The sequence below is a fragment of the Bos indicus x Bos taurus genome, chromosome 8 (genome assembly GCF_003369695.1).
Source record: "Bos indicus x Bos taurus breed Angus x Brahman F1 hybrid chromosome 8, Bos_hybrid_MaternalHap_v2.0, whole genome shotgun sequence".
NCBI lineage: Eukaryota > Metazoa > Chordata > Mammalia > Artiodactyla > Bovidae > Bos > Bos indicus x Bos taurus.
This window is the reverse complement of record NC_040083.1, coordinates 72,306,527-72,883,242: the sequence shown is the minus strand read 5'-3', so window position 1 is coordinate 72,883,242 and position 576,716 is coordinate 72,306,527. Positions and strand designations below refer to the sequence as shown.

The following is a 576,716-nucleotide window of genomic DNA, read 5'->3' as shown; positions in this document are numbered from 1 at the left end:
AAAATATATACTTAATAAAGCACCTTATAAAAAAATAGAATAGCTTGAAAAATACATAAAAATAACTGTTTAAGCTAAAAAGTAAAACAAACACTTGATGGTGAAACCAGAAACCTGACTTCCACCCATGGATTTAGCACTTTACAGGTGATCATAGGTAAGGCACTTAATTCTTTCTGGGCCAAGACGTCTGCACCTGGAGAATTAGGACAACTAATCACTCTCTCCCTTAAATGGCTTCCCCGATGGCTCAGCAGGTAAAGAATCTTCCTGCAATGCAGGTGCTGCAGGAGACTTGGGTTCAATCCCTGGGTTGGGACCATCCCCTGGAGGAGGAAATGGCAACCCACTCCAGTATTCTTGCCTGGGAAATCCCATGGACAGAGGAGCCTGGGGGGATTACAGTTCATGGGGTCTCAAAGAATCAGACATGACTGAGCACTTTGGGACACATACATAGCACAGCTGCGATGTGGAGCAAAGCAGGAAATGGGTATGACACACTATGAAACATGGAAAGTTGTTACATATACAGTAAGTCTCCTACATACGAACAAGTTCCATTCCAAGAGCATGTTCATAAGTCCAACAAAGTTAGCCTAGGTACCCAACTAACACAATTGGCTATATAGTACTGTACTATCATAGGTTTATAATACTTTTCACACAAATAATACAAACACATACAAAAATAAAACATTTTAATCTTACAGTGCCTGCTCAGCTGCTTCAGTCATGTTTGACTCTTTGTGACCCCATGGACTGTGGGGGTCTATGGCTGATTACATTCTGGCTGATTTTTCTAACATGTTGGCAGAGACAGCATGGACTTTGCAACACGAGGCTCCCCTGTCCATGGGATTCTCCAGACAAGAATACTGCAGTGGGTTGTTATTCCCTCCTCCGAGATCTTCCCAACCCAGGGTTCAAACCTAGGTCTCCTGCATTGCAGGTGGACTCTAGCCTGAGTCACCAGGGAAACCCATTCTATAAGGCTATATCAATACAAAGAAGTGTTATTTGTTTCAGTTTGCAGTTATATTTAATTTGATTCAACAGATGTTGCAGACAAGTCCCTGCCGTGAAGAATCAGGGCGTCCCTACCCATGAGTCCTCTGAATATTCACACTCTGGCATTCAGGCAGCCTCCCTTAGCCTCTTCTTTCTCCTTTACTCTGTCCTTCATACAGGCCTCTCCAGCCTCTCCTGCTGGTACAGACCCTTTGGAACTTGCACAATCCTGCTTAAATTCTCCACTAAACAGACACTGCCCTGGGGGTGTCCTCTGACCCCTACTCTGAGCTGCAGTCCAGGGGATTTGACAACTATGCATCCATCAGTCAGCCAGCCTGTGGCCACTGGGACTTCCCAGAGGTCAGAATCTGACTCTTAGAGTGCCCCACACACCCTGGGCAGAGAGCCGGGTGAGTGGCCACTGACCCCAAGGCAGAAGGCTCTGGGGGTTCCAGCTGGGGTTGTCTTAAATGGTGACCTACATCATGAGAATGTTCCATCACTTTTCCACTCAGTCTTTCTCCCTCTTCATTTCTGGTCTTCTTTTTCTTCCTTAATTCTCTTTTCCATCCTTTTTTTTTTTTTTTTTAACATTTATTTATTTGGCTTAGTTTCAACACACGGGTTCTTCGGTTGCGGTGTGTGGGATCTAGTTCCCTGACCAGGGATCGAGCCTGGGCCCCCTGCATTGGGAGAACAAAGTCTTAGCCACTGGACCACCAGGGAAGTCTCTCTTTTCTCCTTTCCCTAAGTGACAGGCAAACCAGTGGCACCAACACATACACCCATCACACTCACGGCCAAAGAGCTTTCTGACTGTTTTGAATTTGCTATGTGGCTCCATCAAGAAGCTGCTCTTTTCTCTTCGCACCCACTTCCTTCTCAGCAATTCTTTTTGTTTTTATAACAACATCATCTATTAAGTCCCAGGAGAGCATCAACCCTAGCAGGCCTTTGCTGTTGTTTTTCAGTTGCTCAGTTGTGTCCGACTCTTTGTGACCCCAGGGACTGCAACACGCCAGGCTTCCCAGTCCTTCACTATCTCCCAGAGTTTGCTCAAACTCAGGTCCATTGAGTCGGTGATGCCATCCAACCATCTCATGCTCTGTCGTCCCCTTCTCCTCCCGCCTTCAATCTTTCCCAGCATCTTTTCCAATGAGTTGACTCTTCACATCAGGTGGCCAAAGTATTGGAGCTTCAGCTTCAGCATCAGTCCTTCCAATGAATATTCGGGACTGATTTCCTTTAGGATTGACTGGTTTGACCTCCTTGCTGTCTGAGGGACTCTCAAGAGTCCTCTCCAGCACCATCATTCATAAGCATCAGTTCTTCGATGCTCAGCCTTTTTTATGGTCTAACGCTCACCTCCATACATGACTGCAGGCCTCAGTGCTGGCCCTTTACAACCCAGACTGTCTTTCCCAGGAGCAGGAAGCCCCTGGACATTACTCACTCTCTTCTCACACCTCCCACAAAACCTCGCAATGCCCCCTTGCTGGGCAAACCAATCCAGGAGTCACTGACTTTCCCAAGGCCAGGGGATCAGGTCAAATTGTTTATGAGTAGGTGGCAGACAATTTCATACCCAGCAAAGCTGGCTATTTAATTCTTCGTTGAATCAAACCAACAAGAACAACAAAAAAGACTTTCAAAGAGTAGCAAACTCTCTTACATAAAAGAGAATGGGGACAGTGTTGCTTAGCACTTTCCCTCAGAGGCTGAAAAACAGGAGTGACAATATATACACAAATCTATGCTTCGTATGGGGCTTCCCTGGTGGTTCAGACAGTAAAGAATCTGCCTGCAATGAAGGAGACCTCTGGAAAATACAGCTGAACTTGAAGTTATAAGATAAATGCAAAGGGTTAGAAGGTAAGGTCTAAACAGCCAACAATCAGCCATCTCTTAAGCGAAATTCTTGGTATTGTTCCATGCAATAGAGGGGATTTTAAACTTCAGCAGCTTGGAGGTGAAGTTCAGCCAGGAGCCGGGACATAGGCATAGATGGCTCTCTGTTGCCATCTAGTGGATAAGTGCTGTGTGGTCTCAAGTGTCTTCACTGAACTGATTTAATGCAGAAACTTCAGCCTACATCACGTTATCTCCTCTAAAGAATTACCAAAGCTTCCAGAATGATCCTCTACTACTCCTAATCCTCCCTCCTCCCCTCATTAGTTGCCTCTGTTTATCTTTCAGATAAAGGAATCTTGGCTGGCCTCTCCTTGTTGACGGAAAAACTCAATACTTGGCCCTTGCACCAAATCTTCAGTTCCCCTAATTGGTTTAAAAGATGGGAAAGAGGAGTGTGGAGAGAGAAGAAATGAGAACCAGGGAGAAAGTGAGCGACTCGGGCTTCAGCTGAGTACCAAATGGGAAATAAGCCCTTTTATGGACTCATTTGGCCTCAGTCCTACAAAGGCTTCTTAATTGAGGGAGGAAGCAGACGGAAAAGGCCGTTTTAAGTGACATTCGATTCTTCCTGAGGAATGCTAAGGTTTGTCGCTGATCTGGAGAACAGATAATAGGAACTCTCAAGTCACTCTTTAAACCCACCGTTAGTTAACCCAAAATGAAGAGTTTAGTTCAAATGCTGCTGGAATTTTTGTTTCAAGCACATACCTGGCTTTCCCCTCTCCCCATCTCCGGATTTAGGTTCTGATGCAGTTGATACAAGCCCAAGGGCCACGGGTCTGTCTTTCCAAAGGATGGCTCCCCTGTAGGCATGAGAGCCTGAGGATATATTTCAGGTAGTTTCAGACTGTATATCTGAAAGGTTGGTTGCACTGTGTCCCCACAAATGTTTGAAAGTGAAAGTCACTCAGTCATGTCCAACTCTTTGCGACCCCATGGCCTTAACAGTCCATAGAATTCTCCAGGCCAGAATACTGGAGTGGGTAGCCTTTCCCTTTTCCAGAGGATCTTCCCAACCCAAGGATGGAACCCAGGTCTCCCACATTGTGGGTGGATTCTTTACCAGCTGAGCCACAAGGGAAGCCCTCACCAATGTTTAAGTATCCTTAAAAATTGTTGCTGTTGTTTAGTCGCTAAGTCATTTCCCACTCTCTCGCAATCCCATGGACTGTAACCTGTCAGGCTCCTCAGTCCATGGGATTCTCCAGGCCAGAATACTGGAGCGGGTTGCCATGCCCTCCTCCAAGGGATCGTCCCAACCCAGGAATCAAACCCGAGTCTCTACATGGGCAGGTGGGTTCTTTATCACTGTGCCACCAGGGAAGCCCCATCTTTAAAAATTACTGCTACCTTAAAAACAGGAGTAAAATGCAGTACCAAGGGTCTTTCATGTCAAACGTTAACACATCAGGACACCAGTAAGTTGACTTGCGTGTCTGGACTTTTTAAGAATGTAGGCCCTTGTGTGTCTCGTCATTTAAGACTGTGCACAAGTGTTCCTTTCACATGCACTGGCTGGCTCCGGCCATGCTGGGCCAGGCTCACGCCTGTCTACTCAGAGAACACACTCTCCTAGCGTGTGGTCAGTTGCAGAGTAACCAGTAAAGAGATGACAAGACATGTGATAACAGCACATTACAAACAGTCTCAGCATTTGTTATACATTTTGCATGCTTGTTTTACTTAACATCTCTGTGATAAATGATATTAACAGATGTTAAATACTGGTGGTCATTCAACTTCATTTTTGTTTTTTTTAACAATTCAACTCTTCCTCTTTAGAGCTTTTAATCAATTTATTTGAAGAGTATCTAGAGACTGCAGCATGAGCTCATTTAAAGTGTACCATTTGCAAATACTTATCTGTAGGAATTAGAATTGTCCCAATACTGTTCTACCTGAACAAAACAAATATATATTAATAAAGCCAGGATACAGTTTATCATGTAGATTTTATTAACAAAGACAACAGTAGACTTCTATTGTCTCAAAAGGATTTCTATCGTCTGAAAAAGAACATAAACTTAGGAGTCTGTTATGGGCTGAACTGTCTCCCCAGATTCACATGATGAAGTCATAATACCCAGTAGCTCAGGCTATAATCATATTTGAAGATAAAGTCTCTAAAGCGGTGAATAAATTAAAGTGAGACAATTAAGGTGAGTCTTAATCCAATGGGACCTGTGTCCTGCTAAGAAGAGGGGATTCTGACACACACAGACACCAAGGATATGTTCAGAAAGAGGAGAGACCGTGTTCAGATGCAGGAGAAGGTGGCCGTCTACAAACCAAGGAGAGAGGTCTCAGAAGAAGCCAACCCTGCCAACACCTTGACCTCGGACTTCTAACCTCCACAACCATGAGAAAATTAACACCTACTGTTTAAGCCATCCAGGTGGTAGTATTTTGTTACAGCAGCTCCAGGAAACTAATACAGAGCCTAAAACAATTAGGTTGGAAATTTCCCACTCTACCACATACTACCTGTGTGGTCTTGAAAAAAAAAAAAGCTTATTGAAATATAATTTATATATCCTTGCTGTTGTTGTTGCTTAGTCGCCAAGTCATGTCCAATTCTTTGTGACCCCATGGACTGTAGCTCACCAGGCTCCTCTGCCCATGGGATTTCCCAGATAAGAATTCTGGAGAGGGTTGCCATTTCCTTCTCCAGGGGATCTTCCAGACTCAGGGATTGAACCTGGGTCTCCTGCATTGGAGGCAGATTCTTTACTGTCCAAGCCCCATACATATCCTAGTGTATATCTATTTTAAGTACACAATTCAATGATTCTTTAGTATATTTACAGGATTGTGCAAACATCACCATAATAGCTGTGTAACCATGAGAAAGAGGCCTCTCCAGGCCTTAATTCTTCATCTGTAAAATGGGACGAATAGAATATCTTTTGAATGGGTTTGAGAATTTAATGACACAACAAAAACCCTGGGCACATGTGTTTGTTTCCTTCCTTCTTCAGTCACTCTTAGGACTTGGTGCCCTTCTGCCCTAACCCACGAGTCTCAAATCCCTGATGCTTGCTAGCTCCAACTTTCTTGTCAAGGCTCCAGGACTTGCAAAACTTGACACGTAACACCCTTCACTTCTACTTACCACCTCCTACCCCAAGGGTATAATAGTTAACTTTGGGTCCCCAAATACAGTGTTCAACTCTGTGACAGGCAGCCACTATGCCAATGATCCAAACCTCCTGTGTTCATGTGTGCGTGCTTAGTCACTGAGCCATGTCCTACTCTTTTGTGACCCATGGACTGTAGCCTGCCAGGTCCCTCTGTCCATGGGATTCTCCAACCAAGAATACTGGAGTGGGTTGCCATTTCCTTCTCCAAGGGATCTTTCCATCCCAGGGATCAAACCCGCATCTCTTGCATCTCCTGCATTACAAGAGCATTCTTTACCAGTGCACCATCAGAGAAGCCCCCTGGTATTCACATCCTTGTGCAATTTCTTGGAGTTTGAATGGCCCTAGTGACTCACTACTAATATAGCAGAAATGATGGGACATCATTTCTGAGATGACAAAAAGGCCCGTGGCATCCCCTCTGGCTCTCTCATTTACTCACTCATTTTGAGTGAGGTGAGCAGCCATATTGAAAGTTGCCCTGTGGAGAGGCCATGTGACAAGGAACTTGTGCCTCTAGCCAGCAGTTAGTGAGGCTAACTGTTAGGCCTACCAACAGCCATGTGCATGAGCTTGGATGCAAACCCTTCCCCAGGCAAGCTTTGAGATGACCAATAACCAAAACCTTCCCTACAGCCTTCCAAGAGACCACAAGTCAGAGGTCCCCAGCTGGGATACCTGACCCACAGTAACTTTGAGATAATAAATTTCTGATGTTTTAAACTGCTTCAAAGGATCATTTGTTACATAGCAACAGATAACCAATACATTCACTTTCCAGTATTCCATTAAGAAAGAAAGTCAAACCAGGCTGACCACTCTGGAATGGTATCTCCTCTCCTCAGTGCCCAAAACACGGCAATGCCCAAGTAACTAACAAGTAACAGCCTACATGTGGCCTCTAAGAATATGTTAAAATGTCCATTGCTTCTGGCTATTACCTCTTCTTCTCATGCCCTGCAAAAAGCATTAGCAGTTCCTGTGTGCCCATCTTCTGGAAGGGCCTTACGACACTTCCTACCCTGGAATTCATTTTTAGTTGCCTTGTGACCACAGCTCTCTCCTGGGCTGAAAAAAAAGTTATGATTTTAGAGATTACCCAGCTTTTTTTCTTTGTTAGGGCAGAAGCAATGTTCTCGAGTGACTTTCTACATCTTAAGAGGAAGGAGAATCCAAGACTGGGTTTGAATTTTGATCTCTCTCTTCCTTTCCTTCTGATCAGGGGCTGTGACACAGGCTCTGGAAAACCCACATGACCAAGACAAGGAGGCCTGAATTTATTCTTTGAGTCCCAGGTCTGCTGCTGACTGGCCCCACCTATTCCATTAAGCCCTACCTAAGAGTAGATAAGCCTATTGATCTGAAGGTGAGAGAAGGGGGTTGCAACAGGGTTTGTAGACCATCAGAGTTGATCTTCATCCATTGGTTGAACTTCCCACCATCAAAGCCAGTGATGAGTTGGATAACAAATCTGTTGAAGGCGGGCTAACACAAGAAAAAGTAGTAAACTTGGGTGTAAGAGATTTGAGACTTTTGTCCAGTTACCAAGTGGGTGATTTGTCTTGTGCAATTCACTTCAATTATCTGTGACTCCATTTTCCTATCTATTAAAGAAGAACCTAGACGATATTCCTTCTGACTATATAAAAGGGAAATTCCAAATGATCAGAAACAGATTTCTTTTCTCCTCTGACATGCATCTGTATTACTCTGGGCTTCTTCAGAAGATCTCAGTGTTATGCTATGCTCTAAACAAACCAATTAGGGCTTCCCAGGTGGCTCAGAGGTAAAGAATCCTCCTGCCAATGCGGGAGATGCAGGTTCGATTCTTGGGTCGGGAAGGTCCCCTGAAGAACAAAATGTCAACCCACTTCAGTATTCTTGCCTGGTAAATCCAATGGACAGAAGAGCCTGGCGGGGTATAGTCCCTGGGGGTCACAAAGAGTCAGACACGACTGAGTACGCATGCATGCAAGCAGACCAATTAAGCTTCAGGGAAGGTTAAGGAGAACTGCAGTAACTTATTCTTTGCACATTTCCCATTCCTTTTAAAAAAAATTACATCCCTTAGAGTGGAGACCCCGGTAGGGGTGAAGATGACCTTCAGATCACAGTGACACCAAGGAGAGTGTCTGTGTCTAGGTGACCACCTACCATGAAGGTGCGCTCCAAGTGGACACGATACTCCTGCGACACACAGTGGAAGACGGAGCGACTGGGCTTCCTAAGATGTCAGCTTAGCAGGACGCTGCATCCCCATGGCTCGAACCAGTCAGCCCAGCCGATACCCACGATGAAGCATCCAGTTCTCGAGTGGGAACCGGTCATCCACGTTGGTGCCCATGAGCAGGCAGCTACAGGTAGCGCAGCTACAGGTAGCACAACTACAGGTAGCGGAGCCTTGAAGAGTTTCATGGAACTGAAGTTGAGGGCCAAAGGGCATCTCAACAGCACCCACCTTGAGCTCTGGAGCCTTGTGCAGTTAGGCGCCAGGGCGGTTCACTCGGCATCGGCTTGGGCTCCACACCCGAGGCGTCCAGCACGTACACCTGCGGCCCCGCGCGCCTGCCTGGCACTGGCGCAGATGGAGCGCAGTGCAACAGATCTGGCCAGGGACCTCGCCGCCAGTGCCAGGTCCTCAGGGCGGCCGAAGCCCAGGCGCTGATGCAGGTCCAAGCCATACGCCTCGCGGATCTCGCTGCTGTTGTTGGTGATGAAGCCTAGATGCTCCTCGGAGCCCCAAATACCATCAGACGCTCAGACGCGCCAGAGCCCGCGGTCTCATTGCATCAAAGCGCGCATGACCGTCGCACGGCCGCAGCGTATCAGCGTCCGCAAGCGGCGCCTGGGCGGGTACAAAGCTCAGCCTCGCGCTGTCTCTGCCTCTTGCTTCCTTGATAAATGCACACCAGCTACAGGCGTGGAGGCGGCACCTGTACCTCCAGTGCTTTAATCCTCAGCCAGCAATCTTTGAGACCGAGGAGAACCCTTCAAAATGCCAAAGAACATAGCTGTCCTGTTTTTGCTAAGCCAGGAGGATGTGCCTTGGGGAATGCTGGCAACCACGTGGAGAGAAGCTTTCTGCACAGAGAAGCCAAGACAAAGAGTGGGGGAAGGGAAAGATAGCCGGGTCTCTGGGAGGGCCATGTTTCAGATCCAATTTCTTTCTTTTCTTTAAAAAAATTTTTCCATTGTATTGGCCTATAGCGGATTCCCTCGTGGCTCAAATAGTAAAGAATCTGCTTGCAACGCAGGAGACATGAGTTCCATCCCTGGACTGGGAAGATCCAGTGGCGAAAAGAAGGGCTACCCACTCCAGTATTCTTGCCTGGAGAATCCCATGAACAGAGGAGTCTGACGGGCTACAGTCCATGGGGTCCCAAAGAGTCGGCCATGACTGAGCGACTAACGCTTTCACTTTTAATATAGAGGATAAACAAGGTGATACTAGTGGTAAATAATCCGCCAGCAAGAGACCCAGGAGACATGGGTTGGATCCGTGGGTAGAGGAGATCCCCTGGAGTAGGAACTGGAAACCCACTCCAGTATCCTTCCTGGAAAAATCCCAGGGACAGAGGAGCCTGGCAGGATATGGTCAATGGGGCTGCAAAGAGTCAGACACACTGAGCACAGACACACACAATGTTGTGATAGCTTCTGGTGAACAGTGAAGGGACCCAGCCACACGTATACATGTATCCATTCTCCCCAAACCAGTTTCTAAGACTGATCCCTGCAACTCTTCTTTAGAGTCTGTGAACAGACCTAGTACTCTTCCCAGGTATGTGAATCCATGAGTTGAGTTTCAGTTACTTGCACATCGAGTTATCCTAATAAATACAGAGCTTAAGATGTGTTGGGGGCCTCCCAGGTGGCACTAGTGGTAAAGAACCCACCTGCAACTGCAGGAGACATAAGTAAACACAGGTTCAATCCCTGGGGTCCAGGAAAATGCCCTGGAGAAGGGAATGGCAACCCACCCCAGTATTCTTGCCTGGAGAATCCCATGGACAGAGGAACCTTGCAGGCTGTAGTCCATAGGGTTAAAAAGAGTTGGACACTACTGAAGCAACTTAGCATGCACATACACACCGGTGAGGACTTAAGTCCTATGGTGAAACACAGAACCAAAGGCTTTAGACTAAAGGGATGGGACTCTTAAGGCAGAGAATCCAGTGGACGCAGGTAAAACACCCCACTTGATTCTTTTCCAAATGTACAGGCTGGAGATTGCCAACTACTTCTTAGAAAGTGGCGAAAGAATGGAGGTTTGTTTTTTGCCAAATTGTAGTCAAACTCTTAGGCAGTGGGGTTACCTGGGCATGGTTTCTTTCAAGCTGTTTTTGTCTCTGAAAGTTAATTGATGGCACCACCTGTACCCATTAAAAGGACTAACAGGGCAGTCTCTACTGTCTCTCATGCAGGCAGCCTTTTAAGTGCAATGTGGCTCTGGAGACAATGTCACTGTCATGTTACAGAATTAACTGCCTGTGCACTCAGAGCAGAGGCATCGTGTTAGAGGGGAAAGAGGGGGGTGTTGGGTATTAAAAGTGGAGTCAAACATCATACTCTCTCACCCAGTCCCACTATGTCTGAGGGTGAAGGGTGTCACCTGGGTTTTGGAGCCGTGAGATGCTAACAGCTCCTGTGGGGTTAGAGCTGATAACCTTGGCCTTGGTCTCATTAGTACCAAGCTCAAGCCAGCTGAATTAATCATAGAAATGAACCCTTGTCTATGTAACACGCGGATTCCCAGGGCAATTAACTCCGGGTTTAAAGGGAAGTTACATTTATAGTAGCAATCCATATTTGGCTCAGTTTTCCCACCCTGCTTGCTATAATATCCAACACCCCCCAGCAAGTCTCCCCAAATGATGTCTTGCAATCTCAGGGTGAGGTGGGGTGGGGAGTTACAATAAACACAAAGCCCTGACAGTCATAGTATGGTCTCCACCTCCATACTCTTTTTACCATCCTCTTTCTCTGTCCCTTTACTGTCACTAAAAAAGGACTGCCATCATGTCCTGCAGATGCCAGCAGTGCAGCAACACCATATTACACAGACATAGGAAAAATTCTCTTCTAATTCCTAATGCCCATCTATAGGAATCACCAACCCCTAGCATTGCACCCTGTGAACACACACACACATACACACAACTGTTAGTGACAAGGTCTGCCACAGTGATCTCAAAGAAGTGGTGGTGGTGTTATTTAGTGGCTAAGTCATGTCCAACTCTTTGCAACCCCGTGGGCTATAGCCCACCAGGCTCCTCTGTCCGTGGGTTTTCCCAGACAAGAATATTGGTGCCATTTCCTTCTCCAGAGGATCTTCCTGACCCAGGGATCGAACCCATGTCTCCTGCATTACAGGTGGATCTTTTTTTTTTTTTAACCATTTTAACCCCTGGGAAACCTAAGTGGTGTATTATACCCCAAATCTTAAAGGGATCTGTTGTACAAAGCACCCTATTCCATTCTCATTCTTTTGTTTGTATTTCCCATGGCTCAAGGTCTGAATCCAGGATCCTGACAGGGAACCAGCCTCCATGGTAACTCCAGTGCTATCCTCCAGCGAGCGCCATCCGGCACCTCAGAACTTACTCACCTTCTAAGCACGCCTCCCCTTCCTGTCAGCCAAAACATCTCGGGGTTCCATAATCAATACCTGTGTTTTACTTTGATGTTTTGGTTGTGTGCATGCTCAGTCACATTTGACTCTATGCGACCCTATGAACTGTAGCCCACCAGGCTCCTCTATCCATGGGATTCTCCAGGCAAGAATACTGGAGTGGGTTGCCATGCCCTCTTCCAGGGGATCTTCCCGACCCAGGGATCGAACCCATGTTTCCTGCATTGGCAGGCGGATTCCTTACCACTGAGCCACTTGGGGAGTTGCATGTGCATAATTTCTATCTTTGTGTCACATAATAGATCATACAACAGTGGCTGTTGACTCCAGGGATCTTTCAAAGGAAGACTTGCCCCAGCTTACCTCAAAGAAAAGGATCATGCTAGAGTGCTTCACAGTGTAGTGAAGATGAATGTGATCAGGATTATCTGAACAATGACAGGTGAGAATTTATTTTTCTTTCTGTTCCTCGGCTGACATCTTATGAAGAGATGTATGAGCCGTTAAAATGAAGTCAAGCTACAAAAAGAGTGGGTGGGACTCAGGCAGTCCACCTACTAGAGTAAGTCACTCTTTAATCCAGTGCTACAAGTTTCCAGAGTGCTTGAATTTTAAATTCAAATTCAAATCCTGGGTACCCAGGCTACTTCCTCTTTCTTATCCTGTGTTAGGGATTTTCTTATGTATTATCCCACTTTATCTCCAGGATGAAACTGTGCTAGCTACAATATTTGAAACAAAATACACTGCTTTACCTTTTGTTCTCCAAGTAACACATGTTCACTCTAAAAGAAAAAAAAAAATCTGATAAAAAGAGACATTTTAAAATAATCCATAATTCCCATACCTAGAGAAAAGTATTTTAACATTTTGACATGTAAGATACATATTATTCTACCATCTTTTTCTATGCATATATAACATATATAATATGTAATATATTACAATTTTAAACCTACATTTTTTTCTGAACAAGATAAAAGTGAATTTTATTCTATGACATGAAATACAATTTTTTCTACATGTTAAGGTTACAGAAAGTTCCATGATACACCACACACCATCATATAATTAACATTCCTTATTGTTGGAGATTTAAGCTGTTTCCAATTTTTAGTTATCATAAAAATGCTTTGATCAACATTCTAGTAGCAAAATCTTTGCATGTAACAATGATTATTTCTTTTGGATTGATTCTTACAAGTAGAATTTTTGGGTCATAGCACATGTTAAATTTTAAGTTTTTTCTTGTGCCAAATACTCTCGAACTTAGAGCAATTTATATGGCCACAAGTGGTATAAAGAAAGTATTAATTTCCCTGCAGCACTGCCGGCATTTTTATTTTTGTCTTTGCTGAATTTTTAGAGGAAAACTTAACTTTCAGTTGTTTAAAACATGCAATTCTTGACCTTTGCTAAGGAGGTTAAATATATTTTCATAGGTTTACTGGCCATTTACATTTCTTCTTATGTAAAGTGATGTTCAGTTATTTTGTGTCTTTGAAGTCATTCTTCTCTTTCTTGTTGATTTCTAAATGCTTTATTATTAAGTATTCCATAGGCACCATGAATATATTGTGATTAACTCTTCCATAAGTACCAAAAATAAATTCTCCAATTTGCCTTTTAGTATTTGATGCACCTAAATTTTCATGATAGATTTTTATGAAGTCAAATTATTTCATATTTTTCTTTACAGTTTTTATGTTAGTTAGAATATAGTATTAGTTTTTATATTGTTTTATATATGTATTTTTTATAAAAATATATTTGTTAAAATTTTTTATTTTTATAAAAAATATATTTTTATATAGTTATATATATATATATTATATATATATTTTTTGTAGTGTTCTACTAGTTTTTATATTGTTAGGCCTTCCAAGATTGTTATTTTTTAATCACTTCATTGTCTTTTAGAACTAGAAAGTTTTGTTTTCACATGGAAATTTTTATTTTGGGTATGGTCTGAAGCAGAAATTCATCTTTATATTAAATGGCTAGCCATTATTACGTAATCCTTTTTTCTTCCCATTTGGTTGAAATACTAGTCTTACCATAAAAACTTGCATTTTGAGTCGATTTCTGTTCCATTTCATTGATTTAGCAAAGTGACTGGCATCATTCTGTGTGCTGACTTTTCCACACATCCTGCTTCACCATCCAGAAACTGATTCCTTTTCTACACAAGCTGAAGGCATCTGTTTTTAGATTTCCTTGAAAAACAAAAAGTGAAAATAATGATTAGCTATGGACAGTTTTAAATCAAAGTGTGTCACTCAAAGGAAATCGCTCCTAAAATAATGGGCTATACTCCTAGTGTTTTTGTTACTATTACCCATTAGGAAGTGAAAGAGGAAAAAAAAAAGAAAAGTCCTGTTAAAACACTTGTCTCTCCCTTTATTAACCCTTGAATGACATGGAGATCCAGTTAAAGGAAGGTGGGGGTTGCCAGAACAGCAGTGCTCTGTAGTCCATGTATGCGAAGCAGGGAGCAGGAAGCCATCCACATGGCCATTTTTGTCAACTGCTGCTCCTTTAACATACTAGAGTAAGAAGCCACTTACGATATGGGGTAGTGTAAATAGGCCTTTGACCCTGCCCCAAAGACCTCTATCACTCACTGTTTTGAATCTGTTTCTGGTCAACTCAGTTGGCCCCATCGCAGCTCTAATGAGGCTGAGGTCACGAGTTCAATACCAGTGTGGTCTAATTACCAATAAGTCAACTGTTTCAGCGTTTTAGCTTATACTTCTAAACCAAGCCAGCCACTTCTGCATATGCCCAGGTCTGGTCACTCAGGGGATGTGGTGAGAGAGCAGAGATAAATCAGACCAAATCTCCCACTGTCCAGACTGGGATGTATGCTCAATGCCCTGATGTTGGCAGGTCAGTAACCGGGTTTTGGAGATGAGCAATGGGAGCACTTTTTTATTGGCACCACGGCCAGTCAGTAATTGGCATCTACTTCCTCCCACCATTTGCAGAGGCTGCCAAACTCCCCTCTCCAAGGACTTATTATTCTAATTTAGAGAAAAGAGTTTGGGGAGGCAGGGGGGCACCCCACGCTTTAATGGGAATGCTCACAGTAACCATGGATGCCTAGAGTAAACCCAATTGCAAAAGAAATGGAGATATAATCTTTCTTTTTAATTTCATTCCTGAAGAAGTCCATGGACAGAGGAGCCTGGCAGGCTAAGTCCCAGGGGTCGCAAAGAGTTGAACACTACGGAGCACACACATGTGCGCGTGCCAAGTAAATAAAATGTGTTAAAGATAATTTGGAAAACAAGGAAAGAAAACATGGTCTCATCAACATAACACACGTACAATTAGAAACTTTAGACCCTTCTTACTTTTTCATCATCATTTGATGCATTGCACAAATAACATTTTGTAGGAGGAACAAACATTGTTTGAGAAAATGGAGATCACCTACTCTCTGTTAAAAAGTGACTACTTGAATTTTTCCTGGGGGCTTCCCTGGTGGTCCAGTGGTTAAGAATCCACCTTGCCATGCAGGGGACACCAGTTCAGTCCCTGGTCTGGGAAGATCCCACGTGCCTCGTAGCAACAAAGCGCCTGAGCCACAACTTCCAAACCAGAGCACCTGGAGCCTGTGCTCCTCAGCAAGAGAAGCCACCGCAATGAGAAGCCCTCACACTGCAACTAGAGAGCAGCCCAGGCCAGCCGCAGCTAGGGAAAAGGCCATGTGCACCCACGAAGACCCAGTGCAGCCAAAACTAAATAATTTAAATAAATATTTAAAAAAATCTTTTCCACAGATACTCAGTCCTCACGCACAGAAACACTGTGTTTGCAATGACTTCCCATAAATACTGAATCCTCAGAGATGCTGGCCCACCAACTTAACAAAAGGCCCATAATTTAAATCTCCCAGGAAATAGATGACGTGTCTGTAATCTTGATACCACTTTCGATTCACATGCTAAAGGAGTTCCTAATCACAACTATTCAGCACAGTATCATTTGGAAAACATCAAGACGGGGGAGAAAGTCCTCCTCCCTAATACGAATGCAGCAGAGTTGGTGCGCCCTTTTAGAATGTACTGTAATTTCTCATGGAAACACTTTGTGGAAAGCCAGTCATATATCGTAGCCCCTAAGTATGAAACAACGGGTCCCTCTAACCACACAAAACAGCTGTGCCCTCGGAGGAGAGGTCATCTGCTACAGTCGTGTTTCTTTTTACTTTTAAAGAAATGTCAGACCATGTTTTATGCAGTCCTTATGACAGGGTGCTGTTTCTTGTATCACCAAGCTGCCATAACTTCAGGACAAGGAAACTGCCATTATTTGGAGAGTATATATCTTTCTGACTTGCAGGAAAGATGAAAATTAAGAACGGCCCTCTTTCGGAGTGGGTCTAAGTATTCTTTGACAGTCTCCTACAATATTTCAAACATCTTCGTCAGACCCATAAAACCCGACACTCATCTCGCTTGGCCCAGCTGAAGCTGCGGAGGAGGAGTTGGGACTTTTATCACAAGTGTTGTGTGAATGCTGCCACTTGGCAGATGTTTCTGACTGAGAACTTGCAATCAGCTCACTTGATGCCCCCAAGGACAATGAAATGTACATAAAGAAATCATAGGACATTAGGAAATAATAATGATAGCTAATGCTGACCAAGTGCCAGGCTCTGTGCTAAGCCTTCTACATGCATGACCTCAATTTGTCCTCACCTCTCTGGGGACACAACGAGAAATCCTATGACACAAGATAAGAAAATTAAGATAGAAAGAAATCAAGGGACTTGCCTCAAGGGCATACTACTGCAAAGCAACAGTGCCAGGATTCAAACCTGGGGCTTATCACCCTGACCCGTCCATGTAATCAACACGTGCTGACCACGTGTTAATTCCCCAGGCAGTGTGGTCCTACGGAATATTAAGGACCATCTTCACAGTGCTCATGTGAAGCATCTAAATTGGATCTGCGACAATTCATTCTCTCCCTGTGGTAACAACCGTGTGACAGCTTGCACTTGAAATCAGATTTGTATGACCTCCAATTCCATAACTCAGATGCCAAAGTTCTTGACCTGGAGAGTTTTCTAGAGATGAGAAGTAAAGGGAATGGGAAACATTTTCAAAAACTTGCTCCAGGTCTTCATTATCCTAGGATCAATGGCAGAGGTGCTCTGATAAAGTCACTCAAACGTATTATTTAAAATCCTTGGCAAAGTCTGTTTTCCTGCTCTGCTGCTGCTGCTGCTGCTGCTAAGTCACTTCAGTTGTGTCCGACTCTGTACGACCCCATAGACGGCAGCCCACCAGGCTCCCCCATCCCTGGGATTCTCCAGGCAAGAACATTGGAGTGGGCTAGCGTAGGTGAAATGTTAGAACTGGCAGGCTGCTTCAGAAATCAGTTTGGATCTGGACCAAGCTTATGAGGGACAAGCGATTACTAAACTAAGTGTAACCTGAGTGAGTTAGTCAAACACTACCTCCCCCAGGGTCACCCACTAGTTGTGGCATCGGAGGGTCTAGGCAAGGTTGCTGTTGATTAGAAATCGCCCTGGGGATGGGGATATCATAAAATTCGGATTGAATAGGTGAAACAGCTGAAAACTTTCTTCTGCTTAAAGAAGAAAGTCACGAGAGGGGCTGACAGCTGACACACAAATTTACTTTCCTCTCCCTCAAGTGACCTCCCACCCCAGAGTCTCCTGCTTAGCTCTTCTCCCTAGGGATGGGGAAGGAGTGGGCAGAGCCCCCTATGAGCAATCACGGGATAGGTGGGCTGGCTTCTAGCCCCTGCTCCAACACTCACTAGCTGTGTAACTCTAGACAAGTCGCCTAACAAACCATGTCTTTCGACCTCAATTGCTTCATTTTTTTTCAGCAGATTTGTATTAAATGCCAAATGAAATGTCCATATTTCATTTGTGACATGAGGAGTTAGGCTAAATGGACCCTGCATCCTTTTGCATTTTAAAATACTGTGACTCTCTCCCTCTTACGTGATACTCCTTTTTTACTTCCTTCCTTCCCTCTCTATTTCCTTCCTCTGAAATCTGCATTCCAGCCCACCTCTAAGTCTCTCTCTAACCCAGAAACAGAGAAACAAAGATGGAGGAGAGAGATTCTGTAGGTATATGGAATCTTCCTTCTTTTTTCTTTCTTCTCTCCTTCTTTCCTTTTTTGCTATCTTTTCCTTCCTTCCTTCCTTCTTCTCCTTTCTAAACCCCATGGTACCTATCTTTGACTTTTTGAGAAAATGCTTCAGGGACTTCAGAGACCACCACGTTTGATTCATTTCCTCAGTCAGGCAAACATTTTGAATGTCTACAAGTGCCAGCATTTTGTTAGTCATAATCATTACAATGATTCTCAATGGGATCTGGGTAATATTCATTCACATTTGATTGCAAACTGTGGTTCCTAGATGAGCAAAGGAACTGATATGTATTGTAATCACTTGCCTTTATAGGATTGTCTATCTAACCAGGCACTTAGACTACCCATGAAATGAAATGTTTTCTGCTTTACTCTCTATCAGTAAACAAGCCTTTTCCATGCAGATTTCTGAGCCCAGGTGAAACAAAGCCAGCTTTGGAAGCCAACAGCTTCTTCCTCCCTGGTAAGGGCTTAGGAGCTGGAGGGGGTGTGAGAGGCGGCCAACCACCACATTTGCTGTCTTTTACAGTAAACAAGGTATTAGTATGTGAGAAATGAAGACAGCAGGATTGGCCCCAGATAACTAGATGCATATGAAAGAAATTATTTCAGCAAGCCCAGACGCTTGCATCTTCCCATACATAGAAGCTTGCTAAATCTCTTCATGTGAGAGTTTACTCTTAATTAACAGTAATAGTTTAATATTCAGATTGTTGCAAACTTGTACAGAGCCTATCTCCTTCTCTCCCCCGCCTCCTTGGAGTCAGCTCTCTTGTGGTCATCAGAGATACTGTCTCCCAGGCTTGAGTCCTAACATTCCTGTCAAATAAAATCTAACTCTCAACTTTTCAGTTGTGTGTATTTTTTTTTAAGTTGACATACTTTAAGGGGGACAGCTTCTGGACAAGGACAATAAGTGCCGACTCTGTCGAAGGCATCCAGTCTTAACTGCTTGCCAGCACTGTCGGTGAGAGCTTTCATGATCAGGAAAATACTGCACTGTCTGATATGGAAGCCATTAGCCACATGGTTATCGAGCACTTGAAATGTCAGTAATGTGACTGAGGAACTAGATTTTCATTTTTTTTTTTCTATTTAATTATTTAAATTTAGATAACCACATGTGGTGGGCTTCCCTGATGGCTCAGCAGGTAAAGAATCCGCCTGCAGTGCAGGAGACACAGAAGATGCAGGTTCAATCCCTGGGTCAGGAAGATTCCCTGGAGAAGGAAACAGCAATCCACTTCAGTATTCTTGCCTAGAAAATCCCATGGATAGAGGAGCCTGGTGGGCTCCAAGGGGTCGCAAAGAGTTGGATATGATTGAACAACTAGTACACAAGCACAGCCTCATGTGACTAGTGGCGACCATATGGGGCAGCTCAGATACAGAACATTAGACACTCATAGGAAAGGACATAGGTCTCCCAGACAGAATACGGCAAATTAGGTAAAATGGAAGTCAAGTATTACTGTATAAAATGATGGGATCAGGAGTATGAAATCCTGAATTGAGAGATTAAGAGGGAAAATGCCAAAACAAGTAGAAGGGAGGAATTTTACTCTTAGGCAGTTTCAGGTGTTTCTGGTACAGAGTAGCTTTCCAAAACTTCACTGGATGGATAAATGGTTCTGGTTAGTCTTGTTTGGTTATTGTAAAGAACAGAAACTCACTCACATTAGCTTAAGCAAATGATAGCAATAATTGTAGAAAAGGTGAGCTTGCTCCACACAGAGGTTTAGACCTCCAAAGTCAGGAACTAAATAGAGCTAGGTCTCTTTGTGATTGGGTGACTTTGAAATAAATTTCAATCATTATGGGGGAAATAGCATGATGTCAGTTACCTGTGAATACTGAATCAGCACTTTTCTGGGTTTTAGCACTAAGTGCCAATAATAATAACAACAAAGAATCTGAAAGCATATGTCAAGAACAAAATGGATAGAGACTTCTCTGGTATTCCAGCGGTTAAGACTCTGTGTTTCTCAAGGTGGGGGTAAGGGTTTGACCCCAGGTCAGGGAACTAACATGCCATGTGGCCAAAAAATTAAAAATTAAAAACTAATAGTAATAAACAAATACCTTTTTTTTTTTAATGAGAAGAATAAGGAAGTCTTCATGCTTGGGACAGAAGTAGCTATTAATTGATAATGGATAGAACTAGAACTGAAGTGAAGTGAAGTGAAGTCGCTCAGTCATGTCCAACTTTTTGCGACCCCATGGACTGTAGCCTACTGGGCTCCTCTGTCCATGGGATTTTCCAGGCAAGAATACTGGAGTGGGTTGCCATTTCCTTCTCCAGGGGAACTTCCCGACCCAGGGATCAAACCCAGGTCTCCCGCACTGTAGGCAGACGCTTTACCATCTGAGCCACAAGGGAAGCCCAGAACTAGAACTACTTGGGTCTAATTTTTTTTTTTTTGGTCCTCCTAGCTTATCTCAGGGGACTTCCCTGGTGGCTCAGATGGTAAAGCGTCTGCCTACAATGCAGGAGACCCGGGTTCGATCCCTGGGTCAGGAAGATCCTCTGGAGAAGGAAATAGCAACCCAATCCAATACTCTTGCCTGGAAAATCCCTTGGACGGAGGAGCCTGGTAGGCTACAGTCCATGGGGTCACAAAGAGTCGGACACGACTGAGCGACTTCACTTCAATGCAAACGTTTCAAGAGCGAAACTAGAGATGGTTATAACACATCTTGTTGTTCTCAGCACATTTGAGACTCCAGATCTGCACACATTATACCACCAGAGTCTTGTAGAAATAATGAAAGCTGAAATGTTATGGATACTTTCTGAACAACTATGAAGAATGAAAGAAGTCTCAGTAGACTGGAGAGGATTTAATGTTTTCCCAATTTTCAGGAAAGGGAAGAAAAAAGGTTCTGGAAACTAAAGACCAATAGGCTTGATGATCATCTCCAGAAAAGTTTCAAAGTGGGTTTTAATGGAAATGCTCTATGGATTTGGAAAAGAAAGTAGTGACCACCAAGAGCTGAAAGGGTTCACCCAGAATAAATCAAGGGCTTCCCCGGTAACTCAGCAGTAAAGAATCCACCTGCCATGAAGGAGATGCAGAAGACCCAGATTGGATCCGTGGCTCAGGAAGATCCCCCAGAGCAGGCCATGGCAACCCACTCCAGTATTCTTGCCTGGAGAATCCCATGGACAGAGGAGCCTGGGGAGCTACAGTCCAAGAGGCTGCAAAGAGTCAGATAGGACTGAAGCAACTGAGCACACACGCAGAGTAAATCATGCTAGTCCAACCTTCACTCTGCTTTCAGCACAGAGAATTGCAAGACAGGTAATAAATCACATTTCAGCAAGGCATATGAGTGGATCTCTCATTAGATCCTTGTGGACAAAATGGAGAAATTAAACAGAGTTAAATGCTGGAACTCCAGGAGTTGGTGATGGACAGGGAGGCCTGGCATGCTGCGATTCATGGGGTCGCAAAGAGTCAGACACGACTGAGCGACTGAACTGAACTGAACTGAAATGCTGGTATCATTAGATAGATTAGCAAGCACTTGGATGGTTATCCTCAGAGTTGTGATTAATAGATGGCTGTCACCTGAAGGGAGTTTTTTATACTGTGCCATAGAACTATCTGTCCTTGGCCTGCTCTCCTAAGCATTTGCATGACTTAGATGAGGACAGGGATGGTAAGTTTATTAAATCAGCAGATGACAGGGAACGAGGAGGGAGCGATAACAGATTTCAGGCCCCAGATCTTCTCAGTCTGAGACAGCCAATGGGCCAACTTTAATAAATTTCCAGTGCGAGGACCTGCCCTAGTTCACATTGACAAGCGCCTTCTCCAGCTTCTTAAAAGATCAGAGTGGGTGAAGCCAGGAAAACTCTGCCTGAATAATTGAAAACTCAGCTTCCACCATTTTCCATGATTGGACCACCAGAAACAATTTGCCTTCCAGCCTCTTGGTCTGTTTTGTTCTGTGGTTAGGATAACAGGCGCGGTATCTCTTATCTCATCCTTTGGCTTTTGTTACGACTGACCCTTCGAAGGACTTCTCAGTCCCTTGTCTTGGCGCCTGGCTCTCCAGGAAGAAGTTTCCAAGTTTCAACCAACAGTTATGGCCCTTGATGTTTGGTTCCCCTTCGCAGTGAGGAACTTGTAAAAGCAAGTCTTGCAATTTGCCTTGAAATGGAGTTTCTGTCCACAGTGACCATCCTGGGCTTGTGTGCAAAGTTGCACTGTCCGTTGTGCAACAGGCTCTGCTTGATCTCTGATGTCATCCAAATTCCCCAGTCAACCTTGCTTTGCCCCTTAACACTTGGGGACTGTAGCCACTGTGACATATGATAGACAATCGAAGTTAGTTGCATTCAAAAACCAATTATTTTTCTTGTAATTAAAACATTTAAGGTTTACTCTCTTGAGAAATGAAAGTGTTAGTTGACCAGTTGTGTCCAATTCTTTGCGACCCCATGGACTGTAGTCCACCAGGATCCTCTGTCCTTGGGATTCTCCAGGCAAGAATACTGGAGTGGGTTACCATGCCCTTATCCAGGGGATCTTCCCAATCCAGGGATCAAACCCATGTCTTCTGCATTACAGGTGGGTTATTTACTGTCTGAGCCTTAGCCACTTTCAAATACGCAAAACAAAAATTTTAATTAATTTTTATTGGAATATAGTTGCTTTACCATTTTGTGTTAGTTTTTACTATATAGCAAATGGATCAGTCATTTGTATATACACATATGGTGATGGATGTTCACTAGGCTTATTTGGGTGATTATTTGCAATGTATATACATAACAAATCATTATAAAACAAACAACCAATTATACAAGGGGCAGCAGAAGTTTGTGCTCAGTTAATGATGAACTTAAAACAATTGGGATTCCAGGCTCTACTATCAGTGATAATGAGTCCATCATAAGAGAAGAGAGCATCTTGCTCCCCCTTGCATGGATTAGACCATGATAGGTACCACATGGAGAAATATTAACACATGAAAACTTCCCTGGAGAAGAATAGCTAGCAGAGTGAAAGACTTGAAACTGACTAATAAAACAAAAGTTGCAAACTTTGGCTGTTTAGCTTTGAAAAAACCTTAATAGATGCCCATGAGTTTTAGGTCTGGAATGTGAAGAAAGATTATTCTATATGACAAAGCAATTATCAAACAGTAAAAACTGTAGAAAATCAGATTTCTGACAATAATCTCTAACAATCAAAACTGTCCAAGACTGACCCAGGCTATTCTAGGAGTTTTGAATTCCTTGTTTTTAGAAGTTCTCAAAAAAACAAGGTGTTATCTGTAATGTTATAGTCAGAGTACATGATCTAGTGTGTAATTGACTAAAAACCTTCAAAGCCCTTTTTACCCTGGGTCTATGATTTTATAAATATGTATCTGATTTTTAACTTGGGCTATTTTTTCCTAATTTTCTTTGTCTACTATTCCAAGAATATACTCTACAGAAGATATATGGCCACTCTTTTTAAGTTTACAAGACAAGGCAGAGGAAAACTGGGGAAGACCAAGATTAATCCTTCTTTGAAGATACAGCTGGTGAATATCTGCTGGGGTCTCCAAAATACTCCTCGTCATTTGTAACCATTCTTGCCCCCACCCCTAGCTCCCTTGGGTCCTTTGAAATATGACTTCAATCCCATCCTGTTATCAGACTCTGGACGACAGGTCAGTTTCCCTCCCGTCTTCCTCGTCATTGATGGGAACCATTCCAGGACATGTGGCCAAGCTTGGTGGAGAGCCTCACTTACTCAGTCACTGAAACCCACGCAATGACCTGATTGGCTCCTTCTTATCCTACGATTAGAAAAGGAACAGAGAAAGGAGGGAAGAATGTAGAAGATGCTATCTAGGCTCATCTATCTCCCTGTGTAGCCCATGACCATCCCATTTCTGGGCCTCTTTCCATCCTGGGCCTGTCTTTCCAGCTAAACAACCTCAAGGTGACTCTCCAACTCTCTCCCATGTCCCTGGGCCACTCTTCCCAGATGAGCATCTTGTCTGCATCACTACCAATCTCTGTCCAAAACCACACATCCTTCACAGGGAAGATGATCTGGCCTGATTGCCTTCAGATAGAGAAGGTGCAGTTATTTTAAGTGTTATTGGTATCATCCCTATTTCCTGAAAACTTACAATGTCAATGCTGGAAGGTACTTCCTTTAACAGATAAGGAAACAAGCCAAGATAAAGAATACTGAATAATGGACTAGTCTCAGAGCATGCTGTAAACGGAAATATGTTGATGGAAACTGAAAGTAGGGGATGATAAGAAATCTTTTCAAATCTAATTGGAGGGAAAGGGAGAGAGAGAGGAAGGAAGGAAGGAAGGAAGGTGGGAGGAAGGAGAGGAGAAATGGAGGGAAGGAAGGGAGGAAGGAAAGAAGGAAGGTGGGAGCAAGAGAGGAAGAAGGGAGTGAAGGAAGAGAGGAAGGGAGGTGGGAGGGAAGATAGGAGGGAGGGAGGGAAAGAGGAAAAGAGGAACGGAGGTGGGATGGAAGGGAGAATGGTGGTGATTGCCAGGGACTGGGTGCAGGGAGTCATGGGGAGTTATTGTTTAATAGGTACAGAGTTTCAGATTGAGAAGATGAAGAGTTCTGGAGATGGATGGGGATGATGGCTGTACAACAGTGTGAGTGTATTTAATAACACTGAACTGTACACTTTAAAATGATTACCATAGTCAATTTTATGTTAAATGTATCTTAGCATATTAAAAAAATGGAAAAGATTCTTTCAAATAGATTTGACTCTGATTTTCTTTTTTTATTGTTTAAAATGTATATGTCTTTAATTTTTATTTTTTAAATTATGAAAGTATGATAACACATTTACAGGAGACTTGGAAAATACAGAACAAAGTCACATATAGTTCTACTATATTTTACAATAAATTTTAAATAGATAAATTAAGATTTTTTTGTTGGAGTTTCAATATCGAGCTCTCAAAAATTAATAGAATGAATAGACAGAAATGTAGGATGATACAGTAGACTTGAAAAGCACGCTGAACCAATTCAACATAATTAAGATTTATGCAGTTTTCACACAATAGCAGGATACAAATTTTATTCAAGTTCCCATAGACTATAAACCAGGAGACACTGGAACATATCCAGGGACATAAAACCAGGTGCAAAAGTTTCATGGTCTAAAGGTACTGAAATCATACAGATTATGATCTTCAATGAGAATGTCTAGGAATCAGCACATTAGATAATATGGTAGCAGGCCACAGGAGTCTGAGACATGATGCCAAAGTATGTGAGAAATATCAATACATCTAAGCTGGAAGGTCATAGTTCTCATAGACAAGAGAATTTCCTCACTCAGAAATTTACCAACACTCAAGGCTTGGTTTTCCGCATTCTCAGCAGACAATAGATTTCAAGCAGCACCTTGAACGCAGCAAGGAAAAGATGTTAGGGAAAGTCACTGAGTCTAGAAAAGATAGCCCACTGAAACCCAAACCCCCAGATACTGAAGGATGACTGTATTCTCATAAGATGTTTTAAATTTTCTCCCTAAGTTTGCATTTAAAATAGAACACATTCAGTTGTCTCGAAGATTCACTGATGCAGAATTCCCACTTTGTAATGATGTCGGAAAAGTGCACCAGAGAGCCCCAGAATTTTAAGAATTCTTCCATTTATACTGACTCCTTTTGAGTGAGGGGAAGTAAGCCCCAAGAGAGTTTCTCTTCCTACAGACATTGCCTCACTCTTGCATGTGAGTTCTCAGTTAACCCACATGGGCTATGTGGAACCAGAAATCAATACAAACGGCAGGCAACCAACCCATTTTCTAGGCTTGAGGAGAGTCAAAGACCAGGGAAGACTGATAGGTAAATAGATAAACTCTGCTCAATGGGAGGGCTCTCACTTGTGTTTTGTTTTGTTTGTTTGTTTTTTTCTTTTCTTTTCTTTTCTTTTTTGGCCTCATGGTAAACACCTTTTAAAAAAAATTTTTTTATTGGAGTATAGTTGCTTTATAATGTTGTGTTAGTTTCTGCTGCACAGCAAAGTGAACCAGTTATACATAAACATATATCCCCTCTTTTTTGGACTTCCTTCCCAATTAGATCTTCACAGAGAGAGTCAAGTTCCCTGTGCTATACAGGAGGTTCTCATTAGTTAGGAAGTGCTCTCACTTGAATGGTAGCAATCTGACCCAATCAATACTGCCTGAGGAAGAGTCAATGCTAGGAAATAAATTAAAAGTGGGCTAATCCAGTTCAGCTTCCTGTTCCAAAGCTGCTCTTTATACTCAATACGTCGTTCAGAATGCTTTAAAAGCCCAACAGCAATTTTTAAGGAGACTTCAGTACCCATAAATCCTCGAACAATGAAAGATAGTCCCTGAACAAGAACATTAATAGAACCAGAAATGGGCATCTGCTCCAAGGCTAGCGAGTCTATTGGCTGATCCCTAATCAGTGATGTGACCCAGCATAAAACGATCTACCCAGTAGATAAATAGCTAGATCATCCTTTCTCTTCCAGTTAAAAAGAATAATAGGCAGAAATTCAGTCAGTCTGCTTGGGATACATACCAAATAAGGAACAATGTCTGGGACTTCCCTGATGGCCCAGTGGTTGGGAGTCCACCTGCTGGTACAGGGGGTGCAGGTTCAATACCTGGTCGGGGAAGATCTCACATGCTGTGGAGCAACTACTGGACCTGTGCTCTGGAGCCTGTGCTCTGCAACAAGAGAAGCCACCATGATGAGAGGCTCTCGCACAGAAACTAGAGAGTAACCTGCCCTTCACCTTCTCTCTGTTCACCACAAATGGAGATGGCCCTTGGGCAACAAAGACCCAGCACAGCTATAAACACATAAATACATTTTTAAAAAGTAAAGAAAGAAAATTAGAATAGCAGAGTATTGGGATCTCCCTGGTGGTTCAGTGGTTAAGACTCTGCCTTCCACTACAGTGGGCACAGGTTTGATCCCTGGTTAGGGAACTAAGATCGACATCCTGTTTGGTGCAGCCAATAAGTAAACGAATAAAAAATTTTTTAAGAAAGAATGGAGTACTGAATGTGCAGGGAAAATGAGAAGAAATGAGGCTAGGGAGATAGCAGGTTTTGTGTACACCATTAAGCAGTCCAGTCTTTATACTGTCGGAGAAGGCGATGGCACCCCACTCCAGTACTCTTGCCTGGAAAATCCCATGGATGGAGGAGCCTGGTGGGCTGCAGTCCATGGGGTCTCGAAGAGTTGGACACGACTGAGCGACTTCCCTTTCACTTTTCACTTTCATGCATTGGAGAAGGAAATGGCAACCCACTCCAGTGTTCTTGCCTGGAGAATCCCAGGGACTGGGGAGCCTCATGGGCTGCCGTCTATTGTGTTGCCCAGAGTTGGACACGACTGAAGCGACTTAGCAACAGCAGTCTTTACACTGAAGGGAAAAGAAACTATTGAAGAATTGTCAGCAAGGAAGAAATGTGAAATGCTGCAGTGAACATAGGAGACATATATCTTTTTGAGTTCGTGTTTTTGTTTCCTTCAGATAAATGACCAGAAGGGGAACTGCTGGATCATATGGTAGTTCTATTCTTAATTTGTTTGCTAATTTTAGAAAAACCAGTTAAGGTGCAGAACAGAGAACAGATAAAAGAGAAGCAAACACAGAGTGAGGAGGCAAAGTGAGATTTGTGCAGGAATATGGAAGAGAGATGGTGGTGACCTGACTGAGAGAAAATGTGCTGGGGCGGGGAAAAGGGAAGCCTAGGTGGCCTGAATTAGGAGCTGACTTCAAAAGAAGTCAATCATTGGCTGGTTGTGAAGCCCATGCAGAATCATCAAGGATCAGATTTCTAGATTCAGCAATTAGGTGGACAGTGGTACCTTTCAATGAGATAAAGAAGAGCAGCATACATGAAAAGATACCTAACATCACTGATCTGTAGGGCATGCTGTCAGGAAGGGCAGGCTGAATTCTCAGGTACAAGCGATGGCTGCAATATACAAGGAAGCCTTGGTTCTGCTCTTAAGGCCTTTCAACTGATTGAATCAGTACAGTAAGTCCCTTACATATGAACAAGCTCCATTCCGAGAGCACATTCGTTAACTCCGATTTGTTCATAGGTTCCACAAAGTTAGCCTAGGTACCTAACCAAGACAATTGGCTATATAATACCATACTGTAAAAGGTTTATATTACTTTTCACACAAATAATACCTAAAAAACAAAGAAACACAAAAATAAGACATTTTAAATCTTACAGTACAGCACCTTGAAAAATACAGTAGCACAGTACAACGGCTGACACACAGGTGCTGGCGCTGAGTGAACAGGCAGGAGGAGTTACTGATTGGAGGAGGGAGAGTAGGTGGGAGATGGTACAACTGAAGGATCATCATTTCACTCATGCCTCACATGGGTAGAAAGCACATCTGCACCTTTGAAAGTTTGCCAGCTTGAAGGTTTGCATGTGGGGACTTACTGTATATAAGTATCTAAAATAATCTCCCTTTCTTAAAAGTCAGCTGACTATGGGCTTTAATCACATCTACAAAATACCTCTAAAACCTAGATTGGTGTTAGATTGAATAACTGAGAATGATAGCTTAGTCAAGTTGACACATAAACTGACCATCACAGACATGTTCGCGATTCAGCAAGCGGCCCAGTGTAGCTGTATAGGCATGAAAGAGCAAGAGAGAGTGGAAGGAGGTGGAGTCAGAGAAATAACAGGGGGACTCAAATATAGGGGGCTGAAGGCCATTGATAAGAATAAAAAGTTCTGAAATCATTAATTCAAAGACGCAGAGGGTCCAGTTAAGGCTGAAGAACTTCAGTTTAGAGTAACCTCTAGGATGACATTATTTTCTGTAGCAATGTCACAATCCAGGTTCAGGCAAGTTGAAGTCAGACACAAAATGATCCAGAGTTTCTCAATGGACATAAAGGAAGAAGGGAATAGGGCAAAAAGTTTAAATGGCGAGAGAAAGGTGGAAACACGAATCATGAAGCCTAAGTTGGGTAAGGGATAAAGTGAACACTGGATTGCAGAAGAGCGAGGCTTTGAGAGGTTCAAGGAGGATGGAAAAAAAAACAAGACCAGGATCCAGCAATCCCACTCCTGGGCATATATCCAGGCAAAAGTATAATTCAAAAAATACAGGCACCCCTATGTCCACAGCAGCATTATTTATAATTAGCAGGACTTGGAAACAACCTAAAATAGCCTACTGACAGATGAATGGATAAAAAACATGTGGCATATGCATACACAATGGAATATTACTCAACCATAAAAAGAATGAAATAATGCCACTTAGAGTAACATGGATGGACCTAGAGGTTATCACACTAAGCAAAGTAAGTCAGAAAGGTAAAGACAAATACCATATGATATCACTTACATGTGGAATCTGAAATACAACATAAATGGACATCTACGAAACAGACTCACAGACATAGAGAACAGAGTTATGGTTGCCAAGGGGGAGGAGATCCAATGGACGTTCGGGATTAGCAGATGCAAACTATTATATGAAAAGTGAAAGTGTTAGTTGCTCAGAGGTATCCAACTCTGCAACCCCATAAACTGTACACCGCCGAGCTCCTCTGTCCATGGGATTCTCCAGGCAATTAGAATGGGTAAACAAAGATACTATTGTATAGCACAGGGAACTATATTCAATATCTTATGATAAACCATAATGAAAAAGAATACATATACATATAACTGAGTCACTTTGCTGTACAGCAGAAATTAACACAACCTTGCAAATCTCTGTACTTCAATAAAATTTAAAAAACGAACAAAAACCCAAGACCATATGACCAAGAAACACATAGATGGCAGCAAGTGCAAGAGAGAGCTATAGAATTATGAGGCCCTGGCTAGCAGTGGAATGTCTACAATTATCCTTCCAGGGATGGAATGGTGAAGGGTTATGAGAGGGAGACTGGTGTATCTGTGAAAAGGGTGAAGGTCACGAAGATGAGTAGGATTTAGCGTGGAAATCAGGAGCCTGAGCCCCACACTGGTGTCCTCCCCGAATGAAGGGTATTTGTCAGGAGGACAGCTAGTGCTATAGTCAGAGCGGAGAGCCCTACAGAAAAGCAGGAAGGCAGCAGGGCTTGTCTTCTACCTTGATGCGTGTGTGAAGTCACATATCAAAGCTATCCATTTGAGATATACTAAGCTTTTATAGTCTGTATTCTGTAAGTAATAAATAAATTCATCATCTTAAAAAAGAATATAATATATATTATATAAGCTATTATATATAGAATGAATAAACCAGATCCTACTGTATACCACAGGGAACTATATTTAGTATCTTGTGATAAACCATAATGGAAAAGAATATAAAAAAGAGTGTGTGTGTGTGTGTATACAGATATATATATGTATAATGTATAACTGAATCACTTCTGTATGGCAGAAATTAACACAACACTGTAAAACAACTATATTTCAATTTTAAAAATACAGCAGAGGAACATAATGTATGTGGCTGAGATACCTATGCAGGGGACCCTAAATTTGGTATTGAAAGTAGATTTTAGGATAAGCTCTTGACATGACAGCATCTTTTTTTCTTTCCTTCTTTTTTTCTTGAAAGTAGGATGTGGGAGAAAAAAAATGAGTTCAATTTAGTTGAGTTTCAATTAATGAAAGTTTTGTGGTATCTGCTTAGCAGCTTAATAAAAGCAACTTTAGCACTGGGAAAATTTCCTCCGGCCTTCCCACAGTCCCACAAGAAATTTTTATTTAAAAAATAATAATCACCATAATAATAATAATACTTTTTCTTGTTTTCTAAAAAGGACTCCTTGGACTCCACCAGCTACAGCAGTTACTGAGGAAGGGTCAGAGGTTAATTTTAGTTCTCCTGGGTTATGAACGCTGGCAGGGGACTTAAGAAAAACCTTCATCCAATTTTTTTTTCAAATTAAATCAAGAGCATTGATAATTAGTTTCTATCAAAGACATCTAGTGGGAAATGAAAGAACTGAGAAAGCTATAAGCTGCCTTTACTTCTTCATTAATATTTGCTCCCCAACGCAGGTCAAATAAACCACACTCACAGCTTTAAATGAGTTGCTTTAAAGTTGATGAATTATTTTTCTCTTTGGATTTCTACCACCCATCGCGGCTAATTATTCCCACTACATTCCCTTCTCCGACAAGAGGTTTCAGTCGAACAAAGAAAACAAAGCGAGGTTCCCTAGAAATTGAACTGCCTTTCGCTTTCAAAATTTCTTTCACCACACAGGCATCCCACTTCTGAATACTGAGAGAATTGTTCTCACAATCAGAACTCCTCCTGGCTGGCTCGCTGAGAGCTTGTGGGGTCAGCTGATTTTATGGCTTTCAGAATCCCCACCCCCAACAGAAATACGATTTAGGAGCCTGAATCTTGCAGGAGGGACAAATGTAAATCCCACCAGGACCACCACCACGCCAGTTTTTCTTGGTTGAAGTTTTCTTTCACTTTCCTACCCCCCCCCCCCCTTTTTTTTTTGCTTATCTCCAAGAAAAGGATAAGCACACTGTGGTGGAGACACCAAAATGCATGCTTTCCTTTCCTGTTGCAGAATTGTGGCTGGGAAGTAACCATCAAGCCAGCCTCACTGTATCCAGCTGGAGCTGAAGGACTAGTTTTCATCTGGACAAAGTCTGCAGAGGTGTGGGAGCCTAGAGAGTGGACATACTCCCACTTCTAAGAAGGTGTAACTAAGAAGGTATAACTGGGGACTAGAGTCACATTCATGCCTGAAACAATCTATATGAAGCAATGATTCTCAAGACAATAAGACATCAGAAGATAAAGGGCAGAGAACCCTGAGTGATGGAGAGCAAATGAGGTGAGCTTAAGCATTGCCCCACCCTTACAGTCTAGACAGAGCGTCCTGTCGGCACCACATGGAGGGGGAAGCCAAGCAGAGCCCGGCAGTCTCCTAGAATTGAGGATATGTTCCTGGGAGTGTGGGGAAACCAGAACAGCTGGATTTCACAGACCAATGTATGGGGTGGGGTGGGGGTGGCAGAGGCAGAGAGAGAGGACTGCACAGCGATAGAACGCTGGAGCTCGGCAGAGGGTCTCCATTGATTACTCAGTTCAGTATTACTCAGCCTGTTTGTGTGAGTGAACTGCCTGAGGCCAGGAAAGGTACCAGTCAAAAATCTGAGGGAGCAGTAACACCCAGAGCACATCCCCCGCCTGGAAGAGAGCCCTTTTCAGAGAGCCAGAGGGGAGACTCTCAGGGTTCATGAGGCGCCCAAGTTCCTTGCTACTGGAGAACGATTAATTTAGAATAAACACTGCTCTGGTCCTGCCTAAGATGGCTTCAAAGCAAAATCCAAGAGGACAGAACCATTTTTAAGTAATTCAACTGCATCCCAGAGCAAAGTTCAAGGCTATTGGTTAGAATACAAGGATGTGCATGCTAAGAAACTTCAGTCATGTCTGACTCTTTTGCGACCTTATGGACTGTAGCCTGCCAGGGTCCTCTGTCCATGGGTTTCTCCAGGCAGGAAGACTGGAGTGGGTTGCCATGCCCTTCTCCAAGGGATCTTCCCAACCCAGGGATGAAATCCATGTCTCTTAAGTCTCCTTCGTTGGCAGCCAGGTTCTTTACCGCTAGCACCACCTGGGGAAGCCCAGAAACACAAAGATACCCAGCACCAAATTATGTGAAATTCAGTGTCTGGCATCCAACAGAAATTTCCAGGTATCTAAAGAAGAAATAGATAGCCCATAATGAAAAGGGAAAAAAAATCCATTGAAACTGTCCAGAGAGCATCAGTAGAAAAGGACGTAAAAAGTTTTTATAACTTTTTATATATTGAATATATTTTCAATGTATTTTCATATATTGAAAATACATGAATATATATTCCATATATTCAAGATGTTAGAGGAAAGATAGAACAAGCTAAACAGAGACTGAAGTGAGATACTTACTAAAACAAATGCAAGAAAACAACTAGAACTGATAAGCAATTTCGGCAAGATTTCAAGATAAAAAAATTAATATACAAAAACCAATTATGGGGACTTCCCTGGTGGACTAGTGGTTAAGACTCCAAGTTTCCATTGCAGGGGGTGAGGGTTTGATCCCTAGTTGGGGATCTCAAGTTCATGCATGTGGCCAAAAAAAAATTGTGTATCTATACAGTAGCTTGGAACAAAACATTGGAATTAAAAACAATTCCATTTACAATAGCAACAAAAGATACAGAATCCTTAGGGATAAATCTAACAAAAGATATGCAAGACTTGTACACTGAAAACAACTCTCAGAACATATCCAGTGGGAATTCCCTGGTGGTCCAGTGGTTAGAACTCCGAGCTTTCATAATGGGGGCATGGTTTCCATTCTGGGTTGGGGAACTAAGATCCCACAAGCCACACAGTGCAGCAAAAAAAGAAAGAACATATCCAAGGACCAACTCAGTAGAAACATCACCCCTGGACAAGGTTTCTCTTTCAATTCCCTCACTACTCCCTAATCTAATTAGGTCATTGCTCTCCCCTACCCCTATCTCCTGTCCTCTGGTGGGAGGCCTCATGGTCCCACCTCCTCTTGAACCCTCCCCCACCAATGGAGCTAGACGAACCTCTAGCATCCCCTCTCTCCATGGAAACTCATGTCTTCAGTATCCCATCTCCTCTGCACCCCAATGCCAGCCCCCTCTTCCTTTTCCATCCATCAGAGTCCAGCAATCCACCGTCAGCACGTTGTGCCAGGCTGGTTTACTTATCTTGGAATGACATTCCTATGGGCCTTCATATGTTGAGTTTTAAGCACCTAGTCTGGTCTCTTCTTAGGGTCCCTTTATCAGCATCACCTGGAGCTTACCCCTGATCTCCTGACCTAGGAATGGCTTTATCGAGAACCAACCATCATTTTTATTAGCTGAGGACTATCAAAATACATATAGAGGGGGAAATGTATCCTAAATAAGAAAATAATCTGAGGAAGTCCAACTCTGCCCACAGTGACATCCTTTTACATGACTCTGCAGAACGTGTTCTTGCCTGAAGAATCCCAGGGATGGCGGAGCCTGGTGGGCTGCCATCTCTGGGATCGCACAGAGTCGGACATGACTGAAGTGACTTAGCAGCAGCAGCAGCAGCAGAACAGTTTATTCGCCTGAGACACTCTAATTCATTTGCAAACTAGCCTTTTCAAGAAAGAAAGGATCTTTGAAGTTTGTAAAACCAAGGTTCCACTGAGCCGGGCTTCCTGCAACCAAGAAGTATTTGTCCTAAAATTCTTCAGGACTTTATCTTTTTAAATACTTGTTCCCAAAGTTTCCAAGATCCCAGGACTAATTCTGGCAGGGTTCAAGTGCATGTGAGTCAGCAGTAAAGTAACTGTCTGTCACGCAAGAGACGCATGTTCGATCCCTGGGTCAGGAAGATCCCATGGAGGAGGGCATGGTAACCCCCTCCAGTATTCTTGCCTAGAGAATCCCACTGACAGAGAGGAGCCTGGCGGGCAACAGTCTGTAGGGTCGCACAGAGTCGGACACAACTTAGCAGCTGAGCACATACGTACTTGAATTGACACCCCAGCAGTTCATGCAAAAAAACAAAAACAAATTTCCAAACTATCACCCTCAAATGGGAAGCTGGCCACCCACAACAAACCCCGGGGATCAAAGCCTGTATCTTCTTATAGGACACACATACACTCACATGTATATATAATATAGCAAATATACAACATAACACTACGTATTGTTTTTGTTGACCTACAACAGCCCATGCCTCTGAATGGCTGCCGTTGCCTGTCTTCCCTCTAAAGACTCTGTTCCTAATAGTGAGACAAGAGCCCCTATCCCCTACATTCATTTGTTGTTTAGTTGCTAAGTCATGTCTTACTCTTTTGCAACCCCATGGACTGTAGCCCACCAGGCTCTGTAGTCTATGGGATTTCCCAGGCAAGAATACTGAAGTGGGTTGCAATACTGAAGTGGGTTTCCTTCTCCAGGGGATCTTCCCAACCCAGGGATCAAACCTACGTCTCCTGCAGTGGCAGATGGGTTCTTTATTGCTGAGCCACCACAGAAGCCCAGTCAGAAAAATAAAAGAAATTAAAAACCCAAAGCAATGTTTTGACTATGCTTTGCTTCTATGCCTCAACCAAGAACTTCCTTGCTGGAAACGAAGTATCCCAAACCTTAAATTTTCTGGCGCCCCACCCTGTCAGAAGAGGCCCCATGTTCTCTAGACCTGTTCCCTCCAGTGTTCTCTCACTGGGTAACATTTAGTAAGAACTCCAAAAGAAACTGTTACTTCCACTGGATTCCATTCCCTGCTTTCTTCATAATGCATGGCAGGCGGTGTGTTTCAGGCTAGTATTTACGTGGCTATGCGGGCTATTTCCAAGCTTGACTATTACCAGTGAATGCGGTGACATTAATATGAGTAAATGCAGGAAAAGGGATGAAATAAAACATATCCTATTGAAGGAAATGAGAGCTCCTTAAGAAAGGAAAACACACATAGGAAAAGACGTGGGCGTATCAGAATACAAATAGGGCCCTGGGGACCATTGGATTCCACAGGCATGATGTTATTGAAGTATTTGATACTAGAGTAAGCACCTGCAGATATGAATTACATCCTTGTTCAGACCACTAACGTCAGAGTACTGACATCTCCGGAAGCGCTTATGTTATATTTCAAATCCCCCTGCCTGCTGCACGAATATCCAATAAATCAATCGCTGATAACGGACACCAGCTAAAAGGCTTAAAATGCTGAACAAGCCACCACAAGCCACCACTCCCTCCTCAGAGGGGCTGCCACCCCTAATTTATTGGGGGTTTCCCTAGTTGCTCACACCTCTCAGCCTTGGGACACAGGGAATGTGAGATGGGCTATTAACACCCTCAGTGCTGGATTGGGGAAACAGCAATAGGCTGGATATCTGGGGATGTTTCCCCTAGTGGGTCTTGGCTTGGAGAGGGTGGATGGAATTCCCTGATGTCTTTCAGGAATTGCTAACACCTCTCCCCACCCTAGACCTGCCCCCTTAATTGCCAACTTCTCACTCCTTGGGGTGAGACATATTGTGGTAGGCCATGCTCCTTTTATTTGCTTATAATAATGGTGTCTTTTATATTTGCAAGGCAGTTTTTCTAGTAATAATTTCTATATAAGTGCAAAATTAGAGGCACAATTTTAGGTAATTTCCTAAGTAAATCAGAAAAAAGACAGCATGACCTCTCTAGTCAGAACAGGTGATTTAAAAAATTAATCTGTGGTTCATTTAAAAAAAAAAAAAAAAGAGGGACTTCCCCGGCTGTTCAGTGGTTAAGATTTTGCCTTCCAGTGTAAGGGGTGCAGGTTCAATCTCAATCTCTGATCAGGAAGCTAAGATCCCATATGCCTTGTGGCCAGAAAACCAAAACAGAATTTTTTTTTAAAGCTAAACTTTATTTTAAAAAAGGTTGGAAATAAAGATGTCAAAACTCTAACAATGGTTATCTTTAGGTGGCCGAATTTGGAGTCGACTTGCTTTTTTTTATTCCTTCTTTCCTGCGTTTCTCAAATATTCTATAATACTAATGTGATTGTTGATTTTATGTGTCCAAATATTTAGTCAAATATTTAGTCAATGGATGAGAGTGATATCTGAACTGGCTGAGTAAAGGAGTTTGCCTGCTTTGATATGGGTGGGCCTTGTCCGATCAGGTAAAGACCTGAATAGGACAACTGGGCTGGTGGGAGGGAGCCTCTCTGTTTTCAAAGTGGGACATTGTTTTTCTCCTGTCTACAGACACAGACTCAAATTGGAATTACACCATTGGCTGTCGTGGGTCTCCAACTTGACAACTGCAGATCGTGGGATTTCTCATGGATTAGGGTATCCATAAATGCATTAGCCAATTTCTTATAATAAATCTCTTTATACATATATATTATATGTTTATGCACATATACATATGATTATAATATCATATCATATATATATATATAGCCTATTTTATGGATGTGAGAGTTAGACCATAGAAGAAGGCTGAGCACCTTCAGCTGAAGCAGAAACTCCAATATTTTGGCCACCTAATGTGAAGAGCCAACTCATTGGAAAAGACCCTGCTTCTTGGAAAGTCTGAAGGCAAAAGGAGAAGGGGACAGCAGAGTATGAAATGGTTAGACAGCATCACCAACTCAATGCACATGAATCCGAGCAAATTCTGGGAGCTAGTGGAGGACAGAGGAGCCTGGTGTGCTGCAGTCCATGGGGTCACAAAGGGTCTGACACCAATATCCCATTACTTGTGTTTTTCTAGAGAACTCTAATACAGCTAGTTTTGCATTTATACCATCTTCAACAATATTATTTCTATAATTAGAAAATAACTTCAAATTTATCTATGCAAATTTCAGAAGAACTGTGTACTTTGCAAAGACAGCCTAACAGAATTAATCCCACTGAGAGAATTAGTGTTTCATTTCAGGTTTAATTTTGATATTTATTCTTACCACATAAATCTGAAGGCACCTAGAGAGTATTCACTTCAGTATTATTTCATAACATTACTCAAAGATTTTACTGGTTTTGAAAGCATTTTTTTTTTTTTTGGTGTGTTTACAATGTTGCATTGGAAATAGAATCAGTTTTAATTATATACCAACAATTCTTTTCTTCAGTGAGTTTAAAATGGGTAATAGCAAAAGTCTTAGCTTTGTTCTTAAAAGACAGCATTCTGGAACTTTCCTGGTGGTCCAGTGCTTAAGAATCTGCCTGCCAGTGGGGACATGGGCTCGTTCCCTGGCCCGGGAGGATCCCGCATGCCTCAGAGCAACAAAGCTCATGCACCACAACTCCTGAGCCCAGCTGCCCTAGAGTCTGTGCTCCACAACAAGAGAAGCCACACAGTGAGAAGTCCTCCCACTACAAATAGAGAAAGCCCATGTGCAGCAATGAAGACACAATACAGCCAAAAAAAAAAGCCAAATTTTTTTAATTTTAAAAATAAAGTATTAATTTTTTTAATTTTAAAAAATACAGATGGCATTCAATAAAAACTTTAAGAACACAATAAACAATAATGAACATGCTTTTTAAATTAACCAAGTGCTGTGTTAATGCTTATCTTCCAGGTTCTCACAATAACCCTGTAGTTTGGGTATATTGGCCAGTTTCATAGTAGTGGAAAGCACAGCAGGCAGAGATGTAACGACTCACCCACGGTCACATGAGCTGGCAGGTTACAGAGCTGGGACTTGAACCTAGGGCTTCCACTTCTGAATTTTATTCTTTTTCCTATGGAGTAGGACACCGTCCCCCTGTATAAAGAGCTGGCTGTCAAGTCGAGATGGATACACAGGAAACGCCATAAGAGTATACGATTAAGTATTAAACCTGAGTGGTATTTTCATCGACTTTCATCAATTTTAGCAAGTCTTGCCTGACTTGCTCCATTTGAAAAACTGAAGTTCAAAGTTGGAAAATAATTCACCCTCATAGTTAGTGGCAGCTCCAGAAAGAGAATCCTGGAATGATGGCCTGTGTTCCAAATGAGGCATAAACAGACACATAACTGCAGCCCAAGAAGCAGGGTTTCAAGGAGGCCCAAGTGAAGGCAGACCTCCCCTCGGCACAGATGTTCAGGAACAACAGAATGTAATGATTCAGAGGGGAAAAAGCTTGTGTTCGATTGTTGACTCTTTATTAAGCCTTTATAAAATCAGTGATTCTCTTTAGGGTCCCCCAAATCATTGATTTCTTCTACATGGAATGCCAAAGACTGGATGTTCTTTAATAATTAATGTCTTCCTTCAGATCATCCAGAAAAGGGCTGGGGTGGTGGAGGGAGGAGGAATGAGGGAGGTGTGGGAAGAATGAGGGAAAAAACAGGAAGCAAGAAAAAAGGGAGCAGAGAAAAAGAAAACAGAAAAAAACTGGGGTTTGCTTCGTTCAATTTTATGGTTATAATGTCACCATTTTTGAGAATTTTTTAAGGGCCAGGGTCTATACGAGGTGTTTTATTTACATTGTCTCACAAACTCTTGAAAGGTAGACATTGCCATTATTTCAGACAATGAATTTGAAATGAACTTGGTCAGGGTCACACAGAGCTCACATCTGAATCCAGGTCAGACTGACTCTGGAGTCTGAGTTCTCCACTTCTCAAGAGAAGCACTTCCCCATTTCTAAGCTCTTTTGGCAGAGACCCCAAATATTTCCAGATGCTCTTTTTCAACTTGGGCAAACATGGCTTACCAGTGGTTCCAAGGTACTTGGTGTTCTTTATCTATTAAAGTGCATGGTCTGAATTAAGATTCTTTACCTATTGAATTTTTAATATGACCAAGAGCCAGGACTGCTGATTAAAGCACAGATTTTAAGTAGAATTAATGCTGGTACCAGAAGGGTCCAGTCAGAATCCCTCAGAACTAATAATCTCTAGACAGTACATTACCTCAATGGATTGTGTCATCCTTATTGTTTTCTATGTTAAGGCGTAAGAGGATTGTGCCAGACCCATCAGCTCTGTGTGCCTGGGGAATGATAGAACAAATTGACAGCTCTTGATTGATAGGAATGTGTCCAGGGATTGGAGGGGTGACTTAGGTGTTTTGGCACCTGCTGTGAAAGTGCTGCACTCAATATGCCAGCAAATTTGGAAAACTCAGCAGTGGCCACAGGACTGGAAAAGGTCAGTTTTCATTCCAATCTCAAAGAAAGGCAATGCCAAAGAATACTCAAACTATCACACAATTGCACTCATCTCACATGCTAGCAAAGTAATACTCAAAATTCTCCAAGCCAGGCTTCAGCAGTATGTGAACTGTGAACTTCCAGATGTTCAAACTAGATTTAGAAAAGGCAGAGGAACCAGAGATCAAATTGCCAACATCTGCTGGATCATGGAAAAAGCAAGAGAGTTCCAGAAAAAGATCTACCTCTGCTTTATTGACTATGCCAAAGCCTTTGACTGTGAGGATCACAACAAACTGTGGAAAATTCTGAAAGAGATGGGAATACCAGACCTCCTGACCTGGCTCCTGAGAAATATGTATGCAGGTCAGGAAGCAACAGTTAGAACTGGACATGGAACAACAGATTGGTTCCAAATTGGGAAAGGAGTATGTCAAGGTTGTATAGTGTCACCCTGCTTATTTAATTTATATGCAGAGTACATCATGAGAAATGCTGGACTGGATGAAGCACAAGCTGGAATCAAGATTGCCAGAAGAAATATCAATAACTCCTGATATGCAAACGATACCACCCTTATGGCAGAAAGTGAGGAAGAACTAAAGAGCCTCTTGATGAAAGTGAAAGAGAGTGAAAAAGTTGGCTTAACGCTCAACATTCAGAAAACTAAGATCATGGCATCTGGTCCCATCACTTCATGGCAAACAGATGGGGAAACAGTGAAAACAGTGGCTGACTTTATTTTTTTGGGCTCCAAAATCACTGCAGATGGTGACTGCAGCCATGAAATTAAAAGACACTTGCTCCTTGGAAGAAAAGTTATGACCAACCTAGACAGCATATTAAAAAGCAGAGACATTACTTTGCCAACAAAGGTCCATCTAGTCAAAGCTATGGTTTTTCCAGTAGTCATGTATGATGTGAGAGTTGGACTATAAAGACAGCTGAGCACCAAAGAATTGATGCTTTTGAACTGTGGTGTTGGAGAAGACTCTTGAAAGTCCCTTGGACAGCAAGGAGATTGAACCAGTCCATCCTAAAAGCAATCAGTCCTGAATATTCATTGGAAGGACTGATGATGAAGCTTAAACTCCAATACTTTGGCCACCTGATGCGAAGAGCTGATTCATTTGAAAAGACCCTGATGTTGAAAAAGATTGAAGGTGGGAAGAGAAGGGGATGACAGAGGATGAGATGGTTGGATGGAATCACCAACTCAGTGGACATGAATTTGAGTAATCTCTGGGAGTTGGTAATGGACAGGGAGGCCTGGCGTGCTGCAGTCCATGGGGTCGCAAAAAGTCAGACATGACTGAGTGACTGAACTGAACTGAATGAGGTGGTGATGTGTGTAGTACCTGGCTTTTTTTTCAAACCCCCTACTTTTGCTTTATGCTATGCTATTCAAAAACGGCAGTTGGGGTGTTTTTTTTTTTTTTTTTTGGTCTCTTTGTATCTTTTGGTCCAGAATTTGTCCTAACTGTGCTTGTGTGAGGTTATTTTTCATCCAATAAAGTTTATTTTATTTTGTCATGGGAGGAGAGGTGTATCCAGGTGCAAGCATTGCAGCATTGCAGGGAAGTGTCCCAGGTCCCAGCCTGTCTCGTCAACCTGTCTGAGCTAGAACGAGAAGCTGGAGGGATTCCTTAACCTTACTCAGCCTCTCAACTTAAAGCTAGCACGCCCACTAAACTTATGCTGGACTCTCTGTTTGATCATTAATTATCATTTAATAAACATTTCTTTTGGCATTGGCTGCCACAAGCCCTTATCAGCACCTGAGCCAATTCTACCCGCTGGACCTCCAGGTGGATATTGCAACAGCTGACCATAGCTCTGATGGATTTTATTCCCCAAGTTGAGGTGTTTGACAAGATGGACAGGTGCCTAGCTCAAAATACCTCCAGAACTGGATTTAGGATGGAAAAGAATCCCTGATGGATACTCTCTTCTTTTGCCAGACACTAGTGAGACTATCCTGGCCAGCTTCCCCAGTCCTTGGCTAACATGTACACCTGACCCCTTGCTGCAAAACCACGGGTGGATACATTTTGTGATGAAAACATCCCTGTATTTGATTTCCATGACTAGGAAAACACTGCTGCTGCTGCTAAGTCACTTCAGTCGTGTCCGACTCTGTGTGACCCCATAGACGGCAGCCCACCAGGCTCCCCCGTCCCTGGGATTCTCCAGGCAAGAACATTGGAGTGGGTTGCCATTTCCTTCTCCAATGCATGAAAGTGAAAAGTGAAAGTTAAGTCGTTCAGTCGTGCCTGACTCTTAGCAACCCCATGGACTGCAGCCTACCAGGCTCCTCCATCCATGGGATTTTCCAGGCAAGTGTACTGGAGTGGGGTGCCATTGCCTTCTCCGAGGAAAACACTAGAGCAAGGCTAATAGTATTGAATGTGTGTGCTCAGTCAGTCATGTCCAGCTCTTTTTTGTAGCCCATCAGGCTCCTCTGTCCATGGGATTTCCCAGGCAAGAATACTGGAGCAGGTTGCCATTTCCTTCTCCAGGCAATAGTCCCCATCCAGAGATCAAACCCACGTCTCTTGCATCTCCTGCATTGGCAGGCAGATTCTTTACCACTTGTTCCACCTGGGAAGCCCCATAGTTTTGAATAAGATGATATAAAATGCTAGCAAAAGTGAGTGTGTTCAGCAGGATGACACCATAACCATCTCACTCTTCACACATACACTCCCATAATTTTTTAAGTTGATATGTTGTATTTTCATTTTTATTCAGTTCAAGACATTTTCTTTCTTTTTGGCTTCAAAGCAAGTGGGATCTTAGTTCCCTGACCAGGGATCAAACCCAGACCCCTGAAAGGGGAGAGCAGAGTCTTAACCACTGGACCACCAGGGAAGTCCCCGCCCCCATAACTTGATAGAGAGAAATCCAAACTAGGAGTGAGGAGTGTGAGAAGCTGTACAGCGCTTGAGATTTATGTACTGATGGGGCTGATTTCCTTTTGAAGATAAGCAGGACAAGGTTACTGGGAAGGACATTGAAGCAAGACTAAAAGTGGGGTTGTGTGTGTGTGTGTATGCTTAGTCACTAAGTCGTGTCCGATGCTTTATGTCCCCACGGACTGTAGCATGCCAAACTCCTCTGTCCATGGGATTCTCCCATGGATAGATTCTCCAGGCCAGAATACTGGAGTGGGTTGCTATTTCCTTCTCTAGGAGATCTTTCCGACCCAGGGATTGAACCCATGTCTCCTGCATTGCAGGCAGATTCCCCAGGAAAATGGAACAAATGGGTTGTTTTGCCTGAAATCAGGAGGCAGAAGCTGCAGCTCTCCTTCAAGGGCATTTCTGAGAACAGCAGCAAGTCTAACACAGAGAAAATCCTCACCTTCCCTGCATAATTTTATTCTCTTCTTGCCACAACCCCCAAATCTTTGCCTCTCTACTTACAGCACTTTCATCAAAGGAAAATGGACTTTAGGGCAGACTCCTGATTCTCTGCCATGCACCAGCTATCTCATCTTGAACAAGTCACGTTACCTCTTAAAGGCTCAGCTTCCTTGTCTGTAATACAGGCATAAGGATGAGATCACATAAAACGAGGGTGCATGAGAATACACCTACCACAGTGACTACATTGTAGATAAATGGTACCAAGAAGGAAAATGCGCTTCTGTAACAAAGTGCAGAAGGATGCTGGGCTGGTGAAAACAAGAGGCACCACATCTGTATCACCTGATTTTCACAGCAGCAGTATATAAAGTAGGTACCAGTGATATCCCCATTTTACAGATGGGTAGCTGAGAATCACTGAGACTTCTGTTGTTGTTCTAAGCACTTTAGTTTTTTATTTTTAAAATCACAATAGACCATTCCAGATTTCAGATATATGTGGTAATTAGGATATTTGCTTTTTCCTTTCTGGCATTTCACTCTGTATGACGGTCTCTAGGTTCATCCACATCTCTATAAGTGACTCAATTTTATTTTTTATGCCTGAGCAACATTCCATTGTGTATATGTACCACAAAATTTGGTATAGATGATCTTATTTACAAAGCAGAGCACAAATATATGGATACTAATGGGGGAAGGAGGTTGGGAGGAATTGAGAGATTGAGATTGAGAAATATACACTATTGATACTATGTATAAAATAGATAACTAATAAGAACCCACTATATAGCACAGGGAACTCTACTCAATGCTCTATGGTGACCTAAATGGGAAGTAAATCCAAAAAAGAAGGGATGTATGTATACATATACCAAAGTCACTTGGCTATACAACAGAAACTAACATGAAATTGTAAAGTAACTATACTCCAATACAAATTAACAAAAATAAAGTCAGTGGCATTTGGTACTTGATTGCAAAAATAAATAAAAATAAAATCATAATAGAGTCACACAAAAATGCAAAAGTAGTAGACATGTCCTCTTTCACCCAACTTCTGCCATGCTCATCTTTGACCTACAGTCTGACAGAGGCTGTTGTAATCACCTGAGATGCACACCTCAAAAGCAGAGTTGAACACTCTGAGCCTGACAGAGGCTTGGTTGGGGTCACTAGAGGCCTTTTTTTGGGATAAGAAATAAAGGAGTTGATTTCAGCACCCTAGGGAGACTGTACTCATCTTTTGATGGGAGAGGTGAGAGTGCTCAACACTCAGTTGTGCTCAGTTGTGTGTGAGAGTTGGACTATAAAGAAAGCTGAGCACTCAAGAATAGATGCTTTTGAACTGTGGTGTTCGAGAAGACTTTTCAGAGTCCCTTGAACTGCAAAGAGATCCAACCAGTCTATCCTAAAGGAGATCAGTCCTGAGTGTTCATTGGAAGGATTGATGTTGAAGCTGAAACTCCAATACTTTGGCCACCTGATGCAAAGAACTGACTCACTGGAAAACCTTGATGCTGGGAAAGATTGAAGGCAAGAAGAGAAGGGGACGACAGAGGATGAGATGGTTGGATGGCATCACCGACTCAATGGACATGAGCTTGGGTAAACTCCGGGAGCTGGTGACAGACAGGGAGGCCTGGCATTCTGGAGTCCATGGGGTCACAAAGAGTCAGACATGACTGGACGACTGAACTGAACTGTGTCTGACTCCTTGAGACTCCGTGGACTGCAGCCCACCAGGGTCTTCTGTCCATGGGATCTCCCAGGTAAGAATACTGGCATGGGTTGCCATTTCCTCCTCCAGGGAATCTTCCTGACCTAGGAATCGAACTCGCATCTCTTGTACTGGCAGGCTAATTCCCTACCACTGAGCCACCAAGAAGTTGAGAGAAGAAGATAGTAATTGAGGTTTGCTGCCATGGTTAGAATGCTTCTGCCTCAGAAAAGGAACTTGGCCCGGACAATCTAGTTGTCAATTGTCCTGCCAATTCAGACTGCCAACTCACTCCATGGTCCTCTAATCTGTTAACTAGGCTCTGGATACTGATCAGCTTCCAGTCACCAGCTGGGCACTGGGTGATGAAAGCCTTGCTGCTTTATTAGCAATTCCTCTGGTTCATCAGTCCTTCCGTCCACTCTAACCACACTTCCAAGTTGTCCTTGTCTGAAGTCAGCCAATGTATATACGGCCAGTTCCACCCACCCGTTTCTCTACTCCAACATGAAAACTTGGAACACAGCTCTCACATTTCTTACTGCACTCTTGATTGGATGGGAGTTATTTCATCAATCACTAGCATCCTGCTTGGGAAACGGGTTCCCAGGAAAGAGGAAACTTGATCCTTTTGTTCAGCAGATTCTGCTTCCAGGGACTGCTCCATCTGCATGATGGACCAAAGTGATGTCTCCCAAATGTTTCACAAGCGTGACTTTCTTCTGTGTTGGCATGATGCCCCAAAGGCCAAAAAGCCCTTATGGAAAATTAACTAGATGAAGCAGCTCCCCTTGCCCCCAGCTGTCCCCCTTCCCACTGCCCATGGGGAGGCCATGCTTATCCACTGAGTGGGGACACCCTTCTGTGGTGGCTGCATCCTAACCTGATCCAGGATCTGGGGGGCAACTCATGAAGCTGAGGAAGCCTGTGTAATGGCAAAAACAAAGAATATTTGTATTCCTTAAAAAAAATAATAAAGGAGAAATGTTCCCTCTGACCCCTACTAAAACAAAAACCTTTGTAGCAAAAAAACCACCCGCTCAGCTGCAATAAGGTGAAAGGTTAAATGTGGACAGAGTAGTCAAATATAAGCAGTTTCTTAGTTTTCTGGTGGGAATACTTAACAACCTAAGTATGTTTCCCCAGGAGGTCATCTATTATATTTTGTCCAATTTCTTCCTCCAAGAGCTGAATCAATTCATGATGTAATGCCCCAGGGAGAACAATCTTCTGGAAATGGAGTATCTTTCTGGGGACAAGGTTGAGGAAAACATCTTAATATTGTTACAGCTTTGGCCTGGTGGTAACGGCTCTCTGCTTGTGCCCGTGGCAGGATGAGAATCGGGAAGGCAGTGAAATGTCAAAGGACACACGCCTCCAAAGTGTTTGCGATTTGCCTAAAATGGTTTTCCTCTCTTGGAGAAAACAGGCTACAAATCCATTCGGACATTTACAAGACAGTTGCAGGACTCTGGGCATGTCCTTCAGGGCCTGAGCAGAGAACGCTGCTTGTTCAGGGTGTTGGCATCTAAATGTAGACATGGTCCTGCTTTCTAGCCTAAACAGTATTTCCTCTGACTTCTTCCCTGCTCCCTTGCCCTCTCTCCCCCAAATTATATTAGAGAAGAAAGGGTAAGTCAACACTCATCATTCACTTTGTTTTAAGGAAATAGATGCTACTTCTATTTATGAGAGACTTTGGATGGCTTCAAAACCCCAACAGTTATTTATTTTGAAACTGGCTAAACTACGTTTTAAACTTTTTATTTTGTATGGGGGTATGGTAAAGAACCTGCCTGCCAATGCAGGAGACATAAGAGACAGGGGTTCAATCCTTGAGTCTGGAAGATCCCCTGGAGGAGGGCATGGCAACCCACTCCAGTATTCTTGCCTGGAGAAACCCATGGACAGAGGAATCTGGTGGGCTACAGTCCACAGCGTCGCAAAGAGTTGGATACAAATGGAGCAACTTAAGCACGCAAGCATGCATAGCCAATTAACAATGTTGTGGTAGTTTCAGGTGAACAGCAGAAGAATTCAGTCACACATAAACATGTGTCCATTCTCCCCCATACCCCTCTCCCATTCAGATTGGTATATAACATCTAGTAGAGACTCACAGACTTAGAAAACGAACTTATGGTTGCCAGGGGGATGGGATAGTTAGGGAGTTTGGGAAGGTCATGTACACACTGCTATGTTCAAACTGGATAACTAACAAGGACCTATTGTGTAGCACATGGAACTCTACTCAATGTTATGTGCCAACAGTTACTGATCTCAAGGGCTCCTCCAAATAAACTTTTACAAGAACAGCCAACAAGCAGCCCTATGGCCTGTTCTCCTTAGGCACCTAGGTGTGAAATACACCAAGAGCCCCCAGTCTCTTGCAGGCTTTATTGTTGCTGGCCACCAAGCAGAGAAAATCACTCCCCTATTGTTTGTCTTGTTTATAATATAGGAACAATGGTGTGTCTTATTATATACTTCCAGAGACATGAGAATACATGACAATACCATAGCAGGGTGTTTTGCATGTTTTCCTATCATGTGATTTGTTAAGACAAAAAAACTGGCAAGTCCAAGCCTAGATTACAAATTAAGAGTATATGTAGGTGGACCCGGGTGATTTATTTAAAGGAAAGTTGGGTTGTTTGTTTCTCTCTGAGGGGAAAGGCAGTCTCATTGGGAATTGAAAGGCTCCAATTTATTTGGGGGAGGTATGTTAGTTTTAAATCTAAAAATAAATTTGAGGTAAAAAAAGGAACTCTTTCCTGGTGGCTCAGACAGTAAAGAATCTGCCTGCAATGCAGGAGACCTGAGTTTGATCTCTGGGTCAGAAAGATCCCCTGGAGAAAGGAATGGCAACCCAGTCCAGTATTTATTCTTACCTGGAGAATTCCATGGACAGAGGAGCCTGGTGGGCTGCACAGTCCACAGGGTCCCAGAGTCGGACACAACTGAGTGACTTTCACTTCAATGCCCTCGCAGGTTAAAATAAATGAGAAGAATGTAGATAAAGCAGAGTGTTCAATTATTCCTACCTTACTCAATGCAAGAAACTCATGTTATCTACCACATTTAAGTTTAAATACTAAGAATTTGGAAAACAATATCGAAAACTGAAAAACAAGTGCCAGCTTTTTTCCAAGAAGCTTGTACTCTGACCCCCTTGCCCTCCCATCTTGAATGTCACGTTCACGTTTGCTCCTTGATGGCCTGAGAGCTGTGGACCTCAGTGACATCCACTTACTGGCTCATGGAAGACTTCTTATTTCCCACCATCCAGACAGACTGCGAAAAACTAGGCATCCATTCCTTAAAATGATTTATACATCCAGAACATGCCAGTCATGCTAGTTTAATAGGAATATAATTGGACCTTGCTATGCTTGGGAAGTAAGAAACCTTTGTGGTAATGTGCCGTGTTCCTAACTAAAATGCAAGGTGCAGGCAGTGTTTTATCTGTAGTGTTATTAAATGAAAAGTTAACGGCCAGTGACACGATGCAATGGCTTATTTCCATTCACGCAGATATCTGATATTGCTCAACAAAGCGGTCCCTGAAAGTTAGAATTTTGTATTTCGAAAGGAGGACCTAAGAGGTGGATTGAAGTCTGCATGCTACCATTTTGAGAGGCAGATTTGCCTGGCTTAACAATTTATGTTTCCAGTATTTCTTGGGTAAGGCACAAACCAAGAGCCTGTTGGTCATAGGTGACCATAAATTTGAAAGTTACTATTGTGACTAATAAAAAATGTATTTTGCTAGGCTCATGAAGCACAATGGTGCATTACAAAATGAATTATCTAGATGGTACAGAGTAATTCTTCCCACAGATCCAAAGGGTGGGAATACTTAACAACCTGGACGGGGGTGGTTGGAGCCAGTAAACAGTGTCAGAGGCGTTGCCATAAAGGAGTCATTGATACTCACTAGAGTGGGTTCTTTGGGGGCCAGAGAAGGCTATCATCAAGGGAGTTTTATGGCATATTTGCTGGGTCTGATATTCCTAGAATTCTCAGGTTCTTAGTGGCCTTTCTAAATGTTTAAATACTTAAATTCAAGCATTTATCACTCTTCAGGGACCTCTGCAGAATTTATTTACATTGGGAGTTACTATTATCGAAGAGGAGTTCATTTTTAAAATATTAGCAAAAAAAAAAAAAAGTAGTCCATTTCAAAGTATTACCACAAATGCAATCCTTTAAGACAAATATCTAACGTTTCAGAACAAATGCCACCTGCAAGCTGTAAATATGTGTATTAATTTTTCCCCACAGTATTTGCTTTGGCTGTGACCTTCCCTCATATTTAGTTGAACAAGGGCTAAAAATTGTCAAACCAAATTCTTGTTTGAGAGTTTAGCTCTAACTACTGCCAGTTTGAGAGAAACACACATCCAGGTTTAGGGAATATGTTTTGTTTGTTTTGGCTGTGACATAGGGCAGAACAGTTTCCATCCCGTTCGAATGCATTCAAGAGAGTTTGAAATATTGCACAATAAAAGTCATTCATTATATCTGTCTCCTTTCCCTTCCAAAAACAAAAATGGCTTCCCAGTTCCAAGTCGACACAGGGGGCAGGAAGAAGGGGGTCACGGGGTCACTGGAAATCACCCAAGACTAACACCAGGTTTTTCAGGTTTGAGTTAGGGACTCCTAACTTCTGAAATCTTCATTCCCAATGTACACTTCAAATAAGAAGAGACTGCTCACGTTGCATTATTGCTCTGTTATGGATGATTGGAAAATGAACACATTGTATGTGTTCAAACGTTAGGCATAACAACATCCAAATGCCTAGCACTCAAACTAAACTAATTTGAACAGAAAAATCTTTTTACTTACTTTCTCTAGGAAGTGTCAATTGATTGACATCAAATTTATACTAAAAACAATTATTTCACTGTTTGGACCATACATTTGGAAAGACCTAGTTTTGCTAACAACTGACGCTCCTGGGCTGCTGTTTGATGTGTCTAAGTAAAGAAAAAAATTGACATTGTGCTTACTAGCAAGCACTCGGGACATCAGAAATGCAGTTTGTTTTTAAATGACGAAAATAAAGGCACCATTAACAGATGACTACATTTGACAGGACAAAACACTACCAAAGTGAACTTATTTTAAAAAGCAAATTTTAAGTGGGTGAATAAAGCTGTGAGAATAAAATTATTAGATGTAAATGGAAGTGCTGTCTCTAAATTTTAGAGATTAAATAATTCATATGAAAACAGAGTTAGAAATTTGGAACTTAGAACAAAATGATAAAATCTGAATTTTCTTGAATTATATCTAAAAAAACTAAAAACTAGCTGTTTGCTCCCCACAGGCCACTTTTATCATAGAGAAATCAATTAAACCATTTGGTCCAACATTGCGCTGTGGACAAATGAGAAAAAGGAAAATTTAAAAAGGGTGCTTTCCAACATGTCATTGGTAATTTTAGAAATCTCAGCCTTAGAAAATGCAAACGTATTTTTTTCTTTAATGTGCATGCTCATTTATTTTCCCTTTTCATATAAGTGATATAATGCTTAAAGTATCAAAAAATAGAAGCAGTTCCAGAAAATACTTGCTTCCCAATATCCTAAAATTTTCCAAAACTTTTCTAATAAATCTTAAAATCAAGGTCAGAGCAAGGCTAAGTACGATCTTGGTTGAAGATGTGGGACAAGAAATATGTATCATGAGAATGGTAGTAATTACTCACCTTCTCACTAAAGCTATTAGGTTACTTGTAGTCTGTACCACAATTTCATTAAAAAAAAAAAACAAAAAAACAGAAAAGCATCAAAGAATGAACAAAATTGGACATACAAACTTGGAACTGTTAGGTCATAGTACATACAATTAGTCCTTCTAGAGCCAAATCATGGTTCTAAAATAATCTTCAAATAAATCTAAGGCTCCCCCTCTCCCAAATAAAAATCCACTATCTTTTTGTATGTGTGATTAATCATAATTTAATTTCACCCCCCAAAGTCTGCTTACTTGATCTAAGAATCTAAGTCCACAGTCAACCTTTCAGACATACTACAAAGAAATCTGGTAGCATAAAAGACAGAAATGCAGAAGCATTTAAGGAGGGAGATTTTTTAAAAAAACTTTCTTACAGACAATTCATAATCCCTAGTCTAGCTTTGAATCCATGCTTCATCTGGATATATTCATAGGTTAGAATACAATGGGATGAAAAATACTTTAAAAATGTGTAGGAGATGAGGCCAACTTCACACTGCATGTGCTGTGCTTAGGTGCTCAGTCATGTCTGACTCAGTGACCCCATGGACTGTAGCCCACCAGGCTCCTTTGTCCATGGGGATTCTCCAGGAAAGAATATCGGAGTGGGTTGCCATGCCCTTATCCAGGGGATCCTCCCAACCCAGGGATCAAACCCAGATCTCCTGCATTACAGGTGTATTCTTTACCACCTGAGCCACTGCAGAAAACCAGAAATACTGGAGTATGTAGCCAATCCCTTCTCCAGGAGAACTTTTCAACCCAGGAATTGAACTGGGGTCAATTGAATTGCATTGGAGGCGGATTCTTTACCAGCTGAGCTACTTGGGAAACCCTCACACTGCCTTGTCTCAGTAAACAACAAGGAAAAGACATACAGAACAGAATGTGCCCTCTGGATCCCTGTTACTCTAAAACTTTTGCTAGTGAATTTTGTTCAAGCATCGCTTATTCCAGAAACAAACAAACTTACCTGAAGTTGGTGCCAGCTTGAGGGCTGAGAGGTCCAGGGCATTCCTTTATAATTATACCCTCATGTATTATAATTCTGCCCTCAGTTCAGTTGTCGCTCAGTCATGTCTGACTCTTTGCAACCCCATGGACTGCAGCACGCCAGGCCTCCCAGTCCATCACCAACTCCCGGAGTTCACTCAAACTCATGTCCATTGAGTCAGTGATGCCATCCAATCATCTCATCCTCTGTTGTCCCCTTCTCCTCCCACCTAGAATCTTTCTCAGCATCAGGGTCTTTTCAAAGGCTGCATGAGGTGGCCAAAGTATTGGAGTTTCAGCTTCAGCATCAGTCCTTCCAACGAATATTCAGGACTGATTTCTTTTAGGATGGACTGGTTGGATCCCCTTACAGTCCAAGGGACTCTCAAGAGTCTTCTTCAATACCACAATTCAAAAGCATCAATTCTTCAGTGCTCAGCTTTCTTTATAGTCCAACTCTCTCACATCCATACATGACTACTGGAAAAACCATAGCCTTGACTTGATGGACCTTTGTTGACAAAGTAATGTCACTGCTTTTTAATATGCTGTCTAGGTTGGTCATAACTTTTCTCCCAAGGAGCAAGAGTCTTTTAATTTCATGATTGCAGTCATGATGGCTGTAGCCCTCACAGTCAACAAGAGTCCGAATTCTGCCCTCACTTCCCCCTTAATGAAGGCACCTTGAAGGCAGTGGTCACACTTAGAAATTAATGTCTGGCACATGTATTATTCAATCTACAGTCTTCTTACCTGGGATGTACAGGGAAAATTTCCCATGTTAAGAAATAATTCTCAAATGCTAAGGCTGCTTTCCAAGTAAGGTTAGTGACTTTTTTTTAAAAATACTAAACCAAGTTATAATACAAATGCTAATGTATGAGAATTGAATCAGACATTTTTAGCAAACTTAACTCTGAACCTTTATTCATTTCATTTTCTTACTGATAATATACAGTGGTCAAGAACAGAATTCTTTCTCAATGACTAAATTTTAGTGTCTCAGGGTGACAATTTAAAAATCAAGAACTGTAGCAAACTACATGAGAAGATTAGGCTGAATATACTCAACAAGGAAGTTGGTTCCTTTCTCTTATTTCTGATAGCTTAGTATTACTGACTTTTTGCCTTAAATGATAATGCATGTCTGGGTGGAATTATACGCTCTACATTGAATTGTTTGGTCAGCATTTGGCTTCCACAGGTTTCCTCCTTCACAAAAAGAACTTTAAATGAAAACCATGACAAAGATTCACAGTAAAGGGGAAAACAAGCTTTCTTACAGTAATGAAGATGGTTCAATGTTGGTTTAAGAACAGACACGCAGATCAATGGAAAAGAATCAAGTCCAGGAAAAAGACCTACACATACAAGGTCAACAGATTTCAACAGAGGTGCCACTGTAATTCAATAAGGAATGCAAACTCTTTTCAACAAATGGTGCTGAATGGCTTCCATTAAAAAAAAAACAACCCTCTTCCCACAGATTATACAAAAATCATCTCAAAGTGGATCTGATACCTGACATTAAAACAATACAATTTCTAGAAGAAAACCTAGGAGAAAATCTTTGTACCCTTGAATTAGTCAAAGATTTCTTAGGATACAAAAGCATGTTCCATTCAAGAAAAAAAAAAAAAAAAAAAAGAATGGATAAATTAGATTACATCAAAATACTTTTGATATAAAATGTCTTTTCAAAAGATACTCTAAAAAAATTTTAAAAAACAAGCTACAGACTGGGGGAAAAATATTTGCAAGATAGATACATAATAAAGGATTTATCCAACCCAAAAAAAAAAAAAAAAGGATTTATCCAAATATAGGCAGAACTCTTTCAACTCAAAAAAAAATAAGGACAAACAAAAATGTAGGCAAGACATTTAAATGGAAGCTTCAATAAAGAGGATATAAGAATGGCAAATAAGCACAGGGAATAAAATATGTTTGATATCATTAGTCATTAAAGAAATACACACAACGGGATACGACTGAACACCTACAAGAATGCCTACACGCAACGAGGCTGACACCTCGTGTGATGAAAATGTGGAGAAAGTGAACTATGTGCTGCAGGTGAGGATGCAAAATGGTGCAGTTGCTATGGAAAAACTTGGCAGTTTCTTAAAAACACCCCAGCTGTATGTCTCAGGAATCCCACTTTTAGGTATTTAACCAAGAAAAATGAAAACATGTGTCTATAAAAAAGATCCGTATGTGAATGTTTATAGCAGCTTTATTTGTAGAAGCCAAAATATAGAAACAAACCAAATATCCATCAATGGTGAATTGGATAAACTGTGGTACATCCATAAATGGACTACTACTGAGCAATAAATAGGAAATCAACTACTTACCACATACAACATGGATAAATCCCAAATGCGTTATGCTTAGTTCAAAAAGGCAGACACAACAGGATATATATTACATGATCCCATTTATATGACATTCTGGAAAAGGCAACACTATACGGATAGAAATCGGATGAGTGATTGTGAGGGTCTGGGGTCAGGGGAGAGGGGATTGGCTGCGACTGGCAGGAGGAAATGTTTTGCAGGGTGATGAGTATGTTCTGTTACTTGGCCGTGGCTGTGGTTACATGACTGTGTGAATTTGCCAAACTTCAAACCGATACACTTAAAAAAGGGAAACTGTACTGTAGGTGAATTATACCTCAATAAACCTGACTTTAAAAAGTTAATAAAAAAAAAGCTCTTTCAATATAAAGCACAAATCAGACATTATTATTTCCTTCTTGGTATGCCAGGTCTAAGTCTCACATTCAATTAATTCTATAACTTAAGTCAGGGGAGTGGGGAGGGGGCAGTCAGAAAAAAATGGAAGCAATGTGGCATGAAGTGATGGGGGAAGAATATGGTGGGCAGAAGGTGAAATCTTTATAAAGGAACTTTGCTAGGTAAGATCTAGAGAAATGAACTGAATAATCATTTAATTTTAATTTCAAAGAATTTATCTTACATTTTTAAATAAGCCTGCTGCTGCTGCTGCTAAGTTGCTTCAGTCGTGTCCGACTCTGTGCAACACCATAGACGGCAGCCCACCAGGCTCCTCCGTTCCCAAGATTCTCCAGGCAAGAACACTGGAGTGGGTTGCCATTTCCTTCTCCAACGCATGACAGTGAAAGTGAAGTCGTTCAGTCATGTCCGACTCCTAGCGACCCCATGGACTGCAGCCCACTAGGCTCCTCTATCCATGGGATTTTCCAGGCAAGAGTACTGGAGTGGGGTGCCATCGCCTTCTCTGCAAACAAGCCTAGTGTGGCATAATTTTCAGTAACACAAAACTGGAGACAACTAGGGTCTATTATTGAGGAGATGGTGAACTACATTATAGAGATCCAAATTATCTCACTCTAGATGGACTGTGAAGAAAGCTGAGCGCCGAAGAATTGATGCTTTTGAAATGAGGTGTTGAAGACTCCTGAGAGTCCCTTGCACTGCAAGGAGATCCAACCAGTCCATTCTGAAGGAGATCAGCCCTGGGATTTCTTTGTAGGGAATGATGCTAAAGCTGAAACTCCAGTACTTTGGCCACTTCATGCGACGAGTTGACTCATTGGAAAAGACTGTCATGCTGAGAGGGATTGGGGGCAGGAGGAGAAGGGGACGACAGAGGATGAGATGGCTGGATGGCATCACTGACTTGATGGACCTGAGTCTCAGTGAACTCCGGGAGTTGATGGATAGGGAGCCCTGGCGTGCTGTGATTCATGGGGTCGCAAAGAGTCGGACACAACTGAGCGACTGAACTGAACTGGGACAGGGGTTAAAAAGATGAAGTAGCACCAGGACTCTCCATAATATCATGGGGATATTCATGGTATATTGTTGAATAAAATTTTTAAGTTGTAAAATGGAATACAGAGTGATCCCATCAGAAAACAATGAAAGCCAATTATTCTCCAGTTTAAAAAAACAAAAACAAAAACTTTTAAGTGCCTCGAAATAAACTTCTTACTGAAAAGTTTCAGGAAATTAATTTTTTCCACATTTTAAATTAAAAAAAAAGCAAAACAACAAAACCGATGTTTACACAGGCAAAGGGTCTGGAAGAGGTTTGCCTGCTGTTAATGGTGTTGACACCTAGAAAGGTGGGGGAAAAAAGCTGTGGCTGTAGGCATGCCGGCATCAAGTGGGTAGAAGAAAGTTTTTCATTTTGCACAGTTCTCTTTTTTCAACAGACACGTATGACCTTTGTGATAAAAAGGAGTGAAAATAAACGTTAAGGGGAAGCACCCATAGCAACTGTAGAGCACTGCCCTAGTTTAAGGCAGTGCACACAGGGTAACTTCAGATGTCATGCTGCCATCTTCTGGAACAAGTGAGAATCAACGGGAGCAGATACGGTGGAAACTTTTCTAAGGCAAAATGTCAAGGGTTACTGCAGTAAAACAGATCAGGCCAGTTCTTGATTTAACCATTAACGGAAAGAAACCGTTAAAAAGAAGCAAGCATGAGAAAATACAGAAATCATTAACTTTTCACCAATTTATGATATAAATGAGACAGTGCACAAAATTACCTCCAAGTGGTTATGCTTTCTCAAGACTTTTTCTAGAAAAACAGTCTATTTGTTATTTTATAGATAGCAACAAAAAATTTAGAGTGAAATATTTTAAACTTGTAAAGTGTTAATCTGTTTAACTGCAGATGCTAGGAAAAGAGAACAATTTTACATTTGAAAAACCGAGGCAAAAAAATTTACAATAAAAAAAAAAAACACGGACCAAAATATGTCTTAATCCTCATTAGTACTTTTTTGGGAATAAAACAAAGCATGTCAAATTCTAAAAATTCAAGTACAATTGAGATCATATAAAGTAAAAAAGGTAGAAAATAACAGTAATTTTAGCTTCTATGTTGAATAAACAACAAAAAAATTTTTAAAACCCTCTAACATCGTATGTTTCTGAAAGTTTTTTTCCCCTTTTCTTTTTAAATGACCCAAACCAAAAAGTTTCCTTTTTTTTTTCTTTTGGTTTTTTCCAGTGGTAGAGATATGTCAACCAAACCGAACTATAAATGTGGTGGGGGGTGGGGAAAAGAAGTCCATAAATAATTTACCTGTAAAGATAAAAGAATTTCTGAAACAATCCACCCTTTAGCAGGAGAAATTGGGGATCACTTCGAGTGTTAATGTAAAATACATTAGTCTTTAGCAGCGGGAGTCCCAGACCTATTGGTGCCAAGGAGGTAACAAATAGTCTCTACCTGAGGAGGGGGAAATGGGCGCCCAGCAGGAGCTTTCTTCCCTGTTGTGTTATTTATAGAGAGCCCTATTTGTTAACATGTTTCTGTGATCACTGGGAGAGGGAGAGCTTAATGATTTAAAGGATTTCAAAAACAATTGTTTAATGATACAATGATTTATGCACATTCACAAATTCTAGATATATAGCAATTTAGATTTTCAAACTGCTTTCGCCAAGTGACAGAATGTATCGCTGGAACTTAGCTGGAAAAAACAAGTGCTAGTACTTGGTATTGTGAAATAAAAAGTTAGCAAGGCTGGAAAATGCCATGTTAAGAAAGAAATCAGCAGCCTACCACTAGGTTTCTAGTAAACCAATTTTCTAGGGGCCTTCAAGTGAGTTTCTTTCTGGATTTTTTTTTTTTAATGGAGAACCATAAATTAAATCCCAAATTACCTGTGACTAATTTGAATAACATGAGAGATGAGTCCTCCATCAGACTGTTTATATTTTCACCGAAAACCAATCTCCCACTTCCTACCTGACAAAGCATACAAGAGTCTTGTTTGAAGGTTAAAATGCTTTCACATTAGTTATTTCTAAATTATAGATTCGTTTCATAGTGATAGATTTGCAATATTCTTATTGAAAGAGTTTTTCAAAATCCCATGTTTAAGATTTGCTTTTAATCTAACTGCTAAAAGTTTTATTTGAGATGAAGTAAATGATTAAAGCTTCTCTTAACTTTAAACCAAAACAAGTTTATCATTTCCATCTTTCCTAGTTGTTTTTGGGGGCAATATTTCAAGACAAAATATACCCCACACCTCAGGCCGCTTTAAGTTTTCAACCTTATATAACCTTCAACTTTCAGAAAGTTACAGTCATTGCATTAATTTGTTAAAGAAAAAAAATCAAACCAAAACTCTTCTCATCCACATAAAACAAGTCAGTTCTTGTTTTATGTGGATGAGAAGATGCTTTTTCACAACAGAAACTCTAAAGCTTCAGTGGTAAATATGTGTCAACATGAAATAAAACTCAAGAGATAAGTTGCTGGGTCTGAAACCAATCCTTTTTAACAGAATACCAACAAAACATTTCTCCTTTGAGGGGAGGATGTATTTAGGTTTGAAGGATGAAGAAATTCACTTATTTCTCCTTAAATGTAGGTTCAACTCAAATGATTTTATTGGAAACTTTTAAAACATTGAGGTTGAACAAAGATGGGAACTGGATGAAAGAATCTTTCAGGCATGAATGGTGGGTTACCTTCTCTCTTGCCTAACTGCTCTGCTGGCAGTGTCAGTGACTGCTTTAGTTCTCTGATAGGTCTGATTCTCTCGAGGTCTCTTGGAGCGTGTTCTCTCTCTTCTGGCCGAGAAAGGATCTTCTTTTGCAGCCTCTTGACTGGGTGGTACTTTTAGGATTGGCAAGTGTAGAGGTACAGAAGCTTCTCCTCCTCCTCTTCCCAGGTAAACTGGCATCAGGAGCAGCGGTAAAGCCCTCACCGTTCTCCTCACTTGATGTGGAGGGCAGCGTGCAAGGATCCTGCCTGGAGGACACAGGCTCGAAGCCTCTGCTGTCAAGAGTACCTACTGTTCTCCTCTTGGTTCTCTGTGAAGTGCAGGAGGCAGGAGGCGGTGGAGGTGAAACCCACACGAGCCCTCCTTCGCTTTCCAAACTTTTCTGCAGCCTCAAGCTGCGTCTTACTTTGGTTTCGCTCTTTGTTCTCTGAAGGCTTTGCTCAATGGAATCAGATAAATCTTTACACAGTTCGGAATTTTCTAAACTAATTTCTACCAAGCTGCTCATGCTGTAGGAAGGTTGGAGGTTGTTGGTTCTTTCCAAATGTAAACCCGGCCCATCAGAACCACCCACAGAGTGTCCTCTGTATTTTCTTTCTCTGTCACTTACACCACTGCAACTGGCTGCGGAGTTTCGTCCCAAATCCTCACCTTGACTTTTACTTACTTTTCTCTGGTCAGTTAAGACATCTTCTGAACAATCACATTCTTTTTGTGAATCGGGTATGAGATGCTCAGTCTGTAGTTTGTCTTCTGGAATGACTGAGAAGCCACTCTGTTTTTCACATTTGATGTTCATATCTTCTGAGATTTTAACTATTTGAAAGAGGTTTTCCACATTTTGACCAGCAGCAGAAAGTTCTTGGGACTGCAGGGGAAAATCGGGTTTTGGATTATCCGATACAACGGGTGTTACAGTCACTAAAGTACAAGAAATATGGCTGTTTTCACACTCAGTCCCGGTTTTTCGTTCGTTTTCACTTTCCAAAGTAATTGCTTTTGGGATATTTTCATTTTCATCCATTTCTATAGAGTTTATATTTGCATCTTGCTCAAAAGTAGCATTACTAAAAGATGAGGAACTTTTCATGTCAGAGCTGCAGGATTCAGATGCATTGTCTTTATTAAAGCCTTGAATCACCTGCCAATCTTCTGGGTCCTGAGACAAAAGATTTTCTCTCTTTGGAAGCATCATTTCTTCAAATTTACCATTTGAGTTGAAATCATCTAAGGGTATGTAAATAAGGTTAAATTGAATTAAAAAGCAACAATGGAAATAAACTTTCACAAATCAAAACAGGTGCCAAATTGTATCTGTCTGCATTTCAAGCTTTCAAAAAGTCACAAGACCTACAAATACCACCCTGTGCTTGCCCACCGCACCCCCTCCCAATCTGTCAGCAGTCTGTCTTGCTCAGTTCTTCCTCAACCTACAGGTTAAGAAAATATGTACTTAATGCATGAATTAATAAAGCACACAACCCGAGACCAGGGAAATGAGAACTGTATCTGAAATGGCTTCCTCTATTCTAATGTGCTTCCCATCCTACAAGGTCAGTTAGCGTGAGGCAGACACATTTTCCATTTCCCGAAAAATGAATTACTGAAAACGGGCAACACTGTGCTTTGGGAAGTTTTCTATCTGTGTTCCCCCTTGAAATAGAAAAGAGAAAATCTGGAATTCTGGGGGCATTTGAGGACTTCGTTAAAAGGGTACTTCTGAAGACACTCCGGTTGTATGCCCTGTGTTAAAAAATTAACATGAACTGCACCATACCCTCAAATACAGCCCTGTTGGTTTCCATTCTCTAGAAATCCCCCCCATTCCATGTCCATCTCTGACTATAATTCACCCTCCAAGAAGATGCGTCATCTGGAGCCTGCCGTGTGTTTCTGGCACCTGGTGTTACATCACAGGTGAAAAACACATCAAGGTTTTCAGGTCGCATAATACAGCCTAAGTGAATCCAGGCTTTGTGAACTCTCAAGCTCAGTACCATGAGAAGTCATCTCTCTGGTTATTGCAGATAATAAAGTTTTTAATTGGTCAGTCAAATGTGTATAAAAAAATGTTTCAAACAAAATTGAAACTGAAAGATAAAAACATAAGCTGAGCCCCAAACCTACAAAACAACCTGTCAGTTTGAAAAGGTATTTATACAACCCTGACTTGGGTACTTACAATCATGTCACGGAAAGCTAGAGATAACAGAGGACAGAAGCCCCTTGGTGCCAACCAACCCATATGTCAATTGGGCTCTTTAAATAACTTTAAAACATTGATATTTGTGTATTTTTCATGAGATTAACATACTAGAAAAGAAAGGCAGGGGAGAAGGATGGAGGGAAGAAGAGAGACAGAGGGACGGAGAGATGGCTTCAGACCCTCAGAGCAGATGAAACCTACAGATTAAAAAAGAAGCTTCAGGTATTTTTGAAAAGAAATTCTCTAATAGGATGCATGATGGAAGATATGCACTAACAGTCACTGTTCAAATGCCTTTAGAAAAACCCTATGAGGAACTGGGGATATAATGAAAATAGGTCTTAGTTTCCAGGCTCATGGGAACGAAAACTTGCAGGGGAAGATGGTGGACAGATCATTATAAACCAGGTGGTAAAGGTATAATGTGAACAAAGAGTTTTCCTGGGAATGCAGCCAGCCTGGCTAAGTCCTAAAGGCTAAGCAGCACTGTGCTCAGTTGCTAAGTGTGTCTGACTCTTTGTGGCCCTGTGGACTGTAACCTGCCAGGCTTCTCTGTCCATAGAATTATCCAGGCAAGAATACTGGAGTGAGTTGCCATTTCCTCTTTCAGGGGATCTTCCCGACCCAGGGATTGAACCCATATCTCCTGTGTCTCCATCCCGTTGTCCCCTGCATTAGGAGGCGGATTCTTTACCCCTAGTGCTACCTGGGAAGCAGACACCAAGAGTCCATAATGACATGTACCATATTCACCCCTGACTCTACGATAGATCCTTTATAGTATGTTGCAAATGGAATGTAGGCTATAAATATTTGATGAGTGACAAAGGAAACTATTTTAAAACTGGTTCCATACAAAATTCACGCACCAAATGAACTCATTTTCAATTTTCAGGATGATTTAGTCGATTGAAACTCAAGCATTAACCAACCAGATGTAACTCCAATCCAATTTTTATCAGGGTATCAACAGACTTAATCTTCCTTTTCAACAAAATTTTCCAAGTAATCAAGTTTGATTTATAAGTCTTTCCAGAAGATGTTTAGCAGTGCCAACTCTACTGAAGTTTTTTCAGGGCAAGTTTTTTATTTGTTTGTTTTAATTTTATTTTTAATTCATAGAAGATACACTATTACTGAGCCATCACCTTGTTGACTTTCAGCAATGGAATATACCACCACTCAGAATTCATTTTGCTTTACCAAAATGCTTTAAAAAGCAAAGACAGGGTAAAAGGAAATTCTTTCCCCTAAAATTATATGCAATCTACTGTGTCTGAGTTTCTCTGGGGAGAGGGACTGTCCAGCAGATTCTGAAAAGGGTCTAGGTGATCTGAAAGTTAAAGAACTACTGCTTTAAAAAACAACAACAACAACAACAAAAACACGCTTTTTTGGCCACACCTTGTAGCATGTGGGATCTTAGTTCCCTGACCAGGGATCAAACTCACGCCCCCTGCATTGGAAGCCTGGAGTCTTGGCCACTGAACCGCCAGGGAAGTTGCCCACTGCTTCTTAACATTCTTGTGGGAATAGGAGGGAAAGTTGCTGTTTTAAATTTATGTATTCTTGACACAATGAAGAGAAAAGGGGAAAAAAAAGAGAGTGAAATGGCAACAGAGAGGAAGAAGAGATACAGTGGTGACAGCAGGCTACCTGGGTACGTCCTCCGAACGAGGCTCCCAACCAATGGCGTCTCAGAGACCTCCGGCAGCTCAGGGATAGGGCTCAGGAGCGGCTTCTTAGAGGCAAGGTCTCTTTCTCCATATAGAGACTTCTGGACACCTTTTCTCTTTCCCTTTCCTTTCTTCTTTTTGCAACCTTTTAAAACCTGAGAAAATGTATTAGAATGCCGTCACTGAGAAGGATGGAGCACCACGTACCCTTCTGACCCTCAAATTAAATTTTTATAGAAAAACTTAAGACTAGTTATTCCATTTAAAACTTGAGAAACTTGAGTCAGGGTGAAGGGGCTAGGTAGTTTACAGGTGTCAACTAAAATAAAAGCTGAACTCAATTTATGAATTGTAGAGTCACGGTCTGTATTTCCACAAAGCATGTGCTGAAATAAGTTCTGGATAAGTGAAAAACAGGTGAGGTGCTGTAGAACTGGACAGACTGAAGACAAGAGGAACTGTAACCAGGATGTGGTTAGGATGACTCAGGATTAACCTAGAATGAGTTCTCTATTGGAAACTATGGAAAACCGTTTTCTGTTCCGAGATGTGGATGAAGAAACAACAGGTGTGTACATAAAATTTGAAGATAACGCAAAGCTGCTTCAAACAAGAGACGATCTAATCAAGATTAAAATGATCAGGTCAAAATAAGATGGAATTCAATAAGCATAAGCAGAAGATGAGGGAAAAAAGGTTTGGTAATAACTGATAGAAAACATGTGGGTTTCTATAAAAATTAAAACTGCTTTAATACTATCTGGAATGCAGTGTTCAATTCTGACTGCCTATCAGTAACTGACCACTAATGCTCTATTGTTTAAAAAAGTTTCATATGGATATTCCAGCAATACCACTTCTAGGCATATAGCTCATAAAAATATAAAAACAATAAACAAATAAGTTTCGCATGGAGAAGACTTGAGGGGAACCCAAATACTGTATTGAAATAATACAGTATTATTAGGTTGTTATGAGCAAAAATAATGAAATATATTCAATGTGATAATACTGGAAAGAACCAGATTTTAGGTCAACATAAGGAATACATTGCTAACAGTTAGAGCTTCTGGAAAATGGCATCCATTCAAATATTTATGGAGAAACTGCTTTGTGCAGGTAATAATTTGCTAGGTATGAGATGTAAAAACAAGTCTTTAGGGAACTCTTGGTTTAATGGCAAGTAACTGTAATACATACATACAGACCAGGAAAGACTCTACATAGACTGAGAAGCCGGAGACCTGGCCTACAGGAGGTTTTCAAGACAGGGTCCACAGGAAATGGAATGTCTAAGCCAAATTTTAAACAAGTGAGAATTGTTTCGGTTGATGATGGGAGTGCAAAGAAAGGCTTTTCAAGCAAATGCAGAGGGAACAGATCTAAGCGAGGCAGCACAGAGCAGAGGAGGAGCTGTTCATGGTCCACTGACCCACAAAGAAGCAGCAGAAGAGGCCAACAAAGCCAGCAAGGTCCTTCAATGCAATGAATATACCCCAAAAGCAATGAGGGTTCACCACATGGTGACTTAGAGAGTGGAAACATCTGAGTCTGCGTTTGAGAGAGAGTACTTAGGTAACAGCACAGAAGTGAATGGTGTGGAAGAGTGGAAGACATTTAAGAGTACAGAAATGGCACGGAACTTTATGTTCCTTGAGATTTCTATACATATCCTGTAAAAACAAAACAAGAAAAAAACATTCCAGGAAAAAGTAATTTTAGAACTGTAAAAGATAAACGGTCCTCTTGGTGATTTATAATATACACTGAACACTAAATTCTCTGAGAAGTACTCAGTATAAATAACCTCTATATACATTAGAAAAATGCTGGCTTAAATATTTTTCCACGAAATATTTTTTTTTTTTCAGGGAACATCTGTTGATTTCCAAGGAACAGTTGGGAAAATAATAGTTTGGTCAACGGAAATGGAAACGAAGAGAAAAATCTTTACTTGGGTTCCATAGCTAAGTTGCAAGAGAGAAATATTTGGCTTTGTGCCAGTTGTCTTCAGTTCAAATCCCGACTCTGACACTTCACTCACTGCTTTGTAATCTTAGGCAACTTACCTCACCTCTCTGTACCTTAGTCTTCTCATCTGCAAAATGGGAACCACAAAAGCACATACCACAGAAAGCTGTGGTGAGCATTATATCAATACATGTGAAATGGTTAAAGTATGGCTTGATTCATAGGAAAGGCTATGTGTTAGTTATTCTTTTTCTTCTTACTACTTTGAATACTGATAGGGGAGGAAGTATTTATAACATTAAATTATGCTCTTAGTGTTACCGTGTGACCTCAGCCCTACTGCGTTGGTTAGTATACTATGATCAATGTCATCAGGACAGTTTCTGATTCATGGCTCAAGTAAACCCCCTTTTAATAGGATTCTGGAAATCTTTGTTTATATAAACTGTCTCCAACAGTGCCTGGATCTTAGTGGCTTCTCAAGAAACATAAATGAACTAATGAATGAATGAGAAAGGAAAAGTACAGTTAAACATAAAATTTGCCGAACACGAGGAAAGACTAGTATTGTTTTTTCACAGTCATGGACCAAGAGAAGGACACCACCCAAAAAGAAAAAAGTAAAGATGAACTAACACAATTGTAAAATTACTACACTCCGATAAAAATTAAAAAAAAAAGAAAACCTGTGGTCTGTCACGAAAACATACCTAGCAATGCTTATCTTACCCACAAGAAGGTTTTGTCTACAAAGGTTAGAATTTTATCAATACCTGAATTTACTCCAATACAAAAAGCCTTCTTTAGACTAACAAACAAGAGATGTGAGTGCATGTGTACTCAGTTGTGTCCAGCTCTTTGCGACCCCATGGACTGTAGCCTGCCAGGCTCCTCTGTCCGTGGGATTTTCCAGGCAATAACACTGGAGAGGGTTGCCATTTCCTACTCCAGAGGATCTTCCCAACCCAGGGATCAAACCGCATCTCCTATATGTCTTGCATTGGCAAGCAGATTATTAACCACTGAGCCACCTGGGAAGCTAAGCAATTGGAATCCTCAGGAAGCCATGTGATGAGACTGGTTTAGGAGTTGGAGACAAAGGACAACTCAAGATATTATGCTTAATGGGATTCTATTTACTCCCCAATCACCATTATTTCTTCTCACACAGGGAACGAGGTCATGCAACAGAAGTGCTTACTTCTTCTATTATTTGCACAATTAAATTGTTTTAGAGTAACTTTAAAATTATTTTAAAATAATTCAGGTACAGAGCAACACATCAAACTGAACAGGAAAGCTCCTGGTGAAAAGCAAACATTTTTCTGTCCCTGCCATTTACTTATTTATTGGCTCATTTTTAGTTCCTGTAGCTGGCTCCATCTCTCTAAAAAAGGGACTCGGATTGCTGTATTTTTAACATTTAATAACGTAAAGTTTCAAACACTCAAAAAGAAGAGAGAATAGGACCTTGAATCCCATGTTCCCAACAGCTAACTCCTCTAATTACTAACATAGAAATCATGATTCATTTATAACTCCCTTTGCTCAGATTATTTTAAAGCAAATCCCAGACACAACATCATCTCATCTGAAAATCCTACAATATCTCTAAGAGATAAGGGCTTCTTTTTTTCCCCCCACACACAAACAAAAAAAAAGAAACATTCTATTATTTGGCATTGTATTTTATTGCTCATTTTTTTCCTCTTGTACAATGAACTTTTATTTATTTTTCCCAGCTTTGAGATGTAACAGACGTATAACATTATGCAGGTTTAAGGAATACACATAAGTATATATATTATGAAATGATTACCTTTTTCTAAAATGACAAATACTAGTCAGCAATAAATGGAACTATTGATATACACAGATCTGGACAAATCTCCAGAGAATGATGCTGAGTGAAAAAGCCAGTCCCAAAAGGTTACCTAAAATATGAGTCTATGAACATAATGACAAAATGAAAGGAGTAGAGGACAGACTGGTCCTTAACCCTCCAGGACTGGCTGCTGGGGGGTTAAGGTGGGGGAGGCAGTGAGAAGAGGATAGAGCTACAAGCCAGAAGAGATCTCTGCAGCAATGGAAACGTCCTGCATCTTGACTGTATTTTGTTATCTTACCACTGTGATACTGTACAACTGTTTTGCAAAATGTCACCATGGAGGGAGCTGGGCAAAGGGTAGCTGGGATCTTTCTAGTTTTTCTGATAGCAGCATGCATCTTGAAAATGATCTCAAAATAAAAACTTAGGTGCAAAAAAAACCAGATAGCAGTTTTCCCTAATATTTCCTCCGAGTTCCACTTTCTCCAAGTGGCCCTTAATTGTCTTTTTACAACTGTTCAAATCAGGATTGAACAAGGTCTCCACACATGTCATTTGGTTGAGATTTTCTCTGTTCTATGGCTTATACCCCTGCCATTTATGTGGTGAATGTCCTTAAGATATTATCATGTAGTGGCCACCAAGCTCTGGATTTGGGTGACTGTACTCAAGTATGTCTTTATATTCATCTATCTCCTGATACTTCCTATCAACCAGATATTAGATCCAGGCTTAATTAGATACAGCTTTGATCTTTTTAGGAAAAAGCATCTCATGGAAGGTTGTAAATGCCCTCATTGCACCAGTAGGCCCACCTTCTCCCCCTGCATGGCACTACAAATGACCAGTGGTTTCAGGTGCCTATGACCTCCGGCTCCCCCATTAGCGTCTTCCTAACATTCAACAGCTTTTGTGAACAGATCTTTTTGATTAGTGACAACTATCCCTAAGAGCTTTCCCTTATAAACTATTTACCTGAAACATAGCTCAAATTTTATCTTCTAGCTTTCCAAAATGAAAAAACCCGAAAATAAGAATTGATGTCCTAGACAGCTGCTACGGTGACCTTTAAGTTTGGTGGTTCAGGTCATTTCAGTCCAGTCACTCAGTCGTGTCCGACTCTTTGCGATCCCATGAATTGCAGCACGCCGGGCCTCCTTGTCTATCACCAACTCTTGGAGTTCACCCAAACTCATGTCCATCGAGTTGGTGATGCCATCCAGCCATCTCATCCTCTGTCGTCCCCTTCTCCTCCTGCCCCCAAGCCATCCCAGCATCAGAGTCTTTTCCGATGAGTCAACTCTTCGCATGAGGTGGCCAAAGTATTGGAGTTTCAGCTTTAGCATCAGTCCTTCCAAAGAACATCCAGGACTGATCTCTAGAATGGACTGATTGGATCACCTTGCAGTCCAAGGGACTCTCAAGGGTCTTCTCCAACACCACAGTTCAAAAGCATCAATTCTTTGGCACTCACCTTTCTTCACAGTCCAACTCTCACATCCACACATGACCACTGAAAAACCATAGCCTTGACTAGATGGACCTTTGTTGGCAAAGTAATGTCTCTGCTTTTGAATATGCTATCTAGGTTGGTCATAACTTTCCTTCCAAGGAATAAGTGTCTTTTAATTTCATGTCTGCAATCACCATCTGCAGTGATTTTGGAGCCCCCAAAAATAAAGTCTGATACTGTTTCCACTGTTTCCCCATCTATTGCCCAGGAAGTGATGGGACAAGAGGCCATGATCTTCGTTTTCTGAATGTTGAGTTTTAAGCCAACTTTTTCACTCTTCTCTTTCACTTTCATCAAGAGGCTTTTTAGTTCCTCTTCACTTTCTGCCATAAGGGTGGTGTCATCTGCATATCTGAGGTTATTGATATTTCTCCTGGCAATCTTGATTCCAGCCTGTGCTTCTTCCAGTCCAGCGTTTCTCATGATGTACTCTGCATAGAAGTTAAATAAGCAGGGTGACAATATACAGCCTTGATGTACTCCTTTTCCTATTTGGAACCAGTCTGTTGTTCCATGTCCAGTTCTAACTGTTGCTTCCTGACCTGCATACAGGTTTCTCAAGAGGCAGGTCAGGTGGTCTGGTATTCCCATCTCTTTTAGAATTTTCCACAGTTTATTGTGATCCACACAGTCAAAGGCTTTGGCATAGTCAATAAAGCAGAAATAGATGTTTTTTTGGAACCCTCTTCCTTTTTCCATGATCCAGCGGATGTTGGCAACTTGATCTCTGGTTCCTCTGCCTTTTCTAAAACCAGTCTGAACATCTGGCAGTTCATGGTTCACATATTGCTGAAGCCTGGCTTGGAGGATTTTGAGCATTACTTTACTAGCGTGTGAGATGAGTGCAATTGTGCAGTAGTTTGAGCATTCTTTGGCATTGCCTTTCTTTGGGATTGGAATGAAAACGGACCTTTTCCAGTCCTGTGGCCACTGCTGAGTTTTCCAAATTTGCTGGCATATTGAGTGCAGCACTTTCACAGCATCATCTTCCAGGATTTGAAATAGCTCAACTGGAATTCCATCACCTCCACTAGCTTTGTCGTAGTGATGTTTTCTAAGACCCACTTGACTTCACATTCCAGGATGTCTGGCTCTAGGTGAGCTATCACACCATCGTGATTATCTTGGTAGTGAAGATCTTTTTTGTACAGTTCTTCTGTGTATTCTTGCCACCTCTTCTTAACATCTTCTGCTTCTGTTAGGTCCCTACCATTTCTGTCCTTTATTGTGCCCATCTTTGCATGAAATGTTCCCTTGGTGTCTCTAATTTTCTTGAAGAGATCTCTAGTCCTTCCCATTCTGTTGTTTTCCTCTATTTGTTTGCACTGATCGCTGAAGAAGGCTTTCTTATCTCTCCTTTGTGGTTAGGTTTTCATTATGAGGAAATTAAGTGTTTTTTCCTATTTGATGTTTCTGTTTCAAACCACTGCAATCAATATGTCTGATGGCTACACTGTCCTACCTTTGGTCAGCAGAGGACCCTTCAAAATGATTGTGTGTCCTTTAATGTGGCCCCAGAAGTTTCTTAGGCATCCTTGCATGCACACTGCTCCAGATCTGCGCTCATTTTCTGCATTTGCTGCTGTAAATCTGAAAGTGGTCATTTCACTAAGGTAATATCAATCCCTTTCAGTTGAGATGGTAGACATGGCAATGTAGGTACAAAGGAGGCTCAGTGCTTCTACAATTTATGAACAGAAAGAGCTAGAGAATTGTTTTAAATGGTAAAAGCATGTGTTCATGATATTTTAAATTCAAATTTAGTCTAACAAGGTTTTGAATTTGATTTTAAAGTTTATCTTATTTCCAGTGAAGAGTCTGGATTCCTACTGTTCAGTTACTCAGTCGTGACTGACTCTTTGTGTCCCCATGAATTGCAGCACGCCAGGCCTCCTTGTCCTTCACCATCTCCTTGAGTCTGCTCAGACTCATGTCCATTGAGTCAGTGATGCCATCCAATCATCTCATTCTCTGTCGTCCCCTTCTCCTCCTGCCTTCAATCTTTCCCAGCATCAGGGTCTCTTCCAATGACTCAGCTCTTGGCATCAGGTGGTCAAAGTATTGGAGCTTCAGCATCAGTCCTTCCAATGAATAATCAGGACTGATTTCCTTTAGGATTGTCTGGTTTCATCTCCTTGTAGTCCAAGGGACTCCAATATCACAGTTCAAAAGCATCAATTCTTTGGCGCTCAGCCTTCTTTATGGTCCAACTCTCATATCCATACACGACTACTGGAAAAACCATAGCTTTGACTAGACGGACCTTTATTGGCAAAGTAATGTCTCTGCTTTTTAATATGCTGTCTAGGTTTGTCATAGCTTTTCTTCCAAGGAGCAAGCGTCTTAATTTCATGGCTGCAGTAACCATCTGCAGTGGTTTTGGAGCCCAAGAAAATAAAGTCTGTCACTGTTTCCATTGTTTCCTCATCTATTTGCTCTGGGTTCTTAATGACAGTTAAAAAAAAAGACACGCATACACAAATCCTTTCTTATTTGCTTCATTGTAGAGTAAATTCTTCTATCAGTGAGTGTTATTGTTTAAGTTTTTCTGCAGTTATTTTTGTTCCTGGGGCAGCAGAGGATGAGATAGTTAGATAGCATCACCTGACTCAACGGACACGAATGTGAACAAAGTCTGGGAGATAGTGAAGAACAGGGAAGCCTGGCAAGGTGCAGTCCATGAGCTTGCAAAGAGTCAGACATACTTGGCAACTGAACAACAAAATCAATGTACATCCTATTTGGAATTTTCACATTTCTGATCCTGAAAAAAATTTATGAGGTTAAGCCACTGACTTGATCTACAGTTACATCAATTTGTTTCATTTTGTTTAACAACTTTAAAAAATTGAACTATAATTGTTTCATAATCATGCAGAACATTTACAGTTCAAAGTTAAAAGGAAAAAACATATTCAGGGAAATCTAGCCTTTTCCTTTCTGTTCCCTCCTCTGTCTCTTCTCCCTACAGGTAACCAGGTTTTATTAGTTTTTGATCTATTCTATGTTTTCTCGTTATTATTGTTAGTCATATATACACACACACAATTTTTTTTAATGCTCCCTACTTTCTTAGATAAAAGGCAATATATTGGTTTGTCATATTAGCTGCCATCACAAAATACTGCAGACTGGGTGGCTTGTTGTTGTTTAGTCACTAAGTTGTGTCCTACTCTTTGCGACCCCATGGAATGTAGCTTGCTAGGCTCTCATAACTCCTGCACTGGCAGGTGGATTCTTTACCAGTGAGCCACCCAGGAACATAAAAAATACACTTTTTCTTACACCCTACTGTTGGTTGAAATCACACTTATTAAAGTTCCCTTTCTATTGTTTTAAAAAAAAATTTATTTTTGCTGTGCTGGGTCTTTGTTGCTGCACGTGGGCTTTCTCTAGTTGCAGTGAGTGGAGGCTACTCTCTGGTTGCAATGAGTGGGCTTCTAACTGCAGTGGCTTCTCTTGTTACGGAGCATGGGTCTTGAGTCCTTGAGCTTCAGTAGTTGTGGTACATGGGCTTAGTTGCCCCCAGACATGTGGAATCTTACTGGATGAGGGATGGAACCTGTGTCCCCTGCTTGACAGGTGAAGTCTTAACCACTGGACCACTAGGGAATTCCATAAAGTTTGCTTTCTATTTGCTCCAAAACTCCTTCCTACATACAGACTTTTCTTTGGGATGGTACAGAATGAGCTTTTTTTCTTATACGGCACAACTTTCATTTGCTCAATCACAGGCCTTTTTCTTCTTCCCTTCAGAGACACCCCCCCCCCACCCCCACTCCCAGAGCACTCTTTCTTGTTCAAATTTGGGTTGATTGCTCTTCCAGGCTGACTGAACAGCTATGATCAGAGATTTCTGTTCTCTGTCATTATTATTATGTATCCTGAATTCTCAAGCTTACGTCCTCATTTTGCTAAAGTATCTCCTCCAGTAACATTAAAAAACTAAACTTCCAGAGTCTAAACGGATGAGTTTCGTTATGGAAATGTTGGTTTTTGAAGTGTTGGCAGGGTAGTTTAAGGAAAGATGCCTAGTAGGTAGCTGAACCTATACTTATAGACAGGAAACATATGAGTGTTGTCAACTGTGTTACACATGAAACCACCCAGGAAATAAGCTGTTTCAAAGGTCAGAGAGTAAAATAGAACTCTGGGTAACATAAACATTTAGGAATGGGTGGAAGGACACAAACCTTTAATAGAGACCATACAGGAGAGATCTCAGTTTTGTCAAATGCTGCGGGGCCAGACAGTAGGAACAAGATCTCAAAGACACACTGGATTTTAGTCACTAGGTTACAACTTAGTAACCTAAATGCTGGAAAAATAATGGAAGAATTATTAACATAATAACATCTGACACAGTGACTCTGCAGTGGCCCGTGAGGCTCTCCAGCAGCAATGTCGAATGGGAGAGGGGACAATGGTGGCATTCAGAGGGGACAGATGGCATTCTGCTTCCAGGAAGGAAGCAGAATGAAAGGGATGAAGACCCAAGATTACTGACAAGTGTGTTGAAAACAGCTTACACGGCTTAGGATGAATGAGGAAACATAGGAAATGAAATCATAGGACTTCTGAAAGCCTAAGAGTAAATATAACACTAGAGGAGGTATGAGTAAGATGGCTTGAGAACGCTGGGTGGAGAGGAGGCTGGGGGTGGAGAGGGGGACATACAAAGGTCTTAGGTACCAACAAGCTGTGGATGTGACAGGGGAGGGGCCAGTCACTGAAGTGGGGAGCCCCTGGTTAAAGTGCTAGATCCGCCTTCCACAAAGAAACAGTGATGTCATGAGCCGACATAGCCTCCAGGAGTGGAGGAAGACAGCTAATTTCTGAATTCTTGCTTCAATACGGAAGGTCATCCATCAACCCACTGGCAGCAGCCAAGTCAAACAAGTGACAGATGGCACACTCATCCCTGAGAAATTCTCTCAGAGGATTCCTGTAAGACAGTATAGTGAGACTAGACCAGATTCAAAGGTAAGAATCAATTCCACATTCGAGTTGGTGATTTCCAGCACTGGGTGTACACAACGCAACCCAATGAAGACAATGCAAAAATGGCTTTTGGGTAACGCACAATTGAGTATATAATCTCTTACGGCCCCTTCTATTCTATGATAACTTGATTTTTAATACTCTTGGTCCCATGTTAACTAGAAAATGTGTGTTTTCCTAACCACACCACAAACAAATGTACTATGTCTACTCTTCGTTACATCTTTAAACACACACTCACCCGATTCTTTCGTGGAAGGACTTTGTCTGCATGCTTGCTTTCTTGAGACTTCCTCCTATTAGTTTTCTTTTCTTTACAAGGCTGAGCTTCTGCATTGAGTAAGTTGCAAACACTCTCTTGTGAAAAACTGATCAACTTCTAGAAAGAAAATTGAAAGCAGGGCTACCGTAAAACACAGGCAGTTACGTTTTCATTTCACGTCTTTTCCCTCCCCTGTGGATTCTACCACTTTACATCCCATTTCAGCAGAAGTTAATATAGCAATATTAATAGTATTAACATGCAGAAGTTGATACAACATGGTAAATCAACTAGATAGAATTCAATAAAATTTAAAAAAATAAAAAGAATAATTGTCTCAGGTACCTACTGAACACCTATAATTTAGTATCAGTACCTAACTACTGATGGGTTATGAGGGAGAAAAATAATGAACTGTTAGATTATCTAAGTTTGACTTCTGCGTTTATCATCCAAAAATATGAGCAAAAAATATTATCAGTATGCTATATGTTTATGCACTATGATGCTGTAGACAAAAATCCAAATTCAACTAATTTAATAAAATCACAGAAGACATGCACTCAATGGGAGTTATGATCACATTGAAAACAGTGGAATGTAGTTTAGGAAAAGTTACGTCATTTTCCGATTGTTAACTACATGCTACTCTTCTCTGCTTTGCACTTTGATGCAATAATAAAACCATGGAGATCCCAAAGAAACTTTCTAAACAGATGACCTTCCACATGAATACACACTCTGAAATCATCTTGTTTTAATGTATTTTTCTTCTCACAGAATTAAGATCACATCAGGAAAACAGCATCACCCTGGGTTACATGGTAGGTAGGATAAGGTATTAGCTCTTGAAACATCGATTAAACCAAGATTTAACCAATAAGTCATTTGATCATGAAAACAGAAAAAAAAAAAAAGCTACTGCAACATTTAGAAACAAACACAAGCACTTACGCTTCTTCTGTCAGAGGTCCGCGTTGCTCTACCGACTCTGAAGGGGGCTATATTCTCGTGGTTACTTGAAGAGGCAGAGGTATCAGTGCCTAATGAGCAAGATATAGCAAGATTAGGGAAGCTCACAAAAACTTTTAGATCCGCTGCCTTGGAAACACTGGATACTCTTGAATACTAATTTTGCTTTTAATAGTTACTAAGTTCGGAGAAGGCAATGGCACCCCACTCCAGTACTCTTGCCTGGGAAATCCCATGGATGGAGGAGCCTGGTAGGCTACAGTCTATGGGATAGCTAAGAGTCAGACAAGATTGAGCGATTTCACTTTCACTTTTCACTTTGATGCACTGGAGAAGGAAATGGCAACCCTACTCCAGTGTTCTTGCCTGGAGAATCCCAGGGACAGAGGAGCCTGGTGGGCTTCTGTCTATGGGGTTGCACAGAGTCAGACACGACTGACGTGACTTAGCAGCAGCAGTCACTAAGTTGTATCTGCCTCTATGTGACCCCATGGACTGTAGCCCGCCAGGCTCCTCTGTCCATGGGATCTTCCCAGGCAAGAATGCAGGAGTGGGTAGCCATTTCCTTCTCCCTGGATCTTCCCAACCCAGGGATTGAACCTGCATCTCCTGCATTGCAGGCAGATTCTTTACTGCTAAACCACTGGGGAAGCCCATATCTGAACATAAATGTTAATTACCATGAGAAATAAATTTTGAGATTCAAAAACAATTTTAAAACATTAAAGTACTTTCACAAAGTTCAAAAAATTGAAATGTGATCACTTTTGATGGTATAAAGAGAAGGCAGTGAAGCACGTCGAAGAGTATAAGCTCTGGAAGACGATAGACTATGATTCCAACTTAGTTCTATTAGTAACTTAACATTCCACATTTTGGATTCTGTGCTAATGAGATCAGTTTGTGTCCGAGAGGCAAGAAGATATGTTGGTGACCCATTAAAGGATGTCCACTAGGGGAGAGACATGAATAATGGTTCCCACCCTACCTGCTCTGCCCATATTTGCCAGCCAAGTCCTGGTTTGTCAGAAAAGCACAGAGAGATCTTTGTTGCCTTGTCATGATCATAAAAAAAGCCAGAAACCTTGGAATATATGTGTGTACAAAATGTCATGTTGATGAACGGTTTTGTATATTTACAAATGATGCTTACAATCCTTATCTTTTCAATTGTGCAACCTGATAAGGAGTTCACTGTGAATCCTTAAGAGTGGAGAGAGCAGCTCCTCTGCTCGCAGTGACTTAAAAAAATGAGGCTACCCACTGAAGGAAGTAATGTGTGGGTGATTATAAAGTATGCGACTCAGAATGGAATGACATGGATATGAGATTTCTTATATGCTTTTGTATACTATTTGGGTTTTTTAAAAAATCAACTATGATCATAATAAAAATAAAAATTTAAAATTAAGGAGATCTTCATATATACATACATTTAATAATATTTATGATTATTTAAAAGTTACTACCTGAAAGAGTCTCAGCAATTGAAGACATATTAAGAGAACTCAAAACGGCAAACGAAACCTGAAGAGGCTCTATGTTTTCCTAAACAAAAAAAGGGTAGAAATTAGATATCTTTAAATTCAGTGGACATGTAAAAAATGTGCCCCAAAGAAAATAAGATATATCTTTGTAGAACAAATTGTAATAAGTATAAAGATAGGAAATCAATAAGGGATTAACTAAATTACAAAAAGCAAAATAAGATAATATAAATATAATGTTTTATAATATTTACAATCATCCTAAAGGAAACCACATTTACTAACTATAATCCACCAAAATAATAATAAAACTTTTAAGTGAAGGGTAGGCATTGATGATCCACCAATAAGTTACCTTTTGAATCATTTGAAGTCCCATATCCTAACCCCGATAAAGTAAGAAAATCTATTAACAAATACAATCTAACATTACAGTATTTTTCAGGCAAGCTTCAAGGCAAATATAAATGCAGATGTGAAATCTTTTCTTTTACACAGCCAGTATAATGGTAGCTGTTAATTTTTCACAGATAAAATCTGTCAGGTTAAATAAATTCCTTTATCACCTGTGTGCTCAGAATTTTTTATCAGAAATCAATGCTGGATTTTATCAAATGCTTTTTCTCCACCTACTAAGAAGCCCATATCATTTTTCTATTTTATTCTGTTAATATGGTGAATTCCATAGACTGCTTTTCAAATATTAAACCAACTTTGCCTTTTGGGGATAAAAATCTTACTTATTCATAATTTATTCCCTTTTGCATATTAATATGTTTATGAGGATACTGCACTGTAAGTTTTCTTTTCTTATAATGTCTGATTATGGTATCAGGTTAAAGCTGACAGTGATGAATTGGGAAGCAGGCTCAACTCAATTGGAAATCAGTCCTGAATATTCATTGGAAGGACTGACGCTGAAGCTCCAATACTTTGGCCACCCAATGAGAAGAACAGACTCATTGGAACAGACCCTGATGCTGGGAAAGACTGAAGGCAGGAGAAGAACGGGCTGACAGAGGATGAGATGGTTGGATGGCATCACTGACTCGATGGACATGAATTTGAGCAAACTCTGGGAGATGGTGAAGAACAGGGAGGCCTGGCGTGCTGCAGTCCATGGGGTCACAAAGAGTCAGACATGACTGAGCAACTGAACTGACTGACTGAGGCAGAATTAGTATGGCACCTTCCTTAAACGATAGAATTCATTAGTAAAGTCATTTGGACATGCAATTTTCTTTGCGGGAAGGTTTTACTTACAGTTTAATTTCTCTAGTTGATACAGGGCTAATGACACCACTTATTTCTTCTTGAGTGGAATTAACAGTTTGTGTCTTTTAAGGAATGTAGCTTAAGTTCTTGAATTTACTGGCATAATATAAAGTTGTTCATAATATTTTTATTACCCTTTCAATTTATCGATTATTAGGAAATTAGTTATGTCACCTCCCTTATTCCTTGTATTGGTAACGAGTATCCTCTTTTTTCCTGAACAGTCAGATTAGAAGTTTACCATTATTTTCTGTAGCATAATCTTTTGATTTCAATGATTTTTCCTCTATTGTTTTTCTGTTCTCTATTTCATTGATTTTCTGCACTTTAAAAAAATAATTTTATTTATTTTTGGCTGTGCCGGGTCTTTGTTGCTGCTCGCCTGGTTAACAGTGAGCGGGGGTCACTCTTCGTTGTGGTGCACAGGTTTCTCACTGCGGTGGCCTCCCCTGTTGCAAAGTGCAAGCTCCAGGGAGCTTAGGCCTCTGCAGCTGCATCTCCTGGGCTCTAGAGCTCAGGCTCAATAGTTGTGGTGCTAGGGCCCAGCTGCTCTGCGGCATGTGGGATTTTCCTGGACCAGGGATAGAATCTGTCTCCTGCATTGGCAGGTAGATTCTTTACCACTGAGCCACCAGGGAAGCCCTACACTTATTTTTATTACTTTCTTTCTTTTATCTTAGTTTGATTTTCTTTTCCTAGTTTCTTAAAGTGGAGCCTGAGATCATTAATTTCAGACCTTTCATTTTCAAATATAGCCTTTAATTTTTAAAAATTTCCCTAGGCATGGCTTTAGTTGTACCCCCACGTATTTTTGTCATTTTACTGTGGTTTATATCTGTTAACTTATTCCACTTTTGTTTATAGCCTAAGAACCTCTCCCTACCTTGATACCATGCTAATTTGGTTGCATATAAACAAAAAATTGTTCTTACTCTTGCTTTGAACAATTGTCCTTATGAAGACTAATTAAAAAGAAGGAGTCTGTTATATCTGCCCAAATATTTAGCATTTTCAGTGCTCTTCATTCCTGTGTAGATGCAGATTTTCATGCAGAACTATTTTTCCTTTGATTAAAGGGCTTCCTTTTTAATACTTCTAAGGCTAACCTGTTATGGTAATAGGATTATTTCAACTTTCCTATGTCTGAAAAAGCCTCTATTTCACTTTTTGTTTTGAAAGACGGTCTCACTGGATAGAGAATTCTCAATGGACAGGTATTTTGTATTTATTTTTTTTGCTCTAAGTACTTAAATACATCTTTAAAAGACGTTGCTATACTGACTTCTGGTTCCCATAGTTCCAGCAAGAAATCTGCAGCTGCCTCTCTTCTATTTTGTCTTATGTCAGGTGTCTGTTCCTCTCTGGCTCCTTTGAGGCCATTTATTGTTGATTTTGCCTTTTCATACTGTTCATGGGGTTCTCAAGGTAAGATTACTCAAGTAGTTCCCTTCTGATTTTAAGCTTTCTGTATGTTACGTTTCCTGTGCTGGGAATTTGATGAACTTTAGGATCAATGGGCTTCTAATTCTAAAAAATCTGAACATTTTTCAGCCATTGCTTTTCAAGTATGTTTTTTCTGTTCCTTTCACTATCTCCTCGCCTTTGGGAACCCTAATTACAAGCATATTACACCACCTGAAGTTGTCCCAGATCATGAATTGTCTGCTTATTCTTGTTTAGTCTTTTTCTCTGTGTCACTGAGAATAATTTCTATTGCTACATCTTCAAATTCACTGATCTTTTCTCTTGCAGTCTCTAATATGCTATTAATCTCACCCAATACATTTTTTATTCCTGGAGATTTTAACGTATAGAATTTGATTTGGGTCTTTGCTTTATCTTTTGTGTTCTTAAGCTCAATCTTTTCTCACATTATTGCACGCACAAGAAATATAGTTAAAATAACTCCTTGTCTCTCCACAAATGTTACCATAGGTATCATGTCTGGGTCTATTCTTACTGATTGATTTGTCCCCTCATTATGGCACTGTTCCCTACACAACTACTAATTTTTACTTGAATGCCAGACATTTTGAATTTAATGTTATTTGGTGCTAGGTAGTTTTGTTTTGGTGGGAAGGATCAAACCATTTTATTGAGGGCTTTCAGAGGAGGGGTGAAGGGTTGGTGGACAATTACATCTGATGCCTGTAACCTGGGTCGGATCTCCACAGCTTCACAGTTGCTGAAAGTACTTCTTATATTCTTGGGTTTAATTATGCAATGCAGCTACATGAATACAAGTTGGCTGTTAGTTTTAATTCTGCTCCATTTAATGAGTCAATACTCTGAGCATCTAACACCCTATGAATTATAAGATTTTGCTACGAGGGTTGGTGTGAACACAATTCCTGGCCTATGTGCATGCATGCTAAGTCACTTCAGTCGTGTTCAACTCTTTGTGACCCTATGGGCTGTAGCCCACCAGGCTCCTCTGTCCATGGAATTCTCTAGGCAAGAATACTGGAGTGGGTTGCCATGCCCTCCCTCCACGGGGTCTTCCCGACAAAGGGACTGAACCCACGTCTCTAACATCTCTTGCACTGGCGGGTGCATTCTTTGCCACAAGTACCACCTGGGAAGCCCTGTGTGAGCTCTAGGCATTTCCTTCTGCTCATTTCAGCGATTCCTCCCTGGCCTGTGGCAGTTTACTCACAAAGGTATGTACACCAGCACTGACCCTTAGCAGATCTCCAGAGTTCTCTCTGTGCAAGTCTCTTCTCTGGTATTTTACCTGGCGAACTCCAGCCTCCTTCACCTTCCCAGGCCCAAACTCCATCTTCTCAACTCAGGGAGACTTCCAGGCTCCGTCGAGGTAACGTCTCCCTGTGCTGCAGCCTGGAAATCCAGCCCCAGCAGCAAGATGGGGCTCTCATGAGGTTTACCTCCCCTGTTACCCAGGGATTACTGTCTGTGCTTCCAGTAGCCACTGTCTGTGAACCACTGTTTCTTATCTTTTTCTTTGGCTTTTGAGTTCTTTTTCACGGGAATATAAATTAGGTCCCTCTTACTCCATCTTGGCCAAAAGCAGAATATTCTTATTTCAAGGTATAATAGCGAGAGAGAATGAAAAACAGTCCCAATGTAAAATGGGTAAGTAAAATTAATAGGTAATTCTAAGAAATTCAAATGGCCTACAAACATGTGAAAATGTTCGAACCTCACTAACAAAATTTTCAAGTCATCTTTTTCTCCTATTAAGCTATTAAAAAAAAAAGTACAGTTAATACTCAGGGTTTACAAAGATATAATAAAATAGGATTACTTATAGTACTGTGAGTTCAAACAAGTACATACTTTCTGAATGCTAATTTAGCACTATGTATAAAAAAATTCGAAAATTGTTCATATTCCTGAATCCAGTTATCCTACCTGTAGAAATTTAGAAGAACAATTTATATTTATAATATATTGATTCTAAGATTGTTGCTCTTTCACATCTTAACACCTTTGAAATCTGAGCACATGGTGTGTGTCAGTTTAACTTTCAGCATTTTTTCTCAAAGAACGGCACATCTTACAATCAGTAAGGTCCCAAGAAATATGCTATGTTCAAGGAGTCATGGAAGTTATTGTTTTTAACAGGAGAAAACTGGTAGTAATCTAGCTAGAAAATGCATTAACTTATATCATGACCCACTATTCATTTTGTTTCATGATTTCAAAGCATAATTACTGCTCATGCAAATAGGTGAGGTATGATGAAAACAGAAACAAGTCTGTTTCACACTTTCCATACTTACAAGATTCTCTTCCTTGTCATCAAAATTTGGTTGAGGTAACCACTCAGGAACTGGAGACTGTTCAAGTAGCGGGGGACTGAGGCTACTTAAATCCTTTTTACGGACAGGTGTTTGTCCTTTACGCAGTGGAGTGTTAGCTGGCAAAGATTCATCAAACACTTCAGGGCTTAGGTCCTCTCCGAAAGTAACTCTCTTCCTCTTCTTTGTATTTGGCAAGGCTGTGAAAGTGAAAGTGAAGGCCACTCAGTGGTGTCTGACTCTTTGCGACCCCATGGACTATACAGTCCATGGAATTCTCCAGGCCAGAATACTGGAGTGGGTAGCCTTTCCCTTCTCCAAGAGATCTTCTCAACCCAGGAATCGAACCCAGGTCTCCCGCACTGGAAAGGCTAGTACTTCACAATTTTCTTGACCTTCTGTAGATAATTACATTTCTTATCTAAAAGGCATATACTAGAATCTTAACATCACTGGATTGGCTATTCATATAATACAAAACATAGTTTGTAGAGAGGAAAAAAGTTTAAAATGGAAGAGATATACAATATTTCCAATTAAAATGTGGTAATAAAATTTAAGTAAATTTTGTATGCTGAATTTAGATGACAAGAATGGTATATCATTTCCTCTACAAATTTCACCATTATACAAAAATGGATAGATGAAGTGGATAGAACCAATTCTGAGACTCTCTAGAGAGATTCCATCCCCCACCTCTCAAGTTATCTTCATTCCCAGGTAATTTCAGAAGCATCAGGCATCAGCAGGTCATTGAAAATATCACAGACTATCTCAGATGTTTTTAATAACAAGAAAATTATATCCACATGCTTCAAAATAAACCTGAAGTTCTTACCTGCTGTTTGTTCTTTGCAACTGTTTGCAAGACTGGAGGTTAAGCTTGGACAAGTCTCATCATTATAGAGGTTGTCAAGGTGTTCCTAAACAAAATAAACAACCATGAATAATTTTACATTTATAAATACACATACACAGTCATTAAGAATGGCAACTTGGAATTCCTTTTCTGCCAAGGATAGATACTATACAGTACTGCAGATTACCTTTACTTTCATAATTGATCTAACTTAAATACCATGATATTAGCCACAAAGAAAAACTGGGTTTCCTAGTTATTACTCTAGTAAGTAGTTTTAAGCCAAAATGAAAAAACAGGAATCCATAATGTGGGCTAAATTCATTTCCTCCTTTTGGATCTGGCAAATGAAGTTAAGGAAAATATGAGTGGCCAGAATTACAGTGTACTCTGGACAGTGTCAACTGAGGTATACTGTATAAATGATCTGAAGTATAAGACTTTCCCCAAAACAAGAAAAAAAACAAGTATGTAAATAGCATAATACGGTGTTTTGGCTTTTGGTTTTTTTTTTTTTTTTAATGTGCACTATTTTTATTTTATTTGGACCATTTTAAAAGTTTTTATTGACTTTGTTACAATATTGCTTCTGTTATGTTTTGTGTTTTGTGTTTTTTTTTTTTGGCCAGGAGGCATGTGGAATCTTCAACAAACTATATTCCACACTGAGTGTAAATAAAAAAGTAAAGAGCAAAAAGAAAGTGCCCAGTGCTACTACAAGTGAGAAAGAGGAGGCAAAAAAAATTATGGTGAGACATTTTCCATTAGGCCAGTATGACATAATATTTCAGAGGTACTTATGGGAACCAAAAGCAGTCTTTATTCGATTTGCTTTAGGAGGTGTAGCTTTCTACTGACCTGCAGGCTTTCTACACACAGCTTCACAGCGGGTTTCTTCAGTACAGAACGTAGGACAAACGTCTTGGAGGACGGAAGGTCCTTCTGGCACAGTGGGGTAACCAGGGACCTGACTTCGGGAGCTGTGTCTGTGCTCACTTCTGTACATTTATCAACTGAAACGGCATCATTGGATCCTCTCTCTTCTACGGAGGCAGCATCCTGGATTCCTACAACACAGAGTTGTAACCATGAGGGGGTCAGACGTCTGAATCAGTCCATTCTACACCAAAGGTAGTGTGTATTTGCAAAGGGAGGAACATGCTCCTCAGATATTCAACCCTAAGACATCCTGCTTAGAGTGTAACATCTGGGATTTCATTTGGAAATACAAAGAAAAAAAAAGAGAGAAAAGTGGCACTGGTCACAGCTTTTAGTTCAAATCAAACTACTGAGGGAAAAGGTAAGGAAGGTATTTCGGCTCCATGCAAAGTTAAAGAGGAATCCTTGGCTCAGCTATTAACTGTTAACCTGCCTCCACTCATGACACTTATGATGGCCATCATGAAACTAACCTGAGCTAGACAATGAATCTTGACCAATTTTAGTGCTGCAAACAGAAGCATTTTTAGGATGTCAGCCTGGTAGGAGGGAGAGGACAAGATGCTGAAGAGAAAGATTATTAAATAAAACAATTCACATTCTGTGTTGTCTAGCTGCTAAGTCATGTCTGACTCTTTGCAACCCTGTGGACTATAGCCTACCAGGCTTCTCTGTCTATGGGATTTCCCAGGTAAGAATTCTGGAGTGGGTTGCCATTTCCTCCTCGAGGGGATCTTCTTGACCCAGGTATCGAACCTGTGTTTCCTGCACTGGCAGGCAGCTTCTTCACCACTGAGTCACCAGGGAAGCCCTCACGTGCAGTTAAACAAGCCAAGGATCCCCCGCAAATTCTCATAGAAGACCACTGCCTGCTGACTGACACGTAACACATAGATTCTGGGTGCTTAAGAGATACAGTGATAAACATGACAGTCAAAGCCTCCATGGCCTGAGAACAAAGAGACAACATAAAGTATAGGAACTGGGAGGTGCAGAAGGAAGGAGCTGGCTGTGCCTGTAAAAGGGCAGTACGTCATCTCTCATACAACAAGAGCTCTAAAACATTTCTACTAAACCATGAGCTCCTAAAATGCAAGGAATGGTTTCAGTGTGTCCAAATGTTCACATATAAGTAAATCAACCACAAATGTCTACTGAAAAAACATTTCATGGGTGAATCAGCACAGGTACCAAGGAAAAAAGTCATACTTACCACTTGAAGCCTCTGTAAGTTCTGAAAGTAGAGGAGACTCATTCATTAAACATCCACACTGTAGATTTAAACCAGATGCAGAAGATTTCTTGGGGGGCAAAAACAGTGAAGAAGTATTAAATTTTATTATTTATAGGATTACTATTTTTATAAAGATGTGAGTTAGCATTACAGATTATCTGGAAATCTGATGTTAAATCAATCAATACATCACTTCATTATCTAGTTAATTTTTACAGAAGTATGTAGGAATAAAACTAAAAACAGAGTATTCATTCTCACTGACTCCTAAACATCCAATCCAACAATGCTCAATTCCCTAGGAAGTGTTCACAGGGCATAGTTTTTGCTGCCTTATTGTTTGAAGTCTAGAAAACTATGTTAACTACTTTCCTTAAAGAGGAAATTCTCAAAATAATGAAAAACAAAATTACTAATCAAACAACAGAAGATATCAAAAGCTAGAAAGGGAAAACCATTAATGGTCAGGGTAGAAAACACACTCCTATTAATAGGGAAACCATTTCTAAATCATGATGTGTCCAAAAATTAATCAAAATTCTGATTAAAAAATTACCATCAGATGATTTCATATCAACTAGAACAGGGCAGAGAGAGCAGAGATTATAAGCGACTCTGAGATACACATGAAACTCATGGGTCCTGATGGTTGACCATAATGGGCAGCAAACATCTATTAAGCCAGTCTAGACAGGATCAACAGGACATGTGCTGGAGCTACATAACAGAGAAGGTGCAAGGTAAAAAGCTTCCACTCTACTGGCATAAGGTGTCTTCTCTCACTAAAGAAACAGGAACCTACTGTATCAAAGCAAAACTCAGGGTCATGAGAGAACTAGCTACCTGTTTACACTTGTGTGAAGGTCGAGGATCCTCAGGTTGGTGGTGCTAGTGGTAAAGAATCTGCCTGCCAATGCAGGAGACGTAAGAGATGCGGGTTTGATCTCTGGGTCGGGAAGACCCCCAAGAGGAGGGCATGGTAACCCACTTCAGTATTCTTGCCTGGAGAATCCCACAGACAGAGGAGCCTTGTGGGCTATGGTCCATATGGTCTCAAAGAGTCAGACGTGACTGATGCAACTAAGCACGCACACACGCAAGGATCTGCAACAGTATTATTGAACTCGTGTTGCTTATCATCTTTTGATGATGTTGACAGCCTCTAGGCAGTTATAAGCAACAACAAAAAAACCCCTATGGCTACTTGAAAGAAGTGGGGAGAGGAAGAGAAAAATTGCTAAATGACACCTTGCTTTCCAGCCGGTGTTAAACGCAGACATGACAGACCCCAGACCTTGGGGGTACAGCCCAAGTGTAACCATCACCTCATTTACCAGGTCTATGTAAGTAAGATGCTCATATGTCTACTGCCTACAGAGACAAAATGCTGTTCAAGGGCGGGACTGGGACTTTCTCACCATGGTACCATTGGTATCTAGAATAATACATCGCAAATAGAAGATCACAGGGCTTCATTTTGCATAGTGTTTTTCATATCAAAAGCAACATATTGATCAAAGCAGTCTATCACAGCCAGTAAGCCAACCAACCACATAAAAATTTAACAAGCAGGAAATCCCTCATACACACACAATTAAAACCCAGCTCAAATATAGTAATAGCATGTTGTTGTTCCTGTTTAGTCACTAAGTCAAGTCCAAATCTTTTGCAACCCTGTGGATGGTAGTCCTACCAGGCTCCTCTGTCCATGGGATTTCCCAGGCAAGAATACTAGAGTGGATTGTCATTTCCTTCTCCAGGGGATCTTCCAGACTCAGGGACTGAACCTGTGTCTCCTACATTGGCAGGTGGGTTCCTTTACCACCGACCCACCTGGGAAGCCCCAAACACTGCAACACAACGTACATAAGTACTACAATTGCAAAAGGGCATTGACAGTCCTCAAACTGCTAGCTAGAAAGACCAAAACTGCATTTCCTGTTCCCAGTAAGTGCATTACCTGGGAGAGACCAGCACAAGTTTCAACAGCACACTTCATGTCTGTACTGGGACAAGCAGCCATATTAACACCGCAGGCCTGGAGATCAACCGCATCAGTTAGATTTACGTCAGAGCTGCTTGGAGAGGATAGTCTCCGACGTTTGGACGATGACTGTGCAGAGAACTCAGACAGCTGACATTCACCAAGACTTTCCTTTTTGGCTAGGTACACAAAACAAAATAAAAGCAAAACACAGGTTCCAAGATTTTCTTTTACAATATCATTTGAAAACTGCACCCATCATTATAATTTCATGATGTAATTTAATGCTTGAACATAAATCCTTTAACAATGAAAAGGAAAATCTAGTAGTACATTTTTATTCAAAAAAGGAAATCTAACTGAAATGCAAGACAACATGACTACTAAAAAGATAACAATTATCAGAATTAACTTTCTTTGGGCTTTCAAAAGATACACCAAGATATATTTGCATTTCTGATATAATATCTCATTCTATTTTTTTAATTTAAAATGAAACCTTTTCTTTTGAACATTTTAAAGGATGTGGTTATGTTCCAATATTGGTTCTGTTCTGACTGTATATGATTTTATGAAAAATACAGCCACAATTTTTCCTGGGGACAAAAAGGGAATTTAATTGTCCACAGAATTTATAGCAATTATGTAAATAAAATATCTTAAAGCTCAGATAAAAACTGAAAAATAGGTAAGTTACAAATCACCAATATAAATGAGTGTATGGGAGCTGGTTGTGTACTGCAGAGGCAGATGCCCTGGATTTGTATTAGTAACAATGCCCTGCAATCAAGTAGGTGTTGAAATGCACCTGAAGATGGTTCAACAAACCAAACAAAACCATTTGGAACCTTAGGATTATGTCGATTATAGCAAGGCCAGGATTTTGTCTAGTTCTGGGGTCTGAAATGCTTTGTGATTGGAAAATCAAAAGTGACAGAAAAAATTATCAAAAAGTTACAATCTAAAATTTATGGTAAAGAGTATGGCAGGCTATTGAGATGTCAGAATAAATATATCTGTTTACAATATCAGGGTTGGGTGTTTGGTATTCATATAAATGCTTACCAAAATTAATAATAATCCTCTAAAAAACCAAGGGTTTGACAGAAAAACAACAAAATTCTGTAAGCAATTATCCTTCAATATAAAAATAAATTAAAAAAGAAAAAAAAAAAGAAGGGTTGTTCACCCAAATCTATGGGCAGGCCCAATTTTAAAGATGAAGCAGTCCATGGGCTCTGACATTGTAACATTTAACACTTAATTGTGGCCATATGAAAACATAAGGTGTATGCTCAGGAATGATGTTTTTTCAAGAGAAATCAGAAATCTAGATTTTTGTGTGAAACATCCCAAATTTTAAATGTTATGGCTCTATTCAGAAAAGATAGCTTTCACACTATAGAAGTAAATCTTTTTTTTAATATCTCAGAGGTTTGTCTCAAAAGATGCAAAAGTCCAAACAGACTGAATTCTTTCTACTCACTCGAGCCTCTGGTCTTGAACACTCCTTCCGCCTCTGAGAATTCAGGACAGTCAGTCATTTTCTCGTTTTCCTTTATGGAGTTAAAAGCCAAATGGAAGGCAGACATTTGCTCTCTTAAAGAATAAACATTTCGATACAAAGCAGGGCTGCCCTGTTAAAATATAGAAGCACAGAGGACATTACAAATCAAGCCAAAGATGGGCTTTTTGAAGATCAGAGGTAAAAAGTTAATAGAGAAGAGACCCTCCTCCCTTGAATCGAACATTTTTTAAACATTTTTTTTTATTTTCTGGCCATGCCACTCAGCATGTGGGATCTTAGTTCCCTAAGAGTCGAACCTGTGCCCCTGCAGTGGAAGGATTCCCTTTAGTGGAACCATGGAGTCTTAACTACTAGATCAGCAGGGAAGTCCCAAATCATGTATTTTTAGTCTGAACATTCAGTGTGCTGCCCTCATCTCTATTTCTCCTCTCTCCTACTTGTGCTGAGTCACTCAGTTGTGTGTGACTCTTTGCGACTCCATGGACTGTAGCCCGCCAGGCTCCTCTGTCCATGGGATTCTCCAGGCAAGAATACTGGAGTGGGTTGCCATGTCCTCCTCCAGGGGATCTTCCCAACTCAGGATCAAAGCCAAGTCTCCCGCATTGCAGGCAGATTCTTTACCATCTGAGTCAGCAGGGAAGCCCAAGGATACTGGAGTGGGTAGCCTATCCCTTCTCCAGCAGGTCTTCCCAATCCAGGAATCAAACTGGGGTCTTCTGAATTGCAGATGCATTATTTACTGGCTGAACTACCAGGCAAGCCTTACCAAAGAGCAATAGCTACTCTTTGGTAGCTATTAAAAGTTTATATTACTATAAACATGGAGCAACAGGTTGGCCAGTACTAATATTGACAAACCCATGGAGGAGAGAAGAGAAGTCTGTCTGTAGTAGATGGGAAGCACTTTAAAAAGAAACCCAGACAAAACACATCCCAATTATTTGAGAGTTATACAAATCTTTACATTCGATGACTTCCCTGGTGACTCAGATGGTAAAGAATCTGTCTGCAACCTGAGAGACGCAGGTTTGATCCCTAGGTCAGGAAGATTCCCTGAAGAAGGAAATGGCAACCCACTCTAGTATTCTTGCCTAGAGAATTCCATGGACAGAGGAGCCTAATGGGCTATAGTCCATGAGGTCACAAAGAGTCGGACACAACAGACTGACTAACACTTTTACTTTCATGAACGTTGAGTTATATATGTTGTTTACATATGATGTATATTATCTCTTAAAAACTGTACAGAAGAACTTTTCTTCCAAAGAGGAAATATGGATGAACAGCAGACGCATGAAACGATGCTCAACATCACTAATCATTAGGGAAATGCAAATCAAAACCTCAGTGAGGTATCACCTCACAGCTGTCAGCATAGCTATCATCAAAAAGTTCACAGATCAGGACTTCCCTGGTGGTCCAGTGGTTAAGACTCCATGCTTCACTGCAGGGGGCATGGGCTTGATCCCTGGATGGTAACTAAGATTCTGCATGCCACATGGTGTGACCAAAAAAAAAGGAACCCTCATTGCTGTTGGGAGGAATGGAAATTGGTGTAGCCACTGTGGAAAATAGTACGGAGGTCTCTGAAAGAACTAAAAATAGAACTACCACATGATCCAGCAATTCTCCTGGATATATAACCCCCTAAAACCTCTAACTCGAAGAGATATATGAACCCCAATGTTCATAGCATTATTTTCAACTGCCAAGATATGAAAGCAACCTAAGCATCCATCAGCAGACCAATGGATACACAGTGTGTGTACTGGAACATCCACAATATACTGGAATACTACTCAGCCATAAAAAAGACTGTAATTTTGCCACCTGCATCAAATGCACTTGGAAGGCATCCTGTTAACTGAAATCAGACAGACAAAGACAAATACTGTACGATATCACTTATATGTGAATCTAAAAAACACAGCAAAAATAAAAACACAGCGAACTAGAGAATATAACAAAAAACAATCAGACAGCTCTAGAGAACAAAATACTTTTTATGGGACGGGAGTAATATGGATTGGGGGGGTGGTGAGTGGGAGGTACAAACTAGTGGATGTAACACTGGTTACAAGGATATATTGTACAACACAGGGAATATAACCAATACTTTGTAATACCTATAAGCAGAATATAAACTTTAGAAATTATATAAAAAGTAAAAATTAAAAAATTAAAATCAGTATTAAGCATGTTTTGTCTACACAGTTAGTGAAGGGTTTACCCAATAATAAAAGAGAGAGAGAGACTATATGGAGATTAAGGTTACAGGAAAACAACAAATTCTGGAGACAGAGCTACAAAGAAGGGACAAGAAGAAACTATTTGGAAATTTTACCAAATTTTGCTAAAAATAACATTTGACGATCTGCCTTAGCCCCTGTGTCATGTGGAGGTCTCAGTATAACTAGTTCCATCCACGCTGGTCTCTATTCATTTTCCATCCATATACACACCAGGGGCCAGAACAAGAGACAGGTGTTCTGCAGTAGCTTGGATACCTTCCTACACATATCCTCTCTCCTTTGGCAACCCTGAGCTAAATCTTTCTGATGTCATAGGGGGCTTACTTCCTCAGAGGTGAAAGATAGTCATTTGCTCAAACTACAAAGCCAAATAGTTAAAACAGAGCTCTCTGGAAACTCTGCTAACAGCTGAAGAGTCATCAAATTAAATTGGTACTAGCAGAGGTGGGGGTAGGGAGCTTCCCTGGTGGTCAGTGGTAAAGAACCTGTCTGCCAAAGCAGGAGCTGTTTGGTCGCCCAGTTGTGTCCAATGCTTTGTGATCCCATGAACTGTAGCCCACCAGACTCTTCTCCGTGGGATTTCCCAGGCAAGAATATTGGAGTGAGCTACCATTTCCTTCTCCAGCCAATGTAGGAGACATGGGTTTAATCCCTGATCTGGGACGATCCCCTGGAGAAGGAAATGGCAACCCACTCCAGTATTCCTGCCTGGAAATCTCATGGACAGAGCAGCCTGGCAGGCTACAGTTCATGAAGTCGCCAAAGAGTCAGACACGACTTAGTGACTAAACAACCACGAGCAGGGGTAGAAGTGCCAGATAAATGTGATGTATAATGTAAGAGTTCTGTTACCCGTAAAATAAATTACTGATTAAGTTCTCTATCTAGAACTTCTCCCCTCCCACCACCCCCATCTGTATTATTTAGACTAACATATTTCCACTGATTTGGAGCTTACAGCAATTTAAGGAATTCCACTAATAAGCAAAAATAAAAAAATACTTCCCTTTAAGATATCATATGGAGAAAACCCTGTTAAAATCTTGAAGCCATGTTTGATGATGAATCTGCTCATACTCTTGATTTTATTCCCAGTTAAATACATTCATAAAGCCAACTTTGTTACATAATAGAACATTTAAAATTCAAACAGGTTGACACTGTAAACCTTTATGACATAAACAGCACATGACACTCATAAAAAGCTGGTTGGTGGTCAACTCTCATCTGAGATACAGAGAAAGAAAGGGTTTATCCTAAAGCCATACAATTTATGTTTAATGTACCTTTTTTGTAAACTTATATTTGAACATGGGAAGGTTAGGTTTAATCTCCTAGGAGTCTGGCCCATTTTGAAATCTGCTTTAAACAAATTAAAGGTTCCCCAGTCAAAATCATTGTTCCTCTATTTTCTGATGGAGAAAGAGAACAACATTCACATACGAAAAGTAAAGGAAGCATTAAAAAACATACTGCTTTTTTTGGATACTCTTGTCTTAGGAATTATATCATTCAGTCAACATTCTTTCCCTGTGCCAGAAACCATTTGAAAGGCTCAGAATACAGGAGGAAATGACTTTCTAGAGTAAATTCTGAAAATGTATTCATATAATTTCAAGTACAAGAGGTGCCACTGAGAAGCTAAAAAAGGAGTGTGATTCAGTAATAACAGTGCTGCTCTACTTGAGTCAGGACAGCACTCCCTCTGAAGTAACAGCTGAGTTGAAACGAAAACATTAAGTGGGAGACTAAAGAATTCACCTGCAATGCATGAGAACTGGGTTCAAATCCTGGGTCAGGAAGATCCCCTGCAGAAGGGAATGGCAACCCACTCCAGTATTCTTGCTTGGAGAATCCCATGGACAGAGGCGTCCACAGGATCGCAGCGAGTCGGACAAGACTCACTGACCAACACTATGAATATGAATGAAAGGAAGATACGAGAAGAGGGAGGCATTCTGCAAGAACAAGGCAGAACAAGAGGCCTGGAATGCAGAGAGGATGCGGCAGAAAGAAGGCAAGGGGGCCCAGAAAATGGCAGGAGACAGGGAGCTGAGGATGGAGTGGGCAGGGCTCGGATCAGGGAGGGCATGAAGGCTTCGAGATGTGGTTTGAGTTTAACTGAAGGCATAACAGGAATCCACGGGAAGGTTTTAAGATGCAGAGTGATTGATCTGATTCATACTTTAGCATTTTTATTATTTTTGTTGTTGTACCCCACGGCATGTGAAATCTTTGTTTCCCAGTCAGGGATTGAACCTGCGCTCCCTTGCATTGGAAGGGTGGAGTCTTAACCACTGGACTGCCAAGCAAGTCCCTTATTCGTACTTGAAGTGTATCGCTCTGACTGCTCTGCGGGATGGTGGATGGATCAGGGAAGGTGAGAAGTAAGGAGACTAGTTATGAAGAAGCTGCTGGTGATTCAGGTAGAAAGCACATAAGGGCTGTAGCAGCCAAGCTGAGAGATATGAGAGCTTACAGAGAGGTTTCTGAAATGAAGTGAAAAGGCAATGCTGTGTTGGATGTGAGAGATTAAAAGGAAATGAAACCGAGGAAGACTGGCAGGTTGTTGGCCAGAGCAACTGGACGATGGTGTGTGCTGAGATGGGGAAATGGTAGGGAATGGAAACCTAGACTTTAGCTGTGACCATGTAATGGTCAGTGTTCTTGCCTGAAGAATCCCAGGGACAGAGAAGCCTAGTGGGCTGCTGTCTATGGGGTCGCACAGAGTTGGACCCGACTGAAGCGACTTAGCAGTAGCAGCAGCATGTAATGCTCGAAGTGCTTACTGAAACACCAAAGGGAAGATGCTGAATAGGCAAGAGGGTATCTGAGTATGAGCTCGACAGAACTTTGGGCCAATGTTACGAGTCACAAGTCTATAGACAATGTCCAAAGTCATGGGAAAGGATTATTTTACATAAGGAAAGCAACAAGATGGGGGCAGAGGAGAGCCTGGGGCGCTCAAACATTTTTGAGGGGAGAACCAAAAAAGGGAGATCTGCAGAGGCAGGGATGACAATAACAAGAAGAAAATGAGGTGAGTTTGGTATCCCCAAGAGCCAAGCAAAGTGCTTCAAGGAGGGAGTAGCTGCTGCTGCTGCTAAGTCACTTCAGTAGTGTCCAACTCTGTGCGACCCCATAGACGGCAGCCTACCAGGCTCTCCCGTCCCTGGGATTCTCCAGGCAAGAACACTGGAGTGGGTTGCCATTTCCTTCTCCAATGCATGAAAGTGAAAAGTGAAAGTGAAGTCGCTCAGTCGTGTCTGACCCTCAGCGACCCCATGGACTGCAGCCTTCCAGGCTCCTCTGTCCATGGGATTTTCCAGGCAAGAGTACTGGAGTGGGGTGCCATTGCCCTCTCCGAGGGAGTAGCTGAGTTCAGTCAAATGCTGAGGCAAGGCTGATTAAGATGCAAAGTAAGACTTAATCAATCATGGTCTTGGCCAAGGTGTGGGCCATTTGGGATCAAGGCAGAAGCCCAGGTGGAGTGGCTACAGTCACTGGAGACGATGGAAGAGGAGTGAGACAGGACAGACAACTGTTCAAGGAGTTTCCCGTGAGGGACAGGCACAGAAATGGGACGCCATGGGGGTCTAGAGAAAGTTAAGTGGCAGTCGCTCAGTCATGTCTGACTATGTCCCCATGTACTGCAGCCCACCAGGCTCCTCTGTCCATGGGATCCTCCAGGCAAGAATACTGGAGAGGGTTGCCATTTCCTCCTCTAGGGGATCTTCCTAACCCAGGAACTGAACATGCGTTTCCTGCACTGCAGGCAGATTCTTTACTGTCTGAGTCACCAGGGAATCCCCTAGGGAAAGTTAAAGGGACAGATAAAGATTTGTTTGTGCTAAAGGAAAATGTCTCAAAAGAAAAGGCTGGATAAGACAAATGCAGAAGGGAAAACAGGTGAAAATAACACACATGGTCACAATAACATAAAGACTTGAATACTCAAGTAACTTATCTACTGGGAAGTTGTAAAGGATGGGAAGTGCATATCTATGTTTATGATAAAAGGGATGAGGAAGAAAGAGGGCTAATTTTTCATTGAACACAGTAGGAAGTCACTAGCTAATCCCTTAATACTGAAAGAATAAGAAGCAGCAATTAGGAAAAAAAAAAAAGAAAAGACATCCAAGTTGGAAAGGGAAAAATAAAACTGTCACCATTTTCATATGACATATGTACAAACACAACCACACTCAAAAACTGTTGGAATAAAGAAATTCAATAAAATTGCAGAGTACAAAATGAACATACAAAAATCTGTTGTGTTTCTACACTCAAATAAAGAATTATAGGAAAAAAGATTTAAGAGAACATGTACATTTGTATCAAAAAGAATAAAATACTAAGAAATAAACTGAACCAAGGAAGTGAAAGATCTGTATCTTGAAAACTGTAAGACACTGATGAAAGGAACTGAAAAAAGGCACAAATAAATGGAAAGGTATTTTGTGCTCGGGTACTAGAAGAAGCACTTGTTAAAAGGTCCACACTACCCAAAACAATCTCCAGATTCACTGCAACCCCTGTCTAAATTTTAACAGCCAAGGGAACATTTCATGCAAAGATGGGCACAATAAAGGACAGAAATGGTATGGACCTAACAGAAGCAGAAGATATTAAGAAGAGGTGGCAAGAATACACAGAAGAACTGTACAAAAAAGGTCTTCACTACCAAGATAATCACCATGGTGTGATCACTCACACTTACCTATAGCCAGACATCCTGGAATGTGAAGTCAAGTGGGCCTTAGAAAGCATCACTACGAACAAAGCTAGTGGAGGTGATGGAATTCCAGTTGAGCTATTCCAAATCCTGAAAGATGATGCTGTGAAAGTGCTGCACTCAACATGCCAGCAAATTTGGAAAACTCAGCAGTGGCCACAGGACTGGAAAAGGTCCGTTTTCATTCCAATCCCAAAGAAAGGCAATGACAAAGAATGCTCAAACTACCACACAATTGCACTCATCTCACACGCTAGTAAAGTAATGCTCAAAATTCTCCAAGCCAGGTTTCAGCAATATGTGAACCGTGAACTTGCTGATGTTCAAGCTGGTTTTAGAAAAGGCAGAGGAACCAGAGATCAAGTTGCCAACATCCGCTGGATCATGGAAAAAGGAAGAGGGTTCCAAAAAAACATCTATTTCTGTTTTATTGACTATGCCAAAGCCTTTGACTGTGTGGATCACAATAAACTGTGGAAAATTCTGAAAGAGATGGGAATACCAGACCACCTGACCTGCCTCTTGAGAAACCTGTATGCAGATCAGGAAGCAACAGTTAGAACTGGACGTGGAACAACAGACTGGTTCCAAACAGGAAAAGGAGTACGTCAAGGCTGTATATTGTCACCCTGCTTATTTAACTTATATGCAGAGTACATCATGAGAAACGCTGGACTGGAAGAAGCACAAGCTGGAATCAAGATTGCCGGGAGAAATATCAATATCCTCAGATATGCAGGTGACACCACCCTTATGGCAGAAAGTGAAGAACTAAGAGCCTCTTGATGAAAGTGAAAGGGGAGAGTGAAAAAGTTGGCTTCAAGCTCAACATTCAGAAAACGAAGATCATGGCATCCAGTCCCATCACTTCATGGGAAATAGATGGGGGAACAGTGGAAACAGTGTCAGACTTTATTTTTTTCGGCTCCAAAATCACTGCAGATGGTGATTGCAGCCATGAAATTAAAAGACGCTTACTCCTTGGAAGGAAAGTTATGACCAACCTAGATAGCATATTCAAAAGCAGAGACATTACTTTGCCAACAAAGGTTCGTCTAGTCAAGGCTATGGTTTTTCCTATGGTCATGTATGGATGTGAGAGTTGGACTGTGAAGAAGGCTGAGCACCGAAGAATTGATGCTTTTGAACTGTGGTGTTGGAGAAGACTCTTGAGAGTCCCTTGGACTGCAAGGAGATCCAACCAGTCCATTCTGAAGGAGATCAGCCCTGGGATTTCTTTGGAAGGAATGATGCTAAAGCTGAAACTCCAGTACTTTGGCCACTTCATGTGAAGAGTTGACTCACTGGAAAAGACTCTGATACTGGGAGGGATTGGGGGCAGGAGGGAAAGGGGACGACAGAGGATGAGATGGCTGGATGGCATCACTGACTCGATGGAGGTGAGTCTGAGTGAACTCTGGGAGTTGATGATGGACAGGGAGGCCTGGCGTGCTGTGATTCATGGGGTCGCAGAGTCAGACACGACTGAGCGACTGAACTGAACTGAACGGAACTAAAATATCACAGAAATGAAACGAACAATCCTCAAGCTTGTTGTTGTTCAGTCGCTTGGTGGTCTCTGACTCTCTGCAGCCCCATGCACCACAACACGCCAGGCTTCCCTGTCCTTCACTGTCTGCTGGAGTTTGATCAGACTCTGTGACTGAGCACGAGCAATTTTCAAAGTGTCGCACTTTTAAATGTGAACAGAGTCAAGGATCACTAGGCATCTGAAGAAAAGATTTGAGCGTGAGCCAGAACCTAAAACAATTAAGTAGTAAAATGAGACCCCGAGATCTAAGGAAGAAAAACCTATAATGTCCTCAACAGGCCACCATGAGAGATAGTCCCATCATGATATTTTATAACAGCAGGAATGGAGCTTCCAGAATGAAAAAGAAGGCCAAACAAAGGATAGGGAATCAAAGATAAGTTGAATGAATGAAGGAATGAATAGGATTTTTTCATTCTCTAAGCTAAAATACAACAGAAAATGCCTTCAAAATTTCAAAATTTTGAAGGAAAATAGGTCCAACCCAGATTTCGATACAGGATATATCATAATTCAATTATGTTGGTAGGATAAACTTTGTCAGATATGCAGAGGCTCCAGAAAAATGAGGCAGTGCACCAAGAAAAGATATGAGATTATGGAGAAAGGAAATACAAATAGCACAGAAAAAGGAAATTACCAAGGATGGTGAAAGGAAGTCATGAAGTGACAGCTGTCCAGCAAATCTAGATCGAAGCCAATCTAAGTCAGAGGGCACTTAGAAATGAGAAAAGAATAGATGGACTCCTAAGATTTACAGTTCTGTCAGAGTGTAGGGATTCTCAAGATTACATGATAAAAGATTAAACAAACAAACAAACAAAAAATGCAGGAGATGCAGGTTCGATCCCTGGGTTGGGAAGATTTCCTGAAGAAAATGGCAACCCACTCTAGTATTCTTTATTCTTGCCTGGAGAATCCCATGGACAGAGGAGCCTGGCAGGCTACAGTCCAGGGGTTGCAAAGAATTGGATGCAGCTGTGTACACACGCACACAAGCACACAAACACCATAGATAATACACAAGAAACCCTTATTTAAACCAACATTGTAATTGGTTGTATTGGCAGGAAGGGGAAAGTGTTGGAATAGTTTTGGTTAGGAGATGTGAGAGCACAAAACCCTCATTTTTCACAGAAATAAAAACAATGACAGCAAATATAAAACATAGGGACTTGCCTGGTGGTCCAGTGATTAAGACTCCACGCTTCCAATGTTGCGGCTGCAGGTTTGATCCCTGATTGGGGAACTAAGATCTCACGTGGCGTGCAGCACAGCCAAAACAACAACAAATACCACGCTCCAGGCAGAGTTGTAATTACTTCATGTGTATTGATTTATTCATCCTCATAAAATTCTTGCTACTATTATAACCCATTTTATACATGAGGAAACGGACACAGAAGTCAACTAATCTGCCAAAGTCACAATGAACTAACAATAAACCCAAGAATCAAACACCAGCAATACAACCCCACAGGCCATGCTGCCATCTACTCTAACACAGTTCTCAAGTCTTTACACTCTAAAAAATGACTGAGCACTTCAAAGACTCTCAATTCATGTGGGTTGTATCTATCAAGAGTATTTCAAGAACTTTTTCAGAATTGTGGACATTTTTCTTTAATGCACCATAAAATTCAATAAAGATTGCTTAAAGGTTAGTTGCAATGTCAAATACGAAGTTCAAATTAGTTAAAAATTAGTCAAAAGTTCAAGTTAGGCCAATGAACTTTTCATATTATGTTATGTTAGAATCCATGGGCTTATCCTGCAACTTGAAGGTATATTTTGCAAGCACTTGTCATGCAGAAAATACTGGTTCATTCAGCTGTGCGTATCTTTCAAATGCTGACATATTTTATTATGCAATATCCAAACATCACATTCATTAATAGCCTCACGGACCCATCAGAAAAGCAGTCACTGGGAAGTTGTCCAGTAAGTTCAGAGTGGTGGTGAATACAAGTTTTTCATGATTCTGATTCTCTCTCAAAAACTTGAATTTTTTTCATTGGGAAGAAATACCTGTCTTTCCTTGAAACGGCAAGTTCACTGTTCATTTCTGAGAAAATGCCAGGCACATTCCCAAGTCTGGCTAACCGTGTCTGTTTGTCATATAAATATGATGTTCCATGAAAATAATAGCTAGTTCAACTCTCAGCGCCGACCAGTCACATCCACGATTTTTCTGGAAACATCCACCACACTTTGGTATGTACTTTGAAAGTGCGTGGTTTCCACTTCCCATTTCATCACTCATAATATTTCAGGGTTGAAAAATTAAAATGGATGATTTTTTTATTGCTTCATCAAGGAAGTTAAGTGATACTGGACTTATTATTATTTCCTGTGAATGCTGAACAGTGATGAAGGTAAAATGACTGCTTGGTGCTATCAGCTTTTACACCATGAATATAACATCAATAGAGTGAAAAAAAGGGCAAATTAACATCCTAGTGCTGTTTCAAAACATACTTTTGACCTCATGGACCTCTTGGATGGGACTCACAGATTCCCAGGAACTTACAGATAACTTTTGAGAAGGCTTGCAGTGCAGTAAACAGCCTTCCATATACACAGGGTCTAAAACTGAAAGATAAAGAAGTGCCAATAGGTGTACCTTTTCAAATAGGAAGGTCCAGACCAAAAGAGCCAAAGAAGGACAAGCCAGAGACCGTCTTTCACCACAAGTCTTCTACTATTTGACTTTTTAGAAGCATTTATTAGTCTAATAAAAATTGGTAAAAACATCTAAATACTTTCCCATCAATAGACAAATACTTAGCTCCTTTCCACAAAGTTATCCCAAATATATTTTATGGGGTGGCGGGGGGGGAACTCTTATATCTTGACACGCCAATGCATAGCAGTTATTATTAGACACTTACAGATGAAACATTAAAAGAAGAAGGTTGGAAAAACAAACACTGCCTCACCTCATTACACAAAACCAGAAAGCAACTAGACAACAATTGGCAAATAAAATAGAAAGCACTTCCAGAATGCCATTTCCATACAGCATCTCATAACTCTTACTAGATCCATGCTCAACATCAACATTTCTGCTAAGGTCAAAATCTCTGTAAGACACAGAGAAGATATTCTCTCATCAGATTCAAAACAGGTGAGGTGCACTGCAGAGCTCCAACACTGTACAAAAGCTTTCTAAACAGAGCAAAACATCCTCCTAGAAGAATTCATGATGGAACTTAGAAGAACACCATACCTGAAAAGGGGAAGTCTGGGTCAATGAAGCATTCTTTAAACTCCGCTGCTCGGCAACGAAACGAATTAGATGGTTTGTTTCAGGAAGGCCCCGAAGACCAACTGTAGAGCGCCGTCTGGATTTTTTAAGGTAGGGTGATGACTTTCCTGTAATGAAAACTCTCTTTTATGTTGGAACAAAACAAAAGGCAATCATCAGTAATCATGCCCTGAATACCCCCATGATCCACTAGCCTGAGAGAGAACATGGTAAAAAAGTGATACAGAAATCTAAATGGAAAACTGTAAGGAAGACTGGTCAAACATCATCAGTTTTTGGGTAGGGACCTTTGTTTTGACTACTGATTTATTCCATGCCCTGGAGCTGTGCCCAGAATATAGAAAGCGTTTATCAAATAGTTGTATAACACATTTGAATTAACACGCCTCATATTTTGTTTCATATTTCCTGCACAGGATTGGTATCACTTGCTTTGGACTAAGAATTTCCCTTTATGTGAATTAGTCTAATCTCCAAGGACAATCTCCCCCTTGGCACATACTTTCAAGTTCTGCTATCTCAAGACGATTTGTTTCTCCTTGATATTTGTCTACCTTCAGCACATTACCCTGAATTCCAGCTGCACACCTAAACACACAAAATAAGTCTAGCTTTCTAAAGGTCTAAGAGCGTTCTTCTTCTTCTTTTTTTTTTAAAAAGTTGTGGCATGCTGGATCTAGTTTCCAGACCAGAGATCCAACCTTGGTCCCCTGCATTGGGAGCTTGGAGTCTTAACCACTGGACCACCAGGGAAGTACCAAGTGGGATGTTCTTGAGAAGGAAGCACAGGATGGTTTGCCACTATGGTCTTGTCTCCATTATGTGTTATTAAGCTAGTGCCCTTTGGCTTTCAAGCACATTTTCCTCCATACTTAAATGCTGTTATCTAATTCCATTCCTATTATTTCTTTCTTCTCCAGGAAAAACAGACTTCAAAAGTGAATTTTACTTCTACTCTGTAAGGGAGATAAGCCTGGGTCAATTTTCTGTTTGTAAGTTTGAAGAGGCATACCCTACTCTTTCAATTTCATATTTTCTTAGTTGCCTTTCAACTTTCTCTCATTTTTGCTATACATGACTGTTAAATGAATTACTATTTAGGGCATACACTCTCCTGTATTCCATGTGTTGAGTCAAAGAGCAATTTGCACACATATCTTTCTCCAGTTTAAATACAGAGCATAGCTGTGAATCAGGAACATCATCATCTTGGTGCCCTGGCACCCTGATCTAGTAAGTTTGAGAGCGAATCAATTTAGATACATAGCATACTAAGCTAGATGGGGTAGGTGAACAGTACAGAGTTTAATTTTTAAACTTTTAAAAGCATTGCAACAAAAGGACAACAGTTCTTACCTGAAGAGTTATTTACAAAGCTTTCAGGTGAAATTCCCAATTGCTCCACAGTTACTGTGGAAAAGTTCAAAGGTGATTTAAAAGTCTCTGATGTGTAACAATTAGGAGTCATTTCAGCTGCCTGCTTGTGGGGAGTTACAAGCTTCCCATTTCCCAAAACTAAAGGGGTTTTTCCTGAAACAGACAACATGTGGTAGAGGTTAAACATCATTAGAAGATAAATATTTAAACCTTAAATTTCACAGAGACAAAAGATCTCTACATACCAGCGTTATTAATAGGAGACTCCTTGGTTTGAAGGGGCTCGCTCTCTTGTGAACAAGTATCCATCTAAAGAGAGAGAGGAGGAAAAAGAAAAATAACCTCACCTCCAAGATTAATGTGATTTGATTGAGATCCTCTTTCAAGACTGAATTTTAATACAATCCATGCTGTTGCTGTTTAGTCGCCAAGTCGTGTTCTTTTGTGTCCCCATGGACTGTAGCCGGCCAGGCTCCTCTTTCCATGGGATATCCCAGGCAAGAATACTGGAGTGGGTTGCCATTTCCTTCTCCAGGGGATCTTCCCGACCCAGGAAATTGAACCAGACAGCTCCTACGCTGACAGACGGATTTTTTTTTACCAGGGAAGCCCAACACAGTCTACTACACTGGCACGAAAACAGATGTCAAAAGACTACTTTAGGACCTCAAATTAAAGAGGAATGGAGGAGACTGCTCTTCGGGATGAAACGAAGCAGACCCCGTAAGCCAAGGATTTTTAACCTTAGGGAACATCAGACTCATCTGGGCACTCTGTTAGAGACGCACCTTTTGCAGACTCCCCAAAATTCAGGAGGTTTGCCCAGACCTCAGGAGTTTGCACGTTAAAAAGCACGCGGGTGATCCAGTGGAACACACTGCTGAGAAAACCCCCCGAAGAAACAGATTTGCGGCACTGTGCTGTGCTTAGTCGTGTCCGACTCTGCGACCCCATGGACTGTAGACAGCCAGGCTCCTCTATCCATGGGACTATCCAGGCAAGAAGACTGGAGTGGGTTGCCATTCCCTTCTCCCGGGGATCTTCCCAACCCAGGGATCGAACCCAGGCCTTCCGCATTGCAGGCGGATTCTTTACCGTCAGAGCTACGAAGGAAGCCCTGAATCTGCACTAGTCTCTGAAATCCGAACCAGATCACTTGCCTTACCTCCCGTAGGGTTTATTTTGAACGCTACTCCGATGAATGTTGGGGCTGCCGTGCCTTCTAGATCTCGGCTCTTTGGTCCTGAAGCATTCTCTCGAGAAAACAACTATCGGCCGCCAAGCCATCCGCGGGGGGCTCCCAGATCCCCCGCCGCCAACACCCCAACCTGCGACCAGAGTCCCTTACAGCCTTCCTTCCGCGAGGGCTCGGACCGCCGCCTGATTCAAATCGCCGCCCCGCCTCCTCGGCGTCCGGGCGTTACTCTGCGAATCTCTACGCCGCCACCACATGCACGTGTGCGCGCGCATCCCGAACCCTGCCAGGCCTCTACATCGCCGTCCCAGGAACAGGAGAGGCTTCGTGGGCTCGAAGAGACACCACTACTAGCTGCCGATAACACACTGACCAAAGAGACCAGCTGTTGACCTCTGTCCGCAGGGACTACTTTCTGTGACAGCCTCGCGGAAGAGCCCTTCGGGTAGTTTTTTGTGCCGTACCCCGCCTTTCGATTGGATGCTGCAAACTTCGAAAAGAATCCTTGGACCAATCAGGACAGAAAAGCGGACCGGCTCTTACCCAATCAGCGAGCCCCAGCCTCAGCCGTTTCCTCTGTGGGTTGGGCGAGGGGGAGGTGTTAAAGTTGGGAGACGCTGACTGGGTATGGATCACTTCCAGCGCTCCACCTCCTTCTCTCAAACCCCGCCTTCGTATGCAGATTACTTCTACCTGGTGTTGGCTTTGCGCCTGCTCAGTAATGCTTTGAGCCGCCGTTCGGCTCCAGGTTGAGCTCTGATTGGCTGATAACCCTTCCCTGTCGGCTAGACTGCAGCCTCTCTTCCCTCCTTCCACCTGGGTTGGGTTAGTAAGAGCCCACCCAGTGCAGGGGGATGATTGGTTGAGTGCTGCCCTGCGCTGCCGGATGATTGGCGGAGCTTAGAGTCAGTCTGGGAGAGGTGGGGGAAGGGCCCCAGACTGACTGAAGAGCCCAGGGGCGGGGTGGGAAGGAGGACCGGCCAACCTTGGGGTGTGGGACGGAGTGTGCGTGCTTGTGTGTGTGTGTGTCAGTAAAGGAAGGAAGGTGGCGAAGGGAGGAGAGTCCGAGTGGGTGGAGGGAGGGGAAGGGCGGGAGAAGAAAAAGGTGGGAGGAGAGACAGGTGGGAGGGTGGCGACTCACTCAGGATCCGGTGGGGGCAACGCAATGAGGCGGGTGACCCTGTTCCTTAACGGCAGCCCCAAGAATGGAAAGGTAAGGGGGTCGGGAGGAGGCGAGGCGGGCCGGGCTGCGGGGGGCGAGGGCAGCGGAGTGCGGAGCGGGCTTGCGGGGCAGAGGGCTGAAGTTGGGGAGAGGGACTGGAAGCGGGGAGGTGGGCGTGCGCCGGGGCAGGGGGCGTCAGGGAGGAGGCCGACCTTGGGTCCCTGAGGCCTCCCCAACCCTGGGATCCCTAGCCCGCGCCTGCCCTTGGACTCCCCAGCTGCTCTGGGGACCGGCGCAGGTCAGTTTGGGCTTAAATGTTCTCAAGACCAGGTGTGGGTCCTGGAGTACAGAGGACTTGGAGGGCGTGGGGACGGTCACTGTCACCTGATGCTCAAATTCCGCTTCCCACCTCCGCCAAGACCCCGCTGCCCCCCGCCCGTGGCTGCAGAAGGCGCTGGTTCCCACCTTCGTGCTGAGTAATGGTCCGCTCCAGAAAGTGTTGGTTAACAACTAAAGCATTTAAGGGTGATCAGGTGAAAACAATTAAAACTTTCTATCCGTGGCTAAGTAAAACGTTCTCTCAGCCTAAGTCGTATAAAGGGATGAAATAATAGTGACATTTTCTAGATGGTCACCCCCCCCACCCACCCACCTTTTAGGATCCCACAGCACCACCGCCGCCAAAACTTCTGTACTCGCTTTATTAATATTTCGTACTATTTTAGTTTCTTAGAGGACTGGGACAATAGACCGAAGTGGATGGATTGGACATTACTCTTTGCTGTGTTAGGCCTTTGTTGAGGGTGTGGTGCTGAATATTTTTCCATCGCTGGAGCAAGCCAAAATGTATCCTGTTCCTTCTCAGCCCCTTGCCCCACCCATGAAAGTTGTTCGGCGTCTTTGGAAAATTTGACCGTTCAAGGCAGACATTTATGGTGTGGCTAAATGACATCTAGAAATTACTAAGCAACAGAGTCGGAGTTGAAGATTGGGCTCCCTGTCTTATCTGCCAGCATGTTTTCCGCATCTTTTGCACACACTGTAAATTTTTAAATAGCGCAATTGTGCCACGGTATAAAAAAATGGCTTTCCAACTACTCTGCAGTTTTGAGTAAAAGTGCTCTAAAGATTTGAACCACGCTGTAGTTTTTTGACTGCAATTATCGTGTTCTTCTGGTTTTTAGAGATTTAATATTCATTAAAAGAGAAGTAGCATAAATTCAAGTAATTGAGTTTTCATAAATTCTTCACAACATTCAGTTTATTTCTGACTATTAACTTTTTCTGTACCTGGTTTGTCTGTTGATAACTACTACTCATAACCCAAAACCTATGTTGTTACTGAAAGAAATATTTAGTATATCCAAAGTTAAAATTGTAGTATGTTCTTGAAAACAGGCCTGTGACTGACCCTTTTCTTCAACGTCTCTGCTATGTTATTTCATGGAAGACAAGATGTTTAGACCCAGCCATAAATTTTTAACTACTTCTCCTGAAACTACTGAGTTTTATTCTTGTCAAAAATTGGCTGGCTTAGTCTTGCCATATTTTTATTAAGGTGGCTTTTTTTTTTTTTTTTAAACGTACTTTTGACTAGGTTAGCTTTTTGGATTTAAATATTAGTTTACTTAAATATTTTGCTAGAGAATCTCGGAAATTGGAAAAAACTTCTCAAATAGTTAATTACAAACATTATAAAAACTCATATTGGAAAAGGCTAATATGATTCAATATTGAAAGTTAAGTCAGGGGCTTCCCTGGTGGTCCAGTGGTTAGGATTCCATGCTTTCACAGCCAAGGGTGCAGGTTCAATCCTTGATCGGGGAACTAGGATCCCACAGGCAGTGCGAATCAACAAAAAAAAATTAAAAAGACATGTGATAATCTTTACTGCTTAACTGAAAAACATATTCTGTGCCAAAGTTTTCAGTGTTTCCTCCCCTCCCCTTAAACTGATTAAAAAAAAAATACTGATTTTAAAAAATTACTCTTATTTGACCAGAGAGAGCAGAATAATACATAACAGCCTGCATTTTTGTATAGATGAAGTGACTGTACTTAGCCGGGGTTGGCATGATCTTGACATGATTTTCATGAAACTGAAACAGAGCACTACTGCAAGATAAACAGTTTGGTCTCTTGTCCACCAGTTGGAATATCTGTGTCACTTTCATTATCTCCATACTTACCTAGCTTCTGTTTTTGTTATCCGGCCCTAAGAGTAATGCCTGTTTTTTTTTTTTTCACATAAGTTTCCCTCCTTTAAAGCTTGTTGAGCAATTGCCAACACTGGGTGGTGAAGCTTGGAGTTGGGAAGGCAGAGTCACTGCAGATTGTTGTTCAGTCGCAAAGTTGTATCCAACTCTGCATTTTTTAGTCACTGTCATTTCAGTTCAGTTCAGTCACTCAGTCATGTCCGACTCTTTGCAACCCCATGAATCACAGCACGCCAGGCCTCCCTGTCCATCACCATTTCCTGGAGTCCACTCAAACTCATGTCCATCGAGTCGGTGATGCCATCCAGCCATCTCATCCTCTGTCGTCCCCTTTTCCTCCTGCCCCCAATCCCTCCCAGCATCAGTCTTTTCCAATGAGTCAACTCTTCGCATGAGGTGGCCAAAGTACTGTAGTTTCAGCTTTAGCATCATTCCTTCCAAAGAACACCCAGGGCTGATCTCCTTTAGTCATTGTAGAGGACAACATATGCTCACCACGACTTTTGACTTTGTATATTGAGTAAACGGAAGTATACTGAATGTTTTGATGTTGAAGACAGGTTGTGGGGAGGGGTAAGTTGTGCCTTCATTAAAGTGATGCTTTCCCAAGTAAGGTTGTCTACCTCACAGGGCGTGCAAGAGGATCCAGTAATTTAAGAAGAAATACTACACCTTTTAAGTTTTTTTTTGTTTTTACTTAAAGATACAAAATTACATCAAGACTTGATTTGGCCAATCTTGAAGGACACAGGTGCTTTTAGTCATTGAGTGCGTCAACTGGTTGGCTGCTCCCTAAATGTTGATTGTTCTTTGAAATAGTAGCCAATGATAATCGGATGAGATCATCCCAATTAGCAAGACATTTAAAAATATTTTCCAGCACACAAAAATCACTTTAGACTTTTTTTTCTTTTAGTGTTTAAAGTCAATCTTATATTTGGCAGGAGTTCACTAAATTTAATGATATATATTTAAGGGATTTTTACTGGTTGACTCATTGTCTTAAGTCATTAAAAGTCCTTTTCTCATTTGGGAAATTATGTTTTCCCTGCCAGTGGTGTATACTTTGTAAATTAGTTTAACCTCTGAGCCACCGGGAAGTAAATGAATACATGGATATTTGAGTATATCCCCCCAAGTGTTTCATGGATGGGTGCCTAGTCAAAAGAACTTGAAGCCCATATTTCTAAAAAATTGGACTCTTTAAATTTTCATTTTTTTAAGTTGCTACCAGAGTCAGGTTTGAATCTTTTCATCCTTTCTCCACATGCCTCGGAATTCCCGTTCTCTTTTAATATTCTCTGTAACAGTTGGCATCAAGGAATTTGAAATGAGAATGCAGTGAGTGGCTTCTTAGCTACCTGATGTCAGTTCCATGTTTCTGAGCGTTGTGGACTTAAGTTGCTTTTTCTTTCTTCAGAATATTCAACCAGGCTTTTTGTATACCTTATTCATTGATTAAATTAAATCAGCAGTGACTGAGTACTGTCATATGAAGCACCATGCCAGGCACTGCAGCCATAGTGGGATGTGAAATAGATCTTAATTCTGTGCCGATGTTTACAATCTTGGCTCAAGACCTGTTTAAATCTGGCTTTAGAATTAAGTCAGAAATATGTTGTTAGTAAGTATCCAGAGTTGAATTTGTTGTATTAAGTTGAAGAAAGATGAAAAATCTATGTAAAGCTTACGCATATTGAAATCAAAATAATAAGAAACTTGCTTTCTGGATTTGCGTTCTCCATTGAATACATTTCTAAGAATTCATCCATATTGTTCCACATAGTGATAGTTTAGTCATTTTCACTCCTTTATAATAATTATGCAAATTATATACAAATACTATCACAATTTACCCATTCTCCTGTCAATGGACAGTTGGGGTGTTTATTTTCTTTATACTTTGCTATGAAGTTGATAGTCCTGAATAGTGTGGCATAGCCTGGTGCGCATGTGCAAGTGTCTTTCTAGGGGAATGGTTTGCACACTTGAGCATGCATTGGAATCACCTGGAGAAACTGATCAACTATTGCTAGGCCCACCCCCAGGGGCTTCCCAGGTGGCTCAGCGGTAAACAATCCGCCTGCTAATATAGGAGACTCGAGATGCAGTTTCCATCCCTGGGTTGGGAAGATCATCTGGAGGAGGAAATGGCAACCCACTCCAGTATTCCTGCCTGGAAAGTTCCATGGACAGAAGAGCCTGGTAGGTTATAATCATGGGTTGCACAGAGTCGAACACTGGGCCACAGAGCACACACCACCCCCAGAGCTGTAAATTCCCAGGGTCTGAGTTAAGGCTAGGAGTTTAATTTTTAATCTACCCCTTAATGATCCTAACGCTGTTGGTTTAGAGAACTCACTTTCGAGAACCACTGCTCTAGGGTTGTAATTATTGGATGTTAGTTTTTGTGAATGTTTAGTTTTTTTAAGAATGTCAAATTTTTCAAAGTCATTGCAATAATTTATATCCCATGAGCATGGCATAAATCTTCTCGTTAATCCATATTCTCTTCAACGCCTGTGTGTGTGTGTGTTTAAAAATTTGGAATATTTTAATATGTCTTAGAGTCATCATTTTTAGAAATAAAATAATTTTAATTTTTTAAAATGTATGAAGCTGAAAGGGTAGATAACTTCATTCTACATTTAGTTATTGTGATTGGTGGGCCAGTTGGGTAAATTGACTTTCATAAATCCAGTACGTGTTTATTGATTGTATATTATGTAATAGGTACTGTGGGCGTGTAAGAAAAACACGTTTTAAATATAGGTTTTACTTTGTAAATTTGAATAGCATAGGTTACGATTTGAGAACAATGTTTAAAGGTAAACTAAACTTCATTAAACTGATATGTCCTGGTAGGCATTTTTTACTTTCTTAGTCGGTGGATAGCTTTCATTTGTAATGGGATCTGAACTTTAGAAAGAATTAAGTTAAACACTAATATAATCTAGTGGCCATAAAGTTTAATAGACATACTTCTCAATTTTCTCCATAGAATGCTTCCATTCAAAGTATAGTGCCTAGGTTATTAAAATGGGTAATCATAGTGACATGAAAACTTGAAGTCCACACTAGGAAGTATAACACACATGAAACAGATAGCCATTGTAAGCATGAACATTTTATAAATGCTTGGCCTCTCTGAGGACTGGAGTAATAAGCTTAGTAAGTAACAGAATTCATATCCATGACATACAAGCTTTCCAACGTCACCTTTTCTCAACAGTGTTGATAGATAATGAAAAGTATATATGTAGCCTGTTTGAATCGCACCAACTTAAAATCTTTTCCAGGTGTATCACATTTAAAAATTGCATCCCATTTTAAAATCTGATATCTCATTGGCTTATATAAAAGATTTTAAGTATTATGTCTGCAATCGTACTTGTGAGTTATTTGTTAGTATACTCAAGAGAGTCAGCTAAAGCAATTTTGTTGAAAACAAATGCTGCAATTGCCTTTCAAACGAAAAACAAGTATATTGGCCCAACTTAAAGGGAATTTTCAAATATTCAGTACTGTAAAATTCTTGCTAGTAATTTCAGTGCTGTTTTTTCTCATCGATGGCCCTTTGGTGATCTCATTTAAAAAACGTTGTTCATTACCAGATTACTTGTCAATTGCTAAAATAATTCTTATTTGTAAATCTAGTATCTAGAGCTATGGAAACTGTAAGTTATAACTTTTTTCTCTTTTTGCATAAAAGATGTTCATTGTAACAAGTCTGGAGTACAAAAAGTCTCACAAGATAAGTGAACCGTAATTCTACTATCCAAAAATGACCACTTTCCATAGTTACATGAACTCTATGAACATTACTTTAGAATTGCATTTCTGCTGTGTACTTTGTTTTTTACCTAATGTCCGTGGAAAAGACTTAAATATAATTGACTCACACAAAAAGATGCATCCTCATTCAGCATTCTGAAAGCAATGAAAATTTCATCTGACATTCAGGAAACCATTTATCAGAGTCCGTACTTACTGTGACACTTAAGAGGATCCTTCTTTTTAAACTGGCTGCATTGTGTGTGTGTGTGTGAGTGAGAGAGTGTCAAGAGATGTGGGTTGTACAGGGAGGTACTTCTTCAACAATTACAGGGGCTTGTTGGTTACCTAAATTCACAAAACAAATAATGACTTTTTACAAACTAAAAAATTTTTATTAAAACTTTACAGCCTCGATAGGAAGTCATGTTAGAAAAAATTTGGTCAAATGATAAATTGTGTTCAGTACTATGTTAGGCCTTATTTAAGTCATAAAGGCAAACGTAATTTGTGTCTGGAATGTGCTCATTAATAGTTCTACAGCCTACAAAAAAAAACACCTGTTGTATTTTGATTGCCTTATAATTGCCAAACTGTGTGGTGTGTGGCTTTTTTTAACCTTATTTTTACCTTATAATGAAATTTTACTTCAGTGGGAAACGAAAGATGGCAACTACTCCACCTTCTGTACAAAAAGGATTTAAGTTGGACTCTACTACTTTGTTATCGTGAGTTGCTGTGACATGGTCAAGCTTAACAATTAATATATCTGGTTCTTTGTTCTCCATTTTATTCTGCTCTTTGAAACAGTAGTATTCAAAGAACTTCTGTGATGAAGGAAAACTTCCATATCTGTGCTGTTCAATATGGTAACCACCAGCCATTGTGGCTGCTGATCACTTGAAATATGGCTGATGTAACTGATGAACTTAACTTTTATTGTAATTAGTTGTAATAAAATTAAATAGCCTCTGGAGAAGGAAATGGCAACCCACTGTAGTATCTTTGCCTGGGAAACTCCATGGAAAAGAAAAAATTATTATGCCTGATTATTTTCTTTATTATGGTAAGGTGGAAATACAACATCCCAAAATGTATGAGATGCAGCAAAAGCAGTTCTACGAGAGAAGTTAGTAGTGATAAATGCTTACATTTAAAAAAAAAAAACACACACAAGATCTTTAATAACTAACGTAAAAAATTTAATAGCCTCTCATAGCTAGGTACTTCCAAGTTTGACAGCATGGCTTTCAAATGTGGTAGGTGCCCTTTATTTTCATGAGGAAACAGCTGACCCACAGAAAAAAATCAAGTCAATCATATGGAAGTAGAAAACAGTTTAATTTGTAGTTTTGAAAAAAAAAATAAGCTTATAAAATGGTATGCTCTACTATTTAAATTCAGGAGCATTATATAGAGAGATACATTAAATTTTCATCATTTTATGTTGCTTGAGGGAGAGAAGTAAAAAGAAATGGGGTGGAGAAAGTTGATCTTAGGGCAAGGAGGGGATAATGTCAGGCAAAATAAAGCCATGTGAAGATACACAAGAAGCAGAGAGCCAAGTGACCAACCAAAGCAAATTCAGAACAACTTTTACAGCCTGGGAACTGCTAGGGGAGAGTAGGAAAATCTTTCTGTCATCAGCATTCTTGTCATAGTTGCTGTTATACTAAGAATTTTCTAGATCTTTCTCCTTCTCTGGAACTTTGTGTCTGAAATGACAGAATTACAGGCTCTGCTGCAAACGTGAAAAATGATATGAAACAGAAGGGACATATTTTCTTCAGGATACAATCATTTATGGCATGTCTGCAGTGTACATTCTTTCTCCAGAAAGAATGAAGGGATGGAGCCAAAGCAAAAACAACACCCAGTTGTGAATGGGACTGGTGATGGAAGCAGGGCTCGATGCTGTAAAAAGCATTACTGCATAGGAACCTGGAGTGTTAGGTCCATGAATCAAGGCAAATTGGAAGTGGTCAAACAGAAGATGACAAGAGTAAACATCGACATTCTAGGAATCGGTAAACTAAGATGGACTGAAATGGGTGAATTTAACTCAGATGACCATTATATCTACTACTGTGGGCAGGAATCCCTTAGAAGAAACAGTAGCCATCATAGTCAACAAGAGAGTCCGGAATGCAGTACTTGGATACGATCTCAAAAACGACAGAATGATCTCTATTCGTTTCCAAGGCAAACCATTCAGTATCATGGTAATCCAAGACTATGCACCGACCAGTAACACGGAAGAAGCTGAAGTTGAACGGTTCTACGAAGACCTACAAGACCTTTTAGAACCAACACCCCAAAAAGATGTCCTTTTCATTATAGGGGACTGGAATGCAAAAGTAGGAAGTCAAGAAACACCTGGAGTAACAGGCAGATTTGGCCTTGGAGTACAGAATGAAGCCGGCAAAGGCTAAGAGTTCTGCCAAGAGAACACAGTGTTCATAGCAAACACCTTTTTCCAACAACACAGGAGAAGACTCTACACATGGACGTCACCAGATGGTCAACACTGAAATCAGATTGATATATTCTTTGCAGCCAAAGATGGAGAAGCTCTATACAGTCAGCAAAAACAAGACTGGTATCTGACTGTGGCTTGGATCATGAACTCCTTATTGCCAAATTCAGAATGAAATTGAAGAAAGTGGAGAAAACCACTAGACCATTCAGGTATGACCTAAATCAAATCCCTTATCCCTAAATCAAATACAATGGAAGTGAGAAATAGATTTAAGGGACTAGATCTGATAGAATGCCTGAGGAACTATGGATGGAGGTTTGTGACATTGTACAGGAGACAGGAATCAAGAGCATCCCCAAGAAAAAGAAATGCAAAAAAGCAAAACGGGTATCTGAGAAGGCCTTACAAATAGCTGTGAAAAGGAGAGAAGTGAAAAGCAAAGGAGACAAGGGAAGATATACCCATTTGCATGCAGAGTTCCAAAGAATAGCAAGGAGAGATAAGAAAGCCTTCCTCAGCAATCAATGCAAAGAAATAGAGGAAAACAACAGATGGGAAAGACTAGAGATCTCTTCAAGGAAATTAGAGACACCAAGGGAACATTTCATGTAAAGATGGGCACAGTAAAGGACAGAAATGGTAGGGACCTAACAGAAGCAGAAGATATTAAGAGGTGGCAAGAATACACAAAAGAACTGTACAAAAAAGATCTTCACGACCCAGATAATCATGATGGTGTGATCACTCACACTCACCTATAGCCAGACATCCTGGAATGTGAAGTCAATTGGGCCTTAGGAAGCATCACTACGAACTAAGCTAGTGGAGGTGATGGAATACCAGTTGAGCTATTTTAAATCCTGAAAGATGACTCTGTGAAAGTGCTGCACTCAATATGCCAGCAAATTTGGAAAACTCAGCAGTGGCCACAGGACTGGAAAAGGTCAGTTTTCATTCCAATCCCAAAGAAAGGCAATGACAAAGAATGCTCAAACTACCACACAATTGCACTCATCTCACATGCTAGTAGAGTGATGCTCAAAATTCTCCAAGCCAGGCTTTAGCAATATGTGAACCGTGAACTTGCTGATGTTCAAGCTGGTTTTAGAAAAGGCAGAGGAACCAGAGATCAAATTGCCAACATCTGCTGGATCATCGAAAAAAGAAGAGAGTTCCAGAAAAACATCTATTTCTGCTTTATTGATTATGTGGACTGTGTGGATCACAATAAACTGGAAAATTCTGAAAGAGATGGGAATACCAGACCACCTGACCTGCCTCTTGAGAAATCTGTATGTAGGTCAGGAAGCAACAGTTAGAACTGGACATGGAACAACAGACTGGTTCCAAATAGGAAAAGGAGTACGTCAAGGCTGTATATTGTCACCCTGCTTATTTAACTTCTGTGCAGAGTACATCATGAGAAACGCTGGACTGGAGGAAGCACAAGCTGGAATCAAGATTGCCAGGAGAAATATCAATAACCTCAGATATGCAGATGACACCACCCTTATGGCAGAAAGTGAAGAAGAACTAAAGAGCTTCTTGATGAAAGTGAAAGGGGAGAGTGAAAAAGTTGGCTTAAAGCTCAACATTCAGAAAACTAAGATCATGGCATCCGGTCCCATCACTTCATGGCAGATAGATGGGGAAACGGGAAACAGTGGCTGACTTTATTTTTCTGGGCTCCAAAATCACTGCAGATGGGGATTGCAGCTGTGGTACATATACACAATGGAGTATTACTCAGCCATTAAAAAGAATACATTTGAATCAGTTCTAATGAGGTGGATGAAACTGGAGCCTATTATACAGAGTGAAGTAAGCCAGAAGGAAAAACACCAATACAGTATACTAACGCATATATATGGAATTTAGAAAGATGATAACAATAACCCTGTGTACGAGACAGCAAAAGTGACGCTGATGTATGGAACAGTCTTATGGACTCTGTGGGAGAGGGAGAGGGTGGGAAGATTTGGGAGACTGGCATTGAAACATGTAAAATATCATGTATGAAATGAGATGCCAGTCCAGGTTCAATGCACGATACTGGATGCTTGGGGCTGGTGCACTGGGACGACCTGGAGGGATGGTATGGGGAGGGAGGAGGGAGGCGGGTTCAGGAGGGGGAGCACATGTATACCTGTGATGGATTCATTTTGATGTTTGGCAAAACTAATACAATTATGTAAAGTTTAAAAATAAAATAAAATTTTAAAAAAAGGCATAAAATTAAAAGACGCTTACTCCTTGGAAGAAAAGTTATGACCAACCTAGACAGCATATTAAAAAGCAGAGACATTACTTTGCCAACAAAGATCCATCTAGTCAAGGCTATGGTTTTTCCAGTGGTCACATATGGATGTGAGAGTTGGACTATAAAGAAAGCTGAGCACCGAAGAATTGATGCTTTGAACTGTTGTGTTGGAGAAGACTCCTGAGAGTCCCTTGCGAGGGACTGTGAGGAGATCCATCCAGTCCATCCTGAAGGAGATCAGTCCTGGGTGTTCATTGGAAGGACTGATGCTGAAGCTGAAACTCCAATACTTTGGCCACCTGATGCAAAGAGTTGACTCACTGGGAATGATCCTGATGCTGTGAAAGATGAGGGCAGGAGGAGAAGGGGACGAGGGAGGATGAGATAGTTGGTTGGCATCACCAACTCAATGGACATGAGTTTGGGTGGACTCCGGGAGTTGGTGATGGACGGGGAGGCCTGGCGTGCTGCGTGGTTCATGGGGTCGCAAAGAGTTGGACACGACTGAGCAACTGAACTGAACTGCAGTGTACAAAAGACTATGCCAAGTGCTTTGCGTGATTATTTTCTTTATTATGGTAAAATATACATAACATAAAAGTGCCATTTGAGCCATTTTGAGAACACATTTCATCAGCATTAAGTATATTCACAATGTATATAACCTGACCACTTTTTATTTTCAAGACTTTTGCATCATCCCAAACAGGATCTATGTACCTGTTAAGCAGTAACTCTTCATTCCCCCTTCTGCTCAGGTCATCTTTGTTTTTTTACTTTCTATCTCTATGAATTTGCCTGTTCTAAGTACTTCAAATAAGTGGAATCATGTGATATTTGTCCCTTTTTTTGGTCTGGTTTATTTCACTTAGAGTAATGTTTTCAAGATTCATCTATGTTGTAGCATGTATCAGATTGTATTCCTTTTTATAGCTGAATGATATTCCATTGTATGAAAATACCACGTTTTGTTTATCCTTGTGTTTATGAGCACTTGGATTGTACATTATTTTTAATAATCCACCTTGTTCCTTTTAAACTGTTTGCCTACAGCCTTTCCCCTAAGTGCCACAACTTGGCAACACTTCTCATAGGTTATGATCCAAAATAAAAGAGTTGGAATCTCTGTACTGTGCTGTTGAGAGATTGGGCACTCCTATATTGGCAGGCAACCCCCCTGTGCTCGATTATTCATTTACTTAACAAAAAATTCAGTCTACTATATTCCAGTGACCAGTGAACAAATGACCAGCTCTGGTTCACATTTCACATGACACCTGTATCCAGTATTTTATGGGAAGTCTGTTTCAAGTCATGCTTCAGGTTCAGCTCCTCACCTACTTTTTATTCATAATTCTCAGAGATCTGATAGTGATACAACTATACAACAAAGCCACTGGAAGTGTATAGTTAGGATCAGAGCCAAAAATTCACTCCGTGTGAATAGTCTCAACCTCTTACATGAGCAGTTGCATGTATGTTGCACTAGTATCAGACTGCCTGGTTTAAAGGAGAATGGAGCAATTCATTGTAACCCAGCCCTGTGCTGTATTTAGTCCAAATCTGGCTTTTATAAAATAATACAATTATTGAAGTTAGATGAAGTGGGAAGTTGTTAACTGTTTATAAGATACTTGATATGGTAAATGTTTTAATAAGCAGTAAGTTTCTTTTTTTTTTAATCATTCATTTAACAAAGAAGTCATGTAAAAGCAACAACATAAAGACTTAATAGGTCCCAGGTACTTCGCAAAGCTCTGATCATGCATTAATTCATTTCATTCTCCTGATGACTTTCTGATGCAGGTGCACACTATTCATTTCTCCTTAAAGCCACACAAGCATGAAGAGGTCAATTTTTCTTGAGCTGACAGCTAGGAAATGGCAGAATCTAAATTCAAGTGTGGGTCTCTTTTAGATCAGAACTGGAGCACTGTTTAACGTACTATAAGATTGTATCAGTAGTTTGGTTTTAGTTAGAGCTGATTTCTCTAGTTTCAGATTTCAACAGTATTGTGGCATTGAGTAAATATTTGAGTCATCAAAAGGAGAGAGAGACTGTTAACACGTTATTGACCAGGGGAATTTTGCAGAAATTAACACCTGTGGCAGACTTCGCAGGTGGAGTGCTTGTCAATGCAGGGTACACAAGTTTGATCCCTGGGTTGGGATGATCCCCTGGAAAAGGAAATGGCAGCCCATTCCAATATTCTTGCCTGGGAAATCCCATGGACAGAGAAGCCTGGTGGGCTACAGTCCACGGAATCACAAAGAGTTGGATGTGACTGAGCATGACATCTCAGGTCAATGATGTGTTAAGGATCTCTGAAAATCTTTTTATGTGATAATCTGATTTTTTTTTTTTAAATCTCATTTATAGTGTGGTGGTTTGTAATTTGGAAGTGACAAAATTGATTATGTAAGTTGTTCAAATTAATCTGGTGTGTTTACAGGTGGTCGCTGTATATGGAACTTTATCTGATTTGCTTTCTGTGGCCAGCAATAAACTCGGCATAAAAGCCACCAGTGTGTATAATGGGAAAGGTGGACTGATTGATGATATTGCTTTGATCAGGTAACCTTCACCTTTTTATTAGCTGTCTACAGTGTACCCTCAGCTTCTTGATGCTTTGCTATCCCCCTTAAGTGGTAGTTAATCCCTATTAAGAATAGAGGATTTTGGCAAATGATTGACTGGAATTTGCTCTTTGGAATTTAAATAGTTTGGACTTAGGGTGCATTGATCAGCTGGAAAACCCTGAGTACATTCCAGTATACTCATAGTCTTTCTGCAGAGTCCATATATGCTTGTGAGGACCTCTTTATATTACTAGAAATGGATCTAGTAAGACATGAATTATTAATGTTAGAAATTTAATTGTTCTCCTTTATGTGGTACTTCTTATTGTTCAATTCATTTCCTAAGAGCGCTTTTGAATTTTATAAGCATCATGGAGAGCTACTCTGGGGAAGACTTACCAAAAGTAAGATAGAATGTTAACTATAGTTAACTTACCCATGATCCACCATGATAGCGGTTTTGGTTGGTTTGTTTTGGGGTTTTGTTTTTTAAGTGTGCCAGGCATATTTTAAAACCAGTGTCCAGTTCACCTCATTCCATCCTCATGGGATCATAGACTTTTGGAGCAGGAGTCGGCTTAACGAAGGTGGAATGGGAGCAGATACTAAGTACTGTCGCTGTGCTAGTTAGTTGTATTTGCTTTACCCACGTTACCAAAGGCATGGGCTTTTTAAACATGATGTTGTGAAGATGATGCTCTAAATTATGGTAGTATACAAAATTTAATTTTCATTTAAACCCATCTTAGAATAACATTTCAGTACAACATACTGCCTTTAAACACTTCTGGCCCCTTTGTTTTATGCATGAGGAAACTAACATCTGAAAAGTAGAAGGACTTACCCAGGTCATATGGTTTAATAGTTGACTCTGATTAATGAGAGGAAAACACATTTTTATATTACCCTTAAAAAATTAACTGGCATGGTGAACAAGCAGAAAAGGTTATAAGCTTAAAAGATACAGATTTAAAAGTCCAAAGAAATTGGGAGAATTTCTTAGTTTTTAAGTATTTATCTCCCAGCTTTGGTTTCTTTGGATTATCACATTGTGGAATGATATATCAACCTTAATTTCTCCTGAGGAAACACACTCTGCTTCCAAGGAAAGTTCTGTGTTCCTGTGATGTGTTATTTAGAAATATAATTTATACTTTAGAATTAAAAATTTCTACAACATAGGTTATAATCGAAGAAGGTCATAACTGAAACCTTCTGAACTATAGAATACGTACTGTTTAGAACTCAAATTGAGTTCTGCCAGAGGGGAAGGAGGTTCGGATTAGGAGGTATAAACTTCCACACAAAATAGATAAGTCACAGGCATGTAATTTGCACCACAAAGAATACAGTCAGTAATACTGTAATAATTTTGTATGGGGACAGATGGTTATTTATTGTGGAGTAGCCATCAGATGGTAGACTTATTGTAGAGATCATTTCATATATTTCATTGTCAAATCACTGTATTGTACACTTGAAACATAATATTATACATCAACTATACTTCAATTAAAAGCTTCAATTAAAAAGGATAAGAAATAGCATTTATGTATGTTGTATCATATCTACCTGTTTAATAATTTGTGGTTCACAATATAAGCTCTGATAATTTATTTATACTAATGGTGAAGTGGGGCAGGGGAGGATAAACACTGATAATCCAGATGTTTGGATTATTTGTTTATATAGGTAAATATATTTAGGTATTTATTTTGATAGGTTATATTTAGGTAAATATAGTGTATTAGTGTTTATAGGTGTGTTACTTCCAACTATATTCTTCCAAGATATAATATGAAAGTTTATTTCATTACCAAAGCAAAGAACAGCTGATGATGTGGGAGAAAACCCTAATAATTTTTTTTAGGGTTACAGAAATAAAGTGAAAAAAGAAGAGTTGGCTATAGTTTTAATCATATCCTTTGAGCATAACAGTATATTTTTCAATTGATGAGAAAGCTGAATTCACATAACTTGTATAGTGGGTTTGTTTTTATTTCCATTTCAAAAGTACTTTCATGTGCAGAATCTTCTTTGAATTTAAATCCAGAAACAGTTAAGTCAGAGGGTTAAGCACTTTGAATTTTATGAAAGTCACAGAGACCTACTTTGGTGAAAGCTTGCTAAATAAGTAAATCAAGTTAACTCATCAGTGATCTACCACAATAGTGGCTTTTGGTGTTTTTTTTTTTTTAAATACCCAAGGCAGATTTATCCCTTTAAATAAGTGTCTAGTGAACCTTATTTCATTCTCATCAGATCATAGAATTTAGGAGCAGGAAGAGGCTGAAGTAACCTGGGTTTAAACAGAAAGCATTAGAAACTTGGTCAACTTCTTTACATCATAGATAGCAAAACCTATCTTCTATAATATTCTCTATAATGTAGACCCTCTAGTCAACAGATAATTAATGTGATTTCTGGATTTTGATGGTGGCTTTTTAAATTTTGATTTCCCCAGGGATGATGATGTTTTGTTTGTGTGTGAAGGAGAACCATTTATTGGTAAGTGACTCCCTTAAAAGCCAATTTTGTCTGCCAAAATAGAGATGAAATTTCAAATATTTTACCTGGCTTTACTAAGCCAAACATTAAAAAGTATCTTGTGGCAGTATTCAGCTCTTCATAGCTCTTTGGATTCTGCATTGGGGTTGGGGGAATGTGAAAGTAAATTTCTAACTTAAATTAGATGATCATATTTTAGTATGGATACTTCATCTTTTATGTGTTTTTAAAATGCTCTAGATGTGCACATATCCATTAATTATGCCACAATAAGGTAGTTTTGATTTTAGAACTCTGTTTTCTTGAAATTTTCTCTGATAGTAGTTACCAAGTCTCTCTCTTGTGTTACATATTCTTAAGCATGTATAGGTTGCAGAGGGCTTCCCTGGTGGCTCAGTGGTAAAGAATCCACTTGACAGTACAGGAGACATGGGTTCGATGCCTGGGTCGGGAAGATCCCCTGGAGAAGGAAATGGCAACCCACTCCACTATTCTTTCCTGGGAAATCCCACTGACAGAGGAGCATGGTTGGCTACTGTCTTGGAGTTAGAATTAGACATGACTGAGCAACTAAACAACAGATTGCTTGCAAAAGTAATGTTTGACAATCATTCACAACAGAAAAATCAGTCAAAGATGCCAGTATCAACCACACACACTCATACACATATATACATACTACCCTTTAATTTTGAAGAAAGCAGGTACAGTGTATATCTCAAAAGAAAGAGCCTGAGGCTTAAATAAGGTAAATATTCTTTAATGAGTATCTGACATAGTTTCAGACAATCACACTATGAATATTTAAGTATTTTTTAAGCCTTCTCAATATTTGTGTTTATTGAGTGGAGGTAGTTCTTAGGATCATCATATGGCAACTTAGAAGTAAGTGCATATTCTCTGTCTTTGCCTTAAGGCTGTGAACAAAAAATTTTTCTCATCTTTTTTTACCTGTTAACCTAACAGAGTGGCAGGTAGTAGTCACTTGATTGAGTCATTGCATACAAATAAACAATAAAAAGTGATTTAGTGTTTTTTGTTTCATCATTCCGAGCTTTTAGAGTTAAAAATATTGGGTATGTTTTCATCCTCTGCATTTATTGATACCTAGATTATTTTACTTTTGACCAGTGGAAATCCCTTGAAGTTTTCCTCTTATACAAACCTGTTAGTCTTTTACAGATTCCTTACTATCTGGAATAGCAAAATGTTCATCTGATACTTCTCTTGTCCTAAACCCAGATCAGTTTTTTATTATTGGAAACCTTCATATCTTTTAGTGGAAAATGTCATTTCAAGACACAATCTGGGTACTAGGGAGGCTCATTGCTCCTGAGTTCATCATCATTACTAGGTTTTTTGGTGAACAAAATTTGAAATACATAGCTAGTGGATAAGATTCATATGTAATAAATGTTATATTATAGAAAGCTTTATATCATATATAACATAGATAAAATACCTCAAGAAAGTGACTCAGTTGTGTCTGACTCTTTGTGACCCCATGGACTGTCCTTGGAATTCTGCAGGCAAGAATACTGCAGTGGGTAGCCATTCCCTTCTCCAGAGGATCTTCCCAACCCAGGGATTGAACCCAGGTCTCCCACATTCCAGGTGGATTCTTTACCAGCTGAGCCACCAGGAAAGCATGGGTTCATGCTTTGGTTTATAATTAGGATTATAAGATTTTGTTTTGCATCGAGAATATATTTTGCAAACTTTTACACTGATACCAAAGCCAGGCAAAGACACTACAAGAAAATTGCAAATATCCTGTATGAATACTGACATTAAAATCCTGAGCAAAATATGAGCAAACCAAAGAAGTATATTGAAAGGGTTATACTCTATGACCAAATGGGATTTATTCCTGGAATTTGAGAATGGGCCAACAGACAAAAAGGAATCAATCTGATATGTCACCTTAGTAGAATGAAGGAAAACCCCCAAAATATCTCCACTGATGCAATGAAAGATTTTTGACAAAATTCACATCTTTTCACAATAAAAACACTTAGTAAGTTTCCTTCTATTTCTAGTTTGTTATGATAAAGGCCATATATGAAAAACCCACAGCTACCAACATACACAGTGGTGAAAGACAAAGTTTTTCCACTAGAATTAGGAACAATGCCCACTTTTGCAACTTCAGATTGACATTATATTAGAGGTTCTAGCCAAATCAAACAGGCAAGAAGTAAAATTATTTCTATTCTCAGATAACATGATCTTGTATTTAGATAAACCCTAAACACACATGAAGTTAGAGCTAATAAATGAATTCAGCAAACTTCCAAGAGTCAAAATCAACACACAAAAATCAGTTGTATTTCTATATACTAGCAATGAACAATCCAAAAATATATACTTAAACAGTTCAATTTACAATAGCATAAAAATAAAATGCTTAGGAATGAATGTAACCCCTATCAAAATCTAAATAATGATGAAGCTTTGAAACTAGGGAGTGGTGGTGGTTGTACAACATTGTGAATGCACTAAATGCCACCTAATGGTACACTTAAAATGCTTAATCATGTTTCGTCTGGGCAGTATTCCAACTTGTGTCTTTTTCTTGTTTCCTCCTAGCATTTTACTTTTAGAATATTTCCGTAAACATCCATATACTCATCACCTAGATTCTACTCATCAGCAGTTTACTATTCTTCATTATTCTTTGTTGCATAATGATCCATGTTTCTACCAGTCCATTTTATTTTTTGATGCATTTCAAAGAGATTGTCATTATCAATACACTTCACCCCTGAACATTTCAGCTACATATGATCAACTAGAGCTCAATATGTTTTACATATTTTTGAGTTAAACTTGCATAAAATGCATAAATTTTAAGTGTATCTTACTGAGTGTTGACAAATGTACCCATCTGTGTAACCCAAACCCCTATCAAGATAAGAATGTTACAATCATCCTAGAAATTTGCCTCAGGCTCTTTCTTAGTCCCACCCTACCCCACCAGAGACAACTACTAATTTTGTCCCTACCATACAATAATTTCCCCTATTATATAAACCTTCATATAGTTAGAATCACAGAACATGTATTCTTTTGTATGAGGCTTCTGTCATTCAATATGATGTCTTAAGAACTGATTCTCTTTTCAATTCAGTTCAGTAGCTCAGTCCTGTCCGACTCTTTGCGACCCCATGGACTGCAGCATGCCAGGCTTCCCTATCCATCACCAACTCCCGGAGCCTACTCAAACTCATGACCATTGCGTTGGTGATGCCATCTAACCATCTCATCCTCTGTCGTCCCCTTCTCCCGCCTTTATCTTTTCCAGCATCAGGGTCTTTTCCAGTGAGTCAGTTCTTCAGATCAGGTGGCCAAAGTATTGGAGTTTCAGCTTCAGCATCAATCCTTCCAATGAATATACAGGACTGATTTCCTTTAGGATTGACTGGTTGGATCTCCTTGTAGTCCAAGGGACTCTAAAGGGTCTTCTCCAACACCACAGTTCAAAAGCATCAATTCTTTTTTTTTTCTTTAGCCATGGACTTTATTGTTTGAATATTTGCAATTATTATTCTATACACAAATGTTAATTTCTTACAAAACTCTGTATTCCGTATTGCTAGGTCACTTCACTCTTCATTTTATGTCACATTTCCATCAAGAACTATTTCCCCAAATCACCATCTGCCTGATTGTGTGTTGTTGTTGTTCAGTTGCTAAGTTGTGTATGACTCTGCGATGCCAGACACTAGTCCACCAGGCTCATCTGTTCATGAGATTTTCCAGGCAAGAACACTGGAGTGGGTTGCCATTTCCTTCTCCAAAAAGCATCAATTCTTTTGTGCTCAGCTTTGGTTATAGTCCAACTCATATCCATACATGAATACTGGAAAAACCGTAGCTTTGACTAGATGGACCTTTGTTGGCAAAGTAATATCTTTGCTTTGAATATGCTATCTAGGCTGGTCATAGCTTTTCTTCCAAGGAGCAGGTGTCTTTTAATTTCATGGCTGCAATCACCATCTGCAGTGATTTTGGAGCCCCAAAAAATAGCCACTGTTTCCACTTTTCTCCATCTGTTTGCCATGAAGTGATGGGACCGCATACCATGATCTTCGTTTTCTGAATGTTGAGCTTTAAGCCAACTTTTTCACTCTCCTTTTTCACTTTGATCAAGAGGCTCTTTAGTTCTTCTTCACTTTCTGCCATAAGGGTGGTGTCATCTGTGTATCTGAGGTTATTGATATTTCTCCTGGCAATCTTGATTCCAGCTTGTGCTTCATCCAGCCTTGCATTTCACATGATGTACTCTACATATAAGTTAAATAAGCAGGGTAACAATATATAGCCTTGACGTACTCCTTTCCTGATTTGGAACCAGTGTGTTGTTTCATGTCCAGTTTTAACTGTTGCCTCTTGACGTGCATACAGATTTCTCAGGAGGCATGTCAGGAGGTCTGGTATTCCCATCTCTTGAACAGTTTCCACAATTTATTGTGATCCACACAGTCAAAGGCTTTGGCATAGTCAGTAAAGCAGAAGTAGGTGTTTTTCTGGAACTCTCTTGCTTTTTCAATGACTCAACAGATGTTGGCAGTTTGATCTCTGGTTCCTCTGCCTTTTCTAAATCTAGCTTGAACATCTGGAAGTTTTCAATTCACGTACTGTTGAAGCCTGGCTTGGAGAATTTTGAGCATTACTTTTCTAGTGCGTGAGATTAGTGCAGTTGTGCGGTAGTTTGAACATTCTTTGATATTGCCTTTCTTTGGGATTGGAATGAAAACTGACCTTTTTCAGTCCTGTGGCCACTGCTGAGTTTTCCAAATTTGCTGGCATATTGAGTGCAGCACTTTCACAGCATCATCTTTCAGGATTTGAAATAGCTTAAACTGGAATTCTATCATCTCCACTAGCTTTGTTCGTAGTGATGCTTCCTAAGGCCCACTTGACTTCGCACTCCAGGATGTCTGGCTCTAGGTGAGTAATCACACCATCATGGTTATCTGGGTCATGAAGATCTTTTTGTATAGTTCTTCTGTGTATTTTTGCCACCTCTTCTTAATATCTTCTGCTTCTGTTAGGTTCATACCATTTCTGTCCTTTATTGTGCCCATCTTTGCATGAAATGTTCCCTTGGTATATCTAATTTTCTTGAAGAGGTCTCTAGTTTTTCCCATTCTATTGTTTTCCTCTATTTCTTTGCATTTGTCACTGAGGAAGGCTTTCTTTCCTTGCTATTCTTTGGAACTCTGCATTCAGATGGGTATGTCCTTCCTTTTCTCCTTTGCCTTTTGCTTCGCTTCTCTTCTCAGCTATTTGTAAGGCCTCATCAAAGAAAAACAACACCCAATTGTAGATGTGACAGGTGTTGGAAATAAAGTCTGATGCTGTAAAGAGCAATATTGCATAGAAACCTGGAATGTTAGGTCAGTGAATCAAGGCAAATTGGAAGTGATCAAACAGGAGATGGCAAGAGTGAACATCGACATTTTGGGAATCAGTGAACTAAAATGGACTGGAATGGGTGAATTTAACTCAGGTGACCATTATATCTACCACTATGGGCAAGAATCCCTTAGAAGAAATGGAGTAGCCATCATAGTCAACAAGAGAGTCTGAAATGCAGTACTTGGATGCAGTCTCAAAAGCAACAGAATGATCTCTGTTCGTTTCCAAGGCAAACCATTCAATATCATGGTAATCCAGGTCTATGCCCCAACCAGTAATGCTGAAGAAGCTGAAGTTGAACGGTTCTATGAAGACCTACAAGAACTTCTAGAACCAGTACCCAAGAAAGATGTCCTCTTCATTATAGGGGACTGGAATGCAAAAGTAGAAAATCAAGAGCTACCTGAAATAATAGGTAAATTTGGCCTTGGATTACAAAACGAAGCAGGTCAAAGGCAAACAGAGTTTTGCCACGAGAATGCCCTACTCATAGCAAACACCCTCTTCCAAACAACACAAAAGAAGACTGTACACATGGACATCAGCAGATGGTTAGTATCAAAGTCAGATTGATTATATTCTTTGCAGCAAAGATGGGGAAGCTGTATGCAGTCAGCAAAAATAAGACCAGGAGCATACTGTGGCTCAGATTATGAATTCCTTATTGTCAAACTCAGACTTAGATTGAAGAAAATAGGGGAAACCACTAGACCATTCAAGTATGATCTAAATCAAATCCCTTAAGGTTATACAGTGGAAGTGACAAATAGATGCACGGGATTAGATTTGTTAGAGTGCCTGAAGAACTATGGATGGAGTCTCATGACATTGTACAGGAGGCAGTGATCAAGACCATCCCCAAGATTCTCTTTTAGACCTCCAGTTTTTTAATTCAGGCCTAAGAGAATGCTCCCAGTCCTATTACAAAAAAAAAAAAAAAAAAAAATCAAATCTATATGTGCTGAAATTGAGTATAGAATTGTAAGGTTTTTGTTTAACATTTTCTTTTATCTGTGTCTCCTTTCTTGCATATCAGTAATCCTGGTTTCCAGGGACACACATAATGTCAAGAAATTACTGTTTTCCTTCATCTTACACAAAATACACATAAAAGTTTCACTAACAATCCCAATACTTTGTATATGATTACAAAGACAATATGACTACTAAAGACAGTTAAGGATTTTTAATATGCCTATTCCTTTATTTAAAAGTGTATCCATTGTCAAATATGCTGTATACATAGACATACACACACACACCATTGTATACTGTACTCTTTCCCTTAAAACCATCACTTATTTTTTCTCCTCCAGTCCTTAAATTGATGTCTCAAGAGGCCGTCTGAAATTTATTTTCCAGTAGATTCTTTATAAAGAACTTGTGAAAACTGTGTTCTCTTGACATCTTGCATGTGGCCTCTATACCTGAAAATCAGTTTGGCTAGTCGTAAAATCATATGTCAGATGATTTCATGACAAAATTGCCACTTTAATGGTATATTTTTTATTGTATATCAGTTATACCTCAATTGTTTAAAAAAATCTTTAGGTTGTGATTTTTCTTTAAATACCTTAAATATGTTACTCCGTTTTTTTCTAGCATAGAGTACTTGTGTTGAAAAAAAGCTGATTTCTTGTAACTGACTATTTTTCCTAGATCCCCTGAAGGGTGATTCTCTTTCTTTAAAATACAGTAACTTAAAAAAAAATAAATAAATAAATAAAATACAGTAACTTTAATAGTCTATTTCTAGATGTTCTGAATTGTTCTGGGTTGATTTTCTCAGATATGTGGTGGGCCCTTTCAATACGTAGTTTCACTTTTTTTAATTTCAGAAAAGTTTTCTTGAACTTTGTGTTTGTTTTGTCACCATGATTTGATTTTCTCCGATCAGGATATCTATTGTATATTATTCGATCTTTTATACTTGTGTTCAGTTGATGTATTTAAAATCTTTTTAAATTATTGTTATTTTTTTAAATTGATGATTGCTTTACATTATTGGTTTCATTTCTGCCATACATCAACATGAATTAGCCATAGGTATACAGATGTCCCCTCTCTCTTAAACTCCCTCCCTCTAACCCTCTAGGTTGTTACAGAGCCCGGTTTGAGTTCCCTGAGTCCTACAGCAAATTTCCATTGGCTATCTATTTTACATATGGTAGTTTGTATGCTTCCATGCTGTTCTCTCCATTTATCTCACCCTCTCCTTTCTCTCCCTGGCCCTTGTCCGTATGTCTGTTCTCTGTGTGTCTCCATTGCTGCCCTGTGAATAGGTTAATGAGTACCATCTTTCTAGATTCCATATATATGCATTAATATGTGATATTTATTTTTGACTTACTTCACACTATATAATAGGCTGTAGTTGCATTCATCTCACAAGAATTGACTCAAATGCATTCCTTTTTATGACTGAGTAGTATTCCATTACATATATGGACCACAGCTTTTTTATCCATTCATCTGTAGATGGACATCTGGGTTGCTTCCATGTCCTAGCTATTGTAAATAATGCTTCAGTGAATATTGGGATGCATGTCTTTTTCAGGTTTGGTTTCCTCAGGGTGTATGCCTAGAAATGATATTACTGGGTCATATGGTGGTTTTATTCCTGGTTTTCTAAGGAATCTCCATAATGTCTTCCATAGTGGCTGTATCAATTTACATTCCCACTATCAGTGCAAGAGGGTTCCCCTTTTCCCATGCTTTCTCCAGCACTTGTTGTTTGTGGATTTTTTGATGATGGCCATTCTGACTAGTGAGGTGATACTCACTGTAGTTTTGACTTGTATTTCACCAATAAGGAGAGGTGTTGAGCATCTTTTCATGTGTTTATTAGCTATCTGTATGTGGTCTTTAGAGAAATGTCTGTTTAGGTCTTTTGTCCACTTTTTGACTGGTTTGTTTGTTTTTCTGGTATGAGTTGTTTGTATATTTTGGAAATTAATCCTCTGTTGGTTGTTTCATTTGCTATTATTTTCTCCCATTCTGTGGTTTATCTTTTCACCTTGTTTATACTTTCCTTTGCTGTGCAAAAGCTTTTAAGTTTAATTAGGTCCCATTTGTTTATTTTTGTTCTTATTTCCATTATTCTTGGAGGTGGGTCATAGAGGATCTTGTTATGATTTATGTCGTATAGTATTCTGCCTATGTTCTCATCTAAGAGTTTGATAGTCTGTGGTCTTACATTTAGGTTTTTACTCCATTTTGAGTCTATCTTTGAATATGGTGTGAGAAAGTGTTCTAATTTCATTCTTTTACACATAGTTGTCCAGTTCTCCCAGCACTGCTTATTCAAGAGACTATCTTTTCCCCATTGTATATTCTTGCCTCCTTTGTCAAAGATAAGGTGCCCATAGGTGTGTGGGTTTATCTCTGGGCTTTCTATCTTGTTCCATTGTTCTGTACTCTGTGCCAGTACCATGCTGTCTTGATGACTGTATGTTTGTATTATAGTCTGAAATCAGGTAAGTTGATTCTTCCAGCTCCATTCTTCTTTCTCAAGATTGCTTTGACTGCTTGGGGTCTTCCATGTTTCCATACGAATTGTGAAATTTTTTTGTTCTAATTCTGTGGAAAGTGCCATTGGTAATTTGATGGGGGTTGCATTCTATCTATATATTACATTTGATAGTATAGTCATTTTCACAGTATTGATTCTTCCAGCCCAGGAGCATGGAATATCTCTCCATCTGTTTGTGTTGTCTGTGATTTCTTTCATCAGTGTCTTGTAGTTTTTTGTACACAGCTCTTTTGCCTCCGTAGGTAAGTTGAAATCTATTAAATACTTTTCATCTCTTCCTTCATTTCTTTTTGCTTTTTAAAGCTTTCCCCTTTCATCTTTTCTCTCCCTTCAGGCATTATCTGTGGTGTTCTTTCACTCCTGTGTTTCTTGTAATCTTCATTTCTGAAATGATTTTTCTTTTTACTTCTAATTCTCAGTTCTCTTGTCCCATTTCTTCATTTTTGGTTCTGGTTTATATTGTTTACCTCTTTTAGTATATTTTAAATATTATAGTTTACCTATTTTGTGGGTATTTCTGCCATATCTTTATTATCTATAGGGATGTAGTCTTCCTTTTTAAAAATAATTTTTTAATTTTGTATGGGAGTTTCTATTCCTCATTTTTTACATGAAATTCATTTTCCTTTACTGGAGAAGGACTGGCTGACTTAGGAAAGTTTTCCTAATTTCATGGCTTTAGGTTTGCCTTTTCTGTTTATTGTGAAGTATTGAAAAAATATGGGGATTACCTTCTTATGTATTCTGGTTCTGGTGGACCTTGTTGACTTTTATTATCTTTTTTTAAAATTTATTTTTAATTAAAGGATAATTGCTTTTAGAATATTGGTTTCATTTCTGCCATACATCAACATGAATTAGCCATAGGTATATATATGTGCCCTCCCTCTTGAAACTCCCTCCCACCCCGACCCTTTCACACCCCTCTAGGTTGTTACAGAGCCTAGGTTTGGGTTCCCTGAGTCATGCAGCAAATTTCCCTTGGCTGTCTGTTCTATGTATGGCAGTGTGTGTGTTTCCATGCTGCTGTCGCCATTTGTCTTACCCTCTCCTTCCTCCCCTCTGCCTGTGTCCATAAGTCTGTTCTCTGTGTCTGCATCTCCATTGCTGCCCTGCGAATAGGTTCATCAGTACCATCTTTCTAGATTCCATATATGTGTGTTAATATGTGATATTTGTTTTTCTCTTTCTGACCTACTTCACTCTGTATAATAGACTCTAGGTTCACCTACCTCATTAGAACTGACTTCGATGTGTTCCTTTTCCCAACAATTTACCCTCAGTGTGGGGCTTTTTTCCTAGGTGGGAGTTTTGAGAGTTCATTTTCCGCCCCTTCAGATCTTACTGCACACTACCTGAATCACCTGCAGTTAAGAGTGGGCGGACCCCTCCACTTCCGGGTGGTTGTTCTCAAGTAGATTTGCTGAGTTTTGCAGTGAGTCTTTATGGATTACTTTGGAATTCTTAGAATCACTACATACCCTGCTGCTGCCATCAAAGAAGCTGATGCCATAGCTGCTCTCCTAGCTGTCAGTACTGGTGGTATACCTTATACTTAGTTTTGTTTTTGATGCTGTCTATGGGTACAGGGCTTGCTGTCCTAGTAGCTCTGCCATGCTTTTATCTGTGTTTTTAGTTTAAAAAATTACGGTATTGGCATCTTCCCCAAATCACCAAATTAATGATTCCCCGAATTAATGTTTATTTTTTCTACCTGTCATCTCTAGATCCTCAGACAGATTCTAAACTACCTGAAGGGCTGTCAGGATCTCACACAGACTGGCTCACATTAAATGTTGGAGGGCGGTACTTTACCACCACACGGTAGGTGCAACATGTGTGTGTGTGTCAACGTGATGCTATATGCTGTCTGTTCTTTCCTTCAGATTACTGATTTCCTTAGAAGATATTCCAGTGCGGCTTAAATATACTGTGTGATTTGAAACCAATTTTTAGAAAGTTTTTTTTTTTTGAGAGTAGAAAAATGGCTCATAAGTCATTCCAGAGAAGGCACAAAAAGCATGAATTTAGCATTTTTAGAATGTGTTTTTAAAATATTGAGCAATATACTTGTAACACAAGTAAGAAAATTAACAACACTGAAATTTTAAGACACAACTGCTTATGCTAAAGGGATAAAAACAGCCTACTTTAGAGCATGGAAATTGTGATATAGTTGTATGCTAGAGGGATAGATTAGCATTGAATTTAAAGTCAACTAAATCGATGTTTAAATCAAAGGAAGTGCCAGATTAGAAGGGATTTTGATAAATGGCAACTTACTGCACATTTTTGTCTCCCAGCATCACTCCTCCCAGGTTATAGCATGCATCTTTTTGAGAGAGCAGCTGAGATCAAGTATACTCTTGACTTAAATATGTTTGTTTATAAAGACAAATGGAGAAATCCATTTTTTTCCCTGAATTCTTAGGAGCACTTTAGTGAATAAAGAACCCGACAGTATGCTGGCCCACATGTTTAAGGACAAAGGTGAGTGCAGTCCATAATTTTCCCATTTTGCGTCTGTAGCTGTATTGACTTTATAAACTACTGTCCTTTTGTACTTTTTAATGGTATTGGTAATAATCTGTACACGAGTAAAAACATACTGGTATGCTACACAGTTTTCTTCCTATAAATTTCTGACTTTATTTTTTGCTTATGGGGGGGCTATCTTCATTTTGTTGGCCCCACAGGTGTCTGGGGAAATAAACAAGATCATAGAGGAGCTTTCTTAATTGACCGAAGTCCTGAGTATTTTGAACCCATTTTGAACTACTTGCGTCATGGACAGCTCATTGTCAATGATGGGATTAATTTATTGGGTGAGTTTGCAATGTAATTCCTTATATTTTTGTAAGTTTAGGATTTATACTTCTTTTTTTAAACTAGCTTAGTGTAATGTATTTTCATCAAGTAAAATTATCTTTTTCACTTTTAATACTAAATGCTTTTACGTGTATACGAGTATGTATAGTTACAGAGGTATAGCCACAGACCCATGAATTCCAATTTTGGATTCTAAATAGACTTAGAATTTATCAGTAAGCACTCTATTGTATTATTCTTTTAAAATTTTTATTTACTTTTTAAGTTTTTCTTTATTTGTTTTTGGCTGCACTGGGTCTTCGTCGCTTTGTGCAGGCTTTCTCTGGTTGCGGTGAGCAGGGGCTACCCTTTGTTGCAGTGTGTGGGCTTCTCGCTGTGATGGCTTCTCTTTCGTGGAGCACAGGTTCTAGGAGCACTGGCTTCAGTAGCTGTGGCACTTGGGTTTAGTTGCTTCGTGGCACACTAAAGTCTTATTGGACCAGGGATCAAACCCGTGTCCCCTGCATTGGCAGACAGATTACCCATGTTGCCACCATGGAAGTCCTTGTTCTTTTTAAAATTGCATTATAAGTGTGACTTGGATTCGGTTATGGACCTTTCCATTATATTGAGAAGTGAGGTCAAGAGAGGAAATTGTACTTTGGAATCATAGGACTGGATTAGAATGTTGATTCTACAACTTACTACAAGATTAACCTGGGGACAGTCTGAGTCTCCTTTGAAAACTGTTAAAAATATTCTCACCTCAGGACTTCCTTGGTGGTCCAGTGGTGAAGACTTTTTCTTCCAGTGCAGCGGCTGTGGGTTCAGTTCCTGGTCAGGGAATTAAGAATGCTGCACTGCGTGGGTGGGACAAAAGACTTTAAAAAAAACACTCACCCCTGACTGTATAGTGAGATTTCTGTTAATGTTCATGATGACAGTGAACATGAGAATCCTTATAAAGTAGTTCACAGGCCTCATCCAAGTGACAGAAGCCAGTGTATCCTGTGGAGTGGTGGGAAGGTGGTGATCTTATGGCAGTTTGTTGTCAGGGAGATGTGTGGACTTAACGTTCCAGAGCTGTGATTTTTAAAGAAAAACTGAAAATCTAACATGTTACATAAAATCTTCTGACTTTTAAAATGCTTCTCTGCAAACACATCAGAATCAGCCTGGGGGATGTGAGCTTACAATCCCGATGTTGTTGAATGGCATAGGAGTTAAACATGGGGACGGGAGTCAGGCAGTTGTCGTTCAGTCACTTAGTTGTGTCTGACTCTGCGGCCCCGTGGACTGCAGCATGCCAGGCTTCTCTGTGCTTCACTATCTCCCACAGTTTGCTCAAACTCATGTCCTTTACGTCGATGCCATCCAACCATCTAATTCTCTGTCGCCTCTTTTGCCTCCTGCCCTCAATCTTTCCCAGCACTGGGGTCTTTTCCAACAAGCAGACCCACTGCATCAAGTGGCCAAAGTATTGAAGCTTCAGCATCAGTCCTTTTTGAATATTCAGGGTTGATTTCCTTTAGGATTGACTGGTTTGATCTCCTTGCTGTCCAAGGGACTCTCAAGAGTCTTCTCCAACACCACAGTTTGAAAACATCAATTCTTTGGCGCTCAGCATTCTTTATGGTTCACCTCTCACATCCGTACATGACTACTGGAAAAACCATAGCTTTGACTGTACAGACTTCTGTCAGCAAAGAGATGTCTTTGCTTTTTAATATGCTGTCTAGGTTTGTCATAACTTTTCTTCCAAGGAGCAAGTGTCTTTTAATTTCATGGCTGCAGTTACCATCCACAGTGATTTTTGGAGCCCAGGAAATAAAATCTGTTTGTATGAAATGGTGGGACTGGATGTCATGATCTTAGCTTTTTGAATGTTAAATTTAAAGCCAGCTTCTATACTCTCCTCTTTCACCCTCTTCAAGAGGCTAGTTAGTTCCTCTTTGCTTTCTGCCATTAGTATGGTATCTGAGGTTGTTGATATTTCTACTGGCAATCTTGATTCTAGCTTGTGATCATCTGGCTTGACATTTTTCATGATGTACTCTGCATAGAATAAACAGAATGACAATATACAACCTTGATGTATTCCTTTCCCAGTTTTCAACCAGTCTGTTGTTTCATGTCAGGTTCTAACTTGCTTCTTGACCTGCATACAGGTTTCTCAGGAGGCAGGTAAGGTGGTCTGGTATTCCCATCTCTAAGAATTTTCCACAGTTTGTTGTGATCCACATAGTCAAAGGCATTAGTATATTCAGTGAAGCAGATGTTTTTCTGGAATGCCATTGCTTTCTCTATGATCCATCAAATGTTGGTAATGCAATGTCTGGCAATTCCTCTGCCTTTTCTAAACCCAGCTTGTACATCTGGAATTTCTGTACATGTACTGCTGAAGCCTAGCTTGAAGGATTTTGAGCAAAACCTTACTAGCATGTGAAAGGAGTACAATTGTCCAATAGTTGGAACATTCTTTGGCACTGCCTTTCTTTGGGGTTGGAATGAAAACTGACCTTTTCCAGTCCTGTGGCCATTGCTGAGTTTTTCAGATTTATTGGCATAGTGTGTGTGGCACTTTTACAACATCATATTTTAGAATTTGAAATAGCTCAGCTGGAATTCCATCACCTCCACTAGCTTTGTTTGTAGTAATGCTTCCTAAGGCCCACTTGACTTTACGCTTAAGAATGTCTGGCTGTAGGTGAGTGACCACACCATCGTGCTTATCTGGGTCATTAAGACCTTTTTTGTATAGTTGCTCTGTGTATTCTTGTCACTTCTTCTTAATCTCTTCTGCTTCTGTTAGGTTCATACCGTTTCTGTCCTTTATTTTGCCCATCTTTGCATTAAGTGTTCACTTAGTATCTCCAGTTTTCTTGAAGAGATCTCAAGTCTTTCCCATTCTATTGTTTTCCTCTATTTATTTGCATTGTTCTCTTAAGAAGGGCTTTGTTTTCTCTCCTTGCTGTTCTCTGGAACTCTGCATTCAGCTGGGTATATCGTTCCCCTTCTCCTTTGCCTCTTGCTTCTCTTCTTTACTCAGCTATTTGTAAATCCTCCTCAGACAATCACTTTGCCTTCTTGCATTTCTTTTTCTTTGCGATGGTTTTGGTCACCTCTTCCTGTACAAACCTCCATCCATAGTCCTTCAAGCATTCTGTCTACCAGATCTAATTTCTTGAATCTATTTGTCACCTTCACTGTATAATCATAAGGGACTTGATTTAGGTCATACCTGAGTGGCCTATTGGTTTTCCCTAGTTTCTTCATATAAGCCTGAATTTTGCAATAAGGAGCTCATGATGTGAGCCACAGTCAGCCCCAGGTCTTGTTTTTGCTGATGAATAGAGCTTCTCTATCTCTGGCTGCAAAGAATGTAATCAGTCTGATTTCGTTATTGACCATCTGGTGATGTCCATGTGTAAAGTCATCTCTTGTGTTGCTGGAAAAGGGTGTTTTGCTGTGACCAGTGTGTACTCTTGACAAAACTCTGTTAATCTTTTCCCTGCTTCATTTTTACTCCAAGGCCAAATTTGCCTGTTAACTCCAGGTATCTCTTGACTTCCTATGTTTACATTCTAATTCCCTATGATGAAAAGGACATCTTTTTTGGTGTTAGTTTTAGAATTCTTGTAGGTCTTCATAGAACCCGTGAACTTCAGCTTCTTTGGCATCAGTACTTGGGGCATAGACTTGGATTATTGTGATGTTGAATGGTTTGCCTTGGAAACCAATTGAGATCTTTCTTTCATTTTTGAGATTGCACGTAATTACTGCATTTCGGACTCTTTGTTGACTATGAGGGCTAATCCATTTCTTCTAAGGGATTCTTCCCCTCAGTCGTAGATGTGATGTTCATCTGAATTAAATTCTCCCATTCCAGTCCATTTTATTTCACAGACTTCTCTGATATATCAATGTTCACTCTTACCTTCTCCTTGATCACCTCTAATTTACCTTGATTCATGGACCTAACATTCTAAGTTCTTAGCAGTATTGTTCTTTATAACGTTGGACTTTACTTTCACATCAGACACATCCACAACTGAGCATTGTTTTTGCTTTGGCCTAGCTGCTTCACTCTTTCTGGAGCTATTGGTAATTAATTGCCCTCTGCTCTTACCCAGTAGCATATAGGACACCTTCTGACCTGGGGGACTCATCTTCGGGTGTTTTATCTTTTTGGCTTTTCATACTGTTTATGAGGCTCTTGCAGCAAGACTTGCAGGGGTTTGCCCTCCCTCCTGCAGTGGACTGCATTTTGTCAGAATTCTCCACTGTCACCCATCCATCTTGGATGGCCCTGCACAGCATGGCTCATAGGTCCATCGAGTTATGTAAGCCCATTCACCATGGTAAGACTGTAATCCACAAAGGGGCACAAACTCTATAATGAAATACGAAACACTCAATAACTTGCATTGTTGTCATATTAAATTTACATTGCCTACCCAAAGCCAGTGTTCTTTGACAACCTGGAGGGATAGGGTAGGGAGAGAGCTGCGAGGGGGATTCAGGATGAAGAGACCAGTGTATACCTGTGGCTGATTCATACTGATGTATGGCAAAAACCATCAAAATATTTGTAATTATCCTCTAATTAGAATAAATTAATGAAAAGATGATATGGGTTGACCCTTTCATCTAGCTCCACAATGACTCATACTCCTTGTTCCTCTTTCATTCTTCACCTTCTGCCAGTGATTGCTCTAAGCTTCTAGCCTATGTTTCATTTCAGCCATTCTGCTGCAATAATTACTATAAAAATAAACAGTGAGCTGTGCTTATACAAATCCTTATCTTCTCACCACCTGTATCCCTCTGCCGCTTTTCACTTTAATCGGCACCCTCTCCTCCTGAGAACGTTTAAGCTTCAGCTTTATATGCCAATGGGCTGTCTTATGTTTCCCACTTTCATTTTCCCCTGTCTCGTTTCATATCCTATCTGCCTAGGAAGTGACATTGGAAGTGTAAATATTTCTGTGCTCCCTCAGACCTCAGCAAGGCAGGCTGTTCCCAAGCTGGGCCTGTTTTCCCTTTTTCATGTTTCCCAGCCACTGTTTTAGTTATTCAGTTGTTCAGCAAACACAGAGTTCTCTAGTGGCTTCATTTGGCTTCACATTGGCACAAGCGATCATTTGGATTGGCCAAAAAGTTCATTTGAGTTTCCATGAGCATATGGAAATCCTGAACGAATTTTTTGGCCAACCCAGTACTTGCTTTAAAATGATCTCTAGTTAACATATTTGTCTTTCTCCTACTTTTATTTCTTGCTTTTCTAATTTGTGTATTAGTATTTTTTTACCTTCATGATTTCCCCTTGTTCCCTACCTTTAATGACCTTCATTTTTTCAATAAATCCTCCTTCTGTACTTGTATTTGTCTTGAAAATCCTCTCCCTGACTTAAATCATCTTTTCTCTGCCTCCTTGCTAAATCTCACCTCAACCCAGTTATTTTTTTTAGCCTGAGAACTTTTCTGGCATTTTAGTGTTCATTTAAGATGAGTTTTCCAAACCCTAATTTAATAAAATAATTAGCAATCTCAGATGTCAAAAACTATGTAATTTAAAGATAATCAAGGGGTGGTCATTTATTGAGGGCCAACCATGTGCCAAGCATTTGACCAGAGAATGTATAGATGATCTCTTTCAGTAATTCTGACAACTCTGTGAGGAAGGTGATAGTATGCCCATGTCACAAATGTAGAAACTTTAGAAAGAGATTCAGTAGCTTCTCTAAGACAAAGCACAGAACTGGAATCTTTTTATAATTTATTTTTAGCTGTACAGGGTCTTCATTGCTGCATGGGCTACTCTGTAGCTGCTGTCTGCGGGCTTCTCATTGCGGTGGCTTCTCATTACAGATCACAGGCTGTAGAGCATGCAGGCTTTAGTAGTAGCTCATGCAGCACATGAGCTCTCAGTAGTTGTGGCTCCCAGGCTCTAGAGGACAAGTTCAGTCCTTGTGCCACATAGTCCTAGCTGCTCCGTGGGATATAGGATCTTCCTAGACCAGTATCAAACCCGTGTCTCCTCCATTGGCAGGTGGATTCCTTACACCTGTGCCACGAGGGAAGCCCCCTAGCTGGGATTTAAATTCAGGTCATGTTGTGCTAAAAGAAAAAGCACTAAATATTTCTTCCTGTTCTCAGCTGTCCAATTTTGTGTTTATAAGACTTTTCTGGATGTTTTTGAGATTTAGTTCTGAACCTCAAATTTAAAAAAAAACAAGTCCTTACCACCTTCCCTAGGAAGTTCTGATTTACTCAGAAAATCATAGCCCACCGAGAGCAAGGCTGTCTGGCACCCTCTTCTGGTGGTTCTCTACCTGGGGAAGAGTGGCGAGTGGCTGGCCCTTCATGAGGACTAAGGAGATGAAGCCTGCCTGGTGTGGATGAAAACTGTTCCGTCAGAGCGGCACTGTGCGAACAATCATGTGACCTGTGTTTTGGAATACTGAGGGTAGAGCTGGTTATTTCTACAAAGATCATTTGTTGTTGTTCAGTTGCTAAATTGTGTCCAACTTTTTGCGACTCCATGGACAAAGATTATAACCTTCTAAAATAACTGTTTGGTTTTCCTATATCTACATATAGTTACCCTTATTACCTTTGAACTATATGAAGGGGACGGATTACATCTCCTATTTCTATGTGATTTTTGCATCTTTAGTAGTTTTTTAACATGTAAACTCAGAAAACTGAATGGCTGAGGTCTTCACTTGAAGGAGAATTGATTTCCAAATTTATTCCCACCTAATCTAACGAAGATGTTTATTGACAGATGTGAGAAAGTATATATACCAAGCCACATAGAGAAGGTACAGATTTTTTTTTTCAAAGAAAAGTAAGTGATAGATAAGATCTGTTTTGTCATGTAGAAATCATTTGTTAAAATTTATATTATTGAAGTGTAGTTGATTTACAATGTTGTGTAAATTTCTACTGCACAGCACAGTGATTCAGTTATACCTACATAGACATTCTTTTTCATATTCTTTTCTGTTATGGTTTATCACAGAATACTGACCATACTTCCCTGTGCTAGACAGTAGGACCTTGTTTATCCATTCCGTATGTGATGGTCTGCATCTGCTAATCCCAAACACTGAATCCTTCTCTACACATTCTCTTTTTCCCCCTTGGCAAACCACGAGTGTGTTCTCTATGTCAGTGAATCTGTATTTTGGTTTTTGTAGATAAGTTCATTTGTGTCATATTTTAGATTCCAAATATAAGTGATATCATATGATGTTTGTCTTTTCTCTGTCTGACTTAATTTCACTTAGTATGACAATCTCTAGGTTCATCTATGTTGCTGCAAATGGCTTTATTTCATGCTTTTTTATGGCCGAGTAGTATTCCATTGTATATGTGTACCACATCTTGATCTATTCATCTGTTGAAGGCCATTTAAGTTGTTTCTATGTCTTGTCTATTTTTGAAAAATTTTTTTTATTGAAAAATATTTGATTAACAGTGTTGTGCTAGTTTTGGGTATACAGCAAAGTGATTCAGTTTATATTTACATCTATCTTTTTCAAATTGTTTTCCCATTTAGGAAGACATTTAGGAAAACAACTGTTATCCCATCATAGGATATTGAGCAGAGTTCCCTGTGTCATGTAGTAGGTCCCCACTGGTAATCTGGTTTAAACATAGCAGTGTATACATGTAAATCCCAAACTTCCAGTCTGTCAGTCTCCCCGTCCCTCCCACTGGCATCCATAAGTTTGTTCCCTAAGTCTGGTAGTCTGCCTCCACCTTGTAAATAGTTAACTTGTATCATTTTTTTAGATTCTACCTGTAAGTGATTTCCTATGACATTTGCCTTTCTCTGTGCTTCACTCCAGTATGATAATCTCCAGGTCCATCCGTGTTGCTGCCAGTGGCATTATTTCATTGTTTTTAATGGCTGAGTAATATTCTACTGCATGTATGTACACGTTTTCTCTTTTTTTTGTTATTTATTTTTTAGTTGGCGTAGAGTTGCTTTACACTGCTGTGTCAGTTTCTACTGTACAGTAAAATGAATTAGTCATACATATATCCTTTCTTTTTTTAGGATTTCCTTCCTACTTAGGTCACCACAGAGGTCCCAGTGCTATACAGTAGGTTCTCATTAGTTTTCTATTTTACACGTAGTAGTGTATGTATGTCAATCCCAACCCACTCCCAATTCAGTCCACCTCTCTTTTTTCCCCTTGTTATCCATATGTTTGTTTTCTACATCAGTGTCTCTATTTCTGGTTTGCACAAAAGACCACCTATACCATTTTTCTGGACTCTACATACATGTGTTAACAGATGTATTTGTGTTTCTCTGACTTCAGTCTAAATGATAGTCTGCAGGTTCATCCACATCCCTGCAAATGACACAGTTTAGTTCCTTTTTATGGCTGAGTAATGTCCATTGTATATATGTACCACATCTTTATCCATTCATGTTTTGTTGTCATTTAGGTTGGTTTAATGTCTTGGCTATTATAAATAGTGCTGCCATGAACGTAGGGGTGTATATGTCTCTTTCAATTATACTGTTGTCTGGATGTATGCCTAGGAGAGTGGGATTGCCAGATCATATGGTAATTCTGTTTTTTAGTGTTTTGAGGAATATCTGTATTGTTTTCCATAGTGGCTGTACCAATTTGCATTCCTACCAACAGTGTACAAGGATTCCTTCTTCTCCATACCCTCTCCTGCATTTGGTATTTGAAGTACTTTAATGATGGTCTTTCTGAGCAGTGTGAGATGATACCTCATTGTAGTTTTGCTTGCATTTTTCTAATACTTAGTCATGTTGAGCATCTTTTCATGTGTCTGTTGACAGTCTGTATTTCTTCTTTGGAGAAATGTCTGTTTGGATCTTTGGCCCATTTTTTGATTGAGTTGTTTATTTTTTTTGTTATTGACTTATGTGAGCTGTTTGTACATTTTGGAAAGTAAGCCCTTGTTTGTTGCCTCATTTGCTAATATTTTCTCTTGCTTGATAGGTTGTCTCTTTGCTTATGGCTTCCTTTGCTGTGCAGTGCTTATGTTTGATTAGGTCCCACTTGTTTATTTTTGCTTTTATTTCTATTGATCCTGGGAGACTGACTTAAGAAAACATTGGTCCAATTCATGTCAGAAAACGTTTTATGTTCCCTCCTAGGAATTTTTATGGTGTCATGTCTTATGTTTAAGTCTTTAAGCCATTTTGAGTTTATTATTGTATATGCTGTGAAGGGTGTGTTCTAACTTAATGATTTACATGCTGATGTCCAACTTTCACAGCACCAGTTACTCAGGAGTCTCTCTTCTCCCTTGTATATTCTTGCCATCTTTGTTGAAGATTAATTGACTGGAGGTGTGTTGGTTTATTTCTGAGCTCTTTTTTCTGTTCATTGGTCTATATGTCTGTTTTTGTGCTAATACCATGCTGTTTTGATTATTGTAGCTTTGAGTATTATCTGAAGCCTGGCAGTTAAGCCTGCTGCATTTTTTTTTTTTTCCTTCAGTATTCCTTTGGCAATTCTGGGTCTTTTTATGGTTCCATATAAATTTTAGGACTTTTTTTTTTTCTAGTTCTGTGAAAAGTCTCATGGGTAATTTGATAGGGATCACACCAACCAGTGCATCCTAAAGGAGATCAGTCCTGGGTGTTCATTGGAAGGACTGATGTTGAAGCTGAAACTCCAGTACTTGGCCACCTGATGCGAAGAGCTGACTCATTTGAAAAGACCCTGATGCTGGGAAAGACTGAGGGCAGGAGGAGAAGGGGACGACAGAGGATAAGATGGTTGGATGGCATCACTGACTCAATGGACATGGGTTTGGGTGGACTCAGGGAGTTGGTGATGGACAGAGAGGTCTGACGTGCTGCAGTTCATGGGGTCACAAAGAGTTGGACACAACTAAGCGACTGAACTGAACTGAAAAATAAATCTGTGGATTACTTGGGCAGTTTGGCCATTTTAATAATATTAATTCTTGCAGTCCATGAGATTTTGATATCTTGGTGATCTTTGAATCACCATCAGTTTCATATATGAATGACGAAATAAGTCTTTTACCTCCTGTTCATATTTATTCTTAAGTATTTTATTTTGTTTTAGGCATTTTAAAAGGGATTTTTTTTTACATTCACTTTCTGTGTAAAGATGTGCAACCAATTTCTGTATGTTAATTTTGTATCCTGCTACCTTGCTGAATTCATTTTATCAGTTCTAGTAGCTTTTCTGTGGAATCTTTAGGGTTTTTATATAGTATCAGGACTTCCCCAGTGACTCAGCAGTAAAGAATCCACCTGCAGTGCAGGAGCTGCGGGAAACGTGGGTTTGATCCCTGGGTGGCGAAGATCTCCTAGAGGAGACGGCTACCCACTCTAGTATTCTTGCCTAGGAAGTCCCATGGACATTAGAAGCCTGGCAAGCTACAGTCCTTCGGGTCGCAAAGAGACAAACAGGATTGAAGTGTCTTACCACGCAGGCACATATGTTGTGTCATTTCATCTAAATATAATTACAGTTTTACCTCTTCCTTTCCAATTTGGATACCTTTTATTTTCTTTTTCTTTTGTTTGCTGTGACTGGGACTTCCTATGCTATGTTGAATAGAAGTGGTAAGAATTGGCAACCTTGATTTATTCCAGATTTTAGTGGAAGGGCTTTTACCTTTTTATAGTTGAGTATTATACTGACTATTTATAACTATAGTCATAAATAGCATTTATTATGTTGATATATGTTCCCTGTATACTCAGTTTGGTGAGAGGTTTTTTTTTTTTTTTTTTTTGTGAATGGGTGTTGAATTTTACCAAATGTGTTTTCTGCATCTATTGACATGACCGTGTAGTTTTGTCTTTCTTTTTTTGATGTAGGGTGTCACACTGATTGATTTGCATATGTTGAGCCATTCTTGTGACCCTGGGATGAATCCAAGTTGGTCATAGAGTATGATCTTATTACTATGTTTTTGGATTTGGTTTGCTTATATTTCAGTGAGATATTTTATCAAATATATTGGCCTATAATTTTCTGGTAGTGTCTTTTTTCTGGTTTTGGTATTTGGGTGATGGTGGCTTCACAGAATCTCTTTGAGAGTGTTTCCTCCTCTTCAGTCTCTAGGATGAGTTTAAGAAGGATCAGTATAAGGTCTCCTTTGATGTTTGGTCAGTTTTGACAACGAAACCATCTGGTCCTGGACCTCTGTGTTTTTGGTTTTGTTTTTTTTAAGTTACAGATTCTATTTCATTTGTAGTGATCAATCTGTTCAAATTATCTATTTTTTAAATTCAATTTTGGTAGTCTTTACGTTTCTAGAAACCTGTCCATTTCTTCTCCATTGTCCAATTTGTTGGCATATAGTACTCTTTTATGGTTCATAGTATTCTCTTAGGTTTTTTTAATTACTACAGTGTCCATTGTTATTTCTCCTTTTTTGTTTCTTATTTTGTTTATTTAGGGCTCTTTTCTGTGAGCTTGGCCAGAGATTTGTCGATTTTGTTTACCCTTTTAAGGAACCAGTTCTTGGTTTTATTGATTTTTTTTTCTAATGCTCTTTTTAATTGCTATTTTATTTATTTCCTATCTGATCTTTGGGCTTCCCAGGTGACTCAGTGGTAAAGAATCCGCCTGCCAATGCAGGAGACATGGGTTCACTCACTGGGTCGGGAAGATTCCCTGGAGAAGGAAATGGAAACCCACTCCCGTATTCTTGCCTGGGAAATTCCATGGACAGAGCAGCCTGGTGGGCTGCAGTTCCTGGGGTTGCAAAAGAGCTGGACTCTACTTAGTGCCTACACTACAGCAACAATGACAACAATTTGATCTTTATTGTTTCCTTCTTTCTGCTGACTTTAGGTATTGTTTGTTCCTCTTCTAATTCTTTTACAAGGTGTTTGAGGTTTGTCTTATTTTTTGAGGAAGGCTTCTTTTACTATGAACTGCTTTTGCTGCATCCGTAGATTTATAGTTGTGTTTTCATTGTCATTTTTCTCATATTTTTAAACTCCCTCTTTGATTTTATCATTGAACTGTTGGCTTTCTAATAACATGTTGTTTAGTCTCCATGTAATCGGTTTTTTCTCATTTCTTTTTCTGTGGTTGATTTCTACTTTCATGTCAATGTGTCAGAAAAGATGCTTGAAATAATTTCTATCCTCTTAAATTTGTTGAAGATTATTTTTGCCCTCGTATGTTATCAATCCTGGAGAATATTCCATATGCATTTGATAGAATGTGTATTCTGAATTTTCTAGACAAAATGTCAACGTCTAGAAAACTTTAAAATGTCAGTTAAGTCTTAACTGTTCTATCGTATCATGTAAGACCCCTGTTGCCTTATTGATTTTGTGTCCAGAATGAGTGTCTGTTGATGTGAGTATGATGTTAATATCTCCTATTATTATATTCCTATCAGTTTCTCCCTTTATGTCTGTTGTTTTATGTATTTTAATTCTCCTAAATTAGGTGCATATGTGTTGATGAGTATAATATCTCCTTTCTGTATTGATCCTTTTGTCATTATATATTGTCCTTTATCTTTCTCTATGGCTTTCTTTAAGTCTATTTTGTCTGATATGAGCATTGTAACTCCCACTTTCTTGTCATTTCCATTTTCCTTCCCTCACATTCAGTCTATATTTGTCCTTCACCCTAATGTGAGTATCTTGTAGGCAGCCTATTGTAGGCTTTTCTTTTTTTAATCCAATCTGCCACTCTGTTTTTTGATTGGAGCATTTAGTCTGTTGATGTTTAGGATGATTATTGATAAATATATATTTATTACTATCTTAGACCTTCTTTCCTGGTTGATTTTTACATTTCTTTTCCTTTCCACGCTTCCTGTTGTGGTTTGATGATTTTCTTTTGCAGTATGCTTCTGTTCTTTTTGGTCTTTGTACATCTATTATACGTTTTTGATTTGTGGTTACTCTGTTTTTCAAGTGTGTTAACCCCTTATATGTACTTCCTTTAGAATGATTGCCATATAATCTCAAACACATTCAAAAAAAAAAAATCTACATTTTCTTACTTACCTCTCCACATTTTATGATTTTTATGTCCTCTTATACATCTTCATGTTTATCATTTTGCTATCCTTTGTGGTTATCATCACTTTCACAAAATTTGGTAGTAATTTAATTTCCAATTATGATTTTTCTTTCCTGTATATTCTTGCTTCCCTTCTATTTATAGAAGACCATTCAGTACTTCTTTTAGGATACATTTTGTTGTTGTTGAGTCACTAAGTCATATCCAACTATTTGCAAACCCCATGAACTGCAGGAAAGCCAGGCTTCCCTGTCCTTCACTATCTCTTGGATTTGCTCAAACTCTTGTCCACTGAGTTGGTGATACCATCCAACTGTCTCAAACTCTGTCGCCCCCTTCTCTTCTTGCCCTCAATCTTTTCCAACATCAGGGTCTTTTTCAATTACTATTGATATATTATTTTAACTTTTGCTTGTCTGAGAAATTCTTTATCCTGCCTTCTATTCTAAATTATAATCTTGCTAGTTAGAGTGCCCCAGTTTGCAGATTTTTCCCTGTCAGGATTTTGACCATATCTTGCCACTCCCTTCTGTCCTGCAACATTTCTGAAGAGAAACCAGTTGATAACCTTACACAGATTCCCTTATAATTAGCGCTTTGTTTTTCTCTTGCTGCCTTCAGAATCGTCTCTTCAACTTTTTTTTAAATTTATTTTTAATTGAAGGATAATTGCTTTACTTACATTCGTTTGGTTTCTGCCACGTTAACATGAATTACCCGTAGATACGCATTGTCCTCTCCCTCCTGCCGCCTCCCACCTTTTCCCACCCTTCTAGGTTGTGACAGAGTCTCAGTTTGAGTTCCCTGATGCATACAGCACATTCCCATTGGCTGTTTTACATATGGTAATGTATATGCGCTACTGTGCTACTCTCTGCATCTGTCTCACCCTCTCCTTCCTCTCCACACCACCCGTGTCCATAAGTCTGTTCTCTGTGTCTGCATGTCTGTTGCTGCCCTTCAAATAGGTTCATCAGTGCTATCTTTCTATATTCCATATATCGGTGTTCATATAAATGTTTGTCTTTGTGTGATCTGTTTGGGTTCATGTTGTTTGGGATCCCCTGCACTTCCCATACCTGCATATCTGTTGCCTTCTTTTGGTTTGGGAAATTTTCAGCCATAATTTCTTCAAATAAATTTTTGATCCCCTTTTATCATTCTGTTCCATTTTGAATGTCTCTTAGGTGTACATTGGTATGCTTTATAGAATCCATAGGTCTCTTAAATTGCTTTCATTTTTTTTTTTTTATTTCCCTTTCGTTTTGCTCTTCTGATTGGGGGATTTCCATTATTCTATCTTGCAGATCATTTATTTGTTCTTCTTTATTATTCAACTTGCTGTTCATTGCTTTTAGCTCAGCTTTCATTTCAGCAATGAGTTTTCTAATTTTCCTTGGCTCTTGGTTATTTTTTCTAGTTCCCTTTTATAGTAATCTGCATTTGTATTGATAACCTTTCTTAACTCCTTCAGTGTTTTCATTATGTCTTTGTTGGACTCAGTGTCTGTTAGACTGAAGAGGTCTGTTTCATTTTTTGTTCTTTCAGGGAATCTTCTCGATCTTTTAATTGGAGTGATTACTCTGCATCTACATTTACTTGAGTTTGTCTTGCTCGATTAGTTTAGGAGAAACAGGTGGCTTTGGGGTCTATTATTATGTGGGAGCATCCTGCATAGCTTGTGTGGGTTTAATATTTTTGGTGTGAGGACTGATTTTCATACGAAAGCCTGCTGCCTGTTCCCTCAGTCAGTGCTTACTGTTATCTCCTTGATAAGGGGGTGTCACTGGTGTGGTGACTAAAGCCTGCACAGGATGTTCGGTGGGGGCTTCCTCTTTGCAGTTTCACAGCCCTCTCAGGGGTAGGGTCTCCTCCCTGCTTGTTGGAGTGGAAGCCCACAGATCTGTTTCTGAGCTGCTGTATAAGGTAGTTGATACTGAAGCACTGTTGGGGAAGGGACCCACGGAGTATTGCTCTGCTGGAGCTGTCCACTGGGGAGTGTGTTCTGTGGTATAATAACCTGTCACTGTTGTGCAGGCTCACAAAATACACTGTTGTTGGCATTGCCCTCTGTCCCACCTCCATTGTGGGAATGCAGGCAGTCAAGGCTGGTGTCTCTTAGGCAGTGTGTTCACAAAGCCACAGAGCAGATCTGCCAGCAAAGATCCACTGAAGTGAGGTATGAGGACTGCTGTGGTTGTGCCCCTGGGTGCACCGTAGGAGTGTGGAAACAGTCCATACTCTGGTCCAGCCTCCACATGCATATGCCCACAAAGCCCATAGCTGCTAAGGCCAGCCCCATCCCAGCCGTGGGAGTACCTGCTGTCCACTTGGATGTTATGTAGGTGCTGAGTTTATGAAACTGGCGACCATGATGTAAATCTCCACAGCTGTGGGGAGAAGGCTCAGATTCCAGCCCCGCCTGTACCTCTAGGCGGTCCACAGGCATGCCCCCAGAGCTACTAGGGGCAGCGCCAAGTCACCTGAAAGCACACAGAGGAAGAAACGCCCATGACTGGCCCATTCCTCCCTTCCTTGCTCTTTAAGAAAGGCTTCCCTTCTATGGCAGGCCTGAAATTCTTCCACATACCCCAATTTCAGCCTGTACCATGCTCCAGTCCCTTCAGGCTATCTCCACACAGCCAGCCCCAGTCCTCTCCTGGGTCTGTCCTTGAAACTCAAGTTTCATCACTCAACCACTGCCCACACCAGCAGACTCATATCTCAGGGGAGCACAGAGTGGTGACCCGGTCCATCTGTGCAGGTCTTTCTGTGTTCTGCCTGCTGTATCCTGGCCGCTGCAGTCTCCTCCAATCCTTTGTTATTATTCAGTCACTAAGTTCTGTCTGATTCTTTGCGGCCCCATGGAGTATAGCAAGCCAGGCTTCCCTGTCTTTGACTAGTTCCTGGAGTTTGCTCAGACTCATGTCCATTGAGTTGGTGATGCCATCCAACCATATTATCCCACTGTCACCCCCTTCTTCTGCCCTCAGTCTTTCCTAGCATCAGGGTTTTTTCAGGTAAGTTGGCTCTTAGCATCAGATGGCCAAAGTATTGGAGGATCAGTCCTTCCAATAAATATTCAGGGTTGATTTCTTTCTGTTAGGATTGACTGGTTTGATCTTCTTGCTGTCCAAAGGACTCTCAAGAGTCTTCTCCAGCAACACAGTTTGGAAGCATCAAGTCTTCAATGCTCAGCTGCCTAAATGGTCCAGATGGTCCAGCTCTCACATCCATACATGACTAATAGAAAAGCCATAGCTTTGACTAAATGGATTTTTGTGGGCAAAGTGATGTCTGTGCTTTTTAATACATTGTCTACGTTTGTCATAGCTTTTCTTCCAAGGAAATGGCAACTCACTCCAGTACTCTTGCCTGGAAAATTCCATGGATGAAGGAGCTTTGTAGGCTCCATTCCATGGAGTTGCAAAAAGTCAGACATGACTGAGTGACTTCACTTTCACTTTCTTCCAAGGAGCAAGTGTCTTTTAATTTCATGGCTTGAAGTCACCATCTGCAGTGATTTTGGAGTATAAGAAAATAAAAGTCTGTCATTGTTTCCATTTTTTCCCCATCTATTTGCCATGAAGTTGATGGGACCAGATGCAATGATCTTAGTTTTTTAAATATTGATATTTAAGCTAGCCTTTTCACTTTCTTCATTCACCTTCATCAAGAGGCTCTTTAGTTCTTCTTCACTTTCTGCCGTTCAGAGAAGGCAATGGCACCCCACTCCAGTACTCTTGCCTGGAAAATCCCATGGGCGGAGGAGCCTGGTAGGCTGCAATCCATGGGGTTGCAAAGAGTCGGACACGACTGAGCGACTTCACTTTCACGCATTGGAGAAGGAAATAGCAACCCACTCCAGTGTTCTTGCCTGGAGAACCCCAGAGACAGGGAGCCTGGTAGGCTGCTGTCTATGGGGTCACACAGAGTTGGACACGACTGAAGCAACTTAGCAGCAGCAGCAGCAGAGTGGTGTCCTTTATTGTGTCCATCCTTGCATGAAATGTTCCCTTGGTATTCCCATTTTTCTTCAGGAAATCTCTAATCTTTCTGATTCTATTGTTCTCTTCTACTTCTTTGCATTGTTTATTGAAGAACGACTTATTATCTCTCCCTGCTTTTCTCTGGAACTCTGCTCCATTGATTTATTTATCTGGTTTTGTTCCAATCCCAAGCTGTTTTGACTATTGTAGCTTTGAGTATTACATGAAATCTGGGAGAGTTATGCTTCCTGCATTGTTCTTTTTCTTCAGTATTGCTCTGGCAATTCTGGGTCTTTTATGGTTCCATATAAATTGTAGGATTATTTTTTTCTAATTCTGTGAAAGGTCTCGTAGGTAATTTGATAGGGATTGCATTAAATCTGTAGCTTGCTTTGGGCAGCATGGCCATTTTCACAGTATTAATTCTTTCCGTGATAATGTGATAGCTTTCATCTCTTTGAATCACCATCAGTTTCCTTTATTAATCACCATTTAAGTCTTTTATGTCCTTGTTGAGATTTATTTCTAAGTATTTTAATTCAGGCAATTTTATTTATTTTTATTTTTTTAATATAAATTTATTTATTTTAATTGGAGGCTGATTACTTTACAGTATTGGTTTTGCCATACATCAACATGAATCTGCCAGGGGTGTACATGTGTTCCCCATCCTGAACCTCCCTCCCCATACCATCCTTCTGGGTCATCCCAGTGCACCAGCCCTAAGCATCCTGTATCATGCATCAAACCTGGACTGGCGATTCGTTTCACATATGATATTATACATGTTTCAATGCCATTCTCCCAAGTCATCCCACCCTCGCCCTCTCCCACAGAGTCCAAAAGACTGTTCGATACATCTGTGTCTCTTTTGCTGTCTCACACAGGGTTATCGGGTTATTGTTACCATCTTTCTAAATTCCATATATATGTGTTAGTATTCTGTATTGGTGTTTTTCTTTCTGGCTTACTTCACTCTGTATAATAGACTCCAGGCAATTTTAAAATGAATTATTTTTACATTCGCATGGTTAGTGTAAAGAAGTACAACCAATTTCTGTATGTTAATTTTGTATTCTGCTACCTTGCTGAATTCATTTGTCAGTGCTAGTAGTTTTTCTGTGGAATCCTTAGGATTTTCTATATATAGTATAAGGGTTCCTCAGTGGCTCAGCAATAAAAATCCACCTGCAATACAGGAGCTGCATGAGATGCAAGTTTGATCCCTGGGTCAGGAAGATTGCCTAGATGAGTGCATGGCAACCTACGCCAGTATTCTTGCCTAGAAAATCCCCATGCACAAAGGAGCCTGGTGGGCTCCAGTCCATAGGGTCACAAAGAGTCACATACGACTGAAGCAACATGCAGATATATATTATCATTTCATCCGAATATAATGACAGCTTCACCTCTTCCCTTCCAATTTGGATACCTGTTATTTCTTTCTCTTATATGATTGCTGTGGCTAAAACTTCCCATACTATGTTGAATAAAAGTGATAAGAGCGGGCAACCTTGTCTTAATCCAGTTTTTAGTGTAAAATAAAGGCTTTCAGCTTTTCGCCATTGAGTATTATATTGGCTCTGAGTTTCTTATAGGTTGATATTATTCCCTTTATACTTAATTTGGTGGAGAATGTTTTATCATGAATGGGAGCTGAATTTTATCAAATGGTTTTTCTTCATCTGTTGAGATGACTATGTAGTTTTTGTCTTGTCTTTTATTTGATGTAGATTGATTTGCAAATGTTGGGCCATTCCTGTGACTCTAGGATGAATCCAGCTTGGTCATGGTGTATGATCTTTGTATTCGGTTTGAGAATGTTTCAGTGAGAATTTTTTTCATCTAAATTATCAAATATATTGGCCTAAATTTTCTTCACTGGTGGTATCTTTTTTCTTATTTTGGTATTGGTGGCTCCACAGAATGTTTTTGAGTGTGTGCCCTCCTCTTCAGTCTTCAGGATGAGTTTAAGAAGGATCAGTGTAAGTTCTTCTTCCCAGGTTTGGTCAGTTTTGACTGCGAAGCCATCTGGTCCTGGACCTTTGTAGGATTTTTTTTTTTTTTTACAGATTCTATTTTGCTTGTAGTGATCAGTGTGTTCAAATTGGTTTACTTTTTAAATTCAGTTTTTATAGGCTTTACTTTCTAGAAACGTGTCCATTTCTTCTGGTTTGTCCAGTTTGTTGGCATGTCTCTGATGATTCATAGTATTCTCTTACGATTTTTAAAATTTTTAACATATCAGTTGTTATTTCTCCTTTTTCATTTCTTATTTTGTTTATTAAGGTCCTCTCTCTTCTTTCTTATGAACCTAGCCAGTAATTTGTAAATTTTCTGTAACCTTTAAAAAATCTAATTCTTGGTTTTATTGATTTTTTTATTGCTTTTTATAATTTCTATTTTATTTATTTCCTGTCTGATCCTGGGGCTTCCCAGATGACTCAGTGGTAAAGAATCCACCTGCCAATGCAGGAGATGCAAGTTCAATCACTCGCATGGGTCACTCCAGGGTCAGGAAGATTCCCTGGAGATAAAAATGACAACATCTTTGCCTGGGAAATCCCATGGACAGAGCATCCTGGTGGGCTATAGTCCCTGGGGTCTCAAAAAAGTCGGACACAACTTAGTGCCTAAACAACAGCAATAACAACAATCTTATCTTTATTTCCTTCCTTCTGCTGACTTTTAAGTATTGTTTGTTCCCTCTTTTTCTAATTCTTTTATATGTTCCCTCTTTTTCTAATTCTTTTATATGATGTTTATTTGAGAGGAAGGCTCATTTTGCTAAGAACTACTTTTGCTGCATCCCATAGATTTTGTATAGTTGTGTTTTCATTGTCATTTATCTCGTATTTTGTAATTCCTTCTTTGATTTCATCCTTGAACCATTGTTTTGTTAACAGTGTTGTTTAGTCACCATGTATTCATTTTTTTCTCATTTCTGTTCTGTGGTTGATTTCTACTTTCATTTCACTGTGGTCAGAAAAGATGCTTGAAATAATTTCCATCCTCTTAAAATTGTTGAGGATTATTTTCATGCTAGTCTGTGATCAATCCTAGAGAATGTTCCATGTGCATTTGAAAAGAATGTGTATTCTACATTTTTTGGATTTAATGTCTTGAAAATGTAAATTAAGTCTAACTGTTCTGTTGTATCATGTATGATCTCTGTTGCCTTATTTTCTGTCCAGAACAGCTGTCCATTGATATAAGTGGGATGTCAGTGTCTCTATTACTAAATTTCCTGTCAATTTCTCCCTTTTTGTCTCTCAGTATTTATTTTATGTATTTTCATCTCATAAATTGGGTGCATATATGTTGATGAGTATAATACCTTCTTTTTGAATTGATCCTTTGTCATTACATATTGTTGTTCTTTACCTTTGGCCTTTGTTTTAAAGTTTATTATGTCTGATGCAAGCTTTGTAACCCTTACTTTCTTGTCATTTTCATTTGCTTCCCCTCACATTCAATCTATATGTATCCTTTGCCCTAAAGTGAGTCTCTCATTGGCAGCCTATTGTAGGCTCTTGTGTTTTTAATCCAATCTGCTACTCCAGTGTTTTTGATTGGAGCATTTAGTCCGTTGACAGGGTAATTATTGATAGATATGTATTTATTACCATTTCAGACCTTCTTTTCCAGTTGATTTTTTTATTTCTTCTTTGATCTTTTCCTTCTATAGTTTGATTTTCTTTTGCATTATGCTTCTGTTCCTTTTGGTTTTTGTGCCTCTATTACACGTTTTTGATTTGTGGCTACTCTGTTTTTCAACATAGATTAACCCCTTATATGTACTTCCTTTAGACTGATTGTCATATAATCTCAAACACATTCCACAAAAAAATCTACATTTTCTTACTACTTCTCCCACATTTATGATTTTGATTTCTTCTTTTACATCTTCACATTTATTGTTTTGCTATTCCTTGTAGTTATCATCATTTTCAAAAAGTTTGGTAAGTGATTTAATTTCCAATTGTGATTTTTTTTTTCTTTCTTGCGTATTCTTGCTTCCCTTCTATTTATAGAAGGCCTTTCAACATTTCTTTTAGGATACGTTTTGTTCTTCTTGTTGTTTATTCACTAATTCATGTCTGACTCTTTTCGACCCCATGAACTACAGCACACCAGCTTTTCCCTGTCCTTCATTATGTCCTGGCGCTTGCTCAAACTCATGTCCATTGAGTCACTGATGCCATCCAATCATCTCATCCTGTCACTCCCTTCACTTCATGCCCTCAATCTTTTGCAACATCAGGGCCTTTTCCAATTAGTATTGATATGTTTTTTTATTTTTTGCTTGTCTGAGAAATTGTTTATTCTGCCTTCTATTGGAAACGATAGTCTTGATTGGTAGAATATCCTCAGTTCATTTCAGTTGCTCAGTTGTGTCCGACTCTTTGCAACCCCATGAATCGCAGCACACGAGGCCTCCCTGTCCATCACCAACTCCCGGAGTTCACCCAGACTCACGTCCATCGAGTCAGTGATGCCATCCAGCCATCTCATCCTCTGTCATCCCCTTCTCCTTCTGCCCCCAGTCCCTCCCAGCATCAGAGTCTTTTCCAATGAGTCAGCTCTTCACATGAGGTGGCCAAAATACTGGAGTTTCAGCTTTAGCATCAGTCCTTCCAAAGAAATCCCAGGGCTCATCTCCTTCAGAATGGACTGGTTGGATCTCCTTGCAGTCCAAGGGACTCTCAAGAGTCTTCTCCAACACCACAGTTCAAAAGCATCAATTCTTCAGCACTCAGCCTACTTCACAGTCCAACTCTCACATCCATACATGACCACAGGAAAAACCATAGCCTTGACTAGACGGACCTTTGTTGGCAAAGTAACGTCTCTGCTTTTGAATGTGCTATCTAGGTTGGTCATAACTTTCCTTCCAAGAAGTAAGCGTCTTTTAATTTCATGGCTGCAATCACCATCTGCAGTGATTTTGGAGCCCCAGAACATAAAGTCTGACACTGTTTCCACTGTTTCCCCATCTATTTCCCATGAAGTGATGGGACCGCATGCCATGATCTTCGTTTTCTGAATGTTGAGCTTTAAGCCAACTTTTTCACTCTCCATGTTCACCTTCATCAAGAGGCTTTTGAGTTCCTCTTCACTTTCTGCCATAAGGGTGGTGTCATCTGCATATCTGAGGTTATTGATATTTCTCCCAGCAATCTTGATTCCAGCCTGTGTTTCTTCTAGTCCAGCGTTTCTCATGATGTACTCTGCATATAAGTTAAATAAACAGAGTGACAATATACAGCCTTGATGTACTCCTTTTCCTATTTGGAACCAGTCTGTTCTTCCATGTTCAGTTCTAACTGTTGCCTCCTGACCTGCGTACAGGTTTCACAAGAGGCAGATCAGGTGGTCTGGTATTCCCATCTCTTTCAGAATTTTCCATAGTTTATTGTGATCCACACAGTCAAAGGCTTTGGCATAGTCAATAAAGCAGGAATAGATGTTTTTCTGGAACTCTCTTGCTTTTTCCATGATCCAGCGGATGTTGGCAATTTGATCTCTGGTTCCTCTGCCTTTTCTAAAACCAGCTTGAACATCAGGAAGTTCACAGTTCACATATTGCTGAAGCCTGGCTTGGAGAATTTTGAGCATTACTTTACTAGCGTGTGAGATGAGTGCAATTGTACAATAGTTTGAGCATTCTTTGGCATTGCCTTTCTTTGGGATTGGAATGAAAACTGACCGTTTTCAGTCCTGTGGCCACTGCTGAGTTTTCCAAATTTGCTGGCATATTGAGTGCAGCACTTTCACAGCATCATCTTTCAGGATTTGAAATAGCTCAACTGGTATTCCATCACCTCCACTGGCTTTGTTCGTAGTGATGCTTCCTAAGGCCCACTTGACTTCGCATTCCAGGATGTCTGGCTCTAGGTGAGTGATCACACCATCATGATTATCTGGGTCATGAGAATCTTTTTTGTACAGTTCTTCTGTGTATTCTGCCACCTCTTCTTAATACAAATCTTCTGCTTCTGTTAGGTTCATACCATTTCTGTCCTTTATTGAGCCCATCTTTGCATGAAAAGTTCCCTTGGTATCTCTAATTTTCTTGAAGGGATCTCTAGTCTTTCCCATTTGATTGTTTTCCTCTATTTCTTTGCACTCATCACTGAGGAAGGCTTTCTTATCTCTCCTTGCTGTTCTTTGGAACTCTGCATTCAAATGGGTATATCTTTCCTTTTCTCCTTTGCTTTTCACTTCTCTCCTTTTCACAGCTATTTGTAAGGCCTTCTTTGACAGGCATTTTGCTTTTCTTTTTCTTGGGGATGGTCTGGATTCCTGTCTCCTATTCAATGTCGTGAACCTCTGTCCATAGTTCTTCAGGCAGTCTATCAGATCTAATCTCTTGAATCTGTCACTTCCACTGGATAATTGTAAGGGATTTGATTGAGGTCATACCTGAATGGTCTAGTGGTTTTCCCCACTTTTTTCAACTAAAGTCTGAATTTGGTAATAAGGAGTTCATGATCTGAGCCACAGTCAGCTCCCAGTCTTGTTTTTGCTGACTGTATAGAGCTTCTCCATCTCTGACTGCAAAGAATATAATCAGTCTGATTTCTTTATTGACCGTCTGGTGATGTCCATGTACAGTCTTTTCTTGTGTTGTTGGAAGAGGGTGTTTGCTATGACCAGTGCGTTCTCTTGGCAGAACTCTATTAGTCTTTGCCCTGCTTCATTCTGTACTCCTAGGCCAAATTTGCTTGTTACTCCAGGTATCTCTTGACTTCCTACTTTTGCTTTCCAGTCCCCTATAATGAAAAGGACATCTTTTTTGAGTGTTAGTTCTAGAAGGTCTTGTAGGTCTTCATAGAACCATTCAACTTCAGCATTACTGGTCAGGGCATAGACTTAGATTACCATGATATTGAATGGTTTGCCTTGGAAATGAACAGAGATTGGATTGCATCCAAGTACTTCATTTCAGACTCTTTTGTTGACTGTGATGGCTATTCCATTTCTAAGGATTCTTGCCCACAGTAGTAGATATAATGGTCATCTGAGTTAAATTCACCCATTCCGCTCCATTTTAGGTCACTGATTCCTAAAATGTTGATGTTCACTCTTGCCATCTCCTGTTTGACCACTTCCAATTTGCTTTGATTCATAGACCTAACATTCCAGGTTCCTATGCAATATTGTTCTTTACAGCATTGGACTCTGCTTCTGTCACCAGTCACATCCACAACTGGGTGTTGTTTTTGCTTTGGCTCCGTCTCTTCATTCTTTCTGGAGTTATTTCTCCACTGATCTCCAGTAGCATTTTGGGCATCTACTGACCTGGGGACTTCATCTTTCAGTGTCCTATCTTTTTGCCTTTTCATACTGTTCATGGGGTTCTCAAGGCAAGAATACTGGTGGTTCACCACTCCCTTCTCCAGTGGACCACATCTTGTCAGAACTCTCCACCATTACCCGTCCATCTTGGGTAGCCATATATGGCGTGGCTCATAGTTTCATTGAGTTAGACAAGGCTGTGGTCCATGTGATCAGTTTGGTTAGTTTTCTGTGACTGTGGTTTTCAGTCTGTCTGCCCTCTGATGGAGAAGGATAAGAGGCTTATGGACGCTTCCTGATGGGAGAGACTGACCTGAGGGGGGAACTGGTTCTTGTTCTGATGGACAGGGCCGTGTGCAGTAAATCTTTAATCCAATTTTTGTCTCCTTAGGTAGGTTTATTCCTAGGTATTTTATTATTTTTGTTGCAATGGTAAATGTGTTTAATTCCTTAGTTTCTCTATTTTTCGTTGCTAGTGTATAGGAATTCAAGTGATTGCTAGGTATTGATTTTTTTATCCTGTGATTTTAATAAATTCACTGATTAGCTCTAGTAAATTTGTGATAGTATCTTTAGAGTTTTTCATGTACAGTATCAATGCCATCTGCAAATAGTTTTTCTTCTTCCTTTCCAAACTGGATTCCTTTTACTTTTCTTTCTTCTCTGATTGCTGTAGCTAGGACTTTCAAAACTGTGTTGAATAATAGTGGTTAGAAAGGGCAGTCTTGTCTTGTTCCTGATCCTAGAGGGCATGCTTTCAGTTCTCACTGTTAAGATTATGTTTGCTATGGGTTTGTTATAAATGGCCTTTATTCTGTTAAGGTAGGTTCTTTCTGTGCCCATGCTTTGAACAGCTTTCATCATAAATGTGTGCCTCACGCTTCTCTGAGCTTCTGTTGTTGTCAGTTGCTAAGTCTGACTGACTCTTGTGATCCCATGGACTGAACAAGCCAGGCTTCTCTGTCCTTCACTGTCTCCCAGAGTTTGCTCAAACTCATATGCATTGAGTTGGTAATGCCATCCAACCATTTCATCCTCTTGTCCCCTTCTCCTCCTGCTCTCAATGATTCCTAGCACCAGGATCTTTTCCAGTGAGTCATATCTGCATCAAATGGCCAAAGTATTGGAGCATCAACATCAGTCCTTCCAATGACTATTCAGGGTTGATTTATTTCCTTCAGGATTGACTGGCTTGATCTCCTTGCTGTCCAAGGGACTCTCATTAGTCAACTCTAGCACCACAGCTCAAAAGCATCAACTCTTTGGCGCTCAGCCTTCTTTATGGTCCAACTTTCAATCCATCCATGACTACTGGAAAAAACATACCTTTGGCCATACAGACCTTTGTTGGCAAAGTGCTGTCTCTGTTTTTTAAATACACTAAGTTTCTCATAGCTTTTCTTCCAAGGAGCAAGTGTCTTTTAATTTCATGGCTGCAGTCCCCATCCACAGTGATTTTGGAGCCCCCAAAATAAAGTCTTTCACTGTTTCCTTTTTTTCCCATCTATTTGCCATGAAGTGAGGGAACCAGGTGCCATGATCTTAGGTTTTTGAATGTTGTTTTCACCTTCATCAAGAGGCTTTTTAGCTCCTCTTCACTTTCTGCCATTAGGGTGGTGGTATCTACATATTTGAGGTTATTGATATTTCTCCCAGAAATCTTGATTCCAGCTTGGAATTCATCCAGCCTAGCATTTCACATGAGTACTCTGCACGTAAGTTAAATAAGCAGGGTGACAGTATACAGCCTTGATGTACTCCTTTCCCAAGGTTGAAACAATCCATCATTCCATGTCCAGTTCTAACTTTTTTCTTGGCCTGCATACACATTTCTCAGGCCCCAGGTCAGGTGGTCTGGTATTCTCATCTCTTTAAGAATTTTCCACAGTTTGCTGTGATCCACACAGTCAAAGGCTTTAGCACAGTCAGTGAAACAGAAGTAGAAGTTTTTCTCGAGTTCTTTTGCTTTGTCTGTGATCCAGCAGATGTTGGCAACTTGACTTCTGGTTCCTCTGCCTTTCCTAAATCCAGCTTGTACATCTGGAATTTCTTGGTTCACATACTGTTGAAGCCTAGCTTGAAGTATTTTGAGTATTACCTTGTTAGCCTGTGAAATGAGTGCAGTTGTGTGGTAGTGTGAACATTCTTTGGCATTGTCCTTCTTTGTGATTGGCATGAAAATTGAACTGTTTTAGTCCTGTGGCCACTGCTGAGTTTCCAAATTTGCTGGCATATTGAGTGCAGCACTTTCACAACATCATCTTTTAGGATTTGAAATAGCTCAGCTGGAATTACATCACCTCCACTAGCTTTCTTCATAATAATGCTTCCTAAGGCCCACTTGAGTTCACACTCCAGGATATTGACTCTAAATGAGTAACCACATGATCGTGATTATCTAGTCTTTAAGACCTTTTTAGTACAGTTCTGTGTATATTTGTCACCCTTTCTTAATATCTCCTGCTTCTGTTAGGTCTATACCGTTTCTGTCCTTTATTGTGCCCATTTTTGCATAAAATGTTCCCTTGGTATCTCTAATTTTCTTAAAAAGATCTCTAGTCTTTCCCATTTTATTGTTTGCATCTATTTCTTTGGAGTAGTCACTTAGGAAGTTTTTCTTCTCTCTCCTTGCTGTTCTTTGGAACTCTGCATTCAGGTGAGTATATCTTTCCTTTTCTCCTTTGCCTTTCGTTTCTCTTCTTTTCTCAGCTATTTGTAAGGCCTCCTCAGACAACCATTTTTTGCCTTTTTGCATTTTATTTTCTTGGGGATGGTTTTGTCACCACCTCCTGTGCAATGTTACAAATCTCTGTCCATAGTTCTTCAGGCACTCTGTCAGATCTAATCCCTTGAATCTATTTGTCACTTCTACTGTATAAGCGATTTACATTATAAGGGATTTACATCATAAGGATTTGATTTAGGTCATACCTGAGGGACCTTATGGTTTTACCCACTTTCTTCATTTTAAGTCTGAATTTTGCAATAAGGAGCTCATGATCTGGGCCACAGTCAGCATCAGGTCTTGTTTTTGCTGCCTGTACAGAGCTACTCCATCTTTGGCTACAAAGAATATATACTGAATGATTTCAGTATTGACCATGTGGTGATGATGTCCATGTGTAGCCTCTTCTCTTGCTTTGTTGGAAGAGGGTGTTTGTTGTGACCAGTGTGTTCTTTTGGAAAAACTGTTACCCTTTGCCCTGCTTCATATTGGGATGAGACTTGCATGCCTGGGAGGAAGTTGTGAAAAAGGAAAACTTCCTACATCCTCAGAAGCTTCTTCACAGGTGGGGAGATCAGCTGGGACAGAAAGGGAGCTTTAGAGGCTAGTATCACCCGATCTGATTCTGTACCAGCTGATCTCAGGATTAGGAACCTTTCCTCTTTCACAACTTCCTCCCGGGCTGGCAAGTACCATCCCGATTTCTTTTTCTTTTTTTCTGGTCCTACCTGGTTATGTGGAGATCTTTCATGTAATTTGGGGTGTTTGGGATATTCTACCAGCATTCCAAGATTTCTATGAGAACTGTTCAAGATGTAGGTGAATTTTTGATACACTTGTTGGAGAGAGTGAGCTCCATGTCCTTCTATTCTGCCATCCTGATTGGAGTCCCCTAGAAATCCCTTTTAAAAAATTGATTCTCCTATAACAAAGTTTCTAAATTATACTTCTGCCTTTTGTTTTGAAGCTGGCTTGCTTTTATTTATTTCTATAATTTCCTGATTCAATAAGTAAAAGATACTTGTGACAAACTTATTCTGATCTGCTTCATTGAAAAAGTCAATGAAGTGTTAAGATTAGGTGAGCTAACCATTTATTATTGGGTTTAAAAATCACTGTATCAGTTATTTAAGAATGTGTGATAATTTGGATTTTTTTGGCCTAGGGCTTATATAAGGTAGTTTTCTGAAATAATTTTGTAATATGGAAAGCTTTCTTTCTGATTCATTAGTCTTCTGTTTTTTTTTTCTTTTGCTATATGTAAACTATTTAGAAAGCTTTATTTACAGATATTTTTAAGTATTATACATATGTTCTGCTGCTGCTACTGCTACATATGTTCTAAACATTAGTTGTTTTTCTTGTATAAAGTGGGATAGCCTACCCTACTTGTATTTCAAGGCTTCCCTGATGGCTCAGTGGTAAAGAATCTGCCTGCCAGTGCAGGAGACGTGGATTCAATCCCTTGTCTGGCAAGATCCACTGGAGAAGGCAATGGCAACCTACTCCAGTTTCTTTCCTGGGATACAGTCCATGGGGTCACAAAAAGTCAGACACTGAGCAATGACAGCAAAACTTGTATTTCACTTGTGAGAATTTAACTTTATAGAATCCTTTATAAAGGCTTATTGAGGTGAATAGTATTCTATAAAAGTCAAATTGTTTTTGTTATGATAGGTGTGTTAGAAGAAGCGAGATTTTTTGGTATTGACTCATTGATTGAACACCTGGAAGTGGCAATAAAGGTAAGTTTCTTTTTACATTAGCCAAATAATATATTTATTGTAACTGTCTCCCAGAATTCTACACTAATTTGTCAATATGTCTTCAAGAATTCACAACCACCAGAGGATCATTCACCCATATCTCGAAAGGAATTTGTCCGGTTTCTGCTCGCCACTCCAACCAAATCAGAATTGCGTTGCCAGGTAGTTGAAGCAGATTTTACATGAGTTATTTGTGTCAGTAAGTCTGTGAGGGAAGTTTTAAATTCTTCTAGGAATTTTTTTCTTACCTTATTTTCTTTTTTCATGCAAGATATATTTTAATTATGGGTCATAGCATTGAGTCAGTCCCAAAATGGTTAGCATAAAAAAGAGATGTAATAGTCTTTTACTGTTTAATTATGCCTCATACAGCAGTTTTTGGTAGTGCATAGAAATTCCAACAATTAAAAAGTCAATTATTTGTACAGCTGTTATGTATGATCAGTCAGTGGCAGTGGAAGATACTTATACTTTTATGTGTTATAGCAATAACGATATTAAAAACTGCAATACTCAGTTTTAACAATATAACGTTCTTGAATTATAGAATTAATAACATAAGTACAATTTATTAAAAATAGTGATCAACAGGTGCATGACCAGCAGAGATCTATCTTTTTAGCAACTTCTGCACATAAATGAGGCATAGCCAAAATGCATTCTAATGTTATATGTAAATCGAGTGACTTTTAAGACTCCATTAAGGATACTGATTTTATATATCTGAGTTCCATTTGATGATGTTTTGTAATAGACTCCAAGTGACTGAACTGCCAATTACTTCTATAAACCACGGTGCTTAACTATTGTGGTTAAATTAAATACAACAGATGGTTTATATATTGTGACCATTTGTGTTTTTTAATTTTAGGGTTTAAACTTCAGTGGTGCTGATCTTTCTCGATTGGACCTGCGATACATTAACTTCAAAATGGCCAATTTAAGTCGCTGCAATCTTGCCCACGCCAATCTCTGCTGTGCAAATCTTGAACGAGCCGATCTCTCTGGATCAGTCCTTGACGTAAGAATCATCTTTGGTTACAAGATAAAATTAAAATTTTAGTCTATTGAACACTCTCAAAGAGCACAAATTACACCTCTCTCTTAATGAAGCTTTTACATCAGTTTACTAGGTTGATGACAAAACTTAAGGTTCTGAAAGTGAAATGGGTTGGTTTTGCAACTTTGAGATGCTTTATTAAATATCCACCTATAAAGTATAGCAACTGATAAGAAATTAAATCTTGAAATTAGATACCAATCTCCTCAACACGTTATCAGAACTTCTATTTTCTGTGAATTAATAGGGTAAAGCTGGAAAGAACCTTGGAAAGAATAGAAATAGAATAGAAATAGAAAGAACTTTCTATTCCACATAATTTCTGGAATAGGAAAATGTTATTTCTCTGGGGGTATTTGGCAGATACGTTAAAACAAATGTGGTATGCAGCAATCTGTAAGTTAGCATCTTGGTGATTCTCTCCTTCTACATATATATATGCGTTTACAAGTATTTGTGTGTGTGTGTGTAAGTGTGTATCCGTATGTGTATGCATGCATTTATATAACAGATAACCTATTTGAAGTGAGAGGATATATGTAAAAGCAACAGTGAAATGTAACTTCTAAGAACTTTAAGTTGCTTAATATCAAGGTCCATATCTGTGTGGAGTGGATAGCCATTCCCTTCTCCAGGGGATCTTCCCAACCCAGGGATTGAACCCAGGTCTCCCGCATTGCAAGCGGATTCTTTACCAGCTCAGCCACCAGGGAAGCCCAGGAATACTGGAGTGGGTGGCCTATCCCTTCTGCAGCAGATCTTCTCAACCCAGCAATTGAACTGGGGTCTCCTGCATTGCAGGTGGATTCTTTACTAGCTGAGCTACCAGGAAAGCTCTTTCAATTAATAAGACCTAATATATTAACTTGCTTGTAGTAGTCATTGAATAAGTGTTTATTAAATTTTATAATTTTGGCTTTATTCCTTAGTTGCAAGGTGTTTTTCTATGAAACTTAGATCTAATAACAAAATCTGCCAACACACATTTCCATTATTTTTACCCTGCTTGTTGCATGTTATGATGGAGGATCAAACTGAAAAACAACATAAGCGAAACACTAACACTACAAAGGGAAGGACCTAGCTTTCAAATTCTGAAATGCTGAGAAACAGTTTGGTTGGTTTCTGTTAGGGAATGGGGAAAAAGATAGACTGGATCATTAAATATAACTGGTTCTCTATTTTGTTTAATTATAGCATTACTGTGAGCCTGAACCATAATTTTCTTCTCTTTAAATGCTTGTTCTACCCATATTGTGTCATTGATATGAAGGCCAATATACCTATTTATCATTTGTTTATAATTTTTTTATTTAAATGTAGTTGATTTACAGTATCATTTGGCATTCAGGTGTATAGTACAGCAATTCAGTTACATATACATACACTGTATATGTATGTATGTATACATACATATATATATATATAGTCCTCTTCAGATTCTCTTCCCTTAATACGTTATTATAAACTGTTGACTACAGTTTCCTTTGCTACACAGTAGGTCCTTGTTTGTTGTTTTGTATATAGTAGTGTGTATATGTTAATCCCAACCTGCTAATTTATCCCTCCTCCCATCCCATTTTGCCCATTGGTAACCACAGATTTGTTTTCTATGTCTGAGTCCCTTCATGTGTAGGAAACAAGTTCATTTGAGCTTCCACATATAAGCAATATCATACATATTTATCTTTCTCTGGTTTACTTCATTTAGTATGATAATCTCTAGATCCATCCATATTGCTGCAAATGGCATTTAAAAATTCTCTTTATGGCTGAATAATATTCCACTGTGTGTGTGTCTGTATATACCATAGCTTCTGTATTTGTTCATCTGTCAATAAACACTTAGGTTGCTTCCATGTCTTGGCCATTGTAAATAGTGCCTCTATGAATACTGGGGTGCATTTATATTTCTGAATTATAGTTTTCTTCAGATATATGCCCAGGAGTGGGATTGCAGGATTATATGTAGCTTTAATTTTAGTTTTCTAAGGAACCTCCACATTGTTCTCCATAGTGGCTGTACCAGTTTATGTTCCCAGCAGTGTAGGACAGCTCCCTTTTATCCATACTCTCAACCAGCATTTATTATTTGTAGATTTTTTGATGGATGATGGCCATTCTGAATGGTATGAAGTGATACCTCATTGTAGTTTTGATTTGAGGTTCTCTAATAATCAGCAATGTTGAGCATCTTTTCATGTACCTGTTTGCCATCTGTATGTCTTCTTTGGAGAAATATCTGTTTAGCTCTTCTGCCCATTTTATGATTGGGCTGCATGAGCTGTTTCTATATTTTGGAGATTAAGACCTTGGGGGTGCATGGTTTGCAGATGTTTTCTCCCATTTTATAGCTTGTCTTTTCATTTTGTTTATGGTTTCCTTTGCTGTCCAAAAGCTTTTAATTAAGCCCCATTTGTTTATTTTTGTTTTTATTTTCATCATTCTATTCATTTGGAAATGAATCCAAAAAGATTCTGTCACGATTTATGTACAGGGGTGTTATGTCTATGTTTTCCTCTAGGAGTTTTATAGCATCCAGTTCTACATTTAGGTCTTTAATTAATTTGGGGTTTAGTTTTGTATGTGATGGTAGACACTGTTCTAGTTTCCTTCTTAAGTAGTTTTCCAGTTTTCCCAGTACCACATGTTGAAAAGACTCTTTTTTTCTTCACTGTATATTCTTGCCCTTTTATCATACATTATTGACAATAGGTGTGCGTTTATTTCTGGGTTTTCTATTCCATTGATCTATATTTCTGTTTTTGTGCCAGCACAATACTGTTTTGATTACTGTGGTCAGGGAGCATGATTCCTCCAGCTCCAGTTTCTTTCTCAGTATCTTTGTTGTTGTTGTTCAGTCGCTCAGTAGTGTCGTAACTCTATGTGACCGCCATGGACTGCAGCACACCAGGCTTTCCTGTCCTTCATTGTCTCCCAGAATTTGAGCAAACTTCTATCCATTGAGTTGGTGATGCCATCCAACCATCTCATCCTCTGTTGCCCCCTTCTCTGCCTGCCTTCAGTCTTTCCCAGCATCAGGGTCTTTTCCAGTGAGTCAGCTCATCACATCAGGTAGCCAAAGTATTGGAGCTTTGGCTTCAGTATCAGTCCTTTTGATGAATATTCAGGGTTGATTTCCTTTAGGATTGACTGATTTGATATCCTTGCTGTCCAAGGGATTCTAAAGAGTTTTATCCAGCACCACAGTTCCAAAAGCATCAGTTCTTCTGTGCCTTCTCTATGGTCCAACTCTCACATCCATACATGACTACTGAAAAAAACCATAGTTTTTATTGAATTGGACCTTTGTAGGCAAAGTGATTTCTCTGCTTTTCAATACGCTGTCTAGGTTTTTCCATAGCTTTTCTTATAAGGAGCAAGCGTCTTTTAATTTCATGGAAACAAACACAAAATCTAATCCAATCAGGAACAGAATGGTTGCTCTCAACACTGATGCTTCTCTGATGTACACCTTGATACAGAGACAGACCTTCAGTTTGCTTGATACTATACTTTCATCTTTTCATCTTCCCTGAGAAATCTCAGCCCCCCTATATTTGACCCCTTATCCCAAGCACCTCTCTTTTTCAACATTCTTCCTGCCCTAAGTCTAACCTCTTTGGTTAAATGTTTGCAGAGACAAAAACATGGAAATGTCTCACTTTGGTTGCTTTCTTAGTTTCCTTTATCAAGGTTAAGATAAAAACCTCACACTCTATCATCTTGTCTCCTTCTGTCCTTGATAGTACCAAAATAGATAGATTCCACTACTTTTTATGCTAGTCTTCCAAGTGAATCATAATTCACTTGTAAACCAGTAATTCCCTTGTCTGAACATCTTTCTGTTTATTCATTCTGTCCTCTTGTTTCTTCTACCCGTTTGTGAACACAGCAGAAATATTTGAGATAAATATACAGGAGAAATGGAGCTATGTAGATTTCCACAGCAGATTCTCACTTGACTTAGAATAAAATTCAAGCCCCTGACCAAGGTGCCCACAGACCTTCATAAACTGGAACCCACTGCATCACTGAGAATGATCCACATGATCATTCTGGCCATGTTCCCTTCACTAACTGCATCCTGGATAGAGGACTGCCCTTCCAGCTAACCAAACAGCTGTAGCAAGAACCAATCTGCTTACTTAGCAGGGGCTACACTGGAATTCCCACCATTCCCAGGAACTCTCCTGGTCTTAAGAGATTCTTTTATTATCATAACTTGGTCAGAGAAAGTGGACACTCTTTGGGTCTCCAGTTCTATAAGCCCTTGTCACCTAGCATATCATATTTAGGTACCAGGAGAGTATTAGTAGGCTATTCATTGGGTTATCTCAGTTTACTTAAAAAATTATAAAGATACACAATACTTACATGCTACTGTACATAAAGCAGATAAACAAGGTCCTACTGTAAATCACGGGAATTATATTCAGTACTAATTTCATGGCTGCAGTCACCATCTGCAGTGATTTTGGAGCCCAAAGAATAAAGTCTGTCACTGTTGCCATTTTTTTTCCATCTATTTGCCATGAAGTGATGGCATATATCTTTGATGATGATGATCCCATGAAGTGATGGGAGTGAATGCCATTATCTTAGTTTTTTGAATGTTTGGTTTTAAACCAGCTTTTTGCTTTTATCTTTCACTTTCATCAAGAGGCTTTTTAGTCCCTCTTCGCTTTCTGCCTTTAGGGTAGTGTTATCGGCATATCTGAGGTTACTGGTATTTCTCCTAGCAGTCTTGATCCCAGCTTGTGATTCATCCAGCCCAGCATTTCGCATGATGTACTCTGCATATAAGTTAAATGAACAGAATGACAATACACAGGCTTGAGCCCTTGCCAAATTTTGAATCAGTCTGTTGTACCATGTTGGTTCTAACTGTTGCTTCCTGACCTGTACACAGGTTTGTCAGCAGGCAGGTAAGGTAAAGGGTCTGGTATTCCCATCTCTTGAAGAATGTTGTGAAAGTCACCACATTCAAACAAAGTTTGTTGTGATCCACACAGTCAAAGGCTCTAGCTTAGTAAATGAATTAGAAGTATATGTTTTTCTGAAATTCCTTTTATCTATGATCCAGTGGATGATGGCAATTTGATCTGTTTCCTCTGCCTTTCCGAAATCCAGCTTGAACATCTGGAAGTTCTTGGTTCATGCACTGTTGAAGCCTAGCTTAAAGGATTTTGAGCATTACCTTGCTAGCAGGTGAAATGAGCGCAATAGTGTGGTAATTTGAACATTCTTTGGCATTGCCTTTCTTTGGGATAGGAATGAAATCTCTTCCAGTCCTGTGGCCACTGCTGAGTTTTCCAAATTTACTGGCATATTGTGTGCAGCATTTTAACAGCATCATATTTTAGGATTTGAAATACCTTAGCTGGAATTCCATCACCTCCAATAGCTTTGTTTGTAGTAATGCTTCCTATGGCCTAATTGACTTCACACTCCAGGATGTCTGGCTCTTGTTGAGTGACCACACCATTGTGTCTGGGTCATTAAGACCTTTTTTGTACAGTTCTTCTGTGTGTTCTTGCCACCTTCTCTTAATCTCTTCTGCTTCTTTGAGATTCTTATGTTTCTCTCCTTTACTGTGCCCATCTTTGCATAAAATGTTCCCTTGGTATCTCTAATTTTCTTGAAGAGATCTCTAGTCTTTCCCATTCTATTGTTTGCTTCTAATTTTTTGCATTGTCCACCTAAGAAGGCTTTCTTATCTCTCCTTGCTGTTCTTTGGAACTCTGCATTCAGATAGGTATATCTTTACTTTGCTCCTTTGACTTTCACATCTCTTCATTTCTTATTTATTTGTAAGGCCTACTCAAGGAGCCATTTTTCCTTGTTGCATTTCATTTTCTTGGGGATGGTTTTGATCACTACCTCCTGTACAATGGTACAAACCTCCATCTGTAGTTCTTCAGGCAGTCTATCAGATCTAATGCCTTGAATCTAGTTGTCACTTCTACTGTATAATCATAAGGGATTTAATTTAGGTCATACCTTAGTGACCTAGTGGTTTTCCCTACTTTTTTCAATCAAGTCTGATTTTTGCAGTAAGGAGCTGATGATCTGAGCAATAGTCAGCTCCAGGTCTTCTTTTTGCTGGCTGTGTAGAGAGAACTTCTCCATCTTTGCCTGCAAATATTCAATCTGATTTTGGTATTGACCATCTGGTCATATCCATGTGTAGAATCATCTCTCATACTGTTGGAAGAGGGTGTTTGCTGAGACCAGTGTGTTCTCTTGGCAAAACTCTGTTAGCCTTTGCCTTGCTTCATTTTGTACTCCAAGGCCAAACTTGCCTGTTATTCCGGGTATCTCTTGACTTCCTACTTTTGCATTCCAGTCCCCTATAATGAAAAGGACATCTTTTTTTGGTGTTAGTTCTAGAAGGTCTTGTAGGACTTCAAAGAACCATTCATCTTCAGCTTTTTTGGCATTAGTGGTTGGGGCATAGACTTGGATTACTGTGATGTTGAACGGTTTGCCTTGGAAATGAACCAAGATCATTCTGTCATTTTTGAGACTGTACCCAAGTACTGCATTTTGGACTCTCTTGTTGACTATGAGGGCTACTTCATTCCTTCTAAGGGATTCTTGGCCACAGTAATAATGGTTATCTGAACTAAATTCACCCATTCTGGTCCATTTTAGTGCACTGATTCCTAAAATGTTGATGTTCCTTCTTGCCATCTACTGTTGACCACTTCCAGTTTACTTTGATTCATGGATCTAATACTGGATTTCCCAATATTTCCAATGAAATATTGTTCTTTACAGCATTGCACTTTACTTTCACCACCAGACACATCTACAGCTGGGCATCCTTTCTGCTTTGGCTCAGCCTCTTCATTCCTTCTGGAGTTTTTCTGTACTCTTCTCCAGTAGCATATTGAACACCTACCTACCTGGGGTTGTGGTGGGGGGTGCCGCAGAATGGTTCCTCCTTCAGTGCCGTATCTTTTTGTCTTTCCATACTGGACATGGGGTTCGTCAGGCAAGAATGCTGAACTGGTTTGCCATTCCCTTCTCCAGTTGACCACCGTTTGTCAGAACTCTGCACCATGACCTGCCCTTCTTGAGTGGCCCTACATGACATGGCTTATAGTTTCACTGAATTACACAAGGCTGTGATCCATGTGATCATTTTGGTTGGTTTTCTGTGATTATGATTTTCATTTTGTCTACCCTCCGATGGATGAGGACAAGAGGCTTGTGTAAGCTCCTGATAGGAGGCACTGTCTGTAGGGAAAACTGGATCTTGCTCTGGTGGGCAGGGCCAGTGCTAAGTAAAACTTTAATCCAGTTTTCTGCTGATGGTTGGGACTGTGTTTCCTCCCTGTAGTTTGGCCTGAGGTGGCAGAGTCCTAGAGTCTGTAGTCTCTGTCATAGGCTATAGACTCTATGGTAGGTATAAAGGCAGCCTCCTCCAAAAGGACTTATACCAGCATGCCGTGCCTCCCAGGACTACAGCTAGCAATGCCCTTGACTCTGCAGCAGGCCACTGTAAACCCACGCCTCTGCTGCAGATTCCCAGACACTTATAGGCACGTCTGGCTTAGTCACTTGTGGAGTCCCTGCTCCTTTCTCCTGGGTCCTGGTGTGCAGGAAGCTTTTTCTGTGCCCTCCAGAGTCTCTGTTTCCCCGGTCCTATAGAAGTTCTGTAATCAAATCCTGCTGACCATCAAAGTCAGATTCCCTGCCCCTTTGCCGGATCTCTGTGTTGAGAAGTCTCTTGCAGGGCCTAGAACTTTCACAAGAGTACAAGAACTTCTTTGTTTTAATTTTTCTCCAATTTGTGGATTGTCCACCCAGCGGCTCTGTGGTGGGGCTAATAGCGACCTCCTCCAAGAGGACTTAGGCCACATGCCGTGCCTCCCAGGACTGCTGCTGCTAGTGCCCCTGTCCCCGTGGCAGGCCACTGCTCACCATGCCTCTGGAGGAGACACTCATACACTCATAGGGAGGTCTGGCTCAGTCTCTTGTGGAGGGTCACTGCTCCTTTCCCTGGGTCCTGGTGTGCACAGGGTTTTGTTTGTTTCCTCCAAGTCTCTGGGGAGTGTGAGGTTTGATTTTAAAACTGATTGTGTCCCTCCTACCATCTTCTTGCCACTTCTCCTTTGTTCTTGGACATGGAGTATCTTTTTTTGTGGGTTCTACCATCCTCCTATTGATGGTTGTTCAGTAGCTAATTGTGATTTTGGTGTTCTCACAAAAGACGAGCGCACTTCCTTCTAATCCACCACCTTTGGTGTCTCTGTGGCTTTGGCTACTTGGGATCTTTTGCACCTCCATGCAAATTTAAAATTTGTTCTAGTTCTGTAAAAAATGCCATTGGTAATTTGATAAGGATTTCATTGAATCTGTAGATTGCTTTAGGTAGTATGGTCATCTTGACAGTATTCTTCCAGTCCAGAAACATGGTATGTCTTTTCATTTGTTTGTATCATCTTCAATTTCTTTTACTAGCTTCTTACAGTTTTCTAAGTATTAGTCTTTTACCCCCTTAGATATGTTTACTCCTAGGTATTTTATTCTTTGTGCTGTAGTGGTAAATGAGATTGTTTCCTTTCTTTTTCATTGTTAATATATAGAAATATAACAGGTTCCTGTGTATTAATTTTCTATCCTACAACTTATCTGAATTTATTGATGAGCTCTAGTAGTTTTCTGATAGCATCTTTAGGATTTTCTGTGTAAAGTATCATGTCATATGCAGACAGTGATAGTATTACTTTTTCAATATAGCTTTTTTTCCTTTTTCTTCTGATTGTTGTGACTAAGACTTCAAAACTGTGTTGAATAAAAGTGGTGAGAATGAATGTCCTTGTCTTGTTCCTAATCTTAAAGGAAATGCTTTCAGCTTTTCATGATTGAATATGATGTTAGCTGTGGGTTTGCCAATATTTATTATGTTGAGGTCAGTTCCCTCTATGCCCACTTTCTGGAGAGTTTTTTTTATCATAAATGCATGTTGAATTTTATCAAAAGCTTTTCCTATATTGATTGAGATGATCATAAGGTTTTCACTCTTCAGTTTGTTAATGTGAATCACAGTGATTGGTCTGTGGATATTGAAAAAATTCTTGAATCCCTGTGATAAATCCCACTTGATCATGATATGTGATCCTTTTAATGCATTGCTGGATTCAGTTTGCCAATATTTTGCTGGGGATTTTTGCATCTGTGTTCATCAATGATATGTTGTTGTTCAGTTGTTCAGTTGCTCAGTCGTGTCTAACTCTTTGCAAGTCCATGGAATACAGCAAGCCAGGCTTCCCTGTCCTTCACCGTCTCCCAGAGTTCACTCAGACTCCTGTCCATTGAGTTGATGATGCCATCCAACCATCTCATCCTCTGTCGTCCCCTTCTCCTTCTGCCCTCAGTCTTTCCCAGCATCAGGGTCTTTTCCAATGATTCGGCTCTTCACATCAGGTGGCCAAAGCATTGGAGCTTCAGCATCAGTCCTTCCAGTGAATATTCCAGGTTGATGGTTCAATTCTCACATCTGTACATGACCATTGGAAACACCATAGTTTTGACTAGAGGGACCTTTGTGGGCAAAGTGATGTCTCTGCTTTTTAATATACTTTCTAGGTTTGTCGTAGCTTTTCTTCCAGGGAGAAAGAATCTTTTAATTTCATGGCTGCTATCACCATCTGTAGTGATTTTAGAGCCCAGCAAAACAAAGTCTGTCAATGTTTTCCATTTTTCCCCATGTATTTGGCCATGAAGGATGTGAAGTGACTGAATGCCACGGTCTTAGTTTTTTTAATGTTGAGCTTTAAGCCAGCTTTTTCACTCACCTCTTTCACCTTCATCAAGAGGCTCTTTAGTTCCTCTTTCTTTAGGGTGGTTGTCATCTGCATATCTGAGATTGTTGATATTTCTCCAAGCAATCTTGATTCCAACTTGAGCTTCATCCAGTCCAATATTTTGCCTAATGTTACTCTGCATGTAAGTTAAATAAGCGGGGTGACAATATACAACCTTGATGTATTCCTTTCCCAATTTTGAACCAGCTTGTTGTTCCGTGTCTGGTTCAATATCATCAGTGATATTGGCCTATAATTTCCTTTTTGTGTGGTATCTTTTTTCTTTTTCATATTTTAGTTTTTATAATTTGTGTTGGTTTCTGCCATAAAGCAACACGAAACAGCCATAATGATACATGTATCCCCTCCTTCTTGAGCCTCTGTCCCCTCCCCTGATCCTATCCCTCCAGATTATCATATAGCGCCAAACTGGTCTCCCTACAATATACAGCAGCTTTTCACCAGCTATACATCTGACACATGATAGTGTATATATGTTGATGTTTCTTTCTCCATAAGTAAGTCAGAAAGAGAAAAACAAATATAGTATATTAACACATGCATCTGGAATCTAGAAAGATGGTATTGTGTTATCTTTGATTCTGGTAGCAGGGTGATGCTGGCCTCACAGAGCTAGTTTGGAAGGGCTCCTTCCTCTGCAGTTTTTTGGAGAAGTTTCAGAAGGATAACTATGAACTCTTCTCTAAATGTTTAATAGATGTTTAATACTCCTGGACTTCTGTGTGTTGGGAGTTGGGAGTCACAGATTCAATTTGAGTACTTGTGATTGGTCTGTTCATATTTTCTATTTGTTCTTGGTTCAGTTTTGCAAGATTGTACCTTTGTAAGAACTTGTTCATTTGTTCTAGGTTGCCAGTTTTATCGGCATATAGTTGCTTGTGGTAGTCTCTTATGGTCCTTTGTATTTCCATGGTGTTTGTTGTAACTTCTTTTTCATTTTTAATTTTATTCCTTTGGGCCTTCTTCCCCCCCCCCCCGCCCCCTGCCCCCCCACCACCGCCTTGGTGAGTCTGGCTAAAGGTTCATCAGGTGTTTTTGTTTTTGTTTTTGTTTTATCTTTTTCAAGAACCAGCTTTTGGTTTCATTGATCTTTTCAGTTATTAGTCTGTAGTTCTAGTTTATTGATTTCTGCTCTGATCTTTATGATTTCTTTCTACTAACTTTGGATTTTGTTTGTTCTTTCTCTAGTTGCTTTAGGTGTAACACTGGGTTGTTTATTTGAGATTTTTCTTTTGTTCTGAGGTAAGTTTTTATTGCTATAAACTTCTCTCTTAGAACTGCTCTTGCTGCATCCCATAGGGTTTGGATTGTCATTTTTTCATTTTCATTTGGCTCTGATATTTTTTTATTTATTCAGGGATCCATTGGTTGTTTACTAGCATATTGTTTATCCTCCACGTATCTGTGGTTTTTGTAATTTTTTTCCCCTTGGATTTGGTTTCTAATCTCATAGCATTATGGTTGGAAAAGATGCTTGATACAATTTTCAGTTTTTTTAAACTTACCAAGATTTGCTTTGTGGCCCAGCATGTGATAAATTCTGGAGAATGTTCCATGTGCACTTGAAAAGAATGTGTATTCTGCTACTTTGGATGGAATGCTGTATAAATATCAATTTAAGTCCATCTGCTCTAATGTTCCTTTTAAGGCCTGTTTTTCTGTACTGATTTTGTTTGGCTGTTCTGTCCACTGGTGTAAGTGGGGTGTTAAAGTCCCCCACTGTTACTGTGTCAGTCTCAATTTCTTCTTTTATGTATGTTAACATTTGCTTTATATTGGGGTGCTTTTATTTTGGGTGCACATATATTTGTAATTGTTATATCTTCTTGGTTTATTCCCTTGGTCATTATGTAGGGTGCATCTTTGTCTCTTGTAACAGTCTTCATTTTCGCCTGTTTTGTCTGATTTGAGTATTGCTCCTCCACCTTTCTTTTGATTTCCATTTGCATGGAATACCTTTTTCTACCCCCTCACTTTCACTCTGTATGTGTCTAGCTCTGAAGTGGGTCTCCTATAGACAGCGTATCTCTGGGTCTTGATTTTTGTATCCATTCAGTCATTCTTTGTCTTTTAGTTGGAGCATTTAATCCATTTACATTCAAGATAATTATCAATATGTATGTTCTTGTTGCCATTTTGTTAATTGTTTCGGATTTGTTTTTGTAGGTGTTTTTTCTTCCTTTCCTCCTTTGTTGTCTTATGATTTGATGATGATCTTTAATGTTGTATTTGGGTTACTTTTTCTTTTCTGTGTATATATCTATTACTGATTTTTTTGTTTATGGTTACCATGAGGATTTGATATAGAAGTCTATATGGACAGATTATTAAGTTGCTGATCTCTTAATTTTAAATATATTTTTAAAATTCTGCATGCATACTCCTTTGCTCTCATGATTACTGGTTTTGATGTTGTATTTGTGCCTGGATGATTTCCTGCCTTTACTGTATGTTTGCCTTGACTGGTGAGGTTTCCTGTTTCCTAATATTCTTGTTCCTAGTTGTGGCCTTTTCTTTGCAGAGAAGTTCCTTTAGCATTTGTAGTAAAGCCGATGCTGAATTCTCTTAGGTGCTGAATTCTTTCGCTTGTCTGTAAAGGCTTTGCTTTCCCATTGAATCTGAACGAGAGTCTTGCCGGGTAGAGTATTCTTGGTTGTAGGTTTTTCCCTTTCATCATTTTAAATATATCATGCCACTACCTTCTGGCCTGCAGAGATTCTCGTAAGAAAATGGCCACTAGTCTTATGGGGATTTTCTTGTATGTTATTTGTTGCTTTTCCCTTGTTGTTTTTAGTATTTTCTCTTTAAATTTTGTCAGTTTGATTATTATGTGTCTGAGCATGTTCCTCCTTGGGTTAACACTGAATGGGACGCCCTGTGCGTCCTGGATTTGGGTGACTATTTCCTTTCCCATGCTATTATCTCTTCAGATATTTTCTCAGGCCCTTTCTCTCCCTCATCTTCTTTTGGGACCTCTATCATGCAAATCTTGATGCATTTGACATTTTTCCCTGAGGTCTCTTAAACTGTCCTCATTTCTTTTCATTATTTTTCCTGATTCTGTTCCACAGCAGTGATCTCCACCAGTCTGTCTTCCAACTCACTAGAAGACAGTTCTTCTCTCTCCTTGTTCCTCTGCCTCATTTATTCTGCTGTTGATTCCTTCTGTGTGCTTTTCATTTCAGTTATTAGATTCTTCAACTCTGTTTATTCTTTGTATTTTCTAACTCTTTGTTGAGAATTTCTTGCAACTTCTCTCTCTGCATCCATTCTTTTCCAAAGTTCTTGGATCATCTTTACGATCATTACTCTGAACTCTTTCTCAGGTAGATTGCCTATCTCCACTTCACTTAGTTGTTCTGAGGTTTTATCTTGTTCTTTTGTCTGGACTATATTCCTTTGCTGTTTCATTTTGTTTAAATTTCTATTTGTATTTCTTATGTATGTAGTTGGAGAAGGCAATGGCACCCCACTCCAGTACTCTTGCCTGGAAAATCCCATGGATGGAGGAGCCTGGAAGGCTGCAGTCCATGGGGTCACTGAGGGTTGGACACGACTGAGCGACTTCCCTTTCACTTTCCACTTTCATGCATTGGAGAAGGAAATGGCAACCCACTCCAGTGTTCTTGCCTGGAGAATCCCAGGGATGGGGAAGCCTGGTGGGCTGCCGTCTGTGGGGTCACACAGAGTCAGACACGACTGAAGTGACTTAGCAATAGCAATGTATGTAGTAGCTTAGTAACATTTCTCAACCTTGGGGAAGTGGCCCTCAGTGGGGGCTGTCCTGTGTGTCTAGCAGTATACTCCCTTTTCATCATTAAGAGCCAGGGACCAGCCTGATCCCAGCATAGTTTCTGACTCATATTTATGGACTTAGTTCTGCAGGATCGTAGTTTTCTTGCTTCAGGTGTCTGCCCCCTGGTGTGTGAGGCTGGTTAGAGGCTTGTGCAGTCTTTCTGGCAGGAGGGGCTCATGTCTGCCCACTTGCCTCTGGAGCTGGGTCTTGGCCCTGTGGTGGGCAAGGGCATGTCCAGGGGCATGTCTGGAGGTTTCTGTGGGCTCAGTAAGCCTGTCTGCTGATAGTTGGGGCTGTATTTATGGCTTGTGGGTTGGTTGGCCTGAGGCATCCCAGCACTGGAGCCTACATGCTGTTGTGTGGGGCCAGGTCTTGGTGTCAAGGACTCAAGATGTGGGCCTCCAGCCGGAGTTCACATAGATTTCCACTATGTCCACCACCAGCTTAAGAACCCAGTGAGAAATACAACTGCCTCCCACCTGCCACCTCCCTAGGAGACCCTCTAAGACTAGCAGGTAGGTCTGGCCCAGGCTTCTATGGAATCAGTGCTTTTGACCTGGATTCTGGTGTGTGTAAGATCTTACCTTAGCTCTCCAAGAGTTGAGTCTCTTTCCCATGGTCCCCTTTGTTTCCCTCAATCTACAATCAAGCCCTCCTGGCTTTCAAAGCAAAATGCTCTGTGGGCCTCCTCCCCCCAGTGCTGGACCTTTAGGCTGGGGACCCTGGTGTGGGGCTCAGAGCTCTCATTCCTGTGGGAGAACTTTTGTGATATAATTACTGTCCAGTCTGTGGGTTGCCCACCTGGGTGGTATGAGGTTTGACTGTATTATAAGTGCACCCCTCCTACCATCTCGTGGTTTCTTCTTTATGTGTTTGGATAGAGAGTATCTTTTTTGGGTAGATTCCTGTCATTTCTGTGGATAGTTGTTTGCTGTGATTTTGGTGTGCTCATAAGATATGAGCGCAAGGTCCTTTTACTCTGCCATCTTTGTCTTGCAACGGCCTATGTAATTTTACCTGATACATACTAAAGTGCTGCAGAACTGCAAGTTCATTGATTAAAATGGCTCATGTTGAGGAGTCACTGCCCAGAGTGTAGGGGCTGTGAAAGTAAAAACTAGTGGCTAATAGTCTTTGGCACTTGAAGATGGCTGCTAATGAACAGTCATATGTATTGCAATGTCCACAGGATATGAGGCCAGCTAAGCACAAGGTGCACCTGACGTTCCCACCCCTCTTGTTGAACTTCTCCCTGGTTGATCCCTTGTGGGCTGTGAAACCTTCTGCAGGAACCCTCCAATTCTGCTGTCAATCAAGATGACCTTAGCTGCTATCAGGGTTCATGTCTGAGCTGCACCCTCTGTTCTGTCAGTGCCTTTAGAATGCATCTTCTACCTGATCTGCCTTTCATTGTTGACTTTAGCCTGCTGCGTAGGAGCTGGTATAGTAATCCAGCTCTTATGAATCCATTGCACATTCCCAGTACAAGACTTAACAGATGATAAGACCTGGAACGGACACTGAAGATGAGTATGACCCTGTCTTACAGACTAAGAAACCGAAACGTGCCCTTACCCAAGCCCCAAAGGCTGGTTTGTCAGCAGCATTAGAGCTAGACTCTAAAGCAGGTGTTTTCTTTTCCTTATGTCTTTTTTGATGACTTTTTCCTTTGGAAAATGTGAAATATAGACAAAAATGAGCTAGTGTAGTGAATCCCTTTGTATCTCCATTACTCAGCATCAACAGTATCACTGTTGAAACAGTTGTGTATGGTCTATACCTCTCCACAGAGTATTTTTGAAGCAACTTATTTTACCTGTAAATATTTTATTCTGTTAAAGACAAGGACCATTTATCAAACAATCTTTTGCTTTTTAATAGTTTTATTTATTTATTTGGCTGTTTTGGGTCTTTGTTGCTGTGTAGGCCTTTCTCTAGTTGCAGCGAGTGGTGACTGCTGTCTCATTGCAGTGCATGGGTTTCTTATTTTGGTGGCTTCTCTTATTACAGAGCATGGGCTCCAGAGCATTTGGACTTCAGTAGTTAGCAGCACATGGGTTTCAGAGCACGGGCTCAGTAGTTGTGCACCGAGATTTGATGCCTGGTGGCATGTGGGACCTTCCTGGACCAGGGATCAAACCCATGTCTCCTGCATTAGCTGGCAAACTCTACCACTGAGCCACCAAGGAAGCCCTAAGCATAATCTTAATATCATTACCCTTTTCAAAAACAGTAATAACTGCTTTCATCAAAACCACTGCCCCTTGATAAAGTAAATAGCCCAAATCTTCTAACTAGAATGCTGATTTCCTTAGTAGCTGCATTCTGAGGTGGCAGTGTTGGTGACCTGCTTTTACCATTTGATGAATAGAGGGTGAAATACTTTTTGCAGTTTTTGAAGACAAAAAAATCTCACTGAGTTTCTTATATATTTCTTTGTGAGAATTCATAGTACAGCCTTGAGTAGAGAGCAGTACTTACATAATAACCTTGGGAATACTTATATTCTACCTGGGAGCATTACATCGAGAACCAGAGACATTTATTTTCAGATATCACCTTCCTGTCCTTTTACAGTATATTTTCAAGTACATAAAATCTAATCATCTTTGAGTTATCTTCTAGGTCCTCAGTATCCTACCTGTCAGTCTGAGCTTCTGAACTACCTCGTGTTAAAGCACAGGCATGGATGGAAATGCAAACCTGATTGTCAGTTATCTGTGATTTGAAATGGTCTGTAGTTCATCTTCTGTTCACTAGAATTGGCTGTGGGTGAATAAAACTGCATTTATGAGACAAGGATTTTTCTTGGTATGGTTATCACATAACTTAATCAGGCTTAAGTAAGTAAGTGTTGGTCACTCAGTTGTGCCCGACTCTTTGGGACCCCATGGACTACAGCCCACCAGGCTCCTCTATCTGTGGGATTTTCTGGGCAAGAATGCTGGAGTGGGTTGCCATTTCCTTCTTCAGGGGATCTTCCTGACCAAGGGATCAAATCCAGGTCTCCTGCACTGCAGGCAGATTCTTTACTGACTGAGCTACAAGGGAAGCCCTAATCAGGCTTAGGCATTTAGATTTCTTCATTGGTCTAATTATAATAACAACTGCAATTATCATTTCTTTAATGTCTGAGGGTTTTTAAAATACTTTTTACCTTCTGCTTTGGCCCCAATTAGGGAAGGTCTAACATTATCACTGACTTTATAGATAGCTTCCTGCCATATCCAGTAGTTGTTAGACATCAGATCTGATGGCATTAAATTTAAAGTTCCAAAATGTACTTTCTTTTTCCTCTTTATATCTTGAACTGCCATTTGGGTACTCAGGGTTGACAATGTTTTGGAGCGATGGTTGGTACAGAAAGACCCTACAAGCAACTTGGTGGTGTTTGTAGCTAGATGGCACTTTTCATTGCTGGCCTTAGCAGTCCGACCTTTGAATGAAGGTAGTGACAACATTACTGAGCATCAGAAATTGCATTCCTGCAGTAATAAGAGAAGATCTAGATCCCTAACAACTTTATGCTTTCTTCATACGTTAACTGTTACATTGTCATGAGCTGAGCGGTTTATAAAAATAGAAATAGGGATGTCATGGTCCTCCCTCCCCAGCTTCTTTATCTAAACTCTTTTCATGTACAGTAGGAATGCTATTGTTTATTTGGCTTTTTTTCTTTTAAAACAACTATTTTAAAAACTTCTCACAATTATTGTAAACAAAATAGTTGATTGTGAGTATATCAGATTTTTTTTTTCTTTTCTTCTTTTACTTTGAGCCAATTTTTTCTAGTCCAAACAAAATTCTGAACCATAATAAACACAGACTTTACTCTTTCCATGGCCAGTGTGCCAATCTCCAGGGCGTCAAGATGCTGTGTTCTAATGCAGAGGGAGCATCCTTGAAGCTGTGTAATTTTGAAGATCCCTCTGGTCTCAAAGCCAATTTAGAAGGTAAGAGTCTCTCTGTAATTACCTTCTCTAAAGTAAAAACACACCATTAAGTAAAAAGCCCAGCAAAATAATTGTTACTGGTAAAATATAACCATAGGGAGGAACATTTCTTCTGTCTTAGAGGATTTGCAAAGGGCTAAGCCATTGTTTGGTCTCAGTGATGGAAACCAGCATGCTGAACTCAGGAAATGTGGCCTCCAGTTTTTAACGAAGCTTCAGCTGGAGATAAGTATCAACATCTTAAATGTCCAAACAGAACAGCATTGTTTTTTAAACTTTTCATTTTATATTGGAATATAGCTGATTAACAATGCTGTGAATGTTTCAGGTGGACAATAAAGGGACTCAGCCATACATAAACATGTATTCATTCTCCCCTAAACTCCCCTCTAATCCAGGCCGACACGTAACATTGAGCAGAGTTCCCTATACTATATAGTCAGTCCTTATTGGTTATCCATTTTAAATATAGCAGTGTGTACCTGTCCATCCCCATCTCCCTAACTATCCCTTCTTCCATCCTTCCCCCAGGGCACCATAACAGAACACCACAGTCTTAATTGTGGACCAAAATGAAGAACTTCAGTTTGCATAAAGCCAGACAGTTTTTTATCACTTTTGGATGTAATGTTTTGTCTGCGAATTCCTTATTGCTTTGTTTTGTCCATGAACTTGTCATTTTGTTTATTTGTATATCTAGAAGACACATATGGAAAAGGCAATGGCACCCCACTCCAGTACTCTTGCCTGGAAAATCCCATGGATGGAGGAGCCTGGTGGGCTGCAGTCCATGGGGTCGCTAAGAGTCAGACACGACTGAGCAACTTCATTTTCACTTTTATGCATTGGAGAAGGAAATGGCAACCCACTACAGTGTTCTTGCCTGGAGAATCCCAGGGACGGGGGAGCCTGGTGGGCTGCCGTCTATGGGGTAGCACAGAGTCGGACACGACTGAAGCGACTTAGCAAGCAGCAGAAAACACATAACTCATTTCCATCACCATAAATTTTTGGAGGCATATTTAAAAGTGCAAACTCTAGGACCAAATTGAATTCCTCCCTCAAAAATACAGACTAAAACATGAATTCTTAATTCATAATATAAGCAAACAGATTGTTAACAAAGAACTCCATATGTATGTATATTGGTCAAGAGACAGATTTATAATTCAGTCATTTCCAAAGGACGCAGAGGTCAACATTTACCCCTGTTAAGTCATCTTGCATCTTTTGAATATAAATGACTATAAATATTTTTAAGTTCAACTGCTCCTAAAATATATTCACTTTAGGTGCTAATCTGAAAGGTGTGGATATGGAAGGAAGTCAAATGACAGGAATTAACCTGAGAGTTGCAACCTTAAAGAATGCAAAGTTGAAGAACTGTAACCTCCGAGGGGCAACTCTGGCAGGAACTGATTTGGAGGTGAGTCACTGAGTTTTTGTTCATCCAGAATGACTGAGTAGCTCCTGCAAAATGTACTTAAATAAAGCAAAGTAGTTGGCTGTTCAATACTGCCAGGTAACGTGCCAACCAGGTTGATGGAATGCTTTTCTTTCAGTTGCTTGTTTAAACAAATTTGAATTCCAGAGCAGAATCTACTTACCTAAGTTACAGATGCTAGGGTTCAGATTTTATTTTTAACTGGAGTAGAATTTCTTTACAATGTTGTTAGCTTCTGCTGGTCCTACAACATCAGCCATAGGTAGACATACATACCCCGTCCCTCTATTTTTATCACAGAGCACGGAGCTGAGCTCCCCATGCTATACAGCAGCCTCCCACCATCTATTTTACACAAGCTAGTGTGTGGGGGGCAGTGCTACTCTGTCTGTCTCGCTCTCTCCTTCCCTGCCTCATGTCCGCAAGTCTGTTCTCTGCGTCTCTGTTCCTGCCCTGCCAATAGGTTCATCAGTACCGTTTTTCTAGATGGCATATTTGAAGGTTCATCTGGCATTCAGTCTGAGCTGATCTCTCCTCTTTTCCTTGGATCTCCCTCAGGTAGATACATTTGATATATGCTTTTTTAATCCACTTGATTGTGGTTTTCTTAGATTTTAATTCCAAACAGAATTAAATGGAGCCAGATTATTTCTTAAACTTGTTTGGAAATTGAAATGATATCTGTGTTTGAAATCAGGTTCAGGGAAAGCCTGTTCTAAATTGGCATCATATTCTTTTTTGAATCTCAACCTGAGACTTTAATTCTGTCCAGCCAGTCATCTTTTTCATCAGAATTGTCTGGTATATATCATCTTGAGTTGCAGATTGAGCTGGCAGACTGCATAGCTGTTAATGGGTCTATATCACTGTCTGATAGCTCTTTCGGCAACAATGGGCATGTCCTGTGGCTGTGCTATTCAGTCCAGCACCTACCAGCCGCATCTGGCTATTGAGCCAGAGCAACCGAGGGATGGATTTGTAAGTTGTATTTAATTAAAATTCATTTAAATGTAAACTGCTGTGTGTGACTAGGAGTATTGTACTGAACAATACAGACCTAATACAAGAAAATCTGGCATAGATTGGATTCTAGAGAATAGTATGTCAACATTTAGCTTGTTGATTTTTTTAAATGTTTTCATCTTGCTCTTTTTTCATTATAATACTAAGAGTACTGTTTCTGTGTTTTCATCTATCCTTCTTTCACTCTATACTTCCTTCCTATGCAGTCCTATTTAGTCCTAAGGTCCAAAATACAATCCTTAATTCAGTGATCCTGTTTCATAGCTAGCATCTAGATTTCTTATCTGAATTTACCTTGTTCTCTTGATAGCTCTTAGCAGCATAGTAGCAGGCCCCGTTGAACTTGAAGGCAAAAAGAACCAGCTTAAGACTGAAGGTATAAACCTATTATAAGTAGTTATTTAACTTTTTAAATATTGTTACTGTCACCTAAGATGAGGATCTTTTCCCTTTGTTTCAGTTAGCATGTGACTACACATGAGTTCTTTATTTAAACAGTAGAACGCCTCCCTTTATCTGATTGCAAAGACTAATCAGAATGACTGTTGGGGCAGCTGCTAACCCTCTATACTATAAAGGTTATGTGCAGTCACCCTTCTCTCTAACCATCATCCCCACCATCCCTAGGGACTTAACCAAAAATCCCTGTCCCATCTGTCACTCTCTGATCTCAAGGGAAATTTGAAAGCAACTACCAGTTGTGGTGGTTACACTGCTGTATATAGATCTGTTAAAACTCACTGAATTGTATACATAATTGGGGGGTTAAAAAAAGGCAATTCCTTACTCTGAGAATGTTAATGTTAGGCAGCTACGTGATACAATTATTAAGTAAAATCCCTTTCTCTGTTTAAAAATCTGAATCTTCCCTACCCCCATGCCTTTCATTATTGTTCATAGATTGTGGTAAAACCATTAAGTCACTCAGTCATGTCCGACTCTCTTGCGACGCCATGGACTGTAGCCCACCAGGCTTCTCTGTCCATCAGATTCTCCAGGCAAGAATACTGGAGTGAGTTGCCATGCTGTCCTCCAGGGATTCAACTCACATCTCCTGCATTTGCAGGCAGGTTCTTTACCACTAGCGCCACCTGGGAACCCCAGAGAGATATATAACTAAATCACTTGGCTGTATACCTGAAACTAACACAACAGGGTAAATCAGCTATGTGTGTTTTAGTCACTAAGTCATGTCTGACTCTTGCGACCCCATGGACTGTAAGCCTGCCAGGGTTTTCTGCCCATGGGACTTTCCAGGCAAGAATACTGGAGTGGGTTGCCATTTCCTTCTCCAAAATCAACTAGACTCCAATATAAATTTTAAAAAAAGAATAAAGATTATCTCAGGTCCCAGAAATCAGTTTCTGATGCTCAGACCCTCTGAGTTTGTCTGGCAGTGGAGCTGCTTCCATTCAAGCCCCATATTCCCAGGGAAGCCCATAAAATTGTTCAGATACATTTTACATTCTGGATTTTAAATGCTTAAAATTCAAAAGGAACATGCTTCATCGTTGACCTTTGTTTATATATATTTGTGGTGGTCAGCCTGAGTAAGCATCAACTAGAGAGAAAAAATACGGCTTTCTCCTAAAACTTCTGAAAGTTTTCCAGAAATAAGTGAGTTTTATTCTTTAGGAACCTTTTCCTGATATGCCCCAGGAACCATTTTAAGAAGGAACAGATAAGCCCTTTAATCTGTTAGTTCCATGAACACTGTTTGTGTCCTGCAGAATTGTGACCTGTCTGGGTGTGACCTTCAAGAAGCCAACCTGCGGGGTTCCAACGTGAAGGGCGCCATCTTTGAAGAGATGCTGACACCACTACACATGTCACAGAGCGTCAGATGAGAGGCCTGGAGGGAGGAAGTTGCCGAAGACGACAAAAGTTTTCCTTATCACTCTTCTTTCTCCACCCACTCGGTTATCTAGAAGAAATAACACTGTAAGGGAATTAAAAAACATTTAGAGGATTATGCTTGTTCTCAGAGGTGCATAATGGGGAAAAAGTGACTTTTTTCCCCACATTCTGATTTTTAACAGAGAAGCACTCCTTCAGTAGATTTAGGGAAGCTAGATTAGATTGCTGCCTTTGGAGTGGAGTAGGGGGATTTGCCTGGTGGCCTTGCGACCAGGAATAAATAGTATCTATTATATTTGCTTTTAAATAGGCATGATGTTGAAATACCATCTGGGTTTGAAATGCATTTGAGGAATTTAATTTATGAAAAGCACAACATATGCAATTATATTTATTGACTCTCTAGATGCAGTATGGATATTTAAATTGTTGAACTTTACAATTTTGCAGAAGTTGTTCAGGTTTCTAAATAGCTTTAGTGGGGCCTCTCCTACTTTGAATACCTGTCACACCATGTGAAGATGGTAAGATCAGACTCCCCAAGGCTCTCTTTTCAGGTTCATTTTAAGAATTTTTTTTTTTTAAGTACAAAAGAGTAGCTAAATTAAAGAAACCGTGTTACTGATAGAGTGGCAGGAAAGAGACGTCATATATACATCGTCAGCTACATTTGCAGTGGAACTCTCTGGATGGTGAACAATTTACCTACAGCTTTTCACTGAGGTTTCAACTTACAATTTCATTCTAAACAAGTTCCACTCCATGCCAGCCCAGGCAATTTTATCTATTTACACTACTCGCTTAGTTTCCTCCCTGTACAGTCAAAACAAGCATAGGAAGAGAGTTGAAAACCAAAACCCCAAGGCGCATAATTAACATTCATTTAACTCAAATGCCAGATAAACAAGGCCAGCTTGGAAATAGGGTGTGAAATCCAAACCCACTGCCATCAAAGCTATAAAATATGAATGAATATGGCAGATTCATCTTTTAGAAGTCAACAGAACTGCAGCTCTGACCCTACCGTGGGGAACAAAGAATTCTAAACTGACAGTTTGACCATAGTTATCAAAAAGCTTAAATGGAAATAAAGGTTTTCGGCTGGTTCCAAGATGGACTACCAATTCAGTCAGCACCTTGGTTCTTATAGTTCTGGTGTGTTGTCGTTTAATACATTTTAGCCTGGCTTCCTTGAGTCACTTGCTCTGCAGGGGCAGGGCCTGAACTTCCTTACCAGTAACTGGTGTGTCCTTATGTCGACCCCCAAGAGCAGGGATGTAAGCTGTGTCCAAATGGGTTCTGAATTCTCCAGACTCATCTGTGTGAGGCAAGGAATCGTTAAAAACCACTTTGTCTCCTGTGGGAGAATGACATGTCTTCAGTATTTACATAGCTTATTCTTCTATACATATGCAAAGCTTTCCTTAACAGTAAAGGGTACATATGCATAAGTGGGAGGAGATAGACCTTTACAGGTGAAGGAAAGCAACTTCAGAAATGAATTATTTTCTTTGCTTTATTATTTTTACCAAGACAGAGAAGTATTGTATTGAGAGATAATCTATTTTCATAATCAATATGTGCCTAAATTATATTTAAATCATTTCACTCTGTACTATATTTTCAATAATTAGAGAATGTGTTGTTCATCCACTTAAGGGTACCTCTGTAGACATAACCTAAACCTGCAGAAGAATCCAAAAGATCCAAACACAGTATGCTTAGAAAATGCAGATTTTGGATCTAATGTGTCCTGCATTAATAAATGATGTGAAATGTTGAAAAGGTGTTTCTTGTCTTGCTTTTGGAAATTAGAACTTTCCAAATTTACTTAATTTCTTCAGTATGCGTTTTAAGACCGGCCCGGAGGGTCTGTGTGAAAAAGAAGAAAGTGCCTTTAAACTTATTTCTTGAAGCATGATTATTTTATGATTCTCCTCTTAAAATCCACCATGCTAACAACACAGACATTTCATTAATGCTGACCAAAAAAGGCTGTCTTCCAGTAACTCATTTGTGTTACTCTTTAGCTGATGAACATTTTTACCTGTTAGCTTTGTTGGGTTTGTGAAATACATTGTTCCTAAAGTGTTCTTGCCTGACAACCAGGAGAAAGAAGTTTAAGCAGGAAAGAACATTTCAAAACTCCCATTAACCCTTGCAGTGAAACATGATTGTACACACAGGTTTAAAACACAGTTGTTTGGGGAGGGGCGGGAAAGTCTAGAAAAGGGTTTTAAACTAGATAAGCTAATGATCTACATTGAGAAAATTTGTACTCATGTACCTGTTTAGAGCAATATGTATTATGCTGTAATAGTCTTTTAGCTGTAATTTCAAAGCAATGAAATATTGTATATTCATTTTCTTACAAAGTTTACCATCATAAATCAAGAGTTGGGGTATTTTCTCCAACTGTTCATTTTATGAATTGGCAATAAATCTACTCCTAGTCAACTTTAATCTTTAATATATGAAAAACCCTAGTAGTTTTTTAAATCTCCAAGGAAATATTGTCTTTAAAAGGTACAACTCTACAAGGAAAAGCAGTTATTATTTTTCACAAAGTACCTTATGCAAGGATTAATTATCTGAAACCCTGTCACAACCTTAGATATGTCAGCAGGAGTTCATGAGTCCTTCCTGCTGAGATTTTACATTAGGTCAAAGAAGGTTTCCATCTGTCATTCAGCAAGATTGTGTGTGTTGTATTCATTCGCTCAGTTGTGTCTGACTTTGTGACCCCATGGACTCCTCTGTCCATGGGCTACCCAGGCAAGAATATTGGAGTGGGTTGCCATTTACTCCTCCGGGGGATCTTCCCAAGCCAGGGATCAAACCCACGTCTTTTGCTTCTCCTGCATTGGGAGGTAGATTCTTTACCACTAGTTCTACCTACTAAATCATTGTTACATTTTAGTAATTTTGAGGTGCTTTTTTTAAATGCTAAAAAAAAAGCCATTTTCCCTTTATAGAGAGCCATACTTTAAAATTTAGGAGATTTCTAAATTTAGGGGGAAAAATGTTTAAGGGTAAAATTCAATTATTTAAATCCGATTTACTAAATTCAGCTTCATGGCAAATTGATCTGTCGTTGGAACTGTGACAAGGATCAGTTTGTCACCAAACCTCCACATTCTATTAATTGTATATTTGTTTGATACCCGATTTGGTGCTGTAGAAAATAAACAAGTTTGGCCTTTGCCCTTGAGATCTATGACAACGCTAAGGCAGGTTTCAAGGGCATGACGCATAGGGAAGGAATTCACAGACCATGTGGCTGCATTCATCTAAAAATTTCAAAGCATTTTTCCAAGACTGAATATCAACTGACGGAAATTGGCTACCAGTAATCCAGGGAAGCTTAACCAGGGACAAAAGATTAACATGACAAGGGTCAAAGCCTCAACTCCCCTTTCATTAGTCTCAACCAAAGACACATCTGCTTCAGCAATACTGTTACAAGCACATCACACCTTAAACAGCATCCATCGTTCAAACAAAATGGACTCTTGTTGAAAACCAGCCTCTCATACCTTCATAGGGAGATGAGGTTCCATTCCTCCATGTCAGAATGGCGCTTAAATTATTCAAAGTGTCTAAATGAGATAAAGTCAATCACTTACATTCTATTTTTAATTCCCCCTAGATTTGCAATTAAAGTTCATCCTCTTCTCTACCCTATCACAGATCTGACAACCTCCACAGAGGTGGCTGGGCAAAGAAGTTTATTTGCGTGGACCAACATTGCTTTTTATGCCAAATTCTTGTAGATGTAATTAATTATTTCCAGATAACACTGGGCAACAGCTGACTGATCTAGCATCCTACTCAAGGAGAAATTTCCAATCTTAACTCTAAAGTGAATACACATCCAGTTATTTTGAAACAATTTACTGCTTAGCGAATGTAACAGACCTTCATCCAACTGGACATGAAGATTTCATTCTAAGTCAGTTAAAACACATCTTTGATGCAGAAGAGGAAACAGATCTGATCAGGTTAAAAGGTCCTTACCTTTCGTTCATTCATTCCAATCTATTGAATGCTGACTAAATGCTGCTGCTGCTGCTGCTAAGTCGCTTCAGTTGTGTCCGACTCTGCACAACCCCATAGACGGCAGCCCACCAGGCTCCCCTGTCCCTAGGATTCTCCAGGCAATGCTGGGGACTTACTAACAGATGTTTAAATAAGATGCGATCTTTGAGTATCATGACTTTTAAATTAGGAGAAGATAATCATGTATTCAAATAAATATAATAAAGAGTAATGGTTCTCTTTTTAAAATGCTTTTACTGTGTAAATATAACGTCCATTAGCTCACTTCTGGGGTGCAATATCTATCTCTGAAATTTAGATCATGAGATCTGCTTTGCAGGGCTGTGATAATGAGCAAGGTTAGCGTCATTCACATGCCACATTATCTCTCATCTTTGTACTCCCATGACCTTTAGCATAGGCATTTGTGTCTTTTAACTCAATAACCATCTACTGAAATGAGCTGAACCTCTGGCTGGTTATTTTTGCACTTAGCACATTCAAACTGCAACATATCTCCTTAACTTTTTGATACTGTAGAAGGCTTGCAAGAAAGACAACGTGGTGTATATACAGGATGGAATACTACTTTGCCATAAAAAAGAACAGAATAATACCATTTGCAGCAACATGGAAGGACCTAGAGATTATCATACAAAGTAAACTAGACAAAAACATCATAGGCTGTTGTTTATATGTGAGATCTCAAACATGATACAAATGAGCTTATTTACAAAACTGAAATAGAATCCGAGACATAGAAAACACATTTAGGGTTACCAGAGGAAAAAGGAGGGGGATAAATGAGTTTGGGATCAGCAGATGATACATATTACTATATATAAAACATAAACAACAAGGACACACTGTATAGCACAGGGAACTACACTCAGTATTTTGTAATAACCTATAAGGGAAAAGCACCTGAAAAAGAATATATGGATATATATTTGCTGTACACCTGAAACTAACACAACATTGTAAGTCAACAATACTCCAATTTTTAAAAATAAAGAGACTTACCCGGTGGTCCAGCAGTTGAGATTCCACACTTCCACTGGAGAGGGTGCGAGTTCGATCCCTGGTTGGGGAATTAAGATCCTGCATGATAGGGCAAAAAAAGTTAAATAAATAGACCTGCTGTATACGCAGGGAACTCTACCCAATACTCTGTAATGACCTATCAGGGAGGAGAGTTGGGAGAGAGAGAGTGGGTATATGTATGTGTGGGGCTGGTTCTCTCTGCTGTACAACAGAGGGTAACAAGCCTTGTTGATCAACTACGCTCAGATAAAAATTTTAAAAAATAATAGTCAAAGAAGAAACCTGGAGGGTAGAAGACTAGGGGATTTCCAAACTCCTACCATCTACTTTAGCGATTCTGTATGGGTTTGGGACAGTACCAATACTCACTTCTTATTCCTTATAACTCAGCTCATTTTACACATGGGGAATCTAAGAGCTGAGAGCTGCTCCTATACAACCTGACTATACAATTACTATTACATGGGCTCCTTAGTGACAGTTTCCATGTGTGCCATTTAGCATGACTTAGTCTAAGACCGCTATTTTCCTTGAACTCTTGATTGGCCTGTCAGTTTCCTCAAGGGAACTCTACCTAGCTAGATTTTAATCTCTTGAATTGTGGCCTCGACTATAAAAGTCTTAGGTGAGATTTTAATGGCCAAGATTTAACTAAATTTAACAGATACACCAGTGGGTGTTCCAATTATATACACCATTAAGGGCTTGATGTGAGGCTTTAAGAAATTACTATTAAAAAAAGAAAAAAAAACACAGTCTATGTGCAATGCAGTTTACCAGTGGGGAAGATTTCGGTGTCTTGGAAAAGTTTCATATAAAAAGGAAGCTAGAAAAGTGAACAGTCAGATTCAACACACTTCAAAGGAAGCTTGAGATTTGGGGGACTCTCTGCTCTCAAACAGGTAAAATGCTTTGTATTTCTAGCACTTTTGTTTAGACTGCATGCTATTGTCTATCTATAGGGCATTTTATACCCTAAGGGCTTAAGGCCAGGTGTGGTGTCTATAGAAGCCTTGACCTTCTTGGTCCTTGTCACCTCCAGCCATAGAGCTCCAGCCTGTGGGGAACTGCAAGAGCTCATCAACCAATATTTGGTTCTGTCTTTAGCTTCTTCCCCACCAATGGAAATTTAATCTGTGAGAATTCCACATGTCATCAGATGGCTGAAGGCCGCTGTGGCCAGGGAGGCAGCTGGTCTGGGACTCGGAGCTTTGAAAAGTGTGAGGTCCTCTCTCGTGCTCACAGATGGTCCAGTCAGCGTCCATGTGGAGGACCAAAGGACACACACTCAGCAAAATGCAATTAGCACCACAGGGTAACCATTTAATGTCAAGCAACTTTTATTAGCCAGAGACTTCTAGTCGGAGCCACTTTTCAGAGCAGATGGCCCAATTTTCTTTATCTCAGGAAAGAATCTCAATCACAGGGGGAGAAAGTACTAAGGTAAAAAGTGAATTTGATAAAGGTGGAATCCTGAGGTTTGGATAAGCAAATAAATAATAAAAATCAGAACAGTTTAATTCTGAAAAGTACTCAACATGTTAAAGGACTGGCTTTGTCTCCAAGGTAAGAAAGTACTTTTATGTGAAAACTGTAGATCACTCCCACTTTCGTCTTCTGCGGGGTGAGTGACCCCAGTGTTAGGATTTTCACCAAAGAGGTCTTTGCTTAACCCAGTCTGGGTCTATTTTTATCACTGTGTTGATATTCCTCAGAATGAAGCCGACTCCCAAACTTCTAGCTGGATTAATCCTGCTGATTCTCTGTGTGGTGGGTTGCTCTGGTCAACACTGGTCCTATGGGCTGCGCCCTGGAGGAAAGAGAAATGCTGAGAACGTGATTGATTCTTTCCAAGAGGTAAGTCCCTCTCAGCTTCAAAATGAGACGTGGCTTATGTGATCCAACTGAAGGATACTAAAATCCTTTGTGTGCCCAAGTGTGCTATGGATTCTTGCCCCTGACCCAGGTATTCTTGGGGAGATAGGCACTTCCCAAGTCAAGCCCCATTCCTGCTTTAATTCGGACAGAGACCAGTGGAACAAAGAACAGGAATGATTCCAGAGGAACAGGTGCAAAGGAGCAAGCTATACTCTAAGGATACAGAATCACCAAAAGACCTAGAAACAATAAGGCTTCTCAGGTGGCTCAGTGGTAAAGAATCATCTGCCTGTAATGCAGGAGACCTGGGTTCCATCTCTGGGTCAGGAAGATCCCCTGGAGGAGGAAATGGCAACCCACTCCAATATTCTTGCCTGGAGAATCCTATGGACATAGGAGCCTGGCAAGCTATAGTCCATGGGGTTGCAAAGAGGCGGACATGACTGAAGTGACTTAGCACATGCACAGTATGAAATAAAGAAGCCCAGAATCCTCTCCACAGACTATTTGTGAAGCAATTCTCTATTAACTATGACATATTTAGTAAAAACTAGAAAATTAGAACAATCCTAGTCATAACTCTAAGCTCTTGTATTTTTTTGTATACTTCCTCCTTGTGAAGTTCAAAGTACTTCATTTTCATCACTTCTAGGAAGAAAAATATTCTCTCTCCTTACTATGGCCTCCGGAGCTGCACACCAATCTATAAAAGTGTCTGACAGTATCCCATAAAAAAAATTTAAAAATCCTACATGTTGCATGGTGCAGCCAGAAAATAAAAAAACATTAACATTTTTTAAAAGGAGAATTGAAAAAAAGTCCCCATCCCAACTCGCAACTTTCTCAGTCCCATAGTCCCCCGACTTCACCTTCCACATACAATTTTTGGTGGAAACGAAAAATCCCATTTCATTTCTTTACCTCCATCTTCAATAATCTTTATTCGCAGATAGCCAAGGAGGTCGATCAGCCAGTAGAACCTAAGTGCTGTGGGTGCATTGTTCACCAGTCCCATTCTCCTCTGAGGGACCTGAAGGCAGCTCTGGTGAGTTACAATGTTAACAACATGGAGCTTTAGAGATGGATGGGTCCTGGGTACCACCTCTTTGGTCATCCTCTTAGGACAACTCCCTCTCAGCCACTGCAGGGCTTACCTTCCTGACGGCCTGAATTCCTCTTGTACTGGGCCCTTGTCATTTCTTAACACCCTTTCTCAGTGGTTACACAGTACTAATGGCCGGAACCTTGTTTCATTTCTTAAATTGAAATCTCTTTGCAAACTGTGTCCACTAATCTCAGCTCTGGCTTAGGAATGACTGACAAATTTCTTTCCATAGCTACCTGTCAGTGCTTCAAGTATATTCATCAAACTCTCTCGATTATTCTCCTCCAGGCTAATCCACACTTTTCCACCAAATTCTTCAAGAGTTCTTGGTATAACACGGTTTTCTCCGGGAAATGTAGAAATCAAAAATGGTGCGCTACAGAATTTTCTTTCTTTTTGGAATAAAAAATCCCCAACTGATCAATTTACAATTCAGAGCTACAGATTTGATTTCTGGTTTTCTGATTGGACAAACCAGTTTCCAAATTCCCACCCTAAATGGAAATCTACTAACTCAATGTAGGTTTTTTATTAAAAAAAAATAAATATATATATATATATATATGGACTTGAATATAGAAGTTGAATCCTGAATTCAATATTGATATTCTCTGAGCAATGTGGTCCACTTACTTGCAGCAGTTAGAAGGCATTACAGGCTTTCCTGGTGGCTCAGATGGTGTAGAATCTATCTCAGTGTGGGAGACCTGGGTTCAATCCCTGGGTTGGGAAGATCCCCTGGAGAAGGGCATGGCAACCCCCTCCAGTATTCTTGCCTGGATAATTCTATGGAGAAAGCATTACAGTTCACTTTCAGTTATGGCCAGGAACAGAGAAAGCCTGAAAACATCACATCAGCAGATGAGTGACAGGACAAAGAAAAAGTGGACAGGGACTTCCCTGGTGGTCCAGTGGCTAAGGCTCCATGCTCCCAGTGCAGAGGGCCCGGGTTCAATCCTGGTCAGAGAACTAGGTCCCACATGCCGCAACTAAGACCAGGTACAGCCAAATAAACTTTTTAAAATAAATCAGTAAAATGTAAAAACCACTCTTTTAAAAAAAAGTGGACAAATATCTTTATTTCCTTTTTTTCAATTCTACTTACCTCATGATAAAATAAAAGCAAGCTGTGACATTTTCTGAATATGACACTAGAAAGAATTGAGGCAAAGACTGGATTAATAATAGATGAACAAGTTAAAAGACAGATTTCTCTTTCACCTCTGTCCTCACACCCTATACTTAGAAACAATGTATTAATAGATCTTATGTTTATTTGATTCATAAAGCATGATCCAGCTCTCTAGCACTTTTTAGTGTGAAAAAAACAAATGGATCTATTATTTAAATATCAATATTTAAAAAAATTTAAATGTCAAAAAAAGTTGACATTCAGCTCAGAAAATCAACTTTGATATATTTATTACTGATTTATTTTTCAGGAAAGTCTGATTGAAGAGGAAACTGGGCAGAGGAAGATATAAATCCACAGGACCAGAAAAACTGATAACACTGAAGTATAATTCTGATTTTGAAATCTGTGACCCATTTAACGTCTGTAAATTGTGTGAATTTCAGAAATTCTTACACCAGGTTGCATGGATTTCATGATGGAAGTGCTCGTATTGCGAATAAAATGGCATGAATGTTAAGTCTTTCTCTAACTCAGAACTCTGGTGTGGGAGGGCCATGGTAAGCCTCCATGCATACTAGTGTGTTAAGTCACTGAAGTCCTGTCCAGCTCTTTGTGACCCTATGGACTGTAGCCCACCATGCTCCTCTGTCCAAAGGATTCTCCAGGCAAGAATACTGGAGTATGTTGCCAGGTCCACCTCCAGGGGATCTTCCTGACTCAGGGATTGAACAAGTGTCTTTTATGTCTCCTGCACTGGCAGGCAGGTTTTTTTTACCACTAGTGCCACCCGGGAAGCCCACAAGCCTCCAAGGGCGTGCTTCTTAATGTGTTCACAGCGTGGGAGGCGGGGGTGCAGAGAAGAGGAGATAACACAAAGGCCATGTTATTGCTGACTCAAGGAATCACATGGCTCCCTTCCTCCCCCATTCCCACCACCACCCTGCACTCACAGGACAATCGCTCTAAGCCCAATACCAACTCAGTCCAGTTTTCTATGGGGATGAAAGCTTTCTCTCTGACCTACAGAAGTTAGATGGGGCCAAGGCCAAAGTTTCCCCACTCACCCCCAGATTGTCTCCAATCCCTTTGTAAGTCAACCAGAGCCTGGGAGAGGCCTCGGGGAAATGAGGCCTCACTGGGCTCCTGGTCCAATGATCCTTTGGGCTCCATTTGGTCCCTCTAGGTTCATCAGAGCAAGAGGTGCATAATAAGGTTTGGACCAAGCCCTAAAAATAGTACTGTTCCCTTGTCTGATTTTTCTGATTATTTCAGTTCAGAAACATATGGATTATAGTCAGTTGAAGACAGGTGTCAGGTGTTCTCTTGTCCCCTGGTCAAACAGCACTGGCACCATTCATTCTCCAGAATTGACTACCTATAATCAGTTCAGTTCAGTCACTCAGTTGTGTCCAACTCTTTGCGACCCCATGAATCACAGCACGCCAGGCCTCCCTGTCCATCACCAAATCCCAGAGTTCACTCAGACTCATGTCCATCGAGTCAGTGATGCCATCCAGCCATCTCATCCTCTGTCGTCCCCTTCTCCTCCTGCCCCCAATCCCTTCCAGCATCAGAGTCTTTTCCAATGAGTCAACTCTTTGCATGAGGTGGCCAAAGTACTGGAGTTTCAGCTTTAGCATCAGTCCTTCCAAAGAAATCCTAGGGCTGATCTCCTTCAGAATGGACTGGTTGGATCTCCTTGAAGTCTAAGGGAATCTCAAGAGTCTTCTCCAACACCACAGTTCAAAAGCATCAATTCTTTGGCGCTCAGTTTTCTTCACAGTCCAACACTCACATCCATACATGACCACTGGAAAAACCATAGCCTTGACTAGACGGACCTTTGTTGGCAAAGTAATGTCTCTGCTTTTGAATATGCTATCTAGGTTGGTCATAACTTTCCTTCCAAGGAGTAAGCGTCTTTTAATTTCATGGCTGCAATCACCATCTGCAGTGATTTTGGAGCCCAGAACATAAAGTCTGACACTGTTTCCACTGTTTCCCCATCTATTTCCCATGATGTGATGGGACCAGATGCCATGATCTTAGTTTTCTGAATGTTGAGCTTTAAGTCAACTTTTTCACTCTCCACCTTCACTTTCATCAAGAGGCGTTTTAGTTCCTCTTCACTTTCTGCCATAAGGGTGGTGTCATCTGCATATCTGAGGTTATTGAGATTTCTCCCGGCAATCTTCCAGCTTGTGCTTCTTCCAGCCAGCGTTTCTCATGATGTACGCTTTATAGAAGTTAAATAAGCAGGGTGACAATATACAGCCTTGATGTACTCTTTTTCCTATTTGGAACCAGTCTGTTGTTCCATGTCCAGTTCTAACTGTTGCTTCCTGACCTGCATACAAATTTGGACTCAGGTTCGTGACATTGTACAGGAGACAGGGATCAAGACCATCCCCATGAAAAAGAAATGCAAAAAAGTAAAATGGCTGTCTGGGGAGGCCTTACAAATAGCTGTGAAAAGAAGAGAAGCAAAAAGCAAAGGAGAAAAGGAAACATATAAGCATCTGAATGCAGAGTTCCAAAGAATAGCAAGAAGAGATAAGAAAGCGTTCCCCAGCGATCAATGCGACGAAATAGAAGAAAACAACAGAATGGGAAAGACTAGAGATCTCTTCAAGAAAATTAGAGATACCAAGGGAACATTTCATGCAAAGATGGGCTCGATAAAGGACAGAAATGGTATGGACCTAATGGAAGCAGAAGATATTAAGAAGAGGTGGCAAGAATACACAGAAGAACTGTACCAAAAAGATCTTCACAACCCAGATAATTACGATGGTGTGATCACTCACCTAGAGCCAGACATCCTGGAATGTGAAGTCTTGCTCTGCTTCATTCTGTATTCCAAAGCCAAATTTGCCTGTTACTCCAGGTGTTTTTTGACTTCTTACTTTTGGATTCCAGTCCCCTATAATGAAAAAGACATATTTTTTGAGTGTTAGTTCTAGAAGGTCTTGTAGGTCTTCATAGAACTGTTCCATTTCAGCTTCTTTAGTGTTACTGGTCGGGGAATAGACTTGAATTACCGTGACATTGAATGGTTTGCCTTGGAAACAAACAGAGATCATTCTGTCGTTTTGGAGATTGCATCCAAGTACTGCATTCGGACTCTTTTGTTGACCATGATGGCTACTCCATTTCTTCTGAGGGATTCCTGCCCACAGTAGTAGATATAGCGGTCATCTGAGTTAAATTCACCCATTGTAGTCCATCTTAGTTCGTGGATTTCTAGAATGTCGACGTTCACTCTTGTCATCTCCCGTTTGACCACTTCCTATTTGCCTTGATTCATGGACCTAACATTCCAGGTTCCCATGCAATATTGCTCTTTACAGCATTGAACCTTGCTTCTATCACCAGTCCCATCCACAACTGGGTGTTGTTTCTGCTTTGGCTCCATCCCTTCATTCTTTCTGGAGTTTTCTCCACTGATCTCCAGTAGCATCTTGGGTACCTACCAACCTGGGGAGTTCATCTTTCAGTTTGTATCTTTTTGCCTTTTCATACTGTTCATGGGGTTCTCAAGGCAAGAATACTGAAGTGGTTTGCCATTCCCTTCTCCAGTGGACCACATTCTGTCAGACCTCTCTACCATGACCCGTCCATCTTGGGTGGCCACACATGGCATGGCTTAGTTTCATTGAATTAGACAAGGCTATGGTCTGTGTGATCAGATTGGCTCGTTGTCTGTGATTGTGGTTTCAGTCTGTCTGCCCTCTGATGCCCTCTGTGCCTACCGTCTTACTTGGGTTTCTCTTACCTTGGACGTGGGGCATTTCTTCACAGCTGCTCCAGTAAAGCGCAGCCACTGCTCCTTACCTTGGACGTGGGGTAGCTCCTCTCGGCCACACTCTGCTCCATCGCAGCCATCATGCTTCATCAAGACAGTGTGGTATTGGCACAAAAACAGAAATATAGACCAATGGAACAAGATAGAAAGCCCAGAAATAAACCCACGCACCTATGGGTATCTTATTTTTGTCAAAAGAGCAAAGAATATTCAATGGGGCAAAGACAGCCTCTTCAATAAATGTTGCTGGGCAAACTGGACAGCTACATGTAAAAGAATGAAATTAGAACACTTCCTAACACCATTGTGCTTATGCTAAGTCGCTCAGTCATGTCCAACTGTTTGTGACTCCATGGTCCCTGCCAGGCTCCTCTGCCCATGGGATTCTCTAGGCAAGAATACTGGAGCGGGTTGCCATTTCCTACTCCAGGGAATCTTCCTGACTCAGGGATCAAACCTGTGTCTCTTTCTGTCCCCTGCATTGGTAGGAGGGTTCTTTACCACTAGTGCCACAACTATGCCTAATTATTTGTGGTGAATGAGTGAAGGAACAGGACTTATGACATCAAATAGCTAACAGAAAACCATCAGCTCACATGCCATGGGATGAATGGGGTGTGGGTGGAGAAAGAACCAAACAGCTTGCAGTTTTGATTGCTTTTAGGCAAAGATGGTTCTGTGACCCCCAGAGTACAAGTTTAAAACAAACAGGACCACCTGGAATGAAATGAGACCAAAAGAGACTGTTGAGTGTGATACGTCAACAGGGAAATGTTCAGGAATGAAGTCATTTCATTAATAGTATAGTGAAGTCGCTCAGTCGTGTCCGACTCTTTGCAACCCCGTGGACTGTAGCCCACCAGGCTCCTCCGTCCATGGGATTCTCCAGGCAAGAATACTGGAGTGGGTTATCATTTCCTTCTCCAGAGGATCTTCCTGACCCAGGGATGGAACCTGGGTCTCCCACATTGGAGGCAGACGCTTTAACCTCTGAGCCACCAGGGAAGCCCTAATTAATATAAGGGTAATAATCAACTAAATACACAAACTTTAAAATACATTTCCATTTTTAATTTAAAAAATAAATTACAGCAAATCTGAACAAAATGTTTTCTACTTCAGTGCATATCTTCTTACCCACTTTGTGTTTGAAACCCAACTAGTTCACACAATCAAGGCAACTGGGCTTTTGACAAAGTTTGGATGAACAACTCACAAAATGTGGCTAATGGATAAGTTTGGGATGCATAGCAAGCAGATAAGCCTTGGCTGGACTGTAAGCATCAGCCTGAAATCATGAACTTAAAAGGAAAACATTCTCCTTTTGTAGAGTAAAACTGATAATTCCACTTTCAACCCACCCAAAGAGCAACTTACCTTTTCCAATTTAACTTTACAATACTACTTAGTCATGAGGTAAGGATTTAAAAGCTTTGGAAGAGAAACTTAAGATTTCTTCTGACTCTCCACCCCTCTTTTTCATTCACTTAAAAGAAAGCTAGGCCTGAAAGGATTCTAAAACAATCATGTAACCTCAAATACACACACACATATATATGTATACATGTACTTTATATGAAGAAATTCAGGTTAAGGTCCAGGGACTGACCAAATTGACCTGCCAAACGTATACCCTTTATAAAGTCTTCTTGTGTGTCGACAGTAGGGTTTGTTCCTTTCCTTTTCATTAAACCTGCAAAATGACAGGAAGGACAGTACAAATGGAAGGGCCCTCTAAATGCCTTTGATAAATGACAGCAGATGCCAGGGAGACTTCCATACGGCTGGGAGAAGCCTGTGGCTCTCTGAGGTGGTAACTTGAGTGTACACTATTATCAAATTGGATTCATCTGTACACCTAAGATTTGTGACCTTAACTGTCTGAATGTTACACCTTAATTTCAAAACAAGAAATCACCCCATGACCCAAGGGCAAGGAGAGGGAAAGGAGTCTCCAAGCTTAGAGTTAGAAAAGGCAGCTTATAATCTCATATCCTGCTTGATCTCTGGCTCTGTCTTAGCGATCTGAGGGTGGCAGTTGTTTTTTTAATGGGTCTGACAGGGGAAAACAACTGTAATTTTGGAATCAAGGCATGAAGGTGGAGAAGGAGAAAGCAACCCCTGGCCCAGCACCTTATTTATGGCTTCCCTTAAGGCCAATGCCACTGTCTTGCCACTCCCATGACACACCACAATCCTCGTATCTGGGGCTGTTCCCTTTGAACACATTGGATTGTCACAACCTGGGTGTCAGGACAGTGTCTGACATTCAGTAAGAGTTTAATCTATGCTACATGAGACGATTCTTGGAAAAAAAAAAAAATTCAAGACAAGTCGCCCAGATGGAGAGAGAGAGACAGGGAAGAAAGGATTTCAAACAAAAATTCCATAAACCAACATCCACAAAGGTTGTGACAATTTGGGGGCTACTTCCAAGGGCTTTCAATACTTGAGTTCTTATCAAGGAAAATAAGGACCAGTTGCTTCTTCAGTATTTCACCTACCTTTATGGTAATCCTAAAGCTTTGCAGCTTTCCTCTTTGACTTCAGGACAGACATTACTTAGGATCTTTTGTCAAATGGGACTCTTTCTGACCAAGAGTGAGTAGTCCAGTGTCCTCTGGGACCTCTTATTCACCACATGACCTGGAATCCTGTGTATTCAGGCAGGAGAGATCTAGGATTTGCGTGAATGTGGGAAGGGAATCTTATGGGAAAACGTTATGTCAAAAAAGGAAATGTATTTGGGCACTGGTCTATTGGATGTCCCTGTGTGCTCAGTCACGTCTAACTCTGTGATCCCAGGGACTGTAGCCGCCAGGCTTTTCTGTCCATAGGATTTTTCAGGCAAGAATACGAGAGCGGGTTGCCATCTCCTCCTCCCGGGGATCTATCTTCCTGACTCAGACCAAATCCTTGTCTCCTGCGTCAGCAGGCAGATTCTGTACCACTGCGCCCCTTAGGAAGCCCCAATCTCTGACCAAAGGCCAGAACTTACAATGCACCCTTGTGACTTGAACGGAACATGCTTCAGGTTTCTTTCTTTTGTGACGTAGTTTACATCCTTCTATTTTAACGGAGCATGTAAAGCTCATGAATCCCCTCCAGCCAGTCTGCCTTGCAACTTCTCAGAAGCTGCTCTGGGTTCCAGGTCAGCCCTGCAGATTCTCTTCCTCCTCTTCTCGTGCCACTTAAAATCAAGTCCAGATCTTTAAAAAAATTTTTTTGGCCAAACTACATGGCATGTGGAACCTTAGTTCCCCAACCAGGGATCGAACCCACCCCCCCTGCATTGGAAGGATGGAGTTTTAACCACTGGACCACCAAGGAAGTCCCCTGTCTTCAGGTCTTGTTAACAATTTGTCCCTAGTAATATATAAGATGCTACCTTTTAGAGAGGGACTGTTGTGTGCAGAACTAATCTGCACTCACCCTCCAAATTATCTTCTAAAAAAATAAAAATGAAGATCGATCATGCTTGTGGAGAGCTTCAAATATTATGTCGGCCCAGCAGAGACAAGAAAGGCCCACAGAGTGAGGATCTACTTCAGAGTCAGCCTCACTTGAACCCCCGGCAGTCTGCGTGGGAGGGAAGACCTCCATTTTGAAAGGCGAAAAAAGCTCAAGAGAATTTAAAATAATTCAAGGGGGTGTGCAAAGCTGAGAGAGGCCATAGCTGGGTTGATTCAACCCTGAACGGGTTACTTCCAGAGCCCTGGCTTCACATCTTTCTGCTACATCACATGCGGGTGCTCTGAGTGGAGCCAAAGAAAGAACACAGCACTAGCAAATATGCATTCTCATTTCTTCAGTCACCCTGGACACGTCTCAGAGGCCTTACTTCCCTGATGCTGTGATGAACTTACACGTCTCTCCTAGGAATGGTGGTGAAACAGGCACCCAAAGAGGCAGGCAAGAAAACCCCAATTTTTGGAAGTTAAATCTCTCTCTCTCTCTCCTCTGTGTGTGCTCAGTCACTCAGTTGTGTCCAACTCCTAAGGGCTATAGCCACCAGGATCCTCTGTCCATGGGATTCTCCAGGCAAGGTTAGTGAAGCGGGTTGCCCTGTCCTTCTCCACAGAATCTTCCCGACCCAGGGACTGAACCCAAATCTCCTGTATCTCCTACACTGGCAGGCAGATTCTTTTACCACTGAGCCATCTGGGAAACCCCCCACCTATCCTGGACCTCAAAGGCAAGGTGACCTGGCAAGGCTGCCGAAGAGTCCCTGGTGAGCATACCCACAGGCTGACCCAGGACATCCATACTCTAAATGTTTTCTATTTTGCCATTAAAAGCTAAGTAGTACAGAAATTATCTGGGACATTTCCACTATTGTTCCAGCTAGGGGTAGGGACTGAAGAATTCATCAGGGTTGTCTTCTAGAGATGTTATCTAGGTATAAACTCAATGAGAAAGCTGGGTTATTAGGGAGAGTCTGTAGTAGGATTTTCTGTGTTTAGCCTCAATTTCCTTATCTACAAAATGGGGGGTGGGTACTGGAGGACTTTTAAGGGCCGTCGAGCTCAAAAGGTCTTTAGTTCTGTGTGGCTGTTTACGTATCTGCTGATAATATTTGCTCCTCTGAATCACCCTACCTTTTCTTCTGAAAAGAGGCCTGATGAGGGTACCGTGAACACATCATCAAATCAATTAAACAATCAAGAAGGAATAAATAATCAACAAGAGATATTGCACTGTATTCTCCAGGATAAAATCAGGTTGCAGATGGGGGGCCACCAAACCATTCCAATGAGATCTCGAAGCAAAGCAGTTCAATCCAGGCTTCTAAGTCCCTTATATCCAGTGATCTGAGCTCCGAGGTAATAGAAGAAACTGTGCCAAAGTCAGAGTCTTGGGAGTCTGTGGTAGGAAGAGGTGACTGCCGTGCAGAGAGGACCATTAGCTGGGAGTGTGGGGAACTCCTGGGAAGGTGGAGGGGGACAGTTTAGGTGGGTGGGGGTGGGGGAAACAGAGGCGCTCAGGGCTCACGGTTGAGTCCACATTCTTTCAACGATGATAGCCATTCCTACTTGAAAGCAGCCAATCTCCATGAAAAAGATGTTCTTTCCCACAAAAAAAAAAAAAGCACAGGGAAACCTCAGAAAGATAGATAGTTTTGGCTACCAAAGTACGTGATGTTGGTCTCTTCCAATGGGTTATATCACAGGGTGTGTCCACATGAGAAAACAATGTCTTAAGTACAGCTTTTCAGAAGCAAAGCAGGAAATTCCTGTAAGGAGTAGGTTTGTGAGGCTTTTCCCACCACCAGCACCAACGAAGAACTTATCCAGGCTCCTGGAGACCCTGGTGGTTCTGTGCTGGAGGCTGAAATGTAGTAACGGTGAGGGAGAAACACAGGAAGTGGCCAACTATGGAATTCCACATGGGTTGGAGGAGAAATGGCAGGGCCTCAGGCATGGATCAAAAAGACGCTTTGGAAAAGACGAAACCAGTGTTGAGCTGGTGAACCTCAGTTCCAGATCAGGAAAGGAGGCCAGCAGGGACCCCGGGCAGTGAGGACCCTGCTTCTCCAAGGCCAATTCCCAGGCATCCGTGGTCCAGGTGCTCAGAGCTCCAGAGAGAGGATAAGATCCTTACTGGGATCCAGGCTCAAAAGAAAGGATGCCGGATTTCCGTACTTTTGGAGGTGGAGGGGGCGGGACTATGGCCTCTCTTCGGACAGGCAGTGGGGGTGCAATCTGTTGGGGTGGATACACAAAAGGAGACATGAGTCTTCCCTTTCTTCCTAATTTTGCCTTCTCCTCCACAATTCCAACATTCAGTGTTAGCTTAAAAGTGACCTGAGTTTATCTACAAAGCCTTTGCAAGGCAAAATTTTAGAGATATGACTAGTTTAATCTCCCCCTTTTCCCTTTTGTGTGTGTGTTGCTCAGCTGTGTGCAACTCTGCGACCCCATGGACTATAGCCTGCCAGGTTCCTCTGCCCATGGAATTCTCTAGCCAAGAATAGTGGAGTAGGGTGCCATTCCCTTCTCCAGGGGATCTTCCTGACCCAGGAATCGAACCCAAGTCTTCTGCATTTCAGGCAGATTCTTTACCATCTCAGCCACCAAGGAAGCCTCCCCAAAATAGCATTACTATGTGTTCAGCCATGTACGATGCTTTGCAGCCCCATGGACTACAGCCCACCAGGCTCCTCTGTCCATGGGATTCTCCAGGCAAGAGAACTAGAGTGAGGTGCTATTTCCTACTCCAGGGGATCTTACCCAGTGACCAAACCTGCGTCTCTTGTGTCTCCTGCATTGCCAGGCGTGTTCTTTACCACTAGCGCCACCTGGGAAGCCCGTATGTATAGTAAGGGCTCAGTAAATATGTGTTGAATGAATAAAGGAAACCACGGGAGGCCCTTCCAGAATGACTATCCCTCATTCACTCAGGTGTGAGTCAGAACTCCTGGCTTATTTCCCTCCTCTGGACCCAGGGTGAGGGCCCTTCAATCCAATGAAACATCTTCCTTCCCATTGAAAATGCCTCTCTCTCTCAGGAAGGAATCAAAAACTGATCAGAGTGGCAAATCAATGGGACAACCTGCCTATCAAAACCTGGGGAAATCCAAGGTTACATTCCCATGAGCGGGTGCTCCCCAGCCCCAGTGCCCACTGTCACCTTCCTACCTCTGTGGGATTCCTCTGGCTGCTCTCATAGGGCTTGCTTTTGGGGGGAGGGGGCGGTGGGACATTAGCCGTTGTCGGTCCATCTGTCTGCAACGATGGGGAGCCTGGAAATGACACAAAGTAGATGAAAGCAGAGAAGTGAACTCACCGAGGAATCTCATGGCACTTCCGCTGGACACTGCCACCCTAAACCACCTGGTCAATCAAATCGCTAAGGTCACATTCTACAGTTTTTGTGGACAGAATGAAGACCTCTTACCCGCTGGGACACATGTAGCGCCCTTCCTTCACCAGAAGGCGTCATGAGAAACTCTTAAGTAAAAATTTCATGTTTTGTTAAAGGGTGTCACTATTACACTGAAGATGAGAATATTTTCTAGAACTTAGGGTATTACTCTGTTCTCTGATATATCCCAAGTTCTTAGAAAAAAACATCTGTCACAAACTAGGTGGTTAATAAATACTGGTTATATTGGACTATTACAATTTATCATTTAAAGCAGCAGTCCCCAACCATTTTGGCACTAGGGACTGGTTTTGTGGCAGACAACTTTTCCATGGATCGTGGTGGTGGGAAGGGTTCAGGATGATTCAAGCACATCGCATTTATTATGCACTTTATTTCTATTATATTCCATCAGCTCCATCTCAGATCATCAGGCATGAGATCCTGAACTTACATACCCCTCACCACTGCTGGGCATACACACTGAGGAAACCAGAAGGGAAAGAGACACGTGTACCCCAATGTTCATCGCAGCACTGTTTATAATAGCCAGGACATGGAAGCAACCTAGATGTCCATCAGCAGATGAATGGATAAGAAAGCTGTGGTACATATACACAATGGAGTATTACTCAGCCATTAAAAAGAATACATTTGAATCAGTTCTAATGAGGTGGATGAAACTGGAGCCTATTATACAGAGTGAAGTAAGCCAGAAGGAAAAACATAAATACAGTATACTAACGCATATATATGGAATTTAGAAAGATGGTAACAATAACCCGGTGTACGAGACAGCAAAAGAGACACTGATGTATAGAACAGTCTTATGGACTCTGTGGGAGCGGGAGAGGGTGGGAAGATTTGGGAGAGTGACATTGAAACATGTAGAATATCATGTAAGAAACGAGTTGCCAGTCCAGGTTCGATGCGCGATACTGGATGCTTGGGGCTGGTGCACTGGGACGACCCAGAGGGATGGTGTGGGGAGGGAGGAGGGAGGAGGGTTCAGGATGGGGAACACATGTATGCCTGTGGCGGATTCATTTTGATATTTGGCAAAACTAATACAATTATGTAAAGTTTAAAAATAAAATAAAATTAAAAAAAAAAATAAAGAGTGCAATATCTACTTCCTCCAGGAAACCGTGCCTGATTAACTCTGATGCTGGCTGACTACAGTCTCCTGTTTGGGGTGACGATCTATTCTTCCACTGCTCCTTGGTTAAGCATCCTTGTACTTCATCTCAGGACTTGTGTACTGCTGACTCCCCAAACCTGAGTGTAATTTGTCTATTTCTTATCCTTTCAGACCCTTCTCCACATAAAGCACATGGCTACTTGGCCAACAGTTCCTAAATTACTTCCTATCTAGTTCTAGTCCAATCGATCTCATTTATACCATCAGCAATGGAAAACGGGCAGTGAAACCCCACGGTGCTCCCTGTACTGCTGCTAAGTCATGTCCGACTCTTTATGATCACAGAAGCTGTAGCCCGCCAGGATTCTCCATCCATGGGATTTTCCAGGCTAGAATACTGGAGTGGGTTGCCATTTCTTACTCCAGGGATTGAACTGGAGTTCCTACCTGGATTCCTACTCCCCACCCAGGGATTGAACCTGTGTTTCCTTTACTGGCAGGTGGATTCTTTACCATTGGGCCACTAGGAAAGCCCCACGGCTCCCTGTATAGAAAAGTTTAATGAGTCTTAGCAACCTAAGGACTCTGGCCAAACACTAATCTAACTGAATGACACCCATGACCACCAAACTGAACCAATTTGACTATCATCTCAGTCCCCTTGTGGCTATTTTGATTAAAAATGGCCCAGATTCATAAACATACTCCATCACCTAGTGAAATGACTATAAGGGGTCTCTACAAGTAAACTTACTCAGGGCCCTGTTCGCTTTAGGAGTGAGTTGGGGTGGGCTCAGGGCTGTTGACTGTGGAGTTGAAGCGCCAGGAAATGGTGTCAGCCGATTGTCCGACAGCTGGAGACTCTTGGGTCTCTGTGATTTCTTGGTTGGGCTCTAGTGGGGGGGGGGAGAACAAAGCAAAACACTGTCACTGTGAAGAGTGTCGAACTCATCAATACTCTTTAAACAACCCTGTCTGCAGAGCAGAATCTTGTTAAAGGGCAAAATTCCAGGAGCCCTCTGTAAGTTTACCACACTAGCACATGGAGGGTACGAGGATGAAGACACAAACAGGGAATCCCCGGTGCACAGACTATTTTCTGGCTAGCCAATGGGTTGTGTCATTTAGTGTGGAGATGAGCCACCCTGATTCTCAGGGATACCCAGTCCCACAACATTTAACAACATGATGTGGCTTATGGAAGAAAACGTACTTTTTATTTTTTTTTTAAACTAAAAGAAGGGAAATGACAATGTTTGGATGGGCTCATGGAACATGGTGGTGAGAATCACAACTCTAAGCATCGATCCACATATTTTCACTGAGGGTAGATCTTGCGCCATTACTGATTTAGAGAGCTGGATCTCTGTACATGGTTTTCTCAGCACCATCTAAGATCTGAGCCCATCTCAGGCTGCTGTGTCCTGAGAAAGCACGACAGGCTTCAACCTAGTCACTCACAGTTATGAGGTCAATGGTGAAAAGCCTGCCTACAGGGAACACGGTGGAAAACCTACAGTCATCTTGTTTTGGGTTTTTTGTTTTTACCATCAGATCAGGTTCTGGCACTTTCTCTGCGATGACCTGGGACTTGCTCAGACTCCAGTCTTTAATCTTGAACTTGCTTATCCGAGTCTCACTCTCCTCTTTGAGGGACAGATCTTCCACTCTGGCCCCTGACGAGGCCCTGCGCTCCAACAGTGGCTCCAGGAAGGACCTATCGGGGTGGGGGAGGGAAGGATTGGGAGGCCGGCGTTAGTGGATGCAAACTAGTGTACAGAGGCTGGATAAACAACAAGGCCCTACTCAACAGCATAGGAAACTCTATTCAGTATCCTGTAATACACCGTAATGGAAAAGACTATGAAAAAGAATATATATGACATATAACCAAGTCACTTTGCAATACAGTAGAAATTAACACAACATTATAAATCAACTACATGTCAAAAAAACAAAAGACTGACCTGTCAGCTACAAACAAGGACAAAGTCAGAAAACACTGATCACCTGCCAGTGAAAACTGATGCCCCAAAAACCAGAGGATACGACTCTTCAACAACACCTTCACCTGTGGCTTCCTTCTCAGGTTCTAAACCCGAACTTCCAACTGCCAACTGAACATCTCAAGGTCTACAAGTAAGAAATGAGGCCATCCAAGCACGCCAAGAAAATACTAGTGAGTATTTATCTTATGCTAGGAAGATAAGATCTTACTAAACTTATAGGTAAAGAGAGAGTTCATACAGTAAGAGATGAACGGGCAGCATTAATATAGTGGCTAAGAGCACAAGCCCTGGAGCCCTACAGCCTGCATTCACATCTTACCTACATTTACTTGCTGGGTGACCTTGGGCAGATAATTTTTTCATACCTCAGTTTCCTTATCTGTAAAAATGGGGATAAGAATAATATCTATCTCATAAGGTCATTAGGGCTTCCCTGGTGGCTTAGACAGTAAAGAATCTGCCTGCAGAGTGGGAGACCCAGGTTTGATCCCTGCGTTGGGAAGATCCCCTGGAGAAGGGAATGGCTACCCAACTGCAGTATTCCTACCTGGAGAATGCCATGGACAGAGGAGCCTGGTGGGCTACAGTCCATGGGGTCTCAAAGGGTCGGACACAATTGAGCAACTAATACTTTTTTCACTTTCAAAGGGTTATTACAAAATACTTACAACAGTACTTGGCAAATAGGTGTATGCATGCTCAGTATGTCCAGCTCCTGGTGACCCCATGGACTGTAGCCCACCAGGCTCCTCTGTCCGTGGAATTTCCCAGGCAAGACACTGGAGTAGGTTTGCCATTTCCTTCTCTAGGGGATCTTCCTGACCCAGAGGTCAACTCTGTGTCTTTTTTGTCTCCTGCATTGGCTGGTGGATTCTTTACCACTGTGCCACCTGGGAAGCCCTAGCATATAGAGAACTTCTCAAAAACAATTTTTTTTTAATTACACTGACAAATTTTAAATGCCATAGTAAGAATCATGATTAGATGCTGATATAGAGGGGAAGAATTTGATGAGAAACAAAAGTGTCTAGAGAGATTTTGAAATATCTCTCCCTAAACTGCTTATCAGTTATAAAGGGAAAAATAGTAAGTATTATTGTAATTAAAAAAAAATTTTTTTGGCCACCCCGTGTAGCATGTGGGATCCTAGTTCTCTGACCCAGGATCAAACCCACACCCTCTTTATTGGAGACACAGAGTCTTAACCTCTGGACTGACAGGGAAGTTCAATGATGTCTTCTTCCTCATTGGGCAAATGTGGGCAAGAGCAATAACCCACCTTGCCTGGGTCACAGCAAGAATAGGACCCCAGTCATCTGCTCTGTGTTTACTGCCCTAATGGATCAGCAATTACTGGGTCTCTGGTTCTCAATAACTACTTGAAAAAAAATTTTTTTTTTTAATGGGGCAGAGTTCAATTAAGAGAAGAGTCGTACTGAACAGAACAGAACTTCTACATGACTCTTTGAGACCCCATGGACTGTACCCCTCCAGGCGCCTCTTTCCATGGTGATTCTCCAGGCAAGAATACTGGAATGGATTGTCATGCCCTTCTCCAGGAGATAGTCCCAACCCAGGGATTGAACCCAGGTCTCCCGCATTGCATACAGATTCTTTACCATCTGAGCCACCAGGGAAGCCCTTTCACAAAGTAAGTAGTATCCCTTTAACAGCATGACCGAAACCATAAAAGAGAAAAGCAAACCAGGTATTATTTAATCTTTAGGAATTTACAAGACTAAAAATAATAAAAATACCTAATATAAGTGAATATATTATGAAAAATGATATAGTCACTCATACATTTCATATGGCATTGCATATTAGTATTTGTGATAATACAGCAAGAATTATAAAGAATCTAAAAAAGACTGAATTTATGTATATGTAAAATTGAATCACTTTGTTGTCCACCTGAAACTAATACAACATTGTAAATTAACAATTCTCCAATAAAAATTAAAAAACAAAACAAAACAAACTGTAAAAAAAAATACCTCTCCTGAATAGGTCATACATGCTTTTGGAAGTGCATCCTATACTCCATGTTAACCAAAAGACTTAGAAATGAGAATATATCTTAAGTGATCATAAAGCTAAATGTACACAAATACATGCTACTAATAATATAAATGCATTTTATATTGATACAACCTAAACGCTTTTATATTAAATTTATAACGAACTTTTATGATTACCTGTTTAGAGTGACACAGCTAAAACATCCCATTATAGGGAGAAGAATTAATTATGGCACATTCATATGCTGTACTGATAAACAGCCATCAAAAATGATGAAAAAAATCTTAATATTATATAGCACCGTAGATAGTGCTTATAATAAAAAGACAAAGAGGAAAAAGCAAATTACCAAACTCTATCCATGTGATAATTGCAACTATGTAAAGATATCTATGTCAATGTAAAAGATGGATAAATAATTTAAGAAATAAAAAACATTTAATTTCCAGGTAGAAGACCATTTGAACAGGTTATTTTTGTGGTATGGCTATTATAGCATGGAATTAAAAGATTACAAATTAAGTTTTAAGCCAAAAGATTTAACTTATATTCAACATTAAAATTCACACTGATGTTAAGTATTCATCATTTATATAAAATTAAGCAGTAGGTCACAAAACAGTACATCCCATGCTTTTCTATTTGAACACAATTATGAATTCACTCCTTTAAAATATTTTAAGTTTGATCACATGGAAAGGCACTCCACGTTTCCGGTAAGGAAGGTTGAATATCAAAAAGCCATAAACTCAATCCATAAATGTAACATCATATCTCAATAAAAATAACAACAGGATTCTAAACAAGTTAATCCAAAAACAAGCACTGAGTAAAACTAGCCAGGCAAATTCTGAAAAAAGCTATTAGACACTTAAAACCCTTTAAGATCTACAGTAAATAAGACTGAATTAGCAGAAGTGCATGAACCATATAGGTAGGTCTAAGAAATGGGGGGAAAGTCCATGAATAACCTAAAGAACACATTAGAATTTGATTTTTTTTTTTTAAATAAGGAGGACATTTCAAATCAGTAGAGAAAAGATGGTTTGCTCACTTAACATTATAGGCTAGCCAAGCATGGAAAAAAATTGGCTCTATACTTCATACCTTATAGGAGAATAAACTTAAAAAAGAATCATAGATTTTATTATAAATAGTGAAACTGTAAAATTAGTTTTTCGTAGTCTTACAGTAGGGAAGGACTTTAACCATGATATAAAATCCAGAAGTCATAAAATCAAGTATTAAGGTATTTGACTGCACTTAAACAAAAATCAGCACAACTAAATAAAAATTTAGAAGCAAAGTCAATAGACAAAGGAAAAATTAGGGTAATATTTCAGCTCAACACAAAGGGCCAGAATCCAACAGAAATGTACATGTGTGACCACAGTTCACAGAAAATAAAATACATACAAGCTACTAAACAAATGAAAAAATGCTCAATTTCATACAAGAGAAAGAAAACCACAAGTGCAACAAAACAAAATCCCCATGCCAAGAAAACATTTTCCACCTATCAAACTGGTAAAAATTAAAAGGCCTGATGATACACAATTTGGTGGCAAGGTGTGAGTGGCCAGGTACCCTTGCATATTGCTGGTGGGACTATCAACGGTTATAATCTCTGTGAAAGTCATTTTATGAATAATTTTGAGAACTTCAGCTATATATGTTTAACAGTAATTTCACTTCTTGACTTTTTCTTATATTGCTATAATTAAATATTTACAAAGTAATTTTTTTCCATTCTTTTTTAAAATTAATTTTTATTGGATATAGTTGCTTTACAATGTTGTGTTAGTTTCTGCTGTACAGCAAAGTGAATCAGCTATATGTATACATATATATCCCCTTTTTCGGATTTCTTCCCAATTAGCTGACCACAGAGCACTGAGTAGAGTTCCCTGTGCTATACGGTAGATTCTCATTAGCCATCTATTTAATACATAGCGTCAATAATGTGTATATGCCAATCCCAGTCTCCCAATTCATCCCACCCCCAAAATAATATATATTGAAGATCATTCACTGCTATCACTACTGTGATAGTAAAAGGCTTAAATCAATCAAATGTCCATCAGGAAACAATGATGGAGTGTATTATGGTGTAGGTGTATCATGAGATATCTAACCTCAAAGAAAAGAGGAGGCTCTCTTTGTTCTGAAATGGAATGACTTCCAGATCTAGTAAGTGAAAAAAGCAAGGCAGATAGAGTATTATATACCACCATTTATATATCAAAAACATGTGGGAAAGGATATATATTTAGGAACTGCTTCTGTACAGATAAAAAGCTGCTGGAAAGGCACCAAGAACAGAACCTGGGGCACTTCCCTGGTGGTCCGGTGCTTGGGACTCCAAGCTTCCAATGCAGGGGACATGAGTTCAATCCCTGGTCAGGAAACTCAAGAGCTACACGTCCAGCAGTGCAGCCAAAAAACAGAACAAAACCAGAAGACAATATCACTGGCCTCTGGAGAGTGGTACTGATAAGCTGGGAGTCTGGGACTGATGGGAGATTATTTTTATGATATACCCTTTTAAATTTCATATGTGATTATATTTCCTATTCATGAAATAAATTTTTAAGTTATTTTTAAAAACTGAAATAATGAAGGATTTCTCCAGTGGCCTACTGGGTCAGGATTCCCAGCTTTCACTGCCATGGCCCAGGTTCAGTCCCTGGGCAGGGAACTGAGATCCCATATGCCACCTGGTCCAGCCAAAAAAAATTTTAATTGAAATAATGAAAAACAAAAGGCAAGCAATAACTAGAAATTATTGTGAGACAAACTAGGATATGACTGGGTGGGTTGATAGGGTGTGACAGGATTATGGGTGATTTTTTTTTCTATTTTTCATAACTGTTGTTACTATCATGTAAATAATGATATTTCTCATGAGGAAGATGATGAGAAAGATCCCAAAACTAATAACCCAGGTACTGTGAGTTATTTTCCTATGAAGATGACACATCCACATTGACCAAGTTTCACTTGGGTGACCAAAGGCAAACATTAGGAAAGATTTACCTATCCTTCTTGGCAATTAGAGATCAAAGCCTTACCCATCAGATCCTGGTCTGGAAGGAGCGTTATCAGATGAGTTAGAAGAGGTGGAGATCACAGAGGAAGCCACTGAGGTGATGGACAATCTCCGCAGTGTGGATGACATGATGTAGGGGATCATCACAGATCCTGTGCGGCTCTGCTTCCGGTCGGTCAAGTTGGGTGGCTGAAGGAGACATGACCCCTCATGGTTAGCTGGCCTGGAATTAAGCCCCTAGCAACTGGCGCAGTTCCCACTGGTTTATGGCCAGTCCCATCTGTGTCAGTGCTGGGACCCCATCCTGATAGGTTGGTGCCTGTGCTTCATTGGCTGTTAAATACTACAAATGCTATATTCTTTTTCTGTAGTTGGGAAGATTTTATTGACATACTATTTTGCTTATTATGATATAATGAGATATTTTGTAATTGTGTATCACAACATCCTGACATTTTAACGTCTAAGTTGTGAGTTCATTTTCTGTATACTTAACAACTCTACATTTATTTTGTTAAAGTATAGTTGATTTACAATGTTGTTAAGCTTCCGATGTACAGCAAAGTGATTCAGATATACACACACACACACACACACACACACACACACACACATATATAAATAAATTCACTGGAAGGACTGACGCTGAAGCTCCAATACTTTGGCCACCTGATGAGAAGAACTGACTCACTGGAAAAGACCCTAATGTGGGTAAGACTGAAGGCAGGAGAAGGGGATGACAGAGGATGAGATGGCTGGATGGCATCACCAACTAGATGGACATGAGTTTGAGTAGGCTCTGGGAGTTGGTAATGGACAGGGAGGCCTGGCGTGCTGCAGTCCATGGGGTCACAAAGAGTCAGACACAACTGAGCGACTGAACTGACTGATAAATATATATATATACACACACACACACACTATATATATACACACACACCCCTATATATATATATATACACACACACATACACACACACACTTTTCCATGGCTTATCACAGGATATTGAGTATCGTTTCCTGTGCTATACAGTAGGTCCTGGTTGTTTATCCATTCTACATGTAATAATTTGCATGCATCTGCTAACCCCAAACTCCCAATCCATTCCTCCCTCACTCCTCTTGTGTAGTCCTCCCCCACTACCTTATATTCTTAGTTACAGACACAACTTAGGTTAAACCTGCCTTGTTTCTAAGACTAGAGAAAAATTCACCCTAATTTTCTATCAGTCCCATGAGAAGGGACAAACCAAGATGTTCATTACCATCAATAGGATAGCAAAACCTTTTGTCTGCTTCTCCAACTTAGCTTCTGAAAGAGGGCACTTAAAAAAAAAAGCATATACTGGAATAACAGAAGAGTTTAAGATTGAAACTATAAACCTAAAGCTTATCCTGGTGAATCTTAGGAAGTCAAGGAGCATGGATCTTCTGTCGTAAGACATGTCTCTGGTAGGACTGATTATCCCCATAGGCCACCATATCAAATCTAAATCTTAATACTGACCTGGGTCTAATAAAAACTAAATTCACTGAGTGAAAGCCACGTCTTTGCCATCTAGGAATTTGTGTAAAAGACAAATGTTCCTAAAAGAAAACTGGCAGCAGGTTAGGAGGTAAATTCATAGGAAGGCCTGACTAAACACTTGGACGCCTGTAAGAGAGGATCAAAACGACACTTGGGAGAAAAAGGAAATAGAGATGGAGGCGTGGGAATTGGGGAACAGAAATACATGAAAAGAAATTCAGAGCTATGATTTGAGACAGAGAGTTTTTAAAAATCTGGAGTTCAAGAATACAACTTTTGAAGAAAGTAGGATATGTTAAAAAGGACAGCTAAATGAAGATGGAACCAAGCATATCAACAACTGTAGAAGAGAAAAGGTTGGCCCATGTACCCCTCCACCTAATTTCTTGGAAGGAAAAAAAGAAAATTGTAGCTGTGAGAAATGTTAGGTTTAGTCACTAAGTTGTGTCCGACTCTTGCGACCCTGTAGACTGTAGCCTGCCAGGCTCCTCTGTCCGTGGGATTTCCCAAGGAAGAATACTGGAATGGGTTGCTATTTCCTTCTCCAGGGGATTTTTCCAACCCAGGGATAGAACTCAGGCCTCCTGCATTGCAGGCGGATTCTTAACTGACTGAGCCACCAGCCAGAGTGAGAAATGTTACAACTGTTCTTAAAAAATCATGAAATCAGCTACATGCATTGTCAAATGTAACTCACAATTCTTTCTCCTCTTCAAAGGTGCAAAGGGTGTGAATATTTCACCAAAACAAAAAATAAAATTAAAAAAAAAAGATTAGGAAAAACTATGAGTTGGACTAGATAGGACACAAATAAGTAGAGTCTGGGATGAGGAAATTCCCATTTCTAGTAGTGCGGTTTCCACAGTGTGGTCCCTAGTCCCACAGCACCACCTGGTGCACGCTGGAAATGCCAGTTCTTGGGCCTCACCCCAGACCAAGTGAATGAAAATCCCAGGGAACATGGCCCAGCAATCTGTGTCTTCATGAGCCTTCCAGGTTGTTCTGATGGTCATTCAAGTTTGAGAACCGCTATCCTACACAACAGTTGAAGGTCATCAAGAGCAAACCATGCCTTTCTGACCCGGCCCTCCCTCTCCCACCCCGTCTGTTCAAGCCATTCCTAGTCTACTTTGACTATTTTGGCATCTGAAAAAAGGATCAGTATCACAAACAGTAGAAGAGACTAGAAAAAGGTCAGGAATAAGAAAAGCTCATAGGCTGTTGAGACAAAGCCTACCAGTGTTATGACCCCGTAGCGCTTTTCCACTTTCTCCTTGAGTTCCCGGAAGCAGGAAGACAACCGGTCATGTAGTGGCTTCAGTTGCTCCGTCAGCTTCTCCCCATGGATGCGGATCCCCTCTGTCAGCAGAGGCATCTGGGGGAAAAGGCATGAGAGGAATGGGATGAGGTTTAGGAAGAGGGATGATTCAGATTTCGAGACTGGGAGAGGATGAACGGTGGGGGTAGACAGGTCAACTGATGGACACAGAACAGATCAAATGAAAACGCTGTTTCTTAGCACAGGGCTTGGGAACCAGATGCCCTTGGGTTAAAGACGCAGAGGCATTCACATACCTAGGACACAAGTAACCAGGGGACCAAGCCAGGCAAACTCACAGAAGCCTGGGGACCTTTCTAGGCAGGGGCAACTGATAGGTGTCACCTTGGACTGACCTGTATGACTGCATTTCCTCCCACTGTTTACAAAGGTAATGAGAGACAGAAACTGAGACCAACAATTCTCAGATGGAAACACATGCCAGTAAATCAACTGGGGGAGCTTAATCTCCCTGCTAAGAAGACCACTCTCAACACTGCACCGTCTAATGAAATGCTCTTCCTGTGTCACTTTGCCAAATAAGTAAGACAGGCTGTGATTCTAAGAGTTTAAATAAAAAAGGAACCCTAAATGGGGGCTTGGAGATGGATGCCCCAGAGCAAGGGGTCTTCAACCTCTGGTCTAATGGCTGATAATCTGAGGTGGAGCTGATGTACTGATAAAAGGAATAAAGTGCACAATAAATGCAATGAACTTGAATTATTCCAAACTATCATTCCCAACCCCGATCTGAAGAGAAACTGTTGTCCACAGAACTGGTCCCTTGGTGCCAAAAAGGCTGGGGACCGCTGCCCTAGAGAGTATCATGCAAGGCAGTCACCCAAGGAGCATGGGGTGCTGTCCCCCCACCTTCCCTGGACATACCTGCAATGCTATTAGTCGCTTTAGCAGCTCAATCTTCTCCAGATCTTCAGGATGCTCCTGCAAGTACTTATCTGTAAAAAATGCCTAAAAGGAGAGCATTGGCAAGTATTGATTAGAATGCATTCCTATCTGTATATGTGACCCTGAAAGGAAGGGGAAGGAAATGGGAAGGGGGAAACACATCCTCTGTTCCTCCAGTGAACCAGGAATGATTAAGTAAACATAGATTCCATTCTTGGGATAGCTCTTAAATCACCAGTGGACAATTCAAAAAGGAATGAGGTATTTTGTAGTCTTTCTAGAATCATGCAATTCCTAGCAAGAGGACATTCTTAACCACAGCTACATATACACATCAAATCAACAGCACCAGCGGACAGTGTCATTCATTAAAATAAGTTCCCCAGAGAACTAAGAAAAGACCAAGTGACAATATCAAAAAAGTTAATCATGAGACTAAATGCCTAGATTTATAAAAGAGCAAAAAATTAACAGGCTGAAGATGTGGCTGAGAGCTTTCCTGCCTTGCAGACTGTATCACAATTACTGAAGACCTGCAAAACACTTATACTCATCATCAATCTGAAAGGCTATTTTTAAGGAAAAAATGAGAAATGCTACAGATGTGGAACGGTTTTGAAAATATTAAATGCAGGTAAATGCAGGTTGTATTTATTATGGTATGTCAAGACCACATCACCCATGACATCATCAATAAACATTGATGTAAAGGCCCTATGATAAGAAAATAAACCCAAATTCAACCTACAAACACAGGTGTTACATGAAAGACTATGTTAAAGACAGAATTCATTAGGGGAGAAGAACCAAAGTCTATGGAGAACATTTATGCTCCAACAGAGTTCCAAACTAGAGTTACCTATTTCCTCCCTATACTATAACCATCACAAGCATAAGAATGCTTTCAGAGACCTTCAAATATCCCCCTTACTCTTTTCCTCCACTCCTTAGAAGGACCACCCCATTACATGAGATCCAAGAGTTCCAAAAACTATAGAATACAGTTATAAAAGAGGTCAGCGCATTTTCTGTGGAAAACAGAGTATGTGCAATATTTTTCCTTGATTGGTTGAACTGTGTCCCCATCCCCAAGGCACAGGTTGAAGTCCTAAGCCTAGGGCCTAGGAAAGTGACCTCATATGGTCACAGCCTAACTGCAGAGGTCTAGATGAGGTCATATTAGAATAGGAGGAACCCTTAGACACTGGTGTCTAACTGGTTTCCTTACAAGGAGGGGACATGAGAAGACAGATACCTATACACAGAGAGAACACCACGTGACGGGACAAGGAGAAGACAGTAATCTACAAGGCAAGGGATGCCAAAAGTTGCCTGCAGGACTTCCTTGGTGGTCTTGTGGTTAACAGTCTGCCTGCCAATGCGGGGGACATGGGTTTGATCCCTGGTCGGTGAAGATTCCACATGCTGTGAGGCAGCTAAGCTTATGCATCACAACTACTGAGCCCCTGCTCCAGAGCACAGGAGCTGCAACTGCTGACCTTACTAGCGCTACAACTACTGAAGCCCATGAGCCCTACAGTCCACTCACCTCAACAAGAGAAGCCACCACAATGAGAAGCGCATGCACCGCAACTAGAGAGTAGCCTCTGCTCTCCACAACTAGAGGAAAAGCCCTCGAAGCAACAAAGGCTCAAGTCAGCCAAAAATAAATAAAAAATTTTTTTAATAAAGCAAAGGCAGCCAGTAGCCCACAGAAGCCAGGAGAGACGCAGGGAGCAGACTCATCTTCACATGCCTCAGAGGGAACTGATGCTACAGACACCTTGCTTTCAGACTGTGAGGCAGTCAATCCCTATTGTTTTAAGCCACTCTGTTGGTGGTATTTTGTTATGGCAGCCCTAGGAAATGAATACGACAGAGAATATAAATGTATAGAATCCAAGAATCACAAACAGGAAATGGGACATTTATGGAGCAGCTTGTTATAGCAGATTCATATTTAGACGGATTATCGATCTAAATGAAGTATTTAAGTATTTGCTTAAATCTTCAGCCACCTTTCAAAATACATGTACTTGGGACTTCCCTGGTGGTCCAGTGGCTAAGACTCTGTGCCTCCAATAGAAGGAGCCCTGTCTCCATCACTGGTCAGGGAACTGCAAGCTGCAACTAAAAAGATCCTGCATGCCACATCTAAGACCAGGCATAGCCAAATAAATAATTTTAAAAATACATGTAGTTCAGGGCTTCCTTGATGGCTCAGTGGTAAAGAATCCACATGCCAATGCAGGAGGCCTGGGTTCGATCCCATGTCTGGGAAGATCCCACACGCCAGGGAACGACTGAGCCGGTGAGCCACAACTACTGAGCCTGTGCTCTAGAGCCCATGGGCTGCAACTACTGAAGCCTGCATGTCCTAGAGCCTGTCCTCCATGATAGAGAAGTCATTGCAACGAGAAGCCTGAGAATCGCCAACTAGAGAGTAGCCCCCACTTGCTGCAATCAGAGAAAAGCCTGTACAGCAACAAAGACCCAGCACAGCCCAAAACAAGTAAAATATTTTAAAAAATACAGGTGGTTTATATTTTTGAAAGGTAATTTTTTTTAACCTATAATACACCCTAAAATTCCCAAAGCATCAGTTGAGTCATGGATCACCAGAGTAGAGTGCTCTGAAATTAATTTTTCTAGCAGAGTCCTGCCTGCACACCACAAAGGGCTGATAAATTACAGTAAATGGCTCCTGGGTTCCAATGACTAAGGCACTGATTCAAGAGCTGCCCTAAAATAGGTCACCTGTATCAAACTGGTAATGATGGATTTCCCAACTGACTGCAATAGCTCAAGGTGATCCAAGAATTTACTCTTTTCTTATACTGAGAAATATACAAAGTCACACATATTAATGAAAAGTATAAACTAATATTTTTGAAAAGTTCTTGAAATAAATTTATTTATATATACTTCCTTTCCCTTTTCATTTTAATTTGATTTTTTTTTTAATTTGAAGATGGTCATATTGGAAAAAACTTCATATAAAATTATATAATAGTCACAACAATGAGGGCTTCCCTGGTGGCTCAGATAGTAAAGAATCTGCCTGCAATGCGGGAAACCCAGGTTCAATCCCTGGGTTGGGAAGATCTCCTGGAGAAGGAAATGGCAACCAACTCCAGTATTCTTGTCTGGAGAATTCCCATGGACAGAGAAGCTTGGCAGGCTACCGTCCATGGATTCGCAAAGAATTGGACATGACTGGGCGACAAAGCACAGCACAACGAGGCACAGACAAATGCTGCTTGATTCCACTTACAGAAGATACCTGTAACAGTCAAACTCATGGAGTGAGAAAGTACACTGGTAGAGGCCGGGGACCAGGGGATGGGGGGATGAGGAGTTAGTGTTTAATGGGGGACAGAGTTTCAGTTTAGGAAAGTGAAAAATTCAGCAGATGGATGATGGTGAGATGTAAATGTACTTAGTGCCACTGAACTGTACAGTTAAATATGGTTAAAATAGTATGTTTTATATTATTTGACTTTCACAATAAAAAAATTAAAATTATACAATTGTCACCAATATTGGCATATAAATCAGAGTTTAGGGCGTTCTGAAAAAAAAAATGAATACTTGGAAAGACACATTAAAATTTGTGCCAGATAGCTAATAGGAAAAAACACACACTGAAATCATTATAGTATTTAAAAAAAAAAGTATTGCCTTCTGGGTCCTAATATTGAATTCCATAGAAATACTGGAAATTATTACTGAACCCTCACATGGGCAAACTAGAATTGCTCTCTGGTATTAAGTCCTTACTAGCTGCTGAGAATAATAAGACTAAAAAAGGCTGAAAGAAGAGAAAGAAAGAGAGGACAGAAGAAACAAGATCTTTGCAACAACAGACTCAGAGCAGTGGGAAACCCAATTTATCAAGAACATTCAAATCACACATTTCACCCCTAATAGGCAGAGAGAGACAGGAAGAAAACTGACACTGATCAAGCCTCTACCACATGGCAGGTGTTGTAGAATGTTTCTTATAGACAGGACAACTCCATTCCCCACATCGCTCTTGTCAGTTATGTATTTTCCGTACTTTTTCCAAATATGAAACCGGGGCTCAAGAGAAGCTAAGTATCTTGCCCAAGAGCACACAGCAGCCAATGGAAAGCCAGAACTGGGTCACAGCAGTGACTGATTCTGAAGCCCCTCATCTTCCCAGGGCACTGGGTACAAATGTAAATACAGGAACCCACAAGCTGCAAACTTTCAAAGATGTGAACATGCGTTCACATGTCCAATCACACGAGCTGTTCTTGTGTCTGGTGTGCACTGCCACGTGCGTGCGTCCTCTACAAGTGGCTGTGCTTTGTGTACTTTCCTGTACAGAGTACACTAGTACAGGGTCATCATTTGAAGCCCAGGATGTCTGGAAGCAAGTGTAAGACAGCTGTCCTGTAGCGAGTACTACTATACATTCAAAGTCCTGTACTGTAAGATTAAAAACTTTTTATTTTTCCTGGTTGTTTACATGTGTTATTTGTGTGAAAAGTACTATAAACCATTATAGTACTGTATAGCTGATTGTGTTAGTTGGGTACCTCGGCTACCTTTTCTGGATTTAGCAAAAAAACTGGATTCACACACATGCTCTTGGAATGGAACTTGTTCGTATGTAGGGGACTTACTGTTAAGAGAATCGGCCCATTTAACCTCTGCTTGTCCTTCCCGTCTGTCTCCTTTTCTTCCCCCTCATTTTCTGTGCTACTCGACAGGAGTGTTACTTCTTATATTTATATTCAAGAAGCATTAGTCCCTCAGTCGTGTCCAACTCTCTGCAACCTCATGGACTGTAGCCCACAAGGCTTCTCTGTCCATGGAATCCTCTAGGTGAGAGTACTGGAATGGGTTGCCATTCCCTTCTCCAGGGGATTTTCCCAACTCAAGGATTCAATCCGGACCTCCTTAATTGCAGGCAGAGTCTTTACTGTCTAAGACACCAGGGGAAAAGTTTTCAGGAAGACTCCCAAATTATTTAGCCACTGAAACCACACCTAACAATTAAAAACCCTCTATTATATATACTGAATGCATTCAGTTCAGTTCAGTTGCTCAGTCGTGTCTGACTCTTTGCGACCCCATGAATCACAGCACTCCAGGCCTCCCTGTCCACCACCAACTCCAGGAGTTCACTGAGACTCATGTCCATCGAGTTGGTGATGTCATCCAGCCATCTCATCCTTTGTCATCCCCTTCTCCTCCTGCCCCCAATCCCTCCCAGCATCAGGGTCTTTTCCAATGAGTCAGCTCTTCACATCAGGTGGCCAAAGTACTGGAGTTTCAGCTTCAACATCAGTCCCTCCAGAGAACACCCAGGACTGATCTCCTTTAGGATGGACTGGTTGGATCTCCTTGCAGTCCAAGGGACTCTCAACAGTCTTCTCCAACACCACAGTTCAAAAGCATCAATACTTTGGCGCTCAGCTTTCTTTATAATCCAACTCTCACATCCATACATGACTACTGGAAAAACCATAGCCTTGACTAGACAGACCTTTGTTGGCAAAGTAATGTCTCTGCTTTTGAATATGCTATCTAGGTTGGTCATAACTTTCCTTCCAAGGAGTAAGCATCTTTTAATTTCATGGCTGCAGTCACCATCTGCAGTGATTTTGGAGGCCAAAAACATAAAGTCTGACACTGTTTCCACTGTTTCCCCATCTATTTCCCATGAAGTGATGGGACCGCATGCCATGATCTTCGTTTTCTGAATGTTGAGCTTTAAGCCAACTTTTTCACTCTCCTCTTTCACTTTCATCAAAAGGCTTTTTAGTTCCTCTTCACTTTCTGCCATAAGGGTGGTGTCGTCTGCATATCTGAGGTTATTGATATTTCTCCTGGCAATCTCGATTCCAGTTTGTGTTTTTTCCAGCCCAGCGTTTCTCATGATGTACTCTGCATATAAGTTAAATAAGCAGGGTGACAATATACAGCCTTAAGGTACTCCTTTTCCTATTTGGAACCAGTCTGTTGTTCCACATCCAGTTCTAACTGTTACTTCTTGACCTGAATGACTGAATGCATTACCTCCAGTTAAATGGTGCTTCACCCAAACCCTATACAGTGGATTCCCACACAGTGAGCATTCCATTCACGCATTTCTAGAGTAACAGATAAGACTCTTACTTGAACTAATTTAATTGTAGAGCCAGGGCCAGCATTTGTCCATGCAACCAATTGCACAACATGTCAGGGCAGGGATTCCTAGAATCTAGTTTCAAATAGAGTGTGGCTCTGTGTTTCCCACATACGCTGCTTCCTTTCTGGGGCATCCTCAGGTCTAGAGTCCACTAGAAAGCTTTCTACCTTCCAGAGGAGAGAGGGATTGGGGGGTGGAATTCATAGGTAGTGAATCAAGCAGAAGTCCACCAGGCTGATCTTTTGGTGACTCTACCAGACACTGGCCTGACCCTGGCTGGGCGGCTAATAGTCTCTAGGAGGTGTGAGCTCAGGGAGAAGCTTTCCATTCATTTCATTTGCCCATTCCTAAAGTCAGGAGCATGAATACCTCTCAGAGAAATTGTAAGAAACTAATTCGCCAGCTGCACAATGCCACTGGAGAAGGAGGGAGAGATACACCCAACCTGGTGGCCCTGTGGGGTTCCCAGGATGCAGCCCACCTACCTTCTCATAGTTAGAGAAGCCCCCCATGACAGCTGGGTCCACGATGCCATTGAGCAGCATGGAGAGGGGATGCACAGAGAGGGACCGGTCCCAGGCATGCTGCTGGACACAGTTGCTGATCTTCTCATTGGTGAGCTCCATGGTTTCGATGGCATTCTCCAGAGGACTGATTTCCTCCTGTGGACAGAACACATCGGAGAAGAGAGACACCGAGCTCCATGGTCACTTCTGGGAAGAAGCCCAAGCCTTCCACTCAACAGGAACACAATTCCCACCAAGCTATGGAGGAGTGATGTTCTGCTTGTTAAGATCACGTTTATTAATAAGGATAGAACACTTACTTGAAATGGTGTTGGTAAGCTGCAAGATAAGCTACTTTGTTTCTCAATATAGTTTAACACTTTTGCATGATTTCATAAATGACAGCTATTTTTATTTATACATTATAAATCCACTGAACACTCAGAATGTATGGAATCAGAGAGCAAGATGAAAACAAATGGCTAAACAGTAAAAACTAGGAGTAAGTAGAATTTTAATTTGTGATTTATTTAGAAGACACTCATTTTCTTTGCTAAGCTGTTTAAAATCTCAGAAAGTACAAGGATGATTTATATATTGGAGTTATGGTAATGATTATTTCTTGGGGCAAAGTGTCTACGGAAATTTTGAGAAGACAAAATTGGAGCTGTAAGAATGGTTGTTTCTTAGGCAAATCTTTCTTAAGAGATTCTTGAGATGATCAACAACAAGAGGGGAGCAATGTATGTGACCCAAGACATTTGGGCACAACCAATACTCACTGCTAAGAGGTTTCATGCTCCTTTCATGAGAAAAGCTAAGAGATTCTGGAAGTCGCACATTCAGACCTACATTAACTCACCTTAGTATGGGTTCTATTGTTCATAGAAGTCAGAAATAATAAGATGTATTAGAATATTCAAGCTGGATTTTACATGAGAATCAAGTAAGATATAATATGGATTCAGAAAGAGCTCCTTCTGTGGAAATGTCTTCCAAACCAGATTCAAGAAAAATTGCCTTCTTCTTCACTTTACCCATGATCAACCAGCATGACCTCCTACTCCAAACTTGATACAAGCCTCTGTCCAAAATCACATTCACATTTCAAAAATAGCAATTTATCACTAGTGGGATGGAACACCTCAAACTTCAGATTTGTTCAAGACCTATTTCTTAATTGCTTATTTTCTGCAAGCACTGGGCTGAGAACCATTGTTATAAAAGTGATTAAGGTACAATTCGGCTGGAAGAAGCTTTGGACAGAGGAGCCTGGTGGGCTACAGTCCATAGGGTCGCAGAGAATCAGACACGATGGAGCAACTGAGCACATGGCTGGAAGGAGCATGTGATTTTTATAGGGTCAAGGTCAGAATGCAGAGGTCTCAAGACAAGTGAGCATGGGAGGTAACTCTTTAAAATAAGCCCAGGTTCTGACAGGGCATAGAAAAAGGGCATCTAACTCAGGTTGGGAGTTTCAGAGATGGCTTCCTGGAAAAGCTGGTATCTAAACTCAATCTCAATGGGAGTTAGGTTAAGAAGTAGGGAGAGGGCATTCTGGATAGAAAGAATGACCCAATGTCATAGAGACTGAATGAGCACAGAATAAGCAATTTAGTTCCAGGCACAGAAGACCAAGTAGAAGAGGCTTTTAGTCCCAAAGACCCTGTCTACATGTGCTAGGAGCATGGGCTTTCTAGTCTAGGCACTGGGGAGCCATGGCAAGGTTTTGAGCATGAGAATGATACAGCTGGATTTTCACTATGGAATTCACATTCTGAAGCAGAGAGGGAAAGACCTAAGAAGCCACCAGGCAGGGTGGGGCCAATCAGGAGCCTTTTTCAACATCATCAGCCAGAGATGAATGAGAGTAGAAACAGCGCACCATAGTAGGACTGGGGGAAGAAAAAACCAAAATGGACTTAATAAATATTAGAAAGCTAAAAATGACCAGCTTTGGGGAGTGCTGAAGATGGATGTGAGAGTTGGGACTATAAAGAAAGCTGAGCGCCGAAGAATTGATGCTTTTGAACTGTGGTGTAGGAGAAGACTCTTTCGAGTCCCTTGGACTGCAAGGAGATCCAACCAGTCCATCCTAAAGGAGATCAGTCCTGGGTGTTCACTGGAAGGACTGATGTTGAAGCTGAAACTCCAATACTTTGGCCACCTGATGTGAAGAGCTGACTCATTGGAAAAGACCCTGATGCTGGGAAAGATTGAGGGCAGGAGGAAACGGGACGACAGAGGATGAGATGGTTGGATGGCATCACCGAATCGATGGACATGAGTTTCGGTAAACTCCGGGAGTTGGTGATGGACAGGGAGGCCTGGAATGTTGCAGTTCATGGGGTTGCAAAGAGTCGGACACGACTGAGCAACTGAACTGAACTGAAGATGGAAAAGTCGAGGATGAGTGATGATGTGATGAGTTGAAAAATAAAAGGAGAGGAAGTATTCTTGGAGGAAAGAATGTAACTGATAGGAAACTCTAAGGAGGAATTTCAAAAATGTTTCTGGGTGCTGGCAGGATCCCTGGGGAGACAAGAGCCATTTGGTCTTATAAAAGAGCCATTCACTGGCAGTAACCTTTAGGATTGGTGTTGTAACATCAGTTTTATAAAGGAGTTCTATTCGACAAGCATGTCTTTTATTTCTCTTTTGGAAAATGAAGTTGGCTGGAGGAGCTAGTGAGTACCAGAGGGGGGGATTTAACAAAGGCTCTTATTTTATTTGGAGACAGAAATATTCTGAGTTCCACTTTCAGATGACTTACTATTGAGATCTGTTTGACTTCAAACCACTTGAGGATCCCAGGGAAGGTATAGGCAGTCGTATATGTGGTCCTTTCAATCCACATGGTCTGGTGGAAGGAAGGAAAGTGGGAAATGTTGGTTAGTTCCCAAGAAAAAGAGCAAAATTCTCAGGTTTAGTTGAGATTCTATTGGATTTATTTTTAAAATTTTTATTTTAAACATTTTTTCATTTTATATTAACAAATTTTATTTAATATTTTATATTATTTTACTTTGTATTTACTTTATATTTAAGGAATTTTTTATTTTATATCGAAACTAACACAATGTTGTTTTAGTTTCAGGTGTACAGCAAAGTGACTCAGCTATACACATACATGTATCTCTTCTCTTTCAAATTCTTTTCCCATTTAGGTTATTACAGAACTGTGAACAGAGCTCCCTGTGCTAGACAGTAGGTTCTTGTCGACTCTCTAGAGATTCTATTTTAAATGCCTCCTTAGTGAATTAGCCCAAATTTTCTACTAAACTTTAAAGATTCTATATGTTTAAAGCAGAAAGGAATTCTCTGTTAGGTCCCCCTCACTCTTTTTGATGGGAAATTTGAGGTCCAGAGAGGTGTGACATGCTCAAACCAAGTTCATGGTGGCAGCAGGCTCAGGAGTGGAGCCCAGTTCCTGGATCCCTAGTCTAGCGCTTTCCACTGAGAGAACAGCCTGCTGATGAGGTAATAAGTACATGGACCCGCTACACCAGGGCTGCCATCATTTCTGCTGTAGGTGCTGGTTGGGTGGATAGCCTCCATTCTGGATGTCAATTTCATCTTGTTTTAGAGGTCCAAGTGGTGAACTCACAGCAAACTCATTGTCAGGATCCTTTTCTCCTTTCCGGAATGGCCGAGAATACCTGAACTGCTGTACTTCGTTGGCTCTGTAGTAGCTGGGGAAAGACACAGTCACAATGCTGTGGCTTCTTTCTTACAATAAGCACTCCTCCATCAAAACCTGGGATGCATTTCACATGGACTGAGTCTTGTCCGTTAAATTTTCTGAACACTGATATAGTCTCCATGATGAAGGCTGGAGGTGGCACAGAACTTGATTTTATTGCACATCTTAATTACTGATGCATCTATCTCCCAGTTCACAATTTTAAAAGGCATATGGGGCTTCCCTGGTGGTTCAGTGGTAAAGAATCCACCTACGAATGCAGGAGACACAGGTTCCATCCCTGATCTAGGAAGATCCCAATTGCTGTGTGGAGCAACCAAGCCCATGCGAAACAACTACTGAGCCAGCACTCCAACAACCAGGAATTACACCTACTGAAAGCTGTGGGCCCTAGAGCCCATGCTCCGCAACAAGAGAAGCCACCGCAACAAGAAGCCCCCGCAACAAGAAGCCCAAACACGGCAACTAGAGAGTAGCCCTCACTCACCAGAACTAGAGAAAATCCCTCAGAGCAAAGAAGACTCAGTACAGCCAGAAATAAAATAATAAAACTTTTTAAAAGACTTAAAGTAATAAAAAAAAACTGTTAAATAAAAGGCAAAAGAACTTATGGCAGTGTTTGTGATCTCATTTGTATTACAGTGTCATCAGGCCAACTAGCATTTTAGCTTCTTAAGAAAACGGATGAGGCCTTCAGTCATGGGGGAACTCACCAAGCAAGGTGAGGTCAGCCATTACTGACCAGTGAATCCTTTTGGGTGGAAAAATGAACTAGGGGATCTGAACTCAAGAGCAAACTTCCTAATTTCCTACCCTCTGCTAGAAAAAATAAAAATAAACCCCCCAAATTCTACGAGTTACCAAGCTCTTACCTTATACTGAACATGGAATAGATATTTGCTGTGGTCTGAACATTTTGGGTCCCCTGCTCACCCCATGTTGAAATCTTAATGTCCAATGTGATGGTGTTAGAAGATGGGCCTTTGGGTGGTGATTAGCTCATGATGGTGGAGCCCTTGTGAATGGGGTTAGTGACCGTATTAAAAAAGAAGAAACACAGAGCTTCCTAACCCTCACTCCAGCACGGAAAGACACACTGAGAAAATGAACCATATATGAAGCAGGAAGTAGGCCCTTACCAGACACCAAAACTGTGAGGAATAGATTTTGTGGTTTATGAGCCTCCTCAGTCTATGGTCTTCTGTTACGGTACAGCAAATGGATGAAGACAAGAGAAGGTCTTTCAAACGGTAATGAATTTAAGGATTTGGTTTTGATAGACTTCTACATAAAGTGTGTGTGAGAGACACATGGTTTAAAATACCAAACAAAAAACCCCCACTTACTTTAAGATCTGCTCCGGAACTGGTTTATCCTTGTAGTTGGGTGGAAGGTTCATCACTGGCTTGACAGTGAAGCACTGCATGTCTGAGGAGCTCGTTAAGGAAGAAAGAGCCAGGAAGCTGTCGCTGCAAAAAGAACTGCCTTTTCCTCTTGCTTTACCAATGGAAACACTACCCACACCAACCACTCCTTTGAAGCAAAGGCCAGGACCACACTGAAAATGAGGTTCCATTAGGTATTACCGCAATGCCTTAGTAAGTCATAATCCTAGAACACTTTTTTATCAGACACATGTCAAACAACCTTGCCAGAGGAAAACAGACATTAATGCAATTTCAGGAAAACAGGTGATTAGAAATTATTTTAACTTTGTTTTGGACAAGCATCCATCTGAAATATTCAGACTCCAGAGCCCAGGCAATATGAATTTCTTGTATCTTTGGATACCTTAGATTTGAACCTTAGACTTGAACTTTTCTGCCTTTACCAACAAAGTTTCCAAACCTATAGTTTTGAAACTGGCACTGGGTCTGGACCTAATATTGTTGTTGTTGTTAAGTTGCTCAGTTGTGTCCAACTCTTTTCAACCCCATGGACTGCAATCTTCCAGGCTCCTCTGTCCACGGGACTCTCCAGACAAGAATATTGGAGTGGGTTGCCATTTTTTCCTCCAGGGGATCTTCCCAAGACAGTATCAAACCCATGTTTCTTGCATTGGCAGGCGGGTTCTTTATCACTGAACCACCAGGGAAGCCCCAGACCTGACACTGACTCCCCATATTTCTCAACATGAAGGCTGCCTTCCACTGACACCAAAAATCACCTGGAGATTTACTCAAAATGCAGAATTAGAATTCACAGCTGGTGAATCAGAATCTCTCCATGGTGATTCTTAAATATAACACAATTTGAGAACCACTGGGCTATACTTTACAATGTTACAGCTTACAAAGCATTTTCACATAAATGATCTTTTTACCTTGATCTTCACAGAAATGCTATTAAATATTTGCGAAAAAATAGAGTTCAGTTCAGCCGCTCAGTCATGTCCAACTCTTTGTGACCCCATGGACCTCAGCACGCTAGGCTTCCCAATCCATCACCAACTCCCAGAGCTTGCTCAAACTCATGTCCATCAAGTCGGTGATGCCATCCAACCATCTCATCTTCTATCATCCCCTTCCTTCTCCTCCTGTATCGTCCCCTTCTCCTCCTACCCTCAATCTTTCCCAGCATCAGGGTCTTTTCCAAGGAGTCAGTTCTTCACATCAGGAGGCCAAAGTATTGGGAGTTTCAGCTTCAGCATCAGTCCTTCCAATGAATATTCAGCACTGATTTCCTTTAGGATGGACTGGTTAGATCCCCCTGCAGTCCAAGGGACTCTCAAGAGTCTTCTCCAACACCACAGTTCAAAAGCATTAATTCTTTGGCACTCAGCTTTCTTTACAGTCCAGCTTTCACATCCATCTAAGACTACTGGAAAAAGCATAGCTCTGTCTAGACGGACCTTTGTTGGCCAAGAAATGTCTCTGCTTTTTAATATGCTGTCTTGGCTGGTCATAGCTTTTCTTCCAAGGAGCAAGTGTCTTTTAATTTAATGGCTGCAGTCACCATCTGCAGTGATTTTGGAGCCCCCCAAAATAAAAGTCTGTCACTGTTTCCACTGTTTCCCCATCTATTTGCCATGAAGTGATGGGACCAGATGCCATGCTTAGTTTCTGAATGCTGAGCTTCAAGCCAGCTTTTTCACTGTCCTCTTTCACTTTCATCAAGAGGCTTTTTAGTTCTTCTTCACTTTCTGCCGTAAGTGTGGTGTCATCTGCACATCTGAGGTTATTGATATTTCTCCCAGCAAACTTGAATCCAGCCTGTACTTCATCCAGCCTAGCATTTCTCATGATGTTCTCTGCATATAAGTTAAATAAGCAGGGGGACAATATACAGCCTTGACGTACTCCTTTCCCAATTTGGAACCAGTCTGTTGTTCCACGTCTGGTTCTAACTGTTGCTTCTTGACCTGCATATAGATTTCTCAGGAAGCAGGTCAGATGGTCTGGACCTAGGAAAATTCTTAAAGAAAATTATTTAAAAAGCCAGAGTTACCCCTTTGGAAAACCAAGGCCTGGAGAAGTTAAGCAACTGGTTAAAATCAAATGGCTATGCAGATACGACTTTGGGATGAGCTCCAGGACTCGTGTTTCTACATCAAATCCATAAAGACCTCTTTTCATTGCCACACCAAGGAGGCATCTCAACTGTTTTCTGAACCCCCAAACTGAAACCTTTCTTTCCCAAGCATCTACTAAGTGTTAATAGGCCATACACTTCCCTTTGAAAGACATGTCAGTCAACTGCTCTATCGTTATTACTGACCATCTTTCTATAGCAACTGACCACTCTGTACCTATAATAATTAATATGTACTGAAATTTTATTATGTGCCAGGGACTCTTCTCAGTATTTTACAGACAATCTTTACAAGAACTCCAAGGGGAAGAGTGATCATCACCCCCATTTTCTTGATAAGAAAACAGGCACAGAGAAACTGAGCTGCCCAAAGTGACATAGGAAGGGACAGCGCTGGGACTCGAACCTGGGCAGTTTGCTCCAGAGCGCTTTTTCTTATTTATCTACCATTCCCCACCTGCTCTGGCTTACCGACCTCTTTTAGAATACAGTAAGTCCTCTAAATATGAACCTTTGAGTTGTGAACTTTCAAAGATGTGAATGTGCATGCCATGCCATCAACATCAGGCCTGAGTGAAATTTCAGCTTGCCCTCCTCTCCTATTGCTGATGATCTCATCTCTACCATCTCCCTCCTCCAATCAGTAACTCTTCTTGCCTATTCACTCGACACCAGTCCCTGTATGCCAGCTGTGGTACTGGACTATGTACTTTTCAAGGTACTGTACTGTAAGATTAAAAGCGTTTTATTTTTTGTGTTTGTCTTTTATGTATTATTTGTATGAAAAGTATTATAAACCTATGACAATACAGTACTGTATGGCCAATTATGTTACTTGGGTACCTAGGCTAACGTTTTGGACTTATGAACAAATTGGACTTGCAAATGTACTCTTGGAATGGAACTTGTTCATACGTGGGAGACTTCCTTTATTGTTCAATTCCATAACATCTCTAATTTTTAAAATGCATGCAACTGGTTTTTCAGTAAGACATTATACATTACCAAAAGAGAGCTATGTGTCTTTATACAGGTTCCAGAATTCAGAACAGGAAGTCTACATTCTCCCCGGGCTCTGCCTGTGACTGTAACACACGTCCTTCCATACTCAAGATTTGCTTCTCATCTCCCTCTTTCAGTTACATCATAGCCCTGAGCTAAGGACATTAGGTTCCCGAAGCTTTTATGCAGACGGGACACTGAGTCAGGATGGTTAAATGAGTCTGAGGACAGGACCTACCTGCATGCAGGCACAGGACTGAACCCCCACCTTCTGTGGCTGGGCTGGGGCTGTAGCAGGTTCCAGAGCCCCGGGCCAGGACTTCCCTGGTGGTTCAGTGGCTAAGACTCCATACTCCCAATGCAGGGGGACTGGGTTTGATACCTGCTCGGGGAACTAGATCCCACGTGCTACAAAGAGTTTGCATGCCACCAGCTAAAGATCCCATGTACTGCAACCAAGACCTGACAGAGCCAAATAAATTAGTAAATAATAAACGTTAAAAAAAAAAAGAGCCCCTAAGCTGTAGTGCGAGACAAGGATACACTGCTTGGGGGAAGACTTGATATCATCTCCTGGGGGGGTGGTGCTGCTCATCTTCTCCGCGTTGGGAAACTGGGTCAGCAGCCGCAGGCTGAAGTCTTCTCGCCTCTCGTACTCCTTCCCCCGGTAGATGAAGATCTTGTTCTGCAGGTCAGGACACGCAGGGAGAAGCATTAAATATGAACAGTGAAGGGCAATTGGGGACTCAAGTCTCAAGGAAGTCACCGTCCTCCCCAGGCTAAGTGCAGCCCCTCCCTCGCCACCACGTTCCTACTGAACACTTACTACGTGCTCACAGCAACTGTCATATCTGAAAGAGCTCACAGTTTATTTGGGGAGTTAAGTCAAAATGCTTCTCAAGAGGGTGCCCTAGGATGATAACTCTTGTGCAAGGTCTACACCGATCCACAAGGAGATAAGGAGTTTGCACCCTATTGGAAATTCATGAGGTCACTGGGCATGCTGCTTAGGTTAGCTGGTATTTCTCACGGCAAGAAAATGAAAGAATGAAGGGCATTCATATACACTGAGGTGCAAGCTCCTTTATCATTCCTTAACTTACTGGATCTTACTTTCTCATCATGATCCAGTAAGTTAGGGAATCAGGACGTAAGCGACCCTGCCTCAGAGAACTCAAAAGTACAAACAAGATCAATCAACAGGTTAGGTGGGAACAGAGAACAGGATTAATCGACAGCCAGTCCCAAGCCAATCCTGGAGATGGCTGTGGATGACAACATCAAGGTCTCATAGACAAGAACTGCTCTCAATACTACTCTTTCCACTCCAAACTGCAGCTTTTTTTCCCTTTAATAAAAGTAACAAAATTGGATTTTTTGGAAAAGAAATTTTTGCGAGGTCCCAGACACAGAAGAAATTTGCCTCACAGTTCCTGCAAGTTCAACTGTCACTGTTTTGATGGTTCCTGCTCCTCTCATTGTCACAAACATGAATACTTAGCTTAGTATTTAAAGCATACATGTATTGTGGTGTATTGTGTGTTCAGTCACTCTGTCATGTCTGACTCTTTGCAACCCTGTGGACTGTAGCCCATCAGGTTCTGCTGTGTATGGAATACGCCAGGCGATAATACTGGAGTAGGTTGCCATTTCCTCCTGCAGGGGATATTCCCGACCCAGGGATTGAACCCATACCTCCTGCGCATCCTGCAATGCAGTTAGATTCTTCACCGCTGAGCCACTGGGTAAGCCCCACACGTGATCCATTTTTAACTAAAATCTGGGCCCATACTGTCCTATACAATGTTTCTTAAAAATCACTAGTCCAGATGAATGGACAAAGAAGACGTGGTACATATATACAATGGAACATTACTCAGCCATAAAAACGAACAAAATTGGGTCATCTGTAGAGAAGTGGATGGACCTAGAGACTGTCATACAGAGTGAAGTAAGTCAGAAACAGAGAAACAAATACTGTATATTAATACATAGATGTGGAATATATGGTACAGATGAACCTATTTGCTGAGCAGAAATACAGACACTGGCATAGAGAACAAATATATGAACATCAAATGGGGGAAGGGGAAGTAGGATGGACTGGAAGATTGCGACTGACATATACATATCTGGATTGACATACTGACATGTAAGATAGATAACTAATAATGACCTACTGTATAGCACAGGGAACTCTACTCAATACTCTGTAATGATATATATGGGAACAGAAACTTAAAAAGAGGGGATATATTTATACATATCGCTGATTCACTTTGCTGTACAGCAGAAACTAATGCAACAAAAAGGCAACTATATTTCAATAAAAAAAATCGGGAGAAAAAATTTTAAAAATAACTTGTACAGCCATACACTAAACATGTATTGAGCAAATTAGATCTGCTAAATGCTGGGGGTAAAATGGTGACCCTGCTCTGGTGGAAAGAAACAGAGAACGAGTAAGTTAATAAAATAATTTTGGTAATTTAAGTATCTTGAAGGCAATACACCTCTAGGCCCAACACAGAGGGCCATGAAAACTGCCCAGTTTTTTGGAATTGATGATTAAATGTTTCCAAGCTGGGAGAGATTTATGAGACTGATGTTGCATTATGCAATTTCATCATTCAGGCAGAACTACGGTGAGCTAAGGATTGGAGTATAAGAAAACACTAAGGGGATGACAACTGTGGAGAAAACCAGACAAGCAGAAGCTCAGCACAAGGGTGCTCAACCTGAAGGAGAGGGCTTCAAGGCACACTTGGGACTTGACTGGGTAGAGATGGAAGGATAGGGTTAGATGAGAAAAGGAGAGGGGGAGGACAACCAGGCAAAAAGTACTGAGAGCAGGCAGAAGAAATGTTCTCGAGACTTCCTGGTGGTTCCACGCTTAAGAATCCACCTGCCGAGGCAGGGGACATGGGTTCAAGTCCTGGTCCGGGAAGATCCCACATGCCGTGGAGCAACTAGGCCTGTGCATCACAACTACTGAGCTGGTGCTCCAGAATAAGCAAAGTCACTGCAAAGAAGCCCACGCACCGCAAGGAAGAGTAGCCCCTGCCCACTGCAGCTAGAGAAAGCTTGAGAGCAGCAACCGAGATCCAACACAGCTAAAAATGAACTGTTTTTTAAAAAAGAAGGGTGTTTGGATGCGTTAGAATATGAAAGGCTTTGAAAGACAGGTCAGTAGTCCAAAGGCTGGGAATTTGCTGGAGGTTCTGGTAGGAAGGCTCAATGTGATGAAGGAAGAAGTGCCATCAGCCTAACGTGTCCAGCTGTAGGGAACTGCGGCAGGAGTCCATGCGAGAAAGAGAAGCTGAGGAATCTCGTGTTGGAGCCTGTGGTATTTGGTAAAAAGCAAAGAGACGGGGGAGTGCGTGAGAGTTCTCAGATGAGAGCCTCAGGGAAGGAAGAGTGGCACCAGTGACAGGAACAGATGAGAAGGAGGCCTGCTGGGGGCCAGGGGAGAGGACAGGAAATTCACACATTCTGAGTTTGGGGAAATACTCCGTAACACAGAAGAGCATTCAGGTTACATCATTCATGTGGATTCTCTATTTTTCAGTACACATCAACAACACACAACATCTACAAACTCCTATACAGTTTATAAGAACTCCCATCTAACAGTCATTTCATTTTCAAATCAGCCCTGCAATGTGGACCTTATTTTTGTAACGTCCAGGTCAGAAAACCAAGACTTGATGGTTATATGATTTGGTCAAAATCACAGGTACTCAGAAGATGATTCAGACTCACTTTTTCAACTTGAAAGTCTAGACTTATTCTCACTGAATCACTGCTGCCACTAAGTTTATAACCATTATTCCATGTGAACTAATAATCATATGTAATAAGTGTACCAGCTATCAATATCTTACCATGTGTTAGTCACTTAGTTGTGTCCAACTCTTTATGACCTCCATGGATCGTAGCCTACCAGGCACCACTGTCCATGGAATTCTCCAGGCAAGAATACTGGAGTGGTAAGCCATTTCCTTCTCCAGGGGATCTTCCTGACCCAGGATCACATGCTGTCTCCCACATTGCAGGCCAATTCTTTACCAGCTGAGCCACCAGGGAAGCACCAATAATACTGGAGTGGGTTGCCACTGAACTGGGTAGCCATTCCCTTCTCCAGAGCATCAAGAACGACAGCAAATTTAAGAACAGAACCTACTGCCAGGCTCCATCCCAGATCCCCTACTCTCATTTCTCTCACTTCAGCCACTCAGTCGTGTCCGACTCTTTGCAACCCCAAGGACTGCAGCACGCTTGGCTTCCCTGTCTATCACCAACTCCCAGAGTTTGCTCACACTCATGTCCAATAAGTTGGTGATGCCATCCAACCATCTCATCCTCTGTTGTCCCCTTTTCCTCCTGCCCTCAATCTTCCCCACCATCAGGGTCTTTTCCAGTGAGTCAGTTCTTTGCATCAGGTGGCCAAAGTATTGGAATTTCAGCTTAAACATCAGTCCTTCCAATGAATATTCAGGACTGATTTCCTTTAGGATGGACTGGTTGGCTCTCCTTGAAGTCCAAGGGGCTCTCAAGAGTATTCTCCAACACCACAGTTCAAAAGCAGAAATTCTTTGGTGCTCAGCTTTCTTTATAGTCCAACTCTCACATCCATCCGTGACAAATGGAAAAACCATACCTCTGACTAGACGGACCTCCGTCGGCAAAGTAATGTCTCTGCTTTTTAATACACTGTCTTGGCTGGTCATAGCTTTTCTTCTAAGAAGCAAGTGTCTTTTACTTTCATGGCTGCAGTCACCATCTACAGTGATTTTGGAGGCCAAAAAAATAAAGTTTTTCATTGTTTCCATTGTTTCCCCATCTATTTGCCAAAAGTGATGGGACTGAATGCCATGATCTTAGTTTTCTGCATGTTGAGTTTTAAGCCAGCTTTTTCACTCTACTCTTAACACTTTCATCAAGAGGCTCTTTAGTTCCTCTTCACATTCTGCCATAAGGGTGGTGTCAACTGCATACCTGAGGTTACTGATATTTCTTCCAGCAACCTTGATTCCAGCTTGTGCTTCATCCAACCTGGCATTTTTCATGATGTAATTTGCACATAAGTTAAATAAGCAGGGTGACAATATACAGCCTTGACATACTCCTTTCCCAATTTGGAACCAGTCTGTTGTTCCATGTACGGTTCTAACTGTTGCTTCTTGACCTGCATACAGATTTCTCAAGAGGCAGGTCAGGTGGTCTGGTATTCCCATCTCTTTCAGAATTTTCTGCAGTTTATTGTGATTTACACAGTCAAAGGTGTTGGCATAATCAATAAAGCAGAAGTGGATGTTTTTCTGGAACTCTGCTTTTTTGATGATCCAATGGTTGTTGGCAATTTGATCTCTGGTTCCTGTGCCTTTTCTAAAACCAGCTTGAACATCAGGAAGTTCATGGTTCACATACTGAATCAAACTTGGCTTGGAGAATTTTGAGAATTACTTTGCTAGTGTGTCAGATGAATGCAACTGTGTGGCAATTTGAGCATTCTTTGGCATTGCCTTTCTTTGGGATTGGAATGAAAACTGACCTTTTCTAGTCCTGTGGCCACTGCTGACTTTTCCAAATTTGGTGGCATATTGAATGCAGCACTTTCACAGCATCATCCTTTAGGATGTGAAAGTGCTCAACTGGAATTTCATCACCTTCACTAGCTTTGTTTGTAGTGATGCTTCCTAAAGCCCACTTGACTTAGCATTCCAGGATGCCTGGCTCTAGGTGAGTGATCACACCATCATGGTTATCTGGGTCATGACGATCTTTTTTGTATAGTTCTTCTGTATATTCTTGCCACCTCTTCTTAGTAACTTCTGCTTCTGTTAGGTCCATACCATTTCTGTCCTTTATTGTGCCCATCTTTGCATGAAATGTTCCCTTGGTATCTCTAATTTTCTTGAAGAGATCTCCAGTCTTTCCCATTCTATTGTTTTCCTCTCTTTCTTTGCATTGATCACTGAGGAAGGCTTTCTTATCTCTCCTTGCTCTTCTTTGGAACTCTGCATTCAAATGGGTTTATCCTTTTCTTCTTTGCCTTTATCTTCTCTTCTTTTCTCAGCTATTTGTAAGGCCTTCTCAGACAACCATTTTGCCTTTTTGCATTTCTTTTTCTTGGGGATGGTCTTGATCACTGCCTCCTGTACAATGTCAAGAACCTCTGTCCATAGCTCTTCAGGCACTCTATCAGATCTAATTCCTTGAATCTATTTGTCACTTCCACTGTATAATTGTAACAGATTTGATTGAGGTCATACCTGAATGGTCTAGTGGTTTTCCCAACTTTCTTCAATTTAGGTATGAATCTGGCAATAAGGAGTTTATGATCTGAGCCATAGTTAGCTCCCAGTCTTGTTTTTCCTGACTGTATAGAGCTTCTCCATCTTTGGCTACAAAGAATATAATCAATCTGATTTCAGTGTTGACCATCTGGCAATGTCCATGTGTACAGTCTTCTCTTGTGTTGTAAGAGGGTGTTTGCTACAACCAGTGCTTTCTCTTTGCAAAACTCTGTTAGCCTTTGCCTTGCTTCATTCTGTACTCCAAGGCCAAGTTTGCCTGTTACTTCACGTATCTCTTGACCCCCTAGTCTGCCTTATACACAACCAGTGTTAACGACATGTAAATAACCCACCATCTTTTATATCCAGCCTGGAGAGTTCCTTTGCGTTCCAGATCCACATTATCAAATTGTCCACTCAAATGTTTTTGGATGTTTCAAATCTACATCACATGGAGTATGTCCAAAATCAAACTTTTATAATCTGAAAAGATGCCGAAAACCCCTCTGCAAGGCGGTACCCACAGCTCTCTGACCCTGTTCTCTACCTGCCCTGTGTTCTTCAGGTGCTTCTCCAGCCTCATGGCTTATGAACCTGCTGTTCTCACTGTCTGGCCCCCTCATGAGAGCTACCTGGCTTATTCCCTTACTTCTTTCAGGGTTTTACTCCAATGTCACTTTCTTACTGAAGACTTTCCTATTCACTCTGTTTAAAATTACAACTCTAGGGACTTCCCTGGTGGTCCAGTGGCTAAGACTCTGTGCTCCCAATGTGAGGAGTCCAGGTTCCATCCCTGGTCAGTGCACTCGATTCCATCTGCTGCAGCTAAAGAATCTGCATGCTGCAACTAAGACCCAGCACAGACAAACAATAATTTTTTTTAAAAAGATTGCAACTCAACCCCCATCACCAGGCTCTCTATTCACTTCCCCTGACATAGCTTCTCTACAATACTTGCTGAGTATCTACCCTGTAGGAGGCATTGTTCTAGCCCATCTGACATACTCAATATTTTACTTACCCACCTTAGTATTTTTTTATTTACTTGTCCCTCAAGAATATAAGCTCTACAATTTCAGGGAGTTGGGTTTGTTTTGGACTCTGCCCCCAGACCTGTGGGCTTCCCTTGTGGCTCAGACAATAAAGTATCCACCTGCAATGCAGGAGACCTGGGTTCCACCCCTGGGTCGGGAAGATCCCCTAGAGAAGCGAATGGCAACCCACTCCAGTGTTCTTGTGTGCAGAATTCCATGGACAGAGGAGCCTGGCGGGCTACAGTCCCCGGGGCTGCAATGAGTCTGTCACCACTGAGCACGCATGCCCAGGCCTATGTTACCGCAAGCACCACAGTGAGAGATCAGTAAACACTTATTCAATGAGTGGATTCACTCTTCTCCATAACTGTCCTTTCCCAGCATTGCTATCTGAGTGGACGGCTGCACTGCCCCACCAATTATGCAGACCAGAGAGCAAGGAATCGTTCTTACCATGTCCCTCTTCTTCTCATCCTCATCCCATCAGTCATCAAATACTGTTACTTCGTCTCCATCACACTCATCTTTCCACTTCTCTCTAAAGCCATTTCCCAAGGCTGGCTGTCATCTCTTCCCTGAGTATCTGCCATGGTCTCTATGCACGTCCCATCCATTCTCCATACCAAAGCCAGATGACCTCACCAACAGAAAAAATGGGCACTGGCTCCCCACTGCTCTCAGGATGCTGACAAAACAGGATGTGGAACCCCAAAGCCCGACACGCTCTTCCCCTGCTTCCTGTCTCATCTCCCTGCCCACTTCTGAATCCCTCTCTTCCCACAGCACTGGTCTGTCACTTCTAGCGCCTGCCACACTCTTGCCTGCTCTTCCCTCTGCCTGGAATACTTTTTCCCTTTACCTCCTGCCCCTTTCCCCTTTTCCTCCCTTACCTTTACCTTACCTCCATCCCCTTTACCTCCTTAACTTCCAGTTCATCTTTCAAATCACAGGTGAAGCAGAAGTTTTCTAGGAAGTCTTTCCTGACTCTTAAAAAAAATTTAGGTATAACTGACACAGTAAAATCTACCCCCTTAGTGCAGAATTCTGCCAGTTGTGACAGACATAACCACAACTACAGTTAGGATACAGAACAGTTTCATCACCATCAAAAATTTCCCTATGTTTCTCTGTAGGTCAAACTCCCCTCTGGCTCCAATTACTCAATAACCACTGATCTGTTTTCTACCCCTAGAGAAAGTACTGACTTGGTCAGAATGCCATATAAATAAAATCATAGAATACGTAGGCTTTAAGGTCAAACTGCTTTTACTCAGCACAATGCATCTGAGATTCATCCCCGTGTTGTGTGTATCAGGAGCTTATTCCTTTTCTTTCTTGAGCGGTATTCTACCGCATGACTATCCCACACTTTGTTGATCCCTTCAGCAGCAGCTCAGGGACTTCTGGGCTGTAGCTAATCTTTAGTGATTATGAGTAATGGTGCTATAAACAATCATGTACCATTTTCACGTCAACGTAGCTTTTTACTTGACTTGTGTATATACTACTTAACCAGCCCGCCTAGTACAGAATACCTGTCTTGGTCAGTTTGAATTTTATATTCATTTATGTGGTTATTTAATTAACAACTCAGCCATTAGGGTGTAAAACCCATGAGACCAAGGACCACATCAGATTATAATCAGCACTGTATCTCTAATGTCTGGCACACCGTGGTGGTGTTTAGTCACTAAGTCAAGCCTGCCTTACTCGCCACCCCGTGGACTGCAGCCTGTCAGGCTTCTCCGTCCATGGGATTTTTCAGGCAAAAATACTGGAGTGGCACACAGTAGGCTCTTGCCACACAGCCATTGAATGAATGAACTATTTCCTTATTAGACATTGTAAGGAATGTATTTTCCTTTCCACTTTTTCTTTGCCTTTTTAAATTAGGGGAAGGAAGATGGCCAATATATATGCACAACATAGCTCAGCACTAAAAGAGGCTTCTTTTCTGTGGGAGAAAATAAGAAGCTTTTTTTTTAGGTTTGTTTTTTGAGATTGTAAAATCAGTATCGCATGATAAAAAGTTTCTGAGAAGGAAGATAAACAGGGTCCTTCTCACTATTACAACAAAACTGGTTTAATTTTTGTGCAACTTTTGCAGTCTTGTCCTGGGGAGTATTTGTTTTCAAACTAGCCCTGGCTGGAAATCAAATAAACAATGAGACACATCAATCCACACCTTCCCCCAGCCTGACCCGCAGCAGCAGACCAGCAGAGAAGATGGTTCTGTTTTTCCTTTTTTCACTCCACCTGGGAAAAGTCATTTTGCAAAAGAGCTGCCAGAATACCAAAGGTGGCCAGGGGTGAAGAGACCAGCCGCTCAGGAAGTGGTTTTCCTCCCTGACCACCCACAGTGAGAACACAGGGCTCCAGCTGCTAACACACTAGACTCATCTGGAAAAGAGATGAAGACATTCCCTCCTCCAACTGCATGGCTCAATGGCCAGGGAGACCACCCTCGCGCTTCTTACCCGCAGGAAAGAAGGGAAGCCCTGTCCGTAGTAGCCAACAGCAAAGTACTCGGGCTGAGGCCTCATGGCCTTAATGATGTTCTCATAAAACGAGGCTCTTTTTTTCTGGAAGACAAAACAAGACATTTCATGGGGAGGTTACAAGGGCATCATCAGAGGAAAACAAAAAAGTTCAGGCTCTGTGCTTTGTTGTTTCCTATGTAACACAGAGAAATGAAAGGTTTTTGGAAAACATCTTGTGAGCCCAACACTTATCCTTCTGTTGGATCAGGGGTTTTGGGTCTGTGTCTATGAATGGGCCTAAGAGGGCCTGGGAATCCGTGTGCTGCATGCTCAGTCATGTCCGACTCTTTGCGACTCCATGGACTGTAGCCTGCCAGGCTCCTCTGTCCATAGGATTTCCCAGCAAGAATCCTGAAGTGGGTTGCCATTTACTCCTCCAGGGGATCTTCCCGACCCAGGGATAGAAATCATGTCTCCTGCATTGGCAGGTGGATTCTTTACCACCTGGGAAGCCCTGGGATTCCTTGCTGTTATATGCAGAAGGACAAATGTCTGTGCATTTCATCTGTGGGCAAAGCAGGGTTTTGCTTTCACCAGTTGCTTAAAGGGGTTCGGGACCCCTAAAAGGTTAAGAAGCACTTTTTGGGATTCAGGTGGGTGGTTACATTGGAACAGAGACACAGGAGGAAAGAAAGAGAGAACCTTCCAGTTCACGCAGGTAGTTTAGAATCAAGTCCTTGGTTCAGCTACAAGTACCCAGAAGGTGGTGATGATGTTCTGTTTTTCAATATCTGGTGTCATTCTTAACTTTTCCCCTGGAGAGAGGCTTTCTGGCCAGTGGGTACATGGTCAGCTTAAAAAAAAAAAAAATTTTTTTTTTTTTTTAAATTTTTTGGCTATACCACATGGCATGTGGGATCTTAGCTCCCTGACCAGGGATGGAACCAGTGTTCCCTGCACTGGAAGTGTGGAGTCTTAACCACTGGACCAGCAGGGAAGTCTCCAGCATCAGGTTTAAAGGAAGCAAAATAGGTATCCAGACCTGGGGACTTAGACAGCGGTACCACCCCCCACCCCCCACATACACAATGGTGTTAGCGTGACTGTATTACTACACTACCTCCGTAAAAGGTTTCTATCACAATGTTTTCTTAGAAAGTTAACAGGTAACATTACTCACACTTGAGCTTAGTTTCTGAAATTCCTATGTGACTTTTTGCATGATGGCAGGAACAGGTGCCATATACACTGACAAATATTTTTCAAAATGATCTTGACAATTATCTCCTCAAATTTTTACATGACAGTGGGTGACCTGACCTTTTGTGACCCTTCTACTAAAAATGACCCAATGTCATATTGTGTTGGCCTCCCACTGGGCATGGAAAAGGTTCACAGCTCTGAGGATGTGGACCACAGAACAAGTAACTCTATGAAGAGAAGATGTCAGAAGACATCAGAAGCATGGACAGTCTTCATGGAAGGCAGAGTAACCGAGAGGGGAAAGGGAAGCTCGATTAAGGACATGAAGGGTCCAAGGAGCAGCAAAAGGCACACAGCAGAGAGGGCTGCAGACAGGGGTCCTGAGCCCCCTATTAAGGATATTCTGGAGAAATACTGATGATAGCTTTTAGATCTCATCTTTCTTCATTTTTAATCCAAGCAAGGTGTACCTTCCCCTCGTAGAAAACATCATTTGTGCTGACTTGCTTACACTTAAAACACCATTTTCATGACCACTATGCTCAGCTCCTCTGCAGGAGGAAAGACATCTTCTGATCCAGACTCACCAGGAGATCGCCCAGGCCCTCGTAGTCAAAAACTTTGCTCTCGTACGTCTCCGCCAACTCTTTGCTCAGCTTGATTGCCTTCTCCCACATCTTCAGAAAAAAAGAAAAGGAGGGTTACAAGTGGAGAACAAAGCAGTCATTGATCCAGCAGCAGAAGCCATTCCGGAGTCACTGGGCAGTGACTAAGGAGTCAGGTGGGTTCAGTTTCAGTGCGTATTTCCCCACATGCCTCACTGCTAGGATCAACTAACCCTGGTTTCTGACATTATAAATCCACTGTATCTTGGCTGCTCTGCCAGGGGGCATTTTCCATTCTGTTTGCAAGAACATGAAGAACACCATGTGTCCCCCCAAAAAGCAATACTTAGTTGAAAGAACAAAGCACTAAAGACCACTGAAAGAGGAGGGGAACCAGTTTTGAAGCTTAGGTCTTGGGAGCGTGGAAGTCTTGTTGGAGGGGAAGGGAAATAGGCATGGGCTCTGGCTCTGGGCATATGCATGTGTGTTTCTTCTGAGTTAGGCTGTTTGGGAGGAGGCAGGGGTATGAAAGTCTGACTGTACTGTTGCGTGGAATTTGGGAAACTACTTCTCCAATTCAGGGCACTGATTTGCTGTTTATAACTAAACTACCTACTTGGTCAAAGACAGCTTTAGGAAATGCCTTAGAAAAGTGGTCGCCAACCTTTTTGGCACCAGGAACTGGTTCTGTGGAAGACAATTTTTTCATGGATCGGGGAGGGGGTTGGTTTTGGGATTATTCAAGTGCATTACATTTCTTGTGCACTTTATTTCTATTAGTTATTACATCAGCTCCACTTTAGATCATCAGGTATTAGGTCACACAGGTTGGAGACCCCTGCCTTACAGCACTTATGACCAAGCAAGTTACAGCCAAATGCACATATTTGGCATCTGAGGCTAGTATCCCAGATTGATGAGCCTGTGTTCACTCTGGCTTTTCATAAAATGCCTCTCAGCTGGATACTATTAATAACAGCATCTGGACATGTCCCATTTCAGTCATAACCAGGCACTATGGTCCATTGCTTCTGGCTGCTGAAGGACTGTATGTGCAGTTCACACAGACTTGTACAACACTTTAAAACAAAATCTTCTAAGGCCATTTGCCAAATTTGTCCCTTCTGCAATCTCTGGGCCCGGACCACTCAAAAGGCTCTGAAATGTGCCAAATGGAGACCATTCCAGCTCAGCTAGAACTGATGCAGGAGGCCAGTCAACAGTACCATGGGGCCCAGTTCACTCCTTATTCGCCAAATGCTAAGCTATAAGAGACAGGGAGACAGCCTAGCGGAGAGGTTCTCAAAGTGTGATCCATGCCTGGTCTCTGGGAGTCCCAAGGACTCTTTCATGGGATCAATGAGGTCAACACCATGTTCTTAATACAAATACTATTTGCCTTTTTTTCTTTTCTTTTCAATGTTTATGTATTTGTCTGCATCGGGTTTTAGTCGTGGCATGCAGAATCTTTAGTAGTGCATGTGGGATTTAGTTCCCTGACCAAGGATTGAACCTGTAGCCTCTGCATTGGGAGCATGGAGTCTTAGCCACTGGACCACCAGGAAGTCCCTATTTGCCTTTTTTCAATGCTCATTCCCTTATGAGTCTACAGTGGAGTCTCCCAGTGGCTACAGGACGTGTGATGTCACAACATATTGGTTGTCGAGGCGGATATTTGAATCCTGCTGTTTCTATGGAGCCAGATGATAAAGAGATTTGCAAAAATATCCTGTCACTTACTTTTTTGGAAAATATGGTCATTGTTTATAAACAGATATGATTTATATTAACAGGTAATAAGCTTACTATTGTTAAAAGAAAAAATATTTTAAAATTTTGTTTTAATTTCAAAGAATATAACCATTAATGGACATAGCCCCCATGAACAAAAGCTCTTGAGGCTCTTCAGTGATTTTTAAGCGAGTAAAGGAGTGCAGAGACCACAAAGTCTGAGCAAATACACTTGTTCTGTGCACCTCAAGTTATCTGTAAAACAGAGATAGGATCGATATTACAGGGTTAGAGCAAGAATTAAATTAGAAACAGTCTGGAAATCACCCAAAATAGTAACTTGCACTAAACAGGTGGTAGTTATTTTATCATAATATTTATTTGACCTATTTATTTGATCAACAGGTTCCACTGGTAAAACAGTGGCGGCTGAAAGTGGCAGGCTCTTAGAGAGTCAAATCTGGAAATCCTTTTTGTTTTGGTAGCATTTTCTTTCCCCACTACCTAAGCGTTTTCTTTTCTTTTTCAATTTTCAATTTAAAAGCCTTCCAACTGGATATGTTTTCTCCAGATGATCAGAGATTCCATGACTTGGTGGCCCTGTTGATACATCTATTTTACTTTCCCTTGTAGGATTTAAGTTGCTTGTTACATGCAGTCTACGATGTGAGGCAAGCAGTGACCTAGGGATGGAAAATGCCCCAGGTGTCAGCCAACAACATCTTAAGAATGCACTGATAGTGATGGTACCAGCTCCTGGCCTTCAGCAGTATTTAAAAGGTACAATTATAAAAAAAATAAAATAAAATAAAAGGTACAATTATGGCTATGAGAGTGGGGCTCTGGGCTGTTCACTGTATTCTCCATTACGTTAAGTGTCCTCCACATAAGTGATCCTTATTTATTGCCTTTCTTACCTTGGGCTTCCCTGGTGGCTCAGAGGCAAAGAATCTGCCTGCAACTCAGGAGACTGGGGTTCAATCTCTGGTCAGGAAGATTGCCTGGGGAAGGGAATGGCAACCCACTCCAAGATTCTTGCCTGGAGAATTTCATGGACAGAGGAGCCTGGAGACCTACAGTCCATGGGGTTGCAACGAGTCAAACATGACTGAGTGACTCACACTTTCTTACCTTATTTTATCAACTCATTTTCTCACCCATTAAAAATATCCAGCCCCCTTTGAATTCAAAGATATACATGGGAATAGTAAAGATTAAGTTTGGGGTCACTGCTGCATAATAAAAATCTGTCTGGTTTTTGTCTTGAGTTCCTGGTAGGGAGCTTCTAAACTCTTGAATCTCCCCAGTGATAGAAGTATCTTTGTAGTTCACAGTGGACCCCTCAGGAGACATGGGAATTGATACTGAGGTGACTTACGGCAGGCACGTAGATGGTCTGAGAATGGGGACTGGCCTTGCCAGAACCAACATCCATGTGATTTATGGGTGGCATGGGGACTCCTGCACTTGCAGCTGGCATCTGAAGTTTGGGCTGACTTGTTGGGAGCTGTGCCCTTAACCTGTAGGCCCTGCACTAACTCTGGCTGGTAAGGATCAGCAGTGTAATGTAGTAAGCGTGGCAGTCATTTCCCCCTTTGCCCTCACTCCCCCCCCAACACTGACCTTGCCTTTGTCAAAATATGATATGATTTCTTGATATAGCTTCTCTTTAAGCTCTTGCTGGGTGTACACGTAGTAACTGTCCCTCTGAAGCAAATGGGGCACACAGGGCTTGTCAGACCACTGGAAAACACACAAAGGCAACACAAGAGATGAATGCAGCGCCGTTCATTTAATTAATTAAAGGGGCGAACGCAAACAAACATTCAACTGGAAACCTTCACAGAAATATTTGTACATATCTGATTCATCCACATTTTCAATGATTCACTAAACACAAAAATTGCATACACGCACACAGCAGCTTCAAAACAAACAAGTGGCATGCCAAACGGACAAATACTGCAGGCATTCCATGAGGGTCAGGAATGAGGCGAGGCTGCCAACCAGCATGACTGTGGTCTTGCTGGAGGTCACCATTCATACAACCAGGTAAAAGAAAGATATCAAAGCATAAAAATGAAGAAAAGGGGGTTAAAAAAAACTATCACGTGAAAGCAATAATTGTATTTTTCATAATCAATCTCTTCACAAAGGTGCCTACTAAACACCTACCACAACTGATGAGAGAATTAAGTAGTGGGATTAAAAAATAACATATTTGGAAATAATTTAGAGATAATTAAGATAACAGAAGAAAAGATACCAATAAGAATAAATTCAAAATGACTGGATATTCAGGCACAATCATGCAAAAGTACTTAATGCCACTCAACTGTACTTATTATACACGCATACAGTAGTAAATTTTACATTATACGTATTTTATCATAATTACCTTAGAAAGAGAAGATATCTAGAGATTAACATAACATCTACACAGAAAATGTTAACACACCATGGGAAGGCACAAAAGCAGATCTGAACAAATGGAAAGTCATACCATGCTTTTGGATAAGAAAGTGCTATTTCATAATCATGGAAATTCTCCCTAAATTAATTTTTAAATGTCATGATTCCAAAGTCCATATGCAAAGATAAACAGAAAGGAATAAGGTGGAAAACTCTGAAAAAGAAGAGGAATAAAGAGTGACTAACAGGTCATAAAACATGCTGTAAAGAATTGATAATTAAAACAGTGTGGTTCTGGTGCATTATCCAACAGACACCCATGCAAAATACATAAAATCTAGAAAGAGGTTCCCTTGACTCTCCATATAGTGATTCAGTACATGATAAAGATGAGATCTCATACCAGTGATGAAACTGAACGTTCAGTAAGCAATATCCTTACTGAGCAGCGCTATACAGGGGAAGAAGTGGCGTCCACACGTGCCACCTTACACCAGGAGAGGAGAGTTTAACTTTCTGAGCAGCAAAAATGAAAAGATCTAGAGTCACTGGGAGTTCCCTGGTGGTCCAGTGGTTAAGAAACTGCTTTCCGATGCAAGGGACGCCAGTTCAATCCCTGGCTGGGGAACTAAGATCCCACGTCCCACAGAATAAATAAGTCTGCACACCACAACTACTGAGCCTGTGTGCTCTCGAGTCCATAATCCACAAGAGAAGTCCCCACAACCACAACGCAGTACAGACACTGGAGTGTCTGATCACCCCACAGTCAACAAGCTTTCCCCTCTAATCCAGTAAGTTTTCTGGTGCCCCATCATGAATATGAACTGTGAATGGCTGACTTGGAGCAAGTGGTCAAGCAGAAGACATCAGTTTTTAATTCCAAACCTTAGAACAATGTACATGTATTCTTTAGGTATAAAACAAAATTGAAACTGTGTAAGAAAATTCATTGCTAGGGACAAAACTGGAGGCAGGGAGATGTAGAAGGAGGCTAAAAATGGAAATCTGGACCAGGATAGCAGCAATGGAGATAAAGAAAAATGGATAGGGTGGGGAGTGTAGAAGAGACTTCTGCACCCCCATGTTCAGAGCAGCATTACTCACGAGAGCCACAGTACAACTTAAGTGTCCATCAATGGATGAATACAAAGGTGGTTGATACACACAATGGAATATTACTTCACCATGAGAAAGAAGGAAATCCTGCCATCTGCAACAACATGGATGGAGCTTAAGGGCATTATACAAAGTGAAATAAATCAGAGAAAGACAAACACTGTATGATCTCATGTATATATGGCATCAGAAAAATCGAGACTTGTAAAAACAGAGTAGAATGATGGTTACCAGGGGCTGGCAGGTGGGGAATAGGAGAAAGACTGTTTAAGGATATAAACTTGCAACTAGTAGGTAAATAATTCCTGGAGATTTAAGACTGTCACATAAATTTTCTCAATTAAAAAGAAAAGATGGCTTCCCTGCTGGCTCAGTGGTAAAGAGTCCACCTACCAATTCAGGAGACACAGGTTCAATCCCTGATCTAGGAAGATCTCACATGCCTCAGAGCAAGCAAGCCCATATGCTACCAACTACTGAGCCTGTGCTCTAGAGCCCGGGAGCCGCAACCACTGAAGCCTGTGCACCCTAGAGCCCATGCTCCTTAACAAGAGAAGCCTCTGCAACGAGAAGCCAGTGTACGGCAAGTGGAGTGGCCCCTGCTCGCCACAAGAGGATAAAAGCCTGTGCAGCAACGAAGACTCAGCACAGCCAAAAATAAATAAATAGATAAATAAAATTCAAACATTTTTCAAAAAGAAAGTAAAGTGGATAAAGTGAGGGCAAGTCTTGGACAAAGGGTCCATGATTCTTGCTTGTGGAGAATGTGGGACCATGTGAGTAAAAGATGATGTATCTTTTATTGGTGTATCTTTTATTAGATGGTGGTGCCTTTTAGTGAAATGGGGAGAAAGGAGAGGAAGGGACGAACCCAGAAGGACAGTGGAGGAAACAGCTTGTGTTACTGACATGCTAAGTTCAAGGTGTCTATTAGTCATTTAGAGATTGATGTTGATAGAACAGTTTATATAGAATCTGAAGTTGGAGGAGCTGTCAGAGCTGGAAATCATTATTTGAGATTGATAATGGAGAGATGTATTTATATCCACAGCACAATATACTTTCTCAGTGAGACAGGTAAATAGGAAAGTACTTCTACAGTTCTATATTTATTTACAAGTCACTTCTCTGCAGTTTTACATATTTTTAAAAACATATGGATCGATGTGCATTTTTTAAAAAAAATTAGAGTGTATTAGCAGCCTGAAAGGTGTGCTCTGCTTCCTAAGGAATTTTAAATAAATGATACCCACTCCTATGTTCACAGCAACATCATAAACAATAGCCAAGACATGGAAATGTCAACTGATGAATCTAGACAATATGTATATACAGTGGAATACTACTCAGCCTTGAGAAGAATGAAATAATGCCATTTGCAGCAACATGGATGAACCTAGAGATTATCATGCTATGTGACATCAGTCACTTAGAGAAAGACAAATACTACATGATGTCGTTTACATGTGGAATGTGAAATACGACACAAATGAACATATCTGTGAAACAGAAACAGACTCACAGAGAGAACAAGCTTGTGGTTGCTAAGGGTGAAGAAGGGTAGGGGAGGGATGGATTGGGAGTTAGGGATTAGCAGATGGATATTGTATATAGGATGGAAAAACAACAAGGTCTTATTACAGCGTGCAGGGAGTTATACTTAATATCCTGTGATAAACCATAATGGAAAAGAATATGAAAAAGAATGTGTGTGTATATATGTGTAAATGTGTGTGCATGTGTATATGTATATAAATGTATAACTAAATCACAAGAAGCAACAGAACTGGACATGGAACAACAGACTGGTTCCATGGTCCCCAATCGGAAAAGGAGTACGTCAAGGCTGTATATTGTCACCCTGCTTATTTAACTTATATGCAGAGTATATCATGAGAAATGCTGGGCTGGATGAAGCACAAGCTGGACTGAAGATTACCAGGAGAAATATCAATAACCTCAGATATGCAGATGATACCACACTTAAGGCAGAAAGCAAAGAAGAACTAAAGAGTCTCTTGATGAAAGTGAAAGAGGAGAGTGAAAAAGTTGGCTTAAAGCTCAACTTTCAGAAAACTAAGATCATGGCATCTGGTCCCATCACTTCATGGCAAACAGATGAGGAAACAATGGAAACAGTGACAGACATTATTTTTGGGGGGCTCCAAAATCACTGCAGATGGTGACTGCAGCCATTAAATTAAAATACGCTTGCTCCTTGGAAGAAAAGTAATGACCGACCTAGTCAGCTTATTTAAAAGCAGAGACATTACTTTGCCAACAAAGGTCCATCTAGTCAAAGCTTTGGTTTTTCCAGCAGTCATGTATGGATGCGAGAGTTGGACTATAAAGAAAGCTGAGCACCGAAGAATTGATGCTTTTGAACTGTAGTGTTGGAGAAGACTATTGAGAGACCCTTGAACAGCAAGGAGATCCAATCAGTGCATCCTAAAGGAAATCAGTCCTGAATATTCACTGGAAGGACTGATGCTGAAGCTGAAACTCCAATACTTTGGCCACCTGATTGGAAGAACTGACTCAGTTGAAAAGACCCTGATGCTGGGAAAGATTGAAGGCAGGAGGAGAAGGGGACGACAGAGGATGAGATGGTTGGATGGCATCACCAACTCAATGGACATGAGTTTGAGTGAGCTCTGAGAGTTGGTGATGGACAGGGAAGCCTGGTGTGCTGCAGTCCATGGGGTAACAGAGAGTCGGACATGACTGAGCAACTGAATTGAACTGAAAGCACCTTGCTGTATAGAAGAAATCACCACAACATTATCAATCAACTATACTTCATAAAAGAAACTTAAAAGTAAGTAAATAAGTAAATGAATAATAATGGACATTTTCCCAACCTTGGTCTAAGTAGCTCTGCCTATTTAGAAGGTATACAAATACTCTTGGATAAAAGGGTCCTCCCTGAATAGGAGTTTTTCCCATCAAAATCATGACACGTACATGACGTGGTCCCACAGGCTGGACGGCTGACATAATGCCTCCCTGATCCACTCACCTGCAGGAGCTCGGCATGTAAGAGGAGTGTGTAGGCAGCTTCAGTGTAGTTCTCACAGTCCCGGTGCAAGTCTCGCAGCTTGTACAAGTACCTGGTCAGAAGGGGAGAAAGGAGGTATTCTGCCACTGGGGAGTTGATGGGATACTCGGCTCATGCCACAGCCAGGTGGCAGGAATAGTTACTTCCTAATCCCATAAGGCAGCAGTCCCCAACTTTTTTGGCACCAGTTTCATGGAAAACAATTTTTCCATAGACAGGGAGTGGGGGATGGTGGTTCCAGGTGATTCTCATGAGGAGTCTGCAATCTAGATCCCTCACTTGCACAGTTCACAGTAAGGGTCAGGCTCCTATGAGAATGAAATGCCTGTGCTGATCTGACGGAGGTGGAGCTCAGGCAGTAATGGAAGCGATGGGGCACCACTGTAAATACACATGGAGCTTCATTCACTGGCCCACCGCTCATCACCTGCTGCACAGTTCAGTTCTTCACAGGAGGTTGAGGACCTTGCTTTAAGTCTTTGTGCTGCTTCCTGTCTTTCCTAGTCCATCTGTTCTACTTGGTATTCTTCGTTTAAGGTAGTAGTGTTTAAATTTGTTTTTCATGTCTCAGACCTCTTTGGGAAGCTCATGAGAACTAAGGAATCTTTCCCCAAGAAAATGCATATGCTTTACGTCCAAGTTTGTTCAGGGCTTCCTGAACCCAGGGCTAACAGTCCTTGACAGAGGGTGAATTTCATGTCTTTGCCTGGTTAGCTGGCTGGAGTGTCCTCCATCCTTCCCTGACACAGTCCTCGCCCTGCACTTCCTCGTGTACTGATCTAAAGAGTTTACCTTTTCAGGAGGATGGGAACACATCACATACTATTTGGTGTCTCTCGAAGCATCATGGATGGTGTTCAGGTTTATCATTGCTTGAAAAGTAATTAATAAATCCATGACATAAACAGCAAGAGCAGAAATTTCCTTTGGCTTACCTTATGTAGATGTCCTCTCTCTTCTTTTCTTTGTAAAAATTCTACAAAAAAAAGACACAAAATACAATTATAAATCAGTTATTGATGAGCTTGCCACAAAAATAGTCAAACCGCTAGCTACACTTTTCAACAGTGTCATTTTTCCAAAGGCTTTGTTCTTTCCCTTTAATGAATACACCCACAAAATAAGGAAATGGCAGCATTTTGTTTTGGGTGTCTTTTTTTGGCCATGCTGTATCACTGCAGATGGTGACTGCAGCCATGAAATTAAAAGATTCTTGCTCCTTGAAAGAAAACCTATGACAAATGTAGATAGAATATTAAAAAGCAGAGACATTACTTTGCCAACAAAGCTATGGTTTTTCAAGTAGTCATGTACAGATATTGAGAGTTGGACCATAAAGAAGGCTGAGTGCTGAAGAATTGATGCTTTTGAACTGGGGTCCTGGAAATACTCAAGAATCCCTTGGACTGCAAGCAGATCAAACCAGTCAATCCTAAAGGAAATCAATCCTGAATATTCACTGGAGGGACTGATGCTGAGGCTGAAGCTCCAATACTTTGGTCACCTGATGTGAAGAGCTGACTCATTGGAAAAGACTCTGATTCTTGGAAAGATTGAAGGCAGGAGGAGAAGGGAATGACAGAGGACAATATGGTTGGATGACATCACTGAATCAATGGACCTGAGTTTGAGCAAGCTCCGGGAGATGGTGAAGATCAGTGAAGCCTGGTGTGCTGCAGTCCAAGGGGTCGCAGAGTTAGACACGACTGAGCATCTGAGCAACGACAAGGTGGTATGTGGGATTCTAGCTCCCCAACTGGGGATAGAACCCGAGCCCCCTGCATCGGAAGCACAGAGTCCTAACCTGGACCCCAGGGAAGACCAGGAAAAGTTTCAGTTTATAAAAAGAAAAGTTGAAGAATTTTTTTAAAGACCAATGTGAGGAAAATCGAGGTGAACAGACAACAGGTCATAATACCCAAATCACTTGATACTGTTTTCTTAGGGAGTCAGAAATGGTAGGTATTTTGTTTACATTAAGCAGAGGAGACCACAGCTGCTAAATCTCTGAGGTCTTTGGTCCCAGTTATAATTCTTTAGGAAAAGGCAAGACCACAGGGTTCTACCACTTTGAGGGTTTTATGGACTAATTCTCTACTCATGGTATATTGCTTCTAGTGCATTTTCATCTGTGTCTGATACTTTTCAACAAAAAAGCAATCACATAAAAAAAGGCAGAGAAACAGTTTGAGCATGGCCTTCTGTAAGAGAGCTGAGTCAAAAGCTTATGTTGCATTTTCCATTCCTGTTTCTATATTTATCCTCAAGGTCTGAGGCAGTTGTTATCTGTGAGTTCAAAGCTGAGTTAGCCATTCCAATTATCTTTTTTTGGCCACGTGGTATAGCTTGCAGGATCCTAGTTCCCAAACTAGGCACTGAACCCGAACCCACAGCAGCAAAGGTGCTGAGTACTAACCACTGGACTGCCAGGGAATTCCCTTGGCCATTCCAATTAGACTCAGCAGGACACATACTTCAGAAAGGTTGTCAAGGGAGAGCCTTGTGTCTGCCATATTTACTTAGAGCTGTGCAGTCAGGGGCGCTAGGCACTGCCCTCCTGGGGACCCAGGGATGTGGTACATACCAGCACGTTAACAGTACAGCTCATGCGGTTTTCCTTGCTCTCGTCATGCATGATGATGGTTCTGTAGTCCAGGAGATTCTCTAAGAGGCTGCTGACCAGGAGTGCGAATACTTCTCCGGAACTGGAGAGGTATTTATGTTTCCGGCAATGCTCTAGGAGCCTGGGGGGCAGAGGAGGAGACAAAATGCCTTGTCCCACACCTACATCCCAGCACCACCTGTGAGTGCTGCCCAAGGTCCTGGCAGCAGGTGGCGCTGGACCAAGAGACACACATCATGACTCCAGGTTATCCTATCCTGGAGCCTTCACTTACAAGGCTCTTTGCTGTTACTCAAGTTCTGCATTTTCTTTAGGTATGCAGCTCAAGCCCCACCATCACTGAGAATCCCAGCCCATGATGCCCTTCTTTGAACTTCTATTTCTAAACAGAAGTATTTCTATTTCTTCTGTCTATACCACAGAAATGAGAACTTTTGCCCAAGAGGTTTGTGTGTACTATCTGATTCCTCTGGTCATTTGAAAGGATCATCTTTTTCCTGTCTTTATTCTCAGGCATCCTGAGGGAACTCTGGAGGGTCTTGGAGTAATGCCCAGCCTAGAGGAACCTAGGAACCTAGTAACATCCAGACATGTGGCTTTTCACATAAAAGTGTTATTTTTCAGGGAAAAAAGGCACAGGTGTAAATAAGTAAACAGAAGTTAAACTTTTGGTCTAAATTATCTCCCTCTGGACCCACATAGGAGCTTCTTAGATTAGACAGAAGAAAACTTGGTGAACAGGACAAAAAGTGGGTTCAAAGCACTAGACTAGACTCTGAAATTATTCTTGAGCACTGAAGATTTGTGCAGTCATATTTTTCTGCATTCATGATTCAAAAAGAATGAAGGAAAAACAAGATCTGTACGTGAAAAGTCACGATTTAAGTGTAGTTTTATCACTTGTAAACACTGTGGTTATGTGTTTCTGTGTGTGGGTTAACTTTAGCATTTAATTCCTGTACGAGATCAAAACTGCAGAAGTGATAAATTGAGGGGTTTGAAGCTCAAATAGGCAGACCAAACGGATACAGGATGAAAAGATCAACCAATGTTCTTATCACCCATTACAAACAAAGTAAGACAGATTTCTAGAACTTCAAAATATAGACAAGTCATCAGTTCCATTTCTGAGCATCCTCTGTGCAGATTCCTTAAAAATTTTTTGAAAAAAAGAATAATAGAGTTGGGAGTGTCACTGTCCTCAACTCAGTCTACTGCCTACCACTTCCCCAAAGCAGGTAAATCCAGAAATGATCTAGGCACATATTCCATCAACAGTTGACCGAGTTTGCCATTATCATAAAAGTTCAGCGAACACAAGAAATGAACAGTTAGGGTAGTTAGAACCTAGGATGCCAGGGAAATCTGCAGGTAATAACAGCAACAAACACCAGAACAGCCCACATTTATCCAGCATGAGCTCTGCAACAGATACTATGTGAATACATCATCTCATTTAAATCCTCACCAAAATACAGATCCTATTATTGTAGATGACCAAAAAAAAAAAAAAAAGGCATCACATAAATACAAAGTCAAAATCCTAGTATGTGGAAAAAATGGGATTTGAAGCACAATCTTTAACTCTAATATCTAAGTGTTTCTTAAAATTCTTTAATCCATCAATTAATTAATTTATGGCTGTGCTGGATCTGCATAGCTGTTTGGGGCTTTCTTAGTTGCAGCAAGCAGGGGTCAGTTACTCTCTAGTTGCGGTGTGAGAGCTTCTCATTTTGGTGGCTTCTCTTGTTGAGGAGGACAGGCTCAAGGCACAGGGGCTAAGCAGTTGTGGCACACAGGCTTAGTTGCCCCTTGGCACGTGGGATCTTCCCAGACTAGGGATCGAAGCTGTGTCCCCCGCATTAATAAGTAGATTCTTGACCACTGGAGCACCAGGGAAATCTTATCTGAGTGTTCTGAAACACTGTTTTTATATTGTTTTATAAAATGCTATTTTATATTGTTATTCCATACATGCAAAGGGTGCCAGAGTAAAAGGGCCAGAGGGTGCCAGAGAGGGAGGGAATGGATGAGCTGAGTTAGGGATGGAAGGAGGGAAATGAAAAGGACTGACAATGTACCTAGTGTTCCCAGACATCCTTTCCAGGGCATAAGGTATTTTAAGGGGACCTTGAAAAGTTTTCCCTTCTCCTTTAAATGACTGTTTTGAAGCCATAATTAGAGGAGCTAGCACTTTTGTTAAACTTCAGCAATTCAAACACTAGGAAAAATATCACCACTCAGTCGATCTCCCCCTCTCCTCCATCTGCCCTGTTCTTGAGGGCCAGGCTAGCCAGGAAAACATGAACATCTGACTCATAGCAGATAAATAAATGGCAGCAGTGGATGGTGTCAACTCCACGAACCTCACGGAAAACCAGTGTGGTGGTGACCCCAGCGATGCTGAGAGTACTCAACTGGTCTGTAAGTGCAGCAGAAGCCCGTTTCGTCCATCACTAAATGATGCCGTCAGCTAGAGATTCTGTTTCTGAAATACTCACAGTTTTTCCAGAAGGACCTTGTATTGTTCGTCTCCTCTGCCCCCTTCTACTTCCTGGTCCAGCTTTGTGATCAACTCATTCTCAAACTGAAAGCAGCCAAAATTTCACAGAACGTCACAACCTCAGAAGAGGACAGGAAAGACATACAGCCAACATTTCTAGACTAGGATCCACCCCTCTACTGAATTGTGAACTCTCTTCAATATACACAGAGGATGATCACAGTTCACATCACTCATTAATAATGCACCTGCTAGCTAGCTAGCTTCAGTCGTGTCCGACTCTCTGTGACCCCATGGAAAGTAGCCAACCAGGCTCCTCGATTCTCCAGACAAGAATACTGGAGTGGGTTGCCATGTCCTCCTCCAGGGGATCTTTCCAACCCAGGGACTGAACCTGGGTCTCTTATGTCTCCTGCATTGGCAGGTGGGTTCTTTACCAACAGCACCACCTGAGAAGCCCAACAATGCACCAAGGCCATGTCAGCATTTTCTAAAGCGATCTGGCGTAACTTTGTCCTTTGCTTTATAATTGCAGAAAGAAAACTAGCCTAAATATTATTCTATCACAACTATGCATATAAAAATAGCTTAATGGTTTTAACTTTCCATTTTGGTTCCTGTTGAAGTCTTTGACAATGGGATTGCTTTTGCAGAGCTTCATAGCTGCAAAATCTTCCTTTTGATACTAATATACTATGTATTGATAGATAAGAAAACTGAAGTACGGGAAAAGGTATCAGGCAAACTAAGATCTCCAAACTAAAGACTTCAAAAACTAAAGCTTAATCCACTGTAACAGCTGTGAGAGACAGGATTAAAATGCATAAAGTCAAATTTTAATGATCCAGAGATAAGAGTGCTGCTTTAGGAAACACATACACCAAAAAGACTGCTTCTAAGACGTGGCATCCGGTCCCATCACTTCATGGGAAATAGACGGGGAAACAGTGGAAACAGTGTCAGACTTTATTTTTGGGGGCTCCAAAATCACTGCAGATGGTGACTGCAGCCATGAAATTAAAAGACGTTTACTCCTTGGAAGAAAAGTTATGACCAACCTAGATAGCATATTCAAAAGCAGAGACATTACTTTGCCAACAAAGGTCCGTCTAGTCAAGGCTATGGTTTTTCCTGTGGTCATGTATGGATGTGAGAGTTGGACTGTGAAGGAAGCTGAGCGCCAAAGAATTGATGCTTTTGAACTGTGGTGTTGGAGAAGACTCTTGAGAGTCCCTTGGACTGCAAGGAGATCCAACCAGTCCATTCTAAAGGAGATCAGCCCTGGGTGTTCTTTGGAAGGAATGATGCTAAAGCTGAAACCCCAGTACTTTGGCCCCCTCATGCGAAGAGTTGACTCATTGGCAAAGACTCTGATGCTGAGAGGGATTGGGGACAGGAGGAGAAGGGGACGACAGAGGATCAGATGGCTGGATAGCACCACTGACTCAATGGACATGAGTTTGAGTGAACTCCGGGAGATGGTGATGGACAGGGAGGCATGGCATGCTGCGATTCATGGGGTCGCAAAGAGTCGGACACGACTGAGCAATTGAACTGAACTGAACTGAGGACCAAAGATGGGCTATCTTAATTCTATGTCTAACTGCTTTACAAAATAAAATGCAAAAACAGAAGATTTTAGATAACTTTGATTTGTACTGTTCAGGCTACTGATTCTCCATTAGAAAAAAAAAAAAAGAATTGGACTCCACATGCAGTAGTAAGGTGATCCACCACTCCTTACCATATGGAAATTGCCGTTTCCACTGAAATTGAACTCACACTGCATCATATCAAAGAAAATGGGGATGGTGGCTTTCCGAAGCTCTACTTCGGGGGTTAATGTGACTTCCAGAATGGGACCCACCATGGATGGGATGAATTTGATTTTATGGGGACCTGAAATGAAAGGAAGTGAGGATATTAAACAATTTCACCAGAAGTAAAGTGCTACAATTTTCCTCCACAGGGCCCATAAGAAAAGAAAAAGTTGTGGGTAAAGCAATTCAATTCAGAAGTGAGTGACTAAATATTCTATTCTGATAACACGTGATTGTCATAAGAGACCCATACGTCAACCTGCACTTCCAGACACACAGACAAATCAATCGCAATTAAAATGACATTTTAACTGAATTAAAAGGAATTAAAATGAAAGACTTCCTCATGGAATGCATGGAGCACAAGGAGTGGTGTTCAGATTGTACACTTACCCAGGTTATACCACATGTCCCGGATCCTAAAGCCGATTTCCTTTCTCATGTCCCCGTATCTAGGAAGAAGACCATAAACCACGAGAAAAATGTGTGGTGGAAACAAGAACATGTAATGCTGATACAATGATAAGGGGAGTTAAGAAAACCTGCGTTCTCTAGGTCACACTCAAGGTAGATAGTGAGGCAAAAATCACATGAAGAGATGCAGCTGACATGTAAATAAGCCCCCAAAAGACTGATACACGTAGAGATAAGGGGACACAGACACAGAGATGGGGGTCCAGCAAAAGGTGGAGCCAAGTAAGTGCCAAGAATCACTGAGAAGATGAGATCAACACACTTACTGAAGGGAGGAGGATGAGAAACACTCTGATCGCTCTTAAACAAAAATAAATAAAATACTAAAGAAAAGGAAGATGAATGAGGTATGACTTACATGGTAATATGGCTGATGATGTAACAAACATGCTGCCTGTATATACTTATATTAGAGTAACCCTTATCCACACCGGTACATTCTTTAAAGCGCTTACATTGGGAAGGTCTAGACATACATTCTCAAATGGGGTGATAATGTCTCCAAAGGGGTGAAAACTGGCCCATGGGGACAAAAAAAAAGCTTACTGCTTTGGCATATAAAGTAAGGTATACATTTAGTACATAAACAGATATATTTAGTATATAGGTGGTATTAATATTTCATTGCCGGGGAGGGGGGTGTGATTAGGAAAACATTTTTCTAAAAAGGTTCCAGGGACTTTAATGGCAGTCCAGTGGTTGGGACTCTGTTTCTAGTGCAGGGGGCATGGGTTCAATCCCTGGTCAGGAAACTAAGATCCCACATGTAGCATGGCATGGACAAAAGAGGAAAAAAGTTAAAAAAATAAAATTAAAAGGTTTCTTATAGAAGTTTACAAGGGAGGACAAAAATGTAGAGAAACACTGATCTAGACAGTGGTTCTTGGGTGGAGATGAATGAGTCACCTGGAAATCTTTTAAAGAATACAAAAGCTGGGGGCTGCTCCACATAACATGCCATATCAGAGGTTGGGGGCTTAGAAAATGGAAATAGGGTGGGTCAAAGGCAGATAAGGAGACTGTTCCCAGGGAATTCAAGTACAGATGTATGACCTACCCTGCCAGCAGAGATCTACATTCTCTACTCCTGTTACTATCGCACCCAACATTTTTTTCAAAATTCCTGCTTTGGAAATGCCTTCAAACGTCAGAATAAAAATCATATTGAAAAATTTCTCTTACTATTCCATTTTAACAAAAGTATCTAATTTTACTATTAATATTATATAAGCATGTGTAGTCCAAACTGGCACATACTGGACAATAAATAACTATTCTTATTGCTTTTTAATACTACTGTTGATGCTTTTACTAAAAATAAGAAATCCTGAAAAAGAACTCATTTACATTCCTATAACCTTAATATAAATGTTTTTATTTCCTAAGGCTTAGCTTTACCAGTATGCATACACATTTTTATGTGGATTATACATATAGTCACACTTTCCTGAAATGACCAAAACGAGAATCATTTATCCTAACTAGCCACTTTATCAGATTTGGTGTCAACTCATTTCACCAAAATCAAATCCATCCCTGAATGAAATTATGCCATTTAAGATATTTTAAAGAATAAGACTAAGGTGTCCATCTTAAAAATCAAATATCTCTTGATAACCACCCCACTAGGAAATCTACAAAATAGTTTTTACTTTTATCTTTGAAAGTGCAGTCACTAAATCTCAACCTCTTAGACACCAATCTTAGTATTTAAGGGAAGAGTTAGAGGGATGCTAAAATAATTTTCCTAGAATCCCAGACATGCTAGCAGGGAAATAGAACAAAAACGTCATAGCCTTCAAATGATAAATTTCTTAAGCCCTTTTTAATTACACAGCCTTTAAGTTCCTAGGCTCTCAATGAACTTTGAAAAAGACTTGAGATGAAAGCAATGAAAATCTTCCCTAAATCTCTCATCACACTTGCACACAAGTCCATTTTGAATACTAAGCCAGGAATCTGGAGGGTATTTTTAAGTGATATGTTAGTCTTGGCTTCTCTGCAAAAGTAACTAAACCTGGGAGATAGACCAGTGGTGCCAAAGGAGTCTGCTCTGTGAATCATGAGTAAGAGCAGCACTAAGCTTGCAATTTGGATAAGCTGTCAGCAGGTGGCAGCTGTTCTGGGCGATGGGAGGACTTTCTGGCCTAAGTGCCTCTCCATGTAGGGATTTTATAAAAGAATGCGATGGTTGATTTGAAAATGAATGGGGCCCTGAGAAGAGATGTGAATCTGGGGCAATCTGAGGTTTATTAAATGATTATTTTAAGACCAAGGTCACTAACAATATGAGTAGCCAGTAAACAGTAATTTCCGTGATATTAAAAATCCTGCTCTGAATAGAAATGGAAGAACTCCCTTCGCAATCATAAGCAAGTTTAAGAGGACACTTACTTTTTTACAATTTTGTTGCGCTTGGCTTGTGAGAAGGTTTCAAGCTGAAGGGACTCATGCGTGAGAAATGCTACTGCCAAATGGAAGTAATTGTTCCAGAGCTATTCAAAATTAATTGTGTGGGTAAAAAGAAATGGAAAATAACATTAGTAAGGGTCATACTAAAACAGTGACACATAGTAGAAATTCACTCTCCAGAAATTAATAAATAAAGTAATATCCACAGGACATTTTTCTCTCTTGTGTTTCAATGATTCAGCCCTGAAAATTTTAACACTTTACTAAGATTTAAAAAAAATTTTTTAACTGTTATATTTGTTTCACTCTTGGGATAAAGGAAAATTGCTGCCAAGAAGTGCACCTATTTATAGTAGGTAGTTTGGCAATACTTATCAAAAGTCCTAGTGTTTTGCCAAACTTTTGAACTAGTAAATATTTTAGGACTTTATCCTGGAAAAATAAGGGTATTTAAAAAATATTTACGTAAGTGCTATTTAACATAACAGAAAATGCAAACAACCTAAATTTTCATACATATATAAACACATATGTACATATATGCACACATACACATGTATACATATATGCAATATCCTCTGCTTATGTCTTCACTTTCAAAGTTCCACAGATACAAACACAGGCCATGACACAGCAGAAGCACATCACCAAGCAAATGTACCTGTAACGGAAGCAGAACCTTGTCTGCCCTCACCAGGACTTAGAATAATGCCCTGCACGCATAACTCTCTAACATTTGTTGGATGAATGAATGAAGATGGAGCTAGTGGTCACTTGTTTTGCTATCACTCTGGACTTTCAAACAGGTGTGTACACGCACTGCTCTCTGGACACACAACCATTTGTAGTAGAGGAATACCTGTGTGACTGCCTGCAAGCACTGTGTAAGGGTTCTAATAAGAGCTGAGGCAATCTGTCTTCCAAAATGAAACTCTCCTCCTGCTTCAGCTGAGAACTGAAGAAACTCCTAGGTGAACGGCATGCTTACCTGAAGTTCAAAGCTTGCCTGATCCATGAAGAATCTGGTGAGAACCTCAGCAAACTGATTTATGGCACGGAGGAAGACCCTGGCGGGGGGAAGAAAAACACACTGGATAAATAAGGCAAACTTCATGCTCTTTGAGACATTTTCTGGGGCTTCCCAGGTGGCTCAGTGGTAAAGAATCCACCTGCCAATGCAGGTGTTCAACCCCTGGGTTGGAAAGATCCCCTGGAGAAAGAAATGGCTACCTACCCAGTATCCCTGCCTGAGAATTCCCATGGACAGAGGACCCTGACAGGCTGCAGTCCATGAGGTAACAGAGTCAGACATGACTTAACATTTTCTATGTTAAAAACACCACCACCACCACCAATCAAGCCTGGATTTGTTAACCTAAGACCTTTAGATCTATCAAGATCCTTAGAGACCAAAAGCAGCACAGTCTACAGTGAAGGCCAGTTTCTCCACCTGTCTCCTAGCATCACTCAAGGCTGCATCACAGTTGAGCCAGTTGAGAGGATCAGCTCCTGAGCCTCAGACCAGAGCTCTTTCTACTCTATCGTGACGCTTGTGTTTTAAAGTCTACGACTTCGGATGCAATTGTTTCTCTAATCTGTATATAGCCGGGAAGTGCTTTCTAACCAGATATCAGGACCATGGAGACATAATGCTTATCATAATAATTTATTTAGCTCTTGAAAAATCCTGAATCTGAGTATCTGTGCATGCGTGCTCAGTTGTGTCTGACTCTTTTCGATCCCATGGCCTATACAGCACACCCGGCTCCTCTAGACATGGAATTTTCCAAGCAAGAGTACTGGAGTGGGTTGCCATTTCCTACTCCAGGAGATCTTCCTGACCCAGGGATCAATACTGAGTCTCCTACATCTCCCACACTGGCAGGCAGATTCTTTACCACTGAGCCACCTACCACTTAGGAAGCCCCTAAGTATCTGTATTCAGTTCATTTGACTTGAATTCAACAAGTCTCTGTTGAAGACCAGCAACTGCAAAGCACTGGCTTAGGTTTTGTCTTGAAAGAGACACTTCCTGGTCTTAAGAAGGTTACAGCTTGGTGGGGTTCACCTGCAACCTGTAAATCGAACCTAGACCCAGCAAAGAACATGGAAAATTCTAGGAGGGGGTATCAAATAGGTATAGGGAATCAAAAGGAGAGAAGAGGACATCTAGGTCAGAATGGCTTCCTTTGGAGATGGCATTTGAGAAGGACCTAAAGGAATGGGAGGCAGACTGATGGCCAGAGGCGATGGGGCAGGCACTGCAGGCGGAAGCAGCCAACGTGAGGGAAGGCACAGAGCATGCTCAGGCGCAGCAAGGGGTCAGTGTGGCTGTAGCGCACACTGTATGTGGGCTTCCCGGGTGGCGCCGGTGGTACAGAACCTGCCTGCCAATGCAGGAGACCCAAGGGATGTGGCTTCCGATTTCTGGGTCGGGAAGATTCCCTGGAGGAGGTCATGGCAACCCACTCCAGTATTCCTGCCTGGAGAATCCCATAGACAGAAGAGCCTGGTGGGCTAGAGTCCATGGAGTCATAAAGAGACGGATGCAACTGAAGTGACTTAGCATGTACGCACATTGTATATGGTGGGAAACCGTGGAAGATACGGCTAGGAGAGCAGGGTGGGTCAGGATGCCAAAGCCTTGAATATTAGGATAATAAAGGCTGCAGGGTGGCACTGAAAGATGTCTTGCAGAGCTGATGATCAACACATGAGAGTGATGAGGTAACAGCAGAAAGAAGAGAGTTGAGAGCCCGAGTCAGAATGACTGATATAGCCTGGATGAAATCAAGAACAGGAGGGCATACACCAAGACCATAGAAGCAGGACAACCTTTACTTTACAGATGATGCACCTGAGGCAAAGAGACAAGACAGTGCTATACAAGGCTCAGAAATCTAGTTACCCGACCCAAGTTTTCAGATGCTGCCGGCCCCACAATGGGTGGTCTCACCTGTTCTGTGTCATATTCATGACCATCCAGTCTTTAGCATAGATGTTCTTTCCAATTAGATCCTTAAACATGATAAAAGTTTCCATGAGGAAGTCCTGCAGAAAACAGATTAGGAATGATTGGGGGAAAACTGGGTTACACATCGTATGCCTGGCTCGCATTACACTGATGGAAAGGGAGGAACATGAAGGCCACAGTCCCATTAACAGTCTATCTTTTAAGGTTCATGGGAATAACACAGTGTTTTGTTTTTTTTTAATTATTTTATATGGGAGCACAGTTGATTCACAATGTTGTGTTAGTTTCAAGTGTACAGCAGTGATTCAGTTATACACATACATGCACATATTCTTTTTCAAATCCTTTTCTCATTTGGGTTACTACAAAATATTAAGCACTGCTCCTTGTGCTATATAGAAGGTCCTTATTGGTTATCCATTTTGAATATAGCAGTGTATATATAATACAGTATTCTTAGAGCTGTCCTATGATTTGATGTTTATATCATATAATCTGGCTTCCCTGGTGGCTCAGATGGTAAAGAATGTGCCTGCAATGCAGGAGACCCGGGTTTGATCCCTGGGTCAGGAAGATCCCCTGGAGAAGGAAATGGCAACCCACTCCAGTATTCTTGCTTGGAGAATCCCATGGAAGAGAAGCCTGGCAGGCTATAGTCCATGGAGTCACAAAGAGTCAGATATAATTAAGTGACTAACAATTTCACATAATCTGATGAGGGAGACAAGAATGAAAAAAAACTGCACAAATTTTATAAATTATAAAATAGACTATTGAAAAATTAAATGATTGGCTTAAGGCCATAGAAATCAAGAAGCAGAAAGCTAGGATCCAGACCTTTGGGTTCTGGATCCCAAGTCTACAGCCATAATATCATTAGTGCTTGACTGCCAAACGTTACCTGAATAAATCTACTGCATTTCAAAAGCATCCACCAATTGTGAGAAAACTGACACTTCTTTTTAACTTTTTGGAATCTTTTAAAAATTGAATTGTAATTAACACACAGTATCTTATTAGTTTCAGGTGTACTACATAGTGATTCAAAGGTTCTATACATGATCATCACACCTAGTCCAGTTCCATCTGTCACCCTACAGAGTTTTTAGAGTATTATTGACTGAATACCCTCTGTGACAGTACATCCTTGGTAATTATTTACTTTATAAACTGTCAGTTGGGGTCTCTTAATCCCCTTCACCTCTTTTGTCCACCTCTCTGCCCTCCTTCCCTCTGGTAACTACCAGTTTCTTCTCTGTATCTGAGTCTGAGAAAACTGATACTTCTAACAACTCTGAGTCCAGTTCTTCCTTATTACTCTAAGAACGGAAACAAAATGCTATAAATAAGAAGCAGAGTCAGGATTCTTCCTATTCCAGGAATGCTTCCATGGGTAGCCTGGGGAGAAGGGTCCTAAAGGCTCCTTAAAAGAGATGTCAGCAGCGGACCATGATGACTGTAACAATTAACAAAAGCCCAGGATCGAGAAAATAGCCGTTCTACTCACAAGGCGGCGAAGAGGAAAAAAGTAACTCAGAAAAAGAAAAATCAGGCTAAAAATCAGCGCTTAAAAGTTTGGAAAGCTTTTAAATTTATTAGTTAGTTAAATTTAGACATTTTCCACTCAGATTCCTGAGATGAAAACCCAGTCCAATTTCTCTGGCACTAAACCGTGCAGTTTCAGCAAGTAAGGAAAGAACACGGGGCTGTGCAGGCAGGGGGCCTGGGTTCTATTTCTAATGATATTCCTCAGAGGCCCTAGTCCTGATGGCTACCCAGTGCACTTCGGAGGCCAAATAGCGAAGGATCAGGAACAATAACAGCCCCGAAGTCTGTGCTTTGCAATCTTCCTTCTGGTTCAGTGCAGACTAAATCATTTAGTGCGCAAGATTTTCAATTTTTCATCGTACATTTTACGTGCACCCATTACTTATTAACTATTCCATTAGCTTTTTTTCCCCCAAGTCAACAGGAGCTCATGGTTTGTGAAGCGAGGATGTAAAATGCTGGTTATCTGCTTCTGACACCGACTACGTTCAGCCCTAGGCGCTCTCAGTGAACTGTGAACAGTGATGGCATAAGAAGGGCAGCTCACAGGTCTCCCCAGGCCTTCCTTTCTCTCCTGCTTCCCAGGGTCCTTCAAGTGATTTCTTCAGAAGCAGTAGGACAGAGAGAAAGGAGGGTCCACTGAAGGTTGAAAGGCCTAGCCACACCCGGCAGTTCTCCCACTAATGACCACTGTTCCCTTGGGAGCAATAATCCTTTTTTAATTAGATGATGCTGGGAGAAAAGTTCACATCGACCTAGAAAACAAAGGTTAAACCTGAGTTTAGGGTTGTTGTTGTTATTTTTTTTGCTTACTTAATGGAGCCAAATTACCAGGTGTTTGAACTTACTATAAATTTCTTTATTCTACCTGCTTTCAAAGGAAATCTTAAAAAATGTCATTCCCCGCCCCGTCCCCCTGATTAGGGATCGAACAAGGGTCCCCAGCATGGGAATGCAGAGTCCTAACCAGTGAACCTCCAAGGAAGTCCCAAGAAGTCACTATTTTTGTATTAATTTTATCTTACGTAATAATAAAATATTATACACAGTTATAGTATAACATCATAATTATTATTGTAAGTAGTTGGTTCTCGTAGGTATTAACACTTACAAAGCGAGGCATTTTCCGTAAGTCCAGCCATCAGTATTTACATTAAGCATTTCTTTTTTGGAGTGATGAAAATACTCTAGAATTACAGAGTTGTGACGGCTGCAAATGCTGTGAATATACTAAACAGCCATGAATTGTATGCTTTAAGTGGGTGAATTATATGGAATGTGAATTATATCTCAATAAAGCTGTTTTTTTAAAAAGTACTCACATTAACCCCCTCCCCTCCCCAGTAGGTACCGTCTTATACATGAGGAAGACAAGGTTCAGTGAGGTTAAACAGCTTGTCCAAAATTTCGCAGAGGGAAGCAGACTAGAATTCAGAATTCAAACCCAGACCCCGGTATTCCAAAGCCTGTGTTCTTAAACACACTGTACCATCTGCCTACGGAAGAGAAACACCACTACCCTCAGCTTCCACCTCTCAACCCCTCTCCTCTCCTCTGTGATTCTCTCGCCCAGATTTCTGGAAGCGCAGCTAAGGATGGCTATGGACTCCTGTACCAGCCTGCCTGTGAGAGCATGGTCGAAGTGGAAGTCCACAAAGTCTCCAGACTAAGCCACAATACCTTATTGTGGTCCAAGACAGTATTCTGAGAGTTCACCACTGGATCGATTACAACTAATAATAAAAAACAGTACTGACTCAATAGACATGAACTTGAGCAAACTCCGGGAGACAGTGAGGAGAAGGGAGCCTGGCATGTTGCAGTCCATTCGGTAGCAGAATCAGACATGACTTGGAGATGGAACAACAACCGCAACTTTCTCTCCAATTCTTTGTTATGTTTTTCCATCATGTAGACCTCACAGAAAGGACAGTGACTGGCAGGGAAAGAGCTGGGTATCCTTGAGAGTACTGGCCACATGCTATCCATATAAAAAAGGCAGAAAATGGACAATTGAGAGCATAAAGAAGACAAGACAAGAATATGCACAAATGATGGAAGTTACCCAAAGGAAGTCTAGTCTACTGAGACCTCAACTGTTAATCCAGCTCCATATCCAGCCCATTGCTTCACAAGACAAGATGATAACTTCAGGGATGATGTTTTGTTTTATGCAGGGTCTTAGTTCCCTGACCAGGAACTGAACTCGGACTACAGCAATGAAAGCGCAGAGTCCTAACCACTGGACCATCAGGGAATTTCCACTTTCAGGGATGTTTAATAGCCATTAACAGTTCCCTGAAGGAAGAATCATGGGGAAGCCGCCAGAGATCTAACTTATCTTCTTAAGCTACCTTTGGCTGTATGGTTAATAGTAAACTATTAAGAAAACAATTTTGTTTAAAACAAAAGAGAATGGAATATTTTCAACTGAAGACAACTTATAAATGTTACATGGGGCAGGTGCTACCTCTTTTTGTTTCCCTTCCCAGGGACTACTGAAAAGGATGACATCCACCACATCTCAGAAGACCATGCACATCACGGTCTCCTAAAATCCTTGCAAGGGTGACCACTGTCCCTGAAAATGAGACACTGTCCTCTTCTGAGAGCAAAAAAGCCAAATGTTTCTAAGTACAGGGTCTCTCTAAATCAAAGAAACGTCAGTGTCTCCATGAGGACCTATTGGTATATGAACTCTTGTTTAGTCACTCAGTTGTGTTCAACTCTTTTTTTTGTGTGTGTGTGTGTTCAACTCTTTTGTGATGCCATGAACTGCAGCCCATCAGGCTCCTCTGTCCATGGGACTTCCCATGCAAGAATACTGGAGCAGGTTGCCATTTCCTTCTCCAGGGGAATCTTCCCGACCCAGGGATGGAACACTCTCTTGCATCTCCTGCACCGGCATGCGGATTCTTTTACCACTGAGCCACTTGGGAAGCCCACATATACCGTACTCTTCTTTAAAGTTTATGGCAGAGAAACACTCTCCCTCTTATAATCACTGTGCAAAGCCACACAGCATTAGAGACGTGTGGGAAGAGAACCCACACAGAACTGATGCTCAGTTCTGTCAAAATATGAAAAGTCTTAAAGTGAGCAGGATGCAATGAAGACAACTTACAACGATGTCTTGTCTGGTTTTGAAAGTGCTGATGTAGTGGCTGTAGTGGCTGTCATCCATCTGCTGCAGGATGGCGATCATGCAAGCAACAAAACTCCCCTGGAAGGAGATGGAAAACACAATATATCCAAGCTCCTGAGACCACCAACTGACAAAGCAAGATGTGGGTACATGGTCTTCGGTTTTCTCTACCCAATTAAGTATGCAGACACCCCAGCATGCTGGAAACATACTGAATTCTAAAGGTCTAAAGGCATGTGCTTTGTAGTTTCTTGGTAAAAACAAGCTTCTTCTGGGTTTGAGAGGAGGGCTTCATTCATCCTGTGGTCAGCTCTGACCTCTGAAATCCCATATGTCAGGGGATACTGACTCTGAGATCCCAGCTAGATGACTAGTGAAGCTCAAACAACTTGTAGATGCTGAGTTGCTTGTTGAGAAAGATGGGTAGTAGAGACATCCAGAGAGAAATGCCAGAAATATTTAGATCATTTAAACAAATTTGAGCTTGGAGGACAGCAAGAGGAGAAAGAGAAGCAGAGGAGAGGACAGGAGAGGAGAGCTCCCTGCTAGACCACTTCAGTGTCATGCCTCCAGCTCTGGAGTCCTTTGGTCAGTAATTCTTGCATGTTAAGCTATGTAACTGTGGACCTGGTTTGAAGAAAGGGGTTGGATAATTAGATGTGTATTCAGTCCCTCAGCTGTGTCTGATTCTTTGCGGCCCCATGGACTGTAGCCCTCTAGGCTCCTCTGTCCACAGAATTTTCCAGGCAAGAATACTGGAGTGGGTTGCTGTTTCCTACTCCAGGGGATCTTCCAGACTTAGGGATGGAACCTGCATCTCTTACATTGACAACTGGATTCTTTACCACTAGTGCCATCCCTGGTCTAGATAATTAGATGATTACCATCATTTCCATTTTTGAGGCCAGGAATTACATATTCAACTGGCTTTCCCCTAGTCCAATCATATTTGAGTCACAGACTTAATTTTCTAGCCTAAGGTAAGTACCCAAGGCAGAATCTGCCTGTATTCATGTAGTTATGAAAACAATACAAATTTAAATGAATTTGGCACAGAAGACAGGAAAACCTAGCTGTTCCTGGGATGGAGAGAATAACTTCCTACATACAAAAACAATAAAAGACTATTCATGGTCACCTCTCTCTGGATGAATGCCTTACAACTCCTTTGTTTAAAAAAAGTTTATTTTTATAATTATAAAGCAATGTAAATTTATTGTATTAAGGCTTTGATATTTACTGCCAAACTAGCATACAGTTTGTATCACCATCAGCACCTAACGCTATTTATTTCTCCAGGCCTTTGTTAAAGTGTTTATCCAAATTTTACCTTCTTGGAAAAGGTATTTTTGGGTCGGGGGCATGCCCTGAGGTTTGTGGGATCTGAGTTCCCTGACCAGGGATGGAACCCAGGCCCTGGGCAGTGAAAGCTCCCAGTCCTAACCACCAGGGAATTCCCAGGAAAGCCACTCTTTTTTTTTTTGGTCCTACTATGTAGCATGTGGGATCTTAGTTCCCCAACCAGGGATCGAATCCACATCCTCTGCATTTGTGGAGTCTCAACTGCTGGACCACCAAGAAGTCCCTAAAAAGCCATTCTTAACCACCTTACATAAATTTGTAACTCTATGACCCTGAATCCCTTTATTCCACTCAATTTTTTTTCCTTCCACAGCACTTATCTCCTTCTAATATTCTGCACTTATTTTTTTCATTGTTATTCTTGCTAGAATGTAAGCTTTTCTAAGGTAGCGATTTTTGTTCTGTTTCCTGATGTATTTCTCTTGTCTAGAACAATACCTGGCTTATAGCAGTTTCTTACTACCTATTTTTTTAATAAATAGATTTTATTTACAGTAGCAATTCAGAAGAGTTCTTTTTCTATCCTCTAATTAAAATCTCATTGGAAATGGTGACCCACTCCAGGATTCTTGCCTGGAGAATGCTATGGACAAAGGAGCCTGATGAGTTACAGTCCACAGGGTCACATGACAGGTGGGACACGACTGAGCAACTAAGCACACGTGCATGTAGCTTACACAACTGCAGGCAAAAGACGCTCCATTTTAACGATGATACAACTGGTCTCTCAACAGTCACCTCTGGTCTCCATCATACCTTTTACCTGACAGTTAGTAGACATAATAGTTGGAAAATAAGAGGCCAACACTGACATTTCTAACAGCATGCTAATATCAAGTTCTTGAAAAGATTTTCTTTGAGCGAAAAGGGCTGCCCGGTAATCCAGGGCACCAATCTATAAGCATTTCAAGCATCAGGGGAAACAGAATGTGAAGGGGAGAACTGAATTTATCAGAATTTCTCTCATGGTACCTAAATGCATAGTTGGGAACATAACTTGGCAAGCTGCTGTCGGGGGGCATGGCTAACACATGCAGGGCGCTGCCTCCAGAACAGCTGTCTGGAGCCAGAGTCCACCTCAATCACATGGTGGTTGTGTAATCTTGTTCAGGTTTCTGCATGTTTCCTCTTTTTAAAAACGGAGCTTACTATGAGTTTTCAGTGAAATATAAAGTGCTCAAGATACGTTCTACCACACACACAAAAATGAGCTAACAGTGACCACTACTATTAACATTATTTTGGCTGAACATACTATTACTGTTATCATTCTAATGAAGGTGGATCCACATAAAACATGCAGACATTGAGAATTACCATTACACTGCTTGAGATACTAGAGGAAATGCTGAATGCAGTCAGCTAAACTAATTTTCTGCTCACAAAAGCTCATATTTTCCTTAAAGAAAATATTAAGTAAGTATTTAAAGAGCATTAGAACTGGTCCCAAGTTCTCAGTCCACCTAGGGTGCCTGCATATCTCAGTGGGTCTCTGCTTTAATGTATAATATTAGAGGAGGTTTTTGTTTCACCGTCCATCTGAGTAAGACTCCTTAAGAATGTGTTCACACACTTTGTATTAGTGAGATCCTTAATAACTGTCCCCCATTCATCTCCTCTACCTTCCAGGTGGACCATTTTCCCTCAGGAAAAAAATCAGCATCAGATTTACTGACAGTTAAAAAGAAGAGTCACTCAACCAGGGAGGATGTAAAGTTTGAGGCCCCATTCAATTCCCGAGGGAGCTATGCCACCCAACAATCAGTGCAGTCTAGAAACTGGGATGGGAGGGGCCTATGTGAATTTGGTCTCAAGTCACTGGTCCCCCAAACCCCTCATTGGGTAGGTGGGATGGGACATTGAGAAGCTGCAGTGGCCACATGGTCCCCTGGACGACACTCACAATATGGGGAGACTGTCGGCTCATCCCAATCACGGTCCGGTTGATCCTTCTCAGCAGCCGTTCCATTACCAGCTGTATGTGCTTCGCCGTGGGGCCCTAAGGAGGAAACACATGGATGGACACACTTCTGACTTGCTTCACTTTTCTTAAGGAAACCTTAGACAAGTCGAGATTTCTCTTTCATCTTGTTCTGGCTCTTGCCTACAAAACAGTCTCCTATCCAAAAGGGGGAAACATCGCAGAATGATACATAATGTTATTAAGTAATCTGCTTAACACCACTGGTTCCAACGTTTGACAGTTGAAGGTGGAGATGCAGGAGAAGAATGTCTCCCTAATAACCTAGGTCATCTGGACTCACTGAGAGCTCCCTGTAGCTGCTGACTCAACAGTTTTGGGAGGACCCCCACTAGCATGAGGTACTGGGTCCTGACTCTGAGTAGATCAAGTCACTCAGGAAAATCAGGCACATGAATGGGAAGCAAAACGCAAATATACAAAGTTCTTGCCATCTTCTGTGTAGGAGGTTTAAAAAAAAGAAGAAGAAATTCAAGTCAAGGATATTGCTATGAACTGAAGGTTTGCCTTCAAAATTTCTGTGCTGAAGCTCTAACCCCCAAAGGTGATGGTATTTGGAGATGGAGCTTTGGGAGCAAATCAGGTCATGAAGACAAAATCTGGGATTGATGGGTTAGTATCCTTTTAAGAAGGGACACCCGAGAGGTTGTCCTACCAAGGAAAGGCTGTGTGAGGACACAGCTAGAAGGTGGCTGTCTGCAGGCCAGCAGGAGGTCCTCACCAGTACTCAACCATGCAGGCAGGCTGACCTTGAACTCGCAGTCCTTAGAACTATGAGAAATAAATCTATTCTTTAATCCACAAAGCCTTCAGTATTTTATTAGAGCAGCTTGAGCAGACTAAGATAAGGAATTAATAATCTGACTCTGTCAGGTATCTATGAGCAATTATTCAACTTTGTGGAACCTTCAATATTCCTAGCTACAAGAAAAAAAAAAAAGAAAAGTTCCTATATAGGAATTAGCTGGGCTCATACACCCAGCACTGCCTTGTGAATGTTTTTCTTTTTCCTTCTCGTGATTTGATATTACATTCCTTCAGTTCCAACTTATCAATATTCAACTCGCCTTTTCAAAGCCAGTATCCATTCCTGCTTCTTGAAAGACAGTCTGCATCTCCTGCTTAAGGCTTCCAACAACTAGATCATTGCTATTTCTGTACTTTTATTAAAACAGCAAGTATTATTAGTACCCCCTTGCTTTTTATTATTTCTTCGAATGAAAGTGACTCATAAAACCTGCCTCTTTGTGGGGTGTTGTGTTTTCCTCTATTAACATGAGTTCCATATGTTAGACCGCAGTAGGTGGGTCCAGTATACAGGCACCCTCTGAGTCTTTAACAAATTTACACTTCAGCAGGAGGGTTGGGGCTTAAATATAAATAAACAAAATACAAAGGTTCCCCAGGAAGGTCAGTTTCATGAGGGGAGGGCTTGCTTCTCTTGTTCACTGCTGAAGACTCAGACCTTTCACAGTGTCCAGAGCACAGGAGCTGTATAAGGAGTGTTTGTGAGTGGAATTTACAACTCAAGGATGGTAAAAACCTTAAAACGTAAGGACAGAATAAAGGCAGCTAGTGGAGTGCAGGAATTTGGGCAGGACTGCACCAACAACTACTTCATGGAGGTGCTTAATGCAACTGGACGCTGAGGAATGGGGAAAATGTGAAGATGTAGTTATAGGAAAACAGGAGGGAATACTGGGCTATAAAAAAAGGGGGGGGCATAAGAATAAACTTCAGTAATGAGAGCCTGGAATGAGCCGAAATGGTATAGGGAGACACAGGGAATTAGTTGCTACATATAAATATGTCTAGGGACTTTATGTAGGAGATCTGGGTTTGATCTGTGGGTCAGGAAGATCCCCTGGAGAAGGAAATGGCAACCCACTCCAGTATTCTTGCCTAGAGAATCCCATGGACAGAGGAGCCTGGCGGGCTACAGTCCATGGGGCTGCAAAGCACTGCACACGACTGAGCGACTAAACTACCACCCCCAGGGACTATACTGATGGTTCAGCGGTTAAGACTCTGAGCTTCCACTGCAGGGGAAATGGGTTAGATCCTTGGAAGTAAGATCATGCAGGCTGCATGCCTCAGCCAAATAAAAGAGATATTATCTAAAAAATAAGAGTAGAAAACATTTAGGTTTCAGAAGGAAGGATCAGCATCAGACAGCATATATAGAGAACTTCTCAGAAGCTCAAGAATACATACTATAGTGCTCTCAGATACCAAAAGCATAAGAGGGTAGAGGTTTCTACCTTACAAGCCTACACAGAGCTCTGGTTCTGAAAAGTTCCCATAGAGACCTCAGTGATGGTCAAACTGGGCTGGCCAGGAAATCAGCCAGCAGCGGACCCCATAGCAGGCAGACTTCCCCAGACCTAGATTTGCCTGGTAGGTTCTAGCCAGGAAGAGCCTCTCTAAACCTCTAAAGTGGGTACCGCCTAATTCTCAACTCCTGGGATGAGCAGGGCCACACAGCTGTCCCTGTCCCCGGCCACAGGACCAGCATGAGCTGTGCTCCACATCAGGGACTCTTGAACTCACCACATCCTTCCTGTCCAGAACCTCCAGGAGGTAGCTGAGAAGCTGTGAGCTGGCCTCGTGGTCAGGCTTGCTGGAGTTGTCGTCTAACTGGCCGCTGAGCTGGTCTATCAGCAGAGCAAGCAGCACATCCCTGCACTCTGCGGGCAAGAAGGCAGACCACTCAGCAACTGCCGGAGCACCCCCCCTCCCCACATAACCTGGCTCCTTCCTACAGCCCCCTCTCTGCCTGTCCCTCCAGCTCCCGGCTCTGGACTCAGCCCTGCAGGGGCTCCTCCGGGCTACCTGGGAGCAAGTGATTTTTAGGCACGAAGTTCAACCCTCTACCTTGACCTTAAATGCAAAGGAAATCCCACCTAGTGTGTAGTCCCATGTTTATAAAGTATTTAACAATGTCTTTAGCTTTTTTGGCGGGGCAGGGGTGGAGCTTCCTTTGCCTCAGATGGTAAAGAGTGTGCCTGCAACACAGGAGACCAGGGTTCAATCCCTGGGTTGGGAAGACCCCTTGAGAAGGGGGAATGGCAACCCACTCCAGTATTCTTGCCTGGAGAATCCCGTGGACAGAGGAGTCTGGCAGGCTGCAGTCCATGGGTTCACAAAGAGCTGGGTACAACTGAGCGAGTAACACAGAGCATTTTTTTTTTTAAGGCATATAACTTTTTTTTTTTAAAAAAGGACTAGGACTTCCCTGGAAGTGCAGTGATGAAGACACTGCCTTCCAGGGTAGAGGGGTGTCGATTCAATCCCTATCAGGGAATTAAGATCCCACACGCCTTAAGGCCAAAAAAAAAAAAAAACCCCTCAGAAGCCCTATTATAACAAGTTCAATAAAAGACTTAAAAATGTTTTTAAATAAAATAAAATTTAAAAAGGTCAACTTAGGGATTCCCTGGCATTCCAGTGGTTAGGACTCAGCGTTTCCACCGCAGGGTGCACAAGTTTGATCCCTGGTCAGGAAACTAAGATCCCATAAGCCACGTGGTGCAGCAAAAAAAAAAAGGCCAGTGTGATATTTGTAAGCTAAGTTATAGGAAATTAATAAACTAAGCAAGTTATATGCTTTTAATTTTTTGACATGTTCTACAGACTGGATAAAATATACTCAAAAATTCCTATTAACGCTAAGCTTCATCAGCACATTTCAGTGAGTTTCACAGATATTCTTTTCATGCTTTGGCAGATACTTCGACTTCATACAGGAAGGTGCTGTCTTTCCACTATGTCTTCTTTCTGGGAACTTCATGATGATAAAATATTATTCTGATAAGTCCAGATATTCTGGGCATGAACAGAAATGACTGTGAACAGTGATACTACTTCCTCTGTTGGAATTATGCAGTGCATCCTTGCTCTTCAGCTCAAATGCCTCATCTTCATGGTCTCATTTATGCCTTCCACATCCTTAGAGGCACAAGTTATCACAGCATAATAAGAGGTTGACTAATACTAGGTTTTCTACTTAAGAGCACTCACTAGCTTTCTGCACCCCCCCCCCCCGACCATGTTCTTGAAACAGTTGAAATATCTGAGCACAAATTCAGAGGCTTAGAAAATATCAGAGCCAAAAAACACTGCTGATTTGATCTAGTACAAGTCCATCCTTCTATAGAAACAGAAGCTGAGACTTACTAGATGGTCCTTTGTTTGTCTGAAGTTATATAACTAGCCTGGAGCAAAGTCAGAAGGGTTCTCTCACCAACCTACTCAACTTTTCCTGCTTCTGAGGTACCCTGGTGGTCCTCGGACCCTCCAGCCAATACACACAGCATGAATCACCCACTGGGACTCCCTGACCTGGTGGCAGCTTCAAAAACAGCTCCCACAGCTGGCCCACCCTGACGAGTCTTGGGTTTATTGGGAAAGGACCAGGTATGGGACCTCCTTCCCATGTCAACTTTGGGGCAGGAACACAGTGATTTACACCTGATGGCTCCTTGCTTGACTAGTTACAAAGTGAAAGAGTCTTTTATCAGTGTAAGAGTTTTCTTCCCTCGGTGCCCTCCTCCACTCTTAGCAGTAAAATGGTCATCTGGCTCACCCACAGCTCCCTCCAAACCTCTCTGATTTATTGTGACTGCCACTACTCCCGCCATGGTCAATTTTTTGCCATTGATGTGACATGAGTGGAGGAGTGGAGGAGAAATGTGCATAACCTGCTCTGCTGAGCAAGTACAAGCAGCAAGAAGTCCATCACTGCCCCGGGGCATCACGGCATCCCTGCCATAGGGTACCACTGCCCCACAGCATCACTGCCCCCTGCCATGACATCATGGTATCACTGCCTGCCCCAGTCCCTGGTTCAGTTCAGTTCAGTTGCTCAGTCTGAACTGAACTGAACCAGGAACTGGGGCAGGCAGTGATACCAAGATGTCATGGCATGGGGCAGTGATGTTGTGGGGCGGTGGTACCCTATGGTTACTGATACTATACTCCATGTCTAGGTCAAAGGAGATGCATTTGTTTAAAAGGACCATCTTTCCTGCTTGCCTGTTGCTTTCTGGGGTTTATATTTTGAGGACAAAGTTTGCTAATTAATGCAACATTCGCTGTAGAATTAAACATTAAAGAACACATGATTTTGCTCTTTCATGGAGCTAGGTGAAATGCTGAACTGATTTCACCTTCTGCTTAAAACCAGTTTCTCAGGAAGTGCTTAAGTATCACCAAGGACATAATTAATTTTTTTTTTTTTAAAGGCAGCATTGGCTGAGGAAGACAATTTCCATAAGCGGCCATTTTTGCTGGAGACTCACCCGACTGCTGGAAAAGATTGCTCTCTACTATCTTGGTCATGCAGTTCAGTTTCTGGCGAACTAAGTGGTTGTCAGGGATGCTCTGGATGAATTTGCAGAAGAGCACACTAGAAGAGAAACCCAGGTAGTTAGTGGTTTTATCCTGCCTTGTTGAAGGGAATAAGCTCTTCCTCTCTCGTGGGAGATTATTTGGGCGTGGAGAGGTTGACCTGGAATTCTCTCCTCCATGACCGGAGAGTCTGTCTCTAAGAAGCCAAGGAGAGGCTATATTCTGCGTTCACTCTAGGGCTCAGCTGGGGAGCTGAGTCTGCCAAACCTGCCACTCACTCAGGTCCACCACTGCTTTGCAGACCTGTCTTCATACTCAATTTCTGCAAAAGCCTTTCTGGCTAATTCCACCCCAGTGTCAATCACCATGTGACCTGGCATTCCTGGGGTACTTAGGTATATGGCTGGAAGCATATTATTATGTATATTTTTCCTAGAGTTAATTTTATATCTGTGCATTTTCTTTCTTTGGAGAAAGTGCAAACCTCTCTCAGGGGCCTTTATCTTCCCTAGAACTAAGCACAGAAAGGTGTTCAGTCCATATGTGTCCATACATGTTAGAAGAATCACAGCATGTGTAGTAGTCCAAGCTGAAGCTGAGCAGGGGAGATGCATCTCCTGTTAAGAAATAACAGGAACTTCCCTGGTGGTTCAGTGGTTAAGAATCTGCCTTGCAATGCAGGGGATGCTGGTTCAATCCCTTGTCAGGGAACTAAGATCCCACATGCTGTGGTGCAACTAAGACCAAGCTTTCTGGAGCCCATGTGACACAACCAGAGAGGCCTGAGTGCTGCCACTAAGACCCAAGACAGCCAAATAAATAATTTTTTTAAAAGAAACAATAGTTTTTGGCTATTCACCTGAGTTCAATAGGATCGAACACAAGTTTGACATCATTAATGATGCTAGGAAGGTACTTCAAGGCTGCCCCCTGCAAGAAAAACCAAAAAGCAGATTCAGTCATCAAGCAAGACAGATACAGAATTTCCTGCATGATCTCAAGAAGAAATGACCAATGCTGGGAAACAGGAAACTGGACACGAATGTTCTTGTGATGAAGAAGAAACCTAGTAGTGCTAACATACGCTCTCCTATCATCTTTCTCCTAAAAAAATCTGGACAGCTTTCCATTGTCCATTTAGAATTCATTTTTCTATCCAAGGAGGTAATCAAAACCTTGACATTTCCCTCACAAAGTTGCCAGAGAGAGAAGAAAATAAAGTTCAGATCTGAGTCCTTAGGAATTACATATTTTACATTTAAATAACTGCTAAGGATGATGATGATGGAGACTTTGGGCTTCTGGGGAGAAGGGAAGCCCTAAGAAGAAAGCCTGCTGCTTGAATCATTATCAAGGTCAATTGGCTAAATTCAGAGAGGCCATAAAAGCCATGCAAGGGATGTCTAAAAAGGTAGCTTGTCATCTTTGGGAAAATGTCTATTTTCCCAAAAAGGTCTTCTGTCCATTTTTTGATTAGGGTGTTTGGTCTTTTGATATTGAGGTGGATGAGCTGTTTTGTGTATTTAGGAAACTATTCCTTGCAGGTTGCATTGTTTGCAAATATTTTCTATCCTGTGGGTTGTCTTTTTGTTTTCTTTACGGTTTTCTTTGCTATGCAAAAGCCTTTTACTTTGATTAGGTCCCACTTGTTTATTTTTCCTTTTATTTCTTTTGCTCTGGGAGACTGATCTAAGAAAATACTGCTGCGATTTATGTCAGATAATGTTTCGCCTATGTTCTCTTCTAGAACTTTTAGGTGCCATGGATTATATTTAGGTATAATTAGGCACATGCAAAGATGCTCAACATCACTGATTATCACAGAAAAGAAAATCTAATGAGATATTATCTCACACAGGTCAGGGGTCTATAAACAATAAATGCTGGTGAGGGTGCAGAGAAAAGGGAACACTCAACACTGTTGGTGGGAATGAAAACTGGTACAAGCACTATGAAGAACGGCATGGAGGTTCCTCAAAAAACAAAAAACAGAGTTACCATACCATCCAGCAATCCCACTCCTGGGCATCTACCCAGAAGAAACAAAAACTCAAATCCGAAAAGATACATGCACCCCAATGTTCACAGCAACACTGTTCACAATAGCCAGAAGATGGAAACAGCCTAAGTGTCCATCAACAGAGGAGTGATAAAGATGTGCTGTGTGTGTGTGTGTGTGTGCGTGTGAGATGGAATATTGTAAGTGTTAGTCACTCAGTCATGTTCGACTCTTTGCCATCCCATGGATGGCAGCCCGCCAGGCTTCCCTGTCCATGAAATTCTCTAGGCAAGAATACTGGAGTGGTTGTCACTTCCTTCTCTGATAATGGAATATTACTCAGCCATAAAAAAGACAGATATCATATGATATCACTTACATGTGGCATCTAACAATAACATACATGAGTTTATTTATAAAACAGAAACAGACTCACAGACATAGGAAAAAAACTTAACAGTAATCAAAGGGGAGAGGGTAGGAAGGGATAAATTAGGATTAACAGATATACATCATGATATATAAAATAGATAAACAATAAGGACCTGCTGTATAGCATAGGGAACTATATTCAATATCTTATAATAACCTGTAATGAAAAAGAATCTGAAAAAAATACATATGTATAACTGAATCACTTTGCTGTACACCTGAAACTAACACAACATTGTAAATCAACTCTACTTCAATAAAAATAGGTAGCTTATCTTTGGGAAATGAACATTTGAAAATACAAATGTACGAAAAAGTGAATACAAAGGGATTTCCCCTTTACTTTCTACACATCATTCTAAAATTAAGTTTTCCATGAATGAGGATTCTTTTTTTTTATCATGCACTGTACGTTTTCCGTTCCCCAGAACATCCTCACCCACAGTATTAAGAGTAGCCCAAGTAGATCAAGCTGACCTTGATCTTGACAGCTTCTTCCATAGGCCTGTCCATCAATGAATTGAAAGCAAGAAATAACTGGCGGATGGAATTATTAAATTCATCTCCATCTTCACTTTGGCCATAAAATCTTAACAGAAAAAAAAAAAAGAAGGCAGTCAGACATTCCATGTTTAAAAGACACTTTTCAATAGGTTTGTTGCCTCCCTGATGCTAGCGGCCCACGCCTCACTTGTCACCTCTTCACACTGCACGGAGCCATCTCAGGTGCTCTAACTAAGGGGGATCAGGGAGGCGCCCCGAAGCTGGGAAGTCATCACCACCTGGACAAAAGGAAGGTAGTGATTTGTATGTAAAGTCCTACAACAGAGCTCTCCTCCTGGTCCCCTGAAGCTGTCTGAAGGCCAGTCTTGGTGATGTCCTCCATCATAGTGGCGTGTGGGCATTCCTGGAACAGGGTGGGGAACAGCCAGAAGCTGCTTCTCCTCAAGTAGCAGATGAGCCCTGCCTACAAGCCCACCATCCTCAGCTCATGAGAACAATGTCCAATAAGCAGGGGACTTTCTCAGCTACCCAGACTGACAGCTCAGTCTTGCCACCTCCTGCTCTCCAACCCTCCCTCTCTCTCACCTCTTCTAATCATGCTATCTAATCACTCTGCAACTTGAATCATTCTGTCTCATCACATCAAGATCATTTGTGCTGAAGTTTCAGACAATAGGTAGTAAAGTTCTTCAACCCAGAAATGATCTGAAACCAATCTAGTCTGTGAGTCCAGTAAGCATTCTTCTATCTACTGACCTAGCCAACCTGCTCCACAACAGGGCCCTCACAGGACACAGGCCACCTTGGCCTTCACTGATACTGCACTTCATTTCTTGCTTTTTACATTAAAAACAAAAAACAAAAAACAAAAACCTTTTGGCCATGCTGTGAGGTATGTGAGATCTTAGTTCCCCAACCGGGGATCAAATACACCTGCATCAGAAGCTCGGAGTCTTAACTGCTGGATCTCCTGGGGAGTCCCTGATTCACGCTTGTTTAAGTAAGGTACCCTGCTTGTCTATCAACTGAAAAGTTGTTTTTTCTCCTAAGTAGAAATCAGAAGTCTCATGTCTCAAGAAACACAAAAGTACTGAAACTGTAGCCCAAGTGCACTTACGCTGGGTGGCCATCTTACCACCAACTGGTCAAGAGTAGGGATGGTTTGAACTTGGAATTTTATACACACACTCAAATATATACACATATAGATATTTATATTCGTCTCCTCCATTCACCTAAAATCTATATGGTACTTATGGAATGTGAACTTCTCTGAAAATTATTCAGAGGGTTCCTGCTAATTCTCAATTCATCCATTCTGCAGAACTGGAAAAGAACTTTATTTGCAATTTATTCCACGAAGTATCTCAAAATGAACATGTGCAAAACAGAACTCACTTGATTTTCCTGCTCATCTTTCAATAGTCCACATCTTGGCAAGTAGCACACCAAACCTAGAAGTTCTCTACAACTCTTCTCTCTCATTCTCCCACCCATTCTAATAGCAAGTCCTGTGACCCTAAATCCCTAAATCAGTCCACTCTCTGCATCTCACAGGAGACAGACCCACCGGATCTCACATTTGAACTATAACAGCCTATTGGAGGGAGGGTCAAGAGGGAGGGGATATATGTATAAACTACAGCTGATTCACATTGTTGAAACTAACATCGCAGAAACACACACAACATTGTAAAACAATTACCCTCCAATTAAAAAAAAAAAAAGACTAAAACTTAAAACACAACAAAAAACAGCCTATAAAGTGGTCACCCAGGTTTCACTCTTAACCCCTGGCAATCCATTTTCCACCTAAGAGATGAGATGATCTTATATTGGGTTGGCCAAAAAGTCCGTTCAAGTTTTTCCACAGCATCCTATAGAAAAACCTAAATGAACTTTCTGGCCAACTCAGTAAAATGTAAGCCAGATATATCACTACCTCTCTAACTGAAACCCTTCAGTGGTTTCCCATGACACCTGGAATGAAATCTGAACTCCTTAGGATGACCTAGGTGGTCTTCATCAGGCATCACTGCCTGTGAGGCTCCGTCCCCCCATTCTGGATCTGTGCTCCAGCAACAGTGGCTTCTCCTGATTCCTCCCACAGGTCACTCGGTGACCCCGCAGGACACTTGCCATAGCTGTTCCTACTCCCCACACTTCTCTTACCTGAGACTTTCAGAGGCCAGCTCCTTGTCTTTCAGTCTCAACACAAATGCTAGCCACCGGAGAAGTCTCTCCCACCAGCTCAGCTCAAGGAGCCCTCCCAAGTCACTGCCACATCAATGCCTTCCCTCCTAGCTTTTATCTATCTGAGATGATCTTGTGGGCTTCTTTATTATCTGTCCCCCTGACCTTGATGTAACCCACAAGCATCACTGGGGCAGGAACCTCGTCTCATCTGTGCTAGACCCCCAACACCCAGAGCACCCTACGTGTGTGACTTAAAAAAAGGAATTATGGACTTCACTGGGAGTCCAATGGTTAAGACTTCACCCTCCAACATTGGGGGTGTGAGTTCAATCCCTGGTCAGGGAGCTAAGATTCCCACATGCCCTGAGGCCAAAAACCAAAACCTAAAACAGAAGCATATTGTAACAAATTCAATGGAGACCCCCCAAAAAATATTAATTAAAAAGGGACTAACATGAGATTGCAGGATTAAAACCAACCTTCTCAGTGTCCTATTGCATCTATAAAATCCAAGCGATTGACCACAACAAAATTCTGTAAAGCAATTATCCTTCAATTAAAAAAAAAAAAATCCAAGCGAGTGGAGAATACAGATTGCTAGACTCTCTGTCCCAGCTTAAGCTCTTTTTTAGAATGAGAAAACATCAGGGGGAAAAATAATAATAAACAGGCCATCCAGGCCCAAGTTCAAGAGTCACTCTCTTAGTTTCATGGGTTAATTAACTTGGCTTTTCCACTGTTATCATGCAATCTGATGTTGAAAATGATGAACACAATGTTGTTGCTCAGTCAGTCGGTCGTGTCCAACTCTTTGTGACCCCATGGACTGCAGCATGCCAGGTTTCCCTGTCCTTCATCTCCCAGAGAGTCCTCAAACTCACGTCCACTGAGTTGGTGATGCCATCCAACCATCTCGTCCTCTGTCGTCCCCTTCTCCTCCTGACTTCAATCTTTCCCAGCATCAGGGTCTTTTCTAATGAGTTGGCTCTTCACATCAGGTGGCCAAAGTATTGGAGCTTCAGCATCAGTCCTTCCAATGAATATTCAGGACTGACTGCCTTTAGGATTGACTGGTCTGACCTCCTTGCAAGTCCAAGGGACTCTTCTCCAACACCACAGTTTGAAAGTATCAATTCTTTGGCACTCAGTCTTCTTTATGGTCCAACTATCACACCCATACATGACCACTGGAAAATCGTAGCTTTGACTAGACGGACCTTTGTTGGCAAAGTTAAGAGTGAAAGAACACAATGGGCTGGATGCAATGAAACTTTATGAAGGGTAAGAGAGTCAGTGGATCATTAATGGAAACTGTTTTTTAAAATTTCATCAATTAAGGTTTTCTTTTTATGTTTTTATGAGGATTCTTATTGCTGGACATCAGGGTTTGGTTTGCCATACAAACTTTTAGGTAAGGGAAAGTTTCCTCAGTAGGACATCCTAACTGAATATGTGGAAATTCAGCATTAATTATGAAATACAAATACCAAACAATAAAAGACCATCTGAAAAGACTAACAGAGGGTGAGTATACACCCTGTGCTAGGGGAACACCGCTGGCTTCTGCTAGGGAAGAAAGAGTTGTCATTTGTCCAGCTCAACGTTTAAGTCATTAAACATGTTTATAAACCATAAAAATGTACAAATTCACTGTAGAAACTTTGAAAATGCAGATTAAAAAATAAACCTAAAGTCCTCTTACCTACAGTTTTACTACAATTTTAGCATATTATGCATCCAGTCCTAATTATTTTTGAAATTGTGATATTATGTTTTCTACCTTAGTCTTGAACCTATCAGGGTTCTCTTACCTCATTCAAATACCCTACATTTGAAAGGCTGCAATATACATACTGTAACATTCATCTTTGTTCATACTTGATGGATTTCTTTTCATAAATTTTTAGATGGTTTATCACTGGACAAATATCTTCCTCTGCTTTATGTGTATATGTTTGATTTTTATCCACAGTGCCCAATTTCCATGCTTAAAGAGTTTGTATTCCTATCAGCATTAAAACACATGGCTAAATTTGTCCACTCTTACCAAAGGATGATAAAGATTTTTCACCTTTATTAAATGTAGAGGTAAAGATGGTGTATGTATTACATTTTAATAGTATAAATTTTTAAAAAAATTTAACTGACCACTTGTTTTCTTTAGTAAATTATATTTTTGGTTTGTATTGTGTAAGGATATTTATCATTCTGTAGTTGATTTTTCAGTTCAGTTCAGTAGCTCAGTTGTGTCCGACTCTCTGTGACCCCATGAATCACAGCACACCAGGCCTCCCTGTCCATCACCAACTCCTGGAGTTCACTCAGACTCACGTCCATCGAGTCGGTGATGCCATCCAGCCATCTCATCCTCTGTCGTCCCCTTCTCCTGCCCCCAATCCCTCCCAGCATCAGAGTCTTTGCCAATGAGTCAACTCTTCCCATGAGGTGGCCAAAGTACTGGAGTTTCAGCTTTAGCATCATTCCTTCCAAAGAACACCCAGGACCGATCTCCTTTAGAATGGACTGGTTGGATCTCCTTGCAGTCCAAGGGACTCTCAAGAGTCTTCTCCAACACCACAGTTCAAAAGCATCAATTCTTTGGCACTCAGCTTTCTTCACAGTCCAACTCTCACATCCATACATGACCACTGGAAAAACCATAGCCTTGACTAGATGGACCTTTGTTGGCAAAGTAATGTCTCTGCTTTTGAATATGCTATCTAGGTTGGTCATAACTTTCCTTCCAAGGAGTAAACGTCTTTTAATTTCATGGCTGCAATCACCATCTGCAGTGATTTTGGAGCCCAGAAAAATAAAGTCTGACACTGTTTCCACTGTTTCCCCATGAAGTCATGGGATCAGATGCCATGATCTTCGTTTTCTGAATGTTGAGCTTTAAGCCAACTTTTTCACTCTCCACCTTCACTTTCATCAAGAGGCTTTTTAGTTCCTCTTCACTTTCTGCCATAAGGGTGGTGTCATCTGCATATCTGAGGTTATTGATATTTCTCCTGGCAATCTTGATTCCAGATTGTGCTTCTACCAGCCCAGCGTTTCTCATGATGTACTCTGCATATAAGTTAAATAAGCAGGGTGACAATATACAGCCTTGACGAACTCCTTTTTCTATTTGGAATCAGTCTGTTGTTCGATGTCCAGTTCTAATTGTTTCCTGACCTGCATATAGGTTTCTCAAGAGGCAGGTCAGGTGGTCTGGTATTCCCATCTCTTTCAGAATTTTCGACAGTTTATTCTGATCCACACAGTCAAAGGCTTTGGCATAGTCAATCAAGCAGAAATAGATGTTTTTCTGGAACTCTCTTGCTTTTTTGATGATCCAGTGGATGTTGGCACTTTGATCTCTGGTTCCTCTGCCTTTCCTAAAACCAGCTTGAACATCTGAAGTTCATAGCCTTTAATCAGTAAATCTATTGACCTTTGATCCTTACTATAAGTTACAAGTTTTTTTCCATGTTGTTTGCCTTTAATTTTATGATTTTTTAAAAAAACAACGTTTAAAAAAATACACATGCTCAAATCACAGGCTTGCAAGCCTCTTACTTGCAGCTTTATGCCTATTAACATTTTAGTATGTTACCTGTAGTTTCCAAAGTACACATCTGCCTTAGAAATATAGTTGAACAGTTTGGAAATCCAGTAGCGATGGCAATGGGGTTGTGGGCATTCCCAGAAAAGTGATTTTTTCATTTTTGATTTCTATTGTTTTTGATGGAACAGTTATCCTAGGAATTCAAATTGGGAATTATCATATCTTTAGGGCTTAGTTTCACCAGGCACCTCAGCTTTAAGTCAGCAAAAAAACACAAACCTCAGGCACAAATCCTCCAAACAACAGCCACTATTTCCATCTACTTCCAACAACAGTTCACGATCCTAGATCTGCACGTCCAATATCACCGTGAAGCGCCTTGCTATTTTAAATACATTCTTGCCACAGGAACCTGATTTCCTAGACATCTGTCACCAACAAAGGCTCTCATTTAGGTTGCACATTGTAGCCACCTGCATCCCTCAGTCCAACTGCCACTACTGCCTTAGAAATTCTGCTGACCCAAAAGGACCTGGCATGAACCTCCTTTAAAGGTTGCACAGTCCACCCTTAAGTTTCCTTGGTGCCTCAGTGGTAAACAAAATGCCAGCAGTGCAGGAGACACGGGTTCGATTCCTGGGTCGAAAAGATCCCCTGGAGATGAGAGGGCAATCCACTCCACTGTTCTTGCCTGGGAAATCCCATGGACATGGGAGCCCGGTGGGTTGCAGTCCATAGGGTTGCCAAGAGTCAGACAGGACTGAGCAACTAAACAACAAGTCCACTCTCATCTTCAGCTCTGAAGTTCTGAAATTTGACAGTTCCATGATCCAAAAGCTCAAAGAGCTGAACATGTACACAAGGAATAAGAAAAAAATACTGTCAGAGAGGGTGGAGAGCATCAACATCGTATTACCATCACCATTACCTCAAGTAGAGTACTCTAGATTGGATGATGAACCTAAACAAGTACTTTAAGGCTTTCAAAGCAGCAAAAAGCAATTCCGTCTTGCTGGAATCATCTGCATTTGCCACGTAAAAGTTCAGTACCTTGGAGAGTTTCCTGAAAAAGAGGAGAAAGAGAAAAGCGTCAGTGGGCAAAGCGGTATTCTGGGGCCCAAGGTGCACAAGACAAAAGGGAACCTGGCTTCTGAGGAAGAAGTCGTAACTATAGTAACTATTTCTTCTAGAAATTTCTTCTTCACTGCAGTCTAGCTTCCCTTCTGCTTATAAACCAAGGATAGTTTCTTTTCCTTTGCAGGATTCTTTTTTTTTTAACTTTTTATTTTGTATTGAAATATAGTCAGTTAACAATGTTATGATGGTTTCAGGTGGACAGCAAAGGGACTCAGCCATACAGATACATGTATCCATTCTCCCTCGAACTGCCGTTCCATTCTTTTTAAAAGGATCAAGAAAAAGAGCTGAAGGGACGCGAATTGCGAGGGTATTTTAATCTCTAGTATGTTACACAGGGGGCTTCCCAGGTGGTGCAGTGGTAAAGAATCCGCCTGCCAGTGTAGGAGACATGGGTTCGATCCTTGGGTCATGAATATCCCCTGGAGGAGGAAATGGCAACCTACTCCAGTATTCTTGTCTGGGAAATCCCATGGACAGAGGAACCTGGTGGCCTACAGTCCGTGGGGTCGCAAAGAGTAGGACATGACTTATTGACTAAAACAACAACATGTTATGCCGACTTTTTCAAATGTTCTTGTAAAGATGGAATTGTCTGCCTAAGTAGCCACCTTAAAAGAAATCAAATTCCCTCCAATCTGCCCCAACTTTTTAGAATCTCCAAATTGGAGCCAGATGAAAATTTTATTGTCTGAGAGGAGCAGCCCAGAGTTCTGAGCATCTGAACAGATAAAACTGCTCTGGGATTGCTCTTTATGCTTTTCCAGAGTCTTTGGACTAGGCGCTGTTTTAATTTTGGGCCATCTCACATTTTTGAGGGCACTGAAATGTTGAACTTTTCTTCTGGGAATCTTTTTGAGTTTTCCCAATATTAAGAAAAATTCATAGCAATCATGTAGAATTGATCAATTATTGCAAATCAACTCAGATTACCAGAAGCACACCACTTGGAGTCCTGCACTTGGCTCTGTGTAATCAAGATCCAATGACAGGATTCCATCTTTTTCTTTTTTTGAGTATAGTTGACTTAAAATGTGTTAGTTTAAGGTGTACAGCAGAGTGCATCAGTTTACACATATACATATGCCCACTGTTTTTAATGTTTTCCCATATAGGCCATTACAGAGTACTGAGGAGAGTTTCCTGTACTATATAGTAGGTCTTATTATCAATAGTTATCTATTTTATATACAGTAGTGTATATGTAGCTGTGTATATGTCAATCTTCCAACTTACCCCTCCCCTCCTGTATCCCCTGGTAACCATAAGGTTGTTTTCTCCATCTGTGACTCTACTTCTACTTTGTAAATAAGTTCGTTTGTACTATTTGTACATCACTTTGCCAAGGGTCCATATAGTCAAAGCTTTGGTTTTTCCAGAGTTGGACCACAAAGAAGACTGAATGCCAAAAAATTAATGCTTTTGAATTGGGGCGCAGGAGAAGACTCTTGAGAATTCCTTGAACTGAAAGGAGTTCAAACAAGTCAATCCTAAAGGAAATCGATCCTGAATATTCACTGGAACGACTGATGCTAAAGCTCCAATACTCTGGCCATCTGATGCAAAGAGCTGACTCATAGGAAAAGACCCTGATGCTGGGAAAGACTGAAGGCAGGAGAAGGGGATGACAGGATGAGATGGTTCATTGGCATCACTGACTCAATGGACACAAGTTTGAGCAAACTCCGAGAGATAGCGAAGGACAGGGAACCCTGGCGTGCTACAGTCCATGAGGTCACAAAGAGTCGGACACAACTGAGCTACTGAACAACAACAACTTTTTTTTAGATTTCACAAATAAGTAAGATCATATGAAGGATTTTGTCTCTTGTGGCTATTGCCTTGGAAATTCAGACTACTGGGTGTAAAGAACTGCCTCATTGGTTTATCTGCTGCTTCCCTGAACCTAGAGGGCATTATATCCATTGTGTTAATTGCTGATTATGCTTTAATGTCACTTATGTTTTATTACATTTTTGAACCATTATGCAGATAAAACCGAGAACTTTCTTGTTTAGTTCAGAAAAAGACATATGGGATCAAAGGTCTGAATGACACAGCAGGTCAGCAGGTAGCCTGAGAGATCAGCTGGCAACAACTGGCACAATCAGGCATAAGCCACGTGAGAAACATCCCTGCCATCTCAACTACACTCTGTCACTATCATGTTGCTCTGCACAAAAACCAGAATGCAAGGGGCTGGGGACAGGCCACACTGTGGTGAGCTGGGCACTGCAAGGCAAAGCTCAGAGTAAACACCAGTCAGGTCTCATAATCCAAAGACAGAAAGAAGGCTTCACTCTGGGAAAGGTGGGGACCATTCCCTCTTATGTAAAAGAAAGAAAACTCAACCATTTTCTATCCTCTGAGCCAGTGGTCCCCAACTTTTCTGGCACCAGGGACCAGTTTTGTGGAAGACAATTTTTCTACAGACCAGCGGAACAGAAAATAGTTTTCAGGATGATTCTCATAAGGAGTTTGTAATCTAGATCCCTTGCATGCACAGTTAATAGGAGGGTTCACTCCTATGAGAATCTAATGGCACCATTGATCAGATAGCAGGCAGAGCTCAAGCGATGATGTGAAGGATGGGAAGTGGCTGTAAATACAGATGAAGCTTTCTTCACATGATCACCAGCCACTCACCACCTGCTGTGGGACCTGGTTCCTATTGGGTCACTGACTGGTACCAGCCCATGACCTGGGGGTTGGGGACCCCTGCTCTAAGCAATGACTTCTACAAAGCATTCGTTGTATAGAGTTGAGGGCATGACCTATAGTTCTCTCCTATGTGGTCCTCCTTCACCTTCTGATTGATCCCATTGGCACCTCTGGTGATCCCACTGACACCCACCTCCTAAGATCTTGGGTAGGGTCCTCTGTCCTGGATCATGCTCCTAACAACTTCAACTCCTCACCTATAGATGCTCTGGATTCTTAAGGCAGTACAGCCTTATCTCTTCCATAACTTCCCAGAGATGAGGGCCTGAATATAATCCTTTTTCCATAGGCGGAATTGTTGGATGGTTCCCACTTTCCACCAAGAAGTTTAGCACAAGGTTCTGTACTTTAGAGGTGCAGGTCCTCAGCTCATGGCCTTGTGGTTTCTCAACAACCCAGCCCCTGGAGCACAAACCGACAACCCAACCACAGACCCTTCCCGGGCCTGGTACTCACACGTAGGCCAGAGTGGCGCTGAAGTGCTTATAAATGTAGGTCTCGAGAACAGGGTTGAAATGCTGGAACTTGATGTCTCCTATCAGTGAAATAATAAACACCTGCCAAAGGTGAAAAATATAAATAGCAGTACAGCACAAACCCTGGCATTCAGTCAACAAGCTGGGTCTCAATGTATGGGGTCTTTTCCTTCTTGATTATTCTGGCAGCGTCCCCAACATTACTATTCCAGAGCTGAAGAGAAGTCTCAGGTTTCTTTTTATTTAACATGAACAGAGAGACCATGAAGTGTCAGGCACTGTGGTAAATGCTGGGAGGAAGACAATACAATCCAGCACCCCTGGCCTCAGAGAGCTGACCACCACAGAGAGCGGGCGGGCACAGGTAAACACGTCAGGGAAGAAAACGGAATCGGAGGGGGCAGGGTGTGGGCAGGGGTTTCCTGGAGAATAATAGATACTATCTCAAGGATACAGCTAATGAAATACTGAACGACGTCTCTCTCCTCAGCACAGTGTGGGTGCCCCTAAAAACTGAACTTCACCAGATTTCTGGGTCTCAATTTTCTGCTCAGATGTTAACTCTTATCAGGTACCATCTTATCACTACCAGACACACAACCAACAAATAACCACTTTGCACCTACTTATGATGCATGCATGCGTGCTTAGTCACTCTGCCATTTTTGACTCTTTCCAACCCTATGGACTGCAGCCCACCAGGCTCCTCTGTCCATATTTCCCAAGCAAGAATACTAGAGTGGGTTGCCATTTCTTTCTCCAGGGGATCTTTGCCATCTAGGGATGAAACCTGGGTCTCCGGCATCTCCTGCATTGCATGCGGTTACTTTACCACTGAGCCACCTGGGAAGCCCATGTTCTGGTTTAGGGCCAGACGATTTTAAATCAAGTTAAAGGGATTCCTTATGTCAAATGTAGTAAAATACCTAATTTTCCTGAATGAGAAAGAAAAAGCATATCAAAAAAAAAAAAGAAAAAGCATATCAAAAAGGAAGATTTAACAGGAATTGAAGAAAAAAGGTCTTGACTATAAGTCAATCATATCTAGGTACCACCCTGGTGGTCCAGTGGTTAAGAATCCATCTTCCAATGCAGGGGACATAGGTTCAATCCTGGGCTGGGGAACTAAGATCCCACATGCCACGAGGCAACGAAGCCTGAGCACTGCAGCTAGAGAGAAGTTCAAGTTCAAGACCCATCACAGCCAAAAATAAATAAATAAAAAATTTAAGAAGTCAATTGTATCTAACATTACTTCTGGGAATGTTGCCTCAAGAATTCATCAGAGAGATGTATATAAATATTTATGCAGGAGGATATTGTCACCATTATTTATAATAGTGAACTATCAAAAACCACAAAGTTGTGAGAATGAACACTAGGTTAACATGCATAATTGCTTACCAGTGCATCAAACACGAGGAAGTCATATGTTTCATCATCTGACATTTCCATCATGATGTTAAAAAGTGCATCTAGTGTATCTTGCAAAAACTGAAGATAAGAAACAGAGGTTATCTGGTGAGTGCAGAAATATGAGGAGAATTAGATTTCAAAAGAAGAGGTTTAAAAATAGCATTTTCCTAAAAACTGGCACACTTGCTTCCCAATGCAGACTAAGGGTTATGTTTACACCCACTGGGTTCATTTAAGATGCTGAACTAAGGATGCAGTGGCTGTAGTCTTACCTGTGAATAAATAAACATACCTTCACAATCTCTCCTCCATCCACCTCCATTAACTTCTTCAAGTTGTGTTTAATATTCTGAGGGCTTGAGCGCCAATTTAACAAGCCTAACAGGTCAACTGGGAAGAACAACCACAAACCATAAGCGTTAGACACAGATGTGCAGAGCAACCCACACACACAGCTCTGCAGAGGAGATCATTGCTCCTGCAGGTGGCTAGAACCTTACGCAGTCTTTTAATTTACTGTCTCTTACCTAACTCAAAGAAAACCTTTTAGTAATCTTTCCTTCTTCACAGAGAAAAAAAACCAACCACAATTGTACAAGAACCTAAAACATTTCCTGAATAGAATGCACACCTCTCATGTAAGATATCACCGTCTTACACATGAATCACTAAAATAACCTACCGACCTTTAATTTGCTGTACTGCTTAATTTGTCCCTTGTCACTCTGTGTGTCTTGGTGGATGCAGAGGGGAAAACAAACTTACAGATGTACATTAATTCATTTAAATATCACATCCACAGTGTAGAGATTTCACTGATTTTTTTAAACTTAAAAACAATTTATTTTATATTGGAATATCATTGATCTACAATGTTGTATTAGTTTCAGGTGTACAGCAAATGATTCAGCTATAGTGAGTGAGTGAAAGTCACTCTGAAATGTCCGACTCTTTGCAACCCCATGGACTACAGCCCACCAGGTTCTTCCGTCCATGGAATTTTCCAGGCAAGGATACTGGATGGGTAGCCATTCTTTTCTCCAGGGGATCTTCCCTGGGTCTCCCAGGAATCAAACCCGGGTCTCCTGCATTGCAGGCAGATCCTTTACCATCTCTGAACTACCAGGGAAGCCTGATTTAGTTATAAGAATATGTAATATGTATATGTAAAAAGAATATATAAATATTTATGTTTTTTTTCAGATTCTATTCCCCATACAGATTATTACAGAGAATTGTTATATAAGAATAAATAAGGATTATATAGGAATATATAAGAATATATACTGTAATAATACTGAGTATACATAATATATAAGAATTATATGTAAGAATAGTTACAGTAATGTATAATATGTAAATATATATAACACATAATTATATATATAAATATATAAAAATTATATATTCATATATATGTATATATGTTCTTTTTTAGATTCTATTTCCCATATAGATTATTACAGAGAACTACTCTGAGTAGAGTCCTGTGTGTTATTCAGTAAGTCCTTGATGGCTACCTATTATATAGGTATGTATATGTTACATATAGGTATGTATATGTTTTATAGGTATGTATATTTATTTCATAGGTGTGTATATGTTAATCTCAACCTCCTAATTTATCCTTCCACCCCACTTTTCCCCTTTGGTAACCAAGAACAGATTCTGTTTCATTTTATTTGTTTCATTTTTGAGATGAAGAAACTTAAGCTTTGTGAAATTAAATTACCCGCCTTAGATTACACAACTGCCAGAGAACAGCATGAATGGAATTTAATAACAGATTTTCTGATTCCCCAAAATCATGTCCTTGCTATTCTATCATACTCCCTCCCAGAGTTCTTCAAAGAAATAAAACAGATGGCAAATCAGATGGGTTGCTATACTGAAGGATGGTAGAACAGATGAATGGCCTGCAGGGTAACTCTGCGACAAAAATCTTCGGGTGTTTTTGGATTTAAAATGCAGAATTTGGGATCTATAAACCACTTACAATGGGCTTCCCTGGTGGTTCAGTGGTTAAGAATTCACCTGCAATGAAGGAGACCCAGGTTCGATCCTCGGGTCAGGACGATCTCCTGGAGAAGAAAATGGCAATTCAACCCAGTATGCTTGCCTGGGAAATCGCATGGGCAGAGGGGCCTGGTGGACTACAGTCCATGGGGTCACCAGGGTCAGACACAACTTAGCAACTACACAACCACAAGCCATTTACAGGTCTAATGAATGTCTAGATACTGAAAGTGTCACTTTAGTGTCATACTAAAGCAGGCATCTGGACCATTACTACTTTATCATTTTGTCTAGTACATCAAGTTACTATTACTATTCGTAGAGCATTTTTTAGTAAGCATAGCACTATGTATTTTTAATCAATGGATCTGTATAAACACATATATAAGGAGTTGAAAATGCATTCTGTTCGTGAGAACAGCCAGTCTGCTTCAGTGTGTTTGTTTTACTGGCATGCACATGTTTAGTTCCTGGGAAGCCTCCAATGCCTAGAGACATCCCACTGTCAACAAAATAAAATCCCAATAGCATTCACAGTAGAAGGTGCTAAGGTCCCTCCTAGGGTTTGCCTGCCAGCCCATCACAGGCAGACAGATCAACTCAATACTCCCCAAGCTGTGGCATGCTCTTCAATCATTTCCTGTCTTTACTTCCCTTTGTTTGAAATGTCCAGAAATACTATACTGCTGTGACCAAAAATTCCATTCAGGTTTTATCCATATGCTGTTACGGAGGGACTTCCCTGGTGGTCCAGTGGTTGAGAGTCTGCCTTCCAATGCAGGGAACACAGGTTTGATCCCTCATCAGGGAATTAGGTGGAGAAGGAAATGGCGGCCCACTCCAGTGTTCTTGCCTGGGGAATCCCAGGGACGGGGGAGCCTGGTGGCCTGCCGTCAATGGGGTCGCACAGAGTCAGACACAACTGAAGCGACTTAGCAGCAGCAGCAGCGGCAGCAGGGAATTAGGATTCCACATTCTACTCTACGGGACCACTAAGCCCACGCACTGCAACTACCGAGCTCGCACACTCAGAAGCCTGCTTGGTGCAACTGGAGAGAAACCCGCGCACCACAGCCAACACCTGATGAAGCCAGTAAATGATGTGTGCTCAGTTGCTCAGTTGTGTCCGACTCTTGTGCAACCCCACGGACTATAGCCCACCAGGCTCCTCTGTCCATGGGATTTCCCAGGCAAGAATACAGGAGTGGGTTGCCATTTCCTTCTCCAGGGGATTTTCCCAACCAGGGATCGAACCCAGGTCTCCTGCATTTGCAGATGGATTCTTTACAGTCTGAGCCAACAGGGAAGCCCAAATAGGTAATAAATAAATACACTTTAAAATTTATTTTAAAAAAAAAGATGTTATGGAAAAACCCAAGCAAACTTTTTGGCCAACCCAATGCTGTGGATTTGGTCAGCTGCTACTTCTACCTCAAGACTCAATTCAAACTTTATTCCCTCTAGGAAGACATAACCAGTCATTCTGTTCTATCTGCATTCCCTGTCCATATATATGTACATTAGGACAAATAAGTAAGGACACACTTGACACCTCTTTGCCTCTTCCCATAGATTGAAACACTTGAGGGGAGGGACCATATCGTATTCATTCTTAAAGCCATCACAGTGCTAGCCACCTAGCAGGTGTTCAGTACACGCTGGATCAGACGGCATAGCAGGATGGAATCAAAACCAGCAGCCCCAAGGAAACTGGTAGTGTACACGAGACAATTCTTCACTCCTTACATAAATACTTCAGAACAGACACTGTGCTAGACCTATCCACTAGGCACTGTCCATTCCAGCTTCCCATCTCCTATTTCTGCCCGAGGCTAGTCAACCATTCTGTTCCACTGGTTACACTTCATTTCACTAGCGCTACCTAAGGAAAAGGACTTAGATACGCCATCAGCAGAGAAGAGTCGAGCAGCAGATTTTAGCATCTGCCAAGCACCCGCTCATCAGCCTAGAGGTTTATTCCCTAGAGATGCTTGCATGCTCCATCAGTGCTCATATTAAGGATGTATTTGGCAAAGGTGAACCATAAGGTCTTAGGGCAAGAAAAGTGGTGGCACAGTCACAGAAACAGGCCTAGACTCACCGTGTTTCTGGGATTCACACAGGTTGATGAATGGCTCTGACAAACTTCATTGCTGTATAGTATCTATCCCATTATATGGATGTACCAGAATTTGTTCATCCATTTTACTGTCAATGAACAACCAGATGGGGGAACGCTCTGCCAATCCAATGGTTAGGACACCACACCTACACACCAAGGGTCTGGGTTCAATCCCTGGTCAGAAAACTAAGATCCTGCAAGCCAAAGCAGCACAGCCAAAAACAAAAAACAAAACAACGCCCCCAAAACCAGATGGGTTGTTTGTGGTTTTGAGACATCATAAACAACTGTGCTGTGTACATTCTCATATGCCTCCCGGTTTACAGGTACAGCTGCTCATCTGAGGTATAAAACTAGAGTATATTTCTGGGTTATCAGGAATGACCACCTTCAACCATATCAGATACTACCTAAATGTTATCCAAAGTTGTTTCAACTTACATCTCCATCAGAAATATGTAGGAATTCATGATCCTCTAATTGACAGTCCTCAAATTTAGGGTAGTGATTACCTTTGGGAAAAGATTAGGACTGCAACATTTAAAAAAAGAAAAAAATGACAAAAAAACCCCTAAATTTTGCTACAAATATGTATTTTCAGATCCAACTCCATTACTTATGAGTTCAGGCACAGTATTAGGTAAGGTGTTATAGAAAAACTTGAATGAACTTTTGGCCAGCCTAATATTTCAGTTTCTTAACTCAGCATTCTGATCAGCATATTGACATTAATGATAACAACATGGGTGTCTTCCTGTGCGAGGATGTCCATGGGTAAAATGAGACAGCTGTGAAAGCCTGGTGCAAGGCCTATACCTGCAGAGACTTGACTCCCCTCTCCCTTTTCTAGAACAAATCTATTCTCACCCTCCAAACGGTCCAGCAACAAAACGATCCCATATAAATCGAGCTGTTCTAGTTTCGAAAAAATTCATAAAGTAATGAAAGCACCTACAGGCTCTGTTTGTAACAAAGTCCAGTGGCTTTTGACCTTTGGAGTCCAAACAGCTCTCCAAAGGCTAAGGAACAACACCTCTGGTCAGTCTCTGTGTAAAAGGAGAACAGATACATTCCTGATCAGCAAACGCCCTCGTAGAGTTGACGGTTTACTTATGTTCCTCAGCTGCTTCTTTCTCAGAATAAATTGAACTGGTTCTTTATCATTCCCATCATATTAGAAGAAATCAGAGAAACAGTAACACTTACGATCTGCTGCTGGGAATACCCTGTCTTTTAAAATATGCACAAGGCTGCCCTATCTGTCCCCTCTTCCTACTCTGTCCAGGCCGACAGCAGGTGAGATCAGGTGACTTGTCCAAGATGAACCAGCTAGCAAGTGGCAGAGCTGGGAACTGAACCCAGGCAACTGGCTCCAAATTCTCCTTATATATTTAAACAAAACTAAGGTTATGTTCTATGTACTGTTAACATTTTTCTATGTCTTTGTTTTGAAATCTTGAGTTGGCCCCAAAGTTCATTCATGTTTCTCTGAGGATGTTACAGAGGAACCTGAATGGACATTTTTGGCCAAGCCAGCTTTTTTCACAGTCTCATATATTTTATCATTTAATAACATTATAGACTTTGACCTCATCCCCAACTACTGGACATCTGGATTGTTTGCCGTGTTCCCCCATTATGAGTAATAGGGAAACCTCCTCCTACAAAAATCTTTGTGCACATCCCTCATTGTCCATTTACGTTCACTTTCTAGGGGTCACAGTACTAGACCAAAGGGTCTGAAAATATTTAAAATCTCTGATACATCTTCTTCATCATTTCCAATATGATGCTAAAGCTGAAACTCCAGTACTTTGGCCACCTCATGCGAAGAGTTGACTCACTGGAAGAGACTCTGATGCTGGGAGGGATTGGGGGCAAGAGGAGAAGGGGACGACAGAGGATGAGATGGCTGGATGGCATCACTGACTCGATGGACATGAGTCTCAGTGAACTCCGGGAGTTGGTGATGGACAGGGAGGCGTGGCGTGCTGCGATTCATGGGGTCGCAAAGAGTCGGACACAACTGAGCGACTGATCTGATCTGATCTGATTTAACCTTTTATCAACAATTTATTTATACTTACTTTTTCCCTAACAACGGTTATATCGTGGATACAGTTTTGACATGTAAGCTCAGAATGCTTTCTAGCTTAATTTTTAAGGTGTTTCTCTTTTCCTAATTAATAGACTTTATTTTGGAGAAGGAAATGGCAACCCACTTCAGTATTCTTGCCTAGAGAATCCCGTGGACAGGGGAGCCTGGTGGGCTGCTGTCCATAGGATCGCACAGAGTCAGACACGACTGAAGCAACTTAGCATGCGTGCATGCACTGGAGAAGGAAATGGCAACCCACTCCAGTATTCTTGCCGGAAGTATCCCAGGGATGGAGAAGCCTGGTGGGTTGCCGTCCATGGGGTCGCACAGAGTCGGACATGACTGAAGCGACTTAGCAGCAGCAGCCACAGCAGTCTTTATTTTTTTGAGCAGTTTTAGGCTTGCAGAAAAAATTAAGCCCAAAGTGCAGAGTTCCCAAATATCCTTTCAAGGTTGCAGAGTTTCCAGTATTATTAACATCCTGCATTACTGTAGTACCTTTATTACAACCGATGAGCCAACACTGATAAAGATCATGAACTCAAGGCTGTCGTTTAAGTTGGGCTTCACTTTGTATATTCGGTGGGTATGGACAAATGTCCAGTGACATATATCCCTGTACCCATTAGGGTATAATTTAGCATATAGCTTTACTGTCCTAAAAATCCCTCTTCTTTGTCTGTTCATCCCTCCCTCTCTCCCCGAGCCCTTTGTAATCATGGATCTTTTCACGTCTTTATAGTTTCGCTTTTTTTCTGGCTTCATTTTTGGTGCATGCTTTTACTTTCCCATAAGTAACAGCTCTAAGCCTCACTCTATTGAGTCTAGACACTTGCTCAAGTTGAAATACTATCCATATTCTCTACCCAACCATGATTCACCAAAATAAATCTTTAGACCCTTTCTAAAGACCGAACACATGATATCTGATGATCCTTGAGTGTCCCTTATATCTCAGCTGCTTTGTCTACCTTATCATCTCCCTAAGGCAGAGCCCCAACTCTTCTCAAAGGTCAAAGGGACAAATCATCCACACAGCACAGGAGATACAGAATTTTTAAAGCAAGTCTGCAGAGCATCTAACCCTTGGAGCACTATATCCAGCAGCACTCCTTAGAAATTACATAGGTTAAGTAAATAAGAAGCTGTTATTGGCTATCAAATGCCATGATATACACAAGAGAAGTTAAAATTGCTATCAGATTTCAAGAAGGGACAGAGTAAAGCTGACTCTGAACTGTTCAGCTGATTTTATGAAAACTCTCTGACTGCTTGAGGAAAAAAATGGGGAAAGAGGAGTCTACATGGCAACAGATGGAAAGGCTAACAGCAAATCCTCCCTGCTCTTTGCCATCCTTCTTGAGCAAGGCACGGATATTTGCCTGCCAGTGTCCTTCCCCTGCTACCACAATCTCTCATTACACACATTATACAAAGAACAGTATTAGAGCTCTTTGCTGCACTGAAGGAATGAAACATAGGGACCTTCAAATTTTACAGCCTCCATTAGAATACATTTGTAGGTTTTACCATATTTAAAAAACACCAGGTTTTTCATCCTGGTTCAAAGATAGACAAAGAAGCCTCATAAAAAGCTTTAGCTATCTAATAGTTTACCTAGAACATCACGCAAAGAGCAGAATCCAGAAAGCCTAGGACCCCATCTCAGAAGACTGATGGTCCAGTCTCTTGAATTTAACAAAGGAGCCCAGGAGGACCCAATAGAAAACCCATTCTGGTGTCATTCTGGTCACCACGCCTACCATTCTGGGTGAGCTTCGTGGAACATATGAGGGTGGCAATCTGAAAGCTGTCCTTTGTGCTGTCTTTGGCTGGTGCAAAGTTGGCTGAGTTTTTAGATGCTTGGAGCTCCTTTTCTTCCATCTCCACCTTGGTTCCAGGCAAGGTCAGGTAGAATTTAGCATCTTCCATCTTCTTGTTGTCACCCTGCAAAGGAAGCATGTCAGGGACTCCAGAGAGTAGACAAAATCCCTTGGATGCAAATAAAATAATATTTATCATGAGCACAGTGTATTTCTAGCATAAGAAAGTTTTTATAGTAGATCCCTTCTAACTCTGAGGTGTTATGATATTTTTCAAAAATCTGAGCCTAGAAATAATTTAAACATTGTATGAAAATGGAATAAGTAATGAAGCAGAAATCAGTATCCTAGTCTGTGTTATCAATACGTAAGTAAAGAGTAAGGATGGTTTTCTTGAATGTGTAAATTGTCACAGTTATACTTCATTGGGTCCCCTGAGAAGAAACAGCCAGCCATGGCTTCCAACACTAATTCTGAGCTCAGGAGCTATTAACAGAAATACACTTCAGGCAGCTTCATCTCAGAAAAGCTATCAACTGAAAAAATCCTCCTTGATGTTGTTGGACAAATGAGATCTTCTCAATATCTACTTTCGACTCTAAAATCTCAGTGGGAATGAGAGCTCTGCAGCACTTAGATGGAAGAATAAGGACAAAACTGATACCGGAGGAAGAGGGGCCCCAGAGCACAGAAACGGTGCCTGGCTCATGCTGATATGAAAACCACATCCTACCACACCCACCACCACACCCACCACCTGCTAACCCAGCCCAACAGCGCAGTTATCAACGCTCCACAAGGGGTGATGCAAAGAACAAAGCCAGAGAACAACCTCTGGCTGTTCACCTCCATGATGCCATTTGCAGAAGAAGGAGGGACCATTCTTTAAAAAAAAAAAAAAATTTTTTTTTTCTTGGCCATGCTGAACAGCATGTGGGATCCAAGTTTCCCAACCAGGGATCGAACCCACGCCCCCTGCAGTGGAAGTGTGACTGGCTGTCCCCACTGGACCATCAGGGAAGTCCCAGGACCATCATTTATTAGACTGAAGGGGATGGGAGTCCATGAAGCTAGTGTGACCACAGTCCTCTGGGATTCGAGACCGGTAGGTGCGAACACATACAGCTCTAGAGAAGATTCTGATAGTTATACATGAAGTCTAAAAGGAGTTTTCAGAATCATTTTCAGAGGAGTAAGGAGGTCCTCAGCCTCTTTCGTTAGCACCACCTTATACACCACCAGATCGTGCCTCCCGTCCTGCAGAGTGGTGCCATTTATGTTCATCAGCTTCACAAAGGACACACCAAAGGCTCGCTCTGATTTATCTCTGGCTGAAAAGACAAGAATATATGTCTGAGCGGGACAGAAGAATACCAGGAGTGATGGCTATGACAGCTGATGGCTCTGCAGTCAGGTGTTCGACCGCACACTCATCAACTAGTTCAGTGAGCTCCAATAAGCCACATGGATTATCCATGTCACTGCCTCCCTGAAGGAAATAGTTCCTTAACTGAAATCTTCTGGTGCCCCCCACACATATCCTGCTCTTCCTATATTTATGAATGAATGACAACAGAATCCACTCAAACATCCAATCAGAACAATGAGTATCGACACTGACCCCACCTCCAGGCTAACCCCACATCCTAAGAGCCTCTGGACACCTCTTCTCTCCATTCCTGCTGTTCCCTCCTGAGTCCAGGCCACCCTCATCACTTCCCTGTATTCCCATAAGCTCTTCATAACAGGTCTCTCTGTCTTTAGCCCTTCAACCACCCAACATCTCTCCACTCTTTGGTATGAATTTCCAAAATCAAACCTAATCAGGTCAAATGCCATGCTTCCAAACCATTCCATGGGCTATCTCACTACTGCTGTTTTAAAACAGACTCAGTATGTATGTATGTACACTCTGTATATATGTATTTAGTTATATTTTGTTGCGCTGGGTCTTTGATGCTGTGCACAGGCTTTCTCTAGCTGTGCTGAGCAGGGACCACTCTCTAGTTGTGTATGGGCTTCTCATTGCAGCAGCTTCTCTTATTTGGAGCATGGGCTCTAGAGCACAGGCTGAGTAACTGTGGTGTATGGGCTTAGTTGCTCCTCAGCAAGTAGGATCTTCCCAGACCAGTGATGAAATCCATGACCCCAGCATTGGTAGGCAGATTCCCAGCCACTTGACCACCAGGGAAGTACCTCAGCAAGTGTTTTATTTATTATATTTCAAGGTTTGTGGACAGCAAGGAGATCAAACCAGTCAATCCTAAAGGAAATCAATCCTGAATATTCACTGGAAGGACTGATGCCGAAGCTCCAATACTTTGGCCACCTGATGCGAAGAGCCTGCTCATTGGAAAAGACCCTGATGCTGGGAAAAACTGAGGGCAGGAGGAGAAGGGGCGACAGAGGATGAGATGGTTGGATGGCATCACCAACTCCATGGACACGAGCTTGAGCACACTCCGGGAGACAGTGAAGGACAGGGAAGCGTGGTGTGCTGCAGTCTGTGGGGTTGCAAAGAGTCAGACACAACTTAGTCATTGAACAATAACAAAGTTGTGATGCCATCTAAGGTTTCTGTTCCTCTCTTTTTCCAAGATGCCAATGTGCCAGGAAAAGGGGTTATGTGTTTCTTGTGGCATCTGGGAGGGAGAATCCAGCCTCTTGAGGAAGGAAAGGGCCTCCCTCCTGGTCTTCAGAGTTGGCCTCTGAGCTCACCATGTTCCCTACTCAGATGTCTATGGCTGGGGTGGCTCGTGGCCCCTTCTCCCCACAGGCACACTTCTAAGCTCTGCTAGGTCTTGTGTGTCTCCAGACTGGCTGAGCAGGTATCTGTTATGAAAAGATTATACTATAGTCCATTCATATGTTCTCCTCTCAATGGCCACTTGGGCCGTGTCCAGTTTGGTTGGGGATACCATGACTAAAGCTGTTATAAATAGATAACCAAATCACCACCACCACCTATATACTTGCAATCCCCAATCATTTTGGCACCAGGGACTGGTTTCATGGAAGATAATTTCTCCACAACCAGGGGCAGGAGGAATGGTTTCAGGATGATTCAAATGCATTACATTTATTGTGCACTTTATTATTATTGCATCAGCTTTACCTCAGATCATCAGGCATTAGACTCCAGAAGGTAGGGACTCCTGACCTATACAACACTCTTTAATGGCTCCTCTACAAGATGGTAGGAAAAGAATCTTCACTTTTCATGACCCTGCTCCAGCCTGCCTGGAATCAGACTGCCAAGGTGTCAATCTGGGTTCTTACTAGCCCTGTGACCTTGGGCAAAGTGAAAGTAAAAGTCACTCAGTCATGTCCAACTCTTTGCAACCCCATGGACTTCTCCATGGAATAGCCAGGCCAGAATATTGGAGTAGGTAGCTGTTCCCTTCTCCAGGGGATTTTCTCAACCCAGGGATCGAACCCAGCTGAGCCACCAGGGAAGACCAAGAATACTGGAGTGCGTAGCCTATCCCTTTTCCAGCAGATCTTCCCAGGAATTAAATCAGGTTCACCTGCATTGCAAGGGGACTCTTTACCAGCTGAGCTACCAGGGAAGCCCAACCTTGGGCCTAACATCTCTGTGCCTCACTTTCCTTATGTACAGATGTGGATAAAAGTAGTATGGATCTTATCAGACTACTGTAGATACTAAACAAGACAGTGTATAAATATAAATACCACATGGTATTTGGTACAAACTAAGAGCTTGAGAAATGCTCCTTCAGTATAATGTAGAACTGGACGAAATTGCTAATATTTGACTATTTGCTACTGACCTATAAAACTGGCACTTTAAGATGGCTCAATTTAATATTATAATTGTTCCCACTTCAGCAGCCCTTTCCTTTTCAAACACATTTCTCCACCATCACCCTTCGCTGGGTTAACCTCTGCTATCTTCGAGGCTCAGACAGGATGTAGGAAATCCTAGGAGTTGTAGGAAATCCCCAGGCAGGGTTGGGTGCTAGGCTTACAACTCCACATTTGCTGTTGTAACACGTCACATTGATCTGACCTTCATTGTCTGTTTTCATAGTCATCTTTCTAACTAGATCACAGAGACTTTTCAGAGCAGCGCCTGAGTCCTGTCTGCTATTATCTATTGAGGGCCTGGCCTGCAGTCTGGTAGGCAGACGGCAGTCAAAAATTTCAGTTTGGAAGGAAGGACTGGACTTTCATGCAGTGCTGAATAAGAACAACACTTCCAGACACTTGTGATCAATCGGAAAATAAACAATATTCTCCTTTGTTCGTACTTTAGAAACGTCAACTCATGAACTATGATCTAAAATTTGAAATAGTTCTTTCATTAGAAAAAAATTGGGGAAACTAGAGATTAAAAACTTTTCTGGCTTCAGGATTTCTCAGCAATATGACAACATACACTGTGAATGCCTAAGAGGAAAATATAATATACAAGCATTTCCTATCTCTATCCAATTGTGAAACTCATTGTGTCAGAGAACATCTATTAGCATCTTAGAGAACCTTAGTACTCACAGAACACATTTTGGGGAAATTCTGATACAGAATGAACAACACAAATCCTGGAAACCTAGAAAAATTCATTAAAAAATATTTCCTTAGCACCAGTGAATCCTCAAAGATGCCAAATATCTTGTTCTACAGACACACAAAAGTGCTGTCAAGCAGGAGGTTTTTTTGATGAAAGATATTGTTTTGATGAAAGTATGTCACAGACCTCCTAATACTTACATTCCTGAGACGACCGGTGTCGGAAGGTAAACCTTATATGGCAGCGAGTAACTTCTTCTATAGCAATGGACACCTGTATAATAATTCAGAATTACGAGTTTATATTAATTCAGTCCTTGGCATGCAAAGCTCATTTTATAAAATGAGGCCCATTTTAGTATCTGGTCATAAGGAGTCATTGTGATAGAGTGAGATTTCGTGGAGGACTTCATTCAAGAGAGCTTTAGCTATTTCTCAAAACCAAGTAAAGCTCAAGAGATCATCTTTGCTATTTATCATAGATTCTGAAAGCGGAGATACTACAAATTTCTAGTGTCTTCTCAAGTATGAAGCAGGAGATGCTTCAGAGTGAAAACATCAGTACCTGTACCTTTCAGACTACAAGCTGTACGTGAATACAATAACATTTAGGGACTATAACAGAAGGAAAGGGCTTTCCTGGTGGCTCAGTGGTAAAGAATCTGCCTGCCAAGGCAGAAGACCCACAATCGATTCCGGGGTCGGGAAGGTTCCCATGAGAGGGAAATGGCAACCCATTCCAGTATTCTTGCCTGGAGAAACCCATGGACAGAGGACCCTGGCAGGCTACAGTCCATGAGGTCACAAAGAGTCAGACATGACTGAGCACATACACACACTAGAACAAAAAGATAAAATACTGGAGAAAAGGAAGCTTTTTCTTTTTGCTGCTTATATGTAAAGAAGAGACAGGGAAAACAGAGGCATGGGGCAATGTAGAGAGCAGAGAATTTGTGGCAAGAGTTTAATTATGGTGTGGTTATATAATGGACTATTGTGCAAATATCTATCAAATCTCAACATGAATCAGCCATAGGTATACATATATCCCCTCCCTTTTGAACCTCCCTCCCAGCTCCCTCCCCATCCCACCCCTCTAGGTTGATACAGAGCCCCTGTTTGAGTTTCCTGAGGCACACCGCAAATTCCCATTGGCCCTCTATTTTACATATGATAATGTAAGCTTCCATGTTACTCTTTCCATACATCTCATTCCGTCCTCCCCTCTCCCCATGTCCGTAAGTCTATTCTCTATGTCTGTTTCCCCACTGCTGCCCTGTAAGTAAGTTCTTCAGTACCATTCTTCTAGATTCCATATATATGTGTTAGAATACGATATTTATCTTTCTTTCTCTGACTCACTTCACTCTGTATAATAGGTTCTAGGTTCATCCACCTCATCAGAACTGACTCAAACGCGTTCCTTTTTATGGCTGAGTATTATTCTATTGTACCTATGTACCACAATTTCTTTTTTTTTTAATTTTATTTTTAAACTTTACATAATTGTATTAGTTTTGCCAAATATCAAAATGAATCCACCACAGGTATACATGTGTTCCCCATCCTGAACCCTCCTCCCTCCTCCCTCCCCATACCATCCCTCTGGGTCGTCCCAGTGCACTAGCCCCAAGCATCCATATCGTGCATCAAACCTGGACTGGCAACTCGTTTCTTACATGATATTTTACATGTTTCAATGTCATTCTCCCAAATCTTCCCACCCTCTCCCCTCTCCCACAGAGTCCATAAGACTGTTCTATACATCAGTGTCTCTTTTGCTGTCTCGTACACCGGGTTATTGTTACCATCTTTCTAAATTCCATATATATGCGTTAGTATACTGTATTGATGTTTTTTATCCATTCATCTCTTGACGGACATCTAGGTTGCTTCCATATTCTAGCTATTGTAAATAGTGCTGCAATGAACAAGGGATACACGTGTCTTTTTCAATTTTGGTTTCCTCAGGGTATATGCCTAGGAGTGGGATTGCTGGGTCGTATGGTGGTTTTATTCCTAGTTTAAACTTGCATGCACAGCATGATTCAAGACATATTAAGTATGTAAAATTGTGGAGGATGGTTCAGTTCAGTTGCTCAGTTGTGTCCGACTCTTTGCGACCCCATGGACTGCAGCACGCCAGCCTTCCCGTGTCCATCACCAACTCCCGGAGTTTACTCAAGCTCATGTCCATGGAGTTGGTAATGCCACCAAACCATTCCATCCTCTGTCGTCCCCTTCTTCTCCCGCCTTCAATCATTCCCAGCATCAGGGTCTTTTCAAATGAGTCAGTTCTTCGCATCAGGTGGCCAAAGTATTGGAGTTTCAGCTTTAGCATCAGTTCTTCCAATGAATATTCAGGACTGATTTCCTTTAGGATTGACTGGCTGGATCTCCTTGCAGTCCAAGGGACTCTCGAGTCTTCTCCAACACCACAAGTCAAAAGCATCAATTCTTCGACACTCAGCTTTCTTTATATTCCAACTCTCACATTCATGTATGAAAAACCATAGTTTTGACTAGACGGACCTTTGTTGGCAAAGTAATGTCTCTGCTTTTGAATATACTATCTTGGTTGGTGATAACTTTTCTTCCAAGGAGCAAGCGTCTTTTAATTTCATGGCTGCAGTCACCATCTGCAGTGATTTTGGAGCCCCCCAAAAAAGTCTTGCCACTGTTTCCCCATCTATTTCCCATGAAGCAATGGCACCAGATGCCATGATATTATTTTCTGAAAGTTTAGTTTTAAACCAATTTTTTCACTCTCATCTTTCACATTCATCAAGAGGCTCTTTAGTTTTTCTTTGCTTTCTGCCATAAGGATGATGTCATCTGCATATCTCAGGTTATTGGTATTTCTCCCAGCAATCTTGATTCCAGCTTGTGCTTCATCCACTCCAGCATTTCTCATGATGTACTCTGTACATAAGTTAAATAAGCAGGGTGACAATATATAGCCTTGACGTACTCCTTTTCCTGTTTGGAACCAGTCTGTAGTTCCATGTCCAGTTCTAACTGTTGCTTCCTGACCTGCATACAGATTTCTCAAGAGGCAGATCAGGTGATCTGGTATTCCCATCTTGTTAAAAATTTTCCACAGTTTGCTATGATCCACACAGTCAAAGACTGTGGCGTAGTCAATAAAGCAGAAGTAAATGTTTTTCTGGAACTCTCTTGCTTTTTTGATGATCCAGCAGATGTTGGCAATTTGATCTCTGGCTCCTCTGCCTTTTCTAAATCCAGCTTGAACATCTGGAAGTTCACAGTTCACTGCCTGGCTTGGAGAATTTTGAGCATTACTTTGCTGGCATGTGAGATGAGTGCAATTGTGCAGTAGTTTGAACATCGTTTGGCATTGCCTTTCTTTGGGACTGGAATGAAAACTGATCTTTTCCAGTCCCATGGCCACTGCTGAGTTTTCCAAATTTGCTGGTATGTTGAGTGCAGCACTTCGACAGCATCATCTTTTAGCATTTGAAATAGCTCAACTGGAATTCCATCACTTCCACTAGCTTTGTTCACAGTGATGCTTCCTAAGGCCCACTTGACTTTGCATTCCAGGATGTCTGGCTCTAGGTGAGTGATCACATCATCGTGGTTCTTCTGTGTATTCTTGCCACCTCTTCTTAATATCTTCTGTTTCTGTTAGGTCCATACCATTTCTGTCCTTTATTGTGCCCATCTTTGTGCATTTATTATGCCTCCAACCATTGTGGAGGATGGTTACTTCTGAATTAAGATACAAGGGCAATTTATTTTTTAGTTATTTAGAGTTTTTAAGACTCTGACAATCAGAAAGTCAACGTGGATAAGCAACAAAGTTCCATTGTACAGCACAAGGACCTATATTCAGTATCCTGATCTCAGTCATAATGGAAAAGAATATTCAACAGAATATATATATGAGCTTCTCGGGTGGCTCAGTGGTAAAGGATCCCCCTGCTAATGCAGGAGATGTGGTTCTATCTGGTCGGAAGGATACCCTGGAGACAGAAATGGCAACTCACTCCAGTATTGTTGCCTGGGAAATTCCATGGACAGAGAAGCCTGGCAGGCTACAGTCCATGGGGTAACAAAGAGTTAGATAGGACTTAGTGACTAAACAAAAACTAGAAATACATATAGATAATGGAATTGCTTTGCTGTACAGCCAAAATTAACACAGCACTGCAAATAAATTATACTTCAATTATAAAATAATAAAAAAAGAAAGAGCTAGTGGAGCCTAGGTTTCAGAAAAAGTGGGCTCTAGTGTAGACTCTGACAGAGAGCAGCTAGAGGAACATGGCTGCTTCACTTCTCTGAGTTCAGTTACCTCTTTAGAAAAAGGGCTACTGTTGGGACTTCCCTTGTGGTCCAGTGGTTAAGACTCTGCCTTCCAATGCAGGTGGTACCCAAGTTGGATCCCTGGTGGGAGAACTAAGATCCCCCACGCTGCTCAGTGTGGTGAACGATTAACAAAGAGAGAAAGAAAAAGGGGAACTGTAACTCAGACCATTTCAGTTGCAGAGCTATGGCAAGGCTCACATGAGCTGACTGATCTCAAGAGCGCTTTGGAATCTGAAAACCACGTAATTAAATTGAAAAGAGGCCCAGCAAACTTGGTTAGAGGCCAAGGAGGAGAGAAATGTTAGGAAACTGCTCATGAAAGTGTGAAAATTTCCATTTGGTGCTGGACCATCTTGGCAGCCTCTTACATCATTACAACCACAAGTTTTTCTCCAAATTTCAACACGTTGACAAACTAGAACGTTATTTAAGATTTCTGAAGTTTCTGAAAGAGAAATGCTCTTCTAAAGAATTACGATGATCAGTTCATTTCTTATGGCACACCACAGGCAACCTGTGTAAAACTTCAGGATAAAGGAGGAATCACTGGTGGGTAAAAGGGTCATTTGTGGAGATGTGTTTGGACCTACAGTCTGTCAAACAGTGAAGTAAGTCAGAAACAGAAAAACAAATATAGTATATTAATGCATATATGTGGAATCTAGAAAAATGATACAGATGAACCTACTTCAGGGCAAGAATAGACACACAGACGTAGGGAACAGATGTGTGGACAAAGGGGGTGGGATGAATCAGGAGATTGAGATTGACATATATACACTACCACATGTAAAACAGAGAGCTAGTGGGAAGCTGCTGTATGGCATAAGGAGCTCAGCTCAATGCTCTGTGATGACCTAGAGGGGTGGGATAGGGGAGTGGGGTGGGAAGAAGGGTCAAGGGCGGGGGTATATGTATACATATAGCTGACTCACTTCACTGTGCAGCAGAAACTAACACAACATTGTAAAGCAACTATATCCTAATTTTAAAAAAGAAAGGAATCTAAAAGAGGTTTCATGTATGACAGAAGTTACTGATAGCACATTCTCACCTTGACGGTCTCATACCAACAGGGCTGCTTGACTTGATAATACACCACTGATTTGTACTCAGAAATGCCTTCATATCCAGCACCAGGATGAATCGCTTTCTTTGGATGGAAAGAAAAAATTAGGAGGTGATAATATTATCTAGACAGTCAGGGTACTCCACATGGCTAGCGCATGTCTTACATTGGCATCCATAAGCTGATTACCTCTGGGGTGAAGAATGAGATGACTTTCTAAGAAGATGTGCTACATGTATACAATGGAAGACTACTCATCCATAAAAAGGAATGAAATAATGCCATTTGCATCAACATGGATGAACCAGAGATTGTCATACTAAGTGGTGAAGTGAGTCAGACAGAGAAAGACAAATATGAAATCACTCATATGTGGAATCTAAAGTATGACAGACATGAACTTATTTACAAAATGCAAACAGACTCATGGACATAGAAAACAAACTCCTGGTTTCCAAAGGGGAAGGTTGAGGAGTGGGAATAATTAGGAACTTGAGATGAAAAGATACGCACTATTCTATATAAAATAGGTAACAAGGACCTACTGTACAGCACAGGGAACTATATGGAATATGTTGTAAAAACCTACATGTTAAAAGAATCTAAAAAAGAATATACATAGATGATCGATAGATAATGCTGTACAGATAGACACTTGGCTGTATACCTGAAACAAACACAACACTGTAAAGCAACCATATGTCAATAAAAGAAATTAATTTAAAATGACTGAGTTTTGGGCTTCCCCAGTGGCTCATTGGTAAAGAATCTGCCTGCCAATGCAGAAGACACAGGTTTGATCCCTGATCTGGGAGGATCCCAAAGCAACTAAGCCCAGGCACCGCAACTCTTAAGTCTGTGCTCTAGAGTCTGCAAGCCGCAGTTACTAAGCCCATGTGCTACAACTACTAAAGCCCGCATGCCCTAGAGCCTGTGCTCCGCAACGTGAGAAGTCACTGCAATGAGAAGCCTGCACACCCCAACTAGAGAGCAGCCCCCAAACACCACAAACTAGAGAAAAGCCCAACAAAGCCAAAAATAAATTAATTAAATTATATATTAAAAAAAAAAAAGAGTGAGTGAGTTTCTAGCACTTTGAGGGTCCAAGTATCTTGATGCGTAGTTGCTAAGGCAGCCAGTACCAGCTTAACATTCCTCTTTGCTGGAACTTTTATTCTCTCTTCCATTCCAACCATATACTGTCCTTCCTTCCTTTCTTCTTTCCTCTTTCAGCGAATGGAGGTCTAATGAGGGTGACCCAGAGCTAAGCACACTGCACACGTAAAGCCGTGTGAGGTCCTGTCTACACTCTTGTTTTAAGGACTTGGTACGTAGGTGTGGTGTGTCCACTAGAACTTAGGGTTGTGGCTCTTCCTAGAAAGGAACCACTTAGAGCAGTAGAGTCAGGCCTCCGTGGGGGTACTTCCAAGCTAGTTAGCAAAGCCACGATGTGTACTTGAACTCTTGGGGCGAAAGGGCTCTTCTAACAGCACAAAGAAATCACTCCCAATTGTGGCCCACGGCATTCTGCTTCTCCCTCTATGCAGAGGACAACTTGTCTTTAAACAACTGATTCCTTCGAAGACAAGCACATCCCCAGGAAGTGGTGGATGGTGTACTCTGCTGTGCCCTCACCACGATGCACTCAGTGAATGGAGTGGACTCCCCAGCAGGTAACTATGGCTCACACAAGAGGAGCCAGAGGTCACTCGGGCAGTAAAAGCCTGCCGTGACCACCCCTTGCCTATCCTCCTCCATGACGTCAGAATCAAGACTTAACTTCTGTTGGAGGAACAATGGACCGGAAGTCAGGACACCTGTGTCTGTTTCCTGCATCACCTCTGGGTCCTGTGCTTCCCTGAGAGAACACCTTATCCTCTCTGGGCTGCAGTTTGATGATCTCTAAAACTAAAAAGCATGGTAGTTGACCTCGAACCAAGAGCCCTTCCAGTGTAACAGCTCTAAGCAGTGCACCTCCACTGGTTCAGCTCACCCAGGTGGAGGACCTGTACCCTCCAGATCGAAAGGAGGACCTTATCAGATTGAAAGTGTCTAAATTACTTGAAAATGATTAAGAATCTCTACATCAGGGGCTTCCCTGGTAGCTCGGTGGTAAAGAATCCGCCTGCCAACGTAGGAGACGTGCATTTGATCCCTGATCTGGGAAGATCCCATATGCCTTGGCACAAACTAAGCACATGCACCCATGCACCACAACTATTAGGCCCAGGAGCTGCAACTGCTGAGTCCATGTGCCTCAACTGCTCTACCCAAGAGCCTGTGCTCTGCAAAGGGAAGCCACTGCAATGAGAAGCCTGCACACTGCAAGAAAGGGTAGCCCCACTCACTGCAACTAGAGAAAGCCTGTGTGCAGCAATGAAGACCCAGTGCAGCCGAAAATAAATCAATAAAAAGGAGAGAGAGGGAATCGCTACATTAGAAATGTACACCTGAAATCCTGGTGGCTTGAGGTCTTTCTCAGCACAGGAGAAATAATAAAATTAAGAATCTATGTGAATTTATTAATAAAACTGGTAACTGCTATTCACAAATTTAATGGGCTTCCTACGTTTTTCTTGTGAAACACCAAATCCACTCTACAGTGAAGAACAATTAACGTCAGGCCTGAAGTCCTGTAAAGGAGTGTGTGATGGCAGTGGGACTACCGGGAACATACTAACCTCCAGGAGCCTGCCCTCCTCGTCATGTACAGACATGGTCACCTCCACGTTCTTTGGTGTCTTCTTTTTCCCCTTGTCAAACTCCCCATGGATCAGGGTGACATAAATATCATTCCGAACATCTCCTGCAATACAACAATCCATCCTGTGAGTGGTGCTACCTGGAGTCATTTTTAAATTTCAGAGTGCAATAAGATGTAAATTATATGTAAAATATAAAATGCTCTGACTTTGTAATAAATTATTTACATAGAAGTTTTTACACGTATTGTTCCCAATAGCTTACCTCATTTTACCTCTCCATACATAGCACAGTGTCTCTGAAGTACAGTTTAGTGCTATTTGTTGTACACGTGAAACTTATATAATATAGTACATCAACTATACCACAAAAAAACATGTGAGCAATGATTTATCCATAAGGATATTCATTGTGGTATTGTTTGTTAATGTGAAAACTTTGACACATCTTCAGTTTCCAACCATAGAAACGGTTGAGTAAATTAAGGTACAGTGAAATGAAATAATATTCATTTACTCCTTTAAAAAACAGACTGAACACAGACTCTGTTATGAAGCATTGTGCTAGGTGTTTGGGAGACAACGGTCAGCCATACACCCACAGCCTTGCTCTCAAGCAGCTTATAGTCTGGTGGGTGAGAGGGTGAGAGAAGCATTCTCAGACCATCATCTGATGAGATGCATCATTATAAAGTCAGGATCAATGGAGGGTGTGGGAATTTACCCTTTGGGCTGATACTGGAGGAATGAGAGTAGGAGGGAGAGTACATAGCGTGTGCAAAGGCCCAGAGGTAGCAGACATATCAATGATGCTTTCAAGTGAAGGAAATCTGGTATGAGATGAGGTTATGGAGACAGACATAAGCCTGCCTGAGGCCAACAGAAGAATTTGTATCTTCATCCTAAATATAAACAGAAGTCACTAACATGTTTTCAGAAAGGAAGGAGTGTGATGATATCAGAAAGGCATTTATAACAGACCATTCGTGCTACCGTGTGGAGAATGAGATAGAAAGAACAGAACAGGGAAACCAGTTAGGAAGACATGGCAGTTGTCCAGGGAACTGAAGTCAGTAGCTACAATTTAGGGAGCTGCAGCTGGATAAAGAAGGGGGTGGAGTTGAGAGGCTTTCAAAGGGAAAACTGGTGGATCTTCTCCCTCAATCCTGTGTGAGGTGAAGGAAAGGAGGTGTCAAGGGTGATTTCCAGCTTTCTTGTCTATGCAAGTGGATGGATGAGGGGCTGTTCTCTGAGATAAAAACACAATAAAAGAGTCAGGCCCAGATGCTTAGGATGGCAAGTTCCAGGTGCAGATTTTGAGTTAAGAAATTAACAAAGAGAAAGAATCATCCAATTGAGGGTGGGAAGAGAAGGTCCTCTTCCCACCTCTGATTAAAGGAAGGGTCTTAGAACTAGAGATTCGGATTTATAGGCAACTACCACAGAGAAGCAAAATGAATGGATGAGGACTCCCCTGGTAGTGCAGAGCTCCCGATGCACATGATCCGGTTCAATCACTGGTCCCACATGCCACAACTGAGTCCACATGCTGCCGCTAAGACCCAGCACAGCTAAGTAAAGAAATACGAAAACAGAGAGTGGATGAGATCACCTAGGGAGAGGACAGCGTGCAGAAGGAAAGAAAGGGGACCTGTTAAAGACTGAACCGTGTCCCCCTCCCTCAAATTCACATGTTAAAGAGGTGACTAATGTAAAAGGCGGTCATATGGTGAGCCCTAATCCAATATAACTGACACCTTTATAAGACTAGGACACAGATAACACACAGACCAAGGGGTGACAGTATGAGGATACAGTAAGGAGGCGGCAACCGGTAAACAAGAAGAGGATTCCGAAGAAACAAGCCTACAGGTATTTTGATTTTTGACTTCCAGCCTCCAGAACTATAAGAAACTATACTTTCATTTTTTATATTTTATTGTTTGGCTACACCGCATGGCATATGGGATCTTAGTTTCCTAAGCAGGGATCAAATCCTCACCTGCTGTATTGTATTTACCACTGGACCTCCAAGGAAGTCCCATATACTGCCATTGTTCAAGCCACACAGCCTGTGGTTCTTTGTCATGCAGCGCAAGCAAACCAAGAGAGGGCATAAGGACCAAATACTGAGGAACTTAAAAGTGAGGTCGAAGATAATAAGTTGGCAAAGGAACCCTGGGAGAGATGCCAGGGGCAGGAAACAAAGAGAAGAGTGTGGCATCACCAACAATGTGTGGTAACATTCCAAAAGAGGGAGTGAGCAACTGTGTCATATGCCAGCCAGAGACTATCACCAGGCTAAGAATACCCACTGGACTTAGAGACACTGTAATCTTTAGTGAGTAGTGACAGCCATTCTGGACAGAGAGAGACGGACAGGTGAGGAAACAGAACATATAATTGCTTCCACGAATTTAGCTATGAGGGAAAGTGCAGTAGAGGGAAGAATTAAAGACGACTCTGGAGCCTGTTCAAATGGTGACAAAAAGGACACCAGTGAGGGATGTTGGCCCAGATCTATGTCTCTCAAACCCGGCCAATTACCAGAATCCCCAGGAGAATCCGATAAAGGTCCATACAATCAAAACTATGATGTTTCCAGTAGTCATGTATGGATATAAGAAGTGAGCCATAAAGTAGGCTGAGTGCTGAAGAACTGATGCTTTCAAATTGTGGTGCTGGAGAAGACTGTTGAGAGTCCTTTAGACAGCAAGGAGATCAGACCAGTCAATCCTAAAGGAAATCAACCTTGAATATTCATTGGAAGGACTGATGCTGAAGCTCCAATACTTTGGCCACCTGATGCAAAGAGACAACTCATTGGAAAAGACCCTGATGCTGAGTCAGACTGAGGGCAGAGAAGGGGGCGACAGAGGATGAGATGGCATCACTGACTCAATGGACATGAGTCTAAGCAAACTCCAGGAGATAGTGAAGGACAGAGAAGTCTGATGTGCTGCAATCCATGGGATGGCAAAGACTCAGACAAGACTCAGCAACTAAACAACAACCTGGAGAACCCGGGTCTTACAAACTGAATCAGAGTCTGGGAAAGTCTGGGAATCTGTATTTTAATATTACCCAGGTAATCCTGACTGGCTGAACCAATGACTTACATTTGAGAACCATCATTCTGGATGATTTTTAAAGTCTATTATAGCCCTGGCAGTTCATGAACTAATACTATTAAGTAGAAGGACTCTTTCCAGACAGATTTCAAAGGTAAATTCACTTTGTCCAAAGAAAAAAACTCGTCTATTACATTTTTTTTAGGTTTCGGTCTTGCTGAAGCAGTAAAACGGCCATCAGTTACAGGAAGAATACCAATACTTATTTTTATAAACAGCAAGAAAACAAACATTTTCCAAGAATGTTGATGAAAATGTATTAGGGTGAAACAGCTCTGTAAAGGATAAAGCAGATGAAAACTACTATTCGTGAGCAAAGATGATGATCTCCATTTTAGAACTCTTTCATTTCTTCATTCCACAAATATTCTTTTAATACTCACTATGTATACAAATGCATGAGGCCATCAAATTATTTTGTGTGTGCATGCTCAGTCTCAGTCGTGTTCAACTATTAGCGAACCAATGGACTGTAGCCCACAAGGCTCCTCTGTCCATGGGATTTCTCAGGCAAGAATACTGGAGAGAGTTGACATTTCCTCCTCCAGGGGATCTTCCCCACCCAGGGACTGAACTGCAACTCCTGCATTGGCAGGCAGATTCTTTCCACTGAGCCACCAGGGAAGCCCATCAAATTATTACTGCTCCTTAATTTCACCAAGGAGGAACAAGAGCTTCAATTAGTTTAAAAGATCCTGGGGACTTCCTTTGCGGTCCCGTGGTTAAGAATCTGTGCTTCTATTGCAGGGGGCACAGGTTCAATCCCTGCTCAGAAAACTAAGATCCCACATGCTCTGCAGGGCAGCTAAATTAAATAAACAAATAAAAATTTTAAAAACCTGAATTTTTATGCACTAGATAACAGTTTGGCTTTCAAGAATTTTTCTAACATGCCAAAGATTGTTTATTCATATTTTTTCTAATGAACATACAACATATTTGTGCTTTAATATTTATAATATATATTTTATATAATCAGATCAGATCAGATCAGTCGCTCAGTCGTGTCCGACTCTTTGCGACCCCATGAATCGCAGCATGCCATGCCTCCCTGTCCATCACCAACTCCCGGAATTCACTCAGACTCATGTCCATCGGGTCAGTAATGCCATCCAGCCATCTCATCCTCTGTCGTCCCCTTCTCCTCTTGCCCCCAATCCCTCCCAGCATCAGAGTCTTTGCCAATGAGTCAACTCTTCCCATGAGGGGGCCAAAGTACTGGAGTTTCAGCTTTAGCATCATTCCTTCCAAAGAAATCCCAAGGCTGATCTCTTTCAGAATGGACTGGTTGGATCTCCTTGCAGTCCAAGGGACTCTCAAGAGTCTTCTCCAACACCACAGTTCAAAAGCATCAATTCTTCGGCGCTCAGCTTTCTTCACAGTCCAACTCTCACATTCATACATGACCACAGGAAAAACCATAGCCTTCACTAGACGGACCTTTGTTGGCAAAGTAATGTCTCTGCTTTTGAATATGCTATCGAGGCTGGTCATAACTTTCCTTCCAACGAGTTAAGCGTCTTTTAATTTCATGGCTGCAGTCACCATCTGTAGTGATTTTGGAGCCCAGAAAAATAAAGTCTGACACTGTTTCCCCATCTGTTTCCCATGAAGTGATGGGACCGGATGCCATGATCTTCGTTTTCTGAATGTTGAGCTTTAAGCCAACTTTTTCACTCTCCACTTTCACCTTCATCAAGAGGCTTTTGAGTTCCTCTTCACTTTCTGCCATAAGGGTGGTGTCATCTGCATATCTGAGGTTATTGATATTTCCCCCGGCAATCTTGATTCCAGCTTGTGTTTCTTCCAGTCAGCGTTTCTCATGATGTACTCTGCATATAAGTTAAATAAACAGGGTGACAATATACAGCCTTGACGAACTCCTTTTCCTATTTGGAACCAGCCTGTTGTTCCATGTCCAGTACTAACTGTTGCTTCCTGACTTGCATACAAATTTCTCAAGAGGCGAGGTCAGGTGGTCTGGTATTCCCATCTCTTTCAGAATTTTCCACAGTTTATTGTGATCCACACAGTTAAAGGCTTTGGCATAGTCAATAAAGCAGAAATAGATGCTTTTCTGGACCTCTCTTGCTTTTTCGATGATCCAGTGGATGTTGGCAATTTGATCTCTGGTTCCTCTGCCTTTTCTAAAACCAGCTTGAACATCAGGAAGTTCACGGTTCAAGTATTGCTGAAGCCTGGCTTGGAGAATTTTGAGCATTATGTTACCAGCGTGTGAGATGAGTGCAATTGTGTGGTAGTTTGAGCATTCTTTGGCATTGCCTTTCTTTGGGATTGGAATGAAAACTGACCTTTTCCAGTCCTGTGGCCACTGCTGAGTTTTCCAGATTTGCTGGCATATTGAGTGCAGCACTTTCACAGCATCATCTTTCAGGATTTGGAATAGCTCAACTGGAATTCCATCACCTCCACTAGCTTTGTTCGTAGTGATGCTTTCTAAGGCCCACTTGACTTCACATTCCAGGATGTCTGGCTCTAGGTCAGTGATCACATCATCGTGATTATCTGGGTCGTGAAGATCTTTTTTGTACAGTTCTTCTGTGTATTCTTGCCATCTCTTCTTAATACCTTCTGCTTCTATTAGGTCCATACCATTTCTGTCCTTTATCGAGCCCATCTTTGCATGAAATGTTCCTTTGGTATCTCTGATTTTCTTGAAGAGATCCCTGTCTTTCCCATTCTGTTGTTTTCCTCTATTTCTTTGCATTGATCGCTGAAGAAGGGTTTCTTATCTCTTCTTGCTATTCTTTGGAACTCTGCGTTCAGATGTTTATATCTTTCCTTTTCTCCTTTGCTTTTCGCTTCTCTTCTTTTCACAGCTATTTGTAAGGCCTCCCCAGACAGCCATTTTGCTTTTTTGCATTTCTTTTCCATGGGGATGGTCTTGATCCCTGTCTCCTGTACAATGTCACGAACCTCATTCCATAGTTCATCAGGCACTCTATCTATCAGAGCTAGGCCCTTAAATCTATTTCTCACTTCCACTGTATAATCATAAGGGATTTGATTTAGGTCATATAATACATATATATAAAGTTCCTCAAGGGGATGATGTTCTTTTATCACTACAATGATCAAGAAAGTAAATGGGTCAAATTAATGAATTCTCAAGAATACATATGCAAATCACTATCACCTGGTGGCAAGAAAGATGAAACTACAGTAGGAAACTGCAAAACGTTTATATTCCTATCACCACGAGTAAGGGGAAAGCCAGGAACACAGCTGGAGCTAAAGCCAACGGAACAGAAGGTCCAGCTGAGTCTGAGCGGAGCGGGCACCTTGCTGAAGTTTCCTGTCAAGGAGCCCACAGTGTTGGTGATGTCATCATGAGAAGAGGCACCTGCAGATGAAGCAAGTAATTCTCGGGGCAGAGATACTGCTATTTAGTGCTACTTAATGGGTGGTCTAGGAAGTATTTCAGAAGGACTTGTGCAGAACACAAAGGAAGAGAAAGCAAAGAGAAAATTTTGAGTTACTTTTAAAAGCGCTCTCTTGGGCTTGCATACTGGGTAGTTTTCTAAGAAACTGCAACTTGTAAACGATGAAATTTGATCCATGTTGCCTCGAGGGTCCCATTAGAGCAATCCAATGGTCACTGTAGCACTATTTACAATAGCCAGGACATAGAAACAACCTAAATGTCCATCAAAGGAGGAATGGATAAAGAAGATATGGTACCTACATAAAATGGAATATTACTCAGCCATAAAAAGGAAAAAAAATGGGTCATTTGTTGAGACATGGATGGACCCAGGGACTGTCATATAGAGTGAAGTAAATCAGAAAGACAAAAATCATATTCATACATATATGTGGAATTGGAAAAAACTGTTATATATAATCCTATTTATAAAGCAGAAATAGACACAGAGACATAGAGAACAAATGTATGGACACCCAGAGGGGGAAGGGGTTGGGATGAACTGAGAGATGGGCACTGATGTATATACACTATCTGTGCATATGTGCCTTAAGTTGCTCAGTCATGTCTGACTCTTTGCAACCCCATGAACTGTAGCCCACTATACTCCTCTGGGAGAAGGCAATGGCACCCCACTCCAGTACCCTTGCATGGAAAATCCCATGGACGGAGGAGCCTGGAAGGCTGCGGTCCACGGGGTCACTGAGGGTCAGACACAACTGAGCAACTTCACTTTCACTTTTCACTTTCATGCATTGGAGAAGGAAATGGCAACACACTCCAGTGTTCTTGCCTGGAGAATCCCAGGGATGGGGGAGCCTGGTGGGCTGCCATCTAAGGGGTCGCACAGAGTCGGACACGACTGAAGCGACTCAGCGGTAGCAGCATACTCCTCTGTTCATGGAATTCTCTAGGCAAACATTATCCATACTATGTGTAACAGATAACTAACAAGAACCTACGTATAGCACAGGAATCTCTACTCATTGCTCTGTGGTGATCTAAATGGGAAGGAAATCCAAAGAAGAGTGGATATATGTATAGGTATAGCTGATTCACTTTGCTGTACAGTGGAAATTAACACAACATTGTAAAGCAACTACACTTGAATAAAAAAACTTTTTTAAAGTGATGGCTATGTGGAAGGAAAGTCCTAGAGGATGCATAACAGGTGAATCAAGCAAAGCATTTACCTGGAAGGATTATCTCAGGAAAGCCCATCTTCCGTGCGATAGCTGTGGATCGATCAACCAAGTGTGAAAAGTTTTTCTGAACTTGCGTGAGGTCTCCTGGCAATAGCTTCAAGGACACCCAAAGTCCTTTAAAGAAAAAAAAGACAAAATTTTAGCTCTTTGTTATGATCTATGTAATAAATGCACACTCGAATGTTAAGAAAAATATATGCCTGGTATTAATACACAGATACATTACTGTAAATACATCAATTCTCCCCCAGTTAACTTAGAATTTTAATGACACTCCCAACAAAAGCATGGCAGGATTTCTTTGAGAATTTGACAGAGAGGTAAAACAGATGTTTGCTCTGGAGGGTGGGGGGAAGATGGTCCCTATCAGATACCAAAATACTATGAAGTTATAATAATGAGTGATATTAGTAGTAAAGATATCCAAATCAATGAAAACAATGAAATCAAGTACTATTATATACAGCTATTAAGCATATAGCAAAAAAGACATAACAAATCATGAAACAATGGATCAATTCCATAAATGTACTGGAATATTCTATTCTACTCAGAGCAGAATCAATCTAACCTCTCACCACACATTTTCATTAAAATAAATTCCTAATGTAAAAGATAATGGAAAAACAGACCAGAAATTTAAAAAGTAAGTGTACAGCTTTCTAAACCATTTTTCTACATATTGAAACAAATGAAGAAATCACAAAAGCAAAATAATTATCTATACAAGCTGAAATTTTGATATTCATAAAAACACAAAAGGTATACTTCATATACCATACACTACATACAACTATAAAAGGCATGGCAAAATACTTACAAGAAATTATGAGTTTATACTCACTAGATGGAAAATATTCAGATTACAAATAAACAAAACACGAATACACAATTCACCAGGAAATACAAGAAGTTTATAAATACTTGGCTAGCCAGACCTTTAGTATACAAAGAGTTTATAAAAACTGAGAATGAAAACTTTAGAAAATTATAAATACATATGAGTGCCAGATAATTTCAAGTCATTTTTTTTTAATTCAACAGAGTTATAGAAGTCAACTTTTCACCCCTCAAACAGGTAAAGAATTTTAAACATCAGTTTGCCAAGCAGGCAGATAGTAATTAGTGCCCATCTATAGAAAGCATTCTGGTAACACGTGCGTCTCCAGTCATAAGCTTATTCCCATCGTCTAATCCAGAAATCCTACTTCCGGGAATTTTCTGGGGGAGATAGTCCTAAATATGAAAAAGATAGTATGTATCTTTCAGAGAAGGCAACGGCAACCCACTCCAGTACTTTTGCCTGGAAAATCCCATCGACAGAGAAGCCTGGTAGGTTGCAGTCCATGGGGTTGCTAGGAGTCTGACACCACCGAGCAACTTCACTTTCACTTTCCACTTTCATGCATTGGAGAAGGAAATGGCAACCCACTCCAGTGTTCTTGCCTGGAGAATCCCAGGGACGGGGGAGCCTGGTGGGCTGCCGTCTATGGGGTCGCACAGAGTCGGACACGACTGAAGCGACTTGGCAGCAGCAATATGTATCTTTTATAGTATATCTTATATATCTTCATATATAATGATAGCCACACCAGAGTTATTTAAATTTATAATGGTGACAAACTAGAAAGTACTTAAGTATTTACCTAGGGGATTCCATGCTTGGGAAGAAAAAAAAATAATCCAAGCAATGGAATATTACACAGCCACAAAAATATTTATGAAGAGCATGAAAACATTTGAAAAGTATTTTGTTAGGAAGGAAGAGAAGGAATATTTTCTTACAGTTTTGATAAAAAAAAATTATACAGACGCAGCAATTTAATTAGTTTAAGAATTTTTCACTCTAATAAACTACATCCTTAGGTTAGGAGTTCTAAAACAACAGAAATATATTTGGTTATTCATTTTTAGAATATGTGTTTCCTCACATCTATTTCTCACTCAGGGTAACAATAGATGGCAATAGTTGTCAATAGGTGGCAAACTAAATATGCCAAAAATAACGTTTCCTAATTGCTTCCACTTCAGAAGACAATTACAAGGTGGTTTAAAAAGAAAAGTAACTCTAAAACTGACCCCCAATCATCACTACCTTGGTATCTAGATTTTAACTATTTTCCCTTGTTACCCGAATTAAAATTTAGTTTCAATCAGCAAAACTAAGTCAACAAAATGACATATGGAGGTATGAAAAAATGATTGGCTGGAAAGCCCATTATTTTATATGAAATCATATTCATTTACATGACTTTGGTCTCTCTCTTCGCAGTTTTTGGAAATGTAATTGGATAAACCTATACAGAGAGTGGAACATAATTATCTTCAAACCCTTTTTCTTTGTGCCTTAATTTAGAGCATTGGGATCATAGAGCAGACAAAAGTGAGACTTATCAGATGAGAATTCATTCTACACAATTCACAAAATACAGCTGCGAGACAATGCTCTCAAGTCTGAACTGCCGTCAGTGTCAGTCGGAAGTTGAGGTGGGCAGTCCCCAGCAGGGTCTGTTTTATATCAGAGAAAGATAATGAAAGGGCCAGAGTCCAAGGACTCAGCTCTGAGCGCCACCACTCCCGAGCCCCACCAGAGCCCCCTCCCTGCTTGGTACACAGGGCCGAGTACCTTGTCCTTTGTGATTCACTTCTTTGGTTGCTATCACTTTATTCAAGACTGACGTGAGTGGTTCATTCTCCCCGATCACGTGGGATGTTATCAGGGGCGACATGATTAGCTGCCTCTGTCGGATATATGTTTCCATGGCAATTCTGGGAAAATGAGAAATAACTGGTAAGACAAAAAGAGGAAGTCTCTGCAGCAGAGCCTCAGATACTGCTGGGTCTGATGGGCCTATCATTTGAAAATATAAATAGTAAAGCAACCTAACTACAGGATACTTTCCATCTTTATTTTCCCCACTGGGTGCCTATCTTAGCAAATTCATCTCAAAATGACTTGGGGGGAAAAAGGGGAAAAACAGCAACTCAGGAACAAACAAAACTGATGGTCAAATGATTAGACTGAAACCAGAGGCAGTGCTTGATGTGCTTTCCAAGGTGGGAGAGGCCGAAGGAATGGAACTGTAGAAGGGTGGAAGCAGGGGCAAGAGACCCAGCCCCCAGTTCCGGTTCTACTTGACAGTAAGCTCTGCCAAAGTCTCCCCTTCAGGCTTCAGTTTGTTCATCTGTAAGGAAACAGACCTGAAAACACATGCCTTGAAAGCTTCCACCTACTGCCAACACTCAGTGTACCAGAGTGCTGCGTATGCAATGGATTGTGGATGGTGTTTGCAGAATCCCATGTGATGATGAACTATATATACGGTTGCAACGCCACAGGCACCAGCAAACAAGCCTCACGTTAACAATCAAATCAGGCTGAGATTCTTACAGGGTGATCAAAGGGGGAAGCACAGCCCCCATTCTATGGAAAGCACAAGCACTATTGGGAACTCCCTATCAGCCTGTATAGAACAACGGTCGCCAGTCTTCTCTGCTGTAGTTTTGGTCTCTTGCCCACAACACACAGGCCAGCTTGCTCTGCAGGGTTCAGACCTGTATCCTGACAATACACAGGAAGCATACTGCCGTACAGGAGCACGGTGGCTCAGTCGGTAAAGAAACCACCTGCAATGCTGGAGAACCGGGTTTGATCCCTGGGATGGGAAGATCCTCCGGAGAAGGAAATGGCAACCCACTCCAGTATTCTTGCCTGGGAAATCCCAGGCTGGATGGAAGAGTCTGGCAGCCTACAGTCCATGGAGTCGCAAGAGCTGAACACAGACTTAGGGACTAAACCACCACCACCACACTGCACTATGTTCCTAAAAAGTGGGATTGCTGCAGAATGAGTTGTTTTCGAATGACACCCTCTCAGTCTAGCAGGATATGTGTATAAAACTCTCCCAATACAATCGCTGTAAAGCTTCTGAGGTTAAGTTACAAAAGCTCTGCCATAAATCTTGGGAGTTCAATGCCAGAGGCCATGATTTGCATCGTGAAGGCTTTAAAGTGGTTGCCGGCTGCAAAGTGAGTAGTAATCAAATTAGGGCTGGGCTCCTCGGAGACACAAAGCTTGTATTATTCTGTAGTGGAGACAATCTGAGGACTCAGTGTTTCAGAACAACTGCTAGAAAGACTTGGTTCTGAAAGTAAGCGGGAGGCACATAACCAAACCAGAAACCCACTTCATAAAGTGAGACAAATACAGAGAAATGCATTGGAGACAATTCATATCCGTAATACTGCTCCTGTTCTACAATTATTTATATTATTTGTATGGAGCAGATTAAATTTCATTCCATGAATGCTGCCTTGATTATTTATATATACACACATAATATTGTATCATATTTTTTGTTGTTTAGTTGCTAAGTTGTGTCTGACTCTTTGCAGCCCCATGGAATGTAGTCTGCCAGGCTCCTTTGTCCATGCGATTTACCAGACAAGAACACAGGAGTGGGTTACCATTTCCTTCTCCAGGGTATCTTCCCAACCCAGGGATTGAAACTGGGTCTCCTGCATTGGCAGGTGGATTCTTTACTGCTAAGCCACTGGCGAAGCCATTGTATCATGTTACCATATAGTATTTCATATAATGTTCAAGAATCTGCCTACAATGCAGGAGACCTGGGTTCGATCACTGGTTTGGGAAGATGCCTTGGAAAAGGAAATAGCAACCCACTCCAGTATTTTTGCATGGGAAATCCCATGGACAGAGGAGTCTGGTGCGCTACAGTCCATGGGGTCACAAAGAGTCAGACACAGCTGAATAACTAACAGTTCATATTCATGAATGCTGTTCCTAGTACATATATGCACAGTGCCTAATAATATATGTATATATAGAGAAACAACATTCATAGATATGAAAGTTATCTTTATCATAAGCATGTTTTTATAGTTTATATACTCATGTCTATGCTATGTATTTTAATATTTATTGTATTATACAAGACACAGCAAACTGCCAAGGTTTTATTAAACTTTTTCTATGTATAAGTTGTTTAAAATTTTTGTGTAGTTAAATCAATTTCTTTTTTTCAGTCAAATCTCTGGTATTTGACTCAGAAAGACTTCCCACACATCACATGGTATAAAACTTTTATTTTCCTATAGTACTTTAAGACTGTTGGCTCTTACCCTTTTATGTGTTATCATCTGGAAATTATGATGGTTTAAGTTGGGAGATGAGGATTTAACTTAGTTTTTGAAATGGCTGGCTAATCTTGAACAATAGCTTTTGCATGGCTTATCTTTCCCCACTGATTTTTAAATATCATTTAAAAATAATTTTAAAAATAACATAACCATATTATTGGGGTTGGTCAAAAAAGTTTGTTAGGGGATTCTTCCATAACACTTTATGGAAAATCCTGAACGAACTTTTTGGCCAACCCATTACTTATTATTAATAAAATCACATTAACTCAGATATCCCTGGGTCTAGTTTCTGGAATTCTCAGTTTATCACACTGATCTGTGGTAGTGGCTCTACACTGGCCGAGACAATCATCTTTCCTCACTGACATGACTGTCTCGTTAGGAGTCAGACACAGCAATGCTCCCAAAGCCGCCTGTGCGAGGTTAAGTGGCACGTGCCTGCTGGGGTCAGTCGTGATGTTCACAGGCACGCTCACTCAGTTACATGGATGGAGAACAGCTCTGCAGCGTCCCCCAGTGGCCCACTCAGGGCTCCAGTTCCCGAGGCTCAATAAGGGGGCTTGAGTGCAGGTCAGGGGGCATCCTTCCAGGCACTCCTGGGCCGGCTTTCCTCCACTCGCAGGAACCCAAGGACTAGTCCACCCTTCACTCTCACCAAGTGTGCTCCCCAGACCTGCAGCAGCAGCATCACCCAGAAGCCTATTAGATGGAGACTCCAGGCCCACCAGATGGCGTTCTGCATGCATCCATCAAGACCCCAGGTGCTTCATGCACACGTTACAGCCTGAGAAGCCCTGTGCTGTCCTACTTAATTTCTGGTCCTCTGCGATAACCGTTCTATATGACAAAGTACAGGCAGACTCTGGCATTTATACGGTACCATAACCTGCTAGATGTGTCCCTTATATTGCTTCAGTCATTTCTGTAGAATCAGAAGAAGTTAGGTTACTCTCTTAAATTGCGGTCTAATACAAGGATTTTGAATATAGTCTTCTGTCAAGAGTTTTCCTCGTCTAACCGGGCAAAAGGTTCCGAGCACTTGGTTCTGTGTAAATGCACCTCCCAAAGGCCTAACCCAGGTCTCAACTAACCTGGGTAAGTGCCAAAGTACTTACTGTTGAAAGGGAATAAAATGCTGCTTTTCTTCATCATCCACCTTGCCATGAACAATATCAGTAATATCCATCACTAGGAAAAAGATAAAACTTAATTAAAGAAACTAATTGCTGGACTTCCCAGGTGGGGCTAGTGGTAATGAACCTGCCTGCCTATATAGGAGACCTAATAGATGTGGGTTAGACCCCCAGGTTGGGAAGATCCTCTGGAGGAGGGCATGGCAACCCACTCCAGTATTTGCTTAGTCCCTCCTTCACTGTTCACCTGAAACTATCACAAAATTGTTAATCGGCTATATCCCAATACAAAATATTTTTGGTGTTTAAAAAAAAAACAAACATAAAATTGAAAAAAAAAAGAAGCTAATTACTTGAGGCCTCAGTGAGGAACTGGAAAATTACAGTATCAGCAAACACAGAATCCTGGAGGAAGAGAGAGCAGGCAGAGATGTTTATTTTTTTGTCAACGATGACTCCCAGTGTCCCTAGGCTGGCAGAAGAGCAATTCATCAGGGTCCTTGGCAGGGGTCTGGGTGTTCTCAGATCAACCCTGCAGACTAGCCTCTTTAAAAACTCTAATATCCAGGACATGCAGGCAGCCTAAATGTCCAGTGACAGATGAATAAAGATGTGGTACATATTTACAATGGAATATTATTCAGCCATACAAAGAAATGGAATTGGGTCATTTGTAAGTGATGTGGATGGACCTGGAGTCTGTCATACAGAGTGAAGTAAGTCATAAAGAGAAAACCAAGTATCTTACATGAATGCATATATATGGAATCTAGAAAGATGGTACTGTTGAACCTACTTGCAGGAATAGAGACACAGAGAAGAGGCCTGAGGGCACAGCAGAAGGAAGGAGAGAGGGGGATGAATGGCGAGAGTGGCACTGACATATCTACACTGCCATGTATGAAACAGACAGCTAGTGGAGACCTGCTGTGCAGCACAGGGAGCTCAGCTTGCTGCTCTCTGATGACCTAGAGGGGCGGCATGGGCAGTGGGAGGGAGGCGATATATGTTTACACATAGCTAATTCATGTTGTTGTACAGCAGAATCTGGCACAACATTGTACAGCAATTATCTTCCAATTTTAAAAAAATAAATAAAAATAATAAATATGAAAAAAATTCTACTAGACCAAGTTGCTTAATTCTTACACTGACAATTTTTACTAAGCCCGCATTCTAAGGCACAAGAGAATACTTTTTTTTTTTTTTTGGGGGCAGGAGTGTTACAGAATAAAAGACCTGGGAGAGGATCTTATGACTTAAGTGGCCCACTGTCCCTCTGATGTGATATTTTCTCACCCGGTTTCCACATAAACCAAGGGCAGCAGGTCATTAGCAGCATAGATTAGAAGACCACGTATTGATTTGCTCTTTCACATATGAGAAGAGCTATTAAGGAAGCACTGTGCTAACCCCACTGGGTATATTATCTTTTTTATACAAATATTAGTATCAGCCCTACTTTAAGAGATGAGAAGGGAGGCTCAAGAGGGAGGGGATATATGTATACTTATAGCTGACTGGCATTGTTGTACAGTAGAAACCAACATAACATTGTAAAGCACTTATTCTCCAATTACAAATAAATTTAAAAAGAGGGGGTTTCTCTGGTGGTCCAGTGGTTAAGAATCCACCTTGCAACGCTGGGGATGTGGGCTTGATCCCTGGTTGGGGAACAAAGATTCCACATGTGGCAGAGGAACTAAGCCTGCATGCCACAATGAAAGGTCCTGCATGATGCAACGAAGATACCGTGTGCCACAACTAAGACCCAATGCGGCCAAATAAATAAATAACAAATTTTAAAAAAGAGAGATGAGGAAACTGACCCACAGGGAAATGTAGGTAATCTTCCCTAGGTCAGAAGTGTTAATGGTTAAAATCAGGGTATGAACCCAACAGTGATCACAGGGCAAACCATGTAACCAAACTCTGCCTGCTCCCTAGAAAACTAAGAAGTGGGGCATTGACTCCACAGGCAGCTGAGGGTAGACAAGGCCCCAAGGCAAGAGGCCATCAAGCCTTGGTTAATAAATTACAAGCTAGTCATAAAACATGCACTAATAATCCACGCCCTAGATAACCTGTTTGGAGATTAAAAGAAATTCCAAGCTATGACGCAATAATCATAAGAAAAACTAAGGAACCAGGAGGAAATGCTTGCTCAAAGTAACCTAAACACGTAATGTATTAGGCTTGGGAATTAATGTTAGTGTAAGGAAGCTGTAAAAAGCAGGCATGACATCAACTTGCTGTCAGCTCTTAAAAGACCCCCGCAAACATTGTGTGTGAGTGCATACACGCACACAAATATTGCAAAATTTGAATTTAAACTCCCAAGTAGGCAGTGCATTTGTGGACATCATCTAGTTACTGCTAACCTCTGCTGACGTTTGGCATCAAGGCTAAAACTAATCTCCATGCCCTGAACATACATACACACGCACACACACAGAAACACAGGAGCAAATAAAAGCCTCAAGCTTGATGTTCCAATCTCCTTAGCCCAGTTTGAAGGACAACGACCCTGAAAACGCCTTCAACTTCTATGAAGGAATAGATTGGTGTGTAGGTGGCTAAACAGTCCTGGGCCAAGGCTGCTTGCCTTTCCTGGGATTTCATTTTAATTCACTATAACGAATAGTGTTGTCTCCTCTAGACACAACCCGGCCAACCTTGAGAGGAAAGGGGTGCGGGGCGGTTCAAGGGACCCACGACGCACACAGCCTCCTGGGGCTGCATCACCAGCCATGTGACCCACAGGTCGATCTTGACAATGTGGAGTTTCTGGGTCCTCGTTCCAGGAGCAGGATTGATGGCTTTCAGGACTACTTAGTAACTAAAATGTCAGAGTAAGACCAAAAATATATATCCTCCATTTAACAAACTACAGAGGAAAATGCAGGGCCTCCTGGAAGGTTATGGAGTCTGATTGAAGCCAACGACCCTCTTTGAAAGCAATGCTGCCTTTGATGAGTAAATTTCCTAGACAGGCAAACAGCTTTCCAAGGAGAATTTTATTCAGATAAGATCAATACGTGGCTGCAGGCAAGGAAGATTCCAATAGACAAACAGAGGCTTTACCCAGAGGCTTGCTGTGTACAAGATACATAACTGGGCGGGGGGGGGGGGAGAAACAAACATGGGGTATCTACATGAGCACCACCAAAAGCGAGCGCCTGCCAGGTCCAAGTAGTGAATGCGGTATGTCTGAGGCTAACACTTACAACCAAGTTCATCTTGCACTGTCTCTGGGTCTTCTCTTTCCTTCCTCCCTCTTTTCTTTCTTTTAAATTATTTTTATTGTGGAAAAATAAATACATAACATGGGGCCTCCCGGGTGGCACTAGCAGTAAAGAACCCACCTGCAAATGCAGGAGACCTAAGAGACTCGGATTCAATCCCTTGGTGGGGAAGATCTGCTGGAGGAAGAAATAGCAACCCACTCCAGTATTCTTGCCTGGAGTATCCCACGGACAGGGTGACCTGGCAGGTTATAGTCCATGGAGTTGCAAAGAGTCAAACACGACTAAAGCAACTTAGCATGCACGCACACATACATACCATGAAATTTACCATTTCGACAATTTAAAAATGTACAGCTCAGTAGCACTGAAAACTTTCACACTGGGACTTCTCTGACAGGCCAGTGCTTAAGACTTTGTCTTCTACTGTACAGCACAGGCAACCCTACTCAATACTTTGACCTATATGGGAAAAGAATCTAAAAAAGAGTGGATATATGTATATGCGTAACTGCTTCACTCTGCTATACACCTGAAACCAATACAACACTGTAGATCAACTATGGTCCAATACAAATTTTTAATAAAGAAGAAAAAAAGACTTCATCTTCTAATGCAGGGGGTGGGGGCTCGATTTCTAGACAGGGAGCTATGATGCCACATGTCTTGTGGCCAAAGAACCAGAACATGAGCAGCAGAAGCAATATTGTAACAAAATCAATCAAGATTTTAAAAAAGGTCCACATCAAAAAAAGTCTTTAAAGTTAAAACATTCACACTGTCATGCAGCCATCACCATTATCCACCTCCAGATGTTTTCCTCTTCCCAAACGGAAACTCTAGCCCTTTAAAAAATACCTCCTGTGTCCCCTCACCCTGCCACCTGTGTCTCTAGGAACTACCATTCCACTTTCTGTCTCTGTAAATGTGATCATTCTAGATTCCTCATAAAAGTGAGTTATCATATAGTATTCATCTTTTTGTGACTGGCTTAATTCACTTAACGCAGCATCCTCAAAGTTTCTTCAGGCTGAAGCATGTGAAGGAATTTTCCAACTGCTTCAGGCTGTTCCACTGTAGGGACAGACCCTTTTGTTTATCCATTCATTCATCAACAGATACCTGGGTTACTCCTACCATTTGGCTGTTGTGACCAATGCGCTGCTGTAAACAAGAGTTTAAGGACGGGCATGTACACACTGCTATCTTTAAAATGGATAACCAACAAGGAACTACTGTATACAGTGCACGGAACTCTGCAAGGTCACGTGACAGCCTGGATGCAAGGGAGGTCTGGGGGAGAATGGATACATGTATAGGTATGGATGAGTGCTCCCACGCTGTTCACCTGAAACTATCCCAACACTGTCAATCGGCTAGACTCCAAGACAAAATAAAAAATGCAAAAGAAAAAGAGAGCCAAGAATGATTTATTGTATAGCCCAGGGAATTCTACTCAATATTCTGATAACCTATATGAGAAATGAATCTGAAAAAGAATGAATATATGTATATGTATAACTGAACACTCTGTATATGGATAACTGAACACTTTGCCATACACCTGAAACGAACACAACATGCAAATCAACTGTACTCCAATCAAAGATTTTTTTTAAAGTTAAAAGAAATATAGTCCCTCATTTTACTTGGTTTGAGCGTAGGGAAGTAGGATTGCTGGATCCTAAGTTCTACGTTTAATTTTTCTTAGGCCCCCATCATACTGTCTCCCCAGTAGCCACACCATTTTACATCCATCTCGGGCTCTTTCTGTACCTGCTACTCCAAAGGGTCTCCGGAGTCCACAGGTGTGCTTCTTGCCCTCCTTCAGCTCCATGTGGCCAACTCGGACAATCTGGCACACGAGGCTGATGCGGGGCCGGATGAGGTCTGTGCTGCTGAGGTCCTACGGGGCAGAGAGCACAGAAAAAGGAGGTCACGTTCCATCACCCTCTCACCTCCGCTTTCTTTTCATTGACTCTACAATAGAATACTGTTCAGACCATACTTTTTAAATTTTATTTATTTATTTATTGGCTGTAACTGTTCTTAGTTGGGGCATGTAGGATCTAGTTCCCTGACCAAGGATCGAACCCGGGTTCCTTGCATTAGAAGCCCTGAGTCTTAGCCACTGGATCACCAGGGAAGTCCCCAGAGCATACTCCTTAATGCTCAAATATCAGAATGACTCCTCTCCTCCCCTATCTGCATCCAGCCAAGAACTCTCACTGCGTCATAGGAAAATGACTGTATTAAAAAAAGAATAAAAAAAAAATCCCCCAGCTCCTGCTTCAAATTTATAAATCAGATCATATTCATCCTCAAGTCTCCAGCTTATTCAGGGTCCTTTGTCACATCGACTTTATATCCTGCCAGGGCATATCTGAGCACCAGGTGCCTTCCAGTGCCAAATGAAATTAAAACTTATGAGACACTGACATTTATTTTGTATCCACACAGGCTGGTGATATTTCATCTTACCTTCCAAATAATCCTGTGAGGCAACTATAACCCAGAAATTTACATGCTCTGCTTTTTGTAATTATTCCTCTGTTTTCTGAGAGGTATCCACTGAGGGCTTCTCAGAGTGTGTTGATTAATGAGAAATGTGTGGATGAAATGTCTCTGTCTTTTTGTGGCTCATGCTCTAAGCTTTTTTGTACTCCTAGGATGGTTGAGTAAACCCACAAAGCTCACATAACTCATTCACCTTAACATCAGAAATGATTTAACTGCATCTCAAATTCTTTTCATGAAACAGCTTCCCAAGGCCTCTTTACTGAATCAAGAAAGAACTTTTTAAACAATCAGTTCACATCTATCCTCTATAATCAAGTTAACTCAGGGCTCCAAGCTAGGAATATATACCAATGACACTATCAACCTTGAGGCTTCTGTTAACAGAAAGACTTCAAGTGCCTCAGACAGTAAGAATCCGCCTGCAGCGCAGGAGACCTGGGTTCGATCCCTGGGTCAGGAAGATGCCCTGGAGAAAGGAATGGCTATCCACTCTAGTATTTCTTGCCTGGAGAATTCTATGTACAGAGGAGCCTGGTGGGCTGCAGTCCATGGAGTCGAAAAGAGTTGGACACGACTGAGCGACTGAACTGAAGTGAGAGACTCACACATAACACAAGTGCCTGGTTACATTTACTGGGGCACACCGGTATCATTTAATAACATGCAGTCATTTACAAATGAACTTTCTGTAGAATGTTTAAGGACCAAGGAATCAGTCACGTTTCATCGAATAGAAAAAGTTGGATGTGAATTTGCATATAGGAAGAGCCTAATTGATAGGGGGAGGAGGGAGGGTGAGTGAATCACAGCTATTCTAAAACACTGTTAATTAAAAGATGGACCAAGAATTTAATAATATTAAAAATTTTTTAATAATGTACATACTGACTGATAAATGTCTTTTTATTTCATGGGAAAAAAACATGTATCTCAGAATTGAGGAAGTACTGTTTTGGGGAAGAGCTCTAGACTCTCTCTTGTCCACACTTACTAGGTGGTAAAGGTATGGATGGGTCAGTGCAGGGATAGAAACAGACCACTCTCGTCCCAGGGGTAGAGTTTCAATGGATGGAATGAACAACAGAAAGTTGGAAGGAAAGGGAGGAGGAAGAATAAGCCTGTACTGGTGTTACAGGGAAGAACAGAACCTGATTGCACGTTGGATCAGTTTACTTTAACCTTTGCTTCCCATAGCTTTTGTTCACTAAAAGGATACTGTCTACACATAATGGCCTGCCTCAGGGATACCTGCCCCTCTGCCTGAAGGGTAAACCATAGTCCCTTTGCTCAGGGAAACATCCAGATCCTGTCCACCTGTGAGTGGCTTCAAGACAGAAGAAATGAACACATCCCCTCCCAGAGGCTGGCCATTCCAGGAGATATTTGAAAGACTTATGGACTTCCTCCCCTTCCCTGTTGTATAAAAAAAAACCTGGCATCCAGACCCTGATAAGATGGTTATTTTGAGACACTAGTCTGCCATGACAACTCTGTCATGTGAAGAGTCGACTCATTGGAAAAGACTCTGATGCTGGGAGGGATTGGGGGCAGGAGGAGAAGGGGGACGACAGAGGACGAGATGGCTGGATGGCATCACCGACTGGATGGATGTGAGTTTGAGTGAACTCCAGGAATTGGTGATGGACAGGGAGGCCTGGCATACTGCAATTTATGGGGTTGCAAAGAGTTGGACACGACTGAGCGACTGAACTGAGTCTGCCACCTTCTTGGTCAGCTGGCTTTCTGAATAAAGTTGTTACTCACTGCCTCAACACCTTGTCTCCTGACTTACTGGCCTGTCCAGGGGCAAGCAGAGCAAGCTTGAATCTGGTAACATGCAGACCACTGCTCCTATCAGTCCTTTTGGTACTTTAATCTTAGACTCTTGTTTTCTTTGCTGTAAGAGGGACTAAGAAGAATAAGCAGACAAAATATGGGGGTGGCTTAAGGGAAAAAGGAAGAAAGAGGCATCAGTATCTCTTTTAGGCTTAACGGGAGCTGGGAAACCCACCCACTGCTCAGAGCAGTTGGCAGCGGCTCCAGGGCTTTTCAAGCACTGATGTCAAAAAAAGTGCAGGAACCCCAACAGAGTTCCTAGCCTATGAGAAAGAGTCAGCAGATTCCAAGCTATAGCTCAATACATTTCCTGGCTCTCAGTCCATATACAGCAGCATACCTCCTGCCTTGGGGAAATGGAAGAGCAGAGGGAAAAGTCCATTAAAATACAAGCCAACAGAAAAGTCTAGCCCGGTCTTTGCCCAGGCAATAACTTTGGCCTGGAAGACTCCTCTCTCTATCTGCACAGCTTACATCCTCTTCAACTGTAAGTTCTTACTCCAAAGCTCCTTCTCAATGAGAGCAGCCCTGACTTACCTATTTAAGACAGCATGCCTCCCCCAGCCCAGAAACTCCCAATTCTCCCAAAGCACTCAAAACTCTAACATTCTGTACAAAGTACTCATCTACCTGATTACTGCTTATTATTGTCTGCTCCTTTGGGACAAAAAAAACTCTCGAGAATCAGGACATTCTTATCTGGTATGTTCACTGATATATGTCAAGTGCCTAGATCAGTGCCTGGTCTCTAAGAGGTGCTCAATAAATATTTGGTGAATAAATGAGCGGATTATTCCTAGTAGAGGGATTATGAGAATTGCAATTTTCATGTTTTCAGTTTTTAAGTTTTCTATATACTTACCACATGTACTCACAAACATCATAAACTAAGGAAAGGGTTAAACATAGGTAGGACTTACAGTAAAGACCGCTTGAAGGTTATTGAGCTTCTCGATTTCCTTGGGCATTCCATTACTGCCCCAACGAATTAGGTAGTTTTCACTGGTGAAGGGAAAGAAAAATATTCTTGGTGAGCACCTGAGTGGGGAGGAAGCTGCTCTCAGTACAGGCTTAATAGGGTCCAAAGGGGGTCCAGAAGAGCTCAGTGAAATTCAGGCAGGACTAAGACCACACCAATGACCATTCTCTGGTGTTCTGGCTGCAGCCCAGTTCCTAGAGGCATACCGAGTACAGCCCCATGACAAGCTCTACTCAAGATGGGCCTGTGCCCAGTACATTCCACCAGATTCTATCTGGAGTCTTTCTTTCATCTCAAATCCTCTGTATAAATTTCAGCTTTGCTGAATCAGGAATATAATTTTATAAGAATTGTTCCAAGTCCATTCCCTGGAATCCACATCAACACACTCCCATAAGATTTCTATTTTAGAAACAAACAATTTTAACCATCTTCTCAATAACAAATATGCTTTCTTAGCTGCTCAGCAGATGACTGTAGGTTGAACAAAGTCTATTATTCCTTAAAGTCTTTGAAATTTTATAACCATTACTTTTTTAGAGCAGTTTAGATTCATAGCCAGTTGAGAGGAAGGTACAGACTTTCCTATGCCCCACTTCATTCCTGGGCTTCCTGGTGGCTTAGGCGGTAAAGAATCTGCCTATAATGCAGGAGACCCAGCTTTGATCCCTGAAATGGGAAGATCCCCTGGAGAAAGAAATGGCTACCCACTCCACTATTCTTACTTGGAGAATTCTATGGACAGAAGAGTCTGGCAGGCTGCAGTCCACGGGGTTGCAGAGTCAAACACGACTGAGCGATTAACAACACAACAACAGCACTCCATGCCCAGCCTCCCTCTTTATCAACAACCCCCCAGCAGAGTGGTAGATTCATTGTAATCGCTGAACCTACCCTGAGACGTCATTACTACTCAGAGTCTGTGGTTTACATTAGGGGTCACTCTTGGTGCTGGATACTCCATGGGTATGGAAAAAATGTGAAAGGACGCACACCCTCTGTGACAGGACCGTACGGGACGGTTTCACTGCCCGAAAGCCCTCAGTGCTCTGCTGGGTCATCCCTCCCTCGCCCCTCTCCTACAGTTTTTTGAATCCCTTCATCCCTGTCGCCATGGTCTGATGAGTTTTATTTAATTATTTTTAATTGGAGGATAAGTGCTTTATAATATTGTGTTGGTTTCTACCGTGTATCAACATGAATCAGCCATAGCTATACGTATGTCCCCTCCTTCTTGAACCTCCCTCCCACCTCCCATCCCATCCAGGTGGTCACAGAGCACTAGGTTTGAGCTCCCTGCCTCCTACAGCAAACACCCACTGGCTGTTTATTTTACACATGGTAATATACATGTTTCCATGCTACTCTCTTCATTCACCCCACCCGCTCCTGCCCCCGCTGTGTCCACACGTCTGTTCTCTGCGTCTGCGTCTCCACTGCTGCTCTGCCAATAGGTGCATCTGCACCATCTTTCTAGATTCCATATCTATGCGTTAACATATGATATTTGTTTATCTCTCTCTCTCATTTACTTCACTTTGTGTAATAGGCTGTAGGTTCACCCACCTCACTAGAACTGACTCAAATGCATTTCTTTTTATGGCTGAGTAACATTCCACTGTATATATGTACCACAACTTCTTTATTCTGATGAGTTTTGTGTGATTTCTAAGACTCAGTGAAAACATGAACTATTACTGCACTGTTTCAGTAGTCACTCAGAAAAGCACAGCAGCCCAACAGGGTTAATTTTCCACTGCCTTGAAATCCTCCCCTTCGTCTCCATCTTCCCTTCTCAAACGCAGCAAAGACATCCTCAGGGAGGTGGGGAGGTGAAGGTTGGGTATTTTCACAAGATTGATGGCAGACGACCTGGGTCTCCACTACCTGATGAACTTGGACTGGTCCGGGTCATAGAGGGCCATGAACAACTCTGCATCTTCCCCGATGTTGCAGACAAAGTTCTTGAAGTTCACGAAGAGGCCGTAGGTGTGGACGGTACTGAAGATCGACTGGCCCCGCAGATCCAGGTTCTGCAGAATGGACTGAACACAGAGGACAGGAGAGAAAGTCATCGTGGTTTCAGCAAATGGGAAACACTGGCAAAGACACTGGCCTCCAAACCGGGGCCAGATGTAATTATTGGGTTGGCCAAAACATTCGTTCAGGTTTTTCCGTAAGGAAGACACAGAAAAACACAAACGAACTTTTTGGCCAACCCAGTACCACCCAAAACAAGCACTTACTGAGAAAGTAAATGTAAAGAGACAAGTAATCGAGTGAGCAAAATAGAATTATTATTTTAATGAAGGTCTTGTGAAAGGCCTTAAACCCAAATAGTTCAATAAATGCTGTCTAAAGAGCATATATCTAAAGGTTATAATAACTCATGGTTTTAATGGCTTTGAGACGTTCTCATCTCTCTCACAATGGCTTCTGGGGAAATCTCAAAAGCATAAAATTCATGATTCATTATCATTCTTTGGGAGAATGACTCTCATCGTAAATAAGACTCCACTGGACAGGTCTGTCCTCAGCCACAGTTAGCCATTAGATCCAGAAATGCAATGAAATGTCATTACAACTGTACTAAAAAAAAAAATAAAACCTACAAATTAAAGAAAATAAATAGTACTCTTCACTCATTAGAACAGAAAGACTGGAAGAACATACACCAAAACATCAGTATAGTTGGGCTTCATAATGTAGGTGACTTTTTTCTTTTTCTGTACCTTTCAAATTTTTATTTATTGTCCAGTTACAATTTTTAAAATCTCTCAAAAACTTCATTTGTAAATATTATTGTTATTTCCTTTAGAAATCATAATCTAGGGACTAAATTCAAAAGTTTAAACAGTCAAAGGGTTCTCTCCCACCCAGTTCTATTCAGAGGCATCCATTATTGGTCAATTTCTTGTCTATCACTACAGAGTTAGTCTGCACATAAGTAAGCACAGATGTATATTCTTTTTTGAAATACATATAACAGTATTTTATACACGTGGTTCTTGCATCTTGCTCTTTTCCACGTACTATATATCTTTGCAATCTTTCCAGGTCAGAACATACACTGCTGACTCGTTCTTTTTGTTATATTTTGCTTCTAAAATGAGAAAATGGATATTTCTTCTCAACAACATTGCCACCTCTGCTGTCACTGACTCCCTTTCCTTCGTTAAAAACAAAACAAACAAACAAAAGAGCAAAATAACAAACAAAAAAAGCAAAAGCAAAAACGGAACCTCCATGGCCAAGGTCTGCACATTTCAGGAAGCTCACCTTCTCCTCTTGGATCTTTTCCTCAATCCTCTTTGAGGCCATTTCATGGGCCTTGAAGAGGGCAACGGTGCTGGTTTCATCTGGGTCCAAAATGTTCCCATTGTCATCCCGCACAACCAGATCCAACCCCAGCATTCTGGAAACAAAGGAGTAGTCAGCTGGTTCTCCTCACCAGGAGCAGACTCTTTTCTGAAGACTCTTCATGGAGGGACAACCCTGGTGGTCCAGTGGTTAAGAATCTGCCTCCCAATGCAGGGGTCACGGGTTTGATCTCTGGTCTGGGAAGATTCCACAAAAACCCTGGGGCAACCAGGCCCATGTGCCACAACTACTGAACCCCACCTCTGGAGCTGCAAGTGCTGGACTCACAGGCCTAAAGTCGCTGCTCTGCAACAAGAGATGACACTCCAATGAGAAGCCCGAATACTGCAACTAGAGGGCTGCCCCTACTCGCCACAACTAGAGAAAGCCTGTGTGCAGCTACAAAGACCCAGCACAGTCATAAATAGAAAATAAAGAGTTTTCATGGAAAAACCCAGAGGATTCGGATGAAAGGCTGGGTGCTGGACAAGTTAAGACGAGAACTCACTGAATTTTCTCGCTTCAATTTCAGCCTTCTTTCCAAACAAAACCTAAAAAATTTAGGATAATGTTACCCAAACTTGTAAATAATATGCAAAGTAATCTGGTCCCAATTGGCACTCACTCTAACCAATGCTTCTTTCCCCCTAATCATCTGTACTTTGCTATGGGAACTTCTATGAAAGACAAATGCTCAAATACTGGGGGACTTGTCCTGATTTCCTTAAAAGCACAGGCATGGGGGATAGTACTTCATTCAAGATTATCTTAAAGGAGACCAAGGAAGTAAGTCCTGGCATTGGTATCACAAAATCTATCTCAGAACCCGGACTTTGGTGTCAGCTGAACCAAAATTTACATCCTGATTTTAACACTTGCTAGCAAGGTGATTTAGGGTAATCTACATTTAAAAAACAACAACAACAAAAACTGTTTATTTGGCTGTGTCAGGTCTTAGTTGCAGAACACAGGATCTTTTGTTGCAGTGTGCAGCTTTCTCTTTATTTGTGGCTCGTGAGCTTAGTTCCCCAACCAGGGATTGAAACCAAGTCCCCTGCACTGGAAGGCGGATTCTTTACCACTGCACCACCAGGGAAGTCCCCGAGTAACCTACTTAATTTTGCAAAGCCCTGGGTTCCTCATCTGTAAATACACTCTGTCAGGATTACAGGGGAATTTAATGAGACAATGCACATAAAGCACCTAGTATCTAGCATGTATCATGCTTTCAATGAATGTTAGTTTTGACTGCAGCAACCAGCACAGGAAACCTCTGGCTGTGTTAAGTAAACGTAGCTCTGGGTGCTGCATGGCAATAGTAAGGGCCATAGGCTCCCTGCCTGGCACCATCCCACCAAGGCTTTTATGCCCAACACCAAAGCAGAAAAAACTGTTCTTAGTTCTAAGAAGTTGGGGATTGTGGTTGAAACACGATACTGCAATCTGAATTCCCAGAAAGCATTCCTGGCACTAGCAATCCAGGAGTGGGGATGTCCAAATGCCAAGAAAACTCAGGCATAATAGTGCCAAGACATGTGCTAAGTCTTTGAGAAGAAAGCAAAAATGCCTAATTTCCCTTTGCCCTGTTTTATGGCTTCTCCATCAACTGATTCAGTCTGGCAGGTCCCTTGTCATGGGAGCCAGACCCACAGGCCACCCAGGATCATGAGCGATGGCCCATGTTGGCCTCTCAGAGACTGAATCATGGACGCACCGATGGAGCAGCTTAATTTCTCGAGCTGCTTCAAAGGGCTGAAATAGAAGGCAGGCATGTCCTGCTGTTTGTGGGATGTTACCATCTTGTAGCAGAGACCAGGGGCCCCCAGGCTGATGCCACTCTGTGCCAAGACTCAAAATACACTGGCAACATATGTGCCAGAGGGAGCCGCTTATCCCCTCTTAGCTGTTTAAGAAATCTCCCAGCACTGCTTTCAAATTGTGGTGTTGGAGAAGACTCTTGAGAGTCCTTTGGACTGCAAGGAGATCAAACTAGTCAATCTGAAAGGAAATCAACCCTGAATATTGGAAGGACTGATATATATTAGAACAACTGATGCTGAAACTGAAGCTCCAATACTTTGGCCACCTGATACAAAGAACTGACTCACTGGAAGAGACCCTGATGCTGGGAAAGACCGAGGGCAGGAGGAGAAGTGGGTGGGAGAGAATGAGATGATTTGATGGCATCATCGACTCAGTGGATATGAATTTTAGCAAACTCCAGGAGACAGTGAAGGACAGGGAAGCCTGGTGTGCTGCAGTCCATGGGGTTGCAGTCAGACATGACTTAGCAACTGAACAACAACAACAGAAACTGAAACTGAATGTCAAAGGAATCATCAACAAAAACTGAGAAACTAGTCCAGTGTTTTAGAAAGAGCTGGGCAGGAGGGCTGAATCCCAGGTCACAATCAATTTTGATGAATTAATTCAATCTTTCATTTTCCAAAGGGCAGTAATATCAGGAACCTACATATATGCTGGGGCCAATGAGAAGCTTAATTAAGAGGTTACTGGGGTTATAGAGGTTATTGAGGACATAACAGAAGCTAAAAGCATGCTTTACTATTCTGGCAAATCTGGTTTGCACACAGTATAAACAATAGTCCCACTTAGGGGAAGACATAGAGAAAGAGAGAGAATGAAGCTGCTGATTTTAAATCTACTTTCAGAGTTCTGTGATGGCCTAGAGGGGTGGATGGGAGTAAGGGGAGTACAAGAGGGAGAGGACATATGTATACATATAGCCGATTCACTTCATTGTACAGCAGACATTAACACAACAGTGTAAAGCAAATATACGCCAATAAAAAATTTAAAAAAAAATCCACTGTTAGAACAAACAGAGAAGGAAGGAGGGATAAGTCTGGTATTAACATATATAACTACTATATATAAAATAGATCATCAACAAGGGTCTACTGTATAGCCCAGAGAACTCCACTAAATATTCTGTAATAATCTGTATGGGAAAAGAATCTGAAAAAGAATAGATACAGGTATAAGTATAACTAAATCACTCTGCTGTACACCTGAAACTAACACAATATTGTAAATCAACTATACTCCAGCGTAAAAAAAAAATCTAAAAAAGAATAAAGATTATCTCAGGTCCCAGAAACTGTCTGTTTCTGATGCTCAGACCTTCTGCGTTTGTCTGGCAGTGGAGTTCCTTCCATTCAAGCCCCAGGTGCCCTGCTCATCTGTCATCTCCTTGAGACCCGAGATCCAGCACGGGGCCTGTGCTGGCCCATGAAGGGCACTGGCAGTTTCTTCTACACAATTAAATGGCTCCCAAGGCTGAAAGAAAGCAGTACACACTATTCTTTTGTGACTCCAAGATCACAAGCCCTTGGGGAGATGTGTCCTCTGCCTGAATGTGACTGGGTTTTTCCAAGTTCTCAGTGAGATATATGTCATCCCTGATTTACCTGTTCCCATGATCAATCTTGGCTGTGACCTTCTTCTTGAGCTCTGCCAGTTCATCTTTGGGGAGGGTGCCAGACAGGATCTGGGACCGCCACTCTATCAGGCTGTATGTCATCTGCTGCAGCTGGCGGAAGAGCGTGACCTTGTTGTTCTAAGGTGGGAAAATGAGGCAGAGGAAAGGACCAAAAAATAAATGGTGTGATGGGAGATGAGAACATCTTTTGCCTTGATCCTTTATAAAGTGTTATTTAACCAATTATTCTGCCATATAATGAACTGTGCACTTTGAGGGGACCTCTTTTGGCTCAGTGGTAAACAAATCACCTGCCAATGCAGGAGATGTGGGTTCGATCCCTGGGTCAGGAAGATCCCTTGGAGAAGGGAATGGCGACCATAATCCAGTATTCTTGCCTACAAAATTTCATGGACAGAGGAGCCTGGTGGGCTACAGTCCATGAAGTCACAAAGAATTAGGCATGACTGAGCAACTGAACATGCATACACAGAGCAAGCTGTGCACTTGGAGGCGACCTCTTTACATCACTAGGGATGGCTTTGCCCTGACCCATTCCCACTTTCTCCTCTGCTGCAACTTCAGAAACAGATAACCACTTGTAGGATGGACAGGATGGAGGGTTGGTCCTAACTCATAAGTGTACCAATCATCCAAGTGCCTTAAACTTCTGCCCATGTTCCTCCTGTGGTTGAAACCAGCCACTTGGGACTTCCCTGGTGATGTTAAGAATCTGCCTTTCAATGCAGAGGACATGGATTTGATCCCTGGTTGGGGAACTAAGATCCCACACACTGAGAGAGGGGCAACTAAGCCCAGGTACTGCAGCAAAGATCCAGCACAGCCCAAAATAGAAAGAACAATAAAAACAGCCAGCGATTTCCACCGTCCTCCAGACACACTAGATCACTTTGTAAGTCTCTTCCCATCTTGGCTCCTACCCACATTCCCAGCCACACCATACACTGATCACTACCTCAAAAATCTATGCTCCTTCCACATAAAGCCACGTGTATTCTCCCATGTGCTCCAGATCCTCACAGTAACATGACTCCTCTACCTGGAACCACTTTTCTCCTCCTCCCCCCCGCAACCCTCCACGTCTCACTCTCACAACACACCCTTCTCTAACTGCTAATTCTGACACCTACAGGATCTTAGAAGTTTCTTCCTCAAAACCATAACTCTGGCTTGGTTGTCTCTTCCACAAATGCTGGAATTTGCTCCTCTCTCAGCACTCTACCTGTACCACATTGGCTAGCGTTCCTCTCCCCTTCGATGGTAAGAACCTACAGGACAAGGTTAGTTTTGCATCTCTAGGAGCTGGTACGGAGTAGCCATTCAATAAAATATACCTCACCAATGAATTCTGGATGGGAAAAGAACTGTAATTTCAGAGATATGGGATCACTGAAAAGAGACTGTGACCAGTTATTATAAAGTCCCCAGAAAATTGTTATACCATCCCAAAAAACATTAGACCTGGAATAAATGAAACCATTATTCTGGGCTTCAGTAAGAACTTCCTTAACTAAACTAAAATGAACTTAACAACCAACTAATTATTTGTGCCTCAATCATTTTAAGAGTCTAGTGCTTGATATTCATACCATTATACCTTGGTTCTATCCAAAGGATGCATTCATTATATTTAAAAAAGAAAAAAAAAAAAACAGTCAATGAGCATTTACCACGTGCTAGAAATAAAGTTCCTGTACATTCTAAAGGAGAAGGCAGCAATAAATTTTAGATATATGTAAATATATAAAAATATTTAAATATGAGCATTTAAATAATATACATCAATATCATATGTAATATGTACATTAATTACATGCATATAATATATATTACATATGTAACCACACAATAGATAATTTCAGAAATGATAAAAAGTACAAGGAGACTCCTCTGGTAGTCCAGTGGCTAAAACCCTGGACTTGCTATGCAGAGGGCCTGGGTCCCATCCCTGGTCAGAGAAATAGATCCTACATGCTACAACTAAAGAGTTCACAAGCCGCAACAAGACCCAGCGCAGCCAAATAAATAAATAAAAATAAATATTAAGAAAAAAAGGAAAAAGGAGGTAGAGCAATATGATAGGGCATGCCTGGTGGAAGGAGGCCTCCATAGAATAATCAGGAAAAACTGTTTTGTGCATCCTTTTTGATACACCAATATATGCCACCACCCTCTGTATACTGTGAGACCACTTTTTTTTTTTTATTCATAGGTGGAAAGTCATGATACAATTGGATAACATATACTTCCAGAATTATCAGGAATATTACGATCTCCCGTAAAAACAATGCCAAAAAAAAAAAAGCCGCACAAAGAAGTGGCTGATGGCTGTCAGGCACGTTCTTTAGTGATGCTCTTCTATATCCATCCCAGGGAAGATGCCTGGGCCAGGTATCAACAACAATCAAGGCTGAAAATATCCAAGATACTCCTGAACAAAGAGGAAATGTAGGGGCTTCCCTGGAAGTTCAATGGATAAGACTCTGCCTTCCAATGCACAGGGTGTGGGCTCAATCTCTCGTAGGGGAACAAAGATTCCGAATCCTGCATCCCACAGGGTGTGGCCAAAAAGTAAAAAAAAAAAAAAAAAAGAGTACATGTAGAGTAAAGGGTCTTTAACCTAAGAGCGGACAGTGAGGACAGCAATGGGATTAAAGGTAAGAGCCCTTCAAGAAGTTCAAGGTTCTAGGCAAACAGAGAGGAAAGAGATGAACACATTTATCTGTGATTGCAATACTCTCTGATAATCCCCTGGAGAAGGAAATGGCATCCACTCCAGTATTCTTGCATGAGGAATCCCGTGGTCAGAGGAGCCTGGTGGGCTGCAGTCCACGGGGCCGCAAAAGAGTCAGACATGACTTAGCATCTGAACAACTACTGCTAATGCCAATGATCTGAAAGCACAAAACACAAAAGCTGATTAAAATCATGAAACCACCTGCATTTTAGGCTTTTAGCATTTTCTGAATTGTCTCTTCCTCATCAGTCTTTAGAAAAACATAAATGAAACTTTTTTTAAAATCTCATTTTTGAAAAGAAGAGGTAAACTAACCGTGCTTTTTTATTCATTCATTTCCATATAAAATATTTCCATGTCCTTGTCTTTCAAACTGAGAAATCAAGCCCATAAAATTTTGCCTTTCAAAGCCTCTAGGCAGAAAAGGATCTTTTATTTCTTGCAAATTATTTGTCTGCTCTTAGTTTTTCCCCCCAATATTTTCTCATTTTAATTAAGATATTAGGTCTTATAATACAGTAAAGAAAGAGCTCCAAGTCTCCGGGGACTACCTATGAGAGACAGCTCTTTGTGTGGGGTACTTTTTCACAAGTTCTTGGTCTCAATTATATTAGACACTATCCAAGGCAATTTAATTATTGCCTGTCCATATCAGCCTGGTTTGCCAAGAGTTCCCCCAAGAAGTATGAAGACGGCCATTCTTCTTGCGATCACTGTGCCAAGTTAGTTCTGAATAGACAAGCTGGAACACATCAAAGGATGCAGTCTCCGACTGTAAGAAAATGGATTTTATTACCACATTCCTAAAATTGTTCTAAGAGGATGTTCTGTGCAGGAGCTGGTTCCTGACACTTTATGGATTCCTGGGAAAAAAGTGAGGACAGGAGAGGGGAAAATCAAGCTCTGCCTATAAAACCAGGAGTCAAGGACTCAGGCCTCCATCTTCACCCCCCGTTCATGTGTCTCTCCTACTATCTCTAGCCCTACTAATTTCAGTCTTTGTACTAGCAGGCATTCCCTGGTGGCTCAGGGGACTAAGAATCCACCTGCAATGCAAGAGACACGGCAGACATGGGTTCAATCCCTGGATCAGGAAGATCCTCTGGAGAAGGCAATGGCAACCCACTCCAGTATTCTTGCCTGGAGAATTCCATGGAAAGAGGAGCCTGGGGGGCTTCATACAGTCCATGGGGTCACAAAGAGTCAGACACAACTGAGTGACTGAGTGTGCACACACACATTGTCACATAATTCAGGAGTGCAAGGAATGTATTTAATAATGTCTTTGATCCTCCCTGCAAAAGTCAGCACAAGTCTGAACACAGGAGTGAACGAAAAGCAAACTGTGACAGCTCGGATTTAAAATGACACTCTAGTTTCAGTTCAAGGAACTTTTCAAAATTAATTTTTATTGTAGTTGCTTTACAATGCTATGTTACATTCTGTTGCATAGCAAAGCGAATCAGTTATACATATACATACATCCCCTCTTGGTAGGATTTCCTTCCCATTTAGGTCATCACAGAGCACTGAGTAAAGAGCTCTGAGCAACACAGTAGGTTCTCCTGAGTTGTCGAGCTACACAAAATAGAGAAATTCAAATATTCCTCCAACCAGACAGTATAGATATTTCTGCATTTGCTGAAAACTTCTCCCTCCTGGCAATCTTTGAGGTTTCACTTTTTACATTTCTATTCTGGATATCTTTTTATGATTTTTATGGTTACCTGGGGGGTACAGGGAGAAGAGAAGGGACAGACTGGGAGATTGGGACTGACATATAAACACTACTATGTATATAATAGGTAACTAGTAAGGACCTACTGTACAGCACAGAGAATGCTACTCAATGCTGTTATGACCAAATGGGGAAAGAATCTAAAAGTGTGGGTATTTGTATATATATAACTGGTTCACTTTGCTGCACATCTGAACTAACACAACATTGTAAATCAATTACACAGCTATCCTTATTGTTATTTAGTCACTAAATTGTGTCCGACTCTTTAACCCCATGGACTGCAGCCTGCCAGGCTCCTCTGTCCGTGGAATTCCCCAGGCAAGCATACTGAAGCAGGTTGCCTTTTCCTTCTCCATGGGATCTTCGTGACCCAGGGATCAAACCTGCATCTCCTGCAAGGGCAAGCGGCTTCTTTACCACTGAGCCACCTCCAATACAAATCATATATTAAAAAAAAAAGAATTTCTGGAGATTAAAATCAAAGTGACAGGAGGAAAAGAAAAACAGCTTTGTCTTCAATAGTAGCGGGAATACAGAAACCATCCACTGAGTAAATTAGACATTCCAGGGTCATGGAGACAATGGTATCACTCACTGGGTATCAGAAAACCCAAATTCTATTCTCCATCTTCTTTCCCAAAGAATGCAGACCACAGTCAAAAGCCTCTTCTCTGGCCTTCTACTTCATCTCTCCCTCTGCAAAAGAATCAGTGTTTCCTCTGCTCACCCTCTCCTCTTCCATGTAAATGTTCTTTGCTGGAAGTATAGGAACTTACTTAATTTCTATCTTTAATTTGATCACCAACTTGCTAAGTGACTTTGAGCAAATTATTCCCTCTGGGATATGACCATCTGTAAAATAAGGGGACCAGCACTGAGATCTGTTCCCCAGGATAAGCGTCTTGGAGTCTATGGCTGAGATATTAAATTCAATTACTCCTCTAAGCAACTTCCTGATTAACTGTATCTGACCATCTCACTCTGATGTATTCACACACTGGGGTGGCTCTATATCCAATTGCCCCATATAATAGCTCTTCAAAATGAATCTCATGTCTTTTTTGAGTATCTGGACCCCGTGGGATCCAGGATGGTATCCAGGTCTCTCTGTGTACTGTGCTGCACTGACCCTCAGTTCTGGGAAGACGGGAACCACACCTTCCCACTCAGTCTAGTGCTTTCTCTCTGTGTCAGACAAAGAGACAGCCTGGCTAGCGAAAGCTCAGTTTTTCAATAAAGGATTCCAGGAAAAGACAGTTTTTGTCTCTGGAAGCAGTGCAAGAAATTCTAAAAGCCAGGTACCAAAGTCAGAGGAAAACAAAACTGGAAAAATACCCAAAGCACGCCCCCTACCCTGTTCTGACCGTCATCCCACCTCCTCTTGCCTCTCATGAGAGCCACACACTGAAACAGGGCTTGTGACCCACAGAGAAAGAACTCTGACACCAGGACAAAGATTTCTATAGCAATTTTCTGTCCGTTGGGACTAAGTGATCAGATGTCAGTTTCAACCATGAAGCCAGCTTAAGTACTGAGAGAGTCAATTCCTAGGCAGACTGATAAGAAGTCCAGGGTTCCAAGGAGGAGAAAGGGTTTGGGGTTGGTTCTCAAGGAGGAGACAGGGGTCTGGAATTTTCAAGGAGGAGGAAAGGACAAAGGCTTTTTTCCCCCTCTATATTCCTTAGTCACATAAAATGTTTTTTTCTTTAAACCCAGAATTGATGATTACACAATAAACAACTCAGTTTAAACTCTGTAGAGTCAGCAAAAACAAGACCGGGAACTGACTGTGGATCAGATCACGAACTCCTTATTGCCAAATTCAGACTTAAATTGAAGAAAGTGGGGAAAACTTCTAGACCTTTCAGGTAGGACCTAAATCAAATCCCTTATGATTATACAGCGGAAGTGAGAAATAGATTTAAGGGACTAGATCTGATAGAGTACCTGATGAACTATGGAATGAGGTTCGTGACACTGTACAGGAGACAGGGATCAGGACCATCCCCATGGAAAACAAATGCAAAAAAGCAAAATGGCTGTCTGAGGAGACCTTACAAATAGCTGTGAAAAGAGGAGAAGCAAAAAGCAAAGGAGAAAAGTAAAGATATAAGCATCTGAATGCAGAGTTCCAAAGAATAGCAAGGAGAGATAAGAAAGCCTTCCTCAGCGATCAATGCAAAGAAATAGAGGAAAAAAATAGAATGGGAAAGACTAGAGATCTCTTCAAGAAAATTAGAGATACCAAGGGACATTTCATGCAAAGATGGGCTCGATAAAGGACAGACCTAACAGGTATGGACCTAACAGAAACAGAAAATATTAAGAAGAGGTGGCAAGAATACACAGAAGAACTGTACAAAAAAGAGCTTCATAACCCAGATAATCACGATGGTGTGATCACTCACCTAAAGCCAGACATTCTGGAATGTGAAGTCAAGTGGGCCTTAGGAAGCATCACTATGAACAAAGCTAGTGGAGGTGATGGAATTCTAGTTGAGCTATTTTCAAATCCTGAAAGATGATGCTGTCAAAGTGCTGCACTCAATATGCCAGCAAATCTGGAAAACTCAGCAGTGGCCACAGGACTGGAAAAGGTCAGTTTTCATTCTAATCCCAAAGAAAGGCAATGCCAAAGAATGCTCAAACTACCGCACAATTGCACTCATCTCAGACGCTAGTAAAGTAACGCTCAAAATTCTCCAAGCCAGGCTTCAGCAAGACCTGAACCGTGAACTTCCAGATATTCAAGCTGGTTGTAGAAAAAGCAGAGGAACCAGAGATCAAATTGCCAACATCCGCTGGATCATGGAAAAAGCAAGAGAGTTCCAGAAAACATCTATTTCTGCTTTATTGACTATGCCAAAGCCTTTGACTGTGTGGATCACAATAAACTGTGGAAAATCCTGAAAGAGATGGGAATACCAGACCACCTGATCTGCCTCTTGAGAAATCTGTATGCCGGTCAGGAAGCAACAGTTAGAACTGGATATGGAACAACAGGAAATCGGAAATAGGAAAAAGAGTTCCAAATAGGAAAAAGAGTCCGTCAAGGCTGTATATTGTTACCCTACTTATTTACCTTATATGCAGAGTACATCATGAGAAACGCTGGACTGGAAGAAACACAAGCTGGAATCAAGATTGCCGGGAGAAATATCAATAACCTCAGATATGCAGATGACACCACCCTTATGGCAGAAAGTGAAGAGGAACTAAAAAGCCTCTTGATGAAAGTGAAAGTGGAGAGTGAAAAAGTTGGCTTAAAGCTCAAAATTCAGAAAACAAAGATCATGGCATCCGGTCCCATCACTTCATGGGAAATAGATGGGGAAACAGTGGAAACAGTGTCAGACTTTATTTTTTGCGGCTCCAAAATCACTGCAGATGGTGACTGCAGCCATGAAATTAAAAGACGCTTACTCCTTGGAAGAAAAGTTATGACCAACCTAGATAGCATATTCAAAAGCAGAGACATTACTTTGCCAACAAAGGTCCGTCTAGTCAAGGTTACGGTTTTTCCAGTGGTCATGTATGGATGTGAGAGTTGGACTGTGAAGAAGGCTGAGCGCCGAAGAATTGATGCTTTTGAACTGTGGTGTTGGAGAAGACTCTTGAGAGTCCCTTGGACTGCAAGGAGATCCAACCAGTCCATTCTGAAGGAGATCAGCCCTGGGATTTCTTTGGAAGGAATGATGCTAAAGCTAAAACTCTAGTACTTTGGCCACCTCATGCGAAGAGTTGACTCATTGGCAAAGACTCTGATGCTGGGAGGGATTGGGGGCAGGAGAAGGGGATGACAGAGGATGAGATGGCTGGATGGCATCACTGACTCGATGGACATGAGTGTGAGTGAACTCTGGGAGTTGGTGATGGACAAGGAGGCCTGGTGTGCTGCGATTCATGGGGTCGCAAAGAGTCGGACAGTACTGAGCGACTGAATTGAACTGAACTTTCTAACTCTACTGTGTGCTTGTGTGAACGAATGACATGCCCTGCGTGAAGTGAGCATTAAGCCCTGCTCTTCTGTTTCCCAATGCCTCATAATGACTGAAGGCAGCCCAAAACGGGGAGCCTTATTGGGGTTTTAACCAACCTATCAATGCCAAGAGACACCCAACATCCCTTCGAGGGGAGCAGTCAGAAATGTGCGAAGCATGTGGACTGAACTTTCCTTTCTCGGCCAGCTTTTTCTGGTCTCTTTGTCCACTTCATAATCGCGTGGGGAATTAGAACTACTAACTTAATCTGCTGGATCACAGACTTTCAAGGGACTTGTGACCCATGCTGTTATTGTGTACTTTTCCTTAGAAACCCCATATATGGAAGCGCTTAGCCTTGTTAGACTACGCAAGCCTTGCTACGAAGTTCCTAGGAGCCCCTATGTGAGAGGTGGAACTCTAGCTCCAGGGATGAGTCTAGCTTGGCTGCCTGCCTCAGGGGCCAGCGACCTGAAAGTGAGTCTTTGTCATGGTTGTGCCTCCTATCTATATGGATAGAAGCACTGCTGGTGACCGTGAGGTTTTTGAGGACACAGACTGGGGATTGCAGGATTTGTTCAGATTGGAAATACAGTGGACTTCTTCCTTTGGTAGTGCTAGCTCTTAGTGGACCAGAGGAGGCTCTCTGGTGGCTTTTGTCTCAACTCCTTAGATATTCTTTTGTGAAAACTATGGAAATGAACTGGAAGGATTCGTCCTAGTAGCTCAAAGACAAAAATCACTTTTTCCTCACTAGCCAACCCTCCACCACCTCTTTTGCTATACTGATGTGGCAATGACTCACCACTTCTACTGAGGCCAGGACTGCACTCAGGAATGGGCACCGGCACACATCAGATGGATCCCTCCCCAGTAGGCGTAGCTTGGGAAACATTCCAGGAAAGCTATTCTGCTCCACCTCAGGTGGCATCAGAGAAAAGGGCAAATCAAAGGTTTTGATGGTATGAAACTAAGTTGGTCTGGGATGCCATCAGGTGTACCCTGTTGCATGGTGGTAAAACAGGGAGGGACGAGTAAGATGTCTGTGTTGGTAAGGGACAGATTAAGTCCGACCAGAGATGGAAAGCTTCGGTGGACAGTCTGTCTACACCCCCATCTAGAGCAGGAAAGGACTCTTCTGTTACAAAGAAGCCACAGCTGTGGATGCTTCTTTTTTCTCTCTTATAGATGGGAGCTAACAGTTCCAAAACCACTCCTTTAAAATGTATTAAAAAAAAAAATGTTGGAACAAGTTGGATCCCTAGAATTTAAAAAGACATGCCTGATCTTCTTCTTTGATACTGAATGGCCATGGTATCCTTTGGAAGATGGGGAGCACTGGCCTGTTAAAGGGTCTCTCAATTACGATACCATTTTACAACTAGACCAGTTCCATAGAAAAGAAATGAGAAGAAAAAAAGAAAAGTGACATGTGTTGTTCTTTACCTCTCTGAGAGACATGCCAGACTTATAAGGGTGCAGATTTGGATGTGAAACCTTCAGCTGCCTCCTGTTCTCTTACTTTGCCCCTGTATCTGGGGCTCCCAACTGAATAGGCTGAGAATCAGGGCACCCTTCCAGTAGGGGTTGCCTCAGTCTCAGTAGAAATTCAAACAGTACCAATTGCGGTCGAGACTATTTAGAGAATTCAGAGAAGTATATAACTAAAGAGCCTCTTGATGAAAGTGAAAGAGGAGAGTGAAAAAGTTGGCTTAAAACTCAACATTCAGAAAACAAGATCATGGCATCCGGTCCCATCACTTCATGGTAAATAGACGGAAGAACAGTGGAAACAGTGGCAGACTATTTTTTTGGGCTCCAAAATCACTGTAGATGGTGACTGCAGCCATGAAATTAAAAGACGCTTATTCCTTGGGAGAAAAGTTATGACCAACATAGACAGCATATTATAGAGCAGAGACATTACTTTGCCAAGAAAGGTCCATCTAGTCAAGGCTATGGTTTTTCCAGTGGTCATGTATCGATATGAGAGTTGTACTATAAAGAAGGCTCAGCACCAAAGAATTGATGCTTTTGAACTGTGGTGTTGGAGAAGACTCTTGAGAGTCCCTTGGACTGCAAGGAGATCCAACCAGTCCATCCTAAAGGAGATCAGTCCTGAATATTCATTGGAAGGACTGATGTTGAAGCTGAGACTCCAATACTTTGGCCACCTGATGCAAAGAGCTGACTCATTTGAAAAGACCCTGATGCTTGGAAATACTGAAGGCAGGAGAAGGGGACAACAGAGGATGAGATGGTTGGATGGTATCAATGACTCAATGGACATGAGTTTGAATAAACTCCGGGAGTTGGTGATGGACAGGGAGGCCTGGCGCACTGCAGTCCATGGTGTCCCAAAGAGTCAGACACTACTGAGCAATTGAACTGAACCGCACAGTATATAGAAGCCTTTATGGGACTAACTTTACTTTATGACATTACTTAGAGAGATGTAATGTATGTCTTGGGACAGATGCTGACTCCTGACTTGAGAGCTCGAGTTTTGGGGGAGGCTACTACTTTTGGAGATGAATGGCTTGAACATGAGACAAGGGGAAAGAGGGAACATGAAATAGCCCTCCTTCCTACTGGGAGCCAAACAGTTTCCATAACATAGCCACTTTGCCAGATGTACTCTTATAGGACTTAAGTAAGTACATGCTAATACTTTAAACTATGCTCAGTTGGCTGACATAGAACAGGGAGAGAAGGAAATTCCTGATAAACTCCTAGTATAGACTACAGGAGGCTCTCCACAAGTTTACTGATGTCAATCTTGAAAGTGCAGAGGAGGAATGATCTTAAAAGACAGACTTCTCACTCAGTCAGCTCCAGATATCTGCTGTAAGTTACAAAACCAGGCGTTGGACCAAATCAATCTTTAGGAAAACTGTTACAGCTGGCTCAGACGGTATATTATGGTAGAGAATACAAGGAAGAAAATAAGAGGCAAAAAAGAATCAGGCAAAAGACTGAAGCCCCAACAAAGGCTGTTTGACCTGCTCTGAAACGGCCTGAGAAAAATGCCCAGAGGGACCCATGTGAAAAGGGCTGGACTTGTTATTTCTGTGGAAAGAGGGTACCTCGAGGGAGATTGCCCTCAGGCCTCTAAGCCGCCCCTGGCTCCATGTCCTGTCTGCAAAGGACCATACCGGAGAAGAGACTGCCCCCGTAGGTGTAGGCCCCAGGGTTCAGACTCTCAAGAGAATCGGGACTGAAGGTGCCCAGGAGTCCCCACACAAGCTCCCATCCTAGTGACACTTGAGGAACCCCGGGTATTATAACTGTGAGGGCCAATCAGTCGATTTTCTTTTGGACACTAGGGCAACTTTCTGCTCACTAAAGCCCCTGGTCTGCTCTCCTCCTGATCCACGACTGTAATGGGGCTGTCTGGACAAGCCAAATATTTTTCAATCATTGATTTGAAGGATGTTTTCTAGAGTTAAACCTATATTAGATAATCCTCTACTATGACTTCAAGACAACTGAAAGGATTCTTGGCATTACAGGCTACTGCCACATTTGGATTCCACATTATGGGGAATTTGCTTGGCCTTTATATAAACTTATAACTGAGACTCAGCAGGCCCAAACCAACAAACTGGTTTGGTCTCTAGTTACTCAAAAGGCTTTAAGGCTCTTCAAATTGCTCTCTTGTAGGCTCCAACTTTGAGCTTGCCCACAGGCTCAGAGTTTTGTTACTTTGTTAATGAAAATAAAGGCTATGGCCTCATTGCTTAAGGGTAATTGTTGCTATTGTTTTGCTAATGCCTAAAGCTTATAAGTTAATTAATGGGCGAAATTTTACTGTACTGACTTCTCATGATGTAAGTGGGATCTTAAACTCTAAAGTTCAGAGCAACAATGCTCCAGCTTTAAAGCTGCTGTAACTCAAGGGGTGTCAAAAGCTCTAGGAATAGAATATCACTTACACTGTTACCGGAGACCCCAATCTTCAGGAAAGGTAGAAAAAAGCTAATGGCATTATTAAGAGACATCTGCGTAAGCTAACTCAGGAAACACAGGACGGTTTAAAGTTTTACCCATAGCTTTAATGAGGGCTCAAACTGCTCCTAAGAAGAAGGGACTGTCTCCATGACAGACTGTTTCCCTGCACAGATATTGTCATAGATCCTGAAGCCTTAAAATTAACTATGTGACTCAGCTTTCAGCTTTTCAAAAGACATTACCAGGAGGTTAACACCTGACCCAGCCTTTGATTCAAACAGGCCGCTGTTGAGCCAGGAACTGAGATGGGCCTGAGAATCTAGGTGGGCTTGCTTCTGCTGACTCCTGAAGTCCTGATGTCTGCCGTTTGAACCTCAAAACAATGCCTTCTTGTCCTGGACTCATTCCTATGCTGCATTCTACAATCAGTCTAATTGCTGGGTCTGTGGAGCACTCCCTTCCTCATCAATTGAAGACTTCCCAAGGTGAGTTTCTCCACTTCAAGGAAAGGACTTTCTTCAACTCGGAGAATATCTTCACCAACAACAATCATATATGACCCCTCTTCTTGATCTGATGACATCTAACAATCCTAAGACAGACTGATGCAACTATGGACATAATGTAACTTTTATTTTGATTATGTTTTAACTTGGTTTAATGACTATTTTCCTGCACATAAGAAAGTAAATGGGTCTAGATATGGTGGGTTTCTACCTGATGTTTATCAAATATGGGATGAGGTCATACGGCTAGCTCCTAAAAAGGGGCTCGTACTATCTAATACTCCCATGTGCTGGGAACAAATAGAGCCATCCCCAGAAGTCAGCCAACTTAATTATAATGATTGGAAACAACTGGGACTTTTGCCTCAAGAAATACACAATGCAATCATTCCTGTGTTTTCCAAACCCAGTTTAGGTCCTCCTCCTGCCTGGCCAGGAACTGATTGGGACTGGATCCCTCAGTCACGCTGGTTTGCTCCAAACAGGACCTATTGGCTATGTGGCTCTAACCTATGGGTGTGGCTTCCCCTTGGCTGGATAGGAAGATGCACCCTAGGTCTAACTTTTATTCATAGCTTCTTATTTTCAGAGCTTCCAGAGAAACCTATTAATCTGCCACACTTTAAAACTCCTTGGGCAATATCTGTATTTCACTGGTACGATCATCCAGCTACAATATTCGTTCTCTCTCTGGGAACTACAGATCAGATGTTATACTACAAGTTGATGCTCTGACTAACTTTCAGCCCTTAATGCTGAACAAATACAAATTAAAAAGGTGGTTTTACAAAACTGATTGGCCTTAGATTTTCTAACAGCTGCACAAGGAGGAACTTGTGCCATTATTCATATCCAATGCTGTACATATATAACAGATATGAGTACTAATGTTACTCACTTTACTGAACACATGAATAAGATGATTCAGGTTTATGGATTCTCCTGAAGCCTCAGTCACGTCACTTTGCGAAACATTAACTAGCTCCCCACAGTGGAAAACTATCTTAATTGTAATAATTATAATTGTTCTCTTTCTACTGTTTGCTCCCTGCATCTCTAACTGTATAACTGGATTTGTTTCTAACCGTTTGAAAGCTTTTAAATTACAAATGATTGTCCAGGCTCTTACCAGTGCCACAACCTCCTCCAACTATTACTTGGGGCCCCTGGATCAGAGACCCTCAATATGAGGGTTAGGAAAATATGTTGCCTCAACAATTTAGGAACCAAGAAGCAGTTATGGAATGAAAACGATGCCCATTTCCCTTGGCATCATAATTTTACTAAAAGAAAAGGGGGGACAGAGAGTCAATTCCTAGGCAGACTGATAAGAAGTCCAGGATCTCCGAGGAGGAGAAAGGGGTCTGGGGTTCTCAAGGAGGAGGAAGGGACAAACCCCCCCTTTTTTTTTCTCTCTACATTCCTTTTTTTCTATAAACCCAGAACTGATGATTAGAAAACAAACAACTCAGTTTAAACTCTGTAATAGGGACTATATAACAACAATGTATTCTGCTTGAGAACCGTTTCTCCTTCCTGAAAACCTTCAGACTAATCCTGAAATCTTAAAATGCATATTGTGGGAGTGGGTCTGGTTCAGTTCAGTTCAGTCGTTCAGTCGTCTCTGACTGTTTGTGACACCATGGGCTGCAGAACGCTAGGCTTCCCTGTCCATCACCAACTCCTGGAGCTTGCTCAAACTCATGCCCATCGAGTCGGTGATGCCATCCAACCATCTCATTCTCTGTTGTCCCCTTCTCCTCCCGCCTTCAATCTTTCCCAGCATCAGGGTCTTTTCCAAGGAGTCAGTTCTTTTGGCCAAAGTATTGGAGTTTCAGCTTCAGCATCAGTCCTTCCAAAGAATATTCAGCACTGATTTCCTTTAGGACGGACTGGTTGGATCTCCTTGCAGTCCAAGGGACTCACAAGAGTCTTCTCCAACACTACAGTTCAAAAGCATCAATTCTTTGGTGCTTAGCTTTCTTTATAGTCTAACTCTCACATCCATACATGACTACTGGAAAAAGCATAGCTTTGACTAGACAGACCTTTGTTGGCAAAGTAATGTCTCTGCTTTTTAATATGCTGACTAGACAGACCTTTGTTGGCAAAGTAATGTCTCTGCTTTTTAATATGCTGTCTGCTGCTGCTGCTGCTAAGTCGCGTCAGTCATGTCCGACTCTGTGTGACCCCATAGATGGCAGCCCACCAGGCTCCCCCGCCCCTGGGATTCTCCAGGCAAGAACACTGGAGTGGGTTGCCATTTCCTTCTCCAATGCATGAAAAGTGAAAAGTGCAAGTGAAGTCGCTCAGTTGTGTCTGACTCTTAGTGACCCCATGGACTGCACCCTACCAGGCTCCTTTGCCCATGGGATTTTCCAGGCAAGAGTACTGGAGTGGGGTGCCATTGCCTCCTCTGAATATGCTGTCTAGATTGGTCATAACTCTTCTTCCAAAGAGTAAGCCTCTCTTAATTTCATGGCTGCAGTCACCATCTACAGTGATTTTGGAGCACAAAAAAATAAAGTCTGACACTGTTTCCTCATCTATTGGCCATGAAGTAATGGAACCAGATGCTATGATCTTAGTTTTCTAAATGCTTTAAGCTAACTTTTTCACTCTCCTCTTTCACTTTCATCAAGAGACTCTTTAGTTCTTCGCTTTCTGCCATAAAGGTGGTGTCATCTGCATATCTGAGGTTATTGATATTTCTCCCAGCAATCTTGATTCTAGTTTATCCTTCATCCAGTCCAGCATTTCTCATGATGTACTGTGCATATAAGTTAAATAAGCAGGGTGACAATATACAGCCTTGACGTACTCCTTTCCCAATTTGGAACCAGTCTGTTGTTCCATGTCCCGTTCTAACTGTTGCTTCTTGACCTGCATACAGATTTCTCAGGAGGCAGATAAGGTGGTCTGGTATTCCCATCTCTTTCAGAATTTTCCATAGTTTGTTGTGATCCATGGAGTCAAAGGCTTTGGCGTAGTCAATAAAGCAAAAGTAGATGTTCTTCTGGAACTCTCTTGCTTTTTTGATGATCCAGCGAGTGCTGGCCCTAGGTTCTATTTGGCTGGCAAATTTTCAATGAGAGGAGACCGATACTTTTAACAAAGAACATTTTATTAAATTTTTATTTTTATATATTTATTGGCTGTGCCATGCGACATGCAGGATCTTAATTACATGACCAGGGATGAACCCCTGTTCCCAGCAGTGGAATTCAGAGCCTTAACCACTAGACCAGAGAAGTCTCATTAATGAAGCTGTTGTTTAGTTGCTAAGCTGTATCCAACTCTTTGTGGCCCCAGTAGCCTGCCAGGCTCCTCTGTTCATGGGATTTCCTAAGCAAGAATATTGGAGTGGGTTGTCATTTCCATTTCCTGGGAATCTTCCTGGACCAGAGATTGAACCCATGTCTCTTGCATTGGCAGGCAGATTCCTTACCACTAAGCCACCAGGAAAGTCCGTATCAACAGAGTACATTTTAGCAATTAAGTTCACTTGATTCAATAAGACGTATTAACCACCTTCCACCGCCAGGCTCTTTTGTGATCTCTTTCCCATAGGAGAATCAGATCAAGTTCAGTCTCAACTTGTATGAACAAAACAATTTGCCTGACCAAACCTCACCAAACCATTTCTCCAACTGGAAGGTGGGAAACAGTACTTAATCTCAGGGTGAGGTGAGAGAGGATGCGTTTATGACGACAAAACATCTCACAATTCCTGGGACAGTCTGTCTGAAAAAAAGTTTGACCCCAACAACCACACAAATATACTCTAGAGAATTCCTTGGCTGTCTAGTGTTTGGGACTTTGCGTTCTAGTGCAGGGAGAATGGGGGGCTCCAGTTTGATCCCTAATCAGGGAATTAGGATCCCACATGCTGCAGAGTGTGGCCAAAAATTAAATAAATAAAACTTGTTAAAAAATACAATCTAACTTGCCAGTTTTCAAGACCTGATTTTAAGTTGAGAAAACAGGACATTTGGACGGTGGGATAGAGATTTGTGCGTATTCAGAAAGTGTAACTGGGTTGTTGCTAGAAAAGTAAACTTAAGGTATTATATCCACCTGTCACGTAAAAGTTTTTCAACGCATAGGAGTCCACCCTTCCATCTGGGCGAGTTCATACGGAGCACGGAAGAAGGAAAAGAAACCGAAGTTCAGCTCACTGCATCTACTTTCCTTGGCTAGAGAAAACCTGAAAGATTCTGAGAGGCCACAGAAAATAAAAGATGAAATACTATTCACCTAATGTAGCTGAGTAACCCTGTGGCTGGAAGGGAACCCATGGGGTAGGTGACACACCCTTATTATACTACTTCAGGGCAAAATTCCACGTGGATCCTTTCATCACGAATCAACTCTTTCATGAAGCAGTGTTCTAAAGGGAGAGTCAGTCAGGGGCCATGACATCTGGCCCACAAGATGCAGGCACTGTCCCAGGAGTCCGACACAGATTTTCCCTATTGAATTCTACAGCCAATCTGCAATGCATGTGAAATATATAATTACCACTGAGGCTGAAGAAAAGAAAACTTAGGAGGTCAAAGGACTTGCCCTCCTTTGTAAAATCCACCAGTAGAACACCATGAATCAAAATCTCTGCTCTCAGAATCCATTCTTTTTGTTTGTATTATCAGGTTTGTTATTTTTTCTGAATATAGTAAAAGTATATATACCAAGTAAGGGAGCAGGAAACGGCAACCCGCTCCAGTATTCTTGCTGGGAAATCCCATGGACAGAAGAGCCTGGGGGGCTACAGTCCATGGAGCTGCATTAAGAGTCAGACATGACTTGGCAACCAAACAACAAAGGGAGCAAGTCAGAACTTTTTTTTTCCTGGCCACGTCATGCAGCTTATGGGATCATAGTTCTCTGACCAGGGATTGAACCCAGGCTTGCAACAGTGAAAGTGTGGAGTCCTACCCACTGGACCACCAGGGAATTCCCAGCAAGTCAGGATTTAAGAAACGGCTCTCTGTCTGCCCCAGTGTTGCCATTTTACCAGGCAACCACTTCCTCCTTCACCATGCTCCCTCCTTCCCTGTTCAAGCTCTGAAAACACACCCAGCACACGGGATCCCGCTGAGGATCAGCAGTGCAGGCAAAGCACACCAGAAACTGTGGTAAATTTGCATGATACACTGGCATGCTCCCCCTTTCCTTTCTGGAAAGATCTCTGCCTCGGGACTGGAACCTAAGCTAAGGAGGCTCACAATTCTATGGGGAGAGACACATAGCCTGGTTACTGAGAGCGCAAGGCCACACCACCTAAGAGGACAACACAAGCCAAAGGAAGTGGCCTTCATTTGGGCGGGGAGGTGTGGCGCAGAAGGGAGCTTCAGGGTCTCCAAGTCAGGTCAAAGGAATGCCAAGCCAGGTTGTCCCACAGGAGGACAACCAGGACGGCAGCTACTTCCAGCTAAAACATCAATACGCTCATGTCTGGAACTTCCCTCGTGGTCCAGAGGTTAACACTGGGCCTTCCAATGCAGGGGGTGTGGGTTCGCTCCCTGGTCAAGGAGCTAAGATCCCACATGACTGGCAGCCAAAAAATCAAAACATAAAACACAGAAACAATATTGTGACAAATTCAATAAAAGCTTTAAAAATGGTCCACAGTAAAAAAAAAAAAAAAAAATCTTTACAAAAACGGTCATGCTCACTTTGCAGGGTCCTTGATGGTTTGTCTGCACAATATTTCACAGCCACCCTCTTTTTATGCCCTTATGACTCTATGGAGTCAGCAAGGCCCATTCTACATCATTTTTACAGAGGGCCCCTAATTCAGCAGACACATGGAGACTTGAAGCTCTAAAACCAGGGTCAGTCACAGAAGAGCCAGGATGAGAAAGCAGGCCTTCTAATTTCTAATCCCCATCTGTCCCCTACAGCTTTCTTCTTCGCCAAAGCACACAAGGAAGATAATTAAAAGAAAAATCAATAAATAATATTAATACAACAAAGAGAAAAGAGGGAAAGAGTGGGAATTACCACTTCTTTCTAGTCTGAATGAATGGGTTCCCCTTTCCCTAGCACGGCCATCCTCCCACACTAAAACGTATTTATGGTAATTTCACAAGCTTACAGTCTGAATGCTAAGAAGAAACCAGAATTATACAAACATCTTTCCTTTCTAGAATAATTACATGGCTGGCCTTAATCTGGTTAACAGACTGCATTTTCCTCTCACTTAAGACACTATATCTACCTCCTAATTTTCTCATGAACTGAGGCTGAAAAGAAGAGAACTAAGACATGTGTCACAGAGAAATGCAGAGGTTCTAAGATGTTCTTAAAGACACCAGAGAGAATGCCTAGTTTCATAATCAGTGGGAGAAAATGCGTGCAAGATAGAAGTGCTGATGTGTTTTAGTAAAATCTGTATTTATCTTTACACAGACTGAAGGAACTGACACAGAATCAGAAAACACACACGGATAAAAGTGTAGGGGTGTGTATGTCATGAACGTGCACATGTGGATGTGAGCACACTTGCATGTCTCAGAGTGTGTGGGGGGAGTGGACTGAAAGCTATAAATTTGGGTTCCTTTCCCTTTTTTCCCAGTGAAGGCTTGCTATTTGAGGCTTGCTACTTTGACATAAAAGATTTAAAAATTTTTTATTTTATATTAGGATATAGACAATTAACAATGTTGTAATAGTTTTAGATGGACAGTAAAGGGACTCAGCCACACATATACATGTATCCATTCTCCCCCAAACTCCCCTCCCATCCAGGCTGCCACGTAACATGGAGCAGAGTTCCCTGTGCTACACAGTTGGTGTTGGTTATCCATTTTTAAAAGAGCAGTGTGTACATGTCCATCCCAAGCTCCCAAATTCTTGAGAAAGCATTTCAGAAATTCTGCCTGAAGTGAACTGTCAATGCTTTAGGAAGGGACGGGGGTGGGTGGGTGGGTGGGGGGGGAATGGAGAAAGCCAAGATTTCCATATGAAATGGATCATCTCTGAATGGGTGAGCCTTGTTACCAAAGGCAGGAACAAATTCTCAGCCTTATCAACTGACGAAGATTCCCAAACTGAGTGCCTTTTAGTCAAGCAACTGCAGCTATAAGTCATCAAAAAATATTCACAAATAATAAAATAATTATCTTATGAGAGTCAAATTGAGATGGGAAACGTGCTGATCTCCAAGAAGGGGGTGGATTTTTTTTTAACTTAGAACCCCAATTCTGCTATTAAATAGTGGAATTTCCACACAGGAAGTTCCTCAACCAGAGCTTAAGAGATCTGGAAGCCCAAATACATGAACCATGTATCTTCCTCTCTGCCTCACTTACTTCTCATTTCTGGTCAATAGCAGACTCAGCACAATTACCTGGGGACATGGACTAGACACAGACAATGAACTCAAGCATGAGAGTCGTCTTTCGGCAAGCAGAAATGTCTAGTTCATCCCATGTTTGTACATTACAGCTATCAAAATCTCATTTCCCAGTACTTACTAGCTAACCCGTATCACCACTCACCAATTTCCAGAAAGAATCGGTTAAAGAACTAACTCATCCATCAACCTTGTTACATCCTCCACTAACCAATCAATTAACTGGAACGAGAGAGTGTTTTCAATAGAAAGACAAGATGATCCATGGGGATCAAAGGGCTTAAAACAGCATCTCTCTCCTCTCCTAGCTTGTGATTTAAGGACTTATAGGTCAGCTCTCTCCTGGGTGAAACATAAAGAGATCAAAAGATCACTTGCATTACAAGGCAGCGTGCCCCAGGGGCCAGATCGACTTGGCAGTAAGTGCTCCCGGTCCAGGAGGAAACATTATGGATTGATGGGTTTAGAAGACACATTGTGAAGGAAAAAAATGACTTAAATGGGGCCTTGAAGGATGTGCTGGCAGAGAAAAATCACGTGCTTTTCCATAGAAGGGGCTGGTGATTTCTACTGCATGTCCATCCTATACAACCACAGCCCTGGGAGATGAAATATCTCACACTAACTCTTAGAAGTTAGGCTGAGTTTGATTCCTGCTTTTAGTACTAAGGGTCTAGAGTGAGGTGCTCTCAATAACTTAGTAAGACTGGCTTTTGAGTTAAAATGCAGAATACACACATGACTGAACAAAAACCAAGATGAGCACAGCTACATAAAAAAAAAAAGAGAGAGAGACTGCCTCTCAGGCACTGAGCCGAGTTCATTACCTCGCTGATGTCATTCACACATACGGGAGTATACACTGCTGAGAATTCTTAGCCACGGAAGTCTGGAAGATGCCTACAGAAGGCAAAACTTAGTGACGCTTACCCATGAAGCCTACAGGAAAGAGGAAACTTTAGGAAACAGTGTCTGCGCATTTCAGTGCTGAGCAAGAGCATCCTCAAGTGGACACGGGTGCACCCTTGCTGCCACGAGACTCAGAGTTCTTGGTCTCCTGCAAGATGGCTGCCCCAGGTGCTAGCCTGATAAATATTTTTTCTAATATACTGACTTGCATGTGGAATCTTTAGTTATGGCATTCAAACTGTTAGTTGCAGCTTGTGGGACCTAGTTCCCTGACCAGGGATTGAACCCAGGCCCCCTGCATTGAGTGTGTGAAGTCTTAGCCACTGGACCCCCAGGGATGTCCCCAGCCTGATAAATATTAAGTGCTAAATTTACTTGTCTTTAAATACAGCAAAAATGTCAAACTTTTTTAGCTAGGCAAAAATTCATAATTTTCTAAAATATATATATTATCCATGCTATATATGTATGCAAAAGCTTTTCTACTATGCTTGATAAAGGCTTGAGAAAGAGCAACTACAACAAAGAAAAAGAGGGAGAAATTGGAAAACATAAACTAAATGAAATGGGAGCACCGAATATGTAGACTTACCTTGTCTTGATTACAAACCCACACACCCAACTTGGGAGGATGGTTTATGAGCGAGTGAATGTGCTGGTTTCTGTGTCATTTCCCACTGACCTGGCCTGTTAGCATCCTGACGTCAAGCCATTATTGTGATCAACAGTACTACGAGTTGGCCTCAAAAAGAAGACTCTTTAGAGCATGGTTTCATGACCCACATTTAAGCATCGCTAAGGCACACTGGACACAATAGGGAAAGCCACCCTCATGGGAGCCCTCAACATGGCTGAGCACTGACAAGTGCCAAATGCTTATTCACTGGGTTAGATGGAAAGGCTAAGAGCATGTCCTCCAATTTCTCCACTGATATTTTTAGTTGCTCAGTCATGTCCAACTCTAGGGGACTGCATGGACGGTAGCCCACCAGGCTCCTCTGTCCATGTAATTCTCCAGGCAAGAATATTGGAGACACTCTCATCTCCAGGGGATCTTCCTGACCCAGGGATTGAACCCGGGTCTCCTGCACTGTGGGCAGATTCTTTACTGTCTGAGCCACCAAGAAGTCCTCCAATGATCAACCGGCGATAATTACATCTGCTTTATAGGACTAGGATTGCTGTGACGATGAATAGTTCCAAGCACTTAGAAAGGATGATGGATTTGCAGTTGTCATCCTCATAACATTACAATCAGCATGTCAACTGGAAAAATACTAGCCTAATGTCTTATGGGCACTTCCTCCACCACCTGTATCCTCAGCCGCCCTCCTCCAGGAAAATGGAAGTCTGCAGGTTATCAGCCATTGTACTGTCCATGTAAGATGCAATCACTCCACATACAGAGCTAAGGAATGGCTGACCTCTTGTAGCAGAACAGATGGGCTGAGGGCCCAAGAACAGTGCCACCAGCTCCAAGCCTGGGGATAACTCACCACGTACAGCTTGCGCCAGATGACAGCCCATTCCCGCAGTGTGGAGGTAAGCTCTTGCACCAGGGGGAGCTCCCCAGGAATCACGGTCTCGTTCTGCCTAAAAAGAACAGACACAGGCTCCCTTTACTCCAGGGGGATCATCGGTGATTTTCCTGATGGACGTCATGATCCTTAGAACTCAAAGATGGAGATGGGTTTGGTTGGTCTTGAAACCAAGCAAAACTTGTCCATTTAGGGGAGCTCTGGCAATTTTTATCACATCTAGCATTCAAGAAAAGAGAAAGAGCTTAACACACGATGATTCTCAAAATGAATTGTGTCTACAGTGGAATGGATATGGAGTCCAGCCTCTACTTTCTCATTTTTTTTTTTTCGTTTTGCTTTGTTTTCTGGTATTTTTTGTTGTTGTTTTTTTTTGGCTACGCTCCATAGCTTGGGGGATCTGAGCTCCTGGACCAGGGACTGAACCTGGGCCCTAGCAGTGAAAGTGACGAATCCTAACCGCTGGTTGTTGCTGTTCAGTCACTCATTCATGTTTGACTCTTTGTGACCCCACGGACTGCAGCACACCCGGCTTCCCTGTGCTTCACTATCTCCCAGTGTTTGCTCAAACTTATGTGCATTGAGTCAATGATGCCATCCAACCATCTCGTCCTCTGTTGTCCCCTTTTCCTTCTGCTCTTGATCTTTCCCAGCATCAGGGTCTTTTCCAATAAGTCGACTCTTTCCATCAGGTGGCCAAAGTATTAGAGCGTCAGCCTCAGTCTTTCCAATGAATATTCATGGGACTGCCAGGGAAATCCCTCTACTTCCCCATTTTGAATCTTTCTAATGGCACCCCACTCCAGTATTCTTGCCTGGAAAATCCCACGGATGGAGGAGCCTGGTAGGCTGCAGTCCATGGGGTCTCGAACAGTCGGACACAACTGAGCAACTTCACTTTCACTTTTCACTTTTATGCATTGGAGAAGGAAATGGCAACCCCCTCCAGTGTTCTTGCCTGGAGTATCCCAGGGACATCGGGGCCTGGTGGGCTGCTGTCTATGGGGTTGCACAGAGTCGGACACAACTGAAGTGATGCAGCAGCAGCAGGAACCTCGAGTACAGTAAGTCCCCTACATACAAACCTTCATGTTGCGAACGTTCAAAGATGCTAATGTGCATCTGGTTCCAGAAAGGAACCAGAACCTGTGCCGTCAACATCAGGTGTGACTGAAATCACAGTTTGCTGTCTCCTGCTGCTGCTGATCTTTCATCTCTACCTTCTCCCTCCTCCTCTCCCTTCTCCAGTCAGTAACTCTTCTTACCTGTTCACTCAATGCCAGCAGCTGTATGCCAGCTATTGTACTGGACTACTGTACTTTCCAAGGTACCGTATTGTGAGATTTAAAATGTTTTTTGTTTGCTTTTTATGTATTATTTGTGTGAAAAGTACTATAAATCTGTGACAGTACAGTACTATATAGCTGATGGTGTTAGTTGGGTACCTAGGCTAACTCTGTTGGACTTATGAGCACGCTCCTGGAATGCAACTTGTTCATATGTAGGGGACTTACTATACCACGTTAGGCTAGCTTCAGCAATTCCCAGGGATGGAAGCCTAAACTGAATCCTTTCGCTGGTTCTGCCAAGTTGCCATTTTATTAGTGAAGGTGGGCAAGTGGAGGGGTGTTCATGGCATAAGGTCCTGGGGCTTGTAACCTCACACAGGGCCTGCTGTGGGATAGAAGTGGGGCTCTCTTCTGCAACAGTGCTTGGTTTGCTTCTCATCTGCTGGCTACCTGCACAGAAAACGTACATATACCCAAATCTTCACTTACTCACAGTGGACTTTTAATACAAGGCAGACGTGACATTCATGCACATAAATCCTGTCTGGTATTTTTATGATTAGCAAAAGGAAAGAGTGAAAGCAATCTAACAAATGGGGATTACTGGTGGAATTTCCAGACATCAATAAGAATACAAGATGCCCCATTAGGTTTGGATTTCAGATGGATTAATTTTTAACTCTAAGTATGTCTCAGGAAACACATGGGATATGAATGTAAATAAAAATTACTTTTTACCTGAATTTCAAATTTGACATTCTGCATTTTACCTGGCAACCCTAGTTATTGGGAACATGCCCCAAACTTTGCCTTTCCTCCAATGTGGCCATGGCTAGTGATCCTGGAGGCTGCCCAGGAACAGACCATCAGAAAGATTTTCCAGAGACTTCCTTGTGGTCCAGTGGTTAAGAATCTGTCATTTAAAGCAAGGGGTGTGGGTTCGATCCCTGATCAGGGAACTAAGATTCTACATGTCCCAGAGTGTAACCAAAATTAAAATAAATAAAACTTGCTTCTGCTTTTTTCTTTTTTTTTTTTAATTAAAAAAAAAAAAGGCAGGGGGAAGTTCTCCAGTAGCGGCAGGACACGTGGTTTTGAGTCCTGATTGTGTGTGAATTTGGGCACATTTCCATCTCTCATCTATAAAATGATGGTGTGGAATTTAGGGCTGAAAATGTTCTCTGTGGCTGTGAGCTAGTATGCCTCTGTGACCCACTCCTTTCTAACAGCCCTGGAATTCCTGCTCCAAGCTTTCTTTATTCCCTCCTGATGCTCCTGCCCACTGACTCACCATCAATGAAGTGAATTTTCTCTGCAGAGCACAATCACACATACTAGTTAGTTCATACAATTTTACATCAAGTTCACAACCAGGGACTTCCCTGGTGGTCCAGTGGTTAAGACTCTGGGCTTCCACTCAAACCAGGGGTTGCTGGTTTGATCCCTGTTTGGAGAACTGAGATCCCATATCATATGCCATGCGGTACAGCCAAGAAAGGAAAAAATAAACAAAAAAGTTCAGGGCCAATGTGGGGCCAGATTTGTTTTCTCTGATTTGCAGGGGGAAAGCCCCAGGTGCGCTGACTTGTCCAAGGTACAGAGATAAATAGCACAGGTTGTAGCTTGGTCACCTGTCATCCCCCAAGGTTCCCAAAGAGAAGGTTCTCAGGTCTAATGGCTAAAGAGTACCAAACGTTCATATGTGTGTGCGTGCATGCGTGCACAGACGCACACAGGCATAGTGAGCAGTTGGTACAAGAAGAAGATACAGGCCCTCTATGTTCATTCATTATCTGCCTCCACTGTCCCAGGGAAGGATGCAAGGGAGGAAAAAATACCCAAAGAGAAGGCAGAAGGAATGATATCAGGAAAAAAATCCCATTTCCCTTTCATCCAACAAGTGGAACTGATGACCTGAGACAAATAATGCACAAAATGATACCTTTCAATTTCATAAAACCTATAATGATATTATACCTTTACCTCACCTGTTAGGCATTTTCCTATGTTAGAACTTACCCGCGGTCTTCCACAGTGGCCTCTTTCAAATGGATGTATGTTTCAGGGAAAATACCCTGTGGAGAGAAGAACTTGGGTTATGCGGCCATAAAAATCCCAGTCCAATATTACTCTGAGGAAAACATACTTCAAAGAGACACACATACTCCAATGTTCACAGAAGCACTATTTACAATATAGCCAGGACGTGGAAGCAACCTAGATGTCCATCAACAGATGAATGGATAAAGAAGATGTGGTATACCATGTACAGTGGAATATTACTTAGCCATAAAAAGGAAAAGTTTGGGTCATTTGCAGTGATGTGGGTGGACCTAGTGTCTGTCAAACAGAGTGAAGTTAGTCAGAAAAACAAGCACACATATTAATGCATATACGTGGAATCTAGGAAAATGGTACAGATGAACCTATTTGTGGGGCAGGAATAGAGACGCAGATGGAGCAACATGGTGGGGGGTGGACTGGCAGAGGAGCATTCAGACACATACACTCTCATGTGATATCTAGTGGGAACTACTGTAAAGCACAGGGAACTCAGCTTGGTTCTCTGTGAGGGCCTAGAAGGGTAGGATGGGGAGCAGGGTGGGAGGGAAGTTCAAGAGGGAAGGGATATACGCACACATATAGCTGACTCTTGTTATACAGCAGAAAATAATACAACATTGTAAAACAATTATCCTCCAATTAAGAAAAATATCAAAAACCCCTCAGCTCACAATAAAGAGCACAAACAATGGCAAGTCAAGGAGGGGAGGGGCAAGGGCACCAGGGCAACACCTACAGTTTGCAGTCAAGGTCGTAGGCTGTCAATTACATAGGCTGGCCACCTGAATGAAAGCAGGGCTGAAACACTGAGATAAACACCTTGTAAATGAACAGGCAAACATGCCCAGAGTCAGCTCAGAGCATTTATAGATCCTAAAATGCCTCCAGATTCTACACAACAGGAGGTGCTTCTCTTAAAGGGTTTCAAGTAATTAGTAGATGGAGGGCTATGTACTTAGTGGTCCAGAAAATTATGGTGATTTTCTAGGCCCATTCCTCTCAGCACTTTACTTAAACAAAATGCATGGAATCAATTAGGCTTGGTTATTTTTAGCCTTTTCCAGTCTCAAACTACTCTCCATTCTAAATCCCTAAGAAGCAATTTGATGTCGGTATTAAGACAGTGCCTGTGGGAAAACTATGCCTAAAAAGACCTAAAAGAAACCCTGGAAACTGGTCAGGAGCAATCTGCAAAACCGTAGACTGGATCTCACCCACAGGAAGCAAGCCACGGATGTGAGTTTTCTTAAAACCAAAAGCTCCTGCTGTTCAACTGTATGACGTGCTCATCAATAAGCAGCAACACTGGCATTCAGAAAGGCACCGCTGGTCCCTACTTTACGTACTTTTCAGGCCAGACAAGGAGAGGTACTGGACTAACCAGAAAGTTCATTTGGGTTTTTATGCCATCTTACGGAAAAACCTAAGTGAACTTTTTGGCCAACCTAATAGAAGAAGCTGTTTAACAAGCACCATTGGCTCAACTTGCTTGTAGCCCCGAGCCTGTTAAAACTGCAGCCATGTGGACATGGCATGTCAGGGGTAGCTGACCACAAAGGTGGGAGAGGGGCAGGCCACGCCCTGGGGACCCAGGTCAGAGATGCCGGTGTACTCAGTGATCCTTATTCGTTCAGAGCCAGAAAAACGAGTGCATTTCCACCCGGGTTGGTTGTGCATCTAGTTTCATGTGCTACGTTTATCTGAGCAATTCTCTCCTTTCTCCCTTTTACTCCTCTGCCAATAAAACAGGAAAACAGCATGAAAATTTGAGACTATGCTGCTCCCAGCATTGGTGATGACAAGGTAGATCCTGCCACTGCCTGAGTCAGAAGCAGAATGGCCATCCTTTCCCTCCAGGCAGGAAGAACCAAAAAAACATATAAAGATACCTGCCCCTCCTCACTGTGAGAAAGGAGCAGGCATAGGGTACATGAGTGAGAAAGCATAATCCCAATCTTGTTACTGATAAAGACCCAGAACACACACAGAGACAAGGTAACACCGATCTCTCTCATGACAAGGACAGGATTCAGACTGATTTTGGAAAACTGATCACAGAGTTAAACACTAACAAAAATGCACTGTGTGTGTAATTTCTTTGGGGTTTGATTAATGGGTTTCTGAAGCTCCAGGTCAGTCTTTAGGATGCCGAAGGAACTTTGGGTGTGTCTTCCTTCTGCTGCTGCTGCTGCTAAGTCACTTCAGTCGTGTCCAACTCTGTGTGACCCCAGAGACAGCAGCCCACCAGGCTCCCCCGTCCCTGGGATTCTCCAGGCAAGAACTGATGAAAATGTTTTGTTGATCCCTATCTTTGTGGAGAACCAGACTGCCTGCCCAGTGCTCACCTTGAGGACAGGATGCTGAGTGAAATAAGCCAGACACAAAAGGACAAATACTGCCTGACCTCACTTGTATGAAGGTCCTAGAGTAGTCAGATTCATAGAGACAGAAGAGAACTGGGGTTACAAGGACTGGGAGGAGGGAAGAAGGGGGAGCTTATATTAAATGCTTATAGAGTTTCAGTTTGGGATAATGAAAAAGTTCTAGAGATGGTGATGATGGTTTCACAACAATATAACTATACTTAATACCCCTCAACTGTACATTTTAAAAGAGTTAAGGGACTTCCCTGGAGGTCAGCTGTTAAGACTTCACCTTTCAAGGCGGGGGTGTGAGTTCAATCCCTGGTCAGGGAGCTAAGATGCCACATGCCTTGTGGCCAAAAAATTGAAACATAAAACAGAAGCAATATTGTAACAAATTCAATAAAGACTTTAAGAATGGTCTACATTAAAATAAATAAATAAAAGAATTAAAATACTAATTTTCTGTCAAGTATACTGTTTAACAATAAAGCTGTCCAGAACTCATAAAAAGGTGGTGCACTGAATAACAATGAACCATTCAAAGTAGCAGTTAATCAGGAGCCATATTTGCAGGTTTAAAGGAGATGTGAAACTGTTGGTCCCAAGGAGTATTCTTGCAGAAGATTTTTCAAATCAAGAAGATAAAGGACTGATTAACTTTCATACACCTAAAACCTGATGACTGCTCTCTGAATAACAGGGAGAAATCCAAAACAGAAACATTTGTAACGTAAGTGGCTTATTTTGTAATGGAGCCCTGGGTTGGATCCCTGGGTTGGGAAGATCCCCTGGGGAAAGGAATGGCACCCCACTCCAATATTCTTGCCTGGAGAATCCCATGGACAGAGGAGCCTGGCGGGCTACAGTCCATGGGGTCGCAAAGAGTCAGATATGACTGAGCGACTAACACTAACGCAGGCAGCAATCATAGCAGGTAATTTGTACTGTGCATGCAGACATGATGATTTTCATATTAAGAGTTATCTATTTTGTTGCATTTCCACTGTTACTTGTAGGCATCGTCGTTCCATGGTAGCATTTGTCCACTTGCAGCCATTTAATTGGTCTTGTAAATCTGAGACTATAGGCTTACTTTTTTTTAAATTTGTTTAGTGATTTATTTTAGCTGCATTTGGTCTGGGTTGCAGCATTCAGGATCTTTTGTTGCAGCACAGGGGTTTAGAAGCCCCACGGCATGTGGGACCTTAGTTTCCTGACCAGGGATGGAACCTGTGTCCCCTGCATTGGGAGGAGAAGTCTTAACCACTCGACCACCAGGGAAGTCCCTGTAGGCATTTTCCTATGCCATTCTGACACACAGAAAGCCAGAATAAACCTAGGTAATATGTTTCTGATTTCCAGCCTCTCTCCATTTTGTTTTTGCTTTCTCAGGGCAACCTATCCACTCGAGTTTAAAAAAAAAAAAAAGAAGAAGAAGAACAACTAATGATTTTGTAGATATTACCCTTATCCTTACTTCCCCAATCCTGCCAGGATCAATAACCAGTTTCTGCAAATCTCTTGGCTTCTTCCATTTGCAAAACCACTAGCTTGTTTTATCACCATTCTAACCGATTAAGTCTGCTTGTAAATAACACCAGAAATTTCCACTGAAACAATAGGCTTTTCAAATAGCTCTTCCCCTAAAGACTGACAAACAAGGAGGCAGCATTAGGACAGCATTTCAACTAGGCTGATTGCTTCATGAAGGGGTGTCAAAGTTGAGCATAATTCATAACAGCTGACTGAATTCTCTGTTTTGCTTAGATCTACCAGAAAGATATTTCAACTTATAAGTCAACAAGTAAATGCATGGCCTTTGTCTTATTATTTCGCTGAAGTACAAAGTTTAATTATCGAGAACCGAGAAAAGCTCTTACTGAAATAATTCTTCTCAAGAGTGAGACTGGAAGCTTAAACGGGTTTTAAGAATATGAATACAAAAAATTTAAAAACACGAGACTTTGTCATTTAGATCCTAGTGAAGCACTCCAACTTTCCAAAGCAGACAACAGATGGATTCTGGTGTATTAGGACATCATAAGATGCCTCAGAGATGCTCCAAAGAGTCTTACAGACTGCAGACAAAGAAAGGGAAAACTGTGGTCTGGGACCTTGTTTCAACAGAATTCACCTGCATCAGTTAAAAATATAAAATTCTGTTTGGTCTTAAAAGTTCATATGATCTTATCCGAGAGTGGCTTTTTATGTTTTAAAATTACTTAAAAAAAAAGGATTGGTGATTAAGTGACTTAAGTATTGCTGCTCTTGAAATTTAGAACTTCAAAATTATTCACTTTAATCCTGCTTTGAAAAATAACTCATGTTAATGCTCAGTCATGTCCAACTTTTTGTGACCCCACGGACTGTAACCCACCAGGCTCCACTGTTCATGAGATTCTCCAGGCAAGAATACTGGAGTGGGTTGCCAGACCCTCCTCCAGGGGATCTTGCTGACCCAGGGATTGAACCCGAGTCTCCTGCACCTCCTGCATTGGCAGGTTGATTCTTTATCACTGAGCCACTGGGAAGCCTGAAAAATAACTACCACTTCCATAACTGTAAGTAAAATAAACATGGATAGGGTTCAACCAAAACCAAGAAGCAGAAGTGGCTGTAAACTAGGTTCCCTTGTTAACAAGCGTACTAGAGGAAAGGCTTTTGCTCTAGTCCTAACATGCTCTCATTCACACCAGAACATCTGCTGTCCTGGGTTCTTATATGAAGGCCCAGGGAAACTAAAGTCAGCAAGAGTTTACTCCTTTAATCAAATAATTTATCATTATTTTCACTACATTTAAGTAGAAAATGAAGAGTCAGAGGCACAAGCATCTAACTGTGGGTATAAAAACTCAGCATCAGGATTTTAGGGAGGGATAAAAGGACTAAAACCGTGGGAGTGGATAACCACATTAAAAGCAAACATTCCTTTATTTTGGTCGATTATTAAATTGTCAGAGTTAATAAACTGTGTGTGCGTACATACACATGTGCGAATACTGACTGCTGTTTGAGCATCAACAATGTAGAAAGCTTAACTAGGACCGTCATGGTTTTAAACAGCCTATACCTTCTAGAAAGGTGTTTTTCCGGGCCCACACCTTTTTTTAATTAATTTTTATTGGAGCTTCATTGCTTTACAATGGTGTGTTAGTTTCTGATGTACAGCAGAGTGAACCAGCGATATGTTTACACATATCCCCTCTTTTATGGATTTCCTTACCGTTCTGGCTACTACAGAGCACTGAGTAGAGTTCCCTGTGCTCTCCAGTAGGTTCTCATTCGTTATCTATTTTACATGTAGCAGTGTGTGTATGCCAGTCCCAATCTCCCCACCCACAGCCTTTCTGAGACTTCTGTGCTAGCTTCTTTTTTGTCTTGTGCTGTATTTGGCAAGTAAAACCTGTGGGTTTGTGTTTTCTCTTTCTACTGAGTTCTTGATCAGTTCTGAAATGTTCCTCTCGCCCCTCCTCATTCACCCTTTTGGATGGGAACTAACTGTGAAATAGCACGGCCCCATCAACACTGTTCTTTTCAAAAGAAAGTGCTGACAGGCTATGCAGTGCCAGTCTGCAGTGTCACAGAAAAAGTGCTGACCTGACCTGAAATAAACCGAGAGGGTATTAACCTAACTCACAGGTTTTCTTTAGCTTGACTATTAGCAGCTTTGGCACTGGGGAAAGGAACCCATGAGCGTCAGTGTTTTTCAAATTCTTTGCCCATGATGGGACAGCAACCCAGCATGACTATCATAAAACATAACTAAAAATACACAAAATACTGTAAAATATACACCTAACACAAAAGTTTCCTGAAACATCACTTACCATGGCATTCCATTTTCTATTTTTCAGTTTGAGTTGTAAAAAGATGTAGGTTCTAACCCACTCTGTTGATTTCGTGTGAGTTTCACAGTTGGAAAACTAGGACTCTGAGGACTTTTCTGGTGGTCCAGTGGTTAAGACTCTGCACTCCCAATGCAAGAGGCACAGAGTCGACCCCTGGTCAGGGAACTAAGATCCCACATGCCAATGGTGTGGCCCCCGCTAATAAAAACTTACTATTCTGATTTTCCATTTTATAAAAAAGGAAAGAGTCACATGGAAATGGGGAGACCCTGTGCTTCTGGGATATCAGCACTGGAACTAAAGGATAAACAGAGACGTCCCCCCTCCTCTGATACAGAGCAACATCCGTAGATGACCACATCGCTCAGGTCAAGCAATCAGAAAGCCTGCAGAGGCCCTACCTGGGGTGTCAAATTCATCTCCAGCTTTTATCCTTGAGTTGGCTGGTGGGAAATACAGCCATGGGACTTGGACTCTTTTACGTGAACAGTGAGGTCAGACACTTTGCTTTTGAATCTACAGAACAGCCATCAAAGAGAAAGCAAACTGGGCCCACAGACAGCAGATAATGGGATCAGATAAGACAACACAAGACTGGCAAACAGTAGATTTCCAAGGAGAACACTGAACCATAAGCCATACCTTTTTGGATTTATTTTGGAGGGTGTATCCTCTGTACCAACCTGTCAGGGTAGAAGAGAAGACAGAATTGAGTACGTTACCTGGGACAACACACAGACATTAGCAACATACATCCTCATAACCTGGGTATCCTGCATTGCAGGCAGATTCTTTACCGTCTGAGCCACCAGCAAAGCCCATGGTTTGGATGTGGAGATGGAATCCAGGAGACCTCTAGCAGACAACATGAACGTTTTCATTTATTATACAGTAAAAATCTAGATTTATTTCAGAGCTGCACTGTCTTGATAATTAAAGGATTTAAAATTCACTTAGAACCACGCTTCATCACTTCTCCTTTGGAGAAAAGACCAAATAAATAAATAACAAGATGGAAGACAGCTCAGTCTCTTAACACCTTAATCCCTTTCAGTCATTCAAAAAATGCTTTTGCATGAATGAACATGAACTTTCATCCATTTATATACATTCTGTGAGCTACCTTACACTACTAAAATAGATATTTTAAAGTAATTTATATATATTCTCTCCTTCTTGCTTTCTCTCCCACTCCCACGCCCCTCTCTCCCAGGATAAGAACCAATATTCTGGAACAATTTTAAATCAGAGTAGCAAACCTTATGTGTATATATATGTGTATATATATATATCAAACCTTATATATATTTATACCTAAAAACAAACTGAAACAAATAAAACAACATTTTAAACAATTCTTGGCAATGCTGCAATACTCCTCTACATAAAAAGATTTTATATGTTTGCTTAACAAGGCTTTAAGTAAAGTCTTTAACTTTCTTTTAAAAATTCCAATCAGTACACATATTCCTATGGATGTTTTCCCACCCTCTATCTTATAAAGGGAGTATATAATTTAATCTATCCATAAATAGATACTGGATAATGAATATTTACTGAATACCTAATACAGGTAATTCACTGAAATAATTTTGCTCATTCCCTATAACCATGAGGCATCAGGGTGGTTATCCTAAGTAAACCTTGTCAGCAGGCCAGATGCATAAAGGAGCCATAAACACACAGTGAGCACATGCAAGCTATAATGGAAACTTCAAGCATACTGTTTCTGGACAAAATTATAATTGGAAAACACACATGCACTCCAATGTTCACAGCAGCACTACTTACAATAGCCAAGACACGGAAACAACCTAAATCTCCATTGACAAATGAATGGATGAGGAAAATGTGGTTCATACACAGAACAGAATACTACTCAGCCATAAAGCAGCAATGGATGGACCTAGAGATTATCAAACTATGTGAAGTCAGAAACAGCATAGGATATTATGCCATGGACTGCTATCTTTAATTAGGAGTGGTGCTCCCTGTTCAGATATTTTTTTGTCAATCATGGGCTTTGATGCAAATCTATAACCAGTCCACAGCATAATACCCTATTCTAACCAGTTAAAAATAGGAAAATCCTTAACACTTTTGAATGCTGACAGTTTAAAATTTGAGAAAAAATTAATAACTCTACGCTTCAAGAAGGTACATTCAGCTCCCTAATATATCCAAAATAGTCTGTGTCCAGTGTTGGATGATTTTATATAGAACAAATTATAGAAGAGTTCTATTAGCAGATGCATGAAATTAAAAAAAAATTTTTTTAAGTGTAGTTGGTTTATAACGTGTTAACTTCTGGTGTACAATAAAGTGATGTAGTTATGTATACATTTATATATGTATATGTGTGTTTCTTTCCATGAATGCAGAGTTCCAAAGAATAGTAAGAAGAGATAAGAAAGCCTTCTTCAGCAATCAATGCAAAGAAATAGAGGAAAACAACAGAATGGGAAAGACTAGAGATCTCTTCAAGAAAATTAGAGATACCAAGGGAACATTTCATGCAAAGATGGGCTTGATAAAGGACAGAAATGGTATGGACCTAACAGAAGCAGATGATATTAAGAAGAGATGGCAAGAATACACAGAAGAACTGTACAAAAAAGATCTTCACGACCCAGATAATCACGATGGGGTGATCACTGACCTAGAGCCAGACATCCTGGAATGTGAAGTCCAGTGGGCCTTAGAAAGCATCACCACGAACATAGCTAGTGGAAGTGATGGAATGCCAGTTGAGCTATTCCAAATCCTGAAAGATGATGCTGTGAAAGTGCTGCACTCAATATGCCAGCAAATTTGGAAAACTCAGCAGTGGCCACAGGACAGGAAAAGGTCAGTTATCATTCCAATCCCAAAGAAAGGCAATGCCAAAGAATGCTCAAACTACCGCACAATTGCACTCATCTCACACGCTAGTAAAGTAATGCTCAAAATTCTCCAAGCCAGGCTTCAGCAATATGTGAACCGTGAACTTCCTGATGTTCAAGCTGGTTTTAGAAAAGGCAGAGGAACCAGAGATCAAATTGCCAACATCCACTGGATCATGGAAAAAGCAAGAGAGGTCCAGAAAAGCATCTATTTCTGCTTTATTGACTATGCCAAAGCCTTTGACTGTGTGGATCACAATAAACTGTGGAAAATGCTGAAAGAGATGGGAATACCAGACCACCTGATCTGCCTCTTGAGAAATCTGTATGCAGGTCAGGAAGCAACAGTTAGAACTGGACATGGAACAACAGACTGGTTCCAAATAGAAAAAGGAGTTCGTCAAGGCTGTATATTGTCACCCTGTTTATTTAACTTATATGCAGAGTACATCATGAGAAACGCTGACTGGAAGAAACACAAGCTGGAATCAAGATTGCCGGGAGAAATATCAATAACCTCAGATATGCAGATGACACCACCCTTATGGCAGAAAGTGAAGAGGAACTCAAAAGCCTCTTGATGGAAGTGAAAGTGGAGAGTGAAAAAGTTGGCTTAAAGCTCAACATTCAGAAAAGGAAGATCATGGCATCTGGCCCCATCACTTCATGGGAAATAGATGGGGAAACAGTGTCAGACTTTATTTTTCTGGGCTCCAAAATCACTGCAGATGGTGACTGCAGCCATGAAATTAAAAGACGCTTACTCCTTGGAAGGAGAGTTATGACCAACCTAGATAGCATATTCAAAAGCAGAGACATTACTTTGCCAACAAAGGTTCGTCTAGTCAAGGCTATGGTTTTTCCTGTGGTCATGTATGGATGTGAGAGTTGGACTGTGAAGAAGGCTGAGCGCCGAAGAATTGATGCTTTTGAACTGTGGTGTTGGAGAAGACTCTTGAGAGTCCCTTGGACTGCAAGGAGATCCAACCAGTTCATTCTGAAGGAGATCAGCCCTGGGATTTCTTTGGAAGGAATGATGCTAAAGCTGAAACTCCAGTACTTTGGCCACCTCATGTGAAGAGTTGACTCATTGGAAAAGACTCTGATGCTGGGAGGGATTGGGGGCAAGAGGAGAAGGGGACGAGAGAGGATGAGATGGCTGGATGGCATCACCAAGTCTATAGACATGAGTCTGAGTGAACTCCGGGAGTTGGTGATGGACAGGGAGGCCTGGCGTGCTGCAGTTCATGGGGTCGCAAAGAGTCGGACATGACTGAGCGACTGATCTGATCTGATCTGATGTGTGTTCCTTTCCATTATAGTTTATTATAGGATATTGACTATACTTACAATAGCCAAGACATGGAAACAAGACTTGAGTCTCTTCCAAGCAGTTTTCATCTCTTTATGTCCTATAAACCCAAGATGTTTTACCACAGACTGGGTTCACTTTCGGAGGGGAACTTACCAAAACTTTTGTAAACAGTGTTTTTGTACAGCTATCCATCGTAGAATTATGCTTCTGAAGCCTGTCATTTTTGAAAACTTTTTTTTGTTCTTTTAAACCTAAGTCTTCTCTAGGAAATGGCAACCTACTCTAGTATTCTTGCCTGAAAAATCCCAGGGACAGAAGAGCCTGGCAGGCTATAGTCCATGCAATCGCAAAGAGTCGGATACAACTTAGTGACTTAACACCACCAACAAAGTCTTCTCTACAACTGTGGTATGTGTACAACTCCCTCTAAAGGCTCAAGTTCACCATGCTGAATTCTACAAAGTGAACGCTCACATTCCATGGCGTTGGGTACTGGCAGAACACTGTTTCTGGAGTTTTCATCATATATGCTGAGGATTTTATAAATTCGGCTGCTTATAAATCCAAGAGATATGGTAATAGTCCAAGAGTACATTTGCTCATTTGCACGTCACAAACCACAGTGGTGACACAAGCAAGAACATGAATTTCCAATTAATGCCAACACCTAAAGCAAGATAATTACAGCTAAATACAGTATGCTACTGGCCTATTGAAAGTGTTATCAACAAGAGCCATAATCAATGAGTCGTGTGAACCCACTGGAATCTCAGTTGCTGTCTTAAATTAAAAAATGAAGGGAATGGTGGAGAGATGGTAAGTCCAGAGGATTAGGTGAAATGACAATCTCAAAAAGTAAGCTTCTGGCAACCATGGGGAACTTCAAAAGTGATTCTATGCAGGGACTTCCTTGGCAGTACAGTGGTTAGGACTCCACGCTTTCACTGAAGAGGCCTGGGTTCAATCCCTGATCGGGGAACTAAGATCCTACAAGCCACAGTGCGGCCAAAAAAAAAAAAGTGATTCTATGCAAAAGGTTGATCTGTTTGGGAAAAGAGTCATTTCTATTTTCCTGGGGCTGACCCAATCCAGAATAAAACTGTCCCCTCCAATTTACAAATATCAGAGAGTCCCTAATTCCATTGTCAAAGTCACTTACTTAAGCTGGTTTCTCAGATAATTTCCATCAGCCAAGATTCCATCATCACCTGCTCCATTTTGCCTCACCTGTCCAAATGCATCTCTGGCCACTGCCCACTTTCTGGCTCCCACAGGACATGTCCCTTACTCAGCTCTTCACCCACTCTACATACAACCATTCAATAAATATTTATTAAGCACTAGTTTAGATACCATGGTGGAGTGGAGAACAAGAGTTATTACAAAGATTACACTCTAATATAAAATATGATATATATGATGATCTCAGAGGATGACAGAGCTGGGTAAAAGCACTCAAGGAGAGCACATGGCAGAAAATAATTAGCAACATGGGACATGATAAAACAAAATGAACTACAGCTATACACAACATCATGGGTGAACCTAAAAAGCATTATGCAGAATGAAAGAAACTAAATGAAACAGATATGCATAGTTCCATTTACATAAAGCTGAAGGGCAGAAAGACTAATCAGTCCATGGTGACCTAAATTAGCAGAGTTTTGGTTTTTTTTTTGAAAGTGGGAATTGCACAGAGGAAGGTGACGGAACTTTCTGGAGCACAGGGAGGGCTCTGTATCTTGACTGGAGCATTAGGCACATGTTGTGCACTCAATTTGTTTAAATTCCTTGCATTGTACCTAAGATGAGTGTATTTCACTGTATATACATTTCACTGCAATTTCTAAAAAACATTAAAAAATGTAAACTTATCAAAGGAACAAAAAGCTACGAACAAAGCTAGTGGAGGTGAAGAATTCCAGTTGAGCTATTTCAAATCCTGAAAGATGATGCTGTCAAAGTGCTGCACTCAACATGCCAGCAAATTTGGAAAACTCAGCAGTGGCCACAGGACTGGAAAAGGTCAGTTTTCATTCCAATCCCAAAGAAAGGCAATGCCAAAGAATGTCCAAACTACTGCACAATTGCATTCATCTCACACACTAGCAAAGTAATGCTCAAAATTCTCCAAGCCAGGCTTCAACAGTACGTGAACCGTGAACTTCCAGATGTTCAAATTGGATTTAGAAAAGGCAGAGGAACCAGAGATCAAATTACCAACATCCGTTGGATCATTGAAAAAGGAAGAGAGTTCCAGAAAAACATCTACTTCTGCTTTATTGACTAAGGCTAAGCCTTTGACTGTGTGGATCACAACAAACTCTGGAAAATTCTTCAAGAGATGGGAATACCAGACCACCTTACCTGCCTCCTGAGAAATCTGTATGCAGGTCAAGAAGCAACAGTTAGAAACGGACATGGAACAACAGACTGGTTCCAAATTGGGAAAGCAGTATGTCAAGGCTGTATATTGTCACCCTGCTTATTTAACTTCTATGCAGAGAATATCATGAGAAATGCTGGGCTGGATGAAGCACAAACTGGAATCAAGATTGCCAGGAGAAATATCAATAACCTCAGATATGCAGATGACACCACCCTTTTGGCAGAAAGCAAAGAAGAACTAGAGCCTCTTGATGAAAGTAAAAGAGGAGAGTGAAAAAGTTGGCTTAAAACTCAACATTCAGAAAACTAAGATCATGGCATCCGGTCCTGTCACTTCATGGCAAACAGATGGGGAAACAGTGACAGACTTTATTTTTCTGGGCTCCAAAATCACTGCAAATAGTGATTGCACCCATGAAATTAAAAGATGTTTGCTCCTTGGAAGAAAAGCTATGACCAACCTAGACAGCATATTAAAAAGCAGAGACATTACTTTGCCGACATAGGTCCGTCTAGTCAAAGCTATGGCTTTCCAGTAGTCATGTATGGATGTGAGAGTTGGACTATAAAGAAAGCTAAGCACTGAAGAATTGAAACTTTTGAACTGTAGTGTTGCAGAAGACTCTTGAGATCATGTTGATGTATGGCAAAACCAATAGAATATTGTAAAGTAATTAGCCTCCAATTAAAATAAATACATTTATATTAAAAAAAAAAAAGACCCTTGAGAGTCCCTTGAACTGCAAGGAGATCCAACCAGTCAATCCTAAAGGAAATCAGTGCTGAATACACATTGGAAGGACTGATACTGAATCTGAAACTCCAATACTTTAGCAACCTGATGCAAAGATCTGACTCCTTGGAAAAGACCCTGATGCTGGGAAAGATTGAAGGCAGGAGGAAAAGGGGATGACAGAGGATGAGATGGTTGGATGGCATCACCAACTCGATGGACATGAGTTTGAGCAAGCTCCAGGAGCTGGTGATGGACAGGGAAGCCTGTCGTGCTGCAGTCCATGGGGTTGCAGAGAGTCGAACATGACTGAGCAACTGAACTTAACTAATCAAAGGAACATTACAAAGTATCCACCTCAAAGTGACATAGAATTCAACAATAAAGGCATTGCTCAAGTATTACTGAATATTTTTGTTGGAAAGTACCTTGAAACCAGTTTCAGCCACGTGTGAAAAATCAGAATTTTTACTCCAATTTCTCGATTGTTTTTACTTTGTATTGTGTCTCTCCAATGACATTGTTCTTCTTTCTTGTTTGGGGCTCCAAAACTGATTCTGAACAAGTATTGCTATTTCCAAAAATTCAATCCCAGTCTGGAGATTCATTTACTCATTCAACAAAAAGATGCTTAGGAGAGCAAGACCTATAACATCCTTGTCATACTTGGTCTCATTTTTTAATGGGAAGAGAAAAACAAACGTGAACACACAGGGATATGAAAAAAGTCATTTCATTAAGGGCTAAAAGTTATTAGGGAAAGAGTGACAATGCACCCTCACATTCACTGCCGCACTACTCAGAACAGCCAAGACACAGAAGCAACCTAAGTGTCTATCAACAAAAGAGTGGATAAAGATGATGTGGTTTATATACACAGTGGAATATTACTCAGCCATAATAAAGAATGAAATAAAGCCACTTGTAGCAACATGGGCAGACCCAGAGATCATACTAAGTGAAGTAAGTCAGAGAAAGATAAATATATGACATTACTTAAAAATGGTATTAGTCGATCAACTGCGTCTGACTCTTTGCAACACCACAGACTGTAGCCTGCCAGGCTCCTCTGCCCACAGGATTCTCCAGGCAAGAATACTGGAGTGGGGAGCCATTCCCTTCTCCAGGGGATCTTCCTGACCCAGGGATCAAACCTGGGTCTCCAGCACTGCGGGTAGATTCTTTATGGTCTGAGTCACCAGGAAATCCCAAATATACATGTGGAGTCTGACAAAGGATGCAAATGAACTTATTTACAAAAACAGAAACACTCACAAATTTATGTTTACCAAAGGGGAAAGGTAGGAAGGAGGGATAAATCAGTAGGAGTTAGGGATTAACATTACACACTACTACACGTAAAATAGATAACAAACAAGGACCTACTGTCTAGCACAGGGGACTATATTCAATATTTTATAATAACCTAAAGATGGAAAAGAATGTGAAAAACAAATATACATGTATATGTTTTTTTAACTGAATTACTGCTGTACACTTGAAGCTAACACAACACTGTAAATCAACTATACTTCAATTTAAACAAAAAAAAATGACAAGTGGAGATGGGTTACTTCAGCATGCGTGGACAGAAAGTTCTCTCTGCTGAGGATTCACATTGCTAATGTGGTCATTCATTTATTATACATAAAACACTTATTCAACCCTAGCATGCCAGACACCGTCTTCAAGGAGGAAGGAAACAGACTGTAAACAAATAATGAAATACAAAAGGGCCTTTAATGGTAATGCTTGAAGACACTTGGCACACAAAGGCAGGGTTATGAATATGCTGAAGGCATTTACTGACTCGGAAGATTTTTTTTGAACCATAAAACCATCATTTACATGTGTAAGGCATGAAGCATTCTGTAAAATCTCTCATTTTGCAGCCCCAGAATAAATCTGTTTCCTCTCTGCTCCATCAGTAAATTATTCTTATTGTGGTAAAATATACATAACATGAATTTTAACACTTTAACTATTTGAAAGTACACAGTTCATTGGCATTAAGTACATTTGCACTGTTGTACAATCATAATTTTTGACCTTCCCAGGAATTAAAGGCAAGAAAGAGATAGGGAACCATGGTTTCTATGCACCTTCTCTGGGCAGTGTAGCCAGCCAGGCTCCTCTGTCTGTGGGATTCTCCAGGTAAGAATTCTGGAGTGGGTTGCCATTCCCTTCTCTAGGGGATCTTCCCAACCCAGGGATCAAACCCATGTCTCCCGCATTGCAGGCAGATTCTTTTCTGCTGAGCCACCAGGGAAGCCCAAAGCCTGGCTGGTCAGGAGTGGGATTCGGAACCACACCTTCAGAGGACTCTGGAACCTGAAGGCAGGTCTGTGCCTTACACAGCTAGGCCGTCCTGATGGAGGAAGAGCCAGGGCTAAATCGTGTTGGTTTTTATATGTGTCACCGGCCTGGTAGCTCGCTGGCTGAAGCAGAGTTAATTAGGCCAAGGTCGAAGGTTCCATTCCCTGCGGGCCAGGTGAGCCTGTCAGGTTTCCATGGCCACAGCCTATTCTCCCATTCCCAGTGAGTGTCCCTCAGGACAAGCCTGAGGTCCCTTCCTAGAGGGAAGCTGGGAAGGGGGGCAAACCTCTACTGGACTTCATTGCTACATCTTTGTCTGAAGGCAGCACAGAGCCACTGGGGTTCAGGAAGTCCACTTTCTGAATGCAAGGACCATCTCAGTGGGGCTTTTGAAACTAAGTTCAAAGGCAGATAGCAAAAGGATGCAAAGACAGTCAGAGGCAATTCTATTCTTTCGTATCATTTTGTGAGACGATCGGTCATCCATGTTAATAATCTGAGCTCGATTTTGTGCCTTTGAGTCAGGCATGTGCAGTAACTGCTAGAAGCCTGCGCTCCAAAGAACTGAGTTCACAGAAATTTAACACCCTCACCTCGAAAGAGAGGAAACAACAGGCAAGGAACTGAAAAGGTTGTCCAGAGTCCAGCAGTGACTTGCTAGCTAAGATGAGGATCTGAACATGGGCTTCCTAGGGCATACTTCACAGCTCACTGCCCCCTCACTGCTCCTGGCGGTGGCGGGGGGCAGTTGGCCACAGAATCCTCTCAATACAAACCCCAAAGACACAAGCACAGCAAGTTAGCAGAAAAGAAAGACGGCGGTTTCCGGCTTTTGCTTCTTGAATGAACAAGAAAGAGTCGTGTCTTTGTGGTATCTGGCACACAGCAAACACTCAATACATTTTGGATGAATATATTAATGAGAAAGAGAACTCCTAGAGCTAATGGCCACGGACAGAACAGACTGATGGAGGACCCCCTAAAATCTGCTCCTCTGGGCCAAGACTGACTGCAAGGTCTGAGACATCCTTCTCTTCTCTCCAAGATCCCATAGCCAGTGGCAGAGCAGGGTGGGGCCCAAGCACCTGCCTGGGAGGCCAGGGACAGAAGAGACACCACTTCTTATGAGACTCATTGAAACCCAAAAGCCTAGGTCTCCATCCTGGTTCTGTACTCACCAGCTCTGCCAGACTCCCATTGGTCAACTATTCATTTCAAGGTAGGAAGGCTCTGCTCTCTCAAGCATCCTTCCCCCAAAACATTCCTTTCTCCTCCGCTCATAAAATCCAACCCCACAGCTAAGACAGGTTTGCTCTGGTTGCCCACAAGACATGGTGATGACATGACTTTTTTCCAACAGCACACACCTCCTCAGACAGATGGAAGGATCTGGTCCAGGCGGTGGACCCACAGGAGGAGCAGATTCAAGTTACAGCCGACAAACCAGAGGTGACATACACAAATTTCTCCTGCAAAACTGGGGACTCTCTCTGCGATTCTGAAGCTCAGTGAGAGGAAGGGAAAAGATCTCCTCCAGTCTGATCAACCTCTTGACTTTGGTTTGCCCATTCCCTTTCAATATGCTTGATGTGGCCTTTTCTTTGTTTTCTAAAGCAAAGTAATCCTGACAGTTGTTTGTCCCTCTGGCTCCTGGCACTAATTCCACTCTTCTGTGGTGGAATTTTCTCTAACTTACCCAACCAGTTTAAGCAAGCTGAAATAAACGGATGCCACATGCAGTTTCCTCTGTAGTAGCAATGAACTTGCTGGAACTTTCTTAGATTGATTTTGTTATCATCAGCACCGATATTTGCAAAATGGGAGAGAAAGGAATACAGGTTTGTGAATGAGGAATCATTTCATCAAATGGGATATATTGAAGAAGGCCTGCTTTTACAAGGAACAATGCTAGGTTCTGGGGGTGGGAGATGCTGATTTAGGAGTTTGGGACTCCAATAACACCCACTCCTGATCTGGAAGAATTTCTAATGTAATTGCTAGTAGAACAGAAGGAGACAAGTGAGGGTGAAGTCATAATTAACTTGCATGTCTAGTTAACCAGGATTTCTGGAATTTCAGTGCAGACTTTTTCTTTTTTTTTAACTGGAGGATAATTGCTTTACAATGTTGTGTCAGTTTATGCTGTATAACATGAATCAGCTATGTGTATACATATATCCTCTCCCTCTTGAGCCTCCCTCCCACCCCACCCCTCACTACATCCCCCTAGGTTATCACAGAGCACTGAGCTAAGCTCCCTGTGCTAGACGGCAGATTCCCTCTAGCTAGCCATTTTACACATGGGAGTGTGTATATGTCAGTGTTACTCTCCCAGTTCGTCCCACCCTCCCCCCAGGCCCTGTGTCCATGTCTCTATTCCTTCCCTACAAATAGGTTCATCAGGGCCATTTTTCTAGATTCCATATATAAACATGTTAATATATGATACTTTTCTCTAACTTACTTCATTCTGTATGACAGACTCTAAGTCCACCCACATCTCTGCAAATGTCACAATTTCGTCCCTTTTATGGCTGAGTAATAGTCCACTGTATATGAACACGACACCTTCCTTATCCAGGTCCATCCATCTGTCAATGGAAAGAATTCTGGAATTTCAGTGCAGACTGCTTTTTCAACGAAACTGCCACTCCACCTGAGGACACTGGGATGAGAGGTAAGAGATGAAGGCTGCCTTCATTTCTGAAGGGGGCCAGAGGCTCCAGCAAGGCAGGAACCTGATCCCGGGCAGAGGGATTGGAAATACGTGAGCCTTCGCACAGAGGACAAGTCAGGTGATGTGAGGAAAGCCCTCCAGTGTGACCCAGTGCTGAATCTAAGATCCCTTCAGCCTGATCTCCTAGAAACCTGCTCTAAATTCCTCAATGGAATGCCTCCTAAAAATGAACAAGCAAGCCTACAATGTTGTGGACCCAGAAAGCCAGGGGTGAAAAGACACTATCAAGGGTGAGAAGAGACCGACAGTGCAGAGTTGGAACCCAAGACTGGTGACAACATCGAGTCCTGGTGTGACGTCCCTGGCAGTCCAGTGATTAAGAATGCACCTGCCAATGCAGGGGACACAGGTTCAATCCCTGGTCAGGGGAGATCGCACAAACCACAGAACAACTAAGCCCATGAGCCACAACTGCTGGGACTGTGCTCTATGAGAAACCACTGCAATGAGAAACCCAGGCACCGCAACAGAGTTGCCTCTGCTCGCCGCAACTAGAGAAAACTGGTGAGCAGCAGTGAAGACCTAGTGCAACCATAATAATTTTTTTTAAAGTCCTGGTGGCAAAACATCAGAAAAGCTGAAATACAAACCACGTGGGACGCTCCCAGAGTGTCAGAGCCAAAGATGGCTGAATCTGACCCATGTGCCCTCTTCACTAACTCAGGCGGGAGGACACAACCCAGGACCTGAGCCATACATCCTCAGACACACAGGGAGGGAGAGACTGCCACAGGCTGGTAGGTGTCAGAGACCCCTGCAGAGACCTCTCTGCTTGCTGGTCCTTCCTGACCCACCTACCACACCTGAGGGGCTTGGACACACTGTCAGTGACGACTGCCCACCACCTCAGTCATTCTTCCCCAGAGAGTGTGGGCTGCAGGAGGGGGACCGATCTCTCTGGATGTAGGGGGAGACAATTCTGCTAGGCTCCTGAAGAACAGGTATGCCTACCCACTTGGAGGAAGCCAGCTGCTGAAAACAGGTGGGGAGGAGGGGTGTGGAGGCTGATGAGCACCCTGCACCGAGGGTGAAGTGGGTCCAAGCACACACCGAGCTTGGGGGGCAAGCAGGAGACCACCGGCCAGAGGGACAAGTTTGCGTGGAAGAGCCACGGAGGGAGAGAAGTGCAGAAAGAGCTCACCCTGATACATTTGGAGTGGCAGGCAACTCATCTGACAGTCATTCAAATAGCAAAAGAACCTCACCCTCTGTGGAAAATTGTACTTTATGTTCAAAACAGAAATGCTGTTTCCCCAAAGGCCTTGGAACATGGAAAGAATGCTCTTTGGATTCCAGGGGCCCCTGGTGGGAATGAGACCTCTGCCATTTCACAGCTTTGTCAATGTCTTCAATGTCTCGATATTCACATTTATTGAACAGGCATCGGTAACTCTGATCTCCTAGGATTGTTAGAACTGAGATGCAGTGTATGAACGCCCTTCACTCAATGTCTGGCACGTAGAGGAAGGGAAAACGCCAAAGCTGGAGCAGTGAGGACCCAAGGACATAATAGAGGGATCCACTTCTTCACTTAGGGCCACTATCTGCTTCCTATGCTAATGACTGCAGGGGACTCTATATGGGATTCTTTCATTTGATTTCTGAGGCGTGTGTCTGTGCTCCCTAGAACGAGGAGCAGGACCTCTCTAAATTATTAAATTACTGGCAACTGATCCCTGAGTTAAGAAGGTCCCCTAGAGAAGAAAAGGGCAACTCACTCCAGTGTTCTTGCCTGGGGAATCCCATAGACAGAGGAGCCTGGCGGGCTATGGTCCATGGGGTTGGAAAGAGTCGAACAGGACTGAGCACTTATCAGCAACAATATAGATGTTGGAATCATGCTGGAGGAAGCTTCACCCTGAGGGCTGATAAGAATATATACTTCTGTTTTCCAACACAATAATTGCCTCCTCCAAGAAAAGAAAGAAAACATGACTTAAGGGAAAGAACAAGAAAAAGCAGAAGAAACAACTTGGGTGATAGAAAAACCATATGACAAGTGCCTAGAATAACCAGACAACGTGGTGCTGAATACCCAGGGCCTGAGCAGAGACTGAATATAGCCCCAAAGGAACTCAAAGGTCACCAGACTGGGTGACTCTAACACCTGGCTGAACACTCAGCGGGCAGTGAATCTGCCAGGAAGACATGTAAAGAAGAAAAAGTCTCCCCGACCCATATCCTTTAATTCCAACGATAGTAACAGATACTTAGTCCTGCATGGTGAAAACTATACAAGCATTCAAAGCCGGGAATTTAGTGTTCATTGCTTCTGCCACTTAGAAGATGAACTAAATTGCTAGGTATAGTATAGCTATTTTAAAATCTATTTGACAATACTGAAACATGAAAGTGTTAGTCACTCAATTGTGTTCAACTCTTTTGTGACCCCAAAGACTGATCCCGCTAGGCTCCTCTGTCCATGGAATTCTCCAGGCAAGAATACTGGAGTGGGTAGCCATTCCCTTATCCAGAGAATCTTCTCAACCCAGGGGTAGAACACAGGTCTCCTGCATTGCAGATGGATTCTTTATTGCCTAAGCCATATTACTCAGCCATAAAAAGGAACGAAATTGGATGCTTTGTAGAGATGTGGATGGACCTACAGTCTGTCATACATAGTGAAGTAAGTCAGAAAGACAAAAACAAATACCATATATTAACACACATATGTGGAGTCTAGAAAAATGATACAGATCGATCTGCAGCGCAGGAATAGACACGCAGGTGGAGGGACATGGTGGGTGGTGGGGATGGATTGGACAGTAGCACTGACATATATATACTACCATGTGTAAACTGGATAGCTAGTGGAAGGCTGCTGTATAGCAGAGGGAGCTCAGCTCCCCACTCTGTGACGACCTACAGGGGTGGGATGGGGGGTGAGGAGGCTCACGAGCAAGAGGATATAAGTGTACATACAGCTGATTCACTTTGTTGTACAGCAGAGACTAACACAACATTGTAAAGCAACTATACCCCAGTTAAAAGAAAATAAAATCTACTTCTATTGTCAAAGATAAATGCACACACATTTAATATTCCTGTTCAAAAGATAATCACTGAGGATGCCTATACAGAATATAAGGGTTAGATGAATAATCTGTAACAAGATTATTCTGCCTTGCCTTGTCCATCCCTATTTGTAGCCTGAGTTATACATGGAGGAGGCCAGGAAAAGAACTGATGTTCTCCTGCTATTGCTAGGTACAGTTAATACTACTTTGGGGCACATAAGTTTTATAGGTACTGGGGTTTCCACTCTTGTAACACTTCTGTTTTTTTAACTTTTTATTTTGCATTGGGGTGTAGCCGATTAACTTTGTTGTGATAGTTTCAGGTGAACAGCAAAGGGACACATATACATGAATCTATTCTCCCCCGAACTCCCCTCCCATCCAGGCTGTCACATAACATTGAGCAGAGTTCCCTGTGCTGTACAGTAGGTTCTTGTTGGTTTTCTATTTTAAATAAAGCAGTGTGTACATGTTTGTCGCAAACTCCCTAACTATCCCTTCCCCCCAGCAGCCATAAGTCTGTTTTCTAAGTCTGTGAGTCTCTCTCTGTTTTGTGCTGTAACATCCCTTTCTATGGCATGATTTGCTTCCATGGGTTGAATAAAATGGGGGTGGCTTTAGCAGAGAGTTAAAATTTATGATGCGTAAGCCTCCTTACATGCTTTTAAAGGTCATAAATTACTCACAATACCATGAGCAAAGCAGAAACATCTATTTACTTCTCCCTCCAGATACAAGCAAGAGAACTACCTAATGCCAGTTTGCCCTCAATCAATTTTGAACTTTCCTCTAGGCCTTTTTCTTCCCATGAATACTTCACAAAGTCTTACCCAGACCCACGATGGTCGGACGTGCTGTATGTTGCAATGGGGATGAGATACCGAAGGCATTTTTTGATAAAAGTTACAATCAGAAGTGTGAATGCGTGTGCCTGAGATGTAAAGAACCTATTCATCACTTGGCCTCCTTCTCGACCCCTAGATGCCACCAAGATCCCCTGGAGAAAACCAGAAGCTCCCAAGAACCCTCCTCCAGAACATTCCCAATACACTTCTGCTTTCAGGCTGAGCTTGCCTGTTTCAGTACATAGGTAGCTGCCCACGGAGAAGGCAATGGCAACCCACTCCAGTACTCTTGCCTGGAAAATCTCATGGGCAGAGGAGCCTGGTAGGCTGCAGTCCATGGGGTCGCTAGGAGTCAGACACGACTGAGCGACTTCATTTTCACTTTTCACTTTCACACCTTGGAGAAGGAAATGGCAACCCACTCCAGTGTTCTTGCCTGAAGAATCCCAGGGACGAGGGAGCCTGGTGGGCTGCCGTCTATGGGGTCGCACAGAGTCGGACACAACTGAAGCGACTTAGCAGCAGCAGCAGCAGTAGCTGCCCAAATGGGCCAACACCAAGTACCAGCTCAGGATGAAGTAACCCAAAGAAGGCTCCACTCAGAAAGGGTTCTGGGGCTTCCCTGGTGGCTCAGTGGTAGAGAATCTATCACCTAACAACGCAGAAAACACGGGGTTGATCCCTGATCCAGGAGGTCCCACATGATGCGAAGCAATTAAGCCCGAGCACCACAACTACTGAGTCTGTGCTCTAGAGCCCGGGAACTGCAACCACTGAAGCTCAAATACCCTAGAAAGCCAGTGCTTCACACCAAGAGAAGCCACCACAGTGGGAAGCCTGAGCACCACAATGAGAGTAGCCCCTGCTTGCCACAACTTAAAAAAACCCCGAGCAGCAACGAAGATCCAGCATAGCCAAAAACATATAATAAAAAATTTTAAAAAGAAAAAGGTCCTCACCCTGATCCTAAAAGATCCTACATTTTCCTATATGCCAAGAACATACGTTTTCAAGATGGCATTTTAGAAGCACGCTTGAATATATCTCAAAAGGAAAAAGAAGAGAAGGCAGTCTCTTTTAAATAAAGATGAAACCTGAGGTAGGGGAGGTATAAATTGAGAGACTGGGACTGCAATATACACACCAGCATATATAAAACAGATAACTAATAAGGACATACTATATAGCACAGGGAACTCTACTCAATATTCTGTAATGACCTGTATGGGAAAGGAATCTAAAAAAGAACGGATACATAATATTAACAATGGGTAACTGATTCACTTTGCTGTACAGCAGAAACTAACACAACGTTGGAAATCAACTATATGCCAATAAAAACATTAAAAGATGAAACCTGAAATGAGACTTTTCACCAACTCTACTTTTTAATTAGTTTTTCTTATAAACACCCTCCTACTGCCAAACATCTATGGAAAAACACATCTCGGGAACACGTGTCCCCAGGAGTAGTAGCTGACCAGGTGGCCTTAAGGTGAAGGTCAAACAGATGTGGGAAATGACCGGCACACTCATCAAAACACCACGGGGCTTATTTTGCGTTCAAGGCTGGAGGCAAAATGTTTGCACGCAATCCTTGTCGTAAAATCCAAGCTGTTGGGCACACTGCCATTCACGTTTGAGAAAGGTGATTGTTTTCCTAACTAGAACCTGGTAGGGCTATGGATTCTGAATGACAATGAAGTTCCCATTACTGTGACAAACAGGGTAACGAAAGTAAACGAAACTTACAAATACATCGAATGCCTTATTTCAGCTTATACCCAGTCAACTTTTATACATGCTGTTAAGGACTGATTTTTTTAAATCAAGTTTGATTTTCTCTCACTTGTTTTATGGTCACTAGCATGACTGAACAAACAGAGAAGGAACTGAGGTAGAGAAGGGAGTGAACAGAAAAAAGGAACAATAAAGGGATGACAAGACTACCAGGCTGACTCACAGGACTGGAGGAGGTGATGATACAAATTTTCAAATCAGAAGCTCTGAAAGCCTTTGATAAGACCTGTCTGTATCGCATGGTCCACTGGAGAGGTTTTTTTTTAAAGTTTTAGGGAAGAATGGTTGATTTACAATGTTGTATTCATTTCTGCTATACAAAGCTATACACTATATTCTTTTTCATATTCTTTTCCATTACAGTTTATCACAGGATATTAAATATAATTCCCTACACTATACAGTAAGACCATATTGTTTATCCTTTCTGTACACACTAGTTTGCATCCACTAATTCCAAACTCCCAATCCTTCCTCCCCAACTCCCCTCCTCCTCCAAGCACAAGTCTGTTCTCTGTATTTGAGAGTCTGTGTTTGTTTCTTGGGTTCATTTGTGTCGTATTTTAAATTCCACATATAAACAATATTCTATGGTATTTGTCTTTCTCTTTCTGACTTCATTTCATACGATAATCTCCAGGTCCATCCAAGTTGCTGCAAGGCATTATTTCACTCCTTTTCCTGGCTGAGTAGTATTCCACTGTATATGTGTACCACATCTTCTTTATCCACGCATCTATCAATGCGTGTTGTTGACATTTAGGTTGTTTCCATGGCTTGGCTACTGTGAATAGTGCTGCTATGAACACAGGGGTGTGAGTATCTCTTTGAATTATAGTTTTGTCCCAATACATGCCCAGGAATGGGACTGCTGGATCATATGGCAACTCTATTTTTGTTTTTGTTGAGGAACCTCCATACTTTTTTCCATAGTGGCTGTACCAATTTACATTTCCACCAACAGTGTGGGAAGGTTCCCTTTTCCAATGGAGGATTCTTAATTCCACTTCCCAGAAACACACTGATCAGGCTGCTTCTTGGAATAAACTCTTCCAGTGGACTCTCTTCTTTTTTATGCCTCTGTTAGAAAGTTTGTCAGCTATGGAGCTAAAATCCAGTACCATGTAACTTTATCTACCTGTCATAATACTGCTTACTCAGAAAAGCCTGCTTTACAAAAAATGAGACTCAAAGGTTGTATAGCCCAAGTCGTAATCCATTTCTATTCTTTTTCATATCATACAGTATTGATTCTTGATTAAGGTGCATTTCAAAACTGGCCTCATTCCACACAGAAGACATAGCATGGGTATATTGAGAACCTCCTGATATACACACAAGTGCTCCTTTTTATTTCATCTTTTCAGAACTGCCCATTTCCTCCGGTTCTAACCCAATTGTTTGGGCTCTCCTCTAGGTCTTTACAAATTACACTGAAATCATATAAAACTTTACTCTATGCCTGCCTCTGTAGAGCTTGGAAGGCCTTTGAGAATAATCTCATTTTGTTATTTCCAACAGGAGCCAAATTTGTTCTGTTTACCCCCAGAAAACACTGTTCACACCAGTCACTGTCTCTCTTGAGCTTTTGAGTGGTTTATGGAAGTGAAAACAAGTTAACTAATGGATACGAAGCAAAGGCAGGAGACTAGTACCTGCTGATGGAACGACAGACCCTGGACAAGAAATCCCTTGTGACTGGAATCTGGTTAATTACAGGAGAGGAGGGCTTCATGGTTGAAGGGATGCAGAAACCTGACTTTTTAAGTCACTTTGGTTTAATCACTTTCAATTCAAAGAGTGACCCTATTTTAGATGAAGTGACCATGACATAAAGAGAATTCAAATGTATTGCCCAGGGACAGCTAAACCTAGATAAGATAGAAACAAAACTGTCCAATCTAAAGTGGTCCTGTGTACACACTGCTTTATTCAAAATGGATAACCAACAAGGACCTGCTGTATAGCACAGGGAACTCTGATCAATGATATTTGGCAGCCTGGATGGGAGGACAGTTTGGGGGGAGAATGGATACATGTATATGGTTGGCTGAGTCCTTTTGCGTTCACCTGAAATAATCACAACATTGCTGATCGGCTATAATCCAATAAAAAATTATAAGTGTTTTTTTTTTTTTTTTTTTAAAGTGGTCCTTCTCTCCCTCTTCACCACCTTCACTTACCTCTCTGGTCTATGTAACACTACCCTTTTCTCCCCACAGCACTTACAAGAATCCAAATGTTCTTATTCTCAGATTTTGTTCACTTGTCTTATCATCTATCCCTTGAATGAAAACCCTAAGAGAGCAGGAACCTGGCCATTTTGTTACTTAGGTAACAGTGCTGTATCATCTCTTGTGCTCAATAAATGTCCTTGGCACCTAAGAGCATAGTACTTGCTCAGTGAGTCCTGTTGAATGAATAGATGACCACAGCTGAAATCTCTCCTGGGTTTCAAAGCTTTCTCAGTCGTGCTCATGGATCTGGGGTAGGAAAGAACACTGAGATGGAGAATAGTGGTCTCACTGACAAACCTTTTGTCTGGATAAACAAGCAAAAACAAGCCAGTTGCTGCAGGCAGGCCAATGCCACAGAGGAAGAAAGGGAAGGACACCTGCTTTGGTCCTTGCGGATTTCTGTCTCCTGAAAAAGTTGGTGAAAGCAACATGGAGGCGGGCTATGAAAGATGAGCAGTATATATCTTCTCAGTCAATTCCACTCCCTTCCCTTATCTTTAGTAACAAATGATGTTCAGGGACAAGGTCACACAGAGAAACCATGATAAGGGATGAGGGATGGAACACTTGCTCATGTGGACTGTGGTCTCCTGTTTTAGAGCCAAAGCTCAAGCAGTAAGTTTGGCAGTTCCCCAAAAGGTTAAATACAGAGTTGCCATTGTTGTTGTTCAGTCACTAAGTCATGTTCCACTCTTTGCAACCCCACGGACTGCAACATGCCAGGCTTCCCCGTCCTTCACTATCTCCTGTAGTTTGCCCATATTCATGTCCAACGAATCAGTGATGCCATCCAACCATCTCATCCTCTGTTGTCCCCTTCTCCTCTTGCCCTCAGTCTCTTCCAGCATCAGGGTCTTTTCCATTGAGTCAGCTCTTCGCATCAGGTGGCCAAAGTATTAGAGCTTCAGCTTCAGCATCAGTCCTTCTGATGAGTATTCAGGGTTGATTTCCCTTAGGACATACTGGTTTGATCTCCTTGCTGTCCAAGGGACTCTCGAGAGTCTTCTCCAGCTCCACAGTGAGAAAGCATCAATAATTCTTTATGGTCTAATTCTCATATATGAGCCAGCAATTTCACTCCAAAGGATAAACCCAAGAGAAGTGAAAACATGTATCTACACAAAACGTGTACGTACAAGTTGAGGGCAGTAGCATTATTCATAATAACGAAAAAGTGTAAACAACCCTAATGTCCGTTAATTGATGAATGGATAAATACAACGCGATCTACGCATTTAATAATTATTATTTAGAAAGAAAAAGGTATGAAGTACTGACATATGCTACAACATGAATGAGACCCCAAAAGATTATTTTAAGTAGAAGAAGCCAGTCACAAAGGACCACATGTCACACGATTTCACTTACATGAAATGTCTTAGAACAAATAGGCAGACCTATAGAGACAGAAATTAGGTTAGTGGTTGCCTGGAGCTTGGGGGTAATAACCATGAATGAGTATAGAGGGTTTCTTTGGAGATAATGAAAACATTCTGAAAGTAGAGTTATATGATTGCCCTACTCTGTGAATAGAGTGCTTTGTAAATAGCCATTAAATTGCATCCCCTTTTTTAAAAATACTTTTTTTTTTCCTGATGCGGAATATTTAAAAAGTATTTATTGAATTTGTTACAACAGTGCTTCTGTTTTATGCATGTGGCATCCCAGCTTACCAACCAGGGATCGAACCCACCCTCCCTGCGTTGAAAGGCAAAGTCTTAACCACTAGACTGCCAGGGAAATGGGTCAACTGGATGGTATTTGAAACCTATCTCAATAAAACCATGTTTTTAAAAAGCAACTCACGTGATAACCAAATCCTTCTGTAGGTAGTCTGTATAGGGCAGAGCAATGCTGGCGTGTCATGGAAGGAGAAAAGCCCTGCCTTGTACTACCAGGGACTGTGTGGGGTGACCCTACACACCCCTTACTCTCCACACTAGCTGTCCTTGATCTCTCTTTACTCGTTCAATAGACTTGAGCACCTACTGTATACAAGAAGCCATGCTAGGCAGGGGTCCCATGGATGAAGAAGGAGCAGACCTCCAAGGAGCTACCACTTGGAGAACCATTCACTGAACCACAGGATGGGAAACAACAGAGAGAGTCCTGTGTAGTACTGTTGCAGGTTGTGGGCAGGAAAGAAATTTCCAAGTCTGGGTTCTGGAAAGGTGGACTCATGTCCACGCCTGAAGAGCCCACCCAGGTCTGGTACGCAAATATCTCAAAGGCAGGGTGGGGTAGGGTGTCTGCGGGGAGGACCCCCTGGAGTCAGGAAGACAGGAAGCTCAAAGACACACCCCTGCCCGCCACCCCTGGGCCATGAAATGATGCCAGCACCACCCTTAAATTCCATCTGGCAGTACTGTGGGTGTTTCTACTTCGTTTATTTTTTTAAAGAGGAGATGGGGGGAGGAGGGCTAGAACACAAGTTATTACTCAGCATTTCCATCATGTTGAATATCTGCAAAGCACTCCTGCCTTCACTGTGTCCTGAACCGGCTATAATAATCAAGGAATTTGAGAACCCAGCCAAGAATGCGAGGTACTTAGCAGATAGAAGAATCTATTGCTCTGTCTGGCAAGGCGAGCACCATTAGAAAAAATTAATCCCATAAAATACACACTTTTAAAACTTAAGCCAGTATCATCATCTCTGTAAAAAGCTGATCTGTCACCTGGCTATTAATGAAGTGAAAAAGCTTATGCTCTAAATACCCCCATACACACCCTGACACGTGTCCACTTTTATAGAACAGGCACTGACGTCCTTATTTTTATTTGCAGGGAGGCAATGGAGACGCAGACACAGAGAACAGACTTGTAGACACAGTGGGGGCAAGAGAGGGACGAATTGAAAGAGTAACACTGAAACATATCCATTACCATATATAAAACAGATAGCCAGTGGGAATTCGCTAGCTATATGATGCAGGGAGCTCGAACTTGGTGCTCTGTGACAACCTTGAGAGGTGGGAGGGAGGTTCAAGAGGGAGGGGACGTATGTATACTTATGGCTGATTCATGTTGATGTATGGCAGAAACTAACACAATGTCGTAAAGCAATTATCCTCCAATTTAAAAAAAATTTTAGGAAAAATACAAAAATAAAAAGTTTTCCCCTGGCATGTGGGATCTTAAGTTTCCCAACCAGGGATTATACCTGCACGCCCTGCATTGGAAGCTTGGAGTCTTAACCACTGCTGCGTGTGTGTTTAGTTGCTCGGTCGTGTCCCACTCTTTGTGACCCTATGGACTGTAGCCCGCCAGGTTCCTCTGTCCATGCAGATTCCCTAGGCAAGAATACTGGAGTTGGTTGCCATTTCCTCCTCCAGGGGATCTTTCCCACCCAGGGATCGAACCCGCATCTCCTGTATTTCCTGTACTGCAGGTGGATTCTTTACCCACTGAGTCACTGGGAAAGCCACTGGACCACCAGGGAAGTCCCTGACATCCTTCTCTGGGATGAAAGAATTCTATGGCAGGCCCCCAAGCATTTCACGGTAACAAGAAAATCTGCTTCTTGCTGTGAGGACCTACAGCATCTGGATCATCACAATCCAGACAGAGCAGGGTTCAAGTAAGTTTTTTGCATGACTCTATTGACGGAGAAGGCAATGGCAGCCCACTCCAGTACTCTTGCCTGGAAAATCCCATGAACGGAGGAGCCTGGTAGGCTGCAGTCCATGGGGTTGTCAAGAGTTGGACATGACTGAGCGACTTCACTTTCACTTTTCACTTTCATGCATTGGAGAAAGAAATGGCAACCCACTCCAGTGTTCCTGCCTGGAGAATCCCAGGGACGGGGGAGCCTGATGGGCTGCTGTCTATGGGGTCGCACAGAGTCGGACACGACTGAAGTGACTTAGCAGCACTGACTGTGCCAGTGCTTCCAGAAAGTATACTGCGGTGTGAGTTGTAATACATCAGGTGCAGTGTGGCTTTTGGACTCAAGCTCCGGAAGGTATTTACAATAGACGTGTTTGTATATTTATACTTATAGTCAACCAAGCTCAGTGACCACCTTACCTTGGTCCGTAGGAGTGCTACTTTGAGGAATGTTCAGTGGTCTACTGAGAGATTGCTCAGTAAAGTATAAATAGTATACACACTTAAAATGACCATTAATGTGAATCCTATGAGGACAAAGTGCATTAATCAAATATTTCCAGAAACATGCTTGTGTCACATAAATATGAAAAAATAACTCTGGTACTTCCCTGGCAGTCCAGTGGTTAAGACTCCATGCTCCCAATGCAGGGGGCATGGGTTCAATCCCTGATCAGGGAACTAAGATCCCACATGCTGCCCAGCAATGCCAATAATAATAACAAAGGAAAAGAGAATTTTGAAAATGTATTTAAAAGATATCAGCCACTTGATTTCAGATCAACTGTATGCTCTTCGCTCCTACACTCTGCAGGTCAATTAGAAAAGCTTAAGTATAACATAAGCACACAACAGGCACACAGAAAGAGCTAACATGGTAAAGTGAAGAATTACTAGGTCTAGATATGAAAAAGACCAAATTCAGGAAGAGGAGACCAGCACTGGGAGCTCCTTTCCTCTTGAGGTATTTGCTGAATTAAGAAAAGATCCCTTGAGTCTCTGAGCAGCATTTAGAACAGCTTTGTGGGGCCAGGAGGACAAAAAAGGGGAGCCCTGGCACTGCCCGTGAACTGGCTGCAATTTCAGACAAAACAGACAGCATACTGCAGACGGAGACAATGATCAAAGCTTTATAAACAGGAATTCAAAGTTGGGATTGTCTAATATAACAATTTCAAAATTGTATGTACCTCAAAACAGGTCTGAGAATACAGACCGCAAAAAAAACTGAAACCATATGTCAAACCATATGACATATGTCAAATCATAAACTGACACAAACTACAATGGTGGAAGATTTAACACAGTTCTCTCAGTAACAGAAATTCAAAAGAAAGATTAGCATATAGCAAATTTGGGGGAAAAATAGGGATAAAATCAGAATCTAATTGCCATCTATAGAAATCATACCCAATACCAGTAAAATATAATTTATTTTCAAGCCTATAGAAACTGAACACGTGTCTTACATGTACAGTGGAAAAATGTGTGTCCCCATAAAGGGTGATGTGCTCTGCTTAGTTGATCAATCATGTCCAACTCTTTGCAATCACATGGACCGCAGCCCACCAGGCTCCTCTGTCCATGGGGATTCTCCAGGCAAGAATACTGGAGTGTGTTGCCATTCCCTTCTCCAGGGGATCTTCCCAACCCAGGGATTGAACCCAGGTCTCCTGCACTACAGGCAGATTCTTTACCACCTGAGCCAGCAGGGAAGCCCATAAAAAGTAGAATGGATTGATCTGGCCCCTGACCAAGTGGCATGACCTAGTAAGGCCATGTTTAATATGCAAAGGAGCTCAAGAATGTAAGTAGATTATCCCTGTGTCTTGCTGATACCATAGAACTGACATATGACTGGACCTGAGATGGTGTGAATAAAAATGGGAGAGAGACAGCAGAGAGGGAAGAGACCATGCAGCCCTCCCTCCCTTCCTCCTCCCCACCTGCAGAAGCTGCACATCAACACTCTGAAGTGTGTGACAGGTAGAAGGATAATGCAAACTACCAACTCTTTGCCTAAAACCAAAGGGAAGCAGCAGTAACAGTGGAGTCTTCTACGCAATGCAGCAGACAGCTTAGCTTTTCTGTGGCTGAGCCCTACTTCCTGTCCTTTTAACTTCCCATCTCCTCTTCTCCATCCTGTGTCTGTCTGTCTGAACCTCAGAAGCCGAGGTGGATTCTAGAAAACCACCCTCACAATGCCATGATCACAACCATTTATGTGGTGGGACCAGACCCTGCAAATTCACAGTTCTTGTCCTAACAAGCCTCTGCGCTCTGCTTAGTCGCTTAGTCATGTCTGACTCTTTGTGACCCCATGGACTGTAGCCCACCAGGCTCCTCTGTCCATGGGATTCTCGAGGCAAGAATTCTGGAGTGGGTTGCCATGTCTTATTCCAGGGTATCTTCCCAACCCAGGTATCAAACCCAAATCTCCTGCACTGCAGGCAGATTCTTTACCATCTGAGCCACGAGGGAAACTCACCATATGAGAAAAATCTGCCTCACTTCCACCTCATTCCTACCCCAGTCTTCAGAAAGAATAAATGGATTCTCAGTTTTTTGCCTTGATCCTCAATGTCAGTGGCCTAGAGACGTGTTTGTTGTGCTCTAGGCATTTGGATTAGAAATGTGGCAACACTGGAGTTCTACTAGGATTTAGGGTGGTAGTGAGAAGTCTGGGGTGGGGCGGCATGAGTGCACCCATGACCTGTGCTCTTCAGATGAGCTGGGAGCCTGGATACTGTCCAACAGTCCACTTACAGGTTAACTGGGACACCCTGCCCCCCAACCCGATCTAGTTGCAGGAAATATACTAGAAGGCTTCCGGCACCTACAGTCGCCCTGACCTAATTCTTTGAAGGAATTTCAGCAACACCAGTAAGTCTCTCCCTCGTTTCTCCCCAAGTCTGGCAACACTCAGAGGTGAGAAGAAAGAGCCACTTCATCAGCCACGCTTCCTTTGATCTCCCATCAGCCCAGTGATGCACTTGTCTCCTCCGGAGCCAGGGCCTTCTGCATCCAGAGTCACTTTTTTTTTTTTATTAAATCAATTTAATTATTTTATCTGAGAGAATTTTACTAAGAAATAAACTCTTTTGCCTTTTTGAACCTGAATTATCTGTACATGCTAAGTTGTTTCAGTCGTGTCTGACTCTTTGTGACCCTATGGACCAAAGCCCGCCAGGCTCCTTTGTCCATGGGATTCTCCAGGCAAGAATATGGGAGTGGCTTGTCATGCCCTCCTCCAGGGGATATTTCCAACACAGGGATAGAACCTGTGTCTCTTGAGTCTCCTGCACTGGCAGGCAGGCTCTTTGCCACTAGTGCCACCTGAGAAGCCCAGTTGAATTATATGCTCTCCCTATTTATTCATGGGGTCACAAAGAGTCGGACACGACTGAGCGACTGATCTGATCTATTCACAGTACCTATGAAAAGACACCATCTTTCACATATTAGGGTCTTGCTTCATGAGAAGCCACCAGAAATCAACAGTGTCTCATTTCACCTGGTTCTGTCACTAGCTGTATGACACAAGGTATATTATTTTCTCTGAATATTAGTTTTCTCAAGTATAAAACGAGCATTATGTTTCCTACATTTAAAAAAGTGAGTGTGGGGTACTCATGTAATTTTTAAGAGTTCTATAGTTTTTGACTTCCCTGGTGGCGTAGAGAATAAGAATCTGCCTGCCAATGCAGACGATAGGGGTTCGATCCCTGATCCAGTAAGATTCCACATGCTATGGAGCAATGAAGCCCGTGTGCACAACTACTGAGCCTGTGTGTTGTAAATAGAAGCCCACGCACCTAGAGCCTGTGCTCCACAACAAGACACCGCAAGAAGAAGTTCGAGCATTGCAACGAAGAGTAGTAGCCCCTGCTCGCCCCAACTAGAGAAAGCAAGGCAACAGAGCCAAAAATAAACAAAACCTTTTAAAAAAAGAGTTCTATAGTTTTGAAAGTCAGTCATATATATTTTTTCTTAATTAGAAAAAATAAACACTGCCTTGCCACCCTTAGAGGACTGTCATCAGAATTAAATAGGATGGGGATACACAAGAGCATTGTAACTTACAGATTGCAGAGTCACATATTTTGATTCTGGTGTCTGGGCACGTCTGTGCTCGGGCACTCAGCTGGCTGTTTTGAAACCACCCTGGTACAAAACCCTAAGCGCTTCCTAGATTTTTACTAGCATCGCTTCAGGAAGTAAACTGTGTTGATGTTTGCTCCAAGAGCCTTATGAGTAACTCACACTGCTCGGGCCTCCCCACCCATCTGGCAGAAGGCCATCCAGACTTACCCTCATACATTTCCAGGATGTGAACTGTGTCTCCAACCTGCAAGGACAGCTCCACATCTTGAGAGGCGTTGTAGTTATAGATCGCTGGAAAGGAGAAACAGAAGACAGAAATGATGGCATCGGTGGCACTTAAAATACAAGTCACCAAAGAGCACACCCAGGGAACTTCCCTGATGGTCCAGTGGTAAAGAATCCGCCTTCCAATGCAGGGGACACGGGTGCAATCCTTGGTCAGGGATCCAAGATCCCACACGCTACAGGACAACTGAGCCCGTGTACCACAACTGCTGATCCCTCTCACTCTAGAGCCTGTGCTTTGCAACAAGAGACGCTGCCATGTGCCACAGTGAAGACCCAGCGCAGCCAAAATTAAAAACAATATACGCAACTTAAAAAAAGAGCACATACTTTAGTTATTGAACCAATTCTCCAACAAATAACCACCTCTTTAATCATTTCAAGTGAATCCCCTTCTGAAAAGCAGAGAGCATCCTCCTGGATTCCCACTGCTGGCATTTTAGTCATTCCTCCATCCAACAAGTTTTGGTTGGTTGCCTGATATGTTCCACATATTGTGCTACAGACTGGAGACAGAGTGTTGAGACACTCAGATGTGGTACCTATACCAGGGATTTTTTAATAGTATAGTATGGGAAGTGACAGAGTAAATGTATCATTACAGACACAACTCCTTAATTAAAATGGTTATATAAGAGTTATCAGCCTACAATACCACTGAGCTTCTGATCTCTTGGCCACAGGGCGAGCCATCTCCTGGCTTCCCTGACAGTAATTGGCAGCCTAAGGGCCAACTGTGAGTCCCATCCATCCCCCAGCCCAGTAATAAACTAAACCCCAGTGGCTTCCTTGCCCCCAGTTCTAGGCATCCTGTGGAAATGGGGCACCTTAGCACTTTCTCATCAAGGTGATCGCCATCAGCACAGCACTCAGGACTGGACCAGATCGTGAAAAACAGCAGACTAACTCTTGTACCTCCAAAAGAAGGTGACAATCCAATTTTAAGATGGGTAAGAGTTCTGAAGAGACATTTTACCATGAATTATATACGATGAATAATCAGAGCAAGAAAAAATGTCCAACAACCATTAGTCATCAGGGAAATGCAAATTAAAACCCCAAGGAGCTGCAATTTCACACCCACTAGAATGGCTGTAACTTTTAAAAGGCAGACTTGGCAGGAATGTGGAGAAACTGGAACCCTTATGCATTACCAGTAGGAATGTAAAATGATATAACCTCTCAGTTTGACAGTTTCTTAAAAAGTTAAACATGCAACCCAGCAATTCTACTCCTAGTTATTTACAAAGAGAAAGGGAAACATGTCAACACAACTTCATGTGAATATTCAAAGTCACTGTGGTATGCAGAAAAATACCCCCCACGCAAAGATACACATCAGATTTTGAAACGTGCAAGTGTTTCAAGGTAGCAAAAAACAAGATAAAGATAGGAGAGGAGGTTATTCTGAAAATTCAGGCTGTGACCTAAACACAATCCTATGTATCCAGATAAGAGAGAGACAGAGGGAGTTTTAAGAGATTTACAGAAGAGAAGGCAACATGAGGTTGGAGGCACAGGGTGAAGTAACGTGACCTCAAGTTAAGGATTGGCATCACCACTAGAAGCTAGAAGGGACAAGGAACAGAATTCCCTGAGAGCCTCTAGAAGGAGCACAGGCGGTCAACACCTTGATTTTCGATCTCTGACCTTCAGATCTGTGAGAGAAGAAAATCCTGTTGTTCAAGTCACCAAGTTTGTGGTCATTGGACATTGTAAGGACATTGACAAGAAGCCAACACAGCAGCATTATTTATAACAGCCAAACACCAGAAACAACTCATTCACTTAAGAATCAATGGATATATAAAATATGGTCTGTCCATACAATGAAATTACTCAGCAATAAAAAAGAATAAAAGGGACCTTCCTGGTGATCCAGTAAGACTTCATACTCCCAGTGCAGGGGGCCTGAGTTTGATCCCTGGTCAGGGAATTAGATCCCACATGCCACAATGAATGATCCTGCATGCCACAACTAAGACTCAGTGCAGCCAAATAAATAAATAGAAATAAATATTTTTAAAAAAGGATTGAACTGTGGCTGATGCATGTCAATGTATGGCAAAAGCACTACAATAGAGTAAAGTAACTGGCCTCCAATTCAAATAAATATATTTTAAAAAATAAATAAAAAGGAATGAACTATGAATACACTGCAACTCAGATGACCTTCAAAGACATTATGCGAAACAAAAGTCATATGTACAAAATATATTAGGCTTCCATTTATTTATCTGTAGTATCCAGAAGAAGCCAATGGCTGTCAATGGCATAGGGCATTTCATTGTTTCCTGGGGTTGAGGGTGTGAATGGTGACTGAGCATAACGGGCACCAGGGAGCTTTAGAGAGAGACGGAAACATCCTAAAATGGGATTTGGTGGTGCTGATGGTCTCCAAACTCTGCGTATTTACTCAAAATCAATGAACTATCTGTCTAAAATGGGTGGATTTTATGGTGTGTTAGACTTCAGTAAACCTTTTTTTTTTTTTTTTAAAGCAAATGTATTTCTTGCCCTCTCTCATAATGAGTGAGCTGTTTCCCTTCAGGGAGAAAGAACCACCTTAGAGATTGGGTTCTATCCATGTACCTGAGGATCCAAGGAGTCCATGAGATTCCCCATCTCTGCAGCTCTGATGAACATGAGGCTGGTCACTCAATCCATTTGCCAGATCCCACAAGGGTCATTAAAAAGGGAAGAACGGTAACCCTGCCATTGCCAGTCGTGAACAGTAGCCATTGCCTCCTGCTCTTTTCCTGAGCCGGCTATCCACCTGGTTCAGCAGACTGCCAGTAGACTCGGGCTTCCATCAGTCTATCTCGGAAAGGAAGGAGCAGACTACCAGCCCCACATTTTCAAGTGGCTTCTTTAAAAAAAACAAAATTAAACATTGTATTTTGTATTGGCATACAGCCACGAACAATGTTGTGACAGTTTCAGGTGGACAGCAAAGGGACTCAGCCATACATATACAGATACATATACCCATTCTCCCTGAGGCTCCCCTCCCACCCAGGCTGCCACATGACATGGAGCAGAGTTCCCTGTGCTGTACAGTAGGTCCTTGTTGGCTATCCATTTAAAATGTAGTAGTGTATACATGTTCAAGCAGCCTCTCTTTGTGAAGACAATCAATCAAATACGTGTTCTTCTATAGCCTTGGCACAGACTCCTAGAGGTATGTTGGAGATGATCGACTATTGAGCTTTTAGACTGTATTATGAATTCAGAACAAGGGCAGGCTGATGAAGTGGGCTGGGAGAAACTGCACCGAATTCAGCAGAAGGAGTTAGTTCCCGGTTTCTAGACGCTTTCACGGGCCACAAGGCCACAGCTCCTGTTCCACTGAAATTCACTTCCTTCATCTGACCGCTACTTGATTCAAATGTTTTGCCTACTAAGTATACCGCTGGTTCTCTATGGAAAATGTCGGTCTTCATCTCTAACTCCCCCGAGCCGCATTCACTGCCTCCCACCGGACCGGTTCCTTGCTCTGGCCCCACCAGCGGATGGAATCAGGAAGTAGGGAGGCTGCCGTGTCACAGTGTATTATGTAACCATCAAGCTTCATGTCTTCCTTGTTCTTAGTCACCAGGAGAGCGAGCAGAGGCGCCCCACGGCTGCAGCTGGCACTGTAGCCCCAAGCTCCAAACGTGTACCAAGGACTGCTGCAAACACAGGTACGCACGCACGCACACCACAGGCTATTGCTATTTACTCGCTCAGTTGTGTCCAACTCTTTGGGACCCCATGGAATGTAGCCTGCCGGCTTCGTCTATGGAATTTTCCAGGCAGGAATTCTTGAGTGGGTTGCCATTTCCTTCTCCAGGGTAAGTTCCTGACCCAGGGACTGAATCCACCTCTCTTAAGTCTCCTGAATTGGCAGGAGGATTCTTTACCAAGGCGCCACCTTAAATCCTAGATTCCTAAGCCTGACAATCAAAGTGCTCCCCAAATTATCCTGGCCTTAATTATCCACTGCTGCTTCATCATCTGCCAAATTGACCCTCTGCTTCAGTTGAGACTCATAATCTCTCCTAAATTCTGTGCTCCACTCACAGTTTACCTCTATCTGGGGCAACAGTTTATCTTTTTCTTCCGCATACTGCAAAGCTCACATTCACAATGCAATTCCACAAATGATGAGTGACAGTGGTAAAGAATCTGCCTGCCAAGCAGGAGACACAGGTTCAATCCCTGGGTCGAGAAGATCCCTTGGAGAAGGAAATGGCAACACTCTCCAGTATTCTTGCTTGGAACAACCCATGGACAGAGGAGTCTGGTAAGCTACAGTCCATGGGGAAACAAAGAATCAGACATGACTTAGCAACTAAACAGCAACAACAATCACCCTGCAAGGACCTCATTATTCTCCATCATTCCACAAGTTTTCTTTCCAACACAGTTTGGATTTTTAATCAGAGATAATCTTGTGTTATCATCTGCCACAAAGCAGAAGGTAAACCCCTCATGAATGGGGACCTGGTTACACATTATTTTGTCTTTCCAAAGAACTGGATGAGGCTCAAGGCACAAGAGTGGCTTTTATGAGACCCATCCATCAAAATTCAGTTATTTACCACTTCTTCCCCAAACTTTCAGATTATTTCCCTGCTTCCCCCAGAAGCAGCAGTTATGGTCTCCCACCACTCAAGAAAGGGGTATCCAATCATTCCCTTGTGTTTTTTATTTGCAAATTATACAAGACAATCTATCTTTCCAACATAAGCCTTCAAAGAGCTTCACTTAGGAAACATCCTTCAACAATGCCTTCTGCTGGAATGACAAGTCACCAGTCACACTTGTGCTGTCTGTTTCACGTCTTCGGACTGAAGTACTAACAAGATTTCCAATCACTTACAACGACCTCTATTCATGCCAAGTCCGCACTTTTGAACCATGCCCTTCCCTCACCCTCTGTAATATACTTCATTTCCGTTGCAGTTTATGGTTTCACTTCCATATGGAATGCAGTCATTGTATGGAATGGCTGCCAATTACCATATTATTTAACGAGGAAACAGAGACTCAAAGGGTCAGCACCTTGCTCCGAGGAACCCAGCTTTATGAGCAGCAAAGCTGTTACTAATACGGCCCAATGATGACCTATTCATCCCATTTTACCAGACTGGTCCATGATGGCAAAGAGATGCCCTGGAAGAGTCTATGAGCAAAGAAAAGAGCCTGACCGATTCTCAGTATGTTGTCTGCCTTATGTGTGTGTGTGTGTATGTGTGCTCAATCACTCAGTGTATCCAACTCTTAGAATTCTCTCACTACGGGCTTCCCTGGTGGCTCAGTAGTAAAAAAAAAAAAAAAAAAAATTCAGCCTGCCAATGCAGGTGACAGGTTCGATCCCTGAGCCGGGAAGATCCCACATGCTGCGGAGCAACTAAAGCCTGTGTGCCACAACTACTGAGCCTGTGCTCTGGAGCCTGGGAGCTGCAACTATGGAACCCATGTGCCCTAAAGCCCGTGCTCCACGAGAGAAGCCACGGCAATGAGAAGCCCATGCCCTGTAACTAGCGAGTAGCCCCTGCTCGCCACAACTAGAGAAAAGCCCATGCAGCAACAAAGACCAAAATGTTTTGGTCTTTGGCTTTTGCACAGCCAAAAACTTAAAAAAAAAAAAATTTTTTTTTAAAGAATCCCCTCATTCTTTAAGACTCCAACCTCCTCAAACAAGCTTTACCATATAAACTGGTAATTGGTGATCATGTTGTCTGTTTGCCTGATGCTATTTCAGGCATACAACTAATGCACTCAGTGGATTGTGTTTTCTCCCTGGAATGTGAATAAATGCTACAGAGGAAGACAGAGAAAGGAGAAATAAAGGAAACCCTTTGGACTGAACAAAACAGACTCAATTCTGCCAGTGACACAAGCATGACCTGGTTCGTCTAGGGCCTCAGTTTCCATCTGTAAACTAGGCATTGGACCGGATGACACGAAGAGTAACTGTGGCTGCAAGCCCCCTGATTCAGGAGGTTATGATAAGAGGGAAGACAAACAATTTGTGTCCTTTCAAATCAGCAGGCACCACCACAATCTCTTGTTTTGTCTGAGGAAATTAAACAAGAACTGTGAGTTGCTGTGTATGAACTGACTTGCTAGCTGCTGTGAAAGACGAGCTCCTGGAATTCTGCCCTAAGCAGCTTACTGTTTATGTCGCTAAAGTATAATTTTGTAGAGCCAACTAGACAAGACGGTATGTCTACAAATGTAAAACAGTTTGCATTTTACCACATCTTTGATTTGGCCTGGCCTTTTCTTTTGAACCAGACTTTTAAAAGACAGAGGAAAAGAGAAGAAATTTGAGGTCTTGGGATTGCTGCTGTTGTTCAGTTGCTCAGTCGTGTATGACTCTTTGTGACCCCATGGACTGCAGCACGCCAGGCTTCCCTGTCCTTCACTCTCTCCGGAAATTTGCTCAAACCCATGTCGACTGAGTCAGTGATGCCATCCAACCATCTCGTCCTCTGGCCTCCCCTTCTCCGCCTGCCTTCAATCCTTCCCAGCACCAGGGTCTTTTCCAATGAGTCAGCTCTTCGCATCAGGGGGCCAAAGTATTAGAGCTTCAGCATCAGTCCAGTGAATATTCAGGGTTGATTTCCTTTAGGATTGACTGATTTTAGGATCATGCAACAAAAACCAATAGAATAGACTGATAAGTGCCAATATGAGGACTGATTCTGACAATGAAAAGTTGATGGGTTACTAGTATTTAATCTTTTTTGATAAATTAGGTTCTTTCATGAATCCTCAAATTACAGCCCCCAAAGAATAACTAGAACCTGACATGGTCTATTATAGTGTTTGGTAGTGTGTATGAAAGAAAGAGCCAACAAACACAGAACAAGCTCCCAATCTGAGTTGTCTGCTACTCCAGAATATTAACAAGATGATCAAACGTCATCATTTTCCTTTTTATCTTGATCTGCCTACTTTCAGCCAGTAGAACGGTAGACTATGGACTTTCCTGGTAGTCCAGTAGTGAAGACTCTGCCCTTCCATTGCAAGGGGTATGCGTTCAACTCCTGGTCTGGGAACTAAGATCCTATAAGCCACACAGAATGGCCAAAAGAAAAAAAAGACTAAAAAGGTCAAAGAATTGATGCTTTCAAACTGTGGTGCTGGAGAAGACTCTTGAGAGTACCCTGAACCGCAAGGAGATAAAACCAGTCAATCATAAAGGAAGTCAGTCCTGAATATTCATTGGAAGGACTGATGCTGAAGCTCCAATACTTTGGCCACCTGATGCGAAGAGCCAACTCACTGGAAAAGACCCTGATGCTGAGAAAGACCAAGGGCATGAGAAGGGGGCGACAGAGGATGAGACGGTTGGTTGGCATCATCAATTCAATGGACATGAGTTTGAGCAAACTCCGGGAGATGGTGAAGGACAGGCAAGCCTGGCGGGCTGCAGTCCATGGGGCTGCAAAGAGTTGGACATGACCGAGCAACTGAACAACAACAAAGGAGGAAAGCTAAAACAAGGCAATTCAAAATTGTAAAATAGAAAGTCTTTGTTCTACAAACACTGGGAGCTTTACGCCACAGCTTCTCTAAGTAAGAAATGGATGTACCAGTATATTTTTCCAAAGAAGAGAATGCAGCAGAACCTCGAGGAAGATAACAAGTGGCAGACACAGCAGTCACCTGCCCCTTTCCCCTTTCTGGCTCTGTCTGGCTTCCCATTTGGGGCACGGTGGCAGCCATATCCTCAAAGATGGATACAACAACCCTCACCAATAGAACAGTAGAAGTCATTCAGTGAAAACTGGGAATCAGGAAGAACTGTAGAGGTAATAGAACAAGCTATCCTCAGCAGTTCTCCCAGGTAAAGTTAGACAATGAAAGGCAGGTGTCCTTAAGGACAGCAAACCCATTTTATTGCAGGCAGCTAAATACAAAGCTTGCTCCTTGGAAGGAAAGCTATGACAAACCCAGACAGTGTATTAAAAAGCAGAGACATCACTTTCCCAACAAAGGTCCATACAGTCAAAGCTACAGTTTCTTCAGTAGTCACATACGGATATGTGAGAGTTGGACCATAAAGAAGGCTACACGCCAAAGCATTGATGCTTTCGAACTGTGGTGCTGGAGATGACTCTTCAGAGTCCCTTGGACAGCAAGGATATCCAATCAATCAATCCTAAAGGAAATCAACCCTGAATATTCATTGAAGGACTGATGTTGAAGCTCTAATACTTTGGCCACCTGATGTGAAAAGCCAACTCATTGGAAAAGACCCTGATGCTGGGAAAGAGTAAAGGCAATAGGAGAAGGGGTGGCAGAGAATGAGATGGTTGGATGACCTCACCAACTCAATGGAGATGAACAAACTCCAGGAGATGATGAAGGACAGGGAAGCTGCAGGTCATAAGGTCATAAAGAGTCGGGCATGACTTAGCAACTGCACAACAATAAGAAAAGTACAAAGCTCCCCTAAGAAACAGCAAGAGAGTCTGGGAATAGCTTAGGATTTTAACCATCTTCTTGCTGCCCTTTCCAAGCATTTCTGCAGTGATTCAACTGAGGACTCAGGGTGTTACTGACAACACCAAGGATGCCTCAATCGTGGCCTCACGTGTACTCTCCACCTGGGAGTAGCACTAAAGGTACATATTCTAATGTCACCACGCTTACACTTCTACTACCTGCTGTTCTTTTCAGCTGACCTCTTTCTTGATGAGGAAAAGTAAGAGAGAGAGAGAGAGAGAAACAGAAAAGAAAAACCAGAGGGCAACTAAGGAAGGATTTTAATGAAGAAGAAAAAAAAAAAAAATTAACATATTAACAAGACCAGAACATCTTTCCTTAATCAGATAAGGCATTATCATCAGGTTCTTCTCAGTTCAATTCAGTCGCTCAGTCGTGTTCAACTCTGCGACCCCATGAATCGCAGCACACCAGGCCTCTCTGTCCACCACCAACTCCCGGAGTTCACTCAGACTCACATTCATCGAGTCAGTGATGCCATCCAGCCATCTCATCCTCTGTCGTCCCCTTCTCCTCCTGCCCCCAATCCCTCCCAGCATCAGAGTCTTTTCCAATGAGTCAACTCTTCACATGAGGGGGCCAAAGAATTGGAGTTTCAGCTTTAGCATCAGTCCTTCCAATGAACACCAGGACCGATCTCCTTTAGAATGGACTGGTTGGATCTCCTTCCAGGCCAAGGGACTCTCAAGAGTCTTCTCCAACACATTTCAAAAGCATCAGTTCTTCAGCGCTCAGCTTTCTTCACAGTCCAACTCTCACATCCATACATGACCACTGGAAAGACCATAGTCTTGACTAGACGGACCTTTGCTGGCAAAGTAATGTCTCTGCTTTTCAATATGCTGTCTAGGTTGGTCATAACTTTTCTTCCAAAGAGTAAACGTCTTTTAATTTCCTGGCTGCAATCACCATCTGCAGTGATTTTGGAGCCCCCCAAAAATAAAGTCTGACACTGTTTGCACTGTTTCCCCATCTATTTCCCATGAAGTGATGGGACCAGATGCCATGATCTTCGTTTTCTGAATGTTCAGCTTTAAGCCAACTTTTTCACTCTCCTCTTTCACTTTCATCAAGAGGCTTTTTAGTTCCTCTTCACTTTCTGCCATAAGGGTGGTGTCATCTGCATATCTGAGGTTATTGATATTTCTCCCAGCAATCTTGATTCCAGCTTGTGCTTTTTCCAGCCCAGCGTTTCTCATGATATACTCGGATGTGGGATAGCTTCTCTCGGATGCTGCCCCTGACCTTGGGCGAGGGGTAGCTCCTCTCGGCCACACTTCTGTGTGGTCTTCAGGTTCTTCTAGGTATACATTATTCTTACACAAAGATGAAAGTGAAAAAGAGCAAGTGAAAGTCAGTCATGTCTGACTCTGGGACCCCATGGACTATATAGTCCATGGAGTTCTCCAGGCCAGAATACTGCAGTGGGTAGCCTTTCCCTTCTCCAGGGGATCTTCCCAATCCAGAGATTGAACCCAATTCTCCCGCATTGCAGGCGGATTCTTTACCAGCTGAGCCACAAGGGAAGCCCAAGAATACTGGCATGGGTAGCCTATCCCTTCTCCAGCGGATCTTCAAACCTGGGTCTCCTGCACTGCAGGCAGATTCTTTACCAACTCAGCTAAGAGGGTAGTCCAAAAACACACACAAAAAAATGGTAAAGATGATCTTCTTCGCAACGAAGAAATAGAGACACAAATGAAGAAGACAAATGTATGACTACACAGAAGAAAGTGGTGGAGGTTGGAGGAATTCTGAGACTGGGATTGGCACTTACACACTATTGATACTGTGTATAAAATAGAGAACTAATGAGAAAATACTGTATAGCACAGGGAACTCTACTTAATGCCCTGTGGTAACCTGAATGGGAAGGAAGTCCAAAACAGAGGGAATATATGGAGTAGGAAATGGCAAACCACTCCAGCATTCTTGCCTGGAAAGTTCCATGGACAGAGAAGCCTGTCAGACTACAGACCCCCATGGGGTCGCAGAGTCAGACACGACTTAGCACACAGGCATTTGTATACATACAGCAGATTCAATTTGCTGTATAGTAACCTAGATAGCATATTCAAAAGCAGAGACATTACTTTGCCAACAAAGGTCCGTCTAGTCAAGGCTATGGTTTTTCCTGTGGTCATGTATGGATGTGAGAGTTGGACTGTGAAGAAGGCTGAGCGCCAAAGAATTGATGCTTTTGAACTGTGGTGTTGGAGAAGACTCTTGAGAGTCCCTTGGACTGCAGGGAGATCCAACCAGTCCATTCTGAAGGAGATCAGCCCTGGGATTTCTTTGGAAGGAATGATGCTAAAGCTGAAACTCCAGTACTTTGGCTACCTCATGCGAAGAGTTGACTCATTGGAAAAGACTCTGATGCTGGGAGGGACTGGGGGTAAGAGCAGAAGGGGATGAGAGAGGATGAGATGGCTGGATGGCATCACTGACTCGATGGACGTGAGTCTCAGTGAACTCCGGGAGTTGGTAATGGACAGGGAGGCCTGGCGTGCTGCGATTCATGGGGTTGCAAAGAGTTGGACACGACTGAGCGACTGATCTGATAGTAGTAACTACCACAATATTGTAAAGCAACTATACTCCAATAAAAATTTAGAAAATAAAATATAAATCAGACAGATTGAAGATAAAAAATGGTCAGATCTAAGATTGGGCCCAGGGATCGAACCCAGGCCTCCTGCATTGCAGGCAGATTCGTTATTGTCTAAGCTACTAGGGAAGCCCAAGAATACTGGAGTAGGTGGCCTATCCCTTCTCCAGGGGAATCTTCCTGACCCAGAAATTGAACCGGGGTCTCCTGCATTGCAAGTGAATTCTTTACCAGCTGAGCTACCAGGGAAGCACAAAATCTAATTTAAAAAAATAGAATAGAAATGAGACCAAAGATTAAAAATGGTCATATCTAAGACTGGGTTGAGCTGCGACATCTATCTTTCAGACAGAAATCATAATTGAGGAATAGAGAAGCTAAGATAAAAGCCACCAATTATTGTGGAATCTAGAACAAGCATCTTGACATGATAGTCAAAAACGTTGCTAACTATTTTCTCCATGTGTACATGAATTTGAGATAAAACACAATTCACTGGCGAAATGCATGATCCCCAACCAGGCTGGAAAACCCATTAATTTAAAACCATCAACCTGAACATTCAAATATAACAACAGCAGCTTTGGTCCCGGGCTTATGTCTCTGCAGGGCCTGTTCCAAGATGAGCTCAGCCAGTCTACTTTCCCTATAGCCCGCTTTCAAGAGGGTCTCAGAACACTTGGACTGCAAGGAGATCAAACCAGTCAATCCTAAAGGAAATCAACCCTGAATATTCATTGGAAGGACTGATGCTGAAGTTGAAGATCCAATACTTTGGCTACCTGATGCGAACAGCCAACACACTGGAAAAAACCCTGAAGCTGGGAAAGATTGAAGGCAGGAGGAGGAGGAGGCAACAGAGGATGAGATGGTTGGATGGCATCATCAACTCAATGGACGTGCGTTTGAGCAGACTCCGGGAAGATAGTGAAGGACAGGGAAGCCTGGAGTGCTGCAGTCCATGGGGTCGCAAAGAGTCAGAGAGGACTGAGCGACTAAACAACAGAAGAATGAAAGCCCAGCTTTTCTATTATATATGGGGAAAGCACCAGGAACAAACAGAATGTGGGCACACGTGGCCGGGACGAAGGGAGAATCAGAAGAGCCAAGAGCTGAGGAGAGAGCCTGACACTGAAGAGATGTGGGGAGCCTCCTTTCATAAATGGAGAAACAGGCACTGGGTGTGTGATGGACCAAGGTGACACTGAATTACAGTCAGGCTCTTGAAGGTACTTTGCACAGCTTGGCCAAAAATCTACCATTCTGTTCTTTGGCAAGTCATTTAATCTTATGGCTTCAGTTTCCTCATCAATAAAGTGACATGTATAAACTGGTATTTTGCCTACCTCTTAGATGTTGAAGCTGAAATTCCAATACTTTGGCCACCTGATGCGAAGAGCTGACTCGTCTGAAAAGACCCTGATGCTGGGAGGGATTGAGGGCAGGAGAAGGAGGAGCAACAGAGGATGAGATGGTTGGATGGCATCACCGACTCAATGGAGATGAGTTTGAGTAAACTCCGGGAGTTGGTGATGGATAGGGAGGCCTGCCATGCCATGGTCCATGGGTTCGTGAAGAGTAGGACACGACTGAGCGACTGAGCAACTGAACTGAACTAGAGCTGTTGTAAGAGTAAAATGTGGTGGTGGTTTAGTCACTCTCATGTGTCGTACTCTTGCAACCCCATGGACTGTAGCCCGCCAGGCTTCTCTGTTCATGGGATTTTTCAGGCAAGAATACTGGAGTGGGTTGCCATTTCCTTCTTCAAGGTATCTTTCTGACCCAGAGATCAAACCCAGGTCTCCTGCATTGCAGGTGGATTCTTTACCGACTGAACCACCAGGGAAGCCCCATGAATAAAAAACATAAAAACGAGTAACTGTTGGAATGTTTTTGGAACCAAGATTTTTCAGCATCACAGAAAGACAAGTATGAAATAAAAAAGATACATAACTTTGGACTAATCTATTTGAACTGGAAATTCAGTATGAGTTTAGAATACTTTTCTCTCTTGAAAAATACATATTCATTTCAACTTGTGGCCAAAGCGGACCAAAGAACACATCAGGAATCAGATGCTACTATCCTGTCTTAAACATATAAAATATCAAAAAGGGGGAAGGGGAGGGTGGGATGAATGGGAAAGTAGCACTGATATATATACACTATCCTGTGTAAAACAGACAGCAGGTAGGAACCTGCTATTTAGCACAGGGAGCTCAGCCTGGTACTCTGAGATGACCTAGAGGGGTGGGGTGGGAGTTGGGAGGGATGTTCAAGATGGAGGGGACATATGTATATATATGACTGATTCACTTCATGATGGTTTATTTGCTAAGTCATGTCCAACTCTTGTGATCCCATGGTCTGAGCCCGCCAGGCTCCTCTGTCCATGGGATCCTCTGGGCAAGAATACTGGAGTGGGTTGCCACTTCCTTCTCCAGACTCACTTCATATTACAGCAGAAACTAACACAACTTCATAAAGCAGTTATACTCCAATTAAAAAAACAAAAATATGACACAGTGGTTTTCAGACACTGAACAGCAATGCAATGCAGGAGAATGATGCTCTTACAGATGAGGAGATAAAGGAAATCTACAGTTGCATCTCCAGGCAGAAGTTCAGGGAGGAGAAATCCAAACAGCACAGTAGTCACCTTGAGATGTGAGGAGAAGGTTGAGAATTCAGGGAAGTCGAGGTGGGAAGCAAGTTCAAGGCAGAGAATCCAAGAGGTGAGGGCTGCAGCAATTTCCCTGTTAGCTTAGTTGATTACCAATCAGCGTGTGAAGAAAATTCCCAAGGGCAAGGGCAAGAGCAGAAGGAATAATTCCCAAGCCTCACAAAGGGCTGGGAACAGTTTCCATTCTCCACAACCAGAGTCGAGAAACGTTGGGATAACATGGCCATCGGCTTGAGTACTCAGAAGAGTAAGTGCCTTGGTCCTCAGAAGGACCATTTTGCCTGTGCTGGTCTCACCTGATAAAGATGAACTGCAGATCTGGAAAGAATAAACATTTCCTCATAACTCCATCCCACAACAAGGCTTAAACGCTCAACAAGATAAAACTTAAAATGTTTGACATCTAGTTCAAGATTACCAGGCATGCAAGGTAGAAAAATACTCCTTACCATTAGGAGAAAAACGAACCATAGAAAAAGACCTAGCAATGATGTAGACCAGGTAACAAAACAAATCCCAGTTAACTGAAAAAGAGTCAAATCATAACAAAGCATGTTCTTTGACTACAATGGAATTAAATTAAAACTCAGTAACAAAGACATTTAGAAAACCCCAAGATATTGGCCTTCTCAAGTAGAGCTAGTGGTAAAGAACCTGCCTGCCAATGAAGGAGACATAAGAGACACAGGTTTGAACCCTGTGTCAGGAAGATCTCCTGGGGGAGGGGAGGGAAACCCACTCCAGTATTTTTGCCTACAGAATCCCAATGATAAGAGGAGCCTGGAGGGATATAGTACATAGTGTTGCAATGAGTCAGACACGACTGAAGCAACTTAGCACGCAAGGTATTTGGAAACTAAATAAGACATCTCTAAAAAAAAAAAAAAAAAAAGACAACATTAAGAAGAGGTTGCAAAAATACACAGAAGAACTATACACAAAAGATCTTCATGACCCAGATAACCACGATGGTGTGATCATTCACCTAGAGCCAGACATCTTGGAATGCAAATTCAAGTGGGCCTTAGGAAGCATCACCACGAACAAAGCTAGTGGAGGTGACGGAATTCCAGTTGAGCTATTTCAAATCCTAAAAGATGATTCTGTGAAAGTGCTGAACCCAATATGCCAGGAAATTTGGAGAATTCAGCAGTGGCCACAGGACTGGAAAAGGTCAGTTATCATTCCAATCCCAAAGAAAGGCAATGCCAAAGAATGTCCAAACTACCACACAATTGCACTCATCTCACACACTAGCAAAGTAATGCTCAAAATTCTCCAAGCCAGGCTTCAACAGTATGTGAACTGTGAACTTTCAGATGTTCAAACTGGATTTAGAAAAGGCAGAGGAACCAGAGATCAAATTGCCAACATCTGCTGGATCACTGAAAAAGCAAGAGAGTTCCAGAAAACCATCTACTTCTGCTTTATTGACTACACCAAAGTCTTTGACTGTGTGGATCACAAGAAACTGTGGAAAATTCTTCAAGAGATGGGAATACCAGACCATCTTACCTGCCTCCTGAGAAATCTGTATGCAGGTCAAGAAGCAACAGTTAGAACTGGACATGGAACAACAGACTGGTTCCAAATTGGGAAAGGAGTACATCAAGGCTGTATATTGTCACCCTGCTTATTTAACTTCTATGCAGAGAACATCATGAGAAATGCTGAGCTGGATAAAGCACAAACTGGAATCAAGATTGCCAGGAGAAATATCAATAACCTCAGATATGCAGATGACACCACCCTTTTGGCAGAAAGCAAAGAAAAACTAAAGAGCCTCTAAATGAAAGTGAAAGAGGAGAGTGAAAAAGTTGGCTTAAAACTCAGCATTCAAAAAAACTAAGATCATGGCATCTGGTCCCATCACTTCATGGCAAACACATGGGGAAACAAATGAAAACAGTGAAACACTATTTTTTGGGCTTCAAAATCACTGCAGATGGTGACTGCAGCCATAAAATTAAAAGATGCTTGCTCCTTGGAAGAAAAGCCATGACCAAAAGCAGAGACATTACTTTGCCAACAAAGGTCTGTCTAGTCAAAGCTATGGTTTTTCCAGTAGTCATGTATGGATGTGAGAGTTGCACTATAAAGAAAGCTGAGCGCCGAAGAATTGATGCTTTTGAACTGTGGTGTTGGAGAAGACTCTTGAGAGTCCCTTGGACTGTAAGAAGATCCAACCAGTCCATCCTAAAGGAAATCAGTCCTGAATATTCATTGGAAGGACTGATGTTGAAGCTGAAACTCCAATACTTTGGCCACCTGATGTGAAGAACTGACTCCTTGGAAAAGACCCTTATGCTGGGAAAGACTGAAGGCAGGAGGAGAAGAGGACAGTAGAAGATGAGACAGCTGGATGGCTCATCACTGACTCTATGGACATGAGTTTGAGTAAACTCCGGGAGTTGGTGATGGACAGGGAAGCCTGGTGTGCTGCGGTCCATAGGGTCGCAAAGAGTCGGACACAACTGAGCGATTGAACTGAACACATTTCTTCATTTTCCTTTCAGTGGACACTGGGTTAATTCATGTTTTTGCTGTCACAAATACTGCTGTGAAACACTGTGAACATACTTACAAATATATATATATATATATCCGGTACGCTTGTGCAAGGGTTTTTCTGGGACAGTGGTTTTAAAATTGTCTGACCTGTAATCTATAGGAAGACGTGAACTTCACATTATAACCCAATAATCTCAGCTTGCTTGTTGTAGTATAGAGAAATGCAATGGTTTTTTTTTGTTTTAATATTGACCAAAATTGGATCCTAGAACCTTCTTGAGTGCTCTTGGCTTCAGTCATGTCCAACCCTTTGTGACCAAATGGAAAGTAGCCTGCCAGGCTCCTCTTCTCCTTGAGATTCTCCAGGCAAGAATACTGGAATGGGTTGTCATGTCCTCCATCAGGGAATCTTCCCAACCCAGGGATTGAATCCGTGTCTCCTGCATTGCATGTGGGTTCTTTACCCACTGAGCCACCTGGGAAGCCCCCAAACCTCCTTAACCTCACTCATTACTTCTAGAAATTTTTGTAGCAATCTTAAAAATTTTCTATATAGGTGATCATGTCATTTGCTAATAAACACAGCTTTATGACATACTTTCTCATTAGTATAAGCTTTTTTTTTTCTCATATTGCACTAGCTAGAACCACCTTGAAAATGTAAAATGGAGAAGCAGATATCTTTGCCTTGTTACCAGTATTAGGGAAGCACATTTAATGTTTGATTCAGTATGATGTTTGCTGTAGGTGGATCACATATACTTCTTACCAGGTTGAAGATATTTGTAATTTGCTAACATTGTTTATCATCAGTGGACATCAGATTTTATCAAATGTCTTTTCTGCATCTGTAGAGATGATCTTTTTTTTTTTTTTTTTCCTCTTACTGTGGTGGATCACATTGATTTTTGAATGGTTCTGGAGCTATTTCAGTTCAGTTGCTCAGTTGTGTCCAACTCTTTGTGACCCCATAGAAATAGGTTATGTTATATTCAAACACAGAATGCATTCATCAAGTGTGCACACATACCACTAACAAAATGTTGAGCATATTTAATAAAATACGAGACATACCCAGGGTGGTTCCTTCAGATAAAATTTGAAGTCTTGGAAAACTAAATGAATTAGGTTTATAAAATATACACATGTGGTAAAATTATAGGAAATATTATGAAAATAAAATACACTAATTTCAGAATATGTTTACATCCAGGGTGAGACTAGGGTGTCAGACTATTGGGAGAAGCATGGGTATAGTGCTAATACACAGAGAACTTTCTTTGCAGTTCATGAGATGGGAACACATGCAGGGTTTTATTAGTTTCTTTTTATACAAGCATTGTATATTCTTTAATGAATTTCACATGGAATATTCCATTGGTTCACAAATTTCAGCCTGCATTAGAATCCACCAGGAAGGCTTGTTAAAACACCAAACTGCTGGGCCCCACCTCAAGACTTTGAGTCAGCAGGTTAGGAATGAGGCCCCAGAATTTGCATCTGAACACTGCCTGGTAAGAATGACACTGCTGGTTCAGGTCAACACTTCAAGAATCTCTGTGTTACTTATTTGAGCCTCATACAAACCTGCGAAGAAGGAAGCCCGAACATGATTCTCATTTCATGACCAAAAAAAAAAAAAAGCATTCTCTGAGAGATTACAGAGTTGACTTTATTACACCATTGCTAATCATACCTGCTCTGGACTCAGGCTACCTGTGTCCAAACACTGGCTCTGCATTTTTTTTTTTTTTGATGTGGACCAGTTTTTAAAGTCTTTATTGAATTTGTTACAATAAGGTTGCTATTTTATCTTTTAGTTTTTTGGCTGCAAGGCATGTGGGATCCTAGCTCTCTGACCAGGGGTCAAACCCACAGGCACTGGTAGGTAAAGTCTCAACCACTATACCACCAGGGTAGTCCCTGTATTTATTGATTCTTATCGGAGGTAACTAAAACTCTTGGTGCCCAATTTTCTCACCTGTAAAATGGGTACAATTACAGCAATTCACACACAGACCTCTTATGAGGATTGATGGATTATAAAGGTAAAACATTTAGATCTGTGTCTAGTACATAGTAAATCCTGGGTAAATGTTAACTTTATTACAACTGGGTTAGTTAGTGGTAGAGTTGAGACTCAAATCTATGTATTCATATTCATTTTCAATTACTGTCAAAGCAAATGAGTTCCACAAAAGCTTATCTTTAAAACTATTTTAGACACCTTTAAAACTGGACAGCTTTATGGAAATTCTAGATCCAGCTGCCTTTGCCACTTACAAGAAAACTAAGAACCTAAGACTATATAGCTAATTAGATTCAGTCTGGGATGAGCAAACTGGAATAACTTTCAAAGGTCACTTAAGTGGTCTTTATAATAAATATCATCCTTTACTGAATTGTACTCCAAGTGTAAATAATGAAAACAGTACAGAAACAAATGATGTTACCACTTCTGGAATGAATGAATAAATCAAATAAGCAAGCAAGCATCAGGCCTATGAACCTGAGGAGCTGACTTGTTTACTTTCTTAATATATTTATTTTAAAACTATATAAAATTTTCTTTACACAATACAACTAGTTGGAGTCAACTGAATGGAAAAATATGGAAGTTTCCTTTCAATATCTTTTCCTCCTTTAGTGTCTAGAAAGGTAAATATTTCTAGGAATTAAGAACAAATGAAAAATCTAAATTTGATTGTATATCATTATAACCACTTTACACTTAAAAAAATATTTACCAGAATTCCTTTTTGCAACTACATTAGAAAATAATCAAAGTAGCATGCACATTCAAAATGCTCCCCTCAAAACTAAAATATTTTAGGTACGTATGTTCATTAAAAGAAAATACAGCTCATAAATTAGAAGCTAATTTACAGCACAATCTCAATGTTAATAGCAAAGTAACATTTTTCCAACCAGAAATCTAACTTTGCATGTTTTCTAGCATTTAAGCATAGGAATCACTCAAAAGCTAATGGAAAGCTTATTTCCTGGTCTTCCACACCAGCACGTTACATTTTATCTCTATACATCCAATGAGTCAATCAGCACTGACATACAGCAGAGCATAAAACAAGAACAAAGGTCAGCAGAGAACAAATATTTCAGAGAGACAACTGGGAATGTTAACTGTTTGGAGTCACTTAGGCATGACACCCATAGAAACCTGCTGCTCTTCATTGCTAGTCCCACAATTTCAACCTTTTAACCTCTCCTTTATGATAGAGAGCTGGGGACCACTACCTTTGGATGGCAAATGATCACCCTCCCTGCAGTCTCTCTTCCTGTGTAAAAGAGTTTGTTAAAGAGAAAAACAGGCCCAAAATGGCATCACTTGTGCTAAAGCCCAAGATTCCCAATTTAGATTTAATACCTAACACCAGAAACAGAATTTTAATCAACCAATCTGGAATTTTCTTGTCAGCACCAGTGAGGGTCATCTGCCAGGTGGACTCTATCCAACCCCCAAAGGAAGAAGAGATAACCTACATGATAAAACCCTTACTGTTCTCATCCTCCCAATAAAGAAGTGCTGGCCTGAAAATAATCCTTTCTTTCCTTTTGGTAGTACCTCCCTTGCTCAATCCTTCTTCCTATAACAACTTCCCCCTTCATACAACCTTTCACAGCCCCCTTCTAGTTGCTATGTGGGATTCTGCAGGATTCATGAATCACCTAATGAAGCTAAACAGATCTTCCAATTTACTTGGTTGGATTCTTTTTTTAAACACAGATAATAATAATTATGACATAGAGCTACTGTAGAGACTGAATAACAGAACACCAGGGGAAGAATTCATTATTTTGGTATTATAACACAACTTTGTATAATTGTGCCACTCTGATACTTTTTAAGACTACTTATAACATTTATGGGCTTTCCTGGTGGCTCAGCTGGTAAAGAATCCTCCTGCAATGTGGAAGATCTGGGTTTGATCCCTGGGTTGGGAAGATTCCCTGGAGAAGGGAACAGCTACCCACTCCAGTATTCTGGCCTGGAGAATTCCATGGATTGTATAGTCCATGGAGGCGCAAAGAGTCAGACACGACTGAGCAACTTTCACCTCATAACATTTATAACATCTATTCCCCAGTTCAAAAATTTTCTGATAGTTCTCTTTTCTACTGATGCATGTGAAGAATTTTCAAAGCTCAGTCCTGTCTGAATCTTCTTTTGTGATCCCTTACTCCAATAACCCTCTCTACTGTCCTCCACTGGACCAAATCCTATCCATAAAAGTATACAAAAGGCCAACAAATATTTGCATCTCATTTTTTATCATTCTCACTTCGTGCTTTCTATTTTCTGTGTTTTGTTTCATTTTTTATCTCTTGTTCTGTGGATTTCTTTCCCTTCTTCTGGCAATATAATAAGGTAATTCTCTGAATAGATAGGCTTTCATTGTACTTGTCAAAAACCAGAAACAACCCGAATGTCTTTCAACAAGAGAATAAACAAACAAGCTATGTTACATCTATACACCAGAATTCTTCTCAACAATGAAGAGGAACAATTGCTGATACAACATGAATGAATGTCACACCTGTTATGTTAACTAAAGGAAGCCAGACTCAACAGAGTACATAGGTACTGTAGGATTCCATACAGTGTATATTTATATGTACAGTATTCCATATATATATTCCAATCATACTGTATGATTCTGAAAAAGCTAACAGGGAGGAAGACAGACCAGTGGCCACCAAGTGCTGGGCATGGAAAAGGAGAAGGGGCTCAGGAGAATTTTTGCAAGTGATGGAAGTACTCTACATTTTGATTATGGTGGTAGTTGCACAACTGAATGAGTCTGTCAAAATTCACAGATTTATGCACTGGAAAAGGTAAATTTTATGTATATCAATTGTCTCTTAATCTTTTTTAATTTTAGTAAAAAAACAAGGGCTTGCCTGCTGACTCAGATGGTAAAAAATTTCTGTCTGAAAAAAAAAAAAAATTTCTGTCTGCAACAAAGGAGACCCAGGTTTGATCCCTGGATCAGGAAAATCCTCTCGAGAAGGAAATGTCTACCACTCTAGTATGCTTGCCTGGAGAATCCCATGGACAGAGGAGCCTGGTGGACTACACTCCATGGGGTGGCAAAGAGTTGGACACAACTGAGCAACTAACACACAAAAAACGAAAAATCTCCATTTTACTTGTGATTGCTTTGCTACTTAAAAAAAATTTCCTGAACCTATATTTAATTATCGATACCTTAATTTAGACATCAATTCATGTAAGAGAAAATCAGTTCCTTTTATATCCTCAGCTCAGTTCAGTCACTCAGTCATGTCTGACTCTTTGCGATCCCATAGACTGCAGCCATGAAATTAAAAGATGGTTGCTCCTTGGAAGAAAAGCTATGACAAACCTAGATAGCATATTAAAAAGCAGAGACACTGTTTTGCCAACAAAGGTCCATCCAGTCAAAGTTATGGTTTTTCCAGTAGTCATGAATGGTTGTGAGAGTTTGACCATAAAGAAGGCTGAGCACCAAAGAACTGATGTTTTTGATCTGTGGTGTTGGAGAAGACTCTTGAGAGTCCCTTGGACTGCAGGGAGATCAAACCAGTCCATCCTAAAGGAAATCAACCCTGAATATTCATTGAAAGGATTGATGGTGAAGCTCCAATACTTTGGCCACCTGATGTGAAGAGCTGACTCATTAGAAAAGACCCTGATGCTGGGCAAGATTGAAGGCAGGAGAAGAGGATGACAGAGGATGAGATGGCTGGATGGCATCACTGACTCAATGGACGTGAGTCTGAGTGAACTCCTCAGGAGGTTCCTCAAAAAACTAAAAATAAAATTATCACATGATCCAGCAATTCTACTTCTGGGCATACATTCAAATAAAACTATACTTCAAGAAGATATATGCAACCCCAATATCACAGCAGCACTATTCACAATAGCCAAGACATGGCAACAACCTAAATGTCCATCAAGAGATGAACGGATAAAGAAGATGTGGTGCACATCTACAATGGAATACTACTCAGGTGAAAAAAGAAGAATGAAATAATGCCATTTGCAGCAACATGGATAAACCTAGAGATTACCACACTAAGTGAAGTTACAAAGAGAAAGACAAATACCATAGGACATCACTTATATGTGGTATATAAAATATGACACAAATGATCCTATCTATAATCAGAAACAGACTCACAGACATAGAGAAGAGATCTGTGGTTACCAAGGGGGTAAGAGGAGTAGGAGAAGGCTGGAGTAGGAGGTTGGGTTTAGCAGATATAAGCTTTTATGTATAGAATGGATAAATATCAAAGTCCTACTATATAGCACAGGCAACTATATTCAATATCCTATGACAAACCATAATGAAAAATAATACTAAAACAGAATGTGTATATGTGTGTATATATAGATAACTTAATCACTTTGCTGTACAGCAGAAATTAACATGCTGTAAATCACCTATAACTCAATAAAAAAAATAATAATTGCTTTGCTGGGTAGACAAAACATGGGATGTTTCCTCACACCATATATGGTAACAAATTTTCAATGGATTAGGGATTTAATATAAAACATAAAACCACAGAAGTACTCAAGAAAAAAATAAAGACAATATATTTGTAACTTTGGGAAAAGAAACGCCTCCCTTAGACAGTAAAAACACTGCAGGTTTGATTAGATAAAAATTACAACTCCCACAGAGCAATAAAGCCATAAATGATATGTAAAAATGAATCATAAACAGAACACAATTTACAATATATTTATATGATCAATAGAAAAAAGCATTTGAGAAAATCAAATACCCATTCATGATTAAAACTCTGAGTAATCTAGGAACAGAGGGAACTCTCTTTACTTGATAAAATCTACAAAAATCCTATAGCTAATATCACATTTGATAGTAAGAAACTAGAAGCTTTTCCCACTAAGATCAGGAACAAGTCAAAGACGATTGCTCTCACCACTCCTGTTCAACATTGTACAGGAGGTCCTAGCTAATGCAGTAAGGCAACACATGGACACAAACAATATATAGACTGAAGAAATAAAATGTCTTTGTCTACAAATGACATAATCTACATGGAAAATCCAAATCTTTAAAAAAAGGAAGTTCCGGAAACTAATTTCAGCAAGGTTGCAGGATACAAGTTTAATATACAGAAGTCATTTATTTTCCTATTTACCAAAAATTAACAAGTAGAATTTGAAATTAAAAGCACAATGCCATTTACATTAGCACCAAAAAAAGAAAAAAGAGAAATATTTTAGATATAAGCACAACAAGCTATAATCAAGATCTTTGAGGAAAACTGCTATGGGGTCGCACTGAGTCAGACACGACTGAAGCGACTTAGCAGCAGCATAATTCTGATTAACAAAAGAAAAGAAAAACTAAGTAAGTGGAGAGAGACTTCATGTTCAGGGATAGTAAGACTCAATATTGCCAAGATATCAGTTTTTCCCAACTTGATCTGCCTAGATTCAATGCAATCGCTATCAAAACCCCTCACATTACTTTGTGGATACAAACAAACTGATTCTAAAGTTTACATACAGAGTCAAAAGACCAAGAATAGCCAGAGCAATTCTGAAGAAGAGCAACAAAGTTGGAGGAGAGCTACAACAATCAAAACGTGGGGTACTGGTTAAAGAATAAACAAACTGACCAACAGAACAGAAGAGAGAACCCACAAATAGACACACACAAATATAGTCAACTGGTCTTTAACAAAGGGAACAAAGGCAATACAATGGAGGAGAAAGATAGTTTTTCAACAAATGGTGCTGGGACAATCGGACAGCTACATGCTAAAAAAAAAAAAAGAATTTAGATAAACCTCACACTAACAAAAGTTAATTCAAAAGGAGGTCTTGTTGGCAAGAATGTGGAGCAAGAACTTTCATTTCTTTGCTCGTAAAAATGCAAAATGGTACATCCACTTTGGAAGACAGTTTGACAGTCTTAAAACACTAAACATACTTTTGCCATATGCTCTAGCAATTACTTACTCTTTGATATTTATTCAAATGAACTGAAAACTTATGCCACATAAAAACATGCACAGGGATGTTTATAGAAACTTTATTTATAGCTGCCAAAACTCGGAAGCAACCAAGACATCCTTCAGTAGGTGAATGGATAAATAAGCTGGTATGTTGAGACAATGGAATATTATTCAATGCTAAATAGAAGTGAGCTACCAAGGCATGAAAGGACATAAAGGACCTTCAGATGCATATTACTAAGTGAAAGGAGCCGCTCCGAGAAGACAACATGCTGTATGATTCCAACTATATGACATTCTGGAAAAGGCAAAACTATGGAGACAGTAAAGAGATCAGAGGTTGCTAGGGGTTGAGGGGGAGGGAGCAATGAGGGTAGAGCATTAGACCAGTGAAACTATCCTCTACGATACTGTACCGGTGGATACTTGTCATTATACATTGTGCAAAAACCCACAGAAAGTACAACACAAACAGTGAACCCTAATGTAAACTATGGGCTTTGGGAGATTATGATGTGTCAGTGTAGTTTAATCAATTGTTGTAAATGTACCTCTTTGGTGGGGGGTGCTTTTTTTTTTCTTTTTTTTTTTTTTAGATTTTTAATGTTTTATTGGTCATTCTGATTTTCTTTTCTTTGAATACTTATTGCAAATCTCTTTTTCTCTTGGTTCCTATGCCTTTTTAAAAAATTGCAGTATAGTTAACTTAAAATGTTGTGATAGTTTTAGGTATACAGCAAAGTGATTCAGTTATCAGTTCAGTTCAGTTCAGTCTCTCAGTCATGTCCGACTCTTTGCGACCCCATGGACTGCAGCCTGCCAGGATTCCCTGTCCATCACCAACTCTCAGAGATTTCTCAAACTCATGTGCACTGAGTCAGTGATGCCATACAATCATCTCATCCTCTGTTGTCCCCTTCTCCTCTTGCCTTAAATCTTTCCCAGCATCAGTGTCTTTTCAAATGAGTCAGTTCTTTGTATCAGGTGGCCTAAGTATTGGAGTTTCACCTTCAGCATCACTCCTTCAATGAATATTCAGGACTGATCTCCTTTAGGATGGACTGGTTGGATCTCCTTGCAGTCCAAAGGACTCTCAAGAGTCTTCTCCAACACCACAATTCAAAGGCATCAATTCTTCAGTGCTCAGCTTTCTTTATAGTCCATCTCTCACATCCATACATGACTACTGGGAAAACCATAGCTTTGACTAGACAAATCTTTGTTGGCAAAGTAATGTCTCTGCTTTTTATATGCTCTCTAGGCTGGTCATAGCTTTTCTTCCGAGGAGCAAATGTCTTTTACTTTCATGACTGCAATCACCATATGCAGTGATTTTGGAGTCCCCCAAAATAAAGTCTTTCACTGTTTCCATTGTTTCTCCATCTATTTGCTATGATGTGATGGGACTGACGGTGGAGGCTAAGCATGTGTAGGATCAGGAGATACTGATATACAGGAATCTCTGCACCTTCCTCTCAATTTTGCTGCGAACCTAAAACTGCTCTTTAAAAACAAACTGTTTAAAAAGTTACAACATATATGACAGAGACAGAAAAATGTAAGTTACCAAGACAAACTGATGGCTAGTAAATACATGACCCACTCCAGTACTCTTGCCTGGAAAATCCCATGGGCGGAGGAGCCTAGTAGGCTGCAGTCTATGGGGTCGCTAAGGGTCGGACATGACTAAGTGACTTCGCTTTCACTTTTCACTTTCATGCATTGGAGAAGGAAATGGCAGCCCACTCCAGTGTTCTTGCCTGGAGAATCCCAGGGACGGGGGAGCCTGGTGGGCTGCCGTCTATGGGGTCGCACAGAGTCGGACACGACTGAAGTGACTTAGCAGCAGCAGCAGCAGTAAATACACGAAAAGATGCTCCACATCAGTCATTATTAAGGAAACGCAAATCAAAACTACAGTGTGGTATCACTGGAAAGGGAACCCTCTTACACTGTTGGTAGGAATGAAACTGATACAGCCACTATGGAGAACAGTATGGAGATTTCTTTAAAAACCAGGAATAATAAAATAAAATTTAAAAAAAATAATAAAATTAACTAATCATAAAAAAAATAAAAACCAGGAATAAAACTACCATATAATCCAACAATCCCACTACTGGGCATATACCCTGAGGAAATCATAACTGAAAAAGACACATGTACCCCAATGTTCATCACTATTTACAATAGCTAGGCCATGGAACAACAGACTGGTTCCAAATAGGAAAAGGAGTACATCAAGGCTGTATACTGTCACCTTGCTTATTTAACTTATATGCGGAGTACATCTTGAGAAACGCTGGGCTGGAAGAAGCACAGGCTGGAATCAAGATTGTCGGGAAAAATATCAATAACCTCAGATATGCAGATGACACCACCCTTATGGCAGAAAGTGAAGAGGAACTCAAAAGCCTCTTGATGAAAGTGAAAGTGGAGAGTGAAAAAGTTGGCTTAAAGCTCAACATTCAGAAAATGAAGATCATGGCATCCGGTCCCATCACTTCATGGCAAATAGATGGGGAAACAGTGTCAGACTTTATTTTTTGGGCTCCAAAATCACTGCAGATGGTGATTGCAGCCATGAAATTAAGAGATGCTTACTCCTTGGAAGGAGAGTTATGACCAACCTAGATAGCATATTCAAAAGCAGAGACATTACTTTGCCAACAAAGGTCCATCTAGTCAAGGCTATGGTTTTTCCAGTGGTCATGTATGGATGTGAGAGTTGGACTGTGAAGAAAGCTGAGTGCCGAAGAATTGATGCTTTTGAACTGTGATGTTGGAGAAGACTCTTGAGAGTCCCTTGGACTGCAAGGAGATCTAACCAGTCCATTCTAAGGGAGATCAGTCCTGGGTGTTCTTTGGAAGGACTGATGCTGAAGGTGAGACTCCAATACTTTGGCCACCTCATGCGAAGAGTTGACTCATTAGAAAAGACTCTGATGCTGGGAGAGATTGGGGACAAGAGAAGAAGGGGACGACAGAGGATGAAATGGCTGGATGGCATCACCAACTCGATGCACATGAGTTTGGGTGAACTCCAGGAGTTGGTGATGGACAGGGAGGCCTGGCATGCTGCAATTCATGGGGTTGCAAAGAGTTGGAGACGACTGAGTGACTGAACTGAATTGATAGCTATACAGGCTCATTAATTATTAAGAAATAAATATGTACATGTCACCACCTCCAAGGTGAAGAATTTCTCAATTTCCTCCTCAAATATAATCACTTTTCTGACACTAGAGATACTCCTTGTCCGTGTTAAACTTACATATAACCTGAATCACCCAATATATGTATGCAACTCATTCATGTTGTCACCTTTACTCATAATTTGCTCATATTCATTGCTAACAGACTCCCATTTTATGGATCAATAATTTACTTATCCATGTGGGACGTGTCCAACTTGAGACTACCATAAATACACATTCTTACACATGTTTACTATGCATGCAAATTCAGTTCTGTAGGGTATTTACACAGAAATGTGATTGTTGGAGCACATGTTATGCATATGTTCAATTTTAGTAAGTACTATCAAACAATTTTCTGTAGGTATATCAAATTACAATCCCAGTCCAACAATGGATGAGAGTTCCAGTTGCTCCACATGCTAACCAGCACTTGCTTTTAGAAAAGAAAAGCTGAGAACCCAATGATCTAATCAATCAGGAAGCCCATGAAACAAAAAACAACACAAATGAAATGCAAAAGAAGGAAATAATAAAAAAATAAACATTCAATAGAAGGATCGACAAAGCCAAAAGTCGGTAGGTATTAAAAACTAAATGTCAGGAGGAGCCAAAATGGCGGAGGAGTAGGACGGGGAGAACACTTTCTCCCCCACAAATTCATCAAAAGAGCATTTAAACGTCAAGTAAATTCCACAAAACAACTTCTGAATGCCGGCAGAGGACATCAGGCACCCAGAAAAGCAACCCAACTCTTCGAAAGGAGGTAGGAAAAAATATTAAAGACAAAAAAAAGGGACAAAAGAGGGAGGGACGGAGTTCCCTCCCAGGAAGGGAATCTTAAAAAGAGAGAAGTTTCCAAACACCAGGAAACCTTCTCACTGCCGAATCTGTGCCGAGCTTTGGAAGCACAGAGGGCAACATAACAGGGAGAAAAAATAAACAAACAATTAAAACTCGCAGATTGCAAGCCCTACGGTAACTCCCCCAGCGGAGCAGCAGCGCAGACGCCTGCATCCGCCATTAGCAAGCGGGGGCTGGGCAGGGAGGCGCGGCGCGGGCTGCATTACTGAGAGTAAGAATCTGGCCTGAATACCCTGAGTGCTATCTGAGCGAAATAATTTGGGCTAGCAAACCAGACTGTGGGATATCTACCACGCGAAAAGCCAGCCCTAACCTAAGACCGCCAGGCCCGCGCACGGAACAAAGGACTGAACAGAGATAGCCGGCTGCAAACCTTCCCCCTCCGGTGACAGGCAGCCAGACCCGGAAGAGGGCAAGCGCAGCCCCAGAGAGACATTATCAATAAAACTGTAAGCAGGCTTCTTTGCTAACTAAAACTTCTTGGGGGTCTGGACAGTCAACATCTGCCTGAGAAGGTGCGCCGGTTTTACACCTAGATAACCGAGTGGCGGGGAGGCGATAAGTCGCAGCATTGGCGCTCGCCAAACACCTCATCACCTGAGCTGCTCGGACCTGGGAAGAGCACAAAACGCAGGCCCAACTGAGTCTGCGCCTCTGAGGACTACCTGAGTGCCTGAACCTGAGCGGCTTAGACCTGGGAGGTGCATGCAACCCAGGGCCGGCCGCGGATTGTTCCTAGCGGAACAACCTAGAGCCCGAGCAGTGTGGGCAGGGTGGCTACATGCACCGTGAGCGGGGGAGACCCAGGGTGGCTGAGGCACTGTGAGCCCACGCCAGTGTTATTTGTTTGCAGCATCCCTCCCTCCCTCCCCACAGGGCGACTGAACAAGTAAGCCTTAAAAAAAAAAAAAAAAGTGTCCTCCACCATCCCCTTTGTGTCAGGGCGGAAACCAGATACTGAAGAGACTAGCAAACAGAAGAAGATATAACAGAGGGAAATGCCTTGGAAGCTACAGGCAATAGATCAAAACCCTGTGGTTACTACGAACTACATAGGAAGGGGCCTATAGATCTTGAGAAATATAAGTCTGACCAAGGAACTAGCCAAAAATGAACTGAACCCACAACACCCACAACAAAACCAAGAAAGTCCTAGATATATTTTTATTATTTTTACGATCATTCTTTTTTTTTTAAATTAAAAAAAAAATTTTAAGTCCTCTATTGTTCCTTTAATTTTCACTTTTATAACCTATTACTTTGCAAAAAAAAAAAAAAAGACCCTATTTTTTTCTTCTTCAGCAAACTTCATATACATATATTTTATAATTTTTTGCCCTTTTTTCTTTTTTTTTCTTCTTTTCTTTAACATTGTATTTTTGAAATTCCAAACTCTACTCTAGATTTTTAATTTTCGCTTTTTGGTATATGTTATCAATTTTGTACCTATAGTTTTTTTTAATATAATTTCTGTGACTTTTTTTTCCTTCTTCTCTGTTTCTTTCTCTTCTTTTATATAACATTGTATATCTGAAATTCCAAACTCTACTCTAGATTTTTAATTTATGCTTTTTGGTATTTGATATCAATTTTGTACCTGTATTTTCTTTATAATTTTTGTGACATTGTTTGTTTTTGTTTGTTTTCTCTCTTTATTTTTCTTCTTTTTTTAACATTGTATTTTTGAAATTCCAAACTCTACTCTAGATTTTTAAATTTTGCTTTTTGGTATTAGTTATCAATTTTGTACCTGTACTTTCTTTATAATTTTCGCAACCTTGTTTTTGTTTGTTCGTTTTTTCTCTCTTTCTTTTCCTTCTTTTCTTTAACATCGTATTTTTGAAATTCCAAACTCTACTCTAGATTTTTAATTTTTGCTTTTATGTATTTGTTACCAATTTTGTACCTTTAAGAACCCAATCTTCAGGACCCATTTTTCACTAGGGAGCGAGATTACTGGCTTCACTGCTCTCTCTCCCTTTGGACTCTCCTTTTTCTCCACCAGGTCGCCTGTGTCTCCTCCCTAACTCCTCTCTACTCTACCCAACTCTGTGAATTTCTGTGTGTTCCAGATGGTGGAGAACACTTAGGGAACTGATTACTGGCTGGATCTGTCTCCCTCCTTTTCATTCCCCCCTTTTATCCTTCTGGCCACCTCTGTCACCTTCCTCCTTCTTCTCTTCTCTGTATAACTCCGTGAACATCTCTGAGTGGTCCAGTTGTGGAGTGCACATAAGGAAGTGACTACTGGCTAGCCCACTCTCTCCACTATTGATTCACCTCATCTCATTTGGGTCACCTCTAACTCCCTCCTCCCTCTTCTCTTCTCCATGTAACCCTGTGAACCTCTCTGAGTGACCCTCACCGTAGAGAAACTTTTTATCTTTAATGTAGATGTTTTATCAATGGTGCTGTATAGAAGGAGAAGTTTTGAAACTACTGTAAAAATAAGACCAATAACCGGAAGCGGGAGACTTAAGTCCAAACCCTGACTCCAGGGAACTCCTGACTCCAAGGAACATTAATTGACAGGAGCTCATCAAATGCCTCCATACCGACACTGAAACCAAGCACCACACAAGGGCCAATAAGTTCCAGGGCAAGACATACCAAGCAAATTCTCCAGCAACAAAGGAACACAGCCCTGAGCTTCAAGATACAGGCTGCCCAAAGTCACCCCAAAACTACAGACATCTCATAACTCATTACTGGACATTTCATTGCACTCCAGAGAGAAGAAATACAGCTCCACCCACCAGAACACCGACACAAGCTTCCCTAACCAGGAAACCTTGACAAGCCACCTGTACAAACCCACACACAGTGAGGAAAAGCCACAATAAAGAGAACTCCACAAACTGCCAGAATATAGAAAGGACACCCCAAACTCAGCAATTTAAACAAGATGAAGAGGCAGAGGAATACTCAGCAGATAAAGGAACAGGATAAATGCCCACCAAACCAAACAAAAGAGGAAGAGATAGGGAATCTACCTGATAAAGAATTCCGAATAATGATAGTGAAATTGATCCAAAATCTTGAAACTAAAATGGAATCACAGATAAATAGCGTGGAGACAAGGATTGAGAAGATGCAAGAAAGGTTTAACAAGGACCTAGAAGAAATAAAAAAGAGTCAATATATAATGAATAATGCAATAAATGAAATTAAAAACACTCTGGAGGCAACAAATAGTAGAATAACAGAGGCAGAAGATAGGATTAGTGAATTAGAAGATAGAATGGTAGAAATAAATGAATCAGAGAGGATAAAAGAAAAACGAATTGAAAGAAATGAGGACAATCTCAGAGACCTCCAGGACAATATTAAACGCTACAACATTCGAATCATAGGGGTTCCAGAAGAAGACGACAAAAAGAAAGACCATGAGAAAATACTTGAGGAGATAATAGTGGAAAACTTCCCTAAAATGGGGAAGGAAATAATCACCCAAGTCCAAGAAACCCAGAGAGTCCCAAACAGGATAAACCCAAGGCGAAACACCCCAAGACACATACTAATCAAATTAACAAAGATCAAACACAAAGAACAAATATTAAAAGCAGCAAGGGAAAAACAACAAATAACACACAAGGGAATTCCCATAAGGATAACAGCTGATCTTTCAATAGAAACTCTTCAAGCCAGGAGGGAATGGCAAGACATTCTTAAAATGATGAAAGAAAATAACCTACAGCCCAGATTATTGTACCCACCAAGGATCTCATTCAAGTATGAAGGAGAAATCAAAAGCTTTTCAGACAAGCAAAAGCTGAGAGAATTCTGCACCACCAAACCAGCTCTCCAACAAATACTAAAGGATATTCTCTAGACAGGAAACACAAAAACAGTGTATAAACTCGAACCCAAAACAATAAAGTAAATGGCAACGGGATCATACTTATCAGTAATTACCTTAAACGTAAAGGGGTTGAATGCCCCAACCAAAAGACAAAGACTGGCTGAATGGATACAAAAACAAGACCCCTACATATGTTGTCTCCAAGAGACCCACCTCAAAACAGGGGACACATACAGACTGAAAGTGAAGGGCTGGAAAAAGATTTTCCATGCAAATAGGGACCAAAAGAAAGCAGGAGTAGCAATACTCATATCAGATAAAATAGACTTTAAAACAAAGGCTGTGAAAAGAGACAAAAAAGGTCACTACATAATGATCAAAGGATCAATCCAAGAAGAAGATATAACAATTATAAATATATATGCACCCAACACGGGAGCACCACAGTACGTAAGACAAATGCTAACAAGTATGAAAGGAGAAATTAACAATAACACAATAATAGTGGGAGACTTTAATACCCCACTTACACCTATGGATAGATCAACTAAACAGAAAATTAACAAGGAAACACAAACTTTAAACGATACAATAGACCAGTTAGACCTAACTGATATCTATAGGACATTTCATCCCAAAACAATGAATTTCACCTTTTTCTCAAGCGCACATGGAACCTTCTCCAGGATAGATCACATCCTGGGCCATAAAGCTAGCCTTGGTAAATTCAAAAAAATAGAAATCATTCCAAGTATTTTTTCTGACCACAATGCAGTAAGATTGGATCTCAATTACAGGAGAAAAACTATCAAAAATTCCAACATATGGAGGCTGAACAACACGCTGCTGAATAACCAACAAATCACAGAAGAAATCAAAAAAGAAATCAAAATTTGCATAGAAATGAATGAAAATGAAAACACAACAACCCAAAACCTGTGGGACACAGTAAAAGCAGTCCTAAGGAGAAAGTTCATAGCAATACAGGCACACCTCAAGAAACAAGAAAAAAGTCAAATAAATAACCTAACTCTACACCTAAAGCAACTAGAAAAGGAAGAAATGAAGAACCCCAGGGGTAGTAGAAGGAAAGAAATCTTAAAAATTAGAGCAGAAATAAATGCAAAAGAAACAAAAGAGACCATAGCAAAAATCAACAAAACCAAAAGCTGGTTCTTTGAAGGGATAAATAAAATTGACAAACCATTAGCCAGACTCATCAAGAAACAAAGGGAGAAAAATCAAATCAACAAAATTAGAAACGAAAATGGAGAGATCACAACAGACAACACAGAAATACAAAGGATCATAAGAGACTACTATCAACAATTATATGCCAATAAAATGGACAACGTGGAAGAAATGGACAAATTCTTAGAAAAGTACAACTTTCCAAAACTCGACCAGGAAGAAATAGAAAATCTTAACAGACCCATCACAAGCACGGAAATTGAAACTGTAATCAAAAATCTTCCAGCAAACAAAAGCCCCGGTCCAGACGGCTTCACAGCTGAATTCTACCAAACATTTAGAGAAGAGCTAACACCTATCCTGCTCAAACTCTTCCAGAAAATTGCAGAGGAAGGTAAACTTCCAAACTCATTCTATGAGGCCACCATCACCCTAATACCAAAACCTGACAAAGATCCCACAAAAAAAGAAAACTACAGGCCAATATCACTGATGAACATAGATGCAAAAATCCTTAACAAAATTCTAGCAATCAGAATCCAACAACACATTAAAAAGATCATACACCATGATCCAGTGGGCTTTATCCCAGGGATGCAAGGATTCTTCAATATCCGCAAATCAATCAATGTAATACACCACATTAACAAATTGAAAAATAAAAACCATACGATTATCTCAATAGATGCAGAGAAAGCCTTTGACAAAATTCAACACCCATTTATGATAAAAACTCTCCAGAAAGCAGGAATAGAAGGAACATACCTCAACATAATAAAAGCTGTATATGACAAACCCACAGCAAACATTATCCTCAATGGTGAAAAATTGAAAGCATTTCCTCTAAAGTCAGGAACAAGACAAGGGTGCCCACTTTCACCATTACTATTCAACATCGTTTTGGAAGTTTTGGCCACAGCGATCAGAGCAGAAAAAGAAATAAAAGGAATCCAAATTGGAAAAGAAGAAGTAAAACTCTCACTATTTGCAGATGACATGATCCTCTACATAGAAAACCCTAAAGATTCCACCAGAAAATTACTAGAAATAATCAATGACTACAGTAAAGTTGCAGGATATAAAATCAACACACAGAAATCCCTTGCATTCCTATACACTAATAATGAGAAAACAGAAAGAGAAATTAAGGAAACAATTCCATTCACCATTGCAACGGAAAGAATAAAATACTTAGGAATATATCTACCTAAAGAAACTAAAGACCTATATATAGAAAACTATAAAACACTGGTGAAAGAAATCAAAGAGGACACTAATAGATGGAGAAATATACCATGTTCATGGATTGGAAGAATCAATATAGTGAAAATGAGTATACTACCCAAAGCAATTTATAGATTCATCGCAATCCCTATCAAGCTACCAACAGTATTCTTCACAGAGCTAGAACAAATAATTTCACAATTTGTATGGAAATACAAAAAACCTCGAATAGCCAAAGCGATCTTGAGAAAGAAGAATGGAACTGGAGGAATCAACCTACCTGACTTCAGGCTCTACTACAAAGCCACAGTTATCAAGACAGTATGGTACTGGCACAAAGACAGAAATATAGATCAATGGAATAAAATATAAAGCCCAGAGATAAATCCACGCACATATGGACACCTTATCTTTGACAAAGGAGGCAAGAATATACAATGGATTAAAGACAATCTCTTTAACAAGTGGTGCTGGGAAATCTGGTCAACCACTTGTAAAAGAATGAAACTAGACCACTTTCTAACACCATACACAAAAATAAACTCAAAATGGATTAAAGATCTAAACGTAAGACCAGAAACTATAAAACTCCTAGAGGAGAACATAGGCAAAACACTCTCTGACATACATCACAGCAGGATCCTCTATGACCCACCTCCCAGAATATTGGAAATAAAAGCAAAAATAAACAAATGGGACCTAATTAACCTTAAAAGCTTCTGCACATCAAAGGAAACTATTAGCAAAGTGAAAAGACAGCCTTCAGAATGGGAGAAAATAATAGCAAATGAAGCAACTGACAAACAACTACCCTCAAAAATATACAAGCAACTCCTACAGCTCAACTCCAGAAAAATAAACGACCCAATCAAAAAATGGGCCAAAGAACTAAATAGACATTTCTCCAAAGAAGACATACAGATGGCTGACAAACACATGAAAAGATGCTCAACATCACTCATTATCAGAGAAATGCAAATCAAAACCACTATGAGGTACCATTTCACACCAGTCAGAATGGCTGTGATCCAAAAGTCTATAAATAATAAATGCTGGAGAGGGTGTGGAGAAAAGGGAACCCTCTTACACTGTTGGTGGGAATGCAAACTAGTACAGCCACTATGGAGAACAGTGTGGAGATTCCTTAAAAAACTGGAAATAGAACTGCCTTATGATCCAGCAATCCCACTGCTGGGCATACACACTGAGGAAACCAGAAGGGAAAGAGACACATGTACCCCAATGTTCATCGCAGCACTGTTTATAATAGCCAGGACATGGAAGCAACCTAGATGTCCATCAGCAGATGAATGGATAAGAAAGCTGTGGTACATATACACAATGGAGTATTACTCAGCCATTAAAAAGAATACATTTGAATCAGTTCTAATGAGGTGGATGAAACTGGAGCCTATTATACAGAGTGAAGTAAGCTAGAAGGAAAAACATAAATACAGTATACTAACGCATATATATGGAATTTAGAAAGATGGTAACAATAACCCGGTGTACGAGACAGCAAAAGAGACACTGATGTATAGAACAGTCTTTTGGACTCTGTGGGAGAGGGAGAGGGTGGGAAGATTTGGGAGAATGACATTGAAACATGTAAAATATCATGTAAGAAATGAGTTGCCAGTCCAGGTTCAATACACGATACTGGATGCTTGGGGCTAGTGCACTGGGACGACCCAGAGGGATGGTATGGGGAGGGAGGAGGGAGGAGGGTTCAGGATGGGGAACACATGTATACCTGTGGCGGATTCATTTTGATATTTGGCAAAACTAATACAATTATGTAAAGTTTAAAAATAAAATAAAAAAAAAAAAACTAAATGTCAATAAACATGAAAATTCTGATGAAATACAAAGTTGTTTTTAAAACTGTAACAACTAATTTGACACACAAAGAGAGAAAATCTAAACAGTTCTATTGAAGAAACTGAACAATTACTGAAACTCCCCAATAAAATTCCTAGTTCAAATGGCTTCACTGGTGAATCCTATATAATCTTAAAGGAACAAATATTACCAATCTTACATAAAGAAAGAAAAAGAGAACACTTCACAACTCTTTATGAATCTTTGAAATGTATATAAACTTCAACCAATTCCATTTACAGGAATTTATTCTATAATATATTAACTTAAAAGCACAAAGATAAATGTGCAGGAAAAATCACTGCTCATTGTTAATGCTTGAATCGTGTCTCCCTAAATTTTTATGTATAAGTCCTAAGCCCCAGATCCTGAGAATGTGACTCTCTTTGGAGATAATGTCTTTGCAGAAGCGGTTAAGTTAGAATGAGCTCATACACAAGTAGGCCCTAATCCCACTAATATAACTGGTATCTTTTATAAGAACAGAAATGTGGACACAGGCACAGAGGAAGATAATGTGAAGACACAGGCAGAAGACAGCCCTCCAGAAGTCAAAGAGAAAGGACTGGAATAAATCTTTCCTTCACAGCCCTCACAAGGAACCAAGCCTTCTGACAAACTGCCAGTCTTCACAACTGTGGGAAAATAAATACCTGTTCTTTATGCCAGCTAGTCTTTGGTACTTTATCATTGCAGTCCTAGCAAACTAATGCATTTATAAAAATGAAAGGAGGACGCAATCAATACATCTACCAGAAAAATTATTTAGATAAATTATAATACATCAGCACTAGGAAATACTATGGAGCCTACAGGAAAAAGCAAGGGTGTTTGTGAAAGTACTGAAATAGGGTTACTCTCTTCTCAGTGCCCTGTGGTGACCAAAATGGGAAAGAAATGCAAAAGAGAGGGGATGTATGTATACGTACAGCTGATTCACTTTGCTACACGTAGAAAGTAACGCTGTAAGGCAACTGTGCTCCAATAAAAATCAATTTAAAAAATATAATTTTAAATGTCAAAAAAAGAAATAGGGTTACTGTGAAGATGTCCACACTTTTTCCTAAGTGGAAGGGAAAAAGTGTATATTTCCCTTCTGTGTATATTATTTTCCATCTTTGTATATTATGTGTATATATATGTGTATGTTTCATCTGTGTATATTATGTTCCATCTTTGTTAAATAATTAAAATATGTGTTCAAAAGCACAGAAAAATGTCTAGAAGTTTACATAATAAGTGATTAGTGCATTCAGGAGATTAGAAAAAGTATTATTTCTTTACTGTTTTGTTGAAAATGAAGAGTATATATAGTTTCCTTTATCATAAAAATTTGAGGTATACAAATATATGCAGACCACATTATATGTAAAATTTGAAAAGATGATCAGAATTTCAATTGGACCTTTAAAAAATAACTGAAAAAAAGATTTTAAAAGTTCATAACTATGGAAAAATAGATATCTGAGAATGGATGAGAAAATTTTGAAAAGGGAAAATGGTAAGGAATTTTCCTTTTGACACATTAAACTGTATGCCTTCCATTTATACAATTGTACCAACTATTTCTTAATAAAACTGGAAAAAAATACTTCCCTGGTGGTCCAGTGGTTAAGAATCTGCCTGCTGGTACAGGGGACAAGGGTTCAATCCCTGGTTTGGGGAAGATCCCACACGTCACAGGGCCAACTAAGCCTGTGTGCCCCAACTACTGAGCCCGTGCTCCGCAACAAGAGAAGCCACCACACAGAGAAGCCTGCACCACGGCTAGAGAGTAGCTCCCGCTCGCCACAACTCAAGAAAGCCTGTGTGCAGCAAGAGACCCAGCACAGCCAAAAAAAAAAAAAAAACTGGAGAAAAATTGATTATCAAGTTCCTATACACTCAAAACTAATTCAGCACTGATACAGAAATGGAAAAGTCAGTGGAATCAGTCTAGAAAAATATCAAAACATACATGATAATAGCATTTTAACTTCGAGGAAAAATGATTTAATAACCAGCGCTGGCATAATTGGCTGTTCGTCTGAAAGTAAACAAAATTACACTTTCTATCTTATCCCATATACCAAAAAAAAAAAAAGCAGAGCTAGTACATTTTTAAAGAAACTCAACTTCACAACCTCAAGTATGAAAAACTATAATAGCAAATCATTATCCACCAGCAGATTGCAAAGCCTGATACCAGAATGGAGGTCAACAAGCTGACATCTCATAAAGTATTAAATACCATGTGAATGTGAGGAGCTTTAAACATTCAGGAAAAGAGTCTGACAATACTCTTGACTTAGCAATTATTTTTGAAAGTCAGCAGAAATAACTCAGCAGTACGTTTTGTTGTTGTTCAGCCGCTTGATTATGTCCAAGTCTTTTCTACACCATGGACTGCAGCACGCCAGATTTCCCTGTCCTTCACTATCTCACTAAGTTTGCTCAAACTCATGTCCGTTGAGTCAATGATGCCATCAGCCGTACATAAGGAAATACAAAGTTTTTTATAACAGCCTCGCCTGTAGTGGCAACCATGCTGGAAATAACTGGAAGGATCAGAAAAAGGAAACATGAAATAAACCCCAGTATACACATCCTATGGATAATTAGTCACCTTTGAAAGACACATGAGTCACATCAGTGTTCACTGACCTGGAAAGATATCCCTATGTCCTTAAATGGGTTAAAGAGGAAAGCAAGTTGCTGAGTAAATGTCTGTAATATGATCCCCTCACTTTTTTTTTTAAAAAAACAAACAGGAAACAAGAAGTGGCCTGTATGCTCTTGGCTTATAGGAGTCTGTATCACGCACACCTGTCTTTGTGTGATACAGACACGTGTACGTGATACAGACTATGGTCTTTTTGCTTTCCTTAAATTTTTAAAAAACTGTAGTACAATGCATATCATTTAAAATTTACCATTAAGTCATCTTAGGTGCACAGTTCAGTAGTGCCAAGTCTATTCCCATTGTTGCGCAACTAATCTCCGAATTCCTTCATCGTGCCAAACTGAAACTTGGTACCCATTAAAATAATAACTTCCCCTTTTGCCCTTCTCCCAGTCCTGGTAACCAATATTCTACTTTCTGTTGCTATAAATCTGACTACTCATAGGAACCTCATGTAAAGGGAGTCACACAGTATCTGTCTTTTTGAGACTGCCTTATTTCACTCACCATACAGTCTGTAGGTCCATGTATATCGGACCCTGGGTCAATTTCCTTTTTCAAAAATTATTTTTTAATTTTTATTTTTTTGGCTACACTGGGTCTCAGCTGCAGCATTTGGGATCCAGTTCCTCAACCAGAGATCAAACCCAGGCCCCTTGCATTGGGGGCACAGAGTCTTAACCACTGGTCTCATAATTTACTTCTTTTTAAAGGCTGAATTCATTGTATGGATAGATCAGAGGCTTCCCAGATGGCGCTAGTGGTAAAGAATCTACCTGCAGATGCAGGAGACATGGGTTCAAACCCTGGGTCAGTAATGATCCCCTGAAGTAGGAAATGGCAACCCACTCCAGAATTCTTGCCTGGGAAATTCTAGGACAGAGGCGCCTACTGGACTACAATCCATGGGGTCACAAAGAGTCAGACACAGCTTAGCACACAGACAGACCACATTTGTTTATCCATTCATCTACTGATGGACACTAGGGTTGCCTCCACCTGTGGCTGTTGTGAACAGTGCTGCTATGAACACGGGTTTACAAATGCCTACTTGAGACTCTGCTTTCAATTCTTTTGGGTACCTACCCAGAAGTGGAGTTGCTGGATCATATTCTTGTTTTAATTCTTGAGGAAATATCACTATTTTCTAGAGTTGCCCTTCACTTTACATTCCTATCAACAGGGTACAAGGGTTCCAATTTTTCCACATTCTCCCCAACCCTGTTACTTTGGGTTTTTTGATAGCAACCATCCTGATGCTTGTGAGGTGCTATCTCATTTCTCTGAAGATGTTGTGATGTTGAGCATCTTTTCCTATGCGTGTTGGCTGTTTGTATAACTTCTTTGAATAAATGTCTACTTGAGCCCTTTGCTCATCATTTTTAATTGGGTAATTTGGCAGTTTGGGGCTGTTAAATGATAGGTCTGACAACCTTCTTAACATTGTCACCTAAGAGGGGTACCAAGGCGGCCCTGACAGAAAAGAGGGCAGAGAAGCCAGTTATGTTGTCTCTGTATTATTCGAATTGTTATAAAACACATACATTGCCTTTCTTATTGATTTTATATTAATGAATTATAGGGAAAAAAGATGAAGCTCTGTCTCTGTCCCTCACTGCAAAGAGGAGCCTTAAGTTGATCCTTGTGAGGTCTAGCCCATCTGCTCTCATCCTAAGTTTCTCTGAGTTAAAAGAAGCTGTTTTAGTTCATTTGTACCTTTTCCAACTGCAAGGGACTGAGGTTCAAAATAACCCATTTCTTGGTCTTTTTCTCACAGATATTAAAATATCCATAACACTTGCCACAGGGTGAAAAAGTGAGTGATATTTGTTCTTTTATAGATATTATTAAAAATACCAAGAACTCAAGGATACTACAAAGTGAAGGAACCATCAGTTCAGTTCAGTTGCTCAGTCGTGTCTGACTCTTCACGATCCCATGAACTGCAGCAGACCAGGCCTCCCTGTCCATCACCAACGCCTGCAGTTTACTCAAACTCATGTCCATTGAGTCAGTGATGCCATCCAACCATCTCATCCTCTGTCATCCCCTTCTCCTCCCACATTCAATCTTTCCCAACATCAGGGTCTTCTCAAATGAGTCAGTTCTTCGTATCAGGTGGCCAAAATAAAATATGCTGAAAGTAAAAATGCTTCATTCATTCATTCAACAAACATTAACTGAATGCAACTTGGTCTTGTTCCATTTGCTGGAGATACAGCAGTAAACAAGAAGAAGTTGGAAGGTGATTAAGTGCAGTACAAAATAATGTCAGGCCAGGAGGGAGGGATAATATTTTGGTAGAATGGTCAGGGAAACTTTCTTGGACAAGGAGTCTCAGTGTGACAGCAGCTAAATGCCCATGGTTCATCCATGAGGGATAGAGTCTCCTTAATTAACAGAAATCTAATTCTCAGAAAGATTCTGACAAGCTTAAATAATCATCTTAAAACTCAACATTCAAAAAACTAAGACCATGACATCCAGTTCCATCACTTCATGGTAAATAGATGGGAAAAACAGAAACAATGGCAGTATTTTCTTGGGCTCCAAAATCACGATGGACAGTGAGTGCAGCCATGAAATTAAAAGACGCTTACTCCTTGGAAGAAAAACCTATGACAAACCTAGACAGCGTATTAAAAAAGCAGAGACATTACTTTGCCTACAAAGGTCCGTGTAGTCAAAGCTATGGTTTTTCCAGCAGTCATGTATGGATGTGAGAATTGGACCCTAAAGAAGACTGAGTGCCAAAGAATTGATGCTTTTGAACTGTGGTGTTGGAGAGGACTCTTGAGAGTCCCTTGACTCAAGGATGTCAAACTAGTCAATCCTAAAGGAAATCAACTCTGAATATTTATTGGAAGAATTAATGTTGAAGCTCTAATACTTTGGCCACCTGATGCAAAGAGCTGACTCATTGGAAAAGACCCTGATGCTGGGAAAGATTGAGGGCAGGAGGAGAAGGGGGTGGCAGAGGATGAGGCAGTTCGACAGCATCATTGACCCAATGGACATGAATCTGAACAAACTCCAGGAGATGGTGAAGGATGAGCAAGCCTGGTATGCTGCATGTCCATGGGGTCACAAAGAGTGGGATACGACTGAGTGACTGAACAACAAAAGTCCTTCACTTATTCACTTTTTCAATCACAAAACATTTCAGCACACATACTTTGTTGAGTCAACTAAAACTGAAAATGCACATTCCAAATCTTGGCCCCTGAGTGCAGAGCCCTGGAAGGATGGGTTAATCAGCACGCAATTCTAGGCTTTTAAACGGAAACGCTCGGAAGACCAGAGCAAAGGCCCCAGCGCGGGAGAGGTTCAGTGGGTGAGAGGGAATCAGTAAAAGGGATTACACAGTCTGTTGTCTACAAGGCAGGTGGTCGTCAGTGGCCACTTTGGTATGTTTTCCGCAATACTTCATGCTTCCTGCAGATGGGAAAGTCTGCTTATAGTAAAGGAAATTCTGATGGCCCACAACCTTTATAAGAGTCTTATTTAGCTGACTGGGCTATGTGCTTGCTAAAGATAAGCAAAAGCATCCCAGGATTCATAGGAGTCTCTACTGAAAGGTAGGAACAAGCGAAACAAAGAGAGATCAGATAAAAAGAAATGCTTTCTAATGAGTTCCACCTTGGTGTGGTAATGTGGCCATACTTATGATTCCTGGTCTTCATCCTATCTGATTAGAGGGGGAAAAAAAACTTATTTACAAAGATCCTCTTTCTTATTCTCATGGAACTTCTGGGAAACAGCAAGAGGCAGGGCATATGATTCTTTTATTTATATTTGAGAAAATAAAGGACTGTCTGAATCAGGGGGAGACTCAGGCCACCTGCCTCCCAAGAGCTATCATAGCTACTCATCCAGAAGTGAATATGATATGACCAACTGAATTATTGTACAGATGGGGTAATAGAACAATTCCTAAGCGATAAGGTGAAGGCCCTCAGGGGTTTGGCCTGCCTATCAGATGTGCTATGAAATAGTACTGAAATTCTCAGAAGAAAAGAAAACAGGACTTCCCTTGAGGTCCAGTGGGTAAGACTCCACACTCCCAACCCAGGGGGCACAAGTTCAATCGCTGGTCGGGGAACTAAGATCTCATATGTCATCAGGCACAGTCAAAAAAAGAAAGAAAAAGTCTGCATCCATCCTAGAAACCAAAGCAAAGCACTTTCCATATGTCAGAGCCTTGGAGAGAATTTGGCTGCACCAAATGCAGACTGGAGCTGTACGAAGAGATCAAGAACACCAATTCATAGCTTCTTTTCTTGAGAGAAAATGTAGTATCCCCAGGAACAGCAAAGAGCCCTAGCAAATGGCATCACCCCTTGCTAACTTGGATGGATGAAGGAAAGTGGAAATGTGAGACTCTGGACATATTTCTTCACTCGCCAATGCCCTGAAGACGAGCCCTGATAAGGAAACAGGGCAGACCTGGGGATGGAGGGCTGACAGGATCAGCGTAACTATGCAGCCAGGTGGGTCTGAAAATGAGTTCCAGTTCTAGTACTTACTAGGTCTGGAACCCCAGGCAAGTATTAAACTTCTCTAAATCTCTCTTTTCTTCTCTGCCAAACTGACTAGTAACTGTGCCTTTTGCACAAGACTGCTGTGAAGATTCAATGAGGTAAGAGTGTAGAGTGCTTAGAATAGTCCCTGCAAGTGCTTGTTTAGTGATGATGGTGATAGATATGATGGTGATGGTGATTGATAGGATGACAGTGGTCATGGTGATGAATAGGATGGTGGTGATGAGAGATGATGCTGGTGATGATTAGTAGTAAAACTGGAGTTTAAGATTTGGCAAAATATAGCTAAAGCTTTTGAAGAGCTTCCAATATTTTAAATACTCTTACTCTTTGATCCAGTAATTCCACTTACTGGAAATATTCTTTTGTTTTTGTGGGTTTTTTTTTTAAGCTTTTTTTTATGTGGACCATTTTGAAAGTCTTTATTGAATTTGTTACAATACTGTTTCTTTTTTTCAACCAGGAATCTACCCACATCCCCTGCATCAGAAGGTGAAATCTTAACCACAGGACTGCCAGGAAGTCTGGAAATATTCTTTTGGAAATAGAAATAGACAAGAGTATTTAATGATAAAGTTTCATTGTAATTGGAAAAACAGTAAACAAATTAATAAATACCTAACAACAGTAGAGGGCTTGAGGGGGAAAACTGTAGCAATAATGAGATCCAGACAGACTGACCCCAATTATGGAGAGTGTGGTGGAGCAGGCTGTCAGCACTGGGAAATGTGAGAGGCTGGATAAATGAATGATATCTCTACTCCCTCCACACTTACAGAGAACAATCCCTTCTCCACTTCCACAGGACAAAGAAGTCTACCCTCTGCAAAGACTGAATGAGAGATGTTCCCAATTTAGGGAAACCAGGTTAGAGAGAGAGATAGGGGAAAGATACAAGACAAATGGGTTTACATATTAAGTTGAGCTGAGGATCTTGGCCTTCTTGTCCTATTGATGTCTCACAGCCCTGGGGGCCAGGGATGTTCTGACTAGGTACAATTAGAACAATTTTTCTGAGAGAATCTAAACTGCCCAGAGAAAAGTCTATAGATACAAGCATTCAAACTTAAAAAAAAGAGTTGAGAATTTCTCATTCTCCTATATGAATAAGGAGTCAAGAGATGAGCAAACATTTGGGGGAAATTGTTCAATATGCAGACTATAGCAAAGAAAAGAGAAGGGGATTCCCTGGAGGTCCAGTGGTTAAGACTCAGAGCGTCCACTGAAGCGGGCACAGGTTAAATCCCTGGTCAGGAAGTTATGCATGCCATGAGGTAGAGTCAATGGGGAAAAAAAACAGAAAAGAGAACCTGGCATAAGGCAAGCTAGTCCAAGCAGCTACAGTAGCCACCCAGACTGAGGCTGCAAATGTTAAATGTTACAGGTGTTAAGAATGCACTACACTCAGATTTTCTATTTGGTGAAACCAGAGGTATTGAAAGACAAGTCAAAAGGAATCATTTGCTCACTATCTGATTCACTCTTATGTTCATACCATGTATATTACACCATCTAAAATTCTCTCTCTGAAATCAAAAACATGGCCCCCTTCCTGCTGGCAGGGCAATAACATTCTTTCACATCCAACCCTGAACCACTGTCCTCCACCAACACATCCCACTCAGGCACCCAAGCTTGATTTCCATTACCTGGGTCACTGGAACGACTGGCACTAGAACTTCATTATACTCTATGCCCATGATCTGGCATATATGATACTGAGATCAACAGGCGTAGAAATAAGAACCCAAAACTCTCAAATAAAATGATCCCACTGAGCAGGACCAGCCCCATGAGCAGTAAGTTCGGAAACCTGATGGTGACCCAAACACCTAACATTGATTGCTCCTTTTTAAGAAACCCATAATTCTCTGTGACAGCCTAGAGGGTTGGGATGGGAGGTGGGAGGGAGGCTCAAAGGGAGGGGATATATGTATACTTATAGCCGATACACGTTGTTGTACAGCAGAAACAAACACAATATTGTAAAGCAATTATCCTATTAAAAAAAAAACACTTTAAATACCATTAATAAATTTTTTTTAAAAATGGAGAAGGAAATGGCAACCCACTCCAGTGTTCTTGCCTGGAAAAGTCCATATACAGAGGAGCCTGGTAGACTGCAGTCCATGGGTTTACATGACTGAGCACGCATGCGTGAGGGTGAAAGGAGATGGGCTGGTAGCAATAAACTGGTAGAACTAAAATACAAAAAAAAAAAAAAAAATTTTTAAGATACCCATTATTTAGGAGCCTGAGATCAATTAGTTGTTTTAAACACAAAAGAGTTTGAAAGATCCCCTCTCAATTATTGTATTATGTGTGTGTGCAATAGACTGATTCCAGGGTTTGAAAGATTAAGAAAAATCTGAGATGTCATTTTTAATAACAGTATAGAAATTATAATAAGCTTTTACTCCATCCAAATTGAGGGAAGTGATATCAAAATTAGGAGTTGTGATTTTCCATTACTGTGAATTCTTTAGCAATAGGACCATATTGCTTTAATAAATAGTCCCTTTATGGTTTAACAAACAAACAAAAAAGGCCTGTGTTCCAACGATACACACTGTAGTCAGAGACGACAGCTGCCAAAAATAAAAATAAAGTCCAAGAGACTGAGTAGGTTGCAAATTGCTCTTCTCTTGGGAGGAACAATTCCCTTCTCCCCTATCTTTGCACTGTTCCTCCCTCAAAATGCATTACAACCAGAATACATCCTGTATAAGTGGCCATGGAGATCCTAGCCAGGACCTGATAATGGGCTGGGTGCTGAGGGAGGGCCTGGAGGAAGCAATTTCTGCACTCCAAGAACTGAAATCTCACCGCTCTCTCCTCAGTGTTGATGGATCCAGGACACAGGAGAAAAGAAACCTCCTCAGTCCACACACAGTGACTCTGTTTTGTTCAAAGGTGCTTGGTTCCCACAGAATACTTTGACCACCATGTCACTCTAGCTTATCCATGTTTTAAAGCTGAAATCAAACGCTTCACCCAACTCCCCTTTGCTTTTCAAGCAGACACAAAGAGCCCAGCTGAACCATTGTGAGGGCACTCTCTGGTCTGAAGAACCACATGCCAGGGTGCAGAGGATGAGCCTTTCTCAGAAACAGAGTCCAGGATTTCCCCAGCTCGACAGATCCCCTTCACAGATCATGTCTCTTCCTTCAAAGACTCATTGGGTGATGCACGGGAGAAACAAGTCCAGCCAGAATCACAAGAAGTCTTTCTTTCCAGTCGCCAGCTTGCTGCTGTTGAGAGACAATGTGGAGTTGTCCAGTGAAGGACAAAACCAAGCTGGGGGGACTTCCCTGATGGTAGAGTGGCTAAGACTCCACACACCCAATGCAGGGGGCCCAGGGTCAATCCCTCATCAGGGAATTAGATCCGGTATGCTGCAACTAAGACCCGGTGCACCCAAATATATAAACATGTGTATGTGTTAGTCACTCAGTCGTGTCCAATTCTTTGCGACCCCATGGACTGTAGCCCGCCAGGCTTCTGTCCATGGAATTCTCCAGGCAAGAATACTGGAGTGCATTGCCATTCCCTTCTCCAGAGGAACTTCCCAACCCAGGGATCGAACCCTGGTCTCCTGCATCGCAAACAGATTCTTTGATATATAAATAAATGTATTTAAAAGTCAAGTTGGGGTTTGGACACAGATTTAAGGCAGCCCACTCTGGTCCTGGGTGCCGTATCACCCGCTCAGCCAGGTGGCCTGTGACAGATGGGCCTCTCCCCTAGGTCACAACCCAATGTCCCATTCATCTCTGTCCCTTCAAACACATACAGAACAAGTGGAAGGACACCAACTGACTAACGTCCACTGAATGGACGGGACCTGCTATCACTAAGAAAAGAGGATCGAGGGGCCAGCATTCACCACAGGCTCTAAGACAGGGGTCCCCAACCCCCTGGGTCATTAACTGGTCCATGGCCCTGATAGGAACCAGGCTGCACAGCAGGTGGTGAGCAGCAGGCAAGTGAACAAAGCCTCATCTGTATTTACAGCCATTCCCCATCACTCACATTACCGCCTGAACTCCACCTCCTGTCAGATCAGCGGAGGCATTAGATTCTCACGCGTACTAAGTCACTTCAGTCATGTCTGACTCACTGCGACCGTATGGACTATAGCCCACCAGCCATAGGAGACCCTATGGCTCCTCTGTTCGTGGGCATTCTCCAGGCAAGAATACTGGGGTGGGTTGCCACGCCCTCCTCCACGGGATCTTCCCCTAGATTCTCACAGGAGCACAATAAATATAATACACTTGAATCATCCAGAAACCATCTCCCCCACCCCTGGTCCGTGGGAAAATTGTCTTCCACAAAACTGGTCCCTGGTGCCAAAAAGGTTGGGGACCACTGCTCTAAGGGACCAGAGAACCACCTCAGCTAAACAGTCCTAAGACCAACCATGTAGGTGGGTCAGGGGCAGAGGCAGGGGCAAGGGGGGTTGACAGACTGTAAGGAGGGTTTTTCTCAGACCCTCAGACACACCTACAGCAAGAAACGTGCAAAATTACGGATACTGACTGTGAAAGTCCTACCCCTGGAGGTTGAAAAGACCAAGATGAGACTGAAATCGGGAACTACTGGATCAGACTGAAATGTATGGTTCAGGTGTGAAAATGCCACTTCCTCTTATCCGAGGTGTCAGAAACAGCTGCCCCCTCACACCTTTGGATTACTTAACCCCAAACCACTTCCCGCTCACAGGGCACACGTGAGGGTCCCGACTCATCCTTCTACACCCGGCTCCATACCAAACTCGCCCAGAACAGAAGCCAAACACCCGAGGTTAAAATTAAAAGAGGAACAAGCAACCCTAAGTGAAAAAGCAGTTCTCTAAATGCAGAGGGGCAGGCAGGGCAGCACACAGGACCTGGTAGCATCTTTGCTCATCCCAGCACCAGCCCCCCAGCCTGAGCATCCTAAAGGGCCTCAGAAACCTAACATCACCCAGCTTCACTGCATTCATTTTCAAGAATAAATGTGTTTGGGGACCTCCCTGGTGGTCCACTGGTTAAGACTTTGCCTTTCAGTGCAGGGGGTATGGGCTCGATTCCTGGCTGGGGAGCTAAGATCCCACACGCTGTGTGGCCAAAAAAAAAAAAAAAAAAAACCCAAACATAAAACAGAAGCAACGTTGTAACAAATCCAGCAGATTTTAAATATGGGCCACATTGAAAAAAATTTTTAAAGAATAAATGTGTTTATGATGTCAGGATAAGAATGTCTATAATTCTGGACGTCTATCTTATTTGCTTGATTTCTTCTCCTTGGAGTATGGGGAGGTATTCACAGACAAAGCTGAATCTTTCTGGAAGGCTACTTGAAAGATGCCTCTAATGAAGCCCTGATGGAGCCATGAAAAACCCAAACTGGAGTTAAAAATGAGCTCTGCCTCCCAGGTCTCCAGCATCTCCCAGAAAAGCCTTCAGAAAAGAGTACAACACACTCACCACATAAAAAAGAAAGCAACACTCAGTTCTCCCAGTCAGAAGGGGGACAAACAGCCTAGAGATTATCAGCTTTGTTTTGTTACATTGATGCTGTTCTAGGCAACTCCAATTTGTGTGTGAAACAAACAATTGGGGCTAGGTAAGCAGAGTGCTAAACAAGAGTCACCCTAGGGAAATTGCTGGAACACCCGCCTCCCCTCTTTTCCACACTGCCCTCTTTTCCACACTGCCGGTTCATTTCAGGCCGGAAATAGAGAGGCCTCCCCCGCCTCTTGGGTCTGGCCCGATCCACAGGAAACTTCTCTCTTGATTAGACTCCCACTGAGCTGAGGGTTCAACTTTCCATCTTTGATTCCAACCCACACATCCCATCACTCTACTAAGGCCTAGCCAGGGGGCCACTGCAAACAAACTTGCCCACCCACATCCACTGTGGGCAATCATTGTAGGAAGTTCAGGCTAACAGTCAACCATGCCTTTTTCTTGGAATCAAGAAATCATCCTTTGAACCACCAGGGAATACTCTCTGAACAGCAGATTAATCCTCTTCGCTTTTGGCAGTCACAATTCAGGGGTCAATTAAACAGAGCCAAGTCCTAATGCCCTAACCTCTTTCCTGAGCACTGATGATGCTTGAAAAGGGTGTAACATTCTACCAGCCCCATCTAGATGACAGCACTGGAAATCACACTGACCTTCCAGAACCTTCTTATTCCTAGGCTTTCCTCCATTACAACACAAAGCGGACCCTCTCAGTTGCAAGCATTAAGACAAGCAAGATGAATCAGATGTTTGCTAATGACTTCGGATGAATGGTTCACAGTCACATGACACAGCGCAGTATTTCCTTTTAAAACAGACTTTCCAACTGAAATGGGATCCAGATGTTATAGGCAGATGTGTATCCAGATAGTCCCCTTCCTAAGTGGTACCTACGGAATGAAGACTCAATTTGACTTGTATGTGTGTTCCTTCTCCCCCACTACGATGTAAGCGCCTCCAGATCTCGAGCGTGGAGCACTTGGCCACCGCATGGACAGCACGCCAGGGCTGGCCCACAGTTGGTCCTTGAAAGCTGGCTGGTCCAATAAATCAAACAATACGGAAATAGAGTGAAGACGGTTCAAATGCATCAGACTAACCCCAATCAATGTTCAAGAACAAAATATTTGCTGTACAAGGTTCTGGGGATGGATTTAGATTTGGAAAATCTTAATCCCCTTGCTTACTAGGACTATTCATCAAGTTGACAGCCAGATTTTTTTTTTCCTCCTGTTTGTAATAGCTGCTTATTTGAATCATCCTTTACATGGAAGCTTTATTTCTAAAATCTTTATTAGATGACAAACTACACAGATAGCATTTCATATTTCAGAAATCCCAACCATTCTTTAAGACCCAACTCCAAAAACTAGTCACATTTATTGAGCACTTTCTATGAGCCAGGGGTTTTCCCAAGTGGCCTGCCAATGAAGGAGATGAGGGTTCGATCCCTGGGTTGGGGAGATCCTCTGGATGAGGAAATGGCAACCCACTCCAATGTTCTTGCCTGGGAAGTCCCATGGACAAAGGAGCCTGGTGGGCTACAGTCCATGGGGTCACAAAGAGCCAGACATGACTTAGCAACTGCACATGCATGCACGATGTGCCAAACCCAGTTTGGGAAGCTCTCAGGTACTTATTACCCACGTTGTCTTTACAACCTCTGGGGACTATCTTGATCTCATCCTTCACAGGTGAAGAAACTGGCTTGTCTTTCCTTTAGGCCTCCTCTGTCCTCACCAAAGGAAAGGATTCATTTCCTCTTCTGAAACCCTCTTTAGCACGGTGTGCTTCTCTTATGAAACATATACTGTCCCATGAGCATGCAACAATTGAAGAATCCTACCCTCTCTGCCTCACTGTCAGCTCCCTGAAAATGAGGCTACCTTCTGCCAAAGGTACTAAGTGAAATGAAAGTTGCTCAGTCATGTCCGACTGCGTAGCCTTTCCATTCTCCAGGGGATCTTCCCAACCCAGGCATTGAACCCAGGTCTCCCACGTTGCAGGCAGATTCTTTACCAGCTGAGCCACTAGGGAAGCCCTTGGTACTAAAGGCAGGTCCCAAATAGTACTAAAGGCAGATCCAACAACTGCTAATCAGAATCACTCAAGATGTTTTTAAAACAAAACACAGCAGAGGCCTGGGCTTCCCTCCCTAAAAATTCTGGTCTTGGTGCTCTGTAACCTTCATCTTCAGAAGGCTGTCCGGGTGCTACTAACACCCACCAGGTTTGAGGACCACTGTCCAATTCAACAGCTCAGGACCCTGCACATTGTGGGTAATGAACAAAACGTATACAATGAATGGATGGCTTAATGAGGAACCCATTATTATGAGATGCTATTCAAGATATTTCCAGTTGTCTTCCAAGGGGATACAGAACAACCCACATCCAAACTTTGCCAACACTCCCAACCTACTCCTTAGCACTCTGTCCCCACCCCTTCCCACATACAGCTCCAGCCACACTGGCCCTGTGTTTGTGTGCATGCTCAATCACATCCAACTCTTTGCAGCCCCACTGATGGTAGCCCGCCAGGATCCTCTGTCATGGGATTCTCCAGGCAAGAATACTGGAGTGGGTTGCCACGCCCTTCTCCAGGGGATCTTCCCGACCCAGGGATTGAAGCTGCATCTCCTACACGGGCAGGTGCATTCTTTACCACTGAGCCACCTGGGAAGCCCCTGGCCCTGTGCACTGATCCTCAATTGTGCCTAGCCCTCTGCCTGGACCATTCTAGCCCTATATTTGCATGGCTTGTCCCTTCTTTTCTTCAGATCTCTTCTCAAATGTCACCTCCTCAGAGAAGTGACCTCTGGACACCCTCACTAAACCAGAACACTCATCACCCCCATCACAGTCCTTTATCAAAATTCTCATGGCCCTTAACACTAACTGACATTATATTACATATATTTTTAAATTTTTATTTTTAATTGGAGGATAATTACTTCATAGTATTTTGTTGGTTTCTGCCAGACATCAACATGAATCAGCCACAGGTATACTTATGTCCCCTCCCTCTTGAACTTCCCTCCCACCCCCATCCCACCCCTCTAGGTTGTCACAAAGTACCAGATTTGAGTTCACTGTGTCATACAGCAAATTCCCACTGGCTATTTTACACATGGTAATGTATATGTTTCCATGCTACTCTCTCAATTCGGCCCATCCTCTTCGTCCCTGTATTACATGCACTTTAAATGTTCTGTTTGGGGACTTTTCTGGCAGTCCAGTGGTTAGGACTCAGTGTTTCCATGGCTGAGGGCACAGGTTTAATCCCTGGTCAGCAAACTAAAGCTCCCACATGCCCCACAACATGGACAAATAAACAAACCATCCGTTTCTTTCTGATTAGAATGCACACATCAAGGTTATGTACGGATTCTTTGAAGAAAACACGTTTCCCCTGCTGTTTAAGTCTTTTTCTATCTGCACTGTTTCAGAGGACTCCTATCTCTCACTGTGACAGAAAGGAGCGGCCTAGTTGATTTCATGGATCCCTTCCAGGGTCCAAAGTCCTAGAAAAAGGCATTTTTTACAGATAGGAAAAACGCTCAGACATCATCCAGTACAGATGGTTTTGTTAATCTGCAGTCAGGGAGTCCTTGAAGATGTATAAACTTTGTAAAACTGGAATTTTGTCTACACAATTTTCTGTGGCAAGAATCCACAGCCCTAAGACATGGAAGCAACCCAGGTGTCCATCAACAGATGAATGGATAAAGAAGTTGTGGTACATATATACAAAAGAATATTACTCAGCCATAAAAAGGAACGCATTAGAGTCAGTTCTAATGAGGTGGATGAACCTAGAGCCTGTTATACAGGGTGAAGTCAGTCAGAAAGAGAAAAACAAATACTGTATATTAACACATGTATATGGAATCTAGAAAAATGGTACAGATGAACCTATTTGCAGGGCAGAAATAGAGAGACAGACAGAGAACAGAACTTGTGGACAGAGATGGGGAAGGACATGGCAGGCGGAATTGAAAGAGTAACACTGAAACACATATATCACCGCTTGAAAACAGCTAACTGGTGGGCAGCTGCTGTGTAACACAGGGAGTTCAACCCAGCAGCCTGTGACACCCTAGAACTAGGGTGGAATAGGGTGGGTGGCTGAAAGGAGGTTCAAGGAGGAGGAGACATATGTATGCTTATGGCTGACTTATGTTGTTGTATGGCAGAAGCCAACGCAACATTGTAAAACAATTACCCTCCAATTAAAAATAAAATAAAAAAGAATCCACAACTCTCATTGGAATTTCAAAAAAAAGACTAATTTCCTAAACAAAAAATTAAAATTCTCTCCACAAAATCTTTGATTATGGATGAGGAAACTGAGGTTCCCCAAAGAAGTAACTTGTTTTTCAGTTATTCAGTTGTGTCCTTTTTTGTGTCAAAGAGACGGCTGTGTTAGAGCAGAACAACTGGTATCAGTTCAGTCGCTCAGTCATGTCCGACTCTTTGCGACCCCATGAATCGCAGCATGCCAGGCCTCCCTGTCCATCACCAACTCCCGGAGTTCACTCAGACTCACGTCCATCGAGTCAGTGATGCCATCCAGCCATCTCATGAACTGGTATAGCTATAACAAATAATTTCCAAATCTCAGTGACTTAACACACTAAAAGGGTACTTCTCTTTTGTGAAAAGTCCAGTGTACATGTTCCTGACATCTCTCCTGGGCAGCTCTCCTCCCAGTTGGGGACTCAGGGATCCAGGCACTTTGCATCTCACGAGTTCCCCATCCTCTGTGACCTCAGAGTCCTCCACTGGATTCTCAGCAACTGGCTAGCAACAAGGGAAGAGAGAATGAGCCGAGAAACCCTTGGGATGTTTCCGGAGCCAGACCTGAAAGTGTCACACAGTGCTTTCACCCACATGAATGGACCAGCGCTCAGTCACTGAGCCCTGATCTACTTTCAGTGAGGCTAGAAAATGCATCTTCCTATATGTCCAATTTTAAAAAAAATGGATTTGGTGACTACTTAGCCACTCTCTACCTCAATCACATAATCCACTGTTTTCCAAACTTCAGTCATCCCCAAATAACCTTGTAGGTTTTGCTATATGTGTATCAGCTGTATTATTATTTAACTAGTGCTTTTCTAGAAGTTGATTCACTTTTTTAATAGTTAAATACATTTATTTTAAAAGGCTACTTGGTCACTACGGTGAGTAGAAAAGTAGTATCTCTTCCCATAGATAGAATGTAGTCATAAAAAGAAAAACAATCACAAACACTCTTAATTTAGTTAAGGACCATTTCTTGCCAGGCTTCCCTCATAACTCAGTTGGTAAAGAATCCTCCTGCAATGTGGGAGACCTGGGTTCGATCCCTGGGTGGGGAAGCTCCCCTGATGAAGAGAAAGGCTACCCACTCCAGTATTCTTGGTCTTTGCCTGTGGCTCAGCTGGTAAAGAATCTGCCTGCAATGTGGGAGACCTGGATTGGGAAGATCCCCTGGAGAAAGGAAAGGCTACCCACTCAAGTATTCTGGCCCAGAGAATTCCATGGACTGTCTAGTCCATGGGGTCATGAAGAGTCACAACTGAGCGAACTTCACTTTCACTTTTCACTTTCTTGCTAGAGGCACTGAACTGAGGTCTGCTTTGCTGTTGTTCAGTCGCTAAGGCGTGTCCGACTCTTTGCAACCCCATGGACTGCAGCACACCAGGCTTCTCTGTCCATCACGATATCCCAGAGTTTGCTCCAATTCATGTCCATTGAGTCAGTGATGCTATCTAACCATCTCATCTTCTGCTGCCCTCTTCTTACATAAGATCAAATGGCTGGTGAGTGACAGTTCTAAAAAGGATCCACATTTGTTGATTCCCAAGCCGTCCCCTGCCCCTTCCCCCATGCAATGTTCCCACAGAAAGAGAGGACCCAGCCCTCACACCACCAGACTGCCATTCTGGACCACTGGACTTTCAGAGTAGCTCCTCTCATGACTAAGCTTCTGGGCAAAAACAATGAAGTATGCCTTCCCCTTCCTAACAACTCCATTATTCACAAATTTGCTTGTGGTAAGGACATCCAAAGGGAGGAAGACTCAAAACTGCCCCAAGCCTCTTTCAAACGGCATTTCACACAAAGCAGTACAAGGCAGTGTCACATACCCTCACCAGATGCCCTCAGCAAATAAAGAACTCCTTTTCCTTTCCTACTAATGGCTCAGATTTTCCCATGATTTTCTATAATGATGAGCGCCAATGAAAATCACCCCCATCACATGTTCCACTGACTATTCTTTCAACAGCATGGCTTCCAAACCAGCCTTGCTGGAATGAAAAAAATAATATCCACCAAGCCATTTGCAGAGAGTGCAGAGAGAGAGGGCCTGCAAAAAAATAAAAGGGCAAGGGCACACAGTAACGTCCATCAGAAGCACATGATCTGTCTCCTACTCTTAAGGGATTTGCTATATTCACAGAAAGCTCTTCAAAGTACTCTGGGACGCCATATAAATTTTTCCAGTTAGGTCACTGCATTGCAAGTAGCAGAGACCCTCTCACGTTACCCCCGGAAAAAGTCTGTTCTAGACCTGGAATTGGAAAGCTGCTCCGAACAAGGACAGCTCAAGGGCCTGGATTCCCCCTCCCCATCCCACCGCCAACAGGCTGGAGGGTTTCACTCCATGCCTGTTTCCTTCTATCCCTCAGCTTCCTCAGTTTCCACGTGGTTTTTCATTCATAACTCTGGCTGCCTTGTGACTTCAGTCTGCCATGGATCCAACTCTCTCAAATAACATCCTTTCAGCATTCGCCTCTATAAGAAAACATTTCCTGGGATTCCTTCATTCAAATTCTCGAGACAGGGAATCTGATTGACTCAACTTATGTCTTCGCGCCAAGATCTATGACATTGTCCTGACTATGGAAGGGTCTCCCTGGGGTGCTGGGCCCACCATGCACCAATCAGCATGGCCATGGAAGTCGGATGTGGGATAAAACTGACTACCTAGACCTTCCCCGGGTCTTCTGTAGGGGCTGCACCTAGACAGGTAGAGGAATGTCACACAGGCACTAAAGCAGGCTGTTCAACCATGTGCTGGGACTGACATGCAAGAGACAGCTGTTTAATTTTCAGGAATTTTGAGAGCTATTTGCTAATCCACACGTAGCTGAAAATAGGCCACAGACATTGGCAAATACCACAAATTCAGGGGTTCTTTTGGTTTTCCTAAAGAGCTCATTTGCGAACACACCACTGCAGCATTAATGGTTAAAGGGGAAGAAGAAAAAATTCAAGGTAAACACGGTTCCCCAACAATCTGGTATCATCTATGTTGTTTCCCTCTTTTCTTCCCCCAACCTCCACTCCAGCCAAAATGGACAGCTTGCTCATCTGCCACCTGCCACAAGGACCTGTGTTACAGCCAGTGCTCATGCTAAAGCCACATCCCAGCCTACCCAAGTGACAACGCCAATCTCTGTCAGGTTCAACTTCCTCCCTGAAGTCTACGTTGCTCCCTCTATTAGAACAGCCTCTGCTGCTCCCAACTCCTGGAACCCAAAGTATACATCTCTGCATCCTTTTCACATCCAAGCCTTTTACTATAGTCATTCCTGGCTTCATACATTGGGGTTCTTTAATTCATTACAAACTTCCCAAGAAGGGGTCTATATCCACTTCTCTGGGTCCTTCCAAGGGCCACCCACATAACCGCTCCTCAGTTAACCAGCCTACCTAGTAAGCACGTGGTAAATGAATACAGAACACTTATTTTCACAAGTCTGCTGCCTACAATTCTAGGCCTGCTAATCCACCAGTTCCCCCAACAGATCTGAGCCCTGACAACTGAACCAGCAACAAGAGAATTCAGCCTGGAAGACGGCCAAAGGCGTGGTTCTCCCATGTGTGTGAATTACATTCGCTAGATCCAAACGCTTTTAAGAGAGGGGAAAAGTTAGGCATTAAACACGAGGATTAAACTTTGATCTGACAACATCAAGAGTCACACTTTAAACCACATTCAAACCATCCCCCACCCCTCAGTTAACCTCATTTCCCTTAAGTCTTTGGGAAAGATGACTGGGAGCATTAAGGGGGAAAAAAATCTCAGAACTAGGAACCAGATGAACAAGATCACAAGTTCTCCACTGTCAAGTGGAGAACATTAGTCCTTCATGTCATGGATCACTTAACAGCCGGAAGAGTATATACAAGCTGCCAAGAAGTTAGAAGGAAAACTATTAGATTACAAGTGGCATGTGAAGAAAAAGGCCAGGAAGAAACGGGCTTCCTTGCCCCAAAGCTTCTTCTGGCCAAAGCCTCCTAAGTCAGTCTCTAGGGAGAAAACTACATGGCATGTCACCTTTGCATCATGGTGTTTTGGGGTCCGTGAATGTGGCCTTACTGGCAACGCTTAGTTTGCAGAAATATTCAAAAATTGAAAATTCTTCATACTCTGAGAATCTGGAAGGTAGAAAATAGTATCTCTAGTCTACAGATAGAAAAACTAAGCTAAAGAAAGGCAAGTCACTTGACTATAACAGACACCAAAACACAAAACCAGTTCAAAATCCTGGTATCCGTAAGTCTGATTCATTCCACTCATCACGCCGGCAAACCCTAAGTGCCCCAGAATACGAAAAAACAAGTGACTTCTGTGGAATGGATAATTCTTGAAGCTTAATCCAAACACATGGTATGAAAAATAATTTTAAAAAAAATTCTCAGGGATTTCCCTGGTGATTCAGTGGTTAAGACTTCACCTTCCAGTGCAGGGGCTATGACTTCGATTCCTGGTTGGGTAGCTAAGATCCCACATGTCTCCTGGCCATAAAACCCAAACATAAAACAGAAGCAATATTGTAACAAACTCAATAAAGACTTTAAAAATGGTCCACATCAAAAAAAAAAAAAAGTCCTAAAAAAATTCTCAGAAGTCAGACAAAAGAACATGGTAGAATGACCATTTCAAGCAAGGAAACAAGCCCTCTAATCTTCCCCAAGTATAAAAACCCTGTCACTCAAGGCTGCTGATAAAAGCGAGAAGATAACGACATATTATGGCAGAACACATGTTTTTGTTTTAGATATCATGTATATTTCCTCCATCTGTCCTTTCTTGATATTAGCGGTTTAAGGAAGATAGGACTACAGAGATGCTGTATTTTTCCTAAGACTTGCTTAGGAAAAACTGCTGTTGTTTAGTCCCTAAGTTGTGTCTGAGTCTTTTGTGACTCCATGGACCTCTGTCCATGGGATTTCCCAGGCAAGAATACTGGAGTGGGTTGTCATTTCCTCCTCTAGGGGATCTTCCCAACCCAGGGATCAAACTAGAGTCTCCTGCATTACAGGCAGATTCTTTACCACTAAGCCACCAGCGAAGCCTCATCAACATGGAATTTTGCCCCCTGAGATCTAAAAGAAATCGACCGAGAAGTAAAGAGAATAAATAAAAGCAAAAGTCCACCTGTCCAGATGTCCTCCCCTAACACACGCTGATCTGATCCTTAAACATTTAGTCTTTTGGGGGTACCTTCCTTGGTGGTCTGGTGGTTAAGACTCTGCTCTCCCAATGCAGGGGGCCTGGGTTGGATCCCTAGTCAGGGAACTAGATCCCACATACTGCAAGTAAAGATCCCATGTGCTGCAACTAAGACTTGGTGCAGCCAAATTTTTTTTAAGAGTGTTTATATGACCAACCTAGACAGCATATTCAAAAGCAGAGACACTACTTTGCCAACAAAGGTTCGTCTAATCAAGGCTATGGTTTTTCCTGTGGTCGTGGATGGATGTGAGAGTTGGACTGTGAAGGCTGAGTGCCAAAGAATTGATGCTTTTGAACTGTGTTGGAGAAGACTCTTGAGAGTCCCTTGGACTGCAAGGAGATCCAACCAGTCCATTCTGAAGGAGATCAGCCCTGGGATTTCTTTGGAAGGCATGATGCTAAAGCTGAAACTCCAGTACTTTGGCCCCCTCATGGGAAGAGTTGACTCATTGGAAAAGACTCTGATGTTGGGAGGGATTGGGGGCAGGAGGAGAAGGGGACGACAGAGGATGAGATGGCTGGATGGCATCACTCACTCGATGGACGTGAGTCTGGGTGAACTCCGGGAGTTGGTGATGGACAGGGAGGCCTGGCGTGCTGCGATTCATGGGGTCTCAAAGAGTCGGACACGACTGAGCGACTGATCTGATCTGATAGTTTTTTAAAAAAATTTAGTCCTTTGGGCAACAAATGAGGAGCTCTCCATTTTCACGGTCTAAAATTGGCATTAAATCAGAAACAAAATGCCACCCATAGAGAAAGGTGATGGGATTACAGTTTGCTTCAAGGAGTGGGCCATTTGCTTTTGAAATAAGTCCTGTTGTCACATCTGAAAGAAGCAAGCAGGCTTCTATCTAATTCAGGAAAGAAAATAAGAGGCAGATTCAAAATTTCCAAGGCTCTTGGCTTCAGTCAGAGCTGGGACATGAAAAGAATTCTTCTACAGACTCAAAACCATTTCTGAATTTGTAAGAGACCTCTGTGAAGCTATCAAGCTGTTTGGAAACAAGCTTGAGTGACAGTCCTGATGTTGCCAAAGCAGCAGCAGGAACCAGCCTCTCCCAGGGCATCTAAAGTTCTTGAAAAATGACTCCAGGGATTTCCCTGGTGGACCAGTGCTTAAGAACCCGCCTTCCAATGCAGGGGACTTGGGTTTAATCCCTGGGCCGAGAATTAAAATCCCACAGGCTGCAGGGCAATTAAACCCACAAAGGGCAACCACTTAGCTCACACTCGAGAACGAGAGAAGCCCAGATGCTGCACAGCAGAACCCACATGCTACAATAAAGACCTAGGGCAACCAAGTTTTTTTAAAAATGACTCCAGTACTCTAAGGCAAACTCTTGACTTAGGTTAGGTACCTGGCTTCCTTAAGGAAGACTACAGGCCCACAAGATAATCATTCAAGAGTCTGTCCTCAATTGATTCCTGTTTTCAGATTCTATAACAATCCGTGCAGTAGGACCAGAAAGGGGTGGCCTAGGGCTATTGGTCATAAATGTCTCTGAGGTCATCCGGCTGGAGATGGCATATACTAGAGCACTCTGTCAGGCCAAAGTAAAGGAAATCAGCCTGTGTGAAGCCCTATCTACTCTATGGATTTCCTATACACCCCTCATCTTATGTTAATACAATCCTCACAATCATCCCATGAGCCCTGGAACATAAGAGATGCTCAGAGAAAAGTCACAGGGAGTGCAGATTCAAATTCCAACTGATCTGACTCAAAAGATTCATGAGTGAGCGAGTGAGTGAAAGTCACTCAGTCGTGTCCAACTCTTTGTGAACCCATGGACTATATAGTCCATGGAATTCTCCAGGCCAGAATACTGGAGTGGGTAGCTTTTCCCTTCTCCAGGGGAACTTCCCAACCCAGGGATCAAACCCAGGTCTCCCACATTGCAGGTGGGTTCTTTACCAGCTGAGCCACAAGGGAAGCCATGTTAACACATTAATGACCCAGGGATTTCTGCACAAACTAACACCTGTGGCATTAATACATCTCTGGTTAATAATGTGTTAATGAGTCCAGTTAATTATGGGTGAAGTTATTTATACGTCTTAGGGACGTATTCAGAGCCAGTAACAGAGGGCCACCTAAAAGTGGAGAGAATTCCCTGGCAGTCCGGTAGTTAGGGCTGGACGCTTTCGCTGCCACGGCCCAGGTTCAATTCCTGGTTGGGGAACTAAGCAAGCCGTGCGGCATGGCCAAAACATAATAAAAATAATTATAAACAATGTACAGGGACAGAAACAAAAGTCCCATCACCCAGAAACCCCTAGGATTTCAACCATGTTCTATGGAGAGTCTTGCAAGACCAGGCAAGTATTCATAAGGGTTTCAAAACATAAGGGTTTTGAAATTGGAAATACACTAGAATCTAGTGTGGACCTTTGAGGATGAGCTCAGAAAGAATCAACCTCCCCTACTGAGGAATCAAGTCGGCTCTGCAAACAAGGGCACCTGACTGCCAGGCCAGCCTACTGTCAGGCAGGCTCCCACCCAGCCAACTTTCAGATAATGACTGCGTACTGCCCACTGTACCAGGAAGTGTGCTAATCTTGTTCCTACCTTCTCACTTGGCTGACAGCCTTCTATGACTTCACAAACGCAGAGAAGAATAAAAGTTAGCTGGCATGGACTTCAAAATTCCAAACCACAAGAAGCTGCTCTCTAAAACTTCACTCTGCAGCAATGGCTTTTGCCTCTACCTGGACGTTTCTCATAGTAACTAAGCGTGGCTTGGCCACAAGGCAGAAATACGGTCTGCAGGGCTGTCAACAGTAACCACGGTTCTAACGTCAGCTTACTATGTGTCCCTGAGCAGATCAACATCTGCATCCCAACTGTTTTCAGTAACTCAGAACACAATTTTTTTAAAGGTGTATCATATTAGTGATGCTGTTAGACGATAGAAATAATATATAAGTGTTCTGCTTCATTCATCAAATATTTTATATAATGCAAGACCAAGAATGGTGTACGCCCCAGGATGTCCACTATCTTATCAAAATAAAAGTGACATCATACTTAATTGTCTTCCAATGGGTAGAGGAGTCAAAGTCTGAGACGAATGGTTTATCCACCATAAAATAGCCATTCAGATCCTAAAAACAACCAGTAGATCAAAATGAGGTGTGATTCCATGAGCTTTGAATTTCAGGATTATAAAGAGATGAGACTAGGATAAACATGAAAATTCCATTTCATCCTTAACTGAAGTAAAATCTTGGATTTGGTTTTGATGATCAGCAGAGACAGAATGTGTCGTAAGTCAACTGAATGGAAGGAAGTAAAGTGTATTAAGTTACAGATGGTCATCAAGAACAGAGGAATAGAGGTCATCAAGCTAGAGTTTTTGCCAGAACACTCAAAAGTCAGCATAGTTTCAGATAGAGGGTGGAAGGCCAACTTACAAACCCAGCCAAGACATCCTGTGTGACTTGGGCCAACCACCAAAATAAGTCTGTGTCAGCTGCTGGATCTCTAAAGCACAGGCAACAACAGCTACCACCTTTCGCTCACAAACTATATTATTAAAAATAGGAACGTTAGCTCAAATATTTTTAAAAAAATTGGTAATCCATTCACATTGCACAAACTTAACAAGGTACAAAATATTCTGTAAAAACCCTTATATTCAGTCCACCATTCTCTGCCAAGAAATAATTAATGGACAATCTCATATATACTTTTGGAAATAATAATCTAGCATTGGCTTCCCTGGTGGCTCAGTCAGTAATGAATCTGCCTGCAATGGAGGAGACCCGGGTTCAATCCCTGGGTTGGGAAGATCCCCTGAAGAAGGAAATGGCAACCCACTCCAGTACCCTTGCCTGAGAAATCCCATGGACAGAGGAGCCTGGTGGGCTACAGTCCATGGGGTCGCAAAAAGTTGGACACAATTTAGCAACTAAATCACCATCACTGACAAGTACACGCGGACACATGCTTTATCTATTGTGTTCACTGTCTACAACAGTGCCTGACAGAGTGGGTACACACCTGTTTAATGAACGAAATTAATACTATATACACTTTTTGTATCCTGCCTCTTTACTCAAATATATCTTGGAAATAAGCCCATACTGAAGAGCTAGCTCATTCTTCCAAATTTTTAAAATTTAAGCATAATACACATATAGAAACTGCAGATACATGTACATTTCACTAAATTTTCATAAACTGAATACACCTGCCTAACCAGTACCCAGACCAAGAGGCAGAACAAACACAACCAATAACCTGAGTGTCCTGCCCAACCGCCATTACAGCACAACTACCACCCTTTACCCTACAGACATCCAGGGTAGCCACGATCCTCTCTTCTAGAAACAGCTAGCGTTGCCTGCATGGGTACTGACAAACTGCGTAACACAGTACGCACTGTTTCCCATTTGCCTGCTTTCACTTAGCCTTATGTTTATGACTATCTGTACTTTTGTGTGTCCACGTCAATCACTCATTCTCATGGTCTCACTGTATTTCCTGGCATGAGGACAGCAAAACTGATGACCCATTCAATGGCTGATTGAAACTGAATGGCCCCCATTCAATTCCAACTGGGGGCCATTTTGAATAGTGGACTAACCACCCTCTACACAAGTCTTTTTGTGGAAACTTTTCATTTCCCTAAGAGTAAACTGCTGGGTCCTAGGGCAGATGTATGTCTAACTCTACCAGAAACTATTAAATAGCTTTCAAAAATGGCTGTGCCAATCTATACTTTAATCAGTGCACAAGGCCTCATGGTCACACAGCCTGCAAATGGGTGAAACGTCTTTTTGGTTGCTGTTTAATTTAGCTCTATTAATGGGGCTGTAGATGGCTGGCACTGTGTTTACTTCTCTGTGATGACAAGTGGAGATCAGCATCTTCCTAAATATTTCCTGGACATCTGGATTTCATTTTTGACCATTTTTCTACTGGATTATTGCTTTCTCTTATTGATTTGTAGTTCTTCACATATTCACAATATAAATGTCAGATATGTGTACAGGGACCATATTCTTTCTATTCTGTGAGTTGTCCTTTTCAGCTCTTAAGGGTTGTCTTTCAATTTTAATATGATTCAGTATAATCTGCTTTAGTGGTTTTTGTGTCCCTTTAAGAAATCTCTGACTCCAAGATCAAGATGTCCTCTTATGCCCCTTTTCTGAATGCTTTCACTGTTTTACCTTTCAGACCCTGGAGTCAATTTTTTATATGACATTTAGTAGGAATCCAGTTTATTTTTTCAATATAGATAACCAACTGACCCAGCACCGTTTTTTGAAGAGATCAGCCTGTATCACTGCATGACAGTGTCATCATTAGCAGACATTCTGTCACTGAGTTTTGATTCTTTCTAATGTCTGTATGGTACTCCCTTGTATACATGTGTCATAAATAACAAACCACTCCCAACTGATTCCCATTTAAACTGTTTTCAAGTCTTGCTTTAAATAATGCTGTACTGAATAATCCTGTCCACATACCATTCCTCACCTGTTTTAGTATATCTGTAGGACAAACTCACAGAAATGGAACTGCTAAGTCAAAAAGTGTGTGCACAGAGGTTGTACCAGTTTTAATGGGATTCTCAGATCACGGTGAACTGCACACACAGTACTACTATAAGACCCAGCACAGAGAATTCCCTGGCAGTACAGTGGTTAGGGCTCTGAGTTCTCACTACTGAGGGCCTAAGTTCGATCCCTGGTTGGAGAACTAGAACCCTAAAAGTTGCACAGTGTGGCCAGGAAAATAAAGAGAAAGAGAAAAAAGATCCAGCACATTAGAACTTCAATTATAGCAAAGTTGCCAACATTTTTGAGCCCCATATGTGCTAAATCACTTCAGTTGTGTCTTATCTTTTGCTACCCTGTGTAGCCTGCCAGGTTCCTCTGTCTGTTGGATTCTCCAGGCAAGAAAACTGGAGTGGGTTGCTGTTTCCTTCTCCAAGGGATCCTCCTTAGCCAGAGATGGAACTCCTTTCTCCTGCATTGGCAAGCAGATTCTTTACCACTGAACCACCAGGGAAGCCTCAGGATCCCTTTTATAAAACAATAAATGTTTATGCTTCTAGTATCCACTGATTAAGAAAAAATATATTACCATGTAATCCACAGATACTGTGCCTCAGGACCTGAAAGACAGAAACTTAGCAAAGTGCTGTCACTCTCTGAGGGGCGGCCTCCTCTGCTCAACAGTGAAGAGCAAGGGCGCCTGCCATCTGTGACTGTTCTGAAGGAAGCTCAAAGCCCAGGGCAGTCAGCCAAGGAAGCTTTACTCGTCTAAAAAAGCTATGTCAGTGTGTCTTCACTTCCAGGTCAGCACTATAATCTTAATCCCTTATGATCAACACAGGCTTCCCCTGGTGGCTCAGATAGTAAGGAACCTGCAGTGCAGGAGACTCAGGTTCGATCCCTGGACCAGGACGTGGCAACCAACTCCAGTATGCTTGCCTGGAGAATCCATGGACAGACGAGCCTGACAGGCTACAGTCCACGAAGTTCCAAAGAGTCAGACACAAGGGAGCAATCAACACTTCACTTATGATCCACACAGAACCCTCCCTTTCCCCATCAGCACCTTGTAAACTGCATTAACACTTGTTCTCAAACACAGCTGTAATGTCATGAGAATGTCATGCTACTTTTGAATTTTGTGACTGACATCACGTCAACACCATGGTGACAAGAACCAAAGACACAGGACCCGTTGCCAACCTGAGACACTGTGACCACCATGGAAGCCATAGCCTGACTTCCACTTTGCAGGCTCAAACCTCGGAACACACTTCCTTCTCTGAACTCTTCAAAAGGGGAAGGTGGTCAGCAGAAGAAACCATCAACAAAATGAAAATGACAACCAACCGAAAGGAATAAAATATTCGCAAATTGTACACCTGATCAGGGGGTTAATATTCAAACTAGGTAAAGGACTGATACAACTCAGTATCAAAGGCAAAAGAACCAAACAGTAAGATTGAAATTGGGCAGATGATCCGAATAGACACTTTCCCTAAGACATACAGATGGCCAAAAGGTACATGACAAGATGTTCAACATCAGCTGTCATCAGGGAAATGCAAACCAAAACCACAAATGAGAGATAATCGCACACCTGTCAGAAGGGCTCCTATCAAGACAAGAGATAAGCGTTAGTGAGGAAACACTTTCTGGAGAAAACAGAACCTTTGTGCGCTGTTGGTGGGAATGTAATCTGGTACAGCCACCAAGGAAAACAACTACAGACATTCCTCAAAAAATCAAAAATAGGACTATCATATGATCAAGCACAAAGAATTGATGCGTCTGAACTGTGCTGTTGGAGAAGACTCTTGAGAGTCCCTTGAACTGCAAGGAGATCCAACCAGTCAATTCTAAAGGAAATCAGTCCTGAATATCCTTTGGAAGGCCTGATGCTGAAGCTGTAATTCCAACACTTTGGCCACCTGATGCAAAGAACAGATTCATTGGCAAAGACCCCGATGCTGGGAAAGACTGAAGGTGGGAGGAGAAGGGGACGACAGAGGATGAGATGGTTGGATGGCATCACCGACATGATGGACATGGGTCTGAGTAGACTCCAGGAGTTGGTGATGGACAGGGAAGCCTGGTGTGCTGCAGTCCATGGGATAGCAAAGAGTCGGACACAACTGAGCGACTGAACTGATGATCAAGCAATCCCGCTTCTGGGCATCTGCCTGAAGGAAACAAAAACACTAACAGAAAAAGATGGAATAGCCATTAAAAAAAAAAAACAAGGAAATCCTGTTATTTGCAACAACATGAATGGACCTTGAGGGCATTACGCTAAAGTGAAATAAGTCAGAGAGAGAAAGACAAATACTCTCTCTATAATATTATTTATGAATGGAATCTAAAAACAATATAAATACAGAGAACAGACTGGTGACTGCCAGAGGTGGGGGTTGGCCAGGGTTGGGGAGACTGGTGAAGGTGGTCAAAGGTACACACTTCCAGTTATAAGATAAACAAGTCCTGGGGATGTGATGTACAGCATGGTGACTACAGTTAATACTACTGTATTGTATATTTGAAAGATGCTGAGAGAGTATATTTTTAAAGTTCTCATCAGAAAAAACAAAGACTTCCTTAGTGGTCCAGTGGTTAAGAATCTACCTTGCAATGTATGACATGCAGGTTCAATCCCTGGTTGGGCAGGTAAGATCCTACATACCGTGGGGCAACTAAACCCACATGCCACAGCTGGAGAGCCTGGGTGCCACAACGAAAGGTCCTGAATGCCACAACTAAGACCCAATGCAGCCAAATAAATACTAAATAAAAGAAAGAAACTTGTAACTCTGTGGGGTGACTGATGCTAACCAGATTTACTGTAGTGTTCGTTTCCTAATACATACGAATATAAAGGGCTTCCCAGGTGGCGCTAGTGGTAAAGAAATCTGCCTGCTAATGCAGGCGATGCAAGAGATACAAGTTCAATCCCTGGGTCGGGAAGATCCCCTAGAGTAAGAAAGTGGAGAAAGATCCCCACTCCAGTATTCTTGCCTAGAAAATTCCATGGACTGAGGAGCCTGATGGATTACAGTCCATGGGGTCGCAAAAAGTCAGACAAGACTGAGCACACACACAAACAAATATCTAATCATTATATTCTACCCCTGAAACAGAATTATATGTCAATTATATCTCAATAAAAAAAAAAGTGGGGGGGATGATTTAATAGCTGGATCTTATTTACAACAAAACCTCCACCTAGAAAAAACCCAAGGATTACACAGCCTTTGTCCTGTGTGGAGAGAACTTACTCTTTCAGACCCCTTAAGTATACATGATAAAAAGGAACCTGCTTCCTCCAGAGTTATAAAGAAAAAGGAAGCAGCTAGAAGACAAGTTAAGACAAGCAAGACATCTGCTACTGGCTTTGGGATTTAGGTGAAGTCATTTCATGCCTCTGAGGCATATTTTTCCAATAAAATGAGGTGTTAGCCAAGAGGTGATACATAATCTAGCCCCGAAGAGTTTATGATCCTATACACAAAAGCACAAAGCAGTTAGATTTCTATGACTGAGACTTATGACTTACTCTAATAACTGGTTTCTGGCAGGAAGGCTGGGGAGTCAAGAGTCCTCTGGTTCCAGGCTCACAGGAAGTACAGTGTATCCTGCCCCAGGTACACAGGTAACAAGCCAGTCAGAGGGATGCATTCACTTTGACTGAGTCAGCAAAGAGCTATTTACAAGAGGGAATAACCTCTGCTGCAATTTCCTTTCCTTGAGTTTATTTTTAATTTTTATTGAAATAATAGTTGATTTACAATGTTGTTAGTTTCAGGTGTAAAGGGATCCAGTTATACACATATACATTTTTACATTCTCTTCCACTGATTCTTGAGAGTCCCCTGGACTGCAAAGAGATCAAGCCCGTCAATTCTAAAGGAAATCAACCCTGAATATTCATTGGAAGGATTGATGCTGAAGCTCCAATACTATGGCCACCTGATGTGAAGAGCCGCCACACTGGAAAAGACACTGATGCTGGGAAAGACTGAAGGGAATAGGAGAAGAGGGCAACAGAAGATAAGATGATTGGATAACATTGCCATCTCAATGCACATCATTTTGTGTCTCACAGACATCAGGCTGTGAGATACTGGAAGACAGAGGAGCCTGGCATGCTGCAGGCCATGGGTCGAAGAGTCAGACGTGATTTACTGACTGGAAAACTATTACTGGCTGTTACAAGACACTGAGTATAGTTGCCTGTGTTATACAGTATCAAGTTGTACTAAAAGACAAACAGTAAATGACCAAGATTCTCAGAGGGCATCTTGGGGGTCCAACTACTTCACCCGACCCAGACTGTCACATAGGGAATAAACGTGTAAGGGAAGATGGCACAATCCGGAAAAGTGGATCCGTTTGAACAACCGCAGCTTTGCGATGACACAGAGGTTTGTGAAAAGACAAAGATCACTTTTGTCTCTGGCTTGGGAACCAGCTGCCAGCAATTCAGACAATCGTCTGAGTGAGCTGACGGCCGGCCCAGGCTCCAAGAGGACATGGCCTGGACATCACTTGGAAAAATTAAATTAACACAAGCACCCTCTGCTTTTCCTCACCCAAATCTCTGTCTCAAAAGTATTCTCAGCTTGATCTCAAAAGCACTTTTTTAAGCTTAAAAATAAAACTCCATTATTCCTGCTGTTTGCTGGAAGCTACTTATCAACCAAGGTCAAAGGACTCCTGAAGGATTTATAATAGACTTTAATGTTCACACACAGCGGACATTTCATGGGTGACTCACCTACTTGATGAGGGAGAAACTATTTTTTCCTCCTTTGGAATATTTAGTGAAAAACAAACTGCATGACCATAGTCAAGTTCTTGGGTCAGAGATCAGGGTCAAATTGTATTACATATAGAATAGACCAACACTCTATAATTCTATTACAACTCATTTCAAAGAACTGAAATGACTTATAAGAGATTTTGACCCATATTCCTCCTCTTATTCTTTTGAGAGTACTAAAATATTTTACATGTGTAAAGTTACTGTGTTATTACAATGGGTATTGCTGGGAAACAACTAGAAGCTGGAAAATGTTTCCTTTATGGAAAAAAAAATCCCAAAGAAAGGCAATGCCAAAGCATGTTCAAACCATCACACAATTGCACTCATCTCACACACACTAGCAAAGTAATGCTCAAAATTCTCCAAGCCAGGCTTCAACAGTACATGAACCGTGAACTTCCAGATGTTCAAGCTGGTTTTAGAAAAGGCAGAGGAACCAGAGATCAAATTGCCGACAATCACTGGATCATAGAAAAAGCAAGAGTTCCAGAAAAACATCTACTTCTGCTTTACTGACTTCGCCAAAGCCTTTGACTATGTGGATCACAACAAACTGTGGAAAATTCTTCAAGAGATTGGAATACCAGACCACTTGACCTCCCTCCTGAGAAAAGATATATGCAGGTCAAGAAGCAACAGTTAGAACCAGACATAGAGCAACAGACAGGTTCCAAATGGGGAAAGGAGTACGTCAAGGCTGTATAATGTCACCTGCTTATTTAATTTATATGCAGGTACATCATGCGAAATGCTGGGCTGGGTGAAGCACAAGCTGGAATCAAGACTGCTGGGAGAAATATCAATAACCTCAGATACACAGATGATACCACCCTTATAGCACAAACTGAAGAACTAAAGAACCTCTTGATGAAAGTGAAAGAGGAGAGTGAAAAAAGGTGGCTTAAAACTCTACATTCAGAAAACCAAGATCATGGCATCCAGTCCTATCATTTCATGGCCAATAGATGGGGAAACAATGGAAACAGTGACAAACTGTATTTTTTTGGGCTCCAAAATCACTGCAGATGGTGACTGCAGCCATGAAATTAAAAGATGTTTGCTCCTTGGAAGAAAAGCTATGACCAACCTAGACAGCATATTAAAAAGCAGAGATATACATTACTTTCCCAACAAAGGTCCATCTAGTCAAAGCTATGGTTTTTCCAGTAGTCATGTATGGATGTGAGAGCAAGACCATAAAGAAAGCTGAGCACTGAAGAACTGATGCTTTTGAACTGTGTTGTTGGAGAAAACTCTTGAGAGTCCCTTGGATTACAAGAAGATCCAACCAGTCCATCCTAAAGGATATCAGTCCTGAATATTCATTGGAAGGGCTGATGCTGAAACTCCAATCCTCTGGCCACCTAATGCGAAGAATTGACTCCTTGGAAAAGACCCTGATGCTGGAAAGGTTGAAGGCAGGAGGAGAAGGGGATGACAGAGAATGAGATGGTTGGATGGCATCACTGACTGGATGGACATGAGTTTGTGCAAGGTCCAGGAGTTGGTAAAGGACAGGGAAGCCTGGCATGCCGCCGTCCACAGGGTCTCAAAGAGTCAGGCACTACTAAGCGATTGAACTGAAGGAAAAAAATCATCGCGGTGAGATCTGACTAATTCTCAAACCCCACTGGTTTGTCTCAGAAAATTGAGATGAGAAGCAAGCACAGATTAGGTTTCAGCAAAGATGACGGCAGAAATGGACTGCTACAAAAAGCCTTCTGTAAATTTGGACAGACAGAATTTTGACTAACTACCACCTTTGCTTCAAAGCCCCTTACCAGTACTCTAAATTACTTTTCTGATCCACGTTACTTATGATCACATCTTGTTTAATTACCCTGCGTATAGTGTAGATGTGCTTTATCCTTCAGGGTAATGGGAAGTAACGGAGGAATCTGAATGCCTTGTTCCTTCCATTAGACTGCACCTTCGCTCCTCTCTTAACTCGTGCTCGACACGGCATGCACCCACTGAGTCAGAATCTCCTAAATGCTCTTCACCACTGTGATCAAGCCTTTTCTTTCCATTAAACCAATCCTACAACATATCTTCCTCCAGGAAGCCTCCACAAATAATGCAGGGGAAAAAAAAGGCGGTAGCAGCAAATTTCCATGGTTCCCTTCCCAAGACTACATCATTGAGGATTTCAATTCCTTTCCAATCCCACGATGTTCACAAGACCCTTTGCTAAAACAGTTATTAATCCTATTCATCTCTTCTTTAAATGTTCCCTTTCTTACTGCTTTTGACTGTTTATCTCACGGGAAGTGCACGAAGGGCAAAATATTTCATTATGTGGGGGGAAATTCCCTCTCCAGCACAGGAGACAAATTTAGGTAGATAAGGGCCTTCATTTACTCCTTCCTCATTTATTTACTGAGTGCTGGTCACACGCCAGGAGCCACAGAGGGGTAGGGGAACACTTGATGAAAAAGATAAAAGTTCTTGTTCTTGTGACTCTACATTCCAGTATGGGAGACAAGACAGTAAACACAAATAGGACAGTTAGGGAAAAGGAGAGCCACCGAGAGGGACAGCGAGCAAGGTGGGCAAAGCCAGCGGTGCCCTTAGCTAGGGTTCGCAGAAAACTCAAAGGAGGGATTATTCTAACAGACAAACAATACAGGAATGTGATTCCATTTTTAAAACAATATTTTGGCCAAACTGCATGTGGGATCTTAGTTCCCAGACCAGGGCTCAAACCTGCATAACCTGCACTGGAACTGCCAAGTCTCAACTGCTCAAATGACAGGGAGTCCCACCCTCACCAGCTTTCTCACTTTTCTGTCTAGAAGAGGTGGCGCCTGGCTGGGCCTGCCTCTGCCACTGGCTCCACCACTGGCTCCCCTGCAACTCTGGGGTTGAGAGTGTGCGCTTCCAAGCCATGATTCCATTTTTAAGTCTCCTTTATCCAACTAACTACAATTGATCCTCACTATTCACAGATTCTATGGTATTTGTGAATTCTCCCACTAAAATTCACTCGTAACCACCAAAATCAACGTTCCTAGTGCTTTTGAGGTCATTCTCAGTCTTATGCAGAGAAACAAAGTATGACACACAAGTTCCCATTTAAGGTCAGGCAAGGTGACACTCCGCTTTTTTGTTTCAGTTCTCATACTGTAAACCAGAGTCCTTCTTACAGTCTTAACTTCAGTGCTGTGTCTTTCTTATTTTCTGCGTTTTGTTAATGATTTTGCTATTTAAATGGTCCCCAAGCATACTGCTGAAGTGCTGTTTCGTGTTCCCAAGTCCAAAAAAGGCTGCGACTTGCCTTCTGGAGAAAAACATTATGCCTGTGTTAGATACACTTCCTTCAGGCTTGAGTTTATATAAGGTGTTATGGCCATGAGTTCAATGTTAGTACATCAGTGATGTACACTAAATAAGGTCTTTAAGCCTTAAACAGAAACATACATGCATAAGGATGGGGATCAGCTCAGTTGATAAACATGTGACCAGAGGCTCACAGGAACCTAACCTGGTATTTCCCCTAGGAACAATGGCTCAATATGCACTAAGTCCGTGTTCTCAGTGACTTTTTATCACACTAACTACCGCAAATACTGAGAATTCACAGTAGATGGATGATGGCAGAGAAAGCTTCAGTGGGCCACCAGCCTCCTTCCTCTTTAATAGAGAAAATGGTCTGACAGGCAACAGCATGGAGCCAGAATCCAGTACGCTGCTGTTTTATCGTCGTTGCCTTTAATTTTAAGGTTGCCTCTTTCTAAAGCAAGTGATGCTGGTTCTCATTTAATGGTAGGAATGTATGGCTTTTTCAGTCACTGTTTTAAGTAAAAACCAAAAAAGTAGGCAACATGAAGAAAAGATTAAGAAATAACTTACAGTGGAATCTGAAAAAATGATAGAAATGAAATTATTTTCAAAACAGACTGACAGAAAACAAACTCATGATTATCAAAGAGGAAAATTAGGGGGAAGGGACAAATTAGGAGTTTGGGATTAACATATACACACTACTATATACAAAATGGGCTTCCCTGGTGGCTCAGCAGTAAAGAATAAGCCTGCAATGGTCCTGCAATGCCAGGAGCCGTAGGAGACAAGGGTTTGATCCCTAGATCAGGAAGATCCCCTGGAGAAGGAAATGGCAACACACTCCAGTATTCTTGCCTGGAGAATCCCATGGACAGAGGAGCCTGGCTACAGTCCATGGAATCACAAAAAAGTCGGATGCAACTTAGCAATCAAACAAATATATATTAATAAAATAGATGATCAACAAGGACCTACTGTATAGCACAGGGATTCTACTCAATATTCTGTAAAAACCTATATGGGAAAACAATCTGAAAAAGAATGGATTTATGTATGACTAAATCACCTTGCTTGTATACCTGAAACTAACACAATATTGGAAATCAACTGTACTCCAATATAAGATAAAAATTAAATTAAAAAAAAATTCAATGGGGAAGAAAGAGATGGTTCATTCAAAAGTAATAGTCTGCAAAAGTGAGTACAAGATAGTCCTTTGGGACTCAAGAATAAAGTATCAGAACTTTTATTTGTATTTTTAATCTTTAAAAAAAATAAAGAAATTAAGCTCTAATATTTATGAACAACAACAACAACAAAAACAGAGACAGTAAATGGGTAAAGCAGAGGCATGAGGTACTCAAGGGTACCTGGTGTAAAAATGAATACATACAGAGAAACCTCAATTAAAACAGTCATGAGGCCAGAAGTGGGAGCCTTCACCCCTTACAAGAGAGCAGAGCCCAATGGGAAGACAGACTTCCTCTCCTCACCTGGCAAGAGCTCAGTCAATGAAAAGCCACTATACTTCAAACTCTTCATTCCTCTGATGGACTCTGTTTATTACAGCCCTGCCAACTTCCTTTTCTATAAAAGGGCTCTCTCCTGGTTGCAGGGATCTGCATGTGGTTGCAGACCTGCCCCCCATCCCAACCCACATCCCCTAAGGATTGCTGATTCTGAATAAATCTATTTTTTTGCTGGAAAACTAACCGACAGTCTATTTGTTTCAGGTCAACACAGGACACAGCAGAGATCAAGGTGATGGATGAACAACTGTTGGGAAATGCACATGGAGTAGAGTTTCGGCCTAGGAGTGAGATTATGTGGACATGGATAAATAATTTATCCTGTATAAACCTCAGTTTTCTTACCTGGAAAAGGAGACAGTATGAGAATGACAGCATCATCTCAATGATTTAATGAAATAATGTGTAAAGCAGCAGTGTCCAAAGTTTTTAGTCTTAGAATCCCTATAATGCTCTTACAAGTTATTGAGAGGGGATTTCCCTGGCAATCCAGTAGTTAGGACTCCACGCTTCCACCACAGGGGCCATGGATTTGATCCCTCGTCAGGGAACTAAGATCCTGCATGCCACACTGCAGGGCCAAAAGTAATAAAGAAGGAAAAAGAAAATATCTTTTAAGAAAAAGTTGCTGAGAATTCTAAAGGGCTTTTGCTTATGTGGGTTACATCTATCACGATTCGGTATATTAGAAATTCAAGTTGAGACATTTTAAAAAACCCTTATTCATTAACTAACGTGAAAAACATGAACGTGAAGTCACTCAGTCGTGTCCGACTCTTTGCGACCCCATGGACTGTAGCCTACCAGGCTCCTCTGTCCATGGGATTTTCCAGGCAAGAACACTGGAGTGGGTTGCCATTTCATTCTCCAGAGGATCTTCCCAACACAGGGTTCAAACCTGGGTCTCCTACATTGGCAGGCAAATTCTTTACCACTGAGCCACCAAGAAGTCACAATAAACCCAACTAGCTAGCGAAGTATTTTTTAGATCAAACATGGCTCAGACGGTAGAGAATCTGCCCGCAATGCAGGAGACCGGGTTTGATTTCTGGGTCGGGAAGATCCCCTAGAGGACGAAATGGCAACCCACTCCAGTCTTCTTGCCTGGAGAATTCCACGGACAGAGGAGCTTGGAGGGCTACAGTCCATGGGGTTGCAAAGAGTTGGACATGACTGAGTGACTAACACACACACTTTTCCAAACAAAAACACTTAGAAGAGTGGCACTGTTTTGCATATTTGTAAATCTCTTTAATATCTGGCTTCACAAAAGGCCTTTAGACTCTCTGCCTCTGCATTCAATCTGATGCAGTATCACATTCGACGTAGCCTCTGGGAAACTATACTGTGTACTCATGACAGAACAGAGTGAAGACAGGCCAATAACATCTTACTATTATTACCAGGAAGTTTTAATCTCATGGGCCATCTGAAAGTGTCTCCAAGACCTCCATAGGTACCTGGGGCACACTGAAACAAAGGGTTTAGAACAATGCCTGTCAAGAGGTAAATCCATAATAAACATTAATTCCCTATTCCTTTTATTCTCAGCCTCAATGTTGTTAGAACATGAATGCATTAGAGTGAGGCCTTCTTCAGTTCACTACAACTGTATAATATCTAGCTTGGTCATGTAACTAACAGGCTCTGTAATTAACTAGCTGTGTGATCTTCATAGCCAAGGACTCAACCTGTGTTCAAATTCAAGGATCCATGGGCTTGAAAAGGGTAAAAAAAATTACACATCTGTTCTCTGACACTCAGTGTTCACTGCATTGATGACCAGAGGCAATAACCCACCAAGTGTACCAGAGATGCTGGCATCAACTGAAATCACAGGTGTTTTACATACAAAACAGACAACCAGCAAGAGCCTAACATACAGCACAGGGAAATACATTCAATATCTTGTAATACCTTATAATGGAAAAGAATCTGAAAAAGAACAGATTTATATACACATATAACAATCACTTTGCTGTACACCTGAAACTAACACAATACTGCAAATCAGCTATACTTCAAAAACAAATTCAATAAAAGAAACCACAGGTGATTAAATAGCATATTATGGTTACTACAGATATCTTGAAAAATTGTATATACTCAATCACTATTTCAAAATAAAGTAGTTATTATGTGTTAATAAAGCAGCACAGGTGACTTCCCAAGTGGTCCAGTGGTCAGCACTTCATCATCTAATGCAGAGGGGTGCAGGATGGATCCCTGGCTAGGGAACTAAGATCCCACATGTCTCACCACCAAAAAAATAAAGCATAAAACAGAAGCAATATTGTAAAATACACAATAAAAACTTTCAATTTTTTTAAAAGCACATATATTACAATAACAAATTTTGAAAACTATCTTGACAGCTGTATTCAATACAAGTGGCTTGTTTTCAATCTTTTATACTTGACTGTATGCAATTAAAAACCTTGTTCCAAGAAAGGGGCCAAAGGTGTTCATGCAAGCAAACAGGTGGGAACTATCTATTTTAAGCAGTTCACTAATTACTCTTTGAGACCAAGTTCCATCACTCCAGCTAGAGTCTACGGAACACGATGCCCACGGTGAGGATGAACTGAAGACCCACAGCACACCTAAGTGCATTAACAAACCACTACAAGAATCCAGTTTGTTTTTACACTAACATTTCAGAATCTACAAAGTTAAATGCTTTTAGACTAACTAGGCCTAGCACAACAAAATTGTTGCAAAGTTAACCGTGAAGCAAATATTCCCCCAAAGCACCTTTTATCACATTATAAAAACATATAGGACAAATTCTAACAATAATGAACGATTTTGCAAAGACTCTGTCATCAACATAATTTGGGTCTATCGTTGAACAGACTGAAGCAATGTTTCGATGATCAGAAGACTAACCTGGACATGTATCACTAAGGTTTGCTTAACATCAAAGTCAAAGTGTTTGACCCTCATGTCCTAAAACAGAAAAAAATGAAAGAAAAAGGAAGAAAAAGAAAACAAGAAAAAGGGAGAAAGAAAAGCATTTTCCATAGCTGTGGGGCAGCCATTAATCTAACCAGCCAATTTTTCCCAATCACATTTAAGCAAGTCCATCTATTCCATGCCTGCTTTCTCAGCAGCATATCTCATTTTTTTTACTTGCAAAGATAAAGACAAACTTAAGGGTCTCACTTCATCTAACAGAACAAGGTAAAAGTCATACTAGAGTGAATGAGATGTTAAAACCTAATAGGGGAAAAAAAACTGCACTAAATTATAGAAATCAGGTTGGTGCCTTAGAATGTCACACCAACGCCAAGGACAAGCAGTTACTGAATGCATGCTCTCTACCCGTATACCTCTAGTCCTAAGGATGCAATACCATAACCTTCTGATTCACTGAACCAAAGGTTAAGTAATAAAATGTAGGAATGTTGAGGAAGCAGCGTACCCTGGGTGAAAGGCCAGATTATGGGATCCAGAGGTGGAAGGGGACTCGGAACAGGTGACACACAGAGGAGCGCAAAGTCCCAGAGGAGGGACTCTCCGTGTAAGGCACAAGAGGGAAGGGCAGCGTCTGCGTTAGAGGGTTGATGAGAGAAGCGATGAGAGATGTGCTTTATGAAAACATACTGAGCTGGATCTTAGAACCTTGAAAACTGGGCTCAGTTTAGACCTTACCCGGCTGGCCAAGGAAGGCTTCCCAGCAAGGAACTAGGATGATCACCATGTGTCTTGGGAATAAACAATGGACACTGATCCCATAAGCTCATCTGTCCTAACAGTGGGCCCTTTTGTCAAACCCAGATTCACCACAATCTATTGTGTTGGGAACTCTGGTCAATGTTATGTGGCAGCCTGGATGGGAGGGGAGTTTGGGGCAGAATGGATACATGTACGTACATGGTTGAGTCCCTTTGCTGTCCACCTGAAAACTATCACAAACACTGTTAACCACCTATACTCCAATACAAAAAGTTTTGTGTGTGTGTGTTTTTTAAAGTATCCATTGTGTCTAGTGAAATAAATTTTCTAAATGATACTCTGGGGCAATTTCGCTGCTCCCTATACCTTTGAAATGCAATTCAATTTTCTTGACTGATGATAAAAATTAAAGAGAGAAAATACCACTCTTATTACTATAACTATGGAAATAAAACCCATGTTTTTAGGCTATGTTTGCCTTAACTATGCTGAAGTCAGAATACTTTTGGAGAGAGTTTCTCCTATTAAAATTAGAACTGATAATATTTTCGTGAGAAGTATTGATTGCTGCTGCTGCTAAGTCGATTCAGTCGTGTCCGACTCTGTGCGACCCCATAGACGGCAGCCCACCAGGATCCCCCGTCCCTGGGATTCTCCAAGCAAGAATACTGGAGTGGGTTGCCATTTCCTCCTCCAGTGCATGAAAGTGAAAAGTGAAAGTGAAGTCGCTCAGTCGCATCCGACTCTAGCGACCCCATCGACTGCAGCCTACCAGGCTCCTCCGTCCATGGGATTTTCCAGGCAAGAGTACTGGCGTGGGGTGCCATTGCCTTCTCCAGAAGTATTGACTAGGCATTGCTAAATATACTTTCATCTAGGAGTTAGTACCCAATTAACACAAAGAAATTAGCTCCATCTGACTTCCAGAATTATTGGCTACTTACTAACTGGCACCTGAAAGCTCATGACCAAATTATGAAGCAGAAGAAACAATAGCTACCTATTTCTGAACTACAGTCACAGAAGAGTGCAAGGATTCTAAAAGAAATTTAAAGGAAAAAGTTTTTGCAGAGGGAAAACAAGGATTCTTGTGCATATTATTGTCTACACACACATATAAATATATACACCAGGATCACCATCTCAAAGTAATAAATATCAAAGAGTTGGTTTGTTTCTTGTAACTGACTCAAGTCTTCCAAGTTGAAAAGTCCCTTAGAGATCTCTCTCTGAAACTGACAAAGCCGTCATAAAACACAGAATAGGTTCAGAGACCTGCTGCTGCTGCTGCTAAGTCACTTAAGTCGTGTCCGACTCTGTGCGACCCCATAAACGGCAGCCCACCAGGCTCCCCCATCCCTGGGATTCTCCAGGCAAGAACACTGGAGTGGGTTGCCATTTCCTTCTCCAGGGTTCAGAGACCTAGTAACCACTAAAGTGAGGGGGTAAAAAAAATGAGGGCGAGATGGTAGTGAAGCCGAAGACTTACAAATATGCCCAATGAACGACCCTGAAAGGAAGTGATAAAATTCTCAACTGTGTTTATACTAGGGAATCGCACCCAAGCCTAAAGCCACTTTAATCGCCCCACTAACGGCAGAAGTCTTTCCACAAGACCTAAGCAACTTGACTCCTCGATAAAAAGTGGAAAGACCAAGAGTTTTCACCTGTGTTAAAGCCCCGCTCAACCACCGTTTCGGATCGAAAACACGAAAGCAACCTCCTGCACATCCTGCGGGCCCTTCCAACACCGCTGTTCGGAACGCCCAAGTGCCCAGCACAGGACCTGTCACTCTGTTCCTAGTAAAATGTCCTTGTTTTATCCCACGGCGGAATGGGGATTCAGAAGCAGTCGGAGACCCTCTCCACTCACGCTCGGGTAGAGGACCACAGTTTGCACCAGCAGCCCCGGGGGCCAGCCACCCCCGCTCCCATACCACACACTTCCTGCCGCTTCCATCACCTCCACACCACAGCTTGAGTCTCCTGACCAGTTCACAACTGCTACGGGGATCCCAGTGCCTGGGAGGAGTTGGGAGAGGATGGCTCCCTAGCCCCCCGTCCCAACAACCCCACACAAACTCTTCACTTGGAGCTTCAGGGAGAACCTAAGAGCAAAGGCAGGAAGCACTGGGGCAGCCCGCCGACTTCGCGTTCCATGGGCCTCGGCCGGTTACAAAGTATTGAATGAAGCTACACGGGCACGAGCGGGCCGGTGGATGGGGGGATAGTGGGCGTGAGCACCGCGGCAGGGCGCCCCAAATGAAGCAGAGCGAGCTCCGTCGCTTTGCATGTTTCTACGCTGCAAAGCGCTGCAGACTTGGGAGTCGGGGGGCGGGATGGCCAGTCCGGAAACCAACTGCACTTTTAGCCACTCGGACTCCCCAAACTCAGAATGACTTCCCCCCATGAGGCTCCCGGAGCCGGCTCCAGCTCGCACCGCTTCCAAGAAAGAATGGGGCCCGAGCCGAGCCTTGGCGGCGCCCCGGCGGGTAGCGGGAGCCGGAGCCCGGTCCCGGGCAGGCGCGCACCGAGTGACCGTGTGTCCGCCGCCCAACTCTGCACCCGGCAGGGCCGCTCCCCCGAACTTGGCGGCGGCGGCGGGGACGGGGTGGGGCGAGTACTCACCAACCCCATACTTCTGCCTCTTGGTCGGGATCCAGCGGGCCATGGCGGCGACCTCGCCCCGCGGCGGCGGCTGCGGCGGCTACAGCTCCCAGGGCTCCGACCGCCAACGCGCCGCGCACCGGCGCGCCCCGGGCCCTTCCGCCATGTTCCGGGAAACTTCGCTCGGCCCCGCGCGCCGCCAGCTATACACTCCGGCTCCCACCGCGAGCCGCGGTCACCTGCTGCGCCCGGCGGCCACGCCGCCGTGCGCGCCCCTCCCGGCGCCGCCTCGGCCCCTCCCGCTGGCCGCGCCCTCCGCCCGCCAAGGCCGCCTCCGCGCCACAATCCACGGGCGCCGGCCAGCCAAGGTCTCCGCGCTCTCCCGGGCCCAGGCCGGCTCCGCCTTGCACACTTCCCGGGAGCAGTTTCCCAGCACAGACTTGGGTACGGCTTTTTTTTTTTTTTAATCCTTTTACTGTTCGGCTTTTTCCCCTCGCCGTCCCCAACCGGGCTAAACCCTGGAGCCTGGATCCCCGGCGGCGGGGTGTCGAGAGGGCTGCGCTGGAGGGGTCGGGCACCCGCAGGCGGAGCAAGCGGGAGTGGATGCGGAGTCCTTTCTCACCGCGCGCTGCGGAGCATCTGGGGGAACTAGGATGAGTGCATAGTATCTAAGATAAGTTGTTTGTAGCCGTCCGGGCTCTCGCAGTGCCAGGCACTCAACCGGCGCTCGATAAATATTTGTTGAATGAATGAGCAGTTGACTACCGCGTTCACCCCCTAGAGCTTTCGCTGACACCACGAGAGCCGGAAGCCGAACTCCGAGGCAAATGTGATCTCCTGTGGCCACGGTTCATAGCCTTCAAAGCAGGAACATTTGTCTTCTGGTAAATAGAGAACTAATGCGAAGGAGCCGGGCTCCTCAGAAGTATCAAGTAGTTTCTTAGGGGAGCCTCTTAGCGAGAATTATGTAGCGAGTTCTGACTTGGAAATCTTATGTCCCCGAGAAACACCTGGGCTCCTCCCCAGCTGAAGAGACTCAGACCCAGCTGAAGAAATTCAGACCTTCATGGTCCATGGGAAAGCCCGCCCCAAAGACCTCCCTTTTTCAGCAGCCCAAAGAGCGTTCCTGCGGGGAAGGGGACGAGGCACATCCGAATCTTTCTTGTTCACTAGGTGCGTTGTTCAGACAAAGAGTCAAACGCAGGGACTGCACAGTTGAACAACCCTGAGCTGTTGGCGTCCTCTGAAACTCTCCTCCTGGAACTCACTTCCATCTGGAGAGACCTCAAGAATGAAGATTGGATCCGAGTCCCAGGTGGGTGTGGGGCTCCTTGCTACCTCACCCATAGAAGTAAAATCTCAGAGTAAATGACCAGCTGATTCGGGTTCACCATCTGAGAAAAAACCTCTCGAAATTGCTTTGTTCTCGCAGCCTATGAAGATTTTCTTGCCGATTTCGAACGTGAAAGGAAAATGAAATAAACACGTAATAAAAGCAAAACTTCACTGAAAACGGTGCATTTTAACTTTGGTAACTTCTTACAAAGTCAGATCTGAATTTTTTTTTAAAGGTCTTGTTAATGGTGGGTAACTCTACGTATTTATTCATCAAGTGTAATAATAATCTAAGAAATCTAGTCACTTTAGACTTAACATCCAGAAGGGATTCCATCATCTGTCCCCCAGATTTCTTTTCCTCTGCTAATGACATCATGATTAACCTAACTTCCCAGGTTAGGTAATTTTTTTTCTTTTCACAAATATTTATTGGTTGCCTAGTAGGTGTCAAGCACTGTTCAAAGAATTGGAGCACAGCAGTGAATAAAATAAAATCCCTACCCTCATAGAGCTTAGTGTCTAACAGAGGTGGGTAAGGCAAATTTAAGCCAAATGAGGCTAAACCTGTATAGAAAACTCCAGAGTAAGGAGGACAGGATGAGGGAGGTAGGGATGCTGCAGTTCTATATCCAGTGGTCTGCTAAGGCATCTCTGATAAAGTGACATTGAACTATAGATCTGCAGGAAGTGAGGATTTCAGAGAAAAGCGTTCAGAAATCAACAACAGCAAAAGTAAAAGCCAGAGGTATGTTTGGCTGGTTCTGAAACCACGGAGGAACAGCAAGTATTACTGGGTAGCAAGAGATGTTAGTAAGGGGCAGATTATGGGAGAAAATTTGTGAGAGACACAGTGTGAGCCAATAAAGCAGGACCACAAAAGGTATGGTGAGAACTTCATATATTGGCTGTGAAAAAAGTTTGGAGGATTTTGAACCAACCAAGGACATGATCTAACATGACTGCTGTGGGTTGAATAGACTGTAAAGACACAAGGAAGATGAAGAAAGATCAGATGGTCAGAAGACTATTTCAGTAGTTCAGGCAAGAAATGAAGGCAGTTGGGTCCAGGATGGTAGGGGTTGAGATAGAAAAAAGGTTCTTGACATAGACTGAAGGTAGAAACAACTGAAGGGCAGTGTGGACACAAGGAAATTTACTGAGGCTTCTGGACTCCTCAGTGTACTTTTACTACCATATGTTTTTGGAAAGTTTGTGTGCTTAGTAGCTCAGTGGTGTCCAACTCTTTTGTGACTCCCTCGACTGGAGCCTACCAGGCTCCTCTGTCCATGGGATCCCCCAGGCAAGAATACTGGAGTGGGTTGCCATTTCCTCCTCCAGGGGATCTTCCCGACCCAGGGATGTGAACCCTAGTGTCCTTTATCTCCTGCATTGCAGGTCGATTCTTTACCCACTGAGCCAACTGTGAAGCCCTTTTGGAAAGTTTGGTGAATGGATAAATCTATGTTTTATATATATATATATATATATATATATATATATATATATATATAATATATATAAACAGCTTCACTATATAGGCTTCAGGCCTTAGAAACTCTGAATCTTGACCCCTAGTGTGAAACACAACACGAGTCAAGCATAACCCTAAGGAGAAAGGATATGGGTAATACTGGGTTGGCTTGCCCACATGCAGTGAAGCCAATCTACTAACACTCGGTCGTGGTGAAAAAGTGCAGTATTTATTGCAGGGAGCCAAGGAAGAACTTCAGGAGTCCAAAAATATTCAAACTCCCCATTGGTTTCAGCTAAGCATTTTTAAAAGCCAGGTGAGGGAGGAGCATCCCAGACTGTGTGATCAGCTGGTGCATAATTCTCTGATTGGTTGATAGTGAGGTAACAGGATCCTGTCACAGGGGTTAGCAATATAGATCCTTAGGCTCCAGTAGGTCTGGGGGGCTATGTGCTCATGGTCATCAAGTCGTTGATTTCTTCCACTTGGTGGGGGTTTTAGCATCTGTAAAACAAGTCAGGAAATCTGCACTGGACACTATTATCTGGATACCTCTGAGAAGAACAAAAGCAGAGAGCCTGGGGGAGGGGTCTGTAATGGGAAGGCCAATTACACAGTTACTACATAGAGTTGCCATTTTCTTAGTCATCTGTGATATCTACCTATCTTCACCTTTTATATCCCAGTTGCTCTGGATTGAAGTTTCCTTTCATATTTCCTCAGGTCTGACTTCATACCTTCCTCAGCAATTCTCCACATGGACCGTTAGGAGCCTAAGTATTTTGCACAAAGTTATTTCAGTCACCTGTGTTTGAGAAAATTGGATGAGTGACATTCTCTAACCACAGGTTTATTTTAAATTTAATACACATCAGAGTGTTGATCTTCATTCAACATAACTGGATTTCTACCAAAATGACTTCAGCTGCCTCAGCACCCCCCCCCCCCACACACACACCCTCCACCCTGCGTCCACCCCTACCCCACCACCTCGAATTGAAGGCTTTTTGCAAAACTTGAGGTTTGAATTTGGACACTGGATATTTCAAATGTGACAATAATTGCAATAAGAGGGTTGGAGGAAAATGGAAAATTTTAATTACAGTTTTCAGGATGTTTATTCTTTTTCCTCTGAAGACTGAAGTCCACCCACTTCTTTATATCAGATGTGAAAGTCCATTTAAATCATAAAAGCAGAGCTATTCAAAGTCTTTTATTAAAATGTGGCTGAAAATTAGAGAGTCAACTAGATGGGTAAGTGGAATAACAGCAGGATTCCCAGAAATACCCTTTTCTTTTTCCTCTGATACCTTTTCAGAGGAAACATTAAGCATATTCCACAACCAGGGATATTCGGACTCCAAAACCCACACATATACAAACACAAGTAAGCACTCACAAACACTAGCTTGCTCTGTTGGAAGGTGCCTTGGAGAAAGAAATGAGGATAAATGAATTTGGAGGCTAGTTAACGATGCCGATGAGAATAGAGAGATGTGAAGACGACTGGCAAGAGCTTTACTTCCTCCACTGATTACCAGGTTTATTTTCCCAAATTTGGCTGACTTAATTGAGTCCCTCAAAGAAGCTATGGATTCTGTTAAAGAAAATTCTTTTCTAGGTAGAGGAAGCTCATTCTTTGATCCTAAATATGAGTGGAGTTACTTGTTGTTTAGCCACTAAGTCATGTCCTACTCTTGAGAGCTCATGAACTATAGCCGGCAAGGCTTCTCTGTCCATGGGATTTCCCAGGCAAGAATACTAGAGTGGGTTGCCATTTCCTTCTGCAGGGGATCTTCCTGACCCATGGATTGAACCCACGTCTCCTGCATTGGCAGGCGTATTCTTTACCACTGAGTCACCTAGGAAGCCAGAGTGGAGTTACTAGAACTACAAAAAAGGGGAGGAGGGATATATTTGACTCTAAACACCACTTTGCAGTCTTCTTAGGGCAAATGCTTCAGGACAGGGTGGTTCTGTGTATGTCAGGGCCAGGGTGACACATTGTAATTTGAGACCCATGAGCTAAACTGGACAAAGGAATGGATATCTACAGCCCTAGAAACACCTTTTTCATATGACCTGAAGATTCCCATCACTATCTACACTCTGTCCTCAAATATCCTGGCTGGTGAGCATCTCTGGGTCTGTCTTTGGCTCTGCTCTGTGACTTTGGAGGTCCAGTTTCTCTGATGAATGGGGAGATGATGGTCAGGGCTCTAAAGCTGTTTGTATCTTCAGCCCCATCACTGTGAGATTGATGCTTGGTGAACACTTTCATAACAACAAGCTTTTAGCTTTGTTTCTAGAATACTCTATGCTGCACATATCCTTTAGGAGAAGTTGATGATGTGAGCAATTTGAAGTCACTTGTTGTTCAGTCGTGTCCGACTCTTTGTGACCCCATGGACTCCAGCACACCAGGTCTCCCCATCCCTCACTATCTCCTGGAGTTTGCCCAATTTCATGTCCATTGAGTCAGTGATGCTATCCAACCATCTTATCTTATCCTCTGGGAACAGTTGACTTATTGGAAAAGGCCCCGATGCTGGGAAAGATTGAAGGCAAAAGGGGAAGGAGGCAGCAGAGGATGAGATGGTTGAAATCATTGTGCTTAGTCGCTCAGTTGTGTCCAGCTCTTTGTGACCCCATGGACTGTAGCCTGCCAGGCTACTCTGTCCATGGAATTTCCCAGGCACGAATACTGGAGTGGGTCACTGTGCCCTCCTCCAGGGGATCTTCCCATCCCAGGGATCAAACCCAGGTCTCCAGCACTGCAGGAGGATTCTTTACCATCTGAGCCATTGAAGTCGCTAATTTAATGAAAACTGGGTTGTTTGATAGGGAAGAAGGAATGAAAACTACTTGACTTTTTTAAAGACTGTATTTATATATATATCTTTTTAAGTGGGGTCTTTTTGTTTTTTAAATTTATTTGCCTGTTTTTGATTGTGCTAGGTCTTCATTGCTGCATGCGGGCTTTCTCTAGTTGTGGAGAGCAGGGGCTACTCTGTTGTAGTGCTCAGGTTCTCACCGTTCTCTAAGTTCTCTCATTAGGCAGCACACATTCGTATTCCCTGCATTGGCAGGCTGATTCCCAATCCCTGGACCTCCACGGAAGTCCTATTTAAATGTACCTTGAAAAGAGAGATATATATATTGAAAAATTATCTCCATAAAACTCTGTCTAAAACAAAAGGTGATGAAAACTAAGAAGCAAAATGGAAAAGTTAAGCTCTAAGCGTAAGTAAAAATAATTCAACTATATATGCTATATTATGATTGTAACTACATAAAATTATTCATTTTCATGGAAAATGTAGAGGAAAATGAAAAAAAAAAATTTATTCAACCTTCTTCAAAACAAAATAAGCAAAAGAAAAACTACTTGGTTGCTGAGATTCCCTGGATAATGTAGAAAAGCAGGATGTTAAATGCCTAGATTTGACCTTTATTCAGGACAGGAGTGAAGTGTCATTCTGCAGCCCCTTTGTAACAAGGACACTATTCTTATACTATTTAGGTAACTGTCATATTCAGCAAATTTTTCTATTACTTTGAGGTCAGTTAAGAAACAAACGTTTGGTCCAGAATTTTTATTTAATACCAGACAGGTTTTCCATGGTCACCAGCTATAATGTAACAATGGTAATTAACATGTATGGCTTGTGTCTGGTACTATTCTAATTCAATTTCTTCAATCCCCACACATTCTAAGGAGGTAAATAGAACTGCTGTCATCTCCTTGTTACAAATGTGCAACTTGCAACTCAGGCCTGGTTATAGTATTGCCCACATAGGTAGTGGCAGAACTAAATTCAAAACCCAGGCAGACTAGTGCCAGGGTCCATGGTCAAAACCAAGAATCAGTGAACTTTTATTGTAAAAGGCCCATGTATGTATTTCAGACTTTGCAGGCCACATGGTCTCTGTTGCAACCACTCCACTCTGCAGTTTTAGCAGAAAAACAGCCATAGACAATATGCAACAAATGAGTGTGGCTGTGTGCCAATAAAACTTTATTTGTAGACATGGCATTTGAATTTCATGTAATTTTCTTATGTCATGAAATATTCCTCTCGATTTTTTCCCCATTATTTTTAAAATGTTAAAAACCGTTTGTGCAGGCAGTGGGCTGGATTTAGTTTGAGGGTCATAATTCGCCAACCCCGGCTCTGTACTGTGACTGCTACCCTTTGAAATCTGTGGAGGAGGGGAGAAAAGGAAGGGCCTCCAGGAGAAGAGGCAGGGAACAAGGGAGGCACCAATGTGGCACTTACCCACCAGAAATCTGTCGCATAAGGATTTGGGAGAAGCTTCTAGAAGAAAAGTCATTAGGAGAGGAGAACTCCAAGTAGTGAAGGTTGTCTTAGAAATCAGAGGACAGGACACTGACAACAGTGAGTATCTGTTCTGGGGAATAGTCTACTGGCCTAGCCCCTCTATTCTGAATGATGGAAAGTAAGAATAAAAAACATAACTAAATCTCTATAAGACAATGGCACACAAGTAACTGCTTTGGTACCCACTGAACAAGTGGACTTTTAAAGAGGTGAGGGAGGTATGTTCATTGTGGCATTAGTCACAATAGCCAAGATGTGGGAAGGACCTAAATGTGAATGCAAGGATAAATGGATGAAGAAGATGTGGTATATACATACAATGGAATACTATTCATCCCTGAGAAAGAAAGAAATCCTGACATTTGCAATATCATTGAGGACCTTGGGGGCATTATGCTAAGTAAAATAAGTCAAATAGAAAGCTAAATACTTGATCTATGAACTCATACAAACAGAATAGGCTGATGGTGGCTAGGAGCTGGGGGAAGGCAAGACTGAGGAGATGTTGGTCAAAGGTTACAAACTTGGAACTAGAAGTTCTAGTTGCGGATCTAATGAGGATCTAAGTTCTGAGGATCTAATGTACCGCATGACAACTATACTGTAGTTAACAATACTGTATTATATACTAGAAAGTTGCTGAGAAAGTATATCTTAAATGTTTTCACCTAGACTATGTAGAAAAGCATATAGTAATTAATTATGTGATGCTATGAAGGTGTTAGCTACAGCTGTGGTGGTAATCATTTTGTAATATGTAAGAATCAACATGTTACATAGCTTAAACATAGTATATATTACATAGTAATATGTAAGTATCAACATGTTATATAGCTTAAACCTACCCAGTATTATATTAATTATATCTCAATTAACCTGGGGGGGAAATAAAGTGGAGGGAGAGACATTGTTTTCTTGTATGTCCTAATGGAAAAGACAGAGTGCCTGGCAGAAATCATGGTGCTAGAAGGAGATATGAAAACATCCATGGAAAGGTTTGCAAGGCCTTGTAGACACTTGTGATACCACCCAGCAAAGATCAGAGTAAGAAATAAAAGAAAATGGTCAGATTATTCTGAGGACTATTCCAGAAATATTTGAAAGGAAACTTGTCAAGGAACTGAGAGTGTTGAAACTATAGAACCAGATCCAGATAGACAGTCTTTTTTTTTCAGCCTTATTGAGATATAATTGACATACAGTTGTATATATAAGGTTACAAGGTGATGATACGATGTACATATTATTGTGACCACAATAGGATTAGGTAGCAGCTCCATCACGTCATGTGATTAATGTGTGTGTGTGTGTGTGTGTGTGTGTGTGTGTATATGTATATGTGGTAAAAACATTGAAGATTTACTCTCAGCAATTTTCAAGTATATAATACAGTATTGTAGTCACTATACTGTATATTAGATCCCCTACACTTATTTATCTTTTTTCTTTTTAGTTTTCTGGCCCTCAAGAATTCTCTGAAATATTTATTTATTTAAAAAAATTTTGGCCATATAGCCTAGCATGCAGTAGGCAGGATCTTAGTTCCCTGACCAGAGATGGAATGTGTCCCATGCAGTGGAAGCATGGAGTCTAAACCACTGGACTACCTGGGAAGTCCCAAAACTTACTCATCTTACAGCTGGAAGTTTGAACCCTTTGACCAACATCTCATCTCCCACATCCCCCAGCTCCTGGCAACCACCATTCTACTCTGTTTCTATGCGTTCTTTTCTTCACGTTCCACATATGAGTGAGATCATATACTGCTCGTCCTTCTCTGTCTGACATAGTTTACTTAGCATAATACTTAGCATAATGCCCTCAAGGTCCATCTTTGTAGCTAGAAATGGCAGGATTTCCTTCTTTCTCATGGTTGAGTAATATTCTATTGTCAATATATACCACATGTTCTTTATCTTGTCATCTCTTAATGGAAACTTCGGTCATTTCCACACCTTGGCTATGGAGTATAATGCTGCAGTCAACACAGGGGCTCATAGATCTTTAGATATCCTGTTTTCATTTCCTTCAGATAAACACATGGGTGATATTCTTAACTGCTTTTCTCTTCATGAGTTCAATGGGATTTGGACAATTATTTGCTGTCTTCAACTGGTCCTTGGCCTCAGAATTCATGTTTTTGAATGTCAACTCTTTTTATCCTCTTGAGAGAACCTACATTTAACACAGAGTTGTTATTATCACAATAAAAGACAACCAAGTTTTTAGGGATTGTTCATTTGGATGATAAGATTTTAAATTTAGATTTTTTTGCATTAGTAATTTCAATTAATTTTTAAAATTTGTGTATTAAATTATTTGGCTGTGCCAGGTCTTGGTTGTGGTATGCAGGATCTTCCATCTTCATTGTGGCTTGAAGGATCTTTAGTTGTGGCACGCAAACTCTGAGTTGTAGCATTGGGATCTAGTTCCCTGACCAGGGATCGAATCTGGGGCCCCTGAATTGGGAGTGCAGAGTCTTAGCCATTGAACCATCATGGAAGCCCCTAAGTTAAAGATATTTTGAAAGTTATTCTTTGAACCAAGCAAATACTGGTTTGCAAAGCCCGTGAATGATAGCTTGGCAACAAACCTTTAATGTTAACTTGTATGCAACGTAATGGATGCAGTCTTTCTTGTACAGTCTTCCATCTCAAGGTATGGCTTCATCTCAGGATTGTTTTGCGTCATCTTTAGGCAATATTCCTGAACTCACTTCTTTCACAATAACAAGTTTCTCTAAGTAACTTGGAGCAATCACCTGGCCCAGCTGGCTCAGGGGTTCCTTTCTTACAGGGTTTCTTAGTTATGTTACTGTGGCATAATGTTCTTATTTAAACAAGCCCTTCCCTCCATAAAATGATGCCTCAGGGTTTGTTTCTCAAAAACGACTCATAGAACATATGCAAAAAGTCTCTTAGGAGGAGAAATAATCTCACTGATGTTCTTTCTGGAGCAAATTCTATTTAGAAACCATCTGACTGTTAAAGTCTGCCCTTGTTAACTTTGGGCTTGGCTCACACTTCAAGTGCCAAGAGAGAGTCTGGCCCTGGGAATTGTGTTTTGGTTTCTCCTGTAATTTGCCAAAAAGGCCTTGCTTGACTTTAGTCCTCTTATTTTTTAAGATTGATTTTACTTATTTGGCTGCACAAGATCCTAGCTGCGGTATGTAGGATCTTCAGTCTTGGCTGCAGCATGATCTTTTTGTTGTTGTTGCAACATGTGAACACTTTAGTTGAGCCACGTGGGATCTACTCCCCTGAACAGGGATCGACCTGAGCCTTCTGCATTGGGAGCACAGAGTCTTAGTCACTGCGTCACCAGGGAGGTCAGAGTCTTCCTATTTTAAAAATTGTTGTTGTAACTCATGGTCTGGGTACACATGTTAGAATTCTTCTCAATGGTATATTATTAGAAGATAGGAAACTCTTGTTTACTTAGAATATGAACAACAGGAAAATTCCACTGGCCATATATTTTAATTGATGTTCTGTAAGCCGTTTTATCGGAGAAGGCAATGGCACCCCACTCCAGCACTCTTGCCTGGAAAATCCCATGGATGGAGGAGCCTGGTGAGCTGCAGTCCATGGGGTCGCTAAGAGTCGGACACGACTAAAGCGACTTAGCAGCAGCAGCAGCAGCAAGCCGTTTTAAGTAGAAACATTCTGATTAAATGAATAGACCTGGAGTGAATCTAGTCAAGCAAAAAGAAAACTATAGACACTACACAAAGGACTACGAGCATTCTGATCAGTCGAATAGACTTGGAGTGAATCTAGTTAAGAGAAACTACAGATACTGTACACAAAGGAAGACGAAAGGATATAAGAGCATAGGTGTAGAGAATCAAATTTACAAAAGACGGTGCTGCATAGTTCTTAATTAATAAATTGTAAAAACCACAAGGAAAGACAGAATTCTCTAGGAAAGTGTAGATGGATAAAACTGAGCCAAGAAATAGAAAATTTGAGCTGACCAAACAGCATAGTGAAAGTCACTCAGTCGTGTCCAAATCTTTGCAACCCCATCAACTACACAGTCCATGGAATTCTTCAGGCCAGAATACTGGAGTAGGTAGCCTTTCCTTTCTCCAGAGGATCTTCCCCACCCCGGATCGAACCCAGGTCTCCTGCATTGCAGGCAGATTCTTTGCCAGCTGAGCCACACACATTTGACTGTGTGTAAACAGCAGAGAAGGTATGGAAAATATGGCCCAGATATTACATCCAAAAGAAAAAATGCCAGCTGTAAATATAAAGGCATATACTTCTGTATATTCGAAGGATAGATCAGTTGAGTGTAGTATTAACTTCCATAGAAAACGATGGAATGCTTCCTAAGTTATTTTATGAAACATCATCACCCTGGCAGAAAAACTCATTACAGTGTAGAAGAAAAATATAAACGAAAATTTATATTTGTACAAATATAGCTACAGAGATGATAAAATATTAGTGAATCTCATCTCTGTGAAAAGAACAATGCAGAGTGGACTTCAGTTTTATTCTAAAAGTAGAAGGGTGGTATGGTTGTAGGAAATTTATCAACAGAATTTATCTCATGAAAAGGTCTCAGAGAAAAACCAAATGATCATCTGGGTAGATATGCAAAGATGTTTGATAAAACTAACATTCACTCTTGATCCAAACTCTTAGTCAACTAAGAATTGAATATACTGTGTCCCAGTCACCCGCCAGGCTCCTCTGTCCATGGGATTCTCCAAGCAAGAACACTGGAGTGGGTTTCCATGCCCTCCTCCAGGGAATCTTCCCAACCCAGGGATCAAACCCTCATCTTCTACGTCTCTTGCTTTGGCAGGCGGGTTCTTCACCACTAGCACCACCTGGGAAGCCCTGAGAACAGGATATACATCCTTAATTTGAGGAAGAGTCTATGTTAGAAACAAGCAGCTTGCATCACACTGAAGTGCAAATTGTCCCGTTCACTGGAAATAAGAAATAAGAAAGTAAGTCCTCTAATACAGGGGTCCCCAACTTTTTTTGTCACCTGGGACTGGTTTTATGGAAGACAGTTATTCCATGGACCTGGGGTATGGGATGGTTTGGGGATGATTTAAGAGCATTACATTTATTATGCACTTTATTTCTATTATTACTACATCAGCTCCACCTCAGATCATCCGGCATTAGATCCCAGAAGCTGGGGACCCCTGCTCTAATACAATCTTTAGACCAGTATCCAGGACTGGTTTATCCAATACAAGGAAATGTGAAACAGGAATTACAGGAGATCTAATTGTCATTGTGTGTGTGCTCAGTTGCTTCAGTCGTGTCCAACTCTTTTTGATCCTATGGACTATAGCCTGCCAAGTTCCTCTGTCTATGGGATTCTCTAGGCAAGAATACTGGAGTGGGTTGCCATTTCCTTCTCCAGAGGATCTTCCAACCCAGGGATTGAACTCACATCTTTTACATCTCCTGCATTAGCAAGCAGATTCTTTACCACTAGTACCACCTGGGAAGCCCCAGTTGTCATTATTTGCTAGGAAAATTACTGGCTAACGGAATCAACAATGAATATTTTCCACTAACTCGGAATTTTATCATGACTCTTGTCTCTTCTTTTGATGTCCATGTGAGGGGACCTCATTAGCCAAAAAATAAAAATAGGGCTATTTCATGAAATTTACTACTCAATTGTACACATGTGATATTTCAGCTTCTGCAAAGTTTTGTCCTACCCCCTACCCCCACCCCCACTGAAAACTTATCCATCCTTAAACACGGAAGAGAATTTAGGTTCAAAATGATTTTACTTGTTACAGAGAAATTTAAAGAAGTCAACCTGATTGCTGTTATTTTTTCACTAGCATGTGCTTTTGGAGGGAATGGGCCTTTCAGTGGGTTGCAGGATGTCATTGTAAATTCCTCCCTCAAAGCTGGTGCCACTGCCCCCTAAAAGGCATTACAGGACCCTCAGAGTTCGCCTCCTGTCCCTGTGTGAGCTGACAGCCCTGCTCTTGTGGTCAATCTTTCTTAACACCACTGTGTGTGTGTGTGTGCTCTGACCACAGAATTAGGTTGCAACCGAGACTCTGGGATGTGGTTGCACACTTTGCAAGAGCCTGTGTTTTTGCCTTCAGTTAGCTCTGAGCAAGCATCTTACTGTGAGGAACTGGGTTAACTCTTAGAAGACCTCTAAACTCAGTGACAAAAGGGAACCCAGGCCCGTGTCACAGTTCAAGCTTGATGCAACCACATAAAGTCAAACCTGAAGCTTCCAGCCTGGGTTAGAGAATGACCTGCCATTAGCTGCAATGGCAGCAGCAAAGGATATTACATACACTGATATGTTGTGAGAGCAGTGCAAACTGAACTGGAAAAATGTCATGATCATTGCTGCTGAATTAACCATGAGCAGATCCATCATGCAATTTAAAAATGATTTCAGAAGCATTAATAGTTTTCCTTTTGCCAAGCTCAAAGTCTTTTCTTCAAACATTCCTTCTAATAAATGTATTTGTTGTTATCTTGTGGTATTCTGGAAAAGGGGGCTTGAACTTTTCTTAGGATGAAAGGCGAACACAGATGTAAAATACTCTTGTTTCAGTGCCCATAGGGAAACAATATGGTCAAATTTAGAGAATGAATTAGAAAGAAGGCAAAACTTCAAAATAAATTTTAAAAATTTCATGTAATCAGCCCATGGAAATTTGTGTCTACATTAAAAATATTAAAAATAGAAACTATTTACTAGGCTATGCTACTGAAAATAGCCTACTAAATCATAGAAGGATAACAAAAATTGAAAAGATCAAGGAGGAAATGCTGTTTCTGGAAAAGAAAACCAAAAGGGAATGCTTAAAAAAAAAGAAAAAAGAAAAAAATTCAGGGGCCATGTAGTATCAGATAAATATGATATTAGTGCCACCTGCTGTTATAAATGTGAATTACAGCTACCCAATAGCTGATGAGTTTTGAGTATTTAGCTCAGTTGGTAAAGAATCCGCCTGCAATACAGGAGACCCTGATTCGATTCCTGGCTCGGGAAGATCCGCTGGAGAAGGGATAGGCTACCCGCTCCAGTATCCTTGGGCTTCCCTGTGGTTCAGCTGGTAAAGAATCTGCCTGCAATTAGGGAGCTCTGGGTTCAATCGCTGCATTGGGAAGATCCCCTGGAGAAGGGAAAGGCTATCCACTCCAGTATTTTGGCCTGGAGAATTCCATGGACTATACAGTCCATGGGTTCGCAAAGAGCTGGACACGACTGAACGAATTTCACTTTCACTTTTTCTGAGTGTTCAGAATTCTTTTAATACCTGATCTCTCACTCACAGATTTAGAAAACTAACTTATGGTTGCCAGGCGGCAGGGATAGTTAGGGACTTTGGGAAGGCCATTTACACACTGCTATATTTAAAATGGGTAACCAACAAGGATCTACTGAATAGCCCATGGAACTCTACTCAATGTTATGTGCCAGCCTGGATGGGAGGGGAGTTTGGGGGAGAATGGATACATGTATATGTGTATGTATGGCTGAGTCCCTTCGCTGTTCACCCGAAACTACCACAACATTGTTAATTGGTTATACCCCAGTACAAAATAAAACATTTAGAGCTTGGGGAAAAAAAATAGTCAATTTGAGACTATGAAAAAAAACCCAAAACCTACTCTCTTATGTCAGGAACAGGGGTTTTATGTTGCTTTCAGTATTACCAGTTGCCCAAATCTTACTATGCCTTGAGAGTAACTGTGATAAGACATTTACATAGACCCTCTCATTTCCTTATTAACTCTATCAGGTGGGTAGTATCTTTATCCCAATAAAATAGGGGAACAGAGTAGAGCTTGAGAGTCACTAAGTAACTTACCCAAGGTCAGGTACACAGTGAGAGGCAGAGTCAGAGATAGAGCTTGGATTCTCTGGTCAGAATCAACCTTAGGGTGGTTATTCTGCCTTTTCATCCTGTGTTGCTTCGTATTGGGAACTCCCTTTTGGGAGATCTTCCAGAATATATCTTTCCATCACTTCGGCCTTGGTTTACCATCTCCAAAAGGGTTCATACAAAGAAATGAATTATTATAAAATATGATTAGAGCAAAGAAGAAGGTCTTTTCCATTTTAATAAAAAATGTTTATCAAGTTTCAGACCTTTATATGCCTTTGTGCAAATCTGCATGTCTGACACTAATAACTTGTACGTGAATATTTTCAGAGTACCACAAGTTAGCTATAGGAAGATGGGTCAGATTTTTCCTGAAAGGAGCCCTTTGAGAATTCCACAACCACTGTATTTCCATCAGGAGGACAAGAATGGCCTATTGGTCCTTATTTTATATCTAAGCCTATTGTTATCAAACCTTCTTTGATTATTGTATGCAGATGCTAAGAAATTTTAGCACTCTATTCTAACGAATCCCAGTGCTTGGGTGCTCAATCAGTCCAACTCTTTGTGACCCCATGGACTGGAGCCCACCAGGCTTCTCTGACCACGGGATGTTCCAGGCAAGAATACTGGAGTGGGTTGCCATTTCCTCCTCGCTGGGATCTTCTTGACTCAGGGATTGAAACCTGCTCTCCTTCATTATACGCTGATTCTTTACCACTGAATCACTGGGGAAGTCCAGTGAATCCCAGAGTTTGTTGTTAAATATAATGTATTTTGTGTTCAATGTTTAAAAACATAAAATAGAGAAGGGATGAAGCAAATGGAAAAGTATGGTAATGGATGGAGTCTAGTAGGGCAGAAGGGAAAACTGGAGGGAGATACAGGTAGGGTAACAAACCCAGTAAGAGGAAAAAAGGAAAATAAGAAGAATGTACACAGGAGCAGGTTCCTGGAAAAATGGAAATTGGAGATCCAGTCCCAGCACATACCTATAAGTAGCACCAACAGCTGGAGTGATGCAATTGTTGCTGTTGTTTAGTCACTGCGTTGTGTCTGACTTTTTGTGACCCCATGGACTGTAGTCCGCCAGGCTCCTCTGTCCATGGGATTTTTCAGGCAAGAATACTGAAGTGGGTGGTTTGCCATTTCCTCCTCCAGGGGATCTTTCTGACCTAGGGATTGAACCTGCATCTCCTGCATTGGCAGATGGGTTTTTTACCACGGAACCACTGGGAAGCCCAGAGTGATGCAGAGACCAGGCTGATTAGAGGCACATGGCTGGGGTTTCCACGACAGTATGTATCGTTTCTTAGGAGAACAGCCCTGAAATCAGGAGAGTCAACACCAGATACTATTAGGGTTCAATCAATTCCAATAATTAAGATTTGTCCACTGTCATTGGTGTGAGAAGGACTGAACTAGCCGTGCACTAACACAGTAACCAACAATCTGCCCCAATTCATCTCCTCTCCTTCGTAGATTTGGCATTGGCAGCACTTAATTCAACCCAACTTGTAAAGAGTAGAAAAACCTCAGTAGTTCAGTTCCAATCTGATCACGCATGGTGTACTCAAAAGCCATGGCTTAGTTGTGTGTGTGTGCGTGTGCTAAGTCACTTCAGTTGTGTCCGACTCTTTGTGACCCTGTGGACCATAGCCTACCAGGATCCTCTGTCCATGGCTTAGTTACCTAGTGACAATTTAGATTGGCATCTCAAAGCTGTGTAACTAATTCCTGGGCCAGCATCCTACTTTTCACCTGTAGAATTCTGCTCCTTACCTGTGTGTGTGTGTGTGTCTGTGTGTAGAGGTTACCAGGGAGAAGAGAAAAGCAGGGAGAGGACAAGATAGGGGTAGTGGAGTAAGAGTTACAAACTAGGCTGCATAAAATAAGTAAGCTACAAGGATGTATTTTGCAGCACAGATAATATAGCCAATATTTTATAACATCTTTAAGTGGAGTATAATCTATAAAAATTTTGAATCCCTATGTTGTACACCTGAATCTAATACAATATTGTATATCAACTGTATCTCAATTAAAAAACACATAAAATTTACCATCTTAATAATTTTAAAAAGTCCAGTCCAGGAGCATGAAGTCTATTTATGTGTTATAACAGATCTCTTGAACTTTCTCATCTTGAAAAACTGAAACTCTGTACTCATTCAGATGAATTCCTCCTTCCTCTGCCCCCAGCCCCTGGTAACCACATTTCTACTTTCTGTTTCTATGACTTTGACTGCTTCAGATACGTCCTAAGAATGGAATCACACAGTGTTTCTTCATCCTAGCAGTATAGGCAGTGGTGATGGAAACTGAGGCAGAAAAAGGGTCAGAAACTCAATGTCTCAAGAAACAGCACACATGGGAGAAGTCTAGGCTTCCATGCCAGTACATCTCACTTAGAAATAAAGAATGTAGCTTTCAGCAAGTCCTCTGGTTTATAGAAAGACAATCTTATAACAAAGGGCTAGGTCTTTTCTTCAATGATCTGACTATGTCTTGCAGCTCAGATCTCAGGTCACCTTGTATTAATACATTACCCAGAGATTTTGGGAGTCATCACCATCTACTCCCAAAATGGAGACACGTGTGCTTCATCAAATTCCACAGAAGGAGGTATACTGGAAGGGAAGAAAGAACATAGATTCTTAAGAACACTAATTTTAGTCTATTGCTTTAAAACTTGGGTAAATCATTTATGTTCTTTGAATTTCAGCTTTCTCTTTTGTTAAATGAGGATGATCATACAAACCACACTTTTTGGGTGAGGATTTAAAGAGTAATTGTAACAATTTTTAAAAGTGTTATAGAAACATTGACTGCGTGTGTTCAGTCTCTCAGTCATACCTGATTCTTTGTGACTCCGTGGACTGTAGCCTGCCAGCCTCCTCTGTCCATGGGATTTCCCAGGCAAGAATACTGGAGTGGGTTGCCATTTCCTTCTTCAGGGGATCTTCCCAACCCAGGGATAGAATTTCCTGCATCTCCTACATTGGCAGGCGGATTCTTTACCACCGAGCCACCTGAGAAGCCAAGAAACATTGAATACATTCATTCGTTTTAGTATCAGTATAATAGCATTTCTAGCAAATTTCTGAACTTGTCTTTTAGCTGCTTATTTCCTCTTTATAACTCTAATGGGAGCAAGTTTCTTTATCAGATCTCCTTCAGGGTTCTGAAAAGTAAGTTCTCTCCTTTCTGTAAAGAAAAAACTGCCTGCAGCCTTCATGGGGTTTATAGTTACTTTGAATACAGATAAGTTATTTGAGATTTATCAACTAGGGAGAATGTATGTGGCTGGTCAGAGATTGCTACTTTTCCCTGGATATGCATTCTTCACACTCCTTCTTTGCATTGATATAAACCTGTTAGGTTCAGCAAACAAATAGAATTGATTGTTGTAGATTGTTTTATTTTTCCTGTTGGTGTTGCTGATTTGTGAGCATGCTTTAAGATGAAAAAAGCATGAATAATAACTTCCTTAAAAGGGTGTGGCATCCAATTCAGATATTTTGTCCTGATTTTAAAGCTGGTTGGTGTAGTGCTACTAAAATTTTGTTCAATTCATTTTCTTTTCTTGTCTTTTTAATTTATTTTTAGTCTGTGCTAGGTCTTCATTCTCCAGTACTCTTGCCTGGAAAATCCCATAGACAGAGGAGCCTGGTAGGCTACAGTCCATGGGGTCACGAAGAGTCGGACACGTCTGAGCAACTTCACTTTCACTTTTCACTTTCATGCATTGGAGAAGGAAATGGCAACCCACTCCAGTGTTCTTGCCTGGAGAATCCCAGGGATGGGGGAGCCTGGTGGGCTGCCGTCTATGGGGTCGCACAGAGTTGGACACGACTGAAGCGACGCAGCAGCAGCAGGTCTTCACTGCGTCTCATAGGCTTTCTCAAGTTGCGGAGCACAGGCTCTCTCTAGGTTCCACAGGCGTCTGTAGTTGTGGTGTTCCTCTTTTGGCCTGGTGGCATGTGGGATCTTAGTTCCCCAACCAGGGATCCAACCTGAGTCCCCTACATTGGAAGATAGATTCTTAACCACTAGACCTCCACGAAAGCCCCCATTTTCTTTTTGAAAACTTGTTCACATGTTGTTTTGAGTGCCTTTACTTTAGCAAAAGAGAAGGAGTAGGAGAGCCTTAGAATATTTGAGAGAAAGAAAGCCTGTAACGTACAGCGTACTGTATCAAACTATTTTACATAAACGACACAAGCATTGTGAATTAAAAAAAAAAAATGAACATTTTTAACAACAAGGCATGGACTTCCCTGGTGGCACAGTAGATAAGAATTTGCCTGCCAATGCAGGGGACACAGGTTTAATCCCTGGTCCAGGAAGATTCCACATGCCTCAGCAGCTAAGCCTATGCACCACAACTCCTGAAGCCCGCTTGCCTAGAGCCTGTGCTCAGCAACAAGAGAAGCCACCACAATGAGAAGCCTGAGCACCACAACAAAGAGTAGCTCCCACTCACTGCAACTAGAGAAAGCCCATGCAAAGCAACAAAGAACCAACACAGCCAAAGATGAATAAATGAAATTTTTAAAAAGGCATTATGTAATAAATTTATCTTCCATGTTAAAAAAAAAACCACACACACACAGAACTTCCAATTTTTAGGTGGACACATAGCTGCCCAAGACTATTGTGTCTGGCTCTGGTAAGGGGCTGAGTTATGGTCAATTAACATTATACCAATCTACATTTTTTTTGCAAGCAAAAAAGTTAATACAGGCAATTCACCTGTTTCAAAGTAATTGGAGAAGGGGATTGCAGGAGGCTGCCATTTGAACTACTGAGTTTCAAAACACTTGATCATTGCTTCAATACATCTTGTAGCATGAAGGAGAAGTCAAGTGATGATCCTGGGCACCTGATGATTATGGAGTTATCAAATCGGACCCGTGGGTTGCTCCCCTCTTTTTTTATTTAACTTTTTGGTGGCACCAGGAAGCATTCGAGATCTTAGTTCCCCCACTAAGGGTGGAACCTGTGCCTCTTGCAGTGGAAGCTCAGAGTCATAACCACTGCTCTGCCAGGGAAGTCCCGGGTTGCTTTTCTGAGGCATGGTTATGGACAAGGGAAATAAAGTTCTTTCCTGTTTCTGTCACTATTGCTTTCGGTTTTCTGTCACTCAGAATGGAAACAGCTCACATCTGATTCAGGTTGATTGTGATCATAAGTATTATCAGCTTTACTCATCAGTTCAGTTCAGTCACTCAGTCATGTCCAACTCATTACGACCCCATGAACCACAGCACTAGGCCTCCCTATCCATCACCAACTCCCAGAGTTTACCCAAACTCATGTCCATTGAGTCGGTGATGCCATCCAACCATCTCATCCTCGGTCGTCCCCTTCTCCTCCTGCCCTCAATCTTTCCCAGCATCAAGGTCTTTTCAAATGAGTCAGCTCTTCGCATCAGGTGGCCAAAGTATTGGAGTTTCAGCTTCAACATCAGTCCTTCCAATGAACACCCAGGACTGATCTCCTTTAGGGTAGACTGGTTGGATCTCCTTGCAGATCTCCAACACCACAGTTCAAAAGCATCAATTCTTCAGCACTCAGCTTTCTTTATAGTCCAACTCTCACTCCATACATGACTACTGGAAAAACCATAGCCTTGACTAGACGGACCTTTGTTGGCAAAGTAATGTCTCTGCTTTTTAATATGCTGTCTAGGTTAGTCATAACTTTCCTTCCAGGGAGTAAGCGTCTTTTAATTTCATGGCTGCAGTCACCATCTGCAGTGACTTTGGAGCCCCCCAAAATATAGTCAACCACTGTTTCCACTGTTTCCCCATCTATTTGCCATGAAGCGATGGGACTGGATGCCATGATCTTTGTTTTCTGAATGTTGAGCTTTAAGCCACCTTTTCCCCTCTCCTCTTTCACTTTCATCAAGAGACTTTTTAGTTTCTCTTCACTTTCTGCCATAAGGGTGGATTCACCTGCATATCTGAGGTTATTGATATTTCTCCTGGCAATCTTGATTCCAGCTTGTGCTTCTTCCAGTTGAGCTATTTCATATCCTAAAAGATGATCCTGTGCAAGTGCTGCACTCAATATGTCAGCAAATTTGGAAAACTCAGCAGTGGCCACAGGACTGGAAAAGGTTAGTTTTCATTCCAATCCCAAAGAAAGGCAATGCCAAAGAATGCTCAAACTACCACACAATTGCACTCATCTCACATGCTAGTAAAGTAATGCTCAAAATTCTCCAAGCCAGGCTTCAGCAATACATGAACCGTGAACTTCCTGATGTTCAAGCTGGTTTTAGAAAAGGCAGAGGAACCAGAGATCAAATTGCCAACATCTGCTGAATCATGGAAAAAGCAAGAGAGTTCCAGAAAAACATCTATTTCTGCTTTATTGACTATGCCAAAGCCTTTGACTATGTGGATCACAATAAACTGTGGAAAATCCTGAAAGAGATGCGAATACCAGACCACCTGACCTGCCTCTTAAGAAACCTATATGCAGGTCAGGAAGCAACAGTTAGAACTGGACATGGAACAACAAACTGATTCCAAATAGGAAAAGGAGTACGTCAAGGCTGTGTATTGTCACCCTGCTTATATTTTTACTCATAGTCTTACTTTAAAAAAATCCATACCACACATGGTGATCTGTGCCTAGCACATCCTAACACACAGAAGGTGTTCATATGTTGATGTGGTAAACACTGCTGGTCTTACTAAGAAGCAGAATTTGCTTGAACATTTTAAACAGAAATAGATGCCACTTGAGGGTACTGGCTACTTAGTGAATAGAAGAGTCAAACAGAGGACAGTGAGCTAACCTAGAGATTATCAACAGCTGCTACCACTGCTGGGCTGAAAGGACAGAAGGAGGCGATGGTACAGACTGTGTTATTGTTTCCATTTTTATTCACTGTTCTCCCCAGAAGAGGATCATACATCCATCCCGCCTCGTTGACACATGGCTTGCTTTGGCTGATAAACGTGAGCAGAAGTGACACATACTACTTCTAAGGTGAGTCATCTGATACACAAGGAAGACAACGTGTGTGCACAAAGCCTTTCTTTTTGTGTGTGTGTATACATTTATTTTTGGCTGTGCTGGGTCTTTGTTGCTGCATGTGGGCTTTTTCTAGTTGTGGTGAGCAGGGACTTCTCTCTAGTTGCGGTGCACAGGCTTCTCCTTGCCGTGGCTTCTCTTATTGTGGAGATCAGGCTCTAGAGCACAGGTTCAATAGTTATGTTGCACAGGCTTAGCCACTGTGGGGCATGTGGGATCTTCCCTGACCAGGGATAGAACCCATGTCTTGCACTGGCAGGCAGATTCTTGACCACTGGACCACCAGGCAAGTCCCTCAAGGGCTTTCTAACAAGTAGGCAGCTTGGTAAAAGAGGAAGCATTGGGCTTGGAATTAGGACATCTGCTTCAGTTCTAGGCCTCGGACCAGTCACTGGGCTTTGTGTGTGCTCAGTCACTCAGTCATGTCCAGCTCTTTTGCAACCTTGATGGGACTTTAGCCCATCAACCTCCTATGTCCATGGGATTTTCTAAGTAAGAATACTGGAGCAAATCGCCATTTCCTTCTCCAGAGGATCTTCCCCACCCAGGGATCGAACCCGTGTCTCTTGCACCTCCTGTGTTGGCAGGCAGATTCTTTACCCCTTAGCCACCTAAATGACGACTGGGCTTTACTTGATGTCAACTTCTTCACTGGATGAAAGGTCTCAATCATGGGTTATAATGATCTCTCAGCATCTTTTCATCCTGCCTTAATATACCCTGGATCAACCATCATTAATAATTTCTCAGTTAAAAATCTTCCAGGTTATGAATTCATTAAATATGTATACTATTCATTTGCTGGGCTTTCCTGATGGCTCAGTGGGTAAAGAATCTGCCTGCAATGCAAAAGACACAGGAGATGCAGATTGAACCCAGGGTGGGGAAGATGCCCTGGAGGAGGAAGATGGCAACCCACTCCAGTATTCTTGCCTGAAATATTCCATGGACGGAGGAGACTGTAGGCTATAGTTCAAAAGGTTGCAAAGAGTCAGACATGACTGAGTGACTAAGCACTCAGTGACATTTGCTAGCAATGGAACAATACAGGCCAAGTTTATGCATTGCAGCATTATTTTTAATATCAAAACATTACTGAATATGAGTGTTCATTCCAATGTGGGTTGATCCCTTGTATTATAGTACATCATCCATCCTCTATATCCTAATAAAGGGTAATTTCCAAGATATTGTCAGATGAATAAAAACAATCTGTAACAACAACAAAAACCCAGTTCCTTAAAGGAAAACTTCTTGTCCCTAGATCGAGTACTTTTCTTTCTTGTACATGTCCCTTTGACTAATCGTTATTTTTGTCCTGGTATTTATCTACAAACTGGGCTTTTTATTTCCCTCCTAAGAATGAATATTTCCTCCATGAACCAAAGCGGTGCAAAGTCTACTCATTCCAGTTTTTACTAAAACAATTACACTAGCTGGAAAGAGGAGTGTTGGTTTCAGGAGTGACTTAGCACGTGCAGAAAAACCATCATCACTTAAGGACCTTGGAAGAACGCAGATCCTTTCAAGTGGTGTTAACTGTTTTGATGGAGAAATTTTCAAAATGCAGCTGTAATGCACTTTTAAAGTCTCTACCCCCCACTCCAGCTATATTTCAAAGTTGCCAGTTGGGCTTGTCAGCTGCTGTCACCACCTTCTTTTCCTGTTCTTCAGTGTGAAGAAGATCGTATTTCACTTGAGTTATGCCAACCGGACTTTCTGAACTAGGACAACCAAGGCCATCTCTGGTAGCTTTAAACCTTACATGCCATTGTGATAACAGTGGAGGTTGGAAGTGACGAGTTTTGTTTTTTTTGGCTGTGCCACACAGAATGTGGAATCTTAGTTCCATGACCGGGGATTGAACCCATGTCCCGTGCGTTGGAGTCTTAACACTGGACTACCAGGGAAATCCTGAAGAGTACCATTTTAAATGAGGACCAGTAAGATAAAGACCTGTGGTGCTTTCCGAATCACCACATTGATGTAAGGTAGTGGTATGCTTAGAACTCATCCTGTCAGCCACTTCTTCTTAAGTGTAGAGTCTTGGCAACTTGGGATGTGAGGAAGACCCCTCGAAAAACATTAACCCTCTGACAGCTCATAAAACTAGCCATAACAATAAATAATTACAAAAGCCGGATCGAGTGAGAAAGCATCGAGCTTCCAACTTGGTCAGTGAGTAACTCAGCCCTAAAACGTGTTCTGCCTTCACGTTTCCCCCAGCCTTGGCAAAAGGCTGCACCCACGATCTGTGTGTGCTTGAGTTTTCATCTCCAAGTCCACCCGGCCAGATGCGGGACAGGGCTTCTAGCTCCTTCACAACACTGCTTGGGATGACAACACACAGACACATGAATGGTAGAATGGAGCAGGACCCTGATGGGAGAAGGCTGAGTGGAGTGGAGCCCTCGTAGGACCTGCCTGGCTGACACAGTCCTATGTCCCATCTCTCCAAGGCACTGTCCTGTGATCTCTTACCAAACTTTCTGACTGGTGGTCATGCTGACTTCTAACCAAATGGCCATGACCGGGGCAGGTGGGGACTTCCCTCCATCACCCTCTAACAGGGCCTGGCTTTATTCTTCTGCATGGCCATAGGCTTATTCTCTGTGCTGGTCCCCCTGAGTCAGCTGCAAGGGGTAGGATGGCAGAAAATTTCTTTCAGGTTGGGTATTGAGCACAACTGTGTCTGGTAATCTAGTATTGGGGCTTCTATGAAAATGGATATTCCACAGTTTGCTGGCTGAGCTGAGTCTTCTTAAAGTAACACATACAAAATGAAAATATGGCCTTCTCTACCTTCAACAAGGGAAGAGGATGGCTTTTGATACCATTTCTCACATTTCCTCCACCGACAGGCTTACATGTCATTTTTTCCATTTCTTTTAATCTTTAAAAATTGTACAAGTAGGGACTTCCCTGGTGGCTAAGACTCCACGCTTCCAATGCAGGGGCATGGGTTTGATCCCTGGCTGGGAAACTAGATCCCACATGCCAAGGCTAAAACATGGCACAGCCAAATAAATAAATAAATATTAAAAAAAACATAGTAGAAGTAACACTTGCATTGGGTATTCATGTCCTGTTGGTGCTGTAACAAATTACCACAAATATTCGTGGCTTAAGATAATGCATCTTTGCTATCTTCCAGTTCTGCAAAGTCCCTTTTGCCTTGTAAGGTAACCATTCTAGGCTCCAAGCATTAGGAAATGAACATTTTAGTTCTGCCTATGACACAGGGTAAAAAAAAAAAAGTCAAAAAGTCATAAAAAGTAAAAAACCTCCAGAAAATTTTAACAGTTCCTATTATTACTTCATCTGCTTGTTTGCTACTAAACTCTAAATAATATGGTTATATATTTCTATTTTTGATTTATTAACTTTAAAAATGTCTATTGACTCCCTGAATTTAACACACTCACCTTTCTTCTCTTGCCCCTCAACACTCTCTCACCTGCTAACTTTATATATTAACTAACTTTGAATTTTGACACTGTTTACTGATTGCCCTAATATAAGATGCAACAGTTATTATACCTATGTCTTCCTCCATTTCCTCTCCTACTCCTGTATGCTGGGCTTGTCAGTGATATAACTAGTTTTCCATTGTCAAGGATTATTTTTCTGAAATTTGAATTAACTCTTCTATATTCTTTGACTATATGCTGTGCTGTGCTTAGTCACTTAGTTGTGTCTGACTCTTTGCAACCCCATGGACTGTAGCCCGCCAGGTTTCTCTGTCCATGGGGATTCTCCAGGCAAGAATACTGGAGTGGGTTGATATTTCCTCCTCCAGGGGATCCTCCCAACTCAGGGATCAAACCAGGTTTCTTGCATTGCAGGTGGATTCTGTACTGTCTGAGCCACTACGGAAGCCCATGCTTTGACTATAGATTAATTCTAACATTGGCCATCAATAGCAATTCCAATATAATGGGTATGAAGGTATTGGTCATTGAAGAATGAAATAGGGTAATTGGGCCTATAGAAAAGGGACTTCCCTGGTGACCCAGTGGCTAAGACTCCTCACTCCCAATGCAGGGGGCCCAGATTCAATCCCTGGTCAGGGAACTAGATCCCACATGGCATGAACTAAGAGTTCTCATGCTGCAACTAAATATCCTGCCTGCTTCAACTAAGACCCAGCACAGCCAAATAAATAAAAAGAAATAAGAAAAAGTAAAGGAAATTCAGTCACACTTCCCTGAACCTATACCTCTTGAGGAAAAGATTCTAAGCATCAAAGTTAAGGGAATCTTTTTTTCCTCCATCAAATACTCAAAATTGGTCCACAAGTTAATTTGCTTCCCATTCTTGCCTACATCTATCCTATTCCCCTCCCAGGATAAAAATTCATATTATTTTCTTAGGTATTCTTCTAGAGTTTCTCTGGGAATATTAATGATGTATAGTTATCTCCTTTCCTTACACAAAAGGCAGCATACTATACACTATTCTTACTCTATTCTGCACTATTACAGGGTGGCTTGTGTTCCCGAAAAAGGTATGTTGAGGCCCTCACCTCAAGTACCTACAAACGGGACCTTATTTGGATGCAGGGTGTTTGAGACAAAATTAAGTTAAGACAAGGTCCTTTCTCTCCTCCTTGGTTTTATGAATAACCCTGAGATCACCTCTTAGGACTGGTTGCCTTTTTAATTTATCTTCCATGAGTGCTTAAGTCGCTTCAGTCATGTCCAGCTCTTTGCGACCTCATGGACTGTAGTCCGCCAAGCTCCCCTGTCCATGGGACTCTCCAAGCAAGAATACTGGAGTGGGTTGCCATGTCCTCCTCGAGGGGATCTTCTCAACCCAGGGATCGAACCCATGTGTCTTATGTCTCCTGCATTGGCAGGTGGCTTCTTTACCACTAGCATCACCTGGGAAGCCCTAATTTATCTTAGCCACTTAAAAACAATAAGTTAATTTTTGGCTGTGCTGGGTCTTCGTGGAGGCAAGTGGGGGCTACTCTCTAGTTGTGGCGTTTGAGCTTCTCATTGTGGCAGCTTCTCTTGTTGTGGAGCATGGCTTCTAGGGCACAGGCTCAGTAGTTGTGGGACAGGGGCTTAGTTGACCCGCGGCATGTGAAATCTTCCTGGACCAGGGATCAAACCCATGTCCCTTGCATTGGCAGGTGGATTCTTAACCATTGACCACCAGGGAACTCCTTAGAACTGGTTTTTAGCCTTTAGCTGCGGTGGCTGTGCTGCCAAGTGTATATACATATGATGTATATTGCGCATGCCCTTGGATCCCCAGTTTGGTCTTCTTCTCAGCTACCCCATTATAGTATGATGAGTTAACAAGTTGCTGACCTGCACAAAGCAAGGCACAGCTATTTTATCTCTTGCCAGACATCGTCCATCTTAGTGCAATACTGTACAGGTCTCTGTAAAAAGTTCTTGCTGTCTCAGCAGCCAATCAAGGCTATTTTTTTCTGGGTTTTTCTTTTCTTTTCTTTCTAATTAAGGTGTGAAAAAGTTCTAGGTTCAATTAAAGCTCCTGATGAAGAAACACAATTGAGATCTTTTTTTCAGTTTTAAAATCTGCATATTTTCATTTCAAACAATGTAGCTAAAATTTTATGTAAGTGCCTCTTTTTTCCCTTTTTGGCTTAATGAATGTGATCTATTCAGTATGAAATCTTTATACTATATGTTCCACGTGTTAAGAATAAGTGTACAGGGACTTCCCCGATGAGTCAGTGGTTAAGAATCCACCTTGCAATGCAGGAGACATGGGTTTGATCCCTGGTCCAAGAACTAAGATCCCATATGACACAGGGAACTAAGCCCACTTACCACAACTAACAAAGGCTTCTCATCCTAGAGCCTGTGCTGCACAGAAAGCTGCTGCTGCTGCTAAGTCGCTTCAGTCGTGTCTGACTCTGTGCGACCCCATAGACGGCAGCCCACCAGGCTCCCCCCGTCCCTGGGATTCTCCAGGCAAGAACACGAGAGTGGGTTGCCATTTCCTTCTCCAATGCGTGAAAGTGAAAAGTGAAAGTGAAGTCTCTCAGTCGTGTCTGACTCAGCGACTCCATGGACTGCAGCCTACCAGGCTCCTTCGGCCATGGGATTTTCCAGGCAAGAGTACTGGAGTAGGTTGCCATTACCTTCTCTGGCTCCACAGCAAGAGAAGCCATCAAAATGAGAAGCCCTCACAATGAGAAGCCCATGCACCACAGTTAGAGAGTAGCTTCGCACCATTCGCTGCAACTAGAGAAAAAGCCTGCACAGCAACAAAGACCCAGCACAGCCAAAAATAAATAAATAAAATAATAAAATTGTAAAAAAGAATGAAATACTACTGTCGTTGTAAAAAATAAAACAATCTGGCAAAGAATAATCCGGTACATATGTCATTTCATAAGAGTGTAGGGAATTCCAGGGCAGTCTAGTGAATGGTACTTGGCGCTTTCACTGCTGGGGCCCAGATTCAATCTTATCAGGGAAATAAGATCCTACGAGCCATGTGGCGAGGCCCCTTAAAAGAGTGTAGCTATATCTGTAGGATAAATTTCTACAAGTGGAAGTGCTGAGGCAAAGGGTGAATACATTTATAGTTGTAAACTATATTTACAACTATAAAAGAATTCACCCATATTTTCTTTTAATGATTTGATATTTTTTTACATGTAAATTTTGATCCACTTGAAATTTAACCTGGTATATAGTGGGAGCTTTTCTTCTTTTTAATTTTTCACACTTTATTCCTTATATTGATTTAGTTTTCTTTTTAAGTGTGAGCTTTTTGTACAACTTTCCTCTTTCCAAAATCTCTCCTCAGTTGTCTGAATACCATGTGTTGATATGAGATTTACCTTTATCATATACTAAATTCCCACATATATTTTGGTTAGTGTCTGGACTTTCTATTCTGTTCTATTTATTTATTTATGTCTCAACACAAAAATATCTTAATTTCTGTTATTTCAATAATATGTTGTAAATTTAGTAATGCAATTCAATGTTCTTTTTAATTTCAAAAATGTCCTGCTCTTGCTTTATTTTATTTTTTTTGGCCATGCCACACAGCTTACAGAATGTGGGATCTTAGTTCCCTGAACCTGTGCCCTCAGCAGTGAAAGCGTGGAGTCTTAACCACTGGACCAGAAGGGAATTCACGACTCTCTTTTTCTTATTTAACATATATACACTTGAGAATCTGCTTCTGTTTATTTAATAAACAAACAGATGTTTCCATCTTTGCCCACTGCATTCACTATTTTAGGACTCAGATACTTTAAGGCATTCCTTCCATATGATGATAGAGGTATCAGAGACCCAAACTCTAACACACCTCTCTTTTTTCCCTAGGGTGAGAGTATCCTAAGAGACTCCTTAGACTCTGACATGACCCACTTCTGCCAGAGACCCTGAATCCTCCAGTCTGAATTCTACATCTGTCACAGTTCAGGCTTGAGCAGAACCTTGATGACATATTCATTTATACTTTCAGTATTTGTTTTTGTTGAGTCACTCAGTTGCAACCCCTTGGACTGCAGTATGCCAGGCTTCCTTGTCCTTCACCACCTCCCTGAGCTTGCTCAAACTCATGTCCATTGAATCAGTGATGCCATCCAACCATCTCATCCTCTGTCATCCCTTTCTCCTTCTGCCTTCAATCTTACCCAGCATCAGGGTCTTTACTAATGAGTCAGTTCTTCACATCAGGTGGCCAAAGTATTGGACTGGAAAAACCATAGCTTTGACTATACAGGCCTTTGGTGGCAAAGTAATGTCTGTTTTTTAATATGCTGTTGAGGTCTGTCATAGCTTTTCTTCCAAGGAGCAAGCGTCTTTTAATTTCATGGCTACAGTCATCATCTGAAGTGATTTTTTCAGTATTTGTTAGCACCTTCTCAAATATCCAAAAATAATGTTAATTAAATAAGAAATGAAGCTCCCTTATAGGGCTTCCCAGGTGGTAAAGAACATGCTTGTCAATGAAGGAGACATAAGAGACATGGGTTCAATCCCTGGATGGGGAAGATCCCCTGGAGGAGGGCATGGCAACCCACTCCAGTATTTTTGCCTGGAGAATCCCATGGACAGAGGAGCCTGGAGGGCTATAGTCCATAGGATCGAAAAGAGTCAGATGTGACTGAGGATGCACACAATGTAGTTTTGGTATCTGTTAGTAATTCTTACATGGAGAAGGTGATGGCACCCCACTCCAGTACTCTTTCCTGGAAAATCCATGGACAGAGGAGCCTGGTAGGCTGCAGTCCATGGGGTCGTTAAGAGTTGGGGAGGACTGAGCGACTTCACTTTCACTTTTCACTTTCATGCATTAGAGAAGGAAATGGCAACCCACTCCAGTGTTCTTGCCTGGAGAATCCCAGGGGTGGGGAAGTCTGGTGGGCTGCCGTCTATGGGGTCGCACAGAGTTGGACACGACTGAAGCGACTTAGCAGCAGCACTAGCAGCAGCAGTAGCAGCAGCAGTAATTCTTAATCATCAGCGGCAACAGCTTAGCTGACAACCAGCGTCAACCACCAGACAAGAGAGTGATGGCTGAGCCCTTAGGCTTCACATCTTCCATCCAAGGATCCCAGATATCACAGGGCAGAGACAAGCCTCCCATGGTATGTACTGAATTCCTGACCCATAGAATTCATGAATGTAGTATCTGGTTGTTCTCTGCCACTAAATTTAGGGGTAATTAGCTACTCAGCGTAATAAACAGAACAGTAATAATCTTTTTTTCTACGTCATTAGAGAATAAATTACAGACACGATGCCCTTTACCTCTTACTGTTTCCTAAAAACAAAGACGGACTCCTGTATAACCACAGGGCAACCATCAATCAGGAAATTAACATTCACAGATCTCATTCAGATCACACTGATTGTCCCATGATGTCCGTAGAGGTTCAGGATCTAGTCCAAAAATCATGTTGCTTTTGGTTGTTTTAGTCTCTTTCATCTGGAACCATTCTTCAGTCTTCCGTTGGCTTTTCTGGCCTTGACAATTTTGAAAAGTATAGACAACTTACTTTGTAGACGTCCTTTGGTTTTGGTTTGTCTACTGTTTGCTTATGATTACATTCAGATTGAGGAGAGCATGGTTACCCACTCCAGTATTCTTGCCTGGAGAATCCCCATGGACAGAGGAGCCTGGTAGGCTACAGTCCATGCAGTCTCAAAGAGCTGGACACAACTGAGTGACCAAGCACAGCACACAGCACATTCAGATTATATAATATTTCCAGGGACATCACAAAAGTGATTCTGTGTTCTTCTTAATGCATTATATTACTCAGTTGCTCAGTCATGTCTGATTCTTTGTGACCCCGTGGACTGCAGCCCACAAGGCTCCTCTGTGCATGTACATATATATGTACATGTCTTTCTTATGTATGTATGTCTCATGATTTCTATTTAATTCATGTATTATAATCTCTTGAGTGAGTGAATGAAGTTGCTCAGTCGTGTCCGACTCTTTGCGACCCCATGGACTGTAGCCTAACCAGGTTCCTCCGTCCATGGGATTTTCCAGGCAAGAATACTGGAGTGGGTTGCCAATTCCTTCTCCAGGAGATCTTCCTGACCCAGGGATTGAACCCAGGTCTCCCGAATTGTAGGCAGACACTTTACCGTCTGAGCCACCAATCCCTTAATCCCTTTTAATTTTAATGTTCAGATTGTCCCAAACTGGGTCAATGAGATAAGTTTCCCTCATTCTTTGGGCATTTCCTTTCTCCTTGGCACAAAGTGATGTTCTAGATTATAGCAGCAAACAATGGCCCATTGGCCAAATCTGGCCAACCCGCTCTTTTTGTAAATGAAGCATGCATATTGTCTATAGTTAATTTCATACTCCTGAAGCTGAGTCATATTTACTTTTTAAGAAACTGCCAAAAATATTTCCAAAGTTGTTGTACCATTTTACATTCTCACCTAGAATGCTAGAGTTCTAGTTGCTATGTATTATCGCTGACACTTGGTATGGTTAATCTTTTAAATTTTTAGACATGATAATGTGTATATGGGTCTATTTCATTGTGGTTTTATTTAAAAATTTTTTGGCTGTGCCACATGTGGGATCTTAGTTACCTGACCAGAGATCAAACCCTGTGTGTGCCTCCTGCATTGGAAGCACAGAATCCTGACCACTGGACTGCCAAGGAAGTCCCTCCATGCGGTTTTAGTTCGCTTTTCTCTGATGACTGATGATGTTGAGCATATTTTCATGTGTTGATCAGTCATTTGAATATCTACTTTTATGAAGTGTCTGTTAAAGTCTTTTTTTAAATGGGGTTGTTTGTCTTTTTATGATTGAGTTGTAAGTTCTTTATATATTCTGATACAATTCCTTTGTTAGCTGTGTATTGTAAATATTTTCTCCCATTCTGCAGCTTGTACTAGTTGTCAACCCCAGGGGAGGACTCCACCTACATGGACCACAGCAAAGATTAGCACTATGCAACTATTCAGAAGTCCAAAATTCTTCCCGTTGCATCTTGTATCAGAGTGGCCAAGGAAGATAGCACTGGATGAAACAAAGCTTTAATTACATAGAGATGAGGTAGAGTTAGATTAGTTTTTTGGGGGGGTTATGTCACAAGGAATGTGGAACCTTAGTTCTTGGGCCAGGGATCAAACACTCGCCTCCTGCAGTGGAGCTCAGAGTCTTAGTCACTGGACTACCAGGGAAGTCTAAAGTGAAAGTGAAAGTGAAGTCGCTCAGTCATGTCCGACTCTTTGTGACCCCATGGGCTGTAGCCTACCAGGTTCCACCATCCATGGGATTTTCCAGGCAAGAATACTGGAGTGGGTTGCCATTTCATTCTCCAGGAGATCTTCCCAACCCAGGGATTGAACCCGGGTCTCCCGCATTGTAGGCAGACGCTTTACTGTCTGAGCCACCAGGGAAGTCTAAGATTACCTTTAATTGTGTGCCTCATACCCCTGGCCAGTGGCTTGCTCTGGGGAGTGACACAGGGCAATTGACCTATGCTCACCCTTCTGGTACCCCAGTTGAAGGAACCTTGTCTCTTTCCTGCAGAGGACATATATAGTAATGGGATTGGGCAGCTGCCATCTGACACACATGCTTTAAGCAGAGACAAAAGGACTCATTGAGCCAGAAACAAGGAAAGATATTCCCACACAGAGCTTGGCACAGGTTGTGTGGGCTCTTTATCTCTCGGTAGGAAGTGTTTCAGGCCCCAGGCCCATTCTGAGGCAGCAGAGCGGGGGCCCCAAAACTGCATGTGTGAGACAGCCTTTCCCAACACCTACAAAACAAAACCCACATTGTCTGTGTTGCCTCTTAGAGATGCAGCATGAGATGCTAGGCTAGGATGAGGATGTGCACGTGTGCTACGCCACTTCAGTCGTGTCCGACTTTTTGCGACCCCAGGGACTGTAGCCCCTTTGGCTCCTCTGTCCATGGGATTCTCCAGGCAAGAATACTGGAGTGGGTGGCCATGCCCTCCTCCAGGGGATCTTCCCAACTCAGGGATTGAACCTGCCTTTCTTATGTCCCCTGCACTGGCAGGTGGGCTCTTTACCACTAGCGGCACCTGGGAAGCCCAGGATAAGGACAATGGCAATAAAAAATTCCTATTTGGAAAAGAAAAAAAATTGGAAGGGCTTTCCTGGTGGTTCAGTGGTAAAGAATCCACCTGCCAGTGCAGGAGACACGGGTTCAATCCTTGGTCTGGGAGAAACCCACGTTCCACGGAACAACTAAGCCTGTGAGCCACAACTATTAAGCCTGTGCTCTAGAGCCTGAGAGCCACAACCACTGAAGCCCTATGAATAAAATTAAAAAAAAATTTTTTTTCAATTGGAAACACAGCAGCTAATGGTCTATAGTATTGATCAATTCCTGCAAGGCCAGGTGTGAAGTCTACTTGCCCTGGTGAAGGAGTGACTTTTAGGCCAAACTCTGGTTCTACTCTCTGAGAACTCTCCTGTCCATTGTTCCCTCTGACCCCTAGTTTTGTAATGAATTTGACACTAGAGAGTCTGGCACTTCAAGTCTGTGTCACCTTTAGAATTTGCTTCCTGCTGGTGCAGGGTACAGTTGGCCCCTTTTGAGCGAGACAGATGGAAGTCTACAGGCCATTGCATCAACGTCAAAACCCAGGACCTCTGGCCGATGCAGTCTTTTCCAGAGTGTGCTGGAGGCTTAACCATCTGTGCTAGGAGATAGCACTTACCATCTTTCTCCAGTTTCATCTGTTAGAACTTTCCATGTGGACAGACACGCCTGGCTGCAAGAGACCAGGAAATGGAGACGTCGTCTGGGTAGCTATGTCTTCAGCTAGAACTCAGGAGGCCTGTTTGGAAAGACATAGACGAGGGATGCTTGTCAGTCTCAGCCACGCTCACACATGAAACCTCTCTCCTACACCACACAGAACTCAGCACGTTCCTGTGGCTAACACACACACACAAATGCAGGCACGCTTCCACAAAGCTTTTGTTGGTGGTCACAGACTAGTTGCTTCAGAAACATGGGTGACATTTAAGCAACAAAATTAAAAACATAATAGTAGAACTTCTTGTTCTTTAATTATTATAAAATTTAATTTTATTGCAATAAAACTGGAAGAAAAAAATAAAAATAAAAACATGACAACTGAAAAAATGAATTCAAAGGCTATTAAGAGTTTCTTTCATTCTCCTCAGTGTTTGTTTAATATATTGCACAGAAGAAAAGAAAAGGAATAGAAAGGGACTATACTATATAAAATGCCTATTATTGAATGGTTAGAGTATGAAAATTTTATTTATTTTACAATTGTATTATTATAGAAATATGTTTTATTCATAATCTGAGGAATATAAAAGATAAATTAACTAATCAATAATTCTTTTCTTGAGATTGGTGAGCATGTTTCATAAAGTATACCAGTCCAGCTTCCTATCTGCATTTGTATACATACCAAAATAGCAAAGATCAAGTAATTATAGTTATTATTCATTGAGTATTTGCTATGCTCTAAGCAATTTACTACATACTGTACATGAATTAACTGATTCAACACTTGTAATAACCCTATATGATACATATTATTTTTTATTATTTCTGTTTTATAGATAAGGAACCTAAAGCACAGAGAGGTTAAGGTACTTGTGCAAAGCTCACACAGCTGATGATAATAATAATAACAGGGTGCTTGCTATAAACACAGTTCTGAGTGCTTTATATGTAATAATACCATTTAGGTCTCATCTGTGTGATAGATGGTGACATGGTCCCCATTCACAGATGAATAAACTGAGGCCCAGAATAGTTTAGTAACTTGTTCTGAGTTACATAGCTAGTAAGAGGTAAGGCTGGGATTTGAATCTGGACAGCCTGGGTCTAAGTCTATGCTTGTAAACTTTGCATTTTTTTACCTATTTTTTCTTAAATTTTTGTTTGTTTTTGAATTTTACATTCTTGAACATTAATATTCACAACCTGAACTTGTACGGTCAAGTTGATGAGCTGATCTTCTCAAACAAAGGGGTCCTGGCAGAGATTATCTTTGAGAATACTAATACTAGGGATAAGACCTGGTGAAGCTTCTGAGACTGTGGGGTCATTATGTGTGTTAGGTCTGTGGATTTGAGTTCCACTGTGGAATCTAGCTGGGTGCATCCATTCACAGCAGGGTGGAAAGACTCTGAGGAAGGCAGGGCTTGAATTACAGCAACCTGAAAGTGAAGCGAGGCCCTTGCCTGGAAAGCAAACATGAGAATGCTTATTCAAAAAGCAAAGCCTGGATTTGCTGGGCTCTCTCGAGAGATGCCATCATTATTGAAGGCCTTCTACCAGCTGGCTGCTTGTGCTCAGCAAAGCCTAATGATGCTGACAGGTCACATAAGCTTGCACTAATGGGCTCGTGTTTTATTTATTCAGGTGCTGATTTGACATTTCCCAGCCCCGATGAATCTATGGATTTGGAAATAACAGGGTCCTCTCTCTATATATGTGATGTTATCTATCCAAGTGAAGGAAATGAGAGACAGGAAAGGCTAGATTCCCTGCAGATAACTCTCACAGTTTACAAGAAGAATTCAAATGTTACAAAAAGCATTAGCCAAAATTTAAAACACAAATCATCAGTGTTTAATATGATATATTGCAAAGAAATTTCTGGCACTAAAAGTCTCTCTTTAAGCCACACTTCCACACAGCGCCAACTAAATAATGTAACAGCATCTGGACTCCTTCTAAATTGAGTATGAAATTATGTATTTCTCCCATGACACAGATTAGACCAAAAGGCAACATTTCCTAACGTAAAAAATGAAGAGTAAATTAAGCGGTGGCTAAGAGAGTCTCTCTTGTGCTTTTTTCCTTTTATTTTTAAAAACATCTTTAAAAAATATCTAGTTAAGTAAAATATACATACGGAAGAGTGAAGAAATCATGGATGTTTATTTTGACACATTTTTATGCAAACCCAAATAACCACCACTTAGACCCAAAACAAGAATGCCACTATGTCCTCAAAACCTTCATGCTCTTTAAAACCTCCTCTCCAAAATTAATCACTATCTTGACTTCTTTTAGAGATTTTTCTAATTTTAAAATATAGCATAGGGATTTCCCTGGTGGTCCAGTGGTTGAGACTTTCCCTTCCAATGCAGGGGGTGTGGGTTCAATCTCTGGTCAGGGGAGCTAAGATACCACAAGCCTCACTGACAAAAAAAACACAAAAAATGAAACAGAAGCAATATTGCAAAAATTCAGTAAAGACTTTTAAAATGGTCTACATAAAAATATATGGCACAGATACACATATAATATCAAACAATTATGTAAAATACAGAGTTATTATAAAGTGAACACTTGCAACTACCACCCATATCAAGGGATAAAACTTGACGAACCACCCAGAACCCACCGCATGCCCCATTTTTCTAGAGGGAAGACAGAGGCTTACCTGTAAACAGGTAATATAACAATCATTTCCTTGCTTTGATTTATAGTTTTATAGTGATTTATATTGGAGAAGGCAATGGCACCCCACTCCAGTACTCTTGCCTGGAAAGTCCCATGGATGGAGGAGCCTGGTGGGCTGCAGTCCATGGGGTCGAGAAGAGTCAGACACGACTGAAGGACTTCACTTTCACTTTTCACTTTCATGCATTGGAGAAGGAAATGGCAACCCACTCCAGTGTTCTTGCCTGGAGAATCCCAGGGACGGGGGAGGCTGGTGGGCTGCCGTCTATGGGCTCGCACAGAGTCAGACACGACTGAAGCGACTTAGCAGCAGCAGCAGCAGTGATTTATATATATACATTGGAGAAAGAAATGGCAACCCACTCCAGTGTTCTTGCCTGGAGAATCCCATGGACAGAGGAACCTGACAGGCTACATTCCATGGGGTCTCGAGAGTCAGACACGACTGAGTGACTAAACTACCACCACCGTATGTATATACACATACATACATACATATATATATATATATATATATACACTATATATATAAATATATACACTATATACACAACTATATATACACTATATACACAACAACAAAGCTTATTTTTGTCTGTTTTCTAAAAAAAAGTCACAAGCCTCTTTTAATGGAAAGATCGCCCCTCTATCATCATAATTACTTGTGCATTGTATCTGTTGAAGAAACTGGATCTTTGTCTACATAGAGTTTCCTATTATGAAGTAATCTGACTCACGATTTCAAGCCTGAATATGATCAAGTCTGTAGTTCCCAGCGCCTATTTATAGGAAATGCAGGGACTTCACTGGTGATCTAGTGGCTAAGACTCTGAGCTCTCAATGCAAGGGGCCTGGGTTCCATCCCTGGTTGGGGAACTAGATCCCACATGCTGCAACTAAGAGTTCATATGCCACAACTATAGATCCCACATGTGGCAACTTAAGACTCAGTGCAGTCAAATAAACAAATATTAAGAAATTATATGAAATGCAAAGGACAGAGGGATTTATTAAAATACTCATGGAGATGCACTCAAGACTAATATCCAGTACAGCTTCTATAAACAAGTGATGAGAAATGCCTAATTTTTTTCTTTTGGAAAAACCAGTATTAAAAATAAGGAATTGACTCTCTAGTGTCCTTCAAAGATAGCCAAATGCCTAAAGAATCGTTATGAACCCATGTATTTAAACTGCACATGAGGGTGAAAATAATTACCTTAGAATTCTAGAAAACAGGCTGGCACATTGAAGAATATATAAATTGGTTTTCAAAGTCTTTCCTAAACTAGTGTATTTTTTTTTTCAGAGAGATAAACTTTCTTACTTATGGGTCATTGGTAGTATTTTAGTCTTTTTATCATCTTGTCCATCTTCACGCTACTCCTGTGTCCTTTTGGTAATATTCTTGTGGTCTTTGGTATTTTACCTGCCATGATGAGATGCACTAGGCTTGTTTTATATATTTCTTGCCCAAGTCTAGAATTAGCTATTTCTTTAAGAAGCTTTGATTTCTTTAAAGTTGAAAGTGATATTTCACAATCATATCCGGGGGTAGGTCACTGTTACTATGCATTTTCAAGTGGACAGACAGACATTAACATACATGAAAAAACTCTCACGTGTGTGCACTCAGTCGTGTCTGACTCTTTTCGACCCCACGGATGGTAGCCTGCCAGGCTCTTCTGTCCATGGGGTTTTCCAGGCAAGAATACCGGAGTCAGTTGCCATTTCTTCCTCCAGCGGACCTTCTCAACCAGGTGTCAAACTCATATCTCCTGTGTCTCCTGCATCGCAGGCAGATTCTTTACCACTGAGCCACCTAGGAAGCTCATTAAAAAAATCCTCATGAGGTCAAATTAATACTTTCAATTCAAATTCAGTTCTATAAAGTATTTCCTTAACCTTTTCTGTCTTAAATCTGAAATCTTTTCTTCCATACTAGGAATAATTTTCAAGGATATTGAAGATGCCAGAATTAGACTATCACATGAGTACTTACTTTATCCCATCTAACTACATAATAGTCCCAGGTTAGAACAGCAATACTACCAGTACCAATGTGATTAAAATTATTTTGTGCATCCGTTCTCTCTGTTTTCCTCCTATTTAGAACACAATTATATAGCCAAGACATGGAAACAACCTAAATGTCCACTGACAGATGAATAGATAAAGCAGATGTGGTATACAAATATAATTTTAATATATATATATAGATTTATAATTTAAATATAAATTTTAATTTATTTTTTATTTATAAACATATATATACATATATATATATACACACACACACATCCACAATGGAATACTTCTCAGCATAAAAAGAATGAAATAATGCCATTTGTGGCAACATGGATGGATCTAGAGATTATCATACAAAGTGAAGTAAGTTAGACAGAGAAAGACAAATACCATGGTATTACTTATATATGGAATCTAAAATATGATACAAATGAGTTTATCTATGAAACAGAAACAGACTCACAGACATAAGAGAACAGATTTGTAGTTAAAAAAACCCATGAGGTAGGACAACATTGTTCTGTGCAGTGTTCAGTCACTCAGTTGTGTCCAACCCTTTGCAATCCCATGGACTGTAGCCCACCAGGCTCCTCTGTCCCTGAGATTTCCCAGGCAAGAATACTGGAGTGGATTGCCATTTCCTTCTCCAGGGGATCTTCCCAACCCAGGTCTCTTATGTCTCCTGCATTGGCAGGCGGATTCTTTATCACTGTGCCACCTGGGAAGTCTCAAATAGTTTTATTACCCCTTCTTCTTCTTTTTTTTTTTCTTTCTGCTAAAAAAAGAACTTGTTCATATATTTTTAAATGGATGTTCAGTTCAGTTCTGTTGCTCAGCTGTGTCTGACTCTTTGCGACCCCATGAATTGCAGCACACCAGGCCTCCCTGTCCATCACCAACTCCTGGAGTTCACTCAGACTCACATCCATCGAGTCGGTGATGCCATCCAGCCATCTCATCCTCTGTCGTCCCTTTCTCCTCCTGCCCCCAATACCTCCCAGCATCAGAGTCTTTTCCAATGAGTCAACTCTTCGCATGAGGTGGCCAAAGTACTGGAGTTTGAGCTTCAGCATCATTCCTTCCAAAGAAATCCCAGGGCTGATCTCCTTCAGAATGGACTGGTTGGATCTCCTTGCAGTCCAAGGGACTCTCAAGAGTCTTCTCCAACATCACAGTTCCGGGCATCAAATATTTAGGGTATTTGGAGTCCACCAGGTATGTTTAAGAATGATGTAATGGTTTAAAATATCAAAATTTACAGTAAGCCAGAAATTATATCTTTTGCAAGTATTTAAATTTAGATATCAACTTAGAAATGAACAAAGGGATATGTAGCTTTTAAAAATTCTTTCACAGAGTCCATTCCAAAATGTCTGAAGACCACTTGCCCATATAGTGTGTTTTGGGGATAGGGCTCAAAACTTCAATCCTCCACCCTATTTCTCCTGAGAACCTGCTATCACCCAATCTTGAAAAAAATCTTGAAAAAAAAAATTTTTTTTTAATATGTTTGGTTGCACTGGGTCTTAGTTGTGGCACACAGGATCTTCAGTAGCAGCATGTGAGATCTAGTTCCCTGACCAAGGATTGAACCTGGACTCCTGCACTGGAAGAATGGAGATTTAGCCACTGGACTACCAGGGAAGTCCACACCATCAGAATCTTAATATTTCTAATTCAGACACTGGTTTCCCAGAGCTTTTTTTGTGTAGTATCTCCAGACATTGCCAAGTTTCCCTCAGAGAGCAAAATACCCACAGATTAAAATCACTGGATTTGAAGTTTATCAGTTTTATTGATCTTTGCTAAATACCAGTTTATGGCTCCATTGATTTAGATCATTGTTTTTTTTGTTTGTTTGTTTTTGGTCTTCTGCATCTCTACTTGCTTCTCTCATAGCTCAGTTGGTGAAGAATCCTCCTGCAATGCAGGAGACCCTGGTTTCTATTCCTGGGTTGGGAAGATCCACTGGAGAAGGGATAGGCTACCCACTCCAGTATTCTTGGGCTTCTCTTGTGTCTTAGCTGGTAAAGAATCTGCCTGCAATGTCGGAGACCTGGGTTTGATCCCTGGGTTGGGAAGATCCCCTGGAGAAGGGAAAGGCTACCCACCCCAGTATTCTGGCCTGGAGAATTCCATGCACACTGTATAGTCCATGGGATTGCAAAGAGTTGGACACGACTGAGCAATTTTCACTTTCAGTTGCATCTCTACTTAGTGTATATATTTTTTCTTCTAATTTTTTGAACATATGAAAAATTATTATATAACTGTTCAGTCCTTGTCTACTAATTCTAACATCTGTATCAATTCTGTGTTGGTTTAGTTGATATATTTTCCTTCTCTACATGGGTCATATTTTCCTGTTTCTTTGCCTCCTTAAGAAATTTTAACAGGAAACTTAACGTCATGAATTTTACTTCATTTCATGCTGGATAGATTTGTATTCCTATAAAAATTCTTGGGCTTTATTTTGGGTATACAGTCAAGTTACACAGACACAGTTTGATTCTTTGGTTCTTGTTAAGATTTATTAGGTAGGACCAGCATGGTGTTTAATCTGGAGCTAGTTATTTTCCACCATGGAAGCAAGATTCTTCTGAGTGCTGTACTTAAAGTGCAATGAATTATGAGATTTTCCTGACTGGCTCTTAGGAACAAGCACTATTTTGAGCCTCAAGTCTGCTCAGTGTGCTCTTCCTTTAGTCCAACTCCTGTTCTCAGCCTGGAGTAACTGTCTCACAGGTTTATGCTGATTTTTATTCTGTTGGGTTCCTCTGCGACTGCTCCTCCTCTCTGGTACTCTGCCTGTGAATTCTAGCCACCTTGGACCCTATCCTCTGCCTTCTAATTTCTGGGAGTCTTCCATGGTCTATTTGGGGTCCCCCACCTGATGCTGCAGCCTGGAAGTGTTTTCAGGGCATAAACTAGTCAGTTACAGTGTTCATCTTATTCGTCTTTTCATCTCTCAGGGCTCACTCTTCTTTGTTGCCTGATGTCTAGATGTACTCAAAATTTTGTTTTATCTTTTTTTCCAACAATTAACAGTTATTTCAGCTGGGAGGTAAATCTAGTCCCTTTTACTCCATTTTAGAAATGTAAGGCTACATAAATATATTTTAAAATGGAAAAAATGTATGTTCTTAGAAGAATGCTATGCTATCGCTCACTCAGTCATTTCTGACTCTTTGTGACCCCATGGACTATAGCCTGCCAGGCTCCTCCGTCCATGGGATTTCCCAGGCAAGAATACTGGAGTGGGTTGCCATTTCCCTTCTCCTCTTAGAAGAGTAGAACTTACCAAATTCAACTAAGCAACTGGGAAACATAAAGAGATATTTAGATACTAAATAAGTTGAACACAAATCTGTGCATAAAGTAATATCTGGATCAGATAGTTTTATAGGCAATATTTATAAATTATTTAAAGAGCAGATAATTCTAGTCTTCTATAAAATGTTCTAGAGAATAAACATGAAGGAATGTTCTCTACTTTATTTTATTATACTAATATAGCTTTGACACCAAAACCATTCAAGGATAAAATGAGAAAAGAAAGTTTTAGACCAATCTTGCTATTAACTCAGATGCACAAATTCAAAATCTATCAAGGTTATCTATTTTAAAATATGAAATCTAATTGTGTCATTTTTCTGCTTCATATTGTTCAATGGTTTGTCACCATATTTAGAATAAAATCTAAATTCCTTACCATGGCTTACAAGATTTGTTCCCTAATCCTCTTGCCTATACTTCCTCCTTTTTAATTATAGTGTCCTTCTTATACATCTAGTTCTTTTACAATTCAAAGATTTTACACTTAACTCTTCCCCCACCCCAGCCAGCTTCATTGCCTAGATCTTCATATGCTATGCTCCTAACACATTTCTTTTTATTTTTTATTGAAGGATAATTGCTTTACAGAATTTTGTTGTTTCCTGTCAAACCTCAACATGAATCAGCCATAGGTGTGCATATATCCCCTCCCTTCTGAACTTCCCTCCCTCTAAGATGGATGCAGAGCCCCTGTTTGAGTTTCCTGAGCCATACAGCAAATTCCCGTTGGTGATCTCTTTTACACATGGTAATGTAAGTTTCCATGTTACTCTTTCCATACATCTCACCCTCTCCACCCCTCTCCCCATGTCCATAAGTCTATTCTCTATGTCTGTTTCTCCATTGCTGCCTGTAAATAAATTCCTCAGTACCATTTTTCTAGATTCCGTATATATGTGTTAGAATACGCTATTTCTCTTTCTCTTTCTCACTCACTTCACTCTGTATAAAAACATATGAAACGCTTCATGACTTTGTGTGTTATCCTGGTGCAGGGGCCCTGCTAATCTCTGTATCTTTCCAATTTTAGTATACGTGCTGCCAAAGCGAGCACTCCTAACACCATTTTGACTTAAGTTCAAGTGTCACCTCTCTGGGCTTCCCTGGTGGCTCAGATAGCAAAGAGTCTGCCCGCAATGCAGTAGACCTGGTTCAATACCTGGGTCAGAAAGATCCCCTGGAGAAGGGAATGGCTACTCACTCCAGTATTCTTGCCTGGAGAATTCCATGGACAGAGGAACCTGACAGGCTACAGTAGCCCATGGGATTGCAAAGAGTTGGACATGACTGAGCATGCACTCATATTGCCCCTTTAGAAATTTTTTTCCTGTTCACCTTATCTCAAGTATCCTCCACTTCTGCTGTCCTGTTTCTCTCTCTTCTTCCTTTACTTTATCTTCTTTAAGGAACATACTTATTACTATGTGGTTAGTATTTTTATTTATTTGTCTCTCTCACTCTTACTAGTATGTAAGTTCCAAGAGAAAAGGGACTTGTTCATTGTTATATTCCCAGCATCAAGAACTATGGTTGATTCATAATATGGTTTAAGTAAAATTTAGGTTGAATTAATGGATATCATGTTGTTGTTGTTTGGTAACTCAGTTGTATCCGACTTTTTGTGACCCCATGGACTGCACCACGCCAGGCTCCTCTGTCCTTCACTATCTCCCAGAGTTTGCTAAAATTCATGTCCACTGAGTAGTTGATGCTATTGAACCATCTCATCCTCTGTTGTCCCTTCTCTTTTGGCTTCAGTGGTTATCATACCTCCCAAATACTTGTTTCAAGGTTAAATATTGTAAAGCTATATTTTTTCTTAAATGAATTAATATTGTGGGATGTTGGACTTCTCAGGCATTCCACTGGTTAAGAGTCTGTGCTTTCCCTGGTTGGGGAACTAAGATTCCACATGCCTTGGGGTGTGGTGAAAGGAAAAAAATAATAAGAATAAAAATAAAAATAAAAAAAATATTGTGGGATGTTGTAGCATAAGTTGGTTAAGTGGAAGATTTAACTGTAACTTATGGTAAACTCTGATTCCTGAGAATTAGAGTAAACCATTGTCTTTAATTATTTTATGAAAATTTTCAAACATGCAAAATGGAGAGGATGATAAGCCACATACATTATATCCATTATGTATTTTAAATAATTATTGTGTTTTTGCCCCATTGGCTTAATCTACTTTCCTCTTCTCCTAAAGTGTTCTAAATGTACTTAAATATGTATAATGGTCATTCTTTCTTCCATAGTTCAATGAACCTACAAATACAGATTTTTTTTTTACATAACTACAATGACATTATTCATATATAGCATAATAAATAATTATTCGGTGCCTTCTGATACCCAAACCATCATCAGATGTCTTCAATTGTCTCAAAAATATTTTTACATTTGACTCATCCAAATGAGGACTCAAAAAAGAAGTCAGCAGAGATTTAGTTGTTCAGTGTTTAAAAAATATCCGGAACAATCTCCCACCACTTTCCCCCATGATATTTACTTGTTTCAAAGGTTGGGTCAGTTGTCGTGTAGGATGTCCCCTCTGGGTTTGTCTGCTTTTCCTAGCGGTGCCCTGTCATGTATCCTCTGTCTCTCATGATTCCTGTAAATGGACGTTAGTTCTAGAGCTGGATTAGGTTCAGCTTTTGCCTTCTAGGCCAGAATACTTCATAGGCGATGCTGTGTGTTTTGTATTACATCACAGCAGGTCTGCTTGTTCAACTTTTACTGATGCTAAGATTGATTATTTATTTCAATGGGTGATAACTTGATATCTTATTTGTAAGTTCCCCATCAAGTTCTCCTCTAATCACTCCCATGATGATGTTCGGCTGAATCAAACATTTCATGAGGGGTTGCAAAATGATGATTTAAAAATTATTATATTTCCTCATTCATTGACTTGATATTTTTTGAAGAGAAGGATGTTTCCTTATCAACTAAAGCAATTTGGTTATCCTGAAATTAGGATAAATGTTGAATCCGTGTATTTTATTTGCCAGTGTTTGGGTTAAGAAGTCCATGCCTTAACTTTCCTACTTGTGCCTCAAGGGTCAGGTTTTTGTTTTTGATGTTGTTTTAATTTTCCTTTTCTTTCTTTATATCATTAAGAACTATGAGTTTAAAAAAAATTCAATGTGTTTAAATCAATTGCTTTCAGTAAATTTTTAGATGCACAAATTATCCCATTCTTAATCAAAAGGAGTCACTTCATGTTGGTTTGGGTGCCCTTTGATGATGACCCTTTTGTCGTAGTTTCATCTTTAAAAGCTTTTGGTTTTTGTCATGAAAAATCTTTCTGAACTTGAGAAAAGTTTGAATTATAGATTTTTAATGAAGTCTCTTCCTTCCAGGTACGCATGGGAATTTGGACTAACTGTGAACAAAATGTTGCCAAGAAGATGTCCCTCTGGATTTCTTGTAGTGACTCATCTGCACATCAGCAATAGAAGTATTAGTATTTTCAATCTTTTTTTCTTCTGTGTGTTCAATGTTTTATTCAGTAGATATTTATTGAATGCTTAATATATTCTCTGTACTATTCTACTTGCTGAATAAACAACAATAACCAATCAAGTCAGACCTCCCGTTGATGTGAAATTTGCACTCTAATAAGAGAGATAGGAAACTAATAATATAAATAAATGAGTATATTATGTCTTAAACTGACAAATGGTAAGAAAAAAATAGCAGATAAGAGAGATAGAAAGTATGTGTATGAGAGTCAGTGAAGGAGTATTAAAATTTTAGATAGTGTGGCCAGAGCAGGCTTAATTGGGAAAACGGTATTTGGGTAAAAACGTGAAGGAAGTGAGGAGGCAAACCACATCGAAACCCAGGAGAACGTTCAGCCACAGTAACATGCACAGAGGTTCTACAGTAGGAACACGCTCAGTGTCACCAAGGACTGGCAAGACCAGTGTGGCTGGAACACAAGACGTAAGGGGAAGCAGGCAGAGGGGTCAAGAGTGATGATGTGAGCAGACCTTGCAAAGCCTTTGGGTGGTCATGAGAGTATGTTTTTTGCTGATTTCTCACTACAGAGTGTCATTGGTCAAAGGCTCCTGTGGCTGTGTGCTCAAATCCACTGACGTTTCCTAGGGCTGCTTCCTTAGATGGCCAATAACCCCTATGTCCATTTCTTGGAGAAAACGAGGACTTGTGATGATGGACACTGGCCAATGAACTTGTCAAAATTTCTTTAAACTGAATTGAAGTCTAGGGTGCTTCTGCTATGTCTTCCTTCCATTTCTCCATTCCTTCCTTAGAGAAGTAATTGCTTCCTGGTCTGATGGGTCTCTCAGATCTCTCTAGTCCCCTTCCTTTCTCTCACAAATATTTCCCCCAATAAAACTTTTGCACTTTTCTCAAGATTATTTTTTATTGTGGACTAATATACAAATCACAAAATTTAACATTTTAGACATTTTAAAGTATTCAGTTCAGTGCCATCAAGTTGTGCAAAGAGTCAGACATGACTGAGCACATGAATAGGATAGATAAATAATGTCCTATTCTCTACTCCCCCTGAAGAAGTGAAGTGAAGTCACTCACTCGTGTCCGACTCTTTGTGACCCCATGGACTGAGCCTACAAGGCTCCTCTGTCCATGGAATTTTCCAGGCAAGAATACTGGAATAGGTTGCCATTTCCTTTTCCAGGGGATCTTCCCAACCCAGGGATCAAACCCAGGTCTCCCGCATTGCAGGCAGAAGCTTTACCATCTGAGCCACCAGGGAAGCCCCTACTGCCCCTGGGCACTGGTAATCACCATTCTACTTTCTATTTCTTCAGGTTTGACAACTCTAGGTATCTCACATAAGAGTAATTATAAAGTACTTGTGTTTTTGTAAGTGGCTTATTTCACTTAACATAATGCTTTCATGGTTCATCCATGTTGTAGCATGTGTAAACATTTCATTATTTTCTAAGGGTTGAGTCATATTCTATTGTGTATGAACACCATGTTTGTTTACCCATTAACCCACTGATGGATACTTGGGTTTCTTCCACCTTTTGGCTATTGTGAAAAATGCTTCTGTAAGTATAAATGTACAATCTGTTTATGTAAATGTCTGTTCAAGTCCCCGCTTTGAATTCTTCTGAGTATATACCTGGAAATGGAATTGCTGGATAACATGGTAAATCTATTTTTATATTTTGAGTAACAACCAAACTATTTTCCATAAGGATTGTATTGTTTTACACTTTCAGCAGTAGCAATAAGTATTCCAATTTCGTGACATCCTCATCAACACCTGTTATTTTCTGTTTTTTTTTTTTTTGATAATAGTTATCTTGTGCTCAGTTGCTCAGTTGTGTCCAACTCTTTGTGACCCTTTGAACTATAGCCTGCCAGACTCCTCTGTCCATGGAATTATCCTGGCAAGAATACTGGAGTGGGTTGCCATTTCCTCCTCCAGGGGATCTTCCCAACCCAGAGACTGAACCCACATCTCCTGCATCTCCTAAATTGCAGGCAGATTCTTTACCCACTGACTCATTAGGAAGCAATAGTTATCTTGATGGGTGCAAATTAATATCTCACTGTGATTTAGATTTCTATTCCCCTATGGTTAGAGATACCGAGAATCTTTTCAGAAGCTTATTGGCAATCTGTATATTTTCTTTGGAGAAATGCTTATTCAGATCTTTTGCCTATTTTTCAATAGGGCTTTGTTGTTGTTGCTATTGTTGAATTGTAGGAGTTTTTTACATATTGTGGGTATCAATCCCTTACCAGATAAATGATTTGCCAATATCTTCTCCCTCTCCATGGACTGGTTTTTGTTTCATTCTATTGACAGTGTCTTTTGATGTACAAAAGGTTTTTATTTTGATGAAGTCAAATTCATTAATTTTTTCCTAGTTTATGCTTTTGGTGTCATATTCATGAAACCATTGCCAAAGTCAATGTCATGAATCTTTCCTTTCATATTTTCTTCTAAGAGTTGTATAGTTTTAGGTTTTACATTTAGATCTTTAACTCATTCTGAGTTATTTTTTGTATATGGTGTAAGGTAAAAGTTCAACTATTTTTCTGGCATATGTATATCCCATTTTCCCAAAACCCTTTGTTAAAAATCCTGTCCTTTCCCCCATTGAATAATCTTGACATTCTTATCAAAAATTATTTGATTTCATATATGGCAATTTGTTTCTGGACTGTTTTCTATTCCTTTGGTTTATGAGTCTGTCTTTATGATAGAACCATACTGTTCTGACTACTGTATCCCTGTAATAAATTTTGAAATCAGGAAATGTAAGATCTCCAACTTTATTTTTCTTTTTCAAACTTGTTTTGGTTATTCAGAGCCAGTTAAAATTTCATATGAATTTTAGGATGGATTTTTCTACTTCTGCAAAAACATCATTGAGATTTTGATAGGGCTCACATTAAATGTGTAGATCACCTTAGATAGTATGGACAATAGTGTCTTCCAATCCATGAACATAAGAGGTCTTTGCACTGACTGGTGCCTCATTAATTTTTTTCAGCAGCCTTTTATAGTTTCTGTACACAAATCTTTCACACTGTATTATTCAGTATTCTACCCCCCCCACCCATGTATGGAGAGATCTATATCAATAGATAGAAAAACACACACAGAAATTGGCTCAAACAATGATGGAGGCTGGCAAGTCCTAAGGTCTGCAGAGTGAGTTAGAAAGCTAGAGACTCAGGAGAGCCAGTGGCTTAGTTTTCACTTAAATCCCAAAGTCTAAGAACCAGTACTGAAGATGGCTTCCGTTCAGTTCATTCAGTTCAGTCGCTCAGTTGTGTCCAACTCTTTGCAACCCCATGACAGGGGCAGCACGCCAGGCCTCCCTGTCCATCACCATCTCCCGGAGTTCACTCAAACTCATGTCCATAGAGTTGGTGATGCCATCCAGCCATCTCATCCTCTGTTGTCCCCTTCTCCTCCTGCCCCCAATCCCTCCCAGCATCAGAGTCTTTTCCAGTGAGTCAACTCTTTGCATCAGGTGGCCAAAGTACTGGAGTTTCAGCTTTAGCATTAGTCCTTCCAAAGAACACCCAGGACTGATCTCCTTTAGAATGGACTGGTTGGATCTCCTTGCAGTCCAAGGGACTCTCAAGAGTCTTCTCCAACACCACAGTTCAAAAGCATCAATTCTTTGGCGCTCAGCTTTCTTCACAGTCCAACTCTCACATCCACTGGAAAAACCATAGCCTTGACTAGATGGACCTTTAGTCCAGTCCAAAAGTTGTAAGCCTTAGACTCAGGAATAGCAGATGTTTCAGTTCAAGTTTGGAGGAAGGGAAAAAAGTTAATGTCTCAGTTTGAAAGAAGCAGGAAGAATTCTTTCTTGCTTGCGGGTTAGTAGGCTTTTTTGTTCTATTCAGGCCTTCAACTGATTGGATGAGTTCCACCCACATTAAGGAAGGGAAAATGCTTTACTAAGTCTACTGATTCAAATGTTAATCTCACCCAGAAACACTACCATATACACACTCAGAATCATGTTTGACCAAATATCTGGGCCTCTTGTGACCTACTCAAGTTGACACATAAAGAGAACCATCACAAAGGACTTCTTGGTGGTCCAGTGGCTAAGATTCCCAATGCAGGGGGCCTAGGTTCAAAGTTTGGTCAGGGAACTAGAGCACATATGCTGCAACTAAGATCCTGCATGCTGTAACTAAGACCTGATGCAGCCAAGAAAAAGATCCTTCTTAAAAAAAATTAACCATCACCATATATGTGCATATGTGCATGTCTATACATTGATTACAATTAACGTATTATCTAGAATATTTTTCTAGAACACATGACTTTCTCTGAAAGAAAGGGCTTGCAAAGTGAAGTGGATTCATATAGCTGAATGACTTTATTAACTTAGAGAAATGAGGATGTACATACAGCAAGAGTTAACCTCCAGAGTTAACTTTTTGCCTAACTGTTCTGTATCAAATGATCAGATTAATCACAGATTGTAGACTTCTAAATAATCTAAATTCCCTTTCTAACTTATTTGCATGCAATAACTTTTTCTTTAGTGTAGAGTTTTGTGATCTATGATATGGCTCATGAAAGGGTTTAAGGAAGAAATAAACAGTGGTCAATTTATGTGGACCTGGGTGTGTGCCCCACTGTGGATCTTTTGAGGTAGAAATACAGTTTAGTTTTGTGACGGCCACATGGGAAACTGCAGCAGAACTCTAATTAGAGATTATTCTCTCTATTTCATAAATGAGAAATCAAGTTGTATAAATTTTCTGAAGGCTATTCTACAAGTTAATAATAGAAGCAAGGATATGATTTAGCAGTTAGACAAATACTCCACTGCAGTCCATATTCTTTCCTGGTTTTGATTTAATGACTTTGACCTCATGTTCAACGAAAGATCCTGGCTTAGCAAATAACTCTGCAGAAACCATTTCATGATGCCAATTAAGTTTTTCCTGGCTGCCTTTTTGTTCTCTTTCTTATATTAATAACAACTTCCACACCAATTTCTTTAAAGAGGTTCATTCAGGTTATATATAGCTGCTCCAGGTGTTACACAGCTGTCAAAACTTAGAAGCTATAAGTTCTTAGGAAGCATACTGTGGCTTGTCCTCTGCTGAGAAACAGCTAGAACCAAGATGCCTATATTCCGTGTAATGTCAGTAACATTTTTTTCCTATTTTGAAAGCAATGTTCGTCATTGTAGAAAACGATAAAAGCAAAGATAATAAAAAATTACTTGTAATCCTCCAAACAGATACCACTGTTAAAATTTTCCAGTCATTTATTCTATGCTTATTTTAAACATATATTGGCAAAATGGGTGTATGCACACATGTGCACACACACTACAGTAATGCACTGTTCTCTATGTACTCGTTTTTGCTGTGGAATAATTCATGTTTAAAAATAGATGTAAATAGATATGCAAAGAGCATTTCAGATAATTCAATAATTATAATAACTTACCAACAAATTTGTAAACATTTCTTTGTAATTATCTTTGCAATGTAGACAATATATTTTATAACTTTGGGATTTTGACAGAAAACAGATTTATTTTTATTATCTGAAAAAGTACAGATTTTATACGGTGACAATCATGCCTTCACTCACTCATTCAAAAAATGTTTACTGCACATGAGGTGTGTGCAAGACAACGTGAGAAGGGAACAGAGTGGAATTTTCTTCAACAATCTAGTGACTACCCTAACACTCAGTGCTAAAGAGCTTTCTTTTCTATTTTTATTGATACGTAATATATTTTAGAGCTTCCCTGGTGGCTCAGATAGTAAAGAATCTGCCTGCAATGCAGGAGGCCTGGGTTCAATCCCTGGCTTGGCAAGATCCCCTAGAGAAGGGAATGGCTACCCACTCCAGTATTCTTGCCTGGAGAATTCCATGGACAGAGAAGCCTGGGGGCTACAGTCCATTGGGTCACAAAGAGTTGGTCACGACTGAGTGACTAACACTATAATAACAACAACACATTTTAACTCAATGTATTTTTTATTACACAAACTTTCATTTTGTAAAATTGAGATATAATTGACCTATAACATTGTATTAGTTTTGGGTGTACAGCATAGAGATTTGGTTACATGTATACACTGCTAAATGTTACTATTTACTTAACATCCACATTCATACGCGGTTACATTTTTGTGCGTGTGTAGTGAGAATTTAGTGGAGGTAAGGGTAGAGTGGGGTGAATTGGGAGATTAGGACTGACGTATGTACACTACCATATGTAAAACAGATTGCTAGTGGGAACCTGCTGCATACACAAGGAGCTCAGCTTGGTGCCCTGTGATGACTTAGATGGGTAGGATGGCGGGGTGTGGGAGGGAGGAGATATGTATACACATATAGCTGAGTCACTTTGTTGCACAGCAGAAACTAACACAAAATTGTAAAGCAACTAGGTTCTACTTAAGAAAATAGATCTACTCTCATAGCATCTTTCAAATATACAATACAGTATCATTAACTATAATCACCATGCTGTATATTATAATCCTCAGGACTTACTTACTGTATAACTGACAATTTGTACCTTTTGGCCACCTTCACTTATTTTGCCTCCCCTCCTCCATTTTCCCCCTGTCTCTGGCAACCACCAGTCTGTTTCCCATATATATAAATTCAATCTTTTTTTAAAAATTCCACATTTAAGTGCGATCTTACATATAGTTGTTTCTAACCAAACTTTTCACTAGATTGTAAGCTGCCTGATACAAAGACATTTTCTATTTTATTCACTATTATTCTGTGTCCTCTGTCAATGATTAGCATTTAATATATGCCCAATAAGTGATTGTTGAGTGGATAAATCAATGAATAAAAGTTGTTTTTACTTAATATAAAGTTGACCTTTCCCCATATTATTCATGATTTTATTACAACATCTCTTTAAAAGTTTTTAAAACTTTAAAAAGTCTTTTCAAAAGCTCAGTTGTGTTTGACTCTTTGCGACCCCATGGACTGTAGTTAAAAGTTTTAATGGTACAAGTTACATACCAAAAACTGTCTGTATTTTTAGTATCAGTTCAGTTCAGTCGCTCAGTTGTGTCCAACTCTTTGCAACCCCGTGAATCGCAGCACGCCAGGCCTCCCTGTCCATCACCAACTCCTGGAGTTCACTCAAACTCATGTCCATGGAGTTGGTGATGCCATCCAGCCATCTCATCCTCTGTCGTCCCCTTCTCCTCCTGCCCGCAATCCCTCCCAGCATCAGAGTCTTTTCCAATGAGTCAACTCTTCGCATGAGGTGTCATCTATTAGCCCCAGCCTAATCTGTATGCTGCAAGAAGAGAAGTGAAAGGCAAGGGAGAAAGGGAAAGGTACCTCCAACTAAATGCAGAGTTCCAAAGAATAGCATGGACAGACAAGTAGACCTTCCACAATGAACAGTGCATAAGACCAAAAGAAAACAACAGAAGGGTAAAGACTAGAGATCTCTTCATGAAAATTGGAAATATCGAGGGAACATTTTCCCCAAAGATGGGCACAAAAAAAGACAGAAATGGTAGAGACCTAATAGACACTGAAGAGATCAAGAAGAGGTGGAAAGAATACATAGAAGAACTGTGCAAAACAGATCTTACTGAACCTGATAACTATGATGGTGTGGTTAGTCATCCAGAGCAGACATTCTGGAGTGTGAAGTCAAGTGGACCTTAGGAAGCACTGCTGTTAATAAAGCCAGTGGATATGATGGAATTCCAGTAAAAGTATTCAAAACCCTAAAAGATGATGCCATCAAGGTGTTGCATTCAATATGTCAGCAAATCTGGAAGACTCCACAGTGGCCACAGGACTGGAATAGATCAATCCCCATCCCAATTCCTAAGAAGGGTAGTACTAAAGAATGTGCTAACCATTGGACAATTGCACTCATCTCCAATGCTAGTAAGGTCGTCCTTAAAATCTTGCATGCTAGGCTTCAGCATTATGCAAATCAAGAACTTACAGATGTCCAAGCTGGGTTTAGAAAAAGAAGAGGAACAGGAGATCAAATTGCCAACATTCGCTGGATCATAGAGAAAGCAAGGGAATTCCAGAAAAACATCTACCTCTGTTTCATCAACTATGCTAAAGCCTTTGACCGTGTGGATCATAACAGACTATGGAAAACTCTTAAAGAGATGGGAATACCAGACCAGCTTACCTGTCTCCTGAGAAACCTGTATGTGGGTCAAGAAGCAACAGTTGGAACCCTGTATGGAACAACTGATTGGTTCAAGATTGAGAAAGGAGCACGACAGGGCTGTCTGCTGTCACCCTGTTTGTTTAACCTATACACTGGACACATCATGAGAAACGCCAGGCTGGATGAGTTACAAGTTGGAATCAAGATAGGCCGGAGAAACATCAACAACCTCAGATATGCAGATGATATCACTCTAATGGCAGAAAGCCAAGAGGAACCAAAGAGCCTCTTGATGAGGGTGAAGGAGGAGATTGAAAGGGCGAGCTTAAAACTAAATATTAAAAAAACTAAGATCGTGGCATCTGGTCCCATTACTGCATGGCAAATAGAAGGGGAAAAGGTAGAAGTAGTGACAGATTTCCTCTTCTTGGGCTCTAAAATCACTGTGGATGGTGACTGCAGCCATGAAATCAGAAGACGATTGCCTCTCGGCAGGAAAGCTGTGACAAACCTAGACAGTGTGTCGAAAAGCAGAGACATCACTTTGCTGACAAAGGTCCATATAGTCAAGGCTGTGGCCTTCCCAGTGGTCATGTATGGTTGTGAGAACTGGACCATAAAGAAGTCAGAACAACAAAGAATTGATGCCTTTGAACTGTGGTGGTGGAGAAGACTCCTAAGGGTCCCTTGGACAGCAAGGAGATCAAACTCGTCAGTCTGAAGGGAAATCAACCCTGAATACTCATTGGAAGGACTGATGCTGAAGCTCCAGTATTGTGGTCATCGGATGCGAACCGCTGACTCATTGGGCAAGTCCCTGATGCTGGGAGAGACTGAGGGCAGAAGGAGAAGAGGGCATCAGAGGATGAGATTGCTGGATGGACATGATTTTGGGCAAACTTTGGGAGATAGTGAAGGACAGGGAGGCCTGACATGCTGCAGTCCATGGGGTCACAAAGAGTGGGACACAATTGGGCGACTGAACAACAACAACAATAACAATCAGTATTCAGAATGTTCCATCAGCATAGAGGTTTTCTTAGATCCCTTCCTTTTCAATATTTCCCTTCAGGTACTTCTATTCTGACTTTCAGCACCATAGATTATTTCAGCCTTTTCTTGAACTTTGCATAAGTGGAATAATTTTTGAAAAAGTACTCTTTTGGGGACTTCCCTGGTGGTCTAGTGGTTAAGACTCTGTGCTTCCACTGAAGGGGCCATGGGTTCGATCCCTGGTTGAGAAATTAAGATCCCACATGCCTTGCAGTGTGGCCCAAAATGTACTCTTTTGGATCTGCATTTCATTCAACATAATTTTATTAAAAGATTCATCCACTTATCAATGGTTCATTCTTTTTTTTGTTGTTGCCACATAGTATTTTGCTATATAAAAACACCATAATTTATCCATTCTTCTGTTGACAGACCCTTGGGTTATTTCCGTTGGGTAGCTATTATAATTAAGGCAGCTGTGAACATTCTTGTATAAGTCTCTTTGTGCCAATATGTTTTCATGTCTCTTGGGTACTGAGGCATGAATCATGGGATAAACGTATGTTTAGGTTTATTAGCCAAGGTTGAAGCAATTGCTACTCCCACCAGGGGTGTATGAGAGTCAATTTCTTTCACTAACAATGGGCATTCTCGATCTTTTTAACCATTTTGGTGGATATATGCTGATATAACCGTGGTTTAAATGTATATATATACCTGATGAGTAATGATGTTAAGCATCTTTCATTATGCTTACCAGCTCTTGGACAGACTCTTTTATGAAGTGCTAATTTCACAAAGTGATGTCTTTTGATGAAGATTTTAACTACAATAAAGTCCAATTTATCACTTCTTTTTCTTTTGTGGTTAAAGCTTTTGGTATCCTACTTAAGGAAGTTTTACCTACCATAAACTCAGAAGGCTATTTGTTTATGTCTTCTGGGAGCTTAGTAATTTTACCTGGACCTTTAGAGCTATGATCCCCAGAAACTAATTTTGTCTATGATGTGAGCTAGAGTTTGAAGTTTACAAATATTCAATTGTTCTAACACCATTCATTGACACGATCACTTTTCCCCCATGAATTTTACCGAGGCCTCTGTTGGTTGCATCTGTGCAAATCTGTTTCTGGACTCTAGTTTCTGTTCTGTTGGTCTACTGGTCTACCTTTGTACCATTACAGAACTGCCTTTAAAAGTCACAAAATTTTGTTTTTCCCATTTCTAGATATTTAGTTTGTTACCAAACTTTCTTTGGTAAAAACATGAATGTCCCTAGAAGTAAGTTTTCTGCAAATCCATGAATTTTTCCTAGAGTAAATTACAGAACTAGAATTGTTGAATCTAAGGAATGTACATATTTTTTAAGTGTTTTCTATCCATTTTAAAAGTGCTATCCAGCAATATGTCAAGTTAAACTATGACCAGTATTATACCAGCTGCTGCTGCTGCTGCTGCTGCTAAGTCGCTTTAGTAGTGTCCGACTCTATGCGACCCCATAGGCGGCAGCCCACCAGGCTCCTCCGTCCCTGGGATTCTCTAGCCAAGAATACTGGAGTGGGTTGCCATTTCCTTCTCCATTATTATACCAGACTGCACCTTTATGCCAATGTTCATACATTTCTTAAATTATCTGTCAGTTTATAGTTAGACTGAGACCAAAACTTTTCTCAGATTTTTTGATTTGGTTTGGTTTATTTGTTTGTTGAACAAAGGGTGGATTTAAAAAAAATTCAAAGGCCATTTGATTTCTGCTTCTGTAAATTATGCATACCTGTGTCTTTTCTATTTTCCACTTGGATGTTTACCTCTGTATGTGTTAGTATTTTTTGAACATTTACTATATTAACATTTGACTGTCATATTTGCTTAAAATATTTTCTAGTTTTTAAAAACATTTTTGAGTAATTTTTTAACTTACAGGGTAAGTTTTTGTTTTCTATTTTTCCACTTAATTAATATTTTCATTATAAATTTATAGTATCTAATTATAAAATTCTTTTTCATACTGAATGATCTATCTACATATACTTTTTTCTATGGATTTTAGGATTTTATAAAAATTTCAAAGAAATTATAAATGTTTTCTGAGTTCAAATTTACTGGCATAACATTTCATATTATTATTGTTTCATACTGTAGAAAGATCTCTATTCTACCTAGACTTCCACTCTTTCATTTCTGGTTGCTTACTTTATAGTCTCTATTTTTTCCTGTCAGTCTTATAATTTTTTCTATTTCATCTTTTCAAAGAACCAGCTTTTCTTATACTCTTTTTGCTTCTTTAATTATTTTCTTGTCTTATCTTTATTATTTTCCTTCTACTGCCTTAGGATGTATACTTTCCCTTTTCAATATCCTTTTATTTTTCATTTTCAGTATTCTTAATCATATCATTTGCCATATAAAGTAACTTTCACTCTTTTGCCATATAAGGTAACATTCACAGGCTCTAATCAAAACAAACTGTGGAAAATTCTGTAAGAGATGGGAATACCAGACCACCTGACCTACCTCTTGAGAAATCTGTATGCAGGTCAGGAAACAACAGTTAGAACTGGACATGGAACAACAGACTGGTTCCAAATAGAAAAAGGAGTACGTCAAGGCTGTATATTGTCACCCTGCTTATTTAACTTATATGCAGAGTACATCATGAGAAATGCCAGGCTGGATGAAGCACAAGCTGGAATCAAGATTGCTGGGACAAATATCAATAACCTCAGATATGCAGATGACACCACCCTTTGACAGAAAGCGAAGAAGAGCTAAAGAGTCTCTTGATTAAAATGAAAGAGGAGAGTGAAAAACTTGGCTTAAAGCTCAACATTCAGAAAACTAAGATCATGGCATCTGGTCCCATCGCTTCATAGCAAATAGATGGGGAAACAGTGAAAACAGTGGGAAACTATTTTTTTGGGTTCCAAAATCACTGCAGATGGCGACTGCAGCCATGAAATTAAAAGATGCTTACTCCTTGGAAGGAAACTTATGACCAACCTAGACAGCATATTCAAAAGCAGAGACATTACTTTGCCAACAAAGGTCTGTCTAGTCAAGGCTATGGTTTTCCCAGTAGTCATGTATGGGTGTGAGAGTTGGACTATAAAGAAAGCTGAGCACCAAAGAATTGATACTTTTGAACTGTGGTGATGGAGAGACTTTTGAGAGTCCCTTAGACTGCAAGGAGATCCAACCAGTCCATCTTAAAGGAGGTCAGTCCTGAGTGTTCATTGGAAGGACTGATGTTGAAGCTAAAACTCCAATAGTTTGGCCACCTGATGCGAAGAGCTGACTCATTTGAAAAGACACTGATGTTGGGAAAGATTGAAGGCAGGAGGAGAAGGGAATGACAGAGGATGAGATGGTTGGATGGCATCACCGACTCAATGAACATGAGTTTGGGTAAACTCCAGGAGTTGGTGATGGACAGGGAAGCCTGGCATGCTGCAGTCCATGGGGTCGCGAAGAGTCAGACACGACTGAGTGAGTGAACTGAACTGAAGGACTGGGATGTGAACATCTCTCTTTTTGAAAAAATAAATATTTATTTATTTATCTGTGCTGAGTCTTAGTCACCACACTCAAGATCTTCAGTCTTTGTTGTGGTATGTGAACTCTTAGTTGGGACTTGTGGGGCCTGTTTCCCTGATCAGGGATCAAACCCAGGTACCTTGGGAGCACAGAGCCTTAGCCACTGGACTACTGGAGAAGTCCCTGGACATATCTGTTTGAGGGTCATTATGCATCCCACTATGCTACCTGACATAGACTAGTTGGAGTTACTGTGTATCAAAATAATTAATTTTTTAACATTTCAAATTAAGGATGAAAGTATCAAAGTTACCTGTTTCTTCAGATCACTTATCTACATATTTAGAGATAATTTGCTGAGATGCAGGTAGTTCCTATTCTACCCTGCCCCTCCACATGCTGCTCCTGTCCCCTCCCAATTTTCGCTTATGGCAATGGAATACTATCTTTAATATTTGTCCTTGTCCTAATGAATAAAACTACCAGAGATACACAAATCATGTATGGATGAAAGTGTCACTTGCCATATCAGTAAACAAAGACTGTTATGTCCATCAAACCATCAGCCACTGCAGCGGCCCCCTCTTCCCACCCTCCTCCACTGTGCACCAGGAGGGAATTCAGGGGGAGAAAAGCAGGATACTGGCCCTACATAGTCACGGCGCACATCCAAGGAATGATTTCAATAAGTCCAGACTCTTGCATCTTCCTGTACAAAGAAAAGTGTTAAATTCATTAACGTAAGATATCTTTTTTCTTTAATTAACAGTAATCTTTTGAATTCCAACTACTTGGTTTTTGTTGCAATAACTCCTATATATCCTGGCTCCTCCCTTATCTTCAGAACAGACCCTCAGAGCTAAAAGGCTGTTTTCAGGGAAAAGTCCTTAGCCAGTCTGCTGAATAAAGCAACATTCTCAACTTTTAGGTTGTGCATTGTTTTTCAGTGGACACATGTCAATACTTCTCAGCACCATTCATGTAAAAAAAAATAGTTTCTTTGCTGTTGTGCAAAATAAATGCATATAATTTACAGTTTAAGCTAGGGATATTTTGTTTGCTTTTTTTGTTTTTTGACTGCACTATGTGGCATATGGGATCATAGTTCCTTGACCAGGGATCAAACCCACACCCCTGTGTTGGAGGCACAGAGTCTTAACCATTGTACCACCGGGGAAGTCTCTTGTTGGCTTTGTTTTACCTGATTTCCATTTCCACAGACTAGCTAGGCCTGACCATCACAGAGGAGAATGGCAGCTCTCTGGAGAACGTAGACATGCAGTGCAGAATGTTAGTGGTTGAAGGGATCCTAGCTTTCATCCCCTCCAATCTCTTCAACTTCAAGTGCACAGCTAAAGTCCAGAGAAGATAAGGGACATGGCCATGGTCATGGGTACTGGTGGAAGAAACGAAAAGGGAGTATGGACTGTTTATCCCTCAGGATGTTTCCTTCATCTGCTGACTCAGAGTTGAAAGGGAGCCTGCTAATGTCCTAGGATAAGGAGCTTTAATATAAATATGTGCAGCAGAATAAATAATGAGTATTGTTTTCTTTGCTAGAAGTAAACTGCGATGTAAGGGAGGGCCAGGAAGAGGTAATGGCCCCAGTGAAGGGCTGAGTTTGAAGGAAAGCCAACGTATGTGTTCTTCGGTTCTAATTTTCTTTACTGGAGTACAGTTGCTTTACAATGCTGTGTTTCTGCTGTACAACAAAGTGCTTCAGCTATATGTATACATACATCCCTTCCCTTTTAAGCATCTCTCCCTCTTCATCCCACTCCTCTAGGTCAACACAGATCACTGAGCGAGCTCCCTGTGTTATACTGCAGCTTCCCACTGGCTATCTATTGTGCCCATGGTAGTGTGTATATATGGGCTTCCCTGGTAGCTCAGCTGGTAAAGAATCAGTCTGCAATGCAGGAGACCCCTGTTTGACTCCTGGGTCACAAAGATACACTGGGGAAGGGATAGGCTACTCACTCCAGTATTCTTGGGTTTCCCTGGTGGCTCAGACTGTAAAGAATCTGCCTGCAATGCAGGAGTCCTGGGTTCGATCCCTGAGTTGGGAAGATCCCCTGGAGGAGGGCATGGCAACCCACTCTAGTATTCTTTCCTGGAGAATCCCCATGGACAGAGGAACCTGGCAGGCTATAGTCCATGGGGTTGCAAAGTCAGACATGACTGAGTGACTAAGCCAGCACATAGCGCAGTGTGTATATGTCAATATTAATCTTCAAGTTTGTCCTACCCACCTCTTCCACCCACCCCTGTATCCACATGCCCATCTCTACATCTCTGTCTCTATTCTTGCCCTGCACATAGGTTCATTCGTACCATTTCTCTAGATTCCACATATAAGCAATTTTACATGGTATTTTTTTCTTTCTGACTTACTTTACTCAGTATGACAGACTCTGGGTCCACCTACATCTCTACAAATGACCCAACTGGGTTCTCATTTTTGCATCAGACTAGGAGAAGGCAATGGCACCCCACTCCAGTACTCCTGCCTGGAAAGTCCCATGGACAGAGGAGCCTGGTGGGCTGCAGTCCATGGGGTTGCGAAGAGTCGGACATGGCTGAGTGACTTCACTTTCACGTATTGGAGAAGGAAATGGCAACCCACTCCAGTGTTGTTGCCTGGAGAATCCCAGGGACAGGGCAGCCTCATGGGCTACCGTCTATGGGGTCGCACAGAGTCGGACACGACTGAAGCGACTTAACAGCAGCAGCAGCAGCAGCAGCAGCAGCACTGGGAAGAAGGGGAAAGATTTCCAAGAGCAAAGGAAGAGAAACTGGCTCTATGCCAATTCACTGGGCCAAATGCAATTCGGAGAGCATGATGTATTTTTGAAAATGTTCTGCAGATGGTTATTAAAGATCTCCTGGGATGCTAGTCAATCTAGGCTCAAGAGCCTGTTTAGATCTGTCTGGTCAAGATGATAAAGATGATTAATGATTATCTGCTCCTCCATGAGTGACTGTCTGAAAGGTGTTACCATTCCCTGAAAGATTTGTGAGGCCTTCTGTGCTGATCCTGTAGGACCTATATAAACTTGGTTGTTGAGGCCAGGCCAAGTTTGCATATGTAGACAAATCTTAAAAAGCTATCTTCCTGCCTGCAAGAAAAATGACTTTTGACATGTTTCCCAAAAGCTAAAATTTGTTTGCTTCTCTAGGACTTAAAATCAGACTTTTTCCTCCCCTGGGGAAGCTGACTAAGGGTGTTCATAGAAGTGAATTGGTTAGTTCAGTGTAGTCCAGCAAAATATGGGCTTAAGAAAAATATGAGTTCTTGGCCTTAAGAAGGACAGCACCAGATGTTTGCAGATGTCAAGAGCAGAAACAAGTCAACTCTCCCTTTTGAGTGAATAGAGGAAAACCTGTAATCTCTTAGTTTCCATATGTATGTCACCAAATCAAGATACGCTGTGTGGCAAGAGAGGTTCTGGCCCAGGTTGGGAGACTCAGAGCCCATCTCTCGATGACAGTGACATCAGTACCAGCAAAAACAGAGAAGAGGTAGCTCCCCAAAGAAAAGAAGAGCTGTTGAGTGGGTAAAAACAGCCCATGTCTCCCTGAAAAGTAAGGGAAGAAAGTCTCTGTTTTGGATGTCTTGGAAGAGAGAACATGCTTAATGTGAAATGACACTGGCATAGGAGAAACAGCAATGGAGTGGGAATTCGGGGACCCGGATCCACCATTCCTGACTCCCTGAGACAATCAGGGAAAGTGGGGGACTCTGTGCCTGTGCTTGGAGGCTCTGTGATTTTATCTCTTTGGTTTATCTGCTGAACTGCCCTGAGGTTCAAAGGAAGAAATGGATGTGAGAGTGTTTTGCAGACTTCAAAGCACTTGTGAAAGCAGAGACCCATACCAAGAGCATCAGAGAGAAACATACAAAGCTTGATACATGAATTGACAGGCTCACAAATCCAAGTTCACAGTGAACAGTTTTGTGCCAGAGGGTGAAGAAAACCACATGAAATTACCCTAGAAATGGTTTATCAACTACTTTGAAACTGGAGGCTTAATATCATCTCTCTGTTGGGCTCATTCCATGTTTTTCCTTCCTAGGAATCTAACTCCTTGCTCAGGGATTTCTCTGGTGGTCCAGTGGCTAAGATTCTACACTCTCAATGCAGGGGACCCAGGTTCAATCCCTGGTCAGGAAACTAGATCCCACATGCCACAACTAAGAGTTTGCACACTGCAACTAAAGATCCTACAATCTGCAATGAAGATAGAAGCTCACATGCTGCAACTAAGACCCGATGCAGCCAAAAAACCAAAAAAAAACTCTTCAAAACTTTTTAAAAATTAAATTAAAAAAGAAACCATAAAAAAAAACACAATTCTTTGCTTAACTCTGGGACTCTTTGGAATGGAACGCTACTGTATTGTATATCAGATACCATATTTAATCCTTGATGGAAAGGAGAAGATGACTTGTCCAGGTATGATTGTTGCTCCTTTGTCTCTTTGCCTTCTGAATGATATCATGCTTTCCAGATTACTTCTAGCATCTTATTTTGCAAAAATGCTTTTAAAACAATCTTTAGAAAATTTTTATATATTTATTTATTTTTGGTTTGCTGGGTCTGTTGCTGCTTGGGCTTTTCTCTAGCTGCAACACTCAGGCTTCTCTTATGGAGAATGGGTTCTAGGGCGCAAGGGCTTCAGTAGTTGCAGCACGAGAGCCCAATAACTGCAGCTGCCTGGCTCTAGAGCACAGACTCAATAGTTGTGGCACATGGGCTTAGCTGTTCTGTGGCAAGTGAGATCTTCCCAGACCAGGGGTTGAACCTGTGTCTCCTGAATTTTCAGGCAGGTTCTTTACCACTGAGCCACCAGTGAAACCCATTTTCAAATATTCTTGAGTGATTTCTTTCAGCAGCATTCTGAGGTGTGTCCCTGGGATTCTTTGAGGACCTCAGAGTTGAAGAATTTAGCCACAGGGCAGCTGAGGCTGTGCCTACAGACCTTGCAAATAAGGAGCCACAAGACGGAGACCAGGGCTTTATTGCAAAACTGCTGATGTGGCCACTTTCTCTTCCCCTAAACTTCCTGTCAGATTTATGACAATTATTATAAAAGAGCACTCGAGAGAGAAGTATTTTAAAGTAATATTTTAACTTAGTTATTGAAAATTCAGAGAAGCTCCAGGGGGATGACTGGTTGGGGAGCCTATTATAGCAAGTCAGCAAAAATATCTTGTAAAGGATACAGTACAGCTAGCTTAACATGATCCATGAAGACACAGGGTTTGGCATGAATTATATATATTACAGCCTCCTTCATGGGGATTCAATTACCTATAGAGCTTTATTATAATGTGACTTTACAGAGCTATGATCTTAAGATATAGCAGAATACTTTATCACAAAGGACTGCCCAGGCATGATTCAGAAGTGGTGTCAGAATCATTTGCAATGGCAATACCATCAGACAGCATGAGAGGCCAGAATGTGAGAATGAAAAAAGCCCTGAGCAAATAGGAAAGCAAGTCAAAGCCAGATTCCAGAAGTCAGAGGGGAGCAGTAGGTCAGGAACTAGGGAGGGGGCAAATGAGAACAGAAGACATGGATATTGAGAAGCCCCAGTAGTCAGTCGGGCAGAGGGATAGCCATGAAACCAGGGGAGTGAGGCAAAGCGAGTCAGAGGGAAAGGTCAGCATTGTCATGGCGCACTGGGGTCTGTTTTGTGTGTGTGTGTGTGTGCTCAGTTGTATCCAACTCTTTGCCACCCTATGGACTGTAGCCTACCAGACTCCTTTGTCCATGGGATTTTCCCGGCAAGAATACTGTAGTGGGTTGCCATTTCCTCCTCCAGGGGTTCTTTCCTACCCTGGGATGGAACCCCTGTCTCCTGTATCTCCTGCAATGCAGGCAGATTTTTTACCACTGAGCCACTCAGGAAGCCCCAGTGGGGTCTACCTCCATCCCAACTTGTGTTAGTCTGCTCTGGTTTCTCTAATGAAACGATATAGACTGGGTGGCTTAAAATGCCAGACATTTACTTCTCACCATTCTAGAGGCTGAGAAGCCCAGGATCAAGGTGTCAGCAGATTTGGTATCTGTTGAGGACTCTCTTCCTGGTTTATAGACAACTGCCTTCTTGCTATGTTCCCAAATGACAGAAAGAGAAAGAAAGATCTTGTGTCTCCGTTTACAAGGACACTAATTATACCAAAATGGTTCCACCCTCAGGACCTAATCATTTCTCAGAGGCCCTACCTCCAAATACCATCACACTGGGGTTGGGCTTCAATTATGAATTTGGAGGGACACAAACATTCAGTCCATAACCCTCTATTATAGATTTATAATATAGCTTATATATTATAAGCTATAATATAGCTTTATAGCTATATTGGATGTATAGCTTTATTGGATGTCTGTAATCCGTGTCTGCCATTCTTTTTGGTTGCTCATCATTCGAGTTCCATGCTGATGCCTGCAGTGTGATGAGTTCTCTGCTGTATGAATCTTCATGGTAGTCAGAGCCCACCTGCCATTATGGGAACTAACATTGCCAGGTACTTGTGTTCACAGTCACCCTTGTAGTGAGGCTGTGATCATATGACCTAGGCTTTGCCAACCTTAAATGCCGCCCTTGGGTTTGAGCCAGGAGCTGTGGACACCCAGAAGCAGGGACTGTAGAGAATTGGTGCTGAAGGCAGCTGTAGCGTGATCGTTTTCCTAGCTTAGGGGTGCCTGCAGTGCTGGATCCAGAAAGATTAAGATTCATAGTGCTATGGAGAACAGTACAGAGGTTCCTTAAAAAATTACAAACAGAGCTACCATATGACTCCTGGCCATATATCTGGAGAAAAACATGGTCTGAAAAGATACATGCACCCCAGTGTTCATTGCAGCACTGTTTACAATAGCCACACCATGGAGGCAACCTAAATGTCCATCAACAGAGGAATGGATAAAGAAGATGTGGCTAATATATACAATGGAATATTACTCCATCATTAAAAAGAATGAAATAATGTCATTTGCAGCAACATAAATGGACCTAGAGAGTGTCATCCTGAGTGAAGGAAGGCAGACAGAGGAGAAATATCATATGACATCCCTTATACATGGAATCCAAAAAGAAGTGATACAAACAAATTTACTTATGAACAGAAACAGACTCACAGATTCATTTAGAGAACGAACTTACGGTTGCCCTGGGGGAAGGATGGGAAAAGAGATAGTTAGGGAGTTTAGGATGGGCATGCACACATTGCTGTATTTAAAGTGGATAAACATCAAGGTCCTACTGTACAGCATATGGAATTCTGCTCAGTGTTAGGTGGCAGCCTGGATGGGAGAGGAATTTGCAGGGAGAAAGAATTGATACATGTATATGCATGGCTGAGTCCCTTTGATGTTCACCTGAAACTATCACAACATTGTTAATCAGCTACACTCCAATACAAAATAAAAAGTAAAAGAAAAAAATTCTGTGGCAGCAGCAGTGGCAGTACCATCTGTAGTACCCACGGCTTGGGGGGAGCTGCCAACTTGGAGCTGGGAAACAGCTCTGCTGTGGGACTGCAGGATTCCTGGCCTGGCTCTTCATGTCTCTTAGTGATCCCATGAGCTCCTTTTTAAATTTTTAAAATTAAAATTAAAAAAAAAAATTTGTTTACACTGGGTCTTCATTGCAGTGCCCAGGCTTCTCCAGTTGTGGCGTGTAGGCTTAGCTGCCCCTCGGCATGTGGTATCTGGCCAGGGATTGAATCCACGGCCCCTGCAATGGAAGGTGGATTCTTTATCACTGGACCTCCAGGGAAGTCCTCCATGAGCTTCTTAATATCCTTTTCATAAATTATTCTTTCTACCTATTTCAGCCAGAGGTGATTTCTTTTACTTGCTACCAAAAATTCTACCTAATGAATAGCTATATTCTAGACAGTAAATAGACAAAATACAAAGAAATCCAAAAACCCAGTACCAGGAATGCTAGTATATAACAATAGCTCTTACTTGTTATTGTTTATTTCTAAATTATGTCTGACTCTCTGTGACCACATTAATTGTAGCCCTATAGGCTCCTCTGTCCATGGGATTTTTCAGGCAAGAATACTGGAGTGGGTTGCCATTTCCTTCTCCAGGGGATCTTCCCAAGCCAGGGATTGAACCTGAGTCTCCTGCATTGCAGGTGGATTCTTTACCAGTGAGCCACCTGGGAAGCTCATTATCAAAGAGTTCATCCTCAAATTATCCACTCAGTTCAACCCACTGCCTGCAGTGCAATTATTTTTACATTTACCCTTGCAGCTAAGCCTTTAATCTAACCAGAGGTCAAATTGGATAGGAAACACACATCTTTGCTGGATAAAGAGAGGTCTGTCTACTAAATTGGCAACCTCACAAGTCTCATATCCTGTATTTTTTTAATTGAGTTGACTGTAGGAGTCTCTGCATATGTTTAGCTTAGATGAAATCCATCTAATGAAATAAGGCTCAAGTAGGTTTAATTAGTTGGTGTGAAAATATAGACTTTTCATGCTGTGCTGGGTGGGCTCTTCTCTGAGAGAAATAGCAATGCATCTTTTTATTTTCTCCCTGTTTCCTGATTACCCAACTCTCAAAACAACATTATCTCTTACCTACTTATCAATTCAGTTAGAGAAAGTTGGATGGCTTTACCAGCAGGTGTTGTAAAACTCCAAAATTAGGATCTATGAAATTCAATATAGGAGCAAACTAGGCCCTGTGGTGATAGAAAGTTCTGAATGTTTTCCCCAAATTGTTCCCCAAATGTCTTTGTTTTCTGCAATCCACCAAAGCCCATTTGTTCCTGACATGCTAGATAAGAAAGAGACCCCTGGGCTTCTGCTTGATGGAACACATCAGGTTGTGAATAAATTACTTCTCAAAACTTGGCCAAGTTTTGCACTCAAAAAGGAATCTGTTATCATTTTAAAGTTGCTTGGGCTTTATGAGACACTGCAGAGAGACTTCGAGAACTAGCCAAGCAAATCAAAAAAGTATGTCTATCCCAACTGAGGAGTTTCAGATTCAGGAGAGTTTTGCCTGCTGTCAAAAGAACTGTTGAAAAGTCTGCATGACCTTTACAAAGCCTCAGGGACAATAGGAAAAAAACTGTTTGGGGATTTTTTCTTTTCTATTTTAATTGGTTCCACATCAAGTTCATGTCCAGTTTACATAATCGACGCTTGCTGTTAGACTGCACCAGATCTTAGTTGTGACTCATGAGCTCTCTAGTTGTGGCTTGTGGACTCTTAGTTGCCGCATGTGGAATCTAGTTCCCTAACCAGGGATCAAACCCATGCCCCCTGTGTTGGGGGCAGGGAGTCTTAGCTACTGGACCACCAGGGAAGTCCCTATGCTCAATTTCTGATAATTTTTCTGGCTTAGAATTCCACTTCCATTCCATCTATTGGGACCAGAAGTGGTACGTTAGACAGGCTTCTTAGTTGCAAAAAGAGATCACCTCTGTCTAGTTTCAACAGAAACAGAATTTATTGAGAAGACATCAGAGAGCTCACAGAAAGGACACGGTGCTTGTAGATATTTAAGCCTCACTCTCTCACTTCTGGTAGATATTGTTTCTTTCATTTTATTTTTCTCCCAATAAGTAATGAGCTCAAAGTTAGTTGTTCCATCTTTTTTTTCCTGTTCAACACCTGTGTGTGTCTTCTGATTCTTTCTCAGATTCTGAATTTTTGTTCTGACCTTCATCTGCTAACTTCGATATCACTTTTAGTAAATCCATTAGCTTGACAGTATAGCTTCATTATTCTCTATTTTAATCTGTCTTAAACCCAGTGGAAATGACTTCAGTATTCAGAAGAAAGGGTGTTACAGACTAATGGTCTGTGTTTCCCTGCTCCCTGCCCCCAGATTCATATGTTGAAACCTTAACCTGTGACGTGACTATATTTGGAGATGTGGCCTGTGACGAGCTGATAAGGGTCAAAGGAGGTAATGGGGTGAGGCCCTAAACTGATAGGGGTGCCCTAATAAGAAGAGGAAGAGACACTGGGGCACCCTCTTCAGAGGAAAGTCCATGTGAAGACAAAGTGGTCCTCTGCAAGCCAGGAAGGGGGTTCTCACCAGAAACCTTAATCTTGGGCTTTCTGGTCTCCAGAACTGTGAGAAAGTGAATTTCTGCTGTTTAAGCCACATGGTCAATTGTATTTTGTTATGACAGCCTAAGCAGACGAATTCAAAGGGACAGAACATTTACCATCAACAACCAATATTTACTTTCAGGAAGTGGTTTCCCTTTGCTGGCCTGTTGGTTTCATTGTGGTCACTCGAGCTGTTGAGAAATTTTTCTGCTGCACTTTTTGAATACATTCCAGTATTCATGTCATGATAACAAAAGTCTTTCTTTGTTTGTGAGCCTTTATTCATTATGACTGTTCTGGAAGGTAACTGAATGTGACACTCATTGGGAAATGCATCCTGGAAAAGTGTCTCATTTAAATGAAGATTGTAATTAAGTAAGGAAAGCAAAATGCTGGGGAAGATTGTTGAGGTTTTTCCATCCTTAGAGGCACAGTATACTTCCTTGGTTGTCCAGGGAAGAATCTGCCTTGCAATACAGGGGATGCAGGTTCGATCCCTGATCTGGAAACTAAGATCCCACATGACTCAGGACAACTAAGCTTGTGTGCCACAATTACTGAGCCCACGCACCACAGGTAGAGTCTGTGTACCACAACAAAAGATCCCACATGATGCAGTGAACATCCCGTGTGCTGACACAGCCAAATAAATAATGAAATTAACAAAATTAGTTTTTAAAAGGTACAACTAGTGTGTATGCCCAGCAGTGGGATTGCTGGATCATAAGGCAGTTCTATTTCCAGTTTTTTAAGGAATCTCCACACTGTTCTCCATAGTGGCTGTACTAGTTTGCATTCCCACCAACAGTGTAAGAGGGTTCCCTTTTCTCCACACCCTCTCCAGCATTTATTATTTGTAGACTTTTGGGTCGCAGCCATTCTGACTGGTGTGAAATGATATCTCATAATGGTTTTGATTTGCATTTCTCTGATAATGAGTGATGTTGAGCATCTTTTCATGTGTTTGTTAGCCATCTGTATGTCTTCTTTGGAGAAATGTCTATTTAGATCTTTGGCCCATTTTTTGATTGGGTCATTTATTTTTCTGGAGTTGAGCTGAAGGAGTTGCTTGTATATTTTTGAGATTAGTTGTTTGTCGGTTGCTTCATTTGCTATTATTATCTCCTATTCTGAAGGCTGTCTTTTCACTTTGCTAATAGTTTCCTTTGATGTGCAGAAGCTTTTAAGTTTAATTAGGTCCCATTTGTTTATTTTTGCTTTTATTTCCAATATTCTGGGAGGTGGGTCATAGAGGATCCTGCTGTGATGTATGTCAGAGAGTGTTTTGCCTATGTTCTCCTCTAGGAGTTTTATAGTTTCTGGCCTTACGTTGAGATCTTTAATCCATTTTGAGTTTATTTTTGTATATGGTGTTAGAAAGTGTTCTAGTTTCATTCTTTTACAAGTGGTTGACCAGATTTCCCAGCACCACTTGTTAAAGAGATTGTCTTTAATCCATTGTATATTCTTGCCTCCTTTGTCAAAGATAAGGTGTCCATATGTGCGTGGATTTATCTCTGGGCTTTCTATTTTGTTCCATTGATCTATATTTCTGTCTTTGTGCCAGTACCATACTGTCTTGATAACTGTGGCTTTGTAGTAGAGCCTGAAGTCAGGTAGGTTGATTCCTCCAGTTCCATTTTTCTTTCTCAAGATCGCTTTGGCTATTCGAGGTTTTTTGTATTTCCATACACATTGTGAAATTATTTGTTCTAGCTCTGTGAAGAATACTGTTGGTAGCTTGATAGGGATTGCATTGAATCTATAAATTGCTTTGGGTAGTATACTCATTTTCACTATATTGATTCTTCCAATCCATGAACATGGTATATTTCTCCATCTATTAGTGTCCTCTTTGATTTCTTTCACCAGTGTTTTATAGTTTTCTATACATAGGTCTTTAGTTTCTTTAGGTAGATATATTCCTAAGTATTTTATTCTTTCCGTTGCAATGGTGAATGGAATTGTTTCCTTAATTTCTCTTTCTGTTTTCTCATTATTAGTGTATAGGAATGCAAGGGATTTCTGTGTGTTGATTTTATATCCTGCAACTTTACTATAATCATTGATTAGTTCTAGTAATTTTCTGGTGGAATCTTTAGGGTTTTCTATGTAGAGGATCATGTCATCTGCAAATAGTGAGAGTTTTACTTCTTCTTTTCCAATTTGGATTCCTTTTATGATCCAGCAATCCCACTGCTGGGCATACACACTGAGGAAACCAGAAGGGAAAGAGACACGTGTACCCCAATGTTCATCGCAGCACTGTTTATAATAGCCAGGACATGGAAGCAACCTAGATGTCCATCAGCAGATGAATGGCTAAGAAAGCTGTGGTACATATACACAATGGAGTATTACTCAGCCATTAAAAAGAATACATTTGAATCAGTTCTAATGAGGTGGATGAAACTGGAGCCTATTATACAGAGTGAAGTAAGCCAGAAGGAAAAACACCAATACAGTATACTAACGCATATATATGGAATTTAGAAAGATGGTAACGATAACCCTGTATACGAGACAGCAAAAGAGACACTGATGTATAGAACAGGCTTATGGACTCTGTGGGAGAGGGAGAGGGTGGGAAGATTTGGGAGAATGGCATTGAAACACGTGAAATGTCATGTATGAAACGAGATGCCAGTCCAGGTTCAATGCACAATGCTGGATGCTTGGGGCTGGTGCACTGGGATGACCCAGAGGGATGGTATGGGGAGGGAGGAGGGAGGAGGGTTCAGGATGGGGAACACACGTTTTAAAATTATTAAATTAAAAAAAAAAATAAATAAAATAAAATAAAATAAAAGGTACAACTAAAGCACATGGTCTGTAAAATGTTGTGACCAGTTCACTAACAAAATACCAGAATCTGAACATTCCAGTGACTTTTTTTTTCTATCAGGATAGGAAAATGGAGAGTTAACACTTGAGTTATACCCAAGATGCAAAACACCTTAGAATTTCTGTTTTGGAGTTGTTTTAGTAAAGAATTCCATTTTTCAGAGCATTCTCAACAGATACATAATGTTTGACTTTTAAGATAGCTGTTAATGGGAAACATCCAAAACTCACTTGGAACCAAATCCAGTAACACACTGAGCTATGAAAATTCTCCTCAGTCACAAACATCAGGATTGAGAAGAAAGTGACTAAGCTGATTGTTTAAATTGAGATAATTGATTGTTTAAATTGATTTATAACATGGTTTAAGTATCATGTGTACAACATTATCTTTTGACTTTTGTATACACCACCATGGTGGCTCAGATGATTAGACTGTAAAGAATCTGCCTTCAATGTGGAAGACCTGGGTTCGATCCCTGGGTTGGGAAGATCCCCAGGAGAAAGGAATGGCTACCCCTCCAGTATTCTTGCCTGGAGAATTCCATGGGCAGAGGAGCCTGGTGGCTACAGTCCACGGGATCACAAAGAGTCAAACACGACCAAGTGATGAACACTTCCACTTTTCACTTTCATACACCACCAAAGCTTCACTTTTCATCTGTCACTTTTCAACCATCTCACCCTTCTCCTGCCCCCTCCCCTTTTGGTTACCACTACTCTGTTTTATTTCTTATATTCTTCATATGAGTGAAATAAAATTGCACATATGGTATTTGTCTTTCTCCACCTGATTTATTTAATTTAGCATAATACCCTCAATTTATTTAATTTAGCATAATACTATCCATATTGTTGCAACTGGTAAGATTTCATTCTTTTTGAATGGGTGAGTAATATAAATATCTATGTCATCTTTTCTTTATCCATTCAGGAGCCATCTGTGTGCACTTAGGTTGTTTCCATAACTGGCTATTGTAAATAATGCTGTGATGAATATTTTGTTGTTGTTGTTCAGTCGCTAAGTCATGTCTGACTCTGCAGTTTCATGGACTGTATATAGCATGTCAGGCTCCTCTGTCCTCCACTATCTCCCAGAGTTTGCTCAAACTCATGTCCATTGAGTCAACAATTTCATCTAACCATCTCATCCTCTGCCACTCCCTTCTCCTTTTGTCTTCAGTCATTCCCAGCATTAGGGTCTTTTCCAGTTAGTCAGCTCTTTGAATCCAGTGGCCAAAGTATTGGAGCTTTGGCCTCAGCATCAGTCGTTCCAATGACTATTCAGACTGATTTCCTTTAGGAAATGATGATGAACGTAGAGCTACATATATCTTTTAAAATCACTGTTTTAGTTTTCTTCAGATAAATACCCAGAAGTAGAGTAGCTGGGTCATATGCTTGTTTTATACATATCTTTTTGTGAATCTCCCTGCTGTTTTCCATAGAGGTTGCACCAATTTACATTCCCATCAACATTGTATGAGGGTTTCCTTTCCTCATCTGCTTCAACACTTGTTATTTTTTGTCTTTTTGATGACCATTCTAACAGATGTGAGGTGATATCTCATTGTGGTTTTGATTTGCATTTTCCTAATAGTGATGTTGAACATCTTTGCACATGTCTGTTGACGATCTGTATGTCTTCTTCAGAAAAATGTCTATTCAGATCCTCTGCCCATTTTTAAATTGGGTTTGTTGTTGAGTTGTATGAACTCTTTATATATTTTGTATATCAACCCTTTCTTGGATACATGATTTGGAAATATCTTCTCCCATTCAGTAAGTTTTTTTTCTTTTCTTTCTTTTTTTTTAATCATCTCTTTTTTAAAAAAAAAATTATTTATTTGGCTGCATCGGGTCTTAGCTGAGGCACATGGGATATTCGATCTTCATTGTTGTATGTGGAATTTCTGATTGCAGCATACGGGATCTAGTCCCCTGTCCAGGGACTGAACTCATGCCCCCTGTGTTGGGAGTTCAGAGTCTTAGTCACCGGACCACTAGGGAAGTCCTTTCTTTTTGTTGATAGTTTCCTTTGATGGGTAGAAGCTTTTTAGTTTGATGCAGTCTCGTTTGTTTATTTTTGCTTTTGTTTCTTTTGTCTGAGAAGACATATCCCATAAAATATTGCTAAGTATGTCAAAGAGCATACTGCCTATTAAACTGATTTTTTTAGGGAGTCTCTTAAAGTGGCTCAAAAAAGATTCAGAATGGTCCCCCAAACGCTTGCAAATGGTGGTATCACTAGGATACGTGTATTCTACTCCACGGTGACTATTTTGAAGGACAACATGCATTTGCCTTGTCATTTTACTGTCACTCTTTCTAAGCTGTCTCCAACTATTTTGGGTTTACTTCCTTTTATATACTTATTTCCCTGAGTTAGTAACAGCAGTCAAAAAGCCTTTTAAAATGTATACCTGTCAGGATAGCTGTTAATACTGGTTTCCAAAAAAAGATGTCATGATTTATATAAGGTTTTTATGCTGAGCAAAATTTATGAACTTTTCTCTATACCCTGACTTCCTACTGACTAGGAACTAACTGTAAATCTTTGAACTAATGTGTTTAGACACATTACACTGCTGTAAAACTGAAGTCCGAAGAGGAGCTGGTTGGATCCAGGCTCAGAGACATCTCATTTCTCATCAGATTCAAAGAATCCTGGAGACATAAGATCTGAAATTTTAAGGGTGAATTCACTTTCTTTCCAAGGCATTGAAGCATTAAAATAAGAATAGTTTTGAGAGGCACCCTTTGGTGAATAAATGCAAAAGGAACTAGACTTGGGGCTCTTGGACTCAGGCTCATTTTTTTCCATTTTTCAGTCACAGAAATGAGTTCTTTTTAAAGAATCACTGTGGATTTATCATGGATTTTAAGATGCTTGAGATCTTTGCATCAGAATGGTCCATGAAACAAAGGATTTTTATAAAAAGGTTCACACATTTATAAAACAAAGGGATGGACCAGAAATAGCTCTATGTCTGATATTTTAATACAGTAGCAGAAATGACATATTTTCCCTGAATATATTCAGTGTTGCCAAAATGGCATATTTATGGTTTCATAGCCTGAGATAATTTTACATTATCATCACTAATAAAGGCATATGAAAATGTGAGCTCAAATATATTAATAGATTTATATATAAATCAACTTTCACTTAAGGCTAAAAAAAAAATCTTAATACTAAAACTAAAACCTAAGCCTCGGAGACCTAATTGTACATATTACAATGTGATTGGACATTTTCCTTTGGAGTTCTTCTCTTTGCATATTTTATAATATTTTGTTTAGTCACTAAGTCATATCTGACACTTTTGTGACACCAAGTTCTGCAGCCTGCCAGGGTCCTCTGTCTAAGAGATTTCCTAGACAAGGATACTGGAATGCATTGCCATTTCTTTCTCCAGGGGATCTTCTTGACCCACTTTGAGACCTCCTGGAAGCTCATCTGTCCATGGGATTTCTCAGGCAAGAATACTTGAATAGGTTGGCTTTTCCTTCTCTAGGGGATGTTCCCAACCCAGGGATCAAACCTGTATCTCTTATGTCTCCTGCATTGGCAGGTGGGTTTTTTTTCTTTACCACTAGTGCCACCTGGAAAGCCCTATCCAAGCATAGGTTCTCTTAAAGTTAGCATAGTTATGGCTTTGATATCTATTTATAAACAATAAAGGAGAGAGAATTTTCCTGCACTAATCACTGTTAGGAGAATAAGTGATTAGTATAGCAAAGTACACAGAGTTTCTACTGGTACCTGGAAATTAGGCTTCTAGAACAAGGACTGGAAAAGGTCAGTTTTCATTCCAATCCCAAAGAAAGGCAATGCCAAAAAATGCTCAAACTACCACACAATTACACTCATCTCACACGCTAGTAAAGTAATGCTCAAAATTCTCCAAGCCAGGCTTCAGCAATATGTGAACCGTGAACTTCCAGATGTTCAAGCTGGTTTTAGAAAAGGCAGAGGAACCAGAGATCAAATTGCCAACATCCGCTGGATCATCGAAAAAGCAAGAGAGTTCCAGAAAAACATCTACTTCTGCTTTATTGACTATGCCAAAGCCTTTGACTATGTGGATCACAATAAACTGTGGAAAATTCTGAAAGAGATGGGAATACCAGACCACCTGACCTGCCTCTTGAGAAACCTGTATGCAGGTCAGGAAGCCACAGTTAGAACTGGACATGGAACAACGGACTGATTCCAAATAGGAAAAGGAGTACGTCAAGGCTGTATATTGTCACCCTGCTTATTTAACTTATATGCAGAGTACATCATGAGAAACGCTGGGCTGGAAGAAGCACAAGCTGGAATCAAGATTGCTGGGAGAAATATCAATAACCTCAGATATGCAGATGACACCACCCTTATGGCAGAAAGTGAAGAGGAACTAAAAAGCCTCCTGATGAAAGTGAAAGAGGAGAGTGAAAAAGTTGGCTTAAAGCTCAACATTCAGAAAACGAAGATCATGGCATTTGGTCCCATCACTTCACAGGAAATAGATGGGGAAACAATGGAAACAGTGTCAGACTTTATTTTTCTGGGCTCCAAAATAATGGCAGATGGTGATTGCAGCCATGAAATTAAAAGACGCTTACTCCTTGGAAGGAAAGTTATGACCAACCTAGATAGCATATTCAAAAGCAGAGACAGTACTTCGCCAACAAAGGTCTGTCTAGTCAAGGCTATGGTTTTTCCAGTGGTCATGTATGGATTTGAGAGTTGGACTGTGAAGAAGGCTGAGCGCCGAAGAATTGACGCTTTTGAACTGTGGTGTTGGAGAAGACTCCTGAGAGTCCCTTGGACTGCAAGGAGATCCAACCAGTCCATTGTGAAGGAGATCAGCCCTGGGATTTCTTTGGAAGGAATGATGCTAAAGCTGAAACTCCAATACTTTGGCCCCCTCATGGGAAGAGTTGACTCATTGGAAAAGACTCTGATGCTGGGAGGGATTTGGGGGCAGGAGGAGAAGGGGATGACAGAGGGTGAGATGGCTGGATGGCATCACCGACTTGATGGATGTGAGTTTGAGTGAACTCCAGGAGTTGGTGATGGACAGGGAGGCCTGGCGTGCTACGATTCATGGGGTCACAAAGAGTCGGACACGACTAAGCGACTGAACTGAACTGAACTGAGAACACTCTGGCCCTACTGGCAGCGTAGATTTGAAAATAATCTTAGAACCTTATTCAAATGAATCCACCAAATTTCACAGGCCACTGGTTTAAGTGGTCAATCAAGACTATTACAGTGGTATAAACATCACTTCATATGTTTACAGGTCTTCTGAGAACCTCGTGTGCTCAATATTGAAGATGAGACCCATTCATCATGTCTACGTTCCAAGTAGTAAGCTGGAGAAAGGAGGGGAAAAGAATCATGGTAGGACTTCGCTGGTGATCCAGTGGCTAAGACTTTGCATTCCCAATGCAGGGGGCAGCCATGGTTTGATTCCTGGTCAGGGAACTAGATTCTACATGCCACAACTAAAAATCTCTTATGCCACAACTAAGGCCTGGTGCAGTCAAATAAATAAGTAAATATTAAAAGAAAAAGAAGGATCATGGCAGCTCCCTTTCAGGACACATTCTAGAACCTGGACACATCACCTCCGGTTACATCTCCTATGCCAGAATTTAGCCAAGTAGTAATACTTACCTGCAAGGGAAGCGCTATGTAGTTGTCAATCCAGGTAGTCACTTCTATTTGGCTAAAAACCTGGGATTCTTTAAGTAGATGAGTAACAGAAAGAGTTATAGGGGGACAGTGAGCAGGCTGCGACAGACCGTGGAAATATTTTTATGCAACAAGCATCTGTCAAGTGCTAGACACCTTTCAGAGCCACCAGGGAAGATCCAGTATTTTGGTCATCTGATGTGAACAGCTGACTCTTTGGAAAAGTCCCTGATGCTGGCAAAGTCTGAGGGCAGAATGAGAAGAGGACATCAGAGGATGAGATGGCTGGATGGCATCACTGATGCAATGGCCATGAACTTGGGCAAAGTTCGGGAAATGGTGAGGAACAGGGAGGCCTGGCGTGCTGTAGTCCATGTGGTTGCAAAGAGTCAGACACGACTGGGCAACTGAACAAGTATACCTTTCTAGGTGCTGAGCTACTACAGTGAATCAACCCAAATCTCTGCTCTCAATGGCTTACATTCTTTTTTTTAAACTTAATTAAAAATTTTTTTTTCACTGTGCCCTGTGGCTTATGAGATTCTAGTTCCTTGATGAGGGATTGAAACTGCTCCCTCAGCAGTACAAATATGGAGTCCTAACCACTGGACCTCCAGGGAATTACCAGTGGCTTATATTCTAATGGTGGAGGTGGGAAGGAGATAACAGGTAGATAATAATAAACAAATAATAAACAAATTGCTACAATGTCTGCTCAGCGACTTTGATCAGAGACCTGGGGAAAGAGCATTCCAGGTAGGACATGCTAAAGTCCTGGTGTGGGGCAAGGTCAGAGTGTTAGAGGAGCATCCAAGAGGGCAGAGCGATTAGAGCTGATCCAGGATAAGCAGATAAGACTGAAAAGAGAGTTAAGATTATTACACAGGAAACAAGAAGTCAAGTAGAGGTTAGACTCCATCAGCCACTGTTTCTTTTGATTAGAGTGAAAATGATCATTCATGAGTTCATTCAACAAGCTTTTTAAAAAGTTTCCTGTGTGCCAGTCACTGTACTAGTACTTTGGATGTGATCATAGTCAGAGCCACAGAGCTCATAGCCTAAGAGGGGAGACAGACATGTAAACAAATTACTGAAATATAAAGCGATAATACAACAATGTATGGAGTGCTATGGAACAGCCCACACTGGATTGAAGAGAGTTACAGAGGAGGTTTCTTGGAAGAGGAGCAGGAAAACATGTCCTGAATGAAAGGATGAACAGGTAGATCCATTCAGGAGAGAAGCAGAGGAGGCATTTCAGGCAAAGGGACATTTCAGAGTGGGGGGTCACTGATGAAAGCAGTGGCAGGGACAGATGGCAACAAAGAGGGAGGAGCCAGAGAGCCAAATGCTGGGGCCTAAGATGGATGATGGAGCTTTGCAGCAGACTCTGCATAAAGCACCGGGTATGTCTGGCTCTAGGTGAGTGATCACACCATTGTGATTATCTTGGTCATGAAGATCTTTTTTGTACAGTTTTTCTATGTATTCTTGCCACCTCTTCTTAATATCTTCTGCTTCTATTAGGTCCATACCATTTCTGTCCTTTATCAAGCCCATCTTTGCATGAAATGTTCCCTTGGTATCTCTAATTTTCATGAAGAGATCTCTGGTCTTTCCCATTCTGTTGTTTTCCTCTATTTCTTTGCATTGATCGCTGAGAAAGGCTTTCTTATCTCTCCTTGCTAGTCTTTGGAACCAGACATCCTGGAATGTGAAGTCAAGTGGGCCTTAGAAAGCATCACTACGAACAAAACTAGTGGAGGTGATGGAATTGCAGTTGAGCTATTTCAAATCCTGGAAGATGATGCTGTGAAAGTGCTGGCACTCAATATGCCAGCAAATTTGGAAAACTCAGCAGTGGCTACAGGACTGGAAAAGGTAAGTTTTCATTCCAATCCCAAAGAAAGGCAATGCCAAAGAATGTTCAAACTACCACACAATTGCACTCATCTCACACGCTAGTAAAGTAATGCTCAAAATTCTCCAAGCCAGTCTTCAGCAATACGTGAAGTATGAACTTCCTGATGTTCAAGCTGGTTTTAGAAAAGGCAGAGGAACCAGAGATCAAATTGCCAACATCCGCTGGATCATCGAAAAACCAAGAGAATTCCAGAAAACATCTACTTCTGCTTTATCGACTATGCCAAAGCCTTTGACTGTGTGGATCACAATAAACTGTGGAAAATTCTGAAAGAGTTGGGACCACCTGACCTGCCTCTTGAGAAACCTGTATGCAGGTCAGGAAGCCACAGTTAGAACTGGACATGGAACAACAGACTGGTTCCAGATAGGAAAAGGAGTACGTCAAGGCTGTATATTGCCACCCTGCTTATTTAACTTATATGCAGAGTACATCGTGAGAAACACTGGGCTGGAAGAAGCACAAGCTGGAATCAAGATTGCCAGGAGAAATATCAATAACCTCAGATATGCAGATGACACCACCCTTATGGCAGAAAGTGAAGAGGAACTAAAAAGCCTCCTGATGAAAGTGAAAGAGGAGAGTGAAAAAGTTGGCTTAAAGCTCAACATTCAGAAAACAAAAATCATGGCATCTGGTCCCATCACTTAATGGGAAATAGATGGGGAAACAGTGGAAACAATGTCAGGCTTTATTTTTTTGAACTCCAAAATCACTGCAGATGATGATTGCAGCCATGAAATTAAAAGACGCTTACTCCTTGGAAGGAAAGTTATGACCAACCTAGATAGCATATTCAAAGCAAAGATATTACTTTGCCAACAAAGGTCCATCTAGTCAAGGCTATGGTTTTTCCAGTGGTCATGTATGGATTTGAGAGTTGGACTGTGAAGAAGGCTGAGCGCCGAAGAATTGATGCTTTTGAACTGTGGTGTTGGAGAAGACTCCTGAGAGTCCCTTGGACTGCAAGGAGATCCAACCAGTCCATTGTGAAGGAGATCAGCCCTGGGATTTCTTTGGAAGGAATGATGCTAAAGCTGAAACTCCAATACTTTGGCTCCCTCATGGGAAGAGTTGACTCATTGGAAAAGACTCTGATGCTGGGAGGGATTGGGGACAGGAGGAGAAGGGGACGACAGAGGATGAGATGGCTGGATGGCATCACTGACTCTATGGACATGAGTTTGAGTAAACTCCAGGAGTTGGTGATGGACAGGGAGGCCTGGTGTGCTGTGATTCATGGGGTCACAAAGAGTCGGACACGACTGAGCAACTGAACTGAACTGAACTGAACACAGACACTTCAGAACTGTGCTCCCTTACAAGGAATTATACTTAAACCAAAGATTCAGGTGCAAAGACAAGTTCAAGATGGAGGCCCGGAAGTGTCCTGAACACTAGAGGTAACATGATATTCAGACAGAAAGAGCAAGAGTCAGGCTCCTTCGGGGTCATCTGAGGAGGCTCTTGAAGAATGCAGGGGGCCCTGAGGTTACTTTAAGCAAAGTCTGGGTTCTTTGGACTGTTACTCTGTCAAAATGCTCTAAGACAAATTAATGCTATGTATCATAACTTTCTTAAGATTATTATAAGATTTCTTCAAATATTACAGGTCCTGAGCATTCCCTTAGTAAAGAAACCTGTTTTTGTTTAACTTGTTTTCTCAGTCTATATATTTACAAAAACAACCCCATACTCCCAACACATTTTGCCTCCCTGCCCTCAGCCTATTATTTCCCTGAAGAACTGAAACTGTGTGTCTCAGACTGAAACTTGATCCCTGTGGCCAGGACTCAAACCTGGCCAAAACCCAGTTTGGGACTCAAACCCATGATCTTTTCATTAGAATCACTTACTTGGTGTCTGGACTTAGGTTCCTTGTGTCTTAGCATGGAAAGAATTCAGTGAGAGACAAAGCAATAGATAAGAAGTGGATTTATTTAGAGAGAAACACACCTCACAGAGTGAGGGCCATTTTGGAAGGCAAGAGACCTTAAAATATGGCATGGTTAGTTTTTATGGGCTGGGTAATTTCACACGCTAATGAGTGGAAGGATTATTTCAACTATTTGGGGAAAGGGGTGGAGATTTCTAGGAATTGGGCTACCGCCCACTTTTCAGTCTTCATGGTGCTGGTGGGCACCGTGGTGTCACATATCATGACATGTGTCACTTTGTCACTTATCATGGTGATGTGTTACAATGAGTGTATACTGAGGCTCATGGTCTGTGTGGCATGCTTAGTCACTCAGTGGTATCCGACTCTTTGTGATCCTATGGACTGTAGCCCGCCAGGCTCCTCTGTCCATGGGATTTCCCAGGCAAGAATACTAGAGGGGGTTGCCATGCCCTCCTCCAGGGGATCTTCCCAACCCAGGGATCAAACTCAGGGATATCAAAATATCCCGCACTGCAGGCAGATTCTTTACTGTCTGAGCCACCAGGGAAGCCCAAGGCTCAAGGTCTAGTGGAAGTCAACTCATCTACCATTTTGGATCTATTTGGTTCTAATCAGACTGTGTCATGTCCTTAAGCCATGTCATTCTTTTAAAGGTTGTGCCCTGCCCCCTTCCCTCATGTTTCAGAACCATGTTCCACATGATGGAGTTTGAGGAAACACTGACTGACAGAGAAGGAAACGGAGGCCAAAGAATTAGGGATGTGGAGTAAAGACAGCAGGGCCAGGATTACAGTCTGTGTTTTTAGTTCAATGTTCTTCCCAGGCACCATTCTCTCCCAACCAAACAGAGCTTTTAGTGAGACTGCAGGTGCTGAGCACTGAGAAAGGCATTCTGGAAGTTGCCATTCACTACTGATTTCCATCAGCTTCAGATGAAAAGGAGACAAAACAAACCAGACCTCCACTATTTGGCGTGGGTCACAGAGGTATGCCGGGAGTGAAGGGTCAGTTCCAGTCTTGGGCAGGGGACATTAAGAAGAGATGAGCAGGGACTTGGGGGCAAATAGACAGTCCCCAAGATGGGCCAACCCTTTGAGATGAAACCCAGGAAACCAGGGCATGGAAACCAGGGTTCATTTCCAGAGCCTGAGTGGAGGGGAAGGACCTAGTCTAAGTAATCAGAATGGCCCTCAGCCTCAGTAAGAATGATTCTTACACAGTTAGAATGATCTGGCTCTAATTCTTGAGTCATGGGCGAGCAGTCTGAAAGCTAGAAAAGGAAGAGTGGAAATCATGTCCACTCTCTGGGACACAGGGCTCGCAAAGATGGGGAAAAGTAGCATTGAGTTAACACCAGAGAGCAGGTATAGGGTTCCCTTTTAGATGCTAGTGTCCTTGTGTGTGTGTGCTTACATGTACATACTTCCTCAGGTGTGTATGTGTGAGGGTGTGGCCACGTGGGAAAATTTCAGGATGGGGAAATTACAGGTATGTTCCTCAAATAACAGAACAGAGCAGGTTCTTGCCCTCACACAGGTGATGGACACAGTGGATGGAAGATAGTTATCCAATGATACTCTTAAATCTTGGCATTGGAGCCCTCGGATATACAGCAGAATAACAGTGCCACTCATGCAGAAACAAAAGCAGTTGTGACACAGTTATAAACATTGATAAATAGAACAAAGTAATAAGGTCAAGTCTGATCTAGTTTGTTGGCAATATTTCTCTTACCTTAACTTTAGTAACTAATTAGATGAGGTGTCCCTGCTGTTTTAACAAAATGGTGTCATTCCTTACAAAGATCACTTAATCCCTGCTTCTAGTTTCTCTCCTTCATATCATTCTAAATTAGCTGCTGTCAGACTCATCTTTCTAAACAGAGCTCTGATCATATTACTTGCCTACTCAAGACAATCTGTGATGAACACTTTCCTCCCTCTTAATGAATAAAATTCAGTGGCATTCGAGGTTTCCAGCCCACCTTTCCGAATCTGCTGTGACTCACTCTCATAATCCTATGCTCTGAGATGGCATTCAATATGAAGTAATGATCAGTAGAATCCGGGTGCTCATCAGCCAAAACTCGTAGGACCTCAGCACTGTAGCAGGGTCTGTGTTAGGGGCAGCTCTGGTCATTGGTGGGTGGGGTGATCTAGGGAGCCCAGGCAGCAACTGGGAAGGCAGTGTGGACATTCAGGAGCTGGGACTGGTGGACCTTTACAACTAGTTTGGAAGTATTTCCATGAAATTAAGAGGTATTTGCTCCTTGGAAAAAAAGCTATGACAAAACTAGACAGTGTATTAAAAAGCAGAGACATCATTTTGCCAACAAAAGTCTGGATAGTCAAAGCTATGTTTTTTACAGTAATCATGTATGGATGTGAGAGTTGGACCATAAAGAAAGCTGAGTGCTGAAGAATTGATGCTTTTGAACTGTGGCACTGGAGAAGACTCTTGAGAGTCCCTTAGACTGCTAGGAAATCAAACCAGTCAATCCTGAAGGAAATCAACCCTGAATATTCATTGGAAGGACTGATGCTGAAGCTGAAGCTCCAATACTGTGGCCACCTGATGTGAAGAGCCGACTCATTGGAAAAGCCCCTGATGCAGTGAAAGACTGAAGACAAAAGGCAAAGGGGGAAGCAGAGGATGAGATGGTTAGACATTATAGTATCACTGATGCAATGGACATGAATTTAAGCAAAGTCTGCAAGATAGTGGAGGACAGAGGAGCCTGGCATGCTACAGTCCATGGGGTTGCAAAGAGTTGGGCATGACTTAGAGACTGAAAAACAACAATTTCATTGTGAGGGGGTAACAGGCAGGAAGGTCAGGGGTCTCCAAACGGAGGAAGTAGGCTGCAACTTTCAGATTTTTGCTCTTAAAATTCTGTATTGCCACGACGACACTTGGTTCCATTTGAACTTAACTTTTCTCAAACCTTGAGCTAACCAATGTGTTTTTCTTAAGGAAATGTTTTTCTTAAGCTATGTTAATGAAACTATATATTTGCTTAGGAATTTGGCTTTCTTCAAAATGGTTCCACCTAAGACTAACTTTTTTTCTTTTCTCAAACCTTGAGCTGATAATAGCTCAACAAACCAGTATTCATATCAATTGTTTTATGGCTGGGGGATGACACACCTCATGCCATCCTATCTCAAAAATGGATATTGTGGGAGAGGGGCCTGATGAAACTCCGTCAGCCTTGTGGTATCTCTTTTATCTGATTAATAGCTTTGTAACAGACATAAAACATCCGGCTAAAGACTAGCAGGGGGGCACTCTTTCTGTCCCCTTCTGATGTCTATGTCAGAAGTTTTCTCTATGTCTTTTATACTTTAATAAAGCTTTATTACACAAAAGCTCTGAGCAATCAAGCCTTGTCACTGGCCCTGGACTGAATTCCTCTCCTCCGGAGGCCAAGAATCTCAGCATCTTTCATGGCTTAACAACCACCTTTCAATTGCTTTAGCAATTTGCACACCCTTTCAGCTGAATATCAGCCCAGCTTATCCAATCTCTGGCTCCCCTTTTTGTTCTCTGTTCCTTTCATGGAGCATAGTCTCTATTTTCTTGCCTTTGCACATAGTTTTTACCCCCACCACTCCTCAAATACAATTTCTCTGTATTTCAAAATACCAAAGTTTTTCAAGTGCAACTTCAAATGTTACCTTCCCCATCACATTTTTCCTAATCCCTTTGGCAAAAAGCAGTGTCTATCTACAAATGACGCAAGTTTGTTCCTGAATGGCTAGTGAATACATGTATCTATCCCACCCATCTAGGTCATCACAGTACACAGAGCTGAGCTCCCTGTGCTATACAGCAGGTTCCCACTAGTGATCTATCTTATGCATGGTAGTGTATTGCTTACATATACAAGAGAAATATTCCTGAGAAATATTCCACTGTATATATGTACCATATCTTCTTTATTCATTCATGTGTCAGTGGACACTTAGGTTGCTTCCATGTCCTGGCTATTGTCAATAGTGCTTTTATGAACATTGGCATACATGTGTCCTTTGAGTTATGGTTTTCTTAGGGTATATGCCCAGTAGTGGGATTGCTGGGTCATGTTTTCCATAGCGGCTGTATCAGTTTACATTCCCACCAACAGTGCAAGAGGTTTCCCTTTTCTCCACACCCTCTCCAGCATTTGTTTGTAGAGTCTGTCATATAGAGTGAAGTAAGTCAGAAAGATAAAAACAAATATTGTATATTAATACAAATATGTGGAATCTAGAAAAATGGTACCGATGAACCTATTTTCAGGGCAGGATAGAGGTGCAGATGGAGAGAACAGACTTGTGGACACAGTGCAGGAAGGGGAGGGTGGGACAAATTGGAAGGTTAGGATCAACATATACTATACTACTATATCAACATATATATACTACTATATCAACATATACTATACTACTGTATCAACATATACTATACTACTGTATCAACATATACTATACTACGATATCAACATATATATACTACTGTATCAACATATACTATACTACGATATCAACATATATATACTACTATATCAACATATATTATACTACTATATCAACATATATATACTACTATATCAACATATACTATACTACTGTATCAACATATATATACTACTATATCAACATATACTATACTACTGTATCAACATATACTATACTACTATATCAACATATACTATACTACTATATCAACATATACTATACTACTATATCAACATATATATACTACTATATCAACATATATATACTACTATATCAACATATATATACTACTATATCAACATATACTATACTACTATATCAACATATATATACTACTATATCAACATATACTATACTACTATATCAACATATATATACTACTATATCAACATATATATACTACTATATCAACATATACTATACTACTATATCAACATATACTATACTTCTATATCAACATATACTATACTACTATATCAACATATACTAACTACTATATCAACATATATATACTACTATATCAACATATATATACTACTATATCAACATATATATACTACTATATCAACATATACTATACTACTATATCAACATATACTATACTACTATATCAAACATATATACTACTATATCAACATATATATACTACTCTATCACATATACTATACTTCTATATCAACATATACTATACTACTATATCAACATATATTACTACTATATCAACATATATATACTACTATATCAACATATACTATACTACTATATCAACATATACTATACTTCTATATCAACATATACTATACTACTATATCAACATATACTATACTTCTATATCAACATATACTATACTACTATATCAACATATATACTACTATATCAACATATATACTACTATATCAACATATATCAACATATACTATACTACTATATCAAATATACTATACTACTATATCAACATATACTATACTACTATATCAACATATATATACTACTATATCAAACATATATATACTACTCTATCAACATATACTATACTACTATATCAACATATATATACTACTATATCAACAATATATACTACTCTATCAACATATTACTATACTACTATATCAACATATATATACTACTCTATCAACATTATACTATACTACTCTATTCAACATATACTTACTACTATATCAACATATATATACTACTATTCAACATATATTACTACTATCAACATATATATACTACTCTATTCAACATATACTATACTACTATATCAACATATATATACTACTATATCAACATATATATACTACTATATCAACATATATATTACTACTATATCAACATATACTATACTACTATATCAACATATACTATTACTACTATATCAACATATATATACTACTATATCAACATATATATACTACTATATCAACATATACTATACTACTATATCAACATATACTATACTACTATATCAACATATATATACTACTCTATCAACATATACTATACTACTATATCAACAAATATATACTACTATATCAACATATATATACTACTATATCAACATATACTATACTACTATATCAACATATATATACTACTCTATCAACATATACTATACTACTCTATCAACATATACTATACTACTATATCAACATATACTATACTTCTATATCAACATACTATACTACTATATCAACATATACTATACTACTATATCAACATATATATACTACTATATCAACATATATATACTACTCTATCAACATATACTATACTACTATATCAACATATATATACTACTATATCAACATATATATACTACTATATCAACATATACTATACTACTATATCAACATATACTATACTACTATATCAACATATATATACTACTCTATCAACATATACTATACTACTATATCAACAAATATTATACTACTATATCAACATATATATACTACTATATCAACATATACTATACTACTTATATCAACATATATATACTACTATATCAAACATATATATACTACTCTATCAACATATACTATACTACTATATCAACATATACTATACTACTATATCAACATATACTATACTTCTATATCAACATATATATACTACTATATCAACAATATATATACTTACTATATCAACATATTACTATACTACTATATCAACATATATATACTACTCTATCAACATATACTATACTACTATATCAACATATATATACTACTATATCAACATATATATACTACTATATCAACATATACTATTACACTATATCAACATATATATACTACTATATCAACATATATATACTACTCTTCAATATACTATACTACTATATCAACAGTACTATACTACTTATATCAACATATACTATACTACTATATCAACATATTATACTACTATATCAACATTATATATACTACTATATCAACATATATATACTACGTATATCAACATATACTATACTTCTATATCAACATATACTATACTACTATATCAACATATACTATACTTCTATATCAACATATATATACTACGATATCAACATATATATACTACTATATCAACATATACTATACTACTATATCAACATATACTATACTACTATATCAACATATACTATACTCTATATCAACATATACTATACTACTATATCAACATATACTATACTTCTATATCAACATATACTATACTACTATATCAACATATATATACTACTATATCAACATATATATACTACTATATCAACATATATATACTACTATATCAACATATACTATACTACTATATCAACATATACTATACTACTATATCAACATATATATACTACTATATCAACATATATATACTACTCTATCAACATATACTATACTACTATATCAACATATATATACTACTATATCAACATATACTATACTACTCTATCAACATATACTATACTACTATATCAACATATATATACTACTCTATCAACATATACTATACTACTCTATCAACATATACTATACTACTATATCAACATATATATACTACTATATCAACATATATATACTACTATATCAACATATATATACTACTCTATCAACATATACTATACTACTATATCAACATATATATACTACTATATCAACAATATATACTACTATATCAACATATATATACTACTATATCAACATATACTATACTACTATATCAACATATACTATACTACTATATCAACATATATACTACTATATCAACATATATATACTACTATATCAACATATACTATACTACTATATCAACATATACTATACTACTATATCAACATATATATACTACTCTATCAACATATACTATACTACTATATCAACAAATATATACTACTATATCAACATATATATACTACTATATCAACATATACTATACTACTATATCAACATATATATACTACTATATCAACATATATATACTACTCTATCAACATATACTATACTACTCTATCAACATATACTATACTACTATATCAACATATACTATACTTCTATATCAACATATATATACTACTCATCAACATATACTATACTACTATTATCACATATATATACTACTATATCAACATATATATACTACTATATCAACATATACTATACTACTATATCAACATATATATACTACTCTAATCAACAATACTATACTACTATATCAAACATATATATTACTACTATATCAACATATATATTACTACTATATCAACAATACTATACTACTATATCAACATATACTATACTACTATATCAAATATATATACTACTCTATCAACATATACTTATACTACTATATCAACAAATATATACTACTATATCAACATATAATACTACTATATCAACATATACTATACTACTATATCAACATATATATACTACTATATCAACATATATATACTACTCTATCAACATTACTAACTACTATATCAACATATACTATACTACTATATCAAACATATACTATACTTCTATATCAACATATATATACTACTATATCAACATATATATACTACTATATCAACAGTATACTATACTACTATATCAACATATATATACTACTCTTATCAACATATACTATACTACTATATCAACATATATATACTACTATATCAACATATATATACTACTCTATCAACATATACTATACTACTATATCAACATATACTATACTACTATATCAACAATACTATACTACTATATCAACATATATATACTACTATATCAACATATATATACTACTATATCAACATATATATACTACTATATCAACATATATATACTACTATATCAACATATATATACTACTAATCAACATATACTATACTACTATATCAACATATATATACTACTATATCAACATATATATACTACTATATCAACATATATATACTACTATATCAACATATACTATACTCTATATCAACATATATACTACTATATCAACATATATATTACTACATATCAACATATACTATACTTCTATATCAACATATACTATACTACTATATCACATATATATACTACTATATCAACATATAGATACTACTATATCAACATATACTATACTACTATATCAACATATATATACTTACATATCAACATATACTATACTACTATATCAACATATACTATACTACTATATCAACATATATATTACTACTATATCAACATATATATACTACTATATCAACATATACTATACTACTAATATCAACATATACTATACTTCTATATCAACATATACTATATACTATATTCAACATATATATATACTATATCAACATATATATACTACTATAATCAACATAACTATCTACTATATCAACATATATATACTACTATATCAACATATACTATACTACTATAACAACAATATACTAGACTTCTATCAACATACTATACTACTGTATCAACATATACTATACTACTATATCAATATATATATATACTAGGCTTCCCAGGTGGCACTAGTGATAAAGAACTGGCCTGCCAATGTAGGAGATGTAAGAGATGAGGGTTCAGTCCCTGGGTTGGGAAGATCCCCTGGAGAAGGGCATGACAACCTACTCCAGTATTCTTGCCTGGAGAATCCCGTGGACAGAGGAACATCCAGGCTATAGTTCATAGGGTCGCAAAGAGCTGGACAGAACTGAAGCAACTTTGCACGCATGCAAGCATATACACTATGATTGGTAAGATAGCTAGCTAGTGGAAATCTGCTGTATAGCACAGGCAGCTCAGCTCTGTGCTCTGTAATGATCTAGATGGGCAGGATATGTAGTCACTAGCCATACTGAACAGATGTTGTAATTTAACCTGTATTAGCCTCAAATCCTTTTTAAGTAATAAAACTTTACAAAGTTCTCACTCCTCCATTTTCACCAAGCTCATTGCTTTGCAAACAGTAGGTGTTCAAGAGATGCCCTATGTGTGAATATATGAATTCTGACACCAGTGAATTGTTTTCCCTACTGATGATAGTTGATTTAAATTTGATATCCTTTGTGATCAAATCTGTGTATTTATGTGATCTTATGCTAATCTGTATATCATAGTTTGGCTCCATGAAATGCAATGAAGCTAAATAATTCAGACTCCAATGGAAACCAAATCAGTTGCCCCCCGCCCCCGATATCAAGACCACCTATGTCATCTGTCCAGCCTACTTTTACAGGTGAAGACAGATGGTTTTCTTCAAAATGTGAAAGTATTGGACATTCTCTGGAAACAAAATTTATTTTTCATTGTAGACAAGTAAAGCTCAGATTCAGTTCATTTTAATGGAAATCTTTTTATACTCTGGAATTATACATCTTTCTATATTTCTCTTATCATATTAGTATATAATAGATATATAAAATATAATCTAATACTATGGTTATAATCTTATATAATCTATTATTCTATTAAATGTTTTATTTCTATTCTATTCCATGTTTTATTTCTTCATTTGTCTTTATTTTTAAAGTTTTTTTTTTGATGTGGACAATTTTTAAAGTCTTTATTGAATTTATTACAATATTGTTTCCATTTTATGTTTTAGTTTTTTGGCTGAGAGGCATGTAGGATCTTAGCTTTCCAACCAGGGATCAAACCCACATTTCCTGTATTGGAAGGCAAAATTTTAACCACTGGACCATCAGAAAAGTCCCTTCACTTGCCTTTAGACACACCAATATAACTGCCCCTAAAACAAAGCCCTCATTAATGTTGAATACAATATGTGAAAAGTAAGCTTCACTTTTACTCTGCTATCTGGATGGAAGGCTATAACACCATCTAGAATGTTTCTCCAACTTTGCTGCATGTTAGAAATCGCCTGGAGAACTTTAAGAATCCCAGTTCCAGCCTGCTCCTTACACCCACTAAATCAGAATCTTCGGGGATGGGACTTGACTTTCCGTGTATTTTACAGTTTTCCAAATGATATCAACATGCAGCCAAATTTGAGGAGCAAGGGCTTTAGAATTTTTAGTTTTAAATATTTTTTTGCATTTTTCCCCCCAGAAAGTTCAAGGACAATGAGAACAAAGTCGCTTTCTTATATCAGGTAATCATCACTTCATTAAATTTCAAATGTTATCCTGTCTTGACCAGTCCCTCACCATGACAAAGCACTGGATCATTTGCACGCAAATGGGAGTTTTACAATCCTCAGCCCACACTCTGGTAAATGCTCAGTAAGCTTCCCACTGAATGATAAGATTGCAAATAAAATATTTATTATTATTATCAGAAACTATACTTTATAAATACTGGTTATTCCTTTCTAGTTGGTGTTAAGAAATTAAAGTCATTTAAAATCTAATAACAGAACTACTTGCTATTCATTTAATTTCCTTCTAGAAGAAAAAGTTCTCATTAATAATTTATTTTCTGGAACCCATCTTGATATTCTCATTAAATGACACTTTAGTGAATGCAAAATATCATCCTTCTAAGCACAGAGGCAGAAATGGCTAAATTAGGGAAAGTGTGATCTTTTCTATGCCACTTAAAATTTTTTTAAAATAAATATCTCATAAAAATAAAGATTTTCTGGATTTCCCTGGCTGTACAGTGGATAAGAATCCACCTGCCAATGCAGAGGACAGGGGTTTCATCCCCGATCGGAGAAGATCCCACAAGCCTCAGAACAACTAAGCCTGTGGGTCACAACTACTGAGCCTGTGCTCCTAGAGCCTGTGCTGTGCAACAGGAGAAGCCACCATAAGGAGAAGCCTGTGCACCACAACAAAGAGTAGCTCCTGATCTCTGCAACTAGGGAAAGCCTGCTCGAACAGCAGGGAAGACCCAGAACAGCCAAAAATAAAAGAATAAGGGTTTTCTATCCATGAAATTAAAAGACACTTGCTCCTTGGAACGAAAGTTATGACCAACCTAGACAGCATATTAAAAAGCAGAGACATTACTTTGCCAACAAAGGTCCATCTAGTCAAGGCTATGGTTTTTCCAGTGGTCATGTATGGATGTGAAAGTTGGACTATAAAGAAGGCTGAGCGCCGAAGAATGGATTCTTTTGAACTGTGGTGTTGGAGAAGACTCTTGGGATTCCCTTGGACTGCAAGGGGATCCAACCAGTCCATCCTAAAGGAGATCAGTCCTGGGTGTTTATTGGAGGGACTGATGTTGAAGCTGAAACTCCAATACTTTGGCCACCTGATGCGAAGAGCTGACTCATTTGAAAAGCCTCTGATGCTGGGAAAGATTGAGGGCAGGAGGAGAAAGGGACGACAGAGGATGAGATGGTAGGATGGCATCACCGACTCGATGGACATGGGTTTGGGTGAGAACTCCGAGAGTTGGTGATGGACAGGGAGGCCTGGCGTGCTGCGGTTCATGGGGTCACAAAGAGTCCGACATGACTGAGCAACTGAACTGAACTGAATTGATAGGAGACCTGAATTTGGGGGTTGATTTCTAGGACTGAACAGGATGAACAGAAGTCAGAATGGTACCTCTCATTCTGAAAGTAAATTCTCTAGTGAAGCATATGCTATTTCTAGTTCTTCAAGGGGATGGATGTGTTTTTGCTAATACAGACTTGTCCCAATTAGGGCTGTGTCTGCACAATTCAAGGAATGTCATTCACACTGACATCTTAAGAGAAATGCCTGCTGTATCAAGCACAATGAAAGTGATTTTGCACCGAGGACCCTGGTCTGTACCCTCTGAGCAGTGTCACACAACAGTAAAGCGAGGTCAGGGGTTCTTCCAGTGTGATTGGCTCACCTGGTCCCTTCAACATGGCTCTTTAGCTATGGAAACTCAGTGTGACTGGGAGAATTCTGATTCCTGAAGAGAAATGTTACTGTTTTAGGATAAAGAGGGAAGGCTAGGCAGGAGTGAATTTGAATGAATTTGCCAACTGTTTCCTTTGCACGGCCCTACATGTTTAACCCAGACCCATGCATTATGTCGTTGTTATTCAGTCACTAAGTCGTGTCTAACTCTTTGCGACCCCATAACCGTAGCACACTAGGCTCCTCTGTCCTTGCAATGAATATTCAGGGTTGATTTCCTTTAGGACTGACTGGTTTGATTTCTTTGCTGTCCAAGGGACTCTCAAGAGTCTTCTCCAGCACCACAGTTCAAAAGCATCAATTCTTTGGCACTCAGCCTTCATTATGGTGGAAAGGCTGGGTCATGCTGCTGAATAGCTTTCCAATGTGATGTTCCTCATTTCACTGTCAAAGCCAGTATTAGGGATTCTCCACAAAAGCCCACAGCCACCAACGCTTCAGATTTGAATGTTTTTGTTACTCTGATGGGTTTTTGAAATGTTCTTTTTCCTGAGGCTTTGTGAGGACAATAAAATTATTTTATTTAAGATTTTTTTTGATGTGGATCATTATTAAAGTCATTATTGAATTTGTTACAATATTGTTTCTGTTTTATGTTTTGGTTTTTTGGCTGCCAGGTGTGTGGGATCTTAGCTCCCCAATCAGGAATTGAACACCCCTTGCATTGGAACTCGAAGTCTTAACCATTGATTCACCAAGAAGGAAGTCCCAGGATTATTTTAAAATACTTACTCCATCATTGTATGCAATGATATCACTCACGAATGGGTTTATATGTAATAGACTCTAAAGAATATACCAATTCAAAATCTTCTCTTACTAAGGAAAGCTCATAAACCTTAATGAGTGTGTAAATGATAATAATAATGATTTATTAGTAAGTTGGGACTTCCTTAGTGGCTCAGTGATAAAGTGTCCACCTGTAATGCAGGAGACATGGTTTCCATCCTGGGTCGAGAAGATCCCCCGGAGAAGGAAATGGCAACTCACTCCAGTATTCTTGCCTGGGAAATCCCATGGACAGACAAGCCTGGCGGGCTACAGTCCATGGGGTTTCAAAACATTGGAAACGACTTAGCGACTAAAGAATAACAACAGATACTATTAATATATTGTGTTATACTTACAATAATAATAATTTATTGGGAATTGCATAAAAATTACATAAGCAATATTATTTAGTCTCTGTAGGAACCCCAGGAGGCAGGAATAAGTAAATTTATATATTAGATAAGGCCTTCCCAGGTGGTAAAAAATCTGCCTGCCAGTGCAGGAGATGTAGGTTGATCCTGGGGTTTGGAAGATCCCCTGGAGAAGGGAATGGCAATCCACTCCACTATTCTTGCCTAGAAAATCCCATGGACAGAGCAACCTGGTAGGTTACAGTTTATGGGGTCACAAAAGAGATAGGAGTGAGTACACACACGCACATATATTAGATAGAGAAACAGGCTCAGAGAGTTTTCAAGGACTCTTGTAAATTACAGACCCACTAGGTGATGAAGGCAAGATTTAACATCAGTGTTGGGGTCATGCAGTTTGATCCTCCCTGTGAGAGTCACGTTGCCTGGTCTTCTGTTGGCAGGCAGAAGTTAAACCTCTCATTCTGTGATGCTCAGGATTCTTTCAGTTAAAATGCTGTTGCCTACATTGTTGTAAGTGCCAAGTCATATCCATTGATTATTTTTTAAATAGAATTCTATCCTTCTCTTTAGTATCCCTGAAAACTGTCAGCTGCCTGCTCTAGTCAATAAATAGGATGGACTGTACTGAAGTGATCTGACCCTCTCTCACCTCAACCTCAGTACTTTCTTTTTAAATTTGTATTAGAGTCTAGTTGATTTACAATGTTGTGTTAGTTTCAGGTATACAGTGAAGTGAATCAATTTTACACATATATTTACTCTTTTTAGGCTTCCCAGGTGTGCTTGCTTGCCAGTGCAGGGGATGTAAGAGATACAAGTTTGATCCCTGGGTCAGGAAGATCCCCTGGAGTAGGCAACAGCAATCCACTCTAGTATTTTTGCCTGGACAATCCCATGGACAGAGGACCCTGGCAGGCCACAGTCCATGGAATTGCAAAGAGCTGGACACAGTTCTTTTTAAGATTCTTTTAGCACTTTCTTGTGCTCTCCTCCAAAATGTTTAACCATACTTTGCAAAATAAAAAGGAAGTTAAAGGAAAGTTCTGAGCTGAAAAGATCAAAGCCAAATTAAAAACAAAATGAAAATAAAAAAACAACCTTAAATGGAGATCACTGATGACAGAGTTCTCTGGCCATGCCTCTCCTTAGGTGCTTTCCCTTTTTTTCTCTTTTTTCTTTAGCCCTTGGCCTGGTGCTGTGATGAGCCTACCCTCCCCAGTGGAGTTGCTTTGGCCGTGCCCACATCTTTAGGGTTGTTTTTTCTCTATGGCCTAAAGAGAAGGAAACAACTTCTTTGTATTTCAGGGCCTTCTTCCATCCAGCCTGATGAAAATCTGCAGAAATGCAATTCTGTACACGTAAAAGTAGGGCAATAGGGTTCCATGTTTGCCAAACTCTCCATTCCTGAGCAGGAAATGGACTTTACTTCTTAACCAAAATTCCTCGAAACTGAATTACCAAATCCTCCCCGAACAAAAGGGCAGACAATTCTCCCAGTTTTAGATTTGCAGGTTTCAGGAAAATTGAGATTGACTCCTTGTTAAGGTACCTGATCATATCTTGAGCATCAAAATTGTGTATGTTAAAATAATACAGTCCTAATATCCATACATGTTAAATTTATTGAGTTGAATGACTTTTCCTGTTGACAAATATTTACTTGACCATTGAAGTCTCTTGGGTGATTTTTCAGAAAGAGGTAAAAGGAAAAGTCTTAGATCATGGCATGTTATCCAAAAATGAATGTTGCCTTGCAGTAGGCTGCAGAGAAAGTTCTGGCAGGCCATTGTCATCTACTCCTTCCAGGGTGGACACTCACTAGAGAGGCCCCCCCCATCCAGCATTTTTCTTGGGTTTGCTGGTTCTAGCTATTGCATTTTTATCAATTTACCTACAGTTGGATATGAAAGAGTATTTCACTCTAAGAAATGTATTCATGGTAAAAACAATGATAAGAAATTTATAAACCCAAAATATTAACTTACTGATTAAAAATGGTGAATATAAATGGTTTCAGTCTACTTCATCTGTAACCTATTGTCCCAAATCTTTCAAAACCAGTTTTTGTACTTGCTTCGGAATAAAACTTCCATGAACTGATGTGAGGTTATTTAAAGTCTCCTTGAATCATCCTTCCTGTGAATATTCTTGATCTGCACTGCAGAATGTGTGCAAATGATAATAATAATGATTTATTAATAATTGCATTTATATAGCATATACTGTTAAAATATTGTGTTATACGAACAATAATAATAATTTGGGGGGAATTATTTAGCTGCACGGTGTTGTCCCAGGCTTTGCTGGAAGAGGTGTTCATAGACTGAATGTAGAGTATTTGCTCTGTTTCCTTTCTAAAATTTGAAAATATCTG

The 576,716-nt window shown here is 41.3% G+C and overlaps 4 protein-coding genes and 1 non-coding gene across 6 annotated transcripts; 2 read left to right on the top strand and 3 right to left on the bottom strand.

Annotated features, from left to right (window-relative positions):
* Window positions 1-57,701: 57,701 nt before the first annotated feature.
* CDCA2 (cell division cycle associated 2) lies at window positions 57,702-101,193 on the bottom strand. Its single transcript, XM_027549949.1, has 15 exons — window positions 100,687-101,193; window positions 99,767-99,830; window positions 99,501-99,674; window positions 98,106-98,251; window positions 86,296-86,446; window positions 84,786-84,988; window positions 82,805-82,892; window positions 81,511-81,719; window positions 80,632-80,716; window positions 79,776-79,993; window positions 74,740-74,818; window positions 73,253-73,341; window positions 72,278-72,415; window positions 61,704-61,878; window positions 57,702-59,068 (listed from the first exon to the last, which is right to left on the bottom strand). Exons 2-15 carry the CDS (start codon window positions 99,828-99,830, stop codon window positions 57,852-57,854), a joined length of 3,036 nt encoding a protein of 1,011 aa, XP_027405750.1. The 5' UTR covers window positions 100,687-101,193; the 3' UTR covers window positions 57,702-57,851.
* A 473-nt stretch (window positions 101,194-101,666) lies between these two features.
* Window positions 101,667-183,038, top strand: KCTD9 (potassium channel tetramerization domain containing 9). Its single transcript, XM_027549950.1, has 12 exons — window positions 101,667-101,929; window positions 115,061-115,182; window positions 117,652-117,695; window positions 128,379-128,475; window positions 129,083-129,141; window positions 129,348-129,476; window positions 158,193-158,260; window positions 158,348-158,443; window positions 159,153-159,302; window positions 176,824-176,929; window positions 178,222-178,355; window positions 181,127-183,038. The coding sequence occupies exons 1-12, from the start codon at window positions 101,882-101,884 to the stop codon at window positions 181,241-181,243; spliced, it is 1,170 nt and encodes a 389-aa protein (XP_027405751.1). The 5' UTR covers window positions 101,667-101,881; the 3' UTR covers window positions 181,244-183,038.
* Window positions 183,039-186,482: 3,444 nt separating this feature from the next.
* Window positions 186,483-190,970, top strand: GNRH1 (gonadotropin releasing hormone 1). The gene is made up of 3 exons (XM_027549948.1): window positions 186,483-188,192; window positions 189,163-189,258; window positions 190,761-190,970. The coding sequence occupies exons 1-3, from the start codon at window positions 188,052-188,054 to the stop codon at window positions 190,800-190,802; spliced, it is 279 nt and encodes a 92-aa protein (XP_027405749.1). The 5' UTR covers window positions 186,483-188,051; the 3' UTR covers window positions 190,803-190,970.
* Window positions 190,971-198,930: 7,960 nt separating this feature from the next.
* DOCK5 (dedicator of cytokinesis 5) lies at window positions 198,931-479,582 on the bottom strand. Of its 2 annotated transcripts, XM_027549946.1 has the most exons (52): window positions 479,433-479,582; window positions 399,212-399,295; window positions 371,664-371,704; window positions 364,763-364,818; window positions 361,413-361,509; window positions 338,704-338,852; window positions 335,192-335,327; window positions 333,800-333,957; window positions 331,854-331,935; window positions 328,354-328,483; window positions 323,315-323,387; window positions 319,663-319,805; window positions 317,025-317,150; window positions 309,235-309,359; window positions 306,539-306,637; window positions 301,354-301,426; window positions 297,850-297,953; window positions 296,563-296,746; window positions 288,856-288,953; window positions 288,552-288,641; window positions 287,128-287,228; window positions 283,742-283,876; window positions 277,041-277,152; window positions 274,992-275,062; window positions 274,084-274,190; window positions 271,334-271,470; window positions 268,706-268,801; window positions 265,420-265,518; window positions 260,730-260,824; window positions 258,762-258,840; window positions 257,756-257,856; window positions 255,281-255,339; window positions 254,812-254,966; window positions 253,066-253,151; window positions 250,526-250,685; window positions 248,877-248,917; window positions 247,903-247,993; window positions 242,976-243,095; window positions 239,604-239,693; window positions 237,811-237,915; window positions 228,544-228,685; window positions 224,814-224,895; window positions 223,372-223,456; window positions 222,538-222,624; window positions 219,744-219,920; window positions 213,075-213,158; window positions 212,109-212,246; window positions 209,366-209,532; window positions 203,812-203,980; window positions 203,018-203,156; window positions 200,897-201,000; window positions 198,931-199,960 (listed from the first exon to the last, which is right to left on the bottom strand). In XM_027549946.1, exons 1-52 carry the CDS (start codon window positions 479,473-479,475, stop codon window positions 199,856-199,858), a joined length of 5,610 nt encoding a protein of 1,869 aa, XP_027405747.1. In that variant the 5' UTR covers window positions 479,476-479,582; the 3' UTR covers window positions 198,931-199,855. The 2 variants fall into 2 exon arrangements, with proteins under 2 accessions (XP_027405747.1, XP_027405748.1); XM_027549947.1 differs by lacking the exon at window positions 268,706-268,801.
* Window positions 479,583-522,698: 43,116 nt separating this feature from the next.
* LOC113898002 lies at window positions 522,699-522,802 on the bottom strand. Its single transcript, XR_003512501.1, has one exon. It is a non-coding gene; the product is annotated as a U6 spliceosomal RNA (small nuclear RNA).
* Between the last annotated feature and the right edge of the window lie 53,914 nt (window positions 522,803-576,716).

Excerpts from the sequence above, each read along its gene's own strand:
- CDCA2 (XM_027549949.1), bottom strand. The coding sequence starts at position 99,830 with ATGGATACTTGTTCACAAGAGAGCGAGCCCCTTCAAACCAAGGAGTCT. Across the intron at positions 84,989-86,295 it reads GTTCAAGACCAGAGGCTCGA|CCAAAAAGGAAAGTCTTGGT; the intron begins GTGAGTAGAAAG and ends TTGTGTACCTAG. Across the intron at positions 82,893-84,785 it reads CTTGTGCTGGTCTCTCCCAG|AAATCTTCTGCATCTGGTTT; the intron begins GTAATGCACTTA and ends TTGCCCCCCAAG.
- KCTD9 (XM_027549950.1), top strand. The coding sequence starts at position 101,882 with ATGAGGCGGGTGACCCTGTTCCTTAACGGCAGCCCCAAGAATGGAAAG. Across the intron at positions 117,696-128,378 it reads TGAAGGAGAACCATTTATTG|ATCCTCAGACAGATTCTAAA; the intron begins GTAAGTGACTCC and ends TGTCATCTCTAG. Across the intron at positions 176,930-178,221 it reads TCTCAAAGCCAATTTAGAAG|GTGCTAATCTGAAAGGTGTG; the intron begins GTAAGAGTCTCT and ends TATTCACTTTAG.
- GNRH1 (XM_027549948.1), top strand. The coding sequence starts at position 188,052 with ATGAAGCCGACTCCCAAACTTCTAGCTGGATTAATCCTGCTGATTCTC. Across the intron at positions 188,193-189,162 it reads TGATTGATTCTTTCCAAGAG|ATAGCCAAGGAGGTCGATCA; the intron begins GTAAGTCCCTCT and ends CTTTATTCGCAG. Across the intron at positions 189,259-190,760 it reads GGGACCTGAAGGCAGCTCTG|GAAAGTCTGATTGAAGAGGA; the intron begins GTGAGTTACAAT and ends TTTATTTTTCAG.
- DOCK5 (XM_027549946.1), bottom strand. The coding sequence starts at position 479,475 with ATGGCCCGCTGGATCCCGACCAAGAGGCAGAAGTATGGGGTTG. Across the intron at positions 277,153-283,741 it reads TCTAGAGTACTCTACTTGAG|ATTTTATGGCCAAAGTGAAG; the intron begins GTAATGGTGATG and ends TTTTCTGTTAAG. Across the intron at positions 237,916-239,603 it reads AGGGCCTGGGCGATCTCCTG|AAAAAAAGAGCCTCGTTTTA; the intron begins GTGAGTCTGGAT and ends TTTGTCTTCCAG.